Source organism: Leptinotarsa decemlineata, unplaced genomic scaffold (assembly GCF_025532065.1).
Source record: "Leptinotarsa decemlineata unplaced genomic scaffold, Ldec_3_MD MMD2_P_RNA_scaffold_5, whole genome shotgun sequence".
Taxonomy (NCBI): Eukaryota; Metazoa; Arthropoda; class Insecta; order Coleoptera; family Chrysomelidae; genus Leptinotarsa; species Leptinotarsa decemlineata.
In genome coordinates, this window is record NW_027412532.1 from 22,159,949 (window position 1) to 22,718,787 (window position 558,839).

Below are 558,839 nucleotides of genomic sequence, written 5' to 3' on the forward strand. Positions count from 1 at the left end.
TCAACTAAAACAGCAGTAGTTATGGTTAAGACTGAGAAAAAACAAAACGGAAAAAAGATGAACAATAAACAAAATGGGCAATTGAATAAAAACAAGAATCGTAGGATAAGATGAATAAGTAAATAATAATTCAGTATTGAAAATAAACTGATCACAAAACAATAAAAAACAGAATCTAGATTGTTGAACAACATTTCATGTCCTCCTGTCACCAACAGGAGCTAAACGCACATTTGTGGTTTCAATCAGAAGACCTAGCATTCCCAGGCATATCCTGAACCCGGAAGTCACGCAGGTAGCTATAGCTGCCTACATGGTGATGTTAGATGATGACTGGAAATGCTAGGTCTTCTAATTGAAACCACAAATATGCGGTTAGCTCCTGTTGGTGACACAGTGCATATGTGAAGTTTTTCATTTTTGGTAACCAGTTGTTGTCCATCCTTGCAATTGGCTGCACCGCGCTGATGAGGCCAATAGCCAGAAAAACGTGTCCGCGGTTTGCCTCAATTTTTTGAGTGTTTTGTACACAAATTTTCCCCTTTTTGATATATACATATATACAGTGTCACCGATAAAGTCCGCATCAAATGGGAAACTTTTTTATTTATCGTTTTATGTGAAATTTGATTTTGGCAGTAGATTTTGCTTAAGAAATGATGTCAAATGGCGTCTACAAAATAGGTCACGTGATTTCCTTAACCTGTCAAAATTGACATTTAAAAAAAGAAACATCGAAAAATGACATTATTCTTCAAAATATCCAAAAATATCAAAGGATAAAAACATTTTCTTTTGTAATTTTATACCCACACACCAAGTTTCAAACCCATAATAAGTATTCTATATTTTCACTATTTTTCCGCATTCCTGCTTTTTCTACTTATCAAAATTTAAGCACACCTGTACTAAATCATTTATTTTAACTAAACTCGTCACCGAATTTCTTTTTTTGTAATATAATAATATTTTAAGAGCCTCTTTAATGTTAAAAACAAATTTTGAAAAATTAAAGTTGTCAAACTTGATGCAAAGTTCATCTAGTTTCAACGGGGCTTTCAAAACTATACAGTACTTGAGTTTTTCAATGAGCAAATGGCCTCACAATATGAATTAGAACAAAACGGAACATTAGGAAACAATATCTTAGAGTGTTTATTGTTTTTTTAACAACAAATACAGTGGAATTTAATCTTAATTAAAAGGAACTGAAAATAAACATGTACCTATACCTAATAGCAAAAAACTCGAAAAAAAGACTCACGACATTAAATACACTACATTTCTGTATGTCTTCCATCGCGTTCTATGCAGATAATTGTCCTTCTTGATACATCTTTTATTGAGTTGCTGATACTCACACGGTTTATGTTTAAAATAGAGTTTCTAATAACAGTTTCTAGGTGATTCACGTCACGAAAAGGTCTTTGTTTATAAACGATTTGTTTTAAGTAACCCCACAAGAAAAAATCTAGTAGGGTTAAATCTGGCGACCTAGGCGGCCATATTTGCTCCATATTTCGCCCAATAACTTTGCCCCTAAACATTTCTAATAGTTTCTCTTTGACTTGTCTTGAACTATGAATAGGAGCCCCGTCACATTGATACCACAGACTGTGTCTTATTTCAACCGGCATATTGTCCACTATATCACTGATCTCAGTATTTAGAAATTGAAAATAATCCTGAGAAGTTAAATTGTGTCTAAAAAAGAATGGTCCCATTACCTGATTAATTAAAACACCGCACCACACATTTGTTTTAAATGAATATTGGTCCCGACATTCTATCACAAAATGAGGATTTTCCTGAGCCCACCACCTACAATTCTGGGAACTGACTACGTCGTTCGATGTGAAAAAGTAGCTTCGTCGGTCCATAGGATTTTGTAAGGAAATTTTCTGTTTAATTCTACTTCTCCTTGGTACCAGAAAGAGAAATCTAGTCGAACATCGAAAACTCTTTCCTTCAAGGTATTTATAAATTTGGGTTTGAATTTATTTTTATGTAAAATTGCTCTTACGCTTTCTCTTAACGCCAGTTCTATCTACAATATTGGTAATACTTGATTTTCCCTGTTCGATAACATCCAGGCAGACAGCCAACTGAACCTCATCATTATTGCGTGATGGATTATGACGTTTTTTAAAAGTATTTTCGACTGAACCAGTCAGTTTAAATTTTTTTTAAAATCCTACTTACAGTGGATTGCTGTACATGTCTACCAGGATGTCTTGCGTTAAAAATATCAGCCACTTGTCGATGCAATGTGTTTTCACTACAAATTAGCACAATTTCAATTTTTTCTTGTAAAGATAACATATTATTTTAATTTTCATACATTACATTGAACTAACGGGTATTAATTTATTCAGTGACAGTGACGTTTTCTAAAACACATTATGTAGTTTCATATTTTTTCACAGCCTACCCAGTTTTTTTAAATTAGTGTTGTTAGCGGAGTAGGTGAATGTAAATACTATGAGTTTTTTTCTTTTATTGAATGGGCTTCAAGAATCACGAAATGATGTTTCCTAATGTTCCGTTTTGTTCTAATTCATATTGTGAGGCCATTTGCTCATTAAAAAACTCAAGTACTGTATAGTTTTGAAAGCCCCGTTGAAACTAGATGAACTTTGCATCAAGTTTGACAACTTTTATTTTTCAAAATTTGTTTTTAACATCAAAGAGGCTCTTAAAATATTATTATATTACAAAAAAAGAAATTCGGTGACGAGTTTAGTTAAAATAAATGATTTAGTACAGGTGTGCTTAAATTTTGATAAGTAGAAAAAGCAGGAATGCGGAAAAATAGTGAAAATATAAAATACTTATTATGGGTTTGAAACTTGGTATGTGGGTATAAAATTACAAAAGAAAATGTTTTTATCCATTGATATTTTTGGATATTTTGAAGAATAATGTCATTTTTCGATGTTTATTTTTTTAAATGTCAATTTTGACAGGTTAAGGAAATCACGTGACCTATTTTGTAGACGCCATTTAACATCATTTCTTAAGCAAAATCTACTGCCAAAATCAAATTTCACATAAAACGATAAATAAAAAAGTTTCCCATTTGATGCGGACTTTATCGGTGACACTGTAGATGAGTGGGAATGTAGGGATTCAAATAACAGAGTGATGATTGAAAATACTTCTGAATACTACTTACTCACACTTGAATAGGTGTGAACTACAATAAACCCTGTATATATATATATATATATATATATATATATATATATATATATATATATATATATATATATATATATATATATATATATATGTATATATATATATATATATATATATATATATATATATATATATACAATTGTATACAATTGATCGCTTCAAAAACACTTCACTAACTTTCTTCGAAAGCTTCTGATAATTACTCTTCCATATTCTTCGTTTCACTATCACTGTCGTCATTCAAATCAATTATGAAATTATTTCCACCATTGATATGGAAGTGTCCAATCTCCATATAGTCTTTTTCAACTAAAATTACTTTTCTAATCTTTTTCGGCCAGTCTTCTACAGTAATATTAGATACTTCTTCTTTAACTAGCTCTATCACCTTCTTATCAAATTTTGGAAAATTATTTCAACAAATCAACTCGATGGGATTGAAAACACAAAAATAGGGGAAAATTCTCAATATGGTGTGTCCATACTTTTCAGCAATACTCTCAAGGGCATACACTTTTTCAAATGTTTTTGTCTGTAAAACTTAAAGTAGTTGGTTTTTGGTATAGTTATCTTCAAAATACAAATTTTTATCCATTGAAAAACTTTGTATTTCATCTTTCCTCGATTTTTTATTCGGTACTTTAATGAGCTGTCGCGAATGATAGGAAGCGTTGTCAAGAACTATTGCACTATTCGCATCCAAATTTGTGACCACTGTGTTTTCAAAGCATTCATCAAAAATATTAGCTCCCATGTTCTTATGATATTCAACATTGCAGTCCTCAAGTTTTTTTCCACATAATTTCAAAGACCCATCCTTCACTTCCTCCTCAATGCACAATGATTAGTCGCAATCCTTTGTTTGAAGGCATGTTAGCCGTCCACATTCTCGAACCATCAGTCCACCCTTTCGTAACTAACTGTGTCGTGAGTGTTATACCAAGTTACGTCGAAATAGAAAATTTGCCGTTGTTCTTGTCTATATTCAGTTATTTGTTCTAAGTATTTGTTACGCAATTCCACTATTCTTCTACTTTCCTCAACTGCTTGACGTTTGTTAAATATTTTAAATCTAAATCCTAGTTTCTTTATCCAATTCTAAAGAGTTTTGTCACAGCAGCAAACGTTATGGCCGGAAGTATTCAATTTCTTCCTTTATGATTTCAATTGTAGGAATCTGATTGCTTTTGTAACAGTGGTATATTGTTTTTTTTAATGATTTCATTAGATGAACATCTAAAGGTTTTGGTAATCCCGCATTACATCGCGTCTTGCGTTCATAAGGTTTGTTTTTGACTATTTTACGTACAGTTTCCGTACGGTCAAATCTGATGTTGCTTGTAATAGTTTTTTTCCCTCGAAACCAAACTTGATATGTAGATTCTTATATACATTGAAACATACTCTCTGTGTTTCAAAATTCAAATGCATCCGAATCTTATTCATTGGTATCTCTTTTTCGCATTGTTCACCAGCGCTATTGGAATCACTACACAGGAAAAAGTCTACGTTGTTATCACACTCGTTATTACTATTGGTACTTGCCCAAGGACGCCACATTTTAAACAAATAACAAATATTTTAAGTAATTATAACTTCACCAATATAGAATTACAACACAATCGCGATCAGTTCTTGAACTGAACATTGACGATACAACGGCGGTACTCATTGCTACATTCTATTGGTCACCGTAAAATGACTTCAAATTTAATTTTATGACTCTTCAGCCAAATAAAACTCGGTTAGTTAAAAATTATCCAATACAAACCGCCAGTTCTTCAGTCCACGTGGACTAATTCGTAGCGGCATTATTTCTTTGTATTGTTTTTTTGGCCTTTGATTTCGCCGATAGCATTAAGAATTACTATATCAGTCACTTCGACTATACAAAATTCTCTTTCGATCAAGATATGTCGCGACACAGTAGAATAAATATTAAGTGAGGATGAAGCTACAAAAACACATGATATTGAAACGGACTGAACTCCTGGAACAACCTAAATTAGGAACATTCAACTTCATAATAATTATTCACATTAGCTTCCTCATATATGAAAATATATTTTCTCGTAATTTCACTGAGAAAATGCTGGATTCAAAAATGTTTGAATTGCCAGATTCCCAATCGATTTTCAATGTTAATCAATTCACATTCTAGTTCAGAGGAATTCAAGTTATTTCCTAGACAATAAAAATTAAAAAAGAGCTATTCAATTACAATGTCTTTCTTTCATGAACTTGAGCTTAAGCTTTAAGAAGTACAATATTAGAAGGCAATTGAGACAGAAAGGAAATTCCGTAAATCGAATTGAGGAAACGAAATTCGGAGGATGAGTGAAATGAATAGTGCTGCCTGAGGCATTTTTCTTTCGATACTCTAGTCTTTTCCTGCGATCAGCATGTCTTGAAATGGTCAGTAAACAAATTCAGTTTCTACTCTAGAAGGAATATGAAAGGAAAATAAAAGGAAAACAAAAGAGAGTTTTCTTTTCTGTGATATCTGCATTACTCATATTGGGTGAATCAATAAAATATTGGTGAAATATACCAAGAAACACTGTAGGTACGTCAAAAAGGTGAAAAATAATGAGACTGAATAACATATAACGATGATAATAATAACAATAATATTCATTGAGCATTCAATTCGAAATATTCAATAATCTTAGTTACCGAAAAATATATATAGCGTTCCCATAGTAAGATTTGATATTAATATACTACTGAATATAATGAATGAAATATAAAAATGAAGTTTCTTTCAATATGAAGAAATAAAGAACAAGAAATACATATTCAATTAAATTCAAATACTTTTCTGATTGATTCGACTGTTAATTGATGAAGATCCATAGTAATTTCAAAAACTACACCTCACGATTTGATCTTCACAAATTTTATTTTGAAAAAATATATCACAACATGTTTCGCTAGCACAGTAGCTTTTTCAAGTGATTTATTAACACTGATATATTTTTTTCAAAATAAAGTTTGTGAAGATCAAATCGTAAGGTGTAGTTCTTTTCGTTGTTATTCTTATCGTTAGGTGTGGGCCCCTGTTATAGGATTTTCTTCTCTTTAGAGGCGGGTTGGTTACTGCCAATAATTATTTTACATGTTGGGTTAGTTAATATGTCTCAGTTCTGATTTAGTTGGTGTCCGTTTTCAAGGCAGAGGTCGTCTTTGGACTAATTCGTCTGGGTTCTACGTGTGTTAACTTGGTGTCTGGATGGTTGCGGTGGTTGTCATTGAGCTGGGTCGAATGATTTCTTGTGTTTTTAATTCAATTCCATGTCTTGCATGAGTCGTTGACATGTTGGTGTTGGTTAGTGTTGTATTGGTAGTGTTGTATTCAGGAGCTTCGGGCCGCCCGTTATATGACAGCTAGAGAGTATTCCTCCAGGACGTCGGAGAATCACTCCAGTAGTTCCTCCGCTGCTCCGAGTAGTCGTGTTGGGGAGAACGGGAGTCTTCTCTTCGGTGTCTTCCAGAGGTGTGACTCCGGTCTCCAAGGGGCGGCCAGTTTCTCTATCGCAGAGTGGTTGGTGCTGTTGATGGTTCTCTTGGTATACTTCTACCGAAGCTCCTGCAAACGAGAAGGAATAGGTGTAATTGCTGTTTTGGTTATATTACCGATGGTGTTGTATATGGCGTGTGTGTAGTGAAGGTTGGCAATGTTTTGTAGGATTTTCTTCTCTGTGATTAATATGGAGTGGGTTTTTCTCGGGCTAATAGTACTGTAGATCACAGCTTTATAGTTTATGATCGGTCTTATGAACGTTTCATAAGTGTATAATAGAGTTTTTACAACACATCACCGGAACTTGCCCCTCAGAGCCTTTAGGAGATTCGCTTGTTTGCGTACTTTATCGAGCGTTTGCTGGATGTCAGTGTCCCAATTGAGGGTCCTCCAGAAGGTTAACCCCCAAGCAGGCCACCGCAACCTGCAACTGGAGTTCCTCTCCCAAAAGTTCGAGGCGCAAGTTGGTTTGAGTTTAGGGTTGTTGGAGTAGTTGAGATGCTTGAAGAGAATTATTTGGATTTGGGATGGATTCAATTCGAAATATTCTAAGTGAGTTGGCCTAAGTAAGCCAACAAATTTTTCGCACAACAAAGGTGTAAATATTGCTTTTACAACCAATTTAACTGGAAGAATGTTCAAAGCCTGCATAAAGGAATTCAGAAACAGTTTCCAGAATGAAAAAACAAACTCCACATATGCTACTCATTTAATCACAGAAGAAGTTCAATCATGAATTAAAGCCCCTCCATTTCCAGAAGAGTATGTAAATAAATAAATTTAAAAACTTTCAATATCTTATGAACGATCAAACTGAACTTAATAATTCACAATTATTGAATCTGTTTATATCCAGATAAAAAAAAGTTAGATATAATTACGGTACTTTCGGCCTATTCCCCAGGTCTTGTCATGAGTTATCTCCAAGGTCACAATCTGCCTACTCCTTAGATTGAACTGAGGTATCGATGGGTGTTCGGTTGTATTTATATCGGCGAGAGATACTGAAGTGGAAATGTAGTGGCAGGGCTTCGGGTGATTACCATCACCGGAAGTCTTGGTGGGGATGAGCGTCGGGAACTTTGGGGTTTCCAGGTTATTCAAGCAGAAAGGTCGCTTTTAAATTTCGATGGCCTCGCGAATTATTCGAGCTTGTATTGTTTTCGCTGTGGCGATGATCATAGTGTTTGCAAAGTCTAAGTTGTGTCCTGTCTCTTGATGATGGGTCAGACGTTTCGGCTGCAGATGCGGCAGACAACATCAGAGGCTATGAGTCATGCCGCATCTCATGGACATATAATGCGCCTTGAATATACAAGAAAGCAACCGAAAGTACTCCTTATTTTTCTGCCACCCCATTTAAATCCGTTACCGTTGACATACCTGATCTGAATGCAGTGGTTTGGTAGCCAGTATCCGTTAAATAATTAAATAATTTTTCATGTGTTTTAATGCAAATTTCATGGGAGTTCGACTCTGTCCAGGTTTCGGAATGAACGTGGCCCCAATCAGTCTCCATGTTTCAGTGACTCCTTTTGTTTTTTGTTTATTTATACAAAAACTGTGAAACATAAATGTTAATTTTTTTATATTTGATATCTGGACCCTAATAGTTCCTACCTATATTGTTTTCAATAATTATAATTGTTCTATTTTGTTATTGTTCTGTAATTTACCCACACACTAGGTTTTGCCCTCAGTGGAAGTACGTGTTCATTCATCAAGATATATTGTTCTTTATATACTTCATTTTATATTTATGTATTATAATTTGCTGATGTATAAATTATTATTTTTTTTTTTTTCGCCGTAGTGTGCGCTGGTCAGGCCCTATCCCCCGAAGCCCCGATACATTCGGGAGGGCGCTCCAGCATTATCAACCAATGACCACTCCCCACACCGTGGGGTAAGTAATCAATGGGTCCGAGAATCACATGCCCTGAGCAAGCGCAGTGAGCCAAGAATGACATCCTTCTGCATCTGTGCGGCTAAGATTTCTGCCTTAGTGCGGCAAGCCGGTATGATTTGAAGATTCGAGAGAAGAGAGGGCATTATTCCACCAATGACTCCAATAGTCAGAACAACCATCTTGACAGAGTGATCTGGATAGAGTATGCGGAGTTTGCAGACTCTATCCAGATCATCCCATTTATCATCCCATGTATCCCAAAGTTTGCTGACTATACCCTGATCCAATGATAATTTCCTAATGTCACCTTTCTTATATGAATTGAAGGAAAATCGCCACAATATTTTCAGTCTACCCAGTGAACTTTGCAGAAAAAACCAGAGATGTGCAGAACTGGAACAATGAAATATAAATAATTTCATCGTTGGGAGTAATTGTGATAAATAAAATGTCCGAAGTCGAATTTGGCAAGTGTCGTAAGGCGCAAAGTTGAAATAGGCGAAACATCTAAGGGTCCCGATTGCATAAACAGTTTCCAATTGGTATCCATAACGAAAGTTGAGCGCATAAAACGTCCAACTTTGGCCATTTGGAGCGGTCCGCTGCGGCCAAAGTCCATTCGGAGAATCAGATATTGCCGCCGTAAATTGCCGGCACTAAACCTACGAATGCATTATTTTCTCGAACTAATACCGGGCTCTGCACAATATTGCAATTTTAAAACTATTAAACGTGCTCGACGAAATAAAGACTGCGAAGCGGTAACTGATTCGGGATGTTTTTCACGAATGAAATATCGATTGTTGAAGGATCAGCTAATACATTTCTGAGCTCATGCTGCATTTATGATTTTCATAGTGCTGCAGTGATAAATGAGTTCCAGCCTAATGTCATTTGGAAGTGGTGCTCGAGAAAATCTTGGACAAATGTAACTTTGGTACAATTAAATAGCATCTCATTTCATTTGACAATTTCAACTACATATGCTTTGCTTGGTTTCTATATCAAGAATAATAAATGAGTTGTTGATATTTATTGAGAACTGTCAGACGTTTATGCACTAGGTTACATATCAAAAATGTATTCAAACGACAAAAGAACTCATAGAAAATCCTCTCTTGGCAAGAAATATGTATGGTGAGCTACTCGTATACCCGAATTTTCGTAATTCGAACATTCATAAGTTTAAACCATTGAAAATTAAATTTGACAGAAATAAAACAAGTGGATGTATTGTTACATGAAGTATGAGGAAGCAATCAGATGTTTTGGATAAGCAAATATTACCTCATAAAGATTAACAAAGTGAAAAAAACATTTTTTTCTCGATTCAGGATTGGTCAGTTACAAACATTTCTCTAATACAGATTGTTCTTTACGAGAAATTGCCCACAAATTGGAAATTTCTGTAAAATCTATCGAACATCTTTTTAAAAACAACAAATAAAAATGCTACAGGATACTCGAAATTTATCACCTTAATGAAAGAGATTACGGAAGGAGAGTACGACATGCGAAGTAGTTTCAACTTTGAGATAGTGAAGTTAGGAATATTTGTTGAAAAGGAATATGGAGGAACGAATCAAAATTCACCAACAATGGTTAGTTTGATAGAAACAGCCATTATAAGTGGAATAATACAGATAAACATTCTCATAGAGAAATCAATTTCTAGGAAAGGTTCGGAATAAATGTATGGCTTGTAATTTTGGGAACAAACATACAAGGTCCCTTTTTTACGATTTGAATCGTGGGATATTCCTACATTTCGTATCCAATGAGTTTAATGGCTACTTATATGAATTTCCACTGAACATCCGTCATGAAATATAAAATGTTCAACAAGAGTGTGCCCCTTACCAAAATACAGCAATAGTAGGAAAACATTTAGATGCAATAATCCCAACAAAGTGGATTGGAAATAATGAACCAATTACCAGGCCAGATCGATCCCCAGACCTTACTCTTTTGTCGGGGGATACATGAAGGATAAAGATTTTTTGACACCTAGAATAGATATCTACCATTCCAAACAAAAAATGAGAGATGCATTACACCCATCATACTGCAAAATTGCCTAAGGAGTTGTATAGACAAAATATTTCTATAATCCAGTCATTTAAGCTTAAATTAGGTAAGAATCTCGAAATTCGAGATACCCAGCTGTAAGTCTGTAAATACTTGTATATTGACACCCTAAAAGTTGTCTCAAAACCTACATATGGTAGGGTTTAAGCAACTATTAAATTTCAAGGTGAACTTACTATAATGACTGGACTTCTAGTGAATATGACAGATTCATGTTTGGTAAATGTTTATATGAAAGTACTTAAATGAATATGATTGGAATCACTTAAAAGAAGAATCCGTTGAGGCCTGTCTCAACTCCTTACGCTATAGGGTAATGGAATGACACCTATCAGAAAACAACTACTTCTCTGGCTAATACCATAAAGGGCGTTGGATTATATCCGACAGATGCCAGTGCAGTATTCTTCACTGAAGTTATTTCTGCATATGCTGTTGGCGATACAACTGCTGCAATAGATTTTCAATAATTGGAACACATTTGCAGACCGGTTAGGGGCTATTTGGCCACTCGTCAGTGCAAGGTAGTGTATAGGTGTAGGGGTCCATCAACATAAAGTCGATGATTTCCGATAATAATTATAAATCGAATTTTTTCAGAGTATCATTTCTTGAACTAGGCTGAAGTGGACAACAAACAATAGGTTTGTTATCACCCCATCTGCCTGTGAACGACGTAACCACATATCGACTTTATGTTGATGATGCACTGACGAGTGGCCAAACAGACCGAAACCGGTCTGCAATGGTGTTCCAATAATTGAAAATCTTTGTTTGAAGGTGATTGACAATGTTTCATGATGAATTTCACTAGTTCGGACTTCAATTGTCTACTATATAAAATGATTTGAAATCCCTGAAACAAATAAAAAAGAAGAATTAAAAATGAATAGCTGAAAATAACAATTATATTAAGCAAAATAAACCTGAAATGAAATAATAGTGAAATAAAATACAAGTAAAATAGAAAAATTGAACAAAAATAAATAAAAATAAAGAAATGAAAAAAAAATTAAAATAAAAAATTGAGAGATTTCAAGTCACGTTAGTTCACGACGTTTCGATTGTTAGTATCTACAATCGTCTTCGGGTGATGACTGGACTGATTCCTCCGAGAGATGACTATTTACAGGTCGTTCGAGTACTTTCACCTATCCCCGCTCTCCATTTTCCGCTTCACTGGTTCTGTGGGAGATGACCGTTTGGCGGGAGTTGACCGTTTTTCGCTTGATGATGGGTTTCCATATGTTACGTATTTCTACGATGGCCTGGCTGAATACGTTGTTGGACAACATGTATGCGGCTTCCTTGACTTTTCTCCTAAACCAATATTCCTCTCTGTGCAAGATCTCAGCTTGGGACCACTCGATGTTGTGTTGATGGGTCCAAACATGGTCTGCTATTCCTGATTTGCTGGTTTCCCCTCGCTGTGTGTGTTTCTTGTGATCGGCAATGCGAACATTCAATGGCCTCTTAGTTTCACCAATATAAAATTTTCCGCACTCACAGGGGGTCCGGTAAATGCAATTCTTGGAATCGCAGTCCGCGTTTGGTGGTCTGGTTTTCGTGAGGCTGCGGATAGTGTTACCGGATTTGAAGCAGGTTCTGATGTTGTACTTGGAACCAATTCTTCTTATCCTCTCCGATAATCCTCTGATGTAGGGAAAAGAAGCTGGTTGTGACAGCTTCTCTTCCTTGCGAGGCTCCCGCTGTCTTTTAGCCAAGGTCTTCGCTTTGGAGTAGCCATTCCGTTGAAGATCATCTCTGATGATGTCTAGTTCCTTCTCGAGACCTTCCTTCGTGTTACAGAGCCCGAAAGCACGGTCTAATAGAGTCTTGATGATTCCTCTTTTAGTTGATTGATGGTGGTTGGATTCGTGGTTCAGATACGGGAATCCCTATGACTGAAGACAAATCATTTTATATAGTAGACGATGGAAGTCCGAACTAGTGAAATTTATAATTGAAAATCTATTGCGGCAGTTGTATCGCCAACAGCATATGCAGGAATGAAATCAGTGAAGAATCCCGCACTGACATCTGTAGGATATAATCCAACGCCCAGGGGAGTAGTTGTTTTTCTGATAGGTGTTAGTCTATCAACCTACAGTGTAGGGAGTTGAGACTGGCCTGAACGAAATGTTCTTTTAGATGACCGTTATTTTAACACCTCGACACGTAGTCGATCACCAAGTGATCACCTTCAAGAGGAAGATTAAACAGTTTGGTTTAATCTTCCTCTTGAAGATGATCACTGCGTGATCGAAACCCGTGTCGAGGTGTTGAAAATAACGGTTCGGTGTTGGGATAGAACTCCAGTAATATTTATTACTACACCAAAGGTTTCAAATTTATAAAGAGTTTATTTTGAATTTGATTGTTTTCTCTCGTTCTTCGGAAAATTGAAGAAATAGATCAAAGATGGAGAAATAGGAAGCCAATACCTCACTTTTCCAAAAATTATATTATCTTCGAAAAACCCCTTTCAATTTGAATAAATTAGCATTTGTCGAAAAATGTAGCATGACGAGTTGGCAAGTAATACAATGTTTTAATATAATACAAAAATCAATTCCCTATGAAAAACCTATCAAATACTATCCTGCGGTTATGTTTTCGAACTTACAATTTTCTCCAGTCGTTGTACATCATGAAAGATGGCTGGATGAGTTCTAACGGCCCGTATAACTGCACACCGCTATCACAAATCATGTTTAATACGGGATGAAAATTGCGAAGCTATTCCAAGCCCTAAGCTTTATCACCAGACTAAGTAATACAAATATCCTTCATAACCTCAATCGAAACAGGATGAAACTCATTGAATGAATTTCAAAAAGGAAATTTTTGTTGTTTGAAATTTTGAGTGTGATGAAACCTATTTCTTGATCTTGATAAAACTCACATTGTTTCTCATATCAAAATTTTTCGTTGAAATTTGAGCAACGTGGGTTTTATCAAACTTACCAAGCTGGCGTTATCAGTAAGTGATTTGTGAAACGTGCAGACGGACATTGTCATGGAGCAGAATCGAACCTCTTCTGTTGACCAGTGCTGACTATACTACTGACATAATTCTGGGTTCATTGCGTCGATTTCCTCACAATAGGACTCTGCCGTGATGCATAAAGTTATAGTGAATAACACCAGCCGCTGACCATCATAGAGTAACCATATTTTTTGGCGGGTTGTCGCCTCTGGGAAGTGCCTGGATGCCTGGGTGCCTTACCACCATCCTGAACATCTCTTGTCATACTGTAGAGGATCTACTTTTCATCACATGTAGGTTAGGTTGGATTAGGTTAGGTCCAAAGTGAGTGAGTCTATTCGACCCTCCACCGCAACTCGCAAAGGTTTATTGTGGCTCACAGCTATTCACACTCGACCAAATAAACCCAGCTTCTTTACGAAGCCGATTAGTTTGTATGGTGAGTGGTCTTTCAGGTCAGATGGTAAGAGTATGGCTCTGTCGAACTTAAAAAACCTGATTCGGTTCCTCGGTTCCCAGCGGGACAGGCACAAAGTATGTACTCTGCTGTTTCATCATTTCCCAAATAAAGGCGACACACACTGTCTTCCGACAGTTCGAGTTTCTGGATATGATGATTCAAACTACAGTAACCTGTAAGAATGCCTGTAAAACATCGTAGTTCATCCCTACTGTGGTTCAACAACTGTTTGCTATCAAACTTCGAAGGGTGAATAAACGCCTTGGAGTGCGTCAATCCTGGAAGATTCTGGCAGAAGTCTATAAATCTTCTTGCCATCCAGGTGTTAAATGTTTGTTTAGCAAAGCCTAAAGCGATGCCGATGAAGCTGCCTGCACTACCCTCATCTGTAAGGGAGTCAGCTGACTCCCTTGCACATGTAACGATCCGATCCAAAAAAGTATCGTTTCGGTTGCGTAAAAACAAAGAAGAATAGACCTTGAAACGTGATCGTTTAAATCGTGGGGCATCTACTTATCGAGCTTTTTGACCATTCCAATGAGCTTTAAATCATCAAAAACCGCATAAAAGCTGACGCCCAGTTCGTGATGGGCCAGTCTCCACCAGGGTCATCAAATCCAAAAATTCAAGTCCTCGATTACTGTAGGTAACGTAGCTTAACGACATCATATAGTAATAAGATGAAAAGGGGCAAAAAATTGAAATTTGAAAAAAATGAACACCATCAATGTATAAATTACAAAACTCTCTATCGACCAGTATATACCGCGACACAGTAAAATAAACATTTATTGATATATGGAGCTACAAAAACTCATGACATTAAAACGGCCAAAACTTCTGAAATAACTTAATTATATTAATGGACCATGCGAGGCAAAACAAACGGTACCGACCTCAGTTCATAAACTTTTTTTCTACCTACCAGTATTATCATAATTGTTTGTTTTTGTATCCGGATAATCATGAAAATGTAGTTGTTTTTCATTATAGTGAGTATAATGTATCTCTTATTATATAATTTTAGAATAGTAAATGTCATTAATCGAGTTTCAAGGTCATTTTTGTATTTTTATTTTACATTGACACTAATTAAACCATGTCTTGAACGAAAACACTATCAAATTTGATCTTCTATATGAATATAACTCGACCGATTGCCGTATTTTCAAATTGAAAATTGTAACCCTCAGTATGAAGGTGTTGAATTTAGGATTACAATTTTAATGTCACAGAAACAAATCTTAAATGTAAAATTAACGTATTGTAGATTTTTTGTTAAAATGCACATTGGCTGAAATAGTGAATATATTCCACCTGCAAGGCCGTAGCGAAAAGAAAAACCAGGGGGGGAATCAAAATTTTCCCAACCCCATCAGCAAAATTTCCCAACTTACGAAAAAATTAAAGCCGAGGGATTAGTTACTACTATAATATATTAATTTTCTCACTTAGCTATCCAAAGATTGGCTGAATGCTTATGCCCGTCAGGGTATGCACAAACAAAAATAAATTTTGGTAATTATAAAAATAATAATGGGAATTATTATACTTTGAACCAAGGTCCTGGGTCTTCGACCATGTATAGGAATATTCAATACAAATGAAAGGAAACAACACTTAAATAATATTATGCTCTTCACGGCCCGAAATTTCCCAACTTTTCCAAGTTGAAAAAAAGCGAAAAATTGGGAATTTTCTAAAATTGTCACTTCGAAATTTGTGGACTGTTCATAACTGTTCTCTTACTTGAGAGAAACTTTTTTGAAGTTTTGAAACAACTCCGAATTTCAAAGTATAGGATCTCCAAGTTATGAATGTTGGGAAATGCCAACCTTCTCCTGGTTCTTTCCCTTTTCTTATTACCTCTTTTTTTTTCCCTCATTTTTTTTAATTTCCATTCATTTTTTTAATATTATATTTTCTATCTTCACGGCCCAAAATTTGACAACTTTTTCCCAAGTCGAAAAAGCAAGGGGGGCTCATCCAGCTTCCCTTCCCCCGTGGCGACGGCCCTGTCCACCTGAGTAATTAGAAGTGTGATCTCAAAATATAAGCCATTCTAAAATCTACAATTATAATAAACTCTATCCGATTTGTATTCCTGAGCGATTAGGTTTTGGTGAAAATATTACGAACACGTCTCAAAATTTCTTATTTCGGATGTACTATTATACCCCAGAAATATTGGCAGTCCATATTTTTGTATATGGCTGACTATAACTGCCTCCAATTCCATCCCTCGGGAACAAGATCATCAAATATATTAATACAGTTAGGCCCATTGAAAGGAAAAACGGGTAATACCCTCGACAAAATTCCCATGAATTGCTCTCTTTATTGTATTAGGGCGGAATAATAATTCGTAGACAACCCTAAGCTCAGTAAGATATTCCGGGAAGATAACTCCTAATTTATAGCATGTGTTTCGTAATAGAGACAGCAATTTCACAAGAACGTGTGGACAGTCGCCAGAAAAGCTTTGCTCCCGGTAATTACAATGAATGTGCAACGACATAAATACACTCTACAACTTTTTCTCCTCACGTATATTTCACTTCGAAATACTTAACTCTGCAATGCTATGTCTTACTTAATAAAGAAAATATATATATGGTTCCCAAGTCGACGTTGCACGGGTAGCTGGAGTAGGTTTTTAAAATGAATTCAATATTCTAGTGCAAATGATAGGCCTTCCTTTTGAAACGCTTCCTTCATCTTAACCTATTTGAATTTTTCAAAGGTTGGGGAATTGAGGCACACCTAAACTTCAGCCACTGTAATTCTTTCTGGGAACTGAGCAAATTAGGAAAATCTAACAAATAAAAACTAACTATAATATCTCATTATACTCTTAGGGTACAAAAATGATGTAACGAAAATATTACTGAGAATTTTTATAAGTCAATATTATAATTGTGGTCAAAAATTGATACTTAAATTAGGCCATTTGACTTTTTACGGTAACTGAAATTAAGTGAACCAAAATAAGTTGTTCAATCACAAATAAGTCCTTGAAAATGTTAATTATCTGGAGAATACAATGTAACAAAATCGATCAATTGAATTTAAACTATTTCCAACCACATCAGTCAGCAGTTGATGAGATTGGTATGGGGGATTTTGGGTTATAAAAATCGACGAACTACCTCAAAAGAATCCGTTGAATATCACAACACTTATATGTCATCTTTCAGAAAATTCAGTCAACTGATAACCAAAAGGGAAAAACCAAACGGCAAAAATTCATAATTTTTCATGCGAACTTGTTATCAGTGAAGGATATGACAGTATTTTTTGCCTTCTCTCTACAGACCACTCAGATCAAAATCTTTCGAATATTTTTGCTTTGGTTGTTTTCAATGACTGCTACGAAAAAAAAAATGAGACTGTCAATGTCAACTCAAATAACTTAGGAACCCCCTCATTTTGGGAAATAAAGGTTTTGGCTTTCTACTTCTCCATCTTCATTTAAAAGAATGTGGGCATCTTCCAAAGAAAAAAGGTGACAATCAATTTGAAATAATAAACTCTATACAGAGATGTGTGGCTCATGCATAGTAACTTTCGGACACAAACTGGAAGAATAGCCATCTCAAAACAGCTACTTTCATGTAAACATTGAATTACACGAAATAAGAATACTTTTGAAGCAGAAATACATTTATATGAACACTGAATTGAACAAAAACACGTTTCTCCATTGAGATTGTATTCCAAACATTCGTATTGAATTGAATCAGATATCATTCACAGGATTGCTACACAAGATAGTAAATGAAAGAGGCAAAATTTCACTTACATGGGAAACTGTCATTCTCACTAGTAAACATCCGATGTTTCGGCTCATTTGATTGAATACCCGTCATAGGAATATTGTTCAAATTGGAATAGGTATATTTTCAGGAGAGATTAATTTTTGGGAAAAGAATCTCATTCGTGACATAGAGTCGTAATTTTATGAATAAACTGAGTGCTGCATCTCATAATGTTATCCAGATTTGGCGATGAAGAGGTGATAAGGCAAGTGTCTTATGCTGAAACATGGAATGTTCACCAGTGGGAAACCGAAATTTGTGAATTTCGTTCAAAGGAAATGTAAAACAAATAGCACTTTGCCATGATCACTTTTCAAGGACTACACGATGACGTAAGCAGAATTTCTCTGCGACGTTTCGTCTTTTAGAAAACATCATCAACTTTGTATTTTTATATGGGCCGAAACTAAAGTATACTCTGTATACGTCTTCCTTTTTTCATTGTGAATACAGCAACGTATCACACAATATGATTTTATATAAGAAATTGTGTTGATGCTGAACGTGCGAAGGTACTCTAATAAGTATTCAGAGAGCCGACAACCTGGTAAATCAATATTTGGATGTTTATTTCTTTCTTTAAAAGAATACGGATGATTAAAAAAAACCTATGATTTCCCGTCAAAAGCAATCTAATGAAGAAAGTCAGCATGAATTGTTACAGGCCGTTGTTGCAAATCCTGTGATATCCACTCGCACCATTGAACATAATACCGGAGTAGCCAAATCCATCGCTCACTTCATTTTAAGAAAAAATAAATATCAAATAAATATATCAAATAAATGGTAATTTTAATAGGCGAAATGTTCATTATTGGTCACAACAAAATCCGCATGTACACAAAGTGTCCAGACATCAACATTGTTTCGATTTTAACATTTGGGTTAGGATTCTCTTTACGAATGTAATTGGGCCTTTTATCTACCAAAACAATTTAACAAAAGAGAGATACATAAATTTGTTAGTAAATGGTTTGGAAGACGCTCTAGATAATTTGCCTTCAGCGGTTACTCACAGCTGCTGGTTTCAACAAGATGGTGTCACAGCACATAACGCTAGAATTGTGTATCACTCATAGGGATACATCCTGGCCTGCAAGGTCCGCCGACCTAACCTCACTAGACTTTTTTCCTTTGGGGATATATCAAGAATCAAGTGTACTCTCATAATTTTCAAAATGAAGAGAATTGCTAAGACTGCGCCTACTATCTAAAATTGAAGAAAAGCAGGTTAAGTAACCACTTCTCATTTTGCACGAGAAATGATTATGAAATCATATTGTGTGATACGTTGCTGTATTCACAATGAAAAATTGAGCCGTATACAGGATATACTTTAATTTCAGCCCATATAAAATTACAAAGTTGATGATGTTTTCTAAAAGATGAAACGTTGCAGAAAAATTCTGCTTACGTTATCGTGTAGTCCTTGAAAAGTGGTCATGATAAAGTGCTATTTGTTTCACATTTCCTTTGAAAATGAAGCTAGGAGAAAATTAAAACGAAATTCTCAAATTTTGGTTTTTCTTAGATATCTCCGAAACTACTCGGAATATTAAAGAAAACAAGAAAATGTGTAGTTACTGGAAGTGTGAGGAATCAAATAAATGTTATGGGTAAGCAAATATTACCACATAAAAATTTACACAGTGAAATTAACAGTTATATTTGAACAATTTTGTAAAGTAATTCCTGGTAGGTCGTTTTGTTTTAACATGTTTTCGGTAATTGAAATATTAGCTGCCTTCGAAGTTGAAGTTGATGGGGAAACGTACTGAGCTTCCACAGCATTGTTGTGTTCTGGTTCTAATGGCGCTGGAGGCTGAATGGATACTACTATACTTTTTGAAAATTTAATTTTGTTAGCTATGGTGTTGTCAATATAAGATTCAGTAACATTGCTGCATTAACTAAAATAGTCGCAGATGACCTTCGGAAACAGTGGCCTGTATATAATTCAGGGTTCGGTAATTGCGCTACTTCTTTAGCCATGGTGCCAAATTTATTTATCCCCTCAGGCTGTTTCGTACATTTGCTATTTTTGTATTTAAAAAAAAACATGGTCGAAGCTTCACATATTTTTTGTAAATTTGGTAGAATTCTCTTGTGACTGTAAAATTTCTAGGAACCTTGGTTTAAGTATCGGGTAATTTCATTAATAGGGCCGAATTAAGATCTTTCATGTCATCAATTTTTAATTTTCGAAGTTCATCACAACGGCATGCCCCTGTAAGGCCAATAGCTGAAGCAGCCTGAAATCAAATCCAAACATTCATTTTTCGATAACAATTTAAAAATTTTCAATTCATACCTTTATCAGCAAATACTTTCCATCGGGTGCCTCTTTTAAAAATTGTTGAATTTCTTCAGAAATTTTCACTGTTTTGAAACATATTTTTCGGATTTGCGTTTTAAAAATGCACGTTGTTTTACGTACTTTGATATATCAACACAGTTTTCAATAATTAAGGTACTCCTCATCATCGAGTACCATAATGTTGATGATTTCAATCTTCTTGACAACTCTTCAAAATAAACTTGGGTAAGTTGACAGCAATAATTATGCGGTGCTTCGATTTTGTTGTTATGGAAACGCCGACAATGGGCTACTTGGATATTGCACGCGAATCGTCGGCGTAGCGTTGTCAACATGGAGAACATGTCATATCAATCTGACATGTAACAATTTATGACTGACTTGGGTTATCGTGATAACAGTGGGAAATTATTTCTCACTGTAATGGCGGATATTTCTCACTGCGTGAGAAATCTTTCGTTTTTTACGTATGAAAGCGATGAGAGAAGTGGCACATTGTATAGCATCCGCAGAAAAAAAAAATTGTGTGATTTTTATTTGAGAAAAACACTTCGTTAACACATTTTTTTTAATTTTACCACCTTCTTCACTGTTCTGGAAGTGGTGGCATATTTCCCAGTAATTAATGTTTTCGCCCAATTGAGCCTCCACCGATCTGTTCAAAGTGTATGATCAACTTCAAATATCCCTCTATGATTCAGTGGAACATTATAGTACATTTTCACGTGTACACATATTAGAGATAGCTTTTCCCACTCGTGAAATATTTCAAATTTGTAAACACGTTACCGACTATGCTGTCCCTGAACCCGTACACGAAATTCCAATTAGCATTTTCCAGTAAATCAAAACTCCCAACTCTCCGATAATCGTTTAGGAGCGCGATTCGGAGCCATTTTATTTTCGAAGTATGATTAGGAAAAAGGGCGAGAAGCAGCCAACACCACCGATAGGCAGAGAACGTTCATTAGGCATTAATTCAATTTTAATCTGAGAATGTGCAAATTGAAAATTATTCAGGTGGAATGGAGAAGCCGACCGGAAACCGTAATGGGTGTCCGGAGTTGGCACAGTTCTCTGCTATGCGCTCGACACTATTCTAATTGAAAAGTCTGTTCTGGAGGTGCAGGTTTGTTTCGTTATTCATACATTATGTAGATCATTGCAAAGCGATCGAATATTTTACAAGAATATGGAGATTAAGATTCAGGACAGGGATGCCTTTGTGGTTCAGCCTAGCCCCACTGATCAGACCTGTAGCGGAACGAAACATAGCTGTCTGGTGTTGATGGCTTTATTCTTTGGCTCTGTTTTCATATGGTTGACTTGCAATGGAAGCTGCAGTGAAAGACAGAAAACGAATCTTGTTTGATGGTCTGAAAAATTTTTGTTTTATACAAAAACTATTTGCCCACAATATTCGATATTGTTAGCATCCATATTACTTTCATAAAGTATATTTGATAGGTCATTTTACGCAGCGTAGGAACTACAGCAAAATCTAAATGGCATTTGTAAGTATCTTGATGAAAAATGAACCGTAAATGAGATTTCACCACTTTCATCTTTTTGACTGGACGAGTTTCAAATTGACACTTCTTTTCGTGCGTTTCATTTAGGTGAACAGTTCATTTTCTATGAGGCTTCACTCTCGTCTTCCGAAACTACCTAGATAGTTCACCTTGGATAACAAGGCCCATGTTTTTGCCCTCTAGAAAACAGTATATTTCAATTTCATCAAACCTGTTCTCAGTATACACCATGCTCTGCAAAAATCTAAAAATATTAAAAATTTTGTACCATCCCTTCTTCCCTACAAATATTATAAATGCGAATGTAAGTTTGTTTGTTACGATTCAACGTGAAAACTACTCAACCGATCATCATGAAATTTTGTACACAATTTTGAAGGTATTGAAAGTAACATAGGATACTTTTTATTAAAAAAATATATTTTTAATGTAAGATAAAAAAATTGTTTCTCAAAAAATCTCAAAATCTAGCTACTTTACAGATCTTAAAATTGTCAATGATCAGGAATATCAAACATACAGAGAAGCATGTGAAGCTAGGCGTTTGTTAGAAAATGAAAATCATACCATTTTTATTGTACTGACACGAGCGAAGCCGTGGGTAAAAGCTAGTCGTCTATAAATGTCACAGAACAGATTAAGAGGCCGAACATTCATATATAAAAAAAAAAATCATGTTTAGTAAAATTCCAACAAAATGTATTTCTCGAAACAATTGAGCGTTTTTATAGTGTCCATAAATACACAAAACACTCTTATCTTTCGGACAAAATAAGGTATCAAATTGAATATCAGAAAATTATCCTCATAGCTAGTGTTGACAAATGTCCTACACCATTGTTTTAATTCGACTTGTTTTGCCATTTATAATATTACATGAAATATTAGATTGTTGCAAAAGTTTTGTCCGTTTTAATGTCATGTGTTTGGGGATTATAATGATCAATAGATAATTTTGTACTCTATATTTTGATGGTCATTTTGTCAGCTTATTGCTACTATATGATGTCTTCAAGCGATTTTCAGTCAATTTCTCTCTACGAGTTCAAATTGAGCCAAAGCGCTGCCGAAACAGACCAAAAAGTCAACCAGGCATTTAGTAATGATAGTGAGAATGAAGGCACTGTTCGACGTTGGTGCGCGAAATTTTGTTATGGAGATTGAACCCCACGAAGTTTTCGACTTGTTTTTTAAGGGCGAAACACAAGCACACAAGCCCTTGTGTTGGACTACCTATCGGGCGCGTCCCCAGGTGGCAGAAAGGGGAACTGGAGGTCCTGTCTGGGAAGCCAATGTGGCCTTACGGATTGGGTCGCCGGACTCCTGGTCAGTGGCAGAAATAAGTAGGGTGAGGGGAACTGAAACCCCCCGAAAACCTTTGCAAAACATGCCACCGTGCGGACCAGCCTACCCAAGCTAAGATGTAAGGACTCGTGCCGAGAGCTAAATGGCCGCAGGGTGATATGCGGTCACGAACCATCCCTTCGTGGAATTGGGCGAAACCTCATTGTAATCCGCCTACCTCTGGTAATGCGGGGCTCTGCCAGAGGTGACCAACTCTTCCCTTGCTACTCGTGGGAACACACATGAATGAAACAACAGAAACAACAAAAACCAATGCCGAAGCTGGACAGAAGTGTTCACCTCAGTCTAAGGAGGTGGTTGGGGATGAACAGAAATGTCCACCCCAATCTACCGCTTGGAATGAGGCTGGACATAGCAGATCACCTCCAACAGCAAGGGCACTTCCTGCGGCGGGCGCCAAAAGCTCCGCCTTGAATAAAGGCAAGGAACCGACTGCCCCTGCAGGAAAGCTTCCTCACTTGTGCACCTCCACCGAAGGAACCCCAAGAAGGTTGAAGAAGCCGCGCAACGACAGTAATATCGCTGCACCTTCCAAAACCTTCGCGGAGGCCACCGTGAGACACCTCAAGGTTGCCAGTGTGTGTTTGGCGAGTCTTGGCCTACACCTGCCAATATAAAGGAGATGTCTCCTAGTGACCTGTTCACCTTCCTGGAAAAGACAGGATGGACGAAGACCTAGGAGAACAACTCTTCGGAAGGATGTTATCCCATGTGGCCTAAGTGCTGTGAGTCTACACTCACCCTCCCTGCTATACAGAAGCTAGATACAAGCACTACAGAAAAATCCTTAAGGCGCTCTTGGAGTGGTGCCTGTGCGAAAGTAGTGATTCGCATTAGATTTGAATCGCTGTAGATCAAATCCATTTGGAAAAACGTTCTGATGAAGTTTATTCCACACAAACGCCGTTCTCCAAATGAAAGAGTTTTTAAACAGCAAAGTGAAGTGAAGTTCGAGGTGAACTGAGTTGAACCTCATAACGATGAGCAACCACAGTCCGTCGCGTATTTCTGTATGTACCGTTCTTGGTGGAATCAAATGTGCCAAGTTACTTAAACACTCCCGTGAAAGTATCTATAGAAGAGAGACAAATCTTCAACCTTTCTTCGATGTTCCAGACTATCAAGTCTGGAATAAGTGATGTTCGCGTCTCCAATCAGGCGGATGGCTTTTTTCTGGATGGAATCCAGCAACTTCAGGGTATGTTTGGTTGCGGAGCTCGATACATGAAAACAATTCTCCAAAAAAAAGTCTGATCTGAGCTTTATAAAGCATCAAAAGTTGCTGAGGTGTGTACAGTTTCCTGGTTCAGAACAGTGTTACAAACTTTTGAGAAGCCGCCTTTGCAATTTCAGCGACATGATTGTGCCAAGACATATTCTTGTCCATTTTAACAAACTTATCGAAGCAGAAAGCGAAATTGTACGACCTGACATTATTATATCCGGTTCGGAAACATTTATGTTTTTGGAGAAAACCGATGCCTGCGTTTTTGTAGCATTGAATTGAACCTGGTTATTTTTACCCCAATTCTAAATTACTTCTAGATCCTCACTAAAATATTCAACCTCCTGCTGCCGGTGAAAATGCGCATCCGCAGCCGATGTCCTGGAATACAGATATAATGACGAGACAAGTGTGACGTCGTCAGTAAAGCAATATATTGGATTCTTGGTTTTTTCCAATAAGTCGTTGATATACAATAAAAAAGAGTTGGAGACAACCTGGATACCTGGGGAACACCAGCGTTGATGGTGAAAGTATTCGAGAGATATCCATCGACGGCCACTTGCAGGGAACGTGTTTTCAGCAAGCTGAAGAGCCATACAAAAAATGATCCGACAAGCCATCATCAAAGTTTGGCCAGAAAACCCTCATGCCACACACGGTCAAAGGCCTTAGAAATATCAAGCGCAATAGCTCTTGACTCTTCATGTTTCTCTATTGTGTTATTCAAAATATGGATGACATACGATAGGAGATCGCCTGTTGATCTTTGTTTCTGAAATCCATATTAATGATCGCTGAAGATGTTGAAGCCTTCCTGGTTTATAGTTATTTGGAAGCGTTTTCTTGCCCTTTTCGGGAATAGGCTGAACGCGAGCAATCTCCCAACAAGAAGGAAAAACCCCTTTCTTGTAAGACATTTTGAAAGGTCTGCAAAATACTGGTGCAAGTTCATTTTAAGTACCGTGACGGGCACTTCATCGGGGCCGCACGCCTTGTTGATATTGAGCTGTTTCAAAATTCGCCTAACTAAACTCTGTCGAAAAGTAATTTCCGTCATTGTAGATTCTAGTGTGGAAATAGTGGGTGGTGCTTTTCCCATAAAATCGACTGTGGAGTAGGACGCAAATTGTTCAGCTAGTAGATTTGCTTTTTCTATAGCTGTTTTTGAAAGTGAACCATCCGCTTGTGTTAGTAGAGGAATTGTGGATTTTGTAATTAACAGCTTTAGTTAGCGACCAGAAGAATCTAGATTTGTTGGGATTGGCAAGCAGTTTATCCCTAAATCTCTGATTATGAACTTCTTTGCTTTCATTTATCCCAAGTTTGCAGCTGTTGCGAGCACTAACAACTTAAGATGGCGGGAGAACTGGACGACAGGTCCCATGCGGTTTTTGATGGTTCAATGTCTGAGAATTCGAAAAGTGGATGCCCCACGGTGAACAGTTTTGTCGATTCGTTTATCCGTGTAGAATTTTCCACTGATTTTCTGTAACACGTCCACAATCCAAGAAAGCTTCGGGCTTTGGACGATCATGTTTCATAACCTCGATCTTCGTTGGGTCAGTGTTCAATCCATTTTCAGAGATTACACTACACAAAAGCAGTTTTATGCATCACTAGTAGAACTGGCGATGAGTAATGACCATGGATTTGCTGAGTATAATACCTTTAAACACATAAACCGATAGACATTTCGTGATGTCTTGATGATTATTCTGGTAGCCCCATATTTTTTCTAGCGTTGGTGGCCTGCATCACCTTTTTGGTGTTGAAGACCTGATGTTTCTCCTAGATAGTTCTAATCTAAGAACTTGCAGCATCTCAATATTCTTGAGACAATCACAAATTCTTTTGGGGTTTGAGGGCGAGTCAAATTAATTAGTCTTCATAAATCTGCCCGATACTCTGTAAGGATCCCAGCGATTGTTGGTTTCTGCTTCTGAGTTGGTTCTGGCAATAATAGCATTATTCGTTTGAGAATGCAGTTGAACTTTTTCTTCGTTCAGTTCCGAGTTCAGCTCCGAACCATTAATTTATGTGATTCGTGATCACAATACAATGCTCGTTAGGAATTGCTTCATCTTCATTAGGAATAATTGTGGATGCATTGTCTACATATAGAGGGAGGAATACTTCATCGTTACTATCTGGGAGATCATTTATTCAACATAAAACTGGTATAGGCCAGATGCTTGTACCCTGAGAAACACCCATGTCGATTGGTATTTTTTTTCAAATTTGAATTGTTCAATGAAATATAGATTTGTATGATATATATTGAATTATGTGTCTCAGAAAAGACTATAACCAACTTGAAGGAACATCTGTAACACCATATCTTGAGGTAGTCAAGTGTCCTGTGCCAGTTTCGATGAATGAAATTAAATCATTCCGCAAGATATGCATTGGGCGATAATTTGTTGAATTCAATTGTTCAATGAAATATAGATTTGTATGATATATATTGAATTATGTGTCTCAGAAAAGACTATAACCAACTTGAAGGAACATCTGTAACACCATATCTTGAGGTAGTCAAGTGTCCTGTGCCAGTTTCGATGACTGAAATTAAATCATTCCACAAGATATGCATTGGGCGATAATTTGTTGAATTGAATTGTTCAATGAAATATAGATTTGTATGATATATATTGAATTATGTGTCTCAGAAAAGACTATAACCAACTTGAAGGCACATCTGTAACACCATATCTTGAGGTAGTCAAGTGTCCTGTGCCAGTTTCGATGAATGAAATTGAATCATTCCACAAGATATGCATTGGGCGATAATTTCTCATGTGAGAGGGACTGCTTTTCGTGAATGATCATTTTGGAAATGAACTTTCTGAACACACAAAAATTGAACATATTGACCATTACTGAACTTTTATCTCAACACCAAACCATTATTTTAAGACCTCACACGTGTTTCGATCACCAAGTGATCATCTTCAAGAGGGAGATTGAACTAAAGTGTTCAATTTTCGAGGTGTTAAAATAACGGTTTGGTGTTGGGATAAAACTCCAGTAATATTCATTTAACTACTTTCATACAAACATTGAATTATACGAAAATCTTTATAATAGGTTAAGAATGTTTTTTGAGTTTAACCGATTTGCTACTCGAAATAATACTTCTCTGGTCATTCCGAAACATGAATCTGACATATTTAGTAGACATATAATTCTGTCCATACAACTGCTTTGGCAATTTTGTAGTATGATGGGTGTAATGCTATTTACATGCATCTCTTATTTTTTCTTTGAAATGGTAGATATCTGGATGTTAAAAAAACTTTGTCCTTCATGTATCTCCAGACAAAAAATCTGAAGGAGTAAGTACTGGGGATCAATATGGCCAAGCAATTGGTTTATTGTTCCCAATCCACTTTGTTGGGATTATTGTATCTAAATTTTCCGTACTATTGCTGCATTATGGAAAGGGGCACGCTCATGTTGAAAATTTTGTATTTCATGGCGGATGTTCAGTGGAAATTCATCTAAGTGGCCATCAAACAAAATGTAGAAAAATTCCACAACTCAAATGCGCATTATAAAAAAGGGGCCTAGTATGTTTGTTCCCAAAATTACCAACCATACATTGGATTCTCTATGAAGGTATTCATCTGTATTATTCCACCATAATGACTGTTTCTGTCAAACCAACCATTGTTGATGAATTTTGATTCGTTCCTCCATATTACTTTTTTGGAAATATTCCCAGCTTCACTATTCCAACGTTTTAACCACTTCGCAAATCGTATTCTCTTTCTGTAATCCTTTTCATTGAGGTGATGAACTACGCGTATCCTGTAGCATTTGTATTTGTTGGAGTAGTAATAAATATTACTGGAGTTTTATCCCAACACCGAACCGTTACTTCAACACCTCGACAGGTGTTTCGATCACCAAGTGATCATCTTCAAGAGGAAGATCAAACAGTTTAATCTTCCTATCGAGGTGTTAAAACTAACGGTTTTGTGTTGGGATGAAACTACACCAAAGGTTTCAAACCTTTCAAACCAAGATATAAAAAAATCATTCCATTTCGACGTTTATGAAATTTAGCATACTTTAATGAAACTATGCAAATGGTCAGTCGGTAGCCAAGCGGTTCGGCGTAGGTGATTTGTTCACTCACTCGAATTGACTGCCGTGTTGGTCGGTGGTTCAAGCCCTAGTCTGAACTATCGATCTTCACTTGCTATCGTCCAACCCGTGTTAGGAATCACACGTTAAAAGGTAAGACCTCGTTAATCCTTAGCTCGCACAAGTTTCGACTTCTGAGGGTTGTCGTTCGTAGGGGTGCGACAGCTGGTTAACGGAAAAACAGATTTTAAAACAGATTTTTTTAAAACAACTCTTTCGAAGTCTTTTTTGACACCTATGTCAAAATCCAAAAGCCATATGTTGGCGACTTCAATAGTGTCGCAGCATATTGCGACTGTAAGAAAAGATAACTTATTCAGTTCATTCATCCAAGAAAAATTCAGTCCTATCGTCCACACACAATCTGAAACCTAATCAACTGTTGATAGAACGTGATGGATGTAATGCGCGGTTCAATTGAGCTTCAGATTCTGTGCCAACAATTGCGGACACGACCAGAAAAATTTATTAATGAAATGTACTCCCAAAGGGTCGCATCTCAGAATATAAAGTTGCAATTCATCATGGACGTTGGATTGTTACTGGCCCCGCGAAGAATAAGAGAATTTTACTTTTCATAATATTATGAAACATGTAGTTTTTTGCTACAAGTTTTTATTGTACTATAACGTTTAGGCCCAGACAATCTGAGGAAACGGTATTTCAACCCTCACCTACTGCAGAGAAAGAAGGATTGATGGTGTAATGGTGTCAATCAGCAATTGAGATGAGATGTTCGAACCACCCACAATGCTGATGAGACAATTCTACGCACTTCGCGATATGCTAGATGGAAAAATGTATGGTAAACAATTCTCTAGTTGAACCTTTAAAAAAATATTTCAAAATCTGTTTTTCCGTTAACCAGCTATCGCCCCCCTGTAATGAGATACACCTTTCACTAAAATATGTTAGACGCTGTCCTAAACCTGCTGCAAGGAGACTGTGCAGAAAATTCCATTCAACAAAATTATCTTTTTTATTTTCTTAATACTTTCCACATTATATAATAATTGTATGAAGTGCATATAAAGAAATGTTATTATAGGTCAATATGAAAGAAATTACTTTTTATCAATTGCAACCAAAATTCCTTTTGCGCCATTTTTGTGAAAAAGGGTCATGCTTTCTAAGCACAGCTTTAACTTTTTCACCTCACAAAATGGGTGATGGAAATCAATAACTTTCAAGAGTTTACATACCAACCTTTCACTCAAATAAATATTCAAAGTAATATCCTCCTCCTTCATTACCAATAAAATGTCCTGTGTAATTATTGTAAATCCATTGATCGTCTTCGACCAATCTACGACCTACTCACGATTGCTACAGTGTTCTCTAGGAAAATTGAAAGTGATGCGAATCATAATAAACGCCCAGAGGCGGCGAAAGGCGTGGGCCACTGCCTACGGTCTTGCACCTCAATGCCGAAAATAAATTCAAAACATCCAAAAATACACGCCATGATTATTTTATTATTGATACATTAGAAAATTCTCAACCTGAAGATATTCCACTCTTTGGCGCACGAAAGCATATGAATGAAAAATTCGTGAATATATTTTTTGTTTATAAATTATATTATATCATGAGATAAATCTAATGAAACATTTTCTTTCCTGTCATTTCAGATCATTCGTTTTTATTTAGTTTGGACAAGTTATTAGACGTTAAGCTGCTATTGCATGGAATCCCCGGTTAGATACCTCAGGCACAGTAGAATAATACAACCAGTAGGCTATCTTACCACGTGATCCGCCCGAGTTGCCGGGACCTTCGACCGCTCTTAGGATGAGATTCTCATTCAACGTGCTCAGTGCTGTATAGTATCGAAGAATTTGACGGTACCACGAACATCGAATTAGTTAAAATAAACGGTCGGAAATTGATATTGTGTTAAGTTTTTTCGCTGTTGTTATTATTGTTTTTAGTTTCTGTAGTTAGTTATAAGTAATTTACCATAAAATATTAAATAACCATAAATTTCGTTTTTATATGAGCGGCCGCCTATGGTAAAAGAACGAAATCGGCTCCTCACTTCGTTTCGAAGTCACCGAGAACTTTGTGAATTTATGAATGAAAGTAGTGGGAGTACTAGTTGATTTTTACTATGCCTCGGGACTTCCCTTTAATAGAAAGCCAATCAAAGTATCACATGCAGAAGCAGTCTCGCTTCATGTTTCTGTATTATAATTTCTAAAAGTATTTGGCCTAAGAATAAATTGAAAGAGTAATACCTGTGTTTATTTCATTTATCGGGAATAAGGTAAAAATTGTTTATTATACTTGCACTCATATTTTTTATAGTTTCTTTACAAAATATTACATGTTCAAAAATTATATCTATCGTTTGTCTCATATATTCGATTTGTTTTTTTTTCATTATGCGTATTATATTGTATTAAACATATATTATGTTAGGGAGTTTCGTCTCTGATGTGGTGGTGGACGGACGTGCCAACAGCGACCGTCAACAAAGAAGGTACGCGGACGCCATTGTTGGAGACGAAACTCATAGAACGTGCCACCATTAAATTAAACATTTTTGTGAACAGTCTATAAGTGTTGAAGAGAAACAGCACACCCATTCGCGCCGGTTGGAGGCCGGGTGGACGGGATGTCCACTTGGGAGTGTTATAGTGGATTTACATAACTCCTGTCCACAGTCACGCCGGTTGGAGGCTGGGGTGGGGATGTCCACGTGGAGACAGGATTTTACCAAATAAGTGTGTTAATTATGTATAAAAAGGCTTTTAGTCTCCAAAAAATATTAAGTGTTTTTTTTATATAATAAAAAGTTGTGGACAAATTGAATAGAAGAACTGAACAAATTTAATGGGTTGTTCATGGGCTTAACTCAGATAAAGACAACCCCAGGTATTGACCCAATTGCGCCTGAATAGGAAGCAGCGACAAATAAAGAAGGAAGGAAGGAAGGATATATTACGTTAGTGAAATACTGAAGCAGGTGAATTTCACTAGTTCGGACTTCCATTGTCTATTATATAAAATGATTTGAAATCCCTGAAACAAGTAAAAAAAATAATTAAAAAAAGAATAGTTGAAAATAACAATTATATTAAGCAACAATAAACCTGAAATGAAATGATAGTAAAATAACCTACAAGTAAAAATATAATAATTGAATAAATAAAAATCAAAGGAATGCAAAAAGAAAATAATAAAAATAAAAAAGTGTAGAGATTCCAAGTCACGTTAGTTCACGACGTTTCGATTGTTGGTATCTACAATCGTCTTCGGGTAATGACGATTGTAGATACCAACAATCGAAACGTCGTGAACTAACGTGACTTGGAATCTCTACACTTTTTTATTTTTATTATTTTCTTTTTGCATTCCTTTGATTTTTATTTATTCAATTATTATATTTTTACTTGTAGGTTATTTTACTATCATTTCATTTCAGGTTTATTGTTGCTTAATATAATTGTTATTTTCAACTATTCTTTTTTTTAATTATTCTTTTTTACTTGTTTCAGGGATTTCAAATCATTTTATATAATAGACAATGGAAGTCCGAACTAGTGAAATTCATCACGAAACATTGTCAATCACCTTCAAACAAACACTGAAGCAGGTAATATACAAAGTAATATTATTATGTATTATATTCATCCAATTTTCATTCAAAGAAATTAGTCCACTTCTTATAAATTAATCATACTCAAGGAAAAAACCAAGTACCTAAAAATGTTATTATTTTACAGATTATGAATAGAATATTGGTGTATTTTTCATAAATACATTCATGTCAGGCTTAGGCTCTGAAAGCGATAGACTTGACAGGAGAAAATGGAAATCTGATTCAGTAAAAAGAAAAAGAAAATTTTTGTTTCCTCATTTGAAGTAAAGTGAGTAAATAGCCGCAGTGTCAGTGACTTTGACTGGGGTTTCAATACAACTACCTAGACATGATGTTTTTTTATTACTTTCGAGTCAGAGGTTTTTTTCATTTTTTACTTTGTTGTTAAATATTCCAATGGAATAAAAAATAGTTTGATTTCAAGTGTTTGTTTTTATTTCATTTACCATTCTTGCACCATCAGAGGGCCTCGCGAAATGTACCTTGCCACATTAAATTTAGGTTTTGCGCCACCACTGTAAACACCCCGCTAACCACTTAAGCACAACATATCTTGAAAGTGAAAAAAGGCGTAGCATTTGTTTTTAAGCAGATTGTTTTTATAATGTTTTTCCTCAATATCTACTACACTAAAGTTAAAAATGAATTGATGCTTAGAAACATTTTTAAAAGAAGCTGTAAGAAGAAAAAACTAAACTTTAAATCAACAGTAAATAGGTGCAAAACCTAATTGAATCTGTTCAAACAAATCTGTTTAAAATCTGTTTTTCCGTTAATCAGCTGTCGGCCCCATACGAACGACAACTCTCAGAAGTTGAGAAACTTGTGCGAGTTAAGGACTAACGAGGTCTAATATCACAATACGATATTAAAAGGTAAAACTGGAACCTCTGGCCTAAAATAAATTCAAAACAAGTCCTTTCCCCAATTACTATAAATGCCATCTAGTGATTGGGAAAACTGTTCATTCTGAATACAATATTACTTCTAGGAGAACAGGTGAAATATTGGCGGTTCATTTCAAAATCTAATCAGATAAACGAATAATTGTGGCAGAAAATATACGAGTAGATTTTGAAAAAACAATTACATTACAATATCACTTCTAGCAAAACAGATATTGATTATTGGCGTTTTATTGATGGTAAAAAAAAATGAATATTTTCGTTTATTGTCCATTTTTGACTTGTTATTCTTTATACATCTACCGAAGTTGTTACTAATATTATATGTAAATGTCCTCTTCTGTTAGTAGTCTTTCGATGTAGTCTGATGATTTTTCTAGACAGGCCGTTCAAACGAAAACTTGACCCACCCTGTAATCAGAAACGGACGTGTAATCGAAAATTTCACCCCTCTGCAGTCAGCAATTACCCCTCTATTTCTTCAGTAAAATGGGGGGTCGAATGATACATCATTTGAAAGGTGTTTTGTCCCTCTATCACTCTGTAATATTTTTTCGAAATCGGTTCATTCGTTATTGAGAAATTAAATGTTGAACGTTTTATTTGGGAAAAAACGGAAAATTCGCTGTCGCTCATTTCATTGAGGAAATCAACAAAAGTAATATCAATGGCAACACAATCAACGGATAAAGTGTTCAAAATGACATCCATCTACTTCTTAGAGTAATACAGTTTACTTTCGAAAGCGTTCCTTTCATTATTGAAGATGTCGGGAATCAGAAATCGGCATTCCCGAACAATTCTCTGTCTCAGGTATTCTGTTTATTAACGTATTGATGACTCACGTTGCGGTCTAAATGATTCGTATTATAAATTCTTGCAGCAGCTTTAGCACATTCGTTATGTCGATAATAGGTTGATTGCAACAATGTTTATTCTTTCTTCAGTAGAATAAACCATGTTGGAACACGGTGAACAAGGATGTCTGAATAATAATTCGTGAAGAAGTGACAATGACCAACTATCTACTTTTTGTTCTGCGGCAACTAGATTCAACAAAAACTACCAGAGCTGCAGAAAAAACTAACAGTGTCGTCAATTTCAAAACGTTTACTACCAATAATTAAACAAATTCTACAAATCTAGAAGACCTGCGACAGAAAATTGTTCGGGAATGCCGATTTCTGACTCGGGACATCTTCAATAATCTAAAGAACGCTTTCGAAAGAAGACTATCTTGTTGTATGTAACCAGAAAGAGTTCATTTTGAACACTTTATAAGTTGATTGTGTTGCCATTGATATTACTTTTGTTGATTTCGTCAATAAAATGAGCGATAGCGAATTTTCGGTTTTTTCTTAAATAAAACGTTCAACATTCAATTTCTCAATAACTAATGAACCAATTTCGAAAAAAAATCACAGAAGTAATAGAGGGGCAAAAGACCTTTCAAATGATGTATCACTCGACTCCCCATGCCATTGAAAAAATAGGAGGGTAGTTGTTGGCAGCAGGGGGGTGAAGTTTCGGGTATGATTTCCATATCAGCATAGTCCCCCCTAGAAATAAAAATTGGCATGTTTTTTGAAAATTTCGATTACACGTCCGTTTCTGACTTACAGCGGGGGTGAAGTTTTTGTTGGAAATCCCTGTATATGTGAGTGTTTTGTAGGTGTTAGTGTTATTTTCGAAGTGGAGAGAATTTAAAAAATACATTCTGAAAATGCCTAGAATAGTTGTCACTGAAATAATCGAAGGAAAATTAAAATTGAAAACCTTTTGAATACCGATGTATCACTGTTAGCAAACAGGTATATAGATTATTGATATATTGTATTGAACTGAACTGTTTGAAAGTTTACTGTATTATACTATTTGTTTTCATATTTTTATTTCAAGGAAAACACCATTTTGAATACCTATGTCTCATTCTTATCAAGCAAGAATACAAACGATTGATATATTATATTAAACAGAACTGGTTGAAAGCTAAATAATCTTGAATTGTGTCTTTGTATTGTATTATAGTATTTGTTTTTTCATTTTATTTTATTTTAAGTATAATAACAAATTATAATAGCTGTATATGTTTAATTACATTTACTATTGAATATGTTCGTAGTCGAATACCTTTATATGTTATTCATTCTATGTTTTTGTTTAACTATTTCAATGTATGTATGTATATGCCTATTCACACCAAATTTGATTCTCGAAACAAGTATTCACTTACTTTTCGAGCATCTCGTTATTTATTTGAAATTTCAATTTGTACTTCTCATTAGTATTTGTATTTGGATCTTAAATAAAAATTATTAATATTATTATACTGAATAAAGATGGCAATATCGCAAGAATGAGTTTGCTTCCCAATTCCCAGCTTATATAAAAATTTATGTGGCAAAAATAGTGAAAATAAGTATAAAATTTGTTGTGAATATTCCTTTTGGTGTTCTCAACCAGCACACAAGTTAGTGAAGTGATCAGTTGCATACAAAATGAGCTTTTTATCAAACACATTCTTATCCCATGATGACCAAGGCTCAGAATAAACATTTACGGATCTATTCCAGTTCTTCAAAAGGAGAACAGTCAGCTTCTAAATTAAAAATACTGGATAGTGATTATAACGATGAAAACATGGACACATTAATAGATAAAGTATGTGAAAAATTAGATACCAAACTGGAGCATTTCAATGAAAAAATTGAAAAAATAACTGCCAATTTATGAACGGTCGAAAACAGAGTGCAAAACATTGAAACTGATTTGCATTCACTACAACAGACAGTAGATAAAATAGACAGGATAACATCTTTGAGAATCAACGGAATTTTGGAAAAAAAACAGGAAAATGTGCTTAATGTAATTTTGGACTTTTTTAATCATACTCTAAAGGTAGTATGCAATGAAATAGACACAAATGATGTATTCAGAATTGGAAAACCTAAACAAAAAGATGGAAGGAAAAGTCTTTTACCAAAACAATAAAGCCAAGAAGGAACTGACCAGCATAAAGGACATGTAATCTATAACAAAGATTCTGTACTTATTTTTAAATGGAATGTCTTTTTTTCTTTTTTTGATTTTTGTGCGATTTCAAGACAAACTAGAATTTCATTCAGTCTGCAACAAATATTGTTATCATTTTAAATCTGTTCCTTTTTTTTGTCATTATTTATGAGTCATTTATCTCAACAAGAATAACGTTATGAATTAATATAACATGTACGAAAGCTGGGAACAGTCTATCTATTAGAATATCACTTAGAATCGAAGTATTATTTTTTGGTTTTGTTTTTTTCTTATTTAATTCAAGCATGTTTCTATTAGTTGTTATTCAATTAGTAAGAAGAAATATTGCTGAACATATATTATCAAAACTGTAGGGGACTTCGCACTAAGACAGCAGAATTCATGATCAATTTATTATTGGAATTATATGATATAATTATTCTGACGGAAACATGGCTTTCAGATGACATTAGCGATGGGGAATTTTTCGATACTAACTACAACGTATTTAGAAAAGACAGAAATTTACAATCCAGTAATAAATCCAGGGGTGGAGAAGTTCTGATGGCAGTAGAAAAACTTTTAGAAAGCTCCTTAATTACAATACAAGCTAGCTTAGAAAGTGAAAGTGAAAGTGAACATATTAGGAAATAAAATTATTTTTAACTCAACGTATATCTCTCAGGGTACTAAATCACATGTGTATAAGGAAACGTGCGATAATTTGGTTTATGATCAAAACACATATCTAGTTTTCATAGGTGATTATAATATACCAGATGTAAATGGTCAGATTTTCGATTTCATCACGGAAATGAAATAATAAATTCTGTCTCATGCCTAATGGATACTCACAATCTCCAGTCATATAACAATATTCTAAATGTAAACAATAAAACGCTGGATCTAGTTTTGACTAACTCTGAAGTAAAGGTTTCCGAGGAGTTTTCACCTTTAGTAGGAAAAGATAATCATCCTCCTCTCTTGATAGAATTTGAATTGAAGAAAAACAAAACCTTCGGAAGGGTATTAGTAAGAAAATGTGTATAATTTTTAAAAGGCCGATTTCAGACTACTATATGAATTCCTAAGAGATTGCGATTGGTCAATACTTGGTCAATTTCAAGACGTTGATGACAGCGTTTCAAATTTTTATCAAGCATTATATAACATTCTTGATATTGCTGTTCCGAAGTTCCCTGCAAAGTTAAAACCCCAAAAATATATCCACCATGGTTCACATCAGAAATTAAAACCGATCTGAGAAACAAAGAATATTTTAGACAAAAAAAACATTCGTCAGATTATCATCTAAATAACTTCAAAAGAGTTAGAGGCGAATTGAAAATTAAAATTAAAAATGCCCATAAACACTTTCTAGAAAATATTCAAAATAATATTAAAAATGGAATTTTCTCAAAAATAAACAAAAAACGAGAAATTGTGAAAATAAATTCACCATCAATAACCAAAGAGTAAGTGATAAGAAAATTAACTCACAAGAATTTGCGGATTATTTTTGTTCTGTTTATGAAAATAATTCTCCATACAATTTAAATGGAATACAAAAAATTCTGAAAACTGTCTAGATGAGGCCACAAAAACCATACATTTTAACAATATTACGTTACGTGACTTAGAGCAAGCTTTTCGGAAACTAAAACCAAAAAGGTCATCCGGACCAAATAATATCCCATATTATATATTCAAGGCTTGTAAAGACTCCCTGACATACACTTTATTACTAATATTCAATAAATCTTTGAAAAATGGTAAATTTCCAGAAAAATTGGAGACTAGGATCACCCCAATCTATAAGAATGGAGAAAAAACAAAATTAACAACTATCGTCCGATAGTAGTTCTGAACTGCATTGCCAAAATTTTTTATTTCATTATTCATGAAAAGGTATATTCTCATTTTCAGAGTTATATCTCGGTTCACCAGCATGGTTTTACAAAAAATAAATCGGTTGAAACAAATTTATTGGCTTTCACGACAAAATTATCTGAATATATGGGAAAAAAATTCAGGTAGACTGTGTCTTTACTGATTTTGCAAAAGCATTTGATAAGGTTGACCATGATACATTAATAGCAAAGGTAAAACACTACAGACTCAGTAACCATCTAATAACTTTTTTCGTCTCATACTTAAAAAAAAGAATACAGCACGTCTTCTATGGAAGAGAAAAATCTGAAATATATTTGGCTGGGTCGGGAGTAACCCAAGGATCCAACCTAGGCCCAATGCTCTTATTAATTTTCATAAATGACCTCCCGAAAAAAATGTCATCGCACTGTTTGCTATATGCTGACGATTTCAAAATGCTTAGAAACATTACAGACCTAAATGACTATCTAGAACTCCAAAATGACATAGATAAAATATCTAATTGGTCCAGGGATAATAAATTATCTTTCAACATTTCTAAATGAAAAGTTATGAGGTTCAGCCGAAATAAGATTCCACATCACTTTATGTATATAATGCAGAATACAGTTTTAGAAATAGTTCAAGAAATACGTGATCTCGGGGTCCTTTTCCAAAGTGACCTGAAATTCAACCAGCATATTCAAAATATTACTAATGAAGCTAATGAAAGACTAGGTTTTTTAAAACGTACCACTCACGAATTCAAAAACATAAACAGTATAAAATATTTGTTTAATACAATTATTCTAGTAAACTAGAATATACAAGTATTATATGGGAATTAAAACAAAAAAAAATTGAAGCAGATTCTAGAAACAATACAAAATGAATATTTGTAATATTCGTATTTTAAAAAATACGGATAATCGTCAGGTTTCATATCGTATGGACCCATCAGAGATGAATTTCACATAGAATTACTGGAAAATAGAAGAATTATAAAGAGTATACTCTTCTTAGGAAAAATTTTGAATGGCCATGTAGATAGTATTTTTCTCACCAGTCAAATCTCTTTTTATGTTTCGCTGCCGGGTATTCGTCCGCGACAAATTACTTTTCATGTCAATCCCCCATTGACAGAATTTGCTCAATGTATAATAAATACGCAAATCTTTCACGTATAGTCAGTGGGCATACTTGAAGACTGGCTATAAATCAAATCATCTAAAAGAACAATTCGTTCAGGCCAGTCTCAACACTCTACACAGTAGGTTAATGGACTGACACCTATCAGAAAGCAACTACTCCCCTGGCTCCCCTGGTTCTTTTAGATGATTTGATTTATAGCCAGTCTTCAAGTATGCCCACTGACTATACGTGAAAGATTTCTTTCCTTTTACGAGGAATTGGGCAAATTTGGATATGCAGTTGGTTACCTCGTTCACAGGCAGATGGAGCGACGACAAACCTGTTGTTTGTTGTAGTCTTCAGCTTAGTTCGAGGAATGATACTCTGACGGAATTCGATTTTCAATTATCGGAAATCATCGACTTTATGTTGATGATATACACTACCTTGCACTGACGAGTGGCCAAACAGCCCGAAACCGGTCTGCAAGTGTGTTCCAATAATTGAAAATCTATTGCGGAAGTTGTATCGCCAACAGCATATGCAGGAATAACTTCAGTGAAGAATCCTGCACTGACACCTGTCGGATATAATCCAACGCCCTTCGTGGTATTAGCCAGGGGAGTAGTTGTTTTCTGATAGGTGTCAGTCCATTAACCTACTGTGTAGGGTGTTGAGAGTGGCCTGAACGAATTGTTCTTTTAGATGATTTGAAATACGCAAATATCATTAGGTTTGGTATCTTCGAGGTATCATATTCAAAACTCAATTCTAACCTAAGAGAGGTTATCGATTCCTGATTCTGCTGACGAGGGTGAACGTACCCCTATAGTTCACTAGTTCACTACTGCGTTTATATCCGCTCACTTGGTTTCTCTTTTAGTCTTTTTGTTGTTTCAAAACTGTACTTGTAGATGATAAGAAACACATAACTAGGCTCTGCCTGTTTGTTTCAAAATAAATAAATAAATAGTTGGTTAATGGATGCAATGTCAAGGATGTGATAAATTATGTTCTGGTTAAAGTTGTTGTTTACTGAAATTTGTTTTATCAAGTCTAATTCCTTATAGAAATCATCTCTGAACAGTATACTAATAAGTGTGTGGATCATGCTATCGTAAGCTGCGGCTTAGCAAATCAACAAAACATGATCCACACCATTTAATGTGTCATTATTGCATGATCGATTCTTAGAACATTCGTTCTAGCACCATCAATCCATGTTCTATCTTTGGCCCTTGGACACTCCTAAGCAGGTAATTTTCTCAATAAAACTCATACCACATTTTTTGTGAAATCAGCTCTTCTTATCAATGTTATGATAACGAATCAAAAAAAATTGATAATGTTTATCTTTCATAGGCGTACAAGATACATTTTCCATTAATGGTAAAAAAGTTTTTGGAGGATTCGTTCGTACGTTGGAGATTTTAAGGATGCTGGATAAGAATTTCAACAAAATTTCCATTTATATTGTCTTCTAATATACTTCTCGTGTGAATAATTGACCCAAATATTACCCGTAAAATAGCACATTCTCATCAATTTCATCAAGGAGCCAAATGCCAATGTCCGAAATTGCATTCTGAACAATAGGTGATTTCATGAAAAACGGGATGTACCAAATATGTATGTTCATGTGAATATATGTATATATACTCATATATTTTTTAGATTTCATATCATTTCTAGAAACATGTCAATTCGTTTACGATGGCATTCCAAGATAGCTTCCTAAATTTCTGCTATCGCAGTTGTCAGTTGATTGATCAAACCACCAACACTGACATAAAAACTTAGCAAGTTGACTTGGGTGTCACACCAATAGGTGGTTCCACTTATGTCTCGCTTGCGTTTACGCAGTTATTTTTATCAAGTACTTTTCTTGGTTATTAACGTTATCAAATCGAAGACCGCCTGCCTGGTACTGACGATGCCCAACAGGCTGAAACAGCTGTCTACTGGTGGCTCTTATATTGAAATCAATATGAGAATGATCAGAATAGTACTTATCTATTTATCTATTTCTCAGTGACTGGAAAAATTCACAAGAAAATGGATTAACTGGGTCTCTTAGTTAAATATCGAAATCAAAAATTTGCTTTACTTTGCCAAGCTATCGCTTCTAGTGGGAAGCTTCTTCAGGTCTTCAGGGCTGTCAAAATGAGTTACATTATCATTTCAGACATTTTTCGTTAAAAAATAATATTTCATCAGTTATTCAATTCTCAAAATAAATTTCGATATGTCCACACTGCATTGGTCCACACTGTAGATAAATATTGTTTATCTGTTTAAAAATCTGTTTTTCCGTTAACCAGCTGTCGCACCCCTACGAACGACAACCCTCAGAAGTCGAAACTTGTGCGAGCTAAGGATTAACGAGGTCTTACCTTTTAACGTGTGATTCCTAACACGGGTTGGACGGTAGCAAGTGAAGATCGATCGTTCAGACTAGGGCTTGAACCACCGACCAACACGGCAGTCAATTCGAGTGAGTGAACAAAGCACCCACGCCGAACCGCTTGGCTACCGACTGACCTGTGTATGTATATACACTCTGAAATTATTAAATTATACCCACTAAAGTGCACTTCAATTACACTTATTTTTTTATACTTTTCAATAATTTCTTTTGATTCTGGAAATTCTTATTCTGTTGTTTTGAAGGAAATAATTAGTATTAGACTTTTAGATTAAGAGAGACGTTCGAAGTTCCGAATATAAAAGATCCCTGCATTCTAAGTCAGAGCTTCAAATGTATATTTTTCGAATAAGTAAAAAGGAAGTTTTGAAATGTCGTTCATTTAGGTTACCTTGTTCGCGACTCACGTTTTTCTGGGAGTAAATCCACGGATTTGGGGAGGTAGACAAAGCCCGAAGCGAAGTATAAAGCTCAGATTTATTTAATATGCAAGCCAGGTAGAGAACGGAAAAGCTTTTTTGGCTGGATTTTATGTAAAATACGTATTAAATTAGTGTAGCTATTGAAAATTTTCATAAATTTATCAGCCCAACTAATATATGTCTATTTCAGTCAACTTCTAAATAAAAAATATTATTTCAATTATGTTAATACTGAATTAGATACTCAGACTGATACGATACAACTGAGTATTGAAAACATTTAAAGATAAATATCACCAATTTTCGAAGGATTTCTAAGTCAAATGTTTTTTATGGTATGATTCGTACAAAATGGTAATTGAAGTACAAAAGCAACTTTTTTCATTTTTCTAGTATATTTGTAGTATTTGCATACAACGTATCTTTTAGAGCCCTCACCGTCCTTCACTTCACGAATTATAATAATTTATGAACTTTTTTATTGTATAGTTTTGTTTTTTCTAGACTAAACTATTACAATATATTGGTATGTGATGGAATCTGCCGATATTTGATGAAAATCCATAACGTATTCAAGAAACACTTCATTGTGAGATTTTCACTAAAGTTTACCTAAAACGCAATACGTGTCTCGCTATACAGTAGCTTCTTCAGGAGTATCGATACTAACTGGTATGAACACGTCTATACTAACTAATGTAACTAGTATAGGCAAGTCTATACTAACTAGTATAGGTAGTATAAACACGTGTTGCGTTTTGTATACTTTACTAACTAGTATAGTTAGTATAGATACGCCTGAAGAAGCTATTGCTTAGCGAAACACGTCTTGCGTTTCAGTAAAACTGTTTAGTGAAAATATCACAATAAAGTGATTCTTGAACATATTGGTCTATTGAATATGAAACTGTGTATCTCACATCTTCAACAATGTGAATTTTGACACGTTTGGGACTGTTTCTGTTTACTTATTTAGCATCTTCATGTTAACAAGGTTGAGCGACTGATTGCAAGAATCTGGTAAGTATGTATAAACTGAAATGTAGATAATGACTTACGACTGTGTACCTATTAGTTGCTTTCCTATCATAGATATCAAAGATCACGGGTAAGGGTAGGAATAAACAAATTATAAAATAATTGAAACGCTTCAACATTTCAAGGTTATGAAACAGGGGTAGATTATTGGGTGTCAAGGCACTTAGGAAATACAGGCCTCATCTGGTTTTAAAAAAATCTGTTTAAAATCTGTTTATTGAGAAAATGAGAGGGAAAAGTAATGACATCATGAGGCTCTGGTGTTTCTCAGAGACTTGAAAAAAAATAGACAAGTCAGACAACTTCCCAGCAATAAAAACCTTTCAAGCTACCATCAATATGTCAAGGCAAAGATGAACAGTTCAAATGGGTTCCGACCACAGAACTCAAGAATGTGTCTCTATAGTTCTGTAACCGAAAACAGACATACCATAGGCGAAGAGAAAGGGGTCAAATTCAATGTATCACGGACCTACGGTGCTGCAAAACAAAATATTCCAAAAAAAGAGGTACATATAAAGTACCTATTGTCAGATATGAAAGCTGGATGGTGGAAATAATATAATATAATGATAATAATAATAATCTTTATTCATCCTTTAAGATCATAAACATGATATAGGACAAGTCATAAAATGTATATAGACAGACATATATAAGTACACTTATATACATATACATACGATAAACATATAACTATATTACTTTAAACATATCGTTCATACAAACAAGCAAACAACAAATAAAAAAAAACTAGGAATTAGCAAAATATTCACTAATGTCATAAAAGCAGGACTCCACTAAATATTTTTTCAAACTTGCTTTGAATTTGTTAATATTTTTTTCGTTTTTGATATCACTTGGGAGATGATTGAAAAATCGTATTCCATTATATTTAGGACTGCTTTCGTAAAGTGATGTATGGTGCTTTATACTTCTAAATAAGTCACCATGCCTCGTAGCATAGTCATGAGAGTCAGAGTTTAACATATGTTACAGTTTTATAAATGTAGATCGATGGTACTGTCAGTAATTTGAACTTTTTAAAATGATTCCTACACGTCATTCGGTAATCTAAGCCAAAGATTAGATGAATTAGTCTTTTTTGACTGATGAAAACTCTGCGAGCGTTGGCCGTACTTCCCGTAGGACAATATTATAAGAAATATGTGAATATGAGAGAGCATAGTACACGTTTATTAATTGTTCTAGTGAGAATATATTTTTCAGCTGCAAAATTGCTTAATAACTACTATTGAGCCTCTTACACACCTGATCAACGTGTGTATTCCACTTCAAATTTACATCTAAATATGTGCCCAGAAATTTTATTGAATCCGAAAAATATATATTTTTGTTGTTCACGGGAAGACAATAATCATTTGAAATGTTTGTTCGAGAATAAAACTGTAGGCACACTGTTTTGTCAGGATTAACAATTAAGGAATTGTCACTACACCAATCAGTAAATTCTTTCGACAAATTATTCATTTTCTGCACAAGTTCTTCTGGGGTTTCGGCATCAATGGCGATTGTCGTATCATCTGCGTACAAAAAATGTGTTCAGTGCTCAAATAATTTGGTAAATCATTGACGTACAGAAGAAAAATCAAGGGACCTAAAACTGATCCTTGAGGAACCCCTAAATCAACATCAAAAATTGAGATCTACAATCATCCACTTTTACGCAAACTTTCCGATACTCAAGATAAGATGCGAGTCACGACAAAAAAATGCCCCGAAATCCCAGTCCAGATAATTTGCCCAGAGTAACATTAATATTGATAGAATCAATTGCCTTAGAAAGGTCAAAGAAGTGTACCCCCACGAACCTTCCCCGGTCCAATGCAGTATGGACGTAATCGAGAAAAGCCACCGAGGCACTCTCCGTCGATCTTCCATGGCGAAATCCATGTTGATGCCTGCTTAAAACATTATGTTTATCAAGAAAACCAAGCATCCTGGTATGTATGTATCTCTCAAAAATCTTACATATGACAGTTGGTACTGTAATCGGCCTAAAGTTTTCTAACAATGTTCGTCTGCCTTTTTTATATAATGGAGTGATAATACCAGTCTTTAATTCCCTAGGAAATTTACTATATTCGATACTCATGTTAATCAAATCTGAAATAGGACTTGCAATAATAAGTACAATAGTTTTTATAATTTTTGTTGAGAGACAGTCAATGCCTACAGATGTAACGTTCTTTAAAGAACGAATCACATCTGACACTTCATGCTCATCCACAGGTGTAGGCAAAGTAAAATGTATTATCAATGTTCAGGCCACAAGCTTATTATCTTCAATCCATTTTTTATACGTTATAGGAAAGAATAGAAATGCAATAAATTGTTTGGCTGATTGACAAAACATTAGCTTAGATGGTAAATGATTTTCAGGTCGGATGGTATGAGTGAGACTCTACCAACCTCTGAATACCTATGAATAGGCCTGTTAGAAAACGTAGTTCATCCCTGTTGTAGGTATTCTAATAATTGTTTGATATGATACTTCGAAGAATGTATAAATACTTTCGAATGGATTTTGTCAGAAGTTCAGAAATCTTCTTGCAGTACAGGTGTTTAGTATTTGTTTTACAAAACCTGAAGTGATGCCACTGACAGATTCTAGTTCAATGAAACCGCTTGAAGCTTTCTCCCTTGCAAGAGTATTACCAGCTTCTTCAGTGTATACAGGAATCCACACCAGAGACAATTTTTTGACTCTCTCACTTGAGGAGAGCTTTTTTGACAGTTCATTGTCAATTTAGACCTCACTTGGTAGGGGCCACAAGCTTCCAGGATATGTACACTTGGGTGTAAGGTTGATTTCTACCAATCTCTCCACACAAAATCCAATTGCGTGAAATTCCGTTTGAAATACAGTCACATAGGTCCCTAGGCAAATTGATATATCTGTATATAACTGTATACATCTGCACCAGAACTCAAAGAGTTTTTGATCCATCTGAGAACCGACCTCCGAAGATCCACTCTTTTCTACTCGGAAACAGGACTGTAGTATAAGTGTATATTCATAGGTGACAGTTGAAGGCACAGTGTCAGAGGTCATTTTCAGAATGCTGTGATCATATCCGTGTATTGAAATACGTCAAAATTCAAAAATAATAAATTGCAATCATGATATATTCGAAAATAGGTGGTAAAATGAGTGGGAATGTGTTTTTTCGCCAGTCAGGTGATTCTTGTCTTTATACGAACGGCCACCTTGAAAAGTTTAAACTTTTGCCACCTACAGATTAACAAGGTCTTGCGTTCTAACGTGCTCAGCACCTTCAAATTCATATATTTTGAAGTGTTACTAGATCAGACTTCCATTGTCTACAATAATATAATTTGAAATCTCTGAAAAAAATATAATTGCTTCTTTCAACTATTCATATTAATTTTTTAAGGACGAAACACTACAAGAAATTCCCTAAGGCGCTCTGAGAGCGGTGCCGGTGCGAAAATAGCGATTCACATTGGATTTGAATAGCTGGAAATTAAATTAATTTGGAAAAACGCTCTCAGGAAGTTTATTCCACATAAACGCAGTTCTCCATATGGAAGAGTTCTTAAACAATGAACCGTGATATGAAATCACAATAAAATGAAAATAATCAAAAAATTAAGAATTAAACAATTGAAAATGAACAATAAAAAGTTTAAAAAAATCAAACCAGGTGAAGTAAACTGGTTTACGATTATATTTTCACAGTTTCAGCTGTTGGGCATGTTAAATTTGTTGGTGAGAGGTATAAAAGTTCGAAGTAATTTGCGTGTTCGGCGATTTTCTGCTATCGAAAAAAATGTATCAAAAAATTTGAGTAAAATTTTATGTCAAGAAGGGAATCAAGTGCTCAAAAATACTGGAAATGTTGACAGTAGCGTACGGTGATTGTACTCTGGATCAGAGAAATGTTTACAAGTGGTAGCTTTTCACAGAAGGTCGAGAAGATGTGAATAACGACGCTCGTCCTGGACGCACAAGCATATCAACAACCGATGAAAATGTTGAGAAAGTTAAGAAAACTGTTATGGAGAATTGTTGAATATAAACCTAATATCAAACATTAAAAAACCACTATTGAAAGATGGAAAATAAATCCTCTATGTGTTATCGATGAAGAATGTCTTGATCAGACAAAGAAACGTATGTTTTTGTTCAACTCAACTTCACTGAAAAACACATAAAGAAAACGTCAGTGACTCTGTGAACAAAACAATCAAGTTTACAAGAAGAAGAATATAAAATATATATCAACAATACGTTAACAAGTTCAGCAATCATATTTAATTTATTCCCAAATGGTGCTCACGTCCAAAAACAACAAAACGAAATCAGTTAAACAAACTAATGAAACAAATTTCTTGTTGATTTATGTTGATTTGTAATTAATAAAACAAAATAGAAGGGAAAATGAATGAAAACACTAATAAAGTTCAGTTTACTGGTATTATATAAAGAATTTAATTTATAGCAGTGGAATGATAACAGTTTGATCGGTTATATGTTGTGTTTTACAATGGTATACACTATTCATTTAGAGAGCATAATAAAAACATTTGGAATAGTAGAAATATCAAGATTCCTCTCCGCACGTGAAACATATAAAAAACGAATATTGTTTCATAGTATATTAAAAACGTTTTCACTCATTCAACAATATTTGAGTGTTATTTTAATAAACTAATTTCCACAATTCACTCTTTCTGAATTCTACACCAAAATATCAGCCAATTTTCGCACTTACACTTTTCCCAATGATTAGACGTAGAACAATTTATTTTTAATTAATTTATTTATTTTTATATTACTGATATCACCATTAACGACAGTGATTATGTAGGAAATACATGTCTTGTCTTATGTGAGTAAACTCCTAATTATTCAATTTAATACTCAAATTCAAGTTTCTCCAAAGTGGAAACAGCATCCGTATATAGCAACAAGCTCATCAAATATATATGTAGGATCCCAACATAATTCACGTTTTAAAAATTGTAGGATCTTGGCACACTGCACAAAGATAATGGAATCTAAAATCTTGCCAAAGGATCTATTTCATAGCTCCCTGAATATTCGTATATTTCAAGCAGACGAACGTAACGTTTGTGGAAGTTTTAATCATTGAATCCACCAACCGAAGGAACGGAATTGTTATTACTCAAAAAGCTTTCCTCGGAAAAATTATTAGAGCTCAAATAATGTTTAACAGGTAATGGGTTTCAGTTTCAAGGGGCATATTCGTGCGAAAAGAAAGTTGGCAAAGTATTTCATTTCTAAGTATTTTAGGAGTAATGGAAGAAAATACTGACATGGTCGAGGTTATATGTTTTTTTGTTGTCTACAAGTAATTACATACAGTGTGTAAAAGCCAAATGAAATAAATTCATTATTTCGGTTACAGTACATATTTTAACAAAATCCCGAAACACGTCTAATTCAAATTATAATTTGATATACTACTTTGATATACGAAAAAAGCTACCCCTACCTTCAACCCCCGTATGGGAAGTATAAGCTTGCAATATATCGTTTGAAAGGTCTCTTCATTCTCTATTCAAAAATGTTATCGCTTTCAAGTTTATTGCAACAGTTAAGATAAAACAAATTAATATCAGGTGTTACCGAAATTCGATAAAATACACTCAAAACTCATTGCAATATACTCAAAACTTATTTCATGTTGAGGTATTGATAATAAGAAAGTAAGCAAAAACTATAGCAATGTTAATAAATTGATGGATGTAGCCGTTACTATGTGGTAGGAGATCATGATGAAAAGAGAAAAGAAAATTTCCACTTTTATTTGTAACTAACGTTACTGCAGTTTCGTCCTATATGGACATTTTCAAACTCAAACATAAACTCACTTATTATTAAACTTATTGTTTAAGTTTGAAAATGTCCATATAGGACGAAACTGCAGTAACGTTAGTTACAAATAAAAGTGGTAAAAAACATAGAAATTTTCATTTCTCTTTTCATATAGCAATGTTTTTTTAGATGGTATCCTTTAAAAATAATAATAATTTCCGTGGCGACATTAGTTTAAAACGCCTTGTCAACTTGTTTTGTATGTTACAACATTAGTTGTCAGTATTTTAATTTTAGTTTAAAGTTAGTTAACTTCAAGTTACAAATGATTAGTTACGGAGATAAAATCCGAACACAACAGGAAGCGGCTCGCCTACTTCATGAGAAATTTCCTAATCTACCGCCCATGTCTCAAGAAAACAATGAGCAAAATAGAAAAGCAGTTTCGCGAGCTTGGTCATGTGGGGCAGATAAAAAGAGCAGCTGCCAATGCAATGAGTAATGAACTCAAATTGGATGTGATGCTTGAGTTTGAGGAAAACCCACATACATCGAGTAGACATGCATCCACTACATTCAATGTTAGTCATATATCGATAGTAAACATATTAAAAGAAAATAAAATGCACCTCTATGAAATGATACCCACCCAGGAGCTCATGGAAGACGATTTTGATAGAAGAACTTATTTTTGTGAACAAATGATGGACATGTTGGATAACAATGTCATCCAATAAGAAGACGTTTTGTTTTCTGATGAGTGTAATTTGTCTCTTAACGGTCATGCTAATCGGCAAAAATTTCCGCTGCTGGTCAAAGGATAATCCTCACTGGATGAGAGAATAACAGACGCAATACTCTCAAAAGGTTAATGTTTGGCCAGGGATTGTAGGAAACCATACAATTGGTCCCTTTTTCATTGAGGACAACTTGAATGGCGATAATTATTTGGCACTACTTCAAAATGATATTCCAAGTTTAGCAAATTTATATCCTGAGGGCAACTTGAATGGCGATAATTATTTGATTCTACTTCAAAATGATGTCATTCCAAGTTTAGCAAATTTATATCCTGATCCAGAAAACCCTCAAGTTCCAGAGAATACGATATGGGTTCAGCAGGATGGAGCACCACCACATTAACGAGTTAATGTATGGCAATACCTCGATACAACATTTCCCAATCGGTGGATAGGGACGCGAGGATCGATTGGGTGGCCAGCGCGATCACCTGATCTTTCATCATTAGATTTATTTTTATGAGGATGTGTAAAGAGCAATGTGTACAAAACTAAACCTACAGATTTGAATGACTCAAAAGAACGAATAACGCTTGCGATTAGGTCGGTCACGGCTGATATGTTAAATAATGTTAGAAGACAGTTTTATTTGAGATTAGGATGTTGCCAAGACGTCCACTTCGATAACATCCATAGTTTTCGTATTCTACATTTCATTATGTTTAGCATTACATTTTAGTTTGTGAGTGCATTTTATCGAATTTCGGTAACCACATGATTTCAATTTATTGTATCTCAATGGTTACAATAAACTTGATAGCGATAACATTTTTGAATAGAGAATGAAGAGACCTTACAAACTATATATCACAAACCCCCCATTTAAAAAAATTGGGGGTTGTACCTGTCATTCGAAGGGAATTGAAGATAGGCATTTTGGCATTTTTACGTAGAAAAATGTCAAATTATAATTTACATTTGACGTGTTTCGGGATTTTTTTTAAATATGTACAGTAACCGAAATAATGAATTTATTCCAGTTGGCTTTTACACACTGAGTACAAGGAACAAACAAAATTAATTATTCAACAGATATAAAGAAATATTTTTCAAATAAAAAAAATGGCAGCAGGTATCGTTCGTTGTTTTTAAGAGGTGAAGAGTAAAATTTGTTCATCACTCAGTCGATTTCTAATACAGACACTAACTTCTTTTTAGAAAAAAACTTCTATTTACATCGTTTTCTCGGACATCGAAGAGGAAGTTGAGAGCAATCAACTCAAACAATATTCTCGAATCACCACAGTTCGGGGCTTTTTTGCTGCTTGGACCGCCTGACTATTCCTTCATAGTGTTCACAAAACACTACAGCCTCATGAGCTTGTTGCATTTTCCTCCCATTTTTTCATGACACCCATCCCTACACTTTTGTTTCCTGTACTACTTTATGCAGGTTTACATTTTCTTGGCGTAATTTGGGTCACACATAAATACTCCATATTTTTCTAACTGGACAAGTTCCATTGAGTGGACCTGCAATTATTCTGAGCCTGTGTTTAGGCAGTTCATCGTATTTTTTTTTTCTGACGGTATCTTCAAGGTTTTCCAGTATGCACCAAGATGCCAAGATGTCCAGAGTATTTTCCATTCTGGGGAGAGGGTAACTGTCCTTTCTAGTGACATCATTGAGCATCCTGTAGTATACGCAGAATCTCGTCGATCCATCTTTCTAAGTCACCAACACAACAGGTTGTCGACCAAGGGCTGATTGATTTCTCGATTACTCCTTTCTCTAACATGCCCTTAACGATGGATGAAGCTTCATCCTGTTCTGCGAAGGGAAGTCGTCTCGGTGGTTGGCGGATGAGCTTGGCAATGTCAGTATTAATCCAATGTCGTACTAAATCCGTTTGCCTCTCACAAACATATCGTTCTCTTCCTCTACGAATCGGGTAGCCTCGCATAATTCTTCTTCAGACAGATGGCTTCACGTTTCCCTGAGTGAGTCGATGAGTTCCTTGACGAGTTGTTGAGCACGTTTCAGAGGGACTCCATTCTGGTAATTTTCATAATCGGTTCGCAGGTGCCTATTATTTGTCCTTCCTTGAAAGACCTTGTTCTGATAAGGGTTGATTATTCTTGCTGGAATGGTCTGATTGTCACCATTCACGGGAGATCTGACCACGAAAATGTCTGCTCCAGAACCAATGCTGTCCTTAGTTTCTATTTCGCAATTTCCAAGCCTTTCCAAGTCTTACTTCAGCTTCTCCATAGACCGACAGTCTATCTCTAGTGACTGTTTCCAGAACGAGTACTGCTGATAACCTCTTCAAACTGCTTCTGATGGAAATGTTGGCTCTCATTACTGACCTCGTTGCTCCAGTATCGACGATGAAAAGGCCCTGGTGATTACTCTTGCCCTGAGTGCAGTACCATTCATCAAATATTTCTCAAACCTTCCGACTTTAACCCCAAACTCCTGCAGACTCCCGAATGGACCTTGAGTTCTCATCTTCACTTGAGCTGGTAGACTTGTTGAAGGTGCTCACTACCACACCTTCCCTCCAAAACTGATACGACTGTTTCATTATCCTTCTGGTCATTTACTGGAATATTTTGCAGAATTTCTGAGGCCTTTTCTCGTAGTGCCAGTATAAGAACTGTTGCTTTCTCCTAATTTTTCACCCATTATTTTTCACAGCTGGAGTTTTAATAAAACTACTGCTAAAGATGTTCTTTCAGATTTGCATTTTTCCGCGGTAATCCTTTTTGGATCCGGTGATTCTTTCGGAAGTTCCGAGGAAACCTCTTCAAACTTTTTGTGGAATCCTCAAAGCTTCTTTTATTTTTTTTCCAACTCCTTCAAGCTCCTATTCAAATTTCCTTTCAACTCCTTCAAGCTCCTCATCGACTACCTTTTCAAATTCCTCCTTTGTTTCCTCCTTTGAAATACTTTTTCAAAATATTCCTTAATGAACTCCTGTACTTTCCCTTTACTCACTTAAGAAGATCTTAAATCTTCAAAAGAATGAATGTTCATTTGATTGTCTTTTTTTGTTTCTCCTGATTATTTGACAATAATTTACGATTTTCCTCTCTGCATCTTTCTGGTTTTTCCTGAATATGTACCAGCAAGTCCCTTGTTTTTTCCTGTTTCTCCTGAATATTAAGTAGTAATTCACGGTCTTCTTCCTCCCTCCTTCGTTCATCTCCACCAGGCCCGCTTGCATGCAAAACCTCAAACATTTTCGTAAGCTCTTCCATCCCGTCGGAAACGATACGACTTGTCTTCACCATAAAACAGAAAAGTTTCAGTCAATTATTTCACATCAGACACCAAATGTTACGTTTTCCCCGTGTGTTTGACAATAATTGACTACACTGTACAAATGAACTCAAATTTATTTCACTGCTGCACTGAGAGTACAACACAAACACTTTGACTGAAACTTCACACTAGTAGTCAAAAGTATATCACCTTAATGATCACTTCGTATCGCACTTTCAATTAGCCGATAGGGAAGTATCCGGAAGTCTCGCGAAAAGACGCGACATCTAGAACGATCGCAAAGCGCAAGTCGAGTTGAACGTGATCTAGCCAAATCACAATCGATTGACGAAGACCGGCGGCGACTGACATTATTCTTTTTATTTCAGGGGATAATTTATCAGCAGCAAATCAAATGCAACTGCATTTAATAAATCCATAACTACCAAGATTTTCATATTTACAATGACAACAACGATGTGTATTCAAAAAACACTTTATTGCGAAATTATCAGTTTTATAAAAACGCAACACGTGTTTCGCTATACAAAATAGCTTCTTCTGGTGTCATTGTGAGATTTTCACTAAACAGTTTTACAAAAACACAACACGTGTTTCGCTAAACAATAGCTTCTTCGGGCGTGTCTTTTCACGTCTTTACACGTTTTGAAGTGATAGATTAAGAGAAATTATCTTTAAGGAAAAAAATCCAGCACAAAGAATAAAAAGACATAGATTTTTTTTGTGTCAACAGCATCGACTACTTTGGTCATTAATCTCATATCCTGGGTGGGCAGTGTTAATAACTTCCCGAGCCCCAGGCAGCATCATAGCTATTTGCAATCCATCAGCATTGTAAAGATGTAGAATCATCCCAACTACAACTAGATATAAATTATCTCGACAAAAATATCTGGTCGAAGTGGGTATCGAACTCGTAACTTTTTCATTATAAGTCGGGCGCTGATTCACATTGATGATTGATCTACCACTTGTTCTTATCTAAAAATATTTCAAGCTACTTTTCATGCATCTATCATTGTTTTATCATTGTTGAAGGTATAATTATAGTATCAACTTAGAATGCACAAGAAATTCGGAAAGAAATATATATATATATATATATATATATATATATATATATATATATATATATATATATATATATATATATATATATATATATATATATATATATATATCACCAAAATTACTCGCATATAATTAAAATGTCAAATATAAATTCAAGTTAATAGGTATCAATTGTATGTGAGACCACTTACGTTGAAGTTGATTTTGATTTTCCCAATAGAAAATGTAGCCAAATTTATCTATCATCTTAAAAGCTGTTTCTATACTTTTTCTGAAATTCCATCATTTCTGAAACTTATTATTTTCCATTGGAACATGTATATTAATACCAGTTTTAACAATGGAACATGAAATATGCAATGGAAAACACTATTACTACTTCAGTCAATTCAGGAAAACTGAAAAGTGATAACGATTTTTAGAGTTTTTATCAGCAGGGTAAAGTACACAAAATATAGGTATATTTCAGGATACGCCATATACGAACCCTGAGTATATTTAACTATTAATCATCATTATAGCGCCCTCGTAGTTTCATGTTCTGTTAAGATCGTACTCTGTGCTGTCAATTGGCTGTAAAACTCAGAGTAATAATATGACAACTTCAATTCTGTGGTTATGACATTTTCAATTCTGTGGTTATGACATTTTCACAAAGAATTGTTTGTCAGATGTCTATGTCAATGGAATTTGGGGTTATTGTGAAAGGGTGTTTCTGATGAATGTTTATTAAAATGAGAGAAAAGGATGTATTTTGGTTTATTAGGTTCCTCGATTTATGTAGTTTTTGAGTAATATGTGAGTTATTTCACTGATATAACTATAACGTAATGCTTACTCGCTTCTATTTCCAGGAAATAAATAAACGTTATCATCTGATATTACTACAAAAATAACCATGTCTCGTCAAATGAATCAAAATGAACGGAAACTTTCCGAAAAACTGATTATCCTCAACGATCGAGGAACGGGCATGCTGACAAGAATATATAATATCAAGAAAGCTTGTGGAGATGCCAAGTCCAAACCCGGATTCCTATCTGACAAAAATTTGGAATCGTCAATCAAGAGCATTGTGAGAAGATTTCCAAGTATTGATGTTAAAAGTCTGGCTCCCATACAAAATTTGAGAAACGAAATAATCAAGTCTCTTTCTTTGTATTATTATACTTTTGTGGACTTGCTGGATTTCAAGGATCATGTCTGTGAACTCTTAACAAGCATGGATGCATTCCAAGTGGACTTGGATATAACAGTAAATTTTGAGTTGACTAAGCACTACTTGGATCTTGTAACTACTTATGTATCCCTCATGGTTTTATTATCTCGTGTGGAAGACCGAAAAGCAGTTTTAGGACTGTTCAATGCAGCTTATGAAATAGTTCATGGCTCTCCTGATCAGAGCTTTCCTAGATTAGGTAGCATGATAATGGACTATGATGTTCCGTTCAAAAAATTGTCAGAAGAATTTGTTCCTCATTCAAGACTTTTGGCCCAATCATTAAACTCATTAATACCCATTTACATACCCAGGAATGTTTCAGCTGACAAATGGCGATCAGATCAGAAATTAACTCTTGTGGGAAACCCATCTATGTTGTTGAAACCGGTGTTATCTGATAAAATGTCTTGCGAATTCCTATCCCTAGATACCATGGAAAAGTGGGTGGTATTTGGCTTGCTTTTGATACACAATGTCCTTCTACAACAAGACCATTTTAACAAACTCTTTTTAAATGCATTAGAGTCTTCTTGGGTGATTCCCCTTTTTAGAGATGAAGTGGTATACATTCACCAATATATCACTTCATTTTTTGATACTTTGAAGGGGTATAGTAAAAGAATTTCTGAAGTTAAAGATGCTTACAATCATGCAGTTCAAAAGGCAGGTTATAATCATCGTGAAAGACGCAAGTTTTTACGTACTGCTCTAAAAGAGTTGGGCTTGATTTTCATGGATCAACCAGGCTTACTTGGTCCAAAAGCTTTGATGGTGTTCATGGGTTTGTGCTACTCTAGAGATGAAGTATTATGGTTATTACGTCACAATGATAATCCACCAACACACAAAGTTAAAGGAAAATCCACAGAGGATCTTGTGGATAGGCATTTACCAGAGCTCCTCTTCCATATGGAAGATTTGAGAGTATTGGTGAGAAAGTATAGCCAAGTAATGCAAAGATATTATGTTCAATATCTGTCACATTGGGATGCCATCACATTGAAAGAAATGATGCAGAAACTGCAATCCTGTCCCGAAGATGAAGGACTCATTCTTTCTTCTTTGTGCAGTACTATAGCCAATTTATCAGTTAAGCAAGTTGAAGAAAATGAAACGTTCAACTTTTTTGCTTTCCGCTTAGACTGGTTCAGGTTACAAGCATACACTTCAACTGCAAGGTCAACTATGAAACTTATGGATAATAAAAATCTTGCCCAACTTCTTGATTCCGTTCAGTTCCACACCAAAATGGTCGATAACTTGGATGAAATGCTGAGAGAAACATCAGACTTATCAATATTTTGTTTTTACAATAGAATTTTTGAAGATCAGTTCCATATGTGCCTGGAATTTCCTGCACAAAACCGGTATATAGTAGCTTTTCCATCAATTTGTAGTCACTTTCAACATTGCACACATGAACTTTGTCCTGAAGAAAGACACCATATTCGTGAAAGAAGTCTTTCTGTTGTCAATATGTTCCTCGATGAAATGGCAAAAGAAGCTAAAAATATCATAACTGCGATTTGTGACGCACAGTGTAAAATGAGTGATAAGCTTCTCCCAAAGAACTGTGCTCACTTGATATCTCAACAAATAAACAGAAAAAAGAAGGAGAAAAACAAGAAAAATGCGATTGAATTCGAAAAACCTGGTAAGGAAAGTTATAGGAAAACTAGAGAAAACTTAACCACAATGGATAAGCTACATATGGCATTAACCGAACTGTGTTATGCTATAAATTATTTCTCAAACATTAACGTTTGGGAATATACGTTTGCCCCGAGGGAATATTTACATCAACATTTAGAAAACCGATTTGCAAAAGCCCTGGTTGGAATGGTTATGTTCAACTCTGACACAAATGAAATTGCCAAACCATCCGAGTTGCTTGTTTGTGTTAGATCTTATATGAATGTGTTGCAGACTGTTGAAAACTATGTTCACATTGACATAACTCGGGTTTTCAATAACTGTCTTTTGCAGCAAACACAACCAATTGATAGTCATGGAGAAAAAACAATTGCCGCTATTTACACACAGTGGTACTCAGAAGTACTGTTGAGGCGTGTCAGTGGTGGTAATATAATATTTTCCATGAATCAAAGGTCCTTTGTCAGTCTAACAGGTGAAGGATCCGTACCATTCAATCCAGAGGAATATTCAGATGTTAATGAACTGAGAGCTCTTGCAGAATTGATAGGACCTTATGGTATGAAGCAGTTGAGTGAAACTTTGATGTGGCATATAGCTAGTCAAGTGATTGAGCTCAAGAAATTGGCTGAAATGAATAAGGATGTCCTTTTGTCTTTACGTACCAATTTTGACAAGCCTGAAATCATGAAAGAACAGTTCAAGAAACTCAGCAATGTTGACAATGTTCTGCAAAGAATGACCATTGTAGGGGTTATATTGAGCTTCCGACATCTATCACAGTCTTGTTTGACAGACGTTTTAGAGCAAAGAATACCATTTTTAGTAAGTTCTATTTTGGATTTCAGACATCACCTACCAAGCGGTGATCCAATGAAAATTGTTAGTGAGATGACTTCGGCAGCAGGTTTAACCTGCAAAGTAGATCCTACTTTAATATCAGCCCTTAAACTCCAAAAGCAAGAAACTGAAGGTGAGAACGAGCATCTTCTGGTTTGTTTATTGATGGTATTTGTAGCAGTTTCCATTCCCAGACTTGCAAAGTCGGAACAGTCATTCTACAGAGCTTCTCTTGAAGGCCATACCAATAATATCCATTGCATGGCGTTGGCTGTAAATAATATTTTTGGAGCCCTGTTCACGATTTGCGGACAGGGTGACATTGAAGATCGTATGAAGGAATTTTTGGCTCTGGCTTCCTCTAGTTTATTGAGATTGGGTCAGGAGGCAGACAAGGAGGTAATCAAAAACAGAGAGTCTGTGTATTTATTGCTTGATCAGATAGTTCAAGAGTCACCCTTTTTGACAATGGATTTATTAGAATCTTGTTTCCCTTATGCTCTAATTCGAAATGCTTATCATGACGTTTATAAGTTGGAGCAAAATATGTAAGATTTTTACATTGTATAATACATTTCATTAATTCAATATTATTAATAGTACAAAGATGTATTTATAGGTAGGAGTTGAAATATGGTAAAAGTAACCTTTTATTCAAAATATGTTAAATGAGAATTGAAACTTCCTTTGTTTTAATACCGTTTGTATTTGTAACTTATGTCGCTGCAGTTATGTCCTACAAGGACATTTTCAAACAAATACAATAAACTGAAATAATTGATGCAAATGTGCACCCTTATATATAGTACCCTCCAACTAAGATTGCGCATTTAAAACCAAATTGTACCCGCTCTTGATAATACTACATTCGCGAAATATGACTTAAGTGGGCAGAGTCTTTTAACACAGAACGATTTTACGTTTCAGCGCTGACTCATTTTAGTTGGTGCTTACTATACCTATCTATACAACCACAGTAGATAATAACAGACGGTCCCTAATGACTTTATTACTTGATTTTCGTTTACCTGTGACAATATGGGTAACCTATAGAATAAAAGAAGAAAATAATTTCTACTAAGTTAATTATTTGTTACAACTGGTTGCAGTGTATTACACCATTTTTAAGTAACTAATAAACAGAAACTGGTCCTAACAAATAATAAACTTAGTATAAATTAGACAAAAGTTATTTTCTTCCTTTATTCGATATTCATTATGATTTTCTAAAAAGTAAATTGGTCATCAATCGAACAAGATGGGTACTCTAATCTGAAAATCAGCAAGTGGACCAGTTGAATTTGGTCATTTGTAGCAAAATAAATCAGTACTGCCTGTTATTACCGACTGAGGTGGTATAGATATATAAGGGTGTACATTGTTAATTATTTCAATTTATTGTATTCATTTGAAAATGTCATTGTAGGTCGAAACTGCAGTAATGTTACTTACAAATACAAGTTGAAAATTTTAATTCTTATTTTTCATGATGATCTCCTATTACGTAGTAACGGCTACATCTGTCAATATGTTAAATATCTCTTGATATAAATTTCCGCATTTTGAGACTATCCTCAACAGTAATCCTTCATTATACTGAATATTTATCTTGAGAAATATTATTTCAGGCGTTGTGTCTTTTTCAGTGAAGAATTATTTCATTTTGGAAATACTATTTTAAAGGTCATATACTTTTTGACCTGATTCATTATTTACTGAATTTTATATAGAAAGAATTTGGTTTATATAATTCAAAAAATATTATGAAAACTAGACACTTTTCTTGAGTTGATGAACAATTTGTGGTTATAATTTGAATAAGACTGATCAAAAAATGAAAACAATTGTTAGTACCAGTAACATATCTGAATATTCAGTCCTGGGTTTCTCTTTTTGGCCACGTTTACTGATATTACCACAGTCGGAGTGACAATATTGTTTATCAAAAGAAAAAAGCTGGTCTTGCACGTTCCTAATATAAATATGGTACTAGATTTAATTCTTGAAACAAATATTTATAGTCACAATTAATCCTTGGTATTCAATAATATAACACTAGTTGGAAACAACTGCAACAGCTTTCTAATATTTGTTTGGCAAGAAAACAATAATTTATAGATTAATGGCTTAAAATCAGTAGCAAATTTTGAATTTACAAACACCTTTTTTGGTTAAATGTGATTACTTCTTTTTGACAATATTGGAATTAAAATAATCCCCACGTACTTGATCTATTCCCGTTTCTTAAAAAGTGGCATTGCATTGAAATCATAAATCAGTTTCAAATTATCATAGATTTTTCATTAACTTGTGAAGGATGTAAAATAATATATAACTAATTTTCATTATTATTAGGTGTATATATAATTAACGTCTTCATTTTGTTATAGTATTCAAATTTATTTATGTTACAAAATATTTATTGTGCTTGATTTTTATTACAAATTTCTTTTTATGTAATAAATTTATTATTTCTAATGCACTGAATATTATATATCCTGTTTTGATAATCACCATAATACAATTTTATATATATCTGCGTTTTTTTATCATTACAAGGTTTCCCTGAACTGGTATTGTTTGTATGTATGTATATATGGTAATTCAGGTAAAGTTTTCCATTGCAATTTTCATTTTTCACAAGGTTTTGTTTGATTTGGCAATGTTCATATGTTAGTTTGGGACAAATCTTGCAACTGAATTTGAAAGCAATTATCCTGAACCTATAAAGATGAAATTTTGCATACATTTTTAGAGATGATATGCATGGTAAGCCAAGTGAAACCATTCTACATCCAATATGGCGGTTTACCCAGGATACCCATATCATGCAGCCCTATGATATGGGTATCAAATGAAAGGGTATAGGATATCAACAAAGGTATTCAAAGTACTTCAAGAATGCAAACATGCCGGTACATCAAAGAAAGTGACATAGTCGTCTCAAGCAAGTGTCACTGCAATTTATCCACAAAGTCGCTGAGATATTTCTTTTCGCTATGCCCCTTGAGGACGCCGCTAACTTGCACAAAGGACATCAAAAGAGGCGGCCGACGGTTTTTCTCATGTTGCGTTGGACAGTATTAATAGGTGACGGACTGGGGTTATTGATATAAATTTTACATCGATATATTCTGTATGATGCAAAGATAATTGAAATATGAAAACAAATTTTGTTTAAATGTTATTTTGAAAAGGACAATTTATATTTGAAATAATTTTTTATTTAGGATTGTTACCTTCTACAGATCTATGAAATTATCTGAATATTAAATTTAAAAATAAATACAAATGTAGAAAAGGCAAAAAAAAACTGCATTCAATAAATTTGCTTTTTTTAAAAAAATATAATTTGTCAGTATCTTGAATTTATAAATTTTTGCATTTAAAAATGAATATGAATCATCTGGTGACGTTTTAAAGACTATCCATTTTTTTTATCCATCCTATTCAAATAAAAAATATAATTTGTAGTTATAATTTATGTTTTGATGTAAGTCATTTTGTTATTTTTATTATTATTGACACTGATTGTGATTGTAGGTTTGATAATGAATATGGATTAAGTGTTCAAAATGTCACCAGATAAGTATACAAATAGAATAGGTTTCTGCGGTAAGAAATTTGAACATATGAATGTCAGGTTGAACCGAGCTCAAAGTTTTACAATGTTCGGCTTCGACTTTGAAGCCATTTTCAAGAAGAAAAGTGTGGGTTTTGTGACCTGACGCTGGGATCTCCATTTGCCTACTCCCAGGTCTCTTCGCTGATGCTATACATATATATATATATATATATATATATATATATATATGTATATATATATATATATATATATAAATATTTTTTTATTTTCATGGAATTATTTTCCGGCAGCTTGACTGCATTAACCTTTCTAGATTTTATATATATACACATCAACGGAAAAAAGCTACCCTACATTCAACCCCCGTCGAATGACAGGTACTACCTCCAATTTTTTAAATGGGAAGTATAAACTTGTAATATATATCGTTTGAAAGGCCTCTTCATTCTCTATTAAAAATGTTATCGCTTTCAAGTTTATTGCAACAATTAAGATAAAACAAATTAATATCATGTGTTTACCGAAATTCGATAAAATACACTCAAAACTTATTGCAATATACTCGAATCTTATTTCGAGTATATTGCAACTTATTTTGAGGTATTGATAATAAGAAAGTAAGCAAAATAGAGAAGCAATTTCGCGAGCTTGGTCATGTGGGGCAGATAAAAAAGCAGCTGCCAATGCAATGAGTGATGAACTCAAATTAGATGTGATGCTTGAGTTTGAGGAAAACCCACATACATTGAGTAGACAGGCTTCCACTACATTCAATGTTAACCATACGTTGATAGTACACATATTGAAAGAAAATAAAATACATCCTTATAAAATGATACCTACTCAAGAGCTCATGGGAGACGATATTTATTTATTTATTTATTTACAGGTGAACCCCAATATTTGTTTACAATAAATTGTGTAACAATAAAAGCTTATACTATACTATACTAATTATTATAAATACCTTTATGTGTGTAACAAAAGACAATAAAAACAATGACAGTATTAACTAATAAAATACATTTATATGACTAATGAGCGAGAGACTTGTTTTTTAAAAGTATTTTGATTATCACAAAAAAAATTGACTTTATCACAGTAGTTATTTCCCAGTCTCAACATTTCAGATAAAGGAGAATGATAACCATAGTTGGTTGAGTGATATGGTGTAAAAAATAGCTTTTTTTGTCTAGTGGACCTCTGTGGAACGTTGAAGTTGATAAGAGATAGAATTTCCGGACAATCAATGAGACCGGATATAATTTTGAATAGATAAACCAATATCGCAGTTGTTCTTCTATCCTCAAGACACAACAGAGATAATATACTCATCACTTCACTGTAACTGTATTCACCTATAACCAACCCTTGTTTGTATGCCATGGTCCTTAGAAATTTATTTTGCACATTTTCTAATGGTTGTTTATACTTATGGTAGTAGGGACTCCAGATGATGGTGTTATACTCTTTGATAAGGCGTACTAAAGAGCAATATAATACTTTGGTTGTGAATGGAGAAAGATTGGTTGATGATCTCACAATAAAGCCGAGCATTTTTAGAGCTCTCATAGAAACAGAATTCACATGGTTGTTGAAACAAAGCTTGGCATCTAACAATATACCCAAATCCTTACACTCTTCTTTACATTCCAACATTTCATCATTCAAAAAGTATTTATATTTGATTGGTAATCAAGACCTACTGAACATTATTGAGTAGCATTTCTTTGTGTTGAGATAAAGACAGTTTGCTCCACACCAATCAGAAATGGAGTTTATATCACTCTGAAGAAGATTAGCATCATGGACACTTTCTACAACCTTCAAAATTTTCAGGTCATCGGCAAATAACAAGATTCTTGAATTAGTGATATTTGAGCTAATGTCATTGATAAAAAGGCAGAACAACAAAGGGCCACGATGTGATCCCTGTGGTACACCTGATTTTACAAAAAGAGGCTCTGAAACTGTACTATTCACTCTAAAGTGAAAATACTTGAAAGCTCCATTCTCCAGAAATATCAAATGTATATAAAATGTCTGACAGAATAAAAAATCTCCTTTTAAAAAAAGGAATACCTATCACAACACAAGCGCATTTGCGCTTAGGTGAAAGGTCCCAATATATAAAAGGGGATAAGAAATATTTATATATTATTATTAATTTTGTATTATTATTAATTTGTAATAATTATTTGTAATTATTATTTGTAATATTATTTGTTTGTTTACAATTGTTTGTTTACAATTATTAGTATCATTAATACTACAAAAGTAACAATTGGCTTATGGTAGCTGTAATATATGTATAACCAATAAAAAAAAAGAACTGATTGAGAGCGTCCAATTAGATAACTGCTTATCCAATCTAGAATGTTACCGGAGAAACCAATAGCAGATAATTTTTTTATCAATAAGTTATGGCTGTTATGGATATTGAAAGAAGAACTTATTTTTGTGAGCAAATGATGGACATGTTGAATAACAATATCATCCAATTAGAAGACGTTATGTTTTCTTATGAGTGTACTTTGTCTCTTAACGGTAATGCTAATCGGCAAAATTGCCGCTACTGGTCAACGGAAAATCCTCACTGGATGAGAGAAGAACACACGCAATACCCTCAAAAAGTTAATGTTCGGGTAGGGATTGTAGGAAACCATATCATTGGCCCCTTTATCATTGAGGGCAACTTGAATGGCGATAATTATTTGGTACTACTTCAAATTGATGTTATTCCAAATTTAGCAAATTTATATCATGATCCAGGAAACCCTCAAGTTCCAGTGAATATGATATGGTAATGTCCAGCAATATCTCTATGCAATATTTTCCAATCGATGGATATGGCGGCGAGGATCGTTGAATGGCCAGCGCGATCTCCTGTTCTGGTAAATGACATGAAATCACATAATATTACAAATCTCCAGCATGCGACATCAAAATTTTCTATTTAAATCTCCAAACTTATCTAGAAAATCACAAAATTAATTCGGATTACTCACTTTTTATTGGGGGTAGAATATAAAAATGTTACAGGATAACATAAATACAATTCTATTGTATATGGACACTTTATGGGAATATGGATATATCTCGACAATTAATAAACCAACTAGAGACAAATCATGCCTATAATAGACCATATTTTTATGTTATCAAAAGAAACTGGAATTGAGGACATGATTTTACCCTTAGTTCTCGACATGAATAAAACTAATCATGCAACCGTTATTCTTCAAATTTTAGAAAACAACAAAATAAAGATATTAAAACTGTTAGATACATCAATTAGAAAAAACTCTATACCATCTTAGAAAGCACAACTTCGGATGATATCTATGAACAAACAAATCCTAATGTTGTCGCAAATATATTCACTCATACTCTTAATGAAAAAAGTATTCGGAAAAAACACAAAAATTGAACCATACATGACAGATTCGCTATTGAAGTTGATAAATAATAAAATGTTCAAAGAAACTTTAAAAGAACCACATAACATTTCGCTTAAAAGTAATTATACAATTTTAAAAATAAATTAACTAATTTAATATTTATAACCAAACAAAAATAGTACAAAAATAAAATTCAAATGAATGGACATAAATCAAAACAGTTGTGGAATATTATCCAAAAGCATACCGGTGAAAAAATTAAAACTGAAGTTATAGGGTCAATGAAAAATAATCGCGGCGAAATATCAACTCTACATTTATTGAAATGGGTAAGGTTCTATCAGAAAAAATAATGAAAAATCCTAATGTCCAAATTAAATCAGTGACGATACCAAATTCAATTATATTGAGAGAAGCTGATAGTGAGGAAATTTTTAATATCCATCAACTCAAAAATAACAAGTCACCGGGGGCCGATGAAATCAGGGCCAAAGTGATGAAGCCAATTAAAAATTATATACTTGAACCTCTGAAATATATAATTAACACCTGCATTAGGGTTTGGACTAATGTGTTCAAGGAGTCAATAATGTGTCTAATATATAAAAACGGGGACAAAACCTCTGTGACTAATTACAGACCAATATCCCTTATATAAAGCCCTTCTAAATGGAAAGCCTTGTTTTTGTCTATTGACCTGAGCAAGGCCTTCGATACTGTGGACCACTCTATATTAGTACAAACATTAGAAAGGAAAGGAATTCAAGGAAAATGTATCAATTTTCTGAGTAGTTATTCAGAAAAAAGAAAACAAGTAGTGAAAATAGGTGATTACCTATATATTAGATGTGGTGTACCTCAAGGTACAGTTCTTGGTCCTATTCTTTTCAACCTCTATGTCAACGATGGGTTTGAACTGATGAGTAATTGGATACGCCGATTGTACTACAATATTCTGTGAGGCGGATACTCGGGACAAGTTATAAAACATGGTGGAAAAAGATTCATTCTCATAAATGAGTGGTTTTGCCAAAAACTTTCAACTGCCAATCCGGAAAACACTAAACGTATCACCTTCAGTTCCAATAAATCCGGAGCTGCACTATTCCATCAAATTGAAGTCAACTTACCTGAAAAAACATTATATATTTAATCTGCAAGAAACATTAAATATCTAGGTGTATATGTCGATAACAACTTGAGGTGGAACTCTCATATCAACTTCATAAACAAAAAACTGCGCAAAATTATGTATCAATTCTGAACTCTTAAAAAATGTTTGCCCATCACCGGATTGAAAAAAACTGTATTATTCTCTTGTTGAAAGTAATTTGAGATATGCGATTACGGTTTGAGGAAACGCATCTAAGATATATTTGAATCCTTTGGAATTAATCCAAAAATGATTCATTAGGCTGATTATCAACTAACCCCCAGATTTTCTTCCGATAGCCTGTATATATAGATTGAATTTTTTTCATATTGGACAGCTATATTACCTGTGTATAAACGCCAGATTTCTTTTCTGTAACTCAGAACCAGCTAAGTCAGAACACGAATATAATACACGAAATCGAAATGTACTCACCTGTCAGTACATTCTAAAGAAATCAATTTCTCAACAAGCCTTTTCATATGTTTGGTTAATATTTTATAATTCGGTACTTGAAACAATAAAACATGGGAGATATTTTATGCAAATGCTGAACTAGGACATCAAATACTTATTTGACCTTGACACAACTTTCACGAATATGTTTAATGCATATTCCGCAGATGGAATTCTCGTTTCTCATTACTTTTTTATTATATTACTGTATTGAAATCTTATTGAAATCTTATTAAAATGTTTATATACCTACCTGTTATTTTATTTCAATATATTACTGCATTGAAAATCCATTATAATTTCTATAGATCTATTTAAAATGTATTTCATATATGTGTATTGTTATAAGGAAACAAGTACTTGGGTATTTATCATGTTTCTGTTTTATTCATTTAATAATTATTTCAAAATGTATTTATATTTGGTATTCTGTACAGCTATCTGTTGAGTAAATAAAGACATTATTATTATTATTATTAAATACTTTTTCCACCAGTCTTCAAAGTAATTGCCATTGATTTGGCGGGCCCACTTTTTGTACAAAAATTAACCAGGCATTTGACAATGATAGTGTTAATGAACGCAATGTTCGACGTTGGTTTGCAAAATGTCATTCCGGAGATTTTAACCTCGAAGATAAACACCAAAGTGGTCGATCTACAGTAATCCAGAATGAGGATTCGAAGACCCTGGTGGAATCTTACTCATCACAAATGGTGCGTGGGATGGCGGAAGAACTGGGCGTCAGCTCCCATGAGGGTTTTTGATGGTTCAAACGCATTGAAAAGGTCATTAAACTCGAAAAAATGATGCCGAACGATCGCAGGAAATTGTCACGTTTCGAGATCTATTCTTTGCTTGTACGCAATCAAAACGATCCTTTTTTAATCGGATCATCACGTGTCATGAAAAGTGGATACTCTACAACAGGAGACGTTCAGGACAGTGTGAGGAAATGGAAAATTGTGACGGCAGCAACCGGCACAGGTCAACAGAATAGGTCAGATCCTGCTCCGCGAAAACGCCCATCCGCATGTTTCACAAGTCACCGTCCGAAAATTTAACGAATTGAGCGTCGAAGTTCTGCCTTAACTATTAAACTCCCCAGAACTATTGCCAATTAGGACCAGGCAAAAACGGCCTTCGTCGACTTCATCGAATCCAGAGCATACAATTTTTATGCTGATGGAATCAATCGACTTGTGTTATATTGGAAAAAGCGCACCGATTCAAATGGCGCTTATTTTGAATGAATTGAATAAGTATTCACTGAGATATCACAGTTTTAAGTAGACTTTTAAAAATGGACAAAACTTTTGAAACAACCATTAGGTTGTATTATTAAATAAAGCATATGATACACTGCCGCCTATCGCAAAAGTTCTAGAAACTGCTGTTTATAACCAACCGATCGATAAAAATGAAGTTATAAAAATCAGTCTGGCTTCAGAAAAACTCACTCATGCAAAGCTTCTTTGCCACGTGTACTTCTCGAACTTGAAAATAATGTCTCTAATAGCAGATATGTAATAACAATTTTCCTAGACCTGAAAGGGTTTTTGAAACTATCAACAGAGAAATACTATTAAGAAAGCTGAAACCTTATAGTATTGATGATGTAGTGTAGAACTGGTTTTGAAATTATTCCAATAATAGAAACCAAGGAGTAAGAGTTAATGATTCGTTCTCTGACAAAATTTATGTTCCGCTAAGATGTTCTTCGAGGGAGTGTTGTTTTTATTGTATATTAATGACAATAAACTGCTTGTGGATTGTGAATTTATCAACTTGTTTGCGGACGACACAATGCAGGCCTGCAGAGATTCTAATGTCCAAAGTGCTGTTAACAAAATGTCTAAACTTTTTGAACAATGATTATCTGAGACTCAATAAATTATATTTAAATGTTCTAAAAACGAAAGCCATGGTTGTACCCTCATGTCATATTGTCATATGACTCTATTGAATTTATCACTTGTATCAAATATCTAGGTTTTCAATTGGTAATTCCCTATATAAACTTTTGGACACGATCCACATGTTGGTTTGTAGACCCCAGATTTGTTATTTTGTCCGTTTTTGACTTATTCTTTATATGTCTACCCAAAGAGTTACATGTCTGGATATGTTAATGTTCTCTTGTTAGTAGTCCTTTTATTTCATCTGATAATTTTTCTGTATATGTGTTTTGTAGGTGTTAGTGTTACTTTTAATGCGGGGATATACTTGGTTAATGGCCTATTTGAAAAGTTTTCTGTCAAGAATGTGATGAATAATGTTTGGGTTGCGTATCAAATTTAATTCCTGTGGACATCGGGATACTAATGAGTCGGTAGATCATGCTATGGTGAGCTGCTAATTCATGTTGATGAGAGTTATGAGAATGGTTATTGATAGTTGTGTCTTCATGGTTTGTGGTATTAGATTGTTTCAAAACTTTTGTCCGTTTTTTATGTGTCTGCTTTATACTGTAATATCTCAGTGAATGATTATTCAATTCAATCAAATAAGCGCCATTTGAATCAGCGCACTTTTGCCAACGTAACACAAGTCAATAAATTCCGTTAGCATAAAAACTGTTTGCTCGGGATTCGATGAAATCGACGTTAACAATTTTTGTCTAGTCCTGATTGGCCAAGGTTCCACTAGTGACAAAGTTATCGAAGTGCCCTAAAAGGTGGTAGTTAGTATAGCCAAAAGTTCTGGGGAGTATGTTAGGTGAGGCAGAACTTCGACGTCAATTCGTTAATTTTCCGATGGTGATTTGTGAAACGTGCCGACAGTCGTTGCCGTGGAACAGGATCAGACCTCTTCTGTTGGCCAGTGCCACGTGCTGGTGACTCAATTTTTGGTACATTTCGTCGATTTACTCATAGTAGGACTCTGTTTTGATTATTTGGCACGGTTACAGAATATTATAGTGAATCACGCCAGCCGTTGACCGCCACAATAACCATGGTCTTTTTTGGTGAGTTTTTGCCTTTGGAAATTGCCTGGCTGGCTGGCTCATTGGTGTCCAACTGTCCTGAACGTCTCCTGTTGTAATAGAGGATCCACTTTTCACCACACGTAACAATCCAATCCAAAAAAGGATTGTTTTGGTTGCACAAAAGCATAGAAGAACAGACTTCAAAACGTGACAATTGCTGTCGATCATTCAAATCGTGGTGCCCCCACTTTTTGAGCGTTTTGAACTAGGATGACGCCTAGTTCTTCCATCATCCCACACACCGTTTGTGATGGGTCACTCTCTAGGGTCCTCAAATCCTCGGCCTGGATAACTATAGGTCGACCACACCAGGGCTCACCTTCGAAGCTAAAATCTCCAAAATAAAATTTGACAAACCAATGTCGAACAGTGCGTTTATTAACACTAGTATTGACAAATACCAGGTTAATTTTTTCGGGCTGTTTCGGCAGCTCTTTGGTTGAAATTGAATTCGTAGAGAAAAATAGACCGAAATGAGCTGAAAAGGGAGCAAAAATTGAAATTTGGAAGAAAATGAACAGCATCAATGTATAGACTACAAAATTATCTATCAATCAGTACAGTAAAATAAATATTCATTGAGATATGAAGCTTCAAAAACGCAAGCTATCAAAACGTACAAAACTTTCAAAACAACTTCGTGACTTTTGCATTATATTTTCGTGAATAAAGTTGATGTATTGTAGTTTTTCAGTGTACTGGAATTTTTAAATACATCAACATTAAGAAAGTTCATGTCAATTATTTAAACCATAACTCCTCTGAATAGCAAAAGTTTTTTAATGTTTATTATTTTATAATTTGCCTGTTTCTGTCAAAGACAAGTTTTTCAAATGCCCATCTAGATTATATATGCCCGAATTCACAATTGAACGCTGAGGCAGTTCTGATAACCTCTCATAAAAAAAAACTGGAAAAAGTTTGTTTATGTATTGTTCCATTTTCTTCGCCACATTAATTTTCCCATCTTATCACACTCTCTGCATACACTTTGCAGCTACCCAGTGGCTGATACAATATGCTTTTTTTAACATAACTTCATCATTGAGATGTTTAGTTAGATGCCCACATGATAGAGATCACTTCACTTCAGAGGCTACACAAAAACAACGGGATCCTCTTCAACAACATCAAAGACCTCGATTTATACAAGAGCCAATCTTTTTTTAGGACTGGATTTAAGTTGAATACTAACAGTGACGGTCAGAATAATGACTTGAGTTCCTTGTTCTACTAAGGGAATACCGGAGGCGATTGGAAGTAGATTAGTATCCATATGCATAATATGCGGTTTCAGCCTATATTTCCCAAGACTTTCCCAGGAAGAATATTTCGGACAATAATCTTTTCATCTCAGAAAGAATATTTCAGATAATAGTAACTCAGCCTGGAACATCACGGTAATCAACATCTCCAGGCAAATACATCTCAAGAAAATGAATGAAATGTAGAAGAAAACAATTAATGTCAACAGTATGTCTTGAATAATGATATAAATCAAACTAAATAATTAGATGGATAATGTAGATGATACAACACGAGCAAACAGTCAAATACAGTATGTACAGCGATCAACGAAGGAAATACATAAAACGCCGAAATTAAAGAAGTTTTTGTACGATATTTTATTCAACGAAATATCTTTCACGAGAATTTTTCGTCCTGAGCCTTTTTTCACTGAGATCTTACTGCTGAGATATTATCGGCTGATAATGTTCATCTAATCCATTCAACATTAGTTTTTTGTATTTTATATTTGACCATGTATTACTTTATTTGGTATCTCTGACACCAATACATGTTCTCCGATCCTAGGGAGTATCGTGGATATTTGCAATACCACAAACCATATAACCACCTCCAATTGGAAAAATATCTGGTCGAAAAGGGATTTGAACTCATGACCTCTGGATGGAAAGACATACACACTGTGTCGAATCATGTATTATTTGTATTCATGAAGATATTTTTCTTGCCGAAAAATTCAATTATACAGGGTGTCCCTGGACATCCTCTTTTCCTCTCGGGAATGTATAGATGGGGTCAAAATATCACCAGTACTTCATATAACTTTTTTTCCTAAAAGTCTTCGTAACCAAGTTACGGGCCCTCGAAGTTACAAAATGAAAAATGTTTTTCTTTGATAACTTTTCAAGTGAATATTCAAAATCATCCAAATTTTGGTAATTGACTAAACAAATGAATTCCGTCGATGAGCTTTCATGCAGGAGTCAGTTGTTTTGCTACAAAGTCAGGAACAGACTACCCCCGATGGTTCACACCCCAAAACTTTGAAATGACAGATATTTTTCAATATTTTTCAACAAAATAAGGTTACTTGGACAATTTTATGAATAAAAGTACTCGTGTGGAAAGTCGATCGGAGCAACGAGTCTTGATAAAAATGTAGTTCTACTCGACGACATCAAACCCGCTCGTCCACCATTATTTGAAATGAATAATTATCAAAGCAGAAATAATAATGATAACGTTAATTCAACAGCATTTATAACAGGAATAATACAAAGTATGCTAAAATGAAGTCGTAAACAAAAAGTACAGTACCTATATGGAAGTTTAAGTCACAATTGTGATAGCAGATATTTTTTCAAAAGAAATATCAAGTTCTGTAGATTCGTGGTGTTTTTAAACTAACAAGCTACTCTACTATGAAATATCGAATTCATTCCATATTTTGTATGTACATAATACGTGTGGAATAATCACGTTTCGTGTTGATCAGTTATCTGAATCTCATGAAACTCAACATTCGAATGTTTCAAATTCTTCTTCTTCACAGCTAAACTGTTGAGGAGTTTCACTGATAATTATAATTTTATGGGAGAAATTCTTTAACACGAATCTAAATTTAGCTGAAAAAACGCACATCGGAAAAAATATTTACTATACTAATAAAAAGCAAACGAATGAACTACAAAAACGGCTGCACATGATCAGGTGAAAAATATCCAGGGAATAATTATGTTCCATTTCTTTCACAGATGTTGACAAAAAAACCTTTTAGAAAGTTTTGATAAAAAATGAGAAACTGGAATGCGATTTTGTTTTGTTGAGTGGTGCGTTGTCATATGACTATCATTGTATTGTCAATATTCTATAGGATATTTTGATTTTTTTTTATATGGCCGAACAGTTTACATTCAATGAATATGCAGATATGCATGTATTTTATGGACGAGCATTTTGTAACGCTGCAGAAGCTCGTCGTCTGTATTCCGAGCATTTTCCCAATCGAACGGTACCGTCAAGAGAAACATTCGAGCGTGTCGATCGCAGCTTGAGGGAGACAGGTATGTAATAATTGATAATTAATTTGAGAACGTCGTTTTATTTCGATATTATTGTAGGTACAGTTTTGCCAAAACGAGGTGGTGAGGGCGCTCCTAGAACTGTACGTACCGTTGTATTGGAGGAAAATATTTTGGAAGCCGTCGCTGATGATCCTTCAATGAGCATCAGAAATCTATCAGAACAGTTCCATACATCCAAGTCCACTATTCATAGAATAATTAGGGAACAACTGCTCCACCCATTTCACATCCAGAAGGTACATGCCATGACACCTCAAGATTTCCCAGCACGACTGAAATATGCCAATTGGTTCATGGATAGGCAAAGAGAGGATATGACTTTTGTTAATCGAGTTTTATTCACTGATGAAGCAGGTTTCAGTAGAGATGGAGTTATCAACTCTCATAATCTCCATATATGGACCGAAGAAAATCCCCATGGGATATTGCAAACCAAACACCAACGGAAATTCAACGTGAATGTTTGGGCTGGTATCATAGGAAACCATCTTATAGGACCATTCGTTCTACAGGACCGATTGAATGGAGAACGTTATTTGAAGTTCATTCAAAACGATTTGAATGGACTTTTGGAACATGTTCCATTGCAAACCCGAAGAGATATGTGGTTTATGCATGATGGCACTCCTCCTCATTTTAGTTTGATTGTGCGTGACCATCTGAACCATATTTTCCACAATAGATGGATTGGTAGAGGTGGGCCATATTCATGGCCATCGCGGTCTCCGGATTTAAATCCATTGGATTTCTTTCTGTGGGGGCATCTAAAAAGCCTTGTTTACGCTACACCTATTCACACAAGAGATGCATTGTTGAAAAGAATAACATTACATTGTGAAGCCATACTGTACTTGAAATAGCATGGAATGCTATTTCAAGTACAGAGAGGGTGTCTTCGCAGACGCAGAAAAATTTCTGTTTGCTCTTGAGGCTCTTGAGTTTCGTTAGTTAAACGTGTTTGCATTATAAAAATTCGTTATGAACATTTTACCTATCATTTCCTTTTCCTTAAAAACTAATATTTTCGAATAATGGTAGACATCTCAGGATAAATGTTGTTGAATTAACGTTATCATTATTATTTCTGCTTTGATAATTATTCGTTTCAAATAATGGTGGACGAGCGGGTTTGATGTCGTCGAGTGAAACTACATTTTTATCAAGACTCGTTGCTCCGATCGACTTTCCACACGATTACTTTTATTCATAAAATTGTCCAAGTAACCTTAATTTGTTGAAAAATATTGAAAAATATCTGTCATTTCAAAGTTTTGGGGTGTGGACCATCGGGGGTAGTCCGTTCCTGACTTTGTAGCAAAACAACTGACTCCTGCATGAAAGCTCATCGAAGGAATTCATTTGTTTAGTCAATTACCAAAATTTGGATGATTTTGAATATTCACTTGAAAAGTTATCAAAGAAAAACATTTTTCATTTTGTAACTTCGAGGGCCCGTTACTTGGTAACGAAGGATTTTAGGAAAAAAAGTTATATGAAGTACTGGTGACATTTTGACCCCATCTATACATTCCCGAGAGGAAAAGAGGAAGTCCAGGGACACCCTGTATATCATTGTAAAAAAAAGAAAGTTCATGAAATTAAACAACTATTTTCATATGAAAACAACTATTTTATTCCTTTATTTACATATAGTATTTTTTACAATATTTTTCAATACAGAGGTTAGCATCAAATATAGATTATCTTTATTTGACTTGTTTTCAAAACACAATTATTGAGATAATAAAAGAACTAATTTTTGTTATCACATTTTCCAAAAAAGTCGACAACGTTACAAAGACAATTTCCAAATGTATTGAATACAAAAATAGTATTTTCTCAGACAAATTAGTCACAAATGGGAGTTCTTCGTTTATTCTAGAATCTGTGGAATATTGAGTAATTTTACAATGATTCACAATATGAGAAAAACAATTTCCTTAAACCTGAATATTATTTGCATTTGTTGAAATCCAAATTATTTATCAATTAAAAGATTATAAGTTATTTGACACTTGAAACAACTTTCTGATTGAGAACAATAATTACATAATCTGTAACATAAAATTAAAAATTTCAATGAAATTATCCTACTTATTTAAATAATGTACAATAAAATTATTGTAAATCACTAACAACATGCTGCCATTGAAGAATATATTTACGTCTGATAAAATCCAAATGAAAGACATTCCAATATTTTTCCATAACTAAATGCTGATTACAATAGAACAAAAATTATTCAAAGAATAGGAGAGATATTACAATATATTTGATGCAGTTTTGTAAAAAAAAATTATCGCAAACTTACATTTGTTCATAAGGGTAGATGAGATAAAAACAATATCTTACAAATTGGTCTAATAACTTTACTCCAATTCAAAATCAGTAAATAGTCAATCAATGTTTGGCCCCTAGCTGAAAACTCCACAGTAAGAAAAACTTATAAGTTCACTAACTAAAAATACTGGAATTAATCCCTTTTTTTCCAATACATAAAATCTATTGTCTAGTGAGTATAATACGGTATGAAACCTAAATAGAGAACTATGTAAAAATACTATTAGAAGAATAAGATGAAATTAATAGAATAAATAACAGAATACAAAAACTCAATATTAAAATCGATTGACAATGGAAAATATTGAGAAAATAGTAACTTGTTTTCAAAAATTGTTCAAAATCTTTCGACATCATTTTTTCAATCAACAAAATGTCTGTATCATGCAAATCAGTATAGTAAAATAAATGGTATCATACAGATACCAATTCGTCTTCAAAAAAGTATACAAATTCTGCATCAATTGTCAAAATTCCAATATGTTTTTCCAAAAATGATCCAAATTCAGACAATTGATATTTTGAAGAAAAATATAAAGATGAGAATGTGATCCATTGAAATTGAAAAACTATCCAGTATTTTCACAAAAAAACATCACCATTCGAAAGTCTTGTGAAATTTGTAATTAAATTCAAAAATCTTATTTGTATTCAATACTTTCATTTCATTGATCGTTCAATTTAATGTATATTGAATGGAGTAAGAAAAAGGCAACAGATAAAATGATTAAATTAGTTATTTATCAAAAACTTGAGTCCAAAGCAAATCTGACAAAATAACGTGAACTAACATTATAATATTTGAATTGAAAAAAATCTAATATTTTCGTGAATCATGAATAAATGATAAAACCAGTTACAAAAAAAATGCCAAATACATGTCAGGCACATAAATTATCTGATTTGATATTTTGTAAGTTAAAAATTGAACATTCTCTGTTTACTTTTGAGTTGATAAACAAACATTTACAACACATACAAAAGCCCCAAACCTAAACTGGAACTCTCTATGTTAACAACCTATATGGTAATTCACGAATTTCATCAAATCGGAACTTCTGAAATAACTAAGCTTACCATAAAAATCAGCCTTTCGTCAAAACAGGAAGGAAGCCAACCAATCAAGTTCATAATATTCATAAAAATTTCATCATCAATTTCAAAGACATAAAAATCAACCTTAAAATTAAAGGTGACTATTACTTAAAATGCACCCGTTTTCATTAAAATATTAATATTAAAGTCTTGTCACACGCACTTCGGAAAGTTCACATGTTGGTTATAAATCACAGAGCGCGTTGGCCAAACAGTTTCGAATAAAAAAAGTCTAGGCAACAAAGGCCATCACTTCAAAGTCTTAATTCGGAAGGGGTCCCTAATACGAGCTGGATTTTAAGAAGATCCATTTTGCATTGCATTTTGTTCATCAATATAGTGAAACATTTGATGTTTGAACAAAGTGTTTTTTGTATTTTTTTTAGTGAGTGGTTTATATTTTTCATTGTTCAATAAACATTATGAAAGCCACAAATGAAAGCAGATTTGATATGCATTCTGGTAATGGTTCAATATACCTTCAATTTTTGTGCTGAAATTTTGAATGGGGTAGACAGTTCATGATATCATCATCAAAACAATAGTAAATTAAGTATCTTGACTATTTGCAAGTATTTTACTACTACAATTTTCAAACTGCAAGAAAGTGGAGTTAAAATGAACATTTTTTCTAGAAAGCATCCTGAACATATTATTTCTAATACAAACAATTGCACAACTAACTATCATCTGAAACTATTATTGTTTTTATTTCTCAACTGTTATTCCCATCAAGTTCCTCAGTAATTTGGCCAAGAATTAATTAGTTCTTTATATCATTTTTATTTGGTTTTTAATGGCATATGAATAGCACAAGGTTGCTATCTTTAGATTCTACAATATAAATTGCTTAAAGTGAATAGGTATCAAAATTAATTAAAACACTCATCTCAAGAATTCTAGAAATAAACAAACAAATAAATCATATATATTGAAAGATAACAATAGAGAATCTATACAATAGGAGGGGTTGATAAAAGGTATTCAAAGATGGTGTTCATTAGCATTTAAAGTGCAAATATTGAAAAAATATTTATTTCAATTCTTGTTGTTATGTCATACTAATCAACTTACAGATATGAGATAATTATTGATATAGTTAATGCTTAATACTTTTCGTTCACTGTAGTCTTTTTCAGTAATCAATACTTTCAACGTTTTTAAGAGATTCTCTCCTACTATCTTTCACTTTATATATCATATTCAGAAGTGGACTGTGACAGCCCGATTCACTGTGATTCAAGTATTTGTGTATTTTATTTGTTGATTCAATAAGTGAGTTTATCAATTGTTTTTGAATTATAATTCAAGGTGACCCTGTAGCTAAACTTACTTTAAAAGAAATGAAGTAAAAAATATAACTAATAAATTGACAACTGAACTACCAAGGAACTTGATTTTATTATCTGGAATAAAACATTGAAAAGGTTTTTGCCAATGGAAAATAACATAATTGAACCCTTTTGATAATTCTCCTGATCCTGATAAATGCATTTTTCAGGTAAACTGTCTGAAATTTGAAAGAATGGCAAATCATAAGAACCAACTTGAAAAGATTCCAGCCCATATTGAACCTCTAATGTGGAAGGTCAAAAGTAGCACTTGAAGTGATTAGCTTACTGGATCGAGTTTGTGCCACTTTCTTCCAAAGAATTGGTGATCCTCTTCGGACTGTCGGTGGCATGATGAACGAGGGGGAAATTTTCCGGTTGAACGTTGGCCATGGGAGTGCCAGGGTAGTCGGGCGGCGGTGACACCCGAGGAGCTTCCCCAGCATCTCCGTCTTGTCAGACTTTGTTTCTCATTTCATAGGCTCCAGCATAAGCTTCGGATGGTTATGACGACTGTTATTTGCTGGAGGAGCGGTGGCTAGTGGAGAATAGGCTATTGTATTATAGGAGAAAGGATCAGTGTTAATTTTTGTTAGTGTTTTGTGCGGTAATATATACAAGGTGATACTAATAGTTATTTCATGTCATTACGAAATATTGTGAAGATATTAGTTGTTCATGAAAGGCCATCTTTTTATAAGAATGTAAGTTATCGAGGATGGGTCAAATCTAACAGACTAAAAAATATTGCCATACTTTCAACTAAGCCAAAGACGTGCTATTAAGTTTTATTAAGGATGAGGGTGCTTGACGAGGGTACTTCGTTAAAAATTTATTTCAATGCTCTTCTATCCAATAAATTTTTGGGTTTACCTTCAGCTAAAACTTTATGTTGGAATAGAGAATTCTAGAGTATGATCATCATTTCTATTTGTAGTTTATCATCAGAATGTATGTCTTTTAAAAAAAAAAGAAGGATACTGTTTGTTGGATTGATAATTGAAAGGTCTTTCAAACAACTATCCAATATCTCACTTCTGTTTTTAGTAATAAATAATAAGAACCCTTTTTCGAGAGCCAATGTGACAAAAGAATTTTTTACTAAGGTTCAACGTCTCCTTTTATGAATAAATATTTGTCATCATTATAAATTGTTGAATGTTGGTTCATGACCACTGCCTAATCAAAATTTCCTTAGGAAAAATACAGTGAATGAAAATACAAGTTAATAATATTTTCAATGATATGAGAAATAAAACGGTCATGAAAAGTTTTTAATACTATATAATGCCCAAACAAATAATTGAGATATATTTGTTAATCTCAAATCATGTTATGTTCATTCATCAGGAAATGTAATACATTTTTGATTCCCTGCTAGTGTATATTACTGTCAAACCAATTATTTTCACTATTTAATAAACATAGCATTAAAAAGCCATATGTTTCTCAAACTTTCAACCACTATGATTATGATCTATCTTTATTTTTTTATCTCCACAATTATTTCAAGAGATATAGATACAATGTATTCCAAATAAAAAATTTCATATTTCTTAACTTTATTGAATTTGACTTTGAAATCGAAATATGAGTAGATATATTAGTGGTGGGCTACCAATACTATACATAATGTATACAAAGTGTCCATGAAACATGTTCTCGTTCAAATTTTTGACTAATGTGTAAAACCAACTATCTGGAAATAAAACAATCCATATGGTATGTAAGGATATATTGTTCTGATGCAACAGCTATTTTTTACGTCAAAGACTGCTTTTCTCTTCTTTTTTTTTTTTGAGCCACGATTACGTCTGTATCATTACCAGAATAGCTGTGATGTGATATTGCATTTTTTTAAAGGATATTTTTCGTTACAAGTGCAAAACGAATTATAAATGGAAACAAAAAAATGTGTTTTTTTTCTGATTGATTCGGCCGTTACTTGATGAAGATCCATAGTCATTTCATAAACTACACCTCACTATTTGATCTCCACAAACTTTATTTGAAAAATATATCACTACATGTTTCTCTAACAGTTTTTTCCTAAAATTCGGAGAATGTATAAAAAATAAACGAATTGAAAAGAAAAATATGATGCGACACTTGTAAGATGTGTGAAGGTTGACGCTTCACTGTATCGTGGGTGTCATTTTTCTGAAACCATTTCTTAGCCATCAATTATTGTAATATTTTTTGGTCTATGCATATAATATTAAAGATTGAATGAACCAAGCAATATACAAAAATTATATTTCAATTGTTTTTTCCTGGTGATATATTCAATTTGGAATGGTGGAATCAAAATGTGATATTGATGTAAGAAAGTATACTGAAATAATTTACAAAAATAAAACCTCAAGACAAAATTTCAATAGTACAGATGAAGAACATTCCTAAACACTAAAAACATTATAGTTCAATATCAGTACATAATTAATGGCAAGTTTGAAAGTTTCCAGTGGGTCAATTTCTCCAAAGAAAAGTGTCCAAACTACATAACAGTATTTTTCAAAATATCGTATTATTTTCAATTTTCCCTAATAAATGCAAATTGTGATCGAATAATCTATTAACAAAACAAAATGTCGTTTTGAAAATCCACTGTTGGTACATCGGTGTACATTGATAAACATCTAGCCATTCGTGAATTCATTGGCTTCTCCACTGAGTTGTCGACAACATGTTTGTATATCTATCGTCAAAACCAAGCGGTATACATCAGATACATCACGATGAAAAGCCAGTTAAATGTGATCGATGGTCTTTCCATCTCCTTTTAAATATTCTGAGGTTATGGTCGCAGAAACTGACAGTTCAAAGACATTATGAACATAATCTTTGACAATATCTCAAACATATGTATAAATAAAAACAAAACTAATATATCACAAAGTAAAAGCAATTTCAAACAATTAAAATAGAATTGGACACCCTATATTTTGTTTCTCAAATCATGAACTATTCCAAAATTAACATAATTTTGTAGTTAATTTTTTATGTCATTCTTAAAAATTTCTCAAGGCACCTGGAAAATTTTAAACTATTTTCATTCATTTCAAATTTGATCATCATTCTTTCCGGAATAGGAAAAACAGTTATGTACTGAGTAAACAACAAGGTATGTATTATGTAAACAATAATTAAAAATATAGATATGGGATCACAATATAAATTGATTTCTCTATTTTATTATTATCAGGTTTGATGATATAACTGGTATTTTAGTGTACGTTTTTTCAGAACTATCAAATAAATATATTTTATGCTTTTCACACCCAGTATGAAACAAGTTCATAATTTAAGCTTAATCAGAAAATAACTTATTAAAAAAAAGATATAATTTCTGAGACAATTACTTCATTTCTTGTTCCTTTTTATTCCAAATCTTATATGGATGCAAGAAACAGTGAGAAGTAGATATTAGGATATGATCAATAAAACTCACATTATTATTAAAAAATTTGAACAGGAACAATTTTCTAAGAAACTCAGTGAAATATAATATGTGTGATTGATGACTTGTTTACTTTATGGTAATTCATGATCACTTAAATGAAATGAATAAAAACACTTTTGTCTAAATACCACTGGAAAATTTTATTTATATGACCGGTTTCGGGTTTGATTCCATTATCAAGTATGAAACTGAAATCTGAATTTTGAAACATCAAATTTGTAGAATTTTCAGGAATGCTGCAAGGACAGGTATTTGAGAGACAGGATGCCAACTTAAAATACTATCTTGAAAATTCTAGGGGTTGATAAACTCATAAATTCAAGAGAAGAGACCTAAATAAATCAAGTTGCTCGTTAGGGGTATATGTTTCTCGTTTTCAATTGATTTGTTAATTTCCATGGCCTCCAACAGATTAATTTTTCTCCCTTTATTACATATATGTAATACGTTGTTCATACATTTCAGATTTTTTGTCCATGGTGAATGCTCTGCAGTATATACAGGCCAAACCGGTAGAAATTTTGAAATAAGACTGCGGGAACACGTCTGTTTGGACAAAAAATCTGCAATGTAAGAACATCTTCAAGAATCAAACCGGCATACCTGAAAATTCTATAAATTCGATGTTTCAAAATTCAGATTTCAGTTTTATACTTGATAATGGGATCAAACCCGAAACCGGTCGTATAAATAAAATTTTCCAGTGGTATTTAGACAAAAGTGTTTTTATTCATTTTATTTAACTGTAAAATATAATTTAATCAATCCATAGTACAAACATTCAACAACCATCAACAATTCATTGTACAATCCATATAGAACAGTCTCAAATAAAACTAACAAGTGTATTTTCAATCTCTTTCAAGATGAACTCATCATCTAGTGAAATAGAATCTGAAACATTCCAGTTTAAATGTAATTCAAATCAACAGTACCACTATAATCACTCAACTAGATACTCAATCTGAGCATCGATAAATCCAGAACAAATATTGTATAAAATCTTATAATGAATTACAAAATACTTTGAAAAACAAATGCAAAAAATATTCCCACTATTTGAACTATTTTATTGCTGCTATCATTGTTCTCTGATCCCTCACTTTACTTTTTGAAAAATATATTTTTCCTTTCTTAAACTTCAAAAGATTCTTGGGAAATAAATAAATACTAATATTAATTATAAATGGATGTGGTTGAAATTTGAATGTGATGAATTTATTTTTTTGTCATATACGATGGTTCAAAAATGACACACTATATGAAAATTAGATTCAGTCTTTGATAGTATCCTGTTTTGTTTTTCAGATGTTTGGAATACCTTGTAAATATGCTTGTTGTGAAAATAACAATGTGGCTGGGAAGTGGTGGAAATGCAGGAATTTCTGATGTTATTGAAAAACGTCTGTCCCAATGGTCTTGTTATTTAACCAATGAAAAAAATTGTCCCATAAACTTGTAGCTAATTATTTAGTAAAAGCAATATACAATTTTGAAAAGTTAAATACCTTTTGGGGCATGATAGTGTCCTCTGCCCTCTCCATAGCCTGGTCTAGGACCACTCTGACCAGCTGAAGGTCGGCCACCAGGTTCTCGTCGATTCCTACCAGGTACTCCATGTGCAGCTCCTGCATGATGTTGCCCACCATGGTACCTCTGCATTATTGAAAAAAAAATTAATAGATCCTGCATATCAATATTACACTATATACAGTTTTAGAAAATACACATTTCTATATAGTAGTACATAATTTTGCTGACAATATGACAGTTTTTTTTTATTTCACAGAAAAGTCACAGGCAAAATCCCAAAAATGAACGAAAAGGAAGGAAATGATAGTTGTAGAATAATTAGATCATATTTCCCGAATGATAATTGTGAAAATGTCTATAATTACTATATTTGGGATAATTACTGTATTTCCCTTTCAGTGAATAATGTCACCTCGCAAACCACAAGAGGAGACTAAATCATCTGTCGGTAACAAATAAGACAGATGGGTATCCGCGGCTAAGCTAAACAGTGGAGACGGGAGTGGGTTAATTTCAATTAGATCTTAATGGGCGCCAGGTAAATTTAATCCTCCAGATACCCTAAGTAACTCACAATATCAATAACTTACCAATTAATATTGGAAATAAAAGATAAAGATCCCCAATATGATTTATTCAGTAATCCTAACTTACATGGATTAACCAAGAACGCTTCTAAGACGACAATGCAATATTCACACTACTACGCGACGTTCAAATGACAATACAAGAGCGCGGTGTATATAACCACGAATTCAATCAGCCATAAATTACGGTAGTAACGACGCTCAAAAAAAACTACAAAACGTCGAGTAAAACTACCACGAAAATTGAGTAGGTGAAATCGTAAATACTAGTATCGGATGGTAAGACAAACTCGTTTGCGTCGCGTGAGCTCAGGCGTAGGCGCATCGGTGTCAATCAGCAATCGTGAAAGGAAGAAAATACCTCAATTTCCGTTTCACAAATGCATCACTATATCAATCAGGTATAAATAACAAACACTATATCAAACAGGTATCAATAAACATAAGGGCAACAATTATGCAAATATCTCAGTATATTACAAATTTTCAATCAAATCAATTATAACTTGCGTGCTCCTTTTGGGCCACCCGGTATATGTTGTTAGGCTACCCCGTAGTTCGACGGAGATGGATCACCCTGTAGCACCGGGGCATCACCCTGTAGTACGGCGGAGATGGATCACCCTGTAGCACCACCAAGATAGATCACCCTGTAGGGCACGACAAGCTGGACCAGTAATGGATCACCAAATAAGATCCAGAAAGATAAAAAAACTTAAGAAGAAAAAAAAGGAGTGAAGAAGAAAAAAAGGAAAACAGGAAAACCGGAAAACAGGAAAAAAAAGGAAAGAAGGAAAAAAAAACCCCTGGCCAAGGGGTTTTCTATACGTTTCTTCGTGTGCGGTGCTCTGCACGGAAGTCCTACTGGGACTTGATGAGTGACTGAGAGCCTTCTGTTTCTTATGAATCTAATTTCGGAAATCCTTCCACCTGGCACGAGTTCGGTAACCACCACAAATCCTCAAAAGAGCTTAAGTTTCAGACTGCAAATATCCACACCAAAATGACCAATCAGTCTCCCACTATACAATCCTGACTTGTAGAAATAATCCCAGTGAAGGATGGCACAAATACAACCATATATATCCTACAATCAGTCTGATGGTACGCTTTGAACTCCGAACCAAGCTCAATCGAAGGTCAACTTCCGAATACTCAGGAGACTGCCACATCTGACCGCTAACCAGTTGTTGCCACAGTGCGTCCAATCTACACTACAAGCACCAAGGGGGCGCTGTGCACAACATCCTAAATCTATCAATTCCTCCACAGCCACTTGAGACAATATCAACAAGTCCATGACCCATCAAAACTCCTTCTCAAAGCAATGCAACCCTTAAACAACCCTTGACAACTTGAGTAGCCGATCAATCCCTCACCCGTGAACAACTGTAGAACTAGTTCGGTGTAGTTCGTCGGAACGACTACGAAAGTTCGGCGGATGTCAACCAACAGCTGTCTCTTAACCTTGTAATAAATAGAATGTTTACAAAAGTATTCACTCCAACCTATTTTCAACTATTTACCAATCCTTATTTATGCGATGGAATAGAAACATATAAGGTAAGTCGTCACATCTTTCCCATTCAGTACGAATATTTGAACATTCATCTTATGCAGAATATTTACCGAAAATATCAAACAGTATTCAGAAACCAGAGCTAACTAATATTGTTTTTCAGGCGATATGGCTCTAATATGTCAGTAAACCTTCTGGAAGTGATGAATAACAATCTATGCAAGAAATATTCTCGGAAAGGTATAGGGAATAAGGCAGACAACGGCTGAAAAAATGATAGGTGAAGAAAACTGAAAAACAAACAATAACAACTATTTCAACCTAGCGAGGAATTTCGGATCTCCAACGTCGATTGGCAATAGGAGAATGCGTAAGTACTGGTCAAAGCAGTTAGTCAGGGAGCATACATTTATTCTTATACATTTCAGGTATGGTTTTCTATGGAACGGAAGATTCCCATTACTATGATGTTAAATGAATAAAATCAACTTGTAACTCAATTACATTGTTAATATCCTTTGAATAAAAATCTTAAAAGGTAAGGTAGTGTTTTGAAAGGTCACATAAGAGCAGTTTGATCTAGTGCTAAATTGAAACGTAACAATAATATGATCTATAATATGATCTATTAATAATATCTTCATATTTTTTATAGACCTTTTTTATTATTTTTCACCTTCCACAATCTGCAAAATATAAAAATGATAACAGAGAATTTTATACAGGTGTAAAAGGGCAAACTTCTCAGTTCACACTGATAAGTTACTGCGTAAATTCAACGTCTTTTTCAATAAAAAAATCTATTCACCAATAATTTTTCGTATTCAATAATTTTGCCTATCAAAAAAAGAGCTAAGAAATCCTAAAAATACTTATCCCAAAGTTTCGGAAGGTAAAATCTACCTACGTCTAACTATATTAACAGTTTTTTCTTCGCCGATTCTCTTTATTTTTCAACTTCCACAAAAGATATCAAAGAAGTTTCGAAATAGCAATGTTGTTGATTGACTTTTGAAACATACAATGTACTACAAAAAAAAGTTTAGACAAAATCTGTTTTCCCTCACAAAAAATAACTTTCGTTCAATATTTAATATAAATGATTCTGCAAAATTAATTTCAGCTTACCATTCGACGAAGAGTATTCATAGGCCTCCTCAAAGTATCACTTATCCTTTGGGCCTTTTTCTTCTTTGGATTAGAAGAAGGAGTGTGTACAGCACAACACTTGATGAAGAGTCCCATGAAAATCATGAAAACTATTCCCATTAATAGAACAGCCCACCAGTACTCAGTAATCCATTGGGCTACACTCATCAGTGTCTCCTTGTTGAGTAAAAGATTCATCAGTCTAACGAGTGGTCCATCGGCATCCACCGCCCGACACTTCAAGAAGACATCACAATATCCCTTGAATATAAATAAATTTGGTTAGGATTGAAAGAGTCTTCATACTCAATGGAAGTTGAATACTGATTTACATAAATACTAATATGAACTATGGTTATCTGGGCTAGGTAGCTGTGGAGGGCATCCTCTGCAGTAAATAGCAGCAAGTTTTCGCGACCTGCAAGTTGATAGACTACTTAATGATACCCTATGCTGTATTTCAATGACATTCATATAGGGGGAGTGGTTGAGAGGACTCCTCTAATTGGCTTGGTCAGTGTCGGGTTTAATCGGGCATCGGCGGAGAACTGAATTCCATATTTTGTTGATTGTTGTGATTTTTTCAATTGAAGTTATTTCAATGTTTATCAATCTCTATTCCTTATTGGTAACGTGTGGTTTGAAGCATGTATGTTCTATCGAATTGTATTTCATAACTTTCGACAGAACAGACACCACACATTACTATTATACGCGTTTAAACCAAGAAGGCATGATTCAGAAACATTAAAATAACTTTAAATGAAAAAATAAATCACAAGGATCAACAAAACATGGTTCTCCTGCGATGCCCCATTAAATCCGACACAGCCGAACCAATCAGAGAAAACCTCTTGACCACTCCCCACAATAAATATCAGTGACACACAGCATAGGGTCTCATTCTTGAGTCTACTAACTAGAAGGTCGCAACATGTTGCTGCCAGCTACCACTGAATATGCCCATCACAGTTATAGGCAATACGTTTGTCATTGGACCACAGCTACCTAGCCTGGATAATCTGGTTAGGTATCCTAGACTCAATTTGACTCCCAATTGTAAAACTTGAAAATTCAATAAATATTGATAGGTTGTACATTATCAATTAGAACTGGTTATGGGGAATTTTATGGTTTTGATTACTAGACAAACAGTAGGAACAAATAAATGCTTATGTATAGAATTGCTAATGTATATGTATTTTAATGTTGAATCATTCATAAAAGTTGTTAGACCAAATTAATTTTTCTGACTGAATTGACTCCAACTGCCAATGTTCCCACTCTACTTAAACCATAATGCACATTAGGACACCTCTAGAAATATATGTTACTTTCAAAATATTGAAAGAACATTCTCATGATGGAACTATTCCTGGAATTGATCAGAAATATGAATATTATTTTAAAACAAATGAATAATGAATTGAATTGCTAGGTCATTCAATAAAATAGAACACTAGTTGAAATATATGAAATATTCATCATAAAACATTACATTTATTCTTATAGTACAAATATTTTCCTCTGAAATGTTCGAACAAAATACTTGAATAACCTAAAGAGGAATTCAAAAAATATCAAACGAAATAGAAATGAGATGCAAGTATTAAAAAAAAAACTCAAAATATACCCGAATTCAAAGAAAATGTAATCAAAAACTGCTACCATCAACAATACAAAGGACAAGTATTTCGATTTGAAAAAATTTGAACTCAAAAATAAATCTAAAACTTTTGAACAATACACCTGGGGATGAAGTAGCTATCACTTGATTAGTGAAACACCCGTCGAGAAGAGTGTTGCAGTTCTGATGTTTGGGAGTAGTGGTAGTGCGCCCGACTCACGATCGGAAGGCCGTGGGTTCGATTCCCGCCTCGACCAGATATTTGCCTCGAGAGAATTTATCTGGTTGATTTATCTGGTTTTTCGGCAACCGTGTTGCACAAGTTTCTCAACTTCTGAGAGTTGTCGTTCGTATAGGGGCGACAGCTGATTAACGAAAAAACAGATTTTTTTAAACAGACAGTGCTTATTTTGCCCTCTTAGCTTCCTCAGCATATTCTCTGAGTAATTTGACCCTAAATGGTTATTTTGATAAAGAAAATATCTCCAAGCAATTACGATCAGTTTTTTTTTCGACCAAAGTAGTGAACATATCTGAGGTAGGTACCTTATTGTGGAATTTCCTCTAGATAATTTAGACGTATACAATAGGTTCTCCAGGTAAACATAATATTAGTACTACTTCATGTCATTAGATGAATAAATAGATATATTATCTTTTTCATGACATGAATTAAAATATTTAGGATCTTCACTAATAGATAAAATTCAAAGTCAAAGCATGCTTCATTATCTAAAGAATAGAAATATTATTGACAAAGGTTCTAAATGTAATAGTACATAAATTGTAACCGCTTAAAATGAGAAGGAGGTCATGATAATTAAATAAAATTAAAATTATGCGAACCAATAAGGATTGTCAGATGTTGGTTATAAACACAAAACAGGACAAAGTTGTCAGATTATAAAAATATTAACATAATATATACATATATCCACCATAAACTAATTTAATGAAATGTTTTGATTTTTAAAACAGGCAGTTAATAAGTACATACATATATACTCATACATACACACCTACACTTTATACTAGTTAGTGAGAGACATGAATACGACATATTTTGTACTGTTTGAAGGTGATTGACAATGTTTCGTGATGAATTTCACTAGTTCGGACTTCCATTGTCTATTATATAAAATGATTTGAAATCCCTGAAACAAGTAAAAAAGTAAAAAAGAATAATTAAAAAAAGAATAGTTGAAAAATAACAATTATATTAAGCAACAATAAACCTGAAATGAAATGCTAGTAAAATAACCTACAAGTAAAAATATAATAATGAATAAATAAAAATTAAAGGAATGCAAAAAAGAAAATAATAAAAATAAAAAAGTGTAGAGATTCCAAGTCACGTTAGTTCACGACGTTTCGATTGTTGGTATCTACAATCGTCTTCGGGTGATGACAGTCATCACCCGAAGACGATTGTAGATACCAACAATCGAAACGTCGTGAACTAACGTGACTTGGAATCTCTACACTTTTTTATTTTTATTATTTTCTTTTTTGCATTCCTTTAATTTTTATTTATTCATTATTATATTTTTACTTGTAGGTTATTTTACTAGCATTTCATTTCAGGTTTATTGTTGCTTAATATAATTGTTATTTTTCAACTATTCTTTTTTTAATTATTCTTTTTTACTTTTTTACTTGTTTCAGGGATTTCAAATCATTTTATATAATAGACAATGGAAGTCCGAACTAGTGAAATTCATATTTTGTACTGCTGTCACAACTATTCAAAATTTTGTTCAAAGACTCCCTCAAATCATAAAACGGTCTTGTGATTGAAAATGTTTTTACAGCCCTTCTGAATTTCGGAGTACTATGAATATTTTTAATTCGCTTCGTTAGATGGTTCAACATTTTCATACCACTGTAAACTATTGAATTTTAGCATTGGGTGGTTCTATGGATTAATAAAGGTATATATTGGCTATTTGCCCTAGTATTATGTGCAGTGTCAGATTTTAATAAATGTAGTTTATGCTTATGAACTGAACTAGTTGATTTCAACATGAAGATTGATGTTAGCATGAGTATCCTCTGAGATATGAATAAGAGTTTACATGAAGTTTGATGGGTAACGTGGCATATGTATCTCTCTTGTAGATTAAAGATCATTGAAAACAACGCTTGTGAGCAAGTTCCCCAAAATGCTATCCCATATCTGATGTGAGATTCCAGGAGAGCAAAGTAGGCTTTTCTAGCAATAAGATGACCGATGTCATTTCGAATAACTTTGATAGCATAACACCCAGATGACAATTTTTTTGCCATTGCCATAATATGCTTATCAAACTATAAATTATGATCCAATACAATGCCTAAGAATCTAGTTGTATTTTGTCAATGTTCCATTTAAATTGAATTGAATTTATTTATTGAATTAGGATTCCCTAATATATAGGTTAGCTAACTTAAAATATAATATAATCAACAAAATTTATATAATACAACTTTATATACATACATAATTTGAACTGAACAAAAAGGAATTTTTCAATTTCCCTCATGAATATATTTCAACAGTTCTCTCTTGAAAATCTTTAATGATAGAGTAGATTTAGTTGAATCAGGTAAATCATTAAATTGGACAAAACCTTTAAAAATAAACTGCTCATACTATTTCTTGTATTTGTTCTATTTATATGAATGTGACTGTTGTGCCTAGTAGAATGGTGTTGAATGTCCTTATTGAAATTTATTAATGATAGTAAGTATGGTGGGGTCATTTTATATAATATTTTATAAATGAAAACCATGGAACAATAGAATAATCTTTTGGATAATGAGAGCCATTGTAGAGCAGACGGCATGGTAGAAATTGGTGTATACCTATTATATTTTAAAATTATTCCCATTCCTCGATTTTGTAGTTTTTGTATTTGTATTCAAACAATAACACTTTAGTTCTCTTAGAGTTGAAGACCATTTGATTGGCATCGCACCACTTTTTTATTTCAGCTAGACCTGTAGAGATCAATTGGCTGAGAGTATTCTTATCTCTTACATATAACAAAAATAATATGGGCACCAAGACAGAGCCTTGTGGAACTCCGCTGCTCAATTTTTTTCTCAGATACTGCACCCGGAACTTTCACACAGAGTTTTACTCATTTATTGTATATGCCTCTGATGCCATACTACTCAAAAGAATAATAAGAATAATTATTGAAACAGTGTAAATTATATTAAAGATAATTTCAAATTGAAACGAAAAATACACATAAAAATATATTTAGGATTATGAAATTATGAGTTTACACATACTTGATAAAAACTTGCTCAAATTATAAAAACATTTCTGTGACAATAATTTTTTCAAGGCCCCCTTGAACTTTTTCATTAATAGTGTTTTTAATTGGTTAGGCAGTAAGTTATACAACTTTCTGTATATAAGTCAACAAAGAGTGGCATTTGCTGCAAACACTGAATTCCTTAGAATGTTTATTGATAACACATTGAAATTCGAAAACAAAATCGTATTGATTTCCAAGAAGTTTAGCATCCGGACATGTTATGATTTGAAAATATTGACAAAGAACTTGAATTCTTGTGCACTCATGGCGTAAATCTTCGAGGAGGAGGTAATGGCGAGACTGTCGCGGTATTCAAGCTACAAAAAAATCAGTTGATTATTTTATAAATTTAGAATATTTGATATGTAATAATTTTTACAATCATACTGTAATTATGATTTTTCATTGTTTGTTTGAATTGCTTGTACATTGTTTTTATATATTTGGGCTAAAGCTATCATACATTTTTAGCTATGCCTCAACAAATATATTACCATTTGTCACTACCTTTGCACTGACAAATAGAAATTGGAACAACTCATCATCATATGATCTTAACTCAGACATACAACCAAAGAGAGAATAGGAGAATGTGAGAATAGGTTCCGGCTATTCGAAAAACTAATTTTATGAAATGACTTCCATAAAAAAAGACCATACACTACCAACTTACCTGAAAATTGTCACATGGTGATCCAGGCCTCAAGCTGATACCGCCTGGTGGTAAACCAACTTTCCCAGCAAACTCACTTGTACTTCTACAAATGTCAGTACCATTTTGACAAGCCAATTCACAAAGTTTCCTCTTATCAATATTCGGATGATCCTGAGTGGTCAATGAACAAGCTTGAAGATCCCATTCCAAGCAGATGGAACCTGTACAATCTCCCTTGATACATAACTGAGTGCCGTTATTGCATCTAGTTTTGTCGGGTCGAGGAGTAGGTGCAGGGCATTCCGCACTGATTCCGTTACATTTAGATGACCTCGAACAGTCAGATTCCATCTTGCACTCTTCTTGCTGATAAAATGGGATGAATCTACATTCATTGTTGCAGCATGGACCTTGACTCGGACTGAAAATGGAAAACGTTAATTATTACAAATTATTACCATATATAAAATATATTCGTGCATATCAAAAATATGCTGACGTGACAATTTATCAGGGTCGACGATATAACTGAAGCAAACATAATTTTTGAAAATGCTCAAATTACCAAAAACAAAAAATCGTTAACACTGAATTATCAACTTTTGAGAGTCGTCGTTTGTAGAGGTGGGACAGCTGGTTAACGGAAAAATATATTTTTTACAGATCATACTATTAGATGTTTTCAAGGATGTATTGAACAATGTGTTATTGTTGGGGAATAATTATCATAATTTGTTAATTTATGCAGTTGATAAGATTCTGACAGTGAAAAAGTTAATTAAGAATGCCAATAACTCCATAACATTTTTGAGTTCACTTCAGATATTTCCTCTCTTTGAACATGTTAGTAGAGTCTATCCTCTTCTTAAGCCCAGTAACAAAAGATAGCACCATAAGAGATCTTCAGAGTAAACCTGCTAACAGAAGAATTAATTACTCTTACAAAATTCGACATTATAACTGTGCGATATGGCGAGCTTGATGAAATGTCTATATCAAGCAAATTAAAGGATATGAAGATGGTACAAATCTACTATGACACCTTTACAAATCTACTATGACACCTTTACAAATCTACTATGACACCTTTACAAATCTACTATGACACCTTAATAAAAGTTTATATGGACTCAAGAGCCAAGATGTGATGTTGTGAAGAAAGTTGATTACCAGCAAAGTTATGCAGATCCATGTATATTCATAAAGAAACAGGGAAATAATATGATAACCTTGGTCTCATCTGCTGATGATGGGTTCCAGGCAGCAACTTATGACTCACCGAAGAATAATTTCTCAAAAAGCTAGCAGAATTTTTTCAAAATGACGAGTAACCTGTTTCCTATTTCGTAGGATTAGAAATTAAGACTAAAAACAATGAATTCATTCAATTAAAGCAGACAGTTGATACAAGAAAAATATCAGTTTCAACACCAACTGTAATAGATTATACTCAATAAGAGAAGGAATCTGAAATAGACTTCCATTCAACTTTTCCATACAGAGAGCTGTTTAATATTCTCCTTCTATTTCATATTTTTTCATATTTATGAAAGGAGATACAGAGTTGAATTCTACAAACATAACAGTACCGAGCTTATAGAGAATTGAAAATTGTGATAGATATATCTATCACATAGATATATCTATTTAAAAAATTATAATTAAAAATTAACCCAACTCATGGTGTGATGTTTAGAACTATTTACTTTAATACATTTAATACATTATGGCCAAGGATCTTTACACATGCGTCATTAATTTGTGCATCTAAAATAAGTCGACAAAGTAATGAAAATGAAACAAATTGGCTACTTCTACAAACAACGTAATATTTTAATGCACAATTGCTGTCACTCACAAAATTCACTAAAAACAAACTCCTGTTAGGATTTTGGGTCAATTTCATAAGATTTGTAAACATTTATTAGGTTGTTTCGAAATTGCCCTAACTCTATCATTGCCAAACCAGGTGTTTGGCAATGATAGAGTTAATGACACACTGTTTAACGTTGGTTTGAGAAATTTCGTTCCAGAGATTTTGACCTCTTAGATGAGCAACAAAGTGGTTGATCTACAGTCGAAAGGTCAAAAAGCTCGGAAAGTGAGTGCTCCACATTTTGAACAATTGACAGAAACTGTCACGTTTCGTGGTTTATTCTTCTTTGGTTTTGCGCAACCAAAATGATCCTCTTTGGGATTGTATCATCGAGTATGACAGATCATCACAACAGACAGATTTTCGACAAAAGAGAAATAAAAAAAAGTACTCATACATCTGGAACCTTATAATATTGCGGAGTATTTTAATCATAATTTTTAAAATTATCTTTATTTATGCATCTTATATTTCTATTTACGCAAGATTATTGTGTTTTGTAACCCTCAGTGACGTCATTTCATTATATGTTGTCATTATATGTTTATTGTATTGTTGACATATTCTGAAATAAAGATGATTATTATTAACAGGCGACATTCAAGACAGTGGATGGACACCAATGAGTCACCCAGGTACTTCCCAAAGGCGGAAATTCACCAAAAAAGACTATGGTTACTGTATGGTGGTCAGCGGCTGGTGTAATCCACTACACTTTCTGCAATCGGGCCAAAGCATCACAGCAGAGTCCTATTGCGAGGAAATCGAAGAGATGTACCGAAAATTCCGGCAGCAGCAACCGGCACTGGTCAACAGAAGAGGTCCGATCCTGCTCCTCAACAACGCCCGTCCGCACGATTCACAAATCACTCAAAATTGAGCGTCGAAGATTTGCCTCACGAACTTTACTCCCCAGACTACCATCACCAGTAGAACTTTGGCCAATCAGGACCAGACAAAAACGACCTCCGTCGACTTCATCATATCCCGAGGCCACAATTTTTATGCTGATGGAATTAAGCAACTTGTGTAACATTGGCAAAAGTGCACTGATTCAAATGAATTCAATAAGTATTCACTGACATTACATTACAGTTTAAAGTAGATTCATAAAAATGAACAAAACTTTTGAAACATCCTAATACATTCCAACTGCTATATCTGCCAAGTTGAATATTCTACTATAAGGAATATTTGACGCAGTCATTTCTAATTTGAGGTTAATATTTATAATTACAGTATAAACAATACTGGAACCGAGTGCAAGTTATCAGCCAAACAAAAACTATCACTGATGTTGACTGTTAGGACTTTGGCCATATAAAAGGCATATGAGGCATGTGTACCCTTGTTGCCACAAGGAAAGACTTTTATTCTAGTCATATTTCAGCATAATAAATATCATTTGATATTTTCTGACTTACCTGCAATCTGTTCCGTTCCTTCTTCTACAACCAGTAGCAGACTTATTCAATTTCCTGTCAATGTCACTGATTACTCTAGGATAACAACATTGATCTATGCATTCTTTATCGTCATAACCACAATCGCATTCCTCTCCGTCCTCAACAATTTTATTGCCACAGAACGCACCAAGAGATGCTGTGAAACAGTTTCTTTTCTTGCTGTCTTCGATGGCATCCAAGACATTGCTAATATTACCGATACTACAACTGGAAAATTTGCTGTTATTTGGACGATCTCCGCTAGTAGCAGATGCGAACATTATGTAATTGCCACTGGGCCCACCTGGCCTGCATTCCGGTGGATAATCGTGCTGAAAATATAAATAGAAATACTGATGAAATATAATTGAGGTAAATAAACTCAAATTTCGAAACCACAGTAAATATTTCAGAAATATAACTTGTTTTAATTTTATGGTTTAAAATGTCTGCAAGAGTGTATTTTTTTCCATATTGTAATAATACATCTAAAAATTGAAATAGAAGATATTTCAAGAGAGATTAGTTTTTGAAAAAAGAACCTTTTTGGCTTTCTACTTCTTCATACAAAATAATGTGGGGACTCAATTGCTTTCTTCCTTTTTTCTGATGTTTTCCACATGAGGACGGAGAAATATAAAATTGAAAACCTTTTTTCCTAACACCTTAGAAATATCCAGAAAAAGTGTTAACACTGGCCAGGTACAACATGAAAAACATGGTCGTTGCAGGAGTAGCAATATTACTGAAAAGATGGCATCTCTTTTGAAATAAACTCATTTTCATATAGTTTTCATTTGGCTTATATTTAGGTAGTTTGACATTCAATGATTGCTAATTAGATTTCATTTACAAAAATATATCATAGAAACTGTACTTTTCCTCCAGTATTTCATAAGAATTTGCTGTGTACTCGAAGATAAATGTTTATAACAGCCTTATAAAGCTTTATTTTGAACAATGCATCAGCAAAATAAAAACTGCAAAATATTAGCATGTGAATCATACTGAGAGTAATATTTCATTCATGTTGAACTCACTACAATAGTTATCTGCTTCTGCTCCAATGGCAATAATTTTCATACCCAAATTCTTACATAACTTGTTAGCCGTTTTGGGAATGTTTGTACTTTTAGGTCTGTAGTTTGATATATCAAGGGCCAACCTGTCTAGCATAGTGAAATAAAATTTTCAGAAGAGTCCCGTAGTTAACTTATTACAGAATGGGGTTGTTTTACAGAAATAGAAAAGAATACTGTAATAACACCTAAAGGGCATGTATCATATATGATATTTTATTTCATTCTGTCTTTATAATTTTTTATGAATAAATTAAATTAATAAATAGTCTATCACTTACCGGTGAACCAAAATTATGTCCAATTTCGTGAGCCAAAGTCAACTGGGATACCTTGGGAGGTACTCTGCTGTTATAGTTGACGAAAGTTATGATTCCAGTATTCAGCGATCGTTTCGTTGACTGATACATACCGCCTATCGTTTCGGTGTATGTTTTATACTTTTCACAAATTCCACCTGACGCACCGGAGGCACTGGCAACCCATGCCAACCCCAAAGTTCCACCAGTAAAGTCTCGGTAAGTGAACACATAGGCGAGACAAAAGTCCTCGTGGTTGCCAAGAGAATGTATGTTGAGGAAATTGCTAACGTCAATATTCTCTAAACAAAATTGGTTCATTTCACCGCAGCCACGATGGTAGCAACTGCATGAAGAATCATCGTCAATCTGGAAAATAAAAAAAAGGAAATGAAATATATTTTTACTCTTATTTTTCATTTTGAACATTTATTTATAATTTAAGCTGATTAATTTAGTTTCAAGTTTTATTTTTATTTCTTTACATATTGAGATATTTCACTCACTGTTCAACTGATTTATCAATTCATTTTCATTTCAGGTCAAATCAATTCATTTTCTTCACAAATTAGCATTCTCATTTTTTTTTTTTCATACTCATTGGTAGTTTTTTCTCGTTTTCGATATTATTTTCTGTTTAACTAACTCATTCTACTACTTCAGTGTGGTTATTTTTATTACTTTTTAAATAATTTTCCTATTTCATTCATATCAATTTTATCCTTTCTTTTATAGATTTCAAATCTGTTATCACTGGGGCGAGCATTCATTAGCAGATGTGGAGTATATAAGCAAGTCATAAGATATTACATGTGCGGTTTTTATTGGATATTTATTTCTATTGCACTCAAGTATTATGACTATTGCTTATTTATGTGATGGAATTGATGAAAATCCATAACGTATCCAAGTAACGCTTTATTGTTTACGAATCCACGTTTCAATACACCTCTGTTGATCGTGTTCAAAACATGGCATATGCTTTGTAGCAGTGTATGGTTGAAGATCGACCTGGCGCACGTCTATACGTATCTTAGTTATAGTACAGTCAAATTGTATTTTCTATTTCGGCTACCACCAAAAAATATTTTCAATTGAAATTTAAATAGATTAGTATCAAAATCCCTCATTTAGTAATTGTAAGTTTCTAAACTTTCAATTCTATTATTACCCCTGTCAAGATATAAGTGGTTTCCGATTCTATTATCTTTAAAATTCCTGTATTATTGGAAGACCTTGGGTTGTTTCTGATTGTACGTTTTTTATCGAAAGCCCACGACACGAAATGAATTTAACGATTAAATCAGAGCTGTATTCAGTTACTGTAATATTTGTATTGAAAGTTAAAATATGTTGTCTACTTATATAATTATAATTTCTCCCAAACCAGTCTTCAACTCGGTCAGTGTGACCATTGTCTGGACCTAGACTATTGCAGTTCCATTAAACGAATAGAAGCAAGAAGCACTTGCTCTAAATATACTTGTAAGTTCATTTCAAATTACATCTAGTAAATATTTTACTGCAAACAAATGTTTCTAATGGTCTTACCTTTATTCTCTGCACTTCAAATTTAATATTGCGATGATGGATCCTTCCATCGAACTTCGTATCACGGTAAATAAAATTAACGGCAGTGACGTGATGAGCAATGAGAGACAGAATCTCTTCACGAGTCTTCTCGTTAACTTCTGTCTGCTTTTTTGGATCGAGGTGCTGAAATCAAATACGTTAAATGCCCAGGCAGAAAGTGCTTGAATTAATTAAGTAAGAGTCGGTCAAACTCAATTTCTTCAATATCGAATTACAACTAAATTACTTCAGATTGGATTGACGATTTCAAATGGGGTCGTTTCTATGTAGTGTACTCGTAAGGCGATACGCGTACATAATTAAAAAATGATTCGGTAAAGTTGATATATAAAGTTATGATAAATTTCTAATGATGATGGATATTTTTTTAATACAGTTTAGTAAAATATACTGAAAAAATAACCGAGGAACAAAAATACTAAATACTGAAATGATAAAGAACATTTTATTTCATAAAAATAACAGGTTTTTATTTATTTAATCTATTGGTATTTCGCACATGAAAAATATAATTCAAAACAAAATCCCCTTCAACTTTTGAGATGAAAGGAAGTTCTGGAAGGGTCAGTTTGCTAAAAAATAATGTTATTTTTACCTATTTTCAAATATAACAACAAACGTCTACATTGTTCAAAAATAATTTTCGGCATATTGTGTTGACTCATTAATATTAGGACATTTCAAACGTTTTGTCGGTTTTTTTAGTCTACTTTAAACTGTAATATCTCAGTGAATACTTATTCAAAGCAATCGAAGTAAGCGCCATTTGAATCAGTGCACTTTTGCCAACGTAACACGAGTCGATTAATTCAGTCAGCATAAAACTCGTGCTCTCGGGATTCGATGAAGCCGACGAAGGCCGTTTTTGCCTGATCCTGATTGACGAAGGTTCTTTCGATGAGAAAGTTATAGAAGTGCTTCAAAAGATGGTAGTCGTTCGGCCAGAGGTCTGGGGAGTATGGTGGGTGGGGCAGAACTTAGACGCTCAATTCGTTTAATTTTCGGACAGTTTTGTGAAACGTGTGGATGGGCTTTGTTGCAGAGCAGGATCGGACCTCCCCTGTTGACCAGTACCGGCTGCTGCTGAAGCAATTTTTGGTACATTTCGTCGATTTCCTCACAATAGGACTCTGCTGTGATGATTTGGCCCGGTTGGAGAAAATTATAGTAAATCACACCAGCTGCTAACCTAACCTAACCTAACTTTGGTCTTTTTTGGCCGCGTTCACCTTTGGAAGTGCCTCGGTGGCTCATCAGTGTCCAACCACTGCCCGTACGTCTTCTGTTGTAGAGGATCCACTTTTCATAACATGACGATCTGATTAAAAAAAGGGTCGTTGTAGCTGCGCAAAAGCAAAGAAGAACAGGCCTCGAAACGTGACAATTTTTTTGACCTTTACAAGCCACCAAAAACCGCATGGGAGCTGACGCCCAGGTTTTCCACCATCCCAAGCATCGTCTGTAATGGGACAGGATCCTTAAATCCTCGTCCTGTATCTCGAGTAGCTCGACCACTTCGAGGCTAAAATCTCCGGATCGAAATTTTGCAAACCAACTATCACACTATCATTGCCAAATGTCAATTTAATTTTTCGGTCTGTTTAGGCAGCGTATGGTATCATATGAGTTCGTAGAGAAACACATGACATTAAAACAGACAAAACTTTTGGAACGAACTAATATTTAACTTATCGGAATCATCGGTCTACAAAATAAATTCTTAAAATCGTATTGCAGTAATACACAAAAACAATGTTTTCACATTAGCTATTGAAGAAATTCTCATCAAACCCTAGATATTAGATTATTTTGGCGTTGGTGATAGAGTTTTCAGTTGAAATGGCCGTTTTATAGACCTTTTGCGATGGCTTCAAAATGCTATACCTTATTCTTAATTATAACATTTCCATTTTATTCAAGGAATAACAACTAATATTTCACATAAAAACGCAAAATAGATAATTTGAAAATGGGTTACAGCCAAGACATCCTATTATTGAGGGCAGAAAAGCTTCTTTTCTTGGATTTACTGAAAATAGTGATATCAATAATAAAGAGGTTTTTACACAACTTTGTCTGTCGAGTAATACCCTTCTTTTGGTCAATAACAAACTAACCCTTGCTTACTCTAGGGAGAAAACAAGTTCGTATTGACCCAATGAACTGTATCTCGACGACAGACAAAACTCTGTGAAAGCTTCTATAAACAGACGAGCTGAAAAATTTGATTCGGAGGAGGACGGTGGAGTATAACAAAAAACATAAATGGTTGTTTTGGAGTCCTCAGGTCTCTAAATCGAAAGTAGAAAGTGTTTTACAGATTTTTGAAAAAACTACAAAAATTCAGCGAAAAAGCAAAGTTTCTTCATACTTTAGACGAAAAAAAAAACGATGCTACGGACATAAGATATAGGTACCTGAAAAATTACTTACTTCTGGAAATCCTTCTCTTATATGCCTCCAAATGAGAGGATCGGTTTGTATGTACAAAGAACAGGTATTTCTGTTTTCATCCCTCCTGGTGGCTCTGCGGTGCCTGCTATTCTTTTCTTCGTTTGCTTCTTTCGAGTACTTACTAAAAGCATCTTCAAAGTTTGGAGGCGGTTTCGGTTCTTCCTTATATTTTTTACTTTCGGTACTAATCACTTTTTTATGTTTGACTGGTTTCTGTCTATATTTTGCAGGAGAGTCTTCGTTGAGTACCGGTGGCGGAGGGTCATCCTTTCCCGAATTCTGTATCTTGTCCATCCACTGGATGACTTCGTCGTTGATGCCACATCCAGCGGAATGTCCTGAAAAATGTGTTTCAGAAAGCTGAGTGACATGGCTTTATTGTCAAGTACATAACATACAAGTTTTAGAGGTTCTGACTTTCATTGTCTATTAGTTGAAATCTATTAGTTGAAAAAAAAAAGAAAAAAATAGAAATACCGAAACCATCAGAACGTAAACATTCGTATGATTCTGTTAAAAAAAGATGATAATATAAAAACATCAGCTTTTACCCGCGGATTCGCAAGCATTTATGCCATTAAATAAGTGCCAGTAAAATAGAAATGAATCAATATGAGAACTATATTTTAATGCTTGGCCGGTTTTATCAATTTTTAAAAATTATTACATACGATGAAGTTTGAATTAGATTATTTCTATACTCTCCAACAGGTTAAGTTTCAATCTTCTAGAAATGGAGGGGCTTGTATTCATGGTTGAACTCATGTCCCTCTGTGATTAAATGAGGGGCATATGTGGAATTTATTTTTCAAATTCTGGAAACTATTTTTGAGTTCCTATATGCGCGCTATGAATGAATATAAAACATCGGACATGACCCACATGATAATTTATACACTTTCGATTTCTCTGAACTTTTATCTTTGTTATTTTTAATATGCATGCCTAATTAGTCATTGGTTTTGAAAGCAATATTTACACCTTTGTTGTGCAGAAAATCTGAAATATTTGTTGTGGGTTGGCCAAAGTAGGTTGAGGTTCTATAACTTTTATCCTCTTTTCTTCGAACTGGGTAAACTTCCTTTAAACCTTGTCTGTATAACTTTTTTGATAATAAAGAATGTATAGACGGCTATTTGTTTTATTATGTTCAGTTCATTATTGAAATTCGCCTCTAACAAGGGCACATTAATCAGTCTGTGGATCATACTGTTGAAAGCTGCTACTTTGTGCTGATACGGGTGGGTGGACGAATTCAATTAATACGGTTTTAATTCATGGTTTTTAACCCTCTTAAATATCGTTCTTTACCAGCGATGGTTTTCCTTCGAATACCTTTTTCATTAACGCTGGTGTTCTCCAGGTATCAATATGGTTGTTAAAAATTTCTCTTTTCTATTGCAAGTCAACGATCTATAGTACCTACCTAGAAGACCAAGAATTCAATTTATTGCTTTGCGGACGACAGTACATTTGTCTCATAATTCGTTTTAAAAATGGAAATTTTAGCTCGATGAGACAGGAAATGGGACAATATTTAGATTGTTGAACTATTTTCTCTCTACATAAAGCTCATACACTGGAAACCTTGGCCTTGGCTATCCTGGGCTCTTTCATTGGGGCGATTGAACTTTGGTTTCAATGTCATACCCACATACCCATTATTCATCACCTGTTATGACCCTTTTAAGCATATCTGGATCGCCGGTGATGTCATTCAATATACTACGTTTTTTTTTGACGAAATTCATCAATTTTGGTCAGAACTTCGCTGTTAAACGCTTCATGCCATAATTTCCGAAAAAACTGCATGGCATGAGGAAACCGATATGCCGACATCCTCAACGATTTCTTTTATAGTGATTCGAAGATTCTCCATAACAAGTTTTTTTTTTACTTTCTCAAAATTTTCATTTATTGATGAACAGGGGCGCCCAGGGCGAGCGTCGTCATTTACATCTTCTTTACCTTCTGTGAACAGCTTGTACCACTTGTAAACACTTTTCTGACTGTAAAAATTCCAAGTATTTTTGAGCAGTTATTTCCATTTATTACACTAGATTCGATACAAATTCTTTGATACATTTTTTTCGAAAGCAGAAAATCGCCGAACACGCAAAACTTACTTCTCACCAACAAACTAAACAGCTGAAACTGTGAACATATATTCAAGACGAGTGTACAACATGAAAAAATAAAAAAATCGCTAATCGAATGTACATAGCCAGCGAAATTTGAATATTCACCACATTTTTTTAACGGACCTCGTATAACATGACATTTTGTTTTTTGGTTCGGTGATCATGCTGCATATATTAAAATGATTATTTCTGCTGCAAAATTCGACATAGAGAAAGAGCCGTGAAATACAAAAAAATATTTAATGAAAAATTTGTTTTTGATATTTTTTCCCCAAACCCAAAAAACAATCCAATAAAAATTTCTTATGCCGTCTCTGTATGCATTCATAATTGAATTATTTATTTTGCTCCTTCTTTATTCATTGATAAATAATAATCTAATAGAATTGAAATTCCTTGTGTTCTATGGCAGAAGTTGTATTATTAAAAAATCTCCCGGTTATTAGACTGCCAGAATAAATCACAAGGCAACCGTATTGATATTGAAATAAAATAGAAAAAAAGGTCTCGTAATCCCCAAGAAGGCAAAACGCTAAAAAACATTTATCAAAACGTTTAACAATTTCGATAAATAACATTGCATCTTATTTATAATATTACAAAAACTGCTGTTCGCTATGGCCCTACATAATATTGAAATATTCATATCTGCAATATATGCATTCATCTATAGGACGAACCGTTAAATTATTTACCTAAAATCAACAGCCTTGAAGACTTCTATGAGGTGAACTTTTCCTTCATTCATCTTTCATTTAATGTGTCTACTAAAAATTAAGCACCCTGTACCAGGTATAATCTGATTCATTTAAAAAGATTTTACCTTTAGGTAGGTATCTTTCAAAATAATGATTTATTAGTACTTCACTCTTGATATGAAGAATGCCTATGGACCAACTAAAGTTTCAGTTTCAAGTTCAACTGAACTGGAAACTGAAAGCTACCAAAGCAGAGCACATGAATATGGCAGATGGGATCTTGTCAAAACGTCGTGATAATGTCGAAGACGAACGGATGTACACCCGGGATGACACTTCAGCATGTGATACCATCCGTAAAGGACTTTGCAAGAACATTATTAATTCTTTTTATAGGTATTGAAACTAAACCATAAACGAATTATTTCAAAGTCAAATAATCAAGTTCTCAATGCAGATTGTTTTGTTTTCTAATTGTATTGTGTGAGTCACGACGATATTTGTTACTTCTCGTAATAACAGACTTGGAAATAACGATAATAATTCATATGTTCTGCTCCATCAATTATTTCTAGGTCAAATAAATGAATCATGCACATGCAATTAATGGAAATTAGTTGAACATTGCATGACACTCAATTATTTCGATCCTTGGAATGTTTCACAAGTGAACCTCTGCGTTCATAATTTTTATGAGTGATAAGACGCAATTTGAATTATTTTTCGTCTGAAACACAAGAAAGTTTTTTATTCAACTAGAAATGTTTCCATACTCAGTGTTGGTGGTTCGACCAATGAACCGACAACTGCGGTAGCAGAAAATTGGAAAGCTCTCCTGGAATGCCATCGGAAATCGAATACACATGTTTCTAGAAATTATATGAAATCGAGAAAGGTTAACTCAGTCAAGCTGCTGGAAAATAATTCCATGAAAATCAATAGATAAATAAATAAATACTATTCTGATCACTCCCATATTGATTTCAATTTAAGAGCCACCGGTAGACAGCTGTTTCAGCCTATTGGGCATCGTCAGTACCGAGCAGGCGGTCCTCGACTGAAGATAAAATGTGAATAACTAAGAAAAGTAATTGATAAAAATAACTGCGTAAACGCAAGCGAGACATAAGTGGAACCACCTATTGGTGTGACATCCAAGACAACTTGCAGCTTGACTGCATTAACCTTTCTCGATTTCATATAATTTGTAGAAACATATGGATTCGATTTCTGATGGCATCCCAGGTTAGCTTCCCAAATTTCTGCTCCCGCAGTTGTCGATTGTTTGGTCAAACCCCCAACACTGACATAAAAACTTGGCAAGTACCTACCCCGCTGCGGACCGAATCAGGTTTTCTGAGTTTGGTAGAACCACACTTTCACATCTGACCTGAAAGATTACTGATTATATAAACTAATTGGCTTCGTCAAGAAGCTGGGTCTATTTGGTCGAGTTTGAGTAGGTGTGAACCACAATAAAACCTTGCGGGTTGCGGTGTAGGGTCGAATAGGCCTACTCTTTTTTCACCTAACCTAAGATACCTATACAGAATATTCTGGTAAATGCCTGCCGGAAAACTAATACTTCCCCGGCTAATACCACACTGGACATTGAATTATGTATGACTGACATTTATGCAAGATACCTGACAGAGGTTAGTCTCGCAGATGTTTCTTGTTCATCCAGCACAAAACCATGCTCAAATTGTTCAAGTAGATCACTTCTAGACCGCGGTTTCGAAGTATTACCTCTCGTCATTACAGGAAAGATCCTACCGAAACAGCAAAGTGCCTGGGACTCGATTAAATTCAACGCGACTCGACTGCATATATGAAACCTTCGTCAAAGAGAAAGATTTTTAACTAGTAACAGCCACAAGCAGGGAAGAAACATTCCATGTACCAATATTCTAGACATAAATGAAAACGACTCTGAAAACTGTATCGAGGGGAGGTACATACGTATAACAAAATAGATATTGTGTTGTAATAACTTTTTTCTATTGTTTCAAAAATACATTTGGAAACATATTCGTATTTCATAATTGTATGCAGACATCTAACATTTTTGCTCATATTTTGATGCCCTCAACTACTCATGACATTTTTCATTTCATCGGAAAATATTCATTATGTACCCTCACAGATTGTTTATAAAAAGTTTTGAATGATTTCTCTGCGTTCAGTATCGATTTCCAGTCAGAGTGAAAAGACGTTTCTGAGAGTTTATTGAAATTTTTTGAGATACATATTCGACCGTATTTGTATGCGAGATTGCTTGCTAACATGGAATGTGCATATAACAGCTGCATTATCTGACAGGCCTGCATTTATAACCGAGCACGAACTGAATCATCATGCATGTTGCTACATCTATAGTCGATTATATTTGGTGACACGCATTGCACAAACGCATTTTCAGATTGAATAAGGATAATATATATTTCTTAAGAACCAAGTATTCAACTCTTCCTAGTAGTTTATATTAAAATCTCCAGTCAATATAATTGAATATTTTTGCTTGGATAGGAATGCATTATCAAGGCAATATCCCCGGGTACGAAGTGTTCGAAAATGAAATGCCACGAAACTTTTGTTGCTGTGAAATATATGGGACCGCTACAGATATTTTTTTTTCAGTTTGAGGAAAACTAAGGAACGATCGTAAAATTTTTCTCCAACAAAAATGATTTTATTATATGCGAGTGAGTGTTTGACAGAATTTTAAATGACCGTGAGGGTCACCATTTATTTATTTATTAAAATTTCAAGGAATCAATGACAATAATGGTTAGACAATCAATAAAAAAGCCACAATAAAAAAATATTTCTAATCAAAAAGAATTTTCAATTTTCCAACTCTTTTTCTGAAACAAGTTCCAGTAATTCTGCAAATAATGACATCATCTTATAAATATGATAATGGTTATCTAATGTGTTCTGAAATAAGCAACTTTTGATCATTTTAATCAAGTTCATAGCTATCATTTATCGTCCCCAACAGCAAGACAATGTTTTTATCGCTTTAAAAACACTCAGCCCGTGTTCTAACTAGTTGGCTTTATAATTTATACAATGATTTAGAATACCATACAAATAGGTACTAAAATCAATAAGTTGAGGTTCTTTTGAGGTGATTTATTCAGAAAATATAGTAGTATTTTACTGACACGACACGACCACTTGGAGAAAATCAACTTCGATAAATAATAATTCAACGGATTTGTCGAATGCGCCGGGTCTGAGACAGCGACCCAATAAATTAAAACCTATTCCGAAACACTGGCACAGACACAGGATACAACGTAGAGCTATTGCCGCACAGCTGTCCGGATAGTGAAAAGAATAACATATCTAGCAGTGTGGTACACACATGCAGTTACAAGCTAACAATTGTTCCAGACATTGCAGAGCGGGACACGTTTTATGGTGAGCTTCAGCAAAGGATTTACTTACAGGATGCGGGTTCAAGTATGTGGCAGCGCATATTATGCATAATGCAAAACGTGTAACAAGACATCCCTGAATGATGAGAATGAAATGCATACATTTCGTTGTTTTACGTACGAAACGTTATATAGGTACACAAGAGAAATTTAATTAGATTTTCAAAGATTATAGCTAGAGCGGTATTCTCTGGAGGCTAGAGAAATATAACAATTAATACCTGAATATAAATACAGCAGTATGTCTCTAGTGCCTTTCAACAGATTCACGTTTGAATATTTCATTCAGTGAAGATTTCCCAATGTTATTTCACAAACAATTCTTCAATGACGTCATAACAACCGCCTTGCTCTAAAACAACAAACTCTTAAACGAATTGATGGCTGAATGATAGTTCAAAGCAGAAAAGCATTTCTGTTCTATAAACTAATGTCATACTTTCTTGGATTGTTTTTTTCGGAAGAATTCGACTTGTGCTTCACAGACTTTCTGAACAGTTGATAATCCGTCTTTATTAGTGAAGATTAGTTATCTTGGTGTTCATGCTAACTAATTAGGACAATAAACGATTTTAAACCATATATGAGAAGTATCACGTCACTTGTGCTACAGGGGCTCTTACTTCTGTTTGCTGCCCGTTAGTGATTTATGGAAAAGTTTTCTGTATCCAAAAAATCTCACTGCACCTGTACAATGTGTCCAAGATCAGAATGAACAGCATGGGGTTATCGGAAACGTTAAGTGATACAGGGTCGATTGAATTGGAGAAAAGTAGCGCATTTATGTGCCTAATAATATGCCAGTTAGAAAGTTTTAATATTCCGAGTAGTTTCAGAGATATCCGTGAAAAACCGAAATTTGAGAATTTTCTTTTCATTTTCTTCTAGCTTTATTTTCGAAGGAAATGTAAAACAATTAGCACTTTGCTAGGGCAACTTTTTAAGGACTACACGATAACGTAAAAAGAATTTTTCTGCGACGTTTCGTCTTTCAGAAAACATCATCATCTTTGTTAGGAATCACACGTTAGCTCGCACAAGTTTCTCAACTTCTGAGAGTTGTCGTTCGTATGGGGGCGACAGCTGATTAACGGAAATACAGATTTTAAACAGATTTTTAAACAGAAACAGATTTTGTATTTTCATGAGGGCCGAAACTAAATTATTTCATTGTGAATACAGCATTGTATCACACAATATGATTTCATAATCATTTCTCGCGCAAAATAAAAAATGATTACTAACCTGCTTTTCTTAAATTGTAGATAGTACGCGATGGAAAAAATGTCATATTTTGATACATGAAGTACATTGATTAATCTAATTTACAATAAATCTTAACTTACCACTTGCTGGAATTTTTGCGTTGTTGAATACAGAGATGAGTCGCAATATCAAAAGTTTAGTTTATAAAATATAACTGTAATGTAATAATAAGGAGCTAATATGTATCATAGAAAATGAACAGAAACTTATAACAAGTGTTCACATAACCCACCGTTATTTTCTAAGCACTAGTACGCTCGTCTCACAGACGAATTTAAAACTTGAGTTAACATATTCGGAACAATATTGTTGAAGGATGCAGTAACCAATCTTAGCCAATCTTCTTTATTTTGGAAATTATGAGAGTACACTTGATTCTTGATATATCCCCAAAGGAAAAAGTCTAGTGGGATCAGGTCGGGGGACTTTGCGGGCCAGAATGTATCACTGTGAGTCCTGGGAAGTGACGGTTCAAATAAAAACAAACATTCTAGCGTTATGTGCTGGAGCACATAACGCTGGTAGATAAAAGGCCCAATTACATCCGTACCTACCGGGAATCCTAACCCACATGTTAAAATCGAAACGATGTTGATGTCTGGACACTTTGTGTACACGCTGATTTTGTTGTGACCAATAATGAACATTCTGTCTATTAAAAATGCCATTGTTGGTGATCTTAGTTTCATCAGACGAAATTATTTTGAAAGGGACATTTTCTAGAGTACCATTCACAAAAGGTTGTTCACCTTGCATCGTCACCTGGTCTGAGTCCATGACAAATCTTAAATTTATATGGATGATATTTTTTTTTAAATGAAGTGAGCGGTGGATTTGGCTGTCAGTAATGTTCATTACTACACCAAAGGTTCCAAACAGTGCATCTGAGAGTAGTGATCAGTTTGAACCATCATTCTTTAGATAACTGAATAATTCATTTGGAAATTATAAATACGAAATAAATAATTTAATGGCTTAGGTCATTCAGACCTCTGTATTACATATTCTTTATTTTAAATTGTTCGTAATTCAATTTTATTGCTATTTTTAAATCTTTTCTTATTTAGGCCGAATATTTCATTAGATTTTAAATTTTTACAAAAACCTAATAGAAACATTAAAAAAAAAATTTCAACCGCCTTCAAATGGAAATACGGCAGTTTCTTCATGGATATCACTTTTTTTTTGTTGTCTGCATAAGTAAGGAAACAAACAAAGAGAATCAGATATAAAAGCAAATAATACTCACCTTCCCTCATATGTTCGTAAGGATCCGTAACGTGATCCTCGTGGTAAATGACACTGTGGAACGTCCTATTGGGGTGCGTGGTGTGGGGAAAGTAGTGATGAGCTTTTTCTACGTAGTAGGCGCCCCTTTTCGGCGATACGATCTTCCCTTCGAAAACGCCGTCGATTATAGAACCGAAGGCAACGCTGTCGGGCTCACCTTGAAAAGAAAAATCAGTTGAGATGCGTCGTAATATGAAATTCAAATATGAAATACAGTTTTTCATCGATGCAGCAAAAATGATGTAAAACTCGTAACACAAAACAAATTGCTGAGATACGATAAGGGTAGCATATTGAGTGAGAGTTAATCCAGAGTAAACTGGAAAACGGAGAGAAGATGAACATTTTGAGGGTCGACACTTTTTTGCTTGGCTTAGTAGGATGAGCTATCAATTTTCCTATTCCATTGATCCTAAGAATGAGGTGAATGCGTTCTTATCTCCACATTTTCGAATGGCAATAGCCTCTTAACAGTAAATATCAGAGGTTCAGACGTCTACTGTCTAAACAAGTGTTAACAGTATACAATATATCAAAACATACAGGTGTGTTGTCTCTACTTTTGATAGTTTGATAGTTCGTCTCTACTTTTGATACCATTTTCTATTTTTAATTAACCCATCAGTTTAAACAAAATTTCGGTAACACAAAGTATGGTATAAAAAGTTTATTTTAAACTTAATTGCTTTCTTTCCCGGAGTGCCAATACTTTTTTATTGTCATTTTTAAATTATACCACATTAAAACGTTTGAAATTTCTTCCTTTCTTCAAAAGTTACAAACATTTTTTGTATAAAGAGCGGAGAGTGAAAAGCCAAAAAGTTTTTCCCAAAAAGATTTTTTTTGATTAATGTAATTTCTTTCTAATGGAAGATGTAGAGATGCAATGAAGAATTATTAAAGCATGTGAATACCAGATGGCTAAAAGTACAGTATATTTTCACCGATGAATCAAAATTTCATTATAGAATTTGTTTTTCATATACAACGAATTTTCATACTTTTGGCGGGGGAAGTCAATAATTGAAATTCAACATATTTTCAATAATATAATGAAGACCATATTCTTTATAGATAGTCAAATCGTAGTATTTTGAATTTTCGAACTGCCAGATTTGAAACCCAGAAACTTAATATTTGGTGACATATGTGGTTTTGAAGAAGACAGTTTTTGAGAACTTTTATGGCAATATACCAAAATTACGACTAAATGTTGAAGTGGCATCGATAGCTGTTAAAAAGTTCAACAAGAACAAGTTGAAAATAAAAGAAATTCAACTGATTTGAACAGGATCAGCTTTAGTAAGAGCCAGAAGTGAAAACGTTAACAATAAAATATAATGAAGAGTAGAACTTCTAGCGTGTAATAAATCCAAAACAGGCAATTCTCCCAAACACCAGAACTGCAGCACATTTCTAGACGTACGTTTCACCAACTAAGTTCGCGTCTTCAGAAAATAACCTTCCACAATCTGAGAAAAAAACAAAACTAAATCAATAGAGAATCTGCTGAACGGCAAACTGAAAAGTTTACCCCGAAAAGTTATTGCGTAATATATGTATAAATCACTGAAGAGCTCAATTAGTCAGTGACTTGTATTCATAAATTTTGCCTATAAATTGGAAAAATCGATTGAAAAAAATTAATACTTAGCTTTCTTTAGTGGTCGACTATTCAGAAAACAATCTTTTTCCCGCTTTCAAAACCTGAAATTTTCAATTTGCCCCACACTATACTCCAACAGATTCTCTATTGATTCAGCTTTGTATGTTTTTCAGATTGTGGAATGTTATATAACTGAAACAAACGATGAGAAGTCCTTTACAAAAAAAATTTTAGAGGATATCAAACGGGTTATATCACACATTCGATACTGTTGCTATTTTGAACATTTCCATGTGTGAGTGTTCTATACTGCAAAATATGTATTGGATTTTGAGTATTATTTCTTACAAAAAGCCAGAACGTTCAAAATTGCCATCGCGGCAGCATTGCCTGTTGAGATGTCATTATAATTCTCCTTCAATGACGTTACGAAAATCCTCTTACCTCATCCAACTCTGCCTAATTTGTTATGTAATTCATTCCATAAATATTGAAGATAATTATAAAAAAACTCTTTATGAACCACAGACAAGATGATAAAAGAGTCCAATAAATAACAAGAATTCAAAGAAAATCTGAAAATGGTAACCAGAAGATGGGTGTTGTATCTAACCTGACTTCCAAGTAGAATATCGTGAAATTTCATGAAATTCGAAGAATGTTTGTCGTTTGTGATTATAATTGGTCTTAGATTTTCCAAAATGTCAATTTTAATTATGTTTTGCCCACAATTTTACTGTTTTGCTTAGAATACTGAATCTGTTTTGATACTAGAGAAATTTACATTTACATTCTTTAATGCGGCATTCATTTTATCAATAGCTTTATCTAAGCTTGTATCGTAGCATTCCAATAGTGTATCATTTGCAAATAAATTTATAAAATCATCATTTATAAACAAGTTTATGTCATTTGAGTATGAGATAAAAAGCAGAGGTCCTAAAACGCTACCCTGAGACACACCTATATGTATATCCAATTCCTGTGAACTCTGACTTATTGCTTTCTATGGGATAAATAGTCAGATAGCCATTGGTAAACATCACCATCAATGCCATAACCTCTTAATTTCATTAGAAGAATATTACGATCAATTGTTTCAAAAGCCCTCTTCAGCTACTACAAATTCAATGGTATCAACTTATTTTTTAAAATTTAGATGAAGTGAGTTGTAATGCGGATTCACATGAATATTTTTTACGAAATCCGAAGTTTTCTATTTTTCAACATGATCAAGTACCTGCTTATAAACAGCTAGTTCAAGAATTTTTTCTATTGGTGGTAATGTATTTATAGGTCTATATTCACTGGCCTTGATTGTATTGCTTACCTTTTGAATGAGAACTATAGTACTACCTTTTAAAGGATTTAATATTTTAGAAGTTTGAAGAGAAGTATTTACAAGGTTTAAAATTATATGTCCACATGTTTCAAATAAAGTTAAATTCTATACAGCTAGGAAAGTTTTGGCAATTCAGGTTTACAAGCTTTTTTAATGTTTTCCACATCAGTTGAGAGTTATTTTTAAGAGAATAAGGAAATCTCTTTGATGAAGTATTTAGTTTTTTTGATTAGGACATGTATGAATAGAGAACTTTCGCCAACTCACTTCCCCAAATCGGATACGCTGCTTTCCTCGTCGGCCGGTCTATTCAAAAAATAATGGCATGCAAAGAGCGTTCACCGGTTGTTTTCTCGGACATAAACCCAATTTGAATCCGGCACTTTCAGAATCCCCTCTTACATACAAACGGTGGATATTACAATTCAGGAGCATCGGCTTATCCCTCTCTGGGAGATTGCAAAGTGCATCGACATAAATAAAAAAGCTCGCTTCGGTAGAGGATTGGATTAGGTTTCACCAAAAAATGTGCCACTGAAAGGAAATGAAATATACAATGGCGAATGAATATTTTTCCGTATCGGGGGAGGATTAAAGGAATGCACTTTTCTAGATTTCTCGTAGTAAACAAGTCAGGCAGAAGATATTCTTTGCAATGTTGTTGGCTTTTCTGTTGTTTTCTGAAGAGTCATAATAAATATGGAGATAATCCCATTTAAATTCAATTTTCTGAAGGTTCCAAAAACCAGGCTTTGGTAATTCGTAAAGATCAAGGAGGAGTCTACATTTAGGTGTTATAATTCGAATGTTAAACTCTGTCAAAACACTGACTGAATTCACAAACAATAATTATAATTGTTACAATTGTTCATAGAACACATTCGTTCAAATAATTCTTCTTCACAGTGACTTTTAAATTTGAAAGATGCATTTGAGAAAGAAATAATTACACATGCGTCATCAATACTTGATGTGATATAAAGCTGAAACGAATACTTTTAAATATATCATCTTCTTCTACAAGTAAAAAACTAAGACAAAACAGTTAACGTTCGAGTTTAATCGGAGGGAGTTCTTGTATGCACCATAGCTCTAAGAGAAATAGCTATACAAACGTATGCCGTTTCTTAGATGTTGCGGTTTATTCATAACGTTTGACAGTTTGATGCTCCAACCGCAAATACTTTATATTAAAAAAATAAAGTTTTTGCGGTTCGAAGTCGTTCATACTACAAAAATACATATTATCATAACTTATAAACTGCGAGCATTTCATATTTCATAGTAAATTTTATATCGTATATAATATAAATGTCTACCTCATAACCGCATTTTAACCCTTAGCTGCATGTTTTTTTCTATTATGTCTGAAAAATACATATGATGAAAAGATTCACATACGTCACTAAAAAAATAATGAAAAAATGTTTTCTGCAAACATTCATATGAAAATTAACAAAAAACAACAAGTTGTAGAAATACAACATCATGCATTAAACTGAAAAAGCGATGTTGTTAGAAAACAACATCATGCATTTGTTCAAAGAAATAAAATTTTCCATCTAGCAAAAAAAAACTTTATTGATAGAAATTCTTAAAACAATTTTTCTTTTTTGTGAAGCACAAGGCTACCCCACATTTTTCACATATGATTTGTGAATACCCTTTACTTTCAGGGTATTTACAACGTATTTATTCGTCGACCCAAGAAACAATTGTGCAGGTCCCTTCTTCTTCTTTATCTGAAGTTTCTTTTCCAGATCAACGGATTGTGGTCTACCACGTTTTGCTCCTGAAGCACTTTGCCCGATGACGCATAATGTTGTGGCTAAACGCGCTCTGAATTGTGCTTTTGTGAAACACTTATTTTCGGTGGCTTTTTGTGCATTCACCTATCTATAAAGAATCCAACTGTTGGCCAAGGTAAGATCTAATAGATGATAAAAAATTCCAAAATACTACTTCTTACTCTTGAGCAGTATTTTGTGATGACTCAAATTACTGTCTAGTAGATCTACGCCACCCATATGCCGGTTATATTCCTTTATTATGAAAGGGCAGTTTATATCAATTTTTTTGTTTTGCTTTTTATCATAACGAGATACAGTTCCGATCGGATTTTTTCCTGCAAAAGTCGACAAAAGGGTTACCACTTTATTATCCTTCCAGATGACATATCAATACCATCAGAGGTTCCTACAAATTCATCTGTTGTTCCACGACTACTATTTTTTAGGTCCTTCTCTGTAGGTAATTTGCAATCGGGAATGCGGTTCCTTTTTACTGTTCCTAAACTATAAATTCCTCGTCTGGCAAGATGTACCAGAAGAGGAACAGATGTATAATAATTATCAAAGTACACTCTGTAATTCATATTTGATGGAACCAACCTACATAGTCGAACAACCACATTCGATGAAGCCCCAAGATCAGGTTCATTAGGTAATATTACATTTTCTTGGCCTGTGTTCAGAGTACGAATAATTTGAATCCCCATTTGTGAGGTTTTTTGGCAAATACTGTTTTAGATAATGTTTTGCTTTACGGGAACATATTTGCTCATCGACCAGCAATGGTCTTATTTTATGAATACGGTCATGATTTGGATCTTCACGGGGTAAAGCAGTTTCATTATTGTTGAAATGTAAAACACTTCTGATTTTTTCATATCTGTTCACTGACATTGTATTTTTTATTTCATCGAAAGCCAAATCATCTGACCAATAGGCTCGAGTGCTAGGAAGATGCACTAATGACATGAACAATGTAATTCCAATGTACCGTTTCATTTCATTTGCTGTGCTATTTATCGGTTTACTGACATATTTTTGAATCACATATGGATTTTCCAGTTCCAAAACGTTCCTAGGTATTGATGTACCACCATGAAATTTCAGCTGTTCTCCATTCAGGGCCAAACCTTTTTTCTTCCAAGCAATATCTACACAAATAAAAAGTTCATAGGTACAATCAAGCATCTAGATATGAAATAAACAAACCATCAGATTTTTTTTCTTTGGGTTTTTTCTGGCGTTGCCACTAGAAGTTTCGGGCTCACAGTTATGCGTCTCAACCTCTCCCTCATTTTCTGGACTATTTAGTCTGTTGTCATTGTCATCAGAATCTGAATCACTGTGACGATCAAAATTTCTGTTTAATAATTTCTCTGGTTGAAAATCAGGGTCATCATTGCCATCATCGTCATCGATATCTAAACCGTCTTCACTATCGGACAACTTACTAATATTTCTTCCACCTCTTTTTTCTATAGTTGGCACTCATCTGAAATAGTGACTTGATAATTTGCATGATGTTGTAAAGAAACAACAAGTAAAAATGCAATGATATGTCATTTGCAAAAAAGTTTTTCAAGCTAATATCCGCATAACAATTCACTTACCCTATTTTTATACCACAATATTTTTATCAGTATATATTACTCGACTCCACGACGAAAATAAAGCGACAATTTCATCGACCATAATCTTGTCAACGGAAAAATGTCAACTGACTCCACAGCACTATGGGTGCCATCTACCTGATCGCAATTGAAACTCTGCATTGGAATACTATTTTAGGTGTGTTGTAGCAATACAACAAAGCAATAATAGTCAAAGCAGAGATATGACACCGAAAAAGTTGGTGTGTTGTAATTCTACAACATGATGCAGTGAAGGGTTAAAATATTAAAATTGACAAATATCGGAGTTGGAATATTTACTGAATAATTGATATATTGCAGACAAATTTTATTGAATTGACACAAAATTGTAACTCATTCATTTTTTAGCGAATTCCATAAATGAAAGTAGCAACGTCGTATCGTTTCATTTTGTCGACTTATTTCGAAATGCGCAAATGATGGTGCAAGTGAAAATGTATTGTCCACACTGTATTGTTAAGTTAGTCAGTGCAAGAAATATACTCCGGAAAATGCAGTTTCCCAAAAATACATAAAAAATATACCCTGAAGAAATTACTAGTGATTCTCTTTGAAATGTTTGTTTTCAGTTTTTTTATACTGGATAAAAAAATTAGGTCTTTGCTGTTTCTATAAACTTTGCACACTCAGATTTGAGTTGTTTTGATATAGCTTTAATAAAAAAGACACATTATGTATCGATTATGTCAACTTTTATTTTCAAACAAATATATTACTTGTAAATACACTTTTTCAGTAATGGAGGCATTTTAAATTTGCCTACAACAACGGACTAAAACAATTTTTCATTTGATATCTAATTAACTCCAGATATTTTTGAAACATCTTCATTACCAAAAAAATGTTCGATGATAAATATAAATTTAAACACATCGATCGATAAAAATTCGCAAACTCGAAATTCGGAAACAGCACGGCACAATCGATATTTCACATATAGTTAATTATAGTTGATATTAGGAAAAAGACATTGAGTTGAGAAAGGTTTGTGCTATATAAAATCGAAATAGAAGTGGTAAAGATAAGTACTATTCTGATTATTCCCAATTTGATTTCAATTTAAAAACCACCCGTAGATAGCTGTTTCAGCCTGTTGTGCATCATCAGTGCCGGACAGGTGGTCCACGATTGAAAACAAAATGTGATACTGTCATCTTCATTTTCTTCAGGTTGGAAATTTTTCTCTTAACCTTTCAACTGTCTTTCATCAGTAGGACGAGTGGTAAACAAAATGTGAAAAACCAAGAATGGTACTTGATATAAATAACTGCTCAAAAGCAAGCGAGACATAAGTGTCACACCTACTGGTGTGACAGCAATTTTTATGTCAACGTTGGTGGTGTGACCAATCAACTGATAACTGCATTAGCAGAAATTTGGGAAGCTTTCCTGGAATGCCATCGGACAAAGAATCCACATATTTCTAGAAATTATATAAAATCAAGAAGGTTATTGTAGTCAAGCTGCTGAAAAATAATTTTATGAAAATCAAAAGATAAAGATAAGTAACTACTATTCTGATCATTCCCAATCTGATTTCAAATAAAGAACCACCGGTAGACAGCTGTTTCAGCCTGTTGGGCATCGTCAGTACCGGGCAGGCGGTCCTCGATTGATGAAAGCAACATGTGAAGAGCCAAGAACAGTACTTGTTAAAAATAACTGCTTAAAAGCAAGAGAGACATAAGTGGAACCACCTATTGGTGTGATACCCAAGTCAACTTATGCTAGTGATGGTGGTCATTGAGATTGTCATTGAAAAACTTGAAATTTTAACGCGATAAATAAAATGATTTAGTGTTTTGGTCTTATAACATCTATGTGATGGAATCGGCCGATACTTGATTAAAATCCGAAACGTATTCAAGACACACTTTGTTCTGAGATTTTCACTAAACGGTTTTATAAAAACGCAACACGTGTTTCGTTATACAACAGCTTCTTCAGGCGTGTATACACCCGCCTCAAGAAAATATCGCAATAAAGTGGTTCATGAATATAGCATCTATATGTAGTACACGATTTATACGTCTTCACGTAAACTATATATAGATGTTTTGTGAGGAAAAAACTAAATACTTTTTTAAACGCGGTAAAATTTGAAGTTACTTAGCTACCATTATAGTATGTACACGTATAATATTGAATTCAAAAAACACATTTTAATGTGGGAGTTACACTTTAAAGTTTACAAAACGGCCAGACGTATTTCGTTATATCTTTTTTATTCGCAGACATATTGAAAATCTGTCCACATTTTGTTATTTGCACTTGATGTGGGCTCAGAATATGTCCATGAATCTTTTATACAGATTGTCATCTGACTTGGGCCACCCCCATCTTTGAATTTTCAAATACGGACCTGTATTTTTGTTGTAGTTTTTGTATCGTAGACGTTCACTTCATACTGGAAAATCTAATTAAATTTTATATTTTGAGAAGTTTCGGTAATATTCGATTATAATTTTGTGAATTATTCCCTTTTGAATTACGGTCACGTCTCCCTATGTACCGTAGAGTTTTTCGAGTTTTCTTTTTTCATTTTTAGGTACCTATTAATATTTTTTTCATTGCTCTGAGCGTTTTCTACAATGAACTTCGAATAAGAACCTCTTTTATGATTTTCTGAAACATATCTACATCAAAAATATATAATACGTGTTATAATAAGCAGAAAAAAAAATGATAGCAATAATAACATCCGAAACGAACACCCAAAAATTAATGGCACAATAAATGTTCGAATTGAAGTCTTTCCATTTCGAGACATTTTTGAACTCGATTTTTCATATTATTTATTGCCGTTAATACACTTATTTGCTGCATTGTTGCGAAATCATCAATCTCGAGTATTCCACATTTTCTATCATCTCTGCCAGCATAAATTTTATTTTTCAATGTCCACCATAGAAAATAGGCCATAATAGTACGACCTGGTGATTTTGCAGGCCATCTTATTGGCCCATTATTTGTCTAGAAATGGAAGGTCTCCAATTCGAACATTTATTGCAAAATTAATTTTTTTGTGTATATAAATTACTTCATTTCAATTTTCATTATAATTATAGTGTTCGTTTCGGATGTTCTTCATTGCTACCATTTCTTTTTCTGCTCATCAAAACACATATAACACATATAATATATTTTTGTTATAGATATGTTTCAGATAATCATAAAAGGTTTTCTTATTCGAAGTTCATTGTAGAAAACGCTCAGAGCAATGAAAATATGAAAAAATATGAATAGATGCCTAAAAATGAAAGAAATAATCTCTAAAAACTCTACGGTACATAGGGAGACGTGAAAGTTGCTATTGCTATTGCTCAGTCAACCAAATTCCAGGGCCGTAATTTAAAAGGGAATAATTCACCCAATTATAATGAAATATTACCGAAACATCACGAAATATGAAATAAAATTTTATTTCTCAGTATGAAGTAAACGTCTACGATCCAAAAACAACAACAAAAAATACAGGTTAGTATTTAAAATTTCAAAGATGGGAGTGGCCCAAGTCAGATGACACGCTATATAAAAGATTCATGGACATATTCTGATAGCCCACATCAAGTGCCAATAGCAAAATGTGGACAGATTTTCAATATGTCTGTGAATAAAGAAGATATAGGCAAAAAAATTATTTGGGATTTTTTGGTTTTTCCTGTATATCTCCAGAACCAAAAGGGCTACATTCGATTTCTTTAGATCATTGAACATGTCTCTAAAATACGCAACTTTGCCATGATTTAACTGATACTCTATCTCTGATTTAACTGATGCGACGCCTTTTTTCGTAATGTTCTTGTATTGGATTAAATACATTTTCCTCTTTATGTAAGATTATTTAAGGTAATTTCATCTCCTAACAATTATTTGCTCTCTTATCGAGTAGTAATCATTTATGCAAAAAAATATTTATTCACTGAATATATTATCTCTCTCTCATTTCATTGATAAGTTATATTATCATTATTATCAATGGAGATCATTAGAAACGGCTGTGGAGTGGAAAAAATTCTGGTACGACAAAAAGTCAAATTTTTGCAATGCTGTCTTTGCTCACTAGTGGATAATGCAGTTCACAGCAGCCTCTCAAAGTATAAGCGGCAACTTTTCGGTGCTACAAACGTTCGATCATTTTAGATACATCCGAAAACGTTGTTTCTTGATACAACTAATCGTTACCTTTGTGACATGAACAAGAAAACCTCCTGATAATACCACATAGCGGAACTCAAATTAGCGATCTTTCAATTTGACTAAACTGTCAAAAAATTAACCACTTTCATGTTGGTTCTTCACTTTATCACCCTGAAGGAAAGAGTATCAAATCTTCTGTTCTAAAATTTTTTGAAAGATGTTTTTTATTCTCTTTTAGGGATTGGTTGTGGTATGATAACAGTTGGTAGGAACTCCAGTTGCCAAATTTGAACAATTAAAGATTAAAAATAGAATAGGATTTGAGTGGTTACGGAAAAGAACCTGTAGAGACTGGGACTGTCGGAAGACAGTGTGTGTCGCCTCTGTTTGGAAAATGATGAAACTGCAGAGCACATACTTTGTGCCTGCCCCGCTGGGGACCGAATCAGGTTTTTAGAGTTCGGCAGAGCCGTACTCTTACCCTCTGACCTGAAAGACCACTCAACATAGAAACTAATTGGTTTCGTTAAGAAGCTGGGTATATTTGGTCGAGTGTGAATAGGTGTAAGCCACAATAAACCCCTACGGGTTTGGTCACTTTGGACTTAACCTAACCTATTACTGAAATGGAGGAAATAAGCAAAAACATGACAGAATCCGTAGGATGTAGTGTGAAACGTTTAATATTCCAGAAAAAATGACACAGTTTCGAATACTTATTTGGAATAAATCAATTCATTGTTCAATTCGAAGTTTTGCTAATGTGATCTCGAACTTTTACCAAAGTTATTCTTTCGAAACTAAATACATAAGTACGGAACTAACGCCGCAGAGACCGAGTTTTTTTACTCGAGTGCGGAACATTAGCAGAAGTTTAAAAGGCCTGAGTCCCATTCACGAGTTTAGCAAACTTGGCTCTATGATTGATGATATCCCCGGTTCTTGTTTGCGATTTAATCGACTAGATTTCACAACAATCGAAGTTTATGAGACACAATTCACAGCATTTTTCACAATAGATCAAAAGTTGTTAGCTAACTGATGACTGTAAAATTTTCACAATCAGCAAAATGAATTAATTATACGATTATATCATCATAACATCATGTCATTAATAACTTGATTATTGGTTGATTAGACCTCAATAAAAAGTTCATATAGGTCGTAACTTTTTCCTGTGTTACCTCAATTAGCGAATTTCGATCTTTTTCGAATATTACCGGCACCATTCGGAATCTCCCAAATTTTTAAACGTCATTTCCTAATCCTCGAAACCGCACGGCCAACAGAATAATGGCAAAAGCTGCATTTGAAATTCCGCACTGTTTTATCAAAACTAGACACGACGGGCTTCAGAAGCGCTTAATTGAAATTTACAGATTGTATTGTAAATGAAACACAATGGAATACCGAAATCTTGACTTTCGAGTGGCTCAATAGAACACACGGCGAGTGAATCGATACAAAGGACAAATTGTATAAACACTTCAAATGGAATTCCCAGCATCAGAAGTCGAAATCGTTAAATCGGGAAGTGGATGGAGAAGAGATTACAGTCGAGGAAATAACGGACCTTTTCTGTAGGTTTTTTTGTCATTCTCATTCAATAGGGAAAGGTCTCATTGAAAGGAGCCGTTTGAGAATAGGAACATTGAATGCAGATCTTCACAGCTTTCAGAAATGGTTAGATGAATTGCATCTAGCATCTTCATAACAGGATAGGTTTGGCAATTACATTCCATAGTCTATTTCCACAAGCAGAGGAGTAAAAAGTTATTTCAAGTAACTGTTTCATAGGCGCACATGGAGTTTGTTGAAAAGTGAAAAATATAGTATTTACTTCAAACATTCAATTTTATAGTTGAATGTGTACGGTTAGTAACAAAAATGCAAAACACTCGCATCAATAATATATAGTTTTTTTTCAATTGAACACCCAAAATTGTTTTTCTGTGTTCTCTCTAGTAAAACGAATGAGCAAATGTGCGTTTTCTGTTAACGGAAAGATTATTATACGTAATGTATTTGACACTCTCATATACTAAAATCCTTCGTATACCGTTGATTGGCATTCTGGTGGAAATGTGTCCGCAAATGTTGGAGGTTTCACAATCATCGACATCAACAAAATAATGCGAACCTTAAAGTACACCAAAGTATGTCTGTAATAAAAGGCAGAAATAAATTATGGAAAACTTTGAAGGAAATAAATTTAGGCTCATCGAAAATGATGAAATTATTTACTGGAGGAGACATTACCTAAGGTAAATAAGAGAGTTTCGACGTGTGAATCGAAATATTTATTATCAGAATGAAACTTGGCATAAGGAAGGATGTTACCGTTGGAAAGTATGGCAAAATAAAAAAATTACAAGTTCACGTCAAGTATTTTCAAAAGGCTGGTCTACTGGATTGAAGTCGCTTTCTGGAAAAAGTTGGATTATTTAAAATGAGTGTTAAGTGAGTGACTGTCTCATTTAGATATATAACATGTTAGATATATAGAAGATATATAAGTATAGATTAAATTTTGAAAGAGTTATATTTTTAGGAGTGACTAATTTTTGGGAATGAAAGTTGTTGGCTTTCTACTACTCCGTCTTTATACAAAAAAAAAGTGGGAATCTTCCAAAGTGAGGAAGGAAGCAATGAATGAATGAATTGTATGTTTTTTCTTATAATGGTATCCAGATTGGTACTGAAGAGCCCTAAGGCAAATGTCCTACGGCGAAACATCGATGTCCACCAGTGAGCATGACAGTGTTCCATGTAAGTGAAATTTTTATTTCCATTTAGTATATTGTATAGAAATCCTGTGAATGATATCTGATATAATTACATAACGAATGTTTGGAATACAAAATGAGTAGAGAAAAGTGTTTTTTGAATAATTCAGTGTTCATATAAAAGTACTTATTTCGAAAGAATTTTTCTTTCGTGTAATTTAATGTTTCAGGAGGGCTTTTTCTTTTAATTTGTGGCTGAAAGTTACTTCTTTGCATGATCTAGACATCATGTATAGAGTTACTTCTTTTAAAATTGATTGCTCCTTCCTTCCTTTGGAAGATTCCCACATTTTTTGTATCAAGATGGAGTAGTAGAAAGCCAAAAACTTTCATTCCCAGAAATAAGTATAGATGTTTGGTACAATGTTTTTGCAGCAAACTTAATGTCATCATGTTCATAAGGGAACAGTCCTTATTTTGATTACAGTTACCTGGTTACAATTACCTGTATATCTACGAACCGACTACTTACACCAGGAAAAATTTGCCAATCCAACAATTGTATATTTTATAGGCTACGTTCTATTTGTATTGAATATGTTCAATAAACTTATGAGAGTAATAAAAAAAAATCATTTATGAAATTTTGATTAATCATAGTCAGACCTAGATTTGTTTAGTGGACCCACAGGGGATTTATTTTTCAACAGACCGAATTCTATCCAAAATACTTTCTATCGATTGAACAGAAGGTTGTTTCAAATTCGGATATTCTACTCTGAGTGAAATTATCATTCATTTCATGTTCTCGAAATGAAAATACCAGACGGGTAAATGTCTTGTCTAATTCGAATCTTAGACTATTTCTTTGTAGCTTTTTTATTGGTGTCTCTGTCTTCAAGACTTATTTGCATTGGCCTAGAATTTCAAGGACGTTATAATGACATCTTACTCGATCCCCAATGACATTGAAATATTTTGTGGTGACTTTCATACAGGGCTTTTCATGATGAGCGTTAATTAGCCGTTTCTGGCAAACTATTCAACGGTTCAACCTGAAAATTCCACAGTATGCATAAGTCAATATGACCTACACGCCTAAAATATTTCAGACGAAGCGGCGTTGCCGATTCTACTATAAAGTAGCGGCTTCTTTGATTTTTCAAATGGAACACCTCGTACATAATATCATATTATAATTCATTATCACTTTTTCAACAAATTCATATACTATTTCCCTATACCTATCTATTACCATTTAGAAGATATATTAATTTCGATATTTTTTTTACCAAACATGAATTTTTATAAATGCTGATAATCTTGAACTCTCTTGCACTAAAACGATCAAATTTGAAATGGAGTGGAGTGATACCATGAGGATCTTCACTCCGAGTCATATTTTCATTTGCCTCATACAGGGTCTTCAAAAAATGCAGATATTTTGATCTCATGAAAAAATGAGTGGAACTCAATTTTTTCAAATGGAACAACCTCTATATTTCAACATTTTTGAGCTCTGCATCCAATTTCAGATTAACTTTGTTCAGATAATACTATTTCTATTTTGAACCGTTTTCGAGATAAACTGTTTTAAACGGAAATTGACATGGTTTCCTTGTTCATCACTCATTTTTGTAAAACAGATTTCGTTTGATGTTTCTCAATTAGTCACAGATAATACAATGAAAAGATAATTATTAAAATACTCCTCAACCATCGAATGAAACTTCTCTTCAAACAATAGTTTTATTAACGCTAAAACACGAACTGAAAATAATAAACCCATAAATTAATGAGTTAATTTAATCGTCAGTGTATTTCAGAATATGTTCAAACACATCTCCACCTCTACTTAAACAAACATGTAATCTCTTCAAAATATTGTCATGTGTAGCGCTTCTGATCAAGTCTGGAGTCAAACTATTGAAAACAGTTGTAACTCTCGATTTCATATCTTCCATTGTTGTTATTGGAGTATAGTAAACCATATTTTTAATGAAACCCCACACGAAATAATCTAATGGATTGCCATCTGGTGTTCTAGGAGGCCATTAGAGGTCCATTATTACCAATCCATCTGTCTTCGAAGATTTCGGTTAAAGCTTCGCTGACTGAATGAGAATTATGGGGTGGAGCACCATCCATTTGGTACCATACACGTTCTCTTCCTGGTCTATTATTTAAAATCATTTGAATTCCATTCCTCAGTAAATCTTCATATTTTGATGCATTCAAATTATCATCATAAAACTCGATATAAAAAATTGACTCATTCTTTATGGCACAAAATACATTGAATTGCCATCTTTCTTGAAAACCCCTTTGGCGGACAACATGGGGATTTTCTGGCGCCCAATAATGACTGTTGTGTCTATTGAAAACTCCATTTTTTGTGAACTTGGCCTTATCTGTCCATATAATATTGTCAAGGAAATGTTCATCCTCTTGAGTCTTGACAAGTAACCATTCAAAGAATTCCACTCTACGAGGTAAATCAGTCTCTTTCAAATGTTGGACACAGTAGAACTTATAGGGATGCCATTTATGTTTATTAAGAATTCGACAAATTGTCACGTAGGGTATACCTATCTCCCTTTCAGACTCGTGCAGAAAAGCATTTGGAAATGCATGAAAGTATCCCAAAACTGTTATACCATTGTCATCATCATCCACTTTAGTCTTCTTACGAATGATTTTTGGACGGAAGGTTCCATTCAACCTACAGTTTTTTAGTAGTCGATTTATCACATTATTATTCGGCTTCGGAAGTTGTAGATATCTTTCATGAAATACTCGGCATGTTTTACTTGCAATTATATTGCACTCACCATAAATTATTAATAAATTCAAGAAACCTTCATTACTGTAACCTAATCTTGACATTATACTATTATAATTGGTAGCTGTCACAATCAAGCAAAACCACTAACGTAAGTCTGACCTTAAATAATTGGTTTATTTATTTTTTCAAAGCACACTATTGAAAAATATTAATGTGTACTGTTGTACGTTAGAGACCAATGCCTCAATGTATACAAATTGTAACTATTTCTAAGGTAGGTACATACCAATTTCGTATTGACTGATCTAAGACAGTTAAAAAACTGGATAAAAAACAAATATTACTAAGTATAAAAAATTTTTTAATATCCAAAATAAGTGATGAATTCAAAAAAAACGAGCAAGAAAACCACGTCAGTTTCTGTTTGAAAAAGTTTATCTCGAAAACGGTTCAAAATAGAAATAGTATTATCTGAACAAAGTTAATCTAAAATTGGATGTAGAGCACAAAATGTTAAAATATACAGGGTGAAAAAATTGAGTTCCACTCATTTTTTCATGAGATCAAGACCCTGTATGAGGCAAATGAAAATATGAGTGAAGATATTCATTGTTGCACTCCACTCCATTTCAAATTTGATCGTTTTAGTGCAAGAGAGTTCAAGATTATCAGTATTTATAAAAGTTCATGTTTGGTAAAAAAAATATCGAAATTAATTTATATCTTCTAAACGGTAATAGATAGGTATAGGAAAATAGTATATGAATTTGTTGACAAAGTGATAATGAATCATAATATGATATTATATACGGGGTGTTCCATTTGAAAAATCAAAGAAGCCGCTACTTTATAGTAGAAGCGACAACGCCGCTTCGTCTAAAATATTTTAGGCGTGTAGGTCATATTGATTTATGCATACTGTGAAATTTTCAGGTTGATCCGTTAAATAGTTTGTCAGAAACGGCTAATTAACGATCATCATAAAAAGCCCTGTATTCCCCTAACCTAACCTTTAGCATTTTTCCAAAATGTTGAGACTGTATGTCATGAAAAAATAACAAAAATATGTAAGACAAACAAATCAGCATTGAAGATTGTTCGCTTCTTTTTTTGCGGAAAAAAATCGGTAGGTATTCCTTTATCATCATTCAATTTAAAAATTTATTTTGACAAATTCTAACCACGAATTACCAGTTTTCGAATGAATAGAAAATTAGAATTGATTGGTTAATTAATTAATTGATTTTGCTATGAGTGGATGTCAAAAAAGTGAAGTTGGTCAATCGAAGAAGTGATTCCATCCAACTTAATTTTTTTAAATACAGCACAAGAAACCAATCAATTCTCACTTATTTCATTTAGAAAACTCCCCATTCGGTGTGGTAAAAATGAAATATTTTTATTTATATTGGTGAAGAATCAAACAAGTTCATGCAAAATTGCAAGCACACAAACGAGTTGTTCCTTTTGCATGTCTGAACAAGCGTTGCGGACGGCGGCGCTTTGCAAGTCTAGACACGTTGTGCTGAATATGGAATTTGTAAGTTTTTACTCGTAAGAGTCGTTGAGCTTATTGAAAAATATCTGCCTATATTGATGAGTGAAATCAAGCCAACATTTTAGTTCTTCACTATCGAAACCAGATAAATTGTCGTGGACCTCCGGTTACGAATTGTAAACCCCCATTTTTCGGTCACGTCAACATAGACCCCCGTCGAGTCTCTCATGGACCCCTTGGGATTCATCTGGATTACTCTGGGAATCACTGTTCCAAATGTACGCGTGTCATCGCTCTATACCGTATGCTTTGATTGGGTATTCTCTCTATAATGTACATAAAGAAACCTTGAAAAATGGGCAAAGGCGTTTTCTGAAGTTTCTTGCATTCAGGACTGATGGCGTGTACCCTGCTAGAGGAACTGACCACTCCACACTACTTCAAATATTCGGTCTGCCTTCCTTGGAGCAACGTAGAGTTTCATCAAGTATTGTTATGTTATACAAAATTTTGCATCATATTCAACGTACCTCAAGCTATTACACGTAAACAGATCACTTTCTATACCCCTTTTACTAGATCCAACCTTGGAAAAGTGTTTCCAATAAATTTGATATGTGAAAATTATAATACCCACTGCAGTCAATGCGATATTAATTTCGATCCAATGAAGACCATATTATCCAAAATTGAACAAACCATCAACTAGATGACTGTCTTCATTTCATGTTATTCACAAATAATAATTAATTAATATGTCATCGTCTTCTCTGAATTCGATCATATATGTTAATTTATTTCTTAATTTGTCAAATCCTCAATATGTCAATCATTTGTTATATATTTAGTTTAAGTAGCCTTTATTTACACTGCATTATTATATTATATATTGTCCTGTAAATCTATTCATCTGTTGGGCAATAAATTTTGTTTCTCTTCTTTTCTTTTCTTCTCTCTTCTGAACGTCTGTCGTCTGCAGTACTGATCATAAGTCTCTTGTGGAAAGGTTCTCAACATTGATTTATTTTTGGAACCAGTCTTACGTGAGTAATCAACAGTTTTATATTCTTTTCCATAATTTCATTGAAAATTAAATCCAGAACTCGCTCCACTTTCTTCCAATAAATTTTCAGAATGTTCACCACCCACTTTCTGGCCATAATGGTCACCACAATACATTTTGGAAAGTTTCCGCGATGGTTTTGTAAAATGTACTGACCCGGTCTATGTATCTGGATATGATGCAAAGTAGTATCAGGCGTACGATTGAAATACTTCAGGCAAACCCAATTGATGTTGCGTTTGAGTATGAAGGAACACCTTCATTATCTACCGGATAAACTGGTAGATAGGTAAATTTTTTGTGGGGATGAATGGAATCTATAGTATACGTTGCATAACTGCAGTCTATTCCAAAACGTATGAATAAAATGAGAGAAGCTTGCAATAAAATATTCCAGAAAAATTTCTGTCTGTGAGACACTGATGTGTCAACAAACTTCATGTTTGTCAGGAAGCGAATGGTAAACAATTTAAGCATTTATTTTGAATATTTTTTTGAAAATATGATATTTAAAAAAACTGTTTAAAATCTGTTTTTTTCCGTTAATCAGGTGTCGCCCCCATACAAACAACAACTCTCAGAAGTTGAAAAACTTGTGCGAGCTAAGGACTAACAAGGTCTTACCTGTTAACGTGTGATTCCTAACATTTTTGCAGAATCATCCCAGCATCAACCAGATAAATTCTTTCGAGAAAAAATCTGTTCGAGGCGGGAATCGAACCCACGGCCTTCCGATCGTGAGTCGGGCGCACTACCACCGCGGCCAATTCCACAATGGCCGCCGGGGAATGAAACATCAAAGGCTGGTCCGATTCCAAAACCAGTTTGAATTTGAATACCTATAAAATGGGGAGTCACAAGTTCATAGCATCATCTCAGAGAAAAATTGACGCCAGAGTATTGTTATAGTTCTATTGTCTCTCCAAAAGTCAAGTGCTCGTTTTGATTTTGCTTGTTGATGAAGGTTTATCATTTTTGTTTTATTATTGGTCATATTAGCACCCTGTATGTGAATAAACGCCATGAAAATACTTACCCAAAATGTGTCCTTGGTAAATGTGGGACGTATCGACGTCCTCCAACTTTCCTTGCGGCCCGTGCACCTCCATGTCGTCGCCGAAGACGCTCAAGTCCCTCTTCAGCCGCAATCGAAAATCGTGCCCGTGCGATCGGAACGACAAATGAACCAAATTGTCCTTAACGAGCGATCTCTTCGCTCGCGCGTGAGCCTTGTGAACGTCCGACGCGTCGTAATCAAGGACCTCATAGTGACTTACGTACTCGCTCAATCGCTCGGCTGAAACAAATAAACATAATCAGTATAGTTCGATGACTACGAGAGTTACGTGACAAACATTTATAATATTCTTTGATGTATACCTCGATTCGAGTCGAGAAATGAAGGTGTTTTCAGAATCGAAGAATCGATATTTTCTCGGAATTTCTTATACCTATTTTCATGGAAAAACTGACAAAGCGAATGTTTCCATTTCATGGAAAAAGTGACAATGCGAGGAAATATATGTATATCACAAGGGAACAAAATTCAATTGTTTTTTGGGTTGCGTGGAATTTTGTGGCTGTGGTTTACTAAATCAAGGTCGCTAATTTCAACGTTATCTTTCCTTTTTTCCAACAGCTTTAGTTCTTGATATACAGCTATTTACCATATTTGTGTACTAGTTACACTTTAACTGTCATAAAAACCACTGATTCTGTTACAAATTAATTTTTTGCTACAATGTCTACATCGAGAAATATCTGTAAAAACGATCCCAACTATTCCTGTGCCATCTGTCGTGAATATACATTCAAAAATTGTAGACTAACTGTGTCGGAGTTCGTAAAACTTATGTATCTTGATTACTTTGGATTCCCTATGGACACCCGTGACAAGTACTAAGTGCCTAATATGGTATATGAAACATGCGTGGATTTTTTATCGACCTTTTTTAGGTAATTGTTACCTTCCACAATCTGAAAAAATATAAAAATTATAATGGAGAACTTTATACAAGTGTAGAAGGGCAAACTTTTTAGAACATTATTATTATCAGAACACATTTTAAAATCAGACGGTGAACATCGGGTGGAATGGAATAGGACAAGAAAGATTACCAATGAGCCTCATTCTAAGAGACGTAAGCTAAAAGAATCAGCGTATATTCTCATGTCTGGAGAGAATTGTATCTCGAATAGCTCCCTAGAAATAGACCGTACTTGGCTACCCATCTTGAAGAAAACTTTGGATAGTGGCGAAATGGCAACAAACTGATATCGGAGAGTACCTTGTATTACATCGAATGTTTCAGTTGTCAATCAACAACATTGACATAATTTCATATTTCAAAACTTCTTTGACATCTGTCGAAGAAGTAAAGAAATAAGCTATCAAAAAAGGAATAACTGCGTATATATTCGAATTTTTTATCCATTTCTGAAGACGGAGGCAGATATTGGCCTCCGAAACGTAAAAGATAAGTATTATTTCTTAATCATTTTTTTGATAGGCAAAATTGTTAAATACGACAAGTTACTGATAAATAGAAGATTTTTCTTTGTGAAAAATACTTTGATTTTTACGCAGTAACTTATCGGGGTAAACTAAAAAGTTTGCCCTTCTACACTTGTATAAAGTTCTCCATTATAATTTTTATATTTTTTCAGATTGTGGAAGGTAACAATTACCCAAAAAAGGTCGATAAAAAACTGATTTTTTCCTCCACAAAAAATGACTTTCGTTGAATGCGTCGATTCTTTGAGATTATGAGCGAATAAGAAAATACTCCATTTCAAGTATCAAACACCAATGATCTGGTGGGATCCCTCAAACCATCAGAACGATTTTTATTTTTGCATAGTTGATATAAAAGGGATGAATCAAAAAAACCGCTCCAAATGGTTTTACCCTAACACGTAATACACCAATCTAGTAATCTGGCGATGGACCAGTGCTTTATGCATCTTCATCTACACAAAATGATCACGACTCAGATGAAAAAAATCTCTTCGAAAGATGAAAGTGGAACTACTAATTTAATTCCACATATTTTTCCTGGGTCCTTTAACCAGGAAGAGCTAGATCAACGCTTTGGTAAGGGATATTGGCCTTTATAAAAAAGCTTCTCGATTGAAACAAAAAATCTCTCAACTCAAGAAATAAGAGTTTTGTGCTAGTGGTCAAAGTCGAGACATTTATTTACATTCTTCTCTGAAGGCGATGACTTTGTTTATTGTTCAGATATTCCGGGTTTATTAAAAGCAATGGGATTAGACAAATATGACCCGAATGAAAGACACTTATTTATTTATTCCTCTAAACGTAGCGTAGCCTGAAATGTGTGTTTATGCATGATGGCAATAAGCCGGGTTCATCACCGACAACCCATTCAACTAAACTCAAATAAGAACATGTTACAGTGGCCTCTGTTATGTGGAAAATCAAACACCTCGAACACAAGTGGCTCATATGTGTAGATCTAAAAAAAGGTAAATTTTCTGTTCAGACAACAAGAATGCTATACAAACTATCCCTGAATCATTTGTCTCTGTGACAGAAGAGCTAAGTCTCAGTTCTGGGTTCTAGGCCAGTAGTACCTAGTATTTACCTAGGGTTCATAAGATGAACACAGAGAAACTGAGGGCCGGAATTCTCGATGGTCTACAAATAAGAACTTATGATGCACTGTTTGGAACCTTTGGTGTAGTAATGACTCTATTCCTGGAGTTTTTTCCCAACATCAAACCGATCACCAAGTGATCATCTTCAAGATGATCACTTTGTGATTGAAACACTTGTCGAAGTGTTAAAATAACGGTTTAGTGTTGGGAAAAGCTCCAGCAATCGTCACAAATAAGAAGGTTGAAAAAGGACGAGAACTTCAATAGTTATATGAATGATATTGAAAAAAAAAATGACTGGAATAAATTTATTTGAATTATACAACATTTTCTGGGAAACAAAAAGATTCAATGCTAGACTGACCACGTTGAGAAGATGTGGTCGCACTCATATCAGCTCAAGGTACACTGCCTTTACAGTTATTGGACCATCTCCCTAAAAATCTTGGAAATCTGAGTGAAGAACAGGGGGGACGGTTCCATCAAGATATTCGAACTATAGAGATACCAGTGTCACTGGTCCGCAGGATGACGGACTATTAAAAAAAGCCTTTGTGAACCAAGTCAAGCAAGAAAATCCTATGAAAAAATTTATTGAATAGGGCTAATTTTCTAATGATTGTTATCAATTTCAATATGTTTTCTCGAAAATTACGTTTTTCTTATATCTTAAAAAACTAGAGCTGGTACAAAAAATCCGACTTCAGGTCTGAAATCAGCACACCGAAAATGTATGTCAGTCATAATATTTCATGCAGCAAAAACGCTGTTCCCTTTTGTATTTGATACAGTCTACCAAGTAGTATTTTTTAGTAAAAGTAAGATTTGAAACAAATAGAATAAAACCACACTTGTGTGATGGAAAACCACTGGTGGGTCAAATGTTTTGTTCCGGCCTATATTTTTCTCATTTGAAAAGATATGTTTACATAGCTAATTAAAATGGCAATGAAAGTACTTCAGATATGTGCATTTAAAATTTTTCTGTCTGAACTCAATAATCCTTTGAAGACATCCATACCTTTTTGTAAATTCAATGAAATGTTGAAAAAATGTTAAAATCAATTTTTTTGTTGACCAGCTATCGCTTCCCTACGCGACAACCCTTAGAAGTCGCAACTTGTCTGAGTGGTTTTGAGGATTAGGAAATGAGGTAATTGATATAATAATCGGATTTCTTAACACTGTTTCACAATATTGTTTATGGTATATTTTCATCATATTGGTTATTTTGAATTTATTCGAGCGTGATGAATGCATAAAACTGTGGATAATTGATCCAGTATTCAGTTCAAGGTTTAAGACAACCCTCAGAAGACGAAACTTAAACGAGGCAAGGATTAACTAGGTCTTGCCTTTTAACATGCGATTCATAGCACGGATGGACTATTATCAGTGAAAATCAATTTTCCGGATGTACAACCGTTTAACATAGCGAAATGAATCACTCACGCCAACCCAACCAGCTACCGATAAGATAAAAAGGTAAATCATATCATTTTATCCTTGAAACAAGAGTTCGCATAACAAAAAATGAGTGGCAACACAAAAATATCTTGATCAATATAAATACAACTTTCTCAACGTATTTTCTAATGTGTTTCCAGTGGGAAACCATAATTGGATTATTTCATAAACAAACCTGTTCTATTATTTTGGGATTCAAAAGTTTTTTTATTTATGCAAAATACAAACGAATGCATTTTACGCTTCCAGATTCCGCCATGACTTATTTCTTTTTCATCATCATTATTCCTTGTAAAAATAGCTTCACTCCAATCATCTTTGATAAATATCTGAAAAAATCAAGAATGGCGGCGATATTGTACCTGCATAATATGTTTCCTGATCGAATGAGATGGAATTGGTCGATACTAGAATACCGTATTTTAGTAAATCTATTGGCTCCAGTTTCAGACAAAGGTTCATAAAGGCGCTAAAGCGTAGATGAAATCGAGTACCAGACGGCCATGCTGTCTTGGTTAGATCTGTCCTGCAATGGTGAACAAACTAGAAACATCTGCAGAATTTCTACATGAAACTGGTCCAAATGTATGTCGAATATAATCAATGCACGTCGTGTTATTGTCTAGGGAAGTAGTTGTTTTAGGTAGTTCTATTGTATTTAGTTGATACAGGTGAACGTTTATAATTTCTATTCGAAAAAATATATTCTCTTTATTTTCGAATTGAGTCACGAAAAGGGCAAATATATAGGATCCTGATGGTTATTACCTCATCTATAAAAATATCTCTAGAATCCGAATCATCCACGAAATTAGATACTTTACATCTTTACTACAAATATCTAACATTCACCAAGTTTATCTTAAAAATCCAGTTAATTAAAAAATGAATCACAAATTAGTAGAAAAGATTACTGGAAAGAAAATAACCAGATAAGAGGAAACTTCAAGCAGAAAAAAGAAGGTTCGAAATAATGGAAAATATGAAACATCAATATGTTTTAAGATAAAAAAATCTTTTTCGCTTTCTACTTTCCCATCATTGAACAAAAACTTTCAAAGAAAAGAAAAAAAAACTTCAATAAAAAACCTGTATCAAGATATGTAGTGCATATACAAAATACTTTTTCTGATACAAACTGAAAGAAAAACCCTTCCGAAAGTACTTCTTTCACATAAACATTGAATTACACTAAAGAAAAAATAATTTCGAAACAACTACTTTCACAAGAACACTGAATTATTTTTTTTCCTCTGAAATTATAAGTGTTTCTCTACTATATTATGCACGTTATACGCAATACATATTACTGGAGTTTTTTCCAACACCAAATAGTTATTTTTAACACCTCAAGACGTGTTTCGATCACCAAGTGATCACCTTCAAGAGGAATATTAAACTGTAGATGATCACTTGGTGATCGAAACACGTGTCGAGGTGTTAAAAATAACGATTTGGTATTGGGAAAAAACTCCAGTAATATTTAAAAAAAATTGTTTAAAATCTGTTTTTCCGTTAATCAGCTGTCGCCTCCATACGAACGACTACTCTCAGAAGTTGAGAAACTTGTGCGAGCTAAGGACTAACGAGGTCTTACCTTTCAACGTGTGATTCTCAACACGAGAAATTCAAAACAACGCTTATAGTTTTTCCAAAATAACACTTTATCTTTCACTTTCAATCACCAAGTGATCATCTTGAAGATGATCACTTGGTGATCGGTTTGATGTTGGGAAAAAACTCCAGTAATATCCATTACTACACCAAAGGTTCCAAACAGTGCATCACAAGTACGTTATACAGGGTGTCCCTGGACTTCCTCTTTTCCTCTCGGGAATGTATAGATGGGGTCAAAATATTACCAGTACTTCATATAACTTTTTTTCCTAAAATTCTTCGTTACCAAGTAACGGGCCCTCGAAGTTACAAAATGAAAATTGTTTTTCTTTGATAACTTTTCAAGTGAATATTCAAAATCATCCAAATTTTGGTAATTGACTAAACAAATGAATTCCTTCGATGAGCTTTCATGCAGGAGTCAGTTGTTTTGCTACAAAGTCAGGAACGGACTACCCCCGATGGTCCACACCCCAAAACTTTGAAATGACAGATATTTTTCAATATTTTTTAACAAATTAAGGTTACCTGGACAATTTTATGAATAAAAGTACTCGTGTGGAAAGTCGATCGGAGCAACGAGTCTTGATAAAAATGTAGTTTCACTCGACGACATCAAACCCGCTCGTCCACCATTATTTGAAATGAATAATTATCAAAGCAGAAATAATAATGATAACGTTAATTCAACAACATTTATCCTGAGATGTCTACCATTATTCGAAAATATTAGTTTTTAAGGAAAATGGAAATGATAGGTAAAATGTTCATAACGAATTTTTATAATGCAAACACGTTTAACTAACGAAACTCAAGAGCCTCAAGAGCAAACAGAAATGAAAAATCCGCTACAGAAACTGCTCGATATGACCACCTTCTCTCTCTATACATTTTCTTAGTCTGCGAAGACACCCTCTCTGTACTTGAAATAGCATTCCAGGGTCGTTTCGTATGGCTTCACAATGTAATGTTATTCTATTCAACAATGCATCTCTTGTGTGAATAGGTGTAGCGTAAACAAGGCTTTTTAGATGCCCCCACAGAAAGAAATCCAATGGATTTAAATCCGGAGACCGCGATGGCCATGAATATGGCCCACCTCTACCAATCCATCTATTGTGGAAAATATGGTTCAGATGGTCACGCACAATCAAACTAAAATGAGGAGGAGCGCCATCATGCATAAACCACATATCTCTTCGGGTTTGCAATGGAACATGTTCCAAAAGTCCATTCAAATCGTTCTGAATGAACTCCAAATAACGTTCTCCATTCAATCGGTCCTGTAGAACGAATGGTCCTATAAGATGGTTTCCTATGATACCAGCCCAAACATTCACGTTGAATTTCCGTTGGTGTTTGGTTTGCAATATCCCATGGGGATTTTCTTCGGCCCATATATGGAGATTATGAGAGTTGATAACTCCATCTCTACTGAAACCTGCTTCATCAGTGAATAAAACTCGATTAATAAAAGTCATATCCTCTCTTTGCCTATCCTTGAACCAATTGGCATATTCCAGTCGTGCTGGAAAATTTTGAGGTGTCATGGCATGTACCTTCTGGATGTGAAATGGGTGGAGCAGTTGTTCCCTAATTATTCTATGAATAGTGGACTTGGATGTATGGAACTGTTCTGATAAATTTCTGATGCTCATTGAAGGATCATCAGCGACGGCTTCCAAAATATTTTCCTCCAATACAACGGTACGTACAGTCCTAGGAGCGCCCTCACCACCTCGTTTTGGCAAAACTGTACCTACAATAATATCGAAATAAAACAACGTGCTCAAATTAATTATCAATTATTACATACCTGTCTCCCTCAAGCTGCGATCGGCACGCTCGAATGTTTCTCTTGACGGTACCGTTCGATTGGGAAAATGCTCGGAATACAGACGACGAGCTTCTGCAGCATTACAAAATGCTCGTTCATAAAATTCATGCATATCTGCATATTCATTGAATGTAAACTGTTCGGCCATATCAAAAAAATTCAAAATATCCTATAGAATATTGACAATACAATGATAGTCATATGACAACGCACCACTCAACAAAACAAAATCGCATTCCAGTTTCTCATTTTTTATCAAAACTTTCTAAAAGGTTTTTTTGTCAACATCTGTGAAAGAAATATTATTCCCTGGATATTTTTCACCTGATCATGTGCAGCCGTTTTTGTAGTTCATTCGTTTGCTTTTTATTAGTATAGTAAATATTTTTTCCGATGTGCGTTTTTTCAGCTAAATTTAGATTCGTGTTAAAGAATTTCTCCCATAAAATTATAATTATCAGTGAAACTCCTCAACAGTTTAGCTGTGAAGAAGAATTTGAAACATTCGAATGTTGAGTTTCATGAGATTCAGATAACTGATCAACACGAAACGAGATTATTCCACACGTATTATGTACATACAAAATATGGAATGAATTCGATATTTCATAGTAGAGTAGCTTGTTAGTTTAAAAACACCACGAATCTACAGAACTTGATATTTCTTTTGAAAAAATATCTGCTATCACAATTGTGACTTAAACTTCCATATAGGTACTGTACTTTTTGTTTACAACTTCATTTTAGCATACTTTGTATTATTCCTGTTATAAATGTTGTTGAATTAACGTTATCATTATTATTTCTGCTTTGATAATTATTCATTTCAAATAATGGTGGACGAGCGGGTTTGATGTCGTCGAGTAGAACTACATTTTTATCAAGACTCGTTGCTCCGATCGACTTTCCACACGAGTACTTTTATTCATAAAATTGTCCAAGTAACCTTAATTTGTTGAAAAATATTGAAAAATATCTGTCATTTCAAAGTTTTGGGGTGTGGACCATCGGGGGTAGTCCGTTCCTGACTTTGTAGCAAAACAACTGACTCCTGCATGAAAGCTCATCGACGGAATTCATTTGTTTAGTCAATTACCAAAATTTGGATGATTTTGAATATTCACTTGGAAAGTTATCAAAGAAAAACATTTTTCATTTTGTAACTTCGAGGGCCCGTAACTTGGTTACGAAGACTTTTAGGAAAAAAAGTTATATGAAGTACTGGTGATATTTTGACCCCATCTATACATTCCCGAGAGGAAAAGAGGAAGTCCAGGGACACCCTGTATACATATAAACCTTTCTCTAGAATCACTCTATCTATTAAAAAACACGCATTAAAATCCGTTGCGTAGTTTTAAAGATCTAAGCATACATAGGGACAGAGAGCAGAAAGCGAGCATCAACAACATTGTCCATTTGATGTCCATCTCTACAGGGATGGATAGAGAAGAATATAATATTTATGTGTATTTTTGATCTTCAACATAAATAAAACTAATTAATATAGTTTATTGTATGAACTAAACTTTTAGTTAACGCTTGAGCGAAAACTGAACGCTATACAATAACTTCCTCAAGCGAAACACGTGTCGCGGATTTTGTAAAACCCTTTATATATACATCTAATTAATACAATAAACTGTATTAATCAGTTTTAACATGGATTTTCATCAAGTATCGCCCAGTTCTATTCAATTATTCAACATAAGTTATCGAGACGACACTGGGTATCCTATTGAGGTTGCTGAAAGCGAAAATTATAAAGATATGTATTCTCCAGTTACACGGCATAACGAAATATTTCTATAGGATATGAACACAACATGAAATTTCATCACCATTAAGATATTTCAATATTTTCATAAAAATTCGCTACGAAATCTCCAGTGAGACGTAACTATCAAAAGCGCGGAACTAGGTTACATTTTAATTTCTCGGTTTGCAAGATGGTTAAAATTTCACGCAAGTATTACTCATTAACGTAATTTAATCACTATTTCTACCTAAAAATAAAAGATGTTTTCAGAGTTTCAAGATTAAACAAGAGTATCGCAACGAACGTAAAGTTAATTGAAACATTTTTAATTTATCAAGATTCTTTCCGTAGTCAATTTAATAATGAAACTACTTATTCTGAAAAAATGACGTGACGCAATATCGATATTGTTTTTATTCATTTCAATTTTTAGATGTACCTATGTTTAAGATTATCCGTAATGTGTAACAGGATAGTTTGGGGTTGTCGCCTTTTCGATTTCAACAAATATGCTCAAATATCAGAACAATATACGGTAGCCTGGTGGGTTAACCTCGGTGGTTTGATCTACTCACTCAATCGACCGCTGTATGAACCGATGGTTCGAACCGCAAAGCCGGACGATCGATTTTCACTTCCTATCGTTAACCCGTGTTAGGAATCACACATTAACAGGTAAGACCTCGTAGAGGGGCGATATCTGGTTATCGGAAAGACACATTTTTATAGATTTTTTCAAACAAAGATTTCATCGTTAAAAATTATTTAAATTTAAAACGTCACAAGAACTCATGACAGGGTCATTCCTGAATGGATCAGACCGAAGTATGTATTTCTCGATACTTCAGAACTGACGTCACAAGGTGATATTCTCAGTAAAAATGAGACAGTAGACCAACGGTCAGCAACAGGCGGACCGCTGTCCGCAAACAGAAAGGTCAAACCTCGGACAAATACCTACTACTAATATGGTTTGATTAGTTTCCTATCCACCCTGTGTGTGTTTGTGCGAATCAGTTGATGTTGCGGCAGAATGGACAGATGTGGCGGTGTTGTTGAATCTGTCAAAGCCTTCACTTCAAATAGAGATAATTGATTTGCGAGAAGATGTGTCTTTGCAAAAGAATAAAACGGTATTCACTGAAGAATTCTGGGCCAAGCATAAAACATTGCAAGAAACTAGCTATACATTTGGCCACTATGTTTGGCTCAACATACGTATGTGAAATATCTTTCTCATAATTGAATTTTATTGAGTTTATCACATTAATTTTAGGTCTTGTTTCATAATTCAGAATTGGATTTGAAACCAAAATAATACATAGGTAGCACCTGATTATTATCCGTTGTTTTATCTGGACCTCGTTAAAATTTTCCCACAGTTATCCGGACCCCACCCAAAACTACTTGTCGACCCCTGCAGTAGACTTTTGTTCAAGTTTTCTGCATGCATATATCAAATAAGTGAGTTCCGTACGCCGGAAGTAATGTCAATGAATTCTTGATAACAAACTGGACATAATAGGGTTAAGTGAAACGTGGTTGAATTCAGATTTTCCAAATAACTATATTTCAATACCTTACTATAATGTGGTGCGTACAAATCGCGATCGGATAGGTGGAGGAGTCGCCTGTTACTTGAGCGTTCCTTATAAATATAAAATATTTGCTTCATTGATTGCAAATTCCGGGCTCGAACAACTTTGGCTAATTGTAAACATTGGAAAACGACGGATGGGACTTGGTATTGTCTATCGTCCTCCACGTTCAAATGTCGACAACTGTATGAGGGAATTGGGTGAGATGTTGGAGAGAATTTATTTAGAAGTGGACTTTATTGTTTTGATGGGTGATATTAATATAAATTTGTTACATGAAACTACCCCCGATATCAGTAAATTCAAGAATATTTTGTTTAACTTTGATTTGTGCCAGATAGTAAATGATCCCACCCGTATTACCAATAATTCAGCTTCATTGATAGATGTAATATGTGTCAGTAATGGGATGGAAGTAGAACATTGCAATACAATTGATATGCTCGGTATAACTGATCATATGATGACTGTCTGTAGCCTGGAACTTGAAAAGCAACAGGTATGTAACAATTTATTTTATTTCAGAAAGTTCAGAAACTTCAACATGGACAACTTTGCGTTAGACGCAAATTGTAAACCATGGGGAGATATAGTGTATCTATACGATATCAATGAGAAAGTCAACTTCATCAATAACCACAACTTGTCGCTTTTCGATATTCATGCTCCACTTTGTTTAATTAACAAAAATGAAAAAACTCGAAGATTTGTTCCTTACATCACTCATAATATCAAGCTCATGATTGAAACGAAAAACAAAGCTCATCGAAGGTATTTGCGAACTAGATCTGATACAGATAGAGCATATTATATTACGCTTCGAAATTATGTCAACGAAGCTGTGAAACGTGAGAAATCTGCCTATATGCAATTTTCGCTTGACAAAAATAAAAATAACGTTAATACGATGTGGCGCTATCTCAGCGACTGGGGTGCATGCACAAAATCGACTCTCAAAACGAATAATATTCCTTTAGAACTCCGTGAGCCTGATTTACTTAACAATTATTTTTTGAATGTTGCCGGTAATACATCCGTAAATGCGGAACTACTATCATTCTATAATAATAACTTTCTGGAAAGTAACTTGAAATTCTCATTTACTGAAATAACTAGTGACCATGTCTGGGATGCTCTGAAATCTCTGAAATAGCAGGCATTGGGTTTAGTTAATATTAGTCTGAAAATGATAACAACTGTGTTGCCTTTCCGCATAGAGGAATTAAAACACGTTTTCAATGAATCTTTGAGAACAGGTACATTTCCTGAATTGTGGAAAATTGCCAATGTCATTCCGATACCTAAAATAGCCACACCTAAAAGTTTTAATGATATTCGTCCCATATGCATCTTACCTACATTTTCCAAACTTTTTGAAAAAATACTTTCTCTACAGATCAGGCAATACCTGGATTTCAATAGTATCTTACCAGAAGTACAGTCTAGCTTTCGTTCGAAACATGGTACACATACGGCTCTATTGAAAGTCATAAATGATGATATGTACTTATGGTGATAAATCTATACCGTCGATCCTAGTTCTCCTGGATCAAAGCAAAGCCTTCGATCTTGTCAATTTTCAGCTTCTTCTGGCGAAATTAAAATTCATAGGGTTTCAAGAAAGAGCTTTGGAATTAATGAATAGCTATATCCGAGGTCGATCACAAAGAGTAACGCTTGATAATAGCCTGCTATGCTCAACCCTTGAAGATACTATTTCTGGAGTACCCCAAGGTAGTATTCTTGGACCCTTATTATTTGTAATTTTCAGTTTTGATTTTCCATCATGTTTAAACTTTTGTCAAGTTCACCTAAATGCCGACGATTTTCAATTATATTCACCTTGCGATTTGACTGATATAGAAAATCATGTGAGCATTATTAACGAAGATCTTCAAAACACTCAAGTTATTTGGGAAAGAAAGTTTTTGGCTTTCTACTACTCCATCTTAAGACACTTGCCTTAGGGCAAGTGTCTTAAGGCGAAACATCGGTGTATACCAGTGAGGGTGACAGTGTTCTATGTGAGTACAATTTATTACCATTCATTCAAAGTAGAACTCATGTGAATGATATCTGATTTTTATTCCACAACAAATGTTTGAAATACAAACTGGGTAGAGAAAAGTATCTTCTGTATAATTCAGTGTTCATATAGAAGTATTTGTTTCGAAAGAATTATTTTCTTTCGTGTAATTAAATGTTTATATGAAAGTAGCTGTTTCAGGAGGACTTTCTTTCAGTTTGTGTCTGAAAATTACTTCTTTGCATGATCTACACATTCATGTATAGAGTTTCAAAGTGATTACTTCTTTCCTTTCTTTGGAAGATCCTCTCATCCCTTTTTTTTGTATCAGATGGAGTAGTAGAAAGCCAAAAACTTTCTTTCCCAAAAAATCAATCACTCCTAAAAATATAACCCCTTCAATTTACTCAAGTTTATTCTGAAAAACATGGCTTGCGTATCAACCCAAACAAAACTGTTGCAATCTGCTTGGGCCTTCAGAGACTGACTTATCCGATCAAACAACATAGTCTCAGAATGAATCAAACGAACATTGAATGGGTTGACTCAACGAAAAATCTCGGATTGATTATCGATCAAAACTTGAACTTCAATGACCATGTCCAAAATATATTTAAAATAGCGTTCTTCAAACTGAAATTACTTCAAAAATTTAAATATCAACTATCAACCGAAATGAAACTTAAACTAGTCAAATCCCTCATCTATCCACATATAGAATACTGCGCTCCAGTGTATTATAATTTTCTACCGGAATATAATCGACAAAAGTTGCAACGCATTCAAAATTCTTGTATGCGTTTTGTTTGCTGTGTACCTTATAGAGAGCACATTACTCCTTTTCTGATAGAATTGAGAGAATTAAACATAAAGTGTAGAATGGAATATCTGATCACAATATTTCTTTTTAAACTCATCAAAAACAAAATACCCCTGTATTTATTAGAGCTTATAGTACGTCGTTCTAATATCCGTAGCATCAATACCAGGTTCAATAATTTCAACATTCCAAGCCATGTTACATCTAAATACGAAGGATGCATTTCCTATCTGGCACCGTTATTTTTGAACAGGATAATTCCTCTCCTGAATTCATCTTTATATGAAGTGAAACATCATTTGAAATCAACTTTGTTAACCAGCATGGAGTAATGTATTGTAGTGTTTTGTGTTTTCCTTTACTTTTCTGCAAACTGAGATGTATTTATCATATTCTTTTTTTTAATTTTGCCGCTGAAGAAAATTGAATTATATTAGGTAATTACCTTATTGCTCATACATGTTATTTGTATTACTTAGCAGGAGGGGTGGAAGATAGCCATTGGCTAACCCTTACCTTTTGTGTGTAATTTATGCACAATAAAGCTATTATTATTATTATTATTATAATGAATCCATCGGACATTTCAAAAAAGGTAAGTAAATTTAGGCAAGTTTCGTCAAAAAAAAGAATCGTGTATATACTTTTAGACTAACAGATCGTTAACATGTGTGATAAACTGAGCTGTGGAGCCCTTTGACATACACTATTCTTGGCTGATAGTTTCGGAAACAACAGATATTGTCACATTCCAGAGACGTTGTCGTTAATTGTGCGCAAGTTCTCAATGTGAGAAATTGCGTTCCCTGATATCTGCGAAAGGGTCTGCATATATTCCTCATCAGATGTTACTCTATTGTCATATACATTTATTGCTTCAAATAAATCAGTCGCACTATATTTTGAAACACCAAGGGAAATCAATTTCAATAAACTGGGTTGCGCGAAACTATGAAAGAAAGAGTAAAAATAACATACTCCACTTTTGAACCTTCTCTTTTCAATTTTGTTGGCCGTCTGTTGCAAGATAATATATAGTGAGTCGAATCTAACACTTAGTGAAAACTATGCCATATATTAGAAGGAAAATAAAATTACTTTCAATTCGTTGATTGCCATCATTACCCGGCCACTCATGATTTCATTTAAAAGTGCAAATAGCACAATTTATAGGTTGCTCTTAACGCAACAGATGTTGCCAATTGACTTGATAATAAATGATTTTCTAAACACTATCTCCGATAGGACCGTTACGGTATAACTCACTGAATAGAACAGTAGGTAAGTGTGTCAGTTTATTAGGAAATATTCATTAGAATCAAACAAATTTATCACTGTATACAATAACAATAGAACAAGAATAGAAATCAAATGAGAATAGAACGAAACCTCTATCGAATCGATTATGTTCAAATAATCAAAACTGACACTAATACTGTTAAATTAATGAATGAAGTATACCATTTTCGTGATTAATTTCAAAGTGAATATTTGGAACTAGAACAGTCGCACAAAATAAAACATCAAAGTAGTTTACAAAACATCTCGTTCACTTCAACAAATGTTGGGCAATCTAAAAAACAAATGAAGGAAACTGATTCATGGAATAAGAATGAAAACTGCGACAAAATGTATGTCAGACTAGGTTGTTTTTGTAGCTCCATATATTAATAAATATTTATTATAGTCTTGTGGTATACACTCATCGACAGAGAATTTTGCACTCTTTATTAATACTGTTGAGTTTTTCTAAATATTTAGTTTTTGCCTCTTTTCAGCTTATTACTAAATGATATCGTTAAGCTATTTTCGGACATTTTTCCTGTACGAATTCAAATTGAACCAAAGCGCTGCCGAAACAGTCCAAAAAATTAACCACGCAATTGGCAATGATAGTGTTACTGAATGCATTGTTCAAAGTTGGTTTGCGAAATTTCGTTCTGGAGATTTAAGGCTCGAAGATGAGCCCCGAAGTGGTCGACCTATAGTAATCTAGAATGAGGATTTGAGGACCTTGGTGGAGACTGATCCATCACGAACGATGCGTGGGAAAGCGGAAGAACAGGGAGTCAGCTCCCATGCGGTTTTTGATATTACGTTTCGAGGTTTGTTCTTCTTTGCTCTTGCGCATAAAGGCGAAAACTCACCTAAAAAGACCATAGTTACTGTATGGTGGTCAGCGGCTGGTGTGATTCACTATAACTTTCTGCAACCGGGCCAAACTTACATAGCAGAGTCTTATTGTCACCAATCAGGATCAGACAAAAACGGCCTTCGTCGGCTTCATCGAATCCCGAGCACATCAATTGTTATGCTGACGGAAATAATCGTCTTGTGTTAGGTTGGTAAAAGTGCACTAATTGAAATGGCGCTCATTTTGATCGAATTGAAATAACTTAATACTAAAATTCGTTGTAAAGAGTACACTATACGTATACGATTTTGTAGACCCGAAGAGTCATTTTAGCTCAACACACTTTGAATAAACGACATACTACGTAAGACATGATGCGTACAATCAAAAATTCTCAAACAGTCCAAAATAGTCTTGGACACTTGGTTGAACCAGAACGCATTTTGAGGAGACCACTTTGCCATCTATCGTATACAGGGTGTTCCTTAAACACATGCTGATATTTAAGGAGGTAATTCTTAGACCCATTTTAAGGAAAAAATGTCCTAAACGCCTTAACTTTTGAGATACAGGGTGGCAAAGTTTTCAAAAATAATCAATTTTTTAATAATAACTGAGATAATTTTGTAGACATCTTTGGCATATTTGGTACATATGTTCCATGCCTCAAGGCGCATTTTCTGATGTACAATTTTCTTAATTTTCTCTGCCAGTGGCGTACATACGAATTTTGAAATGTATATTTTTGGTTTTGGTATTATTACTGATTAACAAATTTGTGCTATTCGTTTAGACTTACTGTCACAAAATGAAATAAAACTCGTTTTTGTGAAAAATTAATTTTTTTGCAGATTATGTTTTCAAATATTATTAGGGAATTGGTAATGCGTTATGAAGCAATTTTCAGATTCTCGTTCATTTTAGAATTGATCTGATTTATTAATTTGCTTTCTGTCGATTTTTATTTTTTTGAGTGAAAATCATGCGTCGGACAAAGAAATACCAGGAGATCAAATTTCATCAAAAATAAATGAGGATTTTAAAAATAATTTTATTTTGAAAATAAAGCATTGGCGTAGTACTTTTTCTCCAAAAATATTCAATGCGAAACCCGTAGGGATGCCACTGTTTGAAAAAATACAAATTTGTGTACATCAGAAAATGCGACTTTAGGCATGGAACATATGTACCAAATATGTCAAAGATGTCTACAAAATTATCTCAGTTATTATTAAAAAACTGATTATTTTTGAAAACTTTGTCACCCTGTATCTCAAAAGTTAAGGCGTTTAGGACATACGTCCATAGGAAGTTTTTTTCTTAAAATGGGTCTAAGAATTACTTCCTTAAATATTAGCATGTGTTTAAGGAACACCCTGTATATGAAAAGATGAAGACGAGAAAATACTATTGATTATGTCCATTTTATTATGCAGCATATCCTTATAGTCAGTTGAAATGTTATCTACCCTCAATCATCAATTATTCAAATCAAATAAATGAAAAAACATCCTAGCAAATAGCCCAAACAAATTTCCACATGAATGCGCATGAGCAACGGAAACAGTTCTCAACAGTTCAGCCTCGAGAGCAAGAACGATTCGGGATGCGCATAATCCTGACGTCCTAGAACCTGAATTTCGTAAAACCAGAACAAACATAATACTAATAAGTGTTTGTCTCAAGTCTTGGGAAATTCTCCACAGAAATTTCGTTGGTGATGTGGTAAAATGTACTGAGTTAATCAAATAAATTTTTTATCTATTTCCAAAACAGTTATATACGCGAAATAAAAAACGAGTTCATTTGAAAATTTCGAGGTTTTAACAATTTACTATCAAATGTCATAACAATAATCATTATTCATTTGTTTTGACACAAGGACTTCCTGATTCATCATGTTTTTGGGATACCAATGAATTGAGATACCAAAAATGAAGTAAGATTATCATTGAACAAGCATAATACTACCTGAGCTAAAAAGTCTCAGGCCTACTCATAAGGTTGTGAGTTATTGTGCTGAGATTGACACTACTTTTGTTATTTTCAAAACAATGGATCGAAAACAATTTCGTGTTTTAATTTCACACTACTTCTTAGTGGAAAAAATACTTTTCAAGCGAAGCAATGGCTTGAAAAATAAGGACCCCGCTCCATTAAAAACAACAATTTAACGTTGGTTTGCTGACTTCAAACATAAATACATCGATGATGCAGTACGCAGTGGACGTTCAAATGAGGCAGTAACATTAGAAAACATTAAAAAAAATTCACAAAATCGTTTTGAAAGATCGAAAAGTGAAGCTGCGTGAGTCTAACATTGTAAAAATATCAAAAGAACCTGTTGGCTTTATACTGCATAAACATTCGACTATAAGGAAGCTCTGATCAAAGTGGGTGCTGCGCGAGCTCACTGATGACCAAAAACAAGAACGTCTTGATGATTCTAAGCAGTGTTTGGCCATGTTCAAACATAACAAACCAAAATTTTTGCGTCCATATGTGACAATGGATGAAACATAGATCCATCACTTCACTCCAGAATCAAAACGATCGTCATCTGAGTGGAGAGCAACTGGTGAACCTCGTTCAAAGCGCCTGAAAGCACAACAATCGGCTGGAAAGATTATGGCCTCGGTATTTTGGGATGTCCGTGATGTAATATTCATCGACTAACTTGAGAAGGGAAATACTATCAACAGTGAATATTATATAGCGTTATTGTAGCGTTTGAAGGTCGAAATTGCAAAGAAACGACCGCATATGGCGAAGAAACAATTTTGTCTAATCAAGATAACGCACCGTGTCATAAGTCAATAAAAACAAAGACAAAACTACATGAATTGAACTTCGAATTGCTCCCATATCCACCGTATTCGCCAGATTTGGCTCCTATCGACTACTGACTGTTCGCAGACCTCAAAAAAATGTTCACCTGTGAAATTTTGCTCGAACGAAGAGGTAATTACTGAAACTGAGGCCTACTTTGAGGAAAAAGATAAATCGATTCACAAAAAGCCAATTTTGAATAAAAAAAAATCTTTTTCTTTTTTAGACCCGAGACTTTTCAGCCCATCTGTTAGATATACACGAACCACTGATTGAATGCACTCAAAAATAATCAAAATGTACAGGAATAAAGCATAATATGGACAAATGACGTTTGTGCTTCCAACACCATATACATACTACATACTACCCGAAAGAATTTCAGATTCAACAAAACTTTCAACAACCTCATCCCATACTCATATTCTGAGTCCTGGACTAATACAAGTAATTTTTTAAAGAAATATATACATTTTTCTAATTTGCTGAAGGAAATATACGTTTCATAAAACAGTTAGAAAGTCCCTCAAAATATAATTAGCGTCTTCTTTTCAGAAAACGAGAAATTAAAAAAGGAAAACTGTCTTTTGACATTTTATGGACACGAGTAGAAGGTATTCAGTTTTTTTTCAATCGAATTTGTTTTGATTGAAAATAAAAAATATACATTTAATTTAACGAATAAATAACCTCGTTAATTCCACATGCTGAAAAATTGTGAAATGGAAATTCGTCTTCACTGAATATAATGAATTCCAATTAGTCATTTCGAAATGTTGTGGTACTTTTCTGGTTGATGGAGCTCTCATTATCCCACAAAAAATGTTACCCTCAAAATATAAATGCTATCCTCAAAATATAATTAGCGTCTTTTTTTCAGAAAACGAGAAATTAAAAAAATGAAAACTGTCTTTTGACATTTTATGGAGACGAGTAGAAGGTATTCAGTTTTTTTCAATCGAATTTGTTTTGATTGAAAATAAAAAATATACTTCACATTTCATTTAACAAATAAATAACTTCGTTAATTCCACATGCTGAAAAATTGTAAAATGGAAATTCATCTTCACTGAATATAATAAATTCCAAATTAGTCATTTCGAAATGTGGTACTTTTCTGGTTGATGGAGCTCTCATTATCCCAGAAAAAATGCTATTACTGGTAAACCATCCTTGATGCTCCCTAATACTTTTTTCAGTCAGTCTCAATACGCCACTCTGTGGATGGAAGAGTGTATAAAATACTCCATAAATTAATGAAAACCCATTTCCCACAAACTTTTTGTCATTTGAATAAGAAAAAAAAAAGGAAATTCACTGAAAAACAGTCAGAAAATTTTTATCTGATACAAAGCTACTAAAAATAAAATAAAAGCGATAGCCCATTGAATTCGGAATGACGTGAAAAATTGGGTTTTGATGATTTTACAGCGGCCCGGCGGCCTTTAAATTATCTCCTTATTGAGGATGACGCCTAATTTTTTTTATTATGATGAGGCTCGAGTAGAGGGTTCTCGGTTGCACACACTAGATTTTTGAGATTGTTTCTACCAAACAAATAATATAATGTAAAAAATTATGATTATTGTGTTGCTTCCATTAAAACCAATTACAAAATAATAATCTTCTTTGTAATCGTAGTGTAATCAAAATTGCGCTGTTTTTTCACAATGCATTCAAATAGTAAATCAAATCATAAGTCATACAAAAAATAAACCTAACTAATGATAATACGATCAACGGAGAATCCAGTACGAACGAAAATTGACAGAAAAAAAGGAACGACGGCGCATACAATCAGGGCATTCGGACCAATTAGTTGGAAATTCAGTTTGCGTAATGCAATTAGTGTCTGCCATTGGAGCACGCCATCGATTCTTTTGAAAAAGGAGGAAAATCATATACCAAGCCGAAAAGTCGATAATAAATAGAAATTGACAAGACCAATAATTCATAGAACTTGTTCATGAATCTGACAACTGTAATTCAAATATTTTTCATAAGGACAAACACAAGTACTACAGGAAAGTCTTTGAGGCGCTCTAAGAGTGTCGCCTGTGCGAAAGAAGCGATTCACGTTGGATTTGAATCACTTTTCCATTTGGAGAACCGTTTATTACACATAAACAACGTAGTTCTCCAAATTTAAGAGTTCTTAAACAGTAAAGTCGAGGTGTACTGAGTTGAACCTCAAAACAATGAAGAGCCACAGTCCGTCGCGTATATCTGATATGTACCACCGTGAAAGTATCTATAGAAGAGAGACAAATCCCCAACCTTTCGTCGATGTTCCAGACTATCAAGCTTACAAGTGATGTTCGCGTCTCCAATCAGGCGGATGGCTCTTTTCTGGATGGAATCCAGCAGTTTTATGGTATGCTCAGGGGCAGAGCTCCATACATGTGAACAGTACTCCAAAGCAGGTCTGATCTGAGCTTTATAAAGCAGCAAAAGTTGCTGAGGTGTGTACAGTTTTCTGGTTCGAAACAGTGTTACAAGCTTTTCAGAAGCAGTCTTTACAATTCCAGCAACATGATTGTGCCAAGACGTATTGCTGTCTGTTTCAACCTCCAACAAACTCATCAAAGCAGAAAGCGGAATTGTCTGTCCTGTTCAAAGTTAGTGATATTTTGGAACACAATCTGATAGTTTCATTAGATTTCAATTCTCATTGACTAATACAACTCTCACGAGTTGTTTGTACTTGAGCTATCTATTTTGTCGTATCAGAATTTAGCCCGGTCTGCAGGTGACGTTGAGAGAGGAATGATAGTATTTGGTTCATTTCCAAAAATTTGTATGTTCCTGGGCCATAGAAAATATCTTTCTTCTAAATCCATTGATGTTCAAGAGAGATTTTGTCTCGCTACAATTCACGCAAGCGAAAACATATATAAAATTATCTTAAGAATCCCTTCGAGTAGTAGCAGTAACAAATCTTGATTCTATCTGAGATGATAGCGAAAATTCAACCTGTGTCGAACACACAAGTAATGAACACTCGGAAAAACACACACACCCACGAACACACGTACACACTTAGGATGTTGTTAATGTAGTTCTTTTCTGGACTAGTGCCCTAATTCATATTGCTTTTTAATATCTGCTATCCATCCGTCAGACAAATATCAACTATTTGTAATACAACTGAAGACCAAAAACGTTTAGTAGTGGAAAAATGCTCACACTATCAAACAATTTCCCTCACTCTGAGAAAAAACAATCTGTTTTACCTTTATCCAGTGTATTTGTTGAAATTAATATCGAACTATGTACATTTATTATCTTTATATTATTTTAAACAAATAGTTACAATATCTTTTTACCCAAAATTTCAGGTTTCCAACTTCAAAACACATGAAATTCAATAATATCTTATTGTTCCCCTTGGGGTGGAAATTCCTGATTCCCTTTCATGGTGCTTATTTACGTTATACAAAGAACCTACCTTCATATTTCAAGATTCTAGGTTCAGTAACTTCGGCTGTACATTGAAATAAGAGCGGGCAACAGCGGGCAACTAAAAAAATATGCCAATTGCACTAAGTAATGAATAGCTTCGAGAATCGAATCATGTTGCCTATAAATAAATTCGCGAAACTCGGCGATGGCGCTTCATTGCTTAGACCGCCCCTCTACCCCCACGCACTGTCTCCCGTCGTCTTACAGTAGACGCGACGTGTAATGGATTACTGCGTTGCGTCAAATTCATTTTATCGTGATTTCAAACGATTCGTCCAAATTACTTGGTGTAAAAGACAAGGTTCATCTATATTGAATACTTAAATATCCAATTCAATTGTATTTATGACTCAGTCTTTTGCATATAGTGAGTACCACATAAGAGGTAGATTATATGCTATCGCGGACCTTTATTTAGAACTATTTAAGATAAACAATATTATGGTACATTATCTGCATGTAATTCCAACGGTATAGACAGACAAGATAGCTGAGCAGGAATTTTTCCGACTTACTTAATACTTATAGTTATATTAAGACCAAAATTACACAAAACCTTCGTGAATTGTAGCCTATATGTTATTCTGATGTATACGCTGTATTTATGTAATAGCAGGGGAGCCCACGATGCAAAATGGGGATTTACTCAAATCCCCATGCAAATCCCTAATGCAAAGCTTAGATGATAAGAAGAAAAAAATTTTATATAATATATATCTTTTCATCGGTGGGGGAAGCGGCTATAGATTTTTAATTATGTAAAAAAATACTGTTGCCTGGACATACTCGAGCGCGTCAGATATTGATAGCATCAATGTCCTACGTATTTTTAATAATGTTGGTATGTTAATCTGATCGTTTGCATGATGTGGGTGGTTGTACGTAAGGGTTAAAAGAGAAAAGAAAAAAAATTAATCGAGCGCGTCAGATTTTCTAAGGGGGTGTTGAGTGCAACAAAAAAAAGCTCTCATTCAATAATCTGACGATTTCGATCTGACGCAAACTCGCGGCCATTTTTATATTGTGCAAAAAAAATTCGCCATTTTGAAATACTCAAGCGCCTCAAATTAAGATATATATGGTTAATCCTTTATGTTTTAGACGTGCTGTCTCATAATCTGACGATTATCTAGAAGGATTCGCTTAATCTGACTGAAACAATATTTTTTTAAGAATGTTTTCAATTCAGTGAACTTTATTAATTGAAAAGCTCAGGAAATAGCATGCAAATAAATAGATGTATGTTTTTTTAGTAGAATACTTGTAATTATAAGAAAATAATTTTTTTAAAATGCTCAAAAAAATTTAATTTTTTATAATCAATTGATTAATTAATGAAGAAAAGTGAAATGAAACTTTTCATGTTTTTTACCACTTTTATTTGTAACTGACGTTAGTGCAGTTTCGTCCTATAAGGATTTTTTAAAACTTATATATTGTATAAGTTTGAAAATGTCCTTATAGGATAAAAGTGCAGTAACGTTAGTTACAAATAAAAGTGGTAAAAAACATAGAAAGTTCAATTTCTGTTTTCTCCATTACGATTTCCTACCACATAGTAACGGCTACATCCATCAATTAATTGATTAATTAATCATCATCTTCATCACGAACGAGTCTCTGTGATCAGCTGTGATGGCGTCGGGTACAAGGTATCCCCTGTATATTAATCTGCCGTGCTTTAGTAAATCCCGAAATCCCCGCTTGGGCTCTCCTATTATGAAGTTTCATCTGAATTCGTTCAGTCGTTTAGCCGTGAAAGAACCACAAACATATGAACAAACATCATCAAAATCTTTCAAATTTATATTACTATAGATAGATATATCATAAGGTGTTTAATTGTTTCAGATATTTATGCTTTGTCCTTGTCTTTATTTGATTAAATCTTTTTTTTTTAATTTATTTGCCAAATAGCAATTATTAGTTACCTAAAAAAGTTTTTTGAATACAGACAGTTTCGTCACTTTCTGGAAACTGATTTATTTAGGTTTTAGCCCTTATCATAATTTTTCAATGTAATGTTTTGTACTTATATACTTAGTATTATTTACATACAATTTATTGAGATATTAATAAAATATTAGATTTATCTCCTTATTATAACTGTTCAATGTGGTGTTTTGTACTTATTATATACTTACTATTACTTACCATACATTTTATTGAGATATTAATAAAACGTAACATTCATCGGTATTCAAAAATTGAAGTTTCCAAACTCCGTTGTCCTTATTGATCATGGAGCGAAGAAAGGCTGAATAGCAAAACATCGTTCATCCCTAATATTTTATATCTTCTATTCAAATTATAAATCATTTTTCCATCCCAAAACGAAAATATGCTGAATCAATCCCCTTCTCTGGAATCAATTCACCCGTTTCGAGGGTTATTGGACGATTATTATATCAAAACTTGAATATGGCCTACACGAAATGGGAAAGCCGTTCCAATATGAAACTTTGTCCAGGAAATATGAAAGCTCGGTTGTTTATTCATGAGCTGCTCTTTTTTCACTGGATGAATATCATTCAATTCAGTTGATCTCTTTCAAGCGACTGAATAAATGAATACCTGTAATTTATACATTCGAAAAAGTTGAGTTGACGTACAAATAACAAATTATGTCGATAAAAAATATGAGGTCGCCACTAAATAATTTTCCCTTCACTTTTCCAATAACAAGACAAAACATCGTCGAATATTCAGGAGGATCTATCGCCTTAAGCTTGTATAAATTGGATCATTGTAACCGATTAGAAAAAATTTTTTTTTCCAACACACAAATTATCCTCGTGGAAAGATTAGGGGGAAGATTGGAGGACACCTAAAAATATAAACTTTGAAATAGATTCCGTTATGGAAATTATAAAAAAGTTTCATTTATTAACACTTTAAAATCGCCATTCTTTTCATTCAAATTGATAACGACAGGTTCTGCACTGAAATAAGTGTTGATATCGTCAACCTTAAAGATATGTTCAACCGAAGTTTTTCGCAAAAAGAATATTATTATTCTAATTGAATTATTTATCTTTGAGTTTCCGATTGTATTATATATTTATATTGGATTGCACATGTGTTCTTCAGATTTAAAAACCCAATAATTCCAGGAAAGCTATAGAAATTTTAGAGTGAAAGGCATACATTTTAGCGATAATATCACACAATCTTTTTTTTGTGTAATTGATGACTTGTTCATTTTGTGGAAATTCTTGATCACTTTAATGAAATGCATGAAAACAACCTGTTTAAAATCTGTTTTTCCGTTAATCAGCTGTCGCCCCCATACGAACGGCAACTCTCAGAAGTTGAGAAACTTGTGCGAGTTAAGGACTAACGAGGTCTTACCTTTTAACGTGTGATTCCTAACACGTTGTCTAATAATATATAAAATTTTTGGGAAAGAAAGTTTTTGGCTTTCTACTACTCCATCTTGATACAAAACAAAGGATGAGGGAATCTTCCAAAGAAAGAAAGGAAGTAATCAATTTGAAAATAAGTAACTCTATACAGGGATGTGTAGATCTGAAAGTTGCTTCTTTGCATGATCTACACATCCAGATGGAGTAGTAGACAGCCAAAAACTTTCTTTCCCAAAAATTTATCACTCCTAAAAATATAACCCCTTCAATTCAATAATAAAATGATTTGAAATTCCTAATAGAACCAATACAAATTAAAAATCGAAAAGAATAGCTGAAAGTAACAATTATATTAAGCAAAAAAACCGGGAAATAAAATTACAGTGAAATGAACTACAAGTAAAAAATAGAACAATTAAACAAAGAATTAAAAATTAAGATGTTCCAAACCAAGTTACTTCACGACGTTTCTATTGTCAGTATCCACAATCGTCTTTGGGTGATGACTGGACTAATTCCTTCGAGCGATGACTATGAGTCATTCGAGTACTTTCACGCATCTCCTCTTTCCTCTTTCCGCTTCACCGGTTTAGCGGGATATGACCGTTTGGCGGGAGTTGGCCATTTTTCGCTTGATTATGGGTTTCCATATGTTGCGTATCTTGACGTTAGCTTGGCTAAATACATTGTTGTACAACATGTATGCGGCTTCTTTGAATTTCCTCCTAAACCAGTGTTCCTCTCTGTGTATGATCTCAGCTTGGGAGCACTCAATGTAATGTTGATGGGCTCAAACATGCTCTGCTATTCCTGATTTGCTGGTTTCCCTTCGCTGTGTGTGTTTCTTGTGCTCGGCAATGCGAACGTACAATGTACTCTTTATTTCACCGCTATTGGATTTTCCGTACTCACAGGGTATCCGGTAAATGCAATTCTTGGAATCACAGTCCGCGTTAAGTAGCCTGGTTTTCGTGAGGTTGTTACGGATAGTCTTTTAGCCAAAGTCTGTTCCATCATCGCTTTGGAGTAGCCATTTCGTTGAAGAACATTTTTGATGATGTCTAGTTCCTTCTCGAGACTTTTCTTCGTATTACAGAGCCCGGAAGCACGGTCTAATATAGTTTTTTCATTTCAGGGTTTTTTTGCTTAATATAATTGTTACTTTCAGCTATTTTGATTTTTATTGGTTCTTTTAGGGATTTCAAATCATTTTATATAGTATTAGACAATGGAAGTCCGAACTAATGAAATTTATCATGAAACATTGTAAAATCACCTTCAATCAAACTTTTGTCTAATTTCCACTGATTATTTTATTTTTAGGACCGGTTTCGGGTTTTATGGCATTATCAAGTATGAAATTTTGACGTAAGGCTCCGTGAACACCTCTGCTTGGACAAAAACTCTACAATGTATGAACATCTGCAAGAATTAAAACACAAAATAAATGAAGATAATCTCAAAATATTATACACATGTAATAAAGTAAAGAAAATGAATTTGTTGGAAGCCAAGGAAATTAATAAATCAATCAAAAACCCGAAATATATAACTCTAAACGAGCAACTAGATTTATGCGGGTCTCCACTCGATTTCTATAATCTCCAGTGTTGAATTTTTATAGTTGGCACCCCTACCCATCCAGCTTACCTACAAACTCCCTATATGTAATTAAGTTTTTAGATTTCAAAGGTATTACTAAGTTTTCATACTTGATAATGGGATAAAACCCGAAGCAGGTTGTAAAAGTAAAATAACTACAATAAATTAGACAAATGTGTTTTCACTCATTTCATTGAAATGACACAATTTTTTATAATGCTATATCTTTATACTTTGCGTTCAACGAAGTAAACATTATCGTCTAAAAAGAGTAGATTCGTCGAGAATATGTTTCCAAGCCATAATTTTCACTCCCAAATCTGTGAAACATTCTAGTTGTCGTGTTTCGGTATTGTTCAGTTTCATTTCTGTACAAGTGTTATTCTTCTCTGAATGTCCTTGTCTTTTCTACATTAATTATTCGTCTGAGTTTCATATTTCTATATTTTTTATAATTCATTTTCGTTTCTGGTACATTTCATCGGGTTGTCAGTAGAGATACATTCTGATTATGTTGATACCACAATGTCAACATGGACAAATAAACAAACTTTTTTCTCACCAAATTCCATCACAGGTTTCAGTTTCATGTCTCTCTTTTTGGTACCTATCATCTCCGGTTTGAGCGATCAACTGCTTCTAGCGACCATTTTTGATGATAATACGTCCGGGTAAAACGTCGCGCAATGTTTTGTTTACAAAACCTACGCACCAATACCAATACAACTGAAGAAAAAAATGCAATATTACACCGGTTAGAAGCCGGTGAATCAAATGCAGCCCTCGCAAAGGAGTTTGGTTTATCTCACTCTACAATATCCACAATATTTTGAAATGCAAACGTATAAGGATTTCTACTCATGGGCAGTTGGATAAGGCGTTACAGTGGTTCAAGCTTCAGCGCGACCGGGGAATACCGTTAATGGACCTCTGCTACAAGAGAAAGCAATTTTTTTTGCTAAACTTAGACATGCGAAATTTCACATGTTCCATGAGTTTGATGAATCGTTTCAAAGTAAGACACAACATCGGCAGTGGTAAAATTGCTGGCTAGTCTTTGTCAGTTCAATATAGTGAGGTAATCGATTGGTTAGAAAAAGTTTGCAAACTCTACGTGCGCAATTTAGAGACGGTGATATTTTTAATGCATATGAGACCGAGATGTTTTATAAATTAACCCCGGACAATACGTTGAAATTCAAAGGTGAAAAATGTACATGAGGAAAATTATCGAAGTAGAGAATGACTGTGATGGAGGCAGCCAACATGAGTGGTATAATTGAAAAAAACTACTAATAATCGGAAAATCTCAACTACCCCGATGTTTTAAAAATGTACGGTATTTGCCAGTGGATTATGTAACCAACTCAAGCAACGGAAAATTTTAAACACGCTGGTTTTGTGCGGAGCAATATAGAATGTAGAATAACTTCAAACGCAGATGATTTTAAGTCTCATTTGCCAACTTCTGGTGATGTCTGCGTTTTGTACAAAGACTGATTCTCTGCTACTCTCTTTTTTAAATTTATAGGTGTGATATGTACCTTTCATCTTAGTTATTTCCTCTACCTGAATTGGTCTGATTGCCTGCTCTGGGCTACCTACGTTTATCAATATGCCTAAATCATCACCTACTGAGTTTTGCTCTTGGGGTTATGCGGTCTGTATGATTTTGTGGAGTGATTTCGATAGCCTCTCTGATTGTTCGAGAGTAGAAGTTTTTATTGCTTGCTAATGTTTTTATGTTCTCGAAATTGATATTGTGTCCCGTCACCAATGCGTGTTGGAAGAGAGAAGATGTGGTGACTTTTTCTCTTCACTGCTAACTCATGTTCATCCTTACGTACGCCTGTTGGTCGGGTCACAATATGTAGATGGTACTTCGTACACTCCTAGGGACTGTAGTGGTATCAGATCCTTCGGATTACCGAGCATGGACCTCATTATATGTTTTGGTACGAAAAATGTTACTATGTTGTGTTGGCGAAGGATCACACAGAAATATTTGTCACAACAAAAACAATCATATACATGTATAACTTCTTTTCATCAATTAATATGTTCAATTCATTGTTTTTACTAATTTTTACTGCCATGGAGAAGCTTCCCATTAGAAGCAAAAGAGTTTTGATTTTTGACTGAGAGACCTCGTTAATCCAAATTACTATACACGAGATGAAGCTGTTACTACTCCACTAGTAACCGATCCTCCCTCAGATTAAGTTCTGGAAACGCTGGGAATTTGAAATATTCATTTTCTTAGTTTTTGTAATTTGAGACATCATTCTGTGTCTTGAATGAATCTTTTTTGACAAAATATGTTTCTGAAGCATCAGTACTCAAAGGAGAACTAATTATTTATTCATATTCGATTCATTCACTGCACTGACTGCGAACGACAAGTATTTAATTTCCAGATCAGTATGTTGAAACCCGAAAAGAAATTTATGCGACCTAATATAATTATCCGGGGGTTAGTCTCTGATATTTACTGCTCGATTTACCCGGTAAATGAATCGAAAACCACTAATAGGCAAGCAAACTCCCTCGAGTGAAAGAAGATTGCTTTCAGGACTAAGCGTAAGCTCGACGAGAATAAATCGCAGCCGTTCTCAAATCACTGCAGTTGAAAGCACACTATACTGGGTGAGATTCATAAGTGGTTCCTGGTAATAATTTTCCAACAACGAAAGGAAAATTTCGAGAAACCAAATTAGACAAATCGTAGAAAAAAATTAATTTTCTATACTGAATGCACTTAAAAGTTTGCAAATTACTTGGAGTCTAAATCAAATTATTTCTTTTCCGATATTGTTAACATTTTCGTCTTTTTAGCGCGTTAGTTGAAGCCTATCGAAAATAGGCATAAGAGACATGCATGGAGAAAACATAAAAGTTTTTTAGACAAAAATTTTATTTTTCTTTCAAAATTTGTCTCTCTCATTTGAAAAAGGATCTTTCATACTACTGATTATTAAAAAAACCAATTAATAAAAATAATTTGTAACCTCTGGTGGAGTGCAGTAGATTTGCGAAGAATACAAACTCAACCATGTAAGTATTTTTACGGCATTGTATTAACTATTGTTACGTTGTTCTTCTTTTATTGTAGAATTTCAAGTATTAGCTGATGATGAACCTATATAGGTTCGAAATATGTACCGATTGATGGTTTTACCGCTCTAACATCTGATGGTGACATTAAATTGTGGAGACGACTTTGAGTTTTTATTCTTCGCAAAAATATTTTTTGCTTCTCGAATGCCAGAAAACTATTGGAAAAACATGTACCATTATATCATTCACTACTGGTTATAAGCAGAAGAGAAGCTCGATCATTGGACAAAAAAAATCAACAGCCAATAACGTCTGAGAACAGCGTTATTGTATCCTGCCGTCGACCTTGGAAGCAGACCCAAAGTAAATTTTTGAATTGGTAATGGTCATCAAAAATACTTAAACTTTTCCTGAAACGTTGCTCTGAAATAAGTTCCTTAATGTATTCCTTTGTTTCCAAACTTTTGAAAGCGTATGAATATTTTTATGTATGGTCATCGTGACAAGAGTAGATTTGTCGCTTCCGTAACAATGTAATGTTATGAATGAAATGAATACGTCACCTTGTAATATCATACAGAAAGGTGTTGATAAGGTGTTCCAAAACTTCGAAGTACACCATTGAAGTTGAAAACGTTCCATATCATCGTGACATGAGCAGATTTGTCTTAACAGAGTTAAGAAATAATCCGAAAACTTCGAAGTACACCATTGAAGATAATGGTGGCTCTCAAATTGTAATCAATGTGGAAATGATCAAAATGGTACTTATTTATTTATCTTTTGATTTTCATGGAATTATTTTCCAGCAGCTTGTCTGCATTAACCTTTCTCGATTCATATCATTTCTACAATATATATATATATATATATATATATATATATATATATATATATATATATATATATATATATATATATATATATATATATATATGATATCTGGACTTTTACAACTATACTAGATGTAAAACTCCAGACATCACCAGCTGATGGTAAATGAGACTTTGCCGGAACTTTGTAAGAATAATCCTTTCGAGGTGAACTACACAGAACACAGAGTTAAACCCGAGAAAACAGCTTAGCATACTTTATCCGTGAGAAAAATTCATTAAACAAATAATGGTACACAAATTTCGAGACAAATACTGTTTGATGCCGTCAAATATTACCAACTATGCCAAAAATCCTTTAAAATAGTGTTTGTCATTAACAGACGTGTCGCTAACCAACGTTTTGATTGGCATAAAATTAAAGGGATTTTGAAGTGATAATTTTATAGTATACAAATTTATAATTGGAAAATACAGATGAACGTGTCGTTGTGATTATTGATAAAGGCTTGTCATTGGTATATGTACATAATAGCCAGCAAATGAAGGAAAAGTAATCTCTTCTAGATTTTAGGACATCTTAGAAATTCCTGAAATAAATTGTTTTATGCCTCAATAATCCTTTGAAATTATTTGGTCAAATACTGCTTATAAATGACATAATTATTTATTCATGTGAACTGTTCATGTTTCATCAACATATTGTCGATAACTAATAAAGGCCGCTGGAAATATTCAAAACACATCAAGTCTTTTTTCCATTTCCCTCTTCTTTCAGAAGGTTCAGGTTGGTCATCAATATGTGCAAAATGAAAATATATAGAATTATCATTTGACGGACAGAAAACAACAGCAGTTTTTGAAGGTTTTTGACGATAATTATTATAACCATCGATTGTCACTATCTTTTCTTGCATCCACATTGAATTCTGCAAACCACTTTGACGTACTCCTATTGTGAGGATACAAGTCAAACGAAGCTGTTTCAGGCATGGTTGTGTCAGAAACTTCGAATTATATACTTGTGATGCACTGTTTGGAACCTTTGGTTAAATAATGAATATTAGTGAAGTTTAATCTTCCTCTTGAAGATGATCACTTGGTGATGGAAACATGTGTCAGTGTTGAAAATAACGGTTTGGTCCTGGGAAAACTCCAGTAATATTCAAATTGTATGACTGCTATAATCGTTATATCGTCCTCGAAGGCATCTATATTGAATAATAAAATCAAATTTTATCAAATTTTTTCTGTTGTCCTGCGAGCTTTTCAGCCCAACTGTTACATACATAACATATAGGTAATAGTTTTTACGTATAATTGTGAACTTACATTGAAAATGATTTGAGGCAACTCCGTTTGAAATCATTTTTCCTTTCATTCACTATTGTTAATTCATAAATTGAAAAGAGCAGATTTTTAGGAGAGATAAGTTTTTTGGTTTTCTACATCTCCATTATTGAACAAAAAATGTGGAAAACTTCAAAGAAAGGAAGAAAGAAATTGACTACAATGAAAAATCTTTCGAAGATATTTATAGGATACACGAAATATTATTTCAGATATAGACTGAAAAAAACCCTTTCGCAACGACTACTTTCACATAAGCATTGATTTTCATGGAATTATTTTCCAGCAGCTTGACTGCTGGAAAATATTATTAGTTTTTAAGGAAAATGGAAATGATAGGTAAAATGTTCATAACGAATTTTTATAATGCAAACACGTTTAACTAACGAAACTCAAGAGCCTCAAGAGCAAACAGAAATGAAAAATCCGCTACAGAAACTGCTCATGGCCCACCTCTACCAATCCATCTATTGTGGAAAATATGGTTCAGATGGTCACGTACAATCAAACTAAAATGAGGAGGAGCGCCATCATGCATAAACCACATATCTCTTCGGGTTTGCAATGAAACATGTTCCAAAAGTCCATTCAAATCGTTCTGAATGAACTCCAAATAACGTTCTCCATTCAATCGGTCCTGTAGAACGAATGGTCCTATAAGATGGTTTCCTATGATACCAGCCCAAACATTCACGTTGAATTTCCGTTGGTGTTTGGTTTGCAATATCCCATGGGGATTTTCTTCGGCCCATATATGGAGATTATGAGAGTTGATAACTCCATCTCTACTGAAACCTGCTTCATCAGTGAATAAAACTCGATTAATAAAAGTCATATCCTCTCTTTGCCTATCCATGAACCAATTGGCATATTCCAGTCGTGCTGGAAAATCTTGAGGTGTCATGGCATGTACCTTCTGGATGTGAAATGGGTGGAGCAGTTGTTCCCTAATTATTCTATGAATAGTGGACTTGGATGTATGGAACTGTTCTGATAGATTTCTGATGCTCATTGAAGGATCATCAGCGACGGCTTCCAAAATATTTTCCTCCAATACAACGGTACGTACAGTCCTAGGAGCGCCCTCACCACCTCGTTTTGGCAAAACTGTACCTACAATAATATCGAAATAAAACAACGTGCTCAAATTAATTATCAATTATTACATACCTGTCTCCCTCAAGCTGCGATCGACACGCTCGAATGTTTCTCTTGACGGTACCGTTCGATTGGGAAAATGCTCGGAATACAGACGACGAGCTTCTGCAGCATTACAAAATGCTCGTCTATAAAATACATGCATATCTGCATATTCATTGAATGTAAACTGTTCGGCCATATCAAAAAAATTCAAAATATCCTATAGAATATTGACAATACAATGATAGTCATATGACAACGCACCACTCAACAAAACAAAATCACATTCCAGTTTCTCATTTTTTATCAAAACTTTCTAAAAGGTTTTTTTGTCAACATCTGTGAAAGAAATGGAACATAATTATTCCCTGGATATTTTTCACCTGATCATGTGCAGCCGTTTTTGTAGTTCATTCGTTTGCTTTTTATTAGTATACTAAATATTTTTTCCGATGTGTGTTTTTTCAGCTAAATTTAGATTCGTGTTAAAGAATTTCTCCCATAAAATTATAATCATCAGTGAAACTCCTCAACACTTTAGCTGTGAAGAAGAAGAATTTGAAACATTCGAATGTTGAGTTTCATGAGATTCAGATAACTGATCAACACGAAACGTGATTATTCCACACGTATTATGTACATACAAAATATGGAATGAATTCGATATTTCATAGTAGAGTAGCTTGTTAGTTTAAAAACACCACAAATCTACAGAACTTGATATTTCTTTTGAAAAAATATCTGCTATCACAATTGTGACTTAAACTTCCATATAGGTACTGTACTTTTTGTTTACGACTTCATTTTAGCATTGTATTATTCCTGTTATAAATGTTGTTGAATTAACGTTATCATTATTATTTCTGCTTTGATAATTATTCATTTCAAATAATGGTGGACGAGCGGGTTTGATGTCGTCGAGTAGAACTACATTTTTATCAAGACTCGTTGCTCCGATCGACACCCTGTATATATATATATATATATTTTTTTTATTGGATTACCCAGTATATGAATACATCATCCATTTTGGTCGGGTGAGGTGATCTGGGTGGCCACGCTACAGGTCCACCCCTACCTATCTATTTTTGATTGAAAAAAGTGATGGTGCACCGTCTTGTTGTAGCCACATTCTAAGTTTCGTTCCATAGGGAATCCCGTCCAATAAATTCGAAAACTCCTGCCGAATAAATCTTACAATTTTCTTCCAGTGATATGCCCATCCAAAAAAATACAGACCGACAACTCTTTTTCCGAGCAAACAAAATGGGGGTTTTCCATTGCATAATAATGCATATGCCGATTCACAGTTCCATTTTTATAAAAAATCGCTTCATCAGAAAATAACACGAAATCGAAAAAATAATTTTCCTGATTGATCTTTTCTAAGCCTCATCGGCAAAATTAAACACGTTTTTCAAAATCTCTTTCTCTTAACTTCTGCATCAATTGCATGTAGTAAGGATGAAATTTGCTTGCTCGTATCATTTGAGACACGCTGGTTTGTGAAAATTCTAATTTCCTACTCAGAATTTGGGTATTCACATGGGGATTTTCAACAAGGTGAAGAGCAATATGAAATGTATTCTCTTCATTTGTTACAGGCAGACACGTTCGAACTTCTCGTGATTGGCATTACCAGTTCTTTCAAATTTTGTTTTTAGAGCCTGAAATGCCCTTCTATCAGGTTGTCTTCTTTCGGGGAACTTCTCTTTGTGAATCCTGGATGCAAGGAAGCTGTTTCCGTCACTTTTGCCCAAAGCATAGACCATTTGCACCATATCTTCCAATACATAATTCATAATGAAAATGATTTAATCTACACGCGAAAGAAACTTTAACGCATGGCGTTATTGATAAATTCCGAGAATCATTTTTTGATGTCAGTCATGAGTTTTTTTATAAAAAAAATAGTATAAATATTTTTTAGGTTTTTTAAGCATTTTTTACCGTTGAAACCGCTGATAACTATCACTAGATGGTATGAAAAATGCTAATATACTAGTGATTATAAATATTCGAAAAACAAATTTGAGTAAGTGAAAGCAAAACAATGAATTTTTTTGTGGTTACAACAATTATTAAAACTTGATATAATTTGTAAAATATCAGTTTTTCATACAGTATACCTCTGATAAAAAATGTAGTGAAATGTTGAAATTTTTCACACAAATGAAAAAATAAAGGGTGTTTCTTTGAAAAAGTTAGATTATGTCTGTTTGAAAATGAATGAAACTTGACCGGTTTTATCGAGCACCCTATATATTGTTTCCGAAAGTTGAGATTCCCGAATTTATCATAGATCTGTTGACTAACTATTCATAAAAAAAACTCAATTGCTGTGGACATGCGAGTAGTGAATTAAAAAAAATATTGTCTGCTAAATAGGTTTTTCTGAAATAACTTGACAATGCCGCAATGGAAATTCGAAATAAAAAACTCCTCAGAGAGAAAAAAAGTATGGGATCGAATGACGTATTCATATACTTGGTGTTCTGGCCACGCTCGGCTGAATCACCCAGTATGCGAGAAAATAATTATTAAAGATAGTATTTATCGATATGACTACAAAAAAAATAGAGCAGTTCGAAAAATTGTTTCCTCTGATAGCAATGAACCAAGAGAATCTTGTTGACCTTAATTTCTAATATTTCCATCACATTCTAAAATTGTCTTATATTTAAGCAATAATCTAGCATAAAAGACTTTTGTCCATAAAAGTATTTTCATATGTACTATTGAAGAATTATATGAAGAGTTTCTGTGCGCTTTAGTGAAAATAAATAAACACTATAGTCCGTTCATAATTTGTCGATAACACAAAATGAGGGCCCAAGTCATAAAACTTGCCTTGAAAGGGTGAAGTTGTTACGAACGAAAATAATTTTTGGTTTAGTACATTTTTTAATCGCATTTAATTTACGGCTCGTTGGTGTTTCGTCGTCTACGGCAGTAATTAACGTCTCTAATATTTATTTTGCCAATTTTGTGCAGTGCGTGAGTAACTTTTTTTCATATTCCTACAAACATATACGTACCTTTCGTTCCTGCTTGTTTTGTTTGATTGCTTGCGATGGCTTCGTCATCATCATCAACATCAAGTTTTACACCGGTACTGTTGCGTACAGTCAGTAAGTCTGTCTATTCACCAAGAGAGAAGACCCACAAACACAGAATCCCACAAACACTGTTCAGAACATAATCAAGAGTTGTGCCAACATGACGGGCGTAGGGGAGTCAACAATATATAGGTTCCTATCAGAAAGAAAAAAAAAGGTATAGCTAACCCAAATACAAACGAATACTTAATGAGGGGGAGAAAACCTATTGAAATTGATGAATTTGCCAAAAATGGTATTCGAAGGAAAATTCACGAATTTTTTTACAAAAAAGAAATACCCAACTTAAACAAAATTTTACAAGAAGTTAGAGACGACCCGGATTTGCCTCATGTCGGACGAACCAAATTGTGGTAAGTTTTAAAAGAATTAAATTTCCGGTGGGAGAAATCAGACCGAAAATCACTTTTGATTGACCGGGAAGAGATAATATGTTGGAGAAGAAAGTATCTAAGATCTATACGAAAATTTCGGGCTGAAGGAAGGCCAATTTACTATCAGGACGAAACATGGGTAAACGCAGGTCATACTCTCACAAAAATTTGGACAGATAAAAATATATCAAGCTCCAGGCAAGCCTTTATAAATGGTTGGTCTACTGGTATTTCCCCACCCTCTGGTAAAGGCAGTAGATTAATAGTTTCTCACATTGGCAGTGAAAAAGGATTTGCTAAGCATGGTTTGTTGGAATTTGAATCCAAAAGCACAAATGACTATCACGAGGAGATGACAGCTGATGTTTTCGAAGAGTATTTTGAGCAGATGATTGAACATATACCATCAAACTCAATTATAGTATTAGATAATGCACCTTATCATTCACGACTAGTTGAAAGACTTCCAACGACTGCGTGGAAGAAACAGGATATCATTGACTGGCTGCGGAATAAGTCCCTGCCTTACGAAGATGGAATGGTTAAAGCAGAACTTTTAAAAATTGCCCGGCAACACAAATCTAAGTTCAAGAAATACGTAGTTGACAAAATGGCGGAAAGACGAAACATCACAGTCCTTAGACTTCCACCCTACCACTGCGAATTAAATCCAATTGAACTCATTTGGGCACAAATGAAAAGCTATGTGGCTAGAAAAAATACGTCATATAAAATACAAGCTGTACGTGAATTGTTATATGAGTCTTTACAACATATTACAGAACAAAATTGGCGAGATGCAGTAAGACATGCAATAGAAGAAGAACAAAAAATGTGGGATCTTGACAATATAATTGATGCGACTGTAGAGACACAACCGCTAATTATTAACCTGCAAGATGACTTGGATTCCGAAGATGATCCTGTTTATTTTGAATTTGAATAGTTTTGTAAGTAATCGTAGTTTATATCATTTAAAAATAGGTATTAATTAAATAAATGTATCTTTTACAAATTGCAAGTAACTTATTATTTTTGAATAAAATAAAGAAATTTTTTAAAAATAAAAATACAGTTTACAGTACCTACAGTTTAAGAATATTAATATATTTATTTATTTAAAGTAACTAATGTTTTAATCATATACTCTACGACACTGGTCACTCATTTCCACTCAAAATACGTACATAATCGGATTAAAAGTTTTATAGCTGTATTGTATTAGCTGTCCTCTCTGTATTTTAGTTCTCTAATGAGAGTCAAATTTGCAGTGAGCTATCAACAAATTATGAACGGACTATAGTATATAATATTTCTAAATGAGTATTCATGAGAAGTAGAGAACTTGCGAAATGAAAACCATATAAATTTAATGTAATGTGACACGTTGCAACGAAGTATGAGACCATTATTTAATTCATATGTGCTAGGAAGCGAGATATGCAGTGTCCTAGAGGCAATATATTAAAATAACATACAAATCCCAATATGAATCTCCATGATATTCATTTTCGTAATTTTTCAAGAATGCTATGGAAACCGATCAAAAATTCACTTAAAATTAAATTCTCTATATACTTTTCCAGTTGAACGACGAATAAAAGATCTTCCAACCGCTGACCTGTTCCTGTTCTTATCGGACCAGAAGATTACATCCTGATGGAATTAGGCAACTCGATGGAATGGGCTTAAATAGAAATTCGATAAAGTTTCATTCAAGACTGTGTCACGCTTTGTCAGGCATTCGCCTTTGTTTGAAGTTTTAGGTTTGTACTGATATACACGAGTACGAATTTCTGACTGAGCAATATTACAAAGATAAAATATTTCGCTTATTAGAATCCTATATTATTTTGTCTGAGTTTTCTTAAAGAGATTGACAAGTTTAATGTCGTCAAGTTGAAAAAAATCACTTTTTCGTGTTTTTACTATCCATGGTAATACATTTTCACAAATATTACTTTACTGAAGTCGCGTTTCGCTACACAGTCAGTAACTTCCACGGTTGCTACTGTGTAGTTGAAGGGAATTTAGTAAGAGATATGAATTGTTTTATCATCAGTGTTAGTAGACCCGGAGTCACTTCAACGAGACAGATTAGCCAGCCAATTATAACGCATCAGTCACGTGGCGCGCTTTCCTCAACCCGCCAGTTTTCCCGCTCGCCACACTTTTGTGATGCCGTCCCAGCAAACATCATTGAGGAATTAAAAATTTTTCGGAGAATTGAACTCAGATCATCGGCGTGGTAGACCTTATCCTCGACACCAACGAGAGATTGGAAGTAATTGTGAATCAAATTGAAAGGGTATATTTTTAGGAGAGAATAATTTTTGGAAAAGAAAGTTTTTGGCTTTTTTTTTCTCCCTCCTGATACAATTTGAAAAAGATTCCTATGGCTGGGAGATAATCAAATAAGCGAATGAATGTTATTTACGTACTGTCATCGATGACAGAGTCGTAATTTTATGAACGAATTGGGTTTTTTTCTTATAATGTTATCCATATTTGCTACTGAAGAGCCAATAAGGCAAATGTCTTACGGCGAAACATCGGATGTCTAGCAGTGAGGATGACAGTGTTCCATGTAACTGAAATTTTACTTCTTTCATTTATAATATTGTTTAGGAATCCTGTGATGATATCTGATTCGATCCCATTAAGAATCTTTATATTACAAACAGAATAGAGAAAGAAGTGTTTTTCGTATAATTCAACGTTCATATAAAAGTATTTGTTTCGAAAGTATTTTTCATTCGTGTAATTCAATGTTTATATGAAAATAGCTGTTTCGAAAAGGCTTTCTCTTCCAGTTTATGTCTGAAAGTTACTTCTCTGCATGATCTACACAACTTTTTATAGAGTTAATTTTTGAAATTGATTGCTGCCTTCCTTTCTTTGGAAGATTCCTATATTTTTTGTATCAAGATGGAGAAAAAGAAGGCCAAAAACTTTCTTTCCCAATAATTGTGAATTGTTGGTGGTGGTGCTGTTTATTTGACGGTATCGGTTAGTACTTCGAGATAGGATCTTGAATTGGGTCCCCGATTTCATCACTGAATCGATCTTCGAATTGGTTCTCGTCCCGACTAGAAGGTACATCAACACATTTGAAAGAGTTGCAATCATGATTGAAAAAAGGAACTGTTACGGCGCGGTGTTCAGTTGAATAATACAAAATAGAGGAACCAAATATCGGTTGGTTGTGTTTGATGAAATTGAACTCAAGAATGAGGGTTGAATAATAACGATAATGATAGAAAATGAAAAGGTTGAAAGTGACGCCGTCGGCGTGGGAGGTGGTGTCGTGGTAGAAAATGTGTGATGATTTGTGAAATTGAATGATTCATTACCATAAAAAAACCAAAGATGACGCAAGATGTCAGAAGGGCACTAAGTTGTATCTTCGTTAATAATAGTTAGACTGATGGGGTGTATGTAGCACATCATATGGAAGAAGAAATTCAGAATTTATTGATGAAGAAAAAACAGAGATTGCGATTAGAAGGGCACCAAGCTGTATCTTCGTTAATAATAGTTGGATCGCTAAGTATGACACATCGAATGAAAGGAGGGATGTCAAATTCATTGAAAAAAAAAAACAGATTATACAAATTCAGTATTAAAAATTTCGAATAATAGGTTTTTCATATCAATTTAGGACCGATTGGGACTCTCGTGTGGTTTTGGTTATTGAATCGGTCTTCAAATAGGTCCTCGAGTGGGTCCTTGAATCAGGATGGGGCATTCCAAAAATTTAAGTACATTGGGATTTGGAGCAGGTATTTATACCGTTGGCACACCAAAAGAACACTACGCTGTATCTTCGATAATAATAGTCGCATTGTCATGTGTAGTATGAAAAATGAAGGGGAAGGAATGAAGCATTTTAGTTAACAAAGAAAAAATAATGATGGCGCAACGTTTCGAAAGGGTACTAAGTCGTTTCTTCGTTAATAATAGTAACATAATCACGTGTAGCACATCAAATGAAAGGAAAAAGAATGCAGGATTCATTGACAAAAGAAAAAACAAAGATGGAGCCATAACCATCAATTGAAAGCTTAGTGTACTAATCATTTAAAATGTTTTTAGTTTTCTGACCACATGTACCCTTCGTTTCTGAATAGTTTAAGATGTAACCGAGTAGTACGGACGTAGATCGAAGTGCTCTGCAATGCAAAAAGTTTTCCATGTTGACTGCGTTATTTGAACCCTTAAAGAAACAGAAAATATATTTGAAACAAGTTACTTCTATAAGGTGTTTAGTAAACATGCAACAAAAATTTAATTCATTATCAAAAATTAAATGTCATTTTTCTTAATCTACAAGAACTGTTGAAAATGACTACCACCCCCCCACCCTCTGATGCAAGAATCCAATCTTCTCCTCATCGACTCCCGCCGAACTCTTTCAAAAATCCCAGGATCGTTTCTGATTGCGTTACACCCAGCAAATTGAATGTCTGCAGCGGTTTGTTGTTATCGGAATGTTATTGATAGGTACCAATGGAATTGTACGGTCCAGTGAAGTACGCAATACTTTTATTTCCGCTACGTCAATAATTTTAAAATTACCAGATTTGTTATTGTCGAAATTATTATTCGCCCCGTATTTTCGAAACAAAGCGTCCTATCCAAAATCATCAGAGGAAAAAATATCCTTAGAATAGTCCAAGGAATAGTTCCTTAAATTTTTGCCGCATGTTTATCAAACACCCTGTATAATTCTATACTTGCATCAGTTGGATATAATTTTCAGACTCTGATATCTGTTCCTAACACTCTTTACTCATTTCATTCTTTATTACACAGATCGACTACAGGAAATTTTCAGGAATTAAGAAAGGTTGTAAATGACAATATGTCTTATCGAGTAGTGAAAATGTTATCAAATCAAATCAATCAAATCAAATTTATTAATCATTTTTGATACAAGAATGTATATATGACACGTCACATTTTACAAAAGATATTTTATCTAATATCACTTATATCAATAACAACACATGTTACACAAAAATATTATTATCATTCTCTTTCAGGGAATAAAAACAACTTGTTACCAAAAAGTCTTTGACTTTTTTCTTGAATTTGAGAAAATTTGTTTCACTTCTGATGCTGTGTGGTAATAAGTTAAAATATTTTGCCCCGGCATAAAGTGGCGAATCTTTGTAGTCATTACGGCTTATTTTTACCTGATGGAAGTCGTTTCTCCGTCTCGTTTGATGTTAGCAAATAGGAATGTACATGAACGTTGCTTAATATTTTGTGAAGATAAATACATGGTAATGTGAACATTTTTTTGTCTTTGAATGTCTTCTTACAAGATTATCTGTATTTGAGATCAAAAATTAGTCTAATGAAACGTTTTTGCATTATAAATATTGTATTTATGTCTGATGAGTGCCCCCAAATAGAATATTCTCGCACTAGATACTAGACCATAGTATATATCCAAGAGATTATGTCTCAAAAAATTTGATTTCATTGTTAAGAAGGCAAAATACGTTTTTTTTTCAGAGAAGTGCACAAGTATTTCGATGTGATTATTGAAAGATAATTTATTGTCAAGTTGTGTTCCAAGGAATTTTGTATATTCTGTTGTTTCGAAAGCTAAATTTATTTGGAGAGGGTGCTGATACTTACTTGAAAACTGGATAAATGTTATTTTATCTTTATTATTTATTAAATGATTGTTTCTACACCAACATTCGAATTCATTGATCACTAGTTTCGTTTTATTTTCAATTTCATTTAGATCTGGGGACGTCACAATGATTGTTGTGTCATCAGCATACATGAAAACTCGACCCTCTTTTATGTTTTCGGGTAGTTCATTAACATATAGTAAAAATAATAGTGGTCCAAGCACCCCTCCCTGTGGGATCCCCAGATTCATATCAAATTGATCTGAATAATTGTCGTTGACTTTAACGACTATTTACCTATTACACACATAAGATTCAAACCACTTATTGATTGAGCCTCTTATACCCATTTTATAGAGCTTTTTACTTAAATACTTCGAGTTGATTGTTTGAAATGCTCGGCTTAGATCAAAAAATATACCAACTATGCCATCAAAAATATATTGCATCAGTTGATGCTGTTTCGATTGAAATTTTTTTTTCCAAATCCGTGTTGACAAGAACTTATCAAATTATTTTGATTATTGTCAGATATTTTTGATAACTGTTATAAGATTAGAATTAAGAACGAAGTAGTGTTGAAGATAGTGTGGCGGAAGGTATCAGTAAGATCACTTTCGTTTTCTTTTTATTCAAACTAATTACAATTCCCTGGATGAAAACTAAATGTGTCAATATTGTTGTAATCAATCAAGAGATCCTATACCCAAGGCAGCAGTGTGTTCGGGACTCGACGACGTATACGAAACTTTCGTCTGAGATATGATTCGTTCCAAACACCGTTAGTTTTATTTTGATTTCAGCAAAACATGTGTCAATAAAATATCCTTCAGAATTGTACTAAATAGAGAGAAATATTCAAAACTCAAAGATGCAAAAATTATCACAATTATTTCATACGAATTTCGCGTCAATTCTGAGTATTCTGAATTTCTTTGTTTCAATGGCACTCCGAAAATGACGAAATTTAATTTGAGTCGCAATATTCATGAAGTAGAATCCCATATACAAACGTTCATTCAAAAACGTGGCCTTCTCGAATCACATCCCTTCAGAATCGCTTTCAGCACAAGCAACACGATGAAACAACGAATTTGCCAAATTGATTTAGGCTACATGTAGACTGAGCTAACGCATTTATCATTCAGCGAAAGACGCCCCGACGTTATAACGCCTGGCTGAATCTTGTTATATTGAATTATTCAACTCCGCAAGTTTTTTGTCTCTAATCTAAATTCACGATGTTTTTTTTATTAGGTATAATGGGAAAAGATCCGAGATTCCTAAACAAAGGAAGAAGCTATTACCACGGTTCCGTAAATATTTGATAAACTTTAAATTTTCAAAATCTGATCGATATCAAGCTACGGAAATATTCGAAATTTACCTTCCTGAAGCTTATTATTTCTAAAGAACGAAATTGAATATTTCATTTCCCAAAAGCCAAACATCTTACAATATCTAACAAAAATCATTTCAGGCAAACATTGAATTTGAGAAACTTCAAGACGAGAAGATAACAGAATCATAAAATTTCTACCCGAAATAATTTTTCTCTGGTCTAAAATTTCTTTTGCATTTGAATATATAATATCTATGGTTGTCATTATCTTTTAATATGTTTTGTAGTATTGACTGTAGTATTTATAGACAATCGATAATTAGACATGAAGCAAGTGATTTTGATCGCAATTTTGAAAAACTTTTCTTCATTAGGTACGGCTAACCATTGAGGTAAAAATTTCCAAATTATATCAAAAAGAAAGCCTGAAGGGGATCTATATACATTAAACATATTGCTCATATAATTCATACCGTACGTTCTAGTTTGTCACGTTTTCAATGTATCTTCTATATCTTCTAAAATATAGGATTTAATAGCTTGGTGAAATTTAATGAAAGTTTCATGATGAGGGGCACCATATATGAGTGGCACATTTCTAAAAGTATTGAAAAACACAAAGGAAACCGTTTCTGTTATTTATTCAAATAACAAAACTAGTTGACTTGAACTCCAGGTATCAGATTCTTTTTGGTTTCTGATTCAAAATAAAACGTTTCGCATTCTTGAGCCACTCTCAACGACATTATGTTGAATACCTAACTGAATATTTCCATACAGATTACATTGGATCGACTATTTTCACAGTTAAGTAGTTTTCAAGAGAAAGAACAGATATTTTTTGAAGGTGTACAAATCTTTTGTTCAATTTATTCAATCATTTATTTATGAAACTTCGATGTGATACACATTATTATTTTTACTGACATATACTTTGATAAACTTGACTTCTATGAAAAAAGTATAGAAAGTTTTGTAGTGAATACCGTCGTTTGTCGAGAAGAAGATATTTTCTAGAGAAATGCTTTTTTGGGAAAAATTGTTTCCTTACAATTTTTCCATTATTACAAAAAAGAGGAATTTTCAAAAAGAAAATGAAACAAATGAAAAATTTATCCAAAACAACAACCGAAACTATTATGCACTCATAACGTCTTGAAGAATGAATTTAATACTGTTTAATAAATTGATGGATGTAGTCGTTACTACGTGGTAGGAAATCATCAAGGAAAATTGAGAAATAAAAACTTCCTTTGTTTTTATACCGCTTGTATTTATAACTAACGTTACTGAAATTTCATCCTACAAAGCATAAGGACATTTTCGAACGAATAAAATAAACGATACAATAAATAATATATTGTATTCGTTTGAAAATGTCCGTTACAAATACAAGTTGTATAAAAAGATAGGAAGTTTTATTTCTCAATTTTCATTAATATTTGTTCTTAGATTTCGAATTTCGACGACAGAAACACAGCGGACCTGACTAATGTGGTTGTATCTTACTAGATTAGTGAAAATGTATTATTTGTTAGTTATTTTCTGAGGAATTTCCAGAAAAACTAATGATTGTTAGATTATTCAACTTTTATTGAGTCAAAATTTATTGTATAAGAACAAATACGGGTTTTGTAAGGCTAGGAGGTTGCTACATTATTCTAGAAACACTTTATTGTGAGATCTTCACCAGACAGTTTTGCAAAAACGCAGCAAGTGTTTCGCTATACAATATCTTCTTCAGGCGTATCCATATGTTAGAATCTTCTGAGATTTTCACTAAACAGTTTTCTAAAAATACAACACGTGCTTCGCTGAATTGTATACTGAAACAGTTTAGTGAAAATCTCACAATAAAGTGTTTCTTGAATATGTTAAAGATTTTCATCAAGTATCTGCCGATTCCATCACCTACAACCTTCAGAGGACTTATGGTGTTGAGAGAAATATCCACTGTTGGTGTAAAGTTATTCAAGTGATAGAAAGAAATATGTTCATCTGGATGACACTGAAAGTTCTATATCACTGAGAATGTTTCATAACAAACCATACTGAGCCCCGTATTGTTTTTAAATTTATATAAATTCACTGATAATCAGTAATTATTTTTTGAAATTGTATGCGGATGACATACCAACTATTCTACAGAAAAGTCAAATAATATTGAATCACGACTTAAAAGATTGGTTAGAAACATAATATAGATAAAATAAAAATAAATATATGTTCAAATTATCATTTGGTGAAACAAGCAAAGCTCTTGTTGCGTATTTTCTATTCATTCCTTTCATTAATAAATCAAAATTTATGATTGAAAAAAATTGATAGAAATCAGTGAGTTTATTAATAGTTTTTATATTTCTTAGTTCAATGGGAACTTGATTGACAAGTTTTGGTCCAAAATAAGTAACAAACCTCTCGGTATATACATTTATACAAAAAGGAACACTAACTGTTCTCTCGGATCTGGCTCGGGTTCGTGTATGTGTGTCAGATATGTAAAGGGCGAGTTCAAAGTCCACAGTGATAGGTGCATAATTATCTGATATTGAATAAACTAGCCTCCTTATATAAGCTCTCAGTTGGATGTCTTCTATCCTTCTTCAGCAATGTGTTTTGTATCACTTGAAGATTATGTAAGTGTGTTTTATTCAACCCACTCCAAACAATAATACAGTACCTTATAACAGATTCAGCTAATGCATCGTATGTCATCAGTAATAATTGTTTATTTAGTATGTTTCTGAGTTGGTAAAATTTAAAAATAAGTTTCCTAAGCCTTTTCACGAGAAAATCAATGCCGTATCATCGGCAAATGAAACAATATCACCATCAATGTCCTTTAGGTTGTAAATGCTGTTATTATATATTAAGAATAGAATTGGGCCCATGACGATGCCCTGGAGAACACCCATGGCGACTGGTTGTGCCTGGCTATGAGTGCCGTTTATTTTGATCCTTTGGGTTCGGCCTTGTAAATAATTAGCTAACAGTTCTAGAGACTTTTGCTTAGCATTATTCAGTATTTTATTCGCTAAGTGAAAAACGGCATTTTCGGTTCACATATTTTCTCTGAATCCATACTGGCAATCTGATGTTTTTCCAGAATATTTACAAGTCTATTTTTTATGCATTTTTCAAATAGTTTCGCAAAGTTATTCATCACCGATATAGGTCTATAGTTTGTTACAATTTTTTTGTTTCCGTATTTGAAAATAGGCGTGGTGATGGCTTCTTTGAAATTATTTGGAATCATGCCATTTAAAAAACATTGGTTAAATATTATGATATAGCGGATCAAGAACTTTTTTTGTTAAACTGGAAACCATATTTGTTATAAAGATATTTTCGCTTACAGGTCTTGTACGAATTTTGGGAAAAGTTTCAAACTGTCAATTGAATTGTAATATGATCCTAATATCAATACCAATACCAATGAAGTACCATGGAAGTATCAATATCCACAATTTTTGTGTGAAATATAAAGAATTGAATACCTGTTCACATTCAAATAGTGAAATGAAAATCTATCCTAAAACAATGATCAAATTGGTAAACATTCAGACTCAATGGATAATTCTTTATTTCTCGTTTTTGATCCATTTTTGCTTATCCGTGAATATATTTTCCCGTGTAGGTATATAAAAAACTATTTTTATTATTTTTTTCATTGTATATCCATAAATATTATATATGTGTATATTTGTTACATATTTTTGTATTCTCTGGAGTTTTTTGGGAATAATAAAAATAAATGTTACTAATAGCAGCTGCTAAGATCCAGTCAAAATTCACCTTTACCTGAAAAACTACCCACCACACAATGGTTCATTCCTACCTTTTTTCGAACTCTCCGAATAAGTGGAATATATAAAAGTTGAAGCAGCCCTTGTCTACCCTATAAATATTACGGTTGAGCTTTATTCGCTGCGGGAAACGGTGAAATACAAAGCGCTACCCGATCTGATATATTGGTCAACAAAGTGATCTTTACACTTGCATTTCGGATCATTAATCTTCCAGCAGGACTTCCGGGATATGCGAGAAAGTTTTATTCGTTCAGAGGAATACAGCAGACGTGGCCAATGGTTGTATCTTACTGGATTAGCAAAAATTTATTGATTGTTAGTTGTTTTCCAGTTTCTCTTTTATGTTCGAAGTAGAGAAAAAAACTTGAATTTTTATGTTTTCAAGAAAGTGATAATGGATTTCCGGTCCAGTGATACTACTGAAAGTTCTTTTTGTGCACAAATTATTAGATATTGTAACGCATCTGTGTGTTCTTTAATGAGTAGTACACGCGACAAAATAACAATTTTATCTAATTACCAACAAAATTATAATTTGAAACACTTCTATGTCAACACTACTTTACACTCATTGAAATGATTTCATTCACCATCGCCTATTTATTATCGCTTGCTAACGCTTCCCTGTCTAACTGAATCTGCATTCTCCGCCCGTGAATTAGACTGTTCCGCCCGTGTACGTTAATCTGAATAAGTAGACAAGCCGCTGATCCATTGGCGACACATTCGTTTACCGTTTTCAAAAACGAAAACGACAGACCTAACCAGCTTCATTACTTTTCACGTAAGTTCACTTTTTAGTTGAAAATAATAATCAACTTCATGTTCTAGATTGAGATTTGTCGTTGTTAGGAGATCGATTCAACAATATTATATCGGGTCTCTTAAGGTCTGAGACGGTAGAAATAGAAAGGAAAAAATCTTAGATTGAAGTATGTATCTTAAAAAGGTGAATATTACGTCCAAATATTCCCTTTGAGGTTTCAAAATAGGATGGGAAAACTAAAAGATATTATTCCATGAAAAATTGATTTTATTAATAATGATCGAATGACTGATAAAAGTTTCTTCGATTACACCTCATGATGAGTTGTTAAAATATTATGATTCGCACAAATCACTGAGAAATAAGGCAGGTTTTCCAAAAACTTCCAAGATTTCGTTCATTAAGTTTCAAGTGGTTTTGAAAAAAAAACTGAAATCATGAAAATGACAAAAACGGATATTTCGTTATAGAAATTGTACAAACAAAAAACAATTTGAGATCAAAATTTGCCGTGGCGTACACTACCAGAGGCCAATAATTTGACCATCGTTAATTCCTGTCCAAATAGTGACTTCTCTTAGACATGGAATGTGTACTTCGATCATAAAATTTGGAAATGTTCCAATCAAAAAAGTGGACTGCCTTAGAAAACACAATTTTTTTCTGAACAAGGAAACCCGCTGACAAATTGTTCCAATGATTTCACAGTATGCGCTTCTACTAACAGGATCACCGTTGTTCAGTTTATGATATAGTAGAGTTTGTCAAGAATAGGAAAAAGTTTCAAAATCTTAATTTGAGACCGCCTTAGCTGTGCGCAGAAGACAGGAGTGGAAACGCTCGCAGCCCAGTCAGTGGAATGTCGAATTTGTCTGTTGTGAAGTGAGCAACGCGGGTTAACTGGGTGTACAGTCCGAGCAGAAATAAAGCGTCAAGGGTACAATTTGAGTATTGTAACTTAAACAGGATGGAGTTTAAATCAAACCTAAATCCTTAAGTGCTGACAAATCAAACGAGGGAAGTTATAGCCAATGTAATTTTTTTACGCAATGAGAAGCGGCAGAAGCGACTTTGAAAAAAGCCGCTGCTTTTTTGACACCAAATATAAAAAGAAAGAAATCCGCAGCTAAAACTAACTTAGATGGTTTTGATAAATGATTGCTTCGAATATTTATTATTAATTATTATACTGTCGTAAAAAGGTTCTAACTCTTCGGTGCATACATCATAAATTTAAATCCGAAAATAACTGCTGATTCCTACAAAAGCTTAAGAAAAGTTATGCATGACATGGGATTTCGTTAGAGAAAAACGAAAAACAATCGAAAATTACTAATGGAAAAGCCAGATATCGTTTACAACAAATTTTTTGCGAAGTATGAAAAAACTTCGAGAAGAAAAGCGACCCGTTATTTTCATGGACGCATACCCACATAAAAACCTGGAATGACAACACTAGGGAAGGTTTACATAAACCAGTATCATAAGGGCAAAGACAATAATAGTGAATGCGGGGAGTGAAAATGGTTTTGTGAAAAATGCTTATTTGAAATTTAGATCAAATACGAAGTCAGGTAATCATCATAACGAGATGAACTTCACGAATTATATAAAATGGCTAAAGGAGATGCTTATTCCTAATTTACCACCAAAGAGTGTCTTAGTGATAGACGATGCTCCCTATCACAATGTGCAGATAAATAAGTCTCCTTTATGTTTAGATGTACTTTATGTAATAGAAAGATCGAAATGATGGAATGGCTAAGGCAACCAAATATACCTTTTACAGAAGATATGTTGAAAATGTATTTGTATAGTGTAATTAAAATTCATAAACCGCGATATAAAATGTATGAAATTGATGAAATTATGAGTGCCCACGGGCATACCGTACTAAGGCTTCCTCCATACCACCCTGACTTAAATTCTATGGAATTAGTGTGGTCGTCTTTAAAGCAATATGCTGCATAAAGAAATGTAGATTTTAGCATAAAGACCGTGGAAAGATTATGCGATGAATTTTTTAGTTCGTTTTCTGAAACTGAGTGGAAAAAACGATTTGAGTATGCTCAAAGTTTTGAACAGTTTTTCATGGAAAAGGAACCAACATTAGATTTCTTGGTAGACGACATGACAATCAACTTGCAAGAAGATAGTGACACTGAACCAGATTATACCAGTTCGGACCTTAGCAAAGATTCATCCTCCGAAGATTAAGATAAGATATTTTTTTGTTTGAATTTATGCGTTTTTTGCCTTTTAAAATTTTTTGCTTTGTATTGTTTTATTTGTAATTGTTACGTTTTTAGAAATTCTTCGCCGTATTTTGCGTTTAATTTAAGTATAAAAAATGTACATATTTAAAATTGAAATGAAAGCAACCTGTACTTCAAATCAAGTTTCATTTATTCCAAACACTTATCCGATTAATGGCATAACCATTATTCATAATTTTCTAACTCAAAAGAATACTAATCATATGATTAAACAAGTTATTTTTATAGCCCTCCTGTCTTTACCAAAATTATTTTGAATTCAATAATGAGATGGACTAATAGTAGTGGGGACTTTGTATGTTGGTTTCACAGTTTATTCAGGAGACTGTACATCTACACTAAGCAGAGACAACTTTAATCGCAAATATGTGCATATTTGTTCCTTCGAATGTTTTCTAGCTCTTCGTTACGCGCAGCCTCAAAAATTTCACCCTTCTTCCTATTCTTGACAAATTGTACCTACTCCCATTCCAACGGTATAGCCCTACCTGAAATAAGGCTTCGATTGATCCACAATGTTTCAGAATATCCCAGAGCATTCGAGACTTCTAGAATGTTCCCTACCATTCCTAAATGAAATAGAATGATGTTGAATTCTCTCGAATATTCTTTATTGTTTTAGATAAAGTGCAACTTCCAACCTCTAAACGAAACCTTTTTTTTGGATAGCGGTTAGAGGGCACGATATCTTCCGTATTTTCCAGAAGATATCCCCGAAGATATTAAAATGTTCCGAATTGTTCTCGAATGTTGTGAAATTCTCTCGATGACTTTCGAATGTTCGGGACTGTTCTGGAACTTTAAAGAGGCTGAAAGGTTCAGCTTCTATATCTTCAACAACACACTCTTCAGATAAAACCAGCAAACTTCTTCAAACAATGTTGACATTTATGTTCGGCTACTGCGAAGCCGAGTCGAGTCATTAGTCTAATATGAATTAGTAAAGTACTCCATTAAAAAAATGAAATGAATAGCAAACTTTACTTTATATCATTGAATAGTCTGCTATGGTGAAATCCATCGGAAAAATTTGAAATCGTTTGTGTCATTACCAATGAAAATGCATTTTTATCAAGTATTCATGGAATACGGTCCACTAAACTACGTCATGCATGTTGGGCGTGCTCTATAAATATATTAGTGCGAAGTATCAATAGCATTTTTTATTTTGGAAGTATAGGTATGTTTTAAATGTCAATTATTATCAATAATTCATACTAAGAACACAACAATTGAAATGTATTTCCTGTATATGACTATTACCACACTAGAATCCACAATGCCGATGATTACTTTTTGACATCGTCTAGTCAGGCGAATTTTGAAACAGCTCAATATCAACAAGACGTCTAGTCCTGATGAAGTTCCCGTCATCGTACTTAAAAAGTGTGCAAATGAACCCGTACCAGTATTTTATAAACTTTTCAACCTATCTTACAAGAAAGGGATTTTTCCTTCTTGTTCCAAATGACTAGAGACCAGTGGCTTAGCTATCAGTGATATCATATTTTGGGAAATTAAAACCAAAGTCAATAACAACTTTTTCCCACTCTAGTGTTTGGAATAGCGTTCAAAGATAAGGAAAAATAGGGGTTTAAAACGAAAAATATATAGATTGCTATTTCTACAATTATTGTTGATAAAATTTTCGCCGAAATAATTTTTTTCCGGGTTGAATTTTTTGACACAAATTGCATAAAATATATATGACGTAGTGAAAGTCGTTATTGGGAACACGTATTTAAGTTCACTTTTTTGATACATATCAAGGAAAAATGTCACAAGTCTGGTTAATTTACCAAGAGAAATTTAAAGCTTCATTACTTGAACTCAAAATGTTGTTAGAATCTTCTTTCTCATTGAGTCGATACGAATTATAACTATGATGATATTGGGTTATGTTGAACTTTTCTAAAATGAAATTTTATTCAATTAACTCAGTGTAAGAAAATCAGAAACTACAATCACAGAATTGTATCGAGTTGTACTCAAAGTTAGTTTAAAAAAATACGGTTTAGTTTTTTAACATTTATTTAGTAGTGGACAAAAATATTGTGCAACAATAATATACTGTTAATTTAGTTTTTTCGATTCAGTTAGTGCATTAAGAGCAGAAAACATGGATTTTTATGTTAATCAATTAACCCCTTCATACCAACGGCAATCCTTTGACGTCGTCTGCAAACTTGTGGGAGTTAGGTATTAACCAGGTATTACCTTATATTACCTAAAGTGCAATAACTAGTACAGGTATGGGAAAAAAATTTAAATTAAGAAATAAAAAGAAAAAAAAAGACAACAACAAATTAAAGGAAAAGAAGAACAAAAAATTCAAGGAAGAGGAAAATCACAATAAAATACATTAATAAAACAGTCAAAGCAACGAAAACAGAAAAATAATACAAAGGGACACAATGAGCTGCTTCAACATGATTTTCAACAACAGAGGTAGGGAAAACGTCAATCAAGGTTGAATGTCCGGGAAATGAATGAACTCGGTTAGGAACGGCAGAGGAAAATGATTGAAAATGCAAACAAAAGTAAAAACCTAGGTAAAATCTAAGAAATCTCTAATAAAATAGACATTCAGCGGCGGTGAAGAAGGAGTAAACAGAGAATTGGACAAGATCAGTAAACGGAACATGGAAGAGATGAAAAAAATAACCAACAGATCACAGTAGAAGTAAAAGAGGAAATGGATGAGCACATCCACAACTGTTTCAACAAGAGGCAGTCAAAACAAGAGCCGGATGGTGCTTTTAGTTAGATCACAACAATCAGAAATGATTGTGGTTCGAAGGCAAATGAACGAAGGAAAAGATCGACAACAGGTCGCTTACACCTGAAAGAAAACACACATCAATGGCATATAAAGAAGATATTTGAGAGGCGTTACATTCCGCAACTATGAGATCGGATGAAGAGACTGTTAAAAAACTCGTATCAATGATATGAGTAACCCGGATAGAATAACTTGAGGAGAAGGAAATTATACACTGTGGCCGTTGCAGATGATCCACCTATCACCACCATTGTAGGCAGATAACCCAGAGGCTAACAGGGATCTCATGAAAAGTTGACAATCAAAAAATAAAAGGAAATGTATTTCCAATTTGCAAGTGCAAATCAATCAGTACTAAACAAGTAATTTACGTTAAGTGATTGTAGATAAATTGTTTAGGATTTTGGAAGTTTTTAGTAATTCAATAAAGTGGTTAAATTTGAAATATGGATAACACTTATTAATAACCTATACAGATCTACAAATATACCCAAATACAAAATACAAAAATTACTTTGTATTTTGGTAAATAATAAATATATTATCATTATCATTAATACATAAAAACACTAAATCAGTGTATCGGGTTTTTTCTGATCAGGTACATCAATAAAGAGATTCTGCATTTAATTTAATTTATTCCGTCGTTACGAAATACACACTTAATATGTTTTTCGAATGTTTTGTATATGGATACTAATTCAGTGCCTGTATTGATTTTCATGCTATAATCGCCAAACGATTATTACGAATGAATCGTTTCAAACTGTTTTGTGTGTGATGACTGCATAACCACACAACTCTGAATTTCAAATACGAAAGGCAAACGAGGGTCAATATAGGAGGTAATGCAATTAACAAATTCAGTGGAATGAAAAGGGTTCTAATTTAACCAAAACTATTCGAGATCCATATACTGTGATCATTTTATCGCGAGATTAGGGTTGTGTGATAGGTGTAGTTGATGAGAAGTTCAAATAACATACGCTGACAGTTGACAGTAGAGAAAAAAGAAAGAGCCTCCATTTATATTTCGATATTTTTTATTAGAAAATAAAGACATTAATTAACAAAGCTCCTAGAGGATTTTGAGTGCAGATTTTGAATTCAACAAATCACAATCGATGCATTTTTTAAAGCTACTGATACAGTGATATTGCAAATCTTCTAAAGAAACATTCGTTCAGACCAGTCTTCACTCAACTTCATGAACTGACACCTATCAGGAAACAACTACTCCCTTGGCTAATAACCCGAAGAGTACTGGATTATATACAACATGTGTCAGTGCAGAATTCTTCGCTGAAATTATTCCTGCATATACTGTTGACAATACAACTGCCGCAGTAGATTTTAAATTATTAAAACACACTTGCAGGCCGGTTTCGGGTTGTTTGGCCACTCGTCAGTGCAAGGTAGAGTGCTACATCAACACGTAGTCTATGATTTCCCATAATTGAAAAGCAAATTCTTTCAGAGTATCACACCTCAAACAAAGTTGAAGCGAACGACAAGCAACATATATGTTATCGCCCCCTTTGCCCTAGACGAGGTACTAACCAACCTTAAACCAAACACGAATATTTGAAGATCTCCTCTTCTCGAATTATTCAATTTCTCTCTAGAGGATTATTCCTAGAATTTTGAAAGAATAGCTTCGAAATATCAACAACATGGATGCTTCAAGGGCCAACTCCCCTGATTTATCAAAGAGACATTCCTGTAAACCCTTCATATGTGTGCCTCATAAATTGGAAACAATGAAGTTCCTTCATAGATCGCTATTATTCAACTGTTTTATCAAAAATCTTACAGGCCTACTTTTCGCTGACAATTTCAAAATGTTACAGTTCCTTACTTGGTGTTGAATTTAGATATGAGTTTTAGTCGTTGTCAAGTCATGAATTCCATAAATATTTTATTTCTAGAACATGTTGAAGAGATTGAAGATCTTGTAGTTATATTTGACACGAAATTGTCATTCTCATATTGACAGGATTGCACTCACTTTTTTTTGTTTTCGTACTGTTCATTGGTAAGATCAATTCTAGATTATAACTCTTTTTCGTGGAGTTAAATTACAAAGCATGTCATAAATTACAAATTTCCAAATGCAATTTCAAGAGCACTGAGAAGAGCAGAGTTAGAAGACTAGGTTTCAATTTTTACGATTTTCATGAAACCATTCACACATTAGTATTTTTGTATGTACAATATAGTATTTTGGGTTATTGATTTACGTAAAAAATATCTCTTCAAGTAATTTCTATTAAGAAATACAATATTGTTAAATCACTTTTCGCTACAATTTTTTTTTCAAACGGAAAAAGGAGTCTTGTGATATCTCATTTGATAGATATTCAATTCTCTACCCAACACTTTTTTATTTTGGAAATTGGATCAGCTCTTCCTGGATAATTAGTAGCTATCTATTCGTTTTACCTATCCGCAAGCAGGCGATAAATATCATAGTTTCAAGAAAAATTTATTCAAAACTCACATCAGTTCATTTCAGTTAATGTTTAAAATGTTAACCATTGCTCCACAAATTCATTTCTTACATTATAGAATGTCTGAAATAGACTTTGGTTGTGTAACGGGTACTTTAGAGTATACAAAAAATCATAGTCTGCCATTTCAGGTAATCTAGCGGTTCATTGCAAGAGACCACTGATTGCCTATCTACGAGTTTGAATAAATATCATCGAAATACTTTCGAACCAGCCTGTTATAATGATGAGGTGGCTTATCTTGCTGACACATAACGACAGTTGAAAACTCATTTGAGTTTGTAAATTATACAAATCCGTAAACAGGCAGACCTAGTTTCTTGGAAGAGCCTGAAAGAATTTCGATTTTCAATTATGGAATATCATTGACTTTAGGTCGATGATGGCCACTATCTTGCACTGATGAGCGGCTAATAAGCCCGAAACCGGTCTGCAAGTGTGCCCGTTCCAAAATTGAAAGTCGACTCTTTCAGTTGTATTGCCAATTGCATATGCAGGAAATTTTCTGTGAAGATTCCTGCACTGACGCCCGTCGGATATAATCCAACGCCCTTCGTGGTATTAGTCAGGGGAGTAGTTGTTTTCTGATAGGCGTCGGACCATTCAACCTACTTTGTAGGTATATTCGAGACTGGCTTGAACGTTTAAAGTTCATTTCTTTAGATTGTTTACTGTCAGTATTTATTATTATAAGACAATAAATGTTATAAAAGGTTACAGTTTGCAATTTTTGAAAGAATAGCAGTAATTCTCATTGTGCGTATGAGCAGTAAGGGCTTCCCGATCAGCTATTAAAATTATTGATTGCAGTGGTAATTAATAAATGTTTTTAGGCAAGCTTCATCAATGCCAGAACGTTTTCGATATTCAGTTAATTATATTTGGATTATCTCACCTCACTCTGAATATTGCTGGACTTTCCTCCTCGTGTGGGAAAATAAAAACTTTGCCAAGTTTTTGCCACTTTCAAAAAAGCTCGAAACTCATTAACTTGTAATACTTTCGAGTATCAAAACTTAGGAACACAGAACGTGACTGGCAAGGAATTTCTCACTTGAAACTCGAAGTAATAATTTTGCGATGTTTAAGGTGATCTGTTAATTTCAAACCTCCCCATCAAAGGCAACATTAAAGGATTTGTCGAGACCGTGATCTGAATTTTAATGAAACTTGAATTTTCGGCTGTTCTCAAGTCTTTCGTAAATCGTGCGCCACAAAAATAAGAGGAACTTTCCATAAAAAGCAAAGCGAAAATAGCTATTCATGATTAGATCTGAGAGTAAATTTCACTTTGTGAGAAGCGAAAAAATAAAAACCCTTCCAATATTATAACACACACTATATTTTGCCTAAAAATTACAATTGATTTGAAAAAACCATGGGTAGTTGTTTCGACACAATTGGAAGAAAAATTTTTGTGGAAGAGCGCTTGCAAAATACTGAGCAAGGACGACGTACAAAAATTTAATAGACTGACAGATATTTGATGAAAATCCATTATAACTTATTCAAAAAACACTCTATGTTTGAGAGAAATCGCGACACGTGTTTCGGTATACGATAGCTTCTTCGGCGTCACAATATATTATTGTGCAACATTAGTATTGTGACGCGGTTTTGTAAACTTTCAAGAGGAAATATCATATTAAAATGTGTTTTTGAATACGTGACAACACGTACGTTGAAATCCAGAGTGTGATTGTATAGGGTCTTTCAGCAGGGACTTACGAAATCTGACAATTGATAACGGCCATTTCAAGGCACATGATTAGTCCATTGATTCCAGCACCAACATATCTTTGCACGATGATTCCTCATTAACAATCTAATATGAAGAAATTAATCTATTAGAATTGAAAAACAAGAAGATTACTTGACAGTAGGATAATAATTATTGTTTAGTGTGTAATGGAGATTATTCTAACAGCAAAGTAGAATGGTACCAGTCTAAGATTTGCGATGATTGGGCACATGAGTCTTGTGGCATTGAAGGTGTTACAAATTTCTTTTGCCAAAAATGTTTTTAGTTAATCATTTCATAAGGAGATTCATTTATGAAAAAATATAATTGTATTAAGATGCTCAAGAATATTGTAAGATTGTGATTTGAAACTGATAAAAAATGTGATTTTAATAGAAATAAGCAATGTTCAAGTTTGATTAGGTTTTTATAAGAGATAAATAGTTTATTAAGAGATTGTTATTGCTGAAAGACTGTTTTTTAAATGAAGAGAAGCCTTGTAGCATTACAAGGTTTCTAGTTAATTAATTATTTCATAATGGAGACTGATTATAAAAAAATACACATTGTATTCCCTAAGATTGTTGGAAGATTGTGATTTAAAACTGATAAATAACTGATTTTCACAGAAATAAGTAATTTTACAGTTTGACAAGACTTATATAACAAATAAATTAATAGTTTATTAAGTAATTTTTATTTGCTGAAAGACTGTTTTTTTTGTAAAGAGGAACCCGACTGCTTCATAGCATATGCCCCGCTCTTTCATACACATGTTGCTTTGATTTCCTTTTTTTTTCAAGTTACCATATTACTTACTAATTTATGTGATGATATCTCATTTTATTCTGATTGGATAACCATGACTATCAAACTAATTATTTATAAAAAGCAATTTTATTCAACAACCATCACCTGACGTTAACTTTTTTTGGTGTTTTTCAAAACTGGCTCTTTCATACACACTCTCCCCTATTTATACAATTACTCATTTTGAAATTGATTGCTTACTTCCGTTCTTTGGAAGATTCTAGTAGAAAGTCAGAAACTTTCCCAAAAATGGTGTGATGCTGGTGAGATTGAACTGGATGAATAACAATGATTTTTCGATATATCAATCAATTAAGGGGGCTGTATATGTGAAATAAAAATAAAAAGTCTACCGAGCATGATCGTTTTTATACAAAAAATTAAATTTATGTTTTCATAACAAAAAACTTCGACAAAAAAAATTGGGCTGCAGCATTGCTTTGAGCAAGATCGATGAGCCCCCGACGAAGCTTCTGTTTACTATGGATAGTAGGAGTATTCTACTGAGGTAGGAGCCTGGCCAAATGCGCCTGAGTGTAAGGCAATGGTCATTAATAATAGAAAGAGACTGATTCGAAAACGACGTAGTTGAAACTCACAGGGATTGTTATACATGTGTATATGAAATTGTTCCCAAAGAATAATAGAAATAAAAATGAGACTCAAATGAGACTTGAGATCAAGTGATACCTCGTTTGACAGATCATTCACTTTTCTTTTCAATACTATCAACTTCTTTGAATTTGATGCAGTGGGCATCAACAAATGGTGATATTACTTTTTAACAAATTTCAAATAAAATTGTCCTCATACAGTGTCATCCCCAAAGTATGCACCTTATGGGAAACTTATTTATCTATCTAGTTTTAGTTTTTTCCAATTATTTTTTAATGGATACTACGAAAAAAAAATTGCTAAAACTATAAATAGACAGCATCCTGTATACGACGGTTCATTTTAAAAGCCTGTATTATTACAAATTACACAACTATGGTGTTAACCACGGTCTATTGTTTTGAAAAGTAAATTAATTTTCAAAGTTTTTGGTGCAAAGTTATTTTTACTTTTTGTTAACACCGAAAATGACTCAAAATTATACAGTATTGTAACAAGAACTTAATATTCAATAATATCAAATCATAAAACATCAAAATAAGCATTTCGGAACAAACTCATTGATTTTCTGGAGATTCAACTTGAAACACTTATTCTGGACAAGAAAATCTCCAGGAAATCAATGAGTTTGTTCAGAAATATCTATTTTATTTTGATGTTTTGTGATTTGATATTATTGAATATTAAGTTTTTGTTACAATACTGTATAATTTTCAGTAATTTTCGGTGATAACAAAAAATAAAAATAGGTTTGCATCAAAAACTTTGAAAATTAATTTACTTTTCAAAAAAATTGATCGTGGTTAACACGACAGTTGTGTAATTTGTAATATTACAGGCTTTCAAAATGAACCGTCGAATACAGGATGCTGTCTATTTAACGTTTTAGCAAAAATTTGTTTTTCGTAGTCCCCATTTAAAAAAAAAGGTTTAAAAATAAAACTTCACTTAGATGGCCATCTAGATGTATTTTTCAATGCTTAACAACTTTGAATGTAATAGGACATCTAACTCAAAAATAATAAATTGCCCTGCGAATTTAGATCCATGAACGAGAAATTGTTCAAAATTAATGTAAAAAATTATATTCTCGAACATTGTTTTTATTCTAGAGACGAGTTTATTCAGACAAAAATTCAATTTTGACGTGTATTACCCAATTCATGTGATTGTGATATATTTTATATTGTATACCTGAAGGCTTTTAGATAATGTTATTATATATTCATTCAATATGATATATTCATTGTGATTGACTTGCTATAAACCATATCATGTATGAGTTACATAGTTAAATAAATATCTATCTATCTATCTATCTATCTATCTTTCTAAATAACATTTCTCGATATTTTTCAAAATAAGAGTTCTTTACTGTTGTCTCAAAATCAAATATTAGAAGGCTCCTCGTATATTACGTGTGTTGTACTGTATTTTGTTGGTGCATGTTTAGTTTTAGGGGATGCACAAACTTCCATCAAGAATAACTGTTTGTCGAAAAAGTTTTTTTCCAAACTCAGCTTTGAAGATTTGATCTTTCAACCTATTAACTTTTCACTTAAACAAATTGATATGTACGTTCGAGGAAAAAGAAAACTATTCATTTCCCGAATAAGGTTTATTCATCAAGGAATATTACTCATACAGATACACACATGGAATAACATTATAATTACCTTTCAGACCAGTTTGTCAAAAAATAACTCCTCGATCTTTTTGTAAACGCATAAAAAACAAAATATAAAATATATCAAACCAAACACAGTGGCATATTCTATTCAATAATACATTACACAAATGCTCAAAATGGTATCCTCCTACTTTTACACTCGATCTCGTCGAAGCTTGGTTTTGCAACTGACCGTCTTGTGAGCCTCGTTAATCTTTGATACTGGAGAATTAACGTCTTTGTCAAGTCCATAGGGGAGATGTCATCGCCCTTACTTTCTCAATTATTGACTAAAATGTTTACTACAAGCAATTCATATCATACCAATTATTCAAGTATACTTGACATCAAACCTGATCTTCAATAAAAATTGAAAACACTTATTCATAAAACTGGTATAGAAATATTTTCGTAACACAATAGGTAATCTTCTGTACCACCTGAAAATACTGAAAAAAGCAAATTACATGAGATATAAAAGTTCGATTTTTGTTTTTTTAACTGCTTCAATTCGACCATTACATTTCGAGTTAAAACAATTCTTCTGAACACAATACTCCCTATACGATAACAAGGAAATACCCAACAGAAACGACTCTCAAAAGAATACGAATCCAGGCAATTTTCTCGATTATCTATTCTATCAGGATTTGTTGATCAACGCACAAATTCATCAGCGAAAATATTCATGTGAGCTAACGACTATGGCAGAATAATCATTCGAATTCGATCGATATTCCAAACATAGAAACCAATTTGCGATTGTTTCCAGACATGAAACAAAAAAGTTATCCGTTTCAATTTAAAGTTTGATTGAAACGAATTAGCCCGGGAATACCAAAATGGTCCTGCAGTTCGCAATATTTTATCGTGGAATTGATATGATGCATTGGCTACATTGATTGAAGAAGCGAATACATAGACCTCCGTTTCGGTTAGGAGACCACTCCATAATAAAACCTTTTTAATACTGATTTCGGGATGATTTGTAACAGTAATTGGTATTTGAAGTTGGATAATTGTGTGGCGGGATATTTAAATTGAAGTTCTAACATATGGGTAAAGGAGATAATAAATATCAAAAAATTATTTTAATATTGAAACATACCAAGAAATTAGAAAAAACTTGTTCCAATTGTATCATTCCAAAGAATTTTAGAAAAAGGGGTATGGAGTATGAGAGATGTATCAAAATTTTAAGATTGTAATGAATTTGAAAAAAAATTCAAGGGAAATGATATTCAAGTGGTTCAAAAAAGTATAAATGAGATCTTCTTGCCCCACAAATTGGTAGTTATGAGTTCATATAATCTGTAATATATTCATTCAACTGTCGTAGTCTAATTAAGTAACAATCATTACCTGAATTTTACTGAAAAGTCCACAAAACCGCGACACGTTTTTACTCGTGATCATGTCTGAAGAAGCTATGATATCTAGTGAAACAAGGGTTATGTATGTTCAAGTACCGGCCGTTTAATTTCTTTTTTCATTTCATTTTATTTTATTCATGAAAAGTGTACAATGTTTTTTTACAGATACAATACAGACTGTAGGACACCAATATGAGACTATGTCATCTAAGCACGTAACGCATGTTTTATGAACCATAACAGCTAATAACCTCATAATAAATATGTTTATCTTTAACAGACATGTACCTACATCTTAACATCACATAATTGTAGTAGTCTACTACAGCTACACTTTTGTATTTCATTATAATTCCTGGATGATTGCGATTACACTGCAAACTCAGAAGCTTTTGAGATTGTTACAGGAACTTTTGAAACATATCAATTTGGTGTATTATTATAATGAACTGATATTTTTCATTCAAAATCATTCTGAATGTTATGAGAACACACCTATTTTATTCATGGAGTTATTTCGGGTGAGACTAATAAGTTGTCTTGGGAAATGTTACCGCGAACCCTATATTGTATTCTTCAGGGTTTTTCGACCTTCCAAATTCTTTTAGTAGGTATTTGATCCGGACTATCACATGGAGCCTGAGTTCTTGACGGGTAGAAAACGATAAAATTGTGGAAATTGTTGCAAATGTTAATAATTGCCTGTTTAAGTATATTTTGATACAGAGTTCAAAATTCTATATCTAACAGAAAGTTTGTCGAAAAATCATTCACGTTTCCTTCATAAATGTTCTTCATCTAGCGTATGATTCTCATCCGGTATAGTGTGCTTTCAAATCTCCTTGAAATCATACAATGTTGATTTTTGAAAACTTTGAGAATTTCATTTCTAGAAAAAAATAGAATGGTCTAATATTCTGGCACTGCCGTGTGCGATTTTATAATCGGTCAGCAGCCGGGCGGTTTGACGTACGCGCTTTGTTCACTCAGTCAATCGGCCGATGTGTGAGTAGATGGTTCATGCGCCAGGCTGAACGCTCGATTCTCACTTGCTATCGTCCACCCGTGTTAGGAATCACACCTTAAAAGGTAAGACCTCATCAGTCATTAGCTCGCACAAGTTTCGACTTCTGAGGTGTGTCGTTCGTAGGGGTGCGATAGCTGGTTAACGGAAAAAACATATCTTAAACAATTTCTTAAGTCCAGTGAGTGCTGTGCAAGAGTGCACTCTACTTGTTAAGAGGCAACGCAGACGGGCGTCACATACGATCGCATTCAAACGTAAGCTTGATAACAAACAATGCATTTCAACAACGTCCGTACAACACCCGTCCTAAGGTATACTTTGCGGCGCTTTGAATCGTACCGGGTCTTAGGATTAACGAGATATTATTTTTCAACGTGCATTTCCTAGCTTGGATCTGAAAATACTCAACGTATTGAATATTTCACCCGCTATAACAGAAAGGTGCAGTATATTCAGCTCTTCAGCTCTTCAGTTCAAACGCCGAAAAAGTTAACAGATTTTGATGATTAAATTTGCAGAAAACTTTATTTTCAGATGCAATAATGGAGAGTGTAACCGAAAATCGTACCTGAAATTATGCTACATACATATTTATTTCGGTTTTAGGTGCCTCTATATCAAGGGTTTTCTATACATAGATTATTTCGTTAAATTATCAGAAGTAGACTAAAACTGAAAAGCTGCTGTATTTTTTAGTACTACTAGGCTTAGTTATCATTAACTCCATTTTGTTTTTCTAGATAAAGAATAAAGTTCTTTCCTTTTGGAATATAATACATGTTATTAAACAATGGTAATAAAGAGCTACTTCATTTTAGTAATATAGAAGGTTCAAAAATTTTATTTTATGTATCTAGAAGTTTTATTTTAAATCTAATTAATGATATTTGAAACCACCTGAGGAAAAAATATAATTCTAGTGGTTAACTTCAATCAACTGATTTAAAATCGCTCAACTCTGTAGTTTTTAACCTTAACATATTAAGTGTTTATCGTCTATATATTTTCGAAATCTATTTTTGTTTTCTTGAACAAAGATGTATTTAGATATATCTTTGTTCAAGATATATTTAGAAAATATTTCTCATAAAAAATCACTGACTAATGTATCATATAAAAAAATAGTCTCGGTTAATAAATCTCAAGCTTCATGATTAGTAATTTAGTATAATCTGTAGATAGTAAACCAGGTATTCCTCCACAAGAATAAAAACATTTCAAAAAAGTTTTATTTACAGTTTTCAAGTCAAGTTTTCAGGTCACTCGTTTTTTATTTTTAGTTGTTTTAGTGTCTACAACCATGTTGACTGTCTTTATACAACAATTGTCAAAAAGGGCAATAAAGTATCATTATTATTATTAATAATTACTACTAATATTGTGCGAAAACGAACCATGCCTTCATGAAAGCTACTGGCTCACAGATATGTTAGAAAAAAATTATTAATTTAGTATTTTCGTCGGTGAAATTGTGAATATACACGTTTACAGTTTTATTCAACGAAATTTGTCATTATACTCGCTCAATTTTCATCGCAATAGTTTTTTAAGAAAAATAAATATCAAAAACAAAGGAATAACACAAGTACAACAGTGAAAAACGAAAAATAATCATATCTTAATGAAGTAATTTAGCATCGTCTGTATCCGCAATCTAAACACCCAGAAATATTTATATTCAGGGCTTCGAAGAACGAGAGAAACATTTTTAATTTCCCTGAATAAGGAATAATTGAGACGAAAACAATAGTCCTCTAACGAGTTTCTGATGTAAATAGAAAAAGGGATCTCACTTTTTAATTTGCTGGAAGAAAATGGCGCGATTGACTATTATTCTAGAAGACAAAAGAACTCGCTCTTCGATTAACTATACACTGTTGGACGGGTCGCACAACCGTCTCTCAGAGAGTTCTTCGATACGAGTGTCATCCAAGGAAGTGTTTCTTTTTTATGGATTTTCTCGACCTATTTCACAAGTTTCTTGCCACTCGGCTTTCATCACTAACATTTTTGTTGGTGATTCTTATTCAAGCGCGTTCGTTTTATTCATTAGTAACAATGGAAAAATGTAATTCGAAAAAGTTCTGAAGAGAAAACAGAGAAAGATAACAAATATGAATTAGGTCTCTTTAGGAAAGAGTATTGATCATTTACAATAATTATTTCAGATACAAACCTATACTTCCTACTGCGGAACTGAATATAAACTTTTTTTCCTTCTCAATTTGTACATGAGCAACAAAGACTTGTCGATTCCTTCTATAAACCTAAAAAGATCGGAGTTACCAACTACATCATATCTTGTTTCAAAAGAAAACATAGTTTCATTCAGTTTGAAAGTACATTTAAACTTAAAAAAAATATTCCGTACACAGCATAGTAATTTGCAAAAATGCAGTGTTTATATTTATGGTTTATGTAACGGGAAAGCCCTAGAAGCAGCAAGATTGTATAAGGTAATTATCCTGAGCATCCAGTATTTCAGTATTCGCCTAACTACACTGAAAAAAAAACTAAAGTTGACAACCTAGTAGGTATATTTGTAATCTGAATAAGATCCCACACACACAATACGTCGGATCTAACTTAATTCGGGCATAACCAGAGCCACAATAACACGAATTTTATGTAGACAAATAATTATTATTTATAGGAAGAAACTGCAATAACTTTAGTTACAAATAAAAGTGGTAAAAAACATAGAAAGTTTCAATTCTCATTTTTCATGATGATTCCCTACCACGTAGTAACAGCTACATCCAAAAACTTGATCACCCTTATCAAATTTAGCATGTAAAAGCTCTTCTACCACAAGACGATCAATAAAAAGTAATTTTTTGTGAAGGACAAATGCTCACAAAAATCATAGTCTGATCAACAAGTTCAAAAACATGAAAAATAGAGATGAAGGTCCTGAAAATATGAGCGATAGCTCATTCGATTCTGAATCACCTCTAGAAAAATGTTTTTGAAGGATTTTGGTGCAGGTAAATATATATATATATATATATATATATATATATATATATATATATATATATACTTACTTACGATATATATATACCACTTCGATATATATACTTCATACGATCCTGCGAGAAAAGTTCATAAAAATTTATTAATTTGTTAATTATGATTTTTATTGCAAAATGAAATATCTAAAAATTGTTCATAATTTTTTTTTCAATTGATATTTACCCAAGTCTGTTTTTACAAACAGTGGCAGTTATTGTTTAAATTGTTTAAATAATTAGTTAAGAAATAATTTTGCTTTTAAAAATCATAATTTACACTATTGAATAGTTTGGCAAAAAATTATTTTTTTAAACAATAGAAATATAAAAAAATCGATTTTAAACAACTAAAAATTAAAATTAGGAAAAATTTTTTTTTAATCATGATTATCTCTAGACAACATAGCAAAAAAAAATTTTTCAAAAATATTGAATTTCTCTATTTGTTCAAAACAATTTATTAAACAAATTACTTAAAAAATTCATATCCTATGTTAATAACTGCCACTGTTTAATGTGAAAACAGACCGCTAAATATCAATTGAAAAAAAAATTATGAACAATTTTTAGATATTTCATTTTGCAATAGTTATAAAAAATCATAATTAACAAATTAATAATTTTTTATGAACTTTTATCGCAGGATCGTATGAAGTATATATATCAAAAGGGCTCCACGAAGTTTAAAAGTTATAGGCCAGTTATTTATACCTTTTATCCCATTATTTATGCCAACGGAGATTGGGAAAAACTTTGTTAGTTAACAATTGAATAACTTTTTGAAAAATGGCGATAAATTTTTTTTCTACGGGACTCGATTCATTCAAGTGTTAAGAAGATACTAGAATTTTTTCAAATTTTTAAAATGACATTTTATGTTATAAAAAAATTATTCCTTTTGATAAACTCTCTTTAGCGGCAGCGCGCGCATGCCGTAACAGCCGCGCGGAACCCTATTTTCAAAGTCAAATTAAAATTATAAATAATGGAGATAGAGTTTCGGGAGTCGGGACTTTTTTATCGGAAATTTCCTCCTCTATGAAGAGCTTTTTTCAAAATTGCTTAAATATTGATATTTTTTGAGTAATTAACGAAAAAGTAAATACCATTTTTTCAAATCTTATTTTGTTAATAACAATTGCAATTTTTTACCTGCACCAAAATCCTTCAAAAACATTTTTCTAGAGGTGATTCCGAATCGAATGAGCTATCGCTCATATTTTTAGGACCTTTATCTCTTTTTTCATGTTTTTGAACTTGTTAATTAGACTATTTATGGGCTTCTATTAGAGTTATATACCTGGAAGATCAGAGGAGGAATAGCTTTTACAGTTTCTGCAAAACGATCTGCTAGCATTGGAAGGAGAAGTACCTGCAAACTTGGGCAGAAATATACGATTTCAGTTAGATGGTGCTCTACCGCCAATTAGTGCAATTTTTAACAAATTCGTATCAGAGAATAGGGATAGGAATGGATGGTGAAATCTATTGACCATCGCGGTTCCTGGACCTAAACTCTCATGATTTTTCCTTTTTTGAGGCTACACGAAAGAGTGTGACTATAAACGAGACTGTAATAATTAACAAGAATTGCAAGAGCGCATTCGTCAATTGGTGCAATAAATAGGAAATAATCTGCCAGCATTCAGAAATATCTAAAGAAATTCAATTCGATGCTGCAGGCTATGCATTTAGAGTTGAAGGGAGGTTGAAAATGGAAATATCAATGACTAAAATACAAATTTCATTGAAAAACTTGAGTAACAAGATGTCTCGGATGAAACTGAATTTTATTTTAATTATTGAAAAATGTAGATTTTTACCAAAAGGGGTAAATTTTTGACTGCATCGTTTTGAGATATAGTGCTTCGAATTCCTGCCAATTATGACAGAAAAAAAATTCAAAAAAATGGAGCTCAGATTTTCTGAAAAACGTGAATAATCCTGTTACAACTCTTATAATACTTATAAAAAAATCATTTAAGGGTGAGGAATAGCATGCCATGACGTTTCTTATTACCTCCTTCAATTTGGACAATGACTTATGAAATGTCATGTGTACTATGGAAAAAGTAGAAAGTTTTTTTTCAGCAAAGTAACTCAATTCAGTTTTCAGTATATGTTCTAGTTTAAGAGTGAAAGTAATTCTTGAAGGTGGAATTTTATAACAATACATTTAATTTTATATTATTGTGCAGTTTTTGCAATCAATAACCAATTTCTTATATGAATGTTTGTTGTACATATCTAAAAAAAAGAGTGATGTATAATTCATTATCCATATATTACAATATACTCGGGATAAGTAGTTATTTCAAATATATTTCAAACACTGGCTTTGTATAAACTATTCGAGGTTTCTCTATAAAATTAAATGATTGTAGGGTAAATGTGATGTACATCCTCAAAACATCCCCATTTTTGTTTGCATAGGACTATAAGTTGAATATTCCTTCAATTGAACTGAAAAGTTTTCGTTTTCGTGTTTCAATTTTGTGTACGCATTGTGTGTTTTTATTTGATCTGGCATCATTCATTTTGGCTATAAGGTATGAAAAAAAACTTGAAAAGGGTTGTGTGAAGTTTCCTGTTCATTCTGATAACTTTTTCAAACAAATACGTGAGAGTTGTGAATTTTATGATGAAGGTATACAAAATACGTATACTTTCTGTCAGGCCAGTCAAGCTGCGATGAAAATTTACTAAAATGAAACATACTGAATCCGACGTAAACACTTATTGTCAAATTTTCTGAAATTTAGCCCATTGCAAAGTTCAGATATTTCTACTGAAATAGAACTATAGACCCGCATAGGGTAATTTTGTATTATACATGCAATATATTTCGGTTACGATATATGTTTTAGGCTACAGAAAGACTTTTTAACTAAAATCGAGATATAACACAGATTACTTACCTAAAATTGAATTATGCTCGGAGTAGCAGAGATTATCATACATCACTAAGCCAAGATGTCTTTCACAATGAGAAGTTTCTACTGGATTTTGATCATTGCTGATAGCTCGGTTTTCAATATGTTCATTGGTGACTTGTTTCTACCGTACATTAAAACTTTATGCCGGGTCTAGATCAAGCAGACAAAAAGTGAACACGATTTTGAGACAAAAACACGACAAAATTGCAACAAAATACTAGGTATTCAGACAAGACAAAATTGAGACAAACTGTCCACACCACAACGACAAATGTGCAACAAAATTTAGTTGATGGGAATGCGTTGTTTAACCATGTGGCGTTTCCACCATGAGGAAAATTAAAAAAATGAAGATTTATTGCTAGCCGCCAGTTGTTATATCCTTCTTTCCTCTTCATCCAATATTGGAAAAATGAAACGCAAACGTTTTTGGATGAGACCAAGCTTAAAAAAGCGAGGAAGTTATTCCATTAAGGAATTGTTAGTTCAGTTACGTGAGGATGATATTGGACTAAGTGGTGAGATTCGTTCAAGCTTTAGGAATTTTCTAAGAATGTTCACCGAAGATTTCGAGAATCTGATAATCCTTGTTGGTCCTGCAGTTTCCAAAAGACATACTAACTACAGAAATGCTATAAGTGTAACAGTAAGGTTAGCAATAACTTTAAGATTTCTATCAACAGGCGATTCCTACCACAGCCTCATGTATCTTTCAAAAGTATCAAAGCAGTCCATATCTGTAATAATACCTGAAGTTTGTGAAGCTTTAATTAACAGTCTTAGTGGTTATGTAAAGGTATGTATAACTTTTGTACGTAATTGTGTTAATACGCTGTAACATAAACGCCATATTTACTGTATGAAAAAAATTTTTAATACAAACGAAATCATTAACGCTGAAACTAATTTTGAATCCAACAGACATCATTCGCATACATAAATAATTTGTCTCCTTTTTATCTATTGAAAAGTTGAAATTTCTTCTTTTTCTTGGTCTGATATATACTGAGAATGTTGTGTGTGAACGCTGGGTGGATTTGAGACTAAATTTTGTGTGTCGACGCTGGGTGGATTTGAGTATGAATGTTGTGTGTCGATGCTGGGTGGATTTGAGTATGAATGTTGTGTGTTGGCGTTGTGTGGATTCGAATATAAATTTTGTGTGTCGACGCTGAGTTGATGTAAGTGCGAAGAACCAGCCGAGGATGCTGACCGGAAGCGAAGAAATTGTTCTAATTGGTGTTGTACATGGGATGATGACGGCTCAGTGGGGTTATTATTATACCTGCCCATTTCAGCGTCATATAATAGATTGTGGATTGAATGTTCTACGGTGGACTGGGCATAGGGTGTGGGTAGACCTCTCAATTTTTGAGCTACCAATTCACCTATTATGTCAAATTTATCAGGGTTTTTTTGTGATTGTTCTTGCCGATACTTATGTAATGATGTCACTATGTTGTAAACTTCTTCATTCCTACGCTCCACGTTTTGTGATATATCCTTCCGTTTAGCAGCCTTATTTATCTTCGCATTTTCAGAAGTTTCTTGAATGTCCTTCACTTTTGATTTTTCCTTTGCTAGGTGCTGAAATAACGATTTGGTGTTGGGGAAAAACTCCAGTAATATTCCTTCCATAGGGTGACACATACATTTCAAATATACAGTGATGAAGAGATGAATATAGGAAATGATGACGAGACAACGCAAAATCATATTTATATTAATATTATCCGGTTCTACTGCCACTGATTTCATGAATAACAAACTCCTGAAAAATTTCATTGTCATCAGTCGGATCTGGATATACCCATTTTATCTACTAGTTTCTAGTTTTCACTTCGAGCGAAAGTACCCCGAAATTGACCTACATTTCGAATGAAATAAACATTCAAGTTTATCACCGGGTAATCCCGTAGGACGCAAGGCCAAAATAGTAACGAGTATTGTTCCGAAAGCTCGGCTGCGACTCTCACTGAAACGGCTCTCTTAGATAATGTCAGTCCAGCAAGCGGCTGAATTATACAAAGGAACACCCATTAGGGTAACTTTTGTAAGAGAAACCTCTGAACAAAGCTACCGAACGTTTATTATTTCGCTTTGTTTTTGTGCGACTTTTGATGACTTTTTTACAGAGTTTTCGTTTTGAAGCAAATGTAGTGTTTCGTAGAAAGCGTTGAAAGGTAAAATATTTCAATAGATTTCAAATCCATATTGAATTACGTATAGGCTACTTCGTTATACAACTGTGACGCATTTTTTTATTTCGAATGAAATGCCTTTTTTCTAGCTTCAGATTCATTTTTTGTAATTGGTATATCAATTACTTGTTGAGATAAATTACTTGATTGCAATGATTTTCTCGTATTCTGGTATATCAGTACCACACCCGCCAAAGAGATCAGTATACTACAACCCTAATGGTCAGTGGTCAGGGTCGTTACTCAAAGGTCATTTACTTACTTTGCGCCTAAACTCTACAACTGAAATCCTGAAAATATAAAATGTGTCTCAAATATCAATCGCTTTAAAAGAAAGTTGAAAGAGCATATTCTTCAAAGCCAGAGACTTGAATTTCTACGTCTATTTGAGTAGATGAGAAAAAACCATACATATCTTTGCTATATTGTCCACTTACAATTCTGTAATACATATGTGTTTATTTATATATGCATGTATACAGGGTGTTCCTTAAACATATGCTAATATTCAAGAAGGTAATTCTTAGACCCATTTTAAGGAAAGGCATGGAACATATGTACCAAATATGCCAGAGATGTCTATAAAATTATCTCAGTTATTATTAAAAAACTTATTATTTTTGAAAACTTTGCCACCCTGTATCTCAAAAGTTAAGTTTTTAGGAAGTTTTTTTCTTAAAATGGGTCTAAGAATTACCTCCTTAAATATTAGCATGTGTTTAAGGAACACCCTGTATATGGGCACTATCGTTTTGTTAATATACATTACATCCATTTTCAACAACATCCATATTGATTTCAACCCGTTTTTATGTATTATCACTAGTATGCGTATTTTATATTTGAATGATTTTATATTTAAATGATATAATATATCAAAACTGACTACTTTTTTATATTTATGCTTATATTTGTAATTTTATATTATCTTTTGTGTTTTTAATTTCATATATTAAGTAGTATATTTTCATATGCAAATCCCTAATATTTATATATTTTATACTAATATTTATCATTTTTTCATTATCTCTTTTGTATCTCTTTTTCATCACATACAGCAACATCTGATGCTTTTGTGGTTTCTACGATGTTTATCCAACTGTATGTATCAGTTTAGTTATTTCTTTTTGTAGTTTGAATCTGAATATACATTATTATTATTACCATATCCGTAAGATTGGTAGGTGTCGACTGTTTTGTACTTCACATATGGTATGGGGTGTTTGTAATGTAGAATAAATAAAAAAAAAAGAATAGCTTAGGTATAAATAACAGTACGAGATGAAACACTTTCCCATTTTTTCCATCATCATTGTTGTTATCAGATGTAAGATAACATGTATTGAAAGTAATTGAATATAGTGCAAGATTTTTTGATTTTTTATTAATGCAACTTTTCCAATTCTGGAATATACGATGGAAAAAACCAAAATTACTGACGAAAAAAAGTTTTTTTCAAAACATCCATGAGATTCTCAATTATCTATCAGCATTGATGTTTCATGAAGAATATTTGGGTTCAATAATTATTGGTCCGTTTTCTATGATTGCTATTTTAGTGGGGTCTCAAGTATGTAACTTGGTCTCACATAATATATTTCCAGCAGAATCAAGAACTGTAGAGAAACGTTTCTGGTGGCATTGTTCAATAATAAATAGATATAATTGTATGGCTCTATTTAATGGTCTCCTAGGTCTCTTGACTTTTGACTTTTTCTGTACGGTTATTTGAAATATTGATAAGGAATGCTATAGTAATATGAATAGCTGGACAGTGCTATAGAATGTTTTAGCAGTTCAATAACAGGTACAAAAATGTACTGAAGAAAAGAGATAGCGTCTTTGAGAACCTACTGAGAAGAAATTAACTAATTTTTCCATATATTAATTTGTATTATGTTCAAAAAATATTCCTCACAGGGATTTTCATTACAAAAAGAATTTTACTCAGAAAAGTAAAAATGCTTTATAAATTGTTTTTTTTGTTTCTAGATGAAATAAAAAATACTACTGGTTTGTCAATTTTAACAAAGTTATAAAGAAACAGAGCTGTTTGGTATTGTATGCAATACTTTTGGGCTCTGGTATCAAATCACTGTTTGTATTATAAGCTATTAAGCCTAAGGACTTATTATTCAATCCCAGTAGCTTTTTGAAACATTTTGTGGAAGATCAAGGCATCGTATCTCTTCTGAGTACACTTTTTTAGTGGCATTTTATCCGGTCGAATTTGCATTGTCAAGAAAGAACATTAATGTAACTTTTCAATGACTCACAAAATGCTTCTGGCAAAAAAAGTGATAGAATTAGCTTCGGAATCAGCTTTCTTCTTCCCAAGAAGAGTGAATCTAATTAATTCACAAACTGTCATGGTAAGCATATCGTGGTTGAATTTCTGTGGGTTATCATAAGGAAAGTTTTGTGGTCTATGTCAGTTTTAATCTGAGAACAAGTAATTACTAATCAAACGTGTACATTCATTTCTGAGCTAGCAAACATACGTTATAAGGTGAGACATCGTTGATCAATAGCTCGCACAATATTTGGATTTTGAAGAAGAGTGCACTCCTAATATCTGAACTAAGTAACATCTCACTGTTACCTTAATACCTAAATATAAGATTTTCCAAACCGTGGAATTCGTTCAATGTTTGTTAGCTATAGTTTATCAATAAATGAAATTCGTAGACGATTCTCTGAAGCTAATCAATTGCGGTAAACCTAATTGTTCAAAACATGAAATTGAATTCAGAAAAAATTGAAATGATTTTCTCCCAGGCGCCTTATTCCAGCAAAATAAAACACAATGAGTGGAGGGTTGCTTTAGAGGGCGGTGGAAATTTGCCTTCTATCGTTAACAATAACTCTCTTTTATGATTGAAGATAACACCGAAAAGCTCGCTGTGTGAAAACTTAATAATGAGTACACGTATATTTCACACCGAAATATTTCGGAAAAGAAGTAGCAAATCGGAGTGAAAAAAATTCTTTTCTGATGATGTTGGTAATGAAACTCAACTCAGATTCAAAGTCGTTTTTTTTTAATACAACGTACTATTATTAGTACAATACTGAAACGTCCATGACTATGACATTTCCTACTAGTGGTAAAAAACCATACCAAGATTATGTGACAAAATAACTTTCAATCCAAGAACATTCAACCTCATCAAGTTCAACATCTAGTTGATTGACTCAAGAAAATTATCTTCTTGTTGAACTTCATATGAATGAACATAAATTTGAAAACAAATACTCCATTTCAGTTCGGCTGAAAGGAAACACCAAGTTAAAGTCCTAGCACACGTTCAAATCCGTTTCAATCCAATTTTTTCCTACATACTTTTGAATACAAAAAATAGAGACAAAATATATGAGAAGAATTCGAACATAGTATCGAAAAACAAATTAAGAAAAATGGAAAGCGGAAATACAGACAACCTTCATTCATGAATGGATTTACGTGAATATGAATGAGACATTTATACAGGCTGATTCACGGTGGATGGCACATTAGACGTTTCTGGTGAACCAGACAACGGATCACTTTGAAAATTTAATGGAGGGCATATTCGGACATTCTCTAGCCAACTAAAATATTTTCGACAATGCGGTGTTGCCGCTTCTATTAGAAAGCAGTAGCAACTTTGATTTTTCAAATGGAACACTCTGTACATAATATTATTTTTGGAATCTCCAACAATTGCCCGACAACTTTTCTTGATATTTCCCTATACCTATCTGTTTCCGTTTTCGAAATAAAAATTAATTTCAATTTTTTTCTTCGAAAATCATGACTTCTAAAAATGCCGATATCTTTTAGTTAAGAAGTACTATGATATCGAAATTTGGTTTGGAGTTAGGTGATACTTGGATACTTCCCACACGTCAGCCTAATCTCCGTTACTTCAATACAGGGTGGTAAAAAAATACAGTTTTTTCGTTTGCTTGAAAAAGTTGCTGAAATTTGATTATTTTAAATGGAACACCCTGTATATTATTGAAAATTCGGAAAGCTGCTGAAATTTGCTTTCTTTCTATGTATATCATACCTATACCTAACTAGTCAAGTTTCGGACTTATGAACATTTATTTGTGAAAATGTCCCTTCAGAATGGTATTTCCATTCGATATTTGGTAAGCAGGCCATGATTACTATTTGACAGTAGCGTTGTGATATTCTCCTAATAATATCGACATTTTCGTCACTTCAGAAGTTGCAAATACTTTCAAAACGATGGAACAAAACTATTCAAACGAAGTTCTTATGAATTTGTTTATTATTTTTGGACAGTGTGACAAAATTATCAGCAGCACATGTAGAAAGTTCAATGAAATGTATCCGAATCTAACGCCAATGAACCTCAAGAAATTTATACGAATTCAGAACAATTTCAATGCATTTGGATCAACTTTAAAAGCACCAAGAAACTTGCCTCGACCCGTAACTTTCGAAGACAACCAGATTAATGTCTTAGCATATTTTCACGCATTTTCCGAGTCATCGATAAGAAGTGCTGAAGAAGATTTGGGTATAAAATATTCATCGGTTCAAAGAATCTTGCGAAGACATAAAATGCATGATTATAAATTCACCAAAATTCAAGCAATGAGGCCTCAAGATCCTCAACAGAGAGTAGAATTTTGTGAAATGTTGTTGACACGCATTCAAGAAGATCCACTTTTTTTAAATAAAATTATTTGGACTGATGAATCGAAATTTTCGAGAGAAGGGATTTTCAATAGAAAAAATCGTCATTATTGGTCCAGTGAAAATCCTCACGTCACAAAAGAAGCCGGATTTCAAGAAAAATTTAGTTTTAATGTCTTCTGCATGTTGATGGACAACAAATTGAGGGCGATTCTGAAAATTGATAGGATAGATGAAGAACTAATAGAGAATTCAACTGAAATATTTTCATTGATGTGACGTACCCAAGTACCAAGTACCCAAGCACTGTAATCAGATTATCTTCATTGTCAACCACCGTTTTAGTTTTGATAATTTTCCTTTCGAATGATCCAAAGTTCGTAAGATTGAAGATTAATCTTCTAATGATATCTGGAGATGGTTTCGGTTTTTCTGGATACCTTTTAGCATAAGCATCACATGTTCTTGTTAATACCTTATTGCAATCGCCATAAATCACCGATAAGTTAATGAAATCGTGATTATTATAACCAGCACGAGCCATATTGTACCTTCTGAGAGCACGAATTTGACAATAAACAACTTTATTTCATTTGTCACCAAACATTGCGTTGAAAGATCGACAGCAGCCTACTAGAAATATCAACATTTCGGAAAAGAATGTAAATATAATGGAATATCTCCAAAATTATAAGTTTTAGGTATAAGGAATTGTATCATAACTAGGGCTTATTTTCATAACAGAATTGAACCTTGAGGAAAAAAATAGGGGTTCCCATTTGAAAAAGTTGAGATTTTTAATTTTTCTCATTCACTTATTGGACCCTAGTTTTTGCGCACCTTGTAGATTCGGTTTTTATTTCCTCAATTGCCGCAAAACGCCGTCTTTCCATGGGTGTCAGCAATCTTGGAAACAAGAAAAAGTAAGAGGGAACAGATCTGGTAATTACGTTGGCTGAGGCATAATTACGGTGTTGTTTTTGGACAAAAAATTATGAACAAGCAATGACGAGTGAGCAGGTGAGGTGCATTATCGTGATGCAAAAGATATGAATGAACGTTTTCTTCGTATTGCTTCAAGGATAATACTCCTTATTGACTGGACGACCATGTGGTAAGAACTCCTGATGCACTACGTCACGGTAATGGAAGAAAACCGTTAGCAAAACCTTGACATTTGATCGAACTTAGCGTGCGTTTTTTGGTCTTGGCTCTGCTGGGTTCTTCCATTGGGACGATTGGACTTTGGTTTCGATATCATAATCATATACCCATGATTTGTCACCAGTTATGACCCTTTAGAGCAAATCTGGATTGCCGTTCACGTCATTTAACAATTCCTGAGCAATGCCCATACGACGGACTTTTTTTGTCAACAGCAACTTTTGAACGAACTTCGCTCTCACATGTCCAGAGTTTCCGAAAAAATTGCACGGTATGAGCTAACGAATATGCAAACATCCTCAGCAACTTCTCTTATAGAATTCGACAATTTTCCCTAACAATTTTCTTTACTTTCTTAACATTTTCACCGATTCTTAATGTGCTGGGGCGTCCAGGGCGAGCGTCGTCATTCACTTCTTCTCGACCTTCTGTGAAAATTTTGTACCACTTGTAAACATTTTTTGACTCTGAGTACAATCACTTTATTTGACGTGTTTTTGAGCACTTAATTCAATTTTTTTTACACAAAATTCGACGCAAATTCTTTGATCCATTTTCCTTTCGATAGCAAAACACGAAAATATCTCAATGAAGGAGTTTGTTCGTGAAGTGAAACTGTGATACTGGTTTTCTAACGTATATAATGATATAAAATGTCGTATAGCAAAAATAATATTCTTAATTGTAAAACAACGCCTGAGCTCTTGCGTGCTGAAGGGTTGATTTTGAAGTGTTGATGGTCGATTATCTCGCAAGGGTTTTTGCATCCCTCGCCGAACAGATGCGTGACAGATGGGTCTAAATCTGAACAGAATTCTTGAAAAGTGAAGTTCAAAGTGCATTGAGATGGACTTCAAAGGGATGAGCAGCGATGCACTTCCAACATACAGGGTGTCCCTGGACTTCCTCTTTTTCTCTCGGGAATGTATAGATGGGGTCAAAATATTACCAGTACTTCATATAGGTAACTTTTTTTCCGAAAAGTCTTTGTAACCAAGTTACGGGCCCTCGAAGTTACAAAATGAAAAATGTTTTTCTTTGATAACTTTTCAAGTGAATATTCAAAATCATCCAAATTTTGGTAATTGACTAAACAAATGAATTCCGTCGATGAGCTTTCATGCAGGAGTCAGTTGTTTTGCTACAAAGTCAGGAACGGACTACCCCCGATGGTCCACACCCCAAAACTTTGAAATGACAGATATTTTTCAATATTTTTCAACAAAATAAGGTTACTTGGACAATTTTATGAATAAAAGTACTCGTGTGGAAAGTCGATCGGAGCAACGAGTCTTGATAAAAATGTAGTTCTACTCGACGACATCAAACCCGCTCGTCCACCATTATTTGAAATGAATAATTATCAAAGCAGAAATAATAATGATAACGTTAATTCAACAACATTTATAACAGGAATAATACAAAGTATGCTAAAATGAAGTCGTAAACAAAAAGTACAGTACCTATATGGAAGTTTAAGTCACAATTGTGATAGCAGATATTTTTTCAAAAGAAATATCAAGTTCTGTAGATTCGTGGTGTTTTTGAACTAACAAGCTACTCTGCTATGAAATATCGAATTCATTCCATATTTTGTATGTACATAATACGTGTGGAATAATCACGTTTCGTGTTGATCAGTTATCTGAATCTCATGAAACTCAACATTCGAATGTTTCAAATTCTTCTTCACAGCTAAACTGTTGGGGAGTTTCACAGATAATTATAATTTTATGGGAGAAATTCTTTAACACGAATCTAAATTTAGCTGAAAAAACGCACATCGGAAAAAATATTTACTATACTAATAAAAAGCAAACGAATGAACTACAAAAACGGCTGCACATGATCAGGTGAAAAATATCCAGGGAATAATTATGTTCCATTTCTTTCACAGATGTTGACAAAAAAACCTTTTAGAAAGTTTTGATAAAAAATGAGAAACTGGAATGCGATTTTGTTTTGTTGAGTGGTGCGTTGTCATATGACTATCATTGTATTGTCAATATTCTATAGGATATTTTGAATTTTTTTGATATGGCCGAACAGTTTACATTCAATGAATATGCAGATATGCATGTATTTTATGGACGAGTATTTTGTAATGCTGCAGAAGCTCGTCGTCTGTATTCCGAGCATTTTCCCAATCGAACGGTACCGTCAAGAGAAACATTCAAGCGTGTCGATCGCAGCTTGAGGGAGACAGGTATGTAATAATTGATAATTAATTTGAGCACGTTGTTTTATTTCGATATTATTGTAGGTACAGTTTTGCCAAAACGAGGTGGTGAGGGCGCTCCTAGGACTGTACGTACCGTTGTATTGGAGGAAAATATTTTGGAAGCCGTCGCTGATGATCCTTCAATGAGCATCAGAAATCTATCAGAACAGTTCCATACATACAAGTCCACTATTCATAGAATAATTAGGGAACAACTGCTCCACCCATTTCACATCCAGAAGGTACATGCCATGACACCTCAAGATTTTCCAGCACGACTGGAATATGCCAATTGGTTCATGGATAGGCAAAGAGAGGATATGACTTTTATTAATCGAGTTTTATTCACTGATGAAGCAGGTTTCAGTAGAGATGGAGTTATCAACTCTCATAATTTCCATATATGGGCCGAAGAAAATCCCCATGGGATATTGCAAACCAAACACCAACGGAAATTCAACGTGAATGTTTGGGCTGGTATCATAGGAAACCATCTTATAGGACCATTCATTCTACAGGACCGATTGAATGGAGAACGTTATTTGGAGTTCATTCAGAACGATTTGAATGGACTTTTGGAACATGTTCCATTGCAAACCCGAAGAGATATGTGGTTTATGCATGATGGAGCTCCTCCTCATTTTAGTTTGATTGTGCGTGACCATCTGAACCATATTTTCCACAATAGATGGATTGGTGGAGGTGGGCCATATTCATGGCCATCGCGGTCTCCGGATTTAAATCCATTGGATTTCTTTCTATGGGGGCATCTAAAAAGCCTTGTTTACGCTACACCTATTCACACAAGAGATGCATTGTTGAATAGAATAACATTACATTGTGAAGCCATACGAAACGACCCTGGAATGCTATTTCAAGTACAGAGAGGGTGTCTTCGCAGACTAAGAAAATGTATAGAGAGAGAAGGTGGTCATATCGAGCAGTTTCTGTAGAGGATTTTTCATTTCTGTTTGCTCTTGAGGCTCTTGAGTTTCGTTAGTTAAACGTGTTTGCATTATAAAAATTCGTTATGAACATTTTACCTATCATTTCCATTTTCCTTAAAAACTAATATTTTCGAATAATGGTAGACATCTCAGGATAAATGTTGAATTAACGTTATCATTATTATTTCTGCTTTGATAATTATTCATTTCAAATAATGGTGGACGAGCGGGTTTGATGTCGTCGAGTGAAACTACATTTTTATCAAGACTCGTTGCTCCGATCGACTTTCCACACGAGTACTTTTATTCATAAAATGGTCCAAGTAACCTTAATTTGTTGAAAAATATTGAAAAATATCTGTCATTTCAAAGTTTTGGGGTGTGGACCATCGGGGGTAGTCCGTTCCTGACTTTGTAGCAAAACAACTGACTCCTGCATGAAAGCTCATCGAAGGAATTCATTTGTTTAGTCAATTACCAAAATTTGGATGATTTTGAATATTCACTTGAAAAGTTATCAAAGAAAAACATTTTTCATTTTGTAACTTCGAGGGCCCCTTACTTGGTAACGAAGGATTTTAGGAAAAAAAGTTATATGAAGTACTGGTGATATTTTGACCCCATCTATACATTCCCGAGAGGAAAAGAGGAAGTCCAGGGACACCCTGTATAATGCTCTGGGTGGAATCAAGCGGACTATATCAGTCGAATCTCTCTCGTGCAAGTATCCATAGGTTTCTTGAGATGTTTGGGTCCAATCGAGCGGATAGCTCTTTTCTGTATGTATTCTAGCCATTAACAGGGTATGCTTGTGGGGACCTTCTTTTATCTATATTCTACAGGTCTAATTAAATTAGCCCAAATTTTGGGCTTTATAAAGCAATAAATGCTGCTGAGGTGTGAACAACTTTATAGTTTGAGAAAGTCTTCTATATTGCTGAGAATCTGACTTTGCTATAACTAGTAACGTGATTGCTACGCAGAAAACTGGAACCTGGGTTTTTTGAAGCATTAAATTCAACTTGGTTTCTGTCAACCTAGGCTAATTTTCTCCAGATCTTGATTGAAATATGAAACATCTTATCACACAGAAAATGTGCTGTTGCAGTTGATATATTTTTGAGTGTCGAGAATAGTCCGGACAAGTTAAGATGAAATTTTTCAGAAATTCGTTAATTTCAGTAGCTCGTTCAACTATAGTAAAAATGTAGATTCCAAAAATATATCCACAGATTGTATGTCCTCTTTTTTATTATAAATACAACTATTTCGCATTTTGTTTATTTCAAATAATTAGAAATTTATCAGATTTTGGAATTAGAATGTTTAAATAAATCGAAAATTATTTTCACTACATTCAAAAGATACCACAGAGACTCTAAAAGTAAAGATTGACACTTACCACAGAATAAATAATCTGATAGTGATACCGTTTCGAATTAACTTACCTGAAACAAAAATAAAAATTAGTATATCTCACCAGACTCAATGAATTCGTTATTGATTCGTAAGTAAATGAAAGAATTAAAATATTTGGAGATTCCATTTTCTAAAACATCAAACTTGCAACTAAAATACCAGTTTTCGGTTGAAATTGAAGGGGGTATATTCTTGAGAGAAGTTAATTTTTGGGAAAGAAAGGTTTTGGCTTTCTACTTTTCTATCTTGATACAAAAAAAATGTGCAAATCTTTCACATTTTTGTATAAAGATTTTTTATTTATTTATTTATTTATTTATTTATATATTCAGGATACAAACAGAAAAAAATCCACTACAGTATCCACATAATTAAATTAATATTAAATTAGAGTAATATCTATACTACACATGTACACAGTGTCTAAAGTAAGGGATGAATTAAAATCAAATACAATAACAATAAAAACTGAATAATAGTTATTGACGAAATATGTTAATTATAATTTATTAAAATAATCTTTCAATATTTTTTTGGCAGTAAGCAAAGAAGTATTAAAAATATCGAAGTAGTTTGCGAGAGAATTACCCCATTTAACGCATCGACATAGAGGAGAGTTCTGCGAACAGTTTGTTCTCTTGAAAGGTAAATTAAATAATTCATGTGCTCTGATTGTTCTATTTGGAACATTTAAGTAAATGATTGATAATAATGATGGACAATTTATTTTGTTTGTTATTATTTTTTGTAAAAATAAAATATCTGATATGTTACGCCTATGTTCCAACGATACTAACTGGAGGTCTCGTCTAATTCGCAAAGTATCACTGTTTTCAGTAATTCGAATACCTTGTTTGTAAGCAACGAATTTTAAAAATCGATTTTGAATACGTTCTAATCGATCCATGTATATATTATACTGTGGACTCCAGATGGTTGATGCAAACATTAACTTACTTAATACAAAAGCATTATAGAGATTGTGTATTGATTTTGTTTGATTGAAGAATTTATATTTTCTCTTGACATATCCCAGAGCTCTACTGCTCTTATTTATTACATAATCTATATGTTTATCGAAAATAAGTTTGGAGTCAAAAATAACTCCTAAATCTTTAAATGTATTAAATCGTGACAGCAAGATATTATTTATGTGATATGAATATGTAAGAATATTTTTGTTGCGGGTGAATGATATACAACTACATTTGGAAAAATTGAGATATAATTCGTTTTGTTTACAAAATTCAAATAAATTATTTATGTCACTCTGAATTCTCAAGCAATCTGACAATGATTTTATTTGAAGATAAATTTTCAGATCATCAGCATACATTAAGAATTTGGCATTTTTAAAACATTGTTTAATGTTATTAATATAGATAATGAAGAATAAGGGCCCTAGATGGGACCCTTGTGGCACTCCAGAAGGTGTTGGATAAGGTTCAGATGAATAACCGTCTATAAAGATATATTGAGTTCTGTTTTTTAAATATGATTCGATCCATTTTAGCATCGCACCACTTACACCGACTTCAGCAAGTCTCCGAAGTAGTGTATTATGACTAATTTTGTCAAAGGCCTTGCTGAAATCTGTGTAAATAGTGTCAACTTGAATTTTATTATCCAAATTATCATGTAAAAATTCAGAGTAACAAAATAGGTTCGATTCAAGAGATCGATTTTTAAAAAAGCCATGTTGCTCAGGTATAATAATGTTTTTAATTAAATGAAATATATATTTATAAATTAAGCGTTCAAATAGTTTTGGTATTATTGATATTTTACTTATAGGACGATAATTTTCAATATTATCTTTCCTTCCGTTTTTAAAAATGGGTATTACTCTCGCAACTTTCCAACTGACAGGAAAATATCCATAACAAAGTGACATATTAAAAAGAATTGTTAGAGGAGTACATAAAGTATGAGCACAGTTTTTGCAGAAGATTGCAGGTATTTGATCAGGTCCTGAGCCTTTATTAACATCTAATTCTACTAAGCCTTGTTCTACTTCCTTTTTGCTTAAAATAATTTGTGATAAATTAGAATTATTGTCTGTTTCAGTAAATTGGTCCTGACAAAATGCATTTTGTTTATCAACAAAGACGCTTTTGAAGAATTTTGAAAATAAATTTGCTATCTCATGACCATTTTTTGCTTCATGATTATTTAACTGCATTTTGTGGGGAATCTTGCTGACCGAGTGCTTTTTAATTGATGAAAAGTTCCAAAAACGTTTGGGATTATTTACTACGTCAGCCTCAACATTTACAATGTAATTGTCGAAATCTCTCTTTATTAATGTTTTTGATCTAGCACGGAGAAGCGTGAATGAATTTGAATCATTTAAGTTTTTATACATTTTCCATTTTTTGTGAAACTTATTTTTTTCTTTTATTACTTTAATAGTTGAGGCAGAATAGTATGAAGGAAACTGTCTACTTTTAAAAATTTTTGGAACGTTTTGATCAATTAATTTATTTACAATACAGTTGAATTTCTGAACGGAGGAATCAACTGAACCGGTATTTAAGATATCTCCCAAGAAATATCAGCAAGAGAGTCGTTGATTCGAGTATAGTTCGCTTTTTTAAAATTTAAGAATAACGACGATACCGGTTTCAATTGCCTAGAATATGAAACTTCAAATAAAAATTCTATGCAAGGATGATGAGTGTCCTCTTTTACGAGTGGACAAGAGCATTGTTGTAAATTAGAAATATTAAATTTATTGCAAAGAATCAAATCCAAAAGTTTACCGTTCAAATTTCGAACTGAGTTAAATTGCATAAGATTTTTAAATGAAAAGGTATCAATTAAATCCGAATATTTTCTATCTACATTTGACGCTATCAAGAAGTTGTTCGCATTAGTAGATGGAGAAGTAGAAAAGTAGAAAGAATTTTTCTTTCTCAAAAAGTTATCATTTATATTGAAGAGAAAACAAAATGGGACCTAAACAGTCGCCTTTTAGTTCTTGTCAAAAATTAATTTTTTGATTTCTCAGGTAAAACAATTATCGATATAATAATAATAATAATAATAATAATTTTTATTTTCCTTTAGACAATAAGAAATTTTATAGGAATTGTCTTAAAAGTAGAAAGTAGATTAACAGAAGTTAGGCATACTAACAGTACAAATCACAGTCTTATTCTAAAGATAATTAGATTGCAGAAAAAATAAAATATCACAAAATTTTCACAATAGAGTTACATTACATTAGCTTGCAGAAAAAACGAATCCACGTCATAGAAACACTTTTCGATCGAGTACGATTTCAAGCGAGATTTGAACATGTCCTCTTCCATGTCCATACTGTTTTCACAATATTACTGTTAGTCTATTCAGCAACATTTTAGTAACTAATTATGCAGAACAATGCTTAGTAATTTTTCGAATTATTAATAAATTGATGGATGTAGCCGTTACTACGTGGTAGGAAATCATAATGAAGAAAAGAGAATTGAAATTTTCTATGTTTTTTACCACTTTTATTTGTAACTTATACATTAAACTGTTTAATGTATAAGTTTGAAAATGTCCTTATAGGACAAAACTGCAGTAACGTTAGTTACAAATGAAAGTGGTTAAAAACATAAAAAGTTTCAATTCTCTTTTCTCCATTTTGAATTATTATTCTAACGTTTTTATTCAGCACGCCTTCGCACGGGTAGTAAACATATATGACCGAATTTTTTTCCGTTATGTTCCACATCATTTCTTTCATGAAAAAAGTTCTCGTTTTTAACTAGTTAGGCGTGCTTTTGATGATGTATGGGCTGGATGTTCAGCTCTCTAAAAAGATCTAAGAATTTTGCGATAATTTCTACCCTGTAGTATTAATTCGAATCGTATGGTGTACAGAACATTTCAATGTCGATGAAATGCTTAAGAGAACTGGCGTATTTATTTGATGGGAATACATATAAGAATATATGCCATCACGGATTTTTTGTGAACCTGTTTAACAACTATTAAGAACTAACAGTGAGTTACTGTTTTACAGTTCATTGTACCAGTCCAACTGATGAAGTTACCGTGTAGAGAAACGCGTCTTGAGTAGAATTCATAGTGTGAATATTATATGAATATTATCATGGATATTGTTATTAATTTTCATCAAGTAACGGGTCAGTGTATTCATAACTAAAAAATAAGGAAAAAATGTGGTGGTGTATTGTTTTAATGGTCAAAGGGATTAGGCAGCGTTTTCGATGAAATCTCACATGGTTAGTATCACCACTTCGACTTTACCCGGATAACATCGTCATATTTCAGTCAAGTCATACAAAACATCAATAAATTATACACATAAACTTTCCTTTCGAACCACATCATCCATTAGTAAAAAAGCACATAAAAATCAGTTCGGTAGATTTGGAGTTTATCGTGTTTATAAAAACAGAAAGACAAGGCGGAGGATTTTATATGCATTAATAAATATAACTCGTGAAATGTAACATATAATTTTGTATAGAATAGAATAGATGAACTTTCATAAAACCGTCTAGGTTTTATTGGACACACCAGAACAAAAATAGTGCCTCTCAACGCGCATTTCGCTAATCGAATTAGCATCATCAGGAGATCTGTTTAAAAATAAATCTGTTTTTTCCTTAATCAGCTGAAAGACAGATATTTTTTAAACAGATCTCCTGATGATGTTAATTTGTTTAGCGAAATGCGCGTTGAGAGGCAGTATTTTTGTTCTGGTATGTTAAATAAATCCTTATGACTTATAAGTCAAGTGAAATGGTATTTTTGTTCAGGTATGGGAAAACTGTTTTCAGATAGTAGTAAATTCTACTACAAAAATTGAACTGTTAACTTGAATATCGATATAAGGGCAAATATTGGTTCGACGTACTGCCAGACACAACGTAGCACTATTATGGAAAATCCGGTAATTTGTTATTACAGCTTATAGGGTGCATATGTCAGAAATAAATAATACTGCTTAGCTTCGGTGACAAACCGACTCGATGTCTCATTGAAATCATAAAAATGGTAATACATTCAAATTTATTCAGGAAACGCAACAAATTTTCGAGTAGACTGCTTCCTAATTGGATTTTTGCCCTCTCCGTACCTAGTACGACGAAGCAGGAAAGTAAATTGAAGATAGTTTTTGTACTGAATGAATATTTTTGTAGGGAAAAATAACTACTCACATCAAATGAATCAGTCTTTTTGTAAGTCAAATATATTTACGGGGAAAATGAAAAATCCACATAAAGAATATTTCTGGACCATCCGTTTTGATGACCTAAGAAGACTGTGAGGCGAAAAACTTTAACTGCTGTGCGGAAAATATTAATCAAGAATCAATTACATCGTTTTAATGAGAATGAGTTTCTTTGATCATCGTGCTCGACGGAGTTTATATTGAAACGAATTGATACGAAATTCATTGAAAATTTATCAGTACACCTGAATAGATTGTTTGATTCTACTGTCATTAATGAAAACAAACGAACATTCAACCCGGTAACGTTCATGAAGTGAATTGTGAGGAGGAGCACCATCTTGTTGCCACCAAATTCCTTGTCGTTCTGCTATGGGAATATCTTCCATCAACTGGATCAAATCATTTTCTAGAAAATGTAAATATCGCAATCCATTGAGATTTTCATTGAAAAAGTAAGGTCCTATGATGCGGCCATTGAACAATCCACACCATACATTAATACCCCAAGTAGTTTGAAAATTACTTTCGCGGACCCAGTGGGGATTTTCTTGAGACCAATAGTGACTGTTATGTCGATTCACAACTCCATTATTGTGGAATCGTGATTCATCGCTCCACAAAATTTGACTGAATATGTTAGGACTTTCATGTAATATTACCTGAATACAAGCAATGAATTCAAGTCATCGTTCAAAGTCCGTGGGTTTCAAACCTTGTACCAACTGAATTTTGAATGGGTGGTATTTATTTTCTTTCAGAATTCTCTGTACATTAGATTTACTCACACCGACTTCTTCTGCAAGAGTACGGATAGAAACATGTGGATGAATAATAATATAAGCCAACACATTGATCTCTAAATCTTCAGTTCTAACAGATCTCGTATGATGACGATGCTTTATAGTAGAAGGAAATGACCCAGTTCGCAATTTTTCTACAACTCTCGAAAAAGTCATTCGTGACGGAATGGGTCTGTCTGGAAAACGTTCTTGGTATAGACGTTGTGCTTGACGGCAGTTTTTCTGACATTCCCCAAAAATTAATAACATATCAATGCAATCACTTGGACTATGTTCTATGGCATCAACAAGCATAAGCTACTTGATGAAATTGTGCAATATAAAGCAATTCACCCTCAAGTTAGTCACATTCTCAAGAATTTCAATATTATATTCAACTGATATCGATATCGTATCGTAGAGGTGAGAATAATGGTTTGTATTCAGTAGTAGTCTAGTTCAATTTAATAAAAGATATAGACTGGATTCGTGTACGAGTAAATAAGTTTTTTTGAAACTTTATATTTAAGGAAAAGTGCAATAACTCAACAACGCCGTAACCGAATTTCAAAAACCAAACATGAAATGATATCAGAATTTAACGTACCTATCATCTGAATATGTAATGATATACAGGGCGTTCTATTTAAAAAATGGAATTTTGGTCTGTAGCACCTACACCAAACACCCTGTATATTTAAAAATTATATCAAAATATAGCTCTCATGAACTCCTAAAACTTTTGTATGAAACATTTTTGTGTATCTCCTTCAATAAACCAGATATTGCCTGTCACATAAAATGTGGGACACCCAGTATATCACTGATATTCCGTGAAATAGATCATCTACTGAAAATAACAAACATTGAAAGAAATAGTGATTTTTTGCATTAGCATTGGATATGATGAATGCACAGTTGCAATTTATTTAGTTCTTGAATTACTTTTAAATTGATTATAAATAGTTTTCAGAGAAAATGTCACATGTGTATTAGGCCCAGAATAGTCTAGTTCATATGTACTTTTTTGTAACATTTTTCAGCCCTGTCCAAAAATTACGACCAAGGTGTCTTTCGATTCGTATTTTTGCCTAGAAAGTTTAAGGAAAGGTCCGAAAACGCGCCGATAAAAATTACAAAAGTTATAAACAATTAAGTTAAAAAAAATGGGGCTTTAGTTTTTTCTTAATATCTCGGAAAATTTTCAAAATTTTGGACATTTGAAAAAATATTTGAAAAGATCAATGAATTTGCGTAAAAAAGTCCCGACTCCCGAAACTGAATCTCGATTATTTATAATTTTCACAGAGCCCTGAAAATAGAGCCAAAAGCGGGTAGTCGGGCTTCCGCGCGCCTTTCGTCACTCTGACATAAAAACAAAAAAAATATTTAAACATATTAAATGTTAATATAAGGAAATGAAAAAATTCATGTAATGTTGGGATACATCAATAAACAATAATCCACAGTCAAAAAAATTTTATCACAATTTTAACGTTAATCATAAATTTGTTAATTAATAACTTTTTCTGAATTGAAAGTTGAAATAAAAATCCCTATAATCATTAAACTAAAACCCTGGCATTTTTTTCCTTTGGTGAAGTTATCCTTAATAGGCAAAAAATAGATTACCGTTGCCAAAATAAAAAAAATGTTATTTTCAATTTTTTTATTGACAATTGAAAATTATGATTTAAAAAAGACTACATTACAAAAATTTTTTTTTATTGATTCAATGTCTCATGGCTAAAAACTAGTTATCAATATTTTTTTTTTATTTTTTACAGCTATTGTTAATACATTTATTATAAACAAATACATTGTTTATAAGCAATTCGAAAAATTTTTATTTTTTTTATTTTTTATTGTTTCAATGTCTCATGGCTAAAAACAAATTCATATTTGTTTTTAATTTTTTACAGCTATTGTAAATGAATTTATTATAAACAAATACATTGTTTACAAGCAATTCGAAAATTTTTTTTTCATTATGTTAATGGAAAAAAATCATGATTTTCAGAAAAAAAATGGTTTCTTAAAAAAATATCTTTGTTGCTAAAAAATACGTTTGTTAAATAACAATTGTTTTTTGCAACTAAATATTAAAATTAAGGAACCGTTTTTTTTTAAATCAAAAATTCTATTGTTCTTGAGGGTTTTGAAAAAAACTTTTTTTTTATTCTTTTTTTTATTGTTTATTTAAAAAATTGTTATAAACAATTTTTTTTTATTTTCAATACTTAAATATTTCTGTTTGCGCATGCCTTTACAGGATGCGATACAACGAGCGCTATTTTCGGCAAAGGGAAAAAAATTGCTGGATATTATAGATAAAAATCCTCAGCTGATGCAATACGTGGAAATCTTCTACAATTCCGATGCCTCTCGTCAAGATATCCAACTTTACCTCCGACAACAATAGCAACATAGTTACACTCATTTAGGACGTATTACCAAGTTCAGTTTTGGATTGGTAATTATAATTTGAATCCGGAAGATTGGGGTTGGATCAAATTTGAAACAATGTTCCTGCCGATAAAAACAACGGAAAAACTGGCGCCTGACGACTTACTTAAGCTGATAAATTGTGCCTGCATAAAAGAGTGTAATAATCGATGTGGATGTAAAAAAGCTGGGCTTTCTTGCTCATCTTTATGCAAAAATTGTAAAGGTGAAACAGTACAAGGCCATCACTTGATGATGACAATGATGATACTGATATCATGATCGGTCGATTAAATGCTATCGATAGTAATCCCGATGGAAATGAAGACGACCTTAATGATTATCAAGATTTTCCAGTAGGAGTTCAAGAATACTGTGAACCGATACTTGAAGAAGTCGAAGAGGAGGAGGTTCAAGGAACATCACGACAAGAGAATACAGAAGAAACCACAGATGATGAGCTACCGCCACTAAAACGATCTAAAAGATTACAAAAAAAATAATGAAAATTATAAAAAACTTTCAACTGTACTAAAACATGATTTAATAAATTTTAAAACAACTTTCAGTATGTTTTTGATTTAGTAAATTCCATGAAAACTTGAAATTTTTCTTTTTTTAATAAATAACGATCAATAATTAAATAAATAATAGAAGTACAACTTTAGTAAAAGGCTTAAATTGTTCATAAATTCATAACGAACAAAAAAGACGAAGCATATTTGTCATAACTGCAATAGTTTAAAAGTTATTATAATTATATAATTATAAAAGCGAAGGAGCGAATGAAAAAGACAAGTATCAAGGTATCACAATAGGTACTAAAAGTTTTATAAAAAATAGAACAATAAAAAAACACATAGTAACTTTTATTATAGAACAAAGTATTGAAAAAAAATTGTTCATAACAATTTTTTTTTAAATAAACAATTAAATAAATAATAAAAAAAAAGCTTTTTGAAAACCTTAAAGAACAATAGAATTTATGATTTAAAAAAAGACAGTTCCTTAATTTTAATATTTAGTTGCAAAAAACGATTGTTAATTAACAAACGCATTTTCTAGCAACAAAGAAATTTTTTTAAGAAACCATTTTTTTTAAATCATGATTTTTTTCAATTAACATAATGCAAAAAAAATTTTTCGAATTGCTTATAAACAATGTATTTGTTTATAATAAATGTATTAACAATAGCTGTAAAAAATTTAAACAAAATATTAATAACAAGTTTTTAGCCATAAGACATTGAATCAATAAAAAAATTTTTGTAATGTAGTCTTTTTTAAATTATAATTTTCAATTGTCAATAAAAAAATGGAAAATAACAATTTTTTTATTTTGGCAACGGTAATCTATTTTTTTGCCTATTAAGGATAACTTTACCAAAGGAAAAAATGCCAGAGTTTTAGTTTAAAAATTATAGGGATTTTTATTTCAACTTTCAATTCAGAAAAAGTTATTAATGAACAAATTTATAATTAACGTTGAAGTTGGGATAAAAATTTTTTGACTGCGGATTATTGTTTATTGATGTATCCCAACATTACATGAATTTTTTTCACTCCTTAATATTTACATTTAAGATGTTTAAATAATTTTTTTTGTTTTTATGTCAGAGTGACGAAAGGCGCGCGGGAGCCACACTACCCGCTTTTGGCTCTATTTTCAGGGCTCTGTAAAAATTATAAATAATCGAGATACAGTTTCGGGAGTCGGGACTTTTTTTACGCAAATTCATTGATCTTTTCAAATCTGTTTTGAAATATAAAAAATTTTGAAAATTTTTCGAGATATTAAGAAAAAACTAAAGCCCCATTTTTTCACTTAATTGTTTATAACTTTTGTAATTTTTATCGGCGCGTTTTCAGACCTTTCCTTGAACTTTCTAGGCAAAAATACGAATCAAATGACACCTTGGTCGTAATTTTTGGACAGGGCTGAAAAATGTCACCAAAAAGAGCTAAATCGAGTACATGTGAATCAGACTAAGAACTGACTGCGGACCTCACCATCCAACCAAACTTTTTGATAGGGCATATTCTTATAATTTTATTTTATATCATTTAGTCAAATCTAATGATTTGTTGATATTAACCTACACTTGTATTAACAGATATACGAGTATCGTGGTATCCAATAATGTTATTGGCGTTATCCGTCATTTCAACCATAAAATGTTCATTCTCCTTTTTGTGTTCCACGTTGCTTTCCTTGTCGTAGATCACCCGAAACACGGGCAAATGCCAAAACTCACATGCATACATTCCCCTGAACGAAACCACCCCAGAAGACTGATGCGAGACGGGGCGTGGGAGAGACAGAATATGTGAAAAGCAACATCACAAATCTTTCCTTCGGGAAGGGTCTATCTCGGCTAATTTATAAGTCCATTAATGTATGAGGAAACACCGACTTCTGTGTCTAGTAACGAAAACGAAATTCATTTCGTCCGCTGGACACACTATTTGAACGAACTCGTTTCTGAATAATTCGGCCGATACTAAAAAATCAATCCTAATTACATATAAAGATGAGATGAGTCATTAGAAGTCATTAGAAAGAGTTCTTTAATAATTCTTTATAATGAAAATAGTACTAGGAATGATGTGAAGGGTTATAGTGAAGTTCTACAAAACAATCATGAATTGTATGGACAGTTGTCATTTTTAGGAAAGACACCAAAATAAGTCGAGCGACTTTTGAGAAAATTTTTCGTTTTTAAAAATATAATTTAATGAAAATTATTTCCTTTAATGATAAAAAATAAAGGCTAGGCCATCAAAACGGAGTTTTACAGCGATAAAAACAGTTCCAAAGACGGAAACTATGTTTCTGCTGATGAAAAAAACAGGAAAGTTAGTCACTGATATTAATTTGAAATGAGTCCACTGCTGAATTTTACTGGTTTTGACTTCCATTATCTATTATGATTCGAAATATATGAAAGAACAACTGAAATAACAATAATAATAATAAATTAAAAGACAGAACTATTTTCGAAACAAAAATCCTTGAACAAATTTGTCAATATTGCGAACCCCAGTTTCACAGAACATGAAACTCATCCATTGGAAAAAGGTCTCAATTACAATATTGAACCCAACATAAATTCGACAAATTTAGAAGTTTTGGGAATTGATACAGATATTGCGTTGATGGGGACATGTTACGCCAATACACATATTGCTGAAGAAAATTTAAAATCTGAAAAAATTCATAAAGGTAGGTTCAATCCGGAATTGAAACTAGTTGAATTCATAAAAAAAATCAGCAGCAAATAACATTGTTTTCACGCGAGCTGATAAAAACAAAGGTCATAGCTATAAATGAACAAAGAAGAATACATAGAGAAGACTTTAGACTTCCTAAATGCTGGTATGTACGATAGTCTCAGAAACGACCCCACCCATTTATATCATAAAGAAGTCAAGGAAACTTTGAAAAATAGTCATTAGGTCATGGATGAAACAAAATTCAGACCGTTAGTCATGAACCCACAATCACCTAAATTATATTCGTTGATTAAATTACACAAAGATAACTACCCGATTAGACCGGTAGTTTCTTTTGTCACAGCTCCTGAGTTAAAATATCCGAAAAACTCATCGCAATTATTCAAAACCGCTCCAATTTCAAATCAAGAATCTTTTTCCCAGTATTCCTCCGAATGAAACGATTACTCTTTTAGATAACCTATTGGGCGAAAGGTTTATCAATCCGGTAGTGAAAAAGGAAATATTAAACTTGCTTACTGTTTGTTTGTCAAAGAATTACTTCCAATTCAATGACATTTTTTGCTCATCCCATAATGGGAAACCCACTTAGTCCCATTCTGGCAGAGATTTTCACAGACGATTCGGAGAGAAAAATACACATTAACCAACTGGTAAGAAATTTCGTGTATTGGTAGAAATGTGTATGATATCCCGGTATGTTTCACAGGGACGAACAAACAATTGACTAAGTTCTTGAATTTCATCAATTCTCTCCACCCTTTCCATCACATTCACCATGGAGATGGACAAGGACGACTCTATAAACTTTTTGGAATTGACAATAACGAAACTTAACAATAAACATGATATTTCAATTTTTCGTAAACCAGCACATACAAGTATTATCATTCATAACTCGTCCACCCACCCGTATCAGCACAAAGTAGCAACATTCAACAGTATGATCCACAGACTGATAAATGTTCCCTTGTCAGATGGGAATTTCAATAAAGAACTGAACATAATAAAACGAATAGCCGTCAACAATGATTACGATAGCAGTCTCATAAATTCTCTATCATCAAAAAAGTTATACAGCGAAGCTTTGAATGAAGTTTAGCCAATTCGAATAGATGAGGATAACCTACTTAGGTCAACCTACTACGAATATTTTAAATCTTCTGCACAACAAAGGTGTAAATATTGCTTTCAAAACCATGCACATCAAGAATAACAAAGATAAAAATTCAGTTTCAGAAAAATTGGGAGTGTATAAATCATCATGTGGTTCATGTCCGATGTTTTATATAGGTCAGACTGGAAGAACGTTCAAAGCCCGCATAAAGGAACACACAAATAGTTTCCAGAATGAAAAAATAAATTCCACATATCCCACTCATTCAATCACAGAGGGATTCACTATGGATTCAAGCCCCTCCATTTTCAGAAAGGTTTGAAACTTAACCTCTTGGAAAGTATGGAAATAAATAAATTCAAAAACCCTAAATATCTTATGAGCGATCAAACTGAACTGAATAATTAACCATTATTGAATCTGTTTCCAGGTAAGAAAAGTTAGTTATATTTACAGTACCTTCGAAAATTTAATATATTAGTGAATGAATTCATACCTGACCTTTTCAGGTAGATTCATTCACTGGAGAGTAGGCATGAAGTAGGTAGTATGATAGTGTATAAAATTGTTGTAATTTAGAAGTAACTAAATCATACAATAAAGTGTATCTGTATCTGTAGAGTAGGGAGGGTGAGTGTAAGCCCACAGTACTTAGGACACATGTGACCTATTGTACATCCTCCCGAGTCATCCTCGTAGGTCATCGTCTATCCTGCCCTTTCCAGGAAGATGGACAGGTCACTTGGAAACATCTCCTTTATATCGGCAGGTGTAAGCCAAGACTTGCCGAACACACACTCTCTTGTTGACGATAACTCCGGGCACTCGCATAGGACATGCCTGACAGTGTCATCTTCCTGTTCACACATCCTGCAGAGAGGTGTGTCCACTAGCCCCATAGTATGGAGGTGTTTCCTTAGTTGACAGTGGCCAGTCAGAAATCCTACTGTTAACCGTAGATTTTTCCTGGTCATTGCCAGATATTTCTTCGGCGCCAGCTTCCCAGGGTCGCATCCTTTGAGTCCATCCCATCTCTTTAGGGATTGAGCATGGGTGTGACATTTGGCTAGTTCCACAATTGTCGAAGTCATCAAGTCCTAGGTGCCACGGGGTCCTAAAATTCTTAGTCCAGCCGCTTCTTTGGCGAAAGAGTCGTCCATGCGATTACCTTTTCTCCTGTCGTGCACTTTAACCCACCTCAGGATAATGTTATCTATCGAGGCTTTGGCTAAATCTTGGTGGCACTCTAGTACTAGCCCTGAGGTAACACGTTGTCTGTTCAAGGGTAATAGGGCTTGGGTTGTTATGTTTTTGCGAGAAATTCCTGTCCTGGTTATTTCTTTTGTGGCGATTTAGATACCAGCCAGTTCTGTTTGGACCACGCTGGTATTTTTTCCCATTCCCCACTTAATCTTTAGGCTTAGTGATCTGGAGTACACTCCACACCCTGAGCCTTCTTTAGTTTTTGAGCCGTCTGTATAAATGCGTATTACATTTGTAGCATCTGACTCTGTGTTTTGTTTTATTTGTATTTTGTAGGGTTTATTAAACACAAACCTGGGTTCAATTGCATCACTGGTTGCCTGCAGCAGAGGTTGCGCAGTAAGCGCTTCTCGTCATAGGCTCAGCCTCAATTGACCAGCCGTGCGCAATCGTAACATGGCCATTAACGAACCTCCTCAACGTACAGGTCCAGAGGGGTCAGGCCCGTAATCAATTTCATTTTCCCGGTTGGTGTTGTTCTCCTGTGATATTCAAACAAGCCAGTCGCTGTATTTAAAATAATTTTTGGATAGCCGTTGCTTGTAGAACTTTCGGTCCCCATGCAATGGCTTCGAACGCTAACATAGGTCTTATTATTTCAGTGTAGATCCAGGTGACAACACGAGGTGAAAGATCCCATGCGCGTCCCACTGTTCTTCGACACTGCTCATAAGCCACATATGCTGTTTTTGCTCTACTCTGTAGGTGAGAGTTCCATGCTATCTTCCTGTCGAGAATAGTACCAAGGTATTCCACCTCTCCAGAGAAGTTACAATAAAGTGTATTAGTAAGTTTTTATATGGATTTTCAAGTATTGGCCAGTTTTATTCAATTAATAAAAGGTGGAATGAAAATACAATAAAACGAATAAAATAATCAAAAAATAACAATAAAAATTATTTGGCGCTCCGGGGTGACTTCAGAGATTCCAATGGCGCATTTGCTTTTTCAGCTGCAGGAAAACCCGGAAAAACCTACAGCACCACATCATCTGAAGATTTTGCTCTGCCAATGTTCCTCTCTCTCATAAAACAAAATGAAGGGTGTCTCTAGAGGCTCCAATAAATTTGACTATCGACAAACTTAAACCAGTCCGTTTCGTCTTTGACCAATGCTTAATAATGTCCAGATTCTTCGTCAGAACCACAATGAACAACAACTGCATGAAGATTATAATAGTGGTCTGAGAGATTGAAGTGTTCATCTATTTCGAACTTTCGAAAGAGTTTGGTGCTTCGGTCAGAGATGAAGTCTTGTTTGAAGATCATCAGTGTTATTATTAGATTGACTGGTGCCTCAGCGATACTTGTTTCTTTATAACACTCAGTTAGTTTGGCGCATGTTTGGCAATACAGTCGATCATCACCTGTTAAAAATAACATTTTCAGATGATTTAACAATAAGCTTTGCATGTACTGGTTATTAGTCATATTAGAAAACGCAGGATGAAGTTCCAGAAATTCACATACGTTTTTGCTAACTCTTGAACATTTACTACAAGGTCAACAAGTGAGGATTTGTCCAGCAAAATATTTACAAACAAAAGACGAGATAGACTGTACGTAATCATTCAATCCAGATTGAAAAGATTTCAAATCAAGTTACTTCACGACATTTCGATTGTTTTTATCCAGAGTCGTCTTCGGGTGACGATTGTGGATACAAAATATATGTACTAATTAATATCAATATGGGGCAAAAGCCGTGAGGTTATGTATTAACAAAATTTTTCTAAATCATATTTGTAACAACAGGACAAACTAGCCTCGAAAAATTCAAAGCGCATACGCAATATCGAAAGTCTGTCACATATTTTTTAGATTATGTTAGTATCTGTATCAAGTTAACACATTTTTTCTCATTATTTTCATTATTATAAGTCTATAGACAAAACCAATTACATCCACTAATGAAAATAATTCAGTAGCAGAGCACCTACTAAATATCTAAAGGAATCGATTGAGGCCAAGATAGAAGATAAATCTATCAGTCGATAAAAACATGTTCGGACATTGGATAGCGTCGTTTTTGCACAGTCACAAAGGAAAATATTTTTCATCTCGGAGTTTCCAGACTCAGAATAAACAAACCCGTTCACGATCAATTCCACTGCAATCGTATAAACATCCTCTCATATTTTTATTATCAAAGTTATTTTCCCTGTTTCCACGGCTCTGGATTATGAGAAAATATTGTTTATTTGGAACATTCATATCTGAACGTTTTCGTAGACTTGCTGAATTCGAGTTTACCTTCATATTAGAGAATAAATACTAACTACGTCGCGTCGATTTGAACTATGTCTTCAAATATTTATAATTATACGTCCACTGTATTAACACATTCACGGTGAAAATTGACTGAACATCGTCCAGTTTCTCTCTACGTGATTCACAATCTAAGGTCATTCCAGATGAGAGAAAGTTACTCAAACTTTTTCAGAACAATACATTTTTGAGCTAACTACAAAAAGCAACGTTCTTTCGAAAAACACAGGAGAAAAAATACACAAACCGAATATCCCTCTTCATCCCATCGTCAATGCCCTCAGATCCCGAAAACACAAGCTTCAACTAAAATAACTACAAATTACCTTTAACGTTCATCGACTGTCTGAAATTACTCCACTTCTTTGAAACAATCAAAATAATAATAATAATAATTAATAATCGTCTTTATCATTTTAAAAATATTAAAAAAACAAGATTGAGAAAATACATCAACAGAAAATTTTTGAAAATAAAGGGCAAAATTCTGTTCCCTTCCTGAATAAATTCAAGGACTGAACTGTTCTTCCACTTAACCCTAAATCAACAACATCCAGAGCGAAATGTGATTTTGGAAAGAAACAATGAAGAGATATGCAGAAAGTGAGAAAATTATTCATAAAGAGAAGTGTAGAGATAACCAAAATAAAAATGTTTAGTAGTGAAAAATACAAATTTTAGTTCCAATCTCACTTTGATATAAAGTGAAACTGTCATAAACTTTTAGGAGATGCACTACAGGAAAACTCCTAAGAACCTCTGATGGAGTTTCCAGTGGGAAAGTGACATCTACGTTGGACTCAAATCGCTGTAGATAATATTGATTTAGGAAAATCATCTCGCAAGTTTATTCCATAAAAACTCCATTAACCAAATGGAACAGTTTTTAGAAAGTTTATGTTGAGGTATTGAGTTGTCAGTCGAATACTTTCCGTGAAAGTATCAGTAGAAGAAATTCAAATTCACAAGTTTCCTTCGATGTTTCAATTTTGCTGTTTTTTGAATTTTGAGTCTTCAATTATGAGTATTGTTTTTTCTGGGCAGAATTTATCAATCTCAAGTTATGCTTCGAGACGGAGCTCCATATATATGAGCATTATTTAAAAAAGGTCTAATTTGAGCTCCACAAAACATTGGAAATTGCAGAAGTTAGAAATAGTATTTCAAGGTTCTGAGATGCTGCTTTTAGTATTCCTGTAACACGATTATGCCAGCTTGGTTGATGAAACGCATGTCGAGAAAATTAGTAGTTCTGGTAATTGGGAAACGCCCGTCGAGAAGAATATTGCAGTTCTGGTGATAGGAGGGAAGTGCTCGTTTTGAATTTATTTCACTTTCATGTGACACCTAATAAAATAGTTAACGAAGGGAGGCCTTGGACTTTTGAGTTTGGAGTGTCTACATAACAGAATGGTACTGGATACAGCCTGTAAAGTCGTCAGGAGTTCGGATCTCCTTCTCTGCATGTTCCGTCACCATAAGAGAGCAGGAATTTGAAGCATTTCTCTTTAGGGCAGCTGCCCGAGCAGCTGATGAACTCGATTTAGTTTTCGACACTGAACGAGGTGACCACAACTCTGTCACTGAGTTGGAACCCGTTCAGCAAAAAGCTCATATAAAAGCCGCAGAGATCACCTCACTTCTGCCGACGTATGGGGTCTTCTTCAGTAACATTGAAGACCTTGACTTATCAAAGCGCCTAACTTTCGCTAGCCTCAGGTCTAGTGGGCTGAAGTCGGAAACTGAGGGGTTCATCATGGCTTGCCAGGATAGTGTCTTCAACACCTTAGTCTACCGCAGTCGCGTGATGGATATAGAGGTTCCTAACACAAACTGCAGGGCCGGCCGCGAGGCGCCCGAGACCATAATGCACTTGCTATCAGCATATCCATCATATGCGGTCTCGGCCTATATCCATCGACATAACGAGGCCCTAAGAGTGCTTATATTACCATCTACGACACTCTTACGGTATTGGCGAGACACCGGTGTTGCCCTACGCTCCGCGGGATATTGAATCCGTTGTGGGGAACAAGAGGTGTCGAATTTATTAGAACTATTCGTTCCCCACCCTCAGGCTCATATAAGCTAATAAGCCTGATGTAGTCCTTCTCAGGACTACAGAGCAAGACGATAATTGTCCTGTAGTTTTCAGATCCTGGCGAGATGAATATCGTCCGAACAGGGAGAAAAAAAGGGATTAAACATCGAGATTTTCTCTTCGAACTCCGCAGACTCTATCCAAATCACTCTGTCAAGATGGTCGTTCTGATTATTGGAGTCCTTGGTGGAATGATGTCCCCTCTGCCGGCTTGTCGCACTAAGGCAGAAATCTTAGCCGCACAGATGCAGAAGGCTGTAATTCTTGGTTGATAATGCTAGCGTGCCCTCCCGAATGTATCGGGGCTTCGGGGGATAGAGTCTGACCAGCGCAAACTACAGTGGAAAAAATAATAATAATACTTTATTTTCTTTGTGACATACAGAAACATGTATAGAATTTGTGATGCAATGTTTGAAACATTTGGTGTAGTAATGAATATTACTGGAATTGTATCCCAACACCAAACCGTTATTTTTAACACCTCGACACGTGTTTCGATCACCAAGTGATCATCTTATTAATCTTCCTCTTGAACACGTGTCGAGGTATTAAAAATAACGGTTTGGTAAAACGGTAAACTCTAGTAATATTCATGTATAGAATTGATCAAAGAACGATATCTACCTACGTAACTAATAACTAAACTAACTAACTTAACTAAAACTCTTCCAAGGAGTAAAATCCACATTTCAACAGGTATTTCCAGAAAAATTGTTTGAATGCTATCGAAGCTACACATGACTTAATTTCGGCCGGAAATTCATTAAGCAAACTCTGCCCAGTCACAGTGGGTGACCTGTGACCCAAAATGGCGGAGAGGACTGTAATTCCTCTCTATCTAAATACGAGTAGGTACGGGCTCTCAGTGTTGTAGATTGAGATTTTTCAAATGACAGATTTTTATGTAAAACATCATTATAACTGTTTTAAATTCACTAGTATTTGAAAACTTAATTAGTGAAATCCTTATAAGACTTTGTCGTATTTCCCTAAAAAGTTTGGGAGATTGCAATAATCAATTTCCCGAATACTTACTCGTGCAACAGTTGTATTGGTCACAAATAATGTTTCAGTACTAATATGTACTTTAATTTTGGATTTAAACAATTCGGATCTCCTACATTCTAGGGTAAGGGTTTGTGGGTTTAAGGTGAAGTCGCAATGTGCAACATATGGGAATTTATAAATGTTGCACATTGAGACTGGCCTGAAACCCACAAACTCTAAACACAGAGTGTATGGGCAATAAAAAAAATTACAACGACATTATTTGAAGACTTACAATATTTTTAATGACGTAAAGTACAGTGACGAAGCTTACACTTGTTATTATTTGGGACTGTTTGGTTCTAACTTGGTTTTCGAAGGTATCAAGATTTTTGGCTGAATTTATTGTATCTGACCTTGCCTTTGTCGCCCCTTCCAGCAAGGTGGCGTGGCGGCTATAGCAACCTCAGTTAAGTCTAGTATTTTTAATGCAGTTTTTAGTTTCTTTTTTGCTTCCTCAAATAATTTGTCTTCTATCTTCCTTTTTTGCAGCTTGGTTCTTCTTCAACGCCTTTATTTCTTCCTCTCCAGTTTTCAAACCACTCACCTTAGTAGCGATTTCCAATTTCGCCGTCTCCGCTTCTTTTTTCCTCAGAAAACTTTCTTCTCTTCGCTGTTTTTCCTCCTCTTTCTTCTTTTTTTCCTCTTCGAGATGTGATTTGTAGGAGTTACAGGCATGTCGCACCAAATTAAACAATTCCTTGCAACTTGGCACCAGCTCCGCTTTTCACTGTCATAGCAGCGTCTAAGGTTCGCTCACACATTGATTTGTCATCTGTTAGGTATTTACCAGAAGCTGAAAACCCTCTTTCTACTTCGGTATTTCCATGGGACAAAAAAAGAACAGCTTTAACGGCCGTAGTGACATTAGGTAATCTTAACTTTCCAGTGTCCGTTTTTAGGAGAATAAATTGACGCCAGTAATCATCGATTCTTGAGTTAGTTATGTCCAACAGCACAGCGTCTTCTGCTAGTTGTAACAATCGACATTCATCTTGCACAAGTCCGACATCAACTTCCAACGGCAACGTACGAGCTAGTGTTGCGATTCGACCCACGCTTTCGCTGTTCTGGCTGAATACATCGAAATGACTGAAGGAAATTTTTTCTCATAGAACTTTTTTTGATTATATGGGCACAAGCTGCTTTGATGTGCTCTTGGTCTTTTGTTAGGAAACTCAGCCGAACATCCTCTTCTAATGCATAAATTTCACTCATCACATCATCGTTCAAAATTATTTTATTTGCTAGAAGGAGATGGGTAGGCAATAATATATCATTGCAAACGCTAACATTCTTAATCGATTCTGGCTTACATATTATTACAGTAGGTAAAGACGCTAGACGATGAAGCTCATCGTATATGATATGAATCATAGGTCTGGAGGCCTGAAATACTCCAGTAAAGGCTGTAAAGTTTCTTGCACTAGAACCACGATATTTGGCGGGAAATATAAAAACTATTATTCCAGGCCATTCAACAAACATACCCAGTTGATAAATTATTATTGGTAATGTTATGAAATTTAATAAACACATGGTAAACATTTACGCCGAGTAGATTTTCGGAATTTTCGTATGATGTCAAAAATATACGGTAATTTCGGACCTTTACCGAAATATCGGAGTTTTCCGAAAATTTCGGACCCGGTTCGACCCCTGCCTGTGTATGATATAACATTATCAGTTGTTTCTCCGTCAAAACTGATCTCATGTTTCCGAATAGATAGCTGACAGAGTTAAGTTTCGACATTACTGTCTCACAATGTTTCCTTTAGTCAAGACAAGACATCGATGTACGAGTGTAGGCCCATACACTTTATTATTAATATATACATTAATGGTAGGCACTTTCTACTTTTCGTAAAAAAATATTATAGACTGAGTTGTTCCTGCATTTACGAGTAGATGCACTGAATGCAGAACCAGTCATAGAAATTTAAAAGGACTTCGTTACATATTTTCTCTAGAGAATAATCAAATTGTCCCGAAATAAGTATCACGTTGTCATACATTGGGAACAATATTGGGTCCACTACAGACCCTTGAGGAACATCTACACTGATGTTAAGATAATCCGAATTTCAGGTGGTCACTGACCACTAACGTATTGGGGACGTGCTTGCTATCACTTCCGGGACAAGTTCTTCAACACCAATTTTAATTAATTTATTTATTTGGATGTTATGGTTGACACAGTCGAAAGCCCTGCTGAGATCAGTGAAAATCCCATAAGGGCACTCGCCTACATCAACCAAGTTAGTTTGGTTTAATAAACAAAGTGAACAGCACTGTTTTTTTCAAGGACAAAAAACAAGCACTACAGGAAAATTCTTGAGGCGCTCTAAGGGCGGTGCCTATGCGAAAGTAGCGATTCACAAAGTGTGGATTTGCTGGTTATCGATTAAAACGATTCATCTTTAGGTGAAAATTCAGTTCCTCTAAATAGTTATATTCGAATATTTTTGAGAATATGGAGGGAACAGTTATGTTGGTCGACTCAAAATGAAATATAAGCTCATTTTTCATTTTATCACTCGGAGAAAATCAAGAAACATTTTTTCAACGAATAAAACTTCAGAGTGAATAGGAGAGAGTTGAAAGTTGATTTGCTTGAAAGTTGTAAGTCAACCAACAGCAAATTATCATGTATTTTCACAATTATTACTCTCCTATCATATATGCTATCTCATATAAGGAACACTGATATAATGGCAAAACTACCACAAATTCTATGATTAAGTTTTACATGCTGTATAACCCCAATCAACGTTTTGAGTACGTGCCCAGACAACGTGATTAAACTAAACAAATCAGCTGAAATATGGCTTCGAACATATACTCGAGGATTACGAGAATAATGCCGTGCCTTGGTCGTTCAATAATGTTGAACAGAAGTGGCTGAATATTAATGGTCGCCATGGTTGATGACGTCAAATATTCCAATTTAATATTCGACACAAAGAAGCGAATATTTCATATAACACACATTGTCTCACTGTCTCGAGATATTTTTTTCTTGAAGGATAGAAATAAATTAGATTTGAACTTAACAAATAGAAGAAATAAATAAAGAAATTTACTACCAGAGCCGAAAAAAATGAATGAGCTGTTAGGGGAACATCTTACTGGGAATAAGATATAAAAGGTTTGTGTTGAAAATGCGATGAGTTAGAAATTATTTAAACACTGATCAATCATATATTGGGTCTGCGACATCTCAAAAACAACATAAGTAGCAGCTAACAGGCGAAGAAGTTAATAGAAAAATAAAGAGGCGATACGAAGAAAGAACAATAAACAGCAGAAATATCGAAAATACAATTGGCGTTAGCGTTATGTATATCAGATCAGTTGACCAAAAGTAAACGACTCCAGAAATCTAATATATGCATAAAAATGAATTGCTGTTCGTGGGTCTCGTTAAAACTCGAGAACGGCTAAAACGATTTAGCTAAATTTGGTTTTGAATCATTTGTGAAAGACCAAGGAAGGTTTAAAAGGTTAGTAAATGTGAAAGAAGAAAAAAAGGAAAATACCGTAGACCTTAGTCTACCGCAGTCGCCTGATGGGTATAGAGGTTCCTGACACAAGGTGCAGGGCTTGCCGCGAGGCGCCCGAGACCTTATGCACTTGCTATCAGCATGTCCAGTATATGCGGTCTCGGCCTCCACGAGACACCGGTGTTGCCTTACGCTCCGGGGGATATTGAATCCGTTGTAGGGAACGAGAAGTGCCGAATTTATTGGAACTATTCGTTCGCCACCCTCAGGCTCATACAAGCTAATAAGCCTGATGTAGTCCTTCTCGACCACCAGAGTAAAACGATATTTGTCGTGGAGTGTTCAGCTCCTGGTGAGATGAAAAGGAGGAAAAACGGATAGAATATCGAGATTTTCTCTTCGAACTCCGCAGACTCTATCCAGACCACTCTGTCAAGATGGTTGTTCTGATACTCTCGACTCTTAAAATCATACCGGCTTGCCGTACTAAGGCAGAAATCTTAGCCGGACAGATGCAGAAGGCTGTCATTCTTGGCTCACTGCACTTGCTCAGGGCACATGATACTCGGACCCAATGATCACTTACAACACGGTGAGGGGAGTGGTCGTTGGTTAATAATGCTGGCGAGCCCTCCCGAATGTATAGGGGCTTCGGGGGATAGGGCCTGACCAGCGCAAACTACGGTTAAAAAAATATATAATAATGATAAATGAGCTCAATAACAGCTGGACCAATTTTTATGATTTTAGTTTGGGAAAGAAAGTTTTTGGCTTTCTACCACTCCATCTTGATACGAAAAAAAAGAAGGATGAAGGAGTCTTCCAAAGAAAGGAAGGAAGTAACTCTATACATAGATGTGTAGATCATGCAAAGAAGTAACTTTAGGCACAAACTGAAAGAAAGTCCTCCTGAAACAGCTACTTTCATATAAACATTGAATTATACGAAAGAAAAAATTCTTTGGAAACAAATACTTCTATATGAACACTGAATTATACAGAAGATACTTTTCTCTACTCAGTTTGTATTTCAAACATTCGTTGTGGAATAAAAATCAGATATCATTCACATGAGTTCTACTTTAAATGAATGGTAACAATTTTTTTTTGTATCAAGATGGAGTAGTAGAAAGCCAAAAACTTTCTTTTCCAAAAATTAATCACTCCTAAAAAATATAACCCCGTCAATTCAAATGATTTTTGTGTTCTTGGATTTGTCTTCATCGGGAATAGGATCATTAAGAATAATAATTATTAAATTATGGACTTTTTGTTGAACGAGTCCCATCTCGGTGACATAGTTTTGGTTTATTGTCGAAAACTAACCCAGATTCATCTACGGCTCGAGTAGTTGTCTTAAAAAACGTCCCAACCTCTGCTTTTTCTTGGCCACCAGACCATTATTATTATTCATAAGAAGAGTTGAGTCAAGCAGTGCACTCGTGGTTCAGCCTAGCAACACTAATGAGACCCTTGGCAGGTCGAAACATTGTCGTTGGAGCACGAATGTTATAGGCCATGGACCACATTTTTATCAAAACAAAAAACCAGGACTATGACACAATCCTAGCAATTACTTTGGAATCATGCGTTACAGACCATTTCACAACCTTAGCACAAATTGTCATACCTCACGAAAATGATGTTCAAAATGATATCAAGTACTATAGGAAAGTGGATGAAAAAAAGTTCAGAATCAAAATGGAGGATGCTGACAGGAGTGGTATTTTACATTGCAACAATCTTGATCTTGGAGTAAACAAGTTCATTGATATCATGAAAACTAATTTAGAAGAATGTACGAGGTACATCAAACTGAACAGCAAACAAAGAAAGCGAAAGAAATGGATAATTGGATGCTTCATCAATTCTCTAAACAAAAAAAATAGTATGTATCATCATGTAGCATGAAGAATATTAGGCTCAAAAGAAAATATTAGATAAACTCATCAGGGAAACTAAAAACTCTACAGTTCTCTTCCTGAAAATTTAAGATGCGAATCAAATCTCAAAAAATGTATGACAAAGATTAAATTATTTGTCAAGAATATACCACGAGCAGAGATACATAGACAAATATAAATTTGAATACTTACTTCCACGATTGTGGATATATATTGTGTATTGATTTGTTTGTAGTCTGGAATCCTTATGATTAAAATCTCTATATTCATTGATTGTTTAATTTATTTACATTATGTCCAAATGTATCCAGTTCAAAGTTATGTTTTTATTCATACTTAGTACCCATTCAATACATTAGTTTATTTTGATTTTTCATATTCTGTTCAAATATGTCCAGTTTAAACTTATATTCTTATCTATATCTAGTTCTTATTTCAATAGATTGATTGGTTTTATTTATTTATATTCTTTTTGAATGTAATGAATTTATGCATGAATCTCATTCAATGCCGGATTCAGTATTCTCATTCCTTACACACAGGCATATCATTTTGCCTCGTAAGATGTATTTTATTTGTTCACTGTTCATTTCTATATGTACATTTATATTTACTATAAATAATAATAAGAAAGTGAATAAATACATACTATTATTATTGTTATTATTATTATGCTACATGTTTTTGTAAAGTTTTCCTTGAAGCTAGGAAACGTCATCTGAAGAACGACGCTCTTTTTCAGTAATGTTGTCCTCTTTTCTAATTCAATATTATTCAATCCACAGTTTGTATATTAATAATAAAATTATCATATTTTGTTAATTTTTCAATAAATTGCTGCTCAAAATACACAACTTAACGAATCACGCACTTTGATAAATCAAACGTAATGAACATTTTCTCCCTTTTTTTTACTACCTGCTCTTTTATTAAACGATTTTTTTTGAAAATCTAATTAGTTGAATGAGTATTATAAACATTTTGGAAACATCTATTTATTCAAAATTAGTGAAAAAAGTAAAGAAGTATCAATGAAAATAGGTGAATGTTCAAGTATTTAGAAATACAATATAGAACATGAGATAAACCTGAATGATACATTGATACATTTAAAGTAGTTGGATTCCAAAGTCCTAAGGCATTACATCACAATTTCTGCAAATTCGGTTGGCATATTTCAATTTCGTTTGGCATATTCAATATTTCATTTTTTTAACATTTCAAGACTGTGTTCTTGTAGAACACTAAAATGAAAAAATGTAAAAAGTTATACAAAGAAAACTCAGGAAGAAATTAATAACCACCGATATTTCTCTGCTAACTTCTTTATCCATCTCTTCATATCAGATACAGCTTGATTAGGGCTTTCGCCTGTCCGAAACAATAAAGTTAATCAGTTTGCGACCCAACAAGCTACACTGGTATTACTTCTGCAGTCCAGTTCACGCAACGTACCCGCATCAAACAGCCCTGTTGGATATATCTCCGTCAAACCCGCATGCGAAATCCCACGGGAAGTCCTGGAGTTACTTTAACTGCGAAAGATAACGTCAAAACGGGTAACTTTCAACTTCATAGTCGACACACTGCCGATCTTTGAACTGTCGATGGGACAACGGATGACACTTCGATTTGAACACGCGAAAAGACGAATTCGATCCAGCCAAGTAATAAGCCTCAGGGTTAATGAATCATTCAACATTGATAATTTTTTTCTCTTATTGTTTGTGATTATATCTTGTTCCAGAACGTAATCTACCTGCACCTGCAATGTTATGACTAGAGATTACTACGGATATTTCCTGACCTCGTCACCTCATTAAAATAAGCATGCCAACTCATCACCTCTCTTCTGCGGAAGGTGAATTTCACAAGTGAACATATTTAGGTACAAAAAATTGGAAAACAACTGCATCGAAAGTGGTGTAATCCAATTAGGCATGGCTATAAGTTGGCCTATTTCTGGTCACACAGCATATAATTTTCAGGCAATTATTTAGTTATGAATTGGAGAAGGCTCGATAATTCAAATATGTAAATGTTTATCTGTTGGCGACAGATCCTAATGCGCCAGTAGATGTAGTGAGTGTATACATAACTTCCAACAGTGACTTTAGAAATTTGACAATAGATAACGGCCATCTTGTTGAAGCTACATCTGTCAAATTAGTTATCATTTTTTCAGTAAGTTTTGCCAAATCACCTCGGACAACAACACGTGCAAATAATTAAATTATTTTGTCAAAATGAGTGTTCTGTTCGGGAAATGTAACGTGCGCTTCGCCCATTTTACGGTCGTCATCATCAACCTTCGCAATGTGGTAGATAAATTTGAGTCCACTGGTTCAGTAAACGATCGACCAACGCCCGTTCGTCAATGAAACGCAAAATCTGCCGAGAACATCGCCGCTGTCTTAAAGAGTGTGCAGGATCTCCTAAAATTTTACCATGCTGAAATTCATTCCAGAATTTCTTATGGAATTATTGTATGAGGAAACACTTCAGCTGCATATAGTGTGTTCTTATGTCAGAAGATTATCCTAAGATGTCTCGTGTCCACGTTAAACAAGTGCCGAGCAGATGTGACATAACACTGGTGACACTTTTAGTAGCTGTGTTATTTTAAGATTTTTTGAGGATTATTTTCGGACAGTATTACATTATTTATGTTTATTTTGAATGAATTTTTATTTAACTATACCAATTAGGTTTCTGAAACATTGAGTTTGTTACTGTGAAAGACGTATTTTTTGTGCTTTTGGACATTTTTTAAACTGGTGTAACGTGTAGACGCCATATAAGACTCTGTTATTTTCTTCCGTTTTGAGGTTTGTTTTTTGCCATTGTGGAACTTTTTTTGTTTTTGAATATTTTTAATTTAAATTAAGGTAAAAATTGGAAATATTCACTATTTTGTAAGTAATAGCAATAATTGTCTAACCATTAAATAACCTTGTAATTTTTAGTTAAAATGCCTGGTCGTATTTGTGCAGTGTCAACTTGCAAAAGCAATCAGTTGACTTTAAAGAAAAGTGATGTTACTGATGTAATATTTCACTATTTTCCTATTGCTAAGGATATGGTTTTCACAACTTTGCAAAAAGAATGGATTCGTCTCTGCATAAGAGGGGATAAATTCACTCTCAAAAATGGATTTTCTCAAATTAAAAGCCGTGATCCAAATGAACATCCTAGTCCATTGGAAGCAATTTACCGAATCAGAATGATCATTCTGGGAAAAAATTCTACCATCCTCCAGGTTGCAGTAAATACTGAAGAACCGACAATAGAAGAATATATTACTCCAAAAGTCATGAAAAAGGTGGAAATTGAAATTAACGCAGACACAATTTTGGAGCAGACAATAGGATCAAATTGCAGTAGCTCATTTTCATCTAGTAGTTCTGACATTTCTACTAACATTCCTTCAACTTCATATACACATATTCCAGAAATAACAGAGGACTCTTTAGAATATATTGCTGGATACTTTGCTAAAAAGCATAAAAATTATGTGCCTGGTTTGGGCGATTATACTATAATAAAAGCAGAAGATCATAATTATAATGTACCTTCTTGGGTCCAGCAACTTTCATTGGGAGATTATATTAAACCCACAGATAATTGGTTAGAAAAAATTAAAAAGTGGAACAAGCTTTTCGAAAAGCATCATGTAAGTGGATTTAGAAAAGGGCCAGGAGTTGTAAAAACTCTTTCAAAAAAAATTACAAAAAGGAAAGATTTTCATTTAAATATTATTTTTAAATTGCAAACAATTATCAGAATGAAATATAATAACCTAAAGGCCGACGAAAATAGGTCACTTGAAAGAAAAAAAATTGCACAAATCTGATAATAGAAAAAAAATCGAAAATTAAAAAAGTAATACATTAGTCCTTTAAATTTATTTTTCTACATTCATGCAAAAAATCAATTCAAATATATTTAGTGGATAAAGTAGTTCCTTTTTGCTCTAATGTAGTATTATAATATATTAAATTGTAGATTTATCAATTTCATCATTTATGGAACAAAGTTTAAGTTAAATTATTCTATCTAAATTTCTCATTTTCTTAATAAAAAATAAAAACCGTATCATGTATTTTCTATCAGATAAATAAAAAAGTTGTTACACCTATAAACAATTTATTACTTATATATTTTTGATAATTAAGCGTTTATTATAAAAGATGGAATAAAAAGTTATACAAATTTTTTTTAGATAATACTATTATCTAAAACAAAGTTCATTATACAATTTTTGGGAGAGTTACAGTTTTCACGAAAATAATAAAAAACTGATGAAACTTTAAAAAAGAGCAAAATAGCTCGCCCTATTATCCACACTTAGTATTAATCCATTTACATTAAGTATTTAATCCTAAATAAAAATAATATTTTAATAAGGGATTTACATGAAATTTGTTTATTTTAATTTAAAAGTGCAGTACCGAATCAATCCAGAGTCACCACTGTTACGTCACGAGATCACGTGACGTGTCTAATAAAATCGCAAAAGTAAGCAATCCTGTATGTCCATAATCGTTGCCCTTCGGGCACCTGGAATTATCCAAAAAATCACCAAATACTTTCGGTTTGTACTCGTACAATTCACTTCCACAGAAGTGAAAGAGTTTGCCAAACACATAGTTTTGAGCGAAAACTCAAAAATGTTCTTGTCGATCTGTGTCCTTATACAACAAAAGAATTTAGTAGCAATTTAGCTTTAATTTAGTTATAACACATTTAGTAGATGATAATCTATTAAATGTGTCCATATGATAATATGGAATTTTAATTGTATGTTTGTATGTTATTATGACTGATAACATTTGTAAATGTAAGACCTTTTTACTATCTTTATTGACTTGACCGATATCACATGTGATCTTAAAGGATGAATTATTGTATTGTATAATCCGGGGTAGTTGATTTCGTGTCGCTCACAAGAACTCGGCCTTTCGCAGACCACAACTGACGTGTGTTCGCTAAATGGGCTCTGAAGCAGTTGGCAACTGACCAAAATATCATCTTCAGCGATGAGGCCATTTCTGGATGAATGGGTAGTGAACAAACAAAACTGTCAAATATTGTGATGATACCACTCAACATAAGATCCAAGAGCGTCCAATGCATCCCGTTGACCAGGCTATTGCTGTCAACGACGAGCACTGTAGGTCGATGATTACCGACTTTATATGTCCCGAATTTGATGATCTGGACATCAACGACATGATGCTTCAACAGGACGGCGCTATGTGCCACACTGCTCATACCACATAGGATACCAGCAGAACCGATTCGAGGGCATGGCCATCTCTCGTGGAAATGGCCATTTACCCCGTTAGCCTTTTTCTTGTGCGATTTTCTATCGGTTGACTTTAAGTGATTGTCTTAACGCGGAGTCTCCGCCCTCTATCTCGAGAACGATTCAACGGATAAAAAAAATTAAAACAAAAGTTGTTGAGAATTTAATGCTTTACAATATAGCGAAAAATCCATAGGAAACGAAATATTTCCAAAAAAATGTGAAAAATTGCTGTGGCTTTTGACCTTAGATTTCAATAGTCGCGTTCGCCCTACTATAATGTAGGGTTCTATGATAACTTTCATGATGTCAAAATACAAGTTTATACGAGTTTATAGCTGGGTTTCTCGCAATCCAAGGCGAATTTACCAAGATGACTAGACTATCTTGCCAGCATTCTGATACCGTGTGTCCTTCATTCAATCAAGTTTCACGAAAGTATTTTATTGTTTTCTTCTGGCAGTGGGTTCGTTTAGTCGACGTCCATCTCCTCTATAGACTCATTGCCTGACTCTTTGGTTACTTCATTGTTCGTGAAGGTTATCACTGAGACTCCGTAGAGACACCGAGTCATACATGATTTCGGCCAGGATTAGGGTGAGGCATCATCTAGGAGGACTCTTACCTGCATGGGTGACACGTCCTCAGGCAGGGGTATTCTAAAACTCCACACCTCTGGTTCTTTAGAAAATAAGCATATTGTCATCAAGCAGTGGCCTTTATATCCCCGAAAACAACCAATCAATCAATCATGTTTTATTGTCCAAGAAATCCTTATTGACAAAGCTAGTGAAACTCTATGATGTCAACAGTGTTAAATTTTTTTAAACAATATTGAAATTACATATGATATACAATGAACAATCATTATACGGTTGAAAAATTTACATATACGAATACCCATAAATAAAAAAATATATAAACCATTACAGATAATAAATAAATAAATCATAACAGATATGTAAGCATCTGAAATACTAAGAGTTAAAATACATCATTGTAATATTCCTTTAAGTCATAGTAGGCTTTTTGCAGAAGTACTCCTTTTTGACTAATTTTAGAATTTTTTTAAAATTGGATATTGCCCTATAGAACATTGGAAGGTGGTTGTATATTTTCTTGCTCTCATATATCAAAGAAAATTTTGTAATTGCTCATTTTGGGATTAGCAAGGGTAAAATCCGACTTCTTCTCATGTGGTTACGTCTATCATTATTTGCTGCTTAGTTAGAGTATTTTTTATGATCGGTTTCTAAAAGAAACAAACAAGGTACAGAAATAATTTTCCGACTGATGAAAAGTTGTTTGCAGTGGTGTTGTGATTTTGCCTTACATATGTATCTGACAGACCTTTTTTGTACTGAATTTAGTAGTTGGTGACTACAAAAGCCCCAAAAGGCAATTCCATATCTCAAGTGCGACTCTATCAAGGAAAAATACATAGTTCTGGTTGAGGATTGATTGAGATCATTAGAAACAACTCGAACTGCATAACAGCCAGATGCTATTTTTTTGCAATAATTTCTTATATGCTCATCAAATTTCAATTTGTCATCTGTAAATACCACTAAAAACTTTGTGTGAGTTTTGCTAACTACATCGTGATTTTCAATAAGTAAGTCATCAAAACTGAGTTAGAAGCAAACCATGTTTGTTTTATTTGTGTTGAAACGTAAGGAGTTTGAATCGCACCACTGTTTAGAGATCCGGAGTTATGACGTCTCTGAGATTATCTTCATTTATCCCACGCCAAAGGATGGTGGTGTCATCTGCAAAAAGTGTGAACTTCCCTTTAATGTCAATGGTTACCAGATCATTCAGATAAAGCAGAAAAATCATAGGACCCAGAACCGAACCTTTTGGTACACCTGATGTGTACTAATTACTTCCTGCCTGTTAAATAACTGTAAATCCAGTTATATGACAATCCTCTGAAGTCATAGCACTGAAGTTTAAATAATAGTGTTTCATAGTTCACGCAGTCGAACGCTTTTGAGAATTCACCGAATAATGCTCCAAAAGATTCGTTATTATTTAAACCAGAAAAGAGAAGATTGCATCGCCTGTGTTTTTATGGCTTTGAAATCTATATTGACACTCGCATAGTATGTTCAGCATTCTCTTTTTATCCAGTTTTTTAATTATTTTTAAGATTGTCGGAAGCAATGATATAGGCCGGAAGTTTGATGGATTATTCATTTTACCACCTTTATGAAGCGTAATGACTATGTAGGAAATCTGTCAGAATGAAATGATTCATTAATGGCATCAACAAGAATATTTAAAGCGTATTCTGGGAGATTTTCTAAAATTTTCTTTTTTTTTTGTTCTTTATTTCATTTATAGTTTGCTTCAGTATCGAATAGGTGAAAGTTATCTGGAATATTTATATTTTTCATAAATTCAGTTGTATGGATTTTCGATTGCAATTCTGATATTATTTTTTGTGCATGGTAGTTGTTTAACACGTTAGGATCTATATCCACATTAGTAGGCAATATATTATTTTTTCCACGTAATTTATTCATAGCCCAGTTAGTTATCTTTTGTTTTATTTTCAGCATTGTATAGTTTGTCTCCAAAATATCGTTGTTTGGGAAGCTTTCTATAAATCGATCTGTATCCATTTAAAATTTCATCAGTTATGAATTTTTTAATAGTATGTAGTGATCTCAAGTTTATTGCCGAACCACTGGTATGAAAACTGCCATATAAAGTACCGCCTTACGCAAGATTACCACTGATCCTGTTCGTAGAACTTCGATAAATCAAAGTATTTCGTTTAATTATCTTTGGAATACAAAAACTCTCGTATCGCAGACATCCAATCCCATAATAATTTCTCCCGACACTAAGTACGAGCGAGACCGTTTATCGATCGGAAATGAATTGCAACTGTATTTGCGCAAAATTATGCATGCTTTGTTGGAAGTGCATTGTGCAAACACGGAGTGCCCGTATCGTTATTCAAGACCTGTACATGTGAGTTTAGCATGTGGGATCGACAGAAATATCTCTACGGATGAAATAGGGAACCCCGGCTCGTGTTCTACGAAATTGGTCGGGTATCCTGATATGAATAATAGGATCGTTACATTAGGATTTGAGTATAATCTCCGGAATTTCAGAGAAATCAAAATTTTAACTGTACTATAAATACTATCTATCACCGACTAGTATCAAAATGCTATGTCATAAAATAGGCAAGCAAAATCTCTTCTGTGAATATTTCCTCACATACACAGTCTTTCACGACAAGCGTTCGTTAGAAATATATGGAGAACGATTCAAAATAAAAACTTGAAATTTTTCAACTTCCGGTCTCTTTCCGCGTTATACCGGAAGTGTAGGGCAACTTCCTTATTTCAAATTGAACACATTACATTTTCAAATTTCTCAGCACATTTCAGATTTCAGGCCCACTTTGTATAACAATGCCTATACCCAAATTTGTTAGTTTTCGAAATATTAAATTTTCTTTTTGAAAAATTTGACAGTTTTCTCGATGTCATATTTTAGGTGGTAATTTCGACCAACCTGTAAATTATTTTCGAAAATTCGATGGACCTGTTCATGACTTGATGCTTAAGGTGTGATTCTGTGAAATTTCACATTTTCAACTGTTACTGTGCATGAGTTATGATTTTTTTGGAGTGATGCTGTAACTGTCAAATTTTTCTGAAAAAAATTAATATCTCGAAAAATAACAAATTTGGGTATAGGCATTGTTATACAAAGCGGGCCTAAAATGTGCTGAGAAATTCAAAAATGTAATAAAATACAGGGTGTTCCATTTGAAATAAGGAAGTCGCCCTCAACTTTCGGTATAACGGAAAAAAACCGGAAGTTGAAAATATTTTAGTTGAGAAGACCATTTTGTAAAACCCACTACCACAAAATTTCAAGTTTTTATTTTGAATCGTTCTCCATATATTCCTAACGAACGCTCGTCGTGAAAGACCCTGTATATGATGGAACTGGCCGATAATTGATGAAAATTCATTAAGTATTCAAGTAACACACTATTGTGAAAATTTCACGTAACAGTTCACAAAACCGGAACACGTATTCAATAGCTTCATCAGGTGTGTTCATACGTGTATGAACACGGCTAAAATATTTCCATTTTTTTGTCTCAGCTTATTCGGTTCTTTTGAGAAGTTGGTCTTACATATTTACTTACCCAAAAGTACTAATTCCAAAATGTCCGACCACTGTAAGAAAACTTATTATTGAAAGTTGATAAAATAAAATGAGAAAGATTTTTGATTTTTCATGGTATTGGGTGATTGGTTCAAAGGATATATTCCTTTGATGTGGTGACAGTTCAATTTTTTTTGCAATCATATCAATAAATACAAGTTTTCAAAATTATTTTTTCGCATACTGGCCAACTAAAGTTATATTTATTTAAATCAACACCCAGTATATGGATACGTCATTCGATTCCATCTTTTTTGCTCTCTTTTGTTTTTGAATTTCCAAACAGACATAATTCAACTTTTTCAAATGGAACTACACTTTTTATCACAGATAAACTATACAGAAAACTGATATTTACCAAATTATACCAAGTTTTAGTTATTGTTGTAACCACAAAAAAATTCATTTTCTTACGTTCACTTACTCAAATTTGTTTTTCGAATATTCAAACTAATCGCTAGTACATTGGCATTTTTCATACCATCTAGTGATAGTTATCAGCAGTTTCCACACTAAGAAATGCATGAAAAACCTACAAAATATTTATACTGCTTTTTCCATGAAAAACCCATCATCATCACCACCAACAACCATCATCACCAACATCAAAAAATGAATCTCGGAATTTGTCAATAACGCCGTGTGTTGAAGTTTCTTTCCCATGTAGATTGAATCATTTTCATTATGAATTATGTATTGGAAGATATGGTGCAAATGGTCGATGCTTTGGAGGAAAGTGACTGAAACTGCCTCCTTGCATCTATATAGGATTTACAAAGAGAAGTTCCCCGAAATAAAAGCAGATTGAAGGGCATTTCAGGCTTTAAAAACAAAATTTTAAATAACTGGTTACGTCAATCACGAGAAGTTCGAACGTGTCTGCCCTGTAACAAATGAAGAGAATACATATCAAATTCCCATGTGAGTACCCGAGACCTGAGCAGGAAATTAAGTTTCACAAACCAGCGTGTCTCGAATGATACGAGCAAGCAACTTTCATCCTTACCACATGCAATTGGCGCAAGAGTTAAGAGGAAGATATGTTGAAAAACGTGTGTCGATGGGACTTAGAAAAGATCGATCAGGAAAATGATTTTTTCGTTGCATTATTATGCAACAGAAAACCCCCATTTTGTTCGTTGCCTGAACCATAAACAGCGTTGATCACTAGGCATCTCACTGGAAGAAAACATGTAAGATTTCTTCGGCATGAGTTTTCGAATTTATTGGACGGGATTCCATATGGAACAAGACTCAGAATGTGGCTACAACAAGACGGTAACCCACCACATTTTGAAATTGAGGTACGGGAATACCTCAACGATCACTTCAGTCAAAAATGGATAGGTAGGAGTGGGCCTGTGGCGTGACCACCCAAATCACCTGACCTGACCAAAATGGATTTTTTTATGGGAGTATATCAATGCCAAAGATAAGGCCAACAAGTTGAAAAAATCTGGAGTTTATAAGCTTAAGTGTCTGGAGTGTAATAGTGTTTATGTGGGACAATGCGGACGAAATTTCGAAAAACGGTATGCTGAACAAGAAAGGTCCTTCAGACTAGGAAAAAATGATTCGACTTTTTCAAACCATTCCTTGGCATGCAACCACAAGTTTCCGAATGTAAACGATACGGAAATTCTGCACTATGCAAGGAAGTGTTGCAAACTCAATTATTTGGAATCCTTGGAAATTTACAAGCATAAACATTGCGGGTGCAACCTGTTAAATGATCAAATCGATTTAATTCACTCTCCGGTTTTTAAATTGGCACATCCGCATTGTGAACTGTAAATTCAGGTACTCAATCAAATACCTGAATGGTATACTTATATTGTTATATTGGCGAATGTAATGAATCATTGTTAGTTTATTGTATTAGTTTGAGAATGTCCATATAGGACGAAACTGCAGTAACGTTAGTTACAATTAAAAGTGGTAAAAAACATAGAAATTTTCATTTCTCTTTTCAGATATTATTTACTGATATGACTGTAGAAAGAAATCTTGTTGACTCAAGCTAAGAAGTATAGTCAAATTTGATTAAGCCAAAATTCTTTCGATAGCCTAACCTAATATATGCTGATTAAGATTAATTAAGACATAATAAAGAAACAAACAGTTAGAATGAAGGCATGAAGGCATGTATAATATGAACATAGAAGCAAAAATATGACATGATAACAACGAATATAAGAAACATGAAATAGTAAAAAGAGAAATACAGATAGACAGACATTCAATTACGTGTGAACCATAATTAATTACAAACGATGAAAAATTCGGTTTAATTCTATCTTCGGAAGAAATTATTTGTCACAACAATAAAATTAAATACAATTTGATAATTATCCAAACAATAATATATGCAAGAGAATCTTGGACAACACAGAGGAATCACTAAAATAAAATAGCAAAAGAAAACAAATTTCTTACAAGAATTGCCGAAAAACTATAGAGAACAAGATGAGAAACAAAATTAGACAGCAGATAAACCCAGAAACTCAAGTAGTGAAATTGAAAATTAATACCTATCCATATCTAAAAAAAAAAAACGAAATGAAATTTTGTTTTTTTTGTTCGATTGACGACGTATTCATTTTGTAGAAATTCATATTGAATATAGGATAAAGAAAATAACTTTTGTCTGATTTCTACCAAGTTTTTTATTTGTTAGGACGGTTTCGGTCTGTTTAACTTGATAGAAATCAGATGAAAGTTCTAGAACATTTTATTAATGATGAAAGTTATTTTCTTTATCCCATATAGATACAAAATTATATAACTGAGAGAATAGTGGAAGGAAAAATATTCCGAAAAGAACTAGAGACCAAGAACAATAGATGGAATGGATGAATCAAATAAAAGACTACCGTAAAAATGATCATGAACTAAAAAACACTGCATAAAGATTTGCGCGAAGAATAGATAGAAAGTCTATGATAAAAAACATCTGTTGATCATTCATCAAATATAGTTTTAATGCTTTCTGAATCAATCCTTCATATGAAATGATATAATAATAATAATAATAATAATTTATTCATCAGTAAATCATAGTACATAAGTAGTGTAACAAAGAGACTTCTGGCGCAAAATCCCATGTATTTTCTTATGGAGCTAAACTTTCTGCAATTTTTGGTTCAAACAGGAGTGGGGGAAACGTGTGACGTCATCGACGCAGGATGGAACGAGTTTCGTAGCGATTCAAGCATTCACGGCCCCCTTAGTACTCCACATCACCGCTCATGCCCTCTTGCGACTCTTCCTCGCCCTCGGCCCCCTTGGTACTCCACCTAACCTATCGGCCCCTTGGTACTCCACCTAACCTATCAGCTCCCTCGGCCCCTTCAGTCACGTGATTTTAAATAAAAAAAGTTTATAGTTATGAGATTCGAACCTGGGTCGTCCGCGCCGTAGACATTGTCCTTAGCCTCTACACCATCGTAAGATATTGAAGTTAACTGCGAATGTTGGGTATTTATAGCGTTAGTTTTGTCGGGACCGAAATTGACTCATTCATTATACTTGACAGCATTTTTATTTTTGATTTCCGTAGAATGTAATCGTCATTATCATATTGAAGATAGGAAAATATACTTAGATTTGGGAAATAATTAATATTTCATGTAAAGATGTGTATGTGTGTGTAAGAGCGAGAGGCGCGTGTGACGTAATCGATGCAAAGAGAGATGGAGATTGAGGTTTTACCGGTTGCTAGTGCAAGCAGGTGTTGCCAGTTGTACAATAAATCAATGTTTATGGAGTAATGTAGCGTTGCCGGTTTGAAAATTAAGTTATAGAACACACAGAGTCATCTATGAGTCACTAGCTGAACTATCTATTGGTTGAAGAAGGACACTGTAAACACTAGACTCATAAGACTATACTTAGATTTGGGAAATAATTAATATTTCATGTAAAGATGTGTATGTGTGTGTAAGAGCGAGAGGCGCGTGTGACGTAATCGATGCACAAATTTACGTGGCTTTGCGTATAGTGAGAGATTCATTTGAATAATTCATCGTACAGAATTGTTTCATGTCCTGTTATCAGTAACCGCACAAAAATAAGCGCTCTATTCATTGATACAAAAGTATATGGAAACAAGAAAAGTTATAGAACACAGAGAGTCATCTATGAGTCACTAGCTGAACTATCTATTGGTTGAAGAAGGACACTGTAAACACTAGACTCATATGACGGCATCTGTCAAATGTGAATACATGCCAGCATGGCAGGTTCGGCGTTGCCAGTTGTACAATAAATCATTGTTTATGGGGCAATGTGGCGTTGCCGGTTTAGGAATTGATCGTGAACTACTCAACGGAAATTGGAAGCGCGAAAGTGATATATTAATAATAATGAATCAGATTTAATAAAAAACATTACAGATTAATGAGGCAGTATCGTTTCAAAGTGTGATCCCTCAATGTAACAAGGTATCTCAAAATACATCATTGAAAACAAACATGGCGTCGAAGTGTACAGGGTGCGTCAAAATACATCATTTAAGAAAAAACATAACAGTTCCACGAGGCTGTAAGTTTTCAACGTGCGATCCCTCAATGTGTACAAGGTATCTCAAAATACATCATTGAAAAACAAATATGACGTCGAAGTGTACAGGGTGCGTCAAAATATATCATTTAAGGAAAAAAACATGTCGATTTGAAATATGATAATAATGTGTATACAGGGCGTTTCAAAATACATCATTTAAGAAAAAAACATGTCGATTCAACAGAAGTCTAGCGTTCCAACATGTCGGAAGTCTCGTATCTTTGTTAACCAAGTTAGCATCATCAGGAGAAAGAGGAGATCCAAAAGTGTCGAGAGGTTGAGCTTAGTGGACTCAACGTGAGGGCGCGAATGGGGGAGCGAAGTATTCGACAATGACATTTCAAAATACGTGGTTTTCCGTGCGTTTTCGATCGTTTTTCGTGCGTTTACGATCGTTTTTCGTGCGTTTACGATCGTTTTTCGTGCGTTTTCGATCGTTTTTCGTGCGTTTTCGACCGTTTTCCGTGCGTTCATTCGTTATCGTTTCATCGTTATTGTCGTAACGGTTTTTCGTGTTTCAATATGACAGTCATTTATCATTTAACGCGTTTCGCTAACCAAGTTAGCATCATCAGGAAATGACTAACGTCCATGCTTTGTCATATGAAGATTCATTTTGCGAATTTTCAGACTCTTGAACGGAACCTTGTGGAACACCCAACATAACTTCTGTTGTTACAGAGCAGTGTAGGTCAGCCAATCAGAATGGAGACATCAAATATTGCTCGATTGATTGTGCTAGATGAAATTGAACTGGAGAATGAGGGTCGAATCATAATAATAATAGTGATAAAACATTAAAAGCTTGAAAGTGACGTAGTCAGCGTGGGAGGTGGTGGCGTGTGTGAGGATTTGTGGAAATAAATGAGTTTTTACAAAAAATAATAGCGCAACTGTCAGAAGGGCACTGAGTTGTATATTCACTAATAATGATCGGATCGTCGCACACAGCACGTCAAATGAAAGGATAAGAAATGGAGGAAGAATTGCAAATTCAACAAACTTGTAATTAAAAAATGTTGGGTTATGAACAACTATAAGTTTATTCCAATTGCAGAAGCTTGATTCAAAACGCAGAATTTATTGACAAAGAAAATGAAAAAATCATTGGATACTGAAACATATGATATATTTGGATTCCTTAGGGTGAGAAGATTTCGAATCCATCAAAAAACGACCACTTCCGGTTTTCACTTCTGGTCCTCCGATTTCGATGATTTCAACATCAATGGATTCGTTTAGATGTCATGAAACATAATTAATCATTTGTCGAAGCCAAAAGGGCCTTATAACCTATTTTCATTATACTAGCAGCAACAGACCGATGTGGGTACTCATTTCAAATGATTTCATTTGTTGATTATGAAAAGTATGATATACAGTGCCCAATGTGAAACACCATAGAAAGAATTGCACATTTAAAGAAAATCATTGAACATATTTGAAATTAAAAGTAGTTGGGTTATGAACAACTACGAGTGTAATGTAATTGCAAAAGTTTCATTCAAAACACATAATTTGTTGACAAAAAAAATGAAATAATCATCGTATACTGAAACATATGGTATTTTTGGATTCCTTAGGGTGAGAAGGTTTCGAATCCGTCAAAAACAGGTCACTTCCGGTTTTCACTTCCGGTCGTCCGATTCCGATGATTTTGACATCAATGGATTCCTTTAGATGTCAAAAAACATAGTTGATCATTTTACGAAGCCAAAAGGACCTCATAACCTATTTTCGCTATACTAGTCGCAACAGGTCGATGTGGGTACTCATTTCAAATGATTTAATGTGTAGACAATGAAAAATATAATATCGAGCGCCTAATGTGAAACAGCATAGGAAGAATTGCAAAGAGAATCATTGAAAAAACTTCGGATCGCCACGTACATCATGTCAAATGAAAGAAGAAAAATTGCAGAATTCATCTATAAAGAAAAAACAAATATGGTGCAACATGTCAGAAGGGCACTAACCCACATCTTCATTAATGATAACTGAATCTCAACGTGCAGCAAATCAAATGAAAGGAAAACGAATGCAGAATTCATCAACAGAGAAAAAAAAACCGAGACGATGCCAAGAGGACACAAAGTTGTATCTTCACTAATAATAATCGCATCATCACATGTAGTACTTCAAATAAAATGGGGAAAAAAAGCAGAATTCATGTGTTTGTTGCGCTATTCAAATCCAAGGTGACATGATTCTCTTTTATTTCATTTCAGAATATGTCATCACTAATTTTTATATTCAAACCCAAAGTGACATTGATCACTGTCAATGTCGAATCTACATCCGGAGATATGCAGTTCTCAAAGCGACGAAACAAAGGCTCTTTGTTTCGTTTTAAAATATGTCATCACTCATTTTACTATAAATACGTCATGCATGGCGAAATGAGTTAGTTGCATCCGTTGAAAGTGATACCAGTGACAAGTGCACCGATTCTATTTGAAAGTAAGTGTTTTAGGTTTGACTCTTTCCTCAGATGAATTTATTCAAATGTAATTTAATTGAAAATTGGTGAGAATTGTTGAATCATTTGATTTCCAAAATTTTTTTCGATATATATATATATATATATATATATATATATATATATATATATATATATATATATATATATATATATATATATATATATATATATATATATATGTTGGATGATTTCAGTCAAATGTTTTACATGCCGTGGTTTGTTTGAGATAGTATTCGCATATATTGTGAATCAAAACATAAAGCTTTCATTTTTTATTTTTCACAGATGGATTTACAAAAGTTGAATGCAAGTTCGATCGTGAAGAGAAAGCCAAGTATCAAAGTAGCAGATTTGCCTGTGGAGATGCCGCAGAGGATATTCACTGCCAAAATCGTGAAAGGAAAATTTGGTGAGGCGGTCTTGTTAGATTTGGGAGATAAAGTATCATTTCTGCCCCACCGAGTGACGGAGGCGTATCGTCCTCACTTAGAAGAATTTTCATTAGGAAAATACGCTATTGTGGTCAAAGGGTTAATGGACATTGAGAAACCGAATCTTATCGTTTCATTTGAAATTGTACGAAATTAAGGTTAGTACTGTTTCCAATTTTATAGGCAAAGAGTTTTTGGGTGTATACAATATTTTTCATTTGGGTCAAAAATTCTCACTCACAGATATGATCCGCATAAAGTAGTGTTTTCATACAATATATTTCCTTCACTTAGTACGTGCAGAATATGTGTTTTAAATTCTATATTTTGAATGACACTTGATTTTTTATTTTCATTATAAGTGTAGCAATTACTTCATGAAAGACATTACCCTCTCTGTTGGCAAAAATTTTTTTAGTGTATGTTTTTATTGAAAAATCGAATTCATTTCAGTGTATTTTTTTATTGAAAAATCGAATTTATTTCAGAATAATACATCAACGTGTGCAGTATCAGTCAGAGTCATCTCAACAACAACATTCAAAACCGTCATAGCAACCTTTCCAGAACGAGATTCAAATCTCAGCAGTTTCCATTTTTTTCAGTCTATAGTTGCACATTATGAGGCTAGAATTTGTCGATATTCAGTGATTTGTTGGACAAACTGCACCTATTCAATATATATACAACCGTAGTGAATTTGGAAGACTTTGAAGATTCATCGTGGTGTGTTCCAAAATTCAAGAAAAACACGCCGTTCTGTATGGGTCATTCCAAAGGAAATTTGTTCAGCTGTAGTCTCAATAACGTTGAAATTTTATATAAATGGCTTTATAATATACTACCAAAATAAATAAAATACATATCACACACATCTTTTTTTCAAAATGAAAACTTATCTTATACAGGGAAAGTTGTCAAAAATATGCAATAACAAAAAATTATATACCAGATTTTATAGAGATGAAGAAACATCATATTGAAAGATACTAGGTTGACAAAAACAGGACATTTTAGAAATAAAGAAAATAAGTTTGTCTGTCATTTTAAATTCTGATTCGTTGGGTCGATATAACAAAAAGTGGCATTTTATATCTTGAATTTTATTCAGGACATTATCATAGATGATTGACATTTGACATTAAATTTCAAGTGTGATATTTGGAAATTCATTTCGTATTGTAGTTTTTTCGAAATTCCCATTCAAAATAGCATCCTTTGATATAGATACCGGACGAGTCTATTATGTGTAGATAACCTGAGTTTCAATTGTTCGGAGTTCTGAGTTCTTGTACATATAAACATAACAAAGTAACGATACAGACAAATATGAAAAATCGTCATAAAATAATTCAAATCCATTCAAGTGAATTCATGAATTGAAAGATATTTTAACCTCAACTTCGATATTCTGAAACAAAAACACACAGTATTCACAATTCCATCTTTCGTTATTCCAAGTTCATAGTCATCAAAATTGATACGATTATAATATATAAAGGAATATAAAACTATCTTCAAATACAGTTGCATGAATGCACATCAAGCATTTTGTCGTAGTAAGGTGACCGGGGCAAAGTTACAACTTCAGCATAATATGAATGTTTATAAATATTAGGGAAGATCAAGATCATCAACAGGTATTAAGAAATTCATTCGGTGTCCAAAGCTTTCGGAATACAATGCAAATAATTTTCTTTATGACTATTCGTTCGATATTAAATATTATTACCTCAAAATATATCGAAATCATAACACGTTTGCGATTCATTTTTTCAGTTACATTTGAAACGTGAGTTTCAGTTTGCAGAAATAATAGCCCACACATTTTGGAAATTTTGCCATAGTGTGGTGAAAATCGTATTGAAAATTCTACGAAATATAAGCGCATACATACAGAGTGAATCAATATTTGAAATATGTCGTTTGGAACCCCCCATAACCCTTCTCTATCGAATTTTGGCAGAAATAATGCTGAGTCGTATTGTAGAGTTAACGTTCGAAATTGGGGAAAGTGAAGTATTCAACAGTTTTGCGTGCGACGGTTTTGCGGGCGTTTTCGAACAGTTTACGTGCATTTATTCGTTATCGTTTCGTCGTTATTGCCGTTTTTTTTTCCTATTTCAATGTGACAGTCATTTTACACTTAACGCGTTTCGCTTACCAAGTAAGCATAATCAGGAGATGAATAAAGTCCACGCTTTGTCGTATGAAGGTTCGTTTTGCGAATTTTCAGACTCCTGAACGGAACCTTGAGGAACAATCAGCCTAACTTCTGGTACAGAGTGGTGTCGTAAGCCAATCAGACTGGAGAAATCAAATATCAGTAGAATGATGGTTTTAGATGAAATTGAACTGAAGAATGTGGGTCGAATAATAATAATAATAGTGATAAAACATTAAAACTCAACTTGTGTTACAGAGTGGTGTCGGTCAGCCAATCAGAATGGAGGAATCAAATATCGGTCTAATAATTGTGTTAGATGATATTGAACTGGGGAATGTGGGTCGAAAAATAATAATAATAATGATGAAATGTTAAAACTTTGAAAGTGACGTAGTCAGCGTAGGAGGTGGTGACGTGGTAGAAAATGTGTGAGGATTTGTGGAAATGAATGGGTTATTAGAAAAAAAAATGGAGCAACTGTCAGAAGGGCACTAAGTTGTATATTCACTGATAATAATCGAATCTTCGCTTACAGCACGTCAAATGAAAGGACAAAAAATCCAGAATTCATTGACGAGAGAATACAAAGATGGCGCAACATGTCAGAAAGACATTAAGTCACAATTTCACTCATGATATTTGGATCTTAACGTGCAGCACATCAAATGAAAGAGAAACGAATGCAGAATGTTATCGACAAAGAAAAAACAAAGATGACGCAACATGTCAGGAAGGAACGAAGCCTTATCTCCGTTAATGACAATTGAATCTCAACGTGCAGTACATTGACTGAAAAAGAAAAAAAAAATGCAGAATTCATCGACAGAGAAAAAAAAACAAAGACAACGTAACATGTCAGAAGGGCAATGAGCCGTATTTTCGTTAATAATGATTTGTTCTCAACGTACAGCACATCAAATGAAATGGAAACGAATGCAGAATTCATCGACAGATAAAAAACAAAGATGGCGCAACATGTCAGAAGTGCACTAACCTGCTTCTTCGTTAATAAAAGTCGCCTCGTCACGTGCAGCATATCAAAGAAAAAACGAAAGAGGTAACCAAAAGGGCACTGAACCATATTTTCGTTAATAATAGTCGGATCGTCGTATTTGACATGATTCATTCACTCAAAACTGAAATGTTCAGAAGATACCAAAGGAGATCTTATGGTGACTATAAGTTCTGGTATGCTTTGTTAGGTATCGAATGATGCGTGCAATTTCGTTAATTCCAGCGACGTGATTATTCCAAGACATATTGGTGTCCATTTGAACCTCAAAAAACTTATCGAAGCAGAAGGTGGAACCCCAAAAAATAGAAGATATAGTACACCAAGTCAGTGAAGAGCGGCATTTTTCTGCCGAAAAATGTTTGAATTTCTTCAAATTTTCCAAATATCTGTAACAGAAAGACAAAACTCAGCTGCGGAACGCTTCTATCTACTAAAGTTAAGTATGTGTCGGTAGTGTGTAACGAAGGTTTCCATTAAATTCACTGGTTGCGCCCTCTGGAGGATGTTTGTTGCGATACACCATAGATGATAATATTTATTGTTTATCATTTCGAATCCGTTGAATACAAGGAGTTTGGAAATAGAAAAAAACATCGTTTTAACGCTTTGTAGATGTGTTTGATGCTCTATGACCAACACCCGTTATCCATATTTTCATTATTATCCCGATTGTATGACCACCAAACATTCAATATTATCGGGATTGAAGGGAGCTGATAGGTTAGGTGGAGTACCAAGGTGGCCGATAGGTTAGGTGGAGTACCAAGGGGGCCGAGGGGCGGAGTTCCACGCTTAAATCGCTACGATACCCGTTCCATCCAGCGTGCCCCCTTGGTACTCCACCTAACCTATCGGCCACCTTGGTACTCCACCTAACCTATCAGCTCCCTTCAATCCCGATAATATTGAATGTTTGTTGGTCATACAATCGGGATAATAATGAAAATATGGATAACGGGTGTTGGTCATAGAGCATCAAACACATCTACAAAGCGTTAAAACGATGTTTTTTTCTATTTCCAAACCCCTTGTATTCAACGGATTCGAAATGATAAACAATAAATATTATCATCTATGGTGTATCGCAACAAACATCCTCCAGAGGGCGCAACCAGTGAATTTAATGGAAACCTTCGTTACACACTACCGACACATACTTAACTTTAGTAGATAGAAGCGTTCCGCAGCTGAGTTTTGTCTTTCTGTTACAGATATTTGGAAAATTTGAAGAAATTCAAACATTTTTCGGCAGAAAAATGCCGCTCTTCACTGACTTGGTGTACTATATCTTCTATTTTTTGGGGTTCCACCTTCTGCTTCGATAAGTTTTTTGAGGTTCAAATGGACACCAATATGTCTTGGAATAATCACGTCGCTGGAATTAACGAAATTGCACGCATCATTCGATACCTAACAAAGCATACCAGAACTTATAGTCACCATAAGATCTCCTTTGGTATCTTCTGAACATTTCAGTTTTGAGTGAATGAATCATGTCAAATACGACGATTCGACTATTATTAACGAAAATATGGTTCAGTGCCCTTTTGGTTACCTCTTTCGTTTTTTCTTTGATATGCTGCACGTGACGAGGCGACTTTTATTAACGAAGAAGCAGGTTAGTGCACTTCTGACATGTTGCGCCATCTTTGTTTTTTATATGTCGATGAATTCTGCATTCGTTTCCATTTCATTTGATGTGCTGTACGTTGAGAACAAATCATTATTAACGAAAATACGGCTCATTGCCCTTCTGACATGTTACGTTGTCTTTGTTTTTTTTTCTCTGTCGATGAATTCTGCATTTTTTTTTTCTTTTTCAGTCAATGTACTGCACGTTGAGATTCAATTGTCATTAACGGAGATAAGGCTTCGTTCCTTCCTGACATGTTGCGTCATCTTTGTTTTTTCTTTGTCGATAACATTCTGCATTCGTTTCTCTTTCATTTGATGTGCTGCACGTTAAGATCCAAATATCATGAGTGAAATTGTGACTTAATGTCTTTCTGACATGTTGCGCCATCTTTGTATTCTCTCGTCAATGAATTCTGGATTTTTTGTCCTTTCATTTGACGTGCTGTAAGCGAAGATTCGATTATTATCAGTGAATATACAACTTAGTGCCCTTCTGACAGTTGCTCCATTTTTTTTTCTAATAACCCATTCATTTCCACAAATCCTCACACATTTTCTACCACGTCACCACCTCCTACGCTGACTACGTCACTTTCAAAGTTTTAACATTTCATCATTATTATTATTATTTTTCGACCCACATTCCCCAGTTCAATATCATCTAACACAATTATTAGACCGATATTTGATTCCTCCATTCTGATTGGCTGACCGACACCACTCTGTAACACAAGTTGAGTTTTAATGTTTTATCACTATTATTATTATTATTCGACCCACATTCTTCAGTTCAATTTCATCTAAAACCATCATTCTACTGATATTTGATTTCTCCAGTCTGATTGGCTTACGACACCACTCTGTACCAGAAGTTAGGCTGATTGTTCCTCAAGGTTCCGTTCAGGAGTCTGAAAATTCGCAAAACGAACCTTCATACGACAAAGCGTGGACTTTATTCATCTCCTGATTATGCTTACTTGGTAAGCGAAACGCGTTAAGTGTAAAATGACTGTCACATTGAAATAGGAAAAAAAAACGGCAATAACGACGAAACGATAACGAATAAATGCACGTAAACTGTTCGAAAACGCCCGCAAAACCGTCGCACGCAAAACTGTTGAATACTTCACTTTCCCCAATTTCGAACGTTAACTCTACAATACGACTCAGCATTATTTCTGCCAAAATTCGATAGAGAAGGGTTATGGGGGGTTCCAAACGACATATTTCAAATATTGATTCACTCTGTATGTATGCGCTTATATTTCGTAGAATTTTCAATACGATTTTCACCACACTATGGCAAAATTTCCAAAATGTGTGGGCTATTATTTCTGCAAACTGAAACTCACGTTTCAAATGTAACTGAAAAAATGAATCGCAAACGTGTTATGATTTCGATATATTTTGAGGTAATAATATTTAATATCGAACGAATAGTCATAAAGAAAATTATTTGCATTGTATTCCGAAAGCTTTGGACACCGAATGAATTTCTTAATACCTGTTGATGATCTTGATCTTCCCTAATATTTATAAACATTCATATTATGCTGAAGTTGTAACTTTGCCCCGGTCACCTTACTACGACAAAATGCTTGATGTGCATTCATGCAAACTGTATTTGAAGATAGTTTTATATTCCTTTATATATTATAATCGTATCAATTTTGATGACTATGAACTTGGAATAACGAAAGATGGAATTGTGAATACTGTGTGTTTTTGTTTCAGAATATCGAAGTTGAGGTTAAAATATCTTTCAATTCATGAATTCACTTGAATGGATTTGAATTATTTTATGACGATTTTTCATATTTGTCTGTATCGTTACTTTGTTATGTTTATATGTACAAGAACTCAGAACTCCGAACAATTGAAACTCAGGTTATCTACACATAATAGACTCGTCCGGTATCTATATCAAAGGATGCTATTTTGAATGGGAATTTCGAAAAAACTACAATACGAAATGAATTTCCAAATATCACACTTGAAATTTAATGTCAAATGTCAATCATCTATGATAATGTCCTGAATAAAATTCAAGATATAAAATGCCACTTTTTGTTATATCGACCCAACGAATCAGAATTTAAAATGACAGACAAACTTATTTTCTTTATTTCTAAAATGTCCTGTTTTTGTCAACCTAGTATCTTTCAATATGATGTTTCTTCATCTCTATAAAATCTGGTATATAATTTTTTGTTATTGCATATTTTTGACAACTTTCCCTGTATAAGATAAGTTTTCATTTTGAAAAAAAGATGTGTGTGATATGTATTTTATTTATTTTGGTAGTATATTATAAAGCCATTTATATAAAATTTCAACGTTATTGAGACTACAGCTGAACAAATTTCCTTTGGAATGACCCATACAGAACGGCGTGTTTTTCTTGAATTTTGGAACACACCACGATGAATCTTCAAAGTCTTCCAAATTCACTACGGTTGTATATATATTGAATAGGTGCAGTTTGTCCAACAAATCACTGAATATCGACAAATTCTAGCCTCATAATGTGCAACTATAGACTGAAAAAAATGGAAACTGCTGAGATTTGAATCTCGTTCTGGAAAGGTTGCTATGACGGTTTTGAATGTTGTTGTTGAGATGACTCTGACTGATACTGCACACGTTGATGTATTATTCTGAAATAAATTCGATTTTTCAATAAAAAAATACACTGAAATGAATTCGATTTTTCAATAAAAACATACACTAAAAAAATTTTTTGCCAACAGAGAGGGTAATGTCTTTCATGAAGTAATTGCTACACTTATAATGAAAATAAAAAATCAAGTGTCATTCAAAATATAGAATTTAAAACACATATTCTGCACGTACTAAGTGAAGGAAATATATTGTATGAAAACACTACTTTATGCGGATCATATCTGTGAGTGAGAATTTTTGACCCAAATGAAAAATATTGTATACACCCAAAAACTCTTTGCCTATAAAATTGGAAACAGTACTAACCTTAATTTCGTACAATTTCAAATGAAACGATAAGATTCGGTTTCTCAATGTCCATTAACCCTTTGACCACAATAGCGTATTTTCCTAATGAAAATTCTTCTAAGTGAGGACGATACGCCTCCGTCACTCGGTGGGGCAGAAATGATACTTTATCTCCCAAATCTAACAAGACCGCCTCACCAAATTTTCCTTTCACGATTTTGGCAGTGAATATCCTCTGCGGCATCTCCACAGGCAAATCTGCTACTTTGATACTTGGCTTTCTCTTCACGATCGAACTTGCATTCAACTTTTGTAAATCCATCTGTGAAAAATAAAAAATGAAAGCTTTATGTTTTGATTCACAATATATGCGAATACTATCTCAAACAAACCACGGCATGTAAAACATTTGACTGAAATCATCCAACATATATATATATATATATATATATATATATATATTATATATATATATATATATATATATATATATATATATATATATATATATATATATATATATCGAAAAAAATTTTGGAAATCAAATGATTCAACAATTCTCACCAATTTTCAATTAAATTACATTTGAATAAATTCATCTGAGGAAAGAGTCAAACCTAAAACACTTACTTTCAAATAGAATCGGTGCACTTGTCACTGGTATCACTTTCAACGGATGCAACTAACTCATTTCGCCATGCATGACGTATTTATAGTAAAATGAGTGATGACATATTTTAAAACGAAACAAAGAGCCTTTGTTTCGTCGCTTTGAGAACTGCATATCTCCGGATGTAGATTCGACATTGACAGTGATCAATGTCACTTTGGGTTTGAATATAAAAATTAGTGATGACATATTCTGAAATGAAATAAAAGAGAATCATGTCACCTTGGATTTGAATAGCGCAACAAACACATGAATTCTGCTTTTTTTCCCCATTTTATTTGAAGTACTACATGTGATGATGCGATTATTATTAGTGAAGATACAACTTTGTGTCCTCTTGGCATCGTCTCGGTTTTTTTTCTCTGTTGATGAATTCTGCATTCGTTTTCCTTTCATTTGATTTGCTGCACGTTGAGATTCAGTTATCATTAATGAAGATGTGGGTTAGTGCCCTTCTGACATGTTGCACCATATTTGTTTTTTCTTTATAGATGAATTCTGCAATTTTTCTTCTTTCATTTGACATGATGTACGTGGCGATCCGAAGTTTTTTCAATGATTCTCTTTGCAATTCTTCCTATGCTGTTTCACATTAGGCGCTCGATATATATTTTTCATTGTCTACACATTAAATCATTTGAAATGAGTACCCACATCGACCTGTTGCGACTAGTATAGCGAAAATAGGTTATGAGGTCCTTTTGGCTTCGTAAAATGATCAACTATGTTTTTTGACATCTAAAGGAATCCATTGATGTCAAAATCATCGGAATCGGACGACCGGAAGTGAAAACCGGAAGTGACCTGTTTTTGACGGATTCGAAACCTTCTCACCCTAAGGAATCCAAAAATACCATATGTTTCAGTATACGATGATTATTTCATTTTTTTTGTCAACAAATTATGTGTTTTGAATGAAACTTTTGCAATTACATTACACTCGTAGTTGTTCATAACCCAACTACTTTTAATTTCAAATATGTTCAATGATTTTCTTTAAATGTGCAATTCTTTCTATGGTGTTTCACATTGGGCACTGTATATCATACTTTTCATAATCAACAAATGAAATCATTTGAAATGAGTACCCACATCGGTCTGTTGCTGCTAGTATAATGAAAATAGGTTATAAGGCCCTTTTGGCTTCGACAAATGATTAATTATGTTTCATGACATCTAAACGAATCCATTGATGTTGAAATCATCGAAATCGGAGGACCAGAAGTGAAAACCGGAAGTGGTCGTTTTTTGATGGATTCGAAATCTTCTCACCCTAAGGAATCCAAATATATCATATGTTTCAGTATCCAATGATTTTTTCATTTTCTTTGTCAATAAATTCTGCGTTTTGAATCAAGCTTCTGCAATTGGAATAAACTTATAGTTGTTCATAACCCAACATTTTTTAATTACAAGTTTGTTGAATTTGCAATTCTTCCTCCATTTTCTTATCCTTTCATTTGACGTGCTGTGTGCGACGATCCGATCATTATTAGTGAATATACAACTCAGTGCCCTTCTGACAGTTGCGCTATTATTTTTTGTAAAAACTCATTTATTTCCACAAATCCTCACACACGCCACCACCTCCCACGCTGACTACGTCACTTTCAAGCTTTTAATGTTTTATCACTATTATTATTATGATTCGACCCTCATTCTCCAGTTCAATTTCATCTAGCACAATCAATCGAGCAATATTTGATGTCTCCATTCTGATTGGCTGACCTACACTGCTCTGTAACAACAGAAGTTATGTTGGGTGTTCCACAAGGTTCCGTTCAAGAGTCTGAAAATTCGCAAAATGAATCTTCATATGACAAAGCATGGACGTTAGTCATTTCCTGATGATGCTAACTTGGTTAGCGAAACGCGTTAAATGATAAATGACTGTCATATTGAAACACGAAAAACCGTTACGACAATAACGATGAAACGATAACGAATGAACGCACGGAAAACGGTCGAAAACGCACGAAAAAACGATCGAAAACGCACGAAAAACGATCGTAAACGCACGAAAAACGATCGTAAACGCACGAAAAACGATCGAAAACGCACGGAAAACCACGTATTTTGAAATGTCATTGTCGAATACTTCGCTCCCCCATTCGCGCCCTCACGTTGAGTCCACTAAGCTCAACCTCTCGACACTTTTGGATCTCCTCTTTCTCCTGATGATGCTAACTTGGTTAACAAAGATACGAGACTTCCGACATGTTGGAACGCTAGACTTCTGTTGAATCGACATGTTTTTTTCTTAAATGATGTATTTTGAAACGCCCTGTATACACATTATTATCATATTTCAAATCGACATGTTTTTTTTCCTTAAATGATATATTTTGACGCACCCTGTACACTTCGACGTCATATTTGTTTTTCAATGATGTATTTTGAGATACCTTGTACACATTGAGGGATCGCACGTTGAAAACTTACAGCCTCGTGGAACTGTTATGTTTTTTCTTAAATGATGTATTTTGACGCACCCTGTACACTTCGACGCCATGTTTGTTTTCAATGATGTATTTTGAGATACCTTGTTACATTGAGGGATCACACTTTGAAACGATACTGCCTCATTAATCTGTAATGTTTTTTATTAAATCTGATTCATTATTATTAATATATCACTTTCGCGCTTCCAATTTCCGTTGAGTAGTTCACGATCAATTCCTAAACCGGCAACGCCACATTGCCCCATAAACAATGATTTATTGTACAACTGGCAACGCCGAACCTGCCATGCTGGCATGTATTCACATTTGACAGATGCCGTCATATGAGTCTAGTGTTTACAGTGTCCTTCTTCAACCAATAGATAGTTCAGCTAGTGACTCATAGATGACTCTCTGTGTTCTATAACTTTTCTTGTTTCCATATACTTTTGTATCAATGAATAGAGCGCTTATTTTTGTGCGGTTACTGATAACAGGACATGAAACAATTCTGTACGATGAATTATTCAAATGAATCTCTCACTATACGCAAAGCCACGTAAATTTGTGCATCGATTACGTCACACGCGCCTCTCGCTCTTACACACACATACACATCTTTACATGAAATATTAATTATTTCCCAAATCTAAGTATAGTCTTATGAGTCTAGTGTTTACAGTGTCCTTCTTCAACCAATAGATAGTTCAGCTAGTGACTCATAGATGACTCTGTGTGTTCTATAACTTAATTTTCAAACCGGCAACGCTACATTACTCCATAAACATTGATTTATTGTACAACTGGCAACACCTGCTTGCACTAGCAACCGGTAAAACCTCAATCTCCATCTCTCTTTGCATCGATTACGTCACACGCGCCTCTCGCTCTTACACACACATACACATCTTTACATGAAATATTAATTATTTCCCAAATCTAAGTATATTTTCCTATCTTCAATATGATAATGACGATTACATTCTACGGAAATCAAAAATAAAAATGCTGTCAAGTATAATGAATGAGTCAATTTCGGTCCCGACAAAACTAACGCTATAAATACCCAACATTCGCAGTTAACTTCAATATCTTACGATGGTGTAGAGGCTAAGGACAATGTCTACGGCGCGGACGACCCAGGTTCGAATCTCATAACTATAAACTTTTTTTATTTAAAATCACGTGACTGAAGGGGCCGAGGGAGCTGATAGGTTAGGTGGAGTACCAAGGGGGCCGATAGGTTAGGTGGAGTACCAAGGGGGCCGAGGGGCGAGGAAGAGTCGCAAGAGGGCATGAGCGGTGATGTGGAGTACTAAGGGGGCCGTGAATGCTTGAATCGCTACGAAACTCGTTCCATCCTGCGTCGATGACGTCACACGTTTCCCCCACTCCTGTTTGAACCAAAAATTGCAGAAAGTTTAGCTCCATAAGAAAATACATGGGATTTTGCGCCAGAAGTCTCTTTGTTACACTACTTACATAAATATAAAATGAAGTATATGAAGTACAATATACCTTGATGAATAAACGGATACTTCCACAGAGGGTAAAACCCTGTGTGTGGGTAAATTACAGAACAATAACAAAATAGAACAATTATATGAGTAATGGTTGAGAGCTGAATAAATGACCAATAAACTTCACTGAAGCGACAATCGCAAGATTGCTCCTTGTGCGTGACATAGCCTCTAGAAATGATAAAAATAATTTTACAAAAATCTTTTATATAGCACATAACACAAAATTTGAATTCTCACAATCCAGGTCAATTGAATAACACAATCGGTTTGAAATCTCATGAAATCACCGTATTCAATAAAATTAACTAGTTGAAAATTTGAAATAAAATATCCAAGTCCACATTTAAAAAGAAAAAATAAAATAAATAGTGCCTCTGGAAATACGAAACATTGGAATGAAAATCTGGTGAAGCCTAATCAAGGAACCGAATATAGAAATTGGTTATTGAAATAACGGGAGTAGTTGTTTTTTGAAAAAATACTCATTTATTCGTCCACATTAATGCTGTCGCCTTTAAAATAGTCCCCCATCAGATATTATGCACTTGTTCGTTCCAGCGCTTATTTCAATCCTCGAAAAACTTCTCAATCTCGATCTTTTGGTTAGCCCTGAGCTCTTTCAGCGATGCGCTTTTAACGTCATCTATGCCTGTGAAACGACAACCCTTTAAGGTTCTATTTATACGGAAGCGCAGAAGAGCCACATATTTTTATTATTTGTTTCTTGGAAATTTCGAATTTAACCTCGAAATTTCGACTTTAATCTCGAAATTACGACTTTAATCTCGTAATTTCCAAATTACAACTTCTGGTAATTTCGAAATTACGACTTTAATTTCGAAATTTCGACTTTAAAGTCGTAATTTCGAAATTTCTAGATAAAAGTCGAAATTTTGAGATTAAAGTCGAAATTTCGAGATAAAAGTCGAAATTTCGAAATCGTAATTTCCAAGAAACAAAAGCTATGAATTGTTTTTCCAAAAATCCTGGCGTTTTTTTTTCGATTGCTTCAGGCAATCGAAGTTGAACTTGTAGTTAGTACTCCTTATTGACCGTTTGACCTTGTAGCAAGAATTCATGAAGGCCTATGCCAATATAATCGAAAAACACAGTGAGAAAAACCTGCACGTTTGATCGTACTTGTCGAGCCTTGGCACGTTTTGACGTATTTGATGCAGTACCTCTGCATCATAATTGACTTCATTTAGTGACCTCTGAAGCAACTTCCATAAGCCGCTGGAACTAATTTTGCTGTCATAGGTTTCATACCATAAACATGAAAAAAAATGTATGGCTTGGGTCAATAATTCTGCCAACATCATCATAGACTTCTCCGATTGAGGTTGGGCATTCGAGGTATTTGTCATCTTCAACGTCTTCAAGGCAATCTTGGAAACGCTTGAAAATTTCATCAATTGAAAATTTCATCATACTCGAGGGGCATGTATACCAACATAATAACAAATTTTCTTATTAGTCAGTGGGCTATGCTTGAAGACTGGCAGGAAACAAATCTAAAAAATGAACTTTAAACGTTCAAGCCAGTTCGGATATACCTACACAGTAGGTTGAATGCACTGACGCCTATCAGAAAACAATTAATCCCCTGGCTAATAACACGAAGGGCGTTGGATTATATCCGACAGGCGTGAGTGCAAGAATCTTCACAGAAAATTTCCTGCATATGCAATTGGCAATACAACTGAAACAGTCGATCTTCAATATTGGAATGGGCACACTTGCAGACCAGTTTCTTGCTCATTAGCCACTCGTCAGTGCAAGATAGTGCCCATCATCGACCTAAAGTCAATGATATTCCATTATTGAAAATCGGAATTCTTTCAGAGTATTTCATTCCTCTTTCTAAGTTGGAGCGAACAACAAAATGTCACTCCATCTAGTGGACTAACCAACTGCAAGAAGGAAGGAAGGAAGGAAAAAAACGTTCTTATTAGCCGGTGGGCTATGCTTGAAGAATGGCCGTAAACAAATCTAAAGAAATGAACTTTGAACGTTCGAGCCAGTCTCGGATATACCTACACAGTAGGTTGAAAGGACTAACACCTATCAAAAAACAACTACTCCCCTGGCTAATACCACGATGGGCGTTGGATTATATCCGACAGGCGTCAGTGCAGGCATCTTCACAGGAATCTTATTCAGAGGAATCGGGCAAATTTCGGATATGCAGTTGGTTAGTACCTCGTCCACTAGATGGAGTGACTCCAATTTAGGAAAAGGAATGAAATACTCTGAAAAAATTACGATTTTCAATTATGGAATATCATTGACTTTAGGTCGATGGTGGCCACTATCTTGCACTGAAGACTGGGTGAGGAGCCCGAAACTGGTATGAAATTGTGCCCGTTCCAAATTTGAAGGTCGACTTTCAGTTGTATTGCCAATTGCATATGCAGGGAATTTTCTGTGAAGATTCCTGCACTGACGCCTGTCGGATATAATCTAACGCCCTTCGTGGTATTAGCTAGGGGAGTAGTTGTTTTCTGATAGGCGCCAGTCTATTCAACCTATTGTGTAGGTATATCCGAGACTGGCTTGAACGTTTAAAGTTCATTTCTTTAGATTTATAAAAAAATGACAATCGGTCTCTCCAAAACGGTGAATTTTAAAATTACTGTTATTTTTTTTGCACATATCTAGTATTTTCATAAAGGGTACTGAAAGTCAGATTTTTTTTTTACTAAAGGATAAAAGCTTTAATGACAAATTTTCATTCATTTCCTCTCATAGTTCAAAATAATAAATCGATCGACAGACACGTTATGCCTCAAATTTTCCTATACTAACTGAACAAATTGTCTATAAAACTTTTTTATCTCGCAGCCGTTTGCTGTATCCAATCTAACAGAAACTTCAGTGGAAGGGGCAATAATAAATTCATCCGGCTTGAGGTTTGGTATTGTATTACTAAGCTCCAGATTCGAAACTTGGTGAACCCCGCTCAAATTAATCGAACCGATAGGAAGTTGTTCGCCCATGGATGGGATTATACTGATTCTTAAACTCGTTTATCAGGAAGTTCTCGTGTTTATCCGAAACAGGCCAATTTGCCGTATCAGCTGATTAGGGTCAACCTACTTTTTCTCGCATTGAACGATGTTCTTCGGAATGGATGATTAACTTTAATGATCAGTATCTATTGACTAAATGTTCCGTGAAATACTTCTCTATCCATGATAATGATCACACAATTTTCACAAACCTTTTAATTTCTAGACGCGTTTTGCTAACACCGTAGCTTCTTTGGTACTAAGGCACTATAGAAGAGTGAAAGAATGCCATTAATACTAATTAATACTGTTTATTGTATGATTTTCACTATAAAGGCTTTTACAAAAACTGCGACACGTGTTTCGCTATACAATAACTTCAAGCGTAAACTGAAAGTTACTTCAAAATTACAACTATTTTATGCTCTAACATATTACCTACTCGTATGCCTACTTTCTAATGAATTAATCCACCTGAAAAGGTCAGGTATGAACTCATTAACTATATGAATAACTATTCGAAAGTACCGTAAATATATTTAACTATTTTTACCTGGAAATAAACAGATTCAATAATGGTGAATTATTCAATTCAGTTTGATCGTTCATAAGCTATTGAGAGTTTCTGAATTTGTTTATTTCCATACTCTTCAACAGGTTAAGTTTAAAACCTTTCTTCTGGAAATGGAGAGGCTTGAATTCATGGATGAACTTATGTCCATCTGTGAGTAAATGAGTCGCATGTGTGGAATTTATTTTTCAATTCTGTAAACCATTTTTGTATTTCTTGATGCGGGCTTTGAATGTTCTGCCAGTTTAACCTATATAAAACAGCGGACATGACCCACATGATAATTCATACTTCCGATTTTTCGGAAACTGAACTTTTATCTTTGTTATTCTTGATTTGCATGCCTAAGTTGTTGGTTTTGAAAGCAATATTTACACCTTTTTGTGCAGAAAATTTGAAATATTTGTAGTGGGTTGGCCTAAGTGGGTTAACGTTCTATTAACTTTTTCCTCTTTCGAATTGGGTAAACTTCCTTCAAAGCTTGGCTGTATAACTTTTTGGGTAATAAGGAATATTAGACTGCTATCGTAATCATTGTGGACGGCTATTTGTTTTATTATATTCAGTTCTTTATTGAAATTCGCCTCTGACAAAGGCCTCTAACCTTGTCAGAGTTTTAATATCGATTTTCATCAAGTATCGGCCAGTTCTATTCAATTAATGCCATTAATAAAGAGCAGACACATTCAGAATAAAAGCATAAAATATGTTTTAGAAACGAAAGTACATTTCATTTTATGAGTAATGGAATGGCATTTTCGTTTTTTCGGTAGTGATATAAACCCAACGAAATTGATACTTTATTTCATTCTGTCTTTATAATATTTCATGAATGAGTTTAATTTGAAAATTTTGTTTGGCAGTTAAGAACAATAGTACAAATTCTATTTAAGCAGAATATATGGAAAAATTATAATAAGGAGTTTATTCTACTGTTTTCTAATAATTTTCATAAACTAAAGTTGGTAGAAATATATATTTTACAAGTAAGAAGGCTATGATAGAACTGACCGATATTTGATTAAAATCCATTATAACGTATTAAAAAACCACTTTGATGTGGGGTTTCCATTTGACAGGTCACAAAATCGCGAACCGTGTTTCGCTATATAATAGCATCTTCAGGCTTCTAGTATTGTATTCCCTATTGTATAGCGAAACACGTGTCGCGGTTTTGTAAACTGTTAAGGGAAAATCTCACCATTAAAATATCATTTTCAAGAATATGAATAAGAATTATCAAGGTATCAAAAGATAAGGATCAATAGAATAAAAGTAATATAAAAATGATAATTAGAATTCTAGTCCATGGTTTTCCAATATTTTTCATTCACTCAATTTGGTAGAAGGGTTCATCTCACAAGTAAACTAAACCTAAACTATGTCAACAGATATAGCTCCAGGTGGAATGACAATTACTGATCACCTCAGTCAATTTATACTGATTTCAGTTAAGCTAAATAGTATAAAAAACAATAAATTGATGGATGTAGCCGTTACTACGTGGTAGGAGATCATGATGATCATGATCATGAGAAAAACCTAATTTGAATTTTTCATAATTACATTTTTAGTTGGCTATGACTTTGAATTATAACAGTCACTTCTATAGTAATTGTATATGGTTATTATTACCTTGGTTTTTATCAATATGGGAAAAATAATGTATAGAGCTTGTGAATTTTATGTAGATTTTAGCGAAATTTCTAATTCTCGTTAAAATTGAAAGGGTATATTTTTAGGAGAAATTAATTTTTGGGAAAGAAAGTTTTTGGCCTTCTAATTCTTCACCTTGATTCAAAATATGTAGGAATATCATTTTTGAGTAAAACTAAATTTTCAAAACCAAAACGTCAATGCTTACAGAAATGAAACGTGTTGCTTGGCAACAAATTACTGTATCAGGTACCGTAATGTGCGATTTACCGGTCGCAAATGAGTGAAGGGTAAGATCTTTTACTGGATAGAAAGAAATAAAAAGATACAACAGTCATTGGTCAAAATGTATTGAATATTCGTGTGACAAGGATCGTAAATGAAACATTCTTGTTTTTCAAACCATTAATTTATCATCATCCAGATGCGTGTATCGGTAATATTAAAACTAAGACAAGCGGTGAAACAATAATAATAAAGTCCTGTCAGCTGGCCTTAACAAATCGTTGTGGTTTTTTGTGCTTCACGTTTTAACGAGCCAGTCTTTTATGATCACACTAACAGTAGGCTCACAAATTCTTAATTAACTCAAAACTCAATAAATTAAAAACATAAACATATATATTCCACATTTAGGTATTTACAATTTCGTAGGGTGAGTACTACAAATTTGGCAAAATAAGGATAACTGCAAAGAAAAAGTCTATTAGGTTAGGTGCACAATATACTACAACTAGGTAACTGTTGTAGACAGTATACAGGTGCTAATCAGAATTTTCAAAACAAGATAAGTTAATCATCAGAGAAAAAAAACACTAGGCAAATTCACATATCTAGTTGTCAAACATATTGATTTGTTTATTTTTATTGAATTTGAGCACTGCTAGCAGAGGGGTAGCTGTCTCAAGAAAGCTATTATATTGTGAAAACAACTTCGAAATGAGACACCTTGGAAAAAAATCATCACAATTTTTCCAACGAAACCTACTGCTGAAAAATATTATCGATCTTAAAGTTTCAATACCTACTAGAGGGTGCTAGAGGTTTTTCAGCAGTTTGCAAAAATAGTTCTGAAATACGAGATGTCAATTGTTAACCTAAAGTCTATCTCAGGAAAATTTTTCCACTTTCCTAATTTCTGGTTATCTCGTAGATGTAATAAAACAGCCACAGGCTCGTAAGTTTGGCATGTCCACGTATAATATAATGCAATAGGGGAGACAAAATCGTATATCTTCATATCCTCACAATCCGACCTCTAGCCTTTCAATTTCCTCGTGTTGCAGCTTAGGTGGTTCGCAGGAATGGAGAATTGGAATTACAAGGTGATATACGAGTATGTGGACGACAGAATGGAAAGCGCCACGTATTCGTTTCGATTAGCAATTTGAAAATTTGATTAAAATAAAAAAAAAAGAATTCAATCAATTGTTGAGAGGATTTAAACGAATAATTTTGTTTATGTCATACTGTTAGTACATTATTGTGTTTTTATTGCTTAGTCAACAGCTAAATAAGAATATCCTTTATAGACCCGTGCGGGTCTATAAAGGATATTGGGGGGCGTTGAAGCGGTTTAGGGGGAGATGGCTAATTTAAAAATGTTTTTTTGCTTTAAACACAAACTTCACCGCTCCTTTACGCTTAACGTGCGTTTCCTCGTATAACGTCATATAAGGGACTAGACAATAACTATTCTGTTCGATAGTTGTCAAACTGTACAATAGATGACGATAAGCTTCAATGCTAAGCGGGAAGTTTCTAGGCTCCATTCTCGTAAGTACTAGGCCCGCCCGCGGCCTCATATAAAAGCGCGCGCGCCATCCAGCCAGTAATGTCATTCGACGATATTCTGAAAACAAGTGAATTTAGTTAGCGACTAGCTAGGTAAAGTGCTGTAAGGTGGTGAATACTCAATTCTTTACTTCGACATTTTTGAAGATAAGATTATGTCGGAAGCAAGAAACGGTAGTATAGCGCGGAATATATAAAATATGGATTCATTGAAAATCCCACAAATCCATCTTCGCCTATGTACCTTCTTTGTCAAAAAACATTTTCGAATAAAGCGATGAAACACTCAAGGCTACAAGATCATTTGTTAGGAATCACACGTTAAAAGGTAAGACCTCGTTAGTCCTTAGCTCGCACAAGTTTCTCAACTTCTGAGAGTTGTCGTTCGTATGGGGGCAGCAGCTGATTAATGGAAAAAAATGCATTCAAATAAAAAAAAGTGTGACTTATTTTCAAGAATGGAAAAGAAACACTCCGCTCAGCCAATTAACTGTGTCAAAACTTTTTTTCAGCGGCTTCTAAGCAAGACGACGACGGACTCCGATCTTCATACAATATTTCCTTGCAATTTCTCAAACAGGTAAACCTCACACTATTGGAGATAATTTAATTTTACCGGCAATAAAAGAAGAAATATCTACTGTGCTCCATAAAACAGCGCAGATATTATCCGAAAAATTCCTTTGAGCAGTAGTTCCGTGCAAAGACGAATTGAGATGGCTGAAATCATTGAAGAGTCATTGTGCAATCATCTGAAGACTTCTAAATTCTCAATTCAGTTAGATGAATCCACTTTACCAACCAAAGAAGCATTGTTGTCATACGTGTTTTATTAAAAATGAGAAAATATATCAAGAACTACATTTGTCAGAAATTCAGAGACGGATACAAAAGGAGAAGCCATATATAATACATTGGAAAAATGTTGAGATGAGAAAGAAATTTCACTGACGAATATAATATCAGCTGCTATAGATGGCGCTCCGGCTATGACAGGATGTCACAAAAGCTTCATAGCGTACTTAAATAATTAAATTCCAGATGTGCTCGCTGTACATTGCGTAATTCATAAGCAACATTTTGTTGCGAAAAATTTGAGTGAGTGCCTCTCCCAATCACTGCAATATATAATCAAAGCAGTCAATAAAATCCGAAACAGCTCCTTAAATGGCAGATTATTTAATCAGCTATGTGTTGCCAATGATGAAGATTTCAACCAATTGCTATTTCACACAGAAGTGCGTTGGTTATCAAGAGGTAACTTTCTGACTCGATTTTACAATATATTTGACTCTGTAATAGACTTCTTAGAAAACAAAAAAAAAGAATTGCACGACAACCTCATCACTTCAAAGAATAATACTGCGTACTTGACCGACCTGTATATTATTTACTTATGTCAATTTCTAACTTCAAGGTGACGACTTGAATTTGGTTAAAACAAAAAATGTCATTGCTGCTTCTGTAGCCAAACTGCTCTTATACAAGAATAATATCGGCAGACGTGAGTTTCACAATTTCCCCAATTGATCAGCAGTATCCATCAACAACGACGACTTGTTTGTTTACTGCCAACATTTGAAAAACCTCCACAGTGATTTCGCAGAACTATTCCAGGACATTTTAAAATTGGAAATACCGGACTGAGTGTTGGATCCTTTTTTGAATGTCAACACAGCAGGATCACCCCTGATGGAAGAACTCATAGAAGTGATAACGAACGAGGAAATGAAATAAAATTACAAAATGGATACCAAGAATTTTGGCTACAAATGCCAAACCGGCAATTGTACCCTGGATTGGGGTCCATTGTTCAACGATTTTTGATAGCATTCCCATCATCGTATTTGTGTGAACGTGGATTTAGTGCTGTGGCAACTAAAAAGAGAAATCGGTTGCAGATTATCGAACGGGGTGACTTACGGCTGTTTTTGAGTAAATTCGAGCCTGATATTAACAAACTTGTTGAAAAATCATCAAATTCATCCTTCACATTACATTAGTTTAAAAATTCAAATTGAAATGTTCGTTTTAATAACATGAATAAAAGATTTCCTAATATTACAAAATGGTGTTTTACATTACCTTCATCAGAAAGTTTGATTTTCACATGACACACATAATTATTAAAATAATGACTGTGATTGTGATTCTTAAGATGTAGTAAAATAAAAAAAATTGGGGGGCGCTAGAAAATAATTAATTCTCGAAGTGGGCGGTAGACAAAATAAGTTTGAGAACCTCTGCTCTAAACAAATGAAATGTTAATAACATCTAAATATAAATATGAGCAGATCGAAACTAACAACGTAAATATTTCTATATATAATAATAATAATAATGTTAAAATTAGCAAAAAATATTTTTCTTCTCTGGAATATGTTTTCATTTATCTCTTTCAACTTCAGTTACGGTCTATAAGACAATTATTCAGCCACATTTTGAGTATTCTGCAAGTTTACTTTCATGAATGAAACTCATAGTCCGGGATCCCTCGCCCTTTTCGTTATTTATTACTACCAAGCTAATTTTCCTTGAGTAGCTTCATTTTGACGAAACGCCCAATATTTGCCAGTACAAAAGTTTCGTAAGTGGTAGCCAGCAGGGGTAATAAGAACGTAATTTGTTGATTTGGCGGTCATCAAAAATTCATTACTAACTGTTTTTTTTTTCATATAATTCTGGAAATAATTATTTGAATTGGCCGAAAAAATATTTGTCTTACAAAATGCTCGATTTGATCGAAGAGGTCTGCCCTTTGCAACATGTACTATTTACTAAGACATCAAATATACTTAATTACCAACCAGCTGAATTTTATTTGGTCAGTTAGTTAATATTTATATAATGTAATACCCACATTGCCCTACAAATTGCGTGGTAAGTTTTTCTGGTCCGACACTCCAAAGTTGTAGTACAAATGCCAGATGTAAAAGTAATTACTATCAAGTTGGGTTTTCGTGAGTAGCTTCGTTTCAATGAGACGCCCAACAGTTTCCTTCACGAAAATACTCGATTGTGGTAACTAAGAGGAGCAGATATATAATATGTTGGTTCGACGATAATAAAAAATTTATTACTAACTGTTTTTTTTTTAATTCTCAATATAATTATTGATATTAGCCGAAAAATCATTTGTCCTACAAAATTCCAGATTTTATCGAAGAGGTCCCCCCTTTCCAACATGTATTATTAACGGGGTCATGAAAAATAATTACTAACCAGCTGAATTTTATTTGGTCAGTTAGTTAATAATTATATAATTTAGCACCCACGTTGTCCTACAATTGCGATATAAATTGCGAGGTACGTTTTGCCGATTCTCCAATGGAATTCGAAATTCATAAAAATAACAATCGATTTATTCTCTACATTTTCACAAACCTCGTTTTCGACAGAAACGCGAAGAAATCAAGAAATTCACTGAAGATATTTGGCTTTCTTGTCGATCTTTTCTATCTGCTGGAAAGCATCATGAACACAAATATTGTTATGTCGTACTACCAGAAAATTGGAATGACGACAAAATCGGGTATCGTTCCTCTTGCTATGAAGAATTTAGAGTGAAATCAAAATATTTCTCTTACGAAGTAATTCAGCTTCTCTCAAAAAACTCCACGGATCTCAAATTTGTTTTTTTAATATCACCTCATTACTTTCTTACAAAATATAATACCATTTAATTTACTTTTTTGAAATATTGTCCAAGCTAAAAATATATAGTTTCAAATTATCGTACACACAATTTTCCAAAAACGCAAATTCAATGGTTTTCAATTTTTAAAAAAAATCAATGAGGTGAAATTGCGAAAAATAAAAATTCATATCCGTGGATCATTTTTAAGAGAAGCTGAATTTGTGAATTTTTTTTTATTTCTCTCTGAATGACTGAAATGACTTTTTAGTTGCATCCGAAAACTAGACACTTGAGACTACAATTTGTTGTTTTTTTTTTACTGGATGATGATCTCCTTTCGTGTTACAGTCTGTTGACAATTATCCAATTTTTTTTTTAATCCCACAATTTTTGTGTCTAGTATACCTACATACTACATTTATCATTTTCTTAAAGACAAAAATAATATCTTGAAAAAGGCTATAAATCAAAAAATGGAAATGAAGAAGTATTAAAAAAAATATCGTAGGTTATGATCCTTCCTGTTTGTTACCAACAAAACAAGAATTGCTGCAACAAATTAAAAGAACTGTATTCATCTGCAATGTATGGTGTAAAGCACATATGCTGTGTCCCACAAAAAAAGTAACTGAAAATTATGGATGGACAATAATTGATGGCGAATATGAATATTATTGGTTTCATGATCCTCAAAGCCCATTCTTGAGGAATTATCTTCTGAATTGCCAGGTAAACTATAATTATTATTGAAATTTATTTTTTTGTTATTCGATGACTCATTAATTTATTCATGTTATTACAGATTTAGATATCACAGACGAACAAAATGAAGAAGATACTGATGATGATGCTAGCAGCGACAATGATGAATATTTGTCTGATGAGTCAGATGAAAATTAATATTTTCTTTTTTTATGTGAAAATACTAATTGTTTATGTATGTTAATTATTTTTTCATGTATTCTAGATAATAAAGTTGATATATTTCCAAAAATATATTTTCACTTTACGTTATGTTTCATATAGGAAAACGAAAATAACTATTATTGTAGGACTAGGGATAAACAGGGTGTTCCTTAAACACATGCTAATATTTAAGGAGGTAATTCTTAGACCCATTTTAAGAAAAAAACTTCCTATGGACGTATGTCCTAAACGCCCTAACTTTTGAGATACAGGGTGGCAAAGTTTTCAAAAATAATCAGTTTTTTAATAATAACTGAGATAATTTTGTAGATATCTTTGGCATATTTGGTACATATGTTCCATGCCTCAAGGCTCATTTTCTGATGTACACAAATTTGTATTTTTTCAAACAGTGGCATCCCTACGGGTTTCGCATTGAATATTTTTGGGGAAAAAGTACTACGCCAATGCTTTCTTTTCAAAATAAAATCATTTTTAAAATCCTCATTTATTTTTGAGAAAATTTGATCTCCTGGTATTTCTTTGTCCGACGCATGATTTTCACTCAAAAAAATAAAAATCGACAGAAAGCAAATTAAGAAATTACATCAATTCTAAAATGAATGAGAATCTGAAAATTGCTTCATAACGCATTACCAATTCCCTAATAATAATTGAAAACATAATCTGCAAAAAAATAAATTTTTCACAAAAACGAGTTTTATTTTATTTTGTGACAGTAAGTCTAAACGAATAGCACAAATTTGTTAATTAGTAATAATACCAAAACTGATTATAAAAATTGTTGGAAGTGACCACCTGCACTTAGTATGCATGCTTCCGCCTTTCTACGCATGGAATTACGCACCCGTTCAAATATTCCCGGCGTATTTCGTATAGTTTCACACGAGGCAACTATTCGCTCTCTTAAATCTTCTAAAGTATTAACGGGAGTTAATAGTTTTAAGGTGACCCATAAAAAAAATCTAAACTGTTGAGATCGGGGGATCTTGCTAGCCATTGCTGAGGTCCTCCGCGACCTATCCAACGCTTAGGATAAACTGTATTTAAATGGTTTCGGACAATTACACTGAAATGAGCAGGGGCGCCATCGTGCATGTACCATATTCGATTCCTTAACGCAAGTGGCACATCTTCTAATAACCCAGGTAAGTCTTCTTCGAGAAAGTGTAAATAAGAACGACCATCAAGGCGTCCTGGTAGAAAAAATGGGCCTATTAGATGATCACCTATAATTCCTGCCCATACATTAACCGAAAATTGGTGTTGGAAATGGGTTTCGGTTATTGCATGGGGATTTTCTTCAGCCCACACATGATTGTTATGGAAATTTTGAATGGCATTCCGAGAAAAATTTGCTTCGTCTGTGAACAAAATTTGTGTCTCAAACTACGGATTTAGTGCAATAGTTTGTAGATACCACTGACTGAAGTTCACACGCTGTGAAAAATCTCTGGGGAGTAATGCCTGCACTCTTGAAATATGGTATGGGTATAACAAAAAATCAGCCAAAATACGCCAAACAATTTGATGACAAATATCCAGAGTTCTAGCGATCTTCCTCGTACTCGTCTCAGGATGTTCCTCAATTTCTTGCAGCACCGCTTCCTCAATTTCAGGAGTTCTTAATACACGAGGTCTACCTTCCGGAGTCCCTTTCTTGAAACTACCAGTTTCCCCAAGTCGACGATGAATATTTGAAAAGGTTCGGCTATCTGATAAGGCACGATTAGGATATGTTTCCTGATAAATGCGTCTGGCTTCTGTTGCATTACCATCGGCAAGGCCATATGCGTAATGCATTTGCGCCATTTCCGCATTCGTATAATTTACCATATTTACTGACATTCAGAAAAACAGCGGACTACCAAAATAACTTCAATAATACTTCAAAATCAATCAAAACGCGCTGTGCCAGTTTTTAACACCAACACCTTACTTTAAACCAACATCAATATTAGCTACTGACGTTTGTACATACAGAGAATTCGCTTTTTATTGCTATGGTGGGTACGATTTTTTTCTGCTTTTAATCTTTAAAAGAAATCACATATCGACAAACTCCATATTTCCAAGAGGTGCAGTAAATAAATTCTGCTACACGTCATTTATTCTAGGATAACTAAATTTATGTTTTAAAAAATTATTAAGCGGAGCTGCGTTATGACGTAATTTTAATTGAGAACAGTGCATCTGCCAACAAACAAATACCTTTTAGATCCTCAATTAATTAGCAACAAATCTGATCTCTTACTTTGCTTTCAGTCGATGCACGATACCGCATCAAATTTTTAAGGAATGTATCCTTAAGTAAAGCGATTTTTAATTTTTTGAGCGAAAACCATGCGTCGGACAAAGAAAACCCAGCAAATGAAATGTGCTGAAAATGTATGGAGATTTTAAAAATAATTTTTAATTCAAGATGAAGCAGTGGCGTAGTATTTTTTTCGCCAAAAATATACATTTCAAAAGTCGTACGTACGCCACTGGCAGAGAAAATTAAGAAAATTGTACATCAGAAAATGTGCCTTGAGGCATGGAATATATGTACCAAATATGCCTAAGATGTCTACAAAATTATCTCAGTTATTATTAAAAAACCGATTATTTTTGAAAACTTTGCCACCCTGTATCACAAAAGTTAAGGCGTTTAGGACATACGTCCATAGGAAGTTTTTTTTCTTAAAATGGGTCTAAGAATTACCTCCTTAAATATTAGCATGTGTTTAAGGAGCACCCTGTATACCTGTTATCTCGTAGGACATTGTTTCATTTGGACGAAAAACACACTAATCTATCACGTGATACCTTTTTCCTACGGTTACTAATGAAAAAAATGGTCTTGTGATATTGACAACTTTGGAGTGTCGGACCAGAAAAACATATCACGCAATTTGCAGGACAATGTGGGTGTTAAATTATATAAATATCAACTAACTGACCAAATAAAATTCAGCTGGTTAGTAATTATATTTCATGTCTTTGTAAATAGTACATGTTGCAAAGGGGGGACCTCTTTGTTCAAATCGAGCATTTTGTAGGACAAATCTTTTTTCGGCTAATTCAGATAATTATTTTCAGAATTATATGAAAAAAAAACAGTTAGTAATGAATTTTTGACAACCGCTAAATCAAATCAAATTACATTCTCATTACCCCTGTTAGCTACCACTTACGAAATTTTTGTACTGGCAAATATTGGGCGTCTCGTCAAAATGAAGCTACTCACGAAAAATCAGCTTGTTAGTAATAAATAACGAGGGATTCTGGACTATTAAAGCTTTACAAAAACTGCAAAATCGAGCAGTACGTATAATTCCAAAATGTAAAAAAATAACGCTTTTCAATACAATGCTTTCTGTATTGAAATGGTTACCCTAAAAATCAAGATTGTACTACTCCTCAATGATTTTTTATTTACAAAATACTGAAAACAGTTATTCCTTTCTACTTTAATCGTTTTTTCACAATAAATGATCAACTTCATGATTACCATACTCACGGAAATACTAATTTTCATGTGACGCATTCAAATCAAACCTCATGAAGTTCATAAAAAGTTGATTATAGTTATATATTTGTTTATTTTATTCACTACTCTGAATGTTTATCACTTTGAGTATTCGATGCAAACAAATGTTGTTTCAAATCATTAGATGTACAGTGTCTAACGAATAAAGGTCTGACATTGGCTGTTATAATTTTTCTATATGATTTAGAATAATATTGTATGTACTGATCGAATTGTTTTGGACTTGTTTTGTTATCTCATCAAATTTGAGGGAGAAAGGAAATTTTCTAAAATAATTTTTTGATAACAAACAATAAATATCAAACTAAATGACGAACTCCTAGTATTGTTGGTGACTATATTAAAATCAGGAAACAAATTTAAAATATGGTAGACTCGATCGATGCTTTGAAAAGTATAAACAAATTCTATGAAATAATTTTTTCCGGAATCGAAAATGTCAAGACAAAACACATTATTAAATAGTCAATAGTCAAAAAACTTGTTGAAAAATAAACTTTGATTGATGAGGCAGTGTAATATTGTTTTGTAACAATTTTGAATTGAAAGTTAACCAAATGTGATTAAATTTCCAAGCAATTACGAAATGCATATTGCTCACATGTCATGTATAACAAAATATAACAGAATTGAAACTATTTTCGGCAGTTACGCCGCCATGTGGTTTTAATTTCTGGTGTTGACATTATTGTGAATCAAATCAATAAAAAAATACTGTAAATGGACATTTCAATAAATCAATCTATAAACAAATGTAATCAAAATTCAACTAACATTTCATAATATCGTTTGTTCAATAATGAGCACTGTTAATGTTTCATAGTCCGGTCAAATTAGACCAAAAAATAAGGGTAATGCTACCTAAATTCCCATCAAGCTGAAAATCAGTAAGATTGTTTAAAATATGATTAAAAAGTTTCCCATCTTTCCCCAGTATGAACAAATTTTATTCAAGGTCAAAGAGCAGAAAAATGAGTTTTTCGCGATTTTAAGGAAAACGGTGAGTTTTTATCATAAAAATATTTCAAACAAAAATTGTAGATCATAAAATTACCTATAAAAAATGTATCAATACTTTTTTCCCCACGAGCCACCGTTTTTGAAATATCGTTGGAATAAAACGGATCCTCCACTGTAGCTCAGAATGTCTAAATTGACCGGACTATCAGATGCATTCATCAAACACTACATGGACATCATTGAGCGCTCTGCTCCACCTACTTTGACAGCTGTCTAATGGAAAAACTGAACTACACCTATTAAAGGTGGGGGAACTTTCACTTACCAGTGCATCGCAAAATTCTTGAATTTTTTCTATAGCAATTTGAGGGTGACTTACCTGAAACAGAAAAAAAAGTTATTATATTGAAAAAATCAGATGACGAAAGAATGCTATCAAAACATTTGTATATGTGAGACAGACCAGAGCACACATATACAAAGTGGGCTATTGAAAATGAACCGAAACACAAGTTATTTTGAAAGGAGGATAGTTCTGATCTGAAAACCTTTGCAAAGCCTTCAAACTATGAAGTTCATAGGCGTTTTTTCAAAACGGGAATAGGATTCGAGTGAAATTTAATTTCAAATTGCTTTCGATTCCTTATCCAAGGCTGATTCGCCTTTCTTTTACAAGATAGGGGGTTTTGCAACATGCAAAAATTTAATCGATTTTTCATAAAAATCTGTATTATTCTTAATGTTATTAGGTTGCTGAGCCAGGTTGAAAATAAAAAGAGGCAGGGGTAAAATCAGCAATGGATACAAAAAAAGTATTGGCGTCAAGTGCCCACAAATACTGAAAAAGTAATGATTATATCCATATAAGATTATGTTAGTATAGAAACTAACGATTCTAAACTTTCGATGGAGTCCAAACATTTCCCATTTATTCTCTGGCCATTTCCAAAAGCATGTAGAGCACTATCAAACTTCAATGATCCATGAAACCAAATATGTAAAAAGTTCTCCTTGACGCTAGTTATTATAGGTCGCTCAGTTTACTAAAATACTTTTTATCGCAGTCCTCACAGCTTATTTCGTGAATCCCATACATCTCCGATTTCTTCATATTTGCTCATATACACTTTAACAACTCGCCTTAATGTTTGAATTTTCAAAAATCCAAACCAATTCAATGGTGTATTTTCGTTCAGATGAAAGAATGTTGAATGGTAACTATACTAGGCAACTGATGAGTATAATAACAAATAGTCATTAACATAATGAGTAATTAGGATAAAATAACAAAACATTAATTAGTACCGAGAGTTGTAAGTGATCAAATTCTAGTGGAGAAGTGTTTTCATTAGAACCAATCATGTTTTCTCATTTAAGATAGTTTGTTGATTGCTTTTTATGAGCAGAGGTTGTTCTGCTGGGAAAATGAAATGAGATATCTGACGCCCATTAATATCTTTAGGTATTTGGATAAATCAAGTTTTTTTATGTTCTTTTATCGAATAAATTTTCTTGATTCAATGTTGCGATATTCTTAACAAAAAATTGAAACTAATTGACACATCTTAGATGAAGACAACCTTGAATTTAAGTAATTTTTGAAAGCAGAGATATAATTTTTTCTTCAGGCGTAGACCTTCATGGGCCAGCTCACAGGGATCTCACGAAAAGGACAAATTCTCGATATTTTGCTTCGCGTTGGAGATACCGAAAACGTTATTTGTAAAAGTTGCTTAGAAATCGATTTTGAACCTTTATACCTAATTTCAACCCAAAATTCGAATTTTGATTTTTTTTGTCCGATTTCACATTAATGGTTCCAAATAAGAAGCTACAAAAATTATAAAACAGTCAAAATCAATGAAATAAATATACTCATAATAAATATTAGGTTTTTCATTCTTATCCCTACATTGAAACGAAATATTTATTTTCGTAGCTTCTTATTTTAAATGAAAATCGGACTTAAATATGAAATTCGGATTTTGCGTTGAAGTTTGGTATGTTGGGTTGAAATCGATTTCTAAGTAACTTTTTCAAATAGCTAATTTTGGTCTCTCCAACGCAAAGCAAATATCGAGAATTTTCCCTTTCCGCAGGAAAGTAGTAGGCTGGGTTAAGGCCCAATTCACACAGAATGGACATCTGGCAGTGACGAGGCGCGGACCTTTGTTCCTTCCACGTCTCTCTTGTGTGAACAAATGGTCCAACTTTCACAGAAGTGACGTGGTTTATTCGATTTTGTTCGTGCTGATTATTGCAATAGGAGTGCCCAAGACCAGGCCTGGTAGAAAATTGCTGATGAAATGCACCAAACCCAACATATCTTCATCATCTTTGTCACTGTTAAAAAAGCCATGTTGTAGTCCACAAAACCAACAGTTTATTGACGTCCTTTCTCGTCACTGTCCCGCCCCTTTGTGGGCATTGCATACGCCACGTGCGTGTCATTTCAAAGCCTCGTCTCTGCCAGACGTCCGTTCTGTGTGAATTGGGCCTAAGGCTATCACTCGGGCAAAGTATTGCGAAAAGTGCGGCTCATGAAGATCTATATATGTACCAGAAATAAAAAATCTGCTTTCAAAAATGACTAAAATACAGAGGCGTCTTCATCTTAAGTGTGTCACACTGTATATCTGTAATAAAATTGAATTTGATAAATGAAACCAATTTTCTTTTCATTCAACCTCATTGTGAAAACTTGAAAATTCTCAATCCGAAATACGATTTCGTTCATTGATATTGCGCCCTAAAAACAATTCGCAATATAATAAAGTGGAATTTGCAATTCATACACTAAATCCGAGTCGGAACAAAACTACTTAGCAAATAATAAATGGGAAATTCAAAAGATCCATTCAGAAGTATGATAATCTAATGGAAATCTGACTTGGTGCTATACTGTAGAATGAAATTAAAGTTGGGTGAGTATAAATTTATGAGTACAAATAATACATCGAAGGAATTCAATAAGTAATTAGCAAGACATTTTCGAAAACGCCCAGGGTTAGGATAGATATAGAGTCCATTAAAAATGCATCGGTACTGATAAAAAAATGTTAACTTTCATGGCCGGAGATAACTGCGTGAAAGCTATTTTACATGTTTTTTGGCCGCCGTCTGGCACGTTTTTATGACTGACGTTTCGTCTACTACTGTGGTAGACATTATCAAAGGCGATGTGGTTACGGTAGCAGTGCTAGAATTGATACTCTCGTTGTTCTGAAAGCATTAACTACGATGCTGGTATTTGACTCTGATTTTATATTATTCATCATCAGTAAGCGTGGCTTGGTTTCTCTTACTTGAATTACCTGACCTTGTTTGTGTAGCCAGTTTTTTTTTATTTTCAATGCCCCTTCTTTTTTTTGAATTTCCATTGCTCTCTCTTGGATAATAATTTTCAATTTTATCTAGTATTACTTACCGTATTTCAGAATGAGATGTGAGTGCCTGCTTTGTTGAGAGCATGTTCAGAGCAGCTGATTTGTCGCGAAGAGGGCGGTTATATCTGCTGAAAATACTTCGCTGATTAGCCGTATATTGTCCTTGATCGGAACCACCGGAACCGCACTAGTATGTCTCAGGACCTAACTTCATGTCTCTAGGTACTTGTTTTGATAAAGTTTCCCGAGTCCTTGATAAATGACTGTATTTCCCATAAATGGCTGGAGTAGGGTTGTCAAGTATTTGGCTAGCTCATACGTAGGTGAATCTATCGCATTTACGATAGGTCTAAGTGTCACATTCTCTATATGGATTTTTGATAAGCCATATAGACGTGGCGGAAAGCATTGGGATGTTTGTATCCGAGACTTGATGAAGGGATAGGAAGATTCGTTTTTCTCGAAATCCCGGAGGTCGGGTCCCGACTGAGTCTTCTGTATGTCCCTGGATCGAGTAAGGCAACAATTTTCTCACTATAATCCTTAGTGTTCATTACGACAGTGACGTTTTCTATATCAGCAGGTGAAACTAAGACATTCTTATCTGTGGCGGTGTATCAGCGCCTCTCGTTTTCGTCGTGTTATGTTGGCCTTGGATTGTATTACGCGCATTAAAAACCTCGACGTTTCTATGCGGATATCCTCAGCAATGTCGTTAGGTAAAGTACGGATACCTGATTCGACATTGGCATGATATCCTCGTGGGGTATTTTGGCGAGTATACCGCACTCGTCATCTGACAGTGTCCGATCCGTGAGATTGATCACTGTTTGTCTGTTGTACTGTTGGTCAGGATTTTTCTCACATCGCTGTTTCGACCCGCCATATATCTCATCAGTTATGTCAGGCAGAACCACGACTGCGTTGCTGGACTCCATTGGGTTTAAAGTTCAAGCCTCAGTGGGGTCGACGGCATATCCCCTTACAAAGACGCTATCCATTGATAGCGCAGCTTTCACTGCAAGGAAACAAGGAAAGAAATAGCGCTGCCCGGTGTTAAATCATAAACGCGTTGTTGTGGGCTCTGATTTTCAACTATTTTAAAAAAGTACTCCATTTATTGAACACTCTGCTTAGTGGGATTGGCAGAAAGCAATAAATTCATCGGGGTCATGAAAACATTTCTCTATCAAGAATGATTCCACTTTAAAACTCAATAATAGTGTACTATAACATTTTCCCTACAATATCATGAGCGTTGAAGAGTAAGCTTGAGAAAGTTGTTATAAAACTAAACAAAAGTTACGGTATTTTTGAAACATCTTTACTATTACTGTAAACTGTATTATCAAATCTCAATATACCCACATTTTCATGAAATATAGGTCAGTTCCATTCAATCTCATTCGTTTTTGAATAGTTTCATGGATGCTGTAGATTTCATATCATATTGTAAAGTGGAATGTCGACACCCTTTGGTGGTTTCTTGGTATGTATCTTGGTCGCTTTCATAAGTATTGATTAGTGAAATTCATTTTAGTGGTACGAGTATTCTTTATAACGTTTTAGTATTAGACAATTTTGAAAGAGCTTTTGTGAAGTGAAACACGTTTTGCGGTTCCATAAACGTTAACGCAAATTCAATATTCAAGTGAGTATTTTCATTAACAACATTATGCAAATTCGAATACATATTATTTTCTCCACTTTGGTAAAACGAATCAATTTCAATAAATGGGATATTCTTTCATGTGAAATATTGACACTTAGTTCCCTTTACAAATATTCAGTATGAAAGATCGTTGAAATTCTCGTAAATTATCAATTTTTCTACATTTAATTACAGGTATACTGGACTTGATTTCTTCATTCACCCACTACATGCAAGAATTAAATTTCCTTTTTTAGTTGAATTGAAAGGGGTATATTTTAGAGATTTTTTTCTCCATCTTCATACAAGAAAATTCATTTCTTATCTTTTGGGTCGATTTGAAGAGGGGGATTCTGCTAAGAGGATTTAGAAAATTCTAGCCAAGTTCATCCAAGGTCAATGACATGACTCCTAACTTAAGGCAATTCTTGTTGGGAACTGCTGAGCAAGATTGATTTGCGACAGTTTTACTGCATATAAGGCACACTGGAACCGCTTGAGGCCTATCAGGCAGCGTAAAACAATATTGCTCCATCCATTCTGCCAAAAACCTTCAATTTTCATTGTCGACTTTTCGTTTTTAGGATCCATATCAACATAGGCACAGAAAAATTGTTTTATCAAACGAACTACTACGACAGAAATCATAAAAAAAATGTGCGGTTATTCCGTTGTTTGTGCTGCGACTGATGACGGGCAGTCAGCTTTCAGTGCTTTTCCACTCCCCCACTATCGATTTCGATAAGCGCTCGTGCTTATTTCAACAAAACAAAACAGGTGCAAGCACCATGAAGTAAGGTAAGTAAGTAGGCGGTGCGCTGTGGAATGCTCCCGCACATATTTCCGAAAAAATGGTACGAAACTCAATCTATGGATGTTTTCTGTGCATAACAGAGATTTGAAAATATTTAAATCGCATCAGTCTGATTCACACACACACACAGGCTAGATAGGAAACTTATCAGTAGTAGGTAAAACAAGTTAACTAGGCAACTTGAAATAGAATACGTACTAAGTTAGATTTTATTTGTTTTATTTTAATTGATAAAGGTATGGTATACCTCATCTACAAATTTTTATATGTACTTGGTATATAATACAATATTTGGGGCGGTCCGCGGGTCAACCTTTCGCGGAACGTAAACGGACAGTGGTCCGCCTGTTGCTGGCCGCGGTTTTAAATACCTATAAGACATTATTAGCATTCAGACTGTAAAGAAGTGGGTAATTTGTAACGAATATTTCGTTTCATTCATATATCAACAATACAAACTAAAATACCAACAGAATAGGCACCAAAATTTCGATTATCTGGAAACTCACACCCTCACCGAATCAATCTGAGTAGCCTGTCAGCAACAAGTAATAACAGCCTATGCAACAAGTAATAACATCCTATAATTTTGAATTAAAGTATTGAATTTGCATTTTCAAAATTTGGAGTGTTACAAATTAAAGTTTCCAGTTGAAATATAAATATCACACAAAAATTACTATCAAAAATTGCACTCCTTCGATTGCGCAGCATATAAAATATGTAGAAACTAGGAACTCTACGATTTCCTGAAAACTGTGGTTATCGATAAATTCCACATCACATTCCAAAGTTCTACCTAATTCCGTTATCATAAATTCCCGCAGGGACAGTTCACTTCGTGTTCCTTTCATTGCATCAGACTTCGTCCTCACTTCGACAAAAGTAAAAGGAAAAATTCCCGAATACCATACATTTTTCATCATACTTTACTTCCTACGCGAAACAATCCCTGACGGCCCCCTTGTTGGTGGCATTTCATTGCAGAGAGATCTGCAGGAAAGAAACACGTGGCTGAATTGTAGCAGGATGAACATCAGAGAAAGCAGGAGGTGAAATATTCTTCAAACATGGCGCAAACTTATGTCAATTAAAGTACAAAATTAAGAAAAGTGATGATGAATCTTCTTTAAGACTATTGAAAAAAACGTCAATTATGAAGGTTGATTCTTATTTTTTTTTTACAAATATATGCATATCGGATAATAAACTCTCGTTTCGTCGGGTAGGAAATGATACATTACTATTTTGCCAAACAAATTCATGACTTAAGTGCAGGTGTGCTGTACAGAGTGGGCCAAATTGAAAACTTTTGAAGGGTTTGAAGGGAAACTCATATTTTCAAACTAGATAGATGAAAACTAATGGTTGTTTCTGAAGATCAAATTTTATGATAAACTTATATCTATCATCGTTTCTGAGTAACAGCATATTTTTCAAAAATGTGCATTTTCGAAACGTTGGTGTAACTTTTTTCCCGTCAAAAATTTCTTGTTTTTATATAACATTTCCTAATCACTTTTTACGTAGAATTCAATGGTGTAAAAAACTTATTTTTTGAAATGGGATATCAATAGTTACTGATCGAAAAATATTTTTGATGAGACAGAGTCATCTTTGAAATATAGAGCTGTTTTTTCATGTAGACTTTGAAACGCACACTTTTATGAAGTAAGCCTTGGACGATGCGGCGATAAAACAGAATGCAAATCTTTACTGGTACTTATCAAATTTTTATTTAAGCAATAAAGACGCTATTCAATTAGTGGTTTTTGTTCAATTTTCAAACAGATTCGCGAAGAAGTATGAGAATTATGAAAAATGGGATATGATAGTCTTTTTTATACAAACCGGGGAAAATAAAGAAGCAGCAACAAGCAATTTGCGACGGGAGGTATCCAACGAGAAGACAACTTTTCAGAGATACTTTCACATGATTGCAACATACACTAAGGGTGGTCAATTTGAAAAAAAAGGCCAAAATTATATGAATCAAATAGGGATGAGGAGTTGGAAGAAATAGTTGTTTTAGGAGCTGTTGAAAATAACCCCAAAACATCAACACGAAATTTGGAAATATCAACAGCCCTACCAAGAACTAACGTTGGGGTTTTGAAAAAACACAAATTCAAACCATACTGGACCAGAAGAGTTCATCAACTCAGACCAGGAGATTTTGATCGCCTCATGGCTTTTTGCCAGTGGTTCCTGGAAAGTTGTTTGTCAAAATGTATTTTGACAAACGAAGCTTATGTGAGCAGTGCCGACATTTTCAACCGCTATAATTCTTATACGTGGGCCCTACAAAAATCCTCATTCTGTTGTGGAGCAGAGGACAGGTGTTCTCAGGGGTAGAATTATCGGCCCGTTCATTTATAATATCAGAGGTATTTAGAAATTTCAAGGCAAAATTTCGAACCCCTTGTTGATGAATTGCCACTAATGGAGCTCAGAAAAATATATTTTCAACAAGCCGGGGCTTCGCCTCACAACAATGCAATAGTCACCAATTTTTTGGTTACAAATTTTGGTAATAATTGGATAGCCAATCAATGATCTAACCGTTAGCCGGCCAGATCACCGTACCTAACGCCTGTGGAATTTAACCTCTAGGGAAGGTCAAAAGATCTTATTTTTAAATTGCCCACCAATTCTAGATATGAACTGGAAGCGGCAGTGAAGCAAAGTTTTGCTTCTTTCATTCCCGAGTAGAGAGGACTGGATCCTCCGGAAGAAGGAAATATTAAGAGCAGATAGTTGTTGATTCACAGATGGATCAAAATCACTTTCAGGAGCAGATGTTTTCAATCGCAGACCCAGGATAGAAGTATCAACCTGTCTAGGAACCTATGCGACTGTATTTCAAGCAGAAATTTACGCTATTGAATTGTGTGCGGAGAGATTGGAAGAATCCAGCCTCGTACACAAGTCAATAAAAATATTTTCGGGCAGTCAAGCAGTGTTGGAAGCTCTTGGCTCCTACCAAGAAACGACTTAATTGGTAGCAAATTGCCAAAAACGACTCTCCTCCATATGGAGACTTAACAGATTGTCTCTGGTCTGGATTCCTGACCATACTGGCTTGGAAGGCAATGAGGCTGCTGACTCCCTTCCTTAGTAGGGTGCTGCAAGAAGCTTTATCGAACCAGAACCTGTTATTAACATCGCTTTAGGCTTTGCCAAACAAAGACTGAACACCTGGATGGCAAGAAGATTTATGGATTTCTGGCAGAATCTTCCAAGATTGGCTCACTCCAAGGCATTTATTCACCCTTCGAAACTTGATATCAAATAGTTGTTGGACTTCAGAAGGGATGGACTACGATGTCTAACAGGCCTTCTTACAGGAAAATGATGAAACAGCAGAGCAAATACCTTGTGCCTCCCCCGCTGGGGACCGAATCAGGTTTTTAGAGTTCGGCAGAGCCGTACTCTCACCATCTGACCTGAAAAACCACTCACCATACAAACTAATCGGCTTCGTTAAGAAGCTGGGTTCATTTGGTAGAGTGCGAATAGGTGTGAGCCACAATAAACCTTTGCGGGTTGGGGTGGAGGGTCGAATAGACCCACTGACTTTGGACCTCACTTAACCTAAACTATTGAACTAATTAATTCGGCAAAACCGATCAGAAAAACAAGTTGTGAAATTTTAACGCTACCCATATTTATCAAAGTATCATTTTATGCGATTGTGAAAAATTATATGAAACTGCACAAACATTCATTTCAAACCACCATTTCCACCGTTTAAACTAGCAAAAAAACCCTAAGAAAAATTTAGTTTTTTTATTGTTTCCATTCCGTAAAACAAGGAGAATTTATATCGATGTTTAAATAAATTGTCCTGAATACTCCAAAATATTCAACGACTCGGATGTTTTTCACGGATTCGATGAATATTGAAATAAAAAACAAACACTTTCTTTGTACGTGATGTGTTTTTCAACAGGAGAGAATAAAGAACTTCAGAGGGAGTTGTAGATAAAAAGAGGGCATAACAAAGTCTGATAGGGTCCGAAAAACCATAATAATCTCGTATAATGTTCATCACGCAGATAAGAGAATGCGTTTTGAAAATATTCTTTACCGCAGCGGAACGAAATATATTCGATGGCATTTCAGTTAAGGGTGAGGATAATTTAATTAAAAAAGTTTTGATTCTGGAATCCAATTCTCGATACGATGTTAGACAAACAATTTCCCCCCAGTAGACTCTTTGTCAGGTGAGAAAGGACAACACGACCCTCCTTACAGATACTTCAAATACTAAAAACCCAAAATACGAATATCAAAAATAAATGAAGCTCGCATCGGTGTGGCTAAAGCAAGCTTATACGTCAAATGAGAAATCGTTTTCTGTCTCTCTGTAGTTTTCACTAGACAACTGAAGGAAATTATGTGTGTTATTCGAATCAATAACAGTTGCGAATTTATAAAAGTCGAAACATATGTAAAAGAAAGTATGGAAACTAGAAAGAACCAACGCGCAAATGAAAACGAAATTGTCTTCAACCGAAACTTGCGATTGAACACTGCTTATCTACCGCTTTCAAAATTGATTTGACCGATTATCGGATATAGCTGCATCTAAATAGTTGATATTTGCGAAATTATATTTGTGAAATGAAACTATTTAAAAAATTTTATAGCTTTCTACTTCGATAATGAAAAGAATAGAAAAATTTAAAAAACAAAGAAAAAACATTTGAAAAACAGCATTGAATAAAAAATTGTGAGCCGTCACGAGACGTCAGGCAGTTGTGAAACATCGAAATTATGTTGTACAAGCGATAAGCATAAAAAACAGATTACGACTGGTACCAATATGGCATAATGTAAAAATAAAATATTAAATTTTTTTTCAGAAAATGATAATTGTTTATGCAAACAATACAAAATTCAAAAATAAAAAATTCAAATTGTAAAAACTCAATTCTATCATTTTTAGAAAATTAATTAATTAATCAATCCATTTTTTGATGTTCCTGTTAATAAACAAATGAAAACAATTATGCGTTACTCGCTATCAGTTGATTTTGCAATACAATTATGTCAGTTTCAATAAAATTAATTCTTTAAGCAAGTGTTTAGTGCATTACTTTTCATTAAAATGAATATTAAATTAATTATCTAATAATTAATTTAAAAATACTATATGCTATGAAAGTTGTGTAAATTTTAATCTGACAAGAGAGTATTACTGACTCTTGAGACAGACCAAATATACGCGGGCTTGATGCACAGATGAATGCACACTTTAATTATGAAATATAAAAATACAGGGTGGGACACCCCATACGACACGGTCCCTGTAAACCAAACCATTATTTTTTGGAGAAATTTCCCCATTTCATTATATTATGCATATTGATTGAGGCTGCAGAAGGAAATTATTTTGGAGTCTAAAGGGTGGCTCAAAAATTGTGACATATCAAATATTGTTTTTTAAATGGAACACTCTATATTTATTTACACTTTTAAATAGGTCAGGGAAAATAATATGATTTCATATAAGGTACTATGTATTTAACTATAACCGTTCTCGAGTTTTTTGTGAAAATGTGGAAAAAAGGTACAATTGGAAGCTATATAAAATTGAAATGTATAGAAATTATCCCTTCGAATTCTGACCAAGCATAAAAGAAGTAGAGCCTGTCAAATCTAGGAAGAGACATGGGAGTTACTCCTCTCTCTCTCTCTCTCTCTCATACAGTAGTACGGTACTAGCGGTACTGTATTAGGCTATTGATTTCTTTGAAACCTGTTTCTAAATATTATACAGATACTGAAGAAAGGTTGGTTGGGTAACAGAATCAAATTTTTTCTTAAGAAAACAATTGTTTTTGCCGACGTTTCGAATTTAATTAAATTCATCTTCAGAGCTCTATCAGTAAGTTTCTTCGTGTTGATAATATTACTATTTCAAAACCCATCAAACATTAGATACATATGTAAAAAAAATAAAAAAAACATTGTAACAACATTGAAACAAACGGATTCGTTTGAGATCTGTTGACGTGCAGTAAAATCACAGATATTAACTTCTGAATCTTGTGTAGTTATTTTATTCAACTGGAATAAAAGATACAACACCACGTAGAATCAACAAACCATAGGAAGTGCTCGTAGTTTATTATTTACAATTCCAAATTTAGAAGAGTTAATTTCTTCATGCAATAACTAAATGAATAATCAGTTTCAGCCATTAATTTGGGAGAAAATTATCCCCGAGGATAAAAAATTAATAACGCTCGAGATCATCTTCCAGAGTTGGAATGAAATATTGCTTTTCACCCTGCCGGATGAATAAATAGCTTGCCGCAGAAAAACGTCGAGACAGCAAAAAAGTATCAGATATTTTCGTTTTATCTACCCTTCTTTCCAAAAGTCCATCAAAAAAAAAGTTTACCCTCGAATATCAGGGAGTTGGCAAGTTTTTGCAGGTCTATTAGAAATCCGATTCCGAATGCTTTACAAATGAGAGGTAGTTTTTATCCGTAGCAAACAATTGGAAAGGAAGCGAGCCTACATTCGGTGATTACAATATGGATGAACGTTGGATGAAGTGAATAAAATAATTAACTTTTTTTCTGATTGAATTATATAAGAATTATATACATGAATTATATAAGATTTATGTATGAATAAACAATAAATCACAGAAGCTCTAAACGTGCTTGTTAGTGATAAAATAATACTAAAAACAAAAGACAAAAAAGACAAAGACAATATCGATAAAATTACAATGGAGAAATATAAACGTATACCTAATACCTATAATTTAATGTTGTAATACATTAGGTTACATACTAGCGAGTAGTGAATGAGAGGAGAGATGAAAGTGTATAAAAAGTATTTATCATTCGAGTCGACCAACAATGACTTCACAAAATTTTTTCCGGGGTTCTTTATGTATGAAAGATTTTAGTTCTTTTTTGAAGCGATGTGGATTCATAATCAATTTGATTTCATGTGGAAGAGTGTTGTATAATTTTGGAGCAAGGTATTCATATGAGCGTTGGGATATTAGTTTTTGCATTTGTGGTGTGATATGTTGAGTTCGTTGACGTGTATCATATTCATGTGTGGGTAATTCAAATTTTTGTTTTTGATGGTAATGCATAATTATTTTCAGGAAAAAGAGTTGGTAGACATCAAATACATGAGATTTCGAATAGAGAGCATCAGATGGAAAAGTGGGTCCTTTTTTCAAGATAATTTTTTAAAAACCGTCTTTGGAGAACCTCTATAGGATATAAATGAGTTTTTAGGGCATCACCCCATACTAATAAGCCGTATCGAAGATGGCTCTCAACTAGGGCATAATACAGTGTTTTTACTTGTTTTAGTGGTAGTGAGGATGCCAGGACTTTAAACTTGTGGATAATTAATCTCAGCTTTTGGCATAGAGATTGAATATGAATGTTCCACTTGAGATGCGTATCTATATGTACTCCCAAATATTTTGAAGATGTTGCTAATTTGATAACGAACTGTTCTGTTGGAATATTAACTTGAATTTTGTCTAAGTTAGGGGAAGTTGTCCTATTGCAGCAAAATGGTAGGAAGTGTGTCTTATCAACATTAATTATGAGTAATTTATGATTTAGCCATTTCCAGATAATATGAAAGTCCGATGCAACTATGTCCCTTAAGTTCATCCCAGGAATTACCTTTGCAAAAAATTGCTGTATCAACAGCGAAACCTAGTATCTCCCCTAGACTTCAGCAAAAACATTCCGTTCACGTAAGTATTAAAGAGAAGTGGTCCCAAAATCGTTCCCTGAGGTACTTCATACTGAATAGTGCTGAGATTGCTGCAGTTGTCGTCTATCTTCACGAATTGGTGTCTATGTTGGAGACAGGATTTGAATAATTTCAAAGTATTACTTCTGACTCCAATATCTTGTAGGGTTTCAAGCAGTAATTGATGACTTACTAAGTATCGAAGGCCTTGGAAAGTCCACGAAAACACATAAGCATGGTTTACCTTTTGAATTAATTTCAATATAGCATCTTCAGTTGATTTTTGTTTTCTGAATCCGAACTGTTTTTCTGAGGGGTTTTTCAAGAATCTTCTCGAAAACCTTCGTCAAGTGAGTTCCAAATTCCAACTCTCATGCATTCATTCATTATATAGGTGAGTGGTTCAATGATATATTAAGAAAAACATTTTGAGATTTCAGCTCGTATGCCATTTACCCCAGTTGACTTGTTTGGTTTGAGGTCATTAATGACACTTTTCATTTCAGATGCATCCGTCGGTGCTAGGAAGAACGAGTTCAAAGTAAACGTTCTTTGGGGAACATGTGTGGATCGTGCCTCATTTCATTTGCTAATGTCAAACCAGTTGTTATAAAAGATGCATTGAATTCGTTGGTTATAGCTGTTTTATTGGTTAACAAGTTTCCACTACAATCGATGATAGAGTCAATTTTTTCCCACTTTTTTTCTGGTAGGATTAATTTCGTTGACTATTTTCCAAAGTTGTTTAGAGTCTGATTCCTTGTTGCAATAGTAATTAAGCATGCATTTTTTATCAACTTTGTGAGTTTGTTTTTGTAATTGATATAACGTTGTTTCAAGATGACGTCATTGGGGTTATTTGTCAACGATTTATACATATCATTTTTTGTATCCACAGATTTCAATAGACCTTCAGTCAGTTATGGCGCTATTTTTGTATTTTTTCTATTAATTTTCACATGTCATCTATTGTTTTTGATAAGTATGCAACAAAGTTGTGTGCTGCAGTGTCTAAATTGGACGCAGTATAAACAGAATTCCAAGAAGTGTGTCAGATAATGTTGTTGAGTTTTGTGTAGTCTATATATTTTCTCGATCTGGTTTCACTATGGTTTGGGGTTAAATAAATTGTGAATAATTTGAAGAGCTGTTGTGAAGTGGTCGGTAATTTCAATTCAAATATCAATAAAACCCTTCTTTAAACAGAAATGTATAAATGCAAAATTGTTACTTGAAATTGAGTGAACTAGTCGTCGTAGGTACTGTCGGAATTATATAATCATTTAGAATCCGATATATTTTTTTGGTATTTTTAAGAACATAAAACTGCTGAATTTTGACTAAAAAACCGTCACATGAGCATCGCTCAGGAATTCTTGAATGACGTCAACGGCGAACCAGATTTGCATCATAACTGATGATTAATCATGGGTATATGGTTATGGCATCGAAACCGAAGTCCAATCGTTGCAATGGAAGAACCCACGAGAGCCAAGACAAAAAAAAGGCGGCCAAGTTTGATCAAGTGTTTTTTTCGATTACCGTCGCGTAGTGCATCAATTCTTACCACAAGGTCGTCAATAAAGAGTAATATATTGAAGTTATGGGCCGCTTGCGAGAAGCAATGCAAGAAGTGTATTATATCTGAGGGGACAATATAGAAATTGATGAATGAATAAATATATTTTGAGAAAAATGAAAATTCACCTTATTTTATGAACACTTATGGCATGACCACGGGGATCGGCGGTGCGAACGACGAAACTTGGAGCGAGGCGACCATTCGCGCGACACCGTTTGCAGGCCACTGGTAGTCACGTTCGCCGTCGCGACCAGTAGTCCGACCGCGAAATGTCTATCGAAATTATCTCGATATTGCTTAGAAAGTAATAGTTCTTTGGTCCAAGACATAATATTTGAAAGAGATTGTAGAGTACATGATTTGAATAAGAGTCGGGGTATAGATGGAGAATTCCACAAGAAGTACGAGAAATACAGATTATATCCAGAAAAAATTTTTGGGTACACCAGATTTAGTATTGAAACTTTCGATTATATTCTTATGAATATTCAACCAGAATTGGAGAAGAAAGTTAATGCAAATAGAATTTTAAGTGCCGCTGAAAAATTGTTTTTGACATTAAGGTATGTACTATCTATACATATCCATCTATATTAATCTACATTACGTATTTATATATATATATATATATATATATATATATATATATATATATATATATATATATATATATATAGGTACCTATGTATACAGGTATTATTCAATTAGCTGATCACATTTTGGAGAATTACCTATATAGTATCCCTCAGTATGAACCACTTTTCCCAGGAAAGTAATGGTCGCAAACGGATTTTTTCATAACTAAATTTATTTGGAACTATATCTTTGCCTATATTATCAGCTAATTAAATGTTACACTGTATTCCAATATTTCATGAAATAAAAACACTTTCAGATAATTTTATTGCAAAAATCTAAATTATATTATAGTAATTTTTCGTACAACTAAAACAAAAAACAACTTCTAACTTGTAATTGACGGTAAAATGAACAATGAATTTCTAACTTTTTAATCAGTCTTTCATTCAGCAATAAAAGTATCGGTGTTCATTTTTCGCGGCGAAAACAACTAAACTCGTTTGATCACTGCACTATTCGCCGCGACTACCGCTTGACTCCGTGGCTCGCGCCGTACAGATTCATGCATTTGTTTTGCTCGCCGGCCGCGCCGCAAATCGCCCACGCGATTCGCTCGGTACATTTCGCCGGTTGCCGTTGCGCGTGGCTTCCTTCATAAGTACATTCCTGCGCGTTTGTTTCAGTCGCTAGACGCTTCGCCGTTCGCACCGCGCGAATATTCGCATCGGCGAGTGTCCAGAAACAATATGAAATTCTTTTATCCATTCCATTCATCTAAGGCAGCACCTACGTGTATACTACGACATCATTTGAAAATAATACTTTGAAAGAAGGTTTTCAGATCAAACCGTTCAATCCAGGTTTACTAAAACTTATATATGTGGGTTTTTCAAGATATTCAAGACCCGTTATTTTAGTAACTAGTTAATTATGTGCAACACTGAAATTCTTTCACAAAATTAACTAAAGTGCAATCAGAACTTATGGAAGACATTGTTGAGTTGTAAACATGATAAAACTTTTTTTTTGTAGAGCCAAAGTCGATCCCAAAAACCAAACAGTGACATTGAAAGAAAGGTACTTATTTCTTGAAACAACGAGCTGAATATCAAGCGATATACTTCTCCAAATCTTCATTAGGTTTAGTGAAAACTATTTCTACATCTCTTTCTCCGGTGTTCGTGATATTCAGTCGTGAATATTAAAGGATTAGAATTGGACCTCAGTCCCGACCCTCATCACTAATTATTTAAATACAGCCACCAAAGAATACACTTCACACAAACCCAAACACCAAGGACGGCCTCAAGCTTACAAAGGCATTCATTTCAGTCCCAGCATTCATGTGTACATATATATTTGGTTGGTATCCACATAGCTTTCAGAAACACGTAATTATAAACGTTCTCCTTTTGGTTAAATAGAGCAAAATGAACGTTTCAGTAGCTTGGGCATCCATTCAGGATAACCCTCTACAGTTCCGAGCCGGAGGAATGGATGCGTGCAATTAGAGAAGTTATGAGAGATATTTATTTTTCTTCGCGAGGTTTTACTGCAATGAACTTAATGACGGAGATAATTGTGTGTTAACGTTGATGGGATGGAATGGAAATTGCGAAGGCAAGTTGGAACATATCTCATATTTCTGGCCTGTACGTGGAAAGAATGGATGTGTGTTGTAGTATTACCACTTTACGCCACATCCCTTTACCTAAATGGAGTTAGCGGAATCATGTGGAATCCCCGATTATGTATTTCTGCGATTTTATGAGAAATTACGCTTTTTATTCAAAACACGTGCAGCAAATTTTGACTGACTAGAAGATGGATATAATAAGGATGAACGATGTTTTCCATCTTCAAGTAAATAAATGCAATGGAGATGTTAACTGTATGTCTTACCTTACTTTTCCGAATCCCTATCTCTCTTGAAAAAATTCACGCCTTATTAAATCAATAAACTAGATCACAACTTTGAACAAACAACGGAACGCAGACGGTAACTCATTTACGTGCACCTCATCTAGAGGTGTAAAGGAAAGTTAAAAAATCTAGTCGCCATTGGTAAACTGTTTTTTGTTTCACTTTATAAGTATATAGTGATCGTATAATAGGAACCTCTGGCGTAGAAGGAATCTAAGAAGGAGCTAATTTAACAATTTTTGTTTCTTGTAGGGTTATCAATGATCAAATTCGGTACTGAGATCTAATTTAATCAATCACAAAATATCGAAATGTCAAAAACTAGTTGTTATAAAAACAAATGAATTTCTGTCTTGTTAGCAATCGTCTCCTTCCTATTAAAAAGGACCCGCATACACAGGTTCGCGGTTCTTTTGTTTCTGTTCTGTAAAAAAAATTGAGTGTTAACTAAGTAATAATTTATAAAACGAAACTCAATTCTTACTATTTTATGCACTTTTAATTAGATATGGTTCATATAACTGAAGTACGTGTTGAAATTATTGTTTTTTTTTAAATAATAAGGTGGCGGTGACATATGCATAGGACTATGCACCGAACATATGATCTAAAAGAAGTTGAATTTTGGTAAACCTTCAGATCAGTAATCAATAAAAAGCAAAACAGTGAAAACCGTGACAGAAATGTAATAGCAGCAGTGTTAATTTCCAGGAAACTTACTGAAATGTACATGAAGCATTCCCAATTACAATTGAGAATAATGAGAATAGTAATTCGTTATTTTTCCCCCATTCAATAATATAAAATGATATAGCTCTTTGAAACATGTATCGACAGTGTTTTTCAAATATATTGTATATATTACGTTTTCAGTACGCCTTTCTGTATATCTGCCGGCATTATATCACTGCTAAGTACTGAGTTTTATTAAACTCATCGTATTGCAAGTTAATTTCAGGAGATACAAATCATTGCCCTGAAATAGGTATGTTTGGAGAATCAATTCCTGCTTTCCTAATTATCTCCATATATATTTTAGAGTTGAGTTACCTCAAATATATTTTTTTTTCTATATAGCGAAGTGAAAAAATGATTTGCCGAAATTTATATTGAAAGAGTTATATTTAAAGGAGTGGCTAATTTTTTGGGAAAGAAAGTTTTTGGCATTCTACTACTCCATCTTGACACAAAAAATGTGAGAATCTTCCAAAGAAAGGAAAGAAGTAATCAATTTTAAAATAAATATTCTTAAAGATGGATGTGTAGTAACTTTCAGACACAAACTGAAAGAAAAAGCCCTCCTGAAACAGCTACTTCCATATAAACATTGAATTACACGAAAGAAAAATTCTTTCGAAACTAATACTTTTATATTAACACTGAATTATACAGAAGACACTATCCTCTACTCAGTATGTATTCCAAACATTCGTTATGAAATAAAATCAGATATCATTCACAGGAGTTCAACACTAAATTATTGGTAAAACAATGCACTTACATGGAACACTGTCATCCTCACTGGTAGACATCGATGTTTCGCCGTAAGACACTTGCCTTAGGGCTCTTCAGTACCAATCTGGATAACATTATAAGAAAAAACACACAGTTCATTCATGAATTACGATTTTTATGTCACGGAATAAGTTTGATCTACTTATGTCATCGATGACATCGTAATGACATTCATTCACCTATTTGATTAAATCCCAACCAAGAGGAATCTTGTTTATATTGAAAGGGTTATCTTTTTAGGAGTGACTAATTTTTGCGAAAGAAAGTTTTTGGCTTTCTGCTACTCCATCTTGATTCAAAAAATGGGGGAATCTTCCAAAGAAAGGAAGGAAGTAATCAATTTTAAAATAAGTAGCTCTATACATGGATGTGTAGATCATGCAAAGAAGTAATGTTCAGACACAAACCAGAAGAAAAAGCCCCCTTGAAACAGTTACTTTCATATAAACATTGAATTACACGAAAGAAACGAAACACTTTTATATGAACCCTGAATTATACAGAAGACACCATTCTCTACTCAGTTTGTATTCCAAACATTCGTTATGAAATAAAATCAGACATCATTCACAGGAGTTCTACACTAAATAAATGGTAAAAAAATTGCACTTACATGGAATACATGGAAATTTATATTCTAAAGATTTGATTTTGGTCCAAAATGAAAGGAATCCTTCTCACCCCTCTTCAAGGATTTCAGATACGTGTAATAGAATAGACCTACATATTGATACTTGAGTCATTTCATGACATATTAACATACTTCATTTAGAAATTTTCGGATTTCGATAAAACTTGGTACAAATCTACAGTTTATATACAGGGCTATTCAAATTCGTTTCTGTACATGGGGATCTTGTAAACGATAAGAGATAGAGTGTCAGTTAAATTATGACAAAGTTGCATATTTTAGAGACCTATTCAATGATGTGAAAAAATCGAATATAGCTCTTTTGGTTCTGGAGATATATAGGAAAAACCAAAAAATGCTAAATAATATTTTTGTCTATATCTTCTTTATTCGCAGACATATTGAAAATCAGTCCACATTTTGCTATTGGCACTTGATGTGGTCTATCAGAATATGTCCATGAATATTTTATATAGGGTGTCATCTGACTTGGGCCACCCCCATCTTTGAATTTTTAAATAAGGACCTGTATTTTTTGTTGTAGTTTTTGAATCGTATATTTTACGGGATATTATTTCGGGATGTTTTGGTAATATTTGATTAAAATTGGGTGAATTATGCCCTTTTAAATTACGGCCCTGGAAATTGGTTGACAATAGCAACCAATATTTTTTCATATTTCCATTACTCTGAGCGTTTTCTACAATGATCTTCGAATAAGAAAACCTTTTATGATTATCTGAAACATATCTACAACAAAAATATATCATATGTGTTTTAATGAGCAGAAAAAGAAATTATAGCAATAATAATATCCGAAACGAACACTATAATTGTATTGAAAATTGAAATGAAGTAATTTATATACACAAAAAAAATAATTTTGCAATAAATGTTCGAATTGTAGTTCTTCCACTTGAGACAAATAATGGGCCAATAAGACGGCCTGCAAGATCACCAGATCTTGGACTATTTTCTATGGGGGACATTGAAAAAGTGAATTTACGCTGGCAGAGAGATAGAAAATGTGGAAGACTCGAGATTGAGGATTTTGATTGATTTCGCAACAATCCAGCAATTAAGTGTATTAAGGGCAATAAATAATATGATAAACCGAGTTCAAAAATGTATCGAAATGGAAGGACTCCTATTCGAACATTTATTGCGCCATTAATTTTTTTGTGTATATAAATTACTTCATTTCAATTTTCATTACAATTATAGTGTTCGTTTCGGATGTTATTATTGCTATCATTTCTTTTTCGCTTATTAAAACACAATCCTACTAATATTTTAAATGCGAATGTAAGTTTGGTGGTTACGGATTCACGAGAAAACTACTCAACCGATCATCATGAAATTGTGTACACATTTTTTTGGAGGTATTGGAAGTAACATAGGATACTTTTTATTTAAAAAAATATGTAAGATAAAAAAATTAGAAATTATTTATTTTTGTTACACTGAAATATATTTTAACATTTGTTGTTGCAATTCAATTCAATAAAGCATATTTTAAATTTTCGAAACTTCATCGTATGTAATAATTTTTAAAAATTGATAATCCCAGCCAAGCATTAAAATATAGTTCTCATATTGATTCATTTCTATTGTACTGACACTTATTCAATGGCATAAATGCGAGCGAAGCCGCGTGTAAAAGCTAGTAATATATTTTTGATATAGATATGTTTCAGATAATCATAAAAAGTTTTACTTATTGGAAGTTCATTGTAGATAACGCTCACAGCAATGGAAAAAATATTAATAGGTACCAAAAAATTAAAAAAAACTCTACAGTACATAGGGAAACGTAAAAGTTTCTATTGTGTTTTTATTTAACTCAGTCAACCAATTTCCAGGTCAGTAACTCAAAAGGGAATAATTCACACAATTATAATCAAATATTACCGAAACATCCCGAAATATATAATTGAATTCAATTTCTCAGTATGAAGTGTACGTCGACGATACAAAAACTACAACAAAAAATACAGGTCCGTATTTAAAAAATCAAAAATGGGAGTGGCCCAAGTCAGATGACACCCTGTATAAAAGATTCATGGATATACTCTGAGAGCCCACATCGAGTGCCAATAGCAAAATGTGGACAGATTTTCAATATGTCTGCGAATAAAGAAGATATGGCAAAAAGATAATTTTAGATTTTTTGGTTTTTCCTGTATATCTCCAGAACCAAAAGAGCTATATTCGATTTCTTTACATCATTGAATAGGTTTCTAAAATACGCAACTTTACTATAATTCAACCGACACTCTATCTTCTATCGTTTACGAGATCCCCATGTAGAGAAACGAATTTGAATAGCCCTGTAGAATAAGAAATGTTTAAAGTTCAATTTCTTTATTATCACCCGTTTTTGAATTATAACTATTTAAAATTTCTAAAAAACACCTGAACTCGCTCAAATTGCAATTGTTCTACGACCTTGGGTAAATGTCTTTTTTATTTTCAATGTCGTTTCATGAAATCTGTGACATAAGTAGTTTTGAAAAAAGTTTTATACAACTTTCAATCAGTGGGCAACGTAGGAAAAAGGTGAGCTTTCTGTTGAAACTACTTAAAACAGTGAGATTTCCATCGAAAGTTTACAAAACCGCGACATGTGTTTCGCTATACAATAGCATCTTCGGGTTAGAACCAATTGAACCAAACAGTATCGTGACGCCCGAAGATGCTACTGTATAGCGAAACATGTGGGAATCTCACATTAAGGTGTGTTTTATGAATACGTTATGATGGATTTTCATCAAGTATCGGTCAGTTATATCATATTCATTCAAAACTGAGTGAATTTTGAGTCTAGAAACCAAAGGAAAAAACAATAAAAATCAAATTGACTTCAACTAAACAAGTGAAATGTATTTTAGCTTCACACTGATCTGAAAATTTCTATAACTATAACATATATGCAACGATTCAGGCATTTATTATACCATTATACGAAAATGTAACAAGTGTTTTTGATTTTTGCTCTAGTTTCACCTGATACTTCTATCATTTTCTATTCACATCTCATTTCAAACTTTGAAAAAGTTAATAGAAAGAGCTTCAATTATTTTGTTTTGTAAATATTCAAATATATTATAACTTGCACTTCAATCGGGTAAGATTGCCTCAATATTGGCCTAATTTGATTTTAACCCAAGAATGGTACACATCACAGAATTCTGAGAATGTACCAAACTTTCAGAGTAACTGACATGGCCGCAAGGTAATAGGTTGCATATGTGACATGATTTGGGGTTTCATCTCACGTTAACTACTTAACTCATCTCAAGTTTCGAGGTCGCACATGTTTGAGAGGGTCGCTCGTTGATAGTTTGACAGGAAAACGTAATTATCGAGAATTTGTGAATTCTTAATGCTTTCTTGGAACGATTCTATTGATAATCGCTAAAAAATGCAACATTTTTAAAAAAGGATAATTGGGTTCACATATTACATAATACTTAAACTCAACATGTTCAATATATTAGGCATTAAGTAAGTTCGGCGATGTGGTTCCGAAGAAGAGAAAGAGATCAAAAAAATGTAATGTTTTCGAAGAAATGCCATTCTTTTAGAAAATTATTGCTTGGTAAAAAAAGAGATTATCTACATGGTTGTCTATAAAGTTGTAAATTGAATTTTTCTATTGGGCGTTTCATTTACCGCTTCCCATCTTTTTCTTTGAATAAACCAACTGATGCCATTATGTATGGAATATAATAATAATAATAATAATAATAATAATAATATTTATTCAGATGGATCATCTATAAATGACATTGAGTATGTCAAAACGTGTACAAATACAAAATTAAAAATACAAACTCCGTGCACTTAAAGGCACAATATACAATTTACATAGATAATATAATATGTAATAGTTAAAACCTAAAATAATCTGCTATTTATGCAACAGCATCGTTATTAAAATCGGCCTAAGATGTTGGACATGTACATACTATATAAAAGTCAAAACCAAAAATAATCTGTTATTTTTAAAACACTCTCGTTATTAAAATCTTTTTAAAATTGAGAGAATTGGGAGAATAATAGGATTTATCCAGGAGCAACTTTTCGATTTGATAGCTATATACTGTTTTAGAGTCAGATTTTTATTGTACTTGGAAGTTTATTGTACAATTTAATGACCATAAGGCTTGGACATGATTCAGATATTACTAATCTGTGTGTTGGCACTTCCAATTACATGGAATTTCTAGTATTATAATTCTTATTACCCTTAAGAGTAGGAAAACTAGACATATGCGATTTTACATATTTTAATATCTCATAAATGTATATACCCTTGTAACAGTCAATATTCTGAGATTTTGGAAGATGAGTTTGCGATGAGTTTGCAACTTCTCCTTCTAGTAACTCCTGCTATATACATTATGGTTCTTTTTTAAATTTTGAGTATTCTGGAACAATCACTAGATGCTCCCCAAGCTATAATACCATAGGAAGTGTTAAAATGAAAGTATGCATGGTAGTACATTAATAAGAGTGATCTATTTACATTCCAACGTAGTTGTTGAATACAAGTAAGATATTGAGAATATCTTTTTACAAATCGTATCAATATGCTTGCTCCATTTGAGATTTTCTGTTATCTTCAAACCCAAAAATTTTGTCTCCTCTTGTTGTTGAATTGATTCATTAATTGACTTTACAAGTAAAATGTGATCTGCACTGGTTTATCGACCATATTGTGAATACTCCTCTCTGTGAGACGATTATGACGACCGTAATATAGGCGTACGTTGCCCGAAAATAATACCAATTTTGATGAAACAATTTCATTATTGTTGAATGAATGACAACTAATTTGACAGTAGTACCTTCAACAAGATGACCGTTATCAATTGTCAATGTTAGGAAAGTACCCTCATTAAATTGTTTCAAAACATCACATTTTCTAAAATATTCATAGATTTGGATAGCATTTATCTTTGAAGTAACATTTCACTTGAAATTTTGGTATGTGTACTTTTCATTTTGTATATCGTCAATTAGGTACATCTGAAATGAATTATTTGTCAATGTCAAAGTTAAATGTAGTTGATGAATAATAGTGAAGTTTTTTCCCAACACCAAACCGTTATTTTAATACCTCGACACGTATTTCGATCACCAAGTGATCATCTTCAAGAAGAAGATGAAAACTCTAGTTGTCAGGAATTTTCAAAGACTTTATTAGTAACCATAACGGGATGGGCGATATGTAAGACAGCCAAGAAGTTTTGTAAAGTGGGATCCTTCTGAATATTTCAATTATAATTCAGTGATTTATGTAGTAATGAATATTACCGGAGTTTTAACCCCACACCGAATCGTTATTTCAACACCTCGACACGTGAAGATGATCACTTAGTGGTCGAAACATCACCAAGTGATAACGGTTTGGTATTGTGTAACCTGTAAATGCAATTCTAGGAGTCGCGTCTGATGGCTTGTCTTTTGTGAGAGTCTGAAGCGGTTCTTATGTTGAATATAGACCCGATTCCTCTTATTTCATTCGACTGATTGTAACAACGTATATTTCTTGAGGGGCTCTTGTCTTCTGGCTTGGGTCTGTTCCAAAGCTGAATGGAGTCTGTTGGACATGTTTTCCAATGTCTCTCAGTCCTTTTCGGTGATATAATGCTAATGCAGTTCAAAACAGCATCCTAGTAATTACATGATTGCTTCTACTGGTAACCTCGTTCTGGCTTCTAGATTTTCATCTTCTGATAGCTTCCTTCAACATAAATGTTGTTGAAGCAATTCAAGCAAACTTCTAGGAATCGCAGGTCAAAAGAAAATATTTCATCAATCTTTTACTCGCAGAAGTATCCCCATTTCAAGCAATCTACGATCATATGTAATAACCATTCTTTATAATTCATTGTTTCAAACAATACACACCCCAGATCGACAACAATTTTCTGATTTTGTTGTCCGTAAACCCAGAATTTTAGGTCGATAGTATACAACTTGGAATACTTTCCGACAATAATAGCTCGCAAATCAATTTTATTTCCTCACATTTACTACGTTCGCCATATTATGGAAACGGAGATTTCATCACCGGCTCAACAAAAACGGAATTGATGTTCAATACGTGCGATTTTCGCCATTTCCACTTCGCACAGTAGCTCCTTCTTCAGCCGAAGCAGGTTCCTTATTTATAGAAAGTTCGGTGTTATAAACTTCGAATATACACTTTATCAATTCCCTAACATAGTATTTCACTTCAATTTGTCGCAATATTTTCACGGTATTGAACCGTAAATGTGAAAAATAAGACTCTGCCACAAAAAAGATTACGACAATAAGTGTTCATAATTCACAGTTGTAACGAATGAATCAAAATTCTTCTTTGAATTATAAAGTTCCATTCTAGAAATGAAACCAATCCTGATGACCACATTTCTCAAAAACATTAATGTCCTACGTAAACCCTACACGAAAGAAAATTACAAATTCGCGTAACGAAATAACATAACTATAGCCAGATAAACTGAATAGAAAATATTTTTAGGAAATTATTAATTTTTTGAAAAAAAAAAACGATTTCTGTCTTTGTACTTCTCCATCACTGAACAAAAAATGTGGGAAACTTCAAAACAAAGAAAATAAGTACCTACAATAAAAATTCTTTATAAAGATGTATAGATCGTGCAAAAAAGTGGCTTTTGGAGTCTTTAAGGTTATTGTTAACTTTGATGCGTGAAGCTTATAATGATAGATGTAGTTTTACCTCTACGGATGAAGGTTGACATTGTTTTTTTATTACCTATGTATCATAATCTAAATGGTCGTAAATTATTCATATATTAATGTATATTAATTTGATTTTTATAATATCAATGAGATTCTTCCAAGAATTCAGTTACATGTCAAACATGAATTTTTATTGTTCGATGTGTTGACTAGTTAGAAGAGGAATATTTATTTGAAAAACCTTCATTGTAATCCTTGAGCAGCCGTCCTATATAAGTTGCGTTAAAAAATATATATATCCATAGAATTGCTATCCAAATTGCTACGAAGGATGTCGTCGGCGGTCGATGTAGAAGCTTGGCTTTGCAACTGACCGCCTTGAGGACCCTCATTCACCTTTGAGTTCTTTGTTTATCTCATAGATGGCGTTTTCGTAAGGGGTGATGTTATCGCTCTTACTCGAAATTACGACTTTAAACTCGAAATTTTAACTTCAATCTCGAAATTTCAAATTAAAACTAGAAATTACGAATTTCAACTCGAAACTACGACTTTAACTTGGATTTAGAAAGAGCAAACTTTTTCTTCACCCAGATAAGTTACTGCTTAAATTTAAAATATTTTTCACAATGAAAAATGTTTTACTCATCACTAACTAATCGTATTTAATAATTTTGCGTATCAAAAGAAGACTAAAAAAGTATACACCTGTATAAAGTCCTCCACTGCAACCTTTATATTTTTCAGAATATGGAAGGTGAATGAACCCCAAAAAAGGTCTATAAAAATTTTCTTTGTTTTAGGAATATCTTACTGTTTCATCTATTACTGAAACGGGGGAAACCTAAATTGTCGTTCTCTGATTGTTTCTGAGAGGATAGTTTTTTCCGTTGTTTGGTCTAGGTTGTTGTGTGATAATATATTGCGAATAAATTTGAATATGGTACAGAATGACCTGGATCAATCAATCAAAGAATATTTTTTCAATTTTCTAATGTATATATGTTGGTTTTCAAACACGTTTTTTTAAATTGTTTGTTCAATGTGATAATGATATCAAACTTGGATAAAAACAGTGGCGTTCGATTATATTCACTATGAACATTAATTAGGCAATCCTCTGTGACGTCACTGCAATTATTATCCGTAATCTAATTTCATGAAAAAGGCGTTTTGTTACTGCTAGCAAACACACCAAATTTCATTGAAATAGGCGAAAAGACTTTTGAGTTATCAATAAAAAAACAATATTTTTTGTAAAATTTTGACACCCCGTTACTCGGAAACGACGCAAGTTAGGAAATAAGTTCATATGAACTTTTCTCTCATAAAATACGACAAGTCACCACCTGAAATTAAAGGTACACCCTGCATAGACAATGTATCAAACATGTATGCTCATAGACATATATTTAACCCTTGTAAATGAGAGATTATTGTATTTGGTTGAAAATAAATCTCAACAAGTGTCCCTATAAAACTCCTCTCCACTGAATAGTGCATAGTGAAGTGTTGCATGCTATTTCTTTCACCTGAATAAAATTACCGTCTCACGACGCGCGTTTCGCATACCAACTTAGCATCATCAGTAGATGACAATAGAGTTCAAAATTATCAAGTTTGTATGCTATGTTCAAGTTGGAATTTACATTGATTTTATTTTCTCAACAACAGATTGTTTACTAACTTTCTCAAGATTTTCACAGAGATTTTCATGATGCAATTCCAAAAATATTCACAATGTAAAAAAGCCTCGTCCATAAACCTGTACTTGATAACTAGATAAGTTAGCCGTTAGAAAAGTAATCCTTAATTTATTTAACAAACTGATTAGACGTGGTAAATATCTACTCTGTTCACAAAGAGGAAATAGGTTATAGACACAATATGGTTACTCGACACGCATGTAACGAAAAAACTAATTCAGCCAGCCAATATTTCCTTTGACGAAACGTAATGAAATTATATTAACCGTAGCGTAGTCAGTAATCGGAATGAGAATCGATCTCCGGCTCAGCTGGCACATCTAACGGCCAAATCAACAGAGGTGAACTAGACAAAATAGGGAGGAAAGTCCAAGTGATTTATTTTTTGTTTTCTATTCCGAGAAAATGTTGAAAATACACAAATGTTATGACCAGGTGAACTTCCATCTACATTTTAAACACTTCATCGAAACGTTTACACAAAATCCATGATCCTTCAGTTAATTTTTTTATTATATTACGATAAATTTTCTATATACCATCTTATACATATGTGTCTCACTTCTCATGAAAACACCCCCGTATCTTCCGTAATATTTGAGGTAGAACGATGAAACTCTCAGGACTGATGGAAATGCTCAAAATGCACCGACCACCTGAATGAGGTTGGCCAAAGTGATATACACTGTCCGCCACTCGCGATGGAACTCTCCATTTTTACGGTAAAACATATTAGGGGGCAAAATAGTCTCAAAATTCCATCAGATTCGTGATCAGGACTACCAACTTACTACGAATACACTTTTTTCCTGAAAAAAATTTCAGTCCTGAAAAATCCGAATTTGTCTCACTTCTTATGGAAACACCCCCGTATCTTCCGTAATATTCGAGGTGGAACGATGAAACTCTCAGGACTGATGGAAATGCTCAAAATGCACCTACCACCTGAATGGGGTTGGCCAAAGTGATATACACTGTCCGCCACTCGCGATGGAACACCCCATTTTTAGGTAAAACATATTACGGCGCAAAATAGTTCGCTTCCAATACCTGAACCCCTTCATTCTATCTGCACTGGTAAAAATTTTTCCACCGGTACCGGTGGCAATTTAATTACCGCCTATATTAGCGAGAAATTACTTTCGTGTGTGATCTCACATTCCATGCGGAATATTATTTTGTAATTCTACCCCGAAGACAAGTGTGGAATTTTTCAGTGTAATTTTTCATTTTGAGTGTACTTTTGTGTTGAAATAAAACTTTATAGGGTAAATTTGCGATATAAATTTATATCGAGATATTACACTCTTCACAGAATTTTACAGTAGAATTTTACACTCTTATATAATTTCACAGTGGAATTCTATAGTCTGATAAAATTTTACATTGTAATTTTTCATTTACGGGTTATATTACCTTGAAATATTCCGTTGTAAGAAGGTCCGTATTCAGAGTAGTTTTGAATACACTATATATACCTATATATACCTCAATCGGATGTTAACTCTTGACTCTTAAGTGACCATTTTTCCTCATCATTTAGATAATTGAATGCACAAGACATATTACACATTGATATATTAAAAAAAATATGTATATACAAAATAAGTTCATATACATTCTTGAAATGAAATTCTACAAAACATTTTTTTTCATTTTCAAAAAAGTCAAATAACAGTACAAAATAAAAAAACCATTCTTCAAATTAACACATTTTCTTTCTTGCTCATGGTGGTATTATCCTAAAAGAGAAATGAAATATCATCAAATGAATAGGTTTAGAAATCTAAAAACACAGTAAGTTGACGAAAACACATTCCAAGAGAAAAACTACTACTAGTTTGAATTCAATATTAATATTTCTCAAAAAATTTTGATACATATTCAACCGTTTAAATAAAATTTTGGAATAAAATAATTTGAATAATAATATTTGAATTATTTGGAATAATAAAAATTTGATTTTTCCAAATGTTTTCCAACATTTTCTGAAATATAGCAAATATAGCTATAATGATATGGTATGAAGTGGTGATGAAGTGTTTTGTTGTTCACCTCTTCAACAGAAACAAAAAGGTCCTAAAGTGTTTCTCGATTCCTTCAATTTCAACTTGCCTTCCATCGCAAAAATGTTTTCAAGTTCAATAATAAGAATCACAAATCCTCAAATTTATCCAAAATTATGAAAGATACGAATAAAACGTTCAGATATTTTTTAGGTGAATGAAATTACGATTTAACATTGTCCGATATTTGCAACCACCAATACGAAACTTTATTCCTCATCGAAATTCATTTTTAAAATGGATAGTGCATACGGCGTCACTGATGATTCACGCCACTGCTATCGAGTATATCTCTTTTTCTCTTTTTCTCAATACCATTCAGTAGGAGATTTGAGCCGGTTCTAAGCCTCCCCCCACCACTATGACGTCACGTGGGGTGGATGACCTAGACCGACTCATGTGACCCTGAGAAATATGTCTGGTGCATGCCACCTTGAAAAATATGTATGGTGCATATGACCTTGAAAAATATGTCTGGTGCATAGGTGGTATGTGTACATCACAGATTACAGCCGGTTCTGGGCCTCCCCCCACCACTATGACGTATTAATTGCTTTTTTTGTTGTTGTTTAGTAACATCAAGGCGATGTGACCTTGAAGGGTCTGGTGCATGGATCGTTCAGAATTTTTTTCATATGAGATTTTGTGTGTGTGTGTGTGTGTGGGTGTGACATAGTGACGTAATTACATTTGATTGGTGTGTGTGTAAGAATGCACGGTACAGGGTTTCATCATGTGCTTGTCTATGTACAAACATACGTCTGCATACTTCGAAGATCCTTCAAGTAATGAATGTTCCATCGATGTGAGCCCACCAAGTTATTAGTGGTGTGACGTCACAGCATCAACCGTTCAACGGTAAGAGAGCGAGATGTTCACTCCCCGACGTGCGGCTGAGTAATGCGTATTCATCGGTGTGCCCTCACCTATATCGCTGCAGTGAAGGAAGTGACGTAACGCATCGCTCTAGCCCCGCTATCGATGGTGACACGCAGGTGGCCGAGGACTGTGCTAACGTCTGCCCTCTTCGAGAGCGCAACGCCCACTGCCTGTTCGTAACGACATCCAGTTGGGAGGTGGGCTTGGCTGTGACGTCAGGCATCTCTAGTGGGTAGCGAAGTAGGGTGAACTGAAGAGAGTTAAATAACGTGCATTTGTATAGATAATATTGTAGAATCTCGTGAAGAATCAATTTGAAAATTATCAACTTGAGCTGTGCCAAGGTATGGTTAGGGCGAATGGGATACATATAACAATTGACTGAAATTCTCTCTATTATAGCAAAATTTGATCTCACATTTTCGCTTTGAAACTATTGAGGCCCGCGTCGGACTGCAAAGTTAAAGGTTATAATATAATTGGAGATAAGTAATGAGAAGAGTTCATTGCATGTATTCAAATGATTCAAGATGAAACAAACCAATGAAGCACAAGTGATAAGAAATGAGAGTTCGGAGAGTGGATTCCTGTTGCTTGTAACTATCCAATGGAATTTAAGATCTGAATCTTGTGTAATGTTATATTCATGATGACGAATAAAAGAACAGTTATTATTTAGGTCTATTTTATGTACGGAAAACACTGAAGAGAGTGAAATTGAATTACAGAATACATATTCGGAAGAGAAATAAATATAGTAGGATTTGGAAAAATCTTGAGTTTTGGATAGAATTTAAAAATTGTGGAAAGAGACAACTGCTTTGATGAGCCGATTTTCTATAGTTTGTGCCTGTATTTGCCGTATGTCAAAAACTTGTCGATTTTGATATTGCACGTAGCTTTTGCATTCCGTTTCGACCTTCACAGCATATGACATCAACGCAACTATAACTGAAAAGTAGGATGTGCCATCACTTTGATCGAAAATAAATTCATTCACCTGTCATTGCCAGATTTACCCGGCAAGTTTGGTTTGACTTTGAAATAAATGCAAGGTTATTATCTGCCCCGAAACAGATGCGTAGATTCAACACATAACATTTTACAGAAGAACAGACTGACATTTCTCACGCATATGCATGTCTAACATGAACTAGGTACCGCATACTTAATGATGATTCAAAATGCTACACTATATTTTTTCTTGAAATATGATTACATTACAATTTGAACCAACCTAGTGGATGATATTGACGTAACTTCAACTGAAACGTGAGTATCGCCTCACTTTGGTCTCTTTTTTTCCACACATTGGCAAAATCTGATGGTGAAGTTTGATTTAACCTTGAAACTAAATACAAGGATTTTCTCGAGGGTCGAGTTTTCATGTATGCCGATGGCACAACATTGTGACGTCCCCAGATCTGAATGAAATTGAAAATGAAACGAAACTAGTAATCAATGAATTCGAATGTTGGTGTAGAAACAATCATTTAATAAATAATGGAAATAAAACAACATTCATCCAGTTTTCAAGTAAGTATCAGCGACTTTCCAAATAAATCTAGGTTTCGAAACTGAATTGTCTTTCAATAATCACATCGAATACTTGTGCACTTCTCTGAAAAACGTATTTTGCCTTGCTAACAATGAAATCAAATTTTTTGAGACATTATCTCTTGGATATATAGTATGGTCTAGTGTATTCTAAGCTTAGTATAAATATTACCATTTGGGACACTCATCAGAAATAAATAGAATCTTTATAAGGCAAAAACGCTTCATTAGACTAATTTTTTATCTCAAAAACAGAGAATCTTGTAAGAAAACATTCCAAGACAAAAAAAAATTTCACATTACCATGCATTTATCCTTACAAAATATCAAGCTACGTTCATGTACATTCCCATTTGCTAACAAGAATTGAGGAAATTCACTGTCATTAAACGAGACGGAGAAACGATTTCCATCAGGAAAAAATGAACCATAATGAAACAAATTTTCTCATATTCAAGAAAAAAGTCAAAGACTTTTTGGTAACAAGTTGTTTTTACTTCCTGATAGAGTATGAAAATAATATTTTTGTGTAACATGTGCTGTTATTGATATAAGTGCTATAAGATAAAATATCTTTTGTAAAATGTGACGTGTCATATATACATTCATGTATCAAAAATGATGACTAAAATTTGACTTTGACTTCTTCGCCAATGTTATGCTAGACGGAGATTTGTAGACATGTAGTGTCAACACTTGACATTTTACAGGAGAACAGACTGATATTTCTCACACATATGCATGCCCTACATGAACTTCCGCATGCTTAAAAATGATGTAATAATTTAAAATGTCACACTACGTTTTTTCTTTTCGAAACATGATTGATTACAAATCTGAAGCCATACAGTAGATGATATTGATATGATTTCCACTGAAAAGCAGGTTTGTTCTCACTTTGGTCTGTTTCTCCCCCACCATGTCAAGATCTGACAGAGCCGTTTGGTTTGAGCTTGAAACTGAACGCCCAGGTTATGCTAGATGGAGATTTGCGGAGTTTCCTAAAGAGATGCGTAGGGTCATGCCATTTTGCAGTAGAATAGATTGATATTTCTCACACATGCATATGCTCGCCTAACAAGAATTTTCACGTATTGCAGTACAATCTGATCATTTGAAATTCAACACTATATTGCAGTATCTGACGGTGGAGTGTGGTTTGACTGTGAAAATGAATACAAAGTTCATTCTTAGCGAAAATCTTGCTGAACGGGGTTTGAAAGTTCTCCAAAACAATGTATACAGTCACAACACAACATTTTGCAGCGAAAAAGACATATTTTTCACACCTAAATATATTCTCGACATGAACTTTTACATGTCGCAATACACATGTTTCAATTTGAAATGTATTACTATCTTCTTCTTAAAACCCAATATTATCCAAGATTCAAGCCAATATACCATATGACGTAAGCGTGTATTCAACTGAAAAGGAGGTATTTTCACACTTCAACCTGAAAACTGATTCCTCCCCTCCACCATTTCATGATCTGACCTTGAAGTTGAGTTTGATCTTCAACTTGACTACGTGGTCATTTTCTGTCGATGTCCTGCTATACTGGTTTGTGAGTCCCCAAATATTACATAATGCACACATTTTTCGTACATACACACGCATGCCTCACACCATGCATGCTTATGTTTATGTTGTAGTATTTTTCTCGAGAGAATTTATATGGTTGAAGCTGCGATGATTCTGCAACCGTGTTAGGAATCACACGTTGAAAGGTAAGACCTCGTTAGTCCTTAGCTCGCACAAGTTTCACAACTTCTGAGAGTTGTCGTTCGTATGGGGGCGACAGCTGATTAACGGAAAAACAAGAAACAGAACATTTACTTGCTGCATGATAAAGATACAGTAATGCAACTTGTCGCTATCGAATTGGGTACTATAATAACGTGATCAACATTTTTGTCAACATTTTTACTGTTGTTCCTGTGAATATAGTATTTCAGACTAATATATCATCATAGAAATTCAGTTTTCTGATATACTATGATTCCATAAGACATGTGTCTCAATAGCAGATTTTATTCATATTCATATTTGGTCACATTACTTCTAACGCAAAGTTTTTCCCGCTAGGTAGTGCTGTTTCTAATTTACTGTTCGAGGAAAATTTTCTGGCGCTCCATTTCGGTCAATCAGTTATTGTTGAACCTGCTTCTGCAATTTTGAAAAATGATTGTTGATTTGATGAAATATATCGCATCTATCTTGAGCCTCATAATAGATGAATACAAGGAGAAAACAGTGAAGGATGGACTTGAAGAGTGTTATAAGGCTTCTAAACGAATAAAAAAAGATCTGAAAAATACTACTACTATGGGTGGGAAACAAAATCTACTAGCATTCTTGATCAATAATACAACACTACGTAATCAGATGAAATTTGAGATGAAGAAAGGAGCAGGCCTGATTAGCCGGAAAGAGACAGCCTCTAATCGAATACATTGGGATGATTCAGAATCGGCATTCAATTCGCGTATCCGGACTGAAGTTATTAGTAATCTCAAGCATAAGAACCCTACCTCATTTTTGATCGACTACAAGACCCTTTTTGTGAGACTAATTCAAAATGCATTGAAAAAGGATGCATTTTTTGCATTGAAAAAGGATGCATTTTTGAAGGTTAATTTGACATTCGGTGGAGAATTTGAGGTTGTCAAAGGCGATCAAATCTTCAACGAATATAAGTATTTCTCAATATCTAACGCATCCATCCATAGTAACACTGATATGAATATGTGGTTTGAGGAACATGTTCTGCAATCATGATAAAGTTGGAAGAGTTTCAGGAACGTGACAGAGGTTAGACGTTGAAAGCAGTAGTGAATTTGGGGGTTACCATAAACAAATTTGTACCGCAGAGAGGTTCATCATACATTGAACTGCCTTCTCAAATCAAAAGAGAAATCATGATATAATGCCTGCTTCGCTTGGGCCATTGTTTCGGCGTTGTATCCAGTTCCCCATGGACAACATTCAGATCACATCCCATCTTATCCTGACTATTCAAAAGTTCTGAAGTTGTGAGGTATTCAATTTCCGATGAAAATTATTCAAATGAATAGTTTCGAAGAGCAGAATGATCTCTCAGTCAATGTTTACACGTTCAAACTTTTTAAATCCAAGTATACTGTAATACCGCTAAGATTGAGCATAGCAAAAAATAAAAGCAAACATGTGAATCTACTCATGATTCAAGACATGTATTACGATGAAAGATGTGAGGATTCAATAAATGTCTGGTCACCAACCAGAAAACACTTTGTTTGGATAAAAGATCTATCTAGTTTGGTGAGTAATCAACTCGACAACCGTAATAGAAAAAAATATTATTGCCATAGGTGTTTTCACTGTTTTTCCACGCAAGCTATGTTAGATAAACACCTTGAAGACTGCTCGAAGACAAAGGAATGTCTACCAAAATCACCTGTGGAGGGAAAATATATTTTGAGGTTCGAAAATTTCAAAAATAAAATTACATCGCCTTTCGTCAAATATGCCGAGTGTATTGGTATCTGCACAAGATGGCAATAAATATCAACGACATATTCCGGCATCTATTATATATCATTATTTTATCGATCATTTCGTGATGAAAATTGTATGAAATGGTTTGCAGACGAGATAGGTCAGTTTGCTGAAGATGTTGCAACTGTGTTCCAGTGTCCTTTCGATGTAGATATATCAGCCAGCCAGGAAACATTTTTTCAGGCAGCAACTCATTGTCACATATGTGGCAAACCATTCAATATATCAGACAAAATAGTATGCGACCATAATCGTCAAATACATAAAAATAATTAATCGCCAACCATCACACAATGAGTGCATTATAAACTATCAAGATGATCCAACAATTCCCATCGTATTTCATAACTTATCAGGATATGATGCACATTTTGTTATAGAAAATATTGCATTGGATCTCAATGGAAGTGTCGCCGTTTGGCCGATAACAAAGGAAAAGTATATCTCCTTCACTAAAAATATTTCTGGTAGCAAGATCCACTTCAGATTTTTTAACTCATTCAGATTCATGAGTTTTTCGCTGGATACGTTAGTATCATATCTATCAGATTTTCCAAATCTCATATCATATTTCTCCAACCGCTCGAATGATGAAGAGTAGATTTTGACAAAAAAGGGTGTAATGCCGTATGACTATATCGATTCTTTCAAAAAATTCAATGAAGATTGTTTACCCCCTATCGAAACCTTTTACAACATATTGGAGGAAAAACCGTGTCCTAGGAGATCTTACTTACGTGTCAAGCTGATATGGGCTACTTTTAATATAAATACATCGGGAAAATATACGAATCTGTATTTGAAGACGGATGTTATGCTTCTGGCTATGTCTACGAGCAGTTCCGCTCAAGTTGTCATAAAACTTACGGTTTGGATCATGCCCATTATTTCACTCTGCCTGGCTATACATGGGATGCTATGTTATTCAAAACGAAACAGCAACTTGAACTTCTCACCGATGTAGATCAGTTGATGTTTTTCGAAAAGGGAACAAGAGGTGGACTGAGTCAAGTTTGCTCCAAGCGAAGAGTCACAGCTAATAACAAATACATGGGTGACAATTATGATGAAGCTAAAGCTGACTCATACCTAATGTATTTCGATGTTAATAATCAATATGGCTGGGCAATGTCTCAATATCTACCATACGGCTGGTTTGAGTGGATGGACACCAAAATTGATATCACAACGGTGCCTGATGATGCCTCGGAAGGTTATATACTAGAAGTTGATATACAGTATCCAAACAACCTTCACGATATGCATAAGGATTTACCGTTTTGCCCCGATCATGTGGATCCTAAGACAAAAAAATCTCGAACCGAAAGTACATCGGATGTGAAACAATTTAAATTGATGGCTACTCTATAGTCGAAGAAATAGTGTGTAACTTTACAGAAATCTCAAGCAGGCCTTAGAACATGGTCTCATTTTGAACAAGATTCATCGTGTTCTAAAGTTCAAGCAGTCCATATGGTTGAAGCCCTACAAAGGCTTGAACACACGTTTGCGAACTGCTGCCTCGAATGATTTTGGAAAGAACCAATTCAAACTAATGAATAATGCCGTATTTGATATGTACTGCTATCTTCAAAACTCAATTTTTGTCCCGTATATATAAATATTTGTTTAAGGGAAAACTATGGAAAATCTGAGAAAGCACTCTGATGTTCGCCTTGTAACGAGTTGGGATGGGCGATATGGTGCCGAAGCCAGAATCTCCAATCCTCGGTTCAAGAGTTTGACTGTCTTCGATGAAAACTTGACTGCCATTGAATTGGGAAAATCCAAAATATTCTTCAACAAACCTATATATGTTGGAATGGTAGTACTGGATTTGGCAAAGTTGACCGCATATAATTTCCATTATGAATACATGGCTCCTAGGTATAGAGAAAATTTTTGCGCAGTTTATACTGACACGGACAGTTTGATTCATGAAATTATAAATTATGATCCATATGAGATGATGAAAAATGATTGTCATCAGTATTTCGATACTAGCGATCATCAATCAGATATCATTTACAATATTCCTCGAGCGAATAAGAAAGTGATTGGATTGATGAAGGATGAGAACAACAGAAAGCTTATGCTCGACTTTATTGGACTCGGATCTAAATTATACTCAACTAAAACTGCAACGTCAGAAGATCAAATCACTGATCTGAAAAAAATATTGAAGCAGGAGAATTATGAAATCAAACAAATTGTGGCCAATTTCGGAGTATCCAATAAAGCGAAGGGCGTTAAACATAATGTTGTCAAAACAAAAATCGCTTTCGAAGATTACGTGGCCTGTTTGGAAAATTATACCGAAAAAGCAATCACACAAAAAATTAATAAAATCCTATAAGCATAGGGTGTATTCAACAGAACAAACGAAGATTGCTCTGAATCCTAACGATGATAAACGCTATCTAATTCCCGAAACCTACCATACTCTTCCATTGGGACATTACTCAATTCAAAATCTATGAATATTGATTAACAACAATATCAACTGCAAATTATTCTCGTCTCACATGAACGTTTCTATATACATATCACATTAAAAGTTTTTGTTAACATATTATCTTGTTGCTGATATACAGGTGTATTTTTGTGAGTCAAAGCAGAAGTATTGGAAAAATCAACCCTACTGTCATTTATTTCAAATTGAACCACACACCTATTTTCTTTCGAAAGAGGTTTTATATAGGGCTATTGGCGATGTTTTTTTTTCCTCTACAATCTAAAAATCAAACGCTCCGGCAGCTCTAACTCCAGGGTGGTGTGGAAAAGAGCAAAGAAAACTGTTTAAACGATGAACTCACAACCTGATGATATCAACCCCTTGTCCTCATTTTTTAGGGTAACATTTCTTGGTATCTTCTTTCGAAGGGCTCATAAGTATCTATTAAGTCGATGTATTTCCTGAAAATATCAAATTCAACTCTTCCATCATGTCTTTTGTAAACAGACAACAATAAAAAATATTTATATATTGTGTAAGATCTTGTTCATTATATCTTTTCGGTTTACATTTTGTAAGAAGTTGTTTTGAATCGTTAGTTAACTTGAGTGTGTTTTTATTGATGTTCAAAATATTATTCTCAATAGAAACATACTTTTTCTATGACATCCATCATCTTGTAGAATCAAACCATAACACAGAGGAAAGATCCATGTTGACTTTACGACGACAGATTGACATTACCAGAAACATAACCAAAATAACCAAAAAAATAGCCATTAAATCATCTTGTATGAAAGCTGTTTGGAAAAATGTGTAACTGAAACTGGTTTTGATTTATTTCAGTTTAAGATCAATTCAAAAATATCTGTTAATTTCTTTTGAATACATGTTGTTGATATAAATAGACGAAATCACACATAAAAATTCGTTTTGACCAAATTGCAGTATATTTCATAGCAAAGCACTCCATTAATTATGAATCTCGATATTATAGAAAATGCCAAGTCGAACAAACATGTTATTATCAGCATATACCCTTTTCAATATTAGTCCTTATTGAGATTAAAATCTTTCATAATTACCAATCAACCACATATATCCTTCCACTATTGCAGACAAATATCTTCAATTTCATCAAAAGTCAAATATGGAGCTACATAATCGAAAATTGGTATGATGGAGATTGCGATCATACTGTTCGAATGAAACAATCACATTACAATTGTAGCGAATCAATTGTTTTGCTATTCGTCTGTATTTTTGTTCGAAATACATAACATCGATATCTTTATGGCTACACATTGGAAAAATTTTCTCAAATTTGTACCAATATATTTCAAATACGCACTTGGTGTTATGAGGGTTTACTTGATTTTGAGATTTAATGGTGTGTAATTTTTTAAGTATCAGTAGAATGGCTTCAGTTCTATAGGGAGACTAGATCAAGTTTATTTTTTTTCAACCATTCTTAGCTGGAAATAAAGCCCAAACATAACGCATTTATGATTCAATACCAGACAGCCCTGTTTCGATCCGCCATAGCTCTCATCAGTGGTGTTACGCTGAACCACAAATTCATTGCTAGAATCAACTGTAATTGAAGAACAAGTTATAGTAAAGAAGCGGGTTTACATCTCTGCCCACGGCAGGGGTGGAATTTGCAGATCGGTTTCGGGCAGTTTGGCCACTAGACTTTACGTTCATTATAGACCCGAAACCGGTCTGCAAACTCCACCCCTGCCGTGAGCAGAGATGTAAACCCGCTTCTTTACTATAACTTGTTCTTCAATTACAGTTGATTCTAGCAATGAATTTGTGGTTCAGCGTAACACCACTGATGAGAGCTATGGCGGGTCAAAACAGGGCTGACCGGTATTGGGCTTTATTTCCAGCTGAGAATGGTTGAAAAAAAAAACTTGATCTAGTCTCCCTATAAAACTGAAGTTTTTCTACTGATACGCAGAAAAATTACACACCAGTAAATCTCAAAATCAAGTAAACTCTCATAACACCAAGTGCGTATCTGAAATATATTGGTACAAATTTGAGAAAATGTTTTCAATGTGTAGCCATAAAGATATCGATGTTATGTATTAAGATCAAAACTACAGACGAATAGCAAAACAATTGATTCGCTACAATTGTAATGTGATTGTTCCATTCCAACAGTATGATCGCAATTTCCATCATACCAATTTTCGATTATGTAGCTCCATATTTGACTTTTGATGAAATTGAAGATATTTGTCTAGAATAGTGGAAGGATAGATGTGGTTGATTGGTAATTATGAAAGATTTTAATCTCAATAAGGACTAATATTGAAAAGGGTATATGCTGATAATAACATGTTTGTTCGACTTGGCATTTTCTATAATATCGAGATTCATAATTAATGGAGTGCTTTACTATGAAATATACTGCAATTTGGTCAAAACTGAAATTTTATGTGGGTTTTCGTCTATTTATATCAACAACATGTATTCAAGAGAAATTAACAGATATTTTTGAATTGATTTTAAACTGAAATAGATCAAAACCAGTTTCAGTTACACATTTTTTCCAAACAGCTTTCATACAAGATGATTTAATGGCTAATTTTTTGGTTATTTTGGTTATGTTTCTGGTAATGTCAATCTGTCGTCGTAAAGTCAACATGGATCTTTCCTCTGTGTTATGGTTTGATTCTACAAGATGATGGATGTCATAGAAAAAGTATTTTTCTATTGAAATTAATATTTTGAACATCAATACAAACACACTCAAGTTAACTAATGATTCAAAACAACTTCTCACAAAATGTAAACCGAAAAGATATAATGAACACGATCTTACACAATATATAAATATTTTTTATTGTTGTCTGTTTACAAAAGATATGATGGAAGAGTTGAATTTAATATTTTCAGGAAATACATCGACTTAATAGATACTTATGAGCCCTTCGAAGGAAGAGACCAAGAAATGTTACCCTAAAAAATGAGGACAAGTGGTTGATATCATCTGGTTGTGAGTTCATCGTTGAAACACCACCACACCACCCAGGAGTTAGAGCTGCTGGAGCGTTTGATTTTTAGATTGTAGAGGAAGAAAAACATCGCCAATAGCCCCATATAAAACCTCTCTCGAAAGAAAATAGATGTGTGATTCAATTCGAAATAAATGACAGTATGGTTCATTTTTCCAATAGTTCTGCTTTGACTCACAAAAATACACCTGTATATCAGCAACAAGATAATATGTTAACAAAAGCTTTCAATATGATATGTGATTTTCACTCGTACATAGAACAGTTCTTGTGAGACGAGAATAATTTGTAGTTGATATTGTTATTAATCAATATTCATAGATTTTGAATTGAGTAATGTTCCCATGGAAGAGTATGGTAGGTTTCAGGAATTAGCTAGCGTTTATCATTGTTAGGATTCAGAGCAATCTTCGTTTGTTCTGTTGAATACACCCTATGCTTATAGGATTTCACAAATTTTTTTTGTGTGATTGCTTTTTCGGTATAATTTTCCAAATAGGCCACGTAATCTTCGAAAGCGATTTTTTTTTGACAACATTATGTTTAACGCCCTTCGCTTTCTTGGATACTCCGAAATTGGCCACAATTTGTTTGATTTCATCATTTTCATAATTCTCCTGCTTCAATCTTTTTTTCAGATCAGTGATTTAATCTTCTGACGTTGCAGTTTTAGTTGAGTATAATTTAGATCCGAGTCCAATAAAGTCGAGCATAAGCTTTCTGTTGTTCTCATCCTTCATCAATCCAATCACTTTCTTATTCGCTCGAGGAATATTGTAAATGATATCTGATTGATGATCGCTAGTATCGAAATACTGATGACAATCATTTTTCATCATCTCATATGGATCATAATTTATAATTTCATGAATCAAACTGTCCGTGTCAGTATAAACTGCGCAAAAATTTTCTCTATACCTAGGAGCCATGTATTCATAATGGAAATTATATGCGGTCAACTTTGCCAAATCCAGTACTACCATTCCAACATATATAGGTTTGTTGAAGAATATTTTGGATTTTCCCAATTCAATGGCAGTCAAGTTTTCATCGAAGACAGTCAAACTCTTGAACCGAGGATTGGAGATTCTGGCTTCGGCACCATATCGCCCATCCCAACTCGTTACAAGGCGAACATCAGAGTGCTTTCTCAGATTTTCCATAGTTTTCCCTTAAACAAATATTTATATATACGGGACAAAAATTGAGTTTTGAAGATAGCAGTACATATCAAATACGGCATTATTCATTAGTTTGAATTGGTTCTTTCCAAAATCATTCGAGGCAGCAGTTCGCAAACGTGTGTTCAAGCCTTTGTAGGGCTTCAACCATATGGACTGCTTGAACTTTAGAACACGATGAATCTTGTTCAAAATGAGACCATGTTCTAAGGCCTGCTTGAGATTTCTGTAAAGTTACACACTATTTCTTCGACTATAGAGTAGCCATCAATTTAAATTGTTTCACATCCGATGTACTTTCGGTTCGAGATTTTTTTGTCTTAGGATCCACATGATCGGGGCAAAACGGTAAATCCTTATGCATATCGTGAAGGTTGTTTGGATACTGTATATCAACTTCTAGTATATAACCTTCCGAGGCATCATCAGGCACCGTTGTGATATCAATTTTGGTGTCCATCCACTCAAACCAGCCGTATGGTAGATATTGAGACATTGCCCAGCCATATTGATTATTAACATCGAAATACATTAGGTATGAGTCAGCTTTAGCTTCATCATAATTGTCACCCATGTATTTGTTATTAGCTGTGACTCTTCGCTTGGAGCAAACTTGACTCAGTCCACCTCTTGTTCCCTTTTCGAAAAACATCAACTGATCTACATCGGTGAGAAGTTCAAGTTGCTGTTTCGTTTTGAATAACATAGCATCCCATGTATAGCCAGGCAGAGTGAAATAATGGGCATGATCCAAACCGTAAGTTTTATGACAACTTGAGCGGAACTGCTCGTAGACATAGCCAGAAGCATAACATCCGTCTTCAAATACAGATTCGTATATTTTCCCGATGTATTTATATTAAAAGTAGCCCATATCAGCTTGACACGTAAGTAAGATCTCCTAGGACACGGTTTTTCCTCCAATATGTTGTAAAAGGTTTCGATAGGGGGTAAACAATCTTCATTGAATTTTTTGAAAGAATCGATATAGTCATACGGCATTACACCCTTTTTTGTCAAAATCTACTCTTCATCATTCGAGCGGTTGGAGAAATATGATATGAGATTTGGAAAATCTGATAGATATGATACTAACGTATCCAGCGAAAAACTCATGAATCTGAATGAGTTAAAAAATCTGAAGTGGATCTTGCTACCAGAAATATTTTTAGTGAAGGAGATATACTTTTCCTTTGTTATCGGCCAAACGGCGACACTTCCATTGAGATCCAATGCAATATTTTCTATAACAAAATGTGCATCATATCCTGATAAGTTATGAAATACGATGGGAATTGTTGGATCATCTTGATAGTTTATAATGCACTCATTGTGTGATGGTTGGCGATTAATTATTTTTATGTATTTGACGATTATGGTCGCATACTATTTTGTCTGATATATTGAATGGTTTGCCACATATGTGACAATGAGTTGCTGCCTGAAAAAATGTTTCCTGGCTGGCTGATATATCTACATCGAAAGGACACTGGAACACAGTTGCAACATCTTCAGCAAACTGACCTATCTCGTCTGCAAACCATTTCATACAATTTTCATCACGAAATGATCGATAAAATAATGATATATAATAGATGCCGGAATATGTCGTTGATATTTATTGCCATCTTGTGCAGATACCAATACACTCGGCATATTTGACGAAAGGCGATGTAATTTTATTTTTGAAATTTTCGAACCTCAAAATATATTTTCCCTCCACAGGTGATTTTGGTAGACATTCCTTTGTCTTCGAGCAGTCTTCAAGGTGTTTATCTAACATAGCTTGCGTGGAAAAACAGTGAAAACACCTATGGCAATAATATTTTTTTCTATTACGGTTGTCGAGTTGATTACTCACCAAACTAGATAGATCTTTTATCCAAACAAAGTGTTTTCTGGTTGGTGACCAGACATTTATTGAATCCTCACATCTTTCATCGTAATACATGTCTTGAATCATGAGTAGATTCACATGTTTGCTTTTATTTTTTGCTATGCTCAATCTTAGCGGTATTACAGTATACTTGGATTTAAAAAGTTTGAACGTGTAAACATTGACTGAGAGATCATTCTGCTCTTCGAAACTATTCATTTGAATAATTTTCATCGGAAATTGAATACCTCACAACTTCAGAACTTTTGAATAGTCAGGATAAGATGGGATGTGATCTGAATGTTGTCCATGGGGAACTGGATACAACGCCGAAACAATGGCCCAAGCGAAGCAGGCATTATATCATGATTTCTCTTTTGATTTGAGAAGGCAGTTCAATGTATGATGAACCTCTCTGCGGTACAAATTTGTTTATGGTAACCCCCAAATTCACTACTGCTTTCAACGTCTAACCTCTGTCACGTTCCTGAAACTCTTCCAACTTTATCATGATTGCAGAACATGTTCCTCAAACCACATATTCATATCAGTGTTACTATGGATGGATGCGTTAGATATTGAGAAATACTTATATTCGTTGAAGATTTGATCGCCTTTGACAACCTCAAATTCTCCACCGAATGTCAAATTAACCTTCAAAAATGCATCCTTTTTCAATGCAAAAAATGCATCCTTTTTCAATGCATTTTGAATTAGTCTCACAAAAAGGGTCTTGTAGTCGATCAAAAATGAGGTAGGGTTCTTATGCTTGAGATTACTAATAACTTCAGTCCGGATACGCGAATTGAATGCCGATTCTGAATCATCCCAATGTATTCGATTAGAGGCTGTCTCTTTCCGGCTAATCAGGCCTGCTCCTTTCTTCATCTCAAATTTCATCTGATTACGTAGTGTTGTATTATTGATCAAGAATGCTAGTAGATTTTGTTTCCCACCCATAGTAGTAGTATTTTTCAGATCTTTTTTTATTCGTTTAGAAGCCTTATAACACTCTTCAAGTCCATCCTTCACTGTTTTCTCCTTGTATTCATCTATTATGAGGCTCAAGATAGATGCGATATATTTCATCAAATCAACAATCATTTTTCAAAATTGCAGAAGCAGGTTCAACAATAACTGATTGACCGAAATGGAGCGCCAGAAAATTTTCCTCGAACAGTAAATTAGAAACAGCACTACCTAGCGGGAAAAACTTTGCGTTAGAAGTAATGTGACCAAATATGAATATGAATAAAATCTGCTATTGAGACACATGTCTTATGGAATCATAGTATATCAGAAAACTGAATTTCTATGATGATATATTAGTCTGAAATACTATATTCACAGGAACAACAGTAAAAATGTTGACAAAAATGTTGATCACGTTATTATAGTACCCAATTCGATAGCGACAAGTTGCATTACTGTATCTTTATCATGCAGCAAGTAAATGTTCTGTTTCTTGTTTTTCCGTTAATCAGCTGTCGCCCCCATACGAACGACAACTCTCAGAAGTTGTGAAACTTGTGCGAGCTAAGGACTAACGAGGTCTTACCTTTCAACGTGTGATTCCTAACACGGTTGCAGAATCATCGCAGCTTCAACCATATAAATTCTCTCGAGAAAAATACTACAACATAAACATAAGCATGCATGGTGTGAGGCATGCGTGTGTATGTACGAAAAATGTGTGCATTATGTAATATTTGGGGACTCACAAACCAGTATAGCAGGACATCGACAGAAAATGACCACGTAGTCAAGTTGAAGATCAAACTCAACTTCAAGGTCAGATCATGAAATGGTGGAGGGGAGGAATCAGTTTTCAGGTTGAAGTGTGAAAATACCTCCTTTTCAGTTGAATACACGCTTACGTCATATGGTATATTGGCTTGAATCTTGGATAATATTGGGTTTTAAGAAGAAGATAGTAATACATTTCAAATTGAAACATGTGTATTGCGACATGTAAAAGTTCATGTCGAGAATATATTTAGGTGTGAAAAATATGTCTTTTTCGCTGCAAAATGTTGTGTTGTGACTGTATACATTGTTTTGGAGAACTTTCAAACCCCGTTCAGCAAGATTTTCGCTAAGAATGAACTTTGTATTCATTTTCACAGTCAAACCACACTCCACCGTCAGATACTGCAATATAGTGTTGAATTTCAAATGATCAGATTGTACTGCAATACGTGAAAATTCTTGTTAGGCGAGCATATGCATGTGTGAGAAATATCAATCTATTCTACTGCAAAATGGCATGACCCTACGCATCTCTTTAGGAAACTCCGCAAATCTCCATCTAGCATAACCTGGGCGTTCAGTTTCAAGCTCAAACCAAACGGCTCTGTCAGATCTTGACATGGTGGGGGAGAAACAGACCAAAGTGAGAACAAACCTGCTTTTCAGTGGAAATCATATCAATATCATCTACTGTATGGCTTCAGATTTGTAATCAATCATGTTTCGAAAAGAAAAAACGTAGTGTGACATTTTAAATTATTACATCATTTTTAAGCATGCGGAAGTTCATGTAGGGCATGCATATGTGTGAGAAATATCAGTCTGTTCTCCTGTAAAATGTCAAGTGTTGACACTACATGTCTACAAATCTCCGTCTAGCATAACATTGGCGAAGAAGTCAAAGTCAAATTTTAGTCATCATTTTTGATACATGAATGTATATATGACACGTCACATTTTACAAAAGATATTTTATCTTATAGCACTTATATCAATAACAGCACATGTTACACAAAAATATTATTTTCATACTCTATCAGGAAGTAAAAACAACTTGTTACCAAAAAGTCTTTGACTTTTTTCTTGAATATGAGAAAATTTGTTTCATTATGGTTCATTTTTTCCTGATGGAAATCGTTTCTCCGTCTCGTTTAATGACAGTGAATTTCCTCAATTCTTGTTAGCAAATGGGAATGTACATGAACGTAGCTTGATATTTTGTAAGGATAAATGCATGGTAATGTGAAATTTTTTTTTGTCTTGGAATGTTTTCTTACAAGATTCTCTGTTTTTGAGATAAAAAATTAGTCTAATGAAGCGTTTTTGCCTTATAAAGATTCTATTTATTTCTGATGAGTGTCCCAAATGGTAATATTTATACTAAGCTTAGAATACACTAGACCATACTATATATCCAAGAGATAATGTCTCAAAAAATTTGATTTCATTGTTAGCAAGGCAAAATACGTTTTTCAGAGAAGTGCACAAGTATTCGATGTGATTATTGAAAGACAATTCAGTTTCGAAACCTAGATTTATTTGGAAAGTCGCTGATACTTACTTGAAAACTGGATGAATGTTGTTTTATTTCCATTATTTATTAAATGATTGTTTCTACACCAACATTCGAATTCATTGATTACTAGTTTCGTTTCATTTTCAATTTCATTCAGATCTGGGGACGTCACAATGTTGTGCCATCGGCATACATGAAAACTCGACCCTCGAGAAAATCCTTGTATTTAGTTTCAAGGTTAAATCAAACTTCACCATCAGATTTTGCCAATGTGTGGAAAAAAAGAGACCAAAGTGAGGCGATACCCACGTTTCAGTTGAAGTTACGTCAATATCATCCACTAGGTTGGTTCAAATTGTAATGTAATCATATTTCAAGAAAAAATATAGTGTAGCATTTTGAATCATCATTAAGTATGCGGTACCTAGTTCATGTTAGACATGCATATGCGTGAGAAATGTCAGTCTGTTCTTCTGTAAAATGTTATGTGTTGAATCTACGCATCTGTTTCGGGGCAGATAATAACCTTGCATTTATTTCAAAGTCAAACCAAACTTGCCGGGTAAATCTGGCAATGACAGGTGAATGAATTTATTTTCGATCAAAGTGATGGCACATCCTACTTTTCAGTTATAGTTGCGTTGATGTCATATGCTGTGAAGGTCGAAACGGAATGCAAAAGCTACGTGCAATATCAAAATCGACAAGTTTTTGACATACGGCAAATACAGGCACAAACTATAGAAAATCGGCTCATCAAAGCAGTTGTCTCTTTCCACAATTTTTAAATTCTATCCAAAACTCAAGATTTTTCCAAATCCTACTATATTTATTTCTCTTCCGAATATGTATTCTGTAATTCAATTTCACTCTCTTCAGTGTTTTCCGTACATAAAATAGACCTAAATAATAACTGTTCTTTTATTCGTCATCATGAATATAACATTACACAAGATTCAGATCTTAAATTCCATTGGATAGTTACAAGCAACAGGAATCCACTCTCCGAACTCTCATTTCTTATCACTTGTGCTTCATTGGTTTGTTTCATCTTGAATCATTTGAATACATGCAATGAACTCTTCTCATTACTTATCTCCAATTATATTATAACCTTTAACTTTGCAGTCCGACGCGGGCCTTAATAGTTTCAAAGCGAAAATATGAGATCAAATTTTGCTATAATAGAGAGAATTTCAGTCAATTGTTATATGTATCCCATTCGCCCTAACCATACCTTGGCACAGCTCAAGTTGATAATTTTCAAATTGATTCTTCACGAGATTCTACAATATTATCTATACAAATGCACGTTATTTAACTCTCTTCAGTTCACCCTACTTCGCTACCCACTAGAGATGCCTGACGTCACAGCCAAGCCCACCTCCCAACTGGATGTCGTTACGAACAGGCAGTGGGCGTTGCGCTCTCGAAGAGGGCAGACGTTAGCACAGTCCTCGGCCACCTGCGTGTCACCATCGATAGCGGGGCTAGAGCGATGCGTTACGTCACTTCCTTCACTGCAGCGATATAGGTGAGGGCACACCGATGAATACGCATTACTCAGCCGCACGTCGGGGAGTGAACATCTCGCTCTCTTACCGTTGAACGGTTGATGCTGTGACGTCACACCACTAATAACTTGGTGGGCTCACATCGATGGAACATTCATTACTTGAAGGATCTTCGAAGTATGCAGACGTATGTTTGTACATAGACAAGCACATGATGAAACCCTGTACCGTGCATTCTTACACACACACCAATCAAATGTAATTACGTCACTATGTCACACCCACACACACACACACACACAAAATCTCATATGAAAAAAATTCTGAACGATCCATGCACCAGACCCTTCAAGGTCACATCGCCTTGATGTTACTAAACAACAACAAAAAAAGCAATTAATACGTCATAGTGGTGGGGGGAGGCCCAGAACCGGCTGTAATCTGTGATGTACACATACCACCTATGCACCAGACATATTTTTCAAGGTCATATGCACCATACATATTTTTCAAGGTGGCATGCACCAGACATATTTCTCAGGGTCACATGAGTCGGTCTAGGTCATCCACCCCACGTGACGTCATAGTGGTGGGGGAGGCTTAGAACCGGCTCAAATCTCCTACTCCATTCAGTAATTATCACAAACATTTTCAAATATATGTTCTGTAATTATTTGAAAATCAGTTAAAATATGTTGTACTATTCCACTCAGTATGAAATAATTCGCGATGTGAGGTTAGGATATACTTGTAATAAAAAAACACTCTATAATGCATAACGAGAAAACTCAATGAATTCATCTGTTTATTGGACTAGTAATTGAAATTTTACAAGAAATGTACTCACCTTCTTTACTTATTTTCACCAACAAGAAAAATATTCTAATGCACACGTCAGACAAACCGATGCGCTTCTGTAGACAAGAATGAACAATACAATAATCACTCACAAATACAAGCGTAATTTTACATTCGATAAAGAGATGGCGAAAATTTACATTTCACTAAGGGGGAATACCCATCGTCCAGTTAGTTCTTCTCTTCACATGAAATAATACGTTATGATTTCACACATATATTAGATGAATATTTAATTCTCAATGAAAAGTACATTGCCTACTGAAATTACGCTCGGGGATGTGAATTATTCAATAGAGAGAGTATATTTTCAATAAAACTAAAGTAATTTTCTTCGTTCGAAATGAAAATTCCGAGGTAAATTTCAATCATTTTTCCCGGTGTGGGGAGTACTCTCAGGTATAAAAGATACAGATGCTGTGAGATGCTATCATCCATTTTGAACCTATCTGAGGAAAATGTCACAACACCACATTCTCTGATTATCGAGATAGTGTGAAGCAGTGTATGAAAAATTATCGATGGTGGCATCTATTATTCGTTAAACTAATTCTGGTTGCTGAACATCCAAATTCTATCCCAACCAGAAGTGAGAGCTCTCGATTGATGAGCAAAAACTGCAAAAAATGGAAAAAATCTATATTCAAAGGTTCACATCTCGAAAACTGTACAATTCTGAGCTTTGGCTGTGGACACTTTCAATCAGCACATCAAGAACTACAACATATCAAAATTTCGGCAAAATTCAAGGCAAGCCATTTCTCATAAGAAATGTGCGGGGTCCTTTATCAAAATATTGAGGAAATATTTTACCATCCGAAACAAAATTAATCTTCATACTCATTGCAACACCAAAACAACCGTTAATTTTTAAAGAAAAAATCGCACTCGGTGAACAGGTAGAATTTAGATTATTTTACCTACATGCTAAATTGTTTTCTGAAATCATTTGAAGGGATTGAATTACATCAGTTTCATTGAATCATGCGGTGCCCTGAAATCACAATGGAAAACAGTTGCTCATTTATATTTACTGTCAACCTGACAATATTGTTGAAAGATCTTGTTGTATCAGTTTTCATTGCATTTGTTGTTTCTAGTATTGTTGTTCTTTGAATCACCGTTGTTCCTGTTGTTTCTGCCGTGTTTTTGTTCCCATTGTGTTTATTGTTCCTGTATTTATGTTGGATATTGTTCCTGTGTTCCAGTTGTTTCCTGTTCATATTTTAATATTTCTGACTGATATCAGCTCATTTTGATTGACAAAGTTCAACATGACACGTCTGTCAATTCCAGCAAAAATTGAAATTGTTTTAATTGTTGGTGAAGGGGTGAGGTCTTATCGTGAAGCGGCCCCTGCATTTAATAGAAGACACCCGCTAGAGGTAGCTGTACACACTGGAACTATAAATAAAATATATAATTTATTCGTGAGTACCGGCCAAGTAACAAAGGACAGAAAAATTGTAAAACATCATATTGATGATGATACGATATTGACGACTCATCAAGCTGATCCTAGAATTAGTTTGAGAAACTTATCGCTTCAACTCAATATGAGCCGCAGTAAAATATGGAGGTGTTTGAAGAGGCATAAAATGCATGCGTTCAAACCCAAATTTTCACATACTTTGCACGAAGGAGATGAAATCCGCTGTATGGAGTATTGTTTATGGATGCAGGGAAAGTATCTCAATGACAGGAATTTTTTAAAGTATATCTTATACAGTGATGAGGCTACCTTCACCACGAATGGTGTTGTATCTTTCCAGAACATGAGGTTTTGGGCTGAACAAAATCCAAATCGGGTGGTGAATTGTAGAGACCAAATATCTCAGAAAGTTGATGTGTGGTGTGGTATCCTGATCGAAAATATTATCGGGCCATTTTTTTTCGATCAAAATTTAAACGGACGACTATTCGTTGATTTTCACGAAAATGCATTTTCCGATGTGTTGGAAGAACTACCTTTGGATGTGAGACACAGCATGATTTTTCAGTTAGATGGTTCACCAGTTCACAATAGTGGCATAACAAGAGTTTGGTTGAATAGGAATCTACCTATGAAATGGATAGGACCCAATAGCCCTCTCGTAGTATGGCCACCATAATTCCCAGATTCAACTCCACTGGATTTTTATTTATGGGGAAACTTGAAAAATAAAGTTTGTAAGGATAGGCCAACAAATAAGTTAGATAAGAAGAATTATACAAGCGTGTAGAGAAATCACACCTAGAGAACTGAGAAGAGTTGGAGTAAATAATAGAAGGCGCATAGAAAAATGTGTTCGATTGGAGGGAAATTTCATAGAAGGCACGAAAATATAAATTTGTCAACAATTAAATCATTTGAAATTGATTGTTTTGTCTTTTAATTGAAAATATGATTTTGAAAGTAGTACTTCGAAAGAATTTTGAACTACAAAACATTTTTCGCCACAAAATACCCTTGTTTTTTTTTTAAATAATGGGAAAATGAGAATATGAACTAACATTAACCATCTTAAAACGTCACTGATTACATGTTTCCTTTCCTCTTATAAAATTACCATTTTCTCTCTTATTGAGAAGGAATAACTTTCCTGACAACAAAATAAAAAATTAATTATTTATGTGAAAAGTCGAGTTTCTCTTAAACAATTTCGTTCATGTTTTGATGTCAAAACAAAAAAAAATCTACTTCAATTATAACGGAAGATACGGGAGTGTTTCCATGAGAAGTGAAACAAATTCGGATTGTTCATGACTGAAATTTTTTCAGGAAAAAAATGTAATCGTAGTAAGTTGGTAGTCTTGATCACGAATCTGAAGGAATTTTGGGACTATTTTGCCCCCTAATATGTTTTACCTTAGAAATGGGGTGTTCCATCGCGAGTGGCGGACAGTGTATATCACTTTGTCCAACCTCATACAGGTGGTAGGTGCATTTTGAGCATTTCCAGCAGTCCTGAGAGTTTCATCGTTCTACCTCGAATATTACGGAAGATATGGGGGTGTTTCCATGAGAAGTGAGATACACTGTATATATAATCTGTCTTACAAAGGGTTTTTCCTTCTTGTTGGAACATTGCTCACGTTTAGCCTATTCCCAAAAAGGGCGAGAAAAATCTTCCAAATGACTATAGATCAGTCGCTTTACTATCAATGATATATAAAATCATGAAGGAGAAAGTCGTAAACCAGGTTGGAAGATTGCTCGCGTTTAACCTATTTCCAAAAGAGAATACTATGTGATATGATTTGACGCATCATTTTTGTGAATGGTTCTGCACCTTCCTGAAAGAACGTTACGTGCAAGTAGCCGACAATGGATTTCTCTCGAATACTTTCACCACAAACGCTGATGTTCTCCATGGATCCATTTTGTCTCCAACCCTCTTTTTATTGTATATCAACGATTTATTGGAAAAAAACAAGAATCCAATATATTGCTTTGCTGACGACAGCACACGTGTCTCGTCATTCCATTTGGATTTCAGGACATCGGCTACGGAGGCACATCTTCACCGGCAGCGGGAGGTTGTATATCTTAATGAGGATCTAGAAATGATTTCCAATTGGGGTGAAAGTAACCAGGTTCAATTCCATGTCATAAAAACCCAAAATTACTAGATCTCATTATATCATCCGAAGAACTTCAAATTAATAACGTTAAAGTTACTGACTGTTCGACCTTCACCGATCACGCTTTAATATCTTGCTCTGTAGGTCCTCAGTCCATCTTTATCGTGATTTCAGAAATTTCGATCCACATTCATTCGAAAATCATTTGCTCCACACAGATTTTTCAGAGATACTTCGTACTACTAATATTGAGGAGAAAGTGAATTTGTTCAGTGAGATTATATTAAATTTGTTTGATATCCATGCTCCGATGCGAAACGCCAGAGTCACTAAAAAAAGGGCACCTTGGCTCACGAACACTCTGAAAATGATGATGAGGACACGCGATAATGCATATAATAGATTTAAAAAATCTCGAGAGCAGCGCCATTGGGAATATTATAAAGCTTTGCGTAACGAGGTAAACTATGCAATCAAACGTGAAAAAAACATATATGCAATTCCACCTCACCCACGTTAGCAGTAACAAATGGAAGGAACTGAAAAATCTGAACATTATTACTAGTAGTAAGAGGTCTCTCATTCCGGACAGTTTAACTGGTGATCTCAATGTACTGAACAGTAACTTTATCTCTGGTACAGGTTCGAATATCCCTGACAAACATACCGTCAAATATTTCTCCAATCATACTTTGGAGAATATTAGGCAGCTCTCGTTCTCTCCTATTGATGAATTGAAGGTTCAACAAAAGTTACTTTTTATCAAATCCACGGCCTCTGGCCCAGACAAAATTTCCTTAACGATGATCCTGTATTGCTGTCCTCTGATTTTGCCATGCATCGTTCACATTTTCAACTTCTGCCTAATTAATTTTGTTTTTTCTTCTGTTTGGAAACAATCAAATATTATTCCATTGCCGAAAAAACATGACCTTGCAAGCATGAATGATCTAAAACCTATAAGCATACTCTGCGCCCTGTCAAAAGCTCTTGAAAAAATAATTGACGAACAGATTCGTGAGCACGTACTGATGCACAATGTTCTTCCACACCACCTGTCAGGTTTCCGTCCAAATCATAGCTGCGCCACTGCTCTCCTCAAACTGACGGATGATATATTCTCATATATAGATGCGAACAAGTTTTGTATTCTCAACCTTCTTGATTACTCAAAAGCTTTTGACAGGATGAATCATGAATTGTTGTTAGCTATTCTACACTATATAGGCTTTTCTCCATCATCGCAGCAACTTTCTCGATACAGACTCGATCAAACCCTTGTGTGGTGTAGCTCAGGGATCAATATTGGGACCGCTACTCTTCACTATTCACACCTCTCAATTCTGTACATTTGAAACATGTGTACCTCACTTTTGATGAAAAAGATATTGTTGCTGCCTGCAATGAAGTTAACGAGGATCTCGCGAGATTTGTCGATATATCAGAAAAATTCTGTTTGTCCATCAATCCAACCAAATCCAAAGCTATACTTTTCGGTAGAAAATCGACCAAAAATAGATCCCGACCCCTGATTTCCCTTCACATTCGCAATGAAACACTCGAATTGTCAAATTGCGAAAAAAATTTAGGCCTGTTTCTTGATGACTCCCTCACGTCTTCCACGCATGTATCACATATAATCAAAAAAGCTTTCGTAAACCTAAAACTGATCTATTCCAACACAGATATTCTAAATAAAGCTTGCAAAAAAAGTGCTACCACTCGTCTTATCACAGCTAAATTACTACGATGTTGTTTATGGGCCGGCTATCAAAAATTCCGAAAAAAGTCGCCTACAAAGACTCCAAAACTCTTGCACCCGACTGATATGCGGTATTAAAAGACGGACTCCGACCTCAAGTTACATTACTGGACTGGGCTGGTTGCCTATGAACACACGATTTATTTTTCATTGCTGTGTATTATCACAAAATTCTACTCACAAAAAAACCTTCATATCTCTATTCAAAAATTCAGAGGCGTTCTTACGCCGATCTTTACTTACGCTTTACCGATCTTGTTTCTCCTATGGCATCGCTAAAATCTACAATTGTATCCTTGATGATTTCAAAGATTTGTCAATCTTTAATTTCAAGAAAAAGGTTGAACGTGTTTTGCTGGATGGCACTTGTAACAATAGACTTCTGATTATATTGATGAACTTATGTGAAATTCATTGCACTTTGTGACATAATTATTATTTTTATTTATATTGATATGTAATTATTTTTCATTTGTACCATGTTTATGAGTAGGTATATTATTTTTTTTCTTCTAGAGGGACCAGTTCTTGTCACTGGTCCCTTCACGTGGTTGCGTGAAAAAGCGCTATTCTATCGTTCTCATAAGGTAGAAGAGCGAACGATGCCATTTGCTACTCATTATTGATTAACTTTGTTCTCTGCTGATTGTGTAGCAATAAAAACATTTATTATTATTATATAATAATTTCAAGACAAACAATTCCGCTTTCTGCTTAGATAAGTTTGTTGGGGGTTTAAATGAATACCAATATGTCTTGGCATAATCATGTCGCTGGGATTGCAAAGGCTGCTTCTCAGAAGCTTGGAACACTGTTCCGAACAATAAAACTGTACAAACCCCAGCAACTTTTGATACTCTATAAAGCTCAGATCAGACCTTCTTTGGAGTATTGTTCACATGTATAGAGCTCCGCCCTATATATCCTGAAGCTGCTGGATTCCAAACAGAAAAGAGCCATCCGCCTGATTGGAGACGCGAATATCACTTGCAACCTTGATAGTCTGGAACATCGAAGAAAGGATGGAGATGTCTCTCTTCTATAGATACTTTCACGGGAAGTGATCAAGTGACTTGATACATTTGATGAGGTTTAACTCAGTACACCTCGAACTTCACTGTTCAAGAACTCTTTCATTTAGAGAATTGCGTTCATGTGAATTAAACTTCCTGAGAACGTTTTTCCAAATTGATTTAATCTTCAGTAATTCAAATCTAATGTGAATCGCCACTTTCGCACAGGCTCCGCTCTTAGAGTGACTTAAGGATTTTCCTGTAGTGCTTGTGTTTTGTCCTTAAAAAAAATCATGTATTCTCAATATGTATCGACCCATTACATTACCAAACTTTTGTTTGGGATTACATTTTTATGTGAGCTGAAGCCCTTGTACATACAACAAATAAAGCTAATCGTTTCTAGAAATTCGTATTCACTCGATATAATCAGAACGATCATTTTGAACCCCTCAATACTCGTTAGTTGTAATCATTTAACAACAAATAAACCGAACAACTTCTAAGAAAACGATGAAGATGATCATCAGGAAAACGTGATCTAGTCAGGTCGCGTGTCTATGAAACAAAAAGCAACCTGTCATACCTCCAAGAACATTTACAATTTGCTATTCCAATTATTCCACACCTTCTGATTTCCAGTAAAACTGTGTTTGTATCGAATGTTTCAACTGAAAATCAAATTATTCCTTGAAATATGATCTAAAACATATAACCAGCATTTCTGTGAACTGCGAACAAATAATTTTTTGGAATCAATAAATATGGATCGGGTTAGTAAGTCACTGTGAAATGGAAATCAATATAGTTTGGTTTCCAAAACAATATTAAAGAAGATATGGAATGTAGATTGCGTAATTTTTAGGTTTATTTGCATTGTCGTTCAAACTGCAAAAAAATACTACAGATATGAAGGTGATCAGTTTGAAATATAATAATGAAAACCAAATTTCATGAAATAGGGAAAGGTATGTACGATGAGAAATATTTCGATGGGTATAAAAAATGCGATAATCATACTGAACTGTTACACAAATATTAGAAAGAAATCAATCTAAAAATTAAATTAATTGATGGATGTAGTATTCCTTTGAAAATGTCGTTAGAAAATGTTTCAAACGAATACAATGTATGCAATCATACATATACAGGGTGTTCCTTAAACACATGCTAATATTTAAGGAGGTAATTCTTAGACCCATTTTAAGAAAAAAACTTCCTATGGACGTATGTCCTAAACGCCTCAACTTTTGAGATACAGGGTGGCAAAGTTTTCAAAAATAATCAGTTTTTTAATAATAACTGAGATAATTTTGTAGACATCTTTGGCATATTTGGTACATATGTTCCATGCCTCAAGGCGCATTTTCTGATGTACACAAATTTGTATTTTTTCAAACAGTGGCATCCCTACGGGTTTCGCATTGAATATTTTTGGGGAAAAAGTACTACGCCAATGCTTTCTTTTCAAAATAAAATCATTTTTAAAATCCTCATTTATTTTTGAGAAAATTTGATCTCCTGGTATTTCTTTGTCCGTCGCATGATTTTCACTCAAAAAAATAAAAATCGACAGAAAGCAAATTAAGATATTAGATCAATTCTAAAATGAATGATAATCTGAAAATTGCTTCATAACGCATTACCAATTCCCTAATAATATTTGAAAACATTATCTGCAAAAAAATAAATTTTTCACAAAAACGAGTTTTATTTTATTTTGTGACAGTAAGTCTAAACGAATAGCACAAATTTGTTAATTGGTAATAATATCAAAAGTGATTATAAAAATTGTTGGAAGTGGCCACCTGCACTTAGTATGCATGCTTCCGCATGTTTTAAACACAAGAGTTTTAAGGTGACCCCATAAAAAAAATATAAACTGTTGAGATCGGGGGATCTTGCTGGCCATTGCTGAGGTCCTCCGCGACCAATCCAACGATTAGGATAAACTGTATTTAAATGGTTTCGGACAATTACACTGAAATGAGCAGGGGCGCCATCGTGCATGTAACATATTCGATTCCTTAACGCAAGTGGCACATCTTCCAATAACCCAGGTAAGTCTTCTTCGAGAAAGTGTAAATAAGAACGACCATCAAGGCGTCCTGGTAGAAAAAATGGGCCTATTAGATGATCACCTATAATTCCTGCCCATACATTAACGGAAAATTGGTGTTGGAAATGGGTTTCGGTTATTGCATGGGGATTTTCTTCAGCCCACACATGATTGTTATGGAAATTTTGAATGGCATTCCGAGAAAAATTTGTTTCGTCTGTGAACAAAATTTGTGTCTCAAACTGCGGATTTAGTGCAATACTTTGTAGATACCACTGACTGAAGTTCACACGCTGTGGAAAATCTCTGGGGAGTAATGCCTGCACTATTGAAATATGGTATGGGTATAAAAAAAATCAACCAAAATACGCCAAACAATTTGATGACAAATATCCAGAGTTCTAGCGATCTTCCTCGTACTCGTCTTAGGATGTTCCTCAATTTCTTGCAGCACCGCTTCCTCAATTTCAGGAGTTCTTACTACACGAGGTCTACCTTCCGGAGTCCCTTTCTTGAAACTACCAGTTTCCCCAAGTCGACGATAAATATTTGAAAAGGTTTGGCTATCTGATAAATGCGCCTGGCTTCTGTTGCATTATCATCGGCAAGGCCATATACGTAATGCATTTGCGCCATTTCCGCATTCGTATAATTTACCATATTTACTGATATTCAGAAAAACAGCGGACTACCAAAATAATTTCAATAACACTTCAAAATCAATCAAAACGCGCTGTGACAGTTTTTAACACCAACACCTTACTTTAAACCAACATCAATATTAGCTACTGACGTTTGTACATACAGAGAATTCGTTTTTTATTGCTATGGTGGGTACGCTGTTTTTTCTGCTTTCAATCTTTAAAAGAAATCACATATCGACAAACTCCATATTTCCAAGAGGTGCAGTAAATAAATTTTGCTACACGTCATTTATTCCAGGATAACTAAATTTATGTTTTCAAAAATTATTAAGCGGTGCTGCGTTATGACGTAATTTTAATTGAGAACAGTGCATCTGACAACAAACCAATACCTTTTAGATCCTCAATTATTTTGCAACAATCAGATTTTTAAGGAATTTATCCTTAAGTAAAGCGATTTTTAATTTTTTGAGCGAAAACCATGCGTTGGACAGAGAAAACCCAGCAAATCAAATGTGCTCAAAAATGTATGGAGATTTTAAATATAATTTTTAATTTAAAATAAAGCACTAGCGTAGTATTTTTTTCGCCAAAAATATACATTTCAAAACTCGTACGTACGCCACTGGCAAAGAAAATTAAGAAAATTGTACATCAGAAAATGCGCCTTGAGGCATGGAACATATGTACCAAATATGCCAAAGATGTCTACAAAATTATCTCAGTTATTATTAAAAAACTGATTATTTTTGAAAACTTTGCCACCCTGTATCTCAAAAGTTAAGGCGTTTAGGACATACGTCCATAGGACGTTTTTTTTTAAAATGGGTCTAAGAATTACCTCCTTAAATATTAGCATGTGTTTAAGGAACACCCTGTATAGAACACAGTAGATCCTCGATTTAACTGGTGGTGATACGCTAAAGTTATGACAGGTGGAAATGGCGCAGTCTGGCGTTGCTTTTGGGCTCTAGTTTCAACTAGAGGCTTGCAATTGAAGCTGAGGAGAAAGATGAAAATTTCGTTCAACGGTCGATGCTGAAGCTTGTTTTCATTGCTATTCCTGGATCAGGTCGATACCATAGATGTTGTCTTCGTGAAGAGAGATGTCAGTCTGTTCCTAATAAGAACTAGTGAAATAATCGCCATTGTAGCTGCAGATATCGTCAGAATAATTAGTGACACGACTATCATCAAACTTAAACCAGTCCGTTTCGTCTTTGACCAATACGTTATAATGACCAGATTCAACTCCAGAACCACAGTAAACAATGACTACATGAAGATTATAATAGTGGTCTGCTAGATTAAAGTGTTCATCTATTTCGAACCTTCGTGAGAATTTGGTGCTTCCGTCAGAGGTTGACTCATGTTTGTAGTTCATCAGTTCATCATCATCATCATTGACTGGTGCCTCAGCTATACTTGTGGTCTTATAAGATTTAGTTAATTTGACGCATATTTGGCAATACGATTGATAGCTATTTTTTGACATCTATGACTCATTTATACAGATCATCAGTCCAAAAAGAGAACGATGAATATTTTCCTACATCAAAATAAAGTCACATAACACATTACTATTAGCTATTTTCATGTTATTCTCAATATGAGATCACTGTTTGCTAAAAGAAAACAAAATGTCAGCTTGGTGTACACAAAGATAATTTATATTTCCAGATATAAAATTAAGTGAAATTATGAATGGTTGGTTGAATTAAATGTTCGAAAAAAAATTCCTTTTCCAATATTATAGATATCTGATATAAATTTGACACTCAGAACGCCGTAAATGAGTTAAATTGGAAATTTAGAAAGCTATGAACAATATGGTTGCTTCTATAAAAACAATCATAGCTTTTGTTTTTAATTTTTTTTCTGATTGATTCGGCCGTAACATGATGAAGATCCATATTAATTTAATAAACTACACCTTACGATTTGATCTCTCAAACGTTATTCAAAGAAATATATCACGACTTGTTTCGCTAACACAGTAGCTTTTTCTTTGTTAATTAAGTACTGTAAGTTCATTCTTACTCTGATATTTATATACCCTACGTAATCACAATCAAGACTACCTACTTAGGTTGAATATTACTGGAGTTTTTTCCCAACACCAAATCGTTATTTCTAACACTTCGACACGTGTTTCGATCACCAAGTGATCATCTACTTAGGTACTCACTCGATCAAATTACCTAAAACATCTACAACTTTTATATACCTGGAGTACAGCTTCAATTATCATTAACTATAGCATATTACATCAATTCTACATCCATAATGATACTTCATCGGTTTTTAAAAAAACAAGTTCAATAATGGGGATCTATTAAAATCCAGTTGGTCGTTCATTAGAATGTTTGAATTTTTAAGTTTATTAATTTTCACTTCTTCCAAATGATTCAGCTTTATTTTCTATGTGTAAAATTTCGAAATCTTGTTTTTACGAGAATATTTCACCAAATATCCCAAAATTTTTTGCGAAGACGACTGACGGCCTCCTTATGCTAGGCATTTTATGATCATAAACACATTTGAATGTTGTTCTCTAAAACCTGAAGGACCAAAATAAAACACACAAATTTCGATTTTTCATGCTGGCCTTTGCACATACCCAAAAACTTGGATCTGAATACGAGTTCGAATTTACCGAAATAAAATATATTTGAATAACCGTCACAATAATTGAAAGAAGCGATGAAGTCAAGAAAGTCGCGTTTCTATGCCGTCACCTATAGAACTTCTTCCTGACGTTTCACCGGTGCGAGTGGCGGCGTCTTCAGAGATCTGTGTTTGAAGGCTGCAGGCTACATTTTATGGATGGCCTAACCAATAACGCGCAGATCATTCAGCCCACTACTCAGTTGGTTAGGGTATTCTCGAAGTACTGATGTTTCGTAAAGTTGGTTACAAACATTTTTTGACCATCATTGTTTCTTTCTTCCGGTTGAAATTGTTTATAGATTTCAATTAACGTTTATGTGAAAGCATGACGAGTGGGCGAGAGGATACGTGCCATGAAAGCGTATCCTAATGCTCTCCAGTGCTTATTGCGTTCGCTATCACAGTTGACTTTTCGTATGGTCCTGTCCAACAGTTGGGCTGAAAAGTTCATAGGCTAACGTATAATTTTTGCAAATTTGATTTTATTATTCATTATATGTAGTTGTCTTCGAGGGCGATATAACGATTTTAGCGGTCATACAATTTTTCGATACCATTATCATAATACGATTTGTCTTTAGCCTCAAAAAATGACTCAGTTTCGACGATTACCTTTTCATATTTCTTTCCAGCGAGCACTCTCTGAAAACAGGAAAAAAGTCCTCGGAGCCAGATCTGGAGAATACGGTGGATGCGGAAGGAATTCAAAGCCCAATTTCTGCAGTTTTACCATCGTTTTCATTGATTTGTGACACGGTGCATTGTCTTGATGGAACACCATTTTTTTCTTCAAATGGTGGTGTTTTTTCGCGATGTCATCCTTCAAACGCTCCAATGATAGTCAGTATCCACGATTTTTTCCTATTCAAGATACTCGATATCCCAAAATACTGATACCATAACCTTGCCAGCCGCCTGTTGCGTCTTTGCATGCTTTGGAGTTGGTTCACCACATGCAGTCCACTCAGATGACGATCGTTTTGGACATACTCAGCTATCTCAATCAACTTCAATCAACGGTCATCCAAAATTATTTGGTGAGATTTTGTGATGTTTTCGTCAGTAACTGCCTCTTTGGTCACTGCGTACATCGTCCTTGGTGCTTATTTCACCTCGTTTAAACCACTTTTTAAAGGTTGATTGTTATGATACAAAGTACGAATAATCTTTTTTTCGTCAAAAAGAAATGCTTTATTATCACATGAAATTTCATTTTTCCAATTTTTTCATTCTAACAAAAGTTGCGTCACTCAAAATGTTCTATCCCACAAACGAATAGTCCGAAAGCTGTGAAATTTGTACACATGTCTTTTGAAGGTTGAGATTAACTAAAATTTAACATTTAATACTAGTATCACCATTTGTGCGTTAGCCTACGAACTTTTCGGCCCATGTAGTACATTCTATTTGTGCTCTGCAATACGTATGCTGATCAAACGCTTGGTTAAACTAACATATACTTTGCCTAAGAAACATATATTTCAATAAACCTCTGGGTTCTTTGACGTACATTCCGTCCTTTGCTTACCTTGAGCAATGCTGGATCTTTTTTGTGGTCTTGTTTGTATATGGTCTTGATATTATATTTTACAATCATGTCCGTTACTTTTGGAATAGTGGGTAGGAAAATCTTTGTCGTGGGCTCCTACTTTGACTTACGTTCGGCATTGATTCTTGGCATAGCTTTCATGAATGTTGTGATTATTTCCTACTTCTGATTGGGGTAGTGGTTCGTGCATGCATTTAATGTATCTATCGGTGTGAGTTGCCTTTCTATATAATTTGTGGTTTGAATGAACTCGGTCTCTTGTAACTAGAACATCTTAGTCCAGGGTAAATACAATAATGTAGTGAACGGATGCATGCAGCAGGCCCTGAACATTATAACAAGATAGACCGAAGAAGGGCTTAACATAAGCCCATCCAAATCGACCATAGTAGCATTCACCAAGAGGACTAAAACGGAGGGTCTCGGACCTCTAAAACTTCGAGGTGAAGAAATACAAGTGTCGGGGGAGGTTAAATATCTGGGAGTAATCTTAGATTCCAAACTGACCTGGAATCAACACTTGGACAGGATAAAGAGGAAAGCGGAGGTAGCACTGATGCTCGCCAGACGCACCTATGGAAAAACATGGGGGCTTAAACCAGACATGGTATATTGGCTATACACGATGGTGGTTAAACCCATGATAACATACGCATCTCTGGTCTGGTGGCCAAAGATGAAGCAGGCGACCGCCATCAACAAACTAGGCAAGCTGCATTGGAGACACTCCTGAATCTACCTCCTTTACAGTTTGTGATAATGGGGGAGGTCAGGGTGGGCCAATTCAGACTGGAAAACTCACCGAACTACAAAAGATCGGACCGAACAGAAATTTCGGAACAAGTGGAGGAGCACATATTGAATATGTGCACGGACCACATGACACTTCGGTGACACCTTCAACTCAAACTTCACGGCCAAAATCATAAGCCGTGAAGAGTGGAAGACCATTAGTCATCCCGAAAACATATTTGGAAAAAACACCTAGCTATCCGCTAGGACTATACTCATCCGTCTTTCAGGCGTCTTTCTTGTAGTGTGCAAGGCTCATTAAATTCAGACCTCAAAGAAATGAGCAGATAAATATTTTTACAGACAGCAAGAGCGCAGTAGGGGCTCTGACAAACCCGAAGGTGACATCAAAACTGGTCTGGAAATGCCATGAAGAACTGAATGAACTTGCAAACAGGAACAAATTTTGTACTGGGTGCCAGGGCATTCAGGAATCACAGGTAATGGTAAAGCTGATGAATGCGCTAGACGCGGATCATCAACTTCATATATAGGTCCTGAACCAGCTCTGGAGGTACCAAAATCATTGGTACGAAATCAAATTAGGACATGGACCAAAAAGAAGCACACAGAGTACTGGACAAAATTACCTAGCAACAAACACAGTAGAACCTTCATTAGGGAACCGTCCGAGAAAAGAACCGAAGAACTACTTCAATATAGTAGGGATGGGCTCAGAATAATTACAGGGTTACTAACCGGTCCTTGTCCGCTTAGAGGACACCTGAATAATATGGGGCTGTACAACGGAGACCTCAGTTGCAGATTATGCAACGAAGGGATAGAAACAGCTCTACACATCTTATGCGAATGTGAGGCACTGAATCACAGGAGGCAGGCAATATATGGACGCACAAAATTACGCCCAGAAGAATATGACGAACATCCAACACGAAACCTGTACAAACTAGTACAGGGAACGAGACTGATAGAATGGGTGTCATGAGAAGATGGGAGAATAAACGCAATAAGCCCAAGAGGCTGCAGTGTTTTCTGGCGACTTGGACTAAATGAACAAGTCAGACAGCTCCCAAGATTAAAAAAAACTAGAACCTCTATGAATGCTAATTGTCTGATCGCTTCCATCGTGAACTCTATACTTTGGAAGTCGTTTATACTTTTCCGTATAATGTCGTCGACAAATCGGTACCATACTGTAAACTGCAGGTTAAAGATTCTATTGTTTTCTGTTCAAAATACTCCAATTGGGTTCAGCTATAATAGGACTAAGTGTTCTTTTCATAGCTACTTTATCCAGTCGATTCCCTTCATTTTTTTCAATGGAGTGTCATGTGTCCTCAACATAAGTTTCAGTTCAGTATTTGGACCCCCGCTTTACGAAACACCAGGTACGGCGAAAATGTCCGGTTCGACTGAGCAAAAGGATCCAAATGTGAAGATTAGACCGGCCGATCAAGCCGCACGTAATTGATCAAGAGAGGTCATCTCCGATCACTCATAAATATAGCGCACCAAGATACCTCCAACTTCTAATTTTGGGAGTTATTCATACCTCTGAAGATGCCAACCACCCTTTTAGACGTGCGTTTCATCCAAAAAGTTTGCGTCTTTAGGAGATGGCGTAAGACTATTTTGGTGTTTAAGAACAATGCTTGTTTTGGATTCATTTTACGCCTGAGGTTAAAGTTTTACCTTTCATTAGGTAGTAATTATCAACAAAATACATATACGTCAATAAAATTAAATTTATCTCAAGATGTGGCCAATAATCTTTGACAAATATGTACAAATACAAATCCTAGACATAAAATAAGTTTCAAACATTTTCAATAAATACCTATTTCAGATTGAACTCGGTCGGTTGCATGAATACCAACAACAATCAACTCTCGCTCTATAACTTACGGACCAGCAATTGCTATCTGCATTGAAAATTGAGACCTTTGGCTGAATTAATTAAGATACCAAATCATTCGACTGCATCTGCGGTATTGATTTCCAATAGAGGAGTAATTTATTGCAGTTACAATGGTAATAACGAGGGTTACCGAATAGATTAATTCAAATCTACTGAGATGATAGATTCACGACAAATCACTATTCAATACTCTAACTCGTGTCCCAATTGATAATATAACAAAAATGTCTGTTAATAGAACGGCGTATATTAAAAATAATAGGGTGTTTAGTGTTACATGTACTATATACAACACGGCTATTTTTTGAAAGGGTAGTATACAGGGTCTTTCACGACGAGCGTTCGTTAGGAATATATAGAGAACGATACAAAATAAAAACTTGAAATTTTGTGGTAGTGGGTTTTACAAAATGGCCTTCTCAACTAAAATATTTTCAACTTCCGGTCTGTTTCCGTTATACCGGAAGTTGAGGGCAACTTCCTTATTTCAAATGGAACACCCTATATTTTATTACATTTTTGAATTTCTCAGCACATTTTAGGCCCACTTTGTATAACAATGCATATACCTAAATCTGAAAAATTTGACAGTTACAGCACCACTCCGAAAAAATCATAACTCATAGACAGTAACAGTTGAAAATGTGAGATTTCACAGATTTACACCTTAAGCATCAAGTCATGAACAGGTCCATCGAATTTTCGAAAATAATTTACAGGGTGGTCGAAATTTCCACCCAAAATATAACATCGAGAAAACTGATGAAACACGATTTTTTCAAATGGAAACCATACACTATTCTATAAATGAAAAAAAAGATATCAAATTCATGAAGAATGTTCTATACCTAAAATATACCCCTGGCGAGGTATATCCGATTTTGGAAAATATTTGAAATGTAAATCATGATATTTGAAAGGTCAAGAGAAGTGAATGTTTCACATTCTGGAGTAACATCTGAAATTTCACTTCGAATAAGAACATTTTTGAATTTCTTCTAGTTGAATACTCACATGACTTCTGAAACACATTCCATTCCATCTAGAAAAAGGCGACAGCCAATAATATTCTTCTCAGAATGTATTAGATTTCTGTTGATCGGGAAAAGTGCTAGTTTTAGACTTCCTGTAGAATGTTCATGGATTTTCTCTTTTTCAGTTTGATAGAATCTTCAAAACATATTTTTATCACCATAAGTTTTCACCAAGTATGAATATCATATCTTTCATGTCATCATTTGAATACTCGCATGTTCTACACATATTTGTAAAGAGTTTATTTTGATATTAATTGCTTTACTCTTTTCTTTGGAAGATTCCCACATTATTAGATATAAAGATGAAGAAGTAGAAAAACAAAACCTTTCTTTCTCAAAAATTCATCTCTCCTAAAAATATATCCCTTAATTAAATGAATGAATGAATGTTATTACATACTGTCGTCGATGGCATGATCAATTCGATGAGTAGATTCAATTCATTAGTGACATACAGGGTAATTTTATGAATGAATTGAGTGCTTAATCTTGTAATTTTATCCAGATTGTTGCTAAAGATGCAATAAGGCAAGATTCTCATTACTAAATATTGGATGTCCAAGGAGGATGACAGTGATGCGAGGATGTAAGTGAAATTTTACCTCTTTCATATACCTTACGGTGTAGTAATCCTGTAAATGATATCTGATTCAATTCCATAACGAATGCTTCGTGTACAAACTGCATATAGAAAAGTGTTTTTGTATAATTTAATGTTCATATATAAAAGCAGTTTTTTCGAAAGTAATTTTCTTTCATGTTATTCAATATCTGTATCAAAGTAGTTGTCTTAAAAAGGCTATTTCTTCCAGTGCGTGTCTGAAAGTTACTTCTTTGCATAATGTACACATCTTTGTAGATAGTTCATTAACTGATTTTCCTTTCTTTGCCAGATTTCCACTTTTTGTTGTATAAAGATGGAGAAGTGGAAAATCAAAACCTTTCTTTCCCAAAAATACATTAATCAACATTGAAATTCCACAAAGTGTATTTCAAGAGTACAGTACAAAGGTTTCATTCAAAAACACTTCCCTCTGACAAAAGATGTCCACGATTATTAAAAAAATTGGAGATACCAAAAATGATACGGGGTGGATTCGCCAATTTGAATTCATTTGAAACTGTTGTTATGGTAACGAATTCAAGATAATTCAAAGGCAAAAGACAAGAAATATATAACACTGAAATCCCTTCATTTTATAGCATGAAATCCTAAGATGAACTCAAAAATATACAGGGTTCTCCATCAAAAAAAGGTATGTTTGGTGAACGTATAACCACTAGAAACGACATGTATGTCCTCGTGTTGAGAATTATAAACAAAAAGTTTTCGTTAACTTAGTGTCTGTCGACAATCCTCAAAAAACGCATATGCGTGCTACGTGAGAATTACCGATGTCCCTCTCAACCTGCAAATACGAGGATATTGCGTTCAATCAGAAACGGTCATCCACCCAAATGATGGTGGGGCTTCACTCAGCTTAGCCATTGTCACATTCCCAACAATGGATAATTCATTATTGTTATTATAAACAAGGTTCTTCTCCCAAACATCAAAACTGCAATATTCCTCTCGGCGCACGTTTTACCAACCAAGTTGGCGTCTTCAGGAGATGAAGCAGACTATTTCTAACTCTAACTTCTATCACTATTCTTTAAATTATGACAAAGAGTCGGATATTCGTGAGTACGGTTCTCGCAATATTTTCCAATCAAGTTTCAATACTAATATTTGATCACTCTTGAATCAAGTCAGTCTTTCGAAAATTATAGACTCACTTCAAAGGCTGAAAGCATTATTATTATCGTGTTTCGTTGTCATACTTTTATGGTCCTTTAAATTTCGTGAACGATCGCATTTGACTAGATGAAACGTTCAAACAATCCAAGTAAACTAAAGGTAAACAGCAATAAAAAGGAAATATTTACTTTGCCAATATTTCATACATGAAAGTAAATGTTTGTTCATTTATTGATTTCGAAATATTTTCATCTGTGTGAGAGAAAACTTTGAAGTGCTTCATGTGACTGGTAAACTTTGCACGATTATTTAACCACCAACTTGAAGCGCAATGTCTGTTATTAAATTAATAGACAAAATGGAACTCTCAATGACGACTCGCACAGAAATGGTGGACCAGAGAGTAATCGTTTTACAGAAAAGTAATAAAAAGCAAAGCAGTGAGATGACTAAGCCATGCCATTCTCTATGTTTCTCTGTCTTTACTTCCGAAGATGCTCATTTGGAGAGTATCTGCTTTGGCCTGGATACTACAAACTGCATGTATGGACCAACACTGTTTGTATGTGTTCCTATAAAAATATATTAACCTTCGTTTAGTATTAACTCGGCCATCTTCTGTATATCTAATGAGTAAAAAAAGTATATCAAACGTTTTTATTGAAAAAAAAAAATAATACCGATGTAGATAATGTACTAAAAATTAAAGAGTAATTCGGAAGTTCTTAGGTAGCGTTGGGCGTAGCGTAACCTTAGTAAATATATGTAAATACTACACCCAACGATTTTATTACTATTTATTCTGATCAATACTGTAGATTGCTGAGGCGAATGGTGTGATGACTGCTACCTACGACCTTTTGAATTATTTTTTAGTACATTATCTACATCGGTATTATCTTTGTTTTTTCAATAAAACCGTTTAACATGAAAAAATCTGTACATAATTTATTTTCGAATTTTCAGTTTCTAATTTTGTTACTCAATTCTTCTCGTTCTGTTGGGTTCTTCAGTTCCTCAGTATTACAGGGTGATACGTAATCCGCCATTTTTTTGCTGCGTCCATCTTGAATTTGCATCTTTTCCAAAACGAACTACTATTCTACTAGTCAAGTCCTGTCACTTTATACCGATATTGAGGTTGTGAAAAAATATGTAATCCGCCATTTTGTACCTGCGTTCATCTTGGATACAGAATTCATTAAATTGTATTTTACAATACGCATCAAAACTAAATGTGTGTACCGAATATCAGATCAATCTGTCAACAGGAAGGGGGTAATATTAAAATTACTAAATTTGTTCCAAACAAACAGGGCTAAGTAAAACCGTTTAATCGAAAAGTTGCATACTGTAGAAGAATCTGGAGACTAGCCAACTTGTATGTGAACGAGCAATTGAACGGTACTGTTAATTCACAGTATTACCGTATTTAATTAATATTATAATTATTATAGAACAATGGCCTTCGTAAGAGGATATTTTTATCACGTGAAATACAGGGTGTTAATTAAGGAAGTACCATAAATTCAACAGACGATTCTTTAGGTAATTTTAAGACGAAATGTTCATATAAACATGGGTCCGCGAATCCTTCGTTCTCATGATGCATGGTGTTAAAATAAAAATAAAAATAAGTTATTCGTAAATATCTTAAATATCCTTCACCTAATTTTGTTGTAATTTGTCAATGGTATTTATAACATTAAGGAGGTAATTTAGCCCGAACGTGATTCAATTTATTAAGTCCAGTGGCGTCTCGAGCGGGATTTGAACGAATATTTTCAACTTAAAAATGTACGCCACTGAGTTTTGTGCAATTTTTATTATTTTTTTGGATCAAACAATTAGAAATACAACTTTTTTGTCGTCCCTTGAATTTTTTTCGTATCTTGCTTAGTTTTTAAGAAAAAAAAGTCGACCTAATTGCATATCCCTGGACCTCACCACACTAAAGTGTGGTGGAGCACCATCGTGCATGTACTACATACGGAATCTTTCCATAACTGGAATTTCTTCTAAAAAGTCCAGGTAAAACAAATTCTAAAAACCTTCGGTATTCTTCTCCATTAAGTTTAGGTGGAAGGAAGTGAGGCCCAATGAGATGGTCACCGACATTTCCAACCCAAATATTAAAAGAAAACTGTTCTTGAAAATCATTTTCTATCAAGGCGTGTGGATTGTTTTCGACCCAAATGTGATTGTTGTGGAAGTTAATAATTGAATTGCGAGAAAAACAAGCTTCATCTGTAAATACGAATACTGTAAGTTAGTTATGTATGCAAAACACAGGCTAACAAATACGTATCAAATTATTTTTTCTTATAAATGTATTGTATTTATTTTTAATTGAGGTTTTTGAACAGGCTTACTTATATAAAGTTAGTGTGACGAAGTCCAAACAGACTATAAGATTCCCAAGTTCATTAACAACTCTCTGATCAATGAAATATTGAAAATGCAATACTCTATGAGCATGAGCAGCAAATAACAAAAATCTACTGAAAAAACAAACGTTACTTTTTTTACAGTCTTAAAACTTTTTTTATTGTGCAGCTAGCATGATTTTCATCAAGAACTGCTTAACTTGTTAATTTACAATTCAGTACTTGGAAATCTATGAAGGAAGTTTTGAATTTTTTACATTGAGAATAGAAGTGTTGAATTTGCATTCCATTTATCTATATTTCGTAACTCAAAGTATTTTGGACGTGACTATTTTGACTTAAAAGGTTCATTTAAGAACAGAACGATTATCGACAATTGTACCTTATTACGAAAACGGTAGGTGCCCTTGTATTGCAGCACAGTTATTTGAATGTTAATCCCATAAATTCTACCTCTACAAAATTTGTCTCGTCATCTCGTTGACAAATCGAGTAAAGAATAATGTGGTAAGCGAATGAGTGTTTTTAAGCCTGGCGTTTCTCCTGCAACTACGACAGATATCAAAGACGATGAAGAATGGTCGAAGTGATCTGCCTTGCTGCGCCTTTCGTTAAAAGAATTGAAAGCAATAAACACCCAATCTGTTAGAAAACCGCATGTCAATTCCGCATTGGCATTCATTCTTGCACATAACGACCGTTACAATGAGAACAAATTAACATTTCAACAATGAATGATTCGGAGTAAGCGGGTCATATTATTACACTTAAGGTAGCCATGAAATTTTCTAAAATTTCAAATTGGGAAGTATACAAATTTTGACGGTAATTTCCTTTATACACCTCCAGTTTATAAAGTCAAAACCTTTGAAGCCGTGGTTACGAAGATTGACTCTTTTTTCACGAAACCATGTTATCAAGAATTTCGGTTAAACGTTGAAATGAACAAAGTTTCTATTTACTTGTTTGTGACCCCTAATCCTTTGAAAAATCAATGGTGAAAGTTGAAAATAAAATAAAAAATGAAATTTTTAAAAGAATTTGATATTTTTGAAATGCCAATCAAGAAAACTCTTTGTTTCGTTTTCATCACGTCACCCTGTATGGAGTTACCCCTTTGCTACACTTTTCAAACAAAGTCATTTACTTTTTGGGTTCTAGCTTTGACTATATATACAGGGTGACTCACGGTCGATGGTAGGTTAGACGTTTCTGAAAAACGCAAAGCATGATTTTTTTGAAAATTTCACCTCTCACATTTCCTTACCTGTTCTATTCTAGAATATTTTCAGCATTGCGGTGTTGCCACTTCCATCAAAAAGTCATAGCAACTTAATTTTTTTTAAATGGAACACCCCGTATATTAATACATTTTTAGAACCGCTCTGGTATTTTAATACTTTTTTGTTGATAATGTCCTATACCTATCTCTATCTGTTTTCGAGATGAAAAATAAATTGTGCTAAATATGGTCCAAAACATAGCCTTAATTGAAATTAAGTACATCAGTACTCTCAATTCATGAAAAGTTGATATTTTGATGATAGTTTGGACGAACTCGAAATATTCAAATAACACCAAGAAACCGACTCCATATCATACAGGGCGTGCTAAAATTACTATTATTTCCATTTCCATGTGCATGAAAGTAGTCGAAAATTAATTTTTTCGAATGAAACCCCCTGTATATTACTCGATAAATTGAAAGATGGTGAAAAATGCTTCAAGATGATATACATGTCCCTATACCTAAATCGTCAAGTTTTCTTAATAAAGCCGTTTTTGTGGAAAAATAGTTATTCACTTTTTACCTACAAGTGGTGAAAGTGACATTTTATTTTGTGAGTGGGGATTATTGCAAAACGAGCATTAGCAAGTGGAGCAAACTCACGAGTAAAATAAAATCACTTTTAACAAATGTATCATACAATTTTTTTTGTATAACGTTACTGCTGATAATAAAAAAAATTATGGGATCCATGGGATTCGAACACACGATCTTTGGATTACAAGGCATATGTTACAACTACATACGCCAACTCACGTTATTTCAAGGAGGATTATTCATTAGTCATGAAGGACTTTCTACAGTTGGACTGAATACTACTTCGTCATCGTCAGTAACTTCACAGGGATTTAATATTACCAATAGCACGAACTGCATGTGTGAACTTTTCTAAGTGATTTTTTGGTAGGTGTTCTGATTGAAGTGTTTCTATCAAAGAGATTTTCAATAACAGTTGTACAAAAAATAATTTTTAAAGAATTTGAGTTCTAGGTAGCCGTGGAAATATCAGGCTTATGACAGTTTGGTGACTTTCATAAGTAATTGATAAACGGTTATTGACGGTGTTTCAAAAAATCGCCAAAAATGAATGCCAATATTGATTATTCAAACGAAGTTCTTATGAAATTATTTATTATACACGGACAGTGTGATCGAATCATTGCCAGAAATTCAACCAAATGTATCCTGAATTAACACCAATGAACGAGAGGAAGTTTGTAAGATTACAAAATAATTTCCTTAACTATGGGTCCATGTTGAGAGAGCCTTCAACATTACCAAAACCTGTTACTTCAAATGATGACAATACTGTTGACGTTTTGGCATATTTTTATGCATATCCAGAAGCTTCCATTTGCAGTGCAGAAAAAGATTTAGGTGTATCACATGCTTCAGCACAACAAATTTTGAAAAATCACGGAATGCATCCGTATAAATTTACCAAAGTTCAAGTTCTAAAAGCAGAAGACTTCGAACGTAGAATGCATTTTTGTGAATCCCTTTTGATTCATACACAGGAAGATCGGGAATTTTTGTCAAAAATAATTTGGAGAGACGAATCAAAATTTACGAGGGATGGTATTTTCAATAGAAGGAATAAACATTTTTGGACTGATCATAATTCTCATGATACAAAAGAATTTTGCAAAAGAATTTTCTTGAAAATGGGTTTTCAAGAAAAATTTGACCTGAATGTTTTCTGTATTCTGAAGAACAATAAAATTAGCTTTTTTATTTAGGAAGACACACTGAATGCAGAGAGATATCTCCAAATATTAAGGACGACTGTAACTGATTTTCTTGAAAATTTGCCTTTAGAGGAATATAGGAATTCGTGGTTTCAACTGGACGGAGCGCCAGCTCATTCCACCCAGGAAGTTTCCAGGAAACTTGACGAACTCTTCGACGATCGTTGGTATAGGCGGTTAGGGCCGTGGGATTGGCCACCGAGATCACCGATCTCACGCCACTTGACTTTTTTATGGGGTGTTTTAAAAGGAAGGGTATACAATACTCCAGTGCCTACCAAAGAAGAATTGCGACGGCGAATAGTGCGGAGTATTGAAGATCTGCATCCTCAGGAAATTGAAAAAGCAACCACAAGTCGCGTACAAAAAAACATTTTGAAGTGTTCAGAATGTAATGGACAACATTTTTAGCATTTATTGTGAAAATGTGATATTTTGTTTACAATTTTGTTATTTTTAATCATCCTATTCTGTTATTGTCTGTACTTTCACGTTTTAGACCACAAAATGTTAGTTTTCACCTAGAAATGAGATTTTTGGTACAGTTGTTCCCTGGAAACTTTGAGCCATAGTTAAGGAAATTATTTTATAATCTTACAAACTTCCTCTCATTCATTGGTGTTAATTCAGGATACATTTGGTTGAATTTTTTACACGTTCTGACAATGATTTGATCACTTTGTTCATGTGTTTAATAAATAATTTCATAAGAACTTCGTTTGAATAATCGATATTTGCATTCATTTTGTTAGATGATTCGAAACACCGTCGATAACTCTTTGTAAATTACTTATAAAAGTAACCGAACTGCTATAAGCTTGATAATTCCACTGCTACCTAAATCCAAATTCTAAAAAAAAATAATGTTTCTAGAAGAAGCGACTTTATTGAGAAAACTTGACGATTTAGGTATAGGGACACGATATATCATTTTGAAGCATTTTTCACCATCTTTCAATTTACCGAGTAATATACAGGGAGTTTCATTCGAAAAAATTAACTTTCGACTACTTTCATGCACATGTATATGGAAATAATAGTAATTTTAGCACGCCCTGTATGATATGGAGTCGGTTTCTTGGTATTATTTGAATATTTCGAGTTTGTCCAAACTATCATCAAAATATCAACTTTTCATGAATTGAGAGTACTGATGTACTTAATTTCAATTAGGGCTATGTTTTGGACCATATTTAGCACAATTTATTTTTCATCTCGAAAACAGATAGAGATAGGTATAGGACATTAATAACAAAAAAGTATTAAAATACCAGAGCGATTCCAAAAATGTATTAATATATGGGGTGTTCTATTTAAAAAAATAAAGTTGCTATGACTTTTTGATGGAAGTGGCAACACCGCAATGCTGAAAATATTTTAGATCGATAGAACAGGTAAGGAAATATGAGAGGTGGAATTTTCATAAAAATCATTATTTGCGTTTTCCAGAAACGTCTAACCTACCATCGACCGTGAGTCACGCTGTAGTGTTCAGCCATACTTATTTGATAAAGGATAAATTTTCAACCATCCAATATCTCATTAGAAATTAATTATTTCGGTATCAGTAACTGCATTAGCATGAAAGAACGCAGGTCCATAATTAATAAACAATCACATCGAAAGAGTTGATGATTCAAATGTGTACTTTTTCAGAAAAAAAATAGTTTTAATCCATTTTTTGAAAGTAATTAAAATGCCGGAGTCACCATTAAAAAAGAGAAAATCCGGGCGGGCTGGTAGGCTGTAGTCAGAAGGAACTTGTAGTATCAAACGTTTCGTTACCTACTGAGGCAGACATCATCGCGCTTTGACTGCGAGATCGAAGGTTATATCTCGTAGTCTCAACAACGAATGACTCAATCAGATTTTGTTCTGTTTATTGAAGTGAATTGCCTTTCGCATACAAGCAACCTTGAAAGGTACTTCAAATAACGTGCTTCCGCTTCACAAAGACAGATAGAAATATGAATTAGTTGATGATTTTCCTTCTTTGATGAACTGAAAGGTAATCGGTAGTAGTGAATTGTTTTTTTTGTAGCACGAACTCCAGCACCTGATAAGAAAGATCGTTCTGAACTTATTTCTATTTCACACAGGTCAAAAACTTTCTCAGAACGAGAATAAAATGGATGAGCACATTTTTCAAAATAATATCCTCGCGCTTCGCCCATTTTACGGTGGATAAATGTGTGTCCACTGGTTCAGTAAACGGTCAACCAACCAACCAACGTCGCCAATACGCAAGATCTGCCAAAAACATCACCGCTGTCTGTGAGAGTGTGCAGGAGAATCCGATGCAGTCGATTACGTGTCGCTCACAAGAACTCGGCCTTTCGCAAACCACGACACGAAATGAAGGTAAACGACCATATACAACGACGTGTGTTCGCTGAATGGGCTCTGAAACAGTTGGCAACTGACCCTAATTTTCATCAAAAAATTATCTTCAGCGGATAAATGGGTATTTGAGCAAACAAAATGTGTTTTCAAACATTCCTCAAAAATCTTAGCTTCCATGTTCTTATGATAGTCAACATTGCAGTCCTCAAGTTTTTTTCCACATAATTTCAAAGAATTCAGAACCCATTCTTTACTTCCTCCGCAATGCACAATGATTAGTCGCAATTCTTCGTTTGCAGGCATGTTAGGCGTACACATTCTTGAAACATCAGTCCACCCTTTCGTAACTGTGTCGTGAGTGTCATACCAAGTTTCGTCCAAATAAAAAATTTGCCGTTGTTCTTGTCTATATTCAGTTATTTGTTCTAAGTATTTGTTACGCAATTCCACTATTTTTCTGATTTCCATAAGTGATTGACGTTTGTTTATTATTTTAAATGTAAATCCTAGTTTCTTTATCCAATTCTGAAAAAGTTTGTCACAGCAACTCACGTTATGGCCGGAAGTGTTCAATTTCTTCCTTATGATTTCAATTGTAAAAATCTCATTGCTTTTGCAACAGTCGTATATTGTTTTTTTTAATGATTTTATTAGATGAACATCTAAAGGTTTTGGTAATCCCGAATCAAATTGCGTTTTGCGTTCATAAGGTTTGTTTTTGACTATTTTACGTACAACTGAGAAAGAATTTCGGTCAAATCTGATGTTGCTTGTAATAGTTTTTTCCTCGAAACCAAACTTGACATGTAGATTCTTGTATACATTGAAACATACTCTCTGTGATTCAATATTCAAATGCATCCGAATCTTATTCACTGGTATCTCTTTTTCGCTCTGTTCACCAGCACTATTGGAATCACTACACAGGAAAAAGTCTGCGTTGTTATCACACTCGTTATTACTATTAGTACTTGTCCAAGGACGCCACATTTTAAACTAATAACGAAAATTTCAAGTGATTATAACTTCACCAATATCGAATTTCAACAATCAAATCGCGATCAGCTCCTGAACTGAACATTGACGACACAACGGCGATACTCACCGCTACATTCTATTGGTCACCGTAACATGACTTCAAATTTAATTTTATGACTCTTCAGCCAATCATAAAACTCGGTTAATAAAAATTATCCAATACGAACCGCCCATTCGTATCGGCATTATTTCTTTGTATTGGTTTTTTTGGCCTTTGAGTTCGCCGATAGCCTCAAGAATTACTATATCAGTTACTTTGACTATACTCGTATCGTGCCTAAAATACGGGCTCTCGTATCATCGCCGCACTTCCGTTTTTTGTTCTCTTTGAATTATTAACGATAAACCAACCACTGGGCATTCTTCAGACATAATCCAGTTTGACAGTATTCCGCACTACCATCAGATTGGACCACCGTTATTTCACCAAAAATGCGTATTTTTTAGTGTGAGAATTAAGCCTGACTGTCCCACAGTGTCTCACTCACTACAGAAAATACTTTATGCGTCATACTGTTTGAAACAGAACTTCAATCATGCACCAGATCTATGATTTGTCAGCAATTTCATGTCGGCGAACAACACCACCAAAAAATTTCATATAACGGATTCATATTCTATGAATATATGAATATAGAGTAATTAAATGTTGACTCGGTTCACTCGTTTGTTTCTGCTGTTATTAAAATACCAAAGAATGGAAACTTGAACGGAATTTTAATACGGAGTTTTGTGAACACAATCCGCAGCAGAAGAAAGAATAGATTCCGCACACAAAACGCTTTGTTATCTGACACGCAACAACAAGCAACAATCAGAAAGTGTGTTTTCGACCGATTGTATTGTTACTGTTTTGATTAGCTACAACGAGAGAAAAACATATCGGCCTCCGTATAAGTTATGTAACTTTGCTAAAAAGCGGTTTCAATGAAAGTAATTGGAGAAAGAACTTAAGAAAACGGTTTGTTTTGTTTTGCACAGTTAACTTCAATTGAACGAAGAATCATTAGTATATTATATATTACGAGACTAAAGTGCATAATTTGATCCTGAAAGTGAAGACGGCCTTGCGTTAACGAGGGCAATAACCTCTTGAGAGCTTAGAATTTACTAACGGTAGCCCTATTGCGATTTTTCGAAAAAAAATCAGAATATACGACTGAAACAATGTATTAAGAAAATTGAAAAAAAGGAAAAAATAACAAATAAAAAATTCCCAGTGAAATGTGTGGCGTTTTCATTAGCATTGGTTGTTTTTTCAATAACCTCTTTTGGAAGTTTTTCATTTCCTTGTCGGGACTGGTGACAGGTGAATTATAATTCAGACGTACACAGCGTTGAAAATAATAACATTTATTATAGTCTATTTCAAAAGAGTGTAGAGTAATAAAATCTCATTAAGTATTCAAAAGCGCTACAGGGTGATCCGTCAATAAATTCTGTCACTTCCCTAGTCCGCATTGCAAAATTATGTCGTTTCATAAAGAGCAGGTAGGTATCACCCTGTTTTAAGGGATTTGTCCATTGTTATCGACGGATAAATACTGAGCCAGAGGCGCGCTAGTGGGATAATTGCCAAAAGAATATGCATTCATAAAAATTATATTAAAGGAAATAAAAATTTAATACAGCAGAACAGTGTTATTAAAAAAATATAAAATGTAACAATAAAATATATACGAACCGAAATCGGGAAATACTCACAAACACACACGAACGAACTTTACGTATTGAAACACTTGTGGGGACTTTAAATCAATTTATTCACAAAAACGACAAGAACTTTACTGGATACGTTATTACAATTTGACACTTGAACAATACTAAAACTGTGAACTTCCCTTAACGTTTAACAACACTCTATTTATACCCTAATTGAATGTTCTAGAGATTACTAGGTACAATTTTCGAGAACCTTCCGAGAAAATAATTATTCAGACTACCCTTAATTCTAAACCCTAACCTAAGCAAAAGTGTCACTGTCACTGATACACTGGTCTCTGTCCAGATTGCTTATCCCGCTACAGTATATTTACAATTCAATTAAATTATTCTACATCAGTATAGTCTTCATCCGAAGAACTGTCATCATCCCCTGGTGTTATAATTATAGGGTCAACCACCTGATCGACCAAGTTGTCCAGTTCCCACATTTTATCTTCCTCTTTTAAAACATGCTGGATTGCTTTTTGCCAGTTTTCTGATGTGATTTCCATAATGGCTTGATCAAACAATACCTTGACATCTTTCATTTTAAATGTGGTATTGTGCCTTGCAACATATCCTTTAACTTGTGCCCATATAAGTTCTATAGGATTTAATTCGCAATGATATGGCGGTAGGCGCAGCACAGTTACTTTATACTTTTCTGCTACATCTTCTACGGCATATTTCATGAAGCGAGATTTATGTTGTTTTACTATGGCTAGTAGTTCCTTCTTTACTGAATTCGTCTCAAACTGAATACCTTTATTTGACAGCCAGTTAATAATTTCTTGCTTTCTCCAAGCTGAAGTTGGTACCTTCTCTAAGCGCCTTGAATGGTAGCTTGCATTATCCATAACCACGACCGAATCAGCTGAAAGAAATTTTAACATTTCCCCGAAGTAGTCTTCGAAGACATCCGAATTCATGTCCTCATGATAATCTCCCGTCCGGCACGACTCAAAGCTTAAACAAACCTTCTTTTAAAAATCCGTCTTCGCTTCCAATGTGAGCAATTATAAGCCTCTTCCCTTTTCCCGAAGGCACTTTAATACCCGTCGAAAGGCCTTCTATGAAAGCTTGGCGAGAACTTGTTATATTTTTATCTTGCCACATTTTTTTGACTATATAACCTTCGTTTATCCACGTCTCATCAAGATAAAAAATTTTCTTTTGCTCTCTGCGGTACTGCTTTATAGTTGTCAAATATTTTCGTCTCCAGCAAACAATTTCATCACTTTCCAGTAATAGTGCCTTTCGATTGTGCTTTTCCCAGGCAAAATTCATACTTTTTAAAGTTTTCCATAAAAGTTTTCTGGATATCAAAGGAATATCGTTATATTGGCTTATCTCGATAAATATTTTTTCAAGAGTGGGTATTTCCTTTTTAAAATAAAACGAATGAACTTTTCTTCGAATGTCACATTTGGTGTCTTCATCTAAGATTTTTATTGGTCTTCCTGATTTTCTCTTGCATGGACTTACCTGGCCTGATATCTTTCTTTCTCGCAATAATTTAAAAATCGTGGACTGTCCAATTCCAGTCATTCGGGCACATCGCTCAACACTTTCTTGCACAGACAAACTAGGGTGATCGTGTTTTATGCAATCATATACATTTAAAATTATAACTTTTTCGCAAACAGATAGCGGAGAATTTTTTACACTTCTTTTCTTTGGAGTAAATGTCCCCATTTTATAACTTTTTCACTATTTCTATATCACAATATCACTGTACGTTTAATTGGTGTAGTAACAATTACTATTATAACTCGAATGTTTAAGACACCATTACAATATATTTAAACCCTTTTTCTTAATTACCTGGGTTTAATAGGTATTGCATGATTGGTGGGCAGGGTCAAAAAGGGATTATTATAATGACATGGCACCTCGGAACTAAGTGTTAACCCTTTTTTGAGAAATCATGCTCAAGTATATGAACCCAAATTGCATATTAAATAAGTTTACAAGAACCACTAAAATTAATCTTAATCTTTTTTTAAGAAATTTTACTTACCTAAATACATGTAGGTACTTAGTTTTAGACCAAATTACTTCCCAAAAATGGCCTTTTATTATTATCTATGTCTGTAATTTTTAATTTACTTTAATTATTAAGTTTAATAATCCTAAGATTTGCCTACGCCCATGGACGACAACGAAATTCAGGCAAATTTTATGACACTTCATGATTTATTACTCTACACTCTTTTGAAATAGACTATAACATTACGATTGGCAGGATTACACGTCTACATACTTCATGTTTGTTGAAATCAGATATAATTTTATATCATTCTGTATAGATCTCATGTCATTCTTTATTGTCATTGTTTATTAAAGACAAGAATTTTCAGATTGTCTTTCACTAATTGATGTAACTACTTTTCAATAAAAGGTAGTAGTGAACGTTCTTCAAGAGGATTATCTCTGTATTTTTATCGAATTGGATATTTTCACCTTCCACAATCTGACTTCCTACACAAAAAATAACTTTCGTTCCAAGTATATCTCTATCTTCTGACTCTTCCGAAGTGTCCTATCATAAACATGTAGTACACTACCGAAAAAACATGCTAACTGGACCCAAGTAAATTTTTATAAAATAATAAAAAATTCAAAACAAAAAAAAACGGAAAGAAAAAGTGGTACAGAATAATAACCTCTAAATATGAAATGAAATAAATATGAAAAAAGATGGAATGTTGACAATTTTGACGAATTTAAATTAAACATTCTATTTTCAGATTTGTGTTATTTATGATTTTAAATTTCTGTAATTTCTGTAATTTCTGGGTTCAGAACCAGAGAAACATGCATAATGAATCGCAGAGAACTATAGAGATGTAGGCGCACAATTCAGTTATCAGAAAGCACCGATCATGACTCATCTGGTCGGACACGTATTGAACACGTATTGAGAGTTTTCATAGAATTCTAAATATAACTCTGTATGGTCAGTCTAACAATGCAATGAGTATAATAGCTATAGATTATAAAAAAAAGTGAGAGTCGACCTAGAATCGATGTTTGAGAAAAACCATTCTTGGTTTTGAAGATATTCCATTTGTTTTTTCTTACTGAGTAGGTATGACCCATCTAGAACGGTTGAGCAAATGATTTCATTACTAAAGAATAATAAATGCTAGAGGCAAAGCCCAGGAACTTAAGAATTGAAAGTAAAAGAACGAGATTGATTCGATCAAAAGCTTTAGACTAAATAATACATGAGGAAATACTGAAAAAATTATTTTTTGTTGCAGATAGATGAGGAATGATCTGCTCATTCACAATTTTCAAGAGAACTGTTGTACAGTGGTTTGTCATAAACACTAATTGACACCGTCAATCTTGCTGAAGTGCCCATCAGTAAGTTGAGGACCGCTCCCGAGTAGCGCGGGTGGATGGACGAGATGGGATGTTCTGCACACAGTAAACGTGTGGAGAGGATTTCCAACTCAGGGGTTATTCAATCTTCAATTGAAAGAAAAGTTACTTATTGCGTCAACATAACCACACTTTCAACATACGAGTAGTGTTCAGGAATTGACTTATCTTCTTATGTATTTATTATAACTAGTTCCTTCCCTATGTGTTAGCCTCTTGATAAGGCGGCATTTGAGAGGTGGAATTTTTGGGTATCAAATATTCACCCCCATAATTCCCCTTATTTTTGTCTTAAAAAGCAAATTGAATGTTATGATGTACCACAAAAAGTTCAACAAATAAAACTTTCTATTGGGTTATAGAAGGAGCTGCCTAATTTGTTTTTCTATATTTTTTGTATGTTAATGAGTGTGACAATTTTAGTAGTTTGCCAATTGAAAAATTCAACGTGCAATTTTCTAATGTGTTTCATACATGAAACAAAAATTGACGAAAAGGTGATTGAGCATTCGATTTCCACTATAATAAATTCCCAAACACAAATAAGTGGAGATTGAACTGCATAACCCGAAGTCACAATGGTTTGGTAAACTGCCCTCTGTTCATCACGGATCTCATTTGACTTGGATTCGAATGAATGTTCAACCCAGAATTAGGGTTTGGACCCTTGGCCAAACTAACCAAATTCTACACTGATCAACCGACCGTGAACTAACTAAAATTATCGAAGGGTCACACATTATAATGAATAATTTGAATAAGGGAATGCTAACATATTATCATTGAAGTGGAATGGTTTGTGAAATTTCCAGTTCTAAGTTATATGACCGTATCTTAATGGGTGATGGAAAGCTGTGTGTACGCGTTGATACGGCTCGTTGCACAGGCCGAAGGCGATACTAACATTTCAAAGGACACTTTACTTCTCTCTAAGTGAATGATCAGGAGGGTTAATTTCTCGGTACTGAAAACAGTGATTATTCATTACTAAAAGATGATCAATGAGTTGGCAGGGTGTGTAAAATATGATCATTATTATTTTTATTATTAATAATTTGTAATTAATAAGTCCAGTGTCCACTGGAAGGGATAAATTCCTTAGAATCTAGGTCATTTTCACGACAACAAACAATACTTTTCAATCTAACCAGAGGCAATAATATCAAATCACCAATTTACTAAATCTGCAATATCTTCAACGAACACTGTACCACCTATTGGATATTTGAAAATAAAACGGCAATTAATGTATTTATATTTTTCTTTATCCTCTATTTTCTGTGTTACGTCTTGAATCAGTTAAACCATTATTTTTATATATTATTTATATTTTTCTGTTATTGAGTGTATACCTGTCAAAAATTAATGTAATATTATTATTATTCTTGAATAGTAAGCTGGTGGGGCTTTTCCCCGAAGCTCCGACGTATTCAGGAAGGCGCGCCAGCATTTTCAACCAATGACCACTTCCCACACCGTGGGTCCGACAATAATGTGCCCTAAGCAACTACAGTGAGTCAAGAATGACAGCTTTCTGCATTTGTCCGGCAGAGATTTCTGACTTATTCCGGCAAGCCGGCATGCTCTTGAGATTTGACAGAAAAGAGAACATCATTCCACCAAGGACCCCAATAATCAAAACAACCATTTCGTCGGGATAGAGTCTGTTGAGTTCTAAAAGGGAATTTGAATATTTTATCAGTTTATCCTCCTTCTTTAGGACGATATTCGTCTTCTAGAAGCTGAAAACTACGAAAAATATATTTTTGTCCTGGTGGTCGAGAAGATCTACATCAGGCTTATTAGCTTGTATGAGTCTGAGGCTGGGGAATGAATAGTTCTAATAAATTTGCCACTTCTCGTTCCCCACGCCGGTGTCAATACTGTAAAAGTGGCATTGGTGGTAAGACAGCCGTCTTAGGGATATTAAATATGTTATATAGATGTAGGCTGAGACCGTTTATTCTTCTGTTAGGAACCTCTACATCCATCAAGCGACTGCGATGATCCAGAGTCTTGAAAACACCATCCTGGTAGGCCATGATGAAGCCCTCAGTTTCCGACTATAGCCCACTTCTGGAAAGGCCAGGAAAGCAAAGATCTTCAATTTTGTGAAAGACCCCATGCATTGTCTAATCTTTGTGTTGCCAAAGGAGTGGAGTGGTATCCGTGGCTCTGGACTTTTTGATATACGGCTTCCAACGGGTTCCGACAGAGTTGTCATAACCTAGTTCAGTGTTGATAACTAAACCGAGTTCATCAGCTGCCTTGAGGAGAAATATTCCATTTCCTGCTCTCTCATGCAGCGAAGGATATCTGAACTGATGACTTCACAGGCTCCTTCCAGTACCATTCTGGCAGGTAGACGCTCCAAACAACCGTGAAACGGACGATTAGGCATGCAAACTCATTTTACTATTATTATACCCATGATATTCGATGAACCAGCATTATGGGAAGAAACAAATGCGTTCCATTGTAACACAAATACATGATTCTTTATACAAGTTAACCCTGCAACGACCAGTTCCGACCTGCACCGATAAATCGGGACCGGAACCCACCTCTTCATGTAAGCACCCTAGGTTAGTCATATTCCAAGTTGTACAAGATTACTCCTGCGAATATCTTCTTACTGTCTAACATAAGTCGAAATATAATCATTAGCAAAACTTCTTGTTAAACTTTCCAGCAACATAATTTGCACAAGTCAATGATGCCTCTGAAATTACTGGAAATAAGTACGAGTCCTGAAATAAACCACCCCTTCGCACATTGGTACACAACTGGTATACTCATTCACAGGAGCAAAAACGACTCGACCCTCATTTTTGTCATAAAGCGTGACTTGGGTGTTCGAATACCTAAATTTTTCTCCTTCACGATAAGAGCTATTCAGGGCCACACCGATACCAATTCAGTCGAATTAGGAAGGTCGCCCGTTGAATTTAGAGCACGCGCGTCAAAGAAATGTCCAGCACTAATTATTTCATTTCAACTGAAACGTTCGCAAGCGAGAAGAGGCGAGAGATGATAATGTTTCCTAATGAATGTCAGGAGTTTGGAGATCCATTATCTCCATATTATATGAGTAGAAAAAAAAACATTTGAATATACAGGGTGTCAATTTGAAAACTTTTCACTTTTAATATCTTCTTTCCAGTAAACAATATGGGGAATCGAAAAAACAGGTCAATTTTATTGTCAAGAGGACCTTTTCAAGGACTATTTGTAGCTCTCGTGGTTCACCCTCTAGGAGGGGTGAATGTTACCCTTAGAATTTCAAATTGGAAGGGGGGCAAGTGGCACACCATTTTGATTGGCGTTCAGTGTGCTTCCAATGGTACCCTGACTCACTTTTTGATGAGCATTTTTCGAAAAATTGCGTTGTAAACTAACAGAAGTAATTATTAGTACGCCTATACTAAGATGCTTGGTTTGACCAGAACTGGTTAGAATATTAGGTGGTGCCATTCCAATCCTTTATTAGCAATTAGCTCCAATTAATTTACATCAAAAAATAGTTTAATAGTGTAACATAGACGGTAATAAAGTTGTGTTTAGTAAATGCTGAATTTTAAAATTCTCAAGACAGGAAATGTACAGATAACCGTTCTTTTTTGCTACTTCTGCTGTATAAAGTTTCTGTTTTCAAGCAAAAAATTGGTTCACAAATTTGAACGATGTGGTAGTGGTAGTTGTGCATACAGTTGTACCTGGTAGGCTGTTTAGTGATTACTTTAATAAGTGTATAAAAGTGTGAAAATGGTTTACATTCTTCGAGACAGAATTGAAATGATTATAATTTAATGAGAAGTGGAAAAGTGCGCACGAAGGGCGGCATGTCTTTTTAACGAAAGACATCCAAATTGTAATGTAATCACCGATATGTGCTTAATTTGGTGAATAACTTTTACGAAACTGGTTCAGTAACGAATACAAAAGAAATAACTCCAGAGTACTAAATAAAGCAGCTCAAATTGAAGTTTTGGGAGCATTCGCTGCAGAGCCCACGAGCTCCTCATGATCAGTATCAGAACAGACGAGAATGTTAGAGAAGCATTGAAAATGCATAAATGTCTACTTATAAAATGCAGATTCTTCAAGACTTCCATGAGGATGATTATGATAGAAGAATGAAGTTTTGTGAAATCATGTCTCATCGAGTCAATACCATTCCTTATCTTCTGTTGAACATTCTGTTATACAAGAGATTAGTGTTCATTTTTTCTGAATGGCAATGTTAATAGGCACAATTGTCGCTATTGTCGAAAACCCTCATATTTTTCGGGAAGGGCATACACACTCTGATCTTCTGTTACGGCAAACATAGAACACCCTACGTGAAAATTATGTCTTTCTACTAAATACTGATAAAAACTTACGTGATTTTCAAATCAACAATAATTCTGAGTACTTATTAATATAACACATAACAATTTTTAATATTTTGCAACAAATTTCCGTATACTATCTTCAGTCGTTAATAAGAAATCTACAAATCATATTCAAATAGTCAAACACATACAATACATATAGATACTGAAGATAGATATTACACAATAAATGAATGGAAATACAGACAATTTCAAAAGTCTCTAAAAAACCATAGTGGAAATTTGGAAACCCTTCCACCAACGTAATAACAGCATTCACATGAAGAAGAATTAACACTTTTTTGTTTGGGAAAGAATGGTTTCTATCTACTACTTCTCCATCTTTCTATAAAAAATATGAAAAACTCACTCAGAAACGAAGGAAAAAAGCAATTAATTACAAAATAAATTCTTTACAACAAATATGGGTAGATCATTCCTAGAAGTTACTTTCAGAAATAACTAGAATACGAAGCCACTTCGAAACACCTACTTTCAATTTAAACGTTTCCATTTCTGTTATTTCCATAGTGTATTATTTATTAATAATAGAACCTTATTCGATTACTTACTTCTTCAATAAATCGAAGTTCAACCATTATTTCAAGCCATTCAATGATGGAATGTTATACTTGATAATAGAATTATGTGTTTTTCGACTATAGTGCCGATATTTATTTTTTTGGGGTGGCTTTTTCCTAAAATTCCAAAAAAATATGTGTCACTTATCAAGAATGCATCAAAATTAATTTTCAGTTTCTAACACTCACATTTCCCTTCCCCCCAAATACCCCTGCATCATACAAATTTTCATGAACTCTTCATTCTTATGACAAGTGAAACGTCTTTACAAAGTTTCATCAAATGACTTTCTTTTATATTCCTTTTTACTCCTGTTTTGCATGATGATGGCTGCCGCACAGTCAGTTTAAGCCGAACTCTTTCCAGACTTACCCTTGCAAGGCTATGAAAAACTTGAACAAATCAACATTTAGAAGATCAGTTATTTTCACCTCGTAAGTGAGTTTGGAAATGGAAATCTAAAATGTGGTTCAACATTTTTTTTTATTCTTAAAATCAGGTATTCCTCACGATCTGTTACGCACGAAAGTCTTAACTTGTGCGAGATAAGAATGGTTGTGTACTGATTCAAATAAACGTTGTACACTAGCACAGAGAAAATGTTTGATTTTGGCGCCATCGGGAGATGATATAAATAGCCTGTTTAGTTAATTGATGAAATGTACATCGAGAAAACTGTAACCATCTTATATGAGGGAAAAAAATCTTTCAGATTTCTTTTTCGCTAGTGGTTCCACATAATTCAATAACAACGTCTGACGTCTAATGAGAATCCAAAATGATAACCAAACATATTTGATGGGCCTTTAAAACAACTTAGTTTAATTATATACTAGATTGAAAAAATTTTATATGATTTACGTTTGATGTGGAAAATCGAATGTTTTGGGATAAACTAGAACTTATTGACAGTTAACCTTCGTGAGAGATTCGGGAAAAATGGACTGCCACATGAACATCCAGTAGTTGACCTACTAGGTCACCAAATTTAACTCTATTCTACTCTATAAAAATGTTTGATGATCTTTTTTAAATATTACTGGAGTTTTTTCCCAACTCCAAATCATTATTTTTAACACCTCGACACGTGTTTCGATCACCAAGTGATCATCTTCAAAGAGGAAGATTATAACTAGAAACTAATGCGAGCTAACCCTATTTATGCTATATAGGTATCCCATACAGGTAAACCATCCAGGCGTACCACCCATATAGGTATACCAACCTAAATTAATTTTACAATTTTGCTTTATCTATTATTTTACAATATATGTTTATATAAAACAATTTTCAGCTATATAAGGCAAAATTGTGAAATTAATTTAGGTTGGTATACCTGTATGGGTGGTACGCCTGGATGGTTTACCTGTATGGGATACCTATATAGCATAAATAGGGTTAGCTCGCATCAGTTTCTAGTTTTAATCTTCCTCTTTGAAGATGATCACTTGGTGATCGAAACACGTGTCGAGGTGTTAAAAATAACGATTTGGTGTTGGGAAAAAACTCCAGTAATATTCATTACTACACCAAAGGTTCCAAACAGTGCATCATAAATCTTTTTTTCTACACCCGTACTTTAACAATACACTTATATGACCATGATCCGTTTCACAATGATATCCATTATGATACAGATTTTTCATAACGATACAGATTATCAACCAATAGAAACCCATAATTTTTCAATCAAGAATCCTGTTCCTTTTTTTGTCCTAGATTCTAACCTAAGTAACTAATTGCTTTATTTGTCAAAATCAGTTTTCATATTACCTACCTATAGGTATTATCAAAATGTCTGAAAACAGCGATATAGAAGGAATACCATCGACTCCAATATTTTTAAAAGATCAGATTAATTACAGTTGTTATATTCAATATAAATATAATTAGAATCTTTATAGTTTTCATATATCCATGATAATACCATTAAGTTTGTGTTTTTTTTTTTGAAAATATGAGTTAATTACTGTAAATGTGTTCAATACAAATATAATATTTATAGTTTTTCATTATTTATCGGGTTTAGAAAAAATAGCGTATGCAACTCTCATGTAATGGTTACTAATACACTCGCATATACCATACAAAACTCGCCTTCGGCTCGTTTCGTATCCCGGTTAATGCTCGTGTCTTAATAACCATCATTACATGATCGTTGAATAATATACTATTTTGAGTTAAAATAAAACTGTAATAGTGGAGTTATGTACGTATTAAATTGGACAAATTTTAATCATTGAAAGATGAGCCAAAAGTATACATTCCGATCAAAATAAGTATGTTAATTCATTTGAGGATCTCATGACCAATTGGACACAGTCTGTATTTTATTTAATAAGAAATGTTTATACAACCTTTTGGTGTGCATCCAATATAACAGCTTCCCATTCGTACAGAGAGAGTAACTTACCTATAACAAAAAAAATATATCAATAGAGAAATTAAACAAGACAAATATAGAAAATGCGGAAGAATTGGCAAACTCTTGAATTCTGCTCGAAAATAAACATTTTGAGTTCTATATTTCCGTTGTACAAATAGAATAGTCTGCGGTCTGTAATACAACTAATCGCAATATTATCATTCGTGGTTGACAACGTTTCCTTTCGAAATACGAAACCTAAAATATGTAATGAAATTGACCGATGATTAATAACAATTCATAACGGATTCATTTCAACACTTTGTTGTGAGATTTTCAGTAAACTGTTGAACCGTAACACATGTTTCACTATACAATAGCTTCTTCAAGCGTATTTCATAGTTCCGACTTCCATTGTCTAATATGATATAAATTGATTTGAAATACCTGAAAGAATCTGTAAAAAAATAAAAAAGATTTAGCTGAAAAATGACAACTATATTAAGCAAAAAAAACTGAAATTACAATAAAATAAAACACAAGCAATAACCAAAGAATAAAAAAAGAACTATTAACACGAAATGAAAATTGAAAAATTATCAACTAGAAATGAAAATTAAAAGATTCCAAACCAAGTTACTTTACGACGTTTCGATTGATAGCATCCACAATCGTCTTCGGGTGATAATAGGAATTATTCCTCCGAGATCTGACTATTTATAGGTCATTCGAGGAATAAGTCCAGTTGTTGGTTGTTGCTTGTATTTTATTTCATTGTAATTTTTTTTTGCTTAATACAATTGTTATTTTTCAGCTAACCTTTTTTTATTTTTTTACAGATTCTTTCAAATCTCACAATAAAGTGTTACTTGAATACGAAATCTGAAACTTTCAAGCAAGGGAAAGAGAAAATTCAAGTTGTAATCATAAGACAGCATCAAAAAACAAATGATTCAATAAGGAATGATATAAAAAATTTCTTCAAATTTTCTAACAGTGTTTCGTAAGTTAGAGGTGCAACAAAAATGAGATGCTTACGACTTTTTACTTATACTATTTGCAACTTTAGACCACATTCACCTTTGGACATTTCTCCTTCGTTTCTATCGGTATATTTCAGTCGTATGATTTCATTCATTTTTAAAACAAACACTTTTACAGAAAAGGTGAAGTGTAACCTCTGGTGTAAAATAATCCAATACAAGTTACCGTCATTAGGAAATTAACTCTACTGTATGGCGTCGATAAAAGTATTGCAGTTTTGGTGTCTGGGAGCAGTATTTGTGTTGAAAACACAAGTCATAGATAAATCTATCGTGTCGAGTCAGAAATCAAATTTGAAAATGCCACGTACAATACCTGAGGAAATAAACTAGAAGCTGCATTGATAACGATATGGATAAGAAAGAAATGGGTAGAAAAATAACATAAGGTATTTTCCATATAAATACATGTGCATACAAATATCCTACAATAAGAATTTTCGATATTTAACGAAATTGACGAGTGTCAATCATAAGTTATAATATTTCTGTACCAAAGTTAAAAATATAAAGATTTGATAATTTTTTTACTGATAAGTAAATAGTGATGAATAAATAGTGATAAGTAAGTAGTGTTAATATATCTAGATTGATTTTTTGAATACGTTGATCAAATTCATTTTGGGATCGTATGAGGGGAGAGTTTGTACCAATATTTGTCCATGTTTTTCGTGTAATTCAGGTAAAAACGAGAAGCGTCATGGACAAGTTGATATGACATTATGACAGAAAAAAATGCACGCATAATATGCTCTACTATCCGTACGAAGCCGGAACGGGTCGCTAGAAAGTTTGGATTAACCTTTGAGTAAGTAACTCTTCGCGTTATCCGCTGAGAATTATTTTTCATTTTCATTAAATTGACTCATTTAATGTCAAATCGTAGATTGTCACGTGAAATGGTTAAACAGATATACTGCACGCAACATGATGAATATTAACCGTTGAGTCAAATGCGAAAATCCTATAACAATGATAATATTCATTCAAAAGTACCAATATAAATTACAGAAATAAACGTCGCCCAAGAAACTTCCCTGTGTGTGTCGGTTTACATTAAAAGGGGTGAATAAATAGAGATAACCGTCTTAAATTTCAGCGGCGAGAAACATTTGTGTACATTAAAATTTTCCTGAAACATTTCATAAATATTTCGTAAATATTATTGAATTAGATATAGGAATAAAATACTTTCGTCTAATTTCCACTTACTTAAAGTATTGATATTAATAAATATATAATATTTATAATAAAAACCGAAACCTTGGTCGTATTAATATCAATACATTAAGTAAGTGGAAATTAAACAATAGTTATTTATGTATCAAGGGAATTAGGAGGGCCTTAATTACCGATGGCGAAGTTTGCGTCCCGAGGGCCTCTGGCCCGAGGGACAGCAATTGCCTGAGGTTATTAAGGCTCATTAATTCCCGTGGTACATAGATAATTTTATTTCTGACCGATTTCAATAAAATTTTGTTCATTTTTGAAACGGAAAAATGTACCAATTCATTACCTTCCCGGTATATTTGAATCAGGTACCGTTGATTACAGTAGAGTTTTCTTGTTGCTAGGTTGTTGCTATGTTACTTGTTTATAAACAGAACTTTGTTATCAAGCTGTGTTTGCGGTGAAAACGTGTTTTCTACCCCAAATATAATGGAGGATATTTTGAAAAAAGCTGAACAAGCAAGAGAATCATTAATTCCATCGAAAAGTGAAGCCGTATACCAAAAAGAATATAAGATATATCTGGACTGGCTGACACGGAAAAATGTTATGCCAAAAGATGTCACTGAAACTGTATTTCTGGCATATTTTCAAGAACTGGTAAGGAATTTTCTATGTTTTTCGGTAGATTTGGTAGTAATTGTGTTTATTCGTTTCAGTCAGAAACGTATAGTCCGAATTCTTTATGGACTAAATGGTCAATGCTAAAATCGATGGTGACTATACATGAGAAACGAGATATCACCAAGTTCAATGAACTACAGGCTTTTTTGAAACGGAAGAGTTAGAGTTATCAGCCGAAAAAGTCTGCTGTTTTATCTCCTAAAGATGTTATCAGATTCCTAAAGGACGCTCCTAAAGATGTTATCAGATTCCTAAAGGACGCTCCTAATGATATTCATTTAATAAGGTAATTTTTTTCTTATTTTCCTTTTTGTGTGTATTTATTTCCTTTTTTTTGTTATAGGTTGTTTTGATTATGGGTTATTTTGGAGGATGCAGAAGTCAGGAACTTTTGAATATGAAGATATCGGATATAGAGGACCGGGATTCCGTTATGGTAGTGAACGTACCGGAAAGTAAAACTGGTGTATCGAAGAAATTTACAGTTGTGGATGAAAAAGAGTTCTCCGCTTTGCCTTTATTAAGACTTTATATGTCTTTGCGTCCTAAAGGTATTGAACGATTTTTTTTGAGCTTCCGACAAAATAAATGTACATCTCAGCCAATTGGAAAAAACATGTTTGGGAAAATCCCCAGCAAAATCGCAATGTATTTAGGATTGCCAAACTCATCTTCCTATACGGGACATTGCCTTCGTCGCACTTCTGCTACTGCTCTAGCCAATGCAGGAGCAACTATGACTAACTTAAAAAGACACGGAGGTTGGAAAAGTTCCACGGTGGCGGAGGGGTATTTGGAGGATAGCATCGAATTGAGAAATAAAACGGCGCGTATGTTGTCTACTTTGTCATCAGAAGAGGCAGGTACCTCGACTGTAGTGAACAGAAGCTCCAGCCATACAAAAGAAGAAATTGTTTCCAGTGGCGGAAGTAATTTTCAGGGAACATTTCAAAATTGTACATTTATTATTTGTAATGACGTGAATAAATAAAATATGGTTCAGTTTTCATTTCTATTTATTTTTACTTGTGAAAGGTAGAGGGAATTATAAAATCTATAATGTCCCAAGGGAGTTATGACCCTCTTTATTGATAGCGTAACTATGACGATATAAGCTTATAATATCCCGGTCAGAAATAAAGTATTTTATTTCTATATCTAATTGAAGATGAATTTCCACAAAATAAATAAGTCATCAATATCACAAATTGAATATTATTGGGTAATAAGGAATTTTGTACGAGTGAAAATAAACAAGTTCCTCAGACATAATTTTCATTAAATTACACCAGTCATTTGGTCATTAGTTAAAATAATTCATATATTTTGATATAAATTCAAATATGGTTATAGAAGCAAGGTCTCAAATAGGGATGTTGAAATAAAATATGATGTTGCCGCAAAACGGTTGTTAAATATATAAACGCGGTATATTTATTATTTTCAAGGAATTTCATTTGCACTCAATAATTGCAATACTACGAAAATGAATCAAAATGCATGACGGCATTTGTTAACAAACATCATCGCTGTCAGAAACGTTGATTTAACATTTTTTCCTAGTGATTCCTTTGCAATATTTTCGTATTCGTTCACCCTACCTTTGAAATTGATCATACAAATATTTTACATTAAGGAAAATGATTTTTTTAAGGGCAAAACACCATCACTACAGGAAAATCGCTCTCATCTGAACAAGAGACAAATCTCCAGCCTTTCTTCAATGATCCAGACTACCAAGGTTGTAAGTGATGGAATCCAGCAGCTTCAGGGTATGCTTAGGGGCAGAGCTCCTTAGATGAGAACAATACTCCAAAGGTCTGTTCTGAGCTTTATAATGCATCGAAGTTGCTGATGTGTGCACAGTTTTTTGGTTCGCAACAATGGTTCAAACTTTTGAGAAGCAGCCTATGCAATTCCAACGACATGGTTGTGCCAAAACATATTGGTGTCCATTATCGAAGCAGAAAGCGGCATTGTCTGACCTGGCATTATTATATCCGGTTCCGAGACATTTATCTTTTTGGAAAAATCCGATGCTTGGGTTAGTAATCATACGTTAGAAGGTAAGACCTCGTTAGTCCTTAGCTCGCACAAGTTTCTCAACTTCTGAGAGTTGTCGTTCGTATGGAGGCGACAGCTGATTAACGGAAAAACAGATTTTAAACAGATTTTGGCATTGAATTGAACCTGGGTACTTTCACCCCAATTCGTCATTAAGATATGCAACCTCCTGCTGCCGGTGAAGATGTGCATCCGCAGCCGATGTCCTGGAATCCAAATGTAATGACGAGACAAGTATGCTGCGTCAGGAAAGCAATATATTGGATTCTTCGTTTTTCCAATAAGTCGTTGATATACAATAAAGAGAGGGTTGGAAACAATATGGATTACTGGGGAACACCAGCGTTGATGGTGAAAGTATTCGACAGATATTCATCGACGGTCACTTGCAGGGAACGTTCTTTCAGGAAACTGACGGGCCATACACAAAAATTATCCGGCAAGCCATAGCAAAGAAGTTTGACTTCCCTCATGTCACACACGGCATGAGGGCACACACCCTCACGGCACACACCCTCATGCCACACACGGTCAAATGTCTTAATAATATCAAGCGCAACAGCTCTTGAATTTATTAAGGCAATTACTTGGAAGTTACTGAGCATTGATTGCTTCAAGGTGGCTAATTTCTTTGCAACAAATAGTAACTTCCGTTTTAACTAAATTTATAAATGTGTCACTGGAGTCACTTTTACCTATGACGAACCTTTCAGGTGTTTTAATTTTAGTACTCAAATACAAATACAAAGTATTCCACGAAAGCGTCAGTTGGAGATTTGCTGCCATAACGGAAACACGAATGTACCACATTTGTGCTTTTGCCGTTGCAAATTATTTTACCATTTAGATCCAAATTCACGAATGTGCCACATTCGTTATTTTGGCAGTGTAAACAATTGTGCTTTAAGATATTCATGATTATAGTGATCTAGGTAAAATATGAGTTCCCGAATAGCAAGAATAATGAGAAATTGTCAAAAATTACAAGCTCAAGGTAAGAAAATATTAATTGTTTAATGAAAAGAAAATAATAGGATTTATAGTCGAAAATCTTCACTTTTTGTAACAAGCTTCTAGGTTATGTTTCTTAGTATTTTCTTTTTCTGTTTTCAGATGATACTATGCGTAACGAACTGTCCTCAACAAACACCATCGAGCATCCAGATACACAGCAACAATGCAGTGAATTAAATCAGTACCCGTCAACATCTCGCCTGGTTGTCCAACCTGATGATCTGCCTCCAGCTTTACCAGGAACACTGGAAGAAGATTACTCGTATGTTTCTAGATCTTCTTCGGATCTCTATGAACCTTCAGGTTCGTCAGATATAGAAAATGAGAGCTCATGGGAAAGTGATGTTGAGGATTTTCCTGACCGTGAAAAGGTATCTACTAAAAAAAAGAGAAACGAGAAATTATGGAAGAAAAATGTAAGGAAGGTTAAAAGGCTCAGGGGTGAGTCTTACATCGGTCATAGGGGAATCGAGAAACCTTCACGTCCTCTTTTGCCGGTACCTTGTCTCAATAAACCAAAACATAAATGTGCAGCTTCAGTTACCGAACCAAACCGAATAAGGGTTTATAATGATTTTCGCAATTTGAGCTGCATTGACGATCAACGTCAATTTCTGTATAATCACATTGAAAAAAAAACAAAGAAACGGACGACAAGAGGTATAGAAAATTCCAGGAAAAACTACACCTGGGTGTATAGTCTTACGGTTGATGGAAATAAACTTACAGTGTGTAGAGCATTTTTTATGGCCACATTAAATGTGACAGACGCCTTTATGCGAAGTGCCGCAAACAAGCACTCTTCCAATGGAGCTTTAGAACCAGATAAACGCGGGAAACATCAACCATCAAACAAATTACCACAGAATGTTGAAACATTTATACGAAACCAGATTCTATCCTTTCCAGTGGTAGAATCGCATTATTGTCGTCAATCTAGTAAAAAGAAGTACCTTGACCCATGTCTTAATGTATCAATTATGTACAGGATGTACAAACAGTTGTGCAGCACTGAAAATGTGAAAATTGTTACATTTGAGAAATATCGCCAGATATTTTCCGAATACAACTTAGGCTTATTTAAGCCAAAAAAAGACCAATGTAAGAAATGTTTGGCATACAAAAGTATGTCTGAAGAAGAGAAAAGGGTAGAAGACGAAACGTATCAAAAACATCTCAATAGAAAAAATGAAGCTAAACAAGCCCGCGATGTGGACAAGTTAATAGCAAAAGAGAATCCCAAGGTCTTGGCTTTTAATTTTGATTTGCAGGCAGTGTTAACAACTCTCAAAGGATGCGCTGGACAAATATTTTATTTAAGGAAACTAGCCGGTGTATAATTTCACAATCTATAATTTAGGAAACCAAAATGTTATGTGCTACTTGTGGGACGAAACAAAGGGAAAAAGAGGGGCTAACGAAATTTCATCCTGTGTTTATGATTATATTATGAGCCATTCTGAGATCGAAGCAGTGCATATGATGTCTAACGGCTGTGGAGACCAGCAAAAAATTTAATATTTGCAGCCATGTGCATCCAACTTCTGGCGGAACATCCATCATTGAAAGTAACTGATCATCGGTTTTTCGAAACAGGGCACACTGAAATGGAGTGTGACTCCATTCACTCGAAAATAGAGAAGAAGGCAAGATATGTACCCGTTTATACCCCTGAGGAGTGGGCGCAACTTATAAGAGATGCACGTATTACACCATGTCCTTTTACTGTAAAGTTTTTGACGTTTGATGAATTTTTAGATTTCAAAGGATTTTCAAATAATATTAATTTCCTTAATTTCAATAACATTCCCTGGAGAAAAATTTGCTGCCTTCGGTATATTACAGAGAATAATTGCATAAAAGTTCTTTACAAAATAGACTTTACCGATGTTTTTATTGAAGTGAACTGCAAAAAAAAACAGAGGCCGTCAAAAACAAGCCCACTCAAAAAAGGCCTATCAAAATGACTTGCCCTTCAGCGAGGCAAAATGGAAACACCTGGATGAAATGTGTAAGGATTTAGCAATACCGAAAGCGTGCCATGATTTTTACAGGTCCCTAAAAACAGAACCCAAGGTAAGGGACAACCGGAACCAGACATTGGTGAAGAGTCCGATACTGACGAAGACTAAACATTAATTTTTCAGGATTTTATTGTTGTTTTTTATTTTGTTTACTCCGATACTGACGAATACGAAATGTTGATGTTTCATTTATTTTTTTTATAGAGAAATTTTATGTTAGTTTTTGTTCAGTTCGCGACGAACGATTATGTTTTATTTAAGTTTTTTCTGTAAAGGAATTTTATGTTTGTTTCTTTTGTTTAGATGTTCAAAACGTTGTTTTTAATAAAACTATTGTTAATTTTCCTAATATTATGGGTTTTATTTGTTTTAACGAAACATAATATGTCGTGAATTTTGCAAAGCCGAAACAACGAATGTGCATTTTTTTGAAAAATATTACAAAAATTTAAAATTTTCAACTGACATTATTTTTTGTTTTGCAAAAGTAAACCTGTCAATAGTGGTTAAGTGCCACAAAATGAAATCTCTATTTTTAGCAATGTCGTCAATATTTAAAATGCGTTTTTCTCAAAACATCAATTATGCACATTCGTGACTTTGGCATTGGACCGACGATATGACGTCACGGCCACGTGACAAATATTGGTGTTTTGGAGCGAAAGTTGAAACATAATGTAAAATACATGATTTCTATAGTGTTATAGCGAAATAACTTTGATTATTTTGGGATAAGTTTGGAAGCATTTGAACAATTTCCAAGAAATAGTTAACATATCTAATACCAAGCTCACACGTTTCTGAAATATAAATTACATTACGTCAGGTTGGATGCGTTTAACAAATACAGGAAAAAGTCACTGAGCACTTCGGAAGTTTCTTTTCCAAGATATTCCAGCAGTAAAACTAAAGTATGTGACTATATATGCGTTAGGAATCACACGTTAAAAGGTAAGACCTCGTTAATCCTTAGCTCGCACAAGTTTCGACTTCTGAGGGTTGTCGTTCGTAGGGGTGCGACAGCTGGTTAACGGAAAATTTTAAACAGAATTTTAAACAGAAAACAGAATATATTATTCCTGGGTAGCATATTTAATGGAAGTCATTTTTTATCCAGCAAATTAGAGTTTTTTAGCGACTCCCAAAGTGTAAATATCATCACCAGTATCTCTTAAATTTTTATAAAAACAGTATTAACTAACTGCTCCGTGATAAAAACTTCTACTTATCCTCTGCCAGGCTAACAGTTCTGTTGGTAGCCAATTTGTTAGTGAGTTCTACGCATAAGACATTCGATATTATGATTGCTATTTCGGGACTTGATTTGCCGTTCGTAGCGAAAACTCTCATATCCAACCCATTTTCTCAACCATATTATTGAAGAAGAATGCTTTTTCTGATCAAGACTTTCGACCATGTTCGACACAGCCTGGGTAAAGTTGACCTGTTTCGCAAACAATGCATTTATTATGATGAATCATTGAAATGAAACCAATATTCAAAGAAGGAATGGATTTTGTTTCTTTAAAATTACTTTATTATTAGTTTGGTAACTTATAAAAACGTCCATAGGATGCAAAAGTTGGTTGAGCAGTAAAACATTGAGAACATATTTTGATGTAACCAGGTCCTGCATACTATCTCCCGGATTTTTATCTTTCAACACGCAAACTTCAATAATGGGAGTAAAACACTTCAAACTACTGATTAATACTAAGATTGAACTTAATTTCAGTTGATAACTAGTCAATACATTTAAGTTTACGTTTAGTATATATTCTCAGTCTGTGCTGGCTGTTATATGTCCATGTACATAATTGAAACATTATACAATGGATAATAAGCTTGACTCGATATGGTTTCCTAATATCCTTACACTACCGCAATAATGACAAAATCGTAACTGAGTAGATTGGATGTTCAAAGCTATAGGTTTGAAAATGAGCATAAGGAACAAGTCTCGGAAAGAGTCAATACATTTTTACCGACTTTTCTGGTGATAATCATCTTACACAATCTCAAAGATTCCGAGGTAAAAATTTGCCTCCGTCGTTAGCAAGTCAAAACTCTTTTTACATTTGTAACTGCAAGTTACATCTGATTCTTTAGAATTCTGAAGCATATTCTAACCTCTAAAAGGTTAAGATTGTGGAAAAGTCGATTAAAAACTCTGATATATCTTCCAAAAAATATACCTTTGTTCAATATTTAAAGTCAAAAAAGAACATATTTTTTTGTTCAAATAAGGAAGGAGTGAAGTTGTTAAAAAATATTTCGTATACAATTTTGAGGCACCAATGCACTGGGATTGAAAAGTGAACATTTTTAGAAGAGGATATATAAAACACATACAGAAGTTTTTTTTGGATACAAACTCAAAGAAAAAACCCTTTCGAACTAACTACTTTCATATCGGCACTGAATTACACCAAAGAAAAATACCTCTGAAAACAACTACTTTAACATGAACACATTCTTGTAATTGAATATCAATTTGAAAGTAGTTGTTTCGGGGGGGCTTTATCTTCCAATTTGTATATGAAAGTAACTTCTATACATGCTCTATCCTTGAAATAATAAGTTTAATCTGAACTCAATCGCCTTTTTCTTCTTCTGGAAGATTCTCACAATTTTTTATATAAAAATGGGGAAGTTGAAGCCAAATAGCTTCAAGCAATCGTCCACAGTTAGGAAAATAATAATCGAAACGTCGTGAAGTAACTTGGCTTGTTATCTTATAATTTTCATTTCTTGTTAATTGTTTAATTTTTAATTGTTGCTAGTAATTTAAGTTTTTTCCCTTAATATAATTGTTATTTTTTAGCTAATCTTTTCAATTTTATTGCTTTTTTAGCTAATCTTTTCAATTTTATTGATTCTTTAAGGGATTTCACATCATTGTATGTATATAATATTAGACAATGAAAGTCCGAACTAATGAAATGTACCATGAAACATTGTCAAACACCTTCAAACAAACATTTTACCTACATGTATCTATCTATAGAATTATAAATGTGAAATTTTGTGGGGATGTGTGTTTGTTTATATGTGTGTATGTGGCTCTTTCACGCCTAAACGACTGAACGGATATAGATGAAACTTTACATAAATACAGCTTATACATCAGAATAACATATAGGCTACAATTCACAAAGATTTTGAGTAATTTTGGTCATAACATATAACGATAAGTATCAAGTAAGTCGGAAAAATTCTTTCTCCCTGAGAGCTATCATGGCGTGCGCTGCCTATACCGTTGGAGTTACTTGCAGATAATGTACCGTAAGATTGTTTATCTTAAATAAGCATATATCTACCTCTTATGTGGTAGTCACTATATGCGAAATACTGAGCCATAAATACAATCAAATTGGATACTTTTTTACAATGTGCATTTTAGAATAACTGTCAAATTCTTATAAAAATTGATACAATTGTCATTTTAAGTGCAGAAGCGTGAGGGCAGACGGCGTTGATGGTTGTGTTGCGAATTTCTTTATAGGTAACATAATTCGATTCTCGAAGCTATTCATTACTTGATGCAGTTGGCATATTTTTTCAGTCACTGTATTTTTAATGTAAAAATATAAATTACTAGCTGTTGCCCGCTCTTCTATTAACGTACAGCCAAAGCTACTGAACCTAGAATCTTGAAATATGCAGGTAGGTTATTTGTATTGCGTAAATAAGTATTAAGAAAGGAATTTAGAAATTTCCACCCCAAGACGGAAAAGGGGTTCAAAGATTCTATTGGTTAGTTTTGAAGTTGGAAACCTGAAGTTTTGAGTTAATAAAAAAATATTGTAACTATTTGTATAAAATAGTGTGTCACAAAACTTGATGTGACAATCCAAATTCTACGCGGGCGAAGCCGCGGGCAACAACTAGTCATAATGTACATTTTGGTTTCACGAGATACTTACTATAACTGGAAACTGAACAAGTATTAATGAATTGTTCATATTTGAATAGATTTATATGGATGGTATTAAAATGTACTCAACATTCAATTAAAATAGAGATCAGTATATTATTTATATCCTTGAATAATATTGTAATTTTCGAGTTTTCGGCTAGGATACATTTTCTTTTATTTTTCACATATAGTCAGTGAGCATACTTGAAGACTGGCTATAAATCAAATCATCTAAAGGAAAAATTCGTTCAGGCCAGTCATTAACCTACAGTGTAGGGAGTTGAGACTGGCCTGAACGAATTGTTCCTTTAGATGATTTCTTTTATTTTTTTTTAATTTCATTCAAATAATAAGTTAAGCATAAACGAGCACTGGATGGAAATAAATTGCTCTATCTACCTAAATATGTATATCGATTCAACAGGGTTTATGTACCCGACCACAATTATATAAATTTATCATTTGGATTGGTTGAAAAGTTGTACAAAAGTTTGACAACGTTTTCCCCCATCGTTTCTACTTACTCAATTGAAGAATTGTTTCTTAGAAGTGATAGATACACGAGGAAGAGTAGAAGAAAAAATGAGAGAGCACCTTCCTATCAAAACCAAGAGTTACCATCCTGGAGATGAATTCACTATTACAGAATATTCGGATCTCTGGACCATTTGTTTCAAATCGAAACACTGAAAATTTATTACTTACATTTCAAAATTGTTGCTCAAATTGCTTTCAAATTCTAAAAACTGAATTATGAAAGAAAAGAATCCATCAACATTTTTTGAATTCGGGCAGATTTCAGGAATCACTCGATAAATGGTAAGACCTCAATAATCCTTAGCTCGCACAAGTTTATACTTTTTAGGGTTGTTGTTCGTAGGGGCGACAGCTGGTTAACGAAAAATCGGACAGACAGAACAGCTTTCATCCATTGATTAGCACTAATAGTTTAACAAACAGTTTCAATGTCAATGTACGTGTTACGAGACCAATTCCAGCAGCGGTTCGTGTACGAAATTATATATTCATGTGCCTGTCTGTAACTAATGCGTGAGCGGTTAGGGTACATGACAGAGGTGAAATAAAGGGACGTTCTCGATTGAATTTATGAACATGCTATAATAAATATAAACGTCGTGTAAAGTACTGAGAATATGTTCAATAGTAGCCGTTGTTGGATCGTTGACTATAAACATTTCAATTTCTGAATTATGGAAGCTAGAAGAGTCAACTTCGAAAATATTCTATCATATTGTGTTTCATTATTTTTAGATAATCCCCATTACCAAAAAATTACACAATTTACTCTTTATCCACACATATATTCAACTATTAGATATGGCAGAATTTACAAAAAGTAGAAATAACATTGTAACAAATTATTGATAACGGTACTAACACTACACAATAAAATAGGTAGTCCAATAGCTGGTTTGACATTAATTGGCCCTCAAATACCAGTTCAGCTTATAAAGAACCTACTGGTATAACAATATACACAAATTTTATACAATATCTGGTTATTGTAATCATTTCTTTCATAATGCATATTTTAAACCTTTTTATAACTGTAAATATTAAAATTTTCTGTTCGAGTCAATAATCCACATGTTGAATAATATTTATTCTTTCGAACTTTCAAAAAGAGTACAAAACATTTTTCCTTTGGCACAAAAATTTGCATGACATGACAACTTTCATATAATACAGCAGTTGAAAATCAGATTCAGTATGTCAAAATTTGAAACAGTAAACTCGCTAGGGTTCTAAATTTCATAAACTATTTTTTTAAATAATAGTATACTGGTAAAAAAAATTAATTCAATGCATCAAAATGTATTCCACCTTACATTTAATCAGAAACATATCAAGGAGCAATAAAAGTTCCAGGCACAACTGAACACAGAAAGTAGACAAAATTCCCAAGACTTCAGATTGAAAACAAATAATCCTCCAAAACGATCGTATAACCTCTTTCTCCATCACTTGAGGCACGGCAATAAGAAACTATAAAGCACAGTTGGTAGGTAAATCTTTACAGAAATATCCATTTCAATTTTCCGAGAAACGCATTTTCATATAAAACTGTTCATCCATACCACCTGAGTCATTCGCGAAACGAAAACGCTTTGTCATGATAACAAACATATCCATTGTTTCCAAGATAAATCTCTCATAGGTAGATTGAAATATATTCTTTTTTGTTTCGTAGCGATTGTGAAGAACAAATCAATGATAAGGTAATGAAAGTTTTATTGAATGACGAACTTTCGGGACACAAAAGATTCTCGACAAAGGGTTTATTTTCATCTTGGAAGTGTGAATATACGCCTCAGAGACAAGTCGAGTGAATGAAAATGCTGTGTACTTTTTTTGTGATGGGTCTCTGATAGTTCCTGACAGAATTGCAATTCACACTCTTTGTTTCTGAAAAATTGGATATTTTTGGATTGGGAGAAAGATTAAATTGTGAAATAAAAGATCTAAAAAAAGAGTGTGGAAATTGTTGACTATATAAAAAGTATAAAACTACATGGTAGCTACTTCAATTCTGTGATTTCCATATATTAGGAAGTTCTGAAAATTTGCCCTGGAGTCATTCGGAAATACTGGAAAAATTTCTTCTCGTCTCCTTTCAGATCGTTGAAAGATGATGAAACTCTCCCAGATTTCCCCTTTTTTGATTAATGGGATGTACCCATTTTTTTGTGACTATTTTCTTCTACATTCAATAATGCGGCCGCTATAATGACGACTTCTTCGTCAGGTCTGTTAGTGATAGACATTTTTCTATCATCGCAATGAAATTCTTTTAAAATCGAACAAACAGCACCTTCAGTATGCTGGTTGTAGCTGGACAAGTGGACGATATAATGCTACTTACTACCCGTCGCCATCAGGCGACGGACAGCGCCGTGCTGTGCTGTGCCGGGCAAGTGAGCGACAAGCTTAAAACTGCACACACACCGATTTTGGACGGCCAGTATAAAATCGGCCGATATTTTATTGGTAGCGAGTGCTTGCACACTCACCGGATTTTTATCGGTCCAACAATCAGTTGCTTTGTTGTCGTAATTAGCTCGCACTACCAAAACGAAGTTAATGCGTAGTAACTACAATTTCACCGAGCATTCGAGACTGGAATGGTCGGTAAAAAACCGGTGAGTATGCAAGAGTGTATTTAGTCATGTACGCCACTACTTCCCGGTATTGCCGGCGATACAGTGGCAGTGGACGGCTGCTCACCGGTATTTTACCGGCGACGATCACCGGTCGGCGTGTGTGCCAGGTCCCGTTCCCACATGTGGTTCACTATTGGAATTTGGACGACCGGTACAAAGTCGGCCGTCCAAAATCGGCACAGCATAGCACGGCCCGTCCCGTCCCGTCAAAATACGGATAGGATTGGAACAATGAAAATGAATGGACAACCGCCCATTAGCCCGGCACGGCACAGCCAAGAGCGTCCGCCGCCGAAAAGAATTCTAGCTCTCCGATCTTGACCGGCAAATGAAGGTACGTGCTGTGACGGACTGGCCAAGTGAGCGCGTCGCCGGCCATCGCTTGCCAGTATCACTTCACTTCACTCAAAGTTCTTGGCCTCCAGATAGGCGTATTTAGCCAGCTCGATTCGGGGGGGGGGGGGGCAGCAGTCTTGCACGCAGCAATGCTGCCACCCCTTTTTTGTCTAAATTTTTTATTATATAAAAAAAACACTTAATATTTTTTGGAGACTTCAAGACTTTTTACACATAAATAACACATTTATTTGTGTAAAATCCTGTCTCCTGTACATCCGGTCCACCCCGGCCTCTAACCGGCTTGAATGGGAGTGCTGTTTCTCTTCAACACTTATAGACTGTTCACAAAAATTATTAATTTAATGATGGCATGTTCTATGACGGCAGACATTCACAACACAAACTGAGTTTCGTCCCCAACAATGGCGTCCGCGTGCCTTCTTTGTGGACGGTCGCTGTCGGCACGTCCGTCCACCATCACATTAGAAACGAAACCCCTTGCCAGTATCAATTTGTCCAAACGTGCCTGATAAGTGTCTGTCTCGCTATTTTGCTATTCCGTCACTTGACAGCACAGTGTCAGCGGTACCTGTGAAAATGGACGAAGAAAAATTGAGTTGCTTGTTAAGGCAGGCTCTAGAATATCCAGAAGTTCTGAAAATTTGCCTGGAGTCATTCGGAAATACTGGAAAAATTTCTGCTCGTCTTTTTTCAGATGGTTGAAAAGATGATGAAACTCTCCCAGATTTAACCTCTTTTGATTAATTGGATGGACCACATCCCTCTTTTTTGTGACTATTTTCTTCTACATTCAATAATGCGGCCACTATAATGACTTCTTCGTCAGAACTGCTGTCACCGCTCGATGTCAAGTGAAATTCCCTTGGAAGCGAACAAATAGCACCTTCAGTATGCTGATTGTATCTGGAAAAGTGACCGATACTACTACCTGTCGCCATCAGGCGACGGATAAGTGAGCGCCAAGCTTAATATCTCAGTGATTACTTTTCGAGTTTACCCGAAATGAACGCGTTTTGAATCAGTTCGCTTTTACCTACGTAGCACAAGTCAATTAATTCCGTCAGCATAAAAATTGTGTGCTCCGGATTCGATGAAGCCGACGAACGCCGTTTTTGACTAGTCCTGCGAAGGTTCTGCCGATGGGAAATTTATCGAAGTACTTGAAAAGGTGGTGGTCGGTTGGCGAGAGGTCTGGGAAGTATGGTTGGTGAGTTGCAGAACAGCCGCTCACCACCATACAGTAACCATCGTGAATTTCCGCTTTTAGGAAGTGACCAGGTGACTCATCGGTGTTCAATCACTGCACTGAACGTCTTCTTTTGTCGTAGAGGATTCACTTTTATCACACGTGACGATCCGATCCAAAAAAGGATTGCTTTGGTTGCAATTTCAGTCGATCGTTCAAATCGTGAGGCACCCACTTTTCAAGTGTTTTGACCTTTCCAATACGTTTCAAACCATGAAAAACCGCAGTCATTGAGGCTAAAACCTCCCGAAAAAAATTCACAAACTAACATCGAACAGGGCGTTCATTAATACTATCATTGCTAAATGCCTGGTTTGAATTTGAATTCGTAGAGAAACATTGGCCGAAAATCACTTAACGGTATCATATAAGCCGAAAGAGAGGCGAAAAATTCAAAATTGAAAAAATGGACAGCATCGATGAAGAGAGTACCAAATTCTCTATCGATCAGTATATATCACGACACAGGATAATGAATATTTACTGAGATATGGAGGAGGTTGTAATGTAAAAAATTACTCGTGAACTTTTCAGATGTGTAATATATTATTTCGAATAGAGAATAACTTCACTTATACCTGAAGAAATATAACTATAAATTATCAAATTGTTACTCATCAACCGATCAACCTTCGAGGAAAACATTTGTTTGCGCACTTGCGATCAACACGTTCATAATGCGAAAACGCAAGACCTTGTTATTCTTAGCAAGTTTGAAAAAAATACTCAAACTATTGCTAGTGCAATGTTACCACATGATAAAAGAAACGGCCTATAGAGTACTCTCAAGTTAAGTCTTCTGTAATTTTATTTGCAAGTACAGAAATCTATTGGATGAGTCCCGTTTTATTTATTATTAATAATATGCAAAATGTATGACAGAGAAATCATTTCAACTCCATTTACTTACTCTCCTCTGCATAAACAATAAACAATGACAACAAAACTGACCACATTCAACTTCACCTGTCAACATGTCATGAACGTATTTCGGATTATCGTTTATTTCACATTCCGTATACATTTTTCACTGACTGTCCATGCAACCAAACTAATTAAACAGGCTTAACAAACTTTTAATCCAAATAAAAAGGCACACGTTATTGTAAACACAATGCTAGTTAGGAATTTAAGGCAAAATCAATATTGATCACAAGTAAACATAGAATGGAACAGTTTTTGATTGCGTAACCTCATACAAATTAAATGTGTACGAACATGTATTGTATTAGAAATTAGTTGACAAGGCGACGAGACGTGTGGGTTATGCATTCATTATGATCTCGTCTAGGTAGAGCAGTGTTATTCCTGTCAATTGAATGCAATTTTGCTGGAATGTCTCAATTTGCATATTTTGGAATCAACAATATTTTTAAGTTATGAAGAAGAAATGAAAATTTCTATGTTTTTACCACTTTTATTTGTAATTGAAGTTATTGCAGTTTCAAACTTATACATTAAACTAAAAAAGAATAATAATATCACCCCTAATATAACACCACTGTAGGTAATAACATATGTACTTAACTTAATTGAGTAGCTGAATTGTGTTTATCTGTGACAATGTGGGTACGTTAATTTGAAAACCGATGAGTAAACTAGATCGATTTGATTATTTAGCAGGTTACACCCGCAATGCTTATGCTTATGAATTTCTAAGAATTCCAAATAATGGAGTTTCCAACCCTTACTTACATAGTGCAACATTTCCGTATCGTTTAGATTCGGGAACTTGTGGTTGCATTCTAAGGAATGGTTTGAAAACGTCGAATCGTTTTTACCCAGTCTGAAGGACCTTTCATGTTCAGCATACACTTATAAGTTTGAAAATGTCCTTATAGGACGAAACTGCAGTAACTTCAGTTACAAATAAAAGTGGTGAAAAAACATTTAAATTTTCATTTCTCATTTTTCATGGTGATCTCCCTCCATATAGTAACGGCTATATCCATCAATATTTTTACGATTGAATATCGAATTTATTAGTGATTGAAATACCTATGGTAGGCTATGCATATGTAATTTTATGATGTAAAGGTTGTTGAAATGCCGTCATCAGGTGACTGAAACTAGTTTTAGTCACCTATACAAATGGTGAAGTCAAGCATAAATGCATGAAGATGCATTCTACTACTTGGCCTTTGTCAGGGTCAACTTTGTGTAAAACATAGGCAATGGTTGAGACTTCACCTCTTTGGAAATGTTTTTAGTTATTCAGCAATATTAGAGTGTTGTCTTTAACTCTACACTCCATCAGGTAAGCATAGAAGGTAGGGCAAATTTACAACGGAAATATTAAGACACACTTATTTTAAGATAATTAATGTGAAAACAATTTCTATGAACTGCCTCTTGATAATTCATAATTTTATATTGAATAAGAAAATAAACTTCATTGACCACGATGGGTCGTTAGCAAAATCAGGGTATCAAGGTGTAGAAGTGTTTTGGTGTGTGCATGCGTTATGTTATAAGTTGATGAATTTGATTTAATTTGAAGTCTATTTTCCTCTTTTCATAGCTAGTAAATAAAAACTTGTACCCAAACAACGGGTGTTTCTGAAGGCCTTCTCTGGGATCCTAAGCTGACCTTACCAGTCTCTTTGGTGGTTTGCATTGATCTGAATATCAATTTCACGTTCTTTTACACCTCCCGATTCGGTCCTTAACATTCTTCACACAGGGGAAGAAATAAAGAGGGACTCACCATCATGAAAATCTGGCTACCTGCACTTAATTGCACGCATAATTATTTATAACGAAGTCGCAACCACCTCCGATGTATATCTGTATCTGCTGTGATGACAACTAGGGCACCTCATCCATTGCCTAATCGCCTGCAGACCAGATCCAACAAACTCGGAAAAATAGCTTAATTTTCAAAGACTTTCAGACTTCGTCTCTATACCGACAACATGCGATTTTCGATGAGACATTCGGTATACAAATTCGCAGTCAGTCCATATTGACCCCATTAGAGACTAATTCTCGCACCGGAATGCCATATGCTGTGTGCTTATCGCCTGGATAGGAAGTTGGCAACGGACCTCGCGCAGGAAATGTAACGAGTCCTCAAAACGTTGCACTCATTAAGGAGTTTACGAGTGTGGAGGATGTACGACGTACTTGGATTCAGACCAACTTCTATCACATTCCAGTAAAACATTTGTTGATGGAAACACCGAATACTTCTTTTTACGCGACATTCTCTTAGAACATTCAATTTCGTACACGATTCTGCAAGTACCTATACTAAATGTTGACTAGAGTCGTGCTCACATATTGAAATTGTAACGTATACCTCATATCCAGATCATTATGACTGACAGTCGTAGATATTTTTGAGCATACTTCGAAGTGTATTAAGTTGAATGGGCAGAGGTACTGACATATATCGCTCTCGGTGAAATCACAAAAGGGCCAAATCAGTCGAATTCTTCCCGTGAAAATTTCTACAGTAAAGAGATAGTTTCTCAACCTTTCTTCCTTGTTCAAAACTCTCAAGATTACTGAATTCTGTCTATCCAACAAACATTCTAAGGCCTTAGACCGTGTGTGACATGAGGATTTGCTGGCCAAACTTCGATGCTATAGCTTGTCGGATCATTTTTGTGTATGGCTCTTCAACTTCCTGACGACAGTACACTCGTCTCATTCCATTTGGATTCCAGAATTCAGCTACGGAGGCACATCTTCATCGGCAACAGGAAGTTGCATATCTTAATGAGGATCTAGAAGTGATTTCGAATTGGGGTTCAATTCAATGCCACAAAAACCCAGGCATCGGTTTTCTCCAAGAAGATAAATGTCTCCGAACCGGATATAATAATGTCCGGTCAGACAATTCCGCTTTCTGCTTCGATAAGTTTGTTGGGGGTTAAAATTGATACCAATATGTCTTGGCACAATCATGTCGCTGGAATTGAAAGGCTGCTTCTCAAAAGCTTGGAACACTGTTCCGAACCTGAAAACTGTACACACCTCAGCAACTTTCAATGCTTTATGAAGCTCAGATCAGACCTTCTTTGGAGTTGCTGAATTCCATCTGGAAAAGAGCCATCCGCCTGATTGGAGACGCGAACATCACTTGCAACCTTGATAGCCTGGAACATCAAAAATGTTTGGAGATTTGTCTCGCTTCTATAGATACTTTCACGGGAAGTGTTCAAGTGACTTGGCACAATTGATTCCACCAAGAGCTGTACATATCAGAAATACGCGACGGACTGTGGCTGCTAATTGTTTTGAGATTCAACTCAATACACCTTAAACTTCACTGTTTAAGAACCCTTTCCTTTGGAGAACTGCGTTTATGTGGAATAAACTTCCTGGGTTTAATCTCCAACGATTCAAATCCAATGTGAATCGCTACTTTCGCATAGGCACCGCTCTGAGAGCACGTTAAAGATTTTCCTGTAGTGCTTGTGTTTTGTCCATAAAAGAAAGTAACTCAAACGCGTGATCGAAGCATGATCACCACGCACATTTGTATCTATTGAGTAAAATAAACAAGCCTCATTACGCTGGCCAAACAGATTTAACTGCAACCGTCTGGAGGAATTCATTCTGGCATATTGCTACAGGTCCGGAGTGGTTAGTTGCGTTTTAATACCTGTATTGTGTACATATACGGTATTCTACAATTTAAAATTTTCAAAATGTCAAGCACTGATACGGCTGAAGAAACTTCTAACATGTGTCCCTACACTCCACCTAAAAAAAAATTCCTATACGCAGCCGCATATTTTTTAAAAAATTGGTCGTTTCTTAGTGCGACTCTGTACAATGTCTGCACTATGCATGATAATGTTTTGGAGCACTCTGTTGCTTAAATAGATAGAATCTACCAGTCTTAGGAGCTGCTTAGAGACTGAGCAATATTCCAACCCCCAAACCGATATTTTCTTCTAATCTTCATCAAGATATAATTTGTTTTGTTATCATCAAAGATGTGCTTTCGTAGCTGACGTTCGGTCATCTGAATGAATAGGAGATCTAACAGATTTTTAAACGTACAAATTATTTTTTGCAGTTGAAATTAGGATTGTAATTTTAGAACAACTAAAAGAAAAACATTTCATTCGATGCATACAAAAATTATGATTCGTTGAAGAAAAAGACAATGTAATTGTTAGTTATTTGAAACATCATTTTAATAAAATTAATATACATTATTCATGGTACTGAGCTGAAAGTAACATGCCTTATTTACAGGAAAAGCTTACAAAGCCACAAAATTTTCTCGAGACTTGTGTGCGAGCTCAGAAAAAAGTATTTACGTCTTAAGTGTAATGCTTAACAATTTCTGTACTTTCTGGAATACATATATAGGAGCTTTTTTTTTTCATTTATTGAAAGTATATATTGAAATTGTGATTTACTCATCTCTCTGATATTTTCCAACCATATTTTTGTTTAGTTTTATTTTTCTATTATATTGTCATGGACTATTCGATGTCATCAATGTTCTCTCTATGCGTAGGTGTATAGAAAACACTAGACTGTTTTAGTCTCTGATATCAGATATGCGCCGCGTGATTTTTCAAAACGAGTTTCGATTGCCCTTCTTTTTCGAACAACATACCTTTTGTCACAGTTCTGACAGCTTATTTCATTGTTACTGTCTTTCGGTATGAAACAAGATACACTAATAGGTTGAAATTTTCAGATTTTCGGATATAACAGTATCATTTGTTTCTCCGACAAAACTGATCTCATGTTTCTGAATAGATAGCCGTCAGTGTCTAGTAGTAGTATAGTAGTAAGATTCTTTTTTTTTTGACAAATTAACAATTTGTATAAGAATAGTCATGCTTATCCTAGATCATGAAAAAATACAAAAAAAAATAATAATATAAAAAATACAGAACAAGCAAAATTACAAAGAAAAGTATGTACAAATAACAACTACACATACACAACGTTGATACATTAACTACAGTTTATGCACAAAATCAATAACTGTTATAGTATTCATCATAAAACTCAGCTAGTGAGTAAAAGCACTTTTCTAATAGAATATTCTCCAGATGTTTTTTTGAATTCAACTGTGTTGACTGATTGTGTTTTATATCACGGGTAAGTTTCAGGCCTAGGTGTGAAAAAGCATTGGTTGTCACTTTGTATTTACAAATGGGTTCATTTGTTTGCCTACTTTTTTTATTTTCATGACAGTATTCTTGTTACTGAATATGTACAAACATGATTCCAAAATAAGTAGACATGGCATAGTCAGAACACCTAATTCTTTAAAAATTGGTAAAAAAAAATATGTTTAAAATCTATTTTTCCGTTAATCAGCTGTCGCCCCCATACGAACAACAACTCTCAGAAGTTGAGAAACTTGTGCGAGCTAAGGACTAACGAGGTCTTACCTTTTAACGTTTGATTCCTAACACGATTAGGAATTAGCATCTTCTGTGCCAAGAATACATCATTGAACAATGTTCAGTTACCCCACAAACATATACCATATCTCATAGTAGAAGCTGTTAAGCTGTGATACAACATTAATTTTTGATGACTTTTTAGTACTGGTCTTACAGTTGTAAACATATATCCAAGAGAATTCATTTTGCTTATGATGCTTTGACAGTGACTCCTCCAGTCAAGGTTTTCATCTATGATTCCAAGGAACTTCGTCTTTTCACTGTTTTTGACAAGTGAGTTATTGACATGTATCTCAATTGACGAGAACATTTTTGCCGATGATGGAAACGAATTAATTGTATTTTTTCATAATTGAAGAACAGATCATTGGACCCACACCAACCTGATATGGCTTCCACAACATTGGCACATTTCGAGGTGAGAATATAATCGTTCTTTTCAGAAATCAATAAGGATGTGTCATCAGCGTGAAAATGCTTCATTAGTTACTTTATCGATTTCATTGATAAATAAAACTGGACTCAACGCCGACCCCTTTGCTACGCCAGTGAGGCAGTTCAATAGATCCGAATTGATATTATTCATTTCACCGTTCTCTTCAAATCGAATACTCACATATTGTTGCCTATTTTTTATGAATGTCGAAATCCAGTCATAAGCTTTGCCTCGAATTCCATAGTTGTAAATCTTTATTAGTAGTTTTACTCCTCCAGTCAAGACACTTATTGGTAGGCATGGTAGGAATGGTAGGCACTTGTTTTTGGCTTTTATGGAAACGTATCGACTGAGTTTCCTGCATTTATGATGCAGTGAATTCATACAGAAACAGTCGTAGATATTAGAAAGAACTTCATTATATCTTTTTTTAGAGCATAATTAAATTGTTTCCAAATAAGTACGTATCGTTCGCATACAACGTGAAATTTATACAGGGTGTTCCTTAAACACATGCTAATATTCAAGGAGGTAATTCTTAGACCCATTTTAAGGAAAAAACGTCCTATGGACGTATGTCCTAAACGCCTTAACTTTTGAGATACAGGGTGGCAAAGTTTTCAAAAATAATCAGTTTTTTAATAATTACTGAGATAATTTTGCAGACATCTTTGGCATATTTGGTACATATGTTCCATGCCTCAAGGCGCATTTTCTAATGTACAATTTTCTTAATTTTCTCTGCCAGTGGCGTACGTACGAGTTTTGAAATGTATATTTTTGGCGAAAAAAATACTACGCCACTGCTTTATCTTGAATTAAAAACTATTTTTAAAATCTCCATACATTTTTGAGCACATTTGATTTGCTGGGTTTTCTTTCTCCGACGCATGGTTTTCGCTCAAAAAATTAAAAATCGCTTTACTTAAGGATAAATTCCTTAAAAATCTGTTGCGGTATCGTGCATCGACTGAAAGCAAACTAAGAGATCAGATTTGTTGCAAAATAATTGAGGTTCTAAAAGGTATTTGTTTGTTGTCAGATGCACTGTTCTCAATTAAAATTACGTCATAACGCAGCACCGCTTAATAATTTTTGAAAACATACATTTAGTTATCCTGGAATAAATGACGTGTAGCAGAATTTATTTACTGCACCTCTTGGAAATATGGAGTTTGTCGATATGTGATTTCTTTTAAAGATTAAAAGCAGAAAAAACAGCGTACCCACCATAGCAATAAAAAACCAATTCTCTGTATGTACAAACGTCAGTAGCTAATATTGATGTTGGTTTAAAGTAAGGTGTTGGTGTTAAAAACTGTCACAGCGCGTTTTGATTGATTTTGAAGTGTTATTGAAGTTATTTTGGTAGTCCGCGCAAATGCATTACGTATATGACCTTGCCGATGGTAATGCAATAGAAGCCAGGCGCATTTATCAGGAAAGATATCCTAATCGTGCCTTACCAGATAGCCGAACCTTTTCAAATATTCATCGTCGACTTGGGGAAACTGGTAGTTTCAAGAAAGGGACTCCGGAAGGTAGACCTCGTGTAGTAAGAACTCCTGAAATTGAGGAAGCGGTGCTTCAAGAAATTGAGGAACATCCTGAGACGAGTACGAGCAAGATCGCTAGAACTCTGGATATTCGTCATCAAATTGTTTGGCGTATTTTGGTTGATTTTTTGTTATACCCATACCATATTTCAAGAGTGCAGGCATTACTCCCCAGAGATTTTCCACAGCGTGTGAACTTCAGGCAGTGGTATCTACAAAGTATTGCACTAAATCCGCAGTTTGAGACACAAATTTTGTTCACAGACGAAGCAAATTTTTCTCGGAATGCCATTTAAAATTTCCATAACAATCATGTGTGGTCTGAAGAAAATCCCCATGCAATAACCGAAACCCATTTCCAACACCAATTTTCGTTTAATGTATGGGCAGGAATTATAGGTGATCATCTAATAGGCCCATTTTTTCTACCAAGACGCCTTGATGGTCGTTCTTATTTACACTTTCTCGAAGAAGACTTACCTGGGTTATTGGAAGATGTGCCACTTGCGTTAAGGAATCGAATATGGTACATGCACGATGGCGCCCCTGCTCATTTCAGTGTACCTAATTGTCCGAAACCATTTAAATCCTAATCGTTGGATAGGTCGCGGAGGACCTCAGCAATGGCCAGCAAGATCCCCCGATCTCAACAGTTTAGTTTTTTTTTTATGGGGTCACCTTAAAACTCTTGTGTATAAAACTCCCGTTAATATTTTAGAAGATTTAAGAGAGCGAATAGTTGCCTCGTGTGAAACTATACGAAATACGCCGGGAATATTTGAACGGGTGCGTAATTCCATGCGTAGAAGGGCGGAAGCATGCATACTAAGTGCAGGTGGCCACTTCCAACAATTTTTATAATCAGTTTTGGTATTATTACTAATTAACAAATTTGTGCTATTCGTTTAGACTTACTGTCACAAAATATAATAAAACTCGTTTTTGTGAAAAATTTATTTTTTTGCAGATTATGTTTTCAAATATTATTAGGGAATTGGTAATACGTTATGAAGCAATTTTCAGATTCTCATTCATTTTAGAATTGATCTAATTTCTTAATTTGCTTTCTGTCGATTTTTATTTTTTTGAGTGAAAATCATGCGTCGGACAAAAAAATACCAGGAGATCAAATTTTCTCAAAAATAAATGAGGATTTTAAAAATGATTTTATTTTGAAAAGAAAGCATTGGCGTAGTACTTTTTCCCCAAAAATATTCAATGCGAAACCCGTAGGGATGCCACTGTTTGAAAAAATACAAATTTGTGTACATCAGAAAATGCGCCTTGAGTCATGGAACATATGTACCAAATATGCCAAAGATGTCTACAAAATTATCTCAGTTATTATTAAAAAACTGATTATTTTTGAAAACTTTGCCACCCTGTATCTCAAAAGTTAAGGCGTTTAGGACATACGTCCATGGGAAGTTTTTTTCTTAAAATGGGTCTAAGAATTACCTCCTTAAATATTAGCATGTGTTTAAGGAACACCCTGTATATAGATGGATTCGCTCTAACGATGACACTTACATATATTAGACACAATATTGGGCCCGATACCAATTTCAATCAATGTATTTATTAGGATGTTATTGTTGACGCAATTAACAAAATATATCATAATAGGATACCCCACAAACCGATGAGGACAAATCCTGATATACCAATAGGATATTGCTTCACCTCATTCTGGTTATTTATTGTTATCATTCTCGTTCATGCACATCCAGAAAATATATCATGAGTGAAATTGAATAGATATTATCATAATTCCCAATAATTTCGACTCGAAGCATATTTGAAAACAAAAGATATTTTCTTTCAGAATAATGCCTATTTCTGATAGGTAGAAAAATATTTTTGTCTCAACTCATCCGTTTCCAAAATGAAAAAAATTATGTATTTTACAACTCAATGTAAGCCATGATCTGACAGTAATACGCTCCAATTCTGAATATCACTGTTCGATGAAATACAAAAACCCTTCTCCCCATCATTTTCGTTATGACCTACTTTCATGTCAACTTAGCAGCCGAGCCGGGAGATTAATTTCTACCTGGAAGCGGAAAATCCATTTTTTGCTTGAAATATCCATTCCGGGAATTTCCTTTCACGAACAACAAATCAATTCGTTTAATATTCAATAGAATCGTGAAGAGTCACCGTGATGGAATATCGTATAATTTTCTATCCAACAGCAAACTATCAACTATGAAACAAATACAAAATAGGGTTGGGTGTAGAAAAGTCATCACCATTTCACATGTTCAATGGAGATTCACATCTTTCTCTTTCTCTCTCCTAAAACTTTCAACAAAATAATAAATAATTAATCAAAAGTCAATAAAATAAGTATCAAATCACTTTTTAGGATTTCCCTAGCTCTATGACCCCGGATAGTTGGTTTTTCCGTTATTTACAAATTATCTAAAAAACATTACAGTATACAGTGCGTACGTAAATAATACCCCCTCTTAACTTTCGAACGGAGCAAAATATCAGTGTCTGAGAAATTTTTTGTAAAAAAGAATAATTTTTAGTGTGGTATCACTTTCCCCCGAGAAGACGTTATCAACTTTTTTTCAAACGAAGTTCACTTTGGAACTAGGTATTTCGTAACTTCGCTACCCTACGAAAATTTTTTTTCAAATTAAGCTTCACTGTAAAGAGAAATGAAATAGTTACATCTTTTGCAACCGATTGCAAAGACTTCGAACGATAGCATTTCGTTTTAAAATTGTTTTTATTTATTTTATACATGAAAAAATCATTTGAGAAAATGTTCTGATTGATTCGGCCGTTTCTTGATGAAGATCCACAGTAATTTCATAAATTAAACCTCACGATTTGATCTTCACAAACTTTATTTGAGAAATATATCACATGTTTCGCTAACACAGTAGTTTGGTAAAGTTAGTTAAAAAACATCCAAACTCGAGAAATCAGAAGTATATAAATTAAAGTGCGGAACGTGTCCTACGGTATATATTGGTCAAACTGGCAGAACATTTAGGAATCGAATCCAGGAACATCATAGAGCTATGTAAATAACAAATCAATTCAACACATTCAAATCATCTTTTAGAACAAAATCTCTTTAACGAAGAGTTCGAAAGTTTACACACATAGAAAATGAAGGTTTGAAACTGAATCATTTGGAAGCAATGGAAATTAATAAACTTGGAAATTCAAACATTTCAATGAATGAATAACTGGATTTGAATAGATCACCATTATTGAACTTGTTTTCTTAAAAAAAACGTATTATTATTTATGTAGAAGTAAGGTAATATGCTTCAGGTAAGCATAATTGAAGAGGTATATAAAAGTTGTAGAGGTTTAGGTAATTTGATGGAGGTAGTCTCAATTGTAGTTACCTGTGGTAAACAATTTTCATTCACGTAACACCAGACAATCACAACAGATTAAAACTGAATTCACAAGACTAAATCACTGCCGTTTTTTGAAAAATTATTATGGTCCTATTTTATTTAATAAACTACCAGAAGATATAAAAAACAGACAGCCTCGTTTACAAATTATATGATGAATATCTACCTGGTAAACGCTTTTTATAGTATCGGCGAATTCTTATCATTTGACTTCAACACCAACTAATATTTTGAATTTACAATCTACGTAGACAGTGATATTTATATTGAAATTGTTCACATCTCATTTCCTTATTTGTTTATTTTTTATTTATTCATTTAGTGTTTTTATGGTATTCTTATGGTATATGATCTGTTTAAAAAAAATCTGTTTTTCCGTTAATCAGCTGTCGCTGATATTTGCTGATATTTGACAAAACCTTATTGTATTATTGTATTTTTTATGGCGAATAAATAATATTCTATTTTGTTCTATTCTATATAAATATTAGCGTAAGAAGCAACTTGTAGTATTCAAATCACTGTTGAAGAAGCTACTGTGTTAGCGAAACATGTGATATATTTTTTAAATAAAGTTTGAGGAGATCAAATCGTAAGATGTAGTTTATGAAATTTGAGAAAATGTTCGAAATATTCTCTTCAAACCACCTGACAGGAAAACAGTATATTTTCGAACTCATTTCTAACATTCTGGGATGTTTCTGTGATAATGCTAACACAAGTTTCGGTAATTCTGCTGTAAGTTCTTGTATTTCCCAGATTGCGAATCCAAAAGAAAGAAACCTAGAGGAGTCAAATACTGTGAACTAGCAGGCCATTCCAACGGACCTCTCCTACCAATCCATATGCATGGTTATATCTAATCCAACCAATCGCTTACTGGCCTAAAAAATGTTGCACATCGAATTCATCTTGACTGTTGGCCTCAATTTTTCGAATCCTTGGGTGAATGAGGTTTTGACGATTTCCCAAATATAAATCATGAGTCAGATTTTTTTCTAGATATATGGGACCAATTATATTATTTCTCAATACTCTTGCCAAACATTTATTTTCTCAAGAGTTTGAGTCTGACCTTTTCAACAAATATGTAGGTTTATGTCTGACCAATATATCACATTTTATCACTTTTTCGAAACATGTTTCTCCTCAAGTTGAAATTCAATTGTTATACTGTTTAAGTTTCATTATTTAAGTGTGTTGGTATAATTTGATCTTTCTCATGCGGTGTGTACACACAAAATATTACGTGATATAAGTAACAACACGGTTTGTTTTATGTTTAATTGAAATCTAGATGTCATATTTTGATGATGATTTTGTGTAAGCTGTTGCAATTGAACTAATGAGTCGTCTTATATTCAAACAAACAAACTTCAGTTTGTCAATATTAACAATTGCAGCACGTATATCTCAACTGATAAAAATAGTGACCCCCATTTATTGTTATAAAATGTCATTGCATAATATATGTTCCTATAAACGTGTTGTTCATGTGTAAAAACACAGTGTTTTATGTAATTTTCTATATGCGCTACTGATTTGTCGAACAGAGTAATTCAGTATTAGTATTGTACTATGAAATATACGTGTATTTGTGAATTAAAAAAAAAATTTTTATACTACATACTTAAAATAATAAGTACCATAAGATCCACTTAGCCTCTTGAAAAAACTATTCGATGCTACTCTTAAAAGACTTTTAGTGCATACACTCAATGTTATAAAATGTAAGTTTTGCCACCATTGTTTGCTATACTTCTTCTTCTTTTTTAGTCTGCCATGATATACCTACTGTCAAAGCAAACGGATGTCGATTTCGATAATTGACATTCTTATTATATATATCACTAAAACGCATTGTAAAAAAAAAGGAAAAAATTTATTTCAATCTCGTAAAAAAAGATTTTAATTATCCTAAAAATTTGACGGGGACTCTATCCACATAATCATATTATTTCCTCCTTTCAATTTAGTTTTTCATCTTTGTGTGTAAAGCTCGTTTTGAAAAAATTTTCAATAATCCATTCAATAACATGAGACATATTTTTCATGATAATGCACAATTTTTAAGTTAAGAAGACACTAACCATCTAAAATATAAAAAAATTTTTGTGGGATAAAAAAACCAAGTACTAGAGGTACTGGTTAAACCTGTACCAGTTGGTTTTAGTAACTTACACAAATATTACGACTACTTTCTGATGAAAGTATCTTATTTATCAAAAAATGTTTCATCAGTTGTTTTTTTATAAATAAATGTTTTTAAAATAATCAACAATATGCATGGCATTGTCTATTGATGTTGTCACTGTTGATGGACAAAATGATAAATCAGGTAAACTTAATTTTTAAATTTTATTTAATTTATTATCAATCAATCAATTATTTTTCATAAATTCTTACTCGAGGCATTAGGCGGAGTATCAAAAGTGTTATGTGATAATAGTCGTGGTCAATATGGAGAACAAAACGATGCTTTCTTTTCTGATGAAGATGAAAAAGATGAAAGTAGCGATATCATCGAAGTTGAGGAATAATACAACAATGATATGTAAATATATAAAAGTTATTGGCAATTTGAAGTGTTGTTGAGAAATACAAAATAATAAAGATAATATTTTCACGTTAGTGTATTTTTCCATATCTACTCATCCAGTTGAACCTCATATCATGAAAGTGTATACAATGAACAATATTATAAACAAAAAAAAATGCTAAAACTATTATTTCTGTACGAATACTAAGCGTTTCAATTTCAGCCATGTCTACTGATGGCTTAGCTATGAAGATCGCGCAAGAAAGACAAAACGAAGGTCCTAGGTCTTTCGTCCTGACTATTTATGTGCGAGGTATCGCCGGAAAAAATTGTAAAATGATACTGATGGATAGATATTGAGCTGAAAAATGTTTTTTGCGAATAATTTGATCTAGGGAACTATACTCGCTGAAATTAACACTCGATTTGAATGGAGGGTGAAAATAGGTCACTATTGAAGGATTTCCAAACGAGTCACATTGTAGAGTATTATTTTCTCTCCATTTAAACTATAGCCTGAAAAATTAACAGTTAATGAGTTGATGTAAAAAAAATATTGAACGGTTCACATATGTTTGTGTAGATATCTTACACCGTCTTTTCGAACACTGCAACTGAACTATGCATGATAAATGTACATAATTTTCCAATAGTGTCATCAAAATGAAGCTTAGGCAGCGTGAAGTTACTTTCGAGCTAACGTTTCATTGCTGTGGCGCTGTTTTCGGTTTCAAGGGTGGGAATATAAGGAAAAATGCATGATGGCGCTCCTAGGGCCAAAATACTCCAGTAAATTAGCTCCCCAATCGGATCTCTGGGTAAGAGCTGATTCAAGGGCATCATCCTGCAGAAGTTATTCGAAAACCACTATTTCTTACAGTCAGCAGGGTCTTACTAACATCAGCCACAGGGAAGAAGCATGGTAACTGCAGCTGCTAAGCGGCCCACTAGCAACTTCAAAATAGATGTCTGCAACATCAGATGACTCAATATAAGCCAACAACTGCAATCCAACAACTGCAATCAAGTAGTCCTCATATTCTTGCACTCACAGAAACCAAAGTCAGTGCTTCAACAAACCCCATCAATTTTCTATATCCCGGCTATGATTTCCACTCCCGATTCAAGCGTAACTTTGAAATATCTCTTTTTATCAGAAGCTATCTCTTTTTTAAACAAGAGGAAATGCTAGAACCCCGAAACTTTGATGTTATGTGGTTCAAAATAATATCACAGAAGGTCACCAAATTCATATGTTGCGTAAATCGACTACCTAGCGATACACAATATAGGAAACTATTCTCTTCATTTGCAACCACCATTGATTTTCTGCAAATCAATTATACCAGTGCCGAAATTTTCATATTCGGTGACTTCAATGTCCACAATATAAAATGACTCAAATTTTCAAATTATCAACGACGAATAAGATCGCGAAGCTGAAGCTTTTGCAATAAGTAGCGGACTTACTCAGATTATAAATGATCCAACCAGGATTCCCGACCGTGATGGAAAATATGCTAGTGTTCTGGGTCTAGACCTAACAACCAATCCAGAAATGTACACAGTCACCGTAAGGTTTCCATTGGGATCTTCTAACCAACTCATTTCAGTGTTGAGTGAATCACCGATAATTGTTGGGAAACAATCTGAGCCGCGCAAACTATGCATTACAGATCAGCTGAATGGGAGGATCTTCAAGAACATTTCCGAAATTTGCCCTGGCTAGAGTATGTTACAGCTTTAAAGATCCATCAACTTGTGCTTCTGAAGTCACGGAAGTTATTCTATCATCCATGGGTGCATATATTCCTTTTCCAATGAAACGACCTTCTAACGGCAAACCTTGTTTTAACAAAAATTGCGTGCAAGCTGTCACCTTCAAAAATCGGCAGTGGCACAAAAATCCGTGCCAAAAACCAAACCAGGTTTCGTGCAAGTTGACCCCGTCACACTTTTTTTGTGTTTTTTTTTTTCAGGTATATGCGAATGAACCACAAACCACATTAGTCCTCAAAGCCAACATAACCCATTCCATCGGTCAAATTCAGCCTGATTTATGAATTAGACGTTTCGGGTGCGCTTCAACCAGAGAAGCCGTTGCGGACATTTGAATAATGTTATATTCCACACATAATGGCATCAATAGGTCTTTCAAATGAATAAAAAACTTCGTTGGTAATTCACAAACACTTTCTTTTATTTAAATTCAAAGATAGGATGCGCTTAATGAAAGACCCGTTACAAGGCATAATGATCTTCAGACGCAGAATGAAAAAAAAAACAATTTCGTTATCAACTATAATTCTTATATTCGTATTTGAAAACTACCACAGCTTCACCTAGGTAGTTACATCTGTGTAATTGGTCAATTTATTAGACTGAACTCCAACACTTCAAACATCAAATTTCTTGTTGGATAAATAATTATTTTCTCCACAGTGCAGGTATAAAAAATGTGCGCTCTGACCTCGATTGACGTTCTACTCCGTATCTACAGCTTTTGATTTTTAATAAATTCGAAGGAAGAAAGTCGCTGCATTCTTCTATTTTGTTTTCATTCTCGCGAACATATGTATGATTAATGCCATGGGGTTTCCTTTACTACACGTGAATGTCAGAATGGATATTTGTTAGGAAATTATCATCAGCCGCTAGAGAGTATAGTACTTGGTTAGTAGATTAGGTGAAGTGGATTTTTTTAATCAGAAACTAGTGTGGTTGAGAAATTGATAGACTGGGAACTCCACTATGATTTAGAAAAGGTTGGCGGTTGGCGTTATATTTATTTCCGTGAGTAAATGAGAAATGAGAACGATCAATAGGCGTGGGAAATACTCGCATATACAGTAAACGATTTTTTTTCGTCTCTTCATTTTGATCTTGATATACCTAATTACAGGATCGCTAAAAAATTGTAGGAGTCAAGTAGAACAGCAACATCGATTCTATTACACCAGCCAATGAGAGCGTAGTAATTTGTCACATGACCAGTTTGTTCGACTGGTTACGCTAACCTGACCTAACCCAACCTAACCTAACCCAATCTGCTCTAACCTAACCTTACCTGACCCAATCTAACCTAACCTGACCCAACCTAACCTAACCCGAAACTTGACCTAACCCAACCGATAGGGAAACCAACCGAACAAACTGGTCATGTTACAAATTGCTACGCTCTCATTGGCTGGTGTAATAGAATCGGTGTTGCTGATGTCACATGACCAGTTTGTTCGGTTGGTTACGTTATCAGGTGGGTTAGCTCAGGTTAGATTAGGTTAGAGCAGATCAGGTTGGGTTAGGTCAGGTTAGCGTAACCAACCGAACAAACTGGTCATGTGACAAATGCTACGCTTCCATTGGCTAGTGTAATAAAATCAGTGTTGCTGCTTTACTGAATCAGGGTAATTTTTAATTATTTTGTTCATTTTCTGAATGGTTTTGAAATGCTCTATTTTTCTATGTCACAAAAACCAGACTGGGGCGGTAATGCAAATCATAATTTCAAACACCCATTGTATCCAGCAGTTTCAAGTAGGTGAAGCAACGCGTAAACTCTGTCAGAAACAAGGTATGAACAAAGCCATGTGTATTAAAATTTAATACACATTTCTTCACATTTAATGTGAATTGCATTCCTAGAAGATATATTGGCACAATATAGCTACAATAATCCTCACAAAACTACATCTGAACAAAAAATGGCAGACAAGTAGCAAAAAAAAAGCCTATAGGTGAGGTTCAGAAAACCAAACATATCAAGCAAAACCTTATTTGCCTTAGTGGCTTGAGAAAGCTATTGTATAGCAAAAAACGTGTCGCGGTTTTTGTAAAACCTTTATAGTGAAAATTAAACAATAAACTGTATTAATTAGTTTTTTTCTTATAAATGAATGGGAGGTAATAAACAGTAGAAAACAGAACATTCCCAATTACAGGTTGATTCATTTCTCGAAGTGAATCAGACTGCACCAAAAATACTACAAATTGAAACAGGACAAAAAATTTACTAAGTCATAATGTTGACAAAAATACAACGATGAAAACCAGCATGATTGCCCAGTAGTCACAAGAAGGAAAAAGACATAACATCGGAAGTGGTAATAAAAATTAGGAATTTTATGGGAAACAAGAAAATAAAAGCAAAAAGATATATCTATTTATATCACGGGTACCAGACACGATTAAGGAAGATAACATAGAGAAATATATTAAAAATGAAACGAAGACAGAAAATGTACAAGTCAAAAAAAACTAGAAACAAAAACCATACGGAAGGATAACCAGTCTTTCATGATTGGAGTAGATCCTCATCTAAAAGAACTTGTCTACGCGCCTAACTTCTGGCCCAGGAATATAATAAATTCAACTTCAAGCCAGGGCAACACTTTCTAGATGGGCAACCAAAAGAGACTCGGACAAACCAATGAAGGTCTTTTTGATGAATTCAACAGGAAGATTACCATTCTCCCAATCACTACAGAATTGTGGTGCAATTCAACCAAGTTCATTTTAACACATTCAACAACTTTCAGAAAAATGTGATGACCTTAACATGCCACTGACGATACACAATGTGAAAATGGCTTGCATTGACGAGCACTGGCTCACGGAAGATGAACTGAAGACAACTGTGATTAAAAACTACAAACTCATCTCATATTTTTCTAGGACACCACATCGGAGAGGAGGTTGTATGTATATTTGCTAACGATGAAGTAAACCTTGAACCAATTGCTTATAAAAGTAGCGTAGAGGAAGAGTTTGACTTTTAAAAGTGAGCAAACATCGTCTTTTGTTTCCCACTACATAAAGCGTTTTAGCAATATTTCCATAGATAACGTCGTTGTGCCGCTATATTGAATTTAAAGAAAAAAGTTCCTGTACGGCGCCTTTTTGAAAGTAAATGGCCACTTGTGTTGTATTGTTTCATTTCTTTCAAATGGTCTAAAAATATACAGGATTATATTTGAAATTGTTGACTTAGGTTCATTTCCGATTAAACCGAAATGGGTTTCATTTTTTTTACATCAGAAATATCAGCACTAATGAACTATACCATCCTTCTTTCTTTCCGAATCTTAAATTTGTTATCCCAGAAATCTTCTAATATATATAAAAATGAATTGCTGTTCCTTAGTCTCGCTAAAACTCGAGAACGGCTGAACCGCTTTGGCTAATTTTGGTTTTGAATTATTTCTGGAAGTTCAAAGAAGGTTTAAAAGGTGAGTAAATACGAAAAAACAAAAAAGAAAAATAATAATAATAAAAAAACTCAAGAAAGACTAGACCAATTTTGATGTTTTTTATAGTTTTGGATTTGTTTTCGTCGGGAGTAGAATAATGAGTATGGAAATATGATATTTTATCAATTAAAATAATAATAATAAAAGAAGTAAAGAACGGCTGGACCAATTTTCATGATTTTTGTATATTAATTTAATTTATGTAAGTACTTTGTATAATAAGAGTGATAATAATAATAATAATGATAATAATAAAAAGAACTCAGCCTGATGTGGTCCTTCTCGACCACCAGAGCAAAACGATATTTGTCGTGGAGTTTTCAGCTCCTGGCGAGACGAATATCGTCAGAAAAGAGGATGAAAAACGGATAAAATATCGAGATTTTCTCTTCGAACTCCCCAGACCCTATCCAGATCACTCTGTCTTATGATTTTTGTGTTTTTGGATTTATCTTCGTCGGGAATAGGATAATAAGTATTGATATATGATATTTCATCATTAAAAAAATAATAACAATAAAGAACTCAAGAATGACTGGACCAATTTTTATGATTTTTGTGTTTTTAGATTTGCCTTCGTCGTAAATAGAAAAATAAGTATCAATAACTATATGATATTTTATCAATAAAAATAATAATAACAATAAAAGAACTCAAGAATGACTGGACCAAATTTTATAATTTTCGTGTTTTTGGATTTATCTTCATCGGGAATAGGATAATAAGTATTGAAATATGATATTTCATCAATAAAAATGATAATAATAATAAAAGAATTCAAGAACGGCTGGACCAATTTTTATGATTTTTGTGTTTTTTAATTTGTCTTCGTATTTTTGTGTTTTTGAATTTGTCTCCATCGGGAATAGGATGATGTGTATTGAAATATGATATTTTATCAACAAAAATAATAATCATAATAATGAAAGAACTCAAGAACGGCTAGATTTGTCTTCATCGAGAATAGGATGATAATACGATAATTATAATCTATTTCAAAAGAGTGTAGAGTAATAAATCATGAAGTGTCATAAAATTTGCCTGAATTTCGTTGTCGTCCATGGGCGTAGGCAAATCTTAGGATTATTAAACTTAATAATTAAAGTAAATTAAAAATTACAGACATAGATAATAATAAAAGGCCATTTTTGGGAAGTAATTTGGTCTAAAACTAAGTACCTACATGTATTTAGGTAAGTAAAATTTCTTAATAAAAGATTAAGATTAATTTTAGTGGTTCTTGTAAACTTATTTAATATGCAATTTGGGTTCATATACTTGAGCATGATTTCTCAAAAAAGGGTTAACACTTAGTTCCGAGGTGCCATGTCATTATAATAATCCCTTTTTGACCCTGCCCACCAATCATGCAATACCTATTAAACCCAGGTAATTAAGAAAAAGGGTTTAAATATATTGTAATGGTGTCTTAAACATTCGAGTTATAATAGTAATTGTTACTACACCAATTAAACGTACAGTGATATTGTGATATAGAAATAGTGAAAAAGTTATAAAATGGGGACATTTACTCCAAAGAAAAGAAGTGTAAAAAATTCTCCGCTATCTGTTTGCGAAAAAGTTATAATTTTAAATGTATATGATTGCATAAAACACGATCACCCTAGTTTGTCTGTGCAAGAAAGTGTTGAGCGATGTGCCCGAATGACTGGAATTGGACAGTCCACGATTTTTAAATTATTGCGAGAAAGAAAGATATCAGGCCAGGTAAGTCCATGCAAGAGAAAATCAGGAAGACAATAAAAATCTTAGATGAAGACACCAAATGTGACATTCGAAGAAAAGTTCATTCGTTTTATTTTAAAAAGGAAATACCCACTCTTGAAAAAATATTTATCGAGATAAGCCAAGATAACGATATTCCTTTGATATCCAGAAAACTTTTATGGAAAACTTTAAAAAGTATGAATTTTGCCTGGGAAAAGCACAATCGAAAGGCACTATTACTGGAAAGTGATGAAATTGTTTGCTGGAGACGAAAATATTTGACAACTATAAAGCAGTACCGCAGAGAGCAAAAGAAAATTTTTTATCTTGATGAGACGTGGATAAACGAAGGTTATATAGTCAAAAAAATGTGGCAAGATAAAAATATAACAAGTTCTCGCCAAGCTTTCATAGAAGGCCTTTCGACGGGTATTAAAGTGCCTTCGGGAAAAGGGAAGAGGCCCTATAATTGCTCACATTGGAAGCGAAGACGGATTTTTAAAAGAAGGTTTGTTAAGCTTTGAGTCGTGCCGGACGGGAGATTATCATGAGGACATGAATTCGGATGTCTTCGAAGACTACTTCGGGGAAATGTTAAAATTTCTTTCAGCTGATTCGGTCGTGGTTATGGATAATGCAAGCTACCATTCAAGGCGCCTAGAGAAGGTACCAACTTCAGCTTGGTAAAGAAGGAACTACTAGCCATAGTAAAACAACATAAATCTCGCTTCATGAAATATGCCGTAGAAGATGTAGCAGAAAAGTATAAAGTAACTGTGCTGCGCCTACCGCCATATCATTGCGAATTAAATCCTATAGAACTTATATGAGCACAAGTTAAAGGATATGTTGCAAGGCACAATACCACATTTAAAATGAAAGATGTCAAGGTATTGTTTGATCAAGCCATTATGGAAATCACATCAGAAAACTGGCAAAAAGCAATCCAGCATGTTTTAAAAGAGGAAGATAAAATGTGGGAACTGGACAACTTGGTCGATCAGGTGGTTGACCCTATAATTATAACACCAGGGGATGATGACAGTTCTTCGGATGAAGACTATACTGATGTAGAATAATTTAATTGAATTGTAAATATACTGTAGCGGGATAAGCAATCTGGACAGAGACCAGTGTATCAGTGACAGTGACACTTTTGCTTAGGTTAGGGTTTAGAATTAAGGGTAGTCTGAATAATTATTTTCTCGGAAGGTTCTCGAAAATTGTACCTAGTAATCTCTAGAATATTCAATTAGGGTATAAATAGAGTGTTGTTAAACGTTAAGGGAAGTTCACAGTTTTAGTATTGTTCAAGTGTCAAATTGTAATAACGTATCCAGTAAAGTTCTTGTCGTTTTTGTGAATAAATTGATTTAAAGTCCCCACAAGTGTTTCAATACGTAAAGTTCGTTCGTGTGTGTTTGTGAGTATTTCCCGATTTCGGTTCGTATATATTTTATTGTTACATTTTATATTTTTTTAATAACACTGTTCTGCTGTATTAAATTTTTATTTCCTTTAATATAATTTTTATGAATGCATATTCTTTTGGCAATTATCCCACTAGCGCGCCTCTGGCTCAGTATTTATCCGTCGATAACAATGGACAAATCCCTTAAAACAGGGTGATACCTACCTGCTCTTTATGAAACGACATAATTTTGCAATGCGGACTAGGGAAGTGACAGAATTTATTGACGGATCACCCTGTAGCGCTTTTGAATACTTAATGAGATTTTATTACTCTACACTCTTTTGAAATAGACTATAGTATTGAAATATATTTCATCAATAAAAAGTATATCAATTAAAATAATAATAATAATAAAAGAGTCAAAACATCAGTGAAAATGGTGACGTGTTATAAGAAAACGCAACCGACAGCTCACATGTATATCACAGGGTGGTTTGTTGAAGAGTGCACTCTTCCTATCATTTCCTATACATTTTATTATATACCAATACAATTTATTTTATTATACCTAATAATTTTGTATCAATTTCAAAATCCTAAATCCGCTCATTCGTTGACTGTTAGGCGGAACGAAGTTCACCGGGGCCGCTAGTAACTGAATGGTTCTGTCACAATGATTTCGTGGCCACTCGGTATGAAATACAGCCCGTGTTACTCGCTGATAATGTGACTTTCTATAGATGAACGCAGTTTTAAAATTGTCTATGAAGTTTTTCAGTTCAAATCTCTTCTCTTTATATTAATTGCTACAAAAGCATAACTTTTTCAGTCTCAAAAAAAAGCATGAATATTATAGTTACTAATCTATAAAATTATCAAAAGCATAGTTGACTGCCCAACATTACCGGAAAAATTCAATATTTGCATTCCTATATAGAATATGTTTCAGACACCCGAGTACTTTCTATATAAAAACATCTCGCACAAATGTTCTGGAGAATTCTACGATCCATACCATGTGTAAAGTGACAAACTCTGTTAGCGATAATTTAGATATATTTAGTTGCAAATTGTCAGATATCAAATCCCACTTCCTAAAATAATTGTTTTGTCACCTATTATAATTGTAAAATATGTAGTCTCTATAGTCACTTGTTTGTAAGTATCGTTTCTAGTGTTTGTAGACTTTACAGTCACTTGTTTGTGATATATTTACTATACTTCCTGCTCCGTAAATGGGCTATGTCCTGTAGAGTATTGTATTACAAATGAATAAATTAGTTTCCGTATTAGTTTAGAAAAGAATGCTCGAGTAATCAACTTTCTTGAAAAATTATAGCGGATTAATTATCCCCAATCGAGCCTTCATGAACTATAGGACCACTTTCAACTCAAAATTTTCATCTTGTTCCAATGATATTCATTAGAAACTTACATTTCATTTTTTTTTTATTTATTTTTTCTAGCCTGGACAAGATTGTGATGAAAACTAAAAAAATTTCATATTTTGAAACCATAACTTTTTTCATAATCTCTCGGGGAAGTTTCAACAATGATGACATCTTGCAGAAATAAATACGACAAAATCTTGCAAATTACTGTAACTATTTCTAACATTACTGAAGATAATTAATCATTTTCCAGTGTAGTTTCCGTATTCTGCACGAATTCTATTTAAATTACTGCGAAATGAGATACTCAATTTCGAATAACAAACAAACAAATAATCTAATAGTATAATAGCCAAGTTGTCTCGTCGAAGTTTCCAGAAACTTTCTCGTCAAATGGTTGATATTTGAGTGAACGTTGGGATTACGAGTCCCCAGGGAAGAATATTGTGGTGACGTCCCATCCACTTAAGAAGGAGGAAACTTCCTTGTTTGAATTTTACTTAAGTTAGCTGAAACGGCAGGTCCTGTCGCAACATTATGATATATTGCGGCAGAAAGCAATCCATTCAATGTGAACAGGTGGGTGTCACACAAAGGCTGAAAGGGTAATATTCATAGCAAACTTTCTTTTCCATCCAAAACAGGTGTAGTTTTCAATTTTATCGATTATCACCTATCTCGTATATATCAGGTGACCGAGTAAACAGTCACTTGAAATACTTCAAATATATTACTTTAGGGAAAGAAGGTTTTGACTTTCAGGCGATACAGTTTATTGTACAACCTTTCGGTTGTACAATATCTTACAAAGGTTGGACGGAAAATCATAAAGACAAATCTTAGTTTTTGCCCACACACGTGAAGATTCCAAGCGTGCACTTTTGTATATTGTTTGTTCATAATGGCATTTGGACTTCCGCTTCCACAGCGCACATATCTCGACCGTTCTCATCCACGGGGAAGCGAAACGTCCGATTTGTACATGTTTTCTTGTACATTTCATTAAATTGTGAATGTCTGCCGTCCAAAATACGTGCATTGCAATTTTATATATGTATTGTTGTCCGCCGTGATACGATTAATACCATACACGTTCACTGCAATAGTTTCATGCATCACCTCGAGTAAGACATTCCTAATGGCACAGGAAGGGTGATGATAGGATCAACAAAGACTGGCAAATTGATAATCGAATAAACAACCAAATATTATGGTATACATAGCTGCTGTAATAGTAGAGATGCAATTGATACAGAAGAAATATGAACTATTACGTGAAGATATTTAAGTACTCAAAATTTATGAGGACTTTGACTTCAGAGCAGCTTGTTGTATATATACAAATTGAGTTGTACGACATTTTTTAAGCATGATATACCTACTTCCTTACTACTCGTAGTTGTTGAAAACAACACACACGTTGCAATTATCGTACTAACAGTTGAACCAACCAGAATTATGCAACTTGTAACATCTGTGGGGTCTCTTAATTATTCAGACATGTTGGCTTTCCGTATTTCATCTAGTCGTATCCCAAATTTCCGTGGATGTTACGAAGTATTCAACGAACAGCAACAAGGTCGGCACGTTCATTTTAATGTTATGCGTGAGTTGATCCAACATCGCTTTTAAACTCGGTTCACTTTGTTTCATTTGCTCGTGGAAAATCGATAAGTGCCATTCTCGAATTCTCTCCCAATAGGCAGTCCAAGCAACAAAAAACAATGAAACCCTTCCGGCGTGAACTAATAGCGTTTATTCAATTCTGTGATTGTATAATGAAAGTGGCCATTTTGCAACGAGCTCCTATTTTTAAATTGAAATCTTAATAATAGAAACTTATCAGGAAAAAAATTATTTTGAACGTGGTTAATTTCTGGGAAGACCTTTTAGGTTTTTTACTTCTTCACTACTGAATTGAAATGAGAAAGAGAATGAATATTTCGAAATATTCACCTCTCTGGATCTGGTAAATGCCTGCTGGAAAACAACTACTTACTGGGTACTACAAACGATGGACATTGAATTATATCCGACATACATTTATGCAAGTTACGTCACAGAAAATAATCTTGCTGGTGCTTCTCCTTCGTCCAGTAGCAGGACCACGATTAAATTAATCAAGTAGATCACCCACAGACCGATTTAGGGGTATTATTTCTCGTAAATGCAGGAAAGATCCTACCCAAACAGCAGTCTGTCTGAGAGTAGACTGACTTCAAGCAAGGCTCCACTGCATACATTGAAGAAGACTGATGTGAAGACAGCAAACTACCTTAGCAGAGCAAATCTCCAGAAACGCCCGGATGAGCTGATCTGGGGCATAGATTGGTAGATATATTAAGTTTTCGAATTAAACATGAAAACTTGAGTCAGTCTTCTATGTTGTATATTTATAAATGCGAAATTCCTTCACTCAATACTCACTCATTCATCCCTGTTTCTCCGTATTGGTAAGTCCTAGGAAACTAAAATTTGGTATATAGATGCTTCTTAAGTCTTAGATGCGCACTAAGAAAGAATTTTCAAATATTCCAGCGGGGGCGGCCCCTGTGGGGGTAAAAGTGAAGCGATTATATATGAAAGTTTACCTCTTCATCACTGTTTCACCGTACCGCTCTATTTTTGGAGGCTGAAATTTTGTATGTAGGTCCGTTTTATGTTGTAGATGAGCAATAAAAAAGTATTTTCAAAAATTCCAGATGGGCGCCCCCACCGAGTATAAAAGGGGAGAGTTTACATATGAATATTACCTTTTCATCACTGTTTCTCCGTAGCGCTATATTTTCGGAGGCTGAAATATGTCGGTTCATTTTATGTTATAGATGTGCAATCACAAAGGACTTTTTAATATTCCAACTGTAGAATGTATGTAGGTTTTGTTTTATATTGTATTTATACTGTCTGATATAATCCAACGCCCTTCGTGGTATTAGCCAGGGGAGTAGTTGTTTTCTGATAGGCGTCAGTCCATTAAACCTACTGTGTAGGTATATAGAGACTGGCTTGAACGTTTGAAGTTCCATTTGCTTTAGATTTGTTTATTGCCAGTCTTCAAGCATAGCCCATTGACTAATAAGAAAGTTTTTATTCCTTATTTAGAGGAATCGGGCAAATTACGGATGTGCAGTTGGTTAGTTCCTCGTCCACTAGATGGAGTGACATTTTTGATGTTCGCTCCAACTTCGGAAGAGGAATGAAATACTCTGAAAGAATTCCGATTTTCAATTGTGGAATATCATTGACTTTAGGTCGATGATGGTCACTATCTTGCACTGATGAGTGGCTAATAAGCCCGAAACCGGTCTGCAAGTGTGCCCGTTCCATAATTGAAGGTCGACTCTTTCAGTTGTATTGCCAATTGCATATGCAGGACATTTTCTGTGAAGATTCCTGCACTGACGCCTGTCTGATATAATCCAACGCCCTTCGTGGTATTAGCCAGGGGAGTAGTTGTTTTCTGATAGGCGTCAGTCCATTAAACCTACTGTGTAGGTATATAGAGACTGGCTTGAACGTTTGAAGTTCCATTTGCTTTACATTTTTTTATATTGTAATTGTGCGCTTCTATGGTGAATTTATATTTAGTATCAGCACTACACCCGTGCGGAGCCGGAGCAGGTTGCTAGTGTAAAATGTCACAAAACATTATCCTTCTACTATTTTCTATTTGCCATAAAAAAACTTGCATCCGATGTGGTTCCATGTTACACAACAAATCAAAAATAAGATCCTCAAAAGTATGCCGTCTGTCTTTCTCTCTGATTGCCAGTGGTAAATTATTGTATATTTGATGGCCATATATCGTGGACCTCTTTCTGTATTTTTCGGTCTATGTTAAGGAAGAATGGGTTTCGAGTTATGCTTAGTAAAGTTACTCGTGAATGTTTTTATGACTGACGAAATTTTCTTTATTTTCATACACGAAAATGAAACAAATTCCTTATACAGTAAGTGATTTATTACTTTCAAAAATATAACAAGAGTATGTGAGGTTCATGTTCGGCATAATCTTTATTATAAGTTTTTGCATAATGAAAATGCGATCCAAGTGACTACTTCCACCCCAGAACATAACTCCGTATTTAAGGAAATGATGGATAGTTCCATAATATTATGTATTTAATGCAGCTGTAATCACGTGACTTCTTAAAACTACAATTAAATAACATTTTCTAGCAAGTTTTTTTGAAAGACGCTCAATTTGCTTGTCGAAGTTTAATTTGTCATCTAGATAGACCCCTATATTTTTGTACTGTTCTGAACAATCATTTTTCCAAATTCATATGGCAGTCAAGAGATAATACAAGGTTGTAATCATCAGCATAAATGACAAGTCTGGTGTTGGCATTTTCACAAATTTTAGGGAAATCAATTACATAAATAATAAACAACAAAGGGCCTTGTTCCTTGTGGAGCACCTGTACGAATTTCAGCTTTCAAAAGTAAAAAACTTCTACTTGATGTTTAATACAAACTTTTTGTTTCCTGTTGCTAAGATACGATTTCATGAGGCTTTACCTCTGATCCCATGATGAGACAGCTTTTTTACTAAAACAGATGGTTCACACAGTCAAAAGGTTTCCTAAGATCAAGGAGAACACTATTATTGTTCTAGTAAAAAATGAACTTCGTCTATGAAATCAAACAGTGCTGTTTCTGTATTTTTTCCTTTGAGGAATCATTGAACAAGTTATGAGCATTGAAGAAATTTATAATTATAGTTTTTTTTATGTTGAATTGTTTTTATCACTTTATCATTATTTATAAACATTTGACTAGATAATACATAACATTAAAATGAAAAGTTCAAAAATAACTTTACAAAACGCTCAAAGGTGCGAACTCGTTTCCTCCTTTTCATAAAAGAGGATGTATGCAACTCCACTCACAAGCGATTTTGGTGAAATTGGTAACACTTGTGGATCATTGTATTCGTGCCACGTGCCATTATAAGGATGTCTGCAGAATGCTGTGTAATGTCCGCTGTAGGTAGACCCACTGTGATTCGAAAGTGCATATAGATTATAGCAACAAGAAGTCACATTATCTGCTGCATAGTTGTTCATATCTAATCTATCTAGAGGAAATTCGATGGCAACATTCAACTTGCCTCTAAATCTTCCTGTTAGAGAAAATCTTTTAAAACGAATAACTAAAATATGGGGAAACTTATGGATTGATAGAGACTTTGTGCATTTTCTTCTTTCTTTGCAACTTGAACACGTCGGTTTTTCATGTCCATCCAAAGTTTCCTCTCTTGTGGAGAAATCCAAGCACTGTGATAAATTCAATTGGTTAATTTTTTCTGGTATGGGGGGGTGACAAATCCCAGAAAGGATCGAAGGTTACAGATGAGTGTCCACAATGTGAGCACTTCATCGTGGATTTTAATTGACCAACGAAATTATCTACATTCTTAGAGTTATATATACTCAAATGAATCAGCCATGACTTTTGCGCTTTTTCGCTGTCGCTCAATTTTTCGTTAATCTCCGTTAAGGTCGGTTTAGGTTTCTCAAAAATTCTATTAACGTCAACATGTAAACCTTCTAAAAGATAATGAAGGAACTCCTGGGCGTCTTGATGCGCATGACCCATGAATCGAGAGGCAAAACTCTGAATCTGACTTTTTAAGGAGACTGCTCTATCAGATGAATTTTCTGACCACAATTCCTTGATAACTTCTACAAAAGCTCCGAACTAGAAATATTAATATTGATATCTTTCATGCACTCATCTTTTTTCAAATATTCCAGTAGCCATCTCGTATTGGATATACATTGGATTACACTGTTCATGAAACAGGTGTTGCCAATATTTTTCAACCCATTAAGCCCAAGGGTTTTGACTGAGGAACGTATCACTGATCTAATTGTGTTATAGCTGTTGGTGATACGTTCGCCACCGCTGTTTTCTTTCCAATAATCACGGATGCAATGATTCTTCCCATCATTGGACCAACGGAATGAGGAATTTGAAGTTAAATTTCTTGAAACTGAATCAGATATATTCATGGTGGTTTTTTCGAATTTGGGGGAGAAAGATAATTCCGGAACTTGTTTATTTTCCTCTGCATCTTCTGAGTCAATTGGAAAGTAATCAATCTGCTTACTCCATTTTGCGACGTTCATAAGAAATTTCAATTTGATTTGTGGGTTCAGGAATATTTCATCAATATCGATGTGGCATTACCCCTTTGGATGGCGATACTGAACCTTTGAATTAAAAATGAATAGGCTCGGTAGTCACTGGTAGAATTCATCATTCTTCTACCAACTTCTTCCAACAATTCAGAAGCATGAGATCCAAAAACACCAAAGGTTTCAATAGAAACAGTAAGAACTCAACAAAGTGGAGTATTTCTAAAATTTTGATTTTTTTGCCATCATAGCAGCTGCACCAGTGGAATTATACGTAGCGGCAAGATGTGAAGCTGCAACTGTATCCACGCAGGTGAAGTCCATAATTGTAGTTGATATGATAACTTCCGAAAACTTAGAAAAAGCTGTCAACAAACTGATTGGTCTATAATTACCCATACCGTTCTGTTCTCCCTTTCTATAAAGTGGTAACACTATTGCCAGCTTCATTTGATCTAGAAATATTCCTGACACTTTTCCAGTAATTTAGATGAAAAATTATCAGTACCACTACCCAGTTTGTTTTTTGAGTTTTCTGCATGCCTGAATAATTTCTTATTCACTAATTGGATATAAAAATATTGAATTTGACACCTAGTTGATGTTGTGTTTACTCGATTACATGATTCTTCTTAGCTGATAAGAAGCGAAGAATTCAGAAAGTGAGTATTGAAGCTGTTTGCTAGATCTATGTAATTACATTCCAGGTGGTTTCTGATTCATTATCGCTATTTTGTATTGCATTATTGAAGTGTTTACTTTTTGTTTTGTTCAGAAGTAGTCTATATGCTTCCCTATAGTCGTTATATATTAATACACTATTGCCAAGTGCCTTCAACTGTAGAGTACTTACTATATTTTTTCATAATTTGAACATCTTCGGTTATCCGATTATAATGTTGATGTACGTATCTATGAAATTCAGAACGCGAATTTTATCAATGCAAAACGTTTTTACCACATGATCTGGTTTCGAAAGAAGTAAAATTATTCAACATAATCAATGAAATCAGTATTTCCAAGAGACAGAAAATTGTCACAGAAACTTTAAAGAATCCCAAAAAACCTCTAGTTGTTCCAACGAAATCAATATGCCACTTGGCAGCGCGTCCGATCGTTTCCGAAGATTTAGTCTGCTGTCTTCAAAGCCTCTAAAGCGCAGAAGAAACATCCCGTGTATCAACACTTCAAACAGAAATCATAATAAGTCTAATGACTGTATCGAGGAGAGATATGGTAATGGAAAAATAAATATTTATGAATGCTGGATGAATTGAAGCATTTTCATAAGCTGGAGAAGTAGTTGCTTTTCGGCAGGCACTCACCAGATCCCACTGTGTAGAAACGTTAGAAAAGGCGAATGTTCCGATAGTCATTAGACTTATTTTGATTTTTATGAGAAACTTTCAAAGCAATAAAAAAAATAAAAATTATCCATAAGAACTATGCACAGAAATGAAAACAAATACCTATTATTATTGTTGAGAGCGAAAAACTCAAAAAATGACGGAAATATCGATACTCAAACTGGACTGGAGGTAATACTCGTTTTCAACTCCTCTTTATAATTTTGATCTGCGTGAATCTGCGCCAATGCATACAGAAGCGACATGGAAGCGCCGTCTCGACAAAGAACTTGGCCACATCCTGAAAGTACTTCAACAGAATATTTACTCCAAAATCTGGTAGAACACACCTTCGCCAGAAAACAAGAGACTTGTGAGCGAAATAAGTCGTCACAACCAGTGTTACCCCTTCCTTGCGTTAGAAAAATGTCGAAGAGAATAAGAACTGAGTCTAAATATAATATTAGAACCTCTCCAAAACAAGCACCGCTCCCAAACACCAGAACTGCAATAGTATTCTTGACGCACATTTCACAAACCAAAGTTTTGTACCGTAGATTCCTTTGTGTAGAAGTCTTTGTTTCTTTAACAACAGATAGCCGATAAATCACCGATTAGTTGGTTTACATATGGGAATAGAAAACAACGAGGAGTTACTATTCTTAGATGTCTTAGTGATTAGAAGTAACAAAGATCTAGAATTTGATGTCCATAAAAGAAGAATATCAGTACTTTTAGATATATTCCTGATAGCTCACACCATTGTCCACAACACAAAATAGCGGGACTAAACTTTCTTGTCCACAGATTTTCTACGTACTACGCAATTTTGAGGGAATGTTTTCAGGGATATTGCTGAAAACAACTGATATAATTCAAATATAGTAGAAACGTTAATGGAAGAGACCTTTGGAAAGGACGTTCATTGTCCTTCCGAATAAACCAAGGTAAACCAAGAAATTGAACATGAAAGTAACCTGAAAAAACTTCTTGCTCATTTCAACAAATATCAAGTACGAGTAACAGGATGTTGGAAACTGAAGAGTGAGAGATATATGAAATAAGTTGTGATGACTGTGAAAAAAATGCATCGGTCAGACTAGGTGAGCTATTAAAACTCGTTTCAAAGAATACGCAGCACATATCCAATTTCGGAGACCAAGAAGATCTAGTATCGCTCAACACGTTTTGAAGTACGACTAAATATAAACTGTATGAAATTCTGGAGATCGTTACTTGACACAACTAGATTTTCGAATGCTTTCGAAAGTCTGGATATAACGACTTGCGCCATGAGAACCGAGATGTTAACTATGAACGATGACCTATGAACTATGAACATGAACATGAACTATGAACCTATGAACTATGAAAGATCCCATTCCAAAAAGATCATTGTTTACCTTGATATGAATCGCTCAGTTGAAATTTTCACGAGAAAGTTGTCCGCGAATTTTACCCAAAATCAATTATGTGTGTCCGAAAGAGAGAAGGTACCCTGTTAGCTATAAATAGAGACCAGTCTTGAAGTTGAGAATTAGTGTATGGCTCTTAAGTTTCCTGAAAAAACGTTCCCTGCAAGTGGCCGTCGATGGATATCTCTCGAATAATTTTACCATCAACGCTGGTATTCCCCAGAGATCCATATTGTCACCAACCCTCATTTTATGGTATATCAAAGACTTATTGGAAAAAACGAAATATTCAACATATTGCTTTGTTGACGACAGCACACTTGTCTCGTCATTCCAGGGAAATCGGCTGCAGATGCACATCTTCACCGGCAGCAAGAAATTGCATATCTTAATGAGGATCTAGAAGTGATTTCGAATTGGGGTGAAACTAACCAGGTTCAATTCAATGCCACATAAACCCAGGCATCAGTTTTCTCCAAAAAAATAAATGTCTCCGAGCCGGATATAATAATGTTAGGACAGACAATTCCGCTTTCTGCTTCTATAAGTTCGTTGGGGGTTAAAACGGACACCAATATGTCTTGGCACAATCATGTCGCTGGAATTGCAAAGGCTGCTTCTCAAAAGATTGGTACACTGTTCCTAATCAGAAAACTTTACCTCAACAACTGTTATGCTTTTTATTGCGATAACGACGCAATGCTACCAAATTATGTTATTGAAAAACTAAAGTATGAACCGCTTATGTTCTACTAAGAAACTGGGCTGCTTATAGCTTCTAAAACTGTTTTTATTTCGTGAATGTTGTTACAATTCCAAATTTTAATTATTTTGACAATTACGTGGCGTTTTTCAATTATTTCAATAAACATTGGCGTTACAAGAAACATTAAAAAAGGAACAAAATAAATGTTGATTTCTTCAAATTATCAAACAACAACTTTTGATGCTTTATAAAGCTCAGATCACACCTTTTTTTGGAGTATTGCCTGAAAAGAGCCATCTGCCTAATTGGAGACGCGAACATCAGTTGCAACCTTGATAGTCTGAACCATCGAAGAAAAGTTGGGAAGAGTTCAAGTGACTTGGCACATTTGATTCCACCAAGTGCGGTACATATCAGACTGTGGCTGTTCATCGTTTTGAGATTCAACGCAGTACGCATCGAAGTTCATTGTTTAAAAACTACTTCATTTGGAGAATTGCGTTTATGTGTAGGGGAGAGTAGTACACAATGAGACACAATTGAAAATAAATGCAATAAATTTCAACCCAACTTTATTAATGCACTTCAGATGATACAGAGCGTAAGTACGAACATTTATTCAACAAATTTCAAGCTTTTTAAAATAATTGGAACATAAAGACAGATTTTGAAAAAAAAATAAAAAGTGGTGAATGGTGTCTCGGTGTGGACCAGGTATGGTACAGTATGAGACACCGAGTGGTACACTATGAGACTATTCAGCGGACGTTGTACGTACGAAATGAAATAGGAAATTTCACAGTACTCGATGAAAGCCTTTTCGATTTAATATATGTAGGCGAAGGAAGAACAAGTTCTATGTCCCTACTATTCACGGAATGCACATCTGGAACATTCGGGAATATAAAGCAACCTCCAAGTTTCTCACTTTTTCTCATGTAAGATATTTCATAGTCACCCTCATCGTCCACATCCGACAAAAGTTTTCCAACATAAAAAACGTTGTTAGGAAACTTTACCAAAGCGAAATCATTTTTTCCCCAGTCTTATTATAGTCTGGTTGCAATTCTTCTTCATCCTCTGGAATCCAGCCATCATCATCGGAAGATACATCATCGATCTCCAAGTCATCATCATCAATGCTGGAATCACTAGTGCAGTCATTTTGATCCAAATTATTCCTCTTCCTTTTATTACGTGCATCTTTGCTGGAACTTACTTTCTTCAAGCTGCTTGCCCCTAACTCTTTTTGCAATTTTTGTGTTGTTTTTCCCAATTTCTTTATTGCTGCTTCTGCTGCTTTTTGTTCAATGGCTGTTTTTTCAGGAGTATCAGTAATGATAGTACTCCGTCCTTTTGTTCTAGGTTTTCTATTTGATTTCCTAGGTGCGGCTTTTGGATAACCTCTGATTAATTCGGGGGTGATTATGGGAGATTGTTCTGTTACCTGTTTTTGTAAATTTCTGTTGGTTTCTCTGCGTTTTGTTAATTCTTTCGATTCGGTAGTCGACGAAGTAGATGGTTGTTCTTCAACCGTCGAAGGTGATGCAGATGGTTGATCGTCTTGTAGTAGTGGTCTATCAGTAACAGCAGATGTTAAAAAATCAGCCTCAGTGAAAACTGTATCATCGAACGGCCATATTCCGGCTTTTCTGAAACCCGCCATAATATTAGCAGGTGTGAATGCTTTCGCATGAGCAATGCCCACACACTCTGCTATTTCATAAATAGAGACTGGTACACCAGGGTTTCGAAGAAGCCAATTATATCAATTGCCGAGTAATAATATGCTTTGAATGGCCCAAAAACAGCAAGATCTAAAGGCTGCATTTTATTACTACTATGTGGGGGTAATGTCAAAATGGAAACTCCATTATTTCTGGCTAAGTTAACAACTTCCACTGAAATATGACTTTCATGATTGTCGTAAATCAATAGCGAAACGATTTTCTTTGGAACTTCCAGAGTGTTCGATAAAATGTTCTAAAACTTGCACGAACAACTCAACGGTCATCCAACCGCTAGGATTCGCCAATCCTAGTGTCCCTGGTGGAGCTCCAAGTATCATTCGTTTTTTATAATTCTTTCTAGGATAAACCATCGCAAGAGGAATATGATTTCCAGATGCCGAAATAATAGCGCACGTCGTAACAAGAACTCCTCTTTCACCGCTTGTGCAGTGACTGATTTGTTTGACTCCTTTTGCAGCCACAACTTTCTTGGGTTTCTGCACAGTCGCTGTACTAGTTTCATCAAGATTGTATATTCTTGAAGGATTTTTTAATTTTTCGTTCTTCTCTAGAATGCTTCTTAGGTTTGAATAAAATGTCTTCACGTTGAACTCATTAAAGGAAGTAAGTCGACTAAGACTGCACTGCTCTGGCTCACGAATACTCAAGTTTCCACGCCGTTTTCTGAACGATCTCAGCCACTCACAACCAGCAATTTTATTGGCTTTCCAAGATTCCGGTATTCTGCGGTTGTTAGCTATGGCAAATTGATATGCCAATTTTTTAACTCCTTCTGTCGTGAGTCCATAGGCCATTTGGGAACAAGTTATTATATATTCTGCTAACATTCTTTCATCCTCCTCAGAAAAGACTTGTCTGTTGGCATAGTTTGGTTCCATACGGACGTTTTCACCTGGTTTATTTTTCGCTCTTTTAACGTACCTTGCCAGTGTCTGAAATTTGATCCCACAAATTTCGCCAGCCTGTCTCAAAGAATGATTTTCATCTAATATTAGTCGTACTGCTCTTGCCATAGCTTCCTTCGACGTGGCACCAATTTTTCGTTCTACTTTTCTGCGAACCATTTCTGAAAAATGATGTGTCTCAGTGTGTACCATTGGATATGTCTCACTGTATACTACTAGCAGTTATAATATTGAAACAAAACAAAAACTGAGAAGCCACAAGATATTCAGAATGAAATCATTTTGAGGTTATAGAACAATAATTTACGTATCATATGAAATAATTGAACCTCCAAAATAGTTCGAGCCTTTTAATACAGAACGTTCAAATCAGAAATACTGAAGTACACAACTCACCTCCAAATATGAACTTTTTGAATTGAACTCAATTACAATTGGAATAACTGCACCACTGCTTCAGTGTATGTTTAGTTTTAAGGCAGGTTCACTTCGGCTACCACGCAGTTGGCTTAATATGGCGGCAATTTTAAATATTCTGACTGTCTCACTGTGTCCACTGTACCACTGTGTACTACCCTCCCTTAATGAACTTCCTGAGAACGTTTTTCCAAATGGATAATCTCCAGCGATTCAAATCGCAAGTATTGGGTCCATCCACTGACTAGTCGGAGATTCAAGAAAGGTTTCTTTCATAAAAATAGAAAACATCTTGAGAAATTTTTCAACAACTATCGGATGTCAGTAGCCAGTTTCCATAAAATTCTGAATATTGTACGGCTACACATTACCTACATGAATACAACATTTCGCTTATGTATTTCACCAGAAGAGCAGCGACTCTTCATGATGTGCCGAATAATGACAAAACCACTCGCGGTAGCCGCGTCAAATGTGTGCGCTCCAATATAAGTTCTATGAACTACAAATTTTGGCGAGGTTTTTTTCCGTTAGACATTCTGTATAACAAGTAGTAGTTTCAAAATCGGTCGCGGGAAAAAACCTTCAGTGCGGCCACTTCCATTAGTTTCCTCTACTCACAAAATCAGGCGGTTAAAATCCGCGGCGGTTTAGCCGTAGTGCAGCCTAAGCCTAATATGGGGATCTGCAACATAAGGAAACCTCTAATCAAGCGTGGAGCGGATTATGGTGCAGTAAACCGAATACACGAAAGAAGAGAGTCGATACTTCGTTTGAAAAAGTTTTTACTTTTTTTATTTTTCCTTCGCCATTTTTCTTTAATTCAATATTTTTGTTTGTATTCACTCATTTTCTCACCCATTTATTATTCACTTTTCATTTCATGTCACAATTTTCTTTTCAAATGAGAGTTCTTATATTTTCATTTCTCATATAAACTCATTGTTTATTTCTTTCCAGTTTAACCCTAATTTCCTTTATTTGCAACTGACTCGTCCGTACTTATATATTTCGGTTCGGTCCTTTTTAATATTCAATAAATTTTTCTCTTTTCACAGATTTTAAAAAAACTCTTCATCTGTCAATTGCTGTCTATCACATTGAAAATTTATTCCCAGGGCTATCCAAATATTACTTTAAAAATTCATTTAAATTGGAATTATACAGTGTCATCCCCAAAGTATGCACCATATGGAGACCACCATAGAAAAGTTGTTCAGCATTAAAAAATACATCTAGATTTGAAGTCACGGCCATCTAAGTGGAGATTTATTTTTTTACCGATTTTTTTTAATGAGAACTACGAAAAAAAATTGCTGAAACGATAATTAGACAGCATCCTTTCTGTATACGACGGTTTATTTCAAAAGCCTGTAATATTACAAAAAAGTAAAAAAAGTTTTTGGTGCAAAGTTATTTTTACTTTTTGTTAACACCGAAAATTACTCAAAATTATACAGTATTGTAACAAGAACTTAATATTCAATAATATCAAATCACGAAGCATCAAAATAATATTTACCGTGGTTAACACCATAGTTGTGTAATTTGTAATATTACAGGCTTTTAAAATGAACCGTCGTATATAGGATGCTTTTTTTTATCGTTTTAGCAATTTTTTTTTGTAGTCCCCATTTTGAAAAAATGGGTAAAAAAATATAAAACTTCACTTAAATGACCATGACTTCAAATCTAGATGTATTTTTTAATGCTGAAAAACTTTTCTGAATGACATTTCCCGAGATTTTTCAAAATAAAAGCACTTTAGTCTTGTCTCAAAATAAAATATTTGAAGGCTCCTCGTATATTACGCGTGTTTTACTGTATTTTGTTGGTGCATACTTTTATCAAGAATAACTTTTTGTCGAAAAACCCTTATAAATAAGTTTCCCATATGGTGCATACTTTGGGGATGACACTGTATAATTCCAACATTTCTGGTGAAACATCTACCATAATTATCCGACAGATATATACTCAACCACAGTGCCCACCCTTTCAATATTAATAATGGAGTGACCGTATATCATAAAAATTTTATCGTAAATTCATAACGACGGCAAAGGGGGTTGGGTCTCCAGATCCGTAATAATGTACAGTCACGTAAAGGCCATTTGTTAACCCAGGTCAGGTACGTCACTATTCACCATTCTAATCCGCATGCAACGTGCAATCGCGACTTCTCAAATTTTCATTTTTAATGGAAACGTATTTTGCAGTTACCGAGATATCATAGCTGAGGCTGAAAAAAATATTGCTACTTGAAAGACCATTACAGCAATAAAAATCGTTCAATGTATGACTAAGAAAGGTCTGATAAGCTTTTTTGTCTTCCTACTTCCAACTCACAACACGTTGCAGCTGAAAAACGTGATCCCAACAAAAAAATACTCGTTTAATTATACAGACAGTGTCGATGTAATTATCACAATGAATCATGTGACTACCATATAATGGGTTCTTGACCTTGTTAATTAACACTGAACAATATAAAGCTGTTCTGTACGCGAAGTTCAAAGGTTGTATCATACAGAATGAGATGTTTTGTTTCCTCTCTATATGTGGGTGTGTGTTGTAAGTGATGACAAATTGAAAAAAAATAATGAATAAGTGTGCATCCGTAATTGTTAACAAACTGCTGCCACTTCCGAATTAAATCGAAAATATACAACTGGGAATTCTCGAAAACCACAAAGTGACGAAAATAATGACTCCTTTTTGTGAATCACTGAAAAAATTATATACTTCAAAATAGAAACTGGCTCATTCAAACGATATTTTAACAATTTTTTTTTCAGAATATTTATTGATAGAAAAAATTGTGATTTATTTATATGCACAATGCTATATTAAACTGATTTTATGGAAACTGAAATTTGAAATATGGAAATCCAATTCTAAACGTCCTGAATTGATCATCATTCAAGATATATAAATAAGAAAAACAAACTTGATTGATGTCGCACTAAAAAACTCAACAGCTTTCCAGCAGGACTTCAGAGAAATAAAATTTTGATAAATACCCCATTCTATATAATAATAATAACAATAACGCAATCTCAATTTTGAATAGCAGTTTGAAAGTGCTCACTTCTGAAGTCTTTCCTCACCTTATGATACATTTTTTTTAACTCAACTGCCTTTAAAGAAAAAATATGAGTAAGAAAAAGCAATGACATCTCCCCTAACGAAGACTCTATCTATGGTATCGATAGAAGAATCAATCAATCCCCGAATATCAAAGATAAACGAGGCTCCCAAAAAACGGTTCATTGCAAAACCAACCTTCGACATCGACCATCGAAGTATTCCTATTTCTAAATATAAATAAAACAAAGTGTGTTTGAGATATCATCGACATTTTTTTTCGTTCTGAAGACCTATTGATGCCATTATGTGTGGCATATAACATCGTTCAAATGTCCGACACGGCTTCTCTAGGTGGAACGCATCCGAAACGTCCACATTTCCATTACTCTGGGGCATAAATCAGGCCGAATTTGACCGATGGCATGAGTTATGTTGGCTTTGAGGACCGATGTGGTTTGTGACTTATTCGCGTTCACCTGCGACGTAAGAAAACCCCACAAGAAAAAGTCTAACGAGGTCAAAGCGGTCGATCTCCACAAATGAGATGACCATGCCCTCAAACCGCTCGTGCAGAATATCCAATGTGGCATGAGCTGTGTGGCACATAGCCATATAATAGGTAACAATCAGCATGGACAGTTGGCCATGCCGCCTTTGATGTGGAAAAGTATCTAGACGCCATTTTGGGAAGTGACGATAAGAGGGCAGGACTCGCGAAATGGTTTTGGACAGATCCGCACTCAAACTTTTTTATATCCAAAATGCTCATATAATTTTGATATACCTTACGGAATGGACCCAAATTCAATTGATATAATAATTCTTGTGCAAACATTCTATCTGGTTACATGATTTTTTCAAAAAATGTCAAAACGGCCGAAATATTTCTAAAATCACCAGTAGGAATACAATGGTACAATCAACTGGAATATGAAGGAGAAATTGTCCAGCAATAAACTTTTTGGTATAAACTTTATGATCTACCTCTCTTAAAATAAATGTGTTTTTGCATATTACTAATTAACCTTTCAGTTGAATTGCTTGTTCTTTATTATAAGAATTGACGTTCTCCTTGCATTTTGGAATGAACTCTTTTTCAACATAAATGTACGTTTTTTATATATACATGGGTAAATTCTATCCAAACATCAACTTACTTTTGTTACTACAATCTTTTTATTCTTTTTTAGTAATACGTTCACAGAACGTTTTTTACCCTCCTGAAATGTCAATATCATGTAGTTGACCCACTTAGGATCCTTCTAGGTTTCCAGGGTAGCTGGTGATTATTATATAAAGAAAACGCTAGAAATACAAAATGTTCATTTTAAAACATTTATTCGTGTCTCCAAATTATTATTTTATTCTTCCTTCTCTTTTTGGCAATATTTTTATGAGATTTGAAATTCCTATTTATATATTTTAATGTATAAGATAATCTTAATCTTCTATATAACTTCAAAAGGTGAGATATTGGGAAATTTTCACATGGAAGGTTATAATTAAATTGTTCAAACAATGGTACAAATCCTGCAATGACATTTGTTTCTACAATAAGATTCTCAAAATTGCTTTGGGAATTTACCTTTAGTTACCGAATGTGTCAAGAGTTCAATTTTGAAATGCTCTGAATAACAGTACAGAGATTCATTATTTAATTCACAATTTGTTTTGGAATAGCTCACACAAATGTCACAACTATGAATTTTCAGTAATTTATTTATCAAGTATCCGCAAATATATTTCATAACATTTTGCTGAAGCACATCACTGGTTCTATAATACAGCACAAATGTGTCCACCACCTATTAGTTTTTCCATTATGTTAAAAGTTGAAATTCACAATACGCACAGAACACTGGTAACATATACGTCCGAAACAGGAGCAAAGCCAAAAGCAGAATGAGAAAGTCTGTCATTTCCCAAAATGGCGGACTCATCAACGCGACGGATATGCGCGAACTTCTCCCACCAAGCGAAGTGACATCGCTGATTGTTACATATGCTGTGACGTAGCGCCGTCCTGTTTAAATCACATATTATTGGTGTCCAGAATATCCAAGTCAGGCCAAAAGAAGTTGGTAATCATCGACCTATAGTGCTCGTTGTTGATAGTGCTGGTCTGGCCAACATCGTTCTCAAAAAAATACCTATGAACCGATGAACGCCGCCAGCCCAAATTCCACACCAAATAGTGAATATTTCGGGATGCATTTGACGCTCCTGAATGTCGTATGGGTTGGTATCCTCCCATATTCTACAATTTTGTTTGTTCACTTACCCATTCATCCAGAAATGGGCTTCATCGCTGAAGATTTTTCGATGACGACTAGCGTTAGTTTCTATAACTGGTCCAGAGCCTATTCAGCGAGCACACGTGAGTTGTCTATGGTCGTTTAACTTCAGTTCCTGTGTTTTTGTACGGGTGTTGGTGGATTTTACTAAACAACTAAACCAATTGACCAGTGACGGCTCGTGCATTGAAGAACAGGGGGGGCTAAAGTCATAAAGACTATACAGGCTGATTCACGGTGGATGGCACATTAGACGTTTCTGGTGAACCAGACAACGGATCACTTTGAAAATTTAATGGAGGGCATATTCGGACATTCTCTAGCCAACTAAAATATTTTCGACAATGCGGTGTTGCCGCTTCTATTAGAAAGCAGTAGCAACTTTGATTTTTCAAATGGAACACTCTGTATATAATATTATTTTTGGAATCTCCAACAATTGCCCGACAACTTTTCTTGATATTTCTCTATACCTATCTGTTACCGTTTTCGAAATAAAAATTAATTTCAATTTTTTTCTTCGAAAATCATGACTTCTAAAAATGCCGATATCTTTTAGTTAAGAAGCACTATGATATCGAAATTTGGTTTGGAGTTAGGTGATACTTGGACACTTCTCACACGTCAGCCTATTCTCCGTTACTTCAGTACAGGGTGGTAAAAAAATACAGTTTTTTCGTTTGCTTAAAAAAGTTGCTGAAATTTGATTATTTTAAATGGAACACTCTGTATATTATTGAAAATTCGGAAAGCTGCTGAAATTTGCTTTCTTTCTATGTATATCATACCTATACCTAACTAGTCAAGTTTCGGACTTATGAACATTTATTTGTGAAAATGTCCCTTCAGAATGGTATTTCCATTCGGTATTTGGTAAGCAGGCCATGATTACTATTTGACAGTAGCGTTGTGACATTCTCCTAATAATATCGACATTTTCGTCACTTCAGAAGTTGCAAATACCTTCAAAACGATGGAACAAAACTATTCAAACGAAGTTCTTATGAATTTGTTTATTATTTTTGGACAGTGTGACAAAATTATCAGCAGAACATGTAGAAAGTTCAATGAAAAGTATCCGAATCTACCGCCAATGAACCTCAAGAAATTTATACGAATTCAGAACAATTTCAATATGTTTCGATAAACTTTAAAAAAGCACCAAGAAACTTGAAATTGGAAATATTGATATGAATAATTATAAAAAAGTAAAACAATCATGTGGAGTATTTCAAAATATGTTCGAATCGCTGGCCGTCCACTTCCAAGCACTTTAAAATGCGGGTGTTGACTGCTCTCGTGGTGGCAGATCTGATTTCATTGGGATCCAAATCTTCAAATGTTTGGGCAATCCTTTCTAACAATTCATCTCTCGAACGCACGGGTATTTTGTAAACTTTTTCTTTAAACATTCCCCACAAATAAAAATCTAATGGATTAAGATCGGGTGATTTCGCTGGCCAATTCCATGGTCCCAAGCGCCTCATCCACCGATCGTCAAATAGTCTATCCAGTTCTGCGCTCACTTCTCTTGTGCAATGTGCAGGAGCTCCGTCTAGTTGGTACCAACAGTTTCGATAATCTTCGAGTGGCAGATTATCCACGAAACTGTCTACAGTATTCTCCAAAATATTCAGGTAGCTTCTGGATGTTAATAACTCCTCGTATATCACGTACCTCAATTTGTTGTCCATCAACATGTAGAAGACATTAAAACTAAATTTTTCTTGAAATCCGGCTTCTTTTGTGACGTGAGGATTTTCACTGGACCAATAATGACGATTTTTTCTATTGAAAATCCCTTCTCTCGAAAATTTCGATTCATCAGTCCAAATAATTTTATTTAAAAAAAGTGGATCTTCTTGAATGCGTGTCAACAACATTTCACAAAATTCTACTCTCTGTTGAGGATCTTGAGGCTTCATTGCTTGAATTTTGGTGAATTTATAATCATGCAGTTTATGTCTTCGCAAGATTCTTTGAACCGATGAATATTTTATACCCAAATCTTCTTCAGCACTTCATATCGATGACTCGGGAAATGCGTGAAAATATGCTAAGACATTAATCTGGTTGTCTTCGAAAGTTACGGGTCGAGGCAAGTTTCTTGGTGCTTTTAAAGTTGATCCAAATGCATTGAAATTGTTCTGAATTCGTATAAATTTCTTGAGGTTCACTGGCGGTAGATTCGGATACATTTCATTGAACTTTCTACATGTTCTGCTGATAATTTTGTCACACTGTCCAAAAATAATAAACAAATTCATAAGAACTTCGTTTGAATAGTTTTGTTCCATCGTTTTGAAGGTATTTGCAACTTCTGAAGTGACGAAAATGTCGATATTATTAGGAGAATGTCACAACGCTACTGTCAAATAGTAATCATGGCCTGCTTACCAAATACCGAATGGAAATACCATTCTGAAGGGACATTTTCACAAATAAATGTTCATAAGTCCGAAACTTGACTAGTTAGGTATAGGTATGATATACATAGAAAGAAAGCAAATTTCAGCAGCTTTCCGAATTTTCAATAATATACAGAGTGTTCCATTTAAAATAATCAAATTTCAGCAACTTTTTCAAGCAAACGAAAAAACTGTATTTTTTTACCACCCTGTACTGAAGTAACGGAGAATAGGCTGACGTGTGAGAAGTGTCCAAGTATCACCTAACTCCAAACCAAATTTCGATATCATAGTGCTTCTTAACTAAAAGATATCGGCATTTTTAGAAGTCATGATTTTCGAAGAAAAAAATTGAAATTAATTTTTATTTCGAAAACGGTAACAGATAGGTATAGGGAAATATCAAGAAAAGTTGTCGGGCAATTGTTGGAGATTCCAAAAATAATATTATATACAGAGTGTTCCATTTGAAAAATCAAAGTTGCTACTGCTTTCTAATAGAAGCGGCAACACCGCATTGTCTAAAATATTTTAGTTGGCTAGAGAATGTCCGAATATGCCCTCCATTAAATTTTCAAAGTGATCCGTTGTCTGGTTCACCAGAAACGTCTAATGTGCCATCCACCGTGAATCAGCCTGTATACACACAGAAAAGCCCGCCGGAGACGCGAAAATTTTTTGGGGTACCGCATCTATTTAAAGCAAAATACGTAATATTTGCATAAATGCAAACAAAAATTGTGTATAGCCGACAACTGACCATTAAAAAAACAAAAACAAGGAAAAATGGTTGTCTTTGAGTTATTTAATATCAATATTAATTTTTCATTTTTAAACATAAAATTTAATAAACATCGAAAATTGGATACTGAGCTATTGAGTCGTTATAACAAACAACAACAAATCAAAGTAGTTTAATTTAAGTAAATCTTCAAATCTAACGTTGATTTTCATTAAAAAGGTGTCCAATATTTCATTATAAATCTGTTTATAATTTTGTCTCAAATCGGGTAAGTCTAAATTGGTTTTTCTTTTTTTCGGCGCCGGTGGTTCGAGAGTTAAATCAATTGATTCGAAAATATTATTAAAAAATGTATCGTTATTTCTAAAATTTATCAAAATTTCTGTTAAATTATTCAACCGTTATAATTAATATCTGTTGATTTATTTTGAAGAATAGAAAAAACAATATCGGTATGTTCAAATATTAATTTAAATATTTCTAACAAGAAACAAAACTTGTGATCATTCAAAATATATTTGAAACCTGTCGCCTCCCTAAGACTTTGGTCGTCGGTTTCAAAATCGTCACTGTTTAGGATAAAATCAAAGACATCAATCAATTTGTCTTTGTTTGAATGCACTGAAATTACTGCTCTAGATCTAGAATCTAGATTGGCATTCGGCTACCACATATTTCATTTAAAACATGGCTTCTTTTAGTGTATTTTGAAAAGAATGCCAAAAATCCAGACAAACTTGAAAAAAATACGCGGCAATCTTTTATGTTGTTGCACGCTTTGCTTAATACTAAATTTAGGGCATGGGCATGACAATGCGTAAAAAGTTCATGAGGAGCTATGGACTTTATTTCAGTGTGTAAACCACTTAAATGGCCGGCCATGACCATAGGTTTACACAATTAACTTTTGCCTAAAATTATAGGTGTCACACGTAGGAATTAAAAAATTAAACAAATTGTCAGCTGTGCGCCCAGATGAAACATCATGAAAACCCATAAAACGTTCTACCACATTACCATCTTTGACACATCTAAAAACGATTGAAAGTTGTGATGTACAGGTAATATCGGTAGTTTCATCAATTTCCCAGGCAAAAAAGGAAACACTTTCAATCTTCTTGCTTATATTTTCCTTAATAATATATGCCACACTGTCTATAAGCTCATTTTGGATAGTTTTTGAGGTGCCCGAAAAAACGCTACCGTTTGAAAAAGTACCAAATTGTGAATCATATTTGCCCCATAACATTAAAAGTTCCTTGTATTTACCGTGATTAATCGAATCTTCACTTTCATCGTGTCCGCGAAAAGCTAATTCTTGGGAACCCAAATAAATCGTAATATAGATAAGTCTTTTTAAATTCGACCGATTTTCCCTAACCTGATTATTGAAAGAGATTATGGCCTCTTTTTGAGCTGTATCTAAAGCTGTTGCTATATTTTGTTTGCTAAACAATTTTAATTTGCAAGACGAAAATATATGCTCCTTAGATTTAAAATGTCTTTCTGTAGAACGAGGTAAATTTTTTAAATTTAATTTACCTATCGATTGATAGGTAAATTAAGCAATTATCGCTCGTCGTTTCGCTTTTATTTCCCTCGTCGTTCCAATCAGAGCATTTTTATATGACCTCGTACTAAACAAAATTGGTCTCCAAGGTCATTGTGAACGAACGACAGAAGCGTCGGTTCGATGACTACGGTTTCAACATGTAAAACAAGGTTGAAAATAAAAGTAATCGTCGCTCTTCCTCACGGTTTCTGCCCACGAGAATCATTTTTATATCAAAGAATCCTCTAATTGCTGTACCGCGGACGAAAAGTCGCGCACAGATGAACGGCGATGATTCAAAGCGCAGACGGCTAGCAAAAAATCCATCTAGCCGGGATTTGGAATTTCAAAACTACAGGAAGAGATAGTCGCGTCAAGTCCCCAAGTACAGATTTGATTATTTCGTCAATGATCAGATATTATTCAGAGAGGCTGAAGAATTATTAATAATCCTTGATCAATAGGTATATTAAAGAAAAATTCTATAATAATAGGCACTAAATTCTCAGAAATATTATTGAATTAAAACAAAATCATTGTTCTAATCTAAAGCAAATGAACTTTAAACGTTAAGGCCAGTCTCCATATACCTACACAGTAGGTTAAATGGACTGACGCCTATCATCAAAACAACTACTCCCCTGGTTAATACCACAAAGGGCGTTGGATTATATCCGACAGGCGTCAATGCAGGAATCTTCACAGAATATTTTCTGCATATGCAATTGGCAATACAACTGAAAGAGTCGACCCTCAATTTTGGAACGAGCACACTTGCAGACCGGTTTCGGGCTCATTAGCCACTCGTCAGTGCAAGATAGTTACCATCATCGACCTAAAGTCAATTATATTCCAGAATTAAAAATCGGAAGTCTTTCAGAGTATTTCATTCCTCTTCCGAAGTTGGAGCGAACATCACAAAATGTCACTCCATCTAGTGGACGAGTTACTAACCAACTGCATATCCGTAGTTTGCCCGACTCCTCTGAATAAGGAAGAAAAATTTTCTTATTAGTCAGTGGGCTATGCTTGAAGACTGACAGTCAACAAATCTAAAGCAAATGAACTTTAAACGTTCAGGCCAGTCTCCATATAGCTACACAGTAGGTTAAATGGACTGACGCCTATCAGAAAACAACTACTCCCCTGGCTAATACCACGAAGGGCGTTGGATTATATCCGACAGGCGTCAGTGCAGGAATATTCACAGATTTCACATATTGCCAATTGCATATGCAGGAAATTTTCTGTGAATATTCCTGCACTGACGCCTGTCGGATATATTCCAACGCCCTTCGTGGTATTAGCCAGGGGAGTAGTTGTTTTCTGATAGGCGTCAGTCCATTTAACCTACTGTGTAGGTATATGGAGACTGAACGTTTAAAGTTCATTTGCTTCATTTCATTCAAATAAATGAAAATATTATTTTGGTACGCCTCTGCAGACTTGGTAAGAGGATTATCCGTTGGTCACTTCGACCAACGTTGCTAATGAATCACCTTCAATTGAAAATTGTTATAGTATACAAGTATACTATAACAGAAGGTCAAGAAGATGTGAATGAGGAAGCTCGCCCTAAACGCTCCAACACATCAACAACCGAAGAAAATGTTGAGAAAATGAAGACAATTGTTATGGAGAATGTCGGCATATCGGTTGGCTCATGCCATGCAATTTTTCTGCAAATTTTGAGCAACAAGCGTGTGGCAGCGAAGTTCACTCAAGAATTGCTAAATTTTGACCAGAAAAAAAAAACGTCCTATGACCATCGCATTGTTTAATGACGTCAACGGCGATTCAAATTTGCTCAAAAGGGTCATAACTAGTGATGAATCATGGGTATATGGTTATGATATCGATACCAAAATATGATCGTCCCAATAGAAGAACCCGGGAGAGCCAAGACCAACAAAAACAGCCAAGTTAGATCAAATGACAAGGTTTTGCTCTCTGTTGTCTTCGATTATCGTGGCGTAGTGCATCAGATGTTCTTACCACATGGTTGTACCGTTGATAATGAGTATCAACTTAAAGCTATACACCGCTTGTGAGAAGCAATACGAAAAAACGTCCTGTATTGTGGGAAAACAATTCGTGGCTTTTGCATCACGATAATGCACCTACTCACTCGTCATTGCTTGTTGCCGTAATTACGTTTCAGCTACCGTAATTATGAATTTCACTAGTTCGGACTTCCATTGTCTATTATATAAAATGATTTGAAATCCCTGAAACAACTAAAAAAAAAGAAGAATTTAAAATGAATAGCTGAAAATAACAATTATATTAACCAAAATAAACCTGAAATGAAATAATAGTGAAATAAAATACAAGTAAAAATAGAACAATTGAATAAATTAAAATAAAGAAATGAAAAAAGAAAATAAAAATAAAAAGTGCAGAGATTCCAAGTCACGTTAGTTCACGACGTTTCGATTGTTAGTATCTACAATCGTCTTCGGGTGATGACTGGACTGATTCCTCCGAGAGATGACTATTTATAGGTCGTTCGAGTACTTTCACTTATCCCCGCTTTCTATTTTCCGCTTCACTGGTTCCGTGGGAGATGACCGTTTTGGCGGAAGTTGGCCATTTTTCGCTTGATGATGGGTTTCCATATGTTGCGTAAATCTACGTAATTATGTTAGAGCTACCGTATTCACCAGATTTGGCCCCTGCGACTTTTTCATGTTCCCAAGATTGAAGAGACCCATTAAAACATGGCGTTTTGGAAAAACCGCTGGCACACGTATATTATATCTGAGGCGGACAAAATAGAAATTGATGCATAAATACATTTTTTTTTTGTGAAAAATGAAAATTCACCTTATTTTTCGAACAGACCTCGTATATTAAATTTACATCGTTCTAAAATTAATACTTGATTTTTTGGGCCCTGCAAAACTGAATTATTTATATAAATATCAATCTTCTCTCATAATCTCTCCGATTATGAGAGAAGAATTAACTTTGCGGAGTTCTTCAATATGAAAAATCAAGAAAATGACCAATTTTTGAGGAATATTATATGAAGCGATGAAGCGAAATTTACCAAATATGGGATATTTAACAAGCGGAATTCTCACTACTTACTGGAGCGATACAAATCCGCATTCAGTTCGGGAACGTTAATTTCAAGACCGTTGGAATTTCAAAGTATACTGCGCTGTTAAAGACGACGCAATAGTGATGCTTCACTTCTATGAAGAAAATTTAAATGGTTAGTTGAAAAGTATCGGAATTGTATTGTTTCATCGATTTAAAAAAAAAATTAAAATACATCACTCAAGAAAATGGCATCAAGGTAGCTATGTAATAAACATTCATAGCATCTAGAAAATACATAAAAGACCAACTGGTATTTTTATTTTCAGGTGAAGGATACCTGTATATTTTAAAAAATCTCGATACGGATCATTTGGAAAAACTGACGCTGGCAGGCCATCGTAAAATTTGGTATCAACATGGTTAAAATACATAAAAGATCAACTGGTATTTTTATTTTCAGATGAACGATACCTAGATATTTTAAAAAATCTCGATACGGATCAGACCATCGCAGACGATCGCAGACCATCGTAAAATTTGGTATCAACATGATGGAGCACCTCCACATAATCATCAGATGGTGAAGATGTATTTAGAAGAAACTTATTACGACCAGTGGTTTGGAACCAACGGTCCTCAATTATGGCCACCGCGATCGCCCGATTTAACTCCAATGATTTGTTTTATTTGGAGTTATATAAAACACGAGGTATATTCTAACACGCCAACAACAAAAGAAGATTTTCAACCGAGAGTTTCAACTCTATTCCACCGGACATGATAAGACGAGCTGTAGGAGACGTCATACGGAGAAGTGTGAAATGCTTAGAAGTTGGAGGCAATGTATTTGAACATTTGTTGCAACAAAAAAAGCGGCTGACAAAAGTGTCACATGTTCTTGTTTAGCATTGAAACTAAATTTGAATATTGTTGTTTATTCTAATCATGACTTTTGTCTTGCATATGGGATTATTTTTCATGAGATATTCAATGGAAAGTAGGCAACAAAGAAATTTTATCGGACAAAATTGGTGGGTAAAAACGTAAATCCTCGCGTGATAATAACTTCTATTGCGGAATATCACCAACATTATAAGTTTTGGGTATAGGGAAGTGTATCATAACTAGGGCTTATTTCCATAATAAAATTGAATTTTGAGGAAAAAAATGGGGGTTCCCATTTGAAAAAGTTGAGATTTTTAACCTTCAATCATCACGATTCACTAGCTGCATATTGTTAAAAATGTTAATTTACATGAAAATGACGTATGTTCGAGAGGCTGCATTTGTCACTTTTTCTAAAAAAACTCGAATAACTCGAAAACGGTTCATTTTGGGTATAGGGTATGATGCATGAGTTAGAATCTAAATCATGAAAAGAATTCAAAAATGAGGTGAAATACAGGGTGTGCCATCAAAAATAACAAAGATGACGTCACTTCCGGTGAAACACGATACGTCACCTCAACGAAAATATTTCAGTTGAATTCTCCATTAGTTCTTCATCCATCCTATCAATCTGTATCCGTTTCAAAAAGTTTATAGTGTCAAACAATATAAAAAACCAAAATTAAAAAAATATCCAAATCGGATCTATTCTTGGGGACCTCCGAGGGAACGACTTCATTGACGCGACTAACATACGAACGCGATACAGGCTTTCTATCCATACCTTCAGGTTCAGTGTTTATTTTTCAATACTTGGATTCTCTATTCGGGGACTGATCACCGGCCTTGCTTCAGTCATCAGCTGATGACGACGGTCGGCATAGAAGTTCAAAGCGCCCGGCGAGGCCAGTGACATCAAGGGGAGTTCCTGTGTATTACTCACGTTCTAGCCTTGTATTAATGTATTGTACGGGGCGACAGGCGATACGCAGTTTCTACGCCCACATTGTACAATATGCAGACGCGGTTGGTGGCGATCACATGCCATACGTATTTCTTTCTTAACGTTACGCTAATTGATACGGTCTTAACATTTCAACCGATTTTGAGACGGTGTTACAGTCTTAAAAAAAATGGCAAAATATGTTACAATATTGGTGTCGATGTATTTTCCCAAGAAACATTCACCGTTTATAGCAGGGAGGAAAAAAACAATAATTCAAAAAGTAACTTTAGCCACATTACATAGTATTATTCTTTTTTGTGGTCCAGGACATAGCAATATAAAATAAAATACAATTTAAAATATATTCTCTCATTTCTAATTATTCAGAATTAAATTGGGTGAAGAGTGCTTCCCAATGGCATGTGTTGTAGTGATGTGTTTGTTATGACACTAGTACGAACGGACCAGCAAAAAAAATCAGAACTGAAACTTGAAAAAATAAATGAATATAAAAAAAATAAATATTTTTTCAAGTTAATTTAGAATTGTTGTTTATTGAAATGTTTTTGAGCATTCGGTAGCTCATTGTAAAACTTGGTACATTTATAATAAATGGAATTTTTCCCAATATTTGTTTTAATTTTCATTAATTTCAGACTGCCTGAATATCTTGTCGAATGGTTGTGTTGGTCAGCATCGATTTTGAAAGTCAGATTTGAATGTTTGAGTTTATTTTTGACCAAATAAATGAAGGTTCACTAACACTAACAATCCTGCCAACTTTAGGACCATTTCTATACTATCTACCCTTGCTTAAATAATAGAAAAACTTGTTAAACAAATAATTATGATGTTTGTGAATAAGCATAATATTAGTAGCAGTCAGAGTTTGAAAAACACCGAAGATGCTATGTTTCATCTACTGGAAAACGTTTATCTCAATTTAAATAATCGTGAAATAACAGCGACAGTTTTTGCGATCTTTCAGAAGCTTTCGATTGCGTAGATCATGAAATTCTGCTGCAAAAAGTAGAAGTGTATGGCTTTAGAGATATATCTTTGAAATGGTTCAGATCATACCTGTCAGAACGTACTCAGAAAGTCAAACTCCCAGACAACATATCCCATCTACAGACAGTTACTTGTGATGTTCCACAAGGATCGCTTCTAGGCCCTATTCTCTTCTTGTTATATATTAACGACCTAGCCCTCATTAATATAACCGCAGAAATAACCCAATTCGCTGATGACACTACATTATTTTTGCATTGCAAGAATGAAAGGGAACTGCATGATTTGATCAACATGATCAACATGGTGTGATGCTAATCTCTTGTCATTTAATATTTCAAAAACTAACATCATCACCCTCAAGTGCTAGATAGATATCTACCTGGGTACTCAATTAATAGAAAAAAAAATGTCAGCAAAATTTCTGGGATTACAAATTGATAAAAATTTTGATTTTGAAGGTCACATAAATAACCTATGTAAAAATTTCAAAATTTCACTCTACTATATGTTCAATGAACATATAGTAGAGTGATATTTTGAAAACTTTATGTGAAATGCACCACAGCTGTCCATGTTTTCGTTCACAATTTGATCCCCTTTGATCCACCAAAAAATATATGTATCTCGAAAACGCCACTTTCATTTACCATTCTCTTTCGCTGAGTATATGTGAAATAGAACCTTGAGAGCCATTTGTTGCATGATGAAATTAGGAAACCCGTAACACCAAAACAGTCTCTTGACGAATGCCAACACAAATTTCGCAAAAATGTTTGGAAAGCGTGAATAAATTAATAACAGTGAACGCGCTGCAATGAACGGTAACAAAGTATTTAAAACCAAAGAATACCGTCCAACTACTAAATTACTTCAGGACCACAAAATTTAACGAAAAACCAGAACGTGTGAGTTAGTCTCGATAAATTACCTCTGTGCGGCAATTTAATTTGAATTTCTCAATAAATTACGAGAAGCTTTTATTAGGTGAACTCATCCGGGATTAAAATTAACAAATTATTCACTTCGAGAAGTTTTGAATAAAGCCTTGTCTGAAGTTTTGACGAAGGTTTTCAAGAGGGTCATACTCAAACCCAATTTTAGGATTATGAAGATTCTGGGTGAAATTTAAGTTCAAACGTTGAGTTCCCCAAATATTCAACATATTCAGTAATACCAGAACAAATTTTCTGACGAAGATTAAGAGAGAACATACTTCTCCCATTTTCACTGGAGGACTCCTTAGCGAAAAACAAACAAATAACTGATAAGAATAACGCTCAAGTGGAAATGGCAAGATGAATATGATATAATTAAATCACTAAAGTTTCAAGACCATTTATTAATTGAGATTACCAGATTTGAAACTGGAAAACCTTTCATAATAAATATGTATACACTTGAAATCAAATACTAACATGATATATGATCAACTTAAACTTTTTTACTTCTACAGACACACACAAAGATAATTAGAATGGCACGAAAAAAGGAAGTATTCTATTATGTCTTATCACATACTACATAACATCAAACAGTGGCGCCCTCTTGCAGACATCTAAAAGAACCGAGATGAAAATAAATTCACCTCTATTCCAATATTTATTTTGAATATCAATGTGAAGATAGTAAAAAAATATGTTTACATTTGAATAGGTCTTCTCCAAATTTCGGAACGCACTCTCCGTTTTTTTAAAAATGGACCAGTATTAAAACGTTAACCAGCTGCCATACCCCTATGAATGCCAATCCTCGAAAGATTTCAGGACACTTGTGCGAACAATTGATTAACAAAGCCTTATCTTTAAACGTGCGATTTTTGCTAACTCAATATATACTATTCGAAATCTTTTTTTTTTTCCTTGAAAAATGGTCTAGATTACAATTTCTTCCATTCTTCCCAAAAATACCTTTAACTGAAATCGAGTTAGTGATTTAATGAATACTCTAATGAAGTATAACCAGTTTTTTCTTCATTAAACATGAAAGAGTTCAGAAGGGAAATCTAAATATCTGTAGAAGAAATTATTCCCTTTCCGGTTTGGGATTAAAAACATTTGCAGACTTTCTACACATTCAGAGTGTTTCTCAGTGATATTTGTGATTTTTTCTTATTTTCGTCATATATTTATCCTTGTTAAGCTAGCAGAAATAAATTGACGGATGTAGCCGTTACTACATGGTAGGAGATTATCATGAAAAATGAGAATTAAAACTTTCCGTTTTTTTACCACATTTATGGTAAAAATACAGAGAAAGTTTTCATTTCTCATTTTTTACTAGCAGAAATAATATCTCGAAAATATTCCTCAACTATGGGTGAAATAGAAATATATTTATTTATTTGTAATACAGGACATAGGACATAGCCCAATTACAGAGAAGGTAATAACAGAGTATAATAAATACATCACAAACAAGTGACTGTAAGGTCTACAAACACTACAAACAATACAAACAAGTGACTATAAAGACTACACATTTTATATTTACTATAAGTGACAAAACAATTATTTCAGGAATTGGGATTTTATATTTGACGATTTGCAACTAAATATATCTAAATTATCGCAAACAGAGTCAGCGAGATGTTTTTATAGAAAGTACTCGGGTGTCTGGAACAGATTCTAGGAATGCAAATATTAAACTTTTCCAGTTATGCTGGGCAGTCAACTATACTTTTGATTATTTTATAGGTTTAGTACAACACAATCATATTTACGCTTTTTTTCTAGACTGAAAAAGTTATGCTTCTGTAGTGGGTTGTTCCTATTGGAGGATAAATGCCATCGGTTTTTAGGCTTAGCAGTTTTAAAAATCGTCGTTGAATTGCTGATATTGATATGATATGATATTGATAAAAGGGGCTCCACACAACTGAAGCGTATTCTAACTTTAATCTTATGAACGCATAGAATAAAGTTTTTAAGGTCGAAGTTTTTTTGAAATCACCACTGTTACGTGCAATTAATCCGTACAAACGACAGGAGGAGGTTACAACATTATCGATATGCCTATTAAATGATAGTGCAGTGTCAAATGTGACGCCAAGATCAGTAAATGTTTCTGGTCTCACCAGGGAAACGTTTTCTATTGAATAATCAAAGATCAAAATGTTCGTTTTTAAACTGTAGGGCATGACCTTACATTTATCCGGGTTTAGCGACAAATTATTTCGATAACTTGTCGTCCTACATTTGCTGAGAGATTTACACAATCATCTATGTTCTCAACGAGGCAGTATAGTTTTAGGTCATCGGCATATAAAAGGAAATACCCTTCTATTACATCTGCAATATCATTAATGAAGATATTGAAGAGCAACGGTCCCAGATTTGACCCTTGTGGTACACCGGAAGAAGCACTATATTCAGAATTTTAGGATCCTTTCCAAATTTTAGTGAAGGATATAGATTCGGTTCTGCCAACTTAATGATACAAATAGCAGAACCCACTGATTTATAAAAAACAACACATTGAAAGTCGGTGATGGGGGGTCATAGGAGCCTAATATGAGCCTAAAATTCTCATTATATTCCTGACCAGCAGTTGAAGAATGTTTTTGAAAAATTATTTCCGATTTTATCAAGTTTGTCTGAGGTAATCACTCGAACAAAAATAAAGGAGTCTAAAGTGAGCCCTAAATTATTGCAAATTCAAATTTTGTTGAAAGTGAATGATTTCGATTTACTTCTGCTACATTAACGGTGATAAAGCTACAGAAACTGTTAAAAGGTAGTTGAATCATCTTATCTATTATTTAATTGTAATTGATAGACAAAATAAAATCGAAACTCTAATCTGTGAAGTGGCAGTTTGTAAATATGCTATTATTTGTTATTTTGTTTATCAAATTTTAATACATTCAGAATGGACAAGTTTTGTCTACTAGTAGTAGGGCTAGAGGAGATGGAATGCTGGTTGGCATCAAAAAGTTATTTTACTAGGGCAAAGACAAACTAATAACTGGCCGTGTCTAAATTCTTCCAGGATCTGGTTTAACAGCTCATGAAAACCATTGTTAAGCTTCAGATGGAATATAATCAATGTCAATTAATAATTTGTCTTTATCTTAGTAAATTTCAGAAAAAACTTCCTGAGGGTATTCAGAATTTCATTCCATCTTGACGTTATTCTAGAATTATCAAACTGGGTTGTACGAGATGGAAATCTGCATCACTTCCTTACTTAGTTTCAAGTAACATGTAAAAAAATTCTGATTACAACTTCCTTCAAATGAATAAAATGAAAACTGTTACCGTATTATTTTGGATTTGATTCTATCAAGTAAAAATGAAGATGTCATAGTTAAATTGGCATTTCTTTTCCATATTTTGATGAATAACATCAAAGTTAATTTAAAATATATCAACATGTTACTTGCCTATTTCCAAGCATCAACTGTGACAGTCGTTTGGAAATAGGCTTGTTAATAGGCAAATTAAGAGCCATGAAAACCTTAGGGGTAGGCAGACTGACACGCCTGAAGTTTCTACTACCTGAGAAGTAGGCAGATTGAGACCTCCGTGTATTAATACTTTCTTGGAGGTGGCTTCAAAGTCAAAGACGAAATGTGAAACCGTAAATGATTTGCAGAGTGGTGACGGACAGAAAAATTGGCTTTCATTTACATTATAATCACATCTGAAGAAGGCAACAAAAATGCTAAAGACAATGCTAAAAACAATCAAGACAAAGTATTCAACCGAGAAATTTAAGTGTTTCTTTTTCAGAAACATAAGTAGTTCTCAGTTGCTCAGTATTTTTTACTTCCGAAATGCACCTGTTGATTTAGTTTCTATTCAATTCTTGTCAGTCGCATTATCGGATTTTTTTATCAGGTAACAGTGCAGAAACCAACATCAAGATGGAACTCTGAGTATTAATATTTGACAATTAAAAAAAACAATCAATTTCAAAATATTACTAAAACAAATCAGTTATAATGTTTAAATGAAACGAAATAGTTTTAAGAATGGCTGAATTCATTTTAGGTTGATAGTAAATCATTAGAGTAAAATACTTCAAGTTCGAAAAACATTATCCTGCCCCTCGGTAATTAAATCTATTTCAGATTAAATAACGTTTTGTCAGATTGTAGAAGGCTTTGAACATAAATACCTGAACAAATACATAATAATAACTTTATGACTAATTCATAATTTCAGAAAGAATTGATGAAATGAGAGAAGTGGCAATTTGGGTATGCGATTTTCTCTCCATGAAATTACTCATTATCCATTGCTTATGCATCTGGTAAGAGACCCCAAAATTTTAAAAAACATCTCTTTTGAACTTTTTGCTCAACTTTGAGTTAAATTGAAAAGGAACAAATAAATAAGCTATTTCTATTCGTTTTATGAGACTATAATAACAAATTTACTAATAAAAACTTTGAGAATCAACTGTGAATATACCTATTAGTCACCAAGTGGTGTCTAAGAACTGATAAATAAACTAGTTTCCATATTCAAAATGAGTCATGAAAGAGACTAACCATCTAGGAATTAAATTATTATTTCCAAGTTAATTTTGTGGTGGAATTAGAACCCACAATGTGAAATAAAAAAATGCTTTTTTTATAAGTACCTGCCTACGTTAAAATTTTGAATTAAAAATTGTATGCTAATTAAAAAATAGAATTGAATAGAAACTGATTATCATAGAAGATAGGTATCAATTTAATAAAAAGGTGTAAAAAGACAAACATTACCAAAAATTCTTGTTTTAGAACTGCTGACTATTTCTGAAATAAAAGACACTGTGTTTTTTTTTCATCCTGTTGAAGCTTGTTCAGACAGAAGACACCTTAATTGAATTAAATAAACTAATTTTCCAAACCTTCAAGGAAATCAAAATTATTGAGATACAACAAAAGGAACAAGCACAATGTGACACCACCTCTCCCACCCACAATGTAGGGGGTGGGAGCATTGTTTGAAAAATCAAATTCTACTTACCACTTTCAATAAAAGGTGATCCTAAAAGTAAGCACAACACGATAACACATTCACTAATCATGGTCCTAGCACAAAAGTATCCACAACACAGCCAAAAAACACACCCAACACAATTTCTATGCCATTTCTGGATACACGACAGCTGACTGACTGAAGAACATGAAGAACAACACACGGAACTGTTTTGTTATAGAAATCTGCCACTGCGCAAGTGACTCAAACCGCGAGACGAGGTGATTAATAAAATCAAATAAACAAACACGCATGTCATTATCAGATATATTTTAATATTATCTGGGCAATAAATTTCGCGTATTTTGTGATTGACAATCGAAAGCAACTACAATTTTATCTCCAAATTTAAAAGCCATAGAATATTATCTATCCTGCAAATTTTCACTATAACAGCGACATCTTTTAATTTTTCTCCGAATACACACGAACACATACTTTACAGTTTCCTTCTTCTTGAATAAAAATGAAAACTTCATCATTGTCTAAAGATTTAAATCTATAGACAATGACTTCATTATGGATTTATACTTTCATTTCATTTTTTTTTATTTAAAAGGAAAAAACACCGCATCAACCACTAGGGTTATTAGAGGTTACAGTAGGTACATTAAATTTTGTTAGAGATGCCAACATTTTCCAAAAAACTATAAAGGGAAGTAAAGTTCGTAACATCCAATGCATTGGTGAGGTCGCTTGGTAATCCGAAAAATTGTCTTTCTTCATTGAAAGCTGGGCAATCAGAGATGAAATGTTCAACACTCATCGTCACACTGCAGGTATCAAAAATGCGAGGCTCTTCATGCTTTAGGAGATGTAGATGGGTAAATTTCGTATGTCCAATTCTCAGGCGTGTAAGTAAAACTTGCTGTCTGCGGGTGAGAGCTCGGTAAGTTTGAGTGACTTGATTCGGATTAATGGCTCTGAGTTTATTATTATATAGGGATTGCCACCTTTGCCTCCATCTGTCGCATATGAGCTCTTTGATTTGGAGATAAACGTCTTGATAGGGCACTCGTTGGATCTCTCGACAGTTGGGGTTTGAAATGGCCTCTCGAGCTTCTGAATCGGCCCTTTCATTACCCGTTATTCCCATATGAGAAGGAATCCAAACTATCTCAATGTGTTTACCATCCTGTAATAACTTTCCCAGTTCAGTCTTAATGAGAAGAAGAAGAACATTTTTCGGGTAGAGTTGTTGGATGCCCAAGACAGCACTGAGAGAATCAATGAAAATGACATGATCACCAACGGATCTACGACAGTATTGTAGTGCGCTGAGTATAGCAAATACTTCTCCTGAGTAGATACTGGAGAAAGACGGCAGTCGATAAGTGTAAGTGGTGGTATCTGTTATCACAGCGGATCCTACTCCTTCAACTGTTTTGGAAGAATCGGCATATATATAATGCTTGAAGTGCTGATATTTGGAGACCAGTTCGGCGAAGGATTTTTTTATGAAATTTGAAGGGGTATCGTATTTGGGAAAGTTGAGTTGATAGGTAATACAGGGAGTAATTAGTAATGTCCAAGGAGGGGGAATTTTCAAGTCAAGAGGAAGAATATTTGGAAAGTCTATATGGTTATCAGAAACTTTGGCAATTTTCACATAAAAAGGTAAGGGGTAATTTTGTTTCTGTTCAAAGATATCTTGGAAACGATCTGAGAATGTATATCGATAGGAAGGATGGTTTTTGGAAGCGGCTACTCTTGAGGCATAACTTAAGGAAAGATAGTCTCTGCGAACATCAAGGGGTTGTTCTCCGGCCTCAGCCAGTAGGCTGTCCACTGGGCTGGTACAAAAAGCTCCCAGGGCAATCCTCATGGCCGAATATTAGATCACATTCGGGGACTTCAGAAGAGTTGCTTTCGCTGAACCATAAACGATAGAACCATAATCTAGTTTGGATCGAATGAGAGCACGATATATACGCAAGAGAGTAATACTGTAAGCTCTCCATCTATGATTCGATAGTATTTTCATCAGATTCAAACCCCTCTCACAGCTTTTCTTCAGATTGCTTACATGGGATTTCCATTTCAGTTGTCTATCAAATGTCAGCCCCAGAAATCTCATTTCGTCCACAAACTCCAATTGCTGATCATTCAATTTCAGAAAAGGTTTGATCTGTAGGGATTTTTTAGAAAATAGAACGCATTTAGTTTTAGTGGGGGAGAATTGGAAACCCGTATCGCGAGACCACGATTGAAGCCCTGTGATTGCCTGCTGAAGATGAGAACAAATAGAATTCACATTTTTTCCACTGGCGTATAGGACCAAATCATCCGCATATATATTTCCTCTTACAGGCTTCCTGACATCTTTCATGATATCATTTATGTTTATGAGAAATAGATTCCCACTCAGACATGATCCTTGCGGAGTGCCATTTTCTTGAGACTTACTTTCAGAGAGCACACCATTGACTCTAACGGAGAAGGATCTGTTACTCAGAAAGTTAGAAATGAATGCTAATAGATTTCCTTGAACTTGCCAGCGCTTGAGTTTTCCAAGAACATTTCGTCGCCAAACAGAGTCGAATGCTCTGGTAATGTCGAAGAATATTGCAGTAACTTGATGTTGGTTAGCAAATGCTTCGTGTATGTCGGATTGTAGGCTAATGAGGTTATCTGTAGTGGAGCGTTGTTTACGAAAACCACTTTGATAGGGTGTAATCAAATTATTTTGATCAAGAAAAAAGGATAGTTTGGCGTTGAGGATTTTTTCAAGAAGTTCACACATAGTACAAGTCAGAGAAATGGGTCTATAAGACTGAGGATCAGATCGTTGTTTGTTTTCTTTGAGCAGAGGAAGTACAATCGCTTCTGACCAGTTAGTAGGAAATTGACGAGTGAGAAAAATTATATTGAATATTTCAAGCACACGTTGTTTTCCTATCAGGGGAAGTTTCTTCAGAAAAACATATGGAATATCGTCAGGTCCAGGACTGGAGTTTTTGACTTTGGTGAGTGCGTCTTCCATTTCATTCATTGTTATTCGAATGTTCAGATAATTCTCGCTGTCATCATCGATACGCAGGGGTACTGCTTCGACCAATTCTTTCATTGGTGAAAAGTGCTCATCAAAGTTTTTATCGCTGGAGAGTTGCTGAAAACTATCGGCCAATAAATTGGCGATTTCAATGTTTTAAGAAATAGAAGAGCAGTTTGTTTCCAAGGACGAAATTCGAAAGTTTGTAGTTATTCCTTTTATGCGATTCACTTTTTGCCATACCTCTGACATGGGTGTAGAGTATTGAAGTGATGACACATAATTTTTCCACGACTTGCTTTTGCTCTGTTTTATCAAATACCGTTTTCGTGCTCTGAGTCTATTGAACTCCAGTTTATATTCAGTGTGGAAAAATGTCGTTTCAACTTGTTGAATGCCCTTTTACTTTCCGTTGTCGCTTTTTGACATTCTGAATTCCACCAAGGCACTGGATGATGTCCATTGATTTTAGAGGTTTTACCTATGGCTAAAGTAGCAGCATTTAAAATAGTAGTGAGAATTCATGGACAAGGGAATCAATATCATTTTCATGGTGGGGTGATCTGTTAGAAAACTCTTCACCAGTATACTTTGGAATATCTTCCAACTCGTGTCATTCGCTTTCTCGAGTTTCCAGGAAGGGTGGAATAAGTTGGATGAGTTTTGAGAAAAAATATGTTTGATGATGATAGGAAGATGATCATTATCATGTGAATCTTGAAGAACATTCCAAGAGAGCTTAGGAAATATTGAGGGGTGACATAAGGCCAAGTCAAGAGCTGAGTGGTTGCTAGTGGTAATGTTAATCCTAGTAATGTCACCGGAGTTGAGCAGCACCAGATTCGATCTGCCGATGAATGTTTCCATCATCCTACCACGCCGGTTAGTTGTGAGACAACCTCACATAGGGTTGAAAGCATTGAAATCACCGAGAATTATATATGGATTTGGTAACTGATTTATTATTCTCTCTAAATCTTGAATATTCATATCGCTATCTGGTGGGGCATAGATATTACATATGCAAATCCTCTGGGGGGATTCAATAATAACTGCGGTTGCTTCTAGATCTGTTGAAAGTGGAACTTGTGATGCTTTCAAGCATTCGTGTGCATAAATTGTTACACCACCAGAAGCAATCCTCGAATTTGTTCTAATTTTATGGAAAGAACTGTAGTTTTTTAGGTTGTATACTCGATCGGTTCTGAAATTCGTTTCTTGGAGACATATGATTGAAGGATTTTCATTTCTTATCAACAACTGAAGCATCTCTAGCATTGGGAATAACCCATTAATGTTCCACTGTAAAATGAAGAGTAATTGCTAATTGAGGGAGAACTTCAGTAGGTGTCTTGAGACAGGTCACTGTCACCTTCAGAGAATGATACGTTGGAGTTAGTTTCCAGTTCTTGGTTCAGGCGTTTCAGGCTTTTTTTCTTAAGTTTAGTGATTCTTGCCCTAATATTGCGAGCTGTCAAAAGTGGGTACATTTTGGTGAGGATGCCTAGTAGTCCATGAATATCATCCGTATATGTTCTTGCTATGTTAATAGGGTCAGATGAACGGAATTAGTTTTCTAGGGAGCTGGTAATTTGACTGAAATCTAGGATGGGAGGAGGGCCATCCCCTTCAAAACAACTCTTGGCTGGTGCTATGAGGCTTTCCACCGATTCTGGAGGAGGCTGCGGATTTTTTTTGGGTTTCTTTGGGATTTGAATGTAGGGGGTGATGAAAGAAGGTCTTGCAGAAACGTCGGAATCGGGTCGGGGGGCTGGAGGTTAATGAGATTGCACGCTTCTGAGAGGACGTATTAGGTGTTTCAGAAGTTTCATTGCTTTCAACTATAGAATTATTAGTGATTAGGTTAGAAACTTTGGTTTGACTGTGTTGTTTTTGAACCAGTTCTTGGCATGATGCGGCTACATGTCCGGTTTTTCTGCACTTGAAGCACGTGAGACTATCAATGGACAGGCAGATGCGGTAGGAAGTATTCTCGTGAGAGGCAACAATCGAGTCAGGGATAGATAGGTTGTCATTGGGTTGGAGATAAACTTGTCTACGAAAACTCAGGATATGGCTATATTCAGGCTGTGTGATTCCAATTTTGAGGAATCACACAGGGTCAAACCAAATTCTTTCAGGATATTCCCTATTTCGGTGTATGGTATCGTTGGATAATATGAGCCTAGTTGAAGGAGTAACCAGTTTACGAGCTTTTAGAACTTGCTCAGCGAAAATTATTTCTCCGCCTTGGCTCATAATAGATTCAATAACAGTTTGACTGGATAAGTAAATACAGACCCTATTGTTTGAGATTCTCGAAGTGAAAATGATCTATTTAGGTTCATTTTTCGAACCCAAAGCTATAACGTAGTCCTGGATTTTGACTCCATCAATCGAGGGAAATAGGATAGCTTGATCTCTAGTCGGAAATTTAAAAGTTTGTACGGCAGTAAAGTAAGACTGAGGTTGACTGTTCGAAACTAAATCAGAGTTTTGTTCACTTTGAGTATCCCTGTAGTCGGAGATTCTCTCCGTGTTAGTATCATCCATGATGGGAATTATTTCTTCTACGGTGGTTGATAGGACTCGACTAGCATTCCTTATGCCTGAATACGGGCCTGATATTTATATTCGGTGATAAGAAACTAGCTTACCAGCGAGAAAAAAAACAGAACACTTCTTTCACTATTGATATCAATATACGTTAAGGACGACCGATCTTCGTTCGGCGACGACCAGAACGAAACTCTCATTTCATTTTCTTCGAGCGTGGATAAATAATAGAATATGTATCTGTAAATTTTCACATCAGGGATTTCAGGTGTTCCCTAGTTACACTTCTCATGGGGTTTCGAAGGTCATTCAAAAATTTACAGCGTTTTCATATCATTATTGACGATTAAAAATATGATAGTTTCCTGATTGAGCATTATTTGAATACAAAAAAAAATATATGTCAGATATAATTTCCAAATAATTTTTGGTGTAATTTAGAACTCAATGCACTAATCAAAAATGTTCATAGACAAAATCCTTGAAATTGGACAGTTTTCGATGGGTATATGACCTTCTGAATATCATTTTTTAGGTTTTTTATCTAAAATAGAAACAGGATGATTTCAGTGTGAAAAATGAAGGTGAGCACTTGAGAAATCATATTTCTTACTTGTGAAATGAATATGATTCGATAAAACTACATATAGGATGTTATCAAGACAACCAAGAAAACCAAATATTATTCCAAATTGATAATTGAATCGTTTAGTCGAAAGGATCCGTGAAAATGTCTTAATACAAGGCACAGAAGTTTTAAAAAACCATTCTTTTTTATGATAACTTTGGTATGTACAGATATTTTTGTATGCATATTCTTTGCATCAAGAGGAATTTTCTGCTATTTGAGATAATTTTTCATTACTACTAACGTTCGTGTGGAATTTCGCATAATTTAAAAAATAAAGTGATTACGTCATCACTTTTTCTAACAGTGATTTTTTTCAAAAAAAGGTGTATGTTCAAATTTTGCAGGACATTCAATTAGCGTTTTTTTATATTGATATACTCTCTCGAACATGTTCACAGTTCCAGCTATTCAGAGCATGTTTAGTTTGTTGATGAGAGGCATAAAAGTTTTAGGAGTGTTTTCGTGTTCGGCGATTTTTTGCTACCGAAAAGAATGGATTAAAGAACTTGCATCAAATTTTGTGTAAAAAAAGGTAACTGTTCAACATTCCAAATGTTGACAGTGGCATACGGTGATTGTATTCTGAGTCAGAAGTGGTAGAAGCTTTTCACAAAAGGTCGAGAAGATGTGAATGACGACACTCGCCCTGGATGCCCCACAACATCAATCGATGAAAATGACGAGGTGAAGAAAATTGTTATGGAGAATCGTAGAGAAGTTGCGGAGGAAATCGGCTGGCTCATGATCTTGAAATGAGTTTCGGAAATTTTGGGCATGAAACGTATAGCTGCATGCTTTGCTCACTCACAGGCTTTGCTCACTGTTTTCTTCGATAACCGTGGCGGAGGGCATCAGGAGTTCCTGCCACATGGTCGTACGGTCAATAAGGAGCATTATCTTGAAGTACTTGCTTGTTCGTAATTTTTTGGACAAAAACAACACCGTAATCATGCCTCAGTCACCGTATACACCAGATTTGCCCCCTGCGACTTTTCCCAAGATTGAAGAGACCCATGAAAGGATGGCGTTTTGCGACGATTGAAGTGACTGATGTGAGTGAATGATGAATTTCATTAATTTGGAATTCCATTATCTAATATTATATAAAACGATTTGAATTCTCTGAAAGAACCAATACAAACGAAAAATTAAAAAGAATTGCTCAAAAAACAATTATATTAACACTAGGAGGCATGACCTCATTTATCCATATCATACATTGAGACTTACTGAAAAATCTCCCTATTACAGGCTGTTCACGTTAAAAAGAGAATGACGTCATTTTTGGTAATTTTGTATGTCCAACATAACAACGTTAAAATTCCCACTGAAATGCGTTCAACAGCAATGAAACTAGTAACATTTCATTTTGTAAGTTGCTCAACCGATAGTAAAATTTCAGACGTTGCCGAATCGAAAAAAACTCGAAAACTGTCATTCTTTCTTTCATTTTCAGAACAAATCATTTCTTTTGATAAGACCTGCGTATATTCAATATGCCTAAAGCATTGTCGAAATAGTCTCAACAAATACTAACAGTAAGGATAATAGCAATAAAACATATCAACAGTACAAAAATATTTGAAAGTTCGACATAGTGCACATGTTGGCAACGCCGTAACTTGTCATCTTGTGACGTCATTCTCTTCTTAACGTGAACAATCTATATATGGCAATGAAATTTCACAAGTTACCAGTACTTGTTAGACATTCTGTTAGTAGTAATCAATTTATAAAAAACATCAAAACGATACTTGTAGATCTAGAACCGTATTGTGTTGAGGGTTTTTTAAAACATCAGTTTTGAAATATAATTGTGTGTGAAGTCATTTTATTACATGTTGTAATTATTTTTTATGCAAATAATGGTGGCATTTTCTAAAATAAACATTATTATAATTATTATTAAGCAAAAAAACAAGAAAACCCTGAAATGAAATTACAGTGAAATAAAATACAAGTAAAAAATAAAACAGTTGAATAAAAATTAAGAGATTACAAACTACGACGTTTTGGTTATTAGTATCCACAATCGTCTTCATGTGATGACTGGACTAATTCCTCCGAGAGATGACTATTTATGGGTCATTCGAGTACTTTCAATTATCTCCTCTTTCTTCTTTATGCATCACCGGTTTAACGGTAGTTGGCCATTTTTTGCTTGATTACGCTAGCTTGGCTGAATACATTGTTGGACAATATGTATGCGACTTCTTTGAATTTCCTCCGAAGCCAGTGTTCCTCACTATGTTTGATCTCAGCTTGAGACCACGATGTTGAGTTGATGGGTCCAAACATGCTCTGCTACTCCTGATTTGCTGGTTTCCCCTCACTGTGTGTGTTTCTTGTGCTCGGCAATGCGGACTTTCAATGGCCTCTTAATTTCACCGATATAGTATTTTCCGCGCTCACAGGGAATCCGGTAAATGTAATTCTTGGAATCGCAGTCCGCGTTTGGTGGCCTGGTTTTCGTGAGGCTACTGTGGATAGTGTTTTCGGATCTGAAGCAGCTTCTGATGTTGTACTTGGACCCAATTCTTCTCATCCTTTTCGATAATCCTCTGATGTAGGGAAGCGCAAGCACTGGTTGTGACGGCTTCTTTTCCTTGCGAGGCTTTTGCTGTCTTTTAGCCAAAGTCTGTTCCACCATCGCTTTGTAGTAGCCATTCCGTTGAAGATCCTTTTTGAGGGGACTTTTCTTCGTATTACATACCTCGAAAGCATGATCTAATAGTCTTGATGATTCCTCGTTTAGTTGATTGATGGTGGTTTGATCGTGATTCAGATACTGTCCCATGTGAGAGGGTTTTCGGTATACAGATGTTTCCCAGTTATAGTGTCGGTCCTCTTCACCAATACGTCTAAGAATGGCAATTCGTTGTGGACTTCCTCCTCCATTGTGAAAATGATGGAAGGTCTTATGCTGTTGATGTTTTTCAGGAAGGCGTCTGTTCAGTATTCCTATGTTTCCATTTTATGAAGGTGTCGTCAACATATCTCAACCAGATTCGGGGTTTCTTGTGGACTTCTTCAATGGTTGTTTCATCGAGACAATGCACCAGCTCACAAATACATTATGACAATGACCAAAATTATTGAATTAAAGTTTGAATTGCTACCTCGTGCACCCTTTTCGCCAGATTTAGCCCCCTCGGATTATTTTCTGTTCCCAAACTTGAAAAAATGACTCTGTGGTGAAAGATTTTCCAACGATGAAGAAGAGATGTCGGCATTTAATGGCTATTTTGAGGAACAAGTAAGTTCTTATTATAACGTTCTTATTGAACAGTATCGAACTTATTGAATGTCGCTGGGAAAAGTGTATAGACCTGCAAGGAGATTATGTTGAAAATTAAATAAATTTTTCTCCAAAATTTTTGTGTTTGTTTTTTTGTTGGACCGGGTACTTCTGGGCCTTGTCTCCTATATTAAAAAAATCAAGTCAAGCTTGTTATAGTCTCAGTATCCAATACAAGAAATCTAACTTTTATAGTACTGCCAGATATGGTATTATACTTTGGGGTGACAGTTCCAAGACCAAAAGAATTTTCGAAATTCAGAAAAGAGCAAATCGTATCATGAGTAATTCAAAACTTTTAGAGTCTTGTTGAGGTTATCTCAGGAGGATGGAACTTCTGGCGATACCGAAAAACAATATTTTATGACATTTGAAGCAACGCACTCACATGGCACAAGGCATGTATCTAATTATAATGTACCTGCCTAGCACTTAAAAAGTGCTTTATACTCCTACATTGAATTTTATAATCATTTACAATTAGGTATTATCGAGAATAGTGATTTTAATTGAATAAAAATAAAACTCTTCTCAGAACTCTTGTAGACTTATCTACAATTTGTATGTTATAAATAGTTAAAGTCTGGCATGATTGTTTTTTGTCGTATTTTAGCGCAATAAAGTTATTATTATGTGACAGAAAGCAAGTTACGTACTTCAATAAACAATGTTCCGATTAATCATCGGCGGAGTTTGGAGTTCCCCAGGGCTCGGTACTGGTTCCGTTACTGTTCCTGTCCTACTTCAATGACTTACCTGCGTGAAGTGATGACAAAACCGCCAGTTACTAAATACCAATAGATATAAACCCCTTCACAAGCTCAAAGCTTATTGTGTGGCCTGTTTCAAACATCATCGTGAAACAGGGCCACACAATAAGCTTCGATGACACAAAAACCATTGCCACCGAAAAAACTCTCCAGGCCAGAATAATTCACGAAGCCATTGAAATTAAAAAACGTCCCAATTGCCTCGTTTTTGCTTCAGACATGATATCGGTCACTGAGCCAAAAGCTTGATTATTCATAACTTTTGATTTTTGGGAGAGACAATGAAATTTTCCTTATATTAAAAAGCTATGCAAGCAACTTGTTTTTCATTATACTTAATTTTCGCAAGCATGGCTTTTCTGAACGATATTAATGACAATGTCTAAAAAAAAGAGTGATCAAAATGCAATAGCATTATTCAATATAAAGTGATAAAACACAGAAATACATATATATTCTGAACTGAACTGCCACATAAGGACGGGTAGAAATAGTTAGGCAGAAGTATGTGAGAGAGATCTATCTCAGCTCATCCTCATCACTGACAAATTAGAACTTCACAATCTCCTGCCCAATACTGTTTCAACTAGTTAGAAAATGAATCTCGCCTGAAAATAATATCTTTTTACTTTGAAAAGAACAAATTTTCATTCAACTCTTAACTGTACAGCGTTTGAGATTATCATCTAAAGCACCGTACATAAGTAAACAGAAGTAAATTCACTACCGTCGGTGTCTTTGATGTTTCGGATCGAGATTTTATTTTTTGCTGACATGTGGTGGGGCAGGCGGGTGTCGGCTAAGAGCTGTTGTACACCTCTGCACGAGGTTCGATCAAAAATATGTGACCATGATCTGACTTCATCATTGCTACGAGGAGCTCCCAATAAATCTCTTATATGATTGTGAACTGTTTAGGAATTCATAAAAAATAAGACAAGGTGGTGAAATAAACGTATATTTTATGTAGTAAGATTATACAATTTAGGTCAAAAACTTATGCTAATATATTTTAAAGGTTTTTCAGAATGATCAGTTTTTGATTTTTTTTAACATTTGTTTTCAAATTTCTATTGGCAATTTCAAAGTATAATAAATTCATACCCTTGTGAAAACAGAAAATAAATAATCCAAAGGAAAATTATCGCAATCAGTGGCACATACATTGTTGAAATGATTAAGAAATTCTGTCTCTAGATGAATGATACATTGTAAAAATGAATCTGGAGGCATGTATAAACTTCCAAACTGTTTAGCTACTGTATTACTATATGCCTTGAAACGACTATATACCTACATTTGTTTCATTCAGTGTCGTACTAGCCGCCGTGGCAAAATTTGTACATACTTCTCATGAAGTATGTGCATTTTCTCAAAAGATATCCACAAACATAGCCCAAGCTGTTGCCTTCTGGAGTGACTAGAGTTCCATAATCATTTATCTCTACTCTCAAAGTACACTCTCAAACTTACACAAGAATCTTCATTCTATTTATGTATACATCTGTAATACTAGATAGAATCTCACTAGTATCTTCTAGACAGTTAGTTCCTTCTGCCTGTGTGAAATACTGAAGAGTAAATGTGTTTTTGAAAGCTCTGGTAATTTGAATAGGAGTTGTTTTTTCTTTTTTTGATATTAAAGTTAATTTGCTAAAAAAATATAGAACAGCGATAAAAATAAAAACAACAATAAAAATTAATTGGTGCTCCGGAGCGACTTCATTGATTCCAGTGGCGCATTTGCTTTTTCAGCTGCAGGAAAACCCGGAGAAACCTGCAGCACCACATCATCTGAAGATCTTGATCTGCCAATGTCCTCTCTCATAAAACAAAATTTAGGGTGTCTCCAGAGGCTCCAATAGATTCAATACATCGCCAGAACACTTCGTGACACGACTATCGTCAAACTTAAACAAGTCCGTTTCGTCTTTGACCAAGGCGTAATAATGACCAAATTCAACGCCAGAACCACAGTGAACAATGACTGCATGAATATTATAATAGTGGTCCGCTAGATTGAAATGTTCATCTATTTCGAACCTTTGAAAGAGTTTCTTGCTTCTGTCAGAGGTTGAGTCTTGTTTGAAGATCAGCAGTGTTATTATTAGATTGACTGGTGCCTCAGAAAATCAATTTGTTTTGATGTTCTAAAAAAAGGTTTATTGAAATCTTTCACACCGTCAAATCTATTTGAATTTAAAATATCAAACACTTTATTAATATTTTCAATGAATGTAGCCGTTCCTATTGTTGCTGATGGTATCTGATTGAAACTGGCATAGGTATTCATCGCTTTAGCTACCGAATGACTGAAAACTTTGAAAGTTAGTTGGAAATAAATGAAAATCAGTAAGTTTTGGGTGCTAGTCTATATTGATTTTCCTTATCCAAGTTGTAAAGTTGTTCAAGATGTCAAGATGCCTTTTGTTCGTTGTATATTCATCAAATTTCAAAAAGTCATCGAAAAAATGATTTCTGCCACATTTCAGCATATGTAAAATATTTTTTTCTCATCAACAAAGAAATATGGCTGCTCTACAGTCACTTTGAGATCTTTTCTGGTAAGTTTATAAAAATTGGAACCTAAATCTGAAATGATACCCCTAACTCTCAATCCAATTTTTGATAATTGCCTAACAGCTTCAATCACAATACTTTTTATATCCAGTATTGATGTGGATGAATTGGTAAAAAATAGCATTTGCAGAATTTCATTTTGTTTTGAATCGTTTTTCTGAAATATTTCTTTTTATATTATTGGGTTGGTTGTTGTGAATCAAAACTTCAATATAAAATACAGATTTTATTGGTTTTGGGTTGCCTAGTTTGCTAATTATGAAGTGTGTCAATCGAATGAAATTCTAATGTTTATTGTTATTGACAGAATTTAAGAAAAGACATTTCTGCTATTTATAGTAGATTATCGGGAACATATAAATGGAAAGTAGGCTCCAAAAAAGGTTATTTGAATATACATTACTTCAGTGGAAGTAATTGTTTTCCTTCAGATACAAATCGAAACTTGAAGTGGTTCAACAATTATTTTCCTTTGTGGATTTCCAGTGGAACTGACGGCATATACTATTCGTAAAGTTCAATTTCATCAAATTAAATTCAAAATAAAAAGCCTGCATATTGATGACTTCACTATATATGGTCTATAACAATTTATTTTATGATTTTCATTATATGTTCATTACTTCAATCTTACATAATAAATAATAGAAAAACATACCTTTTTTCGTCAATTGGAAATCGAAAAAAATGAATGCTGACATCACCCTGCAAATTACAGCAACCCACAGCTTGACAGTTGCTCATTTTGAAACTAGACACAAATTTTTCACAAATACAAAACCACCACTTACAACGACTCACTCTGTAATAATATTCCATGCCTCAATTTGGCTCGCTTGGTAAACGCCTCAGATTCAGTCGGTTGCGCTGTAGTTCGGCCGCGCATAAAATTCGAGGTGGGGAATCTTGACCCAAATATGGCGGAGAGTGAATTACTGGTGTTTACTTATATACTGTATCTGAAGTTAATAACTCTCTGAGCTACCTAGAGAGCTTAACTATTCGCAGTCCGTCAGCCATGTAACGTTAAAGAATCATCCTAATTCTCTCGATTAAAAACATATGGTCGCCAATTCACCGCTGTATATTGCTGTTATTTCAACATGTACCCCTTTCAATAACTACCTCAGTTTGACACCATTATAGTGTCAAAGCAGTTTTACGGGCTTTTTGGCCATGGTCTGTGCTAGACATTACCATAGGCGTTGGGAACAACACTCGAGCACTTTGACCGTTACGTCATCGCCTTTGATGTCTACCGCAGTAGTAGACAAAACATCAGGCATAAAAACCTGCAGACCACGCACAAAACACCCAGAAAATAGCTTCAACACAGTTATCTCCGGCTGTGAAAATTTATATTCTACTATCATTGTTGTCCGTTACATACCTTATAATTTTTATCATAACTTTGAAATACATATTGTTATTGTTGAGTAACAAAAACTAATTGTTTTCAAGTACAAAAATTATACAAAGAAGCTAATGTTTTCTGCTACAGACTATTTAAAAAAAAATTGTCCTCTGTGAAACCAGTTGAAATTTATGAACAAATGCTACTAGTATCAGTGTTTGGGGGCAGTTTTATGTGATATCACGAGGAAGGTGTATTATAAAGTAGCAGAAAAATACTAAATGTTTTCAAATAAAAAGTTTTTAATTCCGGTTAGGTCACAAAGATGTTACAATACTCCAGTCCACCCTCAAAATAATTAAGTCTTTCATAAATGATGAACAGATTCGAAGGATATATTTGAAAATTGTAAAATTGGAATAAAAATATAGCTAAATTGATATCCAAATCGATGTAATTCAAAAAAGGTTAGCCGAGATCATTGGGATTGTATATAAAATAAGAAACTATATCTCTTTGAAGCATCTGAAGCTGATTTAATTCTTACTCATTCCTTCAAAACTACAGTGTTCAATTAGTACGGGGAACCGCTTTGAATACAACTTTGAAACCATTAAGAAGTTTACAAAATAAAGCGTTCATTCGATGTGAATTCTATTTATAAATTGAAAGTATACAGCTTTCTGCAGTTTATTATAAAAAATAAAAAACATCCAACTATGAAATTCAGAGAACACAGAATTTACTTAATCATCAAATAATACAGCTCACTAATCTGTTTACAAAAAATCTTAAATCTGCATTTTACAGAAATTATAAAATATGAAGAACTATTTCATACTCGTTTTGTTTTTTTTTTTATTGATTAGCCAAATTCTGAAATAGTTCCTTTTGAAGTTATATATGAATAATTCTTGTATAAATAATTCCCGGTACAAACCATTGTGGTTTCTTGGGAATAAATGTTTGAGAAAAAAAAAAAACCAAACCCAGGCTTGTCAGAAAATTAAATTTTACAATAACATATGTGCAACCCTCCTGATTCTTGTATTACCAGATTATCGACATCAATTTACTGTTATGGTCAAACAAAAGTGCTATAGAATAATTAACACATGAACATATATTAATAACTTTTACTTGCGGAATTACCTACATAATTATAATTCGCTCAATTTAAAAGTCAAGCAAAAGATTTTCAAAAAGGTGATAATCGATATTTCAAGAAGTGTTCGTATGTATCAGGAAATAAAAAAAAAAACAAAAAAACTGCTAAAATATATTGGTACAAAATATGACAAATTTCAAAATACTTTTTACTTGTTTGTGAAATTATTCAAGAGATGGATAAATGATTAGTTAGATAAATGTTATGTAATATTCTCTCTTGAAATAATTGGGAACATGGATATAGAAATACTGTATTACCAAATATGACAAGATAATGTTTCAAAATCTCTCTTATTCCTCCTGATAACATTAGAACAAATGAGATACCAAAGTAAGTGTGTCACTGGTATCAATGAAGTTGCCCCGGAGCGCCAATTAATTTTTGTATTTTGGAAGTGTTATTACATCATTATATTTTATTAAAAATAGTCAGTATAGCTTGCCATATCAATACATTATTCAAATCAAATGGGATGAAACTGATGAAAATAATTTTTCTGCTCAACTTTTCTCTTTGAGTGACGTTTGGAAATGTCTCGTTCCATTTCCAAAACCTGCCTTCTCTTCAAAACCAGATTGAATAAAGAATTTTATAATTGCCTTTTGACATAGTAGACAGTAACAAATATACGAAATATAATTCTTATTTGACAACTTCTGAAAACTTGCAAGTGATTTTTATTGGTGTTATTTTTTATTTTTCAGATCGTGGAATCTTAAAAACAAAAAGTTCAGAAAACACTTATGATTTTAATTTTGTATCAAAACTATTTGAATGAAAAGATGAAATAACCCAATTAAAACACTTTTTTAATCTAGAGTTTATTTTTTTTAAATCTCACATTGGGTTGAAAATCGACAAAATTGTTCTTAGACCCAACTTTAAACTATAACTGAAAACTTTGCAACAAATTAGAAAACATTCAAGAACATATACTTTTTTCATTTAGGACATTTTTGTCAAAATGGCTGTGTTAAAAAATACTGAAATATGTGCCTTTTTAACAAAAACCAACTTACGCGAACTTGATATCTTCCATTGTGTTCAAAAGTTAACAGGATAATGATTATTTATATCATTGGGGTATATCAGAAAAGAAAGTCAAATTTCATTTGAAATGATAAAATATACCTAAGAGCGCAATATAAAGTTGATTATATCACAAGGTCCAACTTATTTTTCCACATTATTTTTCAGTCTCATAATAATAGCATGTTTTAGGATGTTAAAAGTTCAATGAACTGAGTGAAAATGCGTCATTCCAGATCTCTTTTGAATTTTTGTTTCAACAGTTTTTTAATAATTAGGGTGTTTTATATTCTTATAATGGATTTTAATAGTTTCGTAATACTTTTCTTACTGGAAGGTTACGAAATAGTTGGCAAAACTAAATGGTAAAAGTGAAAAGCAAACAGGCTCACTCTAACAACTGACTGGTGACACAAAGGTTGAGCCTGAAGTTTACTGGTGTTTTGGAAAATCTTTTAATTTTCAACAATTGATATCATACTACACAAGTAGTCCCTTATATTTTCTTTTTCACTGTTACTGGTACTTTAACACCCATGAGATTGCACAACTGATTACGAACAGGCCTAACATCTTCAACAGGCTTTTCCCAATCTGTTCCACTCAGAAGGTTCATGACATCATCAATGTTTTCAGAACTAATGTTGCTGCTTTCGCCATTCACAAGCAGAGATTCATATAGCTTATTTGAGGTTGTTCGTCTGATATAGGGCTGTCTATGACATAATAGAATACTCAGTTGGACTAGGGCTATATCACATACTTCGCCTTTTACCTGAAATATGACAAAAATCAGTAATGAGCTTGTAATGAGTAATACTTATACATTTCCTGATTACTGATCAGTTAAAATTCATTATTTTCTGTATAGTGTTAGATATTTATTACAACTAGTGGCAACGCTATACGCAACGATATTTCTGTCTTTGTCACTTTACCGTAACTTCCATCTCATCATTGCAGTCCTCACTAATGTACTTGTAGCCATGAGCGTATCATTGGTTTGTGAATTATACAGCGTGAATTGTACGTTTTACAGTTAAGTTAGTCAGCAATCGACGTGTTGTGATAACAATTGGTGAAAATAATAGTGCTAATAAGTGTTTAAGCGTTACATAATTATATTTCTACACCGTTCTCAAACTACTCAAAAAATGGGAGACATGGTCGGGCCTTCCACGTCGAAAAAGGTAAAACGGTCGGAGTCTCGGTCAGTAAGAGAAAAACAAATTGTACTGCGAGTATTTCACTGTCTTGAAAGAGATCATCAGCCACCAAAAGATGACTTTGTGCATATGTGCTGTAATTCTACGTGTGTACCTCCGAATAACCAACCGGGCATTTCTACATCATTAAGTTCCACAATTACAAAAGATAAATTAGTTGATATGTGCTCTGATTATACCGGTGTACCAAAATCATCGATTTACAAAATACTAAGAGAAGCAGAAATTCATGGGGACGTACAAACGCCAAAAACTAGTAGCGGACGAAAAAAAATCACAGTTGATGAAGAAGCCAAAACCAGTATATGCAGAACTATTCACAGTTTCTTTTTCAGAAATGAGCTGCCCACACTACAAACAGTTCTGGAGGCACTTAGCGATCATGAATTGGTCCCAAAAATGGGTAAAGAAACTTTTAGGAAACTTGTACACGAAATGAAATTTACGTACAGAAAAGTTGACAGGAAAAGCATTCTCATTGAACGTCAAGAAATAATAGCATGGAGAAGAAATTATCTAAGAAAAATTGACGAATTTCGGAAGCTCAAAAAAAAATTGTACTTCATGGACGAGACATGGGTTAACCAAGGACATACGGTCAAAAAAGTATGGCAGGATGGTAATATAACAAGTGCACGACAAGCCTTTATTGAAGGTTTGTCAGTTGGGTTAAAACAGCCATCTGGAAAAGGTAGTCGTCTGATAGTTACGCATATAGGAAGCGACAGTGGATTGTTAGCAAATGGTGAATTAATATTTAAATCTAAGAAAACAGGCGACTATCATGAAGAGATGAATGCGGAGGTGTTTGAAAAATGGTTTGAAGGCATCATTCAACTTGTGGAACCTGGGTCTGTCATCGTCATGGACAATGCCTCATACCATAGTCGACATTTAGAACCATTACCGAAACAATCATGGGAAAAAGCAGCAATTCAAGAATGGTTAATTAATAAGAACATCCAATATAACAAAGATAGTTTAAAGGCAGAACTACTTCAGCTAACAAAATTACACACAGACAAATATAAAAAATTCGCGGTGGATGAAATGGCGTTAAGTCGTGGAATTACAGTTTTAAGGTTACCACCATACCACTGCGAATTAAACCCAATAGAATTAATCTGGGCGCAAGTAAAAGGATATGTGGCACGAGAAAACAGAACATTTAAATTAGTGGACATGCAACATCACCTACAAGAAGCTATTCGAACTGTTTCTGCAGAAGACTGGAAGAAATGCATGCAGCATGTTTTAAAAGAAGAGCAAAAAATGTGGGACGTAGACAACCGTATTGAACACAATATTGAACCAATCATAATTCACTTTGATGATAGCGGTAGCAACAGTGACGAAATTTTAACTATTTGTACTAAGAATTTTTCTTTCATTCTTAACCCTCTCAAAAATTAATAAGCACGCCCCCGATTTGCTGTCAACTGGGCTTACTTCTACTCTCAATCATTATTGGTTTTAGTATAGGATTGTTACCTTTTACAGATCTATAAAGTAATCAGAATATTAAATTTGAAAATAGATACAAATGTAGAAAGGGTAAAATATTACTGCATTTGATAAATTAACTTTTTGAAAAAAAAAATCTAATTTGTCAGTAATATAAATTTATAAAACTTTACATATAAAAATAAATATGTATCATCTGGAGACGTTTCAAAGACTAAACATTTTCTTCATCCAACCTATTTAAATCAAAACATTATAATTGGTAGTTATAATTTGTCTTTTGATGTAAATCAATTTGATATTATTATTATTGACACTGACACTGATATCAAATTGATCGTATGTTTGATAATGGAGATGGATAAAGTCTTCGAAAAGTCACCAGATGAGTATATAACTATAATAGGTTTCCGCGGTTAGAAATTTGAACATCTGAATTTCGGGTTGAACCGCTCTCAAAGTTTTGCATTGTTCGACGTTTCGGCTTCGACTTTGAAGCCACTTTCAAGAAATAGAAAAGTGTGGCTGTTCTGATCTTGCCAAACCTTCGAGACGGTATGACCCTTATTGCCCTGTTTCATTCAAATAAAAAACAGATTTAACCAGTTTCTGACTTTCTTTACTTCTCTTGAATAGTTATTTCTCCATTCTACAATCTCTGATTTTTTCATCAACATGCTCTTTCTATCTTGTTTTCTAAAAGTGAAGTTCAGCTCTTGTTATATCTTCCATAATCTAGTTCTTCTTATATCAGGAAAAAACTGTCTTCACGAATAACTGACAAAATGAATATTACTGGAGTTTTTTCCCAACACCAAATCGTTATTTTTACACCTCAACATGTGTTTCGATCACCAAGTGATCATCTTCAAGAGGAAGATAAAACTGTTTTAGAGATATATAGATAAACTATAGAGATAATGGAGACCTTTGGAAAGTTTCATAGTAATTATCTAGTAGAAAAATTTCAATAGCAAACCTGTAAACGGCAGAGTGTGTCATGTATTACCTGTTGCTCGTATAAATGTAAATTTATTACCAAAAAAATTGAAACAACTTATTAATTATCTTTTCATTGACTCTTTTGCCTTAAAATTAATTCTTGTGCCCTGAAATATTTTTTATCCAAATCTAAAGGGGTCGATTCCAACCATTGGTCTATCTGACGTTGAATTACCCACTTATTCTTTTCAGCAAACCCTTTCATTGGATAATCATATTACAGAAGTGCATCAACAATACTGCCCACCATCTTGAGCGGTCCGTCGTATTGGATTCAGAGCGAAGTAATTTTATATTTTGTCTACTTCTCAGCACACCCTTTAATTTGATACCCATATCAAGAGGGTTCCTCCAAAAATAAATTGGATGTATAATGGCGGCACTCAATCGCGCATTGTCATCCAAACTAAACTTAAATACAAAATTCTAACACAATCAGTTGCGGATAAGCGTTTCAAAATGTAATTACATGATTTGACTAGAAATGACATATACATTCAAAACAAGTTAAATAAAAACAGGAATAAGGCAAACTGATGAAATTCTGTCACTTAACGATTAGAAAGTGATGAGAATTATGCATGTGATTTGGATGTAGTGAAGTAGGAGTATATTGATTCAGAAAATAAACTCACCTGAATGTACTGACAAAGAACTGTGATACCATCAATCAACTTATAAATATCTTTACAACCTGCTATCTCTACTTGAATCAGTTTCAAGGTTTTCTTGATAAATTCGAATTCTGAACTAGAATCTGCCATTATCAATTCAATACAGCCAGAATCAAATAATTTATCGAGGAATCTAAACATTGACACTGTTATCCTGTCTATTTTTTGATGTTCAATGAATATTTTTAGAATTATATCACATATCCTTTGAATTTCTGGTAATCCTTTGACATCAACTTCCGATTTGAGGTAAGTAAATAAAGATGAGCTTGAATTTTTCACCTGAAAATAATAGAGAACATTTATTGTTGGAACGTTTTAAAAATATATAAACAAAAAAATTAAATAGTTATTAATTTAAGACAACTGAAAAATGTGAACACATGGGTTGGTACTTGTAAATATTACAATGGGTATTTTTTCTCAGTTAATTTTATAAAAAAGTTTATAAAGTTGTTACTGGATTTTTTTTCAGTAACAATAATGCATATTGAATGATTATATTAAAAAATGTGTGAAATAATTATTAAAAATTTTATCAACCACATGAAGAAGAAAATTCTTCAATATTTTAGGAATTGATACAATAGAAATTGGATTGATTCTACTCAAAATAATTCACTGTGAATTCTACTATTAGAAACTGTCAACAGTTCAATATCACAAATTGTTCTGACATATTTTGGTAAGTAATATCAATGAAAAAATTGATTTAGAGTAGGATGTACATAGAAAATCAATAGAATAAAATTTTATTGAAAACTTCAGTTATTTGCAGATGACACAAACTTTATATATTTTTCGAACAATTTCATAAACATTCAAAAAATTATGGATGAATATTTAAAGAAAATTAAAAATTGGTTATAACAACATAAATTTAGTTTGGGTTATCAAAAATCGTCTTATATGTGCATCTCAAAAACAAAATAATGATAAAAAATCCTTTCATTTTAATAATAAAAAAAAATAAACCAGTTATTGAACTTTTAGGAGTATATATGGATGAATAATTATCATGGAAAGTCAATCTGAAAATCTAAGATGCAAACTCTTTCAATTAATTGGTATACCTAATATTTAGAATAATATACTATATTCCGCATACCTTTTTGATGAGTATTGATTAGTGTCTGATAAACTCAAATTTGCAATTTTTATTAGATATATAGATATACAGTTTTATTTACTCATTTATTTTTTGTGCAACATATTATTAAATTATTTTTTCCTACTTCAATTTTCATTATTCAATGTTTATAAATCATTGATGTTATCATATTGACTTTTTAAAATAACTATATTATTTTTTATTCATTAATTTATTATTACTTTGTACTTACACTCACTTATGTATTATATTTTTAATGAACGTTTGTACATTAGGGTAACCTAAATAAATATAATACTACTACTACTTCTAAATCGCACAATATTCATATGTTGTCTACTTTAAAAAATTGTTTCTGTATGGTGAATCAGCATACCTCATTCTATAAAATTTATAAAATGATCATTATAATATATAGTGTTTACAAACAGAATCATTTGGAGAAGAAATATTAATGTTTGTTAAACCAATTGAAAAATTGAAAAATGAAAAATTGGGAATTATTAAAAATTATAATAGATTCAACACTAGTACTTTTCCCAAACATAAGAACTATAACATTCTTCTTGACGCGGATTTTACCGACCAAATTAACATCATCTGGAGGTGAACTATACTTACTACTACTACTACTACTATTTTAGGATAGTTCATCTACTGTTGACATCAACTTGGTTGGTGAAACGGTTATAGTGTTACAGATCCAGTGTATGGGAAGAGTACTACTTTAGTTTATGCGAGATGTTTCAGTTATTTTTTTCGAGAATTATCATACTCTACCAATGTCTCAGTCATGCCTCCAACACTGCAAACGAGTCCAAGTATAATGTTGTATGTGAAAGGTGGTAGTTGAATAAGTTGCACAAATTTCGGAAATGTAACAGAAGCAGAATTCCAATTCATTTCTTCGCATTCTTCTTTTGGGAATATACGACATAAATCACTATAGTAGGTGAAGCTTTTTATCATAGTGTTACTGAAATTTAAATTGAACAAGTCAATTCAAGAAGACATATATCAAATAATGTTTGTGAAAAAATTTTAAGTTCATTATTTCAATCAGTATATTAATAAAACAAGAATTAAAAATAATCTGCGGAAAAAAATAGATATATTTATCCTGTGGTTCTATTCAAGTTATCTATTTAAGCTTAGTCGTTCTGATTTTTGTACTATTACTGCATGAGCTCATTTAGTACTTACTGTTAAAAAAATATCTAAATGAATTCATTTGTTGGAAACTTCAAACTGTTCCAGAATCAGAACGTGTATATTGATTGAATAGAAAGGTGTAAGATCTCTGGAATATATTCTTCACGAATAAGGCTTTTGTGTCTTATATTTTTTCAATTCACAGCTTTACATTATTTATCTATGATGAATAGGTGAAACTTGAGTTGATTTTAAGGTAGCGAGCAGTAAATCTAATGGGAAATGACTATTCTGATTTGAGAAACGATTTAATAATAAATCAGTATTATCCGTATGATTTCTCATTCTCTGTCTCCAAACTACTCGATCTGAGAAAAAAATCAGATATATATAAGACATACAACAAAGCCTCAGGTCGGCTAAAGACAAAAGAGACCCATTATCAGCAGCAGGGGTCTATCGCATTTCGTGCACTTGTGGAAAGGTATATATCGGAACCACCAAACGATCCAGGCAATAGAGATCCACAAACACACGGATAATTTTAACTGAAAAGAAGAAGCGGTGAACCTCAATCAAATATGGAACCCCATTTTAAGGAATTCGAGAATAACGAACAGGAACAATGTTCCAGGTTCAAGTGCAGGTACGAATACAGGTACAAATGCAGGTACAAATACAGGTACAAATACAACTGATTACTTGACAAGGCATAAATACGCTTTACAAAGCCTGAAAGGTAGTCATCGGACAGCAAGCCATGATGGTTAAACCTCTGAAGAAGCTAGCCACTCGCGCCAGCGAAACGTCAGGAAGAAATTCCAAAACTCCAAGGCTTTCAAACTCGAAAAGCAATGACACTGAAAACTTCAGCCGTGAAAGTCTAAACCATTTTGTGTATATAAGAAGTTCCAAATATGTGACAGAGTTGTGATCACCTCATTCAGTGTACAAAAAGAGTTGCTCCAATTTTTTCTCTTTCCAAGCTTAAAAGTTCATGACCAACTTGTTGTCGGGGAAAGTATAGCTGTGGAAAGGACGGTTTGGTATGCAAGCTTCTATAGACAGGCGTCAATTTTCAAATTTTCACGTTGAGCTCATCCTCAATCCACTTCACTACTCGAAAGGAGTAGTAAGATCAGAATTGCAAGCATATTTGTAGCAGCAACTGTGTTATAGTTTCTAGGAGTTTGTGCAGATAGAAAGTTATTTACTGGGGTAACCTCTTGCGAAGGCGAGTTGTTCCAAATTTTATGATGATTCGAGTCCTACAGAGCGGCATCAATTGTTCAAAGCACCTCAATATTTTGTTAGGTACAGCAAAGGCATCTGAGTTAATATATGTTGTATACGAGTACAATACCTTACAGGGGTTAAACTAGCCAAAGAGAGGTTACGTTTAAACTGTATGGAGTTATGCAGAGTATGGAGTTTTCCACATTTTTTGTTCAATAATGGAAAAGTAGAAAGACAAAAAGCTTTTCTCCCAATAATCTCTCCATGGTACAACTTTTTCATAATGGATACTATAGATACTTCTCACCCATGTCAAGGTTTATGCTAGAAGACAACCATCTTTATTGTGACATTACAGGAATTTTACTGAATACTTTTAAAAAACAGTGTAGCAATGAAATTCATCAGTTAACCAGTTAAGTTTATATTATTTAAATTTTATATATTTACATTGATACTTGTCTATATTTATATATACTTTAGGGTTAACTTAGTTTTAAGGTAATACTGTATTTTTATATTGCTTTTTACCCATGGGGATTATCCATATACATAAATAAATAAATAAAATGATAATTTTATGTTGTGTTGAGATTCAACGGTGCTTCTAGTTGGATTCACTGTTCTAGATCCAGAACAGAACATCAAAAATAACAACATTATAACAAATGTTTTACACTCACCTGTAGATAAGACTATAAAATACTCTTCCAGCAAGTGCTCTAGTCCTATCAATTTTTTCTACAGCTTGTTGTGCAATACCTGATAGAATTTGATTCAATAAATTGGGTGTCAAAAATCCAACTGAAAATTTTTCCACCAAACAAGTCATGATTTGTAGACCAGATATACAAGCTTCTCTAACCCACGCTCCGATATCACCTCTTTTGTCTTGTGTATAATCTTTCAAACCTTCCAAAAATGTGTGGTATATTTTACCAATATTTTCATTGTCCATATCTATAAAATACTCCAACATATTAGTATCACATGATGTTGTTCTAAATAATCTAAATTATTTAATTAAATAGCTGTACACATGAAACAGTTATCAATTTTTTCAATTGGAAGAATTTATTTATTTATTTATTTATTTGCCACTGAGGTACAGTATGTACATATGGTATGTCAATAACTGAATATATATATATATATATATATATATATATATATATATATATATATATATATATATATATATATACACATATATACACACATATACACACCCACATATATAAACATACACACATACATACACATATATAGATAAGACACGTATATAAATTCCTTAGTAAAAATATATAACAGGCGTCGAAGATAACACTAAATAATAGTAAGAGGAAAAAAATAAGTAAAATCATTGCTCAACGGAAATCATCTTCCAGGAATTCATCACAACTATAGTAACATTTTTGCAGCAGCAATTGGTTTACTCTACCATGAAACACTTTATCAGAGGTAATTTGTTTGATCTGCTCTGGTAATTTATTATACAGATTTATGGCATTATACAAAGGGGACTTTTTATATTTCGTTGACTTATGACTTGGAATACGCAAAACATCACCATGACGTGTGTTGTAACTGTGCACCGTTGCGTTTGTTTCTAGTTCATGGATGTTAGATCTAGCAAATCCTATACATTTAAGAATGTATATGGAGGGAGCCGGTAATAATTTTTCCCTAACGAATACTGGTTTACAGCTGTCTCGGTGTTCAATGCTGAAAATTAGTCTAACAATGTGCTTTTGTGCTACGAATACTCTGATGAATTCATTACTGCAACCCCATGCTATGATATTGAGGGATATATGCCTACTACACGCTGCAGGAATTTTTCCAGTAATTTTATTACTGTGCATAACCATGTATTATATTTCTAGTATGTTATTACCGTATATACTATTTGTTTTTTTATTCTCCAGACTGTCCCACTAGGTGACGTACCATTAGATATATCTATTTATTTGTTTATTTATTTTTTGTGTTTAGTAGTTATGACATATGTTTTATTTATAGCCAAGCTTTGTCAATGAGTTAGTATGACTTCAGACAATAAAGTATATTTATTATTATTATTATTATTATTATTATTATTATTATTAATATGCCATAGCAAAATAGATTTCTAGTAGACCTGCTGTGTCCATGCATGATTTCATTTGCCTTAAAGCAAAGAATGTCTTGTTTAATTTGTTGCAGACATCTTTTATTTGCAGATCCCATGATAAGCTTTCATCCAAGTAAGTTCCTAAAAATTTTACTTCGCTACTAATCTTTATTTCGTCAATAGTTTGTAGGTCATCTGGAACATTATTTTTCCTATTATAGAAATTTACTATTACAGTTTTTGTGGAGTTCAATATTAATCTGTTTCGCTGACACCAGGAGCTGAAACTATCGATTATGCATTTTACCTTACTAAGCAGTACATCAATATTTCCCCCTGTAACTGTGATAGTGGTATCATCCGCAAACATGGTAAGGTGGCAATCTTTCAGATATTCTGACAAATCATTTGCATACAACAAAAAAAGCAATGGTACAAGCACTGACCCCTGTGGCACTCCAAGCTTAACTTCGTTGCACCTTGATCTAACATTTTCACATTTTACAGTCATGGTACGCCCTTTGAGGTAAGATTCAATCCATTGTAACAAGTTATTCGGAAACCTAAGTTGGGTCAGTTTTGCAACTAGAAATTCAGGAGACACTGTGTCAAACGCTTTTGTTAGATCAAAAAATAAAGACATTACAAAATTCTTTGTAATGTCTTTACTTCTTTGTAGATATAATTCAGTAAGTGATATGTTGCAATTTCAATTGATTTACTCTTTCTGAATCCATGTTGATCTTTGCACAGTATATTATTTTCTGCCAAATAATGCGTAATTCTATTTGCGACTATTTTTTCAAATAATTTAGACAGTGAGCAGAGCAAAGAGATTTGCCTATAATTTTCTACTACCGAGCGATCGCCTTTTTGAAAAGAGGTATTACTAATGCCTTTTTGAATTCTTCGGGAAAGTATCCTTGCAAAAAAGACTGATTAAATAAATAAGTCAAAGGGGTAATCACCACATCGATTATTTTTTTTATTTTTAATAATATTTTTAGTGTGCTCAGCACCTCAGATTCGCTTATAGGATCATTTTGGAAAGGATGAATTATATGGTGATTCCTTGAGACTGTACAAGGCAGTGACATATTTTGACCAAAGTTTTTTTCAGTTGCAAATTTGGCAGCATTTGAGAAATTGTAAGCAAACAATTCTGTTATTTCATTTAGGTCTGTAATTTCTTGATCATTTTTTAAAATACTGATAATTTTGTTCGATGATCTACTCTTCCTTCCTAGTTCATTATTTATAATGTTCTATGTTGTTTTGGTCTTATTGTCTGCATTCAGAATTTTGTTGTTGGAGTAATTGATTTTAGCCTCTTTCAAGTTTTTTTTATGTTCTTTTAAACTGTTTTGATATAAAGTTAAACTTCTGGCATCTGCTTCCTTAGAAGCTTTGATATTTCTAAACATTTCTCTCAAATTTTTTCCCTTCTGGATAATTTTAGGATGGTTGACTACATGGAGTTGAAAAATATTATTTTTTCAATGCCCAATAAAAGTAGAACTGATGACATAAATATATTGTTCATAAAATATTGTTTTGATAATATTGCAGAACCGTTGCTCAATCTAGTATGTTTCCAAAAGAATTGAAAATAGGAACCATAATTCCACTGCCAAAGGTATCTAATTCAAATAAAGCTTCTGGTCTAAGACCAATAAATATGCTAAGCTCAACTGAAAACATTCTAGAAAAGGTAGAGTACGACCAATTGGTGAGATATATTGAAGATAACAACATGATTAATAGTGTTCAATCTGGTTTCCGAAGCAAGCATAGTTGTAAAACAGCATTTCAATGTGTTTTAGATGATTGGAAAAAAAAGTATAGAATTATACAAACTAGTAGGTGCAGTATTCCTTGATCTACAGAGGGCTTTTGAAAAGGTAAATAGAAATAAATTAGTGCTGAAGATGGAAAGTATCGGCATTGTACGTAAAGCGTTGAAATGGTTTGCAAATTATCTATATAATAGAAAACAAAAATTCCTTCTGAATAACATAAAATCCGAGGAAATAGAAAATGGATTTGGGGCGCAACAAGGTAGTATTATCGGCCCTTTATCCTTCCTGATTTATATAGATGACATAGTAGGAGAAACTGGAATGTCTGAAATCCATTTATTTGCAGATGACACCCTCATCTATTTTTCATCATGGAATTTTGACGGAAACGATAAACTCTACAATAAATTGTATTCATAAATGGTGTTGCAGTAATTTACTTAAAATAAATCTGTTTAAATCTGTTTTAAAATCTGTTTTTCCGTTAATTAAAATAAAACAAAATGTGATTGTAAGAGAAAACCAGATTAAAACACTGCCAAGCCAGAATTTGGTAGTCAAACTATGCGGGAACTCAATCCAACAAGTAAAAAAAACAAATACTTGGGTATTATAGACGACAATGAACCAACGTTTAAAAAATATGCAAACTATATATTAAAAACTATTTCTTTTAAAGAAAATTTTTATTCAGATGTTCAAGATACCTTAATGCTTAATGCATGGACAAAAACTGCGATATACTCTAGTATTATACTTCCCCATTTAAACTATTGCTCCACTATTTTATACCTACTGAACCAAAACCAAATCAACAGGTTCCAAAAACTACAAAACCAATCAATGGGTATCATTTTGTCATGTAGCAGACGCACTCCTTTAAAAATCATGTTGGACAGCTTAGGATGGTTAACAATTAAATATTATTTGTTATACCAGACACTTATTTTCATTTTTAAATTCAAAACACCTAAATAATCCTTTTTTTTATATTCTCCGAAATAACAATTCCATTAAAAAAAAAAGAAAAACAGCATTTTTGGTTTTCTCCGTATAACTCGAGAAGAGCGAAAGTCCCCGTAAATTTTCTTAAACCATTGTATTTTTTCCGATAACAGTTACCTAATTTTTCCATTCAATCGTCTTCGTATCTATTACGGTTTAGAATATAGCAATGTTACCACATGATAAAAGAAACGCCCTGTATATAAATATGGTACATGGTACATATGTTTGTCTTTGACCTAATCACGACAGCAGATCTAATAGATATATTTGGTGTGAATATTTTCAAATTTAAAATGTTTTCTCACCTCCTTCTGATACAACTGCTATAGAAGTTAAAGCTTTGATGGCATCCCTTCTACTCTCAGCCCATTGCAAAGATGTTGGAGTAATCGCAGTGGATTCAATCAATGAAGATACCACTAAATCAAGTTGTGGTTTCAAGATGAGTTTTGGAAGTGCTCCTAAAGCCAAACTGTATCCCATTCTACTGTGTTCATTACTGGCACACAACAGTTCCTTGACATAAAACTTTACAACTTTATCATATTCTTCTGGTTTATCACAATAATATTCCTCAAGCAGAGCAGGTAATGCAATCAATGCAACTGTACGTATACTGAGGACGTCGCAGGATAAGCATTCATTGAGGAGATTGTGCCAATCCTCTGAAACATAAACAAAAAGAAAAAATGTATACACATTTTTGGAGATTTTAGATTGGATTCGTCGAAATATGTCTCAATTATAATGAATTTATTTCTCACTGAAATTTAAATTTTAACTTTGAATACAGGGGCGAAGAAATAGACCAAGCATATGGTACTCGAGATGTTCCCAATATGTAGACAATATTCCACTTCTGTTGGTACTATATAATCTGTTTTCATTCCTAATTTTACAACATGAAAGGTTTCAATCAAGGGCTTTATTCCGAATTCACTAAAGCTGAGGTGGAATTTCCCCAGAGACACTGTTTTTTTCATATTGAAAAATAAAGAACGTTCATTGATAACATTTGATATATCACATCACTACAATTAGCATTTAGTAAATTAGTGTCAGGTACAGACAATACCAAAGATAAATCATCTGCATAGGCAGAGTGATGACAACTTTTTAAAATGCAATTAATCTGATTAATGTACAAAATAGACAACACGGGTCCCAAGACGGAACTTTGTGCGATACCCATATCAACGTCCAGACATTCAGATTTTCTATTATATTTTGTATTATTAGAGTTTATTCATATAGATACATATTGTTTCCTGTCCACCAGAAATGATTCAATCCTTTTTAGTGGGAGACCCTAAAACCATATAGTTCTAACAATTCTCATAGTTTTCCGTGGTTTACACAGTCAAACTCTCGGCTGCTGTTTATCAGATAAAATCTTATGCTTCTCAATGAAACTCCAAAGACGGTCGACAAAGGCATATTCAAATAACATATCGGTCAGTAATTTTCTAATAATTTGGAATCATTTTTCTTGTGAATCGGTATGACTTTTCCAATTTTAATAGCATTTGGAAATGAACCTGTTTGAGAAGATAAATTCACCAAATGAGTTAGGGGAGCAATAATATCCTCGAGGTCATCCCTCAAAATAAATCCTGGGATCTCCTCTGATCCAGCAGAATTTTTATTTTTCTCTTTGAAAGTAAAAGAAGTTCTCTTTCGGAAAACGATTGCAAGAACATGCTCACCTTATTGAAATCGTTGTTACGCTTAAGATGACTAATTATAGGAATATTGTTCTGTCTTTTCTTGCCCATATGCCAACACCCCCACATTGTTTTGTTGTTCTACAGTAGAAATAAATCAAATCATAGTTAGTAAAATTGATTGAGTTCATTGAGATTTCTTTTAGCCCAGTTTCAACTAAGCATAAAAATTTTAATGTTTCCAAATCACTTATATCACTCAAAAGGTAGTTGATTTTATCAGTTGTCAAGGTATTAACGTTTAACATAAGTAAGTCAGACTTGAAAATCGGTTGCTCAGTTTTCCAATTCAGTGCCCTATAGCTTGTTTTTCCCTTGATTAATGGTGTCCACATGTTACAGCTGCCATTATTGACCTGGTTGAATGTGTCCTTATTCAATATGTAAGTAGTATGGCTTTCGTGAATTTGATACAGATAGTATCCTGGATCTACATCAGGTTCTAGTTGTACATAGATCCAATTTTTCTTATCCTCTTCAATAGTCCTTAACGTAAAGAAGTATCGGCTGTAACAGTTTCTCTTCCTTGTAGGTCTCTTATCATCTTCGACTAATGTATGATCTTCCAGCTATTGAAGTATTCCATTCTGTAGAAAGTATTTCATGATGCCATCGACAATGAATGCAAAATTGATTAGAGACTCAATGATCCTTTTCTTTGTAAAGTGAGGGTGAATGGATTAGTAATTCAAGTACTGTTCCATCTGAGTTGGCTTCCTGTAGACAGATGTTTCCATTTGCCTTCATTATGAATTTTATATTTATTTATTTATTTATTCATTAACGGGTAACACCCAATTAAGTTTAAGAGATTTCACAATAAATTATATGAATACAACAAATAATTACACCTAACTTACTTGCTAAAAGTAAAACTAATTCATTAATAAAGAATAACAGTGAGAAAATAAATTTACTGAATTGAAATATTAATTAAATAAATGAATGATTAAGATATGGAAAATTCAATTATTGAGGATGTTTATGTTTATATTTATTACCATTTATAATTTATTTCTGAGCGAGCGTACTGCAAACTCTGTTTTGTTCAATGAAAAGAAGTCCAGATCGACTTTATTACCACCAATAGCAACTCTAGACAGGGGAGAATGTTTGCCGTAATTACAACAATGAAAATCTATTGCAAATGTTTCTGTATTCCTTGTACTTCTAGAAGGAATATGTAAGCCAATTTGTGTTAGCAATGCAGGGCATTTAATAAGAGAATTTAATAATTGGAATCAGAGTTTTATAAGTCAGTTTCCACTCTAGAAAGCTGTTTGTTGAGAAAAAGGTCCAGATTTGGTATTATACTGTCAAGGTATCATCAAGATAACTCAATCAGAAGAAGAAGCCACTGAAGAAGCTTTCAAAAAGTTCCGAGTTTGGTTGAGATATATTTCCACTTTTTCCCAGCTTAAATAAAACCTTCTATAGAATTAACAAAGCAGAAAAGGAATATGAAAGTCCACTTTCTCTAGGCGCAAATAAAGAGAACCAACAATGAATGGGAAACATCCCTTTACAGATAAGGAACTCACATGGAACCTGAATTATAGAAAAGAGAAACAATTAAGAACCTAATTTTCCCGTGGGTTTACCAATAACTGACTACATTGTAAAATAATCAAAATTAATCTTATTTCACTGTTTATACAACCAAACACTTTAACTAAAACTTCAACTATCATTCAAATGTCTATTGCTTTGTTAGATCGCTGTGTACTGCACTGTCCGCAAAACTTCACCGTACCTCGATATGCTCGTTGGTAGCGTTTATGTATGGCAAACGAAGGAGGTAGAAAATTCGCCAGAATCGAAGCAGGTAGCATTATTCCCGAAGCAACACCATTTCTAGAACGGCCGCGAGCGCACGTTGAGTTGAGCACGTCACAACATTATCTTGAATTCAATCTCTGAAAACCCAAAAAACCTAGACGAGGGCCACATCATGAAGGATTTTCATAAAACTGCATAAAACTGGTGGAAAAGACTTCAACCAGAAGACGACAAGAGCACAAGGAAAAGAAGTCGTCACAACCATTGCTACCACTTACTTGCATCAAAGGACTGTCAGAGTACTAGATAAGGTTAAGTATAAGAATGCGCTTCAGATTCAAGCACACGCCTTTTTGGATTCACTTGTGAACAGACGTGGATTTCAGACATTGCACATAGTTAATAAGAAACCAATAAATACAGAAGATAAATATCTAAATGCATATTCCAACAACCAGCAATGACAAAAAAGGAGCATAATCAAAACTTTAGTTGAGACCACAGTTTCTTCTCGAAGAACTCAATAATTCAAAGGAAAATAGTACAGTGAAGCCAGAATGAAGCCCGCAATACGGTCCAAGAAAGATAATACTAAAATAACAACAATGGAAAAGTTGTCTTCATTCAGAAAATGTTACCGCACAACATCTTAAAATTGATATTTTGGACAATAAAAACCGCCAAAGAGAGTCTAAGGTCAGCTCTGCGAGTTCTAGAAAGCCTTTAGCAACATGTGGGGTGTACTGAATCCGTTGCAGTTGTGTTAGAACCCTGCTATTTGAATTAAAAAAAATTGTTGCCCTAGACGTAGTGACAAATCAGTAATAGCTGAACATATCCTCAGAAAAGGCATTGGTATTATTGCATCTGCGTGGTCAACAGTAAGTACCATGAGCTACTAGCCAAAAAAATATAGGCAGGCAATAGAAATTTTAAAAACACACATAATTTCAGCTGATAGGAGGAGATAATTATCTTAAATAAAGTATGACTACCAACACTGAGCAACATAAAAATAAGGCGCTAATCAACTCAATCAAGTACTGCACCCAATGCCTCATCACCTTATGACAATAGCAATTTTGGAAGATGTTGAATATACTGCCTATTGTAAAGTGAACAGCATACAATCAATAGACACATTATTAGTAACGTGCTTTGGGACTGGTCATGGTTGTCTCAAATGGGTTCGAAGAGATGTGCAATAAATGATCATAATTATGTAAGTTGTGATATTAATCTTACCTATAACAAACAACGACTTATACAGAAGAAACTTCAAGTATATAAAAATCGGCAGATCACAGCCAACAAATCCGCAAAATGGCTTCGACAGTTATCTTCCGCAGTGCAAGGTTACTTTGAATAGCAAAGAAACAATGTGATTACAAAGACAGTAATCATATGTGTCATATTCTGATCCTTATGAAGCATTGAAAATTGCATCTCACAGTGTTAGAGATGTGAGAGAACATTAGTTATTCAAATGTTTCATTAATGTCTTCGAATTATATTTTCAAGATCAATAAATATAAACGAATGATGTATCCAAGCTAGTTTCAGAAATAAGAAAAAGAAGAATTTATTAAAAATATTCAAACAATGGTAAGAATGACATTAACTTGTTACAATTTTTTTAAATTATTAAATATCGAATATGAGTTCAGAATATATAAATTACTGTAAACTTACGAATTATAGTTTCATTGTGAAAAGGCATGGATGCCAAAGAACATTTTTCTATGAAATCACAACATGCTCTTCTCATTAATTCTCCTCCTAATCCTCTGAAATACATTTTCTCTCTAAATGTTAGAATCAATTTTTTGGTTTTGTCTAATAGATCCTCTTTCAGAAGAGACTCAAGTTTCATACAACTTTCTTTCGCAGTTTTAGAGAGCGAATGGAAAATCTCTCCTATTGCTAATACAGCTCCATGTCGACTATTCAGGTCAATGGAATTTGTTTTGTCAAATAAGGCTGGTAGAGCTTTATTGATCATGTATTCAGGAAGCTGAAACGTAAAATCCAATGAATGTTTAGGAAAATCAGAATAATAAAATTTTTAAATTAATTTTCTATAATGGAAAATGTTCTATTTTTGGGTTTTGATTAATGATAATACAATTACTCACTAAACTAAAAATTATCTGGCTGAATCTTATTCCTAAGCTTACAATAATGTCAAAATATACTTAAAATTCTAGAACTACCAAAGGAGTATGTGGAGTTTTAGAACAGATTTGAGACCAATAATAAATGCCTAGAAGTTCTGTAGTGTTGTTCTGGCAAGAATTTTTATTTCCAATGTTAATCAGACCTTAATTATTTTTCTTTATTTGGTGTACAAGGTAGAGGTGGTGAGTATTGCAACAAGAGAATGTTTGTCGAACTAATCAAGGTATTAAAACTTGCTTCAAAGGGCATATGGTGTGACCAAAATGTAATCAAATCATAGAATGGAGAATTAGTTGGTACTACAAATTATTAAAACTCACATGAACCAGACCACAAAACAGCCACACATAGAAATGTAAGTTAAATGGCAACACTTGGTTATATGTTACGCGGCTGCCAAACCAGGGATGGCGACACTATCGGGTTTTCTCCAGTTTTCTGTAATGAATCACGTGCCTTCTGCGCGCGCATGATTCAAATTACTGTTTACAGAAGAAGAATGAACTTAAATTAAGTAGGACGTCCGTTAGTTTTGTTGTGATAATAATGTATAAATATGGTTTGGGACTGTTTTCCTTTTCAAATTGTGTTTTTGCTTGTGTACTGTCAGTTTCATATTTTTATTTATCGTAATGAGTACTTCCGAACATAAACGATATCGAAAAAAGTGCTGCGTTCCTTCTTGTGAGGATAGGAAGAGTAGTCAACATCGGTTTCCCAAAGATGACCCCGCTGTTTTCGATGTTTGGCTCAAGAATATAAACAATAAAGAACTCTTCAATGTACCCCATGAGACAATTTATTGTAACTCACGAGTTTGTGACAGACATTTCGCTGTTGAAGATAAAATTACTAGCAGAAGAGGTTTAAAACGACATGCTGTACCTGTTTTATTTCTTCCTGGTAAGTAAGCATAATCCTTACTCCTTTCGATATCTTGCAATTCTAGTTTATATATCTTATTCATCATATTCTCATTATTAAACAACAATTAGATTAACCACTTATCGAGTGCACCATAAGTATTGCTATATGAATTTGCAGAAAAATAGAGATGTTAACATGTGGTTGAATAATAGTGTTCTACATGTTTTCAGAAACTATCGAAGAACCAAGAGGTATAGCAAGAATGAGTAGGTCTTCTGTGGCAGGTAAGAATTATTGTAAAACTATAGTTCCAAAATATATGTAGTTTATAGAAAAAAATCCATACAAATGCTGCAATTTCATTTTATAGGCCAAGAACAATATGAGGACATGTGTCAGCCCTCCACTTCCATACCTGAGCAAGAAATTTGTTTTGGTACACCTTCCAGAAATGAAATTATCAGTGTTACCCAAGGTATGAATAGAAAAATCTTGGAATGTTCATCATACACACCAATTTGTTAATTTTACACAATATATGAAAGAAAGAAAGAGAAATTATATATTCATTTAATTTTTCAGGTCATGGAAGCTGTGATAATAGCTATATAAACCAGCCATCAACTTCCACTTTTGAGCAAGAGCAAGAAAGTCATTTCCGGACACCAACAAGGAATAGAATAAGCGTTACACAAGGTATGTACAGAGACTATATGGCTACCAATTTGAAATGAAATCACTATTCGAAAACTAGGAAAAGTTTACTTTTGGACATCTTCTTTTGAACATTGAGAAATAGTTTTCTGGAAATGAAAAAGTCTATAATAAGAATGAAGCTAATTTTTCGTAGGTGATACCTAACAGAAAACATCAACTTTCCCAGCTAGGTCATGCTGGACACCTTCCAGAAATGAAATTCCCAGTGTTACCCAAGGTTTGAATAGAAAAATTTTGGAATGTTCATCATTAATACCATTTTTAAACTTTTTCCTTAGTAAGGGGCTCATTCACAATATCTATTGAACTTAATTGTTGAATGATATTAAAATTTATTTTTCAAATGTCTAGATAATTTTTTATTATTTATTTCAGGATACAAAACCAAGAAAAGTGTACTGAGAGATCTCAAAGTTGGTCGTCAGTCTCTCTTAACCCCCAGAGCCAAACATCTTTACGGTAGAGTCATCGATTCATCAAAGAAGCTGGCACGGTTGAGCCGACAACTACGCACGTATCAAGAAAAACTTCATGCTGCTAAAAAACTATCAGATTCAGTGAATTTTCAGAATTTGGTCAAACATATCAACACATTGACCTACACTTTTATTTTGTCGCAGATTCGTTCACAAAAACTTGTTCCAAAATCCAGACGATTCACTACTGACGAAAAAATTTTATCGTTGACACTGATGAAAGCAAGTGGAAAGGGGTATCGCCTATTATCAAAGATTTTCGCATTACCATCAAAGAGAACCCTCACCAACCTCCTAAATAAAATCCCTATTAAACCAGGAATCAACAAGAGAATGTTTGAGAGCCTTAAAAATAATGTTGCCAAAATGAAAGAGATTGATAAAACATGCATTGTGATTTTTGATGAAATGAGTATCTCTAGCTATCTACATTATATCCAGAAAGGTGATTTCATTGAAGGGCTTGAAGACTTTGGCAATGAGAGGTTTCCTGCTTTAGCTGACCATGTAAATGTGTTCATGGTGAAAGGGGTATATCGCCAGTGGAAGCAACCAATTTGTTTCACCTTCAGTAATGGACCAACCAACAGTCTGAGACTCAAGAATATGATTAAAGAAGTTATATTGGAATGTCAGGAAGTGGGACTGAACGTAGTTGCTACCGTTTGTGACCAGGGTGGTCCTAATAAAAGTTCCATCAACCAACTACAGAAGGACACGAGAGAAGAGTTTTTGAGGGAAGGAAAGGAAAAAACCTGCTTTGGGTATTGCATTAATGGAAAGGAGGTTGTACCCCTATATGATGTTCCACATTTATTCAAAGGGATTAGGAACAATTTATTAACAAAGGATCTCCATTATAGAATGAAAGATAAACCAGGCATAGCCAAATGGGAACATATTGAACAATTCTACTTCCTAGATTACAAAGAACCACTGAGGATTTGCCCCAAATTAATGGACGAACATGTAATAAAAGACAGAATAAAGAAAATGAAAGTTAAGAACTGTACTCAAGTGTTCAGTTATCAAGTAGGGAGCTTGATGAAGAAAATTGTAGAATGGAGTAAGTTATAATTGTTATTTCATCAAAGTTATAGGAAACAATTTGTTATCCTCAATGATCAAATGATCAGAACAATATATATATATATATATATATATATATATATATATATATAAATTTAAATTCTATGCCTGAATTGAATCTAGCTTAGGGAACCAATTTTTTATCAGACTATACAAACCTGATTTATTTTGCTGAAAATGGATAAATAACTCAATTTGATAAATACTTTCACAATTGAATGAATAATTCCTCATATATTTCGTATTGATTCGGTTGATTAGTTACATTAATAAGTTTTTATTTTTAGAAGTACAAGTGGATCTTGCTCCTGAGGCAGCTGACACTGGAGAAGTAATTTTATTTCTTGACAAACTATTTGATAGTTTGAATTCCAGTCAGAAGACTGCACCTGCTATTAAGCCCCTCAAAGGTGGTTTGATGAAGGAATCTGGGCATGAAAAATTCTGGAGGGACTCCTTGCAAATATTGAACAGCATGAAATTCTTCAGTAATAAGAAACAAAAATTTGTTTCCACGCCCTCAATAACAAATCTGAAACATACCATTTCTTTGGATGTTTGAGGAGTTATGGGGTTCGAGAAGTTTCACCAAGTGCTCTACATGTTACCACATCATTCAAAGCGCTTCTAGTGAATAACCTTATGTCTTCACATTCACCAGGAAGTAACTGTGAAGAAGATGCCAGTGAGGGAGCTTTAGACAATTTACGTTATTTTGTAACAGGATCATCAGAAAGTGTGGACCCTTTGCAAAGTGTGCAATCTTCGGAAAGTGACATTGATATCCCACTTCCAGCCAGTATTAATCTGTATCAAAGATACAGATATATCTGGTGATATATCACCAAAAAAATCATGAAGTCCATTACATGCACATTTTGTAAAAATAATATGCTGTTTAGGGATCATGATCAGGATCTTGATTTTGTTGAAGGAAGACAGTATCCAAAATCAAAATTGATAAAACCAGGAACATTTTTAACCTTTTTAGTTTCCCAATCAGTAACTAGATTATTTTACTTGATACCACGTTTGTGTAATTTTACAAATATTTCACAAATTTTGAGGAAAATAATACTGGAGCAACTATCCTTTAACCTAGTCAACTGTCCAGATCATTCTGACAATGATTCAAAACTGTGTCATCTGATTGTTAGATGCTGTTTGTATTTTTGGTGTAGAAAAGTCAATTTGGTTACTAGGGGAAGAGATAAAAAATTCATTAGGTTTTTGAACACCCAGACAAATAGCGATTTCATTGATCCAATTATATTGTCTGCTCATGAAAAATTTTTGAAGAAAAAGAATCGTTTATTGAAAAAACATTAGTGTAAGTTGAGGTTTACGTATTTCCAATAAATTTTGAACTGAGTTCATATAGTTTCATTACCACATTTACACAAATTTAACTGAAAATAAATATGGTTGATCATAATTTGAGGTAATTCAGTTCACATATTTATTGTTGCTTCACTTGTTGATATTTTTGATTGGTCAAGGTTTTTCCCAGATGATTTCTGTGGAATTAAAACCTGACCGGTAGTGAAGCAACAATAACAATAAATGATGAGATTGGAACCTGTGGTGTAACAGTTGAAACTTTTCCTAGAGATCAATCTCCCTAACACCAAACTGATATTTTTGCACTCGACGGGCGTTTCGCTATCAAGGTTAGCATCTTCAGGAGAAGAAAATTGATACTGTATCAATTTTCTTCTTCTGAAGATGCTAACCTTGTTAGCGAAACGCGCGTCAAGTGCAAAAATATCAGTTTGGTGTTAGGGTAATTGATCTCTAGGAAAAGTTTCAACAAAAAAGTAAAATGCGAACAGCCACTATTTGAATTTCGCGCTATATCTCTGAGGTTCGGCTGCCAAACACTGGAGGCGCTGAGAAAAGTGGTTCTGTCGTCAACATTGCCGTTACCGTTCTATGTGTAGCTGTTTTGTGAACTAGACTTCATAATGTTTTTGAAAGTCTGGCAATATCAAAGTTTAGCACGAGAACAATGTAGAGACAAGGGTTGGGTTTAACTCATTTTATCATATTATCGATATTTTGACAGATATTTGGAAAATAGGTTACTTTTGGACTAACGGTCTTGTAGTCGAAGGAGTTCAGTTCTATGTTCTATAACCACTACAATATCTCTGACTTTGATTTTTGTAAAAAAATATTATTTATACATTTTTCACAAACTTACTTTTGGTGTCAAATTATGTAAGGCCTTGGCTGTAAGCTCTCTTATATTGGAATCCCAATGGTCAACTTTTCTTGTGAGTAAGTGGCTGATCAAGGACTCTGTGTATTCTTCAAATTGTGCTATGAAGGTACTAATATTGAGGTAAGCATGAGTTCTAACACTCACAGATGAAAAGTCAGCTTTCATCTGAATTTCTATTCCATGGGGACAAGTACCTTGACGACCTACATTTTCTTGGAATGCAGCTGATGCTGCTCTCCTACAGTTTATCTAGACAAAAAAAGTCTATATTTAAAATGATTCTATGAATCTCTTTCAATCAAAATATTTTATCATCTCCAGCTATTTCAATTCAAATAATAACTACCAAAAGTAAACTATTTTACCTCCTTATCAAAGCAGGCAACAACCAATAGAGTACTGGCAATTTCATTCACATAAGGTTGCAACACATGGCTTTCATAAGCTCTAGAGAATGACCAGCAATCATAACAAGCAGCATCTCTGATGTGAGATCCTACTGAGGAACTTCCTCGAGGTTCATCAAACACTAAAGCTTTCAGTACCACTGGAACGACTTCTGGTAAACGTTCAGGAAGAAGTAAGCCTCTTCGACCTAAAAATAAAAAAAAAAACGGTAAAATGTATCAAAAATAAGAAATCAAATCAGATTCCACTAACCCAACTCAGCAAGAGCAAGGCAACCTCCATGCCATCCATCAGAATCTCGTGAATTGAATTCCTCTAGTACCGATCCCACAACATCATCTGCTAATTCTTTAGGTAATCTTCCTGACACTCTACCAATACCTTTTGCTGCTGACCACCTGAAAGCAGATTATAGCAGTAAACAGCAGTTAATGTTCAAAACACTTCACAATTAGCGAAAATCACTTCAAACTGTATCAATATGATATTAAAATTGTCCAAACTCTGGTTAGGTAGATAAATAGATAATTGAATTCCCATATTGAATTGAGATATCAGAAATAAGTGATAAAATCTCACCTAACAACTCCATCTGAGCTCCTCAATCCATGAATCAGCTGATCAATAATCTCTTCCATTTCATCTGGAACTTCAATATCTTCTTCATTTTCCTGTTGATCTTCTCCCTCATCTGAAGTTTTTGCAACTGAACCATCTCCTGAGCTTAAATTTACAGCCAGAGACCTCTGTCCTCTTTTATATCTCCAAGAAGCTATCCTTGGTGGTAAAAAGGTTAAACCTTGACAGAAACAAATAATCATTTATTAAAAAAAATAATTTCAAAACCCTACTTCAATAATTTTTCATTGGGTGACAGAAACCTAATCCCCCGTTGTGTGTAATCTCTATGGGTAGGCCACGACTCGCAAATAGATTGATATATTCATTCATCATTGAAGCTTTATACAAAGGTAATACAAAATTTATAGAATTAGTCAACAAATGTAGAGATATAGGTAAGGTAGATATCATTTCATGATAAGGAATAAAAATTAAAATATAAATACCAATGTAAAAGCGACAAAAATAAGAAATTCTAAATGTTTCAGTATCATAAAAGAATTCTATCAAATATGTTAGAGTTAAATCGCTGTAGATTACATTTCCTTTGAAAAACAATATCGGAAATGTGTTTCACAAGTAGGCCGTTATCCAAATAAAAAAGTTCTAAAAAAGTGTTGATCTAGGTATACCTCGATCTACTTCGAGGTATACCTCAAAACGATAGACAGCAATAGTTATTCGTGTACTTCTGACATACAACGCTCTCAGTGGAATCAAGGAGGCTAAGTGGCTAAATCATTAAAAAATATTTTGTCAAAGTAATTATAGGGTATTAAGGCTGATTGTGATACCAGGATTCCCAATAAAGGAGATGTTTTCTGGATAAAATCTAAAAGTAATAGGTGTTTCAAATTTCTGAAAAGCTACTTTCCCCATTCCAATAATGTAATTGTCCCAATATTACCTCCTTATTGTAAGACTAGTTAAAAGCGTAAAGAAATATACTTTTAAGCTTTTCTATCAACCATCTGAGTATCTCATCCGAAATTCATATTGAATCTATTCAAGTTTTTGAATCTTTCTTTGGTAAAATATTAATGAAAATTAGGAAACGAAAAAAATATTTTTCATTATTTTTCATTCAGGTATTTTCAGAAGAGATTAGCTTTTTGGAAAAAAAGCGCTTTGGCTTTCTACTTCTCAATCATATTGAAATATTAACAGGTTGTTGATTTGATGCATAAAATTGCAAAATGGTTTTCAAAAAATAAGCTGTTTATAAACCCAGCGAAAACTGAATTTCTTATCTTCCATACAAGACAAAAACAAATTGAAAATATCAACCTGACCTTAAACAACACTAACGTGAACTGTAATATCTCTGTTATGTTCTTAGGTCTGAATATAGATGATACATTAAATTGGGAAACCCACGTATCTACTCTAATAAAAAATATTAACACCAAAATATTTCAAATACGCTGTATGCATAAGGTCCTGACAACTTCAATAATGAAAAATTTCTATTTTGCAGAAATTCAGTCGAGACTAACATACGGAATCATAGTATGGGGACAATCACCTGCTGCCAAACGTCTCTTCATTACACAGAATAAGTGCATTCGTGCCATGTTTTGCAAACCCCAAACAGAATCTAGTAGACCTCTCTTCAGAAAGCTACAATGTAATACCCCTTATTTCCCTTTACATATTGGATACTGCTTGTTACACGGTCTTTCCACCAGGAATCGGCATTTGCTGAATACTCCCCTAAACAGATTGAACCTACCACAAAACGGTCCTCTAAGCATCAAAGATAAACCTACCTATTTCAGATTCAAGGAGTCACTTCAAGAAGTCACTAAAAAAAGTACTAATTGAGGGTGCATTCTATACTTTGGAAGAATTTTTTAGTGAACAGGGTGTAACTGAATAAGTGTAAAACATTCAAGGAGGTGATTCCTCATCGAAAAAAAAAAAAGGATCTTTCACATAAAGAAACTTCATTGGAGCATCCCTTGTTAAGATACAGCCCCTTAAAGGGGGCACATAAAATTTGTATAACAATTTTTTTCACAAACACTAAAAAAGTTACAATATTGAAATTAACCTGTCGTTTTGTACTACCAGAAAGACACTTAGCCAGAAATTTATTTGGTTTACCCCATGGTTGTAAGGGGCAAAATTATTTTACGAACAACCTAGATATACATCGTCATAAATGCGAACTGAATTTATTGTTATTTTGTAGTTAGTACCTACATTAAACGATTAAACGGTTTTGTTATTAATAAACGAAACTAATTCATTAATAACAAAACACACAACATATAGAAATCATAGTAAATGTTGAATATGTCTACCTTCAGACATTACGCATGCGTCTAGACGTCGGCGCATTGAGCCACGTATTCGCTCAAATATTACTGGAGTCTCTCTGATTACCCTGCACGCATCGATGATGCGGTTTCTTAAGTCCTCTACATCGCGAACAGGGGTACGATAAACCAAATGCTGTAAATGGCCTCAAATAGAGAAATCGAGAGAATTGAGATCCGGGGATCGAGCGGGCCAGTTATGTGGTCCTCCTCGACCTATCCACTGATTTGCATATGTTTCAGTTAAATGCTGACGTGCTACTTGACTAAAATGGGTGGGAGCTCCATCATGCATAAAAAACATATACCTTCTGACGCCCAAAGGAACTTCCTCCAGCAGTACTGGATGCACTTCTCTTAAAAATTGAACGTATTCCTCACCATTTAATTGAGGAGGTAGAAAATGAGGCCCAATTAAATCATCCCCAATAACTCCGAGCCACACGTTAAGAGAAAACTGTTCTTGATGGTTAGTTTCGACAATAGCGTGAGGGTTTTCATCAGCCCATATGTGGTAATTATGAAAATTAATAATCTTGTCCCGAGAATAACTACATTTGTCTGTGAATTCTATCGTCTTCAGAAAGTCACAATTTCTTCTAATCATTTCCAGCATCCAATTGCAAAATTCAAGACGGTTCGGAAAGTCTCGCGGTAACAGTGCCTGTACTTGTTGCAGATGGTAAGGGTATAAGAGTTGTTCCATTAAAATTCGAAATACCGTCATATGATCAACATTTAGCTGGAAAGCAATCTTTCTAGTACTGGTAGTAGGTTGTTCTTCAATCAAATTAAGTACTGCTTCCTCAAGCTGTGGTGTTCGTACTTCTCGATGGCGGCCACAATCCTGTGTTCTTTTGTCGAATGAACCATATTCTCGTAATCGTTGATGAAGTCGAGTAAATATTCTATGTGAAGGATGCTGCCGTTGAGGATACATTTCAGCATATCTTCTAGAAGCTTCTAACCCATTCCCCTGCGACAGACCATAAACGTTATGCATATCAGCCATTTCCTCATATGTGTATGCCATTTTAATAACAAGTGAATTATTAAAGTAACAAATTAAGAACAGAACAACAACACACAATTAGTATTAATTCAATTTCCAAAATTCACAAACTGACAGCGACATACCAATTTAATTGCCACTATCGCTAATAGCGACCTACTAGATAGATTAGTTTCATATTTTCGTATTTATGACAATGTATCTCTGTAGTTGTTCGTAAAATAATTTTTTGCTGCGAACTGGTTTATTTTGGAAAAAAACCCAAAAGACATTTTTTGTTTAGAATGGGACAGGCTATAGGAAATAAATTTTTAAATGGTAAACAAACAATAAGACAAAAAGTTACATTGGAAATAATTTTAGGGGTTGCGTTTTCCACCCCTTACAACCATGGAGTAAACCAAATAAATTTCTGGCTAAGTGTCTTTTTGGTAGTACAAAATGTCAGGTTAATTTCAATATTTTAACTGTTTTAGTGCTTGTGAAAAAAATTGTTATACAAATTTTATGTACCCCCTTTAAGGGGCTGTATCTCAACAAGGGATGCTCCAATGAAATTTCTTTATATGAAAGATCCTATCTTTTTTTCGATGAGGAATCGCCTACTTAAATGTTTTACACTTATTTAGTTACAACCTGTATAAATCACTGATAGTATATTCTGTCTGTGTGAATTGCATATTTTATCTTGATATTTAAATTGTAGTGTACCTACTCTGTCTGTACTTGTACTTATCATTTTAACTTTTTACTATGTAATTTTGCTTTTTGTCTCTATAATCCAAATTTTTGACATGTCTTATACCACTTGTGGTCTGCAGATTAATAATAAATTTGATTTGATTTGATTCATTCAAATATCAATTATTCATATTATTTCAGAACCAAGTCATGAGAGTGTTTTATATCAACATAATATTCTCAAAATTGGCTTCTTTGTTAGTTTGACATTTAAAAAAATAATCATTATCCTAATTTTCAACAATCTTCAGCCCCAGGAATGGTATAATCGGACTCACCTATTCTCTGGATTATTTTATAAACCAACTTTTGAATATTGGACCCAGAATTATTCCTGAATTCCGCATTCACTATCCATTCCAGTATACTTGTTGCGTATGGTAACAGATCCTCACGTTTTCCATGCTTTAATATTGTTGCTACACATGCCAGGGTTCCATATTGCTCAAATACATTACTATTTTTTGCTACACTCAATTCTTTCACCCATTCAATAAAAGATGCAAGATGTTTCTCCTTGACATCATTCCTATAAAGAAGGAAAAAAGATAACTTTATCAATCAGAATACACATTTGTGTTTTTCATTGTCATAACAAGCTGAGAAACAGAGTCATGTATAATACAGTTTTCAATATTATTTTTCATGAAATAAGATATGAAAAGGAAATCTAATAACCTATTGATATTACTTGATATTGATTAATTTGACCACTTCTTCATGTGAAATGTTAAACTCTTTTCAATATCAACCAAACACAGGTGTTTCTTTCACGTACGAACTGAAAGAAAAAAATCTGTTTGAAAAAACTACAATCCTCCCAAATCGGAGTGGGTGATAAGAAATAACTTATGTCTTAACAACACCTTTTAGAAATTTTTTATGGAAAACAATTCTACTGAAAAATACTTAAGAACCTCTATGCCTGGCAACTTCTGTTGGATTTATATCGTTGGATTTCGAAGGTTGTAGATAGTTTATTCCAAAAGGACGCCATTTTCCAATTGGAGTTCTTAAAAAGAACAGTTCAAGGTTTGCCAACTACTTTGAACATACATTTCTCTAGGTGAAATCAACGATGACACCATATATGGGATCAACATATAACTCAATCCTCGAATATGAAAGATAATCAACGCTCTTCAAAGCTGTCATCTACAAAGCCAAGTTTCGACATAGACCACCGAACGAGGTTTGTCCTCTGTCTTCCACTGTAGCTTTAAGTGGAAGGCATCTAATTGAAACTAAGGTCCATAAACAATGCATTTGTAATTCAATATCAGACAGCATTATTACGACCCGCCTTTAAGCAGTCACCTGTACTTAAAGGGAAGCTCGATTAAGAGGAAGCGATGACATTTCCCCTTACTAAGACGCCATCAATGGGATTGATGAAGACGTGAATTCCAAAGTTGTCCTTGAATTCTCCCCAATTTGAAGATTCGATTAGAGACCTATTTTATTTCAATGTTTTTTGAATGTAAAAATACCCTCATGCAAAAATTTCCATGAAAATTTAGAATTGAAACTCTCATGTTTTTTAATACTTTTTCTGTAACTATCGTCAGTGCAGATTTATTCTATATGGACATATTGTATTATTGATTCCTCATCCACTCCAATACAAAAATACAGCTCACCTGTATACCAGCCCACACGTTCAACAGTACCGACAATTGTGGCGATCAATGGCTCTGTTTGAATAAAGTATTCTCGTCCAAAAAACACACATTGAATAGTGAATTACTATTTCTCATCGTTCATTCACTCAAATAGTATTCATTTAACTCTTGCCTTGGTTCTTGTGTGACTGAATTTTGGGTGGATGGAATTCATACTTTTTTTTTTATGGATACTTGCAAGACTCAAGCCCGTTACAGTGACTAATTTTCTTCTACTAATGGTATTATGTATTGCAGTTTATCACAATACTGCTGCTACATCGTGCATCCCGTTTTAGGAATCACACGTTAAATGGTAAAACCTCGTTAGTCCTTAGCTCGCACAATTTTCGACTTCTGAGGGTTGTCGTTCGTAGGGGTGCGATAGCTGGTTAACGGAAAAAACATTTTAAAACATTTTTTTTAAATTGTTACATCAATAGTTTACTCAAATAGTGAATTTTCACCTTACCTCTTTTTATTTTGAACCGATCGAGTTTCCGAAAAGATATCTATTTTTTGTGACATTATTTTCAAAATAGATCTCAATCAGATGAATTTAAAAGGTTACAAAGTAATCTGTGAACCACAATCCACATGACAGACCATGCCCATTTTTTCAACCTGACAAGAAAAAACCCTTTACTTGCTGGATGGGTAAAAATATGAAATTTATTATTTAGGTACTCATTTTTTGCATCCAATACGACGAATTATAATAAAAAAAAGCTCTTCCTGATTGTTTCTTTGCAATGAAGTGGCTTACCCTGATATTATCGTGAAATGAAAAACTACAATCCGCATGCAGAAACTCAAAGTCAGATCGACTTCTCCATCTTTCTCAGCCCTCCAAGATATTGTTCAAAATGTTCAAGTTATTAAATTCACTTATTCTACTTTTATGAATTCATCAACTCAAATGTTTTAAACCATTTTCAATGAATTACCTATTTATATATCTGCATATACTTTGTATGCAGTAAACCCAGTAGCCATTGCTTTGCCATCAAACACTTGAAGAGGACTCTGAAGAAGAAATCTTTATTTTATGTATCAAAATTTATAAGATACTTTGGTACATTCCACTTTGAATTATACCTTTATTTCATGGGGAAGTAGGACACAGACAGAAGACCTTTTATAGTTAAAAACATGATATTTTGTGTAATATTTTGTCTTTTCTATAACAAATATTGTCAAGATACATTAATACTGAATAACATCCTCACTTTAGCTAGCATATATCTCATGAAAATTTTAACACTTATGTCAAAATAAACATTAATGAGTTTAGAAAAGTTCAGGACATTTCCAAATATATCACAAAAAAGTCTGATAACTTGTTACTGAACAGGGTCAATCACATGTTTTTCAAAAAAACTGAAAGTAAATGGGATGTTCCTATTTAAACTTGCTTCCTCACAAAATGAAGTCTTAATAAAATAAAACAATATTGGAAAAAACATTCAACTAAATACATAATAAAATTGAATATAGGATAAAGAAAATAACTTGTTTCCAATATTCAAATCTGCTGTTTGGCAGACTGGATGAACCCAGTCTTTAAATTTTTGAATCTTTCACTCTGAGTATTGAAATCATGTTTCATATACTATATGCTAAATATCATTAACCATTCTCAAGTGAGTTTATTTGTGAATGGCTTAACAAACTGAAACCAGTCGCAACAAATAAAAAACTCAGTGGAAATCAGACAAAAGTTATTTTCTTTATCCTATATTCAATATGAATTTTTACAGATTGAATAGGTCATCAATTGAACAAGACACAATAATGTCTCTAGGAATATGGAATATGTTTCCTAATGTGTAGATTTTCTGTAGTGTTATTCATATGTTGTCATTTCATTGTGTTAATTGTATTTCATTGAAATATTTCACTTATCGGATTCTTAGTTGTACACAATCCATATGTATACTCTCCTATAGGTCTACTTTTGTTATATTTCAGAATTATTGTGTTTCATGCAATTGTACATAACACATACTTGTTTACTATTTTCATACCGTGAATTGACATACATAATGCATGTCTGTGGACTATATATTTAGCATATTTAGATTATATATGAAACATGATTTCAATACTCAAAGTGAAAGATTCAAAACTTTGAAGACTGGGATCACCCAGTGTCTCAAACAGCAGATTTGAAGATTGGAAACTAGGATTTAAGAAATAAAAATGGATTTCAAAGAGATTTAAAGATGTTTTCTACTCGAAAATAACTTTTAACCATTTAGTTTGTACTCCAAACAATAATTATGGAACTGAAACGAATATCATTCACATTTACTCTGTACCAGCTGTAATGTCAATACTCTAATTCGTAAATTTCAGTTTTATTATATGTTTCTATGTAGTGACTTGAGAGAAAAGTAAATTAAAATGATTTTCAGCTGAATTGGGGAGTATGTCATCAAAACTCCACAAAAATTTGGCAAACTAATGAATTCAATATGCAAGGTTTATATTTCATATTATGAGAAATATACTCCCACGGAAAGGATGCTGATGCTCCCATGAAGCCTTATGGAAGTTGCTGCCACTAAGGCGTGACTCATGCATAAAAAGGTGTGCTTGTTGCACAAATTGCTAACAAAATAAATATTTACACCCTTTGATAAGTTCAGAGGAATCAACTAGTGCCTACTTTTGTAAATATATATATACGAAGGATGTTGGATTATATCCGACAGGTGTCAACGCAGGATTCTTTGAAGAAGTTATTCCTGCATATGCTGTTGGTGTTACAACTGCCTGAATCAATTTTCGATTATTGAAACATACAGACAACTACTCCCCTGGCTAATATGACATTAGCCAGGTGTCAGTCCATTACCCAACAGTGTAGGTGAGTTGAGACTGGCCTGACAGAATCGTTCTCATAGATAGTTTGATTAACTGCCAGTCTTCCAGTATGCCCCCTTACTATACAGAGTGGTCCAACGAAAAGTATGCACCTTGCTTTTCTCCTTTTTTTGTAACTTAACGCAGAAATGCTCGGACAGGTCAACTTTGCTTTTGAGGGGGACACATTTTAGATGTATTTTTCTACCTGTGCCTTCAACCCCCTAGCGAGGGTGAGTAACAACCCTAAAATTTTAAATGGAAAGTGGGATCAAGTGATATATCATTAGAAAGAGCACAAAATTATCTTTCCAATGATACCTAATTTGTTGTATTTCACTCAAACATGCAGGTATTATGAAGAAAAACAACTACAACCCAGTACTTTAAAATATGTAATTGACTTAGTAGAATCCTACTTCAGCAAGTGCTGAAAATGTGACCCATTTGCTTCCATACAAAAATACAGATTTTGTTCAAATCTATTCCTAACATTCTGTAGCATATCAGGTGTTATACTTCTGCACTGCACTGCACTGTAATTCGTTGGCGAAGATCTTCTATGGACTAGGGCTGCGTAGCAAAACATTTATTTTTCAAGTGTCCTCAAAGGAAAAAGTCTAAAGGCGATAAATCAGGTGACCTGGTAGGCCATTCGATGGGGCCTCTCCTTCCAATCCACCGTCCAGGAAACCGGTCAACTAAAAACTCTCTTACCGGAGCAACATGTGAGGAGGTGCACCATCTTGCTGAAAATGAAGCCGATCATCATTATGATTTTGGTCATTTTCAATTATTTCTGTTATGAGAGGATCAATTGTATCTTCAAGCATGTTCAGGTAGACCTCACTAGTTAAATTCCCAGGAATAAAAAGTGGCCCTACGATATGACTACGTAATATGCCACACCAGACATTGATTTTTTTGAGGGTACTGGGTATGGACCTCTCGGAATAAGTGTGGGTTACTGTCATCCCAGTAACCGCAATTATGCCTATTGACAGCTCCATTCAAAAAAAAATGTACTCTCATCGGAAAGGCATGTGTTGAATGATAGGTGCGGATCATCAATTAGTAGCTGGCTCAGTTTTTCACAAAATTGCAGCCTTCTATCAGGATCATCTTCATTGAGTTCCTGTACTAATTTAATTTTGTACGGATGAAATTTATAGGCTTTTAATATCCGTATTATGGACGAACAGGAGACACCTGAGGCTGCAGCAAGCTGACGGGTACTTTGAGTATGATCCAATTCAACATGTCCGAAAACAGCGACTTCCACTGCTTCATTTCTGGTCAGTTTCCGTGGCTGGTGTTTCACATTACAGACAGATCCGGTATCGACAAACTTTTGGACTAATTTGGCAACGTACGAATCATTCACATTTTTCCCGGGATGACTGTTATTAAAGAGGCGAGCAGTAAGTCTAGCACAACTATTATGTTGATAATAAAGTTTAACAATTTCAACTCGTTCAGAAATGAAATAAACCATTTTTACAGTAAAGTTGAAATAATTTCAAAAGCAACCGAACTGAATCAATGAACGTTTGCCTAAATTCTTTTTGTACACTTATCTGTTGTTGTTATTTGAACCAAAAAACGCACGAGAGAAATTGAGGAATGTAGTAGTGATAAAAATGCCGTTTTTTCTGCATTTTCATTAACACCAAAAATATCGAGTAAATGTTCTTGCTTTTTTTATAACTATTCAAGTAAATACAACAAATTAGGTATCATTGGAAAGAGAATTTTGTGCCCTTTCAAATGATATATCACTCGACCCCATTTATTTGACACAACAGAACTTCAAGTATTTATTTATAAATACTACTCTGTAAATGCAACAACATATCTATAATGTAAGAGAAAGTTGTTTCATCTCTTGCAGAAATTATTTTCATGGGCAACAATCAGACCACGGAATTCTTATTTTCAACAATTGACATTTACTTTTTTACGAATTCTATGTCAGATTTTATGGTTAGTTTATTTTTTTGTTAAACCACTTTTTCAATAAACATTTGCTGTATTTCAACAATTCACATATTATTATCGTCATGTGTGGGACTAAAACAATCTTGAAAGTTTTTTAGTTTTAGTTAAATGTTATGGTTTACAATCTATGACAAAAACAAATGTCCTCTTGCGTTATTGCTTGCCTTATGATGTCTTTAATTGCGTTACTCATTCTATAAATCAAGGTTTATTGTTGTTCAAGTTAAGGTTACAGAATAACTCCTAAATTCAAATTAGATTTACCCATTCACCTTGTGATAAACTTATGAGACAAATAGGCTGCGGCATCTCTACATTTATCGGAAACTACAGCATATCTCTTGATAACTGTCAAAATACGATCCATAACAGTCTCTTTTTTTGCATCTTTTTGGTCAAATCCGTCAAACCGGGACATATGAAATGGAATTATCACAATAATAGATAGCCATAACAGTAAAATGTATCTTGTTGTCCATGTATCTGGATCTGTAGAATCTTGCCTTTCCAATAATTGTAAAACAGGTTCCAGATCTGCTACCTAAAAGACATTCACTTTTATCAAATATAAACAATAGTTTATAATCTTACCTCATGAGGTAAATGCCTCACCACTACTTTATATCCTCTAACATTAACAACAACAAACATGAATTTGAAAGCTAGATGTTTCAGCACAATACTGTTATCACTGTTCCTTACAATGGCAATAAATTTTTCTAATAACTCATTTATGTGCGAATCTATCAAATGTGGTTGCTCTATATATTGACCCAGAATGAAAGAAAACTTTTCATATGTTTTCTCTCTGATGGATCTTTCAGAATCCACCAATATTTTTAGGTTATCAATAATTTTGAAAATTTCTTCATGCTCGGAAAAAGATTTAAAAGCACAACCGAGCCCAAATGGTTCTTCTGTTTTTTGATTTTCGAAGTCATGTTCACTAATCGACATTATTAGGTCAGTAAACTAAAAATCCTCAAACCGATTTTTCAATCTTCAACTATTATATTTGACATTTGCTTTTTGTTATTATGAATTGTCAAAATTCAAATTTTTGTTGACAAATGTCATTTGAAAAGAGCGATAACAGGCGAGTTCTTAAATTAATCGGTCAGTCTACCTATTGATCAATGGATTCATCTATTGGTCCATCCAAAACGATGGCGAGTTTTTATTGGCTGAAAAAATCTGTTGAATTCAAGAACTCGATTAATCACCAGTGTCCAGTGAGTGAATAATTTAGATTCCTTTTACTAGAAAATAAATATTACGAATTGAAATCTCGAAATATTTATCTCTCCCAACTACTTACCCGTAGGTTTTGGAAAATGCCTGCAGGAAAACAACTACTTCCCTAACACCACGCTAGACATTGAATTATATTCGACAGCTTCACAAAGCTCGGCTGAAAATTCTTAGTTTGAAGGTTGATGTTATTCATCGTAATTACTTGAGCCAAGTTTTCTAAAGCCCAAAATACATGTGAACACGTCTGAAATTTGATGAAATTCTTCAAGTGAATTATTCTCACCAAGAACAATAAACAGAGAGAAGCATGTTTTATGAGAATCATAAATAACTTGTCAAAATCATAAATAATTGGTCAAAATCATAAATAACTGGTCAAAATTGTGCAATTCATGTAGGAACAAATATGCATTTTTTGTGTTCAAGTAAAAGGAATCTCAGATACAGGCAAGATATTCCATATTTTTGATAGTCAATGTCGGCGAATGAAAGCAGAGAGTGTCCTCATCATGAAAAAAACACAAATCCCAAATAAAATTACTGTAAATGATGTTAGCTAATTTTCACTCTAAGAAAGTTGTCACAATTGTCCAGCCGTAAAAAGTAAAATTGGAACTTCTTTATTAGGTAGTGAAATCAGCACAAGGACGGAATGTTGAATTTTGTAGATAGATATGTTAATTGTAGGCACAATTGAAAGTTATAGTGGTGCTTCTCAATCTCAACGGCAGACAGAAAGCTAGGTTAGATACAAAGCTCAGTTTAAATGTTCTAAGTAGAAGGCTTCACTTTAAGCGGGCTAAAGGCTTGTTATTGTTATGGTGCATTATCGAATTTAACGAGCTTAAGGTCTAGGCCAGACTTAATACGGCCAGGGGATATGGGCATGAATCGCAGGTGCAGGGCTAAACTTTGGCAGGCTTAAGGCTGATTTTGATGTGGCGCCACCGCCACCTACTGGGAAATGATGGAGTTGAAAAGAATTTACACAAATTTAGTGGTACCAAAAATGAAATATAAAACCTGGCCACTACTTAATCTTCACTGAATATAGTCAGTAGACCGTATTTCACTGGACAAGAAAGGAGTTATTTAGTGTTGTACGATTGCCAACCCAATAGAAGACAAATATCAGTTTTAGTAGATTTTTACATTATATTTCACGGTTCACACCCTCGACAGCAAGTGTAGCTTTTTTCAAGCATATTCGAAGAGTATGTTGCTATAAGTGAAAGAATTTGGAGTAATTTTATATGAAAATCTATGTTCAATTGTAACAGATTTTACGTGTTATACTAGGCTACATGCAGAACTGAACTTTGTTCACGAGAAGCTATTGGAAACCTAAAAATTAAGTAGTCAATCTGACAGCAAATTCTTGGAAAATAGCAAAAAACAGAGAAACCTTGGATAACCGAATTCAGGTTAATCGAAACGGATCCATGAGTGATGTGCATATGAAAAAACTAGCGAAATATTATAAACAAAGGGACACTAAAACGAAATTTTTTTGCGTAATTAACTCATTTGCCTACGAGTAATTCATCACTTTTTCTATTACAAGTCTCGCATTTCAATCAGAATAATTGTATATCGGTTATTTATTGGTATAAAAATACCGTTAATGCTGAAAAATATTCAGGAGAATGATAGGAATTTGATACGTTCATTAGTTCCTTTCTGCGAATGAAGAAACCTCTTGGATAATTTTTGACAATCCTGTTTACTAGGGTTTTTACGTGACTCCTCAAATGTTTTACGATCCTATGTGGTATTCCCCACATGGATCATCTGTTCGAATCTTCTCTCCGCGTTTCCGCACCTTGGTGGTTTTCGCGTTTTCGAGGTCGCGCATGCGAAATCCGAAGTGTCATCCGTAATTCGTATATTTATACGGGGTCAAAGAATCTAGCTCGAATAGGTGAGACACGGGCATTATTTTCAAGGTGAATTACACAGAGCTTTTAATACCCGCGTGCTTCATCAATCGTGGTTGATTGCGTTTCCTGCCTACTGTTAGCACACTCCTGCCGTTCCTACAATTAGTAAATAACCGTAATACAGTTGATTTGGTAATAAAGCACTGAAATCGATTTGTTTGTTAATTTTCTTGGGATAGAGAAATTTCTTTGCAGCTGGATACCGATTTTGTCTAGTTCACACAGACCCCTGAATTACTATTTCTTCACTGTAACCGACCGGAGTAGGAGATTTGAGCCGGTTCTAAGCCTCCCCCCACCACTATGACGTATTAATTGATTTTTTTTGTTGTTTAGTGAAGTCAAGGTGATGTGACCTTGAAGTGTCTGGTGCATGGATCGTTCAGAATTTTCTTTCCGGTTCTAAGTCTCCCGCACCACTATGACGTATTAATTGCTTTTTTTTGTTGTTGTTTAGTGAAGTCAAGGCGATGTGACCTTGAAGTGTCTGGTTCATGGATCGTTCAGATTTTTTTTTTCATATGAGATTTTGTGTGTGTGAGAGAATGCACGGTACAGGGTTTCATGATGTGCTTGTCTATGTACAAACATACGTCTGCATACTTCGAAGATCCTCCAAGTAATGAATGCTCCATCCGTGAGAGGCCACCAAGTTAGTAGTGGTGTGACGTCAAAGCAGCAGCAACCGTTCAACGGTAAGAGAGCAAGATGTTCACTCCACGACCTGTGGCTGAGTAATGCGTATTCATCGGTGTGCCCTCACCTCTCTCGAAGTGGAGAAGGCTGTGACGTAACGCATCGCTCTAGCCTCGCTATCGATGGTGACACGCAGTTGGCCGAGGACTGTGCTAACGTCTGCCCTCTCCGAGAGCACAACGACCACTGCCTGTTCGTATCGGCATCTGTTATCGCATCCAGTTGGGAGGTGGGTTTGGCTGTGACGTCAGGCATCTCTAGTGGGTAGCAACAAGCAATGTGAACCTTTCACGGTTTCATGGTGGGGGTGACTCGCGCTGTTCAACATAAAAGAAATGCCTGGCACACTATGAAATCAGTAGACGAATATATCTGCAGCAGTAAGCAATTGGTAGAGTGTTATTCAGTTCGTAATAGAAGGAAGACGGTGAGTGTATTTTGCTGTTGGAAATTGTTTATATTTTCATACATATTTTCATCATGTCCGTTTCAAAAGTAGACTTAAATAAAATCAATAATTTGATTGTACAGGAGGTTGAAATACTAGAGCAAAAGGCTTTATCATCATTACCAATTGATGAAGTATATATAATTAAGAATATGTCAACTTATTCTACAAGATTTGGAAAATCAATTTTATTAACTTTGGAAGATGTGAGCAATGATAAATTATTTAAAACATGGCTACCAAAACGTATTTCGTTGCAATTCAGTGATGACGATATAACTTGTATCAACTCATCAGGTGGTAAATAAACGATGGTGTATTTAGGTCAGAGCCCGCAAAGTTTTGCAGGTATGAAAACGCGATCTCCAGTCAAATTGAATAATAATAGTAATTATGTATAGTGAATTTCTTTTTGTTTTAATAATATTCATATATTAGATAATTTAGATGATAATTATATGGAAATATAAACATTACTAACTTAGTTGGATACACTCACTTTATAAGTACGAATAGAATGGGAATGTGAGTATTATATCATGGAAACAAGTTGGAGGTTGCTAATTGTTTTTTTATTTGATTTCAGTTCCACCATTCAAAGATGTGGATGCAGTATGCAAGTCAAGATTGGGTCGATGTTGTAGATCTCAAATCATCGGTTCAACATTTGTCGTCTAAATTGAAGGTGGGTGATGGAGCTGAACATGCAAGCAATTATGATATGAGTGTATGCTATGATGAAAAACAAATCGAATTATGTCTTCGTGATGCTGAGAACTATCGGAGTGACGCTGAAGTTTGTAACAAATTTTTTGATAATGAATTGGAATTGTGGCAACTTTGTGAGGTTATGATTGAACTGAACCTGAGAAGATTCCTGTATAGCCTCCAACCATACTTGCCAGAATGGATTATTCATCACTTTGAATTGAATGATGAAAATCGAGAGGAAATTGAAGATGGTCGCGAAAATGATGACTATGAGGAAGAAGTTATTTTAGATAGTCTGTATGTTCCTGTAAATCATAAATAATGTCAAATGTATTATTTTTCATGTTTTATTTATTTAAATCCCATTATATATAATAGAAAATGATTACAAAATAATAAATATGATATATATGAATTAGGAAAAATTACAATACATGATATAAGTCAGTTACAAATGAAAGAAAAAAAAATCGTAAAACAGTACATGATAAAGTGGAAAAATGAAATAGTATCAATAATTTAAAGAGTGTCAATATCTGCTGTGAACTGAACCATCCAATGCATTGTATGTTAAAACTGTATCATGCAAAATTAATGCATATACTTTAGTGTTGTCTGGAAACTTGGTCTTCCTTGTCTCAAACTCAATCTTTATATCAATAGTTGATGATTTTGTTGCATTCGGTTGATGAGAACAATTGATGACGAATAGTGGATTCTCTCTAAATTGTCCAATGTCCATCAGAGGTTCACTCATATCTTTATCATGATAACTTCGCTGGAAACTCTCAAAAGCATAATAAGCAGGAGCATCAAGTTTTTTATCGAAATTCAAATTCCAACGCTTATATGGATAAACTTCAGAATTCAAGTATACTCGAATACTATTGATATCAGCAGTTGTGAATTTTGTAATATCCTGTGTTCTATCTTCAGATGTGGTAGTACTTTGGAATGCGATGATGACAAAACGAGGAGTTTCCAATGCGTTAGTTGTTTTGATGGCCCATATGTTTGAAGAAGTCCCACGTAATGATGGTAGTTCATAGAGGTCCCACATACGATACGCCAACTTGATTTTGGCATTCAGACCGCTTTTGTTTATTCTACTCAAAAGTTTGAGCTTGTGTTTATCATCTGGTACAATATGTCTTATTTTCCATTCGATTTTATTTATTTCCAAATCAGCATCAACCTCACCTATATATGAGTTTTTGAATGATCGAGCGATAATCAAAATCAATTCCTGTTTGGCATTCAAGATACTTTTGTTGTAATATTCAGCAAAACCCATCAAATATTTCAGTGGTAGTTTTCCACTAAAAACATGACTGTTTGTATCCAAGATATCTTGTTTCAATTGTGAAAGTCCCCAGCCAGATGTCAATAATGTGTTAGCATGTGATTGTCCAAATGATATCATGGTTTTCATTGTAGATGTTATCCCAGGTTTTCTAACAATAGCTACTTGTTCACCACCCATTTCGTAACGAATTTCATCAAAGAGAAATGCAATTGCATTATTCGAGAGATAGCATGTTTTCGCTACATCTTTCGGGGTGAATTTACCTTCTATGTAAATGAAGATCTCGGCAATATCTAGTATAACATCTTGATTATTGATTGCAATTCTGATTTCATCCAAATTCCTGAATAGCGGTGATCCGTAGGGCTTATATGTGTGCTCATGTAAACTTTTGAGAGAATGATCGAGCACTGGTTCATCGAATATATTCAACTTTTCACTGTTTGTTTCGAGCACCATTGTTATTTTCTCCCTTTCAATCCAATCGATTTCAAAAATTTAAGATCACTCACAGACAGAGCATTATGTGCTAACTGTTTAGCATACACTGGTGGAATGAGTTTCTTTTTATGCACATTTTTCTTTTTGATAGTGCAGCTCATTTTGGTTTGGGATTGTTCAATACGATTTTGTCTATTGTAAATGAAACCCATAACAATAGTTATTCGATTTTCTTCAATTCCAAAATAATGAAAATCTCTTCTTCACTTCTAAAATCGATAAGGTTATTTTTTTCATCCAAAATACGCACTGTAATGTTGTGAATCAATTGACGACCTTCTGGACTGACAGTCATATATATAATACTGTGTGGTTCTTTAGTAAGATTGTATCCAGGTTCGACATCAATATCGAATGAGAAAAGAATGTGGGATTCTTCACCATTCATATATGAACCAGATATTATATTGCAATCTAAGCGGATAAGTCTCACAGTTGTAATGTTTATTGGTAATGAGGATTCATGTATCTGATTCGGTGGAAATATGTCATGAGCGAATCCCATCATTTCTGCTATAGAATTTGGATGTGTCAGATCAATTTCATATTTGGATCGCATTTCACATTTGAATGTATTATTAATGGCGTGTAGATAGAAAATATCATCTGCAACGATATCAATTGGTTTTTTATCATGAAACAATCTGAACATGATATGTTTCTGTATGACGGCATTGATCTCTTCTATTTCGTAAGCACCACATGGAATTTCAATTGTAAACTTTTGGAGTATCGATGACTTGCCATTACTGATTCTGAAACTCACTAAATTATTAGCTCCAGTTATATTATTGATTGTATTGCATCCATAGAATCCCAAAAGTCCTAATCCATAACGGCTGTTCCTATCCAATTCAATTGGTGGAAAAAAATCTGCACTCAAGACACTTGTCCCGACAGCTTGTAGCTCGAACTTTCGTGACATGACTGATGAATATTTTGAAACACATTTCAATTTATTGTTGTACACAGCAACAGCACATTTGAGACAATTTACACTTTTTGGAAAGTGTTGTATTGTAATAAGTATCATTTTTATTGATACCGATATTCACATCCTCTATATTACAAATACAACACATAGATTTTCGAGGTATAGGACCATCATTCACATCTGAATCTAAATTTTCATCGGGGTGGTGTTCATAACAATATCTATGTTTCATTATATCGATGTCATCTTGTAGATGTTTGGGTAACTTTTCCCAAACATATGCAATCTCATGTGCAACACATGCAAGTATCACTTCCTTGGGCATATTTGCAAGCATCACTTTATCCATTTTTTTCAAGGTACCATATTTTGAAAACATTCTAAGTGAAAACCCCATTTCCTTGATAGCCTCCCGATCCAGTTTTGGTGTTGTATCCATTTTTTATTTGGAAAATTATTCATAGAGAAACTGTAAGCACAAATGACCACAGAGAACTGTATTAAATGTCTGTTGACGATCATAGTTATATTTGATTTTTACATTCGAACATTTTCGAAAGAATCGAGTCAATTCCAATGGTGGGGGTAGATCTCCAAAACTATCGAAATATGTGACTTCTTTCCCGCATTTTTTATATGCCACCCAATGTGTTCCTGGTCCACTCATTCCATCTAAATTAACAATAGCTGTCTCGTTTTGTCGAAGAGGTAATCTGTCACGCATAAAAACACTACGAAAATGTGGAATTTTCATTTTTTGTGCATAATAACTGAGATCGAGATCAGTAAGAGGCCTCTGAGGTAGGGGTTCAATTAGTTTTTTGTTTTGTTTGTGGCTTTGTATGGTTTTAAATATAGTCCTGAACCTTTACGGTATGGTTTGAGGTATATTCCACTTCCGCGTTTACCCAATGCTACAGCCTCCATGGTTTTATTGTGGCAATTGGCTTCCATTAAAGCCGCTCTGCTGGCTTTTGCCGAATTCACGGCCAACAGGAATTATGCGTGGTGTGTGGATTTTCTTCTTTCCACTGGTAGCTTTGAGGTATTTACGTGCCGCCTGCAATGCCACAGTGATAGCTTTTTTGCTATTATTCGTAACAAATTGATTCTCACCAGGTTTCTTCAATACATTTCGCACTTATGGACTATCCCAGCACCAAACTTTTCTAATTTTATTTTTCTTCGTTTGTTTCCTTTTACATTTTTTCTTATTGGTACTACAACCCATGCCCATATGTCTTTTTGTTTTCATAATGTTGGTGACAAGTAATGCAGTTGCTCTTTCCCCAATACTCGCGTCCTTCGATTTAACCCTATCCCAAGCGCTGTATTCAAGTTCTTTGTCGGCTAAATGTCTTGCTGCAAGATCGGATGGATGCTTAGAATATTGAATATCGTGTTTTTTGCATTCAATATCTAATTTATTGATTCCAGGATCGTTGCGAGCTAGTTTTAATTTTGTACCCGGTCCACAGTATTGATAACCTCCGGCTAGATGTATTTCGAAAGGAAGTTTGTTTATTAAATCATTAACAAAACCACAACCTCTTTTAATTTTACGATCACTTTCAATACGTCCGTATCGTTTGATGGTACACATTGAAATGAATAAGCTAATAACATTTATATAGTCTCCAACCACGGCACGATGCGCATTGTAAAACAGAAAGAAAAGTTTGCTGTGGATAATCTAGATGAGAAATTTGGGTGTGGATTGAATGGACAAAGGGTATTCAGACATGGTCCACTACTTCCATCATCAGTTCGAGGACTCATTATAGGACCTTCAAATTATGGAAAGACGAATGCAATGATATAACTATTAACACATCCACAAGGACTGAGATTTAGAAATGTGTATCTCTGTTCGAAATCACTCAATCAACCTAAATATCAGTACTTGCGAAATATTTTGGAACCTACAAAAGAATTAGGTTTTGATACATTCAGCAATAATGCAGAAATAGTGGAACCCTCCGATGCTAACCCTTATTCTGTTTTCATTTTTGATGATGTGATATGTGAAAAGCAGGATATTATTAGATCATATTTCTGTATGGGACGTCATAAGGATGTTGATTGTTTTTATCTAGCACAGACATATTCACGGGTACCCAAACAATTAGTGCGTGACAATACCAATTTCATTATAATGTTCAAACAAGATGAGACGAATTTACACCACATTTATTCAGATCATGTATCACCCGATGTAACATTCAAACAATTCCAATTGATGTGTGTTAAATGCTGGGAGGACCAATATGGATTTCTAGTCATTGATAAGGACAGAAAAATAGATGAAGGTAGATATCGCAAAGGATTCGATAGTTTTATATATTCATGATCTTATTATTCAAACTTATTCGATCACTGAATATTGTAGAGGTCACTTCATCAGTGAATTGAGCTATAATTTAAAAAGAGCATTATGAATACGAAAAATGATTCTGAAAATAAAAATAGTGAAATGAATTTGAAACGTCAACTAGTAGAGACAACTGAAGCTGTCAGGCAGAAATTCAACTGTATCAAGAATGATAATATTGAAAATCGTACAACACTTGAGAAATTGTATGAGCCCATAATGAAACCATTGAATGTTTTATCATCAAACGCTACTTCGAAATCATCAATGTTATCGTCAACCCATGGAAATGTTAAATCTACTTCAAATTATCCCATGAGTACTCCAGTAGGAAGAAAACAATCTTTTGGTAGTGTATCATCTGTGAATAGTGACACGAGCACACTTCAAGACGATATGAGAACAACTCTATTCAAAACACCATCATCGTCCCACATCGATTCATCGGAACATGACTCCTCACCTAATATGAATGAAAGTCGTGAAGATGTTTTGGCGAAACATTTGAATAATGTAAAATCTAGAAATCCAGCATATGATGGAACATTTGGTGTACGTATGGATCCTATTACACAAAAGCTGAAAATGGGAAGTCTAGTGGTACATTTCAAAGATGGAAACATTTCATTTTGGGATACTAATAAAGTGAAAAAATATGAATGCGCAGGTACTCCAGACTTGTATGATATGATCTTTTTGAAGAATCCGCAAGATGTTGATAATGAAGAAACTCGTAAAGTATATTCCAAAATATTGAAAATAACGAATGCTCCATATAAACAATATCATCTGAAGAATGGTTTTAAAAACACAAATTCTAAAAAATTTCGTGAAGTTATCAAACCTCTATTAGACTCACGACAATATCCAATAAGAAGTAGAATTGGTGGAGCACTCAAACGAAAGAAAATGGAGAAAACATATAATTCTAAACCTGTGAATTATGTGTACTGGAATTCACCGAAAGAGTTAGTTGCTCGTCTACGACTATTGGTAGCCTCAAAGTCAGCTGGGCATACTGAACATGACAATGAAATAATTTCAATAATTGAAGAATTACGTGAAGAAGGTATAATATATTGATATATCCACAAGTAATGATCACTATCATATCATCATTCAATGTAATAACATTATCAACTTTTCCCTTTAATCATTTTGAAATAGAATGACTAATGAAATAAGTGATGTCAAACGACAAGTTGTTAATGAATTACATAGACCTGCAAGACGTAATTTTCATAGAAGTATAACCACCATCAAAGGTTTTGCAGATCTATGGCAAATAGATCTAGATGAACTACAACCTTATGCAAAAAGTCATAAAGGATACCGATATATACTTGTAGTGATTGATTGTTACTCAAAATATTTGTGGACTGTAGCAGTTAAAGATAAAACAGGTAGTACAATAACTAATGCAATGAAATATGTACTGAAGGAAGCCAAGTTTTCCCCCAAACATATACAAAGCGTTCAAGGGAAAGATTTTTTTAATAGAAGCTTCTCATCTCTCATGCGAGAATATAATATCAATCATTATTCAACATTTAGCACAAAGAAGGCGGCTATAGCAGAAAGAATGATTCGTACAATAAAGGCATGGCTCTACAAGGAATTTTCGATGAGAGGTCACCACAAATGGCTTGATATTCTTCCAATTATAACTAGTAGATATAACAATAAAGTTCATCGTACAATAGGTATGGCACCCATCAATGTTGATTCAACAACAAAATTGAAATTCAAAGGTATCAATGGAATTGGAGGAAAACAAAGTAAACCCAAATTCCAATTGAATGATATTGTACGTATAAGCAAGTACAACAATATTTTTGAAAAGTCTTACACTGCGAACTTTACCACGGAGCTCTTCAAGATTGTTAAAATTAATAAAACCACCCCAACGACCTATAATCTTGAAGATATGAATGAACAACCGATTAGAGGATGTTTTTACGAAGATGAGTTATTACGAACCGAGAATCCTGACGTATATCTGATTGGGAAGGTGTTGAAGAGAAGAAAAAATAAAGTATTTGTAAAGTGGTTAGGCCTTCCTAGCGAACAAAATTCTTGGATTGATGAATCAAATATGGTTTAAATGTATCTACTATTGTATTTACGAATAAAGTAATGTTAAAGTTCATTTTTGTTTTCATTTCATTTATAAGTATGTGAATTGAAAAATATTGCAGCGGTAAACGTTGCCCCAGCCATTAGCAACGTTCTGTGTATACCAAACCAAATTAATTGTACACTCCATTCCCGCTTATATTTTTCAACTCACGATATTGAAAACACATTATCATTTCCAAAACTAATCGCTGTCACTTTGAAATGCACTCTCCAACTCTTTTCGCCAATTATCTCTCACTGATAATGCCGTCTCATAAAGTTGAGTCGACTCTTCAAGCTCAGTCTGGGCTTGCATTCTCGAACGTTGATTGAATTGATCATATTTAACAATTTTTGAACGGAGTTCATCTGCATCCGTACACATTTTAGCCAATTCAACCTTCGCTAATGCAATCTTAGCATCTAATGCTTGAAGAGTTTCCTTATTAGCATTTATAGCCCGCTCACTCTTTTCAAGTTCAGCAATAGCCATCTGCGCCTTCACAAGGCGGCATTTTGCTTTCTTTTTCATTTCTCCAAACCGATATAGAGGACTGAAAGAAGATAGCGATTCAGCTTTCAAATCACCCTTCATTTCTTTAGGTGAACCTTTTGGCTTCCTCTTCGATCTGTCACTTTTCGTTGTGGGTTTTTTCTCTCGCACAACACTTTTCGATTGTTTCTTTTGAAGTCAGTGACAATCGATGAAGATGCATTAGTAACCTTCCTCTTGATTGTTCTAGATTTCTTATCAACACCAAGAGGAAGGGTAGATGAAGGGTGTTTGAGTGGTGATGATTGCGAAACGATTGGATTTTCAACAACAATTTGCTCATTTGGTTCCGGCACATTTGCAAAGTTAACAAAGTCGTTAATATCAAAATCATTTATCGAATCTTGACTCGATAAATGTAATACTGGAATATTTTCAAAATCAGTGTGATCGATATCAACAAGTGGTGAACCATCTTCAGCAATCAACAACGGCATAGAGCTCATGGTAATGATTATTTAGGTCTGAGGAATGATATGTGATAGCAATAGAATGTGAATAGGAAAGGTGATGATGTTACTGATACTTCACCTTTTATAGAAGAAAATAAACTAACGCATGCGCTCTTCTATCAACTAGTCCACTCTTTCATTGACTAGCACATGCGCTTTTGCATGCACTCTTCCATCAACTAGCCCACTCTTTCATTGACTAGCACATGCGCTCTTTCACTAAACTGTTCACGCATGTGACGATCTTTGTCATTCAATAGGAACACTTTGTTGCATGCATTTCAAAATGTGAGAAAATAACACAAATAGATTCAAAATAATTAACTTATTGATAACAGAAGACAATGACATTAATAAAACAAAAAAAAAATTAAAAGTGTTGATGTGTCTCTGTCGTTGCAGAATGTTCTTTGCTTCTTGTCCTCAATATTTGTTGATCATGTGTCAGACAGCAGCATTGAAGGAAATGAATTCTCCTATTAGGGTAGAGTTGACCAACCTTCTCACACAGATCCCAAGTACTTCTACATGAAGTGCATACATGATTCCAACAATTCGTTGTGTATGTGTCACAACGCAAACAACGTAGCAGCGGAGCTGGAATAGCAGCACAGATAGCACAAATATTTCTACAAATACCCATATTATTGGATATTATAGGTTCGGAACACTTCAGGCACTGTAACTGTTGCTGATGATATTCTATTTTTGGCCGCTTCGGTGGATGGGATGGAGGCGACAGCTGAATCCGCGACATACAATCATTGCACATACCAGTGCAAGGATTAATTGTTTCCTTAGATCTACTTATTTGGCAAAAGTAGCACACAATAGCCCCCACTATCATCATTGGGTAGACACACATTTTTGGTTTTTCATCCCACTCTTTTGGAAACGGCATTTTTACTAATTCGTTTAGAAATAATAAGAGATTACTTATAGAAACTGACTGCTCTCTCTTACAACGACATTCCCCATTTATACAAATTAACATCATGTGAAAGTATAGTGGGGAAACTTATCCTTCTCTCCCACTCAAAACGAGTCAAGTGGTAGGTGGGAGTCGTACCAATTCCACTTCCTATTCAATCATATAAGTCGACTTACCATGCTGAAGTTTATTCATTCACTCTACAACTGTGAGCAAACAAGTGTGAGCAAACAACAAGATGAATTCTGGAAAAATAGCTGCTGCATTAAATAACATATCTGCTATTGATGAAAATAATTGGATAGACGAGTCAGATGAAGAGCATGCCAATATTCCACTAGAGGAAGTGATAGTTGAAGAAGAGGATATTGGAGTCGATGAAGATGTGATAGATGAAGTTGAAAATGAGGCCAATGAAGATGATGACGTAGTGGAGTTTGAGGGGGTTGTGGATGGAGATGAAGACGATGAAGGGATTGTAGCTGATTCTACTGAAGGTGATGGTGCTTTGAGGATCGGTATGCGAATGCTCAATGTCAGTGAGACATTAGAAGATCCATTGGACTTATATTGTGCAATGGATGCATACGTGTTGATCAGCACAATTGATGGTGGTAACAAGAAACTATGTTGGTGCTGCTTTCGTTTTTATTCACACAGAAATAACAATGGAGAGTGGTATCATCATGTCAACACCCACAACACCGTCTCTATTATGGAAATGGGGCAGAATTGGTGTGATGCTTGCGAGAGGCCCCTAACAAACTTCACCCGAGTGTCGACATGCATTATATGTATAAATGTCAAACATGTGGCACAATAACCGTGGACTTACTGGTCAAAAAAAAAAAACAACAGCCCTTTTCAGGGCTACATAATTCTCACAAACAGTAGTAATAGAATTCACAGATTATGTGACAAATGACTACTTTGACAAAAAAAGTCGAAGTTAGGATTTTGTTAATCATTGAATATCAGTGCATATGATGAGTACTTCTTTGACTGAAAAGTCGAAGTTGGGAATTTGATAGTCATTGAATATCTATGAATATGATGAGTACTACTTTGAATGAAAGTTGAAGTTGGCATTTTGTCAATCATTGAATGCATATAATGATGAGTACTACAGAGTGGGATGATGGTACTTTTACATGCATTTTGTTTGTTTGAGACTATAATGTTAACATAATGTTAAGAATGGTATAAACCTGTTTCTATTTGAAAGTATAATGATAGCTCTGAAAAGAGCTGTTTTTTTTGTTCCAGTCTTCAATTGTAGCCCTGAAAAGGGCTGTTTTTTTTCATTAATCCATGCAATGATATGGACTAACGCTCCTCATCATCAGAAACAATAATGATGGTGTCGTCATCTGAATCATCTGAATCAGATGATGTACTAATGATATAGTCCTCATAATCATCTGAATCAGATGATATACTCATGATGTCATCGTCATAATCATCTGAATCAGATGATATACTAATCACATCGTCCGCATAATCATCTAGATTGTTGTCGTCAACAGCTATCTCAAACTCTACTTCCTCCTGCATACCTTGTCCTACTCGTTCTGGGAAATCATCAGGAAGATCATAGATTCGCTGCAGAAATTGAGCGAAGGTTGTACTGAAATGATCGGACATTGAATCTATTTCATGTACCTGGACGGGTCCTGTACTAGACATTGTGGAAGAATGATGTAGAACTGGGATTGATACTATATTTATATTGGAAAAAATAAAACGGAGGGGGGTGAAATGTAAATGTAGAACAATTCAGTGTTTGATATTCGGAAACATCAAGAATGACGATCTTCATGAAACTCTGAGCAATTATTATGAGAAATTCTGAGTGATTATTATGAAAAAAAAAGGGCGAGGGAGGAAGACACTGCCCCAGCCTTGCAGTGCCTCGTGTACACCAACCAAAAAGTGTGTACTCCGTGGAAGGAAAGGAAAGGATGGAAATGATTAGAAATCATCATCTGAATTGAGGACTTCATCATCAATCAGGATGGGGGATGGTGGAGGACTGTCTTCGATGAGGATTGGGGATGGTGGAGGACGTCTATCCTCAGACTTATCGTCAGCGTCATCGCCAGCATCATCGACGTCATCATCATTATCGCTGTCCTCAGGCACTATGTCATCCCAATCGGGATCCCGCCAATCGTTTGGGTCCGGATATTCATTATCCGAAAGGTGTGCCTCATCACTGCCGGTAACAAATTGCACCTGAAGTCTATAATCGTATATCATGTCATCATATACAATCGTGTGAGGTGCCGTCGTCGAATGGACTGAGGGTTGATGAATCGGCATCCAAAATGGTGTCTGAGGCTCCTGAACGCTATATGGTTCACTAGTTGAGTCAGGTTCCACATTGGAGGTGAGTGATCAACTGAATATTCCAACAGATAATGCCTACTTTTATACTTCTGAAAGGGAGTGGGGGAGGAGTGGGGAGGAGTGGGGATTAAGTGGGAATGAATTGCAAAATGACATAGGCTATATTCAATGAAAGAGATAATTGAATGAATAAAATACAATATGAATTATATGAAATTATACTTGTTGATTTCATTATGAAACATATCTTTTTTTCATTTTCTTCTCAAGAGATCATTTACAAGTGATTTGAGAACACAAAAATTGATGTAAGGTATTTGTCTAGAAGAGCTTGGAATTGAAATAAAAAAGGAAATAATAATAAGACGAAGTGAAGAAAAATGCTCCAACTATCGTATTGTTCAATGTGTACCAAACCAAAAACAATGTACACCCTTTATTTCACTTCTTTTTTTATTTTTCTAAAATTACAAATATAAACTTAAAACTACCATAATTAAATATTCCTAACTAACCTAAAACTAATCTTTCATTTACACTTAATCTACGGAAAAGTCTTGATAAATGCCACTAACCTTTTATACGTCTCTATCGAAGAGGTCTCTGCTCTACACCTTTCCTCCAGAGATGCATACTTCCGATCTAGTTCGGCCATTTTTTTCGCTAATTGTTTCCGTTGGTCAACAATTTCAGACTTTTCGCGGTTCATGTTAACCAACGCGGCCTCCGGAGAAGGCGCCCTAGGTGTTTCCACTGCTGGTGCTGCTGCGGGCGGCGTGGAGGGCCTTAAACTCTTACGAGTGGTCGACCAACTACCTGCATAAGGATTAGTCTTATTGCAAGTACCTCGGTACTTCTCAATAGGACCGAGTCTCGCTGCAGGTTGTTGACAAACCTTCTTCACAACCCTGACTTCCTCCTCCTCCTCGAATAAGTCAGGGCTGAGAGATCGGCCCCTAACTCTCGAAGTGGCTGCCTTATCCTGCTCTGTCACAGGCATGATGGATGCCACCGCATTATTCAACTCCTGGGTGTTGGATGCCATTCTGAAAATGTATAATAATACAAAGTTAGTTGATATAAAAAAAAAGAAATGATATTGTTAACTTACTCAAAATTCTGCTTGTTGACTGGACTGGAGTGGAGTAGACTGGAGTGTTGACTCGATGACTTGAGCTGAGGAACTGAATGTTGAAGAGTGCTCTCCTTGGGGTACAGGCATGTATGCGATGGGTGGGGGTAGGGGCTCGGGGGCGGGGCTCGGAAGGTGGGTTGGTTCCCCTTGCCCCCTCCCCCCGGGTGAAGGGGGGGCGCGCTTCGCGCGCGCGGTGTTCTGAAGTCCCGGCATACATACATTCACCATGTTCGTTCAATTAATACGTCATCTGTTGGTTTTGGTTCTATTATTCCTACCTGACCTAACCTAACGTTTCTCCAGGCCTAACCTAACCTACCCTAATCTACCCTAACCTAACCTAACCCAACGTTTTTCCAGAACTAACCTAACCTACCCTAATCTAACCTAACCTAATTCGCGCGCGAAATGCATTCACCATGCCCGTTCAATTAATACGTCATCTGTTGGTTTTGGTTCTATTATTCTAACATTTGGATTAATGTCCAGTCCTGGATATCCCAATCCATCTGATGGCCTGACTTTATGTTTTTTCTCCAAAACTCCAACTCTCTGTTCCAGTACATCATATTTTTTCATTGTAGTCGCTGTTATGTTAGACATAGCATCATATTTTTTCATTGTAGACGCTGTTATGTCAGACATTTTTATTTCTACATCACTTGTAAGTTTGTCAAATTTACGAGTGAAAGTTATCCGAGCCTCTGCAATTTTATCATCGAATGCTTGACGGGCATCGCGAGCAACATTGCCTATTGTGGATTGTATTGCAGCTTGTAGGGCTAGAAGTATGACCTCTTTTGTTCCATTAATTTCCCCCTCAAGATATAATACAGTTACACAATCACTCTTGTCAATTGGTTCGCTTGTATTTTTCAATATTTTTCTTTGCATGTCATGATGACCATCTTTTGTTAATTTAAATTCATTCCCGGGATGACCTCGAATGATATTACCACCCCATTTTCTTTTTCTACCAAACTTATCTATCGTTTTAGACATTGTGCACCCTACGATGATTCTTTTCAAACTGATATTTCTTTCATTTTCATTATGCTATATACTTTGCACTAATTGGTTAGGAAAAATATAAGTAAAACAAATAACATTTTTTTTATCATTTTTATATTCATCAAAGTAACTTGACAAAAGTAATACTTCAATGTAAAAAAATCACAATGAAATAATCACAAATAATGAATGTTTCGGTTTGAAGGAAAAAGCAACAACACTTCAAATGATAATTCAGTTATTCATCTCAACAGTCAACAAATTAATTAGTTGGTCTAAGGCGCTCTCTTGAGAAAAAGAATGAACGAAGACAACGAATGTTGTCATTAGGATCATTTCGATAAAACTCTATATCGCTATGACCCCATGGAAGAGTTCGAGTGGTATTCGGAATGATGAATCTTTTGTCGTCGTGATATGATAATGCGACTTTATTTTTCAATTCAGTGTAAATATCATGTAATACGCTTCTGAATGGGTTCATCTTCCTGAATATCATACCTCCTTCTTCGATGATTTTTTCATAATCTTCACTTATAACAGATCGTTTGACGCCTTTGGCCTCCTTCAGTTCACCATCAACAGATTTCACATAATACGCTTTAGCACCTGTACCGTAAAAGCTGATTATTGGATCATTTGGGAATTCATCCTTGAAATTGCCTAGAACTGACTTTGTCACTGGGATATTGAATTGGTTTCCCATTTTATAATTAGATGTATCGAACTTATCTATATTATTTTTGATAAATTCATAGAAATTGTCTGTATTCACTTTAAGAATAAGGCAGTCGGTATCAGTGTAGAGTAAAGACGCATCTTCTCCAAACTGTTGTTTGATACATCCATAGAAAAAATCATACATAACTGTTTTGGATAATTCCAGAATGGAAAATCCCAAATACAATGGTTTATCATAATGAACTTTTACTCTAGCCAATTGAATAGCAACAAAATTTTCAGTAAAAATGGAGCATTTTTTAAAATTTGGTCGCGATATGAGACAACTAGCACCTATAGTTCTTTTTATATTTTCCCAATGTGTAATGAGTCTAACATCAATTCTATTGTCTACGTTTTCCATCGTTTTCCCATAGACTGCATTATTCATTAGTTTGTAGAAATCTTATTCAGATTTGTTATTAGACCGATTACGCATTTCAGTATTCAAATCTATGTAGGGCTTCATCCAACATGATTGCTTGAACCTCAATACTCTGTGTGTGTTCATCACTATCAAGCCATGATTGACAGCTTGCTGTAAGTTTCTATAGTGAACAATATATTTTCTTTTATCGTTTAAATTTGGAATTAATTTCGGAACTTTCGATTTTGCATATGGAGGTATCAAACGTTCAACTAAGAATGGAAAATCTGAATGTTTATCGTGAAGTTCTTGGGGATAATGTATATCCACTTCCAATACATATCCATAAGGACTATCACCATCCACATTCATTATATCAAGGTTGAGAATTTCATGAGGTGTTAACCATGAAAATTCACCTGTTGGTAATGATTGTGACATGCTGTGACCATATAGATTTGTTGCATCCAAATATGAAATGAATGAAGATGGTTCATTTGGATTATAATTCGGTAAAAATGTATTGTTTGCTTTATGTTTCCTTTCACTACATTGACTGATTCCACCACGAATACCTTTTTGAAAGAAGTGAACCATATCAATGTCAGTTAGTAATTCCAATTCAATATTAGTATATTTCAACATGGCATCCCATGATAATCCGGGTGCAGTGAAGTATTGTGCCGGATCCAATTTATATTCATCAACAGATATATTTCTAAAGTTTTCAAAAATGTCACATAATAGTAACACATTTGACTTTAAATATAAATCGGAGTATTCACCCAAATCCTGACATTCGAACAAATTCCAAACAAGTTGAGCTCTCTCATAATCATTATCTGATATATGTTCACAAATGAGTTTATCATAAAATTGATTTTTGGTTGGAAGTCTTGGATGATTCAGTTTGTCAATGTCATCAACAAAACTATAGGGAAATACACCTTTCTTTCTCATCAAATTGAAATTTTCAATTTGTGGGAAATGTTTGCGCATCTCGATACACTGATCAGATGTTAAATTGACTCCTAAATTCTCCAAAGAACTAGGAATGAATCTGAAACTATCAATGAATCTCATTTTCAAATAATTCTTCTTCACCCTACCATCTTTATCCGTATAGGAGTGTGTAAAGAGATGTTTTGTGAAAGATATATATTTCTCATTAGTTTGTGGGATGACATCTACTTTATCTTTATTTTTATACAATTCCTTTATGAATAAGTGACAATCATATCCACTCAGATTGTGAAAAATTATAGGAATGAAATTTGGTAATTTAAAATTCAAATTACATGATGAATGAGCAGCAGGGGACCTTTTTTTTCCTGTAAGATGACAATGATCCCTCACTTTAACTTCACCATCATTGAATTGTTTAGCACAAATGCCACAATTTGTGGCAGAAGCAAACTGTTCCTCTTCCTCAGGAGTTTGTGCATCCATAGGAATAGGAAATCTGAGATGATTTTCATAAATATTTTTCAAATCATCTTCGATTTTGCTAACGAATTTCTGGGCTGCATCCACACCGCTATACGAAACAAATTTTGACAAATCATCATTGTATGAACATTTAATCAATTAAGCAAATGAATAAGGCTCATGTTTGAATGTCTTGATCGAGTACGAGTATTCAGGATTTGGTTTAGTGGTTTGAATCGGCTTGAGTACTGATTCAAAATCGGCATACACTACAAATGGTACCTTCATTTGTTTCGAAAGTTAGTATATTTTCAGGCACCATTTTTTCCATATTTATTGACTTTGAAATTGGTTAATGGTGTTGTAGTACTCAAGTGATTACAATCATTTATCTTATGACGTAATAGTAATTGTTCATTAGAAAAATATAATAAACAGCCATCACAAAAATATTTCTTATGTTAATGAGCCGATAATTGACTTGAAACTAATCTTGAAAGATCTTTGATCCAACAATAATGACTATTACCGAAATCATCTGTGATAAGTAACAAATTGACATGTCTCCTAAGTCTTCTCTGAGAGTAACGTAATGGTCCAATTATTTCATACATTATTTTACCCTTCTCGAATTTACTTTCTAAACCGTACACATTAACTGAAATATCATTCTTGTCTTCAAATTTCACAATATCCTTCAAATTTACCGGAAAATTCATACCTGTTACATCTATGACTGTATTGAAATGTGAATATGATGAAACTTCTGACGTTCTATCGATTGCAGGATGTAGTGCTGAAGTGATAGCCCATGCAAAACAATGCTGATCTTCATTACGGACATTAACCACGGCCTTCCTACGCTCGATACATTCAGGCAGCTTCACATATGAACATCCACTGAGCGGGCTGTATTTATTGATGTTCACCTCCAGAAACATGATTTTTTCACAAGTCCAACCTTAAATATAAATCAAAATTACTGATCCATCCAACTAAAACTTGGTAGAAATGTTTACCTGAATCACGTTCCAGGAATTCTGTAGTTTGAGCGATAATCCCATTTCGAAATCCATCAAATAAGGAATTCAAATCAGTAGATTGGTTCTATTCTGAGAGTTAAATGATTTGGTTTCCTTCAGGTCTTGTGTTTGCAGAATATAACTCCCAATACTTCCATATTCACTTTGATGATTTTGTGAACCCTGATGGCTGATTCCAATAATTCTATAACTTTCTGCCTGATTTCATTAAAGAATAACATGTAATCGCTGGAAACAATGGAACTCTGCACCCTGTATGTAGTAATCCGACGCTTGAAGGCACTCTTTATAATTTGAACACCATCACTCAATTGTACACATGCATTATTCTTATGTTGCAGACTTCTATTGTGAGAATTCACTTGAGTCAATGGAATCATCACATTACAACAATTACATGTGTACATAGGTGTTGCAGCGTCATCTAATCTCACTCGTTTCACTGATGGACCTCCTTGACAACTCTGGAGCTGATGACGACGAAGGTTGTCACTACGAGTAAAAGATTTACCACATTCACAAGAATACATTTTCTATGATATGTTCTCACTAACTCACTCGATGGAAACTGACATAACCAACACTCGCCCGCTTCTTAAATGCCATAATCCACGTCGCCTGCGCGTCACCGAGAGTGAGAGTAGAGCCATGCGTTACGTCATAGCCATCGCCACATCGAAGGAGGTAAGGGCACATCGATGAATACGCATTACTCAGCCAAACGCCGTGGAGTGCACATCTAGCTCTCCTACCGTTGAACGGTTGCTGCTGGGGATAGAGCGATGTATTACGTCACAGCCTTCACTGCATCGAGAGAGAGGTGAGGGCAGACCGATGAATACACATTACTCAGCCAGACGTCGTGGAGTGAACATCTTACTCTCTTACCGTTGAACGGTTGCTGCTGCTGTGACGTCACACCACTACTAACTTGGTAGCCTCTTACGGATGGAGCATTCATTACTTGGAGGATCTTCGAAGTATGCAGACATAGACAAGCACATCATGAAATCCTGTACCGTGCATTCCCTCACACACACACACACACACACACACACACACACACACACACACACACACACACATACACACACACACACACACACACACACACACACACACACACATACACACGCACACACGCACACACCCACACACACACACACACACACACACACACACACACACACACACACACACACACACACACACACACACACAAAATATCATATGAAAAAAAAATCTGAACGATCCTTGAACCAGACACTTCAAGGTCACATCGCCTTGACTTCACTAAACAACAAAAAAAAAAGCAATTAATACGTCATAGTGGTGAGGGGAGACTTAGAACCGGAAAAAAAATTCTGAACGATCCATGCACCAGACACTTCAAGGTCACATCACCTCGACTTCAGTAAACAACAACAAAAAAGCAATTAATAAGTCATAGTGGTGGGGGGAGGCTTAGAACCGGCTCAAATCTCCTACTGACCGGTGTAGTAGTGCCTTGAGCCACTTAAAATTCACAAGTTTGCCAACTGAGATCTCATCCGTACCGTCTAACGGCGTCAAATATTAAGTTGATGGCTAAGGGCATTACAACACTGCACCATTAATAATATAATAATTTTATTGTAACAAGCATACATTGTTTCAACATAAAAAAACACAAAATAAAACCGTTTGTGATTTATTTCATATACACACCCACATTTTGATAGGGTACTTTAATATGTTAATGGTTTAAACCGCAAAATTCGTTATCCAACGGCTGTCAGCCCTTTATTTCTATTAACCGATTAAATTACTCCATATCTCTTCAAACTCAAAATAAATAATGAATGTTTCGTGTTGTTTCTTCATTTGGAAAAATGTTATTACCCTATTATGACTTTAGTACTTCAATATTTCAGGTACATTCTTGGATACAATGGACTGAATAAAAATAAAAGGAACGAGTGATCATAATATGTTAAATTAACTAGTTACGACTTCGTTAAAAATTCAGAGTCAAATAATTTTACTTTTGACCGTTTTCCAAGCACAATTGTATTTTGTATATTTATTATAGGCTTCAATTTCGGTTATTTACAACGTAATAACGTTCGAGAACCGTGAAGCGTCCGAAACTGTCAGCATTGAATATAAATAAAAAACAATTGTCATGAATGTTTATAATCCTTCAAGAATACAATATCCGCCCGAAATAAATAGTACGGAGGAAGTAGTATAAAAATGCGCGAGTATGACCGGTGTCAATATATCGACAATTTTTAGAATTGTTAAGGAACACAAGGAAAACAACAGCTTTTTGGAGCCGAAAGTTTCCACTAGTAGAAAGAAGTTGAGAATTCTATTAGGAGAACAGTACACTCTTTTTACATAAAAAACGAAATACCTACATTAGATTCTTTCACTCTCATACAATACCGAATAGAATATAGATATTAAATTTCAGATACATTTAACTCAGTATGATAATATTTTTTGAAACGAAACGTCGTAAATGCAGGATTGAGAGAGGCATCATAATTTGTTGAAAGAATACAGGTCGTATTTACACTAGATCATCAATCCTTAGCTCGCGAAATTTTTGACTTCTAAGGTTTGTCATTCGTATGGGGTTAACGGTGTACTGATAATTTGTATGGAAATAACGGTGTACAAACCCGTAATATAATACATAATATACCAGTATTATAATAGTGATTATACTGGGTAGGTAGGGCTAAAGTGAGTGGGTTCAATCGACCTTCCACTGCAACCCGCGAGAGTTCATTGCGGCTAACCCTATTCAAACTCGACTGAACGAATTCATCTTCTTAACAAAGCCGAATACTTTATTTGGTCAGTGGTCTTTCACGTCAACTGGCAATGGTGGGACTCTATGTCAAACGCTGAAATCCTGATCTTATCTGGCTTTCAGCCTATGGTACATTTTCCTCAATCTAGTGAGGATCTAATTCTTCAGGTTGGTAAGTAATTCATATGTGGGGTTCGGAAAGTTGTTCTCCTGTAACGGATTTTAAGTAGATACCCACCCGCTGCAGGGTACTAATTGACCCGTAACTCAGAAGACGCTCTTATTCTAACCCTCTAGCCACCAGGTCGAAATGTACAGCTCTGGAATCGTATCTGTGTGATCATCTTCAGGAATATTTTTCTACGGCAGCCAGAATAGCATATTGAAGAGATTACAGAGTATGGGTCAATATTGAGATTGTTGGATGTTTAAGATGCAAGATTTTCACCCTAATGATCGCAGCAACCTTCCCATACGAAAGCATCTGACGAAATATTGAATTCCACCATGCAGGCTTTTTTGGCCTCTGGTTTGGGAGAATAATCGTTGGAGCGTTAATATTTGCTGAAGTTTGTTTCCTCTCTGGATGCTTCTGCTGCTGAAGAATTTGGTGCAAGACAGATTCATAACATATCCAGCTCTGGCTGCCCCTGCTAGCCTCTTGTATCTGTTAACAGGGTCAAGCGAGGTGGATACCAGAGAAGCTCTTATTCTTGATATAGTGTTACAGAAAGGACAGTTAGAGTCTTTCATTTGATGAAAATATATTATAACGTATTAAAAAAACACTTCAAATTGAGATTTTCACTTGACAATTTACAAAACTGGGACACGTGTTTCCCTAATAGAATCTTCTGTTTTATGAATACTATTTACAATAAAACAAAATAGTTGCGTTACGAAGAACAATATATTCAATAAAAACAATTTAATGTATATTATTATTGATAAAAATATTATGGGCGATTATAAACAATTTTTAAACAGCCAATTCCAATGTTGATACGAAAACGTTTCAAGAATTTTTTGCAAATGCTAGTAATAATAATTATTATTTAACTAAACTACTTACCTTGTAGGTAGATAACAAGTCCAAGTGACTACTTCCCTGAAAGATTAATTATCAATTTTTTAACAATGAAACTAAAATAAACTTAAATCGAGAACACACTTTTTCAAATGTTTTTGTTTGTAAAACTTCAAGTAGTTGGTTTTTGGTACAGTAATCTTCAGAATACAAGTTGTTATTCATTAAAAACTTTGTATTTCATCTTTCCTCGAATTTTATTCGGTATTTTGATGAGCTGTCGCGAATGATAGGAAGCGTTGTCAAGAACTATCACACTATTCGCATCCAAATTTGGGATCAATGTGTTTTCAAACCATTCCTCGGAAATATCAGCTTTAATGTTCTTATGATATTCAACATTGCAGTCCTCAAGTTTTTTTCCACATAATTTCGAAGAATTCGGAACCTATCTTTCACTTTCTCTGCAATGCACAATGATTAGTCGCGATCGTTTGTTTGCAGGCATGCTAGGCGTACACACTTTCGAACCACAAGTCCACCCTTTCGTAACTGTGTCGTGAGTATCACACCAAGTTTCGTCCAAATAGAAAATTTGCCGTTGTTCTTTTTTATATTTAGTTATTTGTTCTAAGTATTTGTTACGCAATTCCACAATTCTGCTTTCCATAACTGCTTGACGTTTGTTAATTATTTTAAATCTAAATCCTAGTTTCTTTATCCAATTCTAAAGAGTTTTGTCACAGCAGCTCACGTTATGGCCGGAAGTATTTAATTTCTTCCTTATGATTTCAGTTATAGATATCTCATTGTTTTTGTAACAGTTGTATATTGTTTTTCTCAATGATTTAATTAAATGAACATCTACGGGTTTTGGTAATCCTATATCACATCGCGTTTTGCGTTCATAAAGTTTGTTTTTGACTACTTTAAGTACAGTTGAGAGGGGAATTTTAGTCAAATCTGATGTTGCTTTTAATAGTTTGTTTCCCTCGAAACCAAACTTGAGATGTAGATTCTTATATAGATTGAAACATAATCTTTGTGTTTCAATATTCAAATGCATCCGAATCTTATTATTAACTGGTATCTCTTTTTCGCATTGTTCACCATCGCTATTGGAATCACTACACTGTAAAAAGTCTGCGTTGTTATCACACTCGTTATTATTATTAGTATTTGTCCAAGGACGCCACATTTTAAACAGATAACAAATATTTCAAGTAATTATAACTGCACCACTATCGAATTACAACACTCAACGATCAGTTCCTGAATTGAACACGACAGCGATAACCATCCTCACATTCCACAATTTCTATTCGTCACCGTAATATGACTACAAATTTAATTTTATGACTCTTCAGCCAATCATAAAACTCGGTTAGTATAAATTATCCAATATAAACCGCCAATTCTACAGGCCACGTGGACTAGTTCGGGTCCAGTTCATTTCTATGTATTGGTTTTTTGGCCTTTGAGAATGCCGCCAACATCAAATATGCACAATATTGTTTACTTCGACTATAACTTGGATCCGTATAGATGTGCGCCGGATCGATCTTAAAAAATACACTGTAACAAATCAAATGCGATGTTTTCAAAACACTTAATAGAGGAGTGTTGAAGCGTGAATTCGTAATCTGCGCCGGTGTGAGTCATAGCCGGTGAGAAAATCAACATACTCTTACATTCATCACCATAGTACCTAAACCTAATAGCACAGAAATTCAAAACAAAATTTATGTAGTCAAAAAAAAAAGTAATTCATTTAGGTCATCAGCAGGGTCATCGCCATGGGAGCGGATGGGGGGGGGGAGCTTTCCCCCCTGCTTTTTCGACTTGGGAAAAAGTTGGGAAATTTTGGGCCGTGAAGATTAAAAAAAATAATAGTAAAAAATGAATGAAAATTAAAAAAATAAAAATGAGAGAAAATAAAGGGAGAGGTAATAAGAAAAGGGAAAGAACCGGTAGAAGGTTGGGATTTCGCAACATGCATAACTTGGAGATTCCATACTTTGAAATTTTGAGTTGTTTGAAAACTTCAAAAAAGTTTAATTTCTCCCAAGTAAAGAGAACAGTCACGAACAGTCCACAAATTTTGAAGTGACAATTTTACAAAATTCCCAACTTTTTGCTGTTTTTTCGACTTGGAAAAGTTGTGAAATTTTGGGCCGTGAAAATAGAAAGAATAATACTAGAAAACAATAAGCACAATATTATTCAAGTGTTGTTTCCTTTCATTTGTATTGAATATTCCTATACATAGTGGATATGGTGGAAGAGCAAGGACCTTGGTCCAGAGTAGAATAATTACCATTATTATTTTTATAATTACCAAAATTTATTTTTGTTTGTGCATACCCTAACGGGCATTAGCATTCAACCAATCTTTGGAAAGCTAAGAAAATCAATATATTATAGTACTTAGTAACTATAGTAACTAATGCCTCGGCTTTCATTTTTTCGAAAGTTGGAAAATTCCTTCGCCCCCTGGTATTTCTTTTCGCTACGGCCCTGGCCATCAGTCATATGTTATAACTAATTTTTTAGTCTCTCTACAGAGGTCCTTAGATTTGTATATAATATCCTTCAGCAGATCTATAAATGAAATCACTTTTTTGTTTTCTTTTATGGCTGAACTAGCTTCAAAACCAAAATAAATTCCAGAATGAAAATTGTACGCCACAAATTTTTCAGATTTCGTACCAAATGAGTAGAACTTTGCTCTGCCATGTAACTTTTTATGAATTTATGGTTAATGATCTAAAGGAAAGCGTATTACATCCGTATCATAAAAAGTGTGCTTCTTCACCAAGTACGTTACTTCGAATACATCTAACCCTACATTCTTCCCCGCTTTCTCTTACTTATTACGGTTCTGAGCAGATACGGCTTGACCATTACAATGCTCCGAGCGGCAGATCTTTTATGAAGGCCCTTGTCTATTACGAAAAGTATGTATGTTAATAAAAAAGCTTCTTCTGAAAAGTGAGAATTGACAAACTTCATATATAAATAAGTTTCGAGCTTTAAAATTCTACATAAGATAAAAAGATGAAGCCGGCAAATTTTTAATAACAAAAAAACAGAAGTATTTAAATTCTTTGAAAGGTATATGTAGAAATTTGAAAATGACTGGAACCAGACATGCGAAATTAGCATATTTCCATACATATTAGAAAAGAAAAATCATTGAGAAGTATTCAGATATTGAGAAAAAAATGAAAAAAAATATATAATGATTATTATCCATATAACAATTACGGGACATACAGTGTGTCAATTTGAAAACTTCCCACCCTCAATATCTCCCTTTCAGTACATAATATGAAAAAATGGTCAGACAGGTCAACTTTATTTGCAAGGGGGACACTCTGAATGAATATTTTCAACCCTCGGGGTTCAACCCCCTAGGAGGGGTGGATGTTACCCTCAGAATTTCAAATGGAAAGGGGGGTCAAGTGGCACATCATTTTGAAGGGCATTCAATTCTCTTGCCAATGATACCTTTTTCATTAGTTTTTGATGAGCAGTTTTTGAACAATAACGTTCCAAACGAACGGTGATTAGAAGTGAATAAGAATAAATGATTAAAACTCGCCCGCACTAGATGTTTGGTATTCAGGTTGGTATTCAAAACAAATGATTGTAATGGACTAATGGAAAAGGTGAGCATCTTACTAGGTAGCATCGTTCCAACCCTTGAGTAATATTCGAATTCGTGGATGTGAGAGGAATGTAGAACTACTTAGTTAACGAAATACGCATCGAGTGCAAACAAAAAATACTAAATTGCAAAAAACAAATTTCAACCATCTTGTTACGCTTTATCTGATAATATGTTCAAAATGTTGTCCATTCTGCTCTAAACAGTAATACAGTCTGTTTTCGAACTCCTCTCGAACATTTTGGAAAACTTCACCACTAATTGACCGGCATGCTGCTGTAATTCGTCCTTTGAGGTCATCCATATCAGTGGGCTGTGTTTTATAAACGACAGATTTGAGATATCCCCAAAGAAAAAAATCTAATGGAGTCAAATCCGGTGATCTCGGTGGCCACTCAATTGATCCCCTTCTGCCAATCCATCTCTCCCGGAATCGCTCGTTCAACCATTGTCGGACGGGGCGAAAATAATGAGGTGGCGCACCGTCCTGTTGGAAATGTAACAAATCTTCCTGCAACAGTAAATTACCGTGTGCATCAATTTGAGTTTCGAGCTCGTGAGTTATAAGTGGATCGATAGGTGCTTGAAGCATATCTAGGTACAGATCACCATTCAAGTTTTCTTCAAAAAATAAAGGTCCGATAATGGCATTTCCAAGAATACCAGCCCAAACATTAACTTTTTGTGGGTGTTGTGTATGTCCTTCTCGAAAATTGTGAGGGTTTTCGTCACTCCAATAGCGACAATTTTGCCTATTAACATTGCCATTCAGGAAAAATGAACATTCATCACTGAAACAGATATTGAACAGAAGATTAGGTAAAGCATTGATTCGAAGAGTCATGATTTCACAGAATTCTATTCTTCTGTCATAATCATCCTCATGGAGCTCGTGGAGAATCTGCATTTTATATGGATGAAATTTGTGCATTTTCAGTGCTTTCCTTACAGTCTCGTGTGACATTCCCGTCTGTTCTGCTACTGATCGTAAGGAGCTAGTCGGCTCTGCAGCAAATGTTCCCAACACCTCAATTTGAGCATCCTCATTCAGTACTCTGGGGTTATTCCTTTTTTTATTCTTCACCGAACCAGTTTCGGAAAACTTTGTCACCAAATCAAGCACATACCGGCGACTTATATTAAGATTTGGATTTCTTTCATTAAAAAGAGATGCCGCCCTTCGTGCGCACTTGCCCACCTCTCCATAAATAAAAATTATTTCAATTCGGTCTTGGATAGTGTAAACCATTCTTACAATTTATACACTTTCTAAGGTATCGCTGATCAGCTCAACAAATGAAACTGAAATGATAGTACTACCAAATGGCTTGAATGCGATGAACACCTTTTTTGCTCAAAAAACGATACTTTTTATAGCAGAAGTAACAAAAAAGGGATAAGAGTTTTAAATCCGATAATAAACCCAAATGAAAGTCACCGAAATCAGATAACTAATTAATGTAAATTTTTTGAGGCTTGTCTAATTTTACCACTGATGGAAAGTTGAAAAGCTGACCCGTCATCACAAGTTTTACTTATAAGAGAGTCAATAAATTGTATTTCTCTGCATACTAACTTGATAACCAGGCATTTTAGTATAGGCCAATTCTAATTACTTCTATTAGTTTAGAACTACATTTTCGGATACTGCTGATCGGAAAATAATAAATGAGGGCACCGTCGGCAAGCGAATTGAATGCCCTTCAAAATGATGTGCCACTTGACCCCCCTTTCCATTTGAAATTCTGAGGGTAACATCCACCCCTCCTAGGGGGTTGAACCCCGAGGGTTGAAAATATTCATTCAGAGTGTCCCCCTTGCAAATAAAGTTGACCTGTCTGACCATTTTTTCATATTATGTACTGGAAGGGAGATATTGAGGGTGGGAAGTTTTCAAATTGACACACGTATGATAATTATATAGTAGCTATTCCCAGACGTTCTGTAATTCGGTAATACAGTTTATTTTATCCTTGAACTGTTTACCGAAGATTCTTGGTGAACTTCTACCTGTTGAAGTTGAAACAGCTGTTGTGGTTTCAAGGCTTATCAATATTCAAAATCTTTTTCCTGACACCTTCAATGCGTACATGATTTTACTTACAATCCCTGTAACTGTTCCGAGTGCAGAAAATAGTTTTTTTCGTTGTTAATGTTGTTGAGAGCAAAATATTTATATTATAATAATATACCTACTTACAGTAAAATTGAGGACCACTCAATATTTTATACTTTTTTTTTTGGATTTATAACCTTCTTAAACTATTATTAAAAAATGAAAACTAACTCATTACAGAATCTGTTGAAATGTAATGAAGGGCAAACTAAAAAGTTCACCCCGAAAAGTTACTGCGTAATATGAACTACTGGAAAGTCCACTTAGTCAGTAACTTATATTCATAAATTTTGCTTACTAATTGAAAAAAAATCAATTGAAAAAGTTAAATATTGATACTTAGCTTTCTTAGGTAGGTTCTTAACGTTTTGGAAAACAATGTTTTTCCGTTTTCAAAACCTGTATTCACTATGAAAATCTCGCCTCAAACTGTGATATTTCTAAGTTCTTTTAACTCAATAGATACGCTTCGAAGAAGTATATGGAATATAATACAAACTGGTAATATATTTTTTTTTAATTCTTACACTGTGATGATAATTAAGTTCTCCTACTATTATTGTACTTTTATGTGACGATTGTTAGATCAATGATCACTTATGGTGCAATTGCCTGGTGGCCAAAAGCTTTACAGAAAACGACCCAAGCGAAGCTCTCTGGCTTTCAGAGACAGGCTTGACTGGCTATCAGTGGTGCCATCAGTACCACACCGTCAGCGGCCATAGAAATCCTTCTAAATCTACCTCCTCTCCACATTTTTCTGGTGAGAGAGGTTATATGGACTGCATACAGACTTGTGCACATTGCCAATTGTAAAAATCAATTTAATGCAGAGTGCAACAGACTGTTGGGTGACACTAGAAGTCACAGCATTCTGGAAATGACCTCTGACTTTATGCCTCCAACTGTCCACTACGAACTGCCCCATAAAGTACTATTCCCGAGTAAAGAGGACTGGATCCTCCGGGAGAAGAAAATCTTAAGAGTAGATAGTTGTTGTTTCACAGATGGATCAAAAACACCTTCGGGTTCTGGTGCAGGTGTTTTTAGTCGCAGACCCAGGACAGAGATATCTACCTGCCTAGGAACTTATGCGACTCTCAAAATAATGACACTGTATTCAGTCGTTGTTTATGAAAACCTACTACATATTCGACTAAATATAAATAATTATACCTATCGTACAGACATACACCATCGTGATACTAGAAATAAATCAGACCTCGTCATGCAAGCAAATAGACTGAAAAGGACTGACAATATTGGCCTTAAGCTATACAATACTCTGCCACTAGACTTTCGCAATTTGTCATTCAATAGATTTAAGTACTTTCTGAAGTTTTTCTTAACTGAAAATCCTCTATATGATATCAATGAATTTTATGGAAGTGTCCAATTGAATAGAGATGCCTTCAATGTGGACACCTAAATAATAGGTATGTTCCTAGTTGACTAATATGTATGTGTATTGTAATTTAAATCAAATGTTTGTACTGAACTTCTTAACGATCTTGATATTCTTGATGGTCTCGATATAATTTTTTCAACCTTATGATTACCGTCTAATTCTCAAATTCCATCATGTAATGTAATTTGTTTAATGAGTATGTCTTCGTAAGTATTTTTTATTTCTCAATTCATGACCACCATTGATTGTGGAATCTTGAGATGTATATAGGTTGATTTTAATTGCGTCATTTGTTTTGACATGTCTATAAACCTTGTGTTTCTCAAGACGAATAAAGAATAAAGACTGTATTTCAAGAGGAAAATTACGCTATTGAAGTGTGTGCCGAGGGATTGGATAATTCCAACTTCACACACAAGTCAATAAAAATATTCTCGGACAGTCAAGCGGCGTTGGTAGGTCTTGGCACCTACCGAGCAACGTCTAAATTGGTAGCAAATTGCCAAAAACAACTCTCCTCGATAGGAAGACTTAACTAATTGTCTCTGGTCTGGATTCCTGGCCTTGAAGGCAACGAAGCTGCTGACTCACTCCCTTGCAAAGGAGGGTGCTGCAAGTAATTTCACCGACCAGAACCTGTCATTGGCATCGTTTTGGGCCTTGCCAAACAAACTTTGAAAATCTGGATGACAAGAAGATTTATGGACTTCTGGCAGAATCTTCCAGGATTGGCTCACTCCAAGGCGTTTATTCATCGTTCGAAGCTTGATACCAAACAGTAGGGATGAACTACGGTGTCTAATAAGCCTTTTAACAGGTCATTGTCATTTGAATCATCATATGCAGAGACTTGGACTGTCGGAAGACAGTGTGTGTGTCGCCTCTGTTTGGAAAATGATGAAACAGCAGAGCATATACTTTGTGCCTGCCCCGCTGGGGACCGAATCAGGTTCTTAGAGTTCGGCATATGACCTGAAAGACCACTCACCATACAAAGTAATCGGTTTCGTTTAGAAGCTGATATTTGACCGAGTGTGGATAGGTGTGAGCCACAATAAACCCTTGCGGATTGCGGTGGAGGGTCGAATTAGACCCACTCACTTTAGACCTAACCTAACCTAATTATTGTACTACTTTTATCAATTGAATAACGCATTTAAAAAGAAATACCTACCGTACATCCATTTACTGATATAATAGTTCATTTTCTGATTGAATCACTTGCATAATTTTCTGAATGAACATGAAAAAAGATTTCACTGCTGGGCTCAAATTACCACATTTCACTGAGAGAATGAAATTGAAAATTGAAACATTTTTGTTTATGCAATTCAATTGAAAGATTCCTAATTACATATCGTAAATTATAGTCATTTTTATTCAGAACATCAAATGTTTTGATGATATTCAGGCGAACCAAACACTTTTCTGGTTTTGTCATTGGCATTGAAATTCTAAGTTTATGGTAATGAGGTTGAAATCAAGATTGACCACACCTTCATATTCATCGCTTGCCGTGCAATGTTATGTTCTCTGAAGTTATGTGAATGACCCCTGTTTCTTAACACTTTTTTTCATAGAGATATAATTTTAAAGAAAAACAAGTAGGAATCTACAAGCTGTGGATTTATTTATATGTCGCTATGAGAAATACTAGAGTTGATTACATCAGCAAAGAAGGGGGATTTTAAATACTTTTTTCAATAATGCAATGTCTCAGATATCTCCATCAGATATTGCGTAAGAAAATATATTCAAATTGTCTGTGTTACTGAATATTTTCAGCACCTACATGACTACGACTTTTGTATTTATCTCAATGTAGTCAGGAATATTTGTACAACGTAATACATAATTCAAAAATATATATTCGATTCCTTTAAAAGTCATTTCTTCTGTCTTAAAGATGATAGACTTGACCGTTTTTCGGCTTGATTAAAGGTTTCCATATATTACGTATCTCCACGATAGCTTGGCTGAATGCGGCTTCTTTGAATTTTCCCTCAAACCATTGTTCCTCTCTGTGGATGATCTTAGCTTTGAACCACTTGATGTTATGTTGGTGAGCCCAAACATGCTCTGCTTTTTCCGATTTGTTGATTTCTCCTCGCTGTATGTGTTTCTTGTGTTCGGCAATGTGGACTTTCAATGGCCTCTTAGTTTGACCGATATAGGAATTGCTCCACTTACGGGGTATCCGGTGAATGCAATTGGAATAGCAGTCCGCGTTTGGTGTCTTGGTTTTCGTAAGGCTGCAACGGATGGTGTATCCGTATCTGAAGCAGGTTCTAATGTTGTACTTGGACCCAATTCTTTCTATCCTTTTCGACGATCATCTGGCGTAGGGAAGGCAAGCACTGGTTGTGACGGCTTCTCTTCTTTGTGCTGTTGCTGTCTCATAGCCAAAGTCTGTTCTACCATCACTTTGGGGTAACTTTTCTGTTGAAGATATTTTTTGATGAAGCCTAGTTCCTTCTCAAGATCTTTCTTCGTACTACAGATCCCGAAAGCACTATCCACTAGAGTCTTGATGATTCCTCGTTTTTTTCGCTTGGTTAAAGGTTTCCATATGTTACATATATTTACGTTATCTTAGCTGAATGCGTCGTTGGACAACATATATGGACCTTCCTTGAACCTGCTCTTAAACCAGTGTTCCTCCCTGTAGATGATCTCAGCTTGGGACCACTTGATATTTTGTTGATGAGTCCAAACATGCTCTGCTATTCTCGATATGCTGGTTTCACTCCATATATGTTGCGGCTACGATGAGAATTAAAAATAATTCAGCATTTACTGAACACAATTTTATTACCATCTACGTTTTACTATACTAGACTACTTTTTTTTGTGAATTAATTGGAGCTAATGGCTAATGTTACCCATAATACAATGTTGGAACGGTATCACCTCATATTCTTATCATTTCTGGTCAAACCATGCATCTCAGTATAGCCGTACTAATAATTACTTCTGTTAGTTTAGAACGCTATTTTTCGGAAAATGCTCAACAAAAAATAATAAGCCAGGGTACCATTGGAAGTAGAATTGAATGTGTCATTTGTGCCTTTCCATTTAAAATTCTAAGGGTAACATCTACCCATCATAAGGGTTTGAACCACGAGAGCTACAAATAGTCCTTGAAAGTGTCCCCCTTGACAATAAAATTGACCTATTTTTTCGATTCCTCATATTGTTTACTTGAAGGAAGATGATTAAGTGTGGAAAGTTTTCAAATTGACACCCTGTATACATGATAGAATTTGTTGTGATCAGTGGGCACTGAAATTGTTAAAGAAAATCAGATGTCCGCATTACAAAAAAAAATAGTTGTTAATGGAATGCAATGAATAAAAAGTCTGGTTCATACCAGATCATACCATAGAGAAAACTGTATAGTAGGTTTCATACTTCTTTGCAATTCATATGAATTTTCCCTTCAGAGGAATTTTCCTGGTAGTAATGAGATTTGCCCAAAGGCAAATAATAATAATTATGAATGATTTTGTTGAAAGATTACTCAGTGAAAGATATACTAAACTTGTCTATGACTAAACCTAACCTAACAAATGGCTGAATTCAACATCTGCACATGATGAATCAAGGCAGAAATTACTCTTCCATCCAACGAGCAACGGCTAACTCATATCAATTTAAAATATTTTGCAATCAGACTTAATAAAAAAAAAAGAAAATATAGGGAGAAAAGCAGTAAAGAGAGGCGAAAAATAAAGGAAATTTAGTATAATGATACAGCGATAATTGTGATATTTGTGGTAAATAAATTCAACTGATCAATATTATAAAAGAAAAGATCCAGATTGAAGCATATATTTTTTCAGTTTTTTCTTGAAACTATAAGTGGTGATAGTAATTTCACTGCGCTATTTCTAGTCGACATAGCTCTTATAAGTAGTATTAAACCAAACCACGAATGCATTGCTGGACTCTACTGACCTTGAAGAACGGGTCTGAGTAAGTGAAGGCGATGACATCTCTCATTACTTGGACATCATCTATGAGAACGACAGAAGACTCTATCTACGAATATCAACGATAACCGATGCTCCCCAAAGCGGTCAGTTGTAAAGCCAAACGTTTACATTGACCAAATAACGAGATTTGTCCTCTATCTTTCACTGCAACTAGGTGAGCATGTGATCCAACACCAGAAAGCACCGTTTTGAATCGCCAAGGTATCATCAGTAGTGCTAGGCTGAACCACCTGACCTAAAAAGAATAAGCCTGAAAGTAAAGGCGATTCCATCTCCTCCTATCAAGACGCCATATGCGGAATAGACAGAAGACTCAATCACCTAATATCTTGGATGAACGAGGATCTCAAGACGGTCAGTTGCAAAGACAAACGACGACATAGACTGCCGAACTTGATTCGTCCTCTGTCTGTCACTGCAAGGCAACTAGATGAAACCAGAGCCCAAAAATACAGAGGTGTTCGACCGAAACACGAATGCAATGCTGGATTCATATCCTTAAAGGACTAGTCTGAATAATTGGAGGCGTTGACATCTCCTCTTACGAAAATACCAACTAGGGAATTGACAGAAGACTTAATCCATCATATCAAAGATAAATGAGGCTCCCCAAGCCGGTCACTTTCAAAGCCAAGATTCGACATGACAACCGAACGAGTGGTAGTAATAACAATGAAAATGATTAACTACATGTCATTTTATTACATGTTTCTGTTGTTTAATTTTATTTTAGATGCAATTACAAAAATGGAAAAATAGTACTCAAGAAACATTTAAATCACTGTAGAAGATTGGCTACACCTTCAGTGACAGTGAAGAGAGAAGATAGGATTATTTAAATTTTTGTTCATTTAGGACCCAACCTAAAACTGAACATTTTCGATTAACATATTATTTATTCAGAATGCAAATCTGATCGATTTGCATACATTTTTGTTTCAGTCGACTTTCGATATGTTCAAGTATAGGTATGCTGTTTTGTTGGATTTTAACATACTTCATTTTTGTATTGACAATAATTCATTAACGTTTAAAAATGTTTTCATATATGATCGTTTTATATTATCCCTAACTTTTTAAACCTGTAAATTATATGAGTACCATATCAGTAGGTGTTTTGAATTTTGCAATATTATTCCAGTATATTTCAATTAATATTCATTAAAAATGTGTGAAGAAAATTGGCCAGGTCACTTCAAACGAAGTGAACCGTCTGAGTATGACTCCAGCTAGTCATGAACTCTATCTGTTGATTCACTGCAACTCCACTAACACATACTCCGGGGTGGGAGTATGTGTTAGTGGAGTTGTATGTGTATATGTGTATATGTATATGTATGTGTATATGATGATATTCCAGGAAGGTGCATTACATATCAAAAGTTCAGGTGACTTCAGACAGTTCGCTCCATCTGAAGTGACCTGCCCGGTACTGACGAGGAGCTAGTACTCCAAAACCAGTCTATCTGTTGGTCGTACTGACAAAATTAATTTCTGCTTTTCATATGCAAGAAGTAACGTGAAAAAATCTTCCAAATGGAAGACCTTGCACACAGATGCCTGACTTCAACTTTCTGCGCGACATTAGCTGGGTTAGTTGTTGTCTTTCCGTCGGGTATCTGCCACACGTACCTAGAAAGTCGTAGGTTCACATGAGAGGCAAGGGATAAGGTGTTTTTCACCTGAACTTTGGGCATATATGTATGCGACAATTAAGTGACAAGTTCAATTAGGACACTTCTGACTTTGGTGCTGTTCTAAGGTTTTTTAATTTTTCGTACATTGGTGACTATTTTCACCGGGTTTTCATCAATATTTAATTATTCTCAAACAGATAAAAACCTAATTACATGATAATAATTATTCTTAAAAAAATGTCAATACAGTCTAAATCATAAATAGAATTCTAATATTCATACGCGAATACAGTTACATTGTATCTACGAGTAGTTACTACTTAAAGCCGAATGGAAGAAAAAAACATAGTTATTCTAAACTTGAAAAGTATTTTTTACACCACTATAAATTTCTTTGGGAGGGAGAACAAAGTTGGTATCTGACATTAACAGGAAGTTGTTTGTTATTTTGATCATTGTAATAATAGGTGAACGGTTATTTGTTGATACATATGGTACATACATCAAAGAATTAAATGAGTCTTGTTGTTGTTTTGGATATTCTATCTTTCAGTAAAGATTTGAGATTGGGACAGTTAACACTATACTACACATTAACACTATACTTGCCTATCTTCATTTCTAGACTGGGTATTTTAAATTCATTTCGTAGTGCTACTGTTCTAATTGTATTATAATCGGGTATACTTTATATTTTTTGTAGGTAATATAAAAATCTCAAAAATCTGTTTTGAATGTTTTCTAATATATTTTTATGAGCAATATAGGAAGGATGCTATACTATAGCCCCATATTCAAGTTTAGGTCTGACCAAACTATTATAAAGTGTAGTAATCACTTTATTATCATTGAAATGTGCAGTTTGTCTCATTAGAAATCCCATAACTCTTAGTGCCTGAGATGCTATGTAATTCAAATGGGGTTTGTACGAGAGTGTGTGTGGAGTTATAGTATATATCTAAATCTTTGACAGTCTCTACCCTGGATAATTCATAATTCAATACCATTCAGTAGGTAATTGTATAGTGTCTTATTTAGTTTTCGGGTACAAGGCAGGACAGAACATTTGGATATATTGAACGGAAGATCATTTTTCACACTCTATCGATAAACACTATTGATGTCCTCTTGTAGTTTGACACAATATTGTAAGTTTTCGATCTGTCTATAAAATTTAAGGTCATCTGCGAATAAGAGACACTCAGAGTACTTTATATTTTGAGTTAGATCATTAATGAATATAAGAAAAATTAATGGACCCAAGTTTGATCCTTGAGGTACTTAGAGTTTGCGCGAAATTTCCCTATACAATTTTACCTTCATATTTGACTCTGAAGTGTCGGTTATTCAAATAAAATGCCAGCAGTTTGAGTGCTTGGGTATCAGCGCCATTTCTATGTAACTTTTCCAGTATCAAATCATAATTAACTTTATCGAATGCTTTTTGAAAATCTATATAAATAACATCGACCTGTTTATTGTTATCTAGATGCTTGAGGACATGATGAGTGAAAGTTAGTACATTTGTTGACGTCGACTTTTTTAGAACAAATCCGTGCTGTTCATCACAAATGTTTTCGCCAAAAAGATGATCTGTTCAAACAGTTTCGCAATAGCATACATCACTCCCATTGGCCTATAGTTTTCAATATCAGAGACCCTGCCAGACTTATGAATAGGTGACACTAATGCTTCCTAGTCTGGAAACGTATTTGATTTTATTGATGAATTATAGATATAAATAAGAGGTTGCTTTGGCCATACTCCATATCCTTTAATAATATATGGTGGTATTTTATCACTTCCCGCAGATTTTTTTGGCTTAAGTTTGTTTAAAGCTGCAAAGTAATCGCTGTCGGTTACTTCATCGATTGTGAGACGGGTTTCAATATCACCTGCAAAGTTGATGCTGTAAGTCGCCTGGTCATTACTGTAGACAGATTGAAAATATTTGCCAAAAGAATCGGTAGACTCTCTTTCTTTCACTCGGGAGCCCTGTAGATTGAGTATGGATGAAGAATTATTAGTTTTTTTGTTACTTTTCATATATAACTAGCAGTGTTTTGAATCGTTATTAATGGCATTTTCTATATTTTTTATGTATTATTTACAGCACGTATCAATTAGTTTTTTCAATGTTCTCCTCAACATATATCTGCATATAATAGTTGGATAGATTTTTCAACTTTATTTTTCCTTTTCAAACATTTTTTTACTTCATAAGTAAACCAAACAGGAAACTTTCCTTTTTTATTTTTCACTCGAGGTACTAATTCATTGAAAAAGTCATATATTTTACTATAGAAAAAATTTACCATGTCATTAACATTTTTTATTTCAAACAATGCGGTCCAATCAATATCTCTGATTTTATACACACCTTTGAAAATTATAGACAGTTTCTATTCCAAAGAAGGTATTCTCCCTATAACTCTCACTATTTTCTAGTTCAATATCAATTAATAATGCAGGGTCGTTTGCATCCTCTTCTATCAATGGAAAGTCAGATCTAGATACTTTTAGAAACTCCCAATTTTCATTAGCTATTAGCACGAGATCAAGTTTTCGATTATTATTATTGAGAACTTTATGCATTTGTTCCAAAGCATTTCAGTCTGTGAAGTCTAAAAAAGTCAAATGTTGGTCATCCAAGCTTGTTGGCACCGTTAACTGGGATGTCAAATTTGGTAGGTTGAAGTCACCAGCGACGTACACATTTCTGTTATATCATCGACCATTTGTTCATAAAAATAAAAAAAAATGTAATTTTCAACAGCTGACTTCGGAGGAAAATGAACTACAAAAAAAGCGATTAATATTTTTCTCAACCTCACTTTAACATACAGAGCGTCGAAATCACTTTCTTTTTTCTCCCAGTCTAAAATTTTAAATTTTTTACTTACCCCTATCATAACGCCTCCTCACCTGTATTTGTTATATGCAGATTTCTATCACATCTAACTATCTCATACCTACCTGTTACAGTTAATGAATTCAGAACTGTATATTGATTCATTCAAACATGTTTCTGTCCCCAGTATTAGGTCATAGTTTTCTCCTTCAGTACTTAATTTGAAATTATTCAACTTTGTTCTCAGCCCCCTAAAATTTTGATAATAACAAGATATATTTTCCATTTCGGCTACTGATTCACTGATTTTCTCACATTTCATGATGAATTGGTATCGCTGGTTAAAAATGAGCCAACGTTGATGTCTTTCAGAATCTTTTCGCAATTAGTGAATTCCTCTATTCACTTGAAAAGTCCATTATGAAAAGTTTTGTTCAACACACCTGTTAAAATTCAATGTATATCTCTTGAAATTATAACAAATAGACATATATAGCTCACAGACATGATGATTCAGAAAACGAAAAAATGTTATCTGGGAGTAACTCAAATGTTTACAAAAAATAAAAAATTTGAATAGAAGGCCATGACTTTTAATTTCAAATAACAACTGAACACGCACACCGTTCCGTTGTTGTCTCCTTTATAGAAACAATATATTCAAATAGTCTGCCAACAAAAATTTATTTCTTCATGAGAATATGTGAAAAATATCGTCTATTAAGTTTCACCAAGAATTGCACATTATTATTTTCAAGGTAGAAATTGATGAATCGAACGAATTCGATTCTTTAATTTTTAGACCAACCGCTACTAATGAAACCTTTCAGCTAAACAAAATTTTCATCACGTTTAGTTCACCCTCTGAAATGGCGGTTTTAATAAGGAACAACTGAATAATGTTTCTCAAGGTAATGTACTGTGACGTCAGGGTGACAATTAATATTTTTAGATAGTATCTGCATGTACCAGGTACCAGCCACCCAGGAACATATTTTATTTGAGCATCATAATTCATTGAGATCATTAATTGTGATCGCATAGGCACTTTATGCAAATATATTTCAACGATTGTTTCTATTCATTTATGGTCTAATGAAATTTCAACATGAATGTGACCATGTACATGAAAATGCTGCTGCTACTCCTCCATCACCTTTTGATGAATTGATTTCTAGTATGTATAATCTTTTTAAAATCAGAATATACAAACATTTATCATAGCTCTGATGGAAGAGAACGAAGGTTTCGCCTTTCTTAGAACAGCTGGATTTCTTCGATATAATGAGAATCGATATCAACTTCAACGCCTTTTATGAAAACAGTCACCTCGAATACCTACTTCACTTTGTTTAAAAAATATACAGATATCTGAGCTGTGAACAGTTTTTATTAGAAGTACGTAGTCAACTTGAAATATTTTGAAGATTAAGTGTCAGATTTGTAGACATATATTATTTCTGTCAGAGGGGATGTCCACAAGGAGAGGTCTTATTATCACCCCTTCTCTAAAACATAGTCCTTGATACCCTGATTAATCCCCTCAACAATAATGGATTCTACAGATGACATAGTTATCTTGCAGACCGGCAAATTTGTGAACATACTGTGCGATAGAGCGCAGGATGGGCTCAAATTAATAGAAACGTGGTGTAAGGAACACTCACTGTCGATCAATCCCAAGAAGACTGAGATGGTCCTTTTCACCAGAAAAAGAAGTTTATCGGGTTTAAAACCTCCCGAAATCTTCAAAAGCAAACAAAACTTCTCTGAAAAGGTGAAATACCTTGGTACTATCCTCGATAGGAAGCTAACATGAAACTCTCACCTAAAGAGTAGACCAAAAAGAGCATATGTGGCTTATGAGCAATGTCGGAGCACAGTGGGACGCGCATGATGTCTTTTACCTCGTGTGATGGATCACCTGGATCTACACTGCAATAATAATTACGGAGCCATTGCATGGGGACTGAAAGTTCTGCAGGCAACGATCATCCAAAAATTATATCAAAGTATATCACAGGAACCATGAGAACAACACCAACCGCGGCAATAGAATTAATTAGTGGTCTGACCCCTTCGGACCTGTACGTTAAGGACGTTGCGTTAACCCATTAACGGCCAAGACATTAGAAATTAGTAATTTAGAAAAAATATTTATTGTGGCACGTTTAGAATACTCAAAAAAAGAACAATTCGTCATTAAAAAAAATATAAACTCACAGTATTGAAAATAACAAGTGGGTGCGTAAGCGCACCTTTGGCCAAAAATGGTTAAAATAATCGAATGAAAAAAAAAAGAGTAGGTGTCCTATTTCTTCATATGATAATTTTCGAAACAATCTTGGTGCACATGCACTTTGCATTTCCTACATGAATATATGGTGGTACTTTTACAAAATCAAAATTTTTTTCTTGCACTGTTGGTATGTCTAATTATCACATGTCCGTAGAACTGGTAGAACTGATTTAGATGGTCTTCCGTACAATAGGTTGGATTCGGCACCATTCGAGGTTTCATTGGTATTACTTAATTGCCCACTACATTTTAGTAGACTTATTAGCAGTTGAGAACGAAACTCCAATTGTGATATTCTGGATTCATTCGCAATTTTATAAATTTTCCAACTATTTACAACCATACTGTCGATCATATTAGTGAACAATGGCCACTACCACTTTTTTCCTCTTATCCTAATTCGATAGTTGGCAATGCTATTGTCATGGAGGTCTACTCCACCCAAATATTTATTATACTGGTGTATAACATTTGGCTGGGGTATAAGAATCTCTTTATGTTCTTTTCGATTGTAGTGTTTAGCTTGAACAAGAGGGAGAACTTCATACGTATTGGTCACCACAGTTACAACAGAATTGTCATTCCATCGCACAACTAGAACTCCGAGGATGGGATCGAAAGCATAAGTGTAAAAACCTCTTTTCTTTCAAACCATTTTTTTATTATCTTCAACGGGGCATTTAGCAGTGCGATTTTCCCTCACTGTTCCTGTTGCGAAAAATCCTTTTTTCTCTCAAGCTCACAAAAATAACTCCGCCGGCACATAAACGACATCAATCGAATCATAATTTTGATAATCCAACTCTTCCTCTAATAAAGCACTCAACTCTTGCGTCCTCAGTGCTCTCTTCATTTTCCATTTCGAAAACGCACTATAAGAATAAATAATGATAATGAAATACCAAAATCTACGCTCGAGTTATGATTCTTACCTCATTTTGACAATTTTTTATAAAAAATACAAGACATCTTCCCTGCTGATACTGATTCGCACTGAAATAAACTCAATCAAGGCTAATCATCAACTGACCATTGTATCCTGATATTCCTAAACTTGTCAAAACTCGCATACTAGTCCATGAAAATGTTTACTATTATCTGCCAAAGGTGCGTATACGCAACCAACACAAATACATGCAAAAATGTACGACATCCGAAAATATTTACGTAAATGAGAATACACGTTATCATTGAGCATATTTTTCATTACTGTTCAGCACAAAATGAATTTATCAGTTCATATTCAGTATCGAAAAAAAGTGATTTTATTGGAGAATTACCAGAACGGTCAATTTATAACATTCTCAAATTCATTTCAGAAATTGAAAAAATCATGTTTTGGATTGAATAAAAATATTTTTACATTTTCTGGATTATTATTATGAATATTCATCAGAATAAACATAAATAATATTGATCCAAACCACAAAAAAAGTGTATAGAAAAATTGCGTTGACGCACCTTTGGCAATTAATGGGTTAATGGCCATGTTACTATTGCGCACAGCTGGTAGGTAGTAGGAATGGGTCAATTGAGGTTGAGCCTATGGCGAGAAGCGCTTACTGTGCAACTTCTGTTGAAGGCAACCAGTGATGCAATTGAACCCAGGTTTGTTTTAATAAACCCTACAAAATACAAATAAAATAGAACACAGAGTCAGATGCTACAAATGCAATACGCATATTACAGATGGCTCAAAAACCAAAGAAGGCTCAGGATGTCGAGGGTACTCCAGATCACTAAACATAAGGATTAAGTTGGGAATGGGAACAAATACCAGCTTAGTCCAAATAGAACTGACTGGAATTTCAATCGCCACAACAATTTTAGGAGCCAGTGGCGCCTGGCGACATTTGCGGAACTAGCCAAACGTCACACCCATGCTCAATCCCTAAAGAGATGGGATGAAATCAAAGGATGCAATCTTGCAGGATCACCGTGGACAACTCTAGGAAGCTTGCACCAAAGAAATATCTGGCGATGACCAGGAAAAATATAAGCTTAACAGTAGGATTGTTCTAGTAATATTCTTGGAATAAATATGCTTATTATTCCTTTAAAGTTTATGGTTGTTCAACTGTGTTTATCTGAAATGAAATTCATTTACTACTTATTGAAAATCAAGCAGGTATCATAACAATTATCATAGTGATGCACTGCACGTTCTTGTGATGCATTGTTTGGAACCTTTGGTGTAGAAATGAATATTACTGGAGTTAACGGTTTGGTGTTGGGATGAAACTCCAGAAATATTCAGTACTAGACGTTATTAGAGTTCAAAAGCATTGCATTCATTCGCAACTCAAATTCTTGGAGACCATGTACAAGTTAGGCTCAGTGTTTCAACCTAGGCTTGATCAAGGATAGAAAGAATTGAGTAAAAGGATTGTCCCATTTTTATCTGGATATGGTGAATTGAGAAGGTTATCAAAAAAGTCACAACGTAGTCGCCATTAGGTGTCACCGTAATATCTCTTCAATCTGTGATATTCGTTTAAATCGAAATAAGCGCCAGTTGAAACAGGGATTCTATGGGGTTGATGAAGGCCGTTTTGCCTGGTCCTGATTGGCGAAGGTGAAGCAGAACTTCGACTCTCAATTTTTTGGTGATTTGTAAAATGTGTGGAAGGGCATTGTCGTGAAGCAGGATCAGACAATTTATGGAACATTTCGTTCATTTTCTCAAATAATGACTCTGTTGTGATGGTTTGGCCCGGTTACAGACAGTTATAGTGAATCACACCAGCCGCTGACCACCATACAGTAATCATGATGTTTTTTTATGGGTTTTTGCCTTTAGGAAGTGCCTGGGTGAATCATTGGTGTCCAACCACTGTCCTGAACGTCTCCTATTGTCGTAGAGAATCTACTTTTCGTAAAGAATCTACTTTTCAAGTTGCGCGAAAGCAAAGAAAAACATCAAAAACCGCATGGAAGCTGGCGCCCAATTCTTCCATTATCTCATTCAATCGGCTCAATATGAATTCGTAGAGAAAAATTGGCCGAAAATCGCTTAACGACATCATATGTTATAAGCTGAAAAGAGGCAAAAAATTTAAATTTGAAAAAAGGCAAACAACATCAATGTGTAGAGTACAACATTCTCTATCGATCAGTATGTACCACGACACAGAAGAATGAATATTTATTTAGATACGGAGCTACAAGAATATATAACATTAAAATCTGTTTAAAAACATCTGTTTTTCCGTTAATCAGCTGTCGCTCCCATACGAACGACAACTCTCAGAAGTTGAGAAACTTGTGCGAGCTAAGGACTAACGAGGTCTTACCTTTTAACGTGTGATTCCTAACAAGTTAAAATGGACATAATTTTTGAAACAACCTAGTACAAGCAAATGAATGGTTTCAAATCCTAATCGGAAAGTAGCATCACGCTCATCAATTTTTATCAAACATGACTATATTTTCTGAGAAGGGAAGCTGGACCGAAAAATTTTCAAACCAAGTGAAATACTCAATATCCAGTGTTTATGCGGAAACTGTCATTCAATTGTTTGAATACATAGTGGACTGTTAAAATTATAAGGTGAATGTTCAAATTTCGCGGGCCACGTACATTATATTAGCGGTTGGCTCATGTCATGCAATTTTTTCGTAAATGTTGGGCATGAAGCGCGTGACAGCAAAGTTCGTTCCGAAATTGCTGAATTTTGATAAAAGAGCCGTCGCATGAGCATCGCTCAGGAATTATTGAATGACGTCAACGACGATCCAGATTTGCTCAAAAAGGTCATAACTGGTGACGAATCATGGGTCTATGGTTAAAACATGTAAATCAAAGTCCAATCGACCCAATGGAAGAGCCCAGGAGAGCCAAAAGCACTCCAAGTTCGATCAAATACCAAGGTTTCTTCGATTACCGTGGCGTAGTGCATCAGGAGTTCTTGCCACATGGTCGTAAGGATTATTATCTTGTAGTTACGCGCCACTTGCGAAAAAAAAAATACGAAGAAAACGTCCGATAATTTGGAAAACAATGTATGGCTTTTTTAGTGTAATAATGCACCTGCTCACTCGTCATCGCTTGTTCGTAATTTTTTGACCAAAAACAACACCGTAATCATGCCACCGCATTCACCAGATTTGGCTCCCTGCGAATGTTTCCTGTTCACAAGATTGAAGAGACCCATGAAAGGACGGAGTTTTGCGACGATTGAGTATATGAAAACCGATTCGCTGAGAGAGCTCAAAAAGTGCATGTTAGAACTGCTTCGAGGTTTGGACGCTGTCACAAGTGTATTAAATCTGACGAGGACCACTTTGAAGGGGGCAAAAAAAAAACGATGAATAAACAAATAATTTTTTTGAAAAATTAAATTTCACTTTATTTTTTGAACAGACAGCGTATAGTTGTGTACCATTTTTTAAAGTGATTTCTATAAGGGTTTCAGAAAGGGAACCATATGGTTCCCGAAACGTCATCTAAGAAAAGTAGGTACATTTTCATTAGAAACGTGAACACACCTACAAGAGATAATGATCAGAGAAGAACGCAATAATTCTAAACACAATATTCATTGCAATGAAAGAAAAAAACAGATTAAAAACTCAAAACCACATTTCATCAGTTCGGACTTCCATTGTCTAATATAATATAAATCGATTTGTAATCCCTGAAAAAAAAAATAATCCGAAAATAACAATTTCATTAAAACAAAAAACACAAAACTACATTCGATACTTTTTCGGGAAAATAACAATTTTGAGCAGGTCATCTAGCAGAAAGAAGTTATTGTTTCAGTTTGTCTGGACAAATAGAGTTTCAAATCGATAGGTAAAAAATTTAAAAGAGAAATCAAATCAGCTGAATTTTTTTATCTGGAATACATAACAATCATTTAATGATTTTCAAGAGCGATTTTTATTTTTGATCAAAAGCGAAAAATATCACATCACGATAATTTTATTTAATTAGAATTTATATCATATAAATAACATAACATAACGATAATAATAACTGACGAATAATACTTTTTCAAATCAGAAATATAAATTTGTTGAATTATTTCGGTAATATATTTTGTGTCTGCGATCGTAGGTAGACAATATTGTTAACAATAACACAACACAACAAAGTTTTTGTTTCGGGGTTGAAATTAGATGATTTTAATGTATTTCAACGTGTTAAAACCGAAAGTGACCATAAAAATTATATATTAGCTCTTGTTTTCAAGATATAGTATCATTATATTATATATATGTATATTGAGTTTTCAACAAATGAAATATTTCATCACCAACAGTTGGTACACATGTTTGTTTACATAACACCCCTCTCATCAGCTGTTCTTAAGTAGTAAACATAACCTATGTGAGTTTGTCAATTGTACGCACGTGGTTGCTATTGAAATTATCGTGTGAAGTTGATTTTTAAATTGATTTAAGTGCTGATCTGAAATGCCTCGAAAGTGTGTGAATTCTGTCGATGGCTTTTGCTATATATGTGGTGAAATAACATTTAAGGCTCAGAAACGTAAAATGACACCTATCGTTAAGACAGCCTATGAACATTATTTTGGTGTGAAAGTTGGGGACCAAGATAAATCATGGGCTCCTCATATATGTTATAATTCTTGTTTCGTCATATTGCGAGAGTGGCTGAAAAATAAAAACCGGGCAATGGCTTTTGCAGTACCTATGGTTTGGCGTGAGCCTACCAATCATACAGACGACTGTTATTTCTGCTTAACTCCTCCCATTAAGCAAGGTTTATCTATGAAGAAAAGAGGAACGGTTAAATACCCTAATCTCCCATCTGCTCTTCGGCCTGTACCACACTCAGACAATTTGCCAGTCCCTTCTCCACCCCAAAACTATGAAATTTCAGAGGAAGGTGATGAAGACTGTTTAGAAGGAGCAACCCATCCTTCTACATCCTATGACCCTGATTTTGAGGTAAGCGATAGGTCTAGTGATCCGCACAGAATTAGTCAAGCAGAGTTGAGTGACCTTATAAGAGATCTTCGCTTGTCTAAGGAAAAGGCTGAGCTGTTAGGGTCAAGACTACAACAGTGGAATCTTCTAAAACATGATGTGAAAATATCTCGGTACAGATAGCGTCAAAAAAATTTGCTTCCTTTTTTTGAGAAAAAGAAAACCTCGTAGTTTGTTCTGATGTTAATGGTTTGATGGACTGCTTGAATTTGGATCACACTCCATCTGAATGGAGACTGTTTATAGACTCTTCAAAACTAAGCTTAAAAGCTGTACTTCCGCATAATGGAAATCAGCTACCCTCTATTCCTATAGGTCATGCAGTTCACATGAAGGAAACGTATATAAATATGAAAACTCTTTTCCAATCAATCAAATATGAACAACACAAGTGGCACATCTGCTATAGCACATTGCTATACTCCTAGGAATGCAATTAGGGTTCACCAAGTACTGTTGTTTTTTGTGTCTGTGTGACAGTCGGGATAGAAAATCTCCCTATAAAAAAATGAACTGGCCTACACGAGACCTAAACCCTAATGAGAAAAATGTAGTTTACGAGCCTCTTGTAGATCCTAAGGATGTTCTCCTTCCCCCATTACATATTAAGTTGGGACTAATGAAAAACTTTGTGAAGGCCATGGACCAGGAAGGACAAGCTTTTAAGTACTTGAGAGCAAAGTTTCCCAGGTTGAGTGATGCTAAAGTCAAGGAAGGCATCTTTATTGGGCCTCAAATCCGTGAAATCGTAAATGATCCTGCTTTTGACATGATTTTAACAGGAAATGAAAAAAGAGCCTGGGAAGCCTTTAAGGGGGTTGTACATGGGTTTTTAGGTAACAAAAGAGATGATAACTTCACAGCATTGGTTAAAGAGCTTCTTCAAGCTTACCACCAACTTGGATGCAACATGTCCTTAAAAATTCATTTTCTTCACTCTCATCTTAATTTCTTCCCACAAAACTGTGGAGCTGTGAGTGACGAACATGGAGAAAGATTCCATCAAGACATTGCCTTAATGGAACAGAGATATCAGGGCCGTTGGAATGAAGCAATGCTTGCAGACTACTGCTGGTCTGTGCGTAGGGATGCTCCAGAAGTGTTTTATAAAAGACAAGCTAAACGACAGCGATCTTACAATGAATCGGATGGACTTAATTGAAATTTGGTGGTACAAACTTCTTTTATTTGTCAAAACACTAAGAATAATGTTTTTTTTATTAATTTTGTACTTAAAATATTCTAAAAGAAACATAACAATATTGTTTTATGTACTTTCACTTTTCACGTATAGTATAACTACTCTTTAAGATTAAGTACTGTGTATCTCAAAAACCAGAGCTAATAAAAATTTTTCATTGTTATTTTCGTTCTTATCACCCCAAAATTAGTAGAAATTGACTAATTTAGTGTAGGAAACATTCAAAAAATATTTTTTGTTGTGTTGTGTAATTGAACAATTTTATTTCTGAAATTAGAAATTTAGGCTCACAACAAATATAATCACAATTTATTCATTATTATCCAAGTGTTACTATCACACTCTCTGCGGATATCGTAATTTTTGAACGAATCAATAAATATCAAAGATCGATTCAAATTTGAATGTATAGGTATTTTTAGAAAAAGTAATTAATTATTGATTCCAAATCTTTTGTTTTTGATGTTTTGTCAAACAGGTCAGCATAATCAGAACTGATTATCGGTCTACTGTACTGAAACACAACATAATGGATAAAACCATTTCATGATATTGCCAACTAGTATAAGAAAATGTGCTCGGGATTCTACAAGTTTCTCTAAATTTTTCAAACGATAATACACCAAAATTCTTTATTAAGTAAAATGTTTTCAGTTTTTTTCCATATTTTGCCATAACAGAGTACTTACGCTCTGAAGCCATTACGTGTTACCTTTTGTTATTTAGATTTTGTAATTAATGGATATTTTTTTCATAAGTTTATTCTATTGTTGTGCAAATCTGAAAAAGTATGAAGGTAATATGAAAACACACTATTTAATTGGTTACTACTAAATGACGTTAACTAATCTAATGAACGAATTTATTTGTCATATTATATTCTTGAGTTTCGATTGTCTTCACATTCTTTGAACATCATTTCATTTCTTAGGTGTCATGTCAAACTCAAAATTATCTAAAATTATCAATAACTTGTGAAATATTAGAAACAATTTTTATCAATATATGCAAATGAATAGTCAATTTGTTTAAGTTACCTGAAATTGTTCTATAAAAAAAGCTTAGCTTGTAAAAATATTCGTGAAAAAATATAGATCGGTTAAACCTGTATAAATGCTGTTTAACTGACATTTATTGTGAGTCTTACTTCAAGATATCTAATTAAATATGTTTTTCCGTTAACCAGCCTTTGCCTCCCTCACCTTTCAACGTGCGATTCCGAACATATTTGTAAAGATACAAAAACAAATCCATTTCGTTATTGGGTCATCCAGACCAGTTACTTGATTTTATGTGACTGGTGGGCCGAATTATAATCAGTCGATTAACTCGACCCACAGTATTGACATTCCTCACAGGTCAATCTATGAATTTCTCTTCGTTCATTCTCCAGTATACTCTAATCTTTATTTTCATTTCATAAATGAATTACTAATAATAATAATATAAATTAACGAATATTACTGGAGTTTAATCTCAACACCAAACCTTTATTTTTAGCACCTCGACAGGTGTTTCAATCACCAAGTGATCATCTTCAAGAGGAAGATTAAGATAAATTAATACACAATTATATACAGTGTCACCATTAAAGTGCGCACCATATGGGAAACTTTTTTTTCGAAGAGTTACAATGAAGTTTAACTCCGGCACTTGTTTGTGCTTTAAATTTAATTTAAAATGATGCGGCCAACTGCGACCCACTGACGTTCAGTTTTTGTCAAATTCAACTTTTTTTTTTTAATTGAAAAAGTGCATTTCTAGATCGAATTTAACAAAAAGTTAGTTGAAAAAGTTGTGTCTACCGCAATTTTAAATCCATATGCCAAATTTTATGCAACTAGGATAAAGTTAACGTTTTGCTTATTTTTGACTGATATCCCCTTTATTTTAAAAAACAAGTTCGGTTAATTATCATCAATTCATGTATACATAACAAACTCATCATGGAGTTTAACTTTTCTGATAAATTTTTACTTATGCGGACATTTTTAGAGAGAAATTGAAAATGTGCTATAAAAATTTCAACATGACTGGTGCAAAGTTTTAATCACTTGGCTTTTTTCTTAAACAAACGTCAGTACCTTCAATTTTGAAAAAGCAGACACAACTCAAAAACTGCAATAAGTATTAATAGAATTACTAGAGTTGAACTTACACTAAAATGTCAATATTCAGTATTTACAGATTATTTATAAACACTAACTAAGGGGATAAGGATGCTTAATCACGTTGAATAAAATTTTTAAGTAGGTCTTGACAAACAAAATGCATGCTATGGTAGTGCATGTATGCATGCATGGTTGTTGATTTACTTGTCAAATTTTTAACAGTTATTGTTGCAATAATGTTGTCTCTTCAGGAACGAATAGAAACAGTTTTAATATGTGGTGAGAATACACCATACCGGCAAGTAGCAAACATTTTTAATGAACGGCATCCAGGAAAAAATGTTCAACATACAAGTATAATGTCGAAATTCAGAGAAGTAGGATCTGTAGCAAATCAATTTAAGAAAGAGCACACTCCAAGTAAATATGATGAGGAGGCCCAACTTAACCTTTGTTTAAAAGTTATTTAACACGGGCAAACGAGCATAACCGATATTATAAAAAATACCGATTACAAGAGAGAAAGTGTTAGAAAAATTTTATTGAAGAATAAACTCTGGCCTTACAAGCCAAAATTTATTAACACATTGAAAGAACGAAATTTTGGGCATTATTGGCCACCTAGATCACCCGACTTGACGCCTTTAGACTTTTTCTTGTGGGGTTACCTGAAACAAAAAGTGTACCGAAGTACACTGACATACAACATCTAGAAAATACCATTCGCGAGTGCTGTGCAAATATAAATCCCCGATTTATTAAAAATGCAGTTACAGATGTCAGTAGAAGGCCATAATTTGTATTGAACGTGGAGGACGACATACTGAAATGTAGGCTATAAGTGTTTGACAACCTCATTTAGATCAATAAGTATTTTTTTGTACCCATTTGTATTTTCTATAATATTATTGTTGTTTAAAATTTATAATAATAATAATAGTTCTATCGAAATTATTTGCATTTTTTTTAGTTGCCTCTGCTTTTTCGAAATCAAAGGTTTGTTTAAGAAAATAGCCAAGTGATTGAAACTTTGAACCAGTCATGTTAAAATTTGTATAGCACATTTCTAATTTCTCTCTAAAAATGTCCGTATGAGTAAAAATGTATCAGAAAAGTTAAACTCCATGATGAGTTTGTTATGTATATATGAATTGATGACAATTAACCGAACTTGTTTTTTAAAATAAAGGGGATATCTGTCAAAAATAAGCAAGACGTTAACTGTATTCTAGTTGCATAAAATTTGGCATATGGATATAAAATTGCCGTAGACACAACGTTTTCAAGTAACTTTTTGTTAAATTCCATCTATAAATGCACTTTTTCAATAAAAAAAAGTTGAATTTGACAAACACTGAACGTCAGTGGGTCGCAGTTGCCGCATCATTTTAAGTTAAATTTAAAGCACAAACAAGTGCCGAAGTTGAACTTCATTGAAACTTTTCGAAAAAAAAGTTTTCCATATGGTGCGCACTTTAATGGTGACACTGTATATTATACAGGGTATTTCTAATAACGTGCTGATTTTCAAACAGGTTATTTTTGAAAGCTGAAACTAGAACCTCTGGCGTAGAATAAATTCAAAGCAGGCACTGTTCCCTGCTCTACTGAAGACGCCAACTTGGTTGGTGAAACTTGCGTTGAGAAGAGTGTTGCAGTTCTGGTATTTAGTGACAGTACTTGTTTTGGATGATATTATTATTTTTAAGTTCGCTTCAAAATAAAATCTCAATATAAAATTAATTTTGAATTCTTTTTTATGATAACTTTGGTAGGATCCGTTATTTTTGTTTGCATCTTCTTGGTCATCTTCTATATACATATATATATATATATATATATATATATATATATATATATATATATATATATATATATATATATATATATATATATATATATATATATATATATAGAAACAGAAGTTAATATCGGACATAGCACTCATGAAAGTGGCAAACCATAGACACGTGTTTCGGGCTTTTGGCCCATCATCAGTATGGTGCAGCCAAGTGTAAGGATATATATATATCCATCTCCCTAAAATTGGAAGTTGTAAATCGATTTTATTATTTTTTTTAATGTCAAGTACTGAAAGGTCTACCTTGGGACAAAATTTGAAATGTTTATTAAAGTTTCAGGGCATACTACGATATTTTTTCTTCGTCGAAAATCGGGATTTTTTTATTAGCGATTTTTTTATTGAAAAAATCACTACGCCACTGGATTCAGAGTGTCTCTAACTAGGTGTGACCAAAATTTCATGAAAAAATATTCATTATTAACAAAGTTATGACAACTCAAAAATTCGAAAACTCACACAGCTATAGTCCGTTCATAATTTGTCGATAGCACAAAATGAGGGCCCAAGTCATAAAACGGTCGTAAAACTCGTAAAATCATAGGCGGAGGTTCCTGGGGTGTTTATTCATTTAATATAAAGCTTCAGTTTATATTCGAAACTTGCCTTGAAAGGGTGAAGTTGTTACGAACGAAAATAATTTTTGGTTTAGTACATTTTTTAATCGCATTTAATTTACGGCTCGTTGGTGTTTCGGCGTCTACGGCAGTAATTAACGTCTCTAATATTTATTTTGCGAATTTTGTGCAGTGCGTGAGTAACTTTTTTTCATATTCCTACAAACATATACGTACCTTTCGTTCCTGCTTGTTTTGTTTGATTGCTTGCGATGGCTTCGTCATCATCATCAACATCATCAAGTTTTACACCGGTACTGTTGCGTACAGTCAGTAAGTCTGTCTATTCACCAAGAGAGAAGACTATTGTTTTGAACGTTCACGATGCTCTGGTTTCTCAGAATCCCACAAACACTGTTCAGAACATAATCAAGAGTTGTGCCAACATGACGGGCGTAGGGGAGTCAACAATATATAGGTTCCTATCAGAAAGAAAAAAAAAAGGTATAGCTAACCCAAATACAAACGAATACTTAAAGAGGGGGAGAAAACCTATTGAAATTGATGAATTTGCCAAAAATGGTATTCGAAGGAAAATTCACGAATTTTTTTACAAAAAAGAAATACCCAACTTAAACAAAATTTACAAGAAGTTAGAGACGACCCAGATTTGCCTCATGTCGGACGAACCAAATTGACTCCAGGCAAGCCTTTATGAAAGGTTGGTCTACTGGTATTTCCCCACCCTCTGGTAAAGGCAGTAGATTAATAGTTTCTCACATTGGCAGTGAAAAAGGATTTGCTAAGCATGGTTTGTTGGAATTTGAATCCAAAAGCACAAAAGACTATCACGAGGAGATGACAGCTGATGTTTTCGAAGAGTATTTTGAGCAGATGATTGAACATATACCACCAAACTCAATTATAGTATTAGATAATGCACATTATCATTCACGATTAGTTGAAAGACTTCCAACGACTGCGTGGAAGAAACAGGATATCATTGACTGGCTGCGGAATAAGTCCCTGCCTTACGAAGATGGAATGGTTAAAGCAGAACTTTTAAAAATTGCCCGGCAACACAAATCTAAGTTCAAGAAATACGTAGTTGACAAAATGGCGGAAAGACGAAACATCACAGTCCTTAGACTTCCACCCTACCACTGCGAATTAAATCCAATTGAACTCATTTGGGCACAAATGAAAAGCTATGTGGCTAGAAAAAATACGTCATATAAAATACAAGCTGTACGTGAATTGTTATATGAGTCTTTACAACATATTACAGAACAAAATTGGCGAGATGCAGTAAGACATGCAATAGAAGAAGAAAAAAAAAATGTGGGATCTTGACAATATAATTGATGCGACTGTAGAGACACAACCGCTAATTATTAACCTGCAAGACGACTCGGATTCCGAAGATGATCCTGTTTATTTTGAATTTGAATAGTTTTGTAAGTAATCGTAGTTTATATCATTTAAAAATAGGTATTAATTAAATAAATGTATCTTTTACAAATTGCAAGTAACTTATTATTTTTGAATAAAATAAAGGAATTTTTTTTAAATAAAAATACAGTTTACAGTACCTACAGTTTAAGAATATTAATATATTCATTTATTTAAAGTAACTAATGTTTTAATGATATACTCTACGACATTGGTCACTCATTTCCACTCAAAATACCTACATAATCGGATTAAAAGTTTTATAGCTGTATTGTATTTCTTCAGATACAAGGTGGGTTAGTCGGAAACATCTTAAACTGCCGGTTTTAGTTTGGTTTTTGTTATTATATCATATTAGCTGTCCTCTCTGTATTTCAGTTCTCTAATGAGGGTCAAACTTGCAGTGAGCTATCAACAAATTATGAACGGACTATAATAGTCACAATATATCATTTTTTTATGATTTCAACAATAAAGTGCCGCCAGATGAAAAAAAACAAATAGCGTAAATATTTTTAATGAAAATAACGGAATTACATTCACACAATTCAACTAACAATGAAGCAAAAAATTTTAATAAACTAATAATAAACTAATTATTGAAAAGTTTCGATTCAGTGCAACAATTAATTCTAACTCATATTCTAGTACCTCTACTAATCCACCACGTATTTCGAAACATGTGTCGTAGCGCTTACGAACGTTTCTGATTACGTTCCTTAGTTCTTGAGGTCTAATATCTGCACATACCTGTCGAATTCTTGCACAAAGTTCATTTCTATCTTTCGAGAAGTTTTTGTAAACCTTTTGTGTGAGAAGTCCCCAGAGAAAAAAGTCCAAAACTGTGAGGTCTGGAGATCTGGGTGGCTTCTCTATAAACGAACTACCACGGCCTATCCATCGGTTTGGAAAATGTTCGTTAAGCCATTGCCTCACAGCTCTGGCATAATGAACTGAACAGCCATCTAACTGGATAATTAAATTTGATCGTTCATTGATTGGCAGCTCGTGAATAGCATCCCAAAACTCTGTTTAAAAATTCTAGAAACCTCTGCGCATTAATGTTTTCCTCAAAAAAGAAAGTACCAATAATTCGTTCGTTCAATATCCCACACCAGACGTTGATTTTTTGGGAATACTGGCTTTTACAGTTTATTACCCAGTTAGGATTATCCGCTGCCCAATAGCGACAATTCTGTGATGACACTACTCCATTTGTAGTGAAAGTGGCTTCGTCGGTATATAAAATATTTTTTAGGAAATTTCTATTGTTTAAATATTCCCCTTGGGCCCATAAACAATATTCCAGGCGTCTTGCCTCGTCGCCTTCTTGAAGTGTGTGTAAAAATTTTGGCTTGAAAGGTTTAATATTTTTCGCCTTGAGACATCTCCGAATAGTTTCTCGTGGAATATTCAAATCTAAAGTGGCATTCCTTATACTGGCATTAGGATTATTTCCGAAATAATCTAAAATGATTTGATCATTCCTGTCATTCCTGTTTCGTCTTTGTACAGGATTACTTTTTAACATCATTTTTGATACTGCACCAGTTTCATTGAATATTTTATTTATTTTATTTACCGTACCGCAGATAATACGAGGACGATCTGGATGTCTCTCATTAAATACTCTACAAACCTCTCTAGCACTTTGAACGTCATCTTCCGAAAGGCGTACAATTTCAATTTTCTCTCTTACGCTCAATCTTGCAGACATGACACAAAATAATTCGAAGAACTGTAAGGTGAATATTGTTGACAATAGTACACTTAAATCTTTCACAAGTGTCAAACTGTAATATCATTTCCATGGCAACTTAGTTTTAGTTAATTTGCGTGAAAACTTGAATGTAATTCCGTTATTTTCATTATTTCATCTGGCGGCACTTTATTGTTGAAATCATAAAAAAATATTCTTATGGCTATATCTGTTGATATAGGGTGTTTTTTGTGACTGTTAGCTGTGTGAGTTTTCTAATTTTTGACTTGTCATAACTTTGTTAATAATGAATATTTTTTCATGAAATTTTGGTCACACCTGTTTAGGGGCACTCTGAATCCAGTGGCGTAGTGACTTTTTCAATGAAAAAATCGCTAAAAAAAAATCCCGATTTTCGACTAAGAAAAAATATCGTGGTATGCCCTGAAACTTTAATAAACATTTCAAATTTTGTCCCAAGGTAGACCTTTCAGTACTTGACATTTCAAAAAAAATTATTAAAATCGGACTGTTTAAGGTGAATGTTCAAATTTCGCGGCGTACATTCAATTAGGGATTTTTATTAATTCATATTGGTACTCTCATCACGAACAAATATTCACAGTTTCAGTTGTTAAGCATGTTTAGTTTGTTGGTAAGAGGCATAAAAGTTAGAAGTATACCGACCAAGAGTGGTACATATCAGAAATAGGCGATGGACCGTGACTGCCCATCGTTTTAGAGGTTAAACTCAGTACACCTGGAATTTCACTGTTTAAGAACTCTTAAGAACTGCATTTATGTGGAATAAACTACCTGATAACGTTTTTCCAAATGAATTTAATCTCCAGCTACTTTCGCACAGGCACCACTCTTAGAGCGCCTTAACGATTTTCCTATATATATATATATATATATATATATATATATATATATATATATATATATATATATATATATATATTCTGAAATTTAATTTTCAGAATAATCCAATTAAACTGTTCAACAATAGTAAAGAATTAGGATTATTGCTATGAAAAATCCAGTTCTCTTGTAGCTAGCGCTTTTTAGTAATTGGTCATTGCTCAATCCTGACAAATATGAGTAAATATTATCCCGTATCCAGATGAATTTTTCAATTGTTCAACAATAGTAAAGAATTAGGATTATTGCTGTGAAAAATCCAGTTCACTTGTAGCTAGTGCTTTTTAGTAATTGGTCATTGCTCAATCCTGACAAATACGAATAAACATTATCCCGTATACAGATGAATTTTTCAATTGTTACTATTAAAATTTCAATAGTAGCGATTGGAGTTTTTTCCCAGTGTACTAATAACTAAAGTATTGTCAAATTTCATGAAATTGTCCCAAAATCGTAACAGGAGGTTTTCACAACTAGTGAATTACAAAATCAAAAGCAATTCTTCAAAAATGGGTAAGGTTGTTGGGAGCAGTAGCCGCATAGTTTGATTTTCATTAATTTGTCGACTTATATCGGATGCACAAACTGATGACCCATGAAAACTCATTTCTATTGATAAAATCAAACTACATTAGTATTGTCAATCAAAGATAACTAACTACCTACCATTCAGTCACTGGCAA

The 558,839-nt window shown here is 34.2% G+C and overlaps 7 protein-coding genes and 2 long non-coding RNA genes across 10 annotated transcripts; 5 read left to right on the top strand and 4 right to left on the bottom strand.

The window, feature by feature from the left end:
- Positions 1-19,829: 19,829 nt before the first annotated feature.
- On the bottom strand, positions 19,830-20,546 carry LOC141480040 (uncharacterized). Its single transcript, XR_012464130.1, has 2 exons — positions 20,300-20,546; positions 19,830-20,240 (listed from the first exon to the last, which is right to left on the bottom strand). It is a non-coding gene; the product is annotated as an uncharacterized lncRNA (long non-coding RNA).
- Positions 20,547-54,562: 34,016 nt separating this feature from the next.
- On the top strand, positions 54,563-60,168 carry Hem (Nck associated protein 1 Hem). The gene is made up of 2 exons (XM_023162507.2): positions 54,563-54,716; positions 54,773-60,168. Exon 2 carries the CDS (start codon positions 54,817-54,819, stop codon positions 58,183-58,185), a length of 3,369 nt encoding a protein of 1,122 aa, XP_023018275.1. The 5' UTR covers positions 54,563-54,716; positions 54,773-54,816; the 3' UTR covers positions 58,186-60,168.
- Positions 60,169-74,409: 14,241 nt separating this feature from the next.
- Positions 74,410-446,668, bottom strand: kuz (zinc-dependent metalloprotease kuz). The gene is given in 12 exon segments (XM_074169690.1): positions 74,410-77,813; positions 77,816-77,869; positions 82,288-82,435; positions 85,547-85,828; positions 91,176-91,578; positions 94,458-94,810; positions 95,839-96,225; positions 97,408-97,572; positions 99,883-100,241; positions 108,704-108,901; positions 128,383-128,643; positions 446,458-446,668. Coding segments are annotated over 12 exon segments (2,712 nt in total). The 5' UTR covers positions 446,519-446,668; the 3' UTR covers positions 74,410-77,772.
- Positions 113,292-115,172, bottom strand: LOC111507220 (uncharacterized). Its single transcript, XR_002722359.2, has 3 exons — positions 115,093-115,172; positions 114,692-114,974; positions 113,292-114,633 (listed from the first exon to the last, which is right to left on the bottom strand). It is a non-coding gene; the product is annotated as an uncharacterized lncRNA (long non-coding RNA).
- On the top strand, positions 206,815-209,373 carry LOC141480012 (uncharacterized). The gene is made up of 3 exons (XM_074169687.1): positions 206,815-207,899; positions 207,957-208,641; positions 208,870-209,373. Exons 1-3 carry the CDS (start codon positions 207,731-207,733, stop codon positions 208,916-208,918), a joined length of 903 nt encoding a protein of 300 aa, XP_074025788.1. The 5' UTR covers positions 206,815-207,730; the 3' UTR covers positions 208,919-209,373.
- On the top strand, positions 373,417-374,944 carry LOC141480013 (uncharacterized). 2 transcript variants are annotated; one of them, XR_012464114.1, is made up of 3 exons: positions 373,417-373,911; positions 373,971-374,221; positions 374,279-374,944. XR_012464114.1 is itself a non-coding variant. In XM_074169688.1 (3 exons), the coding sequence occupies exons 1-3, from the start codon at positions 373,741-373,743 to the stop codon at positions 374,392-374,394; spliced, it is 411 nt and encodes a 136-aa protein (XP_074025789.1). In that variant the 5' UTR covers positions 373,417-373,740; the 3' UTR covers positions 374,395-374,944. The 2 variants fall into 2 exon arrangements, 1 of the variants encoding a protein (XP_074025789.1); XM_074169688.1 differs by having other exon boundaries at positions 373,971-374,094.
- On the top strand, positions 376,783-378,485 carry LOC141480014 (uncharacterized). Its single transcript, XM_074169689.1, has 2 exons — positions 376,783-376,993; positions 377,113-378,485. The coding sequence occupies exons 1-2, from the start codon at positions 376,939-376,941 to the stop codon at positions 378,351-378,353; spliced, it is 1,296 nt and encodes a 431-aa protein (XP_074025790.1). The 5' UTR covers positions 376,783-376,938; the 3' UTR covers positions 378,354-378,485.
- A 15,247-nt stretch (positions 446,669-461,915) lies between the features above and the next one.
- On the bottom strand, positions 461,916-499,371 carry TBCD (tubulin folding cofactor D). The gene is made up of 13 exons (XM_074169691.1): positions 498,911-499,371; positions 498,592-498,860; positions 492,071-492,321; positions 487,677-487,896; positions 487,350-487,495; positions 487,055-487,284; positions 486,669-486,938; positions 480,831-481,152; positions 475,941-476,300; positions 471,399-471,675; positions 469,108-469,303; positions 467,178-467,498; positions 461,916-463,625 (listed from the first exon to the last, which is right to left on the bottom strand). The coding sequence occupies exons 1-13, from the start codon at positions 499,274-499,276 to the stop codon at positions 463,347-463,349; spliced, it is 3,507 nt and encodes a 1,168-aa protein (XP_074025792.1). The 5' UTR covers positions 499,277-499,371; the 3' UTR covers positions 461,916-463,346.
- On the top strand, positions 481,802-485,837 carry LOC141480015 (uncharacterized). Its single transcript, XM_074169692.1, has 6 exons — positions 481,802-482,219; positions 482,414-482,467; positions 482,554-482,658; positions 482,766-482,879; positions 483,276-484,442; positions 484,753-485,837. The coding sequence occupies exons 1-6, from the start codon at positions 481,949-481,951 to the stop codon at positions 485,025-485,027; spliced, it is 1,986 nt and encodes a 661-aa protein (XP_074025793.1). The 5' UTR covers positions 481,802-481,948; the 3' UTR covers positions 485,028-485,837.
- Positions 499,372-558,839: the final 59,468 nt, after the last annotated feature.

What these genes read in the sequence shown, in the direction of transcription:
- LOC141480012 (XM_074169687.1), top strand. Translation starts at nt 207,731, where the DNA reads ATGGCCGAACAGTTTACATTCAATGAATATGCAGATATGCATGTATTT. An exon ending in TCGCAGCTTGAGGGAGACAG is followed by an intron (nt 207,900 to 207,956) that starts GTATGTAATAAT and finishes ATATTATTGTAG; the next exon opens with GTACAGTTTTGCCAAAACGA. An exon ending in CCATATTCATGGCCATCGCG is followed by an intron (nt 208,642 to 208,869) that starts GTCTCCGGATTT and finishes GTTTCTGTAGAG; the next exon opens with GATTTTTCATTTCTGTTTGC.
- LOC141480015 (XM_074169692.1), top strand. Translation starts at nt 481,949, where the DNA reads ATGAGTACTTCCGAACATAAACGATATCGAAAAAAGTGCTGCGTTCCT. An exon ending in TAGAATAAGCGTTACACAAG is followed by an intron (nt 482,880 to 483,275) that starts GTATGTACAGAG and finishes TATTTATTTCAG; the next exon opens with GATACAAAACCAAGAAAAGT. An exon ending in GAAGAAAATTGTAGAATGGA is followed by an intron (nt 484,443 to 484,752) that starts GTAAGTTATAAT and finishes TTTTATTTTTAG; the next exon opens with AAGTACAAGTGGATCTTGCT.
- LOC141480014 (XM_074169689.1), top strand. Translation starts at nt 376,939, where the DNA reads ATGAGTTCCCGAATAGCAAGAATAATGAGAAATTGTCAAAAATTACAA. An exon ending in TCAAAAATTACAAGCTCAAG is followed by an intron (nt 376,994 to 377,112) that starts GTAAGAAAATAT and finishes TTCTGTTTTCAG; the next exon opens with ATGATACTATGCGTAACGAA.
- LOC141480013 (XM_074169688.1), top strand. Translation starts at nt 373,741, where the DNA reads ATGGAGGATATTTTGAAAAAAGCTGAACAAGCAAGAGAATCATTAATT. An exon ending in TGGCATATTTTCAAGAACTG is followed by an intron (nt 373,912 to 373,970) that starts GTAAGGAATTTT and finishes TATTCGTTTCAG; the next exon opens with TCAGAAACGTATAGTCCGAA. An exon ending in GGCTTTTTTGAAACGGAAGA is followed by an intron (nt 374,095 to 374,278) that starts GTTAGAGTTATC and finishes TTTTTGTTATAG; the next exon opens with GTTGTTTTGATTATGGGTTA.
- Hem (XM_023162507.2), top strand. Translation starts at nt 54,817, where the DNA reads ATGTCTCGTCAAATGAATCAAAATGAACGGAAACTTTCCGAAAAACTG.
- TBCD (XM_074169691.1), bottom strand. Translation starts at nt 499,276, where the DNA reads ATGTCGATTAGTGAACATGACTTCGAAAATCAAAAAACAGAAGAACCA. An exon ending in TACATAATTTGACACCAAAA is followed by an intron (nt 481,153 to 486,668) that starts GTAAGTTTGTGA and finishes TTTACGTTTCAG; the next exon opens with CTTCCTGAATACATGATCAA. An exon ending in TTCTTTGTCAGTACATTCAG is followed by an intron (nt 463,626 to 467,177) that starts GTGAGTTTATTT and finishes GTCATATTTCAG; the next exon opens with GTAAAAGGCGAAGTATGTGA.